At 56.4% G+C, this 527,628-nt stretch overlaps 39 protein-coding genes across 56 annotated transcripts; 23 read left to right on the top strand and 16 right to left on the bottom strand.

Annotated features, from left to right (window-relative positions):
* The first annotated feature begins 1,168 nt into the window (after nt 1-1,168).
* Nucleotides 1,169-7,329, top strand: CDH15 (cadherin 15). Its single transcript, XM_030955780.1, has 14 exons — nt 1,169-1,267; nt 2,883-3,026; nt 3,160-3,315; nt 3,392-3,536; nt 3,705-3,865; nt 4,123-4,251; nt 4,358-4,543; nt 4,611-4,864; nt 4,935-5,077; nt 5,148-5,384; nt 5,455-5,694; nt 6,156-6,292; nt 6,371-6,526; nt 6,598-7,329. The coding sequence occupies exons 1-14, from the start codon at nt 1,217-1,219 to the stop codon at nt 6,793-6,795; spliced, it is 2,337 nt and encodes a 778-aa protein (XP_030811640.1). The 5' UTR covers nt 1,169-1,216; the 3' UTR covers nt 6,796-7,329.
* On the bottom strand, nt 7,317-9,817 carry SLC22A31 (solute carrier family 22 member 31). The gene is made up of 7 exons (XM_030955793.1): nt 9,198-9,817; nt 8,857-9,025; nt 8,456-8,577; nt 8,246-8,354; nt 7,954-8,168; nt 7,749-7,860; nt 7,317-7,665 (listed from the first exon to the last, which is right to left on the bottom strand). The coding sequence occupies exons 1-7, from the start codon at nt 9,265-9,267 to the stop codon at nt 7,317-7,319; spliced, it is 1,146 nt and encodes a 381-aa protein (XP_030811653.1). The 5' UTR covers nt 9,268-9,817.
* A 2,780-nt stretch (nt 9,818-12,597) lies between these two features.
* Nucleotides 12,598-140,782, bottom strand: ANKRD11 (ankyrin repeat domain 11). Its single transcript, XM_030956197.1, has 13 exons — nt 140,641-140,782; nt 118,148-118,227; nt 44,871-45,015; nt 37,668-37,806; nt 27,609-27,779; nt 26,339-26,542; nt 24,190-24,332; nt 23,370-23,517; nt 15,910-22,643; nt 15,042-15,140; nt 14,807-14,950; nt 13,689-13,781; nt 12,598-13,348 (listed from the first exon to the last, which is right to left on the bottom strand). The coding sequence occupies exons 3-13, from the start codon at nt 44,955-44,957 to the stop codon at nt 13,163-13,165; spliced, it is 8,148 nt and encodes a 2,715-aa protein (XP_030812057.1). The 5' UTR covers nt 44,958-45,015; nt 118,148-118,227; nt 140,641-140,782; the 3' UTR covers nt 12,598-13,162.
* Nucleotides 140,783-146,993: 6,211 nt separating this feature from the next.
* On the top strand, nt 146,994-173,802 carry SPG7 (SPG7 matrix AAA peptidase subunit, paraplegin). The gene is made up of 17 exons (XM_030956189.1): nt 146,994-147,518; nt 148,135-148,237; nt 148,707-148,796; nt 152,274-152,524; nt 153,101-153,240; nt 155,043-155,145; nt 156,636-156,761; nt 157,050-157,212; nt 157,872-158,045; nt 161,966-162,090; nt 163,242-163,344; nt 164,328-164,438; nt 168,128-168,243; nt 169,546-169,702; nt 170,186-170,349; nt 171,067-171,144; nt 172,733-173,802. The coding sequence occupies exons 1-17, from the start codon at nt 147,402-147,404 to the stop codon at nt 172,940-172,942; spliced, it is 2,331 nt and encodes a 776-aa protein (XP_030812049.1). The 5' UTR covers nt 146,994-147,401; the 3' UTR covers nt 172,943-173,802.
* A 975-nt stretch (nt 173,803-174,777) lies between these two features.
* On the top strand, nt 174,778-179,925 carry RPL13 (ribosomal protein L13). The gene is made up of 6 exons (XM_030955738.1): nt 174,778-174,833; nt 175,019-175,131; nt 175,952-176,093; nt 177,516-177,689; nt 178,864-178,920; nt 179,727-179,925. Exons 2-6 carry the CDS (start codon nt 175,028-175,030, stop codon nt 179,883-179,885), a joined length of 636 nt encoding a protein of 211 aa, XP_030811598.1. The 5' UTR covers nt 174,778-174,833; nt 175,019-175,027; the 3' UTR covers nt 179,886-179,925.
* Nucleotides 179,926-182,480: 2,555 nt separating this feature from the next.
* On the top strand, nt 182,481-188,373 carry CPNE7 (copine 7). Its single transcript, XM_030955905.1, is given in 16 exon segments — nt 182,481-182,537; nt 182,539-182,688; nt 184,860-185,042; nt 185,114-185,188; nt 185,594-185,668; nt 185,744-185,827; nt 185,907-185,996; nt 186,138-186,236; nt 186,577-186,663; nt 186,810-186,869; nt 186,952-187,085; nt 187,208-187,262; nt 187,402-187,453; nt 187,521-187,654; nt 187,752-187,988; nt 188,236-188,373. Coding segments are annotated over 16 exon segments (1,710 nt in total).
* Nucleotides 188,374-190,783: 2,410 nt separating this feature from the next.
* Nucleotides 190,784-192,822, bottom strand: LOC115907882 (sulfotransferase 2B1-like). Its single transcript, XM_030956078.1, is given in 7 exon segments — nt 190,784-191,167; nt 191,251-191,431; nt 191,502-191,596; nt 191,666-191,792; nt 191,940-192,148; nt 192,590-192,803; nt 192,805-192,822. Coding segments are annotated over 7 exon segments (960 nt in total). The 3' UTR covers nt 190,784-191,051.
* A 138-nt stretch (nt 192,823-192,960) lies between these two features.
* On the top strand, nt 192,961-197,788 carry DPEP1 (dipeptidase 1). 4 transcript variants are annotated; one of them, XM_030956047.1, is made up of 11 exons: nt 192,961-193,469; nt 193,836-193,973; nt 194,989-195,121; nt 195,315-195,476; nt 195,634-195,784; nt 195,878-195,947; nt 196,237-196,413; nt 196,487-196,571; nt 196,646-196,721; nt 196,875-197,010; nt 197,273-197,788. In XM_030956047.1, the coding sequence occupies exons 1-11, from the start codon at nt 193,080-193,082 to the stop codon at nt 197,447-197,449; spliced, it is 1,695 nt and encodes a 564-aa protein (XP_030811907.1). In that variant the 5' UTR covers nt 192,961-193,079; the 3' UTR covers nt 197,450-197,788. The 4 variants fall into 4 exon arrangements, with proteins under 4 accessions (XP_030811907.1, XP_030811906.1, XP_030811908.1 ...); XM_030956046.1 differs by having other exon boundaries at nt 193,833-193,973; XM_030956048.1 differs by having other exon boundaries at nt 193,333-193,469; nt 195,344-195,476.
* Nucleotides 197,789-198,595: 807 nt separating this feature from the next.
* CHMP1A (charged multivesicular body protein 1A) lies at nt 198,596-203,838 on the bottom strand. The gene is made up of 7 exons (XM_030955929.1): nt 203,736-203,838; nt 203,538-203,557; nt 202,985-203,062; nt 202,298-202,444; nt 201,355-201,483; nt 201,090-201,277; nt 198,596-199,955 (listed from the first exon to the last, which is right to left on the bottom strand). Exons 1-7 carry the CDS (start codon nt 203,740-203,742, stop codon nt 199,934-199,936), a joined length of 591 nt encoding a protein of 196 aa, XP_030811789.1. The 5' UTR covers nt 203,743-203,838; the 3' UTR covers nt 198,596-199,933.
* Nucleotides 203,839-204,099: 261 nt separating this feature from the next.
* Nucleotides 204,100-207,170, top strand: CDK10 (cyclin dependent kinase 10). The gene is made up of 13 exons (XM_030956045.1): nt 204,100-204,239; nt 204,344-204,416; nt 204,770-204,841; nt 204,929-205,031; nt 205,148-205,229; nt 205,565-205,632; nt 205,782-205,834; nt 205,930-205,999; nt 206,077-206,136; nt 206,221-206,344; nt 206,425-206,564; nt 206,664-206,716; nt 206,793-207,170. Exons 1-13 carry the CDS (start codon nt 204,120-204,122, stop codon nt 206,888-206,890), a joined length of 1,116 nt encoding a protein of 371 aa, XP_030811905.1. The 5' UTR covers nt 204,100-204,119; the 3' UTR covers nt 206,891-207,170.
* A 478-nt stretch (nt 207,171-207,648) lies between these two features.
* Nucleotides 207,649-208,892, bottom strand: SPATA2L (spermatogenesis associated 2 like). Its single transcript, XM_030956346.1, has 2 exons — nt 208,545-208,892; nt 207,649-208,467 (listed from the first exon to the last, which is right to left on the bottom strand). Exons 1-2 carry the CDS (start codon nt 208,890-208,892, stop codon nt 207,649-207,651), a joined length of 1,167 nt encoding a protein of 388 aa, XP_030812206.1.
* VPS9D1 (VPS9 domain containing 1) lies at nt 208,768-213,291 on the bottom strand. The gene is made up of 16 exons (XM_030956345.1): nt 213,178-213,291; nt 212,638-212,710; nt 212,470-212,562; nt 212,211-212,373; nt 211,815-211,926; nt 211,613-211,675; nt 211,401-211,453; nt 211,235-211,322; nt 211,034-211,119; nt 210,484-210,944; nt 210,250-210,379; nt 209,980-210,173; nt 209,818-209,899; nt 209,634-209,738; nt 209,277-209,388; nt 208,768-208,893 (listed from the first exon to the last, which is right to left on the bottom strand). The coding sequence occupies exons 1-15, from the start codon at nt 213,289-213,291 to the stop codon at nt 209,313-209,315; spliced, it is 1,893 nt and encodes a 630-aa protein (XP_030812205.1). The 3' UTR covers nt 208,768-208,893; nt 209,277-209,312.
* A 138-nt stretch (nt 213,292-213,429) lies between these two features.
* Nucleotides 213,430-221,146, top strand: ZNF276 (zinc finger protein 276). Its single transcript, XM_030956344.1, has 11 exons — nt 213,430-213,571; nt 214,792-215,101; nt 215,223-215,275; nt 215,897-216,382; nt 217,213-217,291; nt 218,306-218,386; nt 218,675-218,785; nt 218,860-218,935; nt 219,298-219,415; nt 219,638-219,737; nt 220,374-221,146. The coding sequence occupies exons 1-11, from the start codon at nt 213,430-213,432 to the stop codon at nt 220,657-220,659; spliced, it is 1,842 nt and encodes a 613-aa protein (XP_030812204.1). The 3' UTR covers nt 220,660-221,146.
* Nucleotides 221,079-254,164, bottom strand: FANCA (FA complementation group A). 7 transcript variants are annotated; one of them, XM_030956168.1, is made up of 44 exons: nt 254,103-254,164; nt 253,525-253,634; nt 252,537-252,609; nt 252,243-252,385; nt 251,845-251,940; nt 250,138-250,211; nt 249,061-249,176; nt 248,435-248,517; nt 247,966-247,999; nt 245,698-245,764; nt 244,886-244,998; nt 244,191-244,267; nt 243,598-243,739; nt 242,960-243,093; nt 241,522-241,632; nt 241,038-241,133; nt 240,897-240,956; nt 240,082-240,170; nt 239,614-239,674; nt 239,472-239,521; nt 238,359-238,435; nt 236,390-236,494; nt 235,725-235,894; nt 235,225-235,295; nt 234,067-234,166; nt 232,316-232,515; nt 232,085-232,181; nt 231,630-231,806; nt 230,612-230,685; nt 229,978-230,106; nt 229,467-229,533; nt 229,083-229,255; nt 228,714-228,819; nt 227,829-227,888; nt 227,407-227,511; nt 226,671-226,783; nt 225,861-225,996; nt 224,747-224,809; nt 223,485-223,590; nt 223,034-223,109; nt 222,814-222,933; nt 222,523-222,664; nt 221,843-221,962; nt 221,079-221,324 (listed from the first exon to the last, which is right to left on the bottom strand). In XM_030956168.1, exons 1-44 carry the CDS (start codon nt 254,140-254,142, stop codon nt 221,205-221,207), a joined length of 4,476 nt encoding a protein of 1,491 aa, XP_030812028.1. In that variant the 5' UTR covers nt 254,143-254,164; the 3' UTR covers nt 221,079-221,204. The 7 variants fall into 7 exon arrangements, 5 of the variants coding, with proteins under 5 accessions (XP_030812028.1, XP_030812031.1, XP_030812030.1 ...); XM_030956171.1 differs by having other exon boundaries at nt 221,873-221,962; XM_030956170.1 differs by having other exon boundaries at nt 253,525-253,631; nt 254,103-254,151.
* A 4,838-nt stretch (nt 254,165-259,002) lies between these two features.
* SPIRE2 (spire type actin nucleation factor 2) lies at nt 259,003-265,895 on the top strand. Its single transcript, XM_030956017.1, is given in 18 exon segments — nt 259,003-259,110; nt 259,112-259,138; nt 259,140-259,218; nt 261,964-262,001; nt 262,180-262,377; nt 262,379-262,540; nt 262,802-262,882; nt 262,973-263,137; nt 263,218-263,304; nt 263,396-263,504; nt 263,587-263,756; nt 263,836-263,986; nt 264,093-264,226; nt 264,437-264,571; nt 264,644-264,711; nt 264,835-264,862; nt 265,076-265,191; nt 265,273-265,895. Coding segments are annotated over 18 exon segments (2,073 nt in total). The 3' UTR covers nt 265,490-265,895.
* A 463-nt stretch (nt 265,896-266,358) lies between these two features.
* TCF25 (transcription factor 25) lies at nt 266,359-282,243 on the top strand. Its single transcript, XM_030955889.1, is given in 19 exon segments — nt 266,359-266,458; nt 266,461-266,543; nt 267,397-267,579; nt 268,955-269,029; nt 270,498-270,619; nt 271,242-271,307; nt 272,417-272,499; nt 272,921-273,051; nt 275,793-275,892; nt 276,206-276,299; nt 277,104-277,196; nt 277,673-277,778; nt 278,061-278,220; nt 279,399-279,486; nt 280,050-280,208; nt 280,784-280,874; nt 281,064-281,143; nt 281,792-281,864; nt 282,003-282,243. Coding segments are annotated over 19 exon segments (2,049 nt in total). The 3' UTR covers nt 282,165-282,243.
* A 1,840-nt stretch (nt 282,244-284,083) lies between these two features.
* Nucleotides 284,084-289,168, top strand: TUBB3 (tubulin beta 3 class III). Its single transcript, XM_030956342.1, has 5 exons — nt 284,084-285,024; nt 285,834-286,008; nt 286,579-286,687; nt 287,455-287,565; nt 287,874-289,168. Exons 1-5 carry the CDS (start codon nt 284,084-284,086, stop codon nt 288,947-288,949), a joined length of 2,412 nt encoding a protein of 803 aa, XP_030812202.1. The 3' UTR covers nt 288,950-289,168.
* A 1,004-nt stretch (nt 289,169-290,172) lies between these two features.
* On the top strand, nt 290,173-294,916 carry DEF8 (differentially expressed in FDCP 8 homolog). The gene is given in 13 exon segments (XM_030955867.1): nt 290,173-290,212; nt 291,007-291,122; nt 291,233-291,315; nt 291,394-291,420; nt 291,422-291,544; nt 291,756-291,897; nt 291,968-292,132; nt 292,589-292,716; nt 293,060-293,173; nt 293,509-293,589; nt 293,834-293,974; nt 294,065-294,174; nt 294,254-294,916. Coding segments are annotated over 13 exon segments (1,350 nt in total). The 5' UTR covers nt 290,173-290,195; the 3' UTR covers nt 294,357-294,916.
* A 250-nt stretch (nt 294,917-295,166) lies between these two features.
* DBNDD1 (dysbindin domain containing 1) lies at nt 295,167-298,702 on the bottom strand. Of its 3 annotated transcripts, none has more exons than XM_030955869.1 (5): nt 298,561-298,662; nt 297,495-297,609; nt 296,355-296,501; nt 295,843-295,983; nt 295,173-295,755 (listed from the first exon to the last, which is right to left on the bottom strand). In XM_030955869.1, the coding sequence occupies exons 2-5, from the start codon at nt 297,541-297,543 to the stop codon at nt 295,586-295,588; spliced, it is 507 nt and encodes a 168-aa protein (XP_030811729.1). In that variant the 5' UTR covers nt 297,544-297,609; nt 298,561-298,662; the 3' UTR covers nt 295,173-295,585. The 3 variants fall into 3 exon arrangements, with proteins under 3 accessions (XP_030811730.1, XP_030811729.1, XP_030811728.1); XM_030955868.1 differs by having other exon boundaries at nt 295,184-295,755; nt 297,495-297,613; nt 298,561-298,702; XM_030955870.1 differs by lacking the exon at nt 297,495-297,609 and having other exon boundaries at nt 295,167-295,755; nt 298,561-298,698.
* Nucleotides 298,703-299,154: 452 nt separating this feature from the next.
* Nucleotides 299,155-306,383, top strand: GAS8 (growth arrest specific 8). Its single transcript, XM_030956024.1, has 11 exons — nt 299,155-299,226; nt 299,687-299,767; nt 301,224-301,421; nt 301,628-301,834; nt 302,128-302,182; nt 302,580-302,785; nt 302,961-303,128; nt 303,391-303,477; nt 304,464-304,673; nt 305,731-305,796; nt 306,027-306,383. The coding sequence occupies exons 1-11, from the start codon at nt 299,224-299,226 to the stop codon at nt 306,174-306,176; spliced, it is 1,431 nt and encodes a 476-aa protein (XP_030811884.1). The 5' UTR covers nt 299,155-299,223; the 3' UTR covers nt 306,177-306,383.
* An 82-nt stretch (nt 306,384-306,465) lies between these two features.
* LOC115908020 (5-hydroxyisourate hydrolase-like) lies at nt 306,466-307,254 on the bottom strand. Its single transcript, XM_030956301.1, has 3 exons — nt 307,039-307,254; nt 306,688-306,823; nt 306,466-306,555 (listed from the first exon to the last, which is right to left on the bottom strand). Exons 1-3 carry the CDS (start codon nt 307,227-307,229, stop codon nt 306,466-306,468), a joined length of 417 nt encoding a protein of 138 aa, XP_030812161.1. The 5' UTR covers nt 307,230-307,254.
* Nucleotides 307,255-310,291: 3,037 nt separating this feature from the next.
* On the top strand, nt 310,292-316,174 carry CDH3 (cadherin 3). Its single transcript, XM_030956224.1, has 15 exons — nt 310,292-310,485; nt 312,197-312,393; nt 312,467-312,577; nt 312,671-312,826; nt 312,903-313,047; nt 313,160-313,335; nt 313,419-313,547; nt 313,625-313,810; nt 313,897-314,141; nt 314,224-314,366; nt 314,697-314,921; nt 315,025-315,243; nt 315,331-315,461; nt 315,541-315,684; nt 315,766-316,174. The coding sequence occupies exons 1-15, from the start codon at nt 310,344-310,346 to the stop codon at nt 315,976-315,978; spliced, it is 2,562 nt and encodes an 853-aa protein (XP_030812084.1). The 5' UTR covers nt 310,292-310,343; the 3' UTR covers nt 315,979-316,174.
* A 951-nt stretch (nt 316,175-317,125) lies between these two features.
* CDH1 (cadherin 1) lies at nt 317,126-325,439 on the top strand. The gene is given in 17 exon segments (XM_030956187.1): nt 317,126-317,297; nt 317,411-317,525; nt 320,565-320,794; nt 320,895-321,026; nt 321,118-321,273; nt 321,354-321,498; nt 321,614-321,786; nt 322,155-322,283; nt 322,387-322,503; nt 322,506-322,577; nt 322,657-322,901; nt 323,007-323,149; nt 323,231-323,458; nt 323,960-324,181; nt 324,267-324,397; nt 324,492-324,635; nt 324,732-325,439. Coding segments are annotated over 17 exon segments (2,652 nt in total). The 5' UTR covers nt 317,126-317,240; the 3' UTR covers nt 324,945-325,439.
* Nucleotides 325,440-325,789: 350 nt separating this feature from the next.
* Nucleotides 325,790-346,144, top strand: TANGO6 (transport and golgi organization 6 homolog). Its single transcript, XM_030956341.1, is given in 19 exon segments — nt 325,790-325,859; nt 326,073-326,848; nt 327,050-327,195; nt 327,907-328,025; nt 328,720-328,844; nt 329,304-329,466; nt 329,978-330,060; nt 331,607-331,719; nt 332,983-333,159; nt 334,693-334,819; nt 335,349-335,528; nt 338,159-338,293; nt 339,564-340,013; nt 340,199-340,256; nt 341,640-341,792; nt 343,887-344,038; nt 344,969-345,082; nt 345,710-345,784; nt 345,786-346,144. Coding segments are annotated over 19 exon segments (3,318 nt in total). The 3' UTR covers nt 345,888-346,144.
* A 1,490-nt stretch (nt 346,145-347,634) lies between these two features.
* On the top strand, nt 347,635-351,674 carry HAS3 (hyaluronan synthase 3). Its single transcript, XM_030955946.1, has 4 exons — nt 347,635-347,661; nt 348,399-349,019; nt 349,541-349,642; nt 349,724-351,674. Exons 2-4 carry the CDS (start codon nt 348,399-348,401, stop codon nt 350,645-350,647), a joined length of 1,647 nt encoding a protein of 548 aa, XP_030811806.1. The 5' UTR covers nt 347,635-347,661; the 3' UTR covers nt 350,648-351,674.
* CHTF8 (chromosome transmission fidelity factor 8) lies at nt 350,938-353,261 on the bottom strand. The gene is made up of 4 exons (XM_030955947.1): nt 353,242-353,261; nt 352,653-352,683; nt 352,463-352,580; nt 350,938-352,394 (listed from the first exon to the last, which is right to left on the bottom strand). The coding sequence occupies exons 2-4, from the start codon at nt 352,673-352,675 to the stop codon at nt 352,179-352,181; spliced, it is 357 nt and encodes a 118-aa protein (XP_030811807.1). The 5' UTR covers nt 352,676-352,683; nt 353,242-353,261; the 3' UTR covers nt 350,938-352,178.
* A 73-nt stretch (nt 353,262-353,334) lies between these two features.
* Nucleotides 353,335-358,194, top strand: UTP4 (UTP4 small subunit processome component). Of its 2 annotated transcripts, XM_030955998.1 has the most exons (16): nt 353,335-353,558; nt 353,815-354,006; nt 354,086-354,170; nt 354,251-354,340; nt 354,632-354,840; nt 354,961-355,132; nt 355,213-355,304; nt 355,653-355,749; nt 355,936-356,000; nt 356,102-356,224; nt 356,329-356,488; nt 356,703-356,809; nt 357,032-357,127; nt 357,257-357,442; nt 357,521-357,631; nt 357,975-358,194. In XM_030955998.1, the coding sequence occupies exons 1-16, from the start codon at nt 353,400-353,402 to the stop codon at nt 358,089-358,091; spliced, it is 2,061 nt and encodes a 686-aa protein (XP_030811858.1). In that variant the 5' UTR covers nt 353,335-353,399; the 3' UTR covers nt 358,092-358,194. The 2 variants fall into 2 exon arrangements, with proteins under 2 accessions (XP_030811858.1, XP_030811857.1); XM_030955997.1 differs by having other exon boundaries at nt 357,257-357,631.
* A 610-nt stretch (nt 358,195-358,804) lies between these two features.
* SNTB2 (syntrophin beta 2) lies at nt 358,805-365,648 on the top strand. 2 transcript variants are annotated; one of them, XM_030956370.1, is made up of 8 exons: nt 358,894-359,001; nt 359,129-359,250; nt 362,476-362,686; nt 363,055-363,265; nt 363,768-363,910; nt 364,019-364,215; nt 364,304-364,485; nt 364,680-365,648. In XM_030956370.1, exons 3-8 carry the CDS (start codon nt 362,484-362,486, stop codon nt 364,770-364,772), a joined length of 1,029 nt encoding a protein of 342 aa, XP_030812230.1. In that variant the 5' UTR covers nt 358,894-359,001; nt 359,129-359,250; nt 362,476-362,483; the 3' UTR covers nt 364,773-365,648. The 2 variants fall into 2 exon arrangements, with proteins under 2 accessions (XP_030812228.1, XP_030812230.1); XM_030956368.1 differs by having other exon boundaries at nt 358,805-359,250.
* Nucleotides 365,649-366,647: 999 nt separating this feature from the next.
* Nucleotides 366,648-370,248, top strand: VPS4A (vacuolar protein sorting 4 homolog A). Its single transcript, XM_030956327.1, has 11 exons — nt 366,648-366,762; nt 367,080-367,191; nt 367,267-367,414; nt 367,526-367,587; nt 367,841-367,960; nt 368,051-368,207; nt 368,743-368,891; nt 368,985-369,066; nt 369,141-369,360; nt 369,450-369,590; nt 369,866-370,248. Exons 1-11 carry the CDS (start codon nt 366,742-366,744, stop codon nt 369,965-369,967), a joined length of 1,314 nt encoding a protein of 437 aa, XP_030812187.1. The 5' UTR covers nt 366,648-366,741; the 3' UTR covers nt 369,968-370,248.
* A 278-nt stretch (nt 370,249-370,526) lies between these two features.
* On the bottom strand, nt 370,527-371,753 carry PDF (peptide deformylase, mitochondrial). Its single transcript, XM_030956328.1, has 2 exons — nt 371,207-371,753; nt 370,527-370,967 (listed from the first exon to the last, which is right to left on the bottom strand). The coding sequence occupies exons 1-2, from the start codon at nt 371,751-371,753 to the stop codon at nt 370,810-370,812; spliced, it is 705 nt and encodes a 234-aa protein (XP_030812188.1). The 3' UTR covers nt 370,527-370,809.
* A 64-nt stretch (nt 371,754-371,817) lies between these two features.
* COG8 (component of oligomeric golgi complex 8) lies at nt 371,818-374,733 on the bottom strand. Its single transcript, XM_030956340.1, has 5 exons — nt 374,414-374,733; nt 374,022-374,229; nt 373,087-373,905; nt 372,235-372,403; nt 371,818-372,098 (listed from the first exon to the last, which is right to left on the bottom strand). Exons 1-5 carry the CDS (start codon nt 374,731-374,733, stop codon nt 371,872-371,874), a joined length of 1,743 nt encoding a protein of 580 aa, XP_030812200.1. The 3' UTR covers nt 371,818-371,871.
* Nucleotides 374,734-374,788: 55 nt separating this feature from the next.
* Nucleotides 374,789-376,401, top strand: NIP7 (nucleolar pre-rRNA processing protein NIP7). The gene is made up of 5 exons (XM_030956120.1): nt 374,789-374,905; nt 375,188-375,274; nt 375,352-375,490; nt 375,857-375,997; nt 376,075-376,401. Exons 1-5 carry the CDS (start codon nt 374,850-374,852, stop codon nt 376,192-376,194), a joined length of 543 nt encoding a protein of 180 aa, XP_030811980.1. The 5' UTR covers nt 374,789-374,849; the 3' UTR covers nt 376,195-376,401.
* A 502-nt stretch (nt 376,402-376,903) lies between these two features.
* Nucleotides 376,904-378,563, bottom strand: TMED6 (transmembrane p24 trafficking protein 6). Its single transcript, XM_030956313.1, has 4 exons — nt 378,366-378,563; nt 377,549-377,675; nt 377,254-377,405; nt 376,904-377,128 (listed from the first exon to the last, which is right to left on the bottom strand). Exons 1-4 carry the CDS (start codon nt 378,561-378,563, stop codon nt 376,904-376,906), a joined length of 702 nt encoding a protein of 233 aa, XP_030812173.1.
* A 616-nt stretch (nt 378,564-379,179) lies between these two features.
* On the bottom strand, nt 379,180-384,810 carry TERF2 (telomeric repeat binding factor 2). 3 transcript variants are annotated; one of them, XM_030956310.1, is made up of 10 exons: nt 384,558-384,810; nt 384,370-384,465; nt 383,738-383,868; nt 383,452-383,538; nt 382,784-382,930; nt 382,158-382,612; nt 381,332-381,718; nt 380,779-380,864; nt 380,474-380,523; nt 379,180-380,074 (listed from the first exon to the last, which is right to left on the bottom strand). In XM_030956310.1, exons 1-10 carry the CDS (start codon nt 384,766-384,768, stop codon nt 379,916-379,918), a joined length of 1,809 nt encoding a protein of 602 aa, XP_030812170.1. In that variant the 5' UTR covers nt 384,769-384,810; the 3' UTR covers nt 379,180-379,915. The 3 variants fall into 3 exon arrangements, with proteins under 3 accessions (XP_030812170.1, XP_030812172.1, XP_030812171.1); XM_030956312.1 differs by having other exon boundaries at nt 381,332-381,562; XM_030956311.1 differs by having other exon boundaries at nt 382,784-382,927.
* A 3,992-nt stretch (nt 384,811-388,802) lies between these two features.
* On the top strand, nt 388,803-398,567 carry LOC115907951 (cytochrome b5). Its single transcript, XM_030956188.1, has 5 exons — nt 388,803-389,024; nt 395,110-395,238; nt 395,686-395,712; nt 396,979-397,010; nt 397,901-398,567. The coding sequence occupies exons 1-5, from the start codon at nt 388,863-388,865 to the stop codon at nt 397,989-397,991; spliced, it is 441 nt and encodes a 146-aa protein (XP_030812048.1). The 5' UTR covers nt 388,803-388,862; the 3' UTR covers nt 397,992-398,567.
* Nucleotides 398,568-405,677: 7,110 nt separating this feature from the next.
* NFAT5 (nuclear factor of activated T cells 5) lies at nt 405,678-458,774 on the top strand. The gene is given in 15 exon segments (XM_030955714.1): nt 405,678-405,824; nt 422,916-423,041; nt 433,781-434,339; nt 438,794-438,986; nt 442,173-442,363; nt 443,167-443,339; nt 446,099-446,167; nt 446,170-446,232; nt 446,407-446,459; nt 447,105-447,237; nt 447,735-447,812; nt 448,648-448,760; nt 449,293-451,726; nt 452,401-452,650; nt 453,483-458,774. Coding segments are annotated over 14 exon segments (4,497 nt in total). The 5' UTR covers nt 405,678-405,751; the 3' UTR covers nt 452,640-452,650; nt 453,483-458,774.
* A 934-nt stretch (nt 458,775-459,708) lies between these two features.
* Nucleotides 459,709-463,984, bottom strand: NOB1 (NIN1 (RPN12) binding protein 1 homolog). Of its 2 annotated transcripts, none has more exons than XM_030955903.1 (9): nt 463,882-463,984; nt 463,667-463,799; nt 463,421-463,554; nt 463,256-463,327; nt 462,845-462,976; nt 462,535-462,747; nt 462,291-462,388; nt 462,065-462,209; nt 459,709-461,135 (listed from the first exon to the last, which is right to left on the bottom strand). In XM_030955903.1, the coding sequence occupies exons 1-9, from the start codon at nt 463,957-463,959 to the stop codon at nt 460,698-460,700; spliced, it is 1,443 nt and encodes a 480-aa protein (XP_030811763.1). In that variant the 5' UTR covers nt 463,960-463,984; the 3' UTR covers nt 459,709-460,697. The 2 variants fall into 2 exon arrangements, with proteins under 2 accessions (XP_030811763.1, XP_030811764.1); XM_030955904.1 differs by having other exon boundaries at nt 460,697-461,112.
* A 129-nt stretch (nt 463,985-464,113) lies between these two features.
* Nucleotides 464,114-494,981, top strand: WWP2 (WW domain containing E3 ubiquitin protein ligase 2). 2 transcript variants are annotated; one of them, XM_030955991.1, is made up of 24 exons: nt 464,114-464,170; nt 466,053-466,136; nt 466,648-466,795; nt 467,062-467,180; nt 472,303-472,449; nt 473,129-473,225; nt 477,552-477,787; nt 478,674-478,890; nt 483,001-483,090; nt 483,383-483,557; nt 486,656-486,710; nt 488,185-488,266; nt 488,528-488,656; nt 488,806-488,884; nt 488,997-489,068; nt 489,150-489,238; nt 490,266-490,425; nt 491,423-491,556; nt 491,653-491,793; nt 492,320-492,440; nt 492,718-492,822; nt 492,920-493,016; nt 493,786-493,858; nt 493,987-494,981. In XM_030955991.1, exons 2-24 carry the CDS (start codon nt 466,067-466,069, stop codon nt 494,084-494,086), a joined length of 2,736 nt encoding a protein of 911 aa, XP_030811851.1. In that variant the 5' UTR covers nt 464,114-464,170; nt 466,053-466,066; the 3' UTR covers nt 494,087-494,981. The 2 variants fall into 2 exon arrangements, with proteins under 2 accessions (XP_030811851.1, XP_030811852.1); XM_030955992.1 differs by lacking the exons at nt 464,114-464,170; nt 466,053-466,136; nt 478,674-478,890 and having other exon boundaries at nt 466,775-466,795.
* Nucleotides 494,982-495,678: 697 nt separating this feature from the next.
* Nucleotides 495,679-498,986, bottom strand: PSMD7 (proteasome 26S subunit, non-ATPase 7). Its single transcript, XM_030955801.1, has 7 exons — nt 498,795-498,986; nt 498,219-498,310; nt 497,870-497,962; nt 497,299-497,396; nt 496,939-497,019; nt 496,312-496,403; nt 495,679-496,163 (listed from the first exon to the last, which is right to left on the bottom strand). Exons 1-7 carry the CDS (start codon nt 498,866-498,868, stop codon nt 495,725-495,727), a joined length of 969 nt encoding a protein of 322 aa, XP_030811661.1. The 5' UTR covers nt 498,869-498,986; the 3' UTR covers nt 495,679-495,724.
* Between the last annotated feature and the right edge of the window lie 28,642 nt (nt 498,987-527,628).

Here is a 527,628-nt window from a genome sequence, read left to right as displayed (position 1 = left end):
ACCCGGGACAAAGCCGCGCAGGGGCCCCACAGCTGCCCAGCAGGGTCGAGGTGGTGCCGCCAGGGTCACCGACACATTTTCACTTCCTTGCCAAGCCCAGGACGCGGTTTCCCGGGAGGGCAAGAACTCCTCGACCCCTTCGCCCTGCCCGGGGGTCGTGGGTCTCCATCCCGGCTGCACCGGGACCCCGGGACCCCGCGCCCACGGGCGGGGGATGCTCCCGGTGCGGCACCGCGGGCTGCGAGGGCGGCCGGGACCGGGCCCGGTGGCCGGGACGATGCTGCCACCTGGTGCCACGGCACGGCGGCGGCACCGGGACAGACACCGGGGGTCGAGAGAAACACCGGCACCGGCCGCGGGGTCTGGGGAAACACCGGGACCGAGACCGGGGTGGACAAAAACACCGGGACCGGCCGTGGGGGCAGCGCCGGGCCAGGCAGCGGGGCCCGAGAGCCTTGTCGGGACTCCCGGTGAGGACCCGCCGGTCCCTCTCCCGACTCCGCTCTGGGACGGGCCCCGCCGCCAACACAGATGGCACCGGCACCGGGAACGGCCGGGAATGGACGGGCGGGCTCGGCCCGACGGGAGACGCGGCCGAGCGCGGCGGGAAGAACCGGTCCCGGTCCCTCTCACTGTCCTGATCCAGGTCCAGGTCCAGGTCCCTGTCCCACTGTCGGAGCCGGTCCCTGTCCCTGTCCCGGTCCCTGTCCCTGTCCCTGTCCCTGTCCCTGTCCCTGTCCCTGTCCCTGTCCCTGTCCCTGTCCCGGTCTCCCGCCCGGTGCCTGTCCCTGTCCCTGTCCCTGTCCCTGTCCCGGTCCCGGTGCCGGTCCCTGTCCCGGTGCCTGTGCCGGTGCCGGTCCTTGTCGCGGTGCCGGAGCAGCCGGGGGGCAGCGGGCCCGCTCTCCCCCTCCCGCCCGCCCCGTCGCGGCATCCCCGGAGCGCACCCGGCGCAGCTGCCGCGTTCCGCCCGCCCTGCCCGGGGCTCTGCACCCCCGGCCCGGCCAGCGGGGGACCCCCCGCGCCCCCGCACCCTCCAGGGCCCCCGCACCGCCCCCGTCGGGCCCCGCGGGCCGGGCAGGGCAGGGGCTGCGGGCCGGGGGCGGCGGGGCCAGCTGCCCGCGGGGGGTGCGGTGCCCGCAGCACTTGTGCTGTCACTCAGCCAGTCCCGCCGCTATTTTAGCTCGGGGCCGGCGGCCGGGCTGTGCCCCGCTCCGCCATGGGCCCCCCGCTCCTCCTCGCCTGCCTGCTGGCCCCGCTCTGCGCTCGGGTAAGGGCTGGGGGACACCGGGGCCGCGGGGGGACCGTGGGCACCGGGCGGGATGGGGACCCCCGGCCCGTGCCCCAGCAGCGCTGGCTGGGATGGGGAGCCTGACGCGGAGCCGGGGGTCGGCCGGACCCCAGACCTGGTGGAAACTCATCCCTGGGGGCAGCGGGGATGGGGCTGGGGGCGATGGGGGCTCGGAGCCCCTCTTGAGGCGTTTCCCACCCCACAGATGGCGGCGGCAGGGGGGGGCCTGCGGCTCCGGCACATTGCCCGCGCCGGGGACCGGGATGGGCTGAGATGGGATCGGGGGGAGGGTTAGCCGCTTAAAGACACCCTGCTCCTCTTTTTCCCACCCCAGCGGTGGTCCCAGAGCTCCCTGCACCCCCCTGTCCACTCAGGCCCCCCAGAGCCCCTCATCCTGGTCTCAGGCCTGAGCCACAGGCGCCGTTGGGATTCTGGCCTGGACGCTGTGCTCGGCTGCTTCAGGGCAGGGGAAGGAAAGGGGATCACCCCACAGGAATGGGGCCCCCAGCGTCCCTCCCTCACATCCTGATCCCCCCCAGCTCCAGCAGCCCCCAGGGGCGGGCGGGGGGCTTCTCCTGCTGGAGGAGGGAGCAGAGAAAGACCTGGAGGCCACAGCGCAGCCCCCGAGGCTCAGAAGCAGCCCCTTGTCCTGCCCACCCCGTGGGGCTGCGACAGAGCCCCCTCCCCACGGCCCCCTCCCGGGGACCCCCGGCACAGCCAGCCCCACTGCCCGTTCCCCTGTCCCCCATCAGGGCACACACGGCCCCCAGGGCTCCAGGGACCCCCCGGCAGCCAGCGGTGCAGGCACAGCTGGGCACAGATGTGGGCGCAAGGCTGGGGCTGCCCAGATGTGCTCCCTCCTTGGGGAGGGGACAGCGCCTGTCCCCGGGGCCAGGACGAGGGTGGCACAGAGCTGGGGGTGGGTGGCTGCACGCACAGCTCTCTGCCCCCAGCTCCCACAGTCCCCCCCACAATTACCCCGAATCCCTGGCCTCGGTTCTACACAGCCCCATAACCCATCCTTCCCCCACAGCTCTCTGACCCCACTGCAGCCCACCAGAACTCCTGTCCCCGTTGTTTCCATCCCGAATCTCCCCCTCACAGCCCCCAGCTCCATCTCAGGCCCCCAGCTCTGCCTCTGCCTCCGCCAGCACCCCAGCCCTGTCCCCCAGGGTCACACTGAGAGCCCAAACTGATCCCTGACCCCCCAGCCCTCGCTGCCACATCCGTGTGGTGACAGTGACATGGAGGGGGGGCCATGGTAGGTGCTGCCTGCCCGAGGCACCCCCCCTTCCCCAGGGGTCCTGTGGGGCACAGCCCATGCCCAGGGCACCACCAGGGTCATTTGTGGGGCACCCCTTCCTGGTGAGCCCAGCAGGACAGCCACCACCACCACACCGGGGTGGCAGGGGACACTGACACAGAGCTCCTGGGGAAGCTGCGTGGTCTCTGCGTTACCCCAGACCCAACCCAGCCCCACCAGGGGGACCCAGCACCGTGCACACCCAGCCCAGGTGCAGCTCCCTGCCCACTGCCCTGGCGTTCCACCCCAGCCCGGAGTTTTGGGGTCTCTGGCAGCACCGTGTCCCCCCAGGGTGCCAGCCCAGCCCAGGCAGGAGCTGCAGCCCCCCAGGCCTGGGGGCAGCACGAGGCCCCTCGGCGGGTGAAGAGGGCCTGGGTGATCCCCCCCATCAGCGTCTCAGAGAACCACAAGCGCATCCCCCACCTCCTGGTGCAGGTAGGTGAGAGCCCCCAGCCTCTCCCCCAGCTCGCAGAGTGGGGACATCCTGGGCAGGGGGATTGCACGGGGGCACCCCCAGAGGGGCAGAGACCCCAGCCTGGGACACCCAGCCCTGATTTTCCTGGGGCAGATCAAGTCAGACAAGCAGCAGCCCGGTGGGGTGATCTACAGCATCAAAGGGCCGGGGGTGGATGAGGAGCCCCTGGGCATCTTCTCCATCGACAAGTTCAGCGGGAAGGTTTTCCTCAACACCGTGCTGGACCGGGAGGAGCACGACCGCTACCGGGTAAGGACGGTCCTGGGTGCCCACAGCCCCTCCCTGGGTGCCCAGGCAGGCCCCGACCCCCACTCTGCACCCACAGCTCAGAGCCTTCGCTCTGGACCTGGGCGGGGTCACCCTGGAGGAGCCCACGGACCTGGAGATCATCGTGGTGGACCAGAACGACAACCGGCCCCTGTTCCGGCAGGACGTGTTCACCGGGAGGGTGGTGGAGGGGGCTGAGCCAGGTGGGACCGCCCGGGGGCTGGGATGGGATGGGATGGGATGGGATGGGATGGGATGGGATGGGATGGGATGGGATGGGATGGGATGGGATGGGATGGGATGGGATGGGATGGGATGGGGGGACAGAGCCAGCCCCAAGCCAGCACCCACCGGGCTCTCCTGGGCCCCAGGGACCTGCGTGATGACAGTGGATGCCACCGACGCCGACGACCCCGACACGGATAACGCGGCCCTGCGCTATTCCATCCTGGAGCAGGGCGCTGCGGGAATGTTCAGCATCAACGCCACCACGGGGGAGATCTGCACGGCACGGCCCGGCCTCGACCGGGAGGTACCGGGGTGGGGGCACCGGGACGGGACTGGGGGGGCACCGGCACTCGGGGCAGCCACGGGCACCCCACATGGGGAAACCACAGCTCCGTCCAGGAGCAAACCCAGGCGTGGGGACAGGGTGGGTGGGCAGAGCTGGGGGATCTCTGTGCTCCTTGGGGGATCTCTGTGCTCCTGGGGGGATCTCTGTGCTCCTTGGGGGATCTCTATGCTCCCTGGGATCTGGGGGGCTCAGCTCTGGCCCCTCGTTCCCCACAGACCATGGGGGTGTACAACCTGACGGTGCAGGCGGCCGACATGTCCGGGGACGGGCTGACCACCACGGCCATGGCCGTCATCTACCTGGAGGACATCAACGACAACCCACCCGAGTTCACCAAGGAGGAGGTACCAGCCGGGACGTGCCGGGTTCAGCGGGGTGGGAGCTGCCCCCCCCCGGGTGTCTGCAGCATCCCAAAGGGGCAGAGTCCAGCCCCGCTCCGCTCTGCCCCAGTTCTCCATGGAGGTGGAGGAGCAGGCGGCCGGCGTGGACGTGGGCAAGGTTTTTGTGCACGACAAGGACCTGGCGGGCTCGCCCAGCTGGTTGGCCAAATTCACCATCCTGGAGGGCGACCCCGAGGGCGCCTTCGCCATCCGGACGGACCCGCACACCAACGACGGCGTGCTCTCCGTGCTCAAGGTGGGCAGGGACAGCCGGGGGTCCCCGGGGCTCTCAGGGCTCGGCTGACCCCCGGTCCCTCCCGCAGCCGCTGGACCACGAGGTGCGGGACCGCTTCGAGCTGACGGTGTCGGTGCAGAACGAGCGGCCGCTGGAGCCCTCGGCCCCCGGCAGCCCCCGGGCGCTGGCCACGGTGCGGGTGCGGGTGCGGGACGTCAACGAGGCGCCCGCGTTCCGCGAGAACCCGCGGCGGATCAGCGTCCTGGAGGGGACACCCCCGGGCACGGCCATCACCACCTACACCGCCAGCGACCCCGACAGCCACCAGCTCCAGACCCTCTCGTGAGTCCCGCTCCCGTCCCGCGGCCGCGGCACCCGCGGGGCGATGTCTCACGCAGCCCCTCGCCCACAGCTACGCGCTGCTCTACGACCCCGCGGACTGGCTGCGGATGGACCCTCACTCCGGCACCGTCCGCACCAAGCGGGAGCTGCTGCACCCGTCCGCCTTCCTGCAGGGCGGCTGGTACATCGCCCTGGTGCTCGCCCGCGACGATGGTGAGCCCCACGGTGCCCCCCCGGCCCCGCGCCCCCGCTGCCCCCGCTGACCCCCGCGCTCTGTCCCCAGCCGAGCCCCCGCTCTCGGCCACCGGCACCCTCTCCATCGAGATCCTGGAGGTGAACGACCACGCTCCGCAGCTGCAGCCGCCGGCCGGGGTGCTGTGCGGGCGGCCGGGCCGCGGGGGAACCCTGCTGCTGGGGGCCACCGACGATGACCGGCCCCCCCATGGAGCCCCCTTCCACTTCCAGCTCAGCCCCCAGCACCCGCAGCTCGCCCGCAACTGGAGCCTCGCCCGCTTCAATGGTGAGGCTCAGCCTCAGGGGAGGGGGGACGCTGCACAGAGGGTCCCGCTGACCCCCTGCCCACCCCGCAGTGACCCACGCCGTGCTGGCCGTGCTGGCCGAGCTGCCCGAGGGGCCCTACTCGCTGCCGCTGCTGCTCCGGGACTCGGGGACGCCCCCGCGGGAGCAGCAGCAGCTGCTGAACGTCTCGGTGTGCCACTGCGGCCGCGACGGCACCTGCCTGGACGGGGCTCTGGCCGCGGCCAGCGCCGGGGCCGGCATCACCCTCGGGGCGCTCATGATCATCGTGGGCAGCACCATCCTCCTCCTCGGTGAGTGGGGCCCCCCCGTCCTTCCCCCATCCCTCAACCCCAGCTCCGTGCTGGTCCTGGCCACCCCTCCCGAGCCCCACCAGCCCATTCTGTCACCTGACCTCCCACCCAGCCCCACCCATGACCCTCAACACCTCCCCCTGCCCAGCAACCCCTTCTGACCGCAATCCCGACCCCTGCATTTCCCTCATTGCCCATCCCACCCCAATCCCACCCCAATCCTTGCCTCCACCCCTACCCCTCCTCCCATCCCGACTGCATCCCACCCCAGCCATCACCCCGTGCCCGGCGTGCCTCGCCATGCTCACACGCGTGTCCTGTGTCCCCGTGGTGTCCCCATGTCCCGTGTCCCCGTCGTGTCCCCATGTCCCGTGTCCCCGTCTTGTCCCCGTGTCCCCGTGGTGTCCCCATGTCCCGTGTCCCCGTGGTGTCCCCGTGGTGTCCCCGCGGTGTCCCCGCAGTGCTGGCGGCTCTGGGCGCTGCGCGGGTGCGCGCCCGCCGCCGGGCCCTGCGCAAGGGGCTCCTGCAGCGCTCTCGGGACGACATGCGCGACAACATCCTCAACTACGACGAGCAGGGCGGGGGCGAGGAGGACCAGGTGAGCAGGGCCCGTGGCAGGGGGGTCCCGGGGGCGCAGCTCAGCCCCTGCGCCTCTGAACCCCTCCCGGCCCCGCAGGACGCCTACGACATCAACCAGCTCCGGCACCCCGAGCTCTTCTCGCCCCGGGCCAAGCCCCCCCTGCGCAGGGACGCCCCGCTCAGCTCCGGGACCCCCATGGCCCCCCGCAAGCTGCCCAGCAGCCCCTCGGACATCGAGGAATTCATCAATGAGGTGGGTCCGGGCCCGGCAGCCCCCGCCAGTCCCGATAACCGGGGGCTGACGGTGACCCCCCGTCCCCGCAGGGGCTGGAGGCGGCTGACAGTGACCCCAGCGTGCCCCCCTATGACACCGCCCTCATCTACGACTACGAGGGCTCGGGCTCGGTGGCCAGCCCGCTGAGCTCCATCGTGTCCAGCCTGACGGACGAGGATCAGGACTACGACTACCTGAGCGAGTGGGGGCCCCGCTTCCGCCGCCTGGCCGACCTGTACGGGCACTAGCGAGGGGGCAGGAGGGGACACCCCAGTGCCCAGGAGGGGCTGGGGCAGGGACGGGGCAGCGGGCAGCTCACACACACACACAGGAGATGCCCAGAGCTGCGGCTTCACGAACGGACCCGCACAGGATGCCCGGCTGGAGCCGCTTTGCACACGCGTGTGCAACGAGAGGCCTCGGTGCAGGGGGTGCACACCCACACACCCCGCAGAGCCCGGCTCAGCAAACCTGGGGGGGCGACGCCCGGGTGAGCCCCACACAGCTGGGGAGGGGGCGACGAGACCCCTGGGCACCCCCACAATAAAGAGCGGGGGTTGGTGGCGGGGGTGCGTGACCCCCCCACACCCGTAGAAACAAGGCACTTTTATTGGGAGCCGGCAGCACCCCCGGGGGGCTCCACCCCGCCCCAGGGCCCCCAGCACGGCCGCTCCGGGGCGGGACGCGGCCCCAGGCGCGGCTCCCGCTGCTCCCCTGGGCGGGGGTCCCTGCTCAGCCCCCCGCAGCACGGAGAGCCCCGGGGACACCGCTACATCTCGCGGGGGGGGTCCGGGGAGCGCAGCGTCCTCTTGGTGGAGGCGGCCAGGCGGGAATAGTCGTGGGGGAGGGCGTGGGGGGCCAGCAGGGGCAGGTGGTCCTCGCGGGGGGGGCGGCGGAACAGGGGCGGGCGGCGCTGGCTCTCGCCGTCCTGCAGGGACTGGGGCAGCGCCCGGCCCTGGCTCTCGGGCAGCAGCATGATGCTGAGCACGGCCAGGATGGCGAAGGAGGCGAACACGACGTGGTGCAGGAAGAAGCCGCGGCTGTTGGGGATGGCGGTGATGGGCGCCGCGGCTTTGCCCACGAAATTGGCGCCCACGACCAGGCCCAGCCCGGCGCCCCTGCGGGAGGAACGCGCTCAGGGGGGCTCTGCCCGCTGCCCCCCGCTCCGGGGCTGCACAAGACGGGGGCAGCTCCCCCTTACCTGACCACGGTGGGGAGAACCTCGCTGGCAAAGAAGATGCTGAGCATGGTGACGGCGTGGGAGGCGGCCGTGCCCACCACGGACAGCGTGAGGACGATGAGCTCCAGCAGGTCTGCGGGGGAGCGGAGCGCATCAGGGGCAAACCCTGCGCCCACCTCTGCTCCCCTGGCTGGGGCGGGGTCCCGGGGGTCCCGCGGGGTCTTACACTGGGTGAGGGCCAGCAGCAGCAGGGAGGAGATGCCGGTGAGCACGGTGCAGAGCAGGAGGATGGCGCGGCGCCCGAAGCGCTCGGCCGTCAGGCACAGGAACAGGCAGGCGGCCGCCTCGGTGCCCAGCAGCGCCAGGTGGGACGAGAAGAAGTGGGGCAGGTGCGGGACCAGGTTGCGGGTGAAGCAGTGGCGGATGCCGGAGCCGATGAACCTGAGGGACAGCGGGGTCAGGGGCCGCGAGTGGCACCCCCGGCCCAGGGCCAGCCCGCCGGCACCCCCGGCGCTCACGCCGCGAAGCCGAGGATGACGCCGTTCTTCCAGATGACCCTGGTGCCGCAGATCTCGCACACTGAGTGGTACCGGGGCCGCGCGGGCCCCTCGGACAGCGCCTCCAGCTCTGCCGGGAGAGGGGAAACCGGGATAGAGCCGGCTCTGCTGCACCACCCCGCAGCCACGGCTTCGGCATGGGGCCGATGGCGCTCGCAGTGCCCCACGCACCCGCCAGCAGGCTCTCCTGCGGACAGTTGTCTTCGGCCAGCGCCTGCAGGGTCCTCCTGGCCCTCTCCAGCTGCCGCGTGGCCAGCAGCCAGCGCGGTGACTCCAGCAGCAGGGCCGGGCACCTGGGGCACGGGTGTCAGGTCACGGGGCTCCCCGCGGGCCTGGCCACCCTCCAGCCCCGACCTGCCCACCTGGCTTCAAAGCAACGCTGCCCAGAAACCCTCAGCTCCAAACCTGAGCAAACATTTACCCAGGGTGGGGGGTTCCACTCCTCTGGAGGGCCCCGGGGGGCCTTTGATCCCCTCCGCGGCCCCGGGCAGGGTGTGCTGGGCTGGGAACAGCTTGGCACCAGCCCCGGGCACAGCCCAGCCCCACGCAGCCCCCTGCCCGGGGCTCCTTACCACCAGCTGGCAGCCAGCAGGGCCAGGATCATGGTGACAGCGCCCTGCAGCACCCGCCAGTCCCGGCACAGCAGGGCCAGCCCCGGCAGCAGCAGCTCCCCGGCCATCCAGAAGAACCCGGCCACCATCGTCACCCCCAGGCGGTGGGGGGGGTCACACAGCTCCAGCCCTGGCAGGGGGCGAGGGACCACAGTGGGTGCCAAGGACACGGGGCACCCTGCACCCTGGAGCATCCCATGTTCCAGCCCATCCTGGGACATCCCACAGGAGCACCCCACACCCCAGGGCAGCCTGGAGCATCCCCAGCCCCCACACCCCTCGGGTGCCCCCCTCGCACTCACGTGCCACGTAGAGGGCGAGGAAGGCTCCTGCCAGCGCGGCCCCGAAGAGCAGCCGTGCCACCAGAACCATGAGGAAATCCACAGCCAGTGCCACGCCGAGGCCCACGGGCACGGCCAGCGCCAGGCACAGCAGGAAGGTGGGACGGCGCCCAAACCTGCGAGGGATGGGCTGTGAGGGGCTGGGCACGGTGCCCCCTGCCCGCGGGGCTGCCCAGGGACCCCCGTTACCTGTCACAGGCCAGGCCGGCGGTGACACTGCCCAGGGTCCAGCCCAGAAGGTGCGTGGTCTGCTCCAGGGGCACCTTCCAGCGCGAGGCACACACCAGGTCCCACTGCGGGGACACAGCGGGGAGGTGTCAGCGCGGGGGGCTTGGCAGACCCCTGGCACTGCCCACAGGGATGGGATGGACAGGGCTGCAGGGCTCCTGGAGAACCCCCACCCCACAAACAGAAATGCGGGCACAGATGTGAGAGGACAGTACTGGCGATTCCACCCTGCAGCCCCTCAGCACCTCCGCCAGGGCTCCCCCAGCCAGCCCAAACCCCTCCAGGGGTCACCGCTGCCCCTGCACACCCAGGGCTTTCCTGAGGGATCCTTTGCGGACCCCCCAGTTTGTTCCCCCGACTCCTCTCAGGTATCCCCCCCAGAGCGCTCCCAGCCCCTTCCTTTAACCCCTCCTTTACCACGGACCCCTCACCCCCCTCCAGCGGCGCAGGCTGCCCCGGGCCGGGGGATCCCCCGCCCTCCCCAGCCCTGGCACCCCCGGTCCCGGCAGCCCGGTGCCCACCTGCGTGACGAGGTTGGCGCGGAGGCCGGCGGCGGGCAGGCGTAGTGCCAGCCGCGGGTGCAGGGCCCGGTGCCGTTGGGCCGGGGGCTGCCGGGGGGGTAGCGGTACAGCTGGCAGGGGCTCCAGCCGCCGCGGAGGCGCGGCACGGCGGCGCGGGAGCAGCGCGGGGCCGCCCAGGCGGCGGAGCGGCGGCGGCAGCAGCGCGGGGTCGGGGCGGCAGCGGTGCGGGGGCTCCGCGCCCAGCGCCCAGCCCAGCGCCCAGCCCAGCGCCAGCGCCGCGCACGGCGCCCACCCCCCGCCGCCCGCCGGCCCCGCGGCCGCGACCCCCGAGCGCCATCGCCACCGGCACCGGCACCGGGAGAGCCTCGGCTCGGCGCGGCCAGGTGGGGCGGCACCGGCCGGACCCGCCCCGCGGCACCGCCCCGCCGGCTCCCTCCGGATCTGACCCCAGCCCCGGTTCGGACCCCCCCAGCCCCGGTTCGCTACCCCACGACACGAGGCTCACTCCCGGTCTGATCGCTTCTCAAGGCTGGCTTGTCTCCCCAGCCCGGCTCCAAAACCCCAGCCCGGTTTCCAAACCCCAGCCCCAGCCCAGTTCGCCCCCTCAGCCCCAGTTCACTCCCCCCAAGCCCCATTCCCCCCAGCTCAGCCCCCCTCTCCATGGTGCTCCTGACCCCTCTCAGGACCGGGGACCCCCCGGCCCAGCTGGTGCTGGGGGTCCTGGGGTGCAGCCGGGGGTTCCAGGACCCATCTGGGAACACCCACAAATGCACCCAGGTCCCCCCAGACCTCAGAGGGGGCCAGGGGAATCTCTGACACCCCTCGAGGAAGGGAACGTGCTGGCACCCAGCACCACGTGAGCCCGTGGGAAGAGCCAAGAGAGCAGCCAAACTGCAAACAGGCTTTACTTCCCTGTTCCTTCTAAAATTTACTCACAAATGTGATTTCTGGGGGCAGCAGCATCACTTGGTGTTCAGCTTCAGACCTGCAATGGTGGAAAAACTCCATCTGCAAAATCACATTGAAAACCACACTGAAAAATCACACTAAAAAATCCCATCTGCATTTTTTTTGCCTCCCTCTGATGGATCCACACCCCCACACATATCTGGGAGTTACACCGGGAGGAAAACTGACCCTGGAGACTGCCAAGGTCACCAGCACCGTGGTCAGATGAGCCCGTGGGACTTTCCAGCTTCACATGCTCATGAAAGGCCTCTCTGTGACTACAGAGATAAATGTATGGCTGTTTAACAAAATAAAGACCAGGGATGGAAATTAATCCAAGAACAAGTGTTACCTGTGGCTGCTTTCTTGAAGCCCCTGAGACAAGACAGCCCTCGGTCCCAGCATTGGCTCCACACTCATCCCACAGCCCAGGAAAAGGGTGGGGGAAAAATCCCTCTGGCTGCTGCTGGGACATGGCACTGCCATCCTGCTGAGGCTGTGTGAGCTCCAGTCCTGGGGGCAGCAGTGCCAGGGCAGGGGCTGAGGGCTGGGCAGGGGACGGTGGGACCCTCTGGCTCTTCTGAAGCTGCTGTGATGCGTTGGAGTGAAATCCTCCAGGATTCCCCTGCCCCCACCGTGGAAAATTCCTCAAGTGGCTGCAAAGCTGGCAGCAGTGAGGGGGAGCTGGGGGCTGAATCCTCCCTGGTCCCCAGCAGAGGAGGCTGGAGAAGCCAGAGCTGGCAGTGGGGGTCTGTGGGGGCACCTCTCACTGCTGCCTGGGGCTGGCAGCTGCAGCCACCAGGAAAGGCTGGGCAGCAGGAGCAGGGAAGGCACAGAGGTCCTGGAAAGGCACTGGGATCTGCCTCCAGCTGCACCCCTGAGCTGGTGACTGAGGACTGAGTTTGCCTGGATCCACCCATCCCTGTCCAGACTCTGCAACCCCAAAACAGCATCTCCTGCTCAGTGAACTCACCAACACAGGGGGGTTCCCTCTCTTCATGACCCACCCCTGGAGGGTTCCAATCCCACTGCACACAGAGAGACACAGAAAAGAATGAATGATGTTTAAAATCATAGAATAGTTTGGACTGGAAGAGACCTTAAAAAGCTCATCTTGCTCCATCCCCTGCCATGGGCAGCTGATCTGAGCAACCTTTTCCTTGACAGGGAAACTGATGCCCAGGGTGAACTATAAATACAAAGATAATTTTAATTAATTTATTTATTTCTTTACACATAACTGAAAGTGATGTTACAGTACATAAGTTATTTACAACTGTGCAGTAATGTGTTGCAAAATAAATTATCTAGAAGGCAGCAAAAGTACATTGTTAATGTATATAAAAACTGTACAGCATTTATGGGATACAATTTTTCTTTATATGAGTATTGGCTCTGTAGTGTTTTCAAGTTATGTTCTCAGAAAGAGAAACGAAATGCCCAAGATTAAAGGAAAAAATATATAAACCACGTGGATTTTACTCCATTAAAAACACAGTTGGCAAAGTCCTTTCTCTGCGTCGCCGTCTCCCCGGCCGTGCCGCCCCGGCGGCTCCTCTGCCCGTCCCCAGCGGCTGCTGCGGGGCCACCGGCACATCCCGGAGCTGTCCCCGCTCCGGAGCCGCCGCTGCCCAACTTGGACACTGTCCTTTTGTTTCTAATTGTTGTTTTTTTGTGATTTTTTTTTTGTAGCTTTTTTTTTGTTTTGGTTTTTTTTTTTTTTTTAGACATACCCATGATGGAACGAGAAACTCAAACACCCCCCCCTCCCCCCATGGTTTCCTACTGCAGCTTCTCCAAGAGGAGATCCGCGCCCGGTGGAAAACAGAGAGCTGGAAATCACGGTGTTCACAAGTACATGGTTCACGTGGTTGCTGGCCCCGCTCAGCAGCTTCTGCAACACACACACGGTGTCCTTGGCCTCGTCCCTCCGCACCTCGGCCAGTCCCGGGGCCGCTGAGCGCCCGCTGCCCGCGCTGCCCGGAGCCTCCTCGGAGCTGCGCCCGGCCCGCTGCCCCAGGGGCCGCGTCAGTCCGGAAGCGAGGGACACGTCGTGAAGAAAGTGCAATTATTTTTCTTATTGTTTTGTTTTCTGCCGATAGCTGCTTCCTCCTCCTCTGACCAGGGATTCATCAGCAAGCGGTTAAGGGTGAATGTGAGCTCGACCGCCCGACCTCGGAGCGCTCCCGTCCTTGCCAGTGTTCAGAGATGTCTCCTGGGCTGGAACTGTCATGCCGGCAAGAGCACAAAGTCATCGTTCACGTCGACCATTGGCACATAGAACGAGGGCACCTCGTTGACGCAGAGGGATTTGTGCCCCGCGGGGTCCAGCTCCTGCACCTTCAGCTGCCACTCCATCCTCTGCACCGCGTTCAGGGCAGCTGCTTCGTGTTGCTGTCGCATGAGCAGGCACGTCTGGATTGGGAAACAACAACGGGACGTGAGGGCTGAGTGGCAGGCACAGGCAGGACCATGCAGCCACAGTTAAATGCAGCAAGGGGTGCCACACACAGGACACCTGGATTTGGAATCTCTGCTGAGCCCAGCTCCAGGAGGAGCCAAGGCAAAAACGAAAGTTTGGGTTTGAAAGGTTTGTCAGCACTCCAGAGCATCCACTCCCATGCAACACTGCCCTGACAATCTCTGGACGCCCACTCTGTGCTGGAAACCACTAAGGCAGCTCCCTGGCTCCAGCCACAGGCAGAACCCTCCTGGAATGCCCCTGCCTGGAGCACGGGGCTCCCACAGCTCTCACCTTCATCCGGTCGTACTTGTCATCCACGTCCTGCAGCCAGGAAATGAACTGTCGCGCGTTGAAACGGTCTCTGACTGATTTGTTTTCGTCTCCCTAAGGACGGGACAGCAAAGGGAGGGACATGGGATTAGTTGTGTGCTTTAAGCAGTTACAGGTCTCACAGGCCATATTCATAAGCCCCTCCTGGGGCACACACTCCTCAGAACTGCAGTGCCTGCAGGGAGGGAGGACGGTCATCACTGCTGCCAGCTGCTCCTGCAGCCCTTTCCAGGGGTTTGGCCTCAGGTGGGGATGCACCCATGTGCACATACTCCCTGCTTCTCCTTGCTTTGCAGGGAGTCTGTCCATGTCAGCCCATCACAACACCTGCACCTCTCTGACTCCTTCAGCTGATGCCAGGATAGCAGCAGCACGGACACTTGGCTGGGAAATGCGGACGGATAAATCAGAGCTCCTGGATCAATACACAGCTCACTAATAAATCCCAGGATGCTGTCCCTGCCCAGGATCCCTCCTGCAATGCAGCAGTGTAATGTTTCTCTTCCCTTCCTTCCACAGGGAGAAACACCTCAGAATGTAGTAAAGGAAACCTTTCCAGCATGCAGATGATCCTGACCAAGAAGGATGGAGGGTCCCAAGACTCACTGATGAAGCTGAGCCATCTCTGCTCCTAACAGACATGACCTCCCTGTATCCCACATTCAGTTAGACAATTAGGCAAATGATGTTCCAAGTCACAGAGTAATTTGGATTGGAAGGGACCTTAAAGCCCATCTCATTCCACTCCCTGCCATGGGACACTTTCCACTATTCCAGGTTGCTCCAAGCCCCATCCAACCTGGTTTTGGACACTTCCAGGGATAGTGCAACCACAGGTTCTCTGGGCAGCCTGTGCCAGGGCCTCTCCACCCTCACAGAGAACAATTCCTTCCCAGTATCCCATCTAACTCTGGAGGAGGTGACATCCTGCACCTGTGTGCAGCAGTGGGTGACCTGAGCAAGGAGGGCACTAGTAACTCCTGCCTCCATGCTTCCCTCCATCCCTCCAGAAAAGCCTATCTCCCTCAGGGTCTTGCAGAGCCCCTGAGGCCCTTCCTCACCGCTGAGCAGGCACCGACCTGATTTTCCAGAGGCATGTTGTACACCTCGGAGTCCAGCAGCATGGTGCAGGCACTGAAGGGCACGGCCTGGTTGGCGATGGTCCTGGCTGCCCGGCAGTGCACCCGCAGGATCTCCTGCTCGCAGGACACGATGAGCTTCTCCTGAGGAAGAGAGGAGCAGTGAGTGTGGCAGCCTCAGCCTCGCCAGCAGGGGAGATTGGGGCCCTGCTCCCCAGCTGGAGTGTGCCCTTACCCGCTCTATGCTGTGCTGCAGGCGCAGCTTGCCCCGCACGGCCTCCTGCTGCTTGAAGAGCTCCTTGAGCGGCTCCGCGAGCGACGGCGGCGGCGCGATCTGCGGGCACAGGGCACGGGCAGGGGTGAGAGCAGGACCTCTGAGGGGCACAGCCCGGGGGCTGCACCCTGAAATGTGTGCTGGGAGAGAGGAACATCCCGTGGGGTGCTGGGGAGAAGCTCTGCCAAGGACAAGGTCCTGCCAGTGCTCAGACTCAGTGAGGGTGAGGACTTGGCAAGAACAACCAGAGCCTGACACGCCCTTGCGCTGCCAGGCAGGGTGTGCAGCAAGGAATGGAGCCTGGTCACACTGACCCTTCTCCTCCAGCCTGGAGCCCACATTTACCACCTGCAGCACCACATTTATTGGTGCATTTTTATTACCAAGGCTGCTCCTGCAGCACAGCAGCAAAATGCTGATCCCAGCGCCAAGTCAAAGAGCAAAGCTTGGGAAAATGATGGCAGGAGTTAAGAGCCATCTTTTTCTCATGTTCCAGGGTCATTATCCTGTTACTACACTGCTGCAAGAGCAGTTTTACCCTCCCAGCCTCAGATCTAGTGGATTCTTACAAACTTTGCTCTAAAGCCTGACCAAAACTCAGGTCTCTCAGCACAGTTCAAGATCTTCTCTGCAAAAATGCAGCAACTCAGGGGCTGCATTTACCACACAGCCAGGCACTTACCCAGGCTCAGGTTTGGTGTCATATTCCAAAGGCAGGTTGGGGCACATTGGCATTGCAAGGTGGTGACAGAGCATGGGGGACAGCTTGGATGTGTGTGTAACAGTGAGGGGGGACAGTTCCCGAGGCTAAAGAGAGAAGGTGACTCACCACTGGAATATGGAGCTTGCTTAGGGGTTTGCCATCCAACAGGTAGGAGCCTGTGTAGGTGACATACTCAGCGTAGCACTGAGGAGCTTGGGGAGTAATGTAGCACAGGATTTTCCGCTTCTCCTCAATCTTCTTCCTGATCTGGAGGTACTCGAAGTAGGGGTTGGACCTGTCGCTGTGGTAAGGTTCGATGTCGTCCAGTTTGATGGCATCGACGATAGCTGCCAGGGTCTGCTGGATCATCTCCCTCGTCTGCTGGGTGGACGTGTTGATCTGCTGCTGCAGCTGCTGGTTGGAGCGCTGGAAGCGGCGCTTCCGCGGGTGCTGAGCCTGGGAATCGTCCTCCTCCGTGATGCGGCCTTTGGCACGCGTGACGGGCGCGGAGACGGGAGGAAATTCCTTCTCGGATGCGGCGGCGTTCTGCTTGTTTTGGTTGGCGAGCATCTGAGCCCGGTTCCTGGTAATCCGCTGAGGAATCTCTTCTATTTTGGGTGGTTTGGGAGCTTCTGCTACTGGTTTTTGTACTGGTTCCACAATTTCTGCTTGAGCGTTGCCAGGAGGAGCGTCCGCCTGGGGCGGCGGGGCCTGGGTCCCTCCACGGGCCGTGGCACTGTCCTGTGGAGCGCTGGCCTCAGAGCTGGCCACGGGCACGGGACAGGGCTGGGAGCTGCCCTCTGCCACCCCACCAGCCGATGGCAGCTCCTCGTGCACAGCCTCCACCTCTTTGCTCTCGGCCTGCGCAGGCTCGGGCGGGGTCTGCTGGAACACCTGCGCTTCCGAGTCCTCCGCTGCCTTCTCCTCAGCTGCGTTCAGCACTTCCGAGGTGGATTCTTGTGTGGCCACTTCTGGTTTCTGCTCCTCTGCTGGTGGCTCTGTGTCCGTGGGCAGGGTGGCCGCAGCCTGGCTGGCCGGCGGCTCCTCCGGCTCACCGGACGCTATCACGGACGCGCCGGCTTTGATGATGCCAGCGCTCGGTTCTGGAGCTGCTGCTGCTGGGCTTTCCTCCACTGCTTCTGCCTCCGTCATCTCCGTCTCTGCAACGTCCTTAGGCTGGAGTGGCAGCTCTGGGAGCGAGAAGGGGCCAAGGTCCAATTCATCCTCGGTGTTGGTGAAGGGGTCTGGCCACGTCACCGCCTCCTCTGCATTCGCAGGTGCTGCATTGTTGTTTTCCAAATAGCTGTTTTCTGGTGCAGCAACGACTTCAGCCTGAGGTTCTGCTGGCACACACGGGGGCTCTGGAGGGATCTCTGGTGCTTCTTCTGGAAGAGGCTTGCAGTTGTTGAAGAAGGTGTCTAACCTAGTAGGGGACATGTATGGAGCTTGCTCTTCAGCATTTGCAATTTCTCCTGGAACTGCTTCCTCAGCATCCTCCTTGACTTCCTCCAGCCTCGGTTCAGACACTGACAGAGGGTACGAGATGGGAGAAACAGGGTACGAAGTCTCTGTGGGAATGAAGGCTACTGGTGCAGGATGAATTGGCTCTAGGGAACAGAGTGGAGGTTTAGGGGACTCGGAAAACCTCTGGGGAGATTTCATCAGAAGCTCCGAGCCCATGGACCAGGTGACAGAGTGCTCTGCAGGGTTGCCCATGAGGCTGGGAGGAATGGTGGTGTCCGGGTTTCGGGAAGGAGGGTTATCCCAGTCTATGTTGTTTTGTTCAGGCATTCCTGAACTAAAATGGTTTTCCTCGATGGGTGGTAGGTAGGTGGATTCTGGTGGCATGATGGAGGCAGTGGCTTGCTGCTCCTCTGTGGTATCCAAGGGCATGCCGATGTCGGGGGGAAGAGCACTTTCCACTGAAGGAGCCAGCAACTCATCCCTGTGCGAAGGGGAGGATTTTGCTTGTAAACCAGAAAAGACACTTTCGGGAGACTGGGCGACCCCGCTGACGGCTCCCGGAGCGCAGTGCAAAGCTTCCACTTTGGGCGAGGAAACTCCATAATCCGGGGAGTAATACCCAGGAGACAAACACTGGAACTTCTCAGCAGGAACAGAGGGAAGGGGGACTTTCTCCTCCATTAAATGCTGCACAGGAGAGTCATAATTTGACGTTGCTGGGACACTTTGCTGTCTGAAAAACTTATCTCCAACGCTGAACTCCTCTTCGGGCGCCCTCCTGATATCCACTGAGATGGAGCGGTAGAGGTTTGAGGAGGGAATGGTGCGAGTTGGGGTCTGACTGGGGTTCTCAGGGAGCCCGCTGGAAACGTTGGTGTATCTGTCGAAGAAGGAAGGAGAGCAGGCGTTCATGGACATGGTGGAGATGGGCAGCGAGTGCTGAGAGTCTGCACACTCGAACATCAGGTCTGTGTAGTCCTCGTTGCTGCACGATGGAGTCCTCGGAGTCTGCATCACCTCCTCGTAGCTCGGGCAGGACACGACGGATGCCGGGGTTGGGACACCCGTGGGCCGGTTCTGATCTGGCCGGGGAGATGCTGGCAGGATCTCCTTCAGCTGAGGACCCGTGATCCAGTCCTTGGAGTCTGTCCCCACAGCAGGCTGTGCCTTGTTTTCCGGTGACAGGATAGGAGTCAGGGGACCCAACTCTTTGAGTTTCTTGTCCTTGAGCTGCGTGTCCAGTGTTAGCGGCTTCTTGGTTGGCAGATCCAGGCTCCTCTTGCGCACATCCTCCGAGCTCTTAAGTTTGTCCTTCAACTTGGGGTCTCCGGACCTGTGCCGCATTTTCTCCATTTGCTTCATTCTCTCCTTGTGTCTTTTGTGGCGTTCCTCGATCTCCAGGTCTTTCTGACTCAGCATCCTCTCAAAGCTGGTCATCATCAAATCACCATCTCCCAGAAGTTTCTCCCTTGGCCTGGCATCCTTCTTGCCGCTGTCTTTGGAAAGGGTTATTTTTTCATTCCCATTGCTTATTTTTATGGACTCTGATTTGTCTTTATCTTGATTCTCCTTAAGCTTCTCCTTCAGTTTGGTTTCACCGAATTTGAGGTTGTCCTCCTTGGATTTATCTTTAAAGGTGGTAACTTGAGGCCCGTCCTTATCTTTGAGTGTTGACTTTGGCTCATCTTTGTGATGTTTAAAGAAACCATCTGTGTGTTTGTCCCTATGCTTTTCCTTTTCCTCCTTCCATTTTTCCTTGTGTTTATCCCGCTTCTTTTTCTCTTTAGCTGTGCTGATGGTGCTGGAACTGTAAGTCTTTTCTTTCTCCGCCTTCTTTGACAGCTCTCTTTCAGAATCATTTTTATCCTTCTTTTCAGAAAATAAGTAATCAATGCTCTTCTCCGGTTCCTCATCAGCGTCTGCCTTCATGTTGTAGGAAGAGCCAAAAGCCTCCCCATCCACAGAGAAATCCTTTTCATAATGAGTGGAATCCTTTCTGCTGCTGGAGTCCTTGAATTCTTCTGATTTTTCCTTTTTCTCTGTCTTCTCTTTCTTTGCTTTTTCTTTCTCGTGACTTTTCTTTGAGGAAGATGAGGAATGTCGGTGCCTCTCCTTCTCCTTGAGCTTGTCCTGAAGGCAGGGTAAAGGGAGAGAGTCCTTAAACTTTTCTTCAGCGGCATCGGTTAGAGAGAGGTTAGAAGACTCGAAGAGGCTGGTGAGTCCTGGCTCTTGCCCTCTGTCTGTGAAGCTGTCAGAGGAGATCTCACTGATTTTGTCATTGGAGTCATCCCTGTAGTCATTCAAAGCCTCCTCCTCCAGTTTCTCCAGCAGGCTCTTCTCCGACTCCCCTCCTTTTGAAGACTTCTTCTCTTTGGAATGCTCCTTGTCTGGCTTCTCCTTATGTTTGCTTTTCACCTTGTCCTCACTGGTGTGTTTCTTCTCAACCTTTTCTGGGAGCTTTTGCTTGTTTTTCTTCTCCTGAGTGGAATCTATGGACATCCTTTCCTTCCTGTCCTTATACTTCTCACTGGAGTCTTTATCTTTCTTCTCTTTGTGTTTCTCAAAGGAACTCTTCTCCTTCTTCTCCTTTCCCCCTTCCGATGTTCCTTTGTCCTTTTTCTTCTCCTTGGACTCCTTGTCCTTCTGCTTCTCCGAGTGCTGCCGGTCAGAGGAGTACTTGCGGTGCTTGTCGGGGTACAGCTCCTTCTCAGCCGTGGCACCATCGTCCTTGTCCTGCAGGCTGTCCAGGCGATGCCCCTCGCTGCCAGCTGAATCACCCACCTTGAACCCGCTCAGGCTGTAATCGTCCCTCTCATCCTCGCTCTCATCTGTGAAGATGTCAGCGATGCTGTACCAGCTCTTCTCCTTGCCCTTCTTCTCATCCTTCTTCTCGGAGAAATCGTCTCTGTCTGTGGAAAAGGTTTTCTCTTTCTTCTCCTTCACCTGGTCGAAGGAGCTCTTCCTCTCCTTGTCTTTGCTGTGAAGATCCTTGTATTTCTCCTTAGGTTCTTTCTTCTCTTTGAAACTCTTCTCTAGTTCTTTGTCCTTCAGGATTTTCTCTGGAGCAGCTTTTTCATTTTTCTCCTTGTCGCCTTCTTTGGATTTTTCCTTGTATTTTTCTGGCTTCACCTTTTCTTTTTTTTCTTTATCAGGAGCATCTTTCTTCTCCTTTTCCTTCCCAGAATGGTGCCTCTCCCAGCTCTCCAGGGTTTTGCCACTGAACTCAGGGTCAGACTTATCCTTGAAGAATGTTTCACAGCCATACTCCTTGAAGTCATCTCGATAGGGCTCCTCCTGCTTCGTCTTGGGATCTTTTCGCTCTTTAGAGCCGTCAGAGGAATCTTTTCTGTCTTTGTTGGTTTCACCTGTGTCTTTTTCTTTCCTCTCCTTGCCAGTCTCTACAGAATCTTTCCTTTTCTTATCCTTTTCAGGCAAATAACTGGGAGTAACTTTGTGCCTGTCTGTTTGGTCCTTTTTCTTCTCAGAGCTTTTCTCCACATAATCCCTCTCCTTTTTCTTTAAGAAGGTGTCCTTTTCATTCCGCTTCTCGTTGTATTCCTTCTTCTCTTTTATTTTGTTTTCCTTTTTCTTGTCTTTAATTTCCTCTTTCACAGGTTCGATGATTAGCTTTGCCACGGTGTCATTTTTAATCTCCCTGAAATCTGTTATTGGAGAATCCCAGCTGTCCTCACCCTTGAAATCGAAGGATGAATCAGAGGACAGGTCTGAAAACCACCTCTCCTGCTGATCGTCCGAAAGGCTGAACTTTGTGTCCTCGCTTTCGGCAAACTGAGCTTTGTTATTAAACTCATCAAACCCGGACTCGTCCCTGTAAAGTTTTTCTTTTTTGCTTTTTTCCTTCTCTTCCTTGAAGGATTTTTCTTTCTCTAGTTTAGAAACCTTCTCCTCCTTCAGCTCATTCTTCTTCTCAGATTTGGACTGCTTGTCCTTTGACTTCTTCTTTCTCTCCTCCTTGTGTATTCTTGGCTTCTCCTCCTTGGGCGATTTCTCCTTGACAGGTTTCTCTTTTTCTGATTTACTCAATCCTTCTCTGAAGGATTTGCTCAGGTCTTTACTACCATCTTTGATTTTTCTTAATGATTTCTCCTCTTTTGAGGATTTTCCAGTCTCATCTTTAAACAACCACTCCTTCTCCTCTGCTTTACCTTTGGGGAGCTTTTCCTCCTTTTTACCATGTTCCCTATCGTGCTTTAACACTTTCAACTTGTTTTCGACTGGATTTTCTGTCTCTACTATCAAGCCTTTCTCAGGCTTTTGTTTAGAGTCCTCAAACTCAAAAGAAAATGTTTTGATTATTTTAATGTCTTGGCTGATGGGACACTGTCCCTTCTCCTTGTTTTTATGTTTGTGTTTTGTTTTATGCTTTTTAACAACCTTCCCCTCCTTGTCCAGCTTTGGAATTGCTCCATCCACATTGCTATGGAATGAATTCTTTTTCTCAGAAACAGTGTTGTGGGGGGTGTTTTTCTTTTTGTGCTCTGGTTTCTTCCTGACTGGCTTTAGCGACTCTAAGCTCGAGTCCTCGGACGAGTAGTCTGACTCGCTCGTCAGCCTCGTCCTGGTGGAGTCCGATAGGGAACTGACGTCTGACCAAGCTGGAGAAGATATGGTTTTCCAATTGTCCGTCCTCCAGTGCTTGGAGTGCTGTTCTGTAAGACTGGGATTATGTTTCTGGGATGCTAAACTCCCATGTGAAGAGGTCGATGAGGCAGACAGAGAGTTAAACAAGGAGGATTCCTTTAGCACTAGCCTTGAGTCCTTTACACAGCTAGAGCTCTGTAGAGAGTCTCTATCATCCTCCTCACTCTCCACGTTTTCACTCTCTGATTCAGAGGAACAAAACTTGTCATTTTTTTTGCCAAACCGAACCTCTTTGCTTTTTGTCTCCTTCTTCCGCTTCTTTTTTACTTTGCTTTTCTCCTTGGGCGCCTTGGTGCTGGCGGGCTCCCGAATTTTGCTGCTGGGCAGTATGGAGTGGGTGGAGAGGCGCAGCTTCTCCCCCGTGCCCACGGCCACGCTGGTCTCCTCCTCATCCGAGCTGTCCGACAGGATGCGGTGGGCAGCTTTCTTTGGTGTAATTGTGTTATTTTTAGTATAAGTTTTCACTTCCATTTTGGGTATGGAAATGAAACTGTTTGCTTTAGTCTCTTTCCTGTAATCCTTTTTCAGCAAATGTTTGTCATCGACCGGTGGGACCCGGTCCTGCTCATCGTCCTCATCGAATTCATACTCATCCTTCACCGGGGTGATGGTTTTGGGGGGCTCCTGGGCCTTGGGCTTGTGCTTCAAACCCTTCTCAAACTCTGAGTCTGTGTTATTGCCATCAACGGAGCTGGAGGGAGCGAAGGAAGGGGCGTCCTCCTCTTCTGAGGTCTCTGCAGAGAGAGAACAGTGTGTGAAAGACTGCCAAGGGTTCTGGGGAGGGAACATCACTGGTCTCCTGCACACACCAACCCCTGCAAACATCCTGACACCCTTTGGCTTCACCCAGCCTTTGCAAGCTGGCACCCGACAGCTTGGGGGATTTTTTTGGAAGGAAGCTCCTCCAGGTCCAACCTGCATGGGTTGTTCTTCAAAATAACATCCTGGGTGTATCATGAGAACTTTGGAACAGGGTTATGACTGCACACAGTGTAGGTGAAGGCTCCCCAAAAGACTGAAAACTCTAATTTGCACTAATTAAAACCTGCAGAGTGTCCCACAGTGGTGGCACTGGAGGAAGAGGCTCTAGCAGGGACAGCCTGGAAGCAGAAACTGAAATTCCAGTGCTGGGAAAGCTGAACAACAGGAACACAGGGTGGGCACGCAAACCCCTTCCTCTCCACTGGAATTACCCACCTTTCAAAGGTAAGACACCCATTTACCTGCAACTGGCTTCCAATCCTACATCCCAACTGCACCAGGGAAGCAATCTCAATGCTGGCTTCCAGGGCAAACAGCCGCCCAAGCTAAAGCTGGTGGTTACGTTGTCTGAATTTGGGTTACAGCCACAGGTGGGCTCCTGACCATGGCAGCATCTGACTTCCCTGTCCTCCTAAGGTCTCTGTGTTAGCTGCAGGCCACAGCTGTCACTGCCATGGACACAGAAAGGCCAATCTCACCTGTGGAGCTCTCCTCACTGGAGGGGTACGTGGTCTTCCCCAGGAGCAGGTTCACCATTGTGGGAGAATTCGCTACTTTCAAAGGTGTCTCGCCCTTCCTGTTGCTTTGATGAGGATTCCCTCCATAATGCAACAACAATTTCACCACCTGAAAAGAGAAACTGAGGCTTGACGATGCTCACCATGTTTTGAATCCAGTTTTTTTTTTTGGCATGATTTTTTTACATAACTAAAAAATTGGTGTCTTCAGGACATGCCTTGTACTACCAACACAAGAGAGAAGCCCCAGCAACATTCCCAGGGACCTGGTGGAATCACCATCTCTGGAAGTGTTCAAAAAACATTTAGGGACAGGGTTTAGTGGTGCACTGGCATCACTAAAAGCAGGAGGTTAATGGCTGGGCTTGATGACTGGGGAGGTCTTTTCCAACCTTTATGATCCTGTGATTCTAAGAACCAAGCTGGGCAGGAAAGAAGGATGAAGAACAAGAACAAAATCATGCTCCTGTCCCAATTCCAGAAGAATGAACTATCCCCCTGTGCAGGGGGATAAACACTCAACAGCTCTGAAACAGGGAAATTCACACAATCTGGGAATAACTTAGATTGGAAGGGACATTCAAGCCCATCCCATGCCACCCCCTGCCATGGGCAGGGACACCTTCCACCAACCCAGGCTGCTCCAAGCCCCGTGCAGCCTGGCCTTGAACACAACCTCCTGCCCACTCCATGGGAAACGAGACAAAACTCAAATCTGTGTGTTTTCACAAGTTTCCAGGAGAGTGGTTTAAAGCAGGGCAGGGAATGCCAGCAGCCTGACCTTGAAGTGGCCGTTGTTGGCCGCGTCGTGCAGGGGGGTGTCATCGTCCAGCCCCTTGGTGTTGACCTCGGCGCCCGCCGCCAGCAGCTGCTTGGCCACGTCGTAGTAGCCCCGGTTGCAGGCCTCGTGCAGCGCCGTCCAGCCTGCAAGGACAGGGACACTCAGGACATGGCACCACCCTCACAGTGACACTGAGACACAGGGACAGCCTGCAGGGGCAGCCTGGTCAGAGCTGTGCTGCTCTGACGGCCAAGTGTCTGCCTGGATCCCCGTGGTGCAGCAGGAAGGAACCTGCAGCTCTGCCCTGCTACTCCTGCCAGGCAGTCACAGCATCAATGCCCCTTCTCCCTCTGGTCATACCACGTGCTACAGTCAGAGCATCTGCCAGACCTGACACAGCCCCTGGAAATGGGAAGTTTTATATGGGAAATAAGGAGAATAGCTGATGTCATGAAAAAGGCAGGTCATAAATCTGTTCCCCTTTATACCATCATAAAATGGTTTGGGTTGGGAGGGACCTCAAAGCTCATCCATTCCCACCCCCTGCCACGGGGTGTTCCACTATCCCAGGTTGCTCCAACTCCCCTCCAATCTGGCCTTCAATGCTTCCAGCAATGGGGCAGCCACAGCTTCTCTGAGCAACCAGTGCCAGGGCATCACCACCTTCACAGGGAACAATTTCTTCCTAACATCCCATCTAACCCTGCCCTACGTCAGCTGAAGGCCATTCCCTCTTGTTCTGCCACTCCATGGTCCTGTGAAATGTCCCTCTCCAGCCTTCTCTGAAGCTCCTTTAGGTTTGGCTCTAGGTTCCAAACCCCTCTGTAAGCGAAACGCTGGTGCCCAGACCAGGCCTGAGCTCAGAACTGCAGACAGGGCTCGAGACAGCCCCCACACAGATTTTCTGTGTGCTCTCCAAACACAGGAACACCGGCCTGGGCTGGGGGGGAAACCAAACAGCAGCCTCTCCACAGTAACGGCAGCTCCAGCTCTCAAACAAATCTCCGAAGAGCACAGAACAAACTATTTTATCGTGTTCCACAGCCTATTTTTAAGCAGAGCCTGTTTTGAAGTTTGGCAGCGCGGCTGCTCCGGTGTTTTGCTGATAGCGCCGTGGGAGCGCATTCCGTTACCTTCACTTTGGAGGGGGCACCTGTGCCCGGAATTAATCACAACTGATACTTCAGTCTGGCACTGGGATTAATCATACGGGTGGAGGAACAGCCATGTCTATTTATAGCCCCAAAATCATGCGAAGAGAACAGCAAAGAGCAAAGTCAAGCTCAGGGATGTGCTGGAGAAAGGCTGATCCAGCCCCACTGAATGGCACCTTCATCACCCCTTCACCAGAATCCCGGGGCTGCCTTTCCCTGCAGGACTCAGGGCTGTTCCCATCTCATCCCACCACCCTAAGCAGGAGCCTGGCAGCACTGCTGAGGAGGAGGAGGAGAAGGAGGTAATACTCCTTAGCTGAGGGTCAGGATGGTTAATAACTCCTCCAACTTGGGTGCCTGGTGGGAGCCTAACCTTGCCCTTCACATTCCCTCCCCATCAGCAGCACCCCCACATTCAGTCTTTAAAAACAACTCCCAAAAATTCACAGGCATCAGCCCCCCAACTCCAGAGAGCTGACTTCACAAACCCACTCTCAGCAGTATTTCTGTGCACGTAATTCCTTCTGTTTTAAGTAAAAATAGAGCTAAACCAGCCCACCTCCCTTTGCAAATCACCCTCCAGACTTCCAACACGGCACCCCCATCGAGGAGCAGAAGGAAACAGTCCAGAGTGGCCTGGTCAGTTTTGGTGTGTGGAGCCACAACAGCTCCAGGGATTCTCTGGATCCTGCCCAGCCCAGCTTCACCACCTCAAGCAGACTGCACAGCCTGGGAATTCTGCTCCCAAACTCCAACAAGAAATCTGATGCTTTGGGGGGATTTTTAATGTGTCTTTTTGTTGTCGTTTGTTTTGTTTTTTAAGGGGCAAAAAGACCTTTTCCTCTTCAAAGAGCAAAATCACAATTTTTGGCAAATCCCCTCTTTCCAAGGCACAGCCCCATGTCAGAAACAAACTACTTTTTCTGCTGGGAGTCGTTCTTGCAGGTGGAACACGCAACCAGGTGGGAAGAAAGCTGGGATTCCTGGGCTGTTACCTGCAAAGTCCTTCACATTGACATCTGCACCCTCGATGATGAGCTCCTTGATGCGCCGGGCGTCCCCGCGGATGGCAGCGCGGTGCAGCCGAGTCTCTCCTCGCTCGTTTCTCTTATTTACTTTATCTTTGGTTTTGGAGGCAGAGTTGGGAGTTCCCTTCTGACAAACTGTAGACTGAGAGGGATGCTTTGGTGTTGTGTCAACTGCAGGGAGGAGAGAAACAGCATCAGGGACTGCCATTCCGTGGAGTTCCTAAGCCCTTAGAGGGAGCTCGTGCATCACGTTTGGTTTCGGCTCTTCCTGAAATATTCACCACAAGGCAGCAAGAGGCAACCCAGGCTCTGGAGTGGATGTGAACAGAGCAGCCTGTGTGTCCCACAGAGATGGGAATCTCGGGCTGCCAGACCCACTGGAGAGCTGCAGTCCTGGCAAACACTGTGGGCAATCCCGTGATCTGGGAGCACACAATGCAGCTCCTTACCCTCAAACCTCAGTTCCCGAGGGAAGTGGCCTTTTACCAAGCACATGTGAGGCCTGACAGCCTTGGGAGGAGACTGCATTTCCTGGGAGAACACTGGAATGCTCTGCAGCTTTTTCCCTTTTTGTTTTCCCACATAACAGCAACACGAGCAGTGAGATTGGTCGTTTTTTGGCTAAAAGCTGCAGTGTTGTGTGTAGGATGTGGATGGGAGCACATGGATAGCACAGAGCCTCCAAAAATGGGGGGGGGAAACATGTTTGCAACAGATAAAAATTACTAGAAGACAAAATCCATGGTAAACACATTCCAGCTGCTCCACACCTCAAGTTACAGCTGTGGTGGTTACACATCTTATCCCCTTCTGAGAAAAGGAACATTAAAAACCTACAGAGGATGATATTTTGTCTTCATTCACAATCCTCCTCTACTGAGATAGCCTGAGAGGTCAGTGGGAAACACAGAGCTGAGGTGGAAGAGGCTCCCATGGAAGCAAAGCTCCAGCTGAGCAGCCAGGGCAGGCTGGGGGTGCCTGGATTGGGCCCAAGGGACCCTGGAAAAAGGAAGGGCAGCCAGAGCCACGAGCAGATCCCAGTGACACCACAGCTGGAGAGCCCTGTGGGAGGAGTGAGATCCCAGAGAGCAGCAAAGCAGCCCCCCTGCCCCGTGCCAGGGGTGGCAGCTCAGTCCTGAACCTCTGGAGAGCCCAGGAACCGGGAATTCCGGACATTTGGGAGCCTCTGGCTGCAGCTCCCAGCTGCCTGCCCACCCTTCAGACAACCCCAGCTCACCTGGGCTGTTTGCAGACTCTTCTGCTGTCATCTGCATGAGGAGAGCGACCTGCTGGCGCTCGGAGAGCGGGTAGCCGGCCCGGATCCCCGACAGGCCCATGCCGAAGAGCAGGCCCGGCTTCCTGGTGGCGGGCTCCTTTTTAATCCTCTTCCGCTCGGGACCCTGCTTCTCTGTGGGACAAGGACACAGGACACAAGCCATCAGTGCCACTGAGCCCAAAGCCACGCTCCTGTCTGAGCGTGGGACTGACAGATCCACAAAGCTTGTGCTGAGGGAGGGATCCCTGTGGCAATGGATCCCTGTGCTGAGGGAGGGATCCCTGTGCTGAGGGAGGGATCCCTGTGCTGGGTGATGGATCCCTGCGCTGAGGGAGGGATCCCTGTGGCGATGGATCCCTGTGCTGGGTGATGGATCCCTGTGCTGAGGGACGGATCTGTGTGGTGATGGATCCCTGTGCTGAGGGATGGATCCCTGTGGATGATCCCTGATGGATCCCTGCAGTGGGAGCACTGGCACGTGGAGCAGGCTCACAGTGCTGAGGGTGCAGCCAGGACATGCCCCACTCCTGCTCCTCCACCACCAAAGAGCAGCAGAGGAAAGAGGGAGCAGACCCTTTGAGGGGCCACAGCCAGTGCTGCACCACCCATCCTGCTTCAGGAGCCTCCATCCTATGCCAGGGTGCCTGGAGGAGCCTACTCAGACTGACACCAGCACAGCATGGACCCAGCTGGAGGCACTGAACAGCATCAGCAATGAGAGCTGAAAATATAGTCTGGCAGCTCAGAAATGTGGCCATCACACCCATCTCATCATCATCATAGCAAGGAGGCTGCAGCCAAACAGGCGTGGGCAGCACCAGGCTGGTCCTCTCCTCCCAAAGTGGCTGCTCCCACCTGGCCCAGAACACCCAACTGCCCTCAGGTCTTCTGCAACCCCCTAAAAAAATCCCAAACAAACATGAGGGGAGGGGAGGAAGAAACCCCAGAAGTGCCTGGCTTGTCATCCCAAATCCAGCCTGATACTTGATCTCCTAAATCATCCAGCTGCAAAGGCAGCTCCTGCTGAGAGACCAAGAGCAAGCACCCCCAAACCACAGTCACACAGCCATGGAATGGTTGGGTGGGAAGGAACCTTGAAGCCCATCCAGTCCCACCCCCATGGCAGGGACACCTTCCACTATCCCAGGGGGCTCCAAGCTCTGTCCAGCCTGGCCTTGGACACTGCCAGGGATGAGGCAGCCACAGCTGCTCTGGGCAGTGTGAAGGCGCCTCAGTACCTTCAGATTAATAAAACCCAGCAATGCTGCAGCCTCTCCCAGCTCTGCTCAGCCCCTGTGTCACACTAGATGCAGGTCACGGGCACGTGGCCAGCAGGATGGAGCCTGTGGTGCCTCCACACAAAGTCCAGCAGGTCAGCTGGAACCACCAAGGGACAGGGTCACACATGGTCACCAGGCTGTGCCCCACAGCACAGGGTTCTTCCTCCACCCCCCAGGGGCAGCTGAGGAAAGGTCTCTGGCAGAGGAGGGCAGCAGCAGGTGGGGATGTTCTGCTCCTGCTGCTCACAGCTCAGGCACAGCCAGCTCCAGAAACCTCTTCTGGGCACAGTGCACAGAGCTGCCAGCCTCTGCTGCTCAGGCCCACCTGGAGCAGGTGATTTCCATCCACCCCTGCTCCTGGGATCCTGTACATTTAAGAAATAATGACTGTTCCAGGGAACCTCTCAACCAGAGAGCTGGGCCGCCCCTCTTCAAAGCCCTCTGCTCATTGCCCAGAGAAGCTGTGTCTGTCCCTGGATCCCTGCAAGTGGCCAAGGCCAGGCTGGACAGAGTTTGGAGCCTGCAGAGGGTGTCCCTGCCTGTGGTAGGGGTGGGATGAGACCAGTCTTAAGGTCCTTCCCAACCCAAACCATTCCATAATTCTATGAAATGCAAGCCCTGGAAACATGTCTGCATTGAAGGCGAATCCCAGTCTACTCTGAAACCACATTTTGGTCATCCTGGCAGCTGTAACAGAGCTGGAAGATGAAATCAGATCCTAGGACAGTTTTTTAATGGCTTAAAATAAAATTAAACCCAGCGTGCTTACGGGAAGACAACTTTGCCAGGGTGGCTCCAGGAGCCGCGGTGCTGCGCTGCGTGTCCTGCCAGGGGACACAGGCACACCTGACCCATGTGTGCAGCACCTCTCCAAGCTGATTAAACCCTGCTCAGCCAGGCCTGGCTTCCCCCAGCCTTGGTCACATCCAGCCATGCCTCAAAGCCTGCAATAAAGAGCTTGAGGGGTCACATCTTGGCTGGTGCCACCAAGCAGAGTCCCTGGAGCACACCATGCCCAGGGCTGCTCTGCACGTACAGAGCCACAATTAGAATGGGAACATTTTCATTAATATCCCTTGGCTGCTGCAGGTTGTCAGCACGAGCCTGGGATTTGCAAAAATTGATTATCAAGTTCAACCGAAACCCCCCTAAACTCCTATTCATTCTGCAGTTGCAGAAATTTCCTCCTCCACAGAACATTTAACATTACAAAGCATGTGATCAACAAGATAAAAATAAATTGGAAAGCGGCTGCCGCGCTCTCGCTCGCTATGGGGAGGCAGCCGAGGACTCGGGCTCGTGCTTCCTGCTGGGAAGGGCTCAGGGCCAGCTGGATGGGACCTGGAGCAACCTGGTGTGACACCCTACCCTGAAGGTCCAGTGGAGGGTGTCCTGCCCATGGCAGGGCGTGGAGATGAGCTTTAAGCTCCCTTCCAACCCAAACCATGCCATGATTCTGTGATTCTATGGCTCCATGGCATGGGCAGCGTGGCAGCCCCCAGCTCCCTGCCTGGCACACTCCTCAGACAATGTGGAGGGACCACAAAAGCAAGATCCTTAATTGGGTCTGAAATGTAAGCAGAGGATGGAGACAGAGCTGCTCCCACCATCCACCTCCCATCCTGAGTCTCGGCAGGGTGAGAGCCCTGCCTGGCTGATCCCAGGCTCACCGAGCTGCACGTGTGTTATTTCAGCCCAGAGGATTTTACTCAGAATCAGATTTGCAGCAGATTTAAAGGTGCCCCTGCACAGAGATCTCAGCTTGCCGGCTCCTGCAGGCTGCTCCTGCGCCTCCGAATAACTGCGCCTCTGGAACATCTTGCAGCAACACAGAGCGACTGGAGAGAAACTCTCCCAGTGCTACCCACCTCGGCTGACAGAAAAAAGCTTATTTGCACTAAAACCCCTTCAGCAAGCACAAACCCCAGTGACATGGGGGGTGTGCAGGCAGGCAGCCCTCAGTGCTGGCAGCGGCGCTGGCTGGACCGTGCACACAGATCCCAGTGGGAGAAGACCATGGCAGCCCATGGATGCTCCGTGAGCCCAGGATGAGCCACACCTCCATGCAGCTATTTTTAAAGCAGCTTGTTTGCTGCTTGCTTCAGCCCTTCTGCAAACCTCCCGAGCATCAGCCCTGGTTTAATTCGGGGATCCTGCTCGGCTCTTCCCTCGCGCTGACGCCAGCAGGAACCGCGTGTGCAGCTTAAAGGGGAAAGCAGGAGCTGAGCTGGGAGCTGCTCCTGCCTTCCACCACACCGAGCCCGAGAGGCTGCCAAGGCTGAGCAGGAGCAGACTCCCAGGACAAAGGGTTTGAGCATCACCCAGAGGGTGGTTCTCGTGCCCACACGAGACTCTGGGCAGTGCTGCAATGGGGAGCACAAATCCAGGGCTGCTGGAAGTGCCTCGGCAGCTCCAGAGGGATCCCAGAGGAGACAGAGGGATTCAGAGCTGCTGGGCTGGCTCTGTGGGCAGACACGGGCAGAACCCAGCCCCAGCTGAAATGGAGAGGGGCAGGAGGAGAGCAGGGCGGTGATGGAAAACCTCTCAGAGGTTTCTCCACACACGGTGTGACTCTGGCAGGTTGTGGGGACGCCGGAGCCACACAGCCCCTCACTCCCTACGCAGGCAGCACACCCTGTAATGCAGAAAGCATCTGCTCCCGCTGCTCGGCATGACAACACACGCACGGGAGGTGGAACCCTGAGGAAAAATACCAGCTCCAAAGCAGCAGCAGCTCGTGCCGAGCGTCTCGGCCACGCCGAGTGCCGCCCCAGCGGCGAGAGGGGCTCTGCAGGCGCTGCTGAGCCCAGCCAGCACCACCAGAGATCAATAGGAATAAATTAGAGCGGCACAGACAGCAACAGAGACTGCACTGCACCCCCGGGAGAGCAGGCGGGCTGCGCTCCCCCCAGCCCTGCCGGCCTGCGTAACAGTGACTCATTCCTGCTGCACAACTTGGAGGGCAGCAAACGCTCTGCAGCATGTCGGCCCAGAGCAGGGCAGAGCAGGTCCCTGAGGATGCACTCCCAGGCTCACAGGGCACCTGCGATGTGGGCCCCTGGCTCAGGAGGGAAAAGGCTGACAGCAGCACGGTCCCACCACACACCAAGGCTCTGGGCTGCTCCAGAACTGAAGGACAAGCAGGCTGAGGGAAGGCTGGAGGTGGCAGAAGCAGCATGGAATGGGAAGCAGCACCATGGCACCGATGGACAAACAAGAGAGGGCAGCAGGACAGGCCAGAGCACGTGGTGGTGAAGAGCTCAGTGAGGAGGGTGAGCAGGAGACCCCTGGAACGCAGAGGAACACGGCTTGGGCTGGGGGGACACTGGCACCAGGAGATCATGGGCATGCTGCACACAATGGACCAGGGGCACAGCCAGGAGCTGATTTGGTTTATCAACCTAGTGCCACAAAGGAAAACAAGACGAAAAGCAAGGTCTGCCCTGAGAGAAGGCGCCCTGAGCTGCACCCATAGAGTGGGGAGCTCGTTCCCACCTGAAGGATGGAGGACCAGAGCCAGAGCTTCGTCCCACACTGCTGGAAAGGATGGTGGAGACCTTGGCTGTGAGTCAGGAGCAGAGAAAAGGTGCCAGCAGGAGGAACAAGCCCCTTTATAACCATGTCAGTGTGCAGCTGAGCCCACCATCCCCAGTGCTCAGCTGAGCTCCCTGGGGTTGAGGATCTGCAGGGCCCAACCCCACCGGCTGCAGTATTTTAAAATACGATTTGACTAGAGGGGTTTAATGCTGTGAGACAGCCTGTGGTCCAAATCCAGGTGCTCTCCCTACACTTGTGGGCCAGACCCCACAGCTGTGCCCTGATGTGTAAAAGCAGCTTCTTCACAGAGTGGCCACTGGCTCCCAACATGCTGTGAGAGGAACCCAGAGGCTTCATCACAAACAACAATCTCCATGTTAAAAGTGAGTTATTCAGAGCAAAATCAATTTTCAAGTCCAGACCGTTCATTTCCCACGAAACAGAAAGAGCTGGAGGAGGGAGGACGGGGGAGGAAGGCTCTGGCCAACCCTCCCCTCCCAGAGCTGGGGCCAGGACACTCTGCAGACAGTGCTGATAAAAGCTCTTGTATTATGGAAAAAGCCATCATTGATAGATTTTTGGTTCACAGAGACACAGCACACTGCAACCTCTCCCTCTGCATGTTAAGGAGGTGATGAGGGGGGAGGAGGGAGATTTATGGCAGCTCCCGTCATAAAACGACCTGGTTTTCTGCGCAGCCCTTCCCAGATGGCTGCTGCACACGGGGAGTTTCTCAGGGTGATCTGAAGGCTGCTGTGTGCCAGGCTCTGCACACTGTACCGGCATTATGGAGCCCAGCTAGGAAGGGAGAAGCTCTGACATTCACTCTCTCCCTGGTTGCTAGGTGAGAACAGTTTCTTACTATTTTAGTAAAAGGACTGAAATGACACAAGCAAAGAAAGCCCTGCTGCAGCACAGCCCCTGCGAGCCCCCAGCTGCACACACCGGAGCGCAGCCAGGCCAGGGAACGGCACAAACACCACTGTGGGGTGCAGATGCCCTTTTTAATAAGCCAGCAATTTGCTTCTCACGGGTTCCCTCGCCAGCCTCGCCGAGCTGGGACTAACGAGCCCGTTCCCATGCCGTGTCACTCCAAACACTCCAGCATTAGGCAGGCAGCAGCCGGCTCCGGGAGAGGATGGTTTGGGTCAGCTGATTCATCAAGCATTTTCTAACCTACTAATTAGTGTCACGTAACAACCTCGGGGGATTAGAGAGAAGGAGTTTGAAGCTCCAAGGCCAGCTCCTGCCAACCATATTCACGCTGGCCCTTGTCCACCACAGCACCTTCCTGGCCGGCCACAAGCCCCTGGAATCAGCCCTGGGCACCAGGAGAGCCCTCGGAGCCCAGGAAGGTTGATATGCACAGACCAGCTTGGAGAGCTGGTGGGGTTTCTCCCTCCCTTACTCCTCCAAGAGCACTCAGGGGAGGAGATGGACACATGGGGAGAGAACTGGACAAAGAAGGAGGGACTGGAACACACAGGGAGGGAGCTGGGCACCCAGGGAGGCAGTGGGACCCCAAGGAGAGCAGGGCCACCAGCATTACTGGGGACCACCAGCTTTGACCCAGCTTTGCTCAGCCCTTCCCAGCTCCCAGGGAGAGCTGTCAGAGGTCAAAATTATCTCAGCATGCTCTGAGATTTGTATTGAGCCCCAACTCTCCCTGCTGATGACTACAGGCCTGGAAACCACAGCTGCACCTCAAGCCAAGGGACTCAAGTGACAGTGTGACATCCAGCTAAGGAAACTATCCTCAGGAGCAGCGGGCACAGGGAATCCTGCTCTCCGTGCACCTCCCAGCTGCTCTGCAGCAGCGTTCCCTGTCCCACCGCGCAGCAGGGACCTGTTGGTGCAGATCCCGAGGCAGGTGGGGAGTGCCCGGCCCCACGCCGGCAGTCTGGTGCCGTTGAGTCAGCCGTGACTCAGCCGTGGCTCAGCGCCGCGGCACCGCTGCGCCAGCGCCCGTGCCCACCTCTGCTGCCAGGTGCCTGCCCAGCAGGAGCGTTCCCTTCTCCCTGCTGCTCCTCTCCGTGTGTTTGTTAATGCCACCATCAGCCGGTGCTGCAGGGTCTGAAGCCCCTCCTGGCGCGGGGAGCTGCAGGCAGCCTGGCACGCTGCTGGGGGGGAGCAGAGCTGGCTGTGCTCGCTCGGCGGCTGCCAGGCTGCACGTAGGCTCTGGGCAGCGCCTGTGCGTGTGGGGAGATGCCACACGAGGGAAGGAGAAGGAAGGAGGAGAAGTCTGAGGCACAGAGATGCTGCTCCCACAGCGCTGGAGCTGTAGCATGCACAGTCTAGTTTCTCACGGCTCGATGCCGTTTTTTTTTTCCTAAAGACAGTTTATTTAGTTAACTCTAAGGAACCCGAGAGCCAGAACTGTTGCTCTAGAAACCATTTTGAGGAAGATTATTTTAAAAGATTTAGCTCTGAACCAACTGTACCCAAACCATGAGCTCAGCACAGTGCTGGCCAGTAGTGCCTCTGGGAGCCCACAGAATCCTGGAATGGTCTGGGGGGGAAGGGACCTCAAAGCTCATCTTGTCCCACCCCCTGCCATGGGAGGGCACCTTTCACTATCCCAGGGTGCTCCAAGCCCTGTCCAACCTGGCCTTGGACACATCCAGGGATCCAGGGGCAGCCACAGCTGCTCTGGGCACCTGTGCCAGGGCCTGCCCACCCTCCCAGGGAGGAATTCCTTCCCAATATCCCATGTACCCCACAGCCATCCTGCAGCAGCAGCTGCTGCCCCACACCTGACCCGGGCAGGTTGTGCTGCCCTTCCACGGGAGACAAACCCACCTCTGATGTTTCTCACCCCAGCTATGGAGCACCTACGTCAAGGCTGAGCCAGAGCCATCCGGGAAAAAAGCAACACACACCGTGCTAAGGAAAATGAGTCACTGCAACACATCAGGATGAGGATCCATGCTATTGTTTAAACACTTGAAGAGGAGAAAAATACCCCACTAGAGGCAAGGAGAGAGCTCTGCTAGCTCCCAGCTCCCACGTCCTTACAGCTGAATTCCACATGGCTGTGGAACATCCTGGCACACCCCCTCACGCACACACAGCAGCCCGTGGACACAGCCTGGGAAGCAGGACCACGTTACATAAACCAGCCGGGGTCAGCCAGCAGCGATGGTGCAATCCCACTTCTCTGAGGGCTGGGAGCAGAGCTGAGCAGCACAACAAGCAGCAGCAGCCTCCCCCTCCTGCAGGAACACAGGGTGGGTGCACAGCAGCCTCTGTTCCAGACAAAAGCCTGTCCTGCGTGTCACACCTGTGTCCTCAGCCAGGTGTCACTGATGGCACCAGCACAGACCTGGGGCACCCCTCCACCCCAGAATGTGCAGCTTCTGAGCACCACAAACACGTCTGTACCTGCCTCTACCTCGAGCCAGGCCAAGGACCACACAGGCTTGAAACACCCCACAGTTGCAATAGGGTGGTGCAAGAGCAAAGCAAGGTGCCAGGAAGTCTCCTCCTATCTCCACTAAGTCTTTTCCCATCTCCAGCATCTGATTCCTGCTGGAGTGAACGATGACAGGGAAGAGAAACAGGCTCCTGCTAAGCACCAGTCTGACTGTGCACACTGATTCCTGCTGGGATCTCCAACCCAGTGGCTGAGTCACTTCCTCCCCAGTCCCCACCAAACAGGTTGCCTGCACCTCCCATACACCTTCCCAGAGGTTGTGAGAGCCCAGTTTGTCTTTAAATGGGTGCCATGAACCCCTCTGGGTCTCCTCTGGGAGCTGGGCTGCTGCTACTCCTCAGCTCACCCACTTCCCCAGGAAGGATGAGCTCTGCAGAGGAAGGGGAAGAGCTCTGCAGAGGAAGGAGAGGACGTGTCTGAGATAAGAGTCACACAGCTGCAAAAGCACAGGGGTACCAGGGGAGCCTCTGAGCAGGGGGTCTCATGGGCTGCTGCTCCCACCCAGCAGCCACAGCCTCTCCCAACAGCTCTCTCTGCTCTCCTCTGCGCTTGGTTTCCTTCTTGCTGCTGCCAGTGCAAACATTTCCAACACCTCTGCAGCCAGAGAGAGCCTGGAGCCCTGGGAAAAGCAGATCCCTGTCGTGACATTCCAGCTGTCACAAGGGTCAGACAGCCCTGCAGCGACTCTGGGCTTCAACTCTCAACCCAGTATTGAATGGGGCACAAACACCCTTGACAAAGAGCAGCTCCAGCTCTGCTTCATCAGCTCTGCCTGGCCTCAGTCACACCCCCAGGGAGACACCACAGCAACCCAAAACCTTGCAAATGGCCAACATATTTAAGAGAATTAATGAACGTTGGGAAACTCTCTCCCCAGACAGGGAGTTCAGGAACACAAACCCGTGGAGACAGTGGGCCACCCTCAGGACATGTCACCACCATGTGTCCTGCCCCTGGAACAGCCTCACTGCTGCAGTGGCACTCCTGGCCCTCCCAGATCTGCCCTCCTGACTCCTGAAGCAGAGGAGACACATCCCACATCAGGCCATCTGCCAGGGTCACCCCACAGCACCACCAAACACAGCCCTTGGGCCATTTTCAAGCACGTTCCCAACTTTTAGCCCCTTTTATCTCTTTACACAACCACTGAGCTTTATCACAACTATTTCCAAATGCACATTTCTTAGGGATGTACAGTAAGGACCCACACAAACCTCTGCCCAGAAACCCACAGCTCAGCCCATTACAACCAAACAATACCATTTTCTCCATGCCAAAGCTTTGTGACAGCTCTTCCCAACTGCTAACAAATCCAACAGCCCATCCAGGAGCCTCATGCAGCAGCCACTCTTCTGCTACGAGACTGACCTGCTTGACCAGATTCTACTTGCTGATTTTCTTTTGAAGACTACTCAGCTTTACTCCCTTGTTTTCCAAGTTCTCACAAGCAGGCCCTGCTCCATGGCTTGTCCCAGCCACAGTTCCTGAACTGGGGTAATCAGAAACAAGAACAGACAAGAGCTGAAGGAAGGGGGGGGTCTCCTCACACAGCCATGGCTTTGTCCACCTACAAACATCACTAAGAACAGATGTGCACACGTGGAGCAGAACAGTTCTCCAGCCCCTTGTCCATGTGCCTCTTCCTTCAACTAAAAAACACAGGGAATTTGGTACAACACTTCCCTATGGATTGGCTGCACTCTGGACCCTGTGTGCTCCCCAGCAGCCCCAGCAGCCAGGGTTTGAGGGTGGGATGTGGCATTTCTGTACCTGTATCCGAGTCTTTTTGATCTCCATTTGTTCCGACAGTGAAAGGCAGCTTGCGTTTGGTCGCTCGCTCTTTCACCTCTTTGCCGCCATCGCTCCGGTCCAACTTTGGAGTCTTGGTTAGAGAAACTTTATCTTTATCCTGCAACGAAAAGAGACTCAGGTCAACAAGAGCCTTCTCCACACTGTGCTCACCCGATTCCCCAAATCCTGCACAGGTCTCATAGAACATCCCTTCCCTTTCTGCTGTGGGTTTGCCAAGGCAGCCTCCACCAAGACACAAAGCTCTACCAGCACCAGAGAAGAGCCAGGCCAATCAAGGCTGCTGTGTGGCGCCAAATTCCAACCAATTCTTGTGAAAAATGAAGCCAACACTGTGTGTGAGGCTGAGGATGCACACAGCTGTGGGCACGGAGGGAAGGCAGACGGGGATGGGGGAATCTGAGGATTTCCAAATGCAACCACACCACAAGAAAGACTCATTCCTGCTTTGTATCAGTCCTGCTTGTTTGGGCTGGTTTGGATTTTAATGTGAAGTAGAAATGCTGTGAACTGCTCCAAAGCAGGGAGAGATTTTGAATGAACATCCCAACCAAAAGGTACAGAAACTGAGACAGGTGAGATTTTTCACCTGACCAGGGAGAGCTGGGTCCCAGCTCAAACTCCAGGAGCCCAGTGTGCCAGGAATGCACAGCCCCAGGTCATGCCCTGTGTTTTTTGTATGTGAGGAACAGGATTATTTTAACTGAGCAGTTCTGGACTGACCACTGTGCCCCTGCCTGAACAACGAGGGCAGCACAAGCAGCTTTGTCACAGATCTGATTTCAACAACCCAGCAAAACCCAGACTCTGCGCTTGAGAGGCAGACTAAGATTAAACACAAGAACCTCGGCACACGAAATCATGCCAGAGCTGGCCGGAAGCTCAGAGGAGCCAACCTAGGAGTATTCCCTTGTTTAGAGAGGCACAGTCCCTCTGCCTGGCCCTGGCAGCTCCTGGCAGGTGGCCCAGCGGCAGCAGTCACAGGACTGCGGTGTCACTGTCACCGTGTGCGTCGCTCCTTCCCCTTTCCGTGTCTGTCTGGAGCCCAGAGCTCACCCACAGAGGAGAGAGGAGCCCCTGAGCTGCCCCAGGGGATGTGTTTGCAGCCCCGGAGCGAGGATGAAGGAAATGGGCTGGGGAATCCCTTTTTTGGTAAAGCAAGAGAAACAAACCTGCCTGACGGGGCTGTGCAGTGGGAGGCAGCCAAGGCACGCTCGGAGCCCCAGCAAGGGCAGCCCTGCTGGAGAGCACCGGCCCTGCAGCGACGGCACAGAGCCCCCACAGCCAAAATAAACACTCCAGCATTTCCTCTCAACCCTCCAGATTGAAAAGCTTTTGCTTTTTATGCTTTCTGAGGTGAACAAAAATAGTTCAAACTAAAAAAATGATGTCACTTCTACCGCTCTGAGGTGGCAGTGAGGGCAGAGGGTTCCATCACCTGCCAGGAATGTCATGTTGTGAGCAGGTACCCTAGTCTGTCCTAGTTCTACAATTCTATGAAATATTTTATCAAAGGAATAAAATAAAATGTGTATATTGCCTGAAAAAAAAAGCCACCAAATAAATAATGCACTTTTTTCCAGAGTGGCCATTCACAGTCTGAACTTTTCCTTATATCTACCTGAATAAAAGGCATCTCTGAACACTTCAGACAGGAGTCTGTGAGGTTCCTCCAGGGTGAAGCAGTCAGGGCACCAAGGCTGTCAGAGTTCAAGAAGCATCTCAATGATGCTCTTAGACACACAGGTAGGTTTTCTGCTGGATTAATGCTGCCTGGGATCTCCGTGCACTCACTCAGGAGTGAGAAAAAGGGTAGGACAGGTAAAAATACAGCTCATTCTAAAAGTTTGAATCATGGAATTGTTTGGGTTGGAAGGGACCTCAAAGTTCATCGTGTTCCAAGCCCTGTCCTGGGCAGGGACACCTTCCACTAGCCCAGGGTGGTCCAAGCTCTGTCCAACCTGGTCTTGGACACTTCCAGGGATCCAGGAGCAGTCACAGCTGCTCTGGGCCCCTGTGCCAGGGCCTGCCCACCCTCTCAGGGAAGGATTTCTTCCCAATATCCCATCTAATCCTGCCCCCTGTCAGTTTAAAGCCACGTTGCCAAAATCTCCCTGTGGGAGGAGAGACAGAGCAGAGGACCCAGGAACAAACCCTCCTGAGAGCAGAGGTGAGCCCAGCGTGGCCCTGGCAGTGCCCATGTGAATCCTGGTGCTGGGCAAGCTCGGGCAGAGCTCCCTTTGCATCCAGCCCAAGGCTGGGAGCTGCTGCTGCAGCCAGCTCAGCACAATCCTGCACCAGGCAGCCACGGCAGCGCCGGCACCGCTTTGAAGATTCATTCCCACAGCAGCACCACGATAACCTTTCCTACTAATTGGAGCAAGGAAGATCCAGACTTTGCTTCCCCCTGGAAAGCAGAGACCTGCTGGGGATGCCTGCAGCACTGGGTGGAACATCAATGCAGCTGGAGAGTCCAATTCCTGAAGGTTTTCGTTTTCTTATTTTAAGCTTTACTTCCCTAATTATTTCCAATTCGGTAATGAAGAATGTTGTCCTTTACTCGAGTAAAACCTGGTTTCATTTTTAGGCCTTCTCATGTTTAAAGTAAGCTCAGACTCATAGGAATCCGGTTTCACAAATGGAACAAATCCAAACTAGAATCACAAAATCCTGGAATGGTTTGGCTTGGAAGAGACCTCAAAGCTTATCTCATCCCAACCCTTTTTGCCATGGGCAGGGACACCTTCCACTAGATCAGGCTCTCAGAGCCCCATCCAGCCTGGCCTCAACACTGCAGAGAAACCTGCATGAACAGCCCTGTGTGAGAGCTGGGGCTCTCCAAGGCTGGGACAGGAGTTTGGGGAGGGGAACAGTCGAGAGCTCAGCAGCAGCAGCCAGCTCCCCTTTGCAGGTGTTAATAAAAGCTGCTTTGGCAAAGGGCAGCCAGCAGCTGTGAGTGCAGAAAAAATCCCCTCCTGCCACATTACACTTGCAGGAGAGTTACTGTATGAGTAAGAACCCACCTTGAGCTCCTCTTGCAAAAGTGAAAAGATGCACCACAAGCTGCTCTCAGCTGCTGCGGTCGGAGCACAAACCCACCAGGAACTGGCCCCATCAGCCACCCAGAGTGAGATGCTGCAGGGTGGGGATGGAAGGGCTTCTCCCATCAGCACCACAGACCCTGACACCAATCTGCTCAGGGCACTTGTGACACACAAACTGGCCAGAGGCCAGTCCTCCGAGCAAGAACAATCCTGCGGGGGTTTTTGATGCAGACTTCTGCAACACAGAGCCATTTAGATGGGGCTCTGAGTAACCTCAAAGATGAGCTTTAAGGTCCTTTCCAACCCAAACCAGCCCATGATTTATGATTTACAAAGCCATGCAAAGAAATCTGTATTTCCAGCCCCGTCACCCTGCTCAGACAGAGCCTGACTCGCAGCCCAGTGCTTATGCAGAGACTTGCACTGCCAGCCATGGAAATCCCCAAAGCCCTTTGTTCTCCAAAATGAGCTCCAAGCATTTCAGGTTGTGATGTCAGTAAAAATTAGGCAGCAATGAACAAAACCAGCCCGGGCAGCCTGGGAGGAGGGGCCCAGGAGGGCTCCAAGGCCGGTGCCCCAGGCCATGCCCCACGTCAGACTCCTGCTGTGGGCAAACAACCCACACTGCAAAAAGCAAATGCTGCCACAGAGGGACTTTCCCTGCACCAGTGGGTCTGTCCTGGCTCTGCCAGCAGGGAGGGAGAGGGGGCAGAAGGTTCCCACCCTGTACCACAAAAAGGAATGGACTCAGTTTTACCCAGAAAGCAACTGGATGTGGTGAAAACCAAACAATTCCCTAAATCCGGACCCCTCGAAGCCTTCCCAAATCCAGAGCCCAGCACAAGCACACACAAAATGCCAGAAAGTTTGAATTTGTGTTGTTATCAATGTTGCAATAAAACATGTGGAGCATGGAGGTGACTGGAGCTGAAGCTCCATTCCTGTGAGCCTCAGGCACCAAAGTTTGTAAGAAATATGTCCCAGTGATGAGCACGGGCTGATTAACTTCACTGAAGTGTCATCTCTGCAGTCACCCAGACACCCCTGCGGGTTTCACACCCCAGAGGGTGACTCTGTGCTGGACACAGAGCCCAGCACTCACTCATCCAGTCTGGAAAGCCCTGACAGCACAACAGCTACATGAAGATTCATGAAGAACCAAAAAGTAAGGACCACGTTCCCTTTTCTGAAAAGGGGAGAAGGGGAAGGAGAAAAACCTCCATTTTTTTTTTAACCTCTGCCAGCTCCTACAAGCAAAAACCAGGGTAAGTGCTGTTCTGCTTGGTGCTCACTGCAGCAAAAATGCACTTTTGACTGCGCAAGAGGGAGCATTTCCCCATAAAGAGGCAAAGGCTGTGCTGAGCACACGGTGTAACCACGCAGCCAGGCCGGGCCCTTCAGGAAATGCTTCTGACAACTGATATAACCCTTGCTGTGGTGCTCTGCTCTGCCTCAGCCATGAGTAATCTCCTCCTGCTACGGGGATCTGTGGATCTAGACCAGAAAGGAGAATTATTCATATATGGCATGCAGATTTTTACAAAAGCCTCCAGGCTGAAGGGAGCAGGAGGAGCCCAGGGGCTGCCAGCACCCGCCCCGGGCAGGCTTGTGCAGCCTTATAAGGGCTCCAGTAACCCTGGGAGAAACAGCTCCTCATCCAACAGCTCCTCACCCAACAGCACGGAGCACCCAACCCCTCAGACATGCTGCTCTTTAATCCACCTCCCTCCCAGGGCTGCATCCCACTAGTTCCTAAGTTCCTCCCGTGGAGGGGCAGGGAGCAGAGAGCCAGGAGTGCCCTCCTATAAGGAGCTCTGCTGCTGCTCACAGCAGCTCACAGCCTCTCCCCCAAGCAGGAGCCCTTGGAGCAGGGCAGCTCCCCTGGGAGCCTGCTACGTGATGGAGCACAGAACTCAGGTGCAAAAGCTGGTAATCACAGAATAAGCTGGTGATCACAGAATCCTGAATGGTCTGGGTGGGAAGGGACCTCTAAACTCACCTGGATCCACCCCCTGCCACGGCATGGACACCTTCCACTATCCCAGGGTGCTCCAAGCCCCATCCAGCCTGGCCTTGGACAATTTCAGGGATCCAGAGGCAGTCACAGCTTCTCTGGGCACCCTGTGCCAAGGCCTCAGCACCCTCACAGGGAAGAATTCCTTGCCAATATCCCATCTAAACCTCCTCTTTTTCAGCTCAAGGCCAGCCCCCTTGTCCCCTGTGGTACTCAGCCCAGTGCAGCACCAGGATGCCCCTCCAACTGCCAGAGCTGCAGAGCCCAGGCATGTAAAGCCTGTTTAATGCTCAATCAACCACTGATCCTAAGGTCCCATTAAGAGGAGAACGCTTGGTTGGCATCACTTTGCCACGCTGTCCCCGTGCCCACGGCGGGTCCCTGTGCCTGACCCGGGCTCTGCCCTCCCTCTCCAGCCTGGCAGGGAAGCTGTGCCAAGTCCCAGCTCGGGCCTTTGAACGTGTTGACAAAGGCAAGATAAATGCAAGGCAGCGCTTGCTGACAGGCAGGTACAACAGCGTCTGCAGGGAGGAGGTCGAAGTGCTTTTCCCCTGAGTCACTGCTCCAGCTCAGCTTCAGAATTAACCAGAAACAGGGCAAAAGCCACTCGGGCTGAGCTCAGCTCAGCCCCTGGAAGACAAGAGCCTGTGAAAAAGCCAGAACTGAAGGAGCAGAAGCCCTGCCCTGTCCCCTCTCAGCGGCACTCGGAAGGGAGGCAGGAATTGTGTCCTAGTTATTTAGCCAGCAGGAGATAACTCCGCTTCCCGGCGTGCCCCGCGCCGCTCGACAAACCTGCTCTGTAAATAACACACAGCCTTTGAGCTGCCGGGAGTGCATGGAATAAAATGGGAGCTGATTCATATTCCAACTGATCCTCTCCCTCCCCAAGCACCTGCGCCAGCATTAAGCCTCTTACCCGGCGCAGAGCGAGCCTGTATTTACATATCCTGCACTGCTGGGCACTGCCTCCTCTGCCAGGGCAAAGGCTGGCATCTCCCCAGTGCTGCTGGGCAGCTGCTCCCCCTCCAACACCCCTGAGCCCAGATCTGCCCCTCCTAGCAGCCCCACAGCACTCCTGCACCCACCTGCACCTGCAGTGACACAGAGAGATGGGGCAGATGCCACCCCAAGGTGCTCCATAACCAAACCCCGCTGGATTTTCCTGCTGGTTATTTTGTATTTTTCTCATTTTGTCAGCAATATGAGCTCAGTCGCAGAAGGAGTTACTGCCATCACTGGGGTGGGACTGCAGGGGAAGTGACGGAGCTGGGGCTCACCATGCTCAGCTTCAGCTCCCGGGCCTGGCAGAAAGTCCCAGGGGAATGCTGAGAAACTGGAGCAAGGAGATGAAAGGGAAGTGGATGAGATTTGCTCCTTAGCAGAATTCAGTAGAGGTAGGTTTTCATGTTTATTTAAAGGTTACATTTGCAGAGTTTTCTGCACAGCTATTGACTGGAAATGACTGATACTGAGAAGGGGGGAAAAAGCTGAATGAGAGCAGACTGGGCTCATGCCTGGAGCAAAATGAGATGAAGAGGAGAAGTGTGAAGGTATTTATCCTTAAACTCAGATTTCATCTCAGTAGTTTCACCTAAGCCACGCCAAAAACCAGACAACACCTCAGATCAACTCTCAGAAGCAGCAATTTCAGCAGAGCAACTCGCAGGCTGAGCCTGGTCCAGCAGTGCTGCTGGGGAAGCCAGAGCAGCCGTGCTGACAAGGACCTGGATTTCCACCCAGAGGAGGAGAAGCTCCTCCCTCACCCAGCACACACTTGCACCATCACCACATCACTTAGATCTCCACAGCTGAGTGCAGAAAACCCTAAAAACACACAGAACTTGCAAAAGAGAATCTTCCAAAGCAGCCCCTGCTGCTCAGCTGACGCGGGCTCAGGTGAGCACAGCAATTCCTGGGAAGGATTGCAGCCACAGGGATGGGAAACAAACCCAACCCCATCAGCTGGCAGAGCACCAGCACACCAATGTAAATGCCCAGGTAAGAGCCCAGGGCAACCTCCTGCCATCTCAAACAATCCCATGGCTTCACAACTCCAGGCTCAAAGAGCAGCACCCCAAAGGAGGGCAGGAGGCCCAGACACCTTACCTTTTTCCCCGTTTGTTTCTCCACCATGTCGTTGCTGAGAGAGAAATCTTCTGACTGTGGTGTTTTAGAACACCCACCCTTGGGCATCGTTCTGCCTTCCTTACTTGATCTTCATTTATGCTGCCATCGCCTCATCATCAACCGTCTGCAGGAGAGAGGAAAAGGGAGGTCAGACATCTCAAAGGGTCTCTCCATTGTGGGGGGAAGAACAAGGATAAACCCCCTCCCAACCCCTGCACAGCAACACCAGGATGGCAGAGCACCCTCACATGTGGAAATAGCTGCAGCAGGCTCCTGCCACCTTCCCTGAGAGTAACAAGGTGCTGCAAGGAATCACACGTGGAATCACACAGAATCCCTGAGCCTGGAAAAGACCTCCCAGAGCACTGAGTCCAACCTGTGCCCAATCCCAGCCCTGTCACCAGCCCAGAGCACTCAGTGCCATGTCCAGGCCTTCCTTGGATGACACCCTCAGGCACGAGAACTCTGCCCTCTCCCCAGGCAGACCCTTCCAATGCCTGACAACCCCTTCCATGAAGAAATTCCTCCTGGTATCCAACCTGAACCTCCCCTGGCACAGCCTGAGGCTGGTTCCTCTCACCCTATCACTTGTTTCCTGGGAGAAGAGGCCAACTCCAAAGTGGATCAGACACAGCTTGTTTCATATGCAAGGAATAGCCTAGAAGGGATCAAATCCCACCAAAGAGCAACAGCCCTGCTGCTCTCCATGCACAGCATCACCCCAAGCCCACATAGAGCCTGCTGCAGTGTGTCCTGAGCATGGGGATACAGCCCAGGCTGGGACAGCCCTGCACCCCAGTTTGCCACACTGAATTCCCAGACACACTTGCAGAACCAAACCAATTACAAAACCTCCATTAAAAATACACTTTCTGAACGTGTTGCCATCGTGAGGCAGGAGCAGGGAGCACGGAGGGCTCGGTGTTCCAGGGCTGGTTTGTCACAGCTCCTCACCCTGCCCTGCACCTTGGCCTGGGAAAGCCAACCTGGAGAGGACAAAGCTCCTGCTCCTCCTGGGTTGCCTGGTTACAGGGCTGGGAAGACAACTGCCATGTGAAATGCAGCTGGAGCAGGGCTCAGAACACCAGCTGCAGCCAAAGCCCTCTCAGGTGAACAAGAATATCTCCTCTCCCCAGACCAGAGGCTGGAAAGCATCAGCGGAATGGGGTATCTGTGAGGAGTGACCCCAGCAACCCCAACAGCAACTGGGCTCCTGGCCTGAGCCTGGAGTGGCACAGACAGGAACTTTTCCCAACGTAATTGTCACCTGCCAGCTCTAAATTGCACCATTTACATCTTACAGCAGCAGCTCTGCAGAGCTACAACTGCAGGAAACTGTCCAGGGAGATGGGAATTCTCAGAGAGGAGAGAGAGAGGAGTCTTGTATTTAGAAGTTCTCTGGAAATCCCTTCAAAATTTCTGTTCCATTTACGCCTCAGAGGCCTTGGGACACTTTGGGTTCGTTTTTTTGGTTTTGTTTCTAAAGGTGGTTCAGAGGCCCCAGCCCAGCCCTGAAGCAGCACAAATTCCCAGACCAAAGCACCAGGCACAGACAGTGCTGGTGTTTCCAGCAGGAGACTTTGCTTCCCAAGGCAGCTGACTCTCCAGCCCAGCTCCTCTGCCTGGCTGTGGGAAGGCTGTTATCCCATATTTCATATGCTGTATTCAGGAACTAAACTTTGGGAACTGAGAAAACACCTCCTCGTGTCCCCCTGCTCGACACAGGGACAGCCCAGCGGAGCCCACAGGGTCCCCTCCATGCTGCACATCCACTGGGTCCCTGCAGCCATTCCCAGCCCCAGGAATCTCCCTCTGCCAGGCATCATTAGCCAGCTGGGAACATGTCAGAATTATTTCCCCTCGGTTTCTCTTACAGGGGCTCATTAAGGTGCAGATACAGGAGACAGGAGTGTGTGCCTGGGAGGAGGCAGGAGGAGAGGACAATATTCCATTCAATATTCACTGCAAATCTAAGAGGTGGAAATTCAGATGAAGTGCTGGGCAAGGGAAATTTATTTCTATTAAATAAATTGGATATTAAACCCAAGCAGCTTCACTTCTGCTGATGGTGGGACCAGCCACGCTCTGCTCCCAAACCCAGCCCCACGTCACTGCTCAAAGCACCCCAGGATCCTCACACTGCCAATGTCTTCCCAAAAAAACCGTGCCCACTCCCAAGTCTTTGTGGCTGCTTGTACCAGGGTAGGCACCTATTCACGTGGAGCTTCCAAAACCTGTTTAACTGAGAAAAGGCCAGACGGATGCCAGATTAATTCTGCGCCCCTTCTGTTCGCAGAGCTGACTCATTACACTTGGAAAGCCGGCTGCCTCTCCGGGTAAACACAGCCCTGGCCTGTTCCACAGCTTGCAGGGAGTATCACATTTGCACAACAATTACCGACAACGACGCTGCCTTCCTTTCATTTTTAAGCACGTTTAATAAGTTCGTTTCATTTTTAAGCACGTTTAATAAGAGTCAGAGGGGAGGCACAGATTCCTGGCTGGAAGAGCCTTCCCCAGCTCGAGACAGCATTTGCAGAGTGGCAAATCTAGGGCTGCAGAACGACAATTTGGCTTCAATCCCTCCTCGTTTAAGAGCTGGATGAGCCACCCCCTTTCCACGATGCCCCTCTCAAGCTCACCTCCCTACAGGAGACAAGCAGCACCCTTCCTATTTCACAAACAATTAACTCAGCTCCTCGGAGCAGCCGATTACATGTGGCTGCACAACACCAAGTGGGAGACCGAGTGAGCTCAACAGAATATAATCCCTCGTACTTCTCCAGGAAAACAAAGGAGCTGCTTACCCCTGGCCAGGGGCCAGCCCGGTGCACAGCAGGCCCCCAGCCTGGCCACGGCAGACCCTGCTGCTGGAGAGGCTGGATCCCACTCAGCCCCCTGGGAAAGCGGTGAATAGAGAGGGGGAGCCTGCCCTGGGATGGACTGGGCTGGGCATGGCAGCTCCTGCTGTTCCAGGATGGCTGGATGCAGCAGGGAAGGCTGTGGTGGTCCCAGCCCATGGAGTATTGCCAGCTGGGAGACAGCTGGAAGACACCCAGCCCAGTCACCCTGCTCTGGACTGGGGCCCTCCTGCTCCCCCCTGCCCTGGGGGGGAAACAGAGCCCCCACAGCACCCCGAGCAGCCTCCCAGAGGATGGAGCAACAGGACTCTCTGGAACACAATCAGGAGCAGGGCTTGAGCCATGAGGAATGAGTCTGGGAATGGCAGGGCTCTGCAGAGCCAGCCCCGGGCACACCCACCCACGATCGTCCCCTGTCCCCACACTGGGCCAAGGAAACAGCTGAAAATGGTTTTTCTTTTGCCCAGGGCATAACAAGTCCAAGCCACACACTGAGACCAAATACGTCTGTGAAGGACCTCAAAAGACCACAATCCCGAAAGGGATGGAAGGGAAGGGGGCGTCATCTCCCCTTGGAGGGAGGAGGAAGAGGAGGAGGATGAAAGCACTGCTGGCTCCAACCCCAGGACATGTGGGCAGCCGGGAGGCAGCGTGGGAGCTGCGGCACCCATCAGCCAGGACAGGCTCCCGGTGAAGGCAAGAGGCAAACTGGGACAGGGACAAAGAACAAGGACAAAGCCCACAGACAGACTCCAGCCCTGCCAGACAGCACCAACTCTGGGCTCGACAGGAGAGCAGCTCCTGAGTAACCAACCCTAGGGACATTTAAACTCCCCTTCCCTACCCCTCCTGCTTCATGGAACCAGTGAGCAACACCCCAACATCCTCATCTGTGCCATGGGCAGGGACACCTTCCACTGGACCAGGCTGCTCCGAGCCCCTTCCAACCTGGCCCTGGACACCTCCAGGGATGGGGCAGCTGCTCTGGGCAACCTCCCCACCCTCAGAGGGAAGAATAAAGAACATTTCCAGATGCATCTCCGAGGGGAATGACAGCCTTTCCTGGACTCAGCCCTCCTTCCCTGCCCTCCCGCAGAGCAGCCAAACTCCTGCCATTCAATCTGAAGCCACAACAAATGAGCTCATGCCCACGATCTGTGCACTGCAGCCTGCCTGTACCCCGCCAGCTTGGAGTAAAAAAGATTGTGGAGCCTTCTTTAAATGCCAGAATAGGAGGGAGCTGGCTGGAGGCTCCTGCCCATGCAAACCCCCCGATGCAATTAGAGCCCCAGACACTATTTGCACAGATCCAACACATTTGTTTGGTCTGAAAAGGTTGGAATAGGAACAAGCCTGTGAAAAACGAAAATTTTAATACCTCAGTCTCCTTTTAAGGATGCTGTCTTAAATCTTTGAAAATTGCCTTAGATTAATAACTCACACCCACAATTTGACACTTGTCCCCCAGCTCTGGAAAGCAAAGGCAAAAAACCAAGAGCTGATGTCTTTCAACACACAGAACCACTGAATCCCAGAATGGTTTGGGTTGGAAGCGACCTCAAAGCTCATCCCATTCCACCCCCTGCCATGGGCAGGGACACCTTCCACTAGAGCAGGTTGCTCCAATCCCTGCCCAACACTTGCAGGGGTGAGGCAGTCCCAGCTTCTCAAAAACAGCACTGTCCCAGCTTCAGCCCAGCCCTGCTGTGCGCTCAGGCTGCTCCACCAAGGCATCCCCTGCACCAGGTAATCCACCTGCCCCAGCACCATCCTGCACCTGTCTGGCCAACACGAGCCACAGTTAGTCCCTAGAAGTGCCTGTGAGCAGCAGCAGGAGTGCAGTTTGGGGAACAAGGAATAATTGTTCTTTGTGCTCCAGATCAGCTCTGGAAGAGCAAAGTCCATGGTTTTCCACGGTGAGTACACACGGCCGGGAGCAGCAGGAGCCCTGCAAACCTGCACAGCAAACACAGGTGGTTTCCCCAGCACCTGACAATGGGTAATCACAAAGATTAGTTAGTACTGAGATAGAGCAGTGTGAGGTGCTAATTCCTAGACCCAGAACTCAAACCACGGAGGATGGAGAGCGCAGTCGGTGGGGCAGCACTGTCACCTGGTGTCACAGCTGGGCCCACCCTGGTCTCACAGCTCCATCATGTCACTCCTTATCAGGAGTTCTTAGTGATGACACATCTTTCTTCACCTCTTTGCTGGGCTTCTCCTTTCCTGTTCTCAGTCACTGCCTGGTCCCAAGTAACTGTCCTTTCTTCCCCCTTTCCAAAAATATTTATTCTTTACCCCATATATCCTGACCTCCTGATATCCTGCAAGGACTGGCTTGGGCAAGGCTTGCTCTCTCTCAAACACACACCAGCCAAGTAAACTTGCTCAGCTGGAACCACGGAACGCCAGACTGGGACAGAAGGGACCTTAAATCCCATCTCATTCCACCCCTGCCATGGGCAGGAACACCTTCTGTACATCAGGGTGCTCCAAACCCTGGCCTTGGACACTTCCAGGGATGGGGCAGCCATAGCTGCTCTGGGCTACCTTTGCCAGGGCCTCACCACCCTCACTGTAACAAAATACAATGATCCTGCAGCCTAAGTTACTTAAATTAAACTGAATTAAATAATATTACTGACTTACAGCAGCTGTTAGTATTTCAATCTTTTCTGGGACAGATGCCCTTTCCCAGAGTTCCTCAGGACCTGCAGAAAAAACACAGTGGAGCAGCTGAGGCTGCACATGGATGTGCACCCAGGTCTCCAAGGATCACCATGAAGATGATGCTCATGACCTTGCTGGGCACCATGAATGCCCAGCTCCCCCATGGTTCTCCAGTATGGCTCCACCACACGAGCCCACCCTGGCTAAGGGGCTCAATTCGAGCCACAACCCCACACCTGTGACCTCCCAGCGTCTCCTCCTGTCCCAGCAAGAGAGCAGTGGTCTCCAATTCTGACAACTCAACATATTTCTACTGCACCAAGTGTTGCTATTTAACAGGATTATATTTGGAAATTTCTGCTCAACCACACTGTGATTCAGAATCTTCCAGCTGGGACCATTCTCAGGAGACACAAAATCCAAACTAGAAGAGCTCTGACAGAGCCCTGCACCCACTAGCAGCCACTCGCCTGTGTGGTTTCTCCGGGAGCAATTTTTCCCACAAACCCTTCCCTCAATTATCCGTCCACAGCTGCCTCTGGTATTGCTCCATTTCGGGATGCTGCCGATGATCTGGGTCCTGGCCAAGTTACAAAACTGTACTTTGAGTCAGTGCTCGGGGCTGTGGTCTGGGAGCAGGATTAGCTGTGATGTGGAAACCTCTGGAGCAGCCAGAGCGCTACAGGAAGGCAGCTGCACCACTGCTAGCCAGGGTGGGAAAGCTGATTATGACACTGTTGTCCTCTCTGGGATGGCTCTGGATCACCAGCCCAGATCAAAACCTGATGGAGAGAGAGGACTCTGCGCTTCTCCCATCTCCTCAGCTTCTGCTGGACACCCATCAGGCTTCAGCCAGGGAAGAGCTGTAACCACGTCTACAACACAGTCACTACCAGAGTTTCTGCACATCAACCTCCTTAAAACAGTGACCAACTCCCCACGGCCATTCCCAGTGCTGCTGCACATGGGAGGAAAAACACAGCCTGAACTACCCAGCATAAAGGGAACAAGGGAGAAATGCAATGCTGCTGAGCTGAGAAGTCTAAGGAGCTTCACCTGCAGCTCACCAGGATGTGAGTTGGATCTTGAAAGTCCAATCAGCTGGAAAAGACAGGGATCCCCCCAGGGCTACTTTATCCTGGCAGAATTTCAGCACCACAGATCTGCAGAACCAGCTCCATTCCCAGGACAGTCTGGGGAGCTGGGCTCTGCCCCCTGTGCCAGTCATGGAGTCATGGCTGCGGCTTCCAAATGCAGCTCAAGGGGTTTGGCAGCATCAGCCAAGCCCCAGAAACGAGCCAGACACGATTTTCAAGACAGAGAAACAAATGAGCACAGACAATTCCTGACCGTCAGGGCCCGAAGGGTGGCAGATGCAGCAGCAGTGGCTGTCGGTGCCCTGGCAGTGCCCTGTGTCACCCACACCACGGTGGCACTGGGCTGGCAGGGGCTCCTGGCTCGCTCTGCTCCCTCCTTGGCCAGGCTGAGCATCCCCTGTGCTCCCAACCTGTGCATGGTCCATCCTCCCACTGCTGCCACCAGGGCCCTTCCCAAGGGGAGGCTGCAGGACCAGCACTGCTCCTGTGGAAAGCTGCTGGTGGCTCCAGCGAGTCCCATCTGCTGCTCAGCTGCACAACAGGAGGGCTGGGGAAGGGAGCAGGACCCAGGGTGTGTTTGGGCTCATTTGTGGGTGTCTGAATGAGCACAGGCATCACCATCCTGCGCCTCATCACCAACAACCCTGTGCCTGGTTCACCCCTGGGCACTCAGAAATGGCTCTGAGATAACAGAGCTGAACAGAGACCTGGCCCTGGGAGCCTGGGCTGCCTGAATTCCATAACTACTCCATATTCCCAGTGTCCATCTCTGTACATACGTGTGCACATGGACACACACACATTTAATGGACACACATCCCCTAGTAAAACCCCACTGAGACTCACTCCTGTCCTGCCCAGTTTTTGGTACCAGTGTGTTCACATCTAGGACAAGAAACAGCCTTAACTACAAATAAACCACGTGACTTAAGCTCTTAAACCCGAGAGGAGAACACAAACAAGCACAGTCATTACATAAGAGAGAAACCAGAAATATTTTGCAAAAGGTGCCATGACCCAACAGGGCACTTCAAGTCAAGAGACCCTCAACTGAGAGCTCTGCAACACCAGCTACCCCCCCAGTGAAATCCCTGCTTGAGCCTTGGGGGATTTGGACAAAAGTTTTGGGATGAATGTGTTTATATCTGGTTTCAGTCCGTGATGTCGCAACAGGCAAGTAACATCTTCTCCCAGCTGTGAGCAGGAAAATCCATGGTAATGGCAGCAAAACATTCCTCATTCTCCCATTCTTGCACAATTCTTCCCAAGACCCTTTTTTCCATCTCAGCATCCTCGTGCTTCCTCCCAGTGTGGGAACCTCAGAAATATTTTTGGTGGATTCAGGAACAAGGTCCAGACAGAACAAATCTCACACAGGGGCCCTGAAGGCATCAGGCTTTGGGGAAAACCCAGCACAGAAATTCAGTGATTTCCTGTTATTTGGGGCCTGCAAACCCAGGAGTTTTGTTTTCCTATTTCTTCTTTCTCCCTGAGGCCAGGGGCTTCCAGATTCCAGACTCACATTTGATCCACGTACAAAACACTTCGCAGCAGCACTGGGATTTGTTTGCCACGTTACTGGCAGCTTTTAAATGACAGGGCAACAACTGAATAGACATGGACAGAAGGTCAGGTGGAAATGGGCTTGGAGCAACCTGGCCTAGTAGAAGATGTCCCTGACCATGGCAGAGGGTGGGATGAGAGGAGCTTTAAGGTCCCTTCCCACCCAAACTGTTGCATGATTCTATGAAAAGACTGATTCACAGCTCCCATTAAACTGGAATTCTGTAAGCACGGAAGGCACCTGGGGAGATGAGGAAAAGCCTGGGCCATGAGAAATTCCAGCCCAGTGCCAGGGCAGCACTCGGCAGGGAAGCCCTTCTCCCAAGCACAGCACGGAGCAGCTCAGCACAGCACCAGGGCTGGGCCAGCACCGGGCTCCAGCTGCATCCACAGCTCCAGGCAGCCAGGAGGGAAGGGCAGGGAGGCACAGTGGGGGCATGGAAGGGCTTCTGTGCTCATTTCTGGGCTCACTCAGAGCTGGCTCCCCTTGTCCTCAGCTGCAGAACCATCACCACACTTTCTGTACCACTCCAAAAGCCATGGTGGCTCCCTGAGCCCTGCCACACTGATACCAGCAGTGGATTTCCTGATTGTTGCAGCTCGAGCTGGAAGCTGAGCTCCAGCTGGAGCTGTGCTGCTGACGACAGCCCATCACTACTGACCGAGCTGTGTGACACAGCTTGCTGTGCTTCCATGGGGCTCTGCGTGCCACAGCCAGCACAGCAAACACAAATCCTGAGCTCCTCCAGGCAAGCACACACCCTCTGCTGCCAGGTGTATGGGGGGAAGCACCGAGCCCGTTACTTTCCCCACTTCTGCTCTTCGTGTTCCAGAAGCCAAACCTCCTGTCCACTTTTCCCATTCCTGGTCCAGCACACGGTGACTTGGCTGTGGTGGTGCCAGGAGGCTCAGGCCGGGCTCAGCCCCGTGCCAGGAGGCTCAGGCCGGGCTCAGCCCCGTGCCAGGAGGCTCAGGCCGGGCTCAGCCCCATGCCAGGAGGCTCAGGCCGGGCTCAGCCCCGTGCCAGGAGGCTCAGGCCGGGCTCAGCCCCGTGCCAGGACCCTGGCTGGCCACACGTCACAGCCCAGGGGAAGGGGCCATCCTGGGCCAGGGTCTGGCAGGGAGGTTTGGGCATAGCACAACCCTGCTGGCTGGTTTGCAAATAATCAAAGCAAGGTGAGTTCTCCACAAACCTGCAGCTTTCCATCTCCCAGATCACACAGCTTTTGAAGGAGCTCCATTGTATATAAAGACACAGGAGTGCATTTACCAAAAAGGGTATGTTCTTGTATGGGGGAAACTCCATTTTAACTACAGAGCTCTTGTTGAAGATGCCATGGGGAGCTGTAAGAACAGATCTGCTTTAACAGATTTTTCTCTAAGGACACGAGTCCCCAAAAACAAAAACCTGAGAGCCTCTCCTGATTTTGAGCCCAGTGAAGTGACACAAGGCCTCTGGTAAAACAATTCGTTATAGAGCTGTTGCTTCAACTGGCCAAAACCTGAGAATACCCAGAGAGGCTGTGGATCCTCCGTCCCTGGAAGTGTTCAAGGCCAAGTTGGACAGGGCTTGGATCAACCTGATCTAGTGGAAGGTGTCCCTGCCCATGGCACAGGGTGGGACAACATGAGCTTTAATGTCCTTTCCAAACCAAACCACTCCATGACTCTGTAATTCTAGGAATACCTGGAGCACCTGACCAGACACGTGCTGTGGTGGGATGTGTGGCCCTGCTGATGTCCCCAGCACAGCCCCATCACAGCTCACCCAGGAGCCCCAGCATCTCCCAAAAGGCAAAGCACAGACAACACATACATGTGGCAAACTGAGGGAAAAAAACCCAACAGATTCTCTGCCGCCTCCTTGTCTTCCCTAAAAAGCAAGGTCTGTCTCCCAGCTGCCTGCTGGATCCGCCTGCCTCCCCCAGGCTGAGGAGCCCGGGGTGAACACGAGGCACTTGGTAGCAGAATTTGGAGAGGGGAGGGATCAAAGCCAGGCTTTGCAACCCTGGCGGGGGGAAAATAAGCTGGGAGTGACAGGAACCTCTACCCCAAAAGCAGCCCAAAGCCAGGCTGCAGCCACACCAAAATAACACATCAGGGGATGCATGGAGCCAAGTCCTGGAGCAGGATCATGAGGATCCAGGTAGGAATGGAACAATGGGAGCAGTACTATTCACTGCTGGTCCCCCAGGTCTGCGCCAGGCCGAGGTGGCACACCTGGCACACAGCACACATAGTCCCAGCAGGATCACAGCAAGCAAAAGGGAACCACAGCCTTGAGAGCTGAGCACAGCCAGCTCTCCCTGTGATCTGAGGCCTGAACCTTCTCACAAAGCAGAGTGGAACCCTGGCACAACCAGGCTCAGGAGCACACAGCCACGCTGAGCTCCCCCTGCACCTGAGGGCAGATGCTGCTGGTGCCCACGGAGGGCTCAGCCCCAGAGGCCACAGGAGCAGGACAGAAGTGCCAGCCTTTGGCAGAGTTTTGTGCTCTTGGCTTGGTCCTTTACCTATGGGGTGAATAAGGGCACAGAAAACAACCCAACCACATCTTGTCCCAAACTGATTTTGCCCCCTAGCCAAGGTGAGGGAGATGGGAATGTCAGAGCTGTGGTTCCCAAGCACTGCACACTGAAGCTCATCCACCTCTCCAGAGAATCCCACAGACTGGGCAGCTCCACCAGACACCTCCTGACTGAAAGCTGCCCAGCAGAGCCTGGCCACCTCCAGGGAGCACTGCCCTGTTTCACGCACCCCACACCTGGGCTGGGGCATACAGCACTCAGGACTTAAAGACAAGCAACAACAAAGCACATGAATTCACCAATGGGCTCCACGTGATCCCACCACGAGCTCCACAACCTGCAGGAGCAACACAGGAATTTCCTCCTTGGGCTGCTGACCTACTAAACTGGTTGGAATCAGCGGCATCAAACACTCCATGTCGGAAAGGAGTTTAACAGGCTGGAAAGGGGTTTTACAGCCTGGAAGGGCTTTCAGTGCCCGCACGCTCCGTGCTGGCTCTGCAGGGAGCTTTTCCCGTGGCTGGGCAGAGCCCAGCTCCCTCGGGGCTGTGTTTGCCCAGGCCAGCAGCCGCCTGCCCCGGCTGTGCAAACAGCGGCCCCGGCCCCACGCAGTATCGTGGCAACGTGGCTGAAGCCGGCTTTGCAAACTCACCAAGTGTGCAAATTAATTTCATTATCCGCTCTTGCACATCATGAGGAGGGAAAACAAATAACCTGCCCGAAAGTACATTCTAGTAATTATTAACAGGGCGTCAGCAGAGCCCGGGGGAGCGGAGAGGACGGGCCGGGAGCAGAGCCTGGCACTGCCAGGCTGGAGCACTCTGCACGTCGGGACTCCGTAAATCTAAACCCCAGCCTCGTGTGCCTCTGCTCCCTGCTCAGCCCCAGGAGTCTCCACACGCCTGGCTGCACCTTCTCCCAGCAGTAAAACCATCCCAGTAACTCACCAGCAAAGCTCTTGGCTTCCATTTGCTTTTGCTTTCACGGAATCACTGAGATTAGAAAAGACCTCCAAGACCAGCAAGTCCAACCCGTGACCAATCTAGGGATTGCAGTCACCAGACCAGCACACTGAGGGTCATGTCCAGGCACCCCCTGAACACCTCCAGGGATGGGGACTCCACCAACCCCCTGGGCAGCCCCTGCCAATGACTGACAACCTTTTCCATGAAGAAATTCTTCCCAATGTCCAACCTGAGCCTCCCTCGCACAAAGTCCCTCTCCCCCACACACACACTGGAGCACCCTGAGCTGTCAGGGCTGTACACAAACCTCCTCTGGCAATGACTGGCAAAAACCCAGGTGTGCACTGAGTGTTCTGATTCCTATTTTATTTTACAATAAAAGCCTCCTTCAGCTTGGCAGCAATGCTGCCCTGTCCCAGAAATCCCCCTCCCTCCAAAAATGAGAGCAAACTCTGAGATTTAATACCCTGTAGCACATGATAATTTAATTCAGTGCTGCATGCCTGGATTACACGACCCCTTCCCTGTCCTGACAGGCACAAATCCCGCGCTATGGCAAAATGCGGTTAGGGAGCTGGAATTTCTGCACAATAATCTTCACTCTTAGAAATCCAAGCCACTCCCATGTCCCCCGTGATGATGTGGCTGTAGATGACAATGAACCAACCCCATGGGCCTGACCCCACCACAAAGCACTCCTGAATGCTGTATCTGCGCCAGGAATTGAGGAGATCCCTCCCTGCCTGCCCTGGCTGCCTCCTGAAAGGCATTTGGAAAGCATCTTCTGAGGCTCCCAGTTTGGGGGGATTTAGTTTGATCATGGAAAACTGAGAGGTTCTCAGTTTGGAGGAGAGCAGAGCACTCTGAACCTACCAAATCCAGGCTGGACAAGGTTGGGAGGAGGTGTCCCTGCCCATGGCAGGGGGTGGAACAGGATGAGCTGCAAGATCCCACCCAAACCATCCCATGATTCTGTGATTCTACAGCAGGGCTGTGGCAGAGCTCCAGCAAATCTTCAGGCATTATTAGTAAGCCATTAAGAGACACTGTCAAGACAGATAGGCTTTGAGATTGCTTTCCAAGGCAGTTGTCAGGGACTTTGGGATGCACCAGGTGCTGCAGCAGCAGCTCAATTTTCCCTGCAAGCAGCCTGTCATGTGAGCACTGCTTCAACAGGGACCTCACAGCAAGAACCCAAGATTTTTCCAAGGTGCAGCCACATCCTAAACCTGGCCTGGCGTTGCATCATGGCCATGGGACTTAGTCAGAGCCTGCTTTGGATGAGATTCCTGTACAAACCTGCTCCCACAGGAGCACCCAGCTCCCTGCAGGCACAGCCTGGGGATAGAACACCCTGACCCAGGGGTGCTGATTCACCAGACAGGCTCCTCCAGCCCCTGTCCCAGCGCCAGAGGGGCACCAGAGCCCGTGGGTCCATCTGTGCTCTCCTCCCTCCCTGTGCCTTGTTTTCGGCAGGGAAGATCCAGCTGCATGTCCACAACCCTTAAAACAAACTCCCCCGTGGTTCCTGGAGCTTTTTATCCCCCGTGCTCTTGAGAACATCAATATAAACAGATCTGCACAGAAATTCTTTCATCTTCTACCAGCCAAGGGCTCCTTGTGCTGCTCTGCAAGGCTGGAGGGCGTGGTGACCTTCAAGGGCTTCCCCAGCCTTCCTCCTCCTCCCCCCACTCCACCAACTGATCACAAACCAAGCCATGGCTCCTCATGGAACCTACATGCTCCATGCACACAGAATCCCAGAGTCACTGAGTTTGGAAAACACCTCCAAGATCCTCACATTACTACAACCTCCATGAGATCTTCGTGCTCCATTCCCACCCACTGCCCGTCTGGGAAGGTGCAGGTCCCCACTGGCCAAGTCCAAAGGTATTTTCACATTCCCTCTATTTCCAAGCAGTTTCTGTATGACTCACACTCTGTCACAATCTATTTTCCCTGAGTTAAGTCAAAGTGCAGGGATTTGAAGTCAAGTCATCCATTCATGATGTATTTTCTTCTCCTTCCTTCTCTCCTCAAGACCTCCCTCAGTACATTTTCTTAAAGTGCTCTGTATATCCCTATTCTGCTGGACCTGGCCACGTGGTTTTATAGGAACAGCATTAACCAACATGTTTAATCCAGACTGCTTTTTGGTTTTATGGGTTTTGTCCTTTTTTTAAATCAGCAGTACAGTTTTCCATAGTCTAAGTGGAATCAAAGATAACCCATAACACCATTTCCACTCTCTTCCATTTAAAGACACCCTCAACATTTCTCAGAGAGCACAAGCAAGACCAAGGGGCGATTTTCTGCCTTTCTGATGTTAAAAAGCACCTGTTTCTAGTTCTGGGCCATAACACACTGTCCATAACCATGTGTGAGCAGGGAACACTGCAGGTCCAGAGCTGGAAGAAGCTCTCCAATCCCTCATTACTCTGGATGGATGGAAATTGCTGGATAAGGACACTTCCACCCGCTGGTTTTCTCTCCCATCCTTATTTTTTTGCATCTTTACATCCTTTTGCATCTTTAACACGTGACCAGCCTTAAGAAGCTGAGTTCTGTCCTCATTTTAGTGCGAGCTCACCACGCTGCTGCTGCCATCAGCCCAAGGGTGTGAGTCACAACCCAGCCTGCACATGAAGCGATTTATTTAAAATTCCATGGAAAATGTTAACGCCTCGGTGCCGTACGGGGAAAGTCTATCCCACCCATCCCACCCATCGTGCTGCTCCAGCCCCAGCACCTGGGCTGGGTGTGCTGAGCCACCAGAGAGCCAGGCTGGAGCTGGAAACATCTCCAGCAGCTACCCCAGCACACGGGGGCTTCACTGTTCCCATTCAATCCCACCTTCCATGCAAAAGGGAACAACAGCAACGAGTCCAAGGAAAACTCCACACGTCATTATCCCCAGTGTGCTCTGAGCACAAGTTCCTCCCCAGGCAGCCATGGCAGGCTCAGGTTTAAAGCACACCTGAATGTAGCCATCCTGTAGGAATTATAGCTGCCAACAATCTATAAATACTTGTATTATTTACTCATTTTAGCAAATCCTTAAATGGCCTCTCAATACATAATGGGGCTCACAAGAAACATGTGAACAAACCTTCCTGGTGCAACAGGACAAAGGGTGATGGTTTTAAATTAAAAGAGGAGAAATTCAAATCAGATATAAGGAAGAAACTCTTCCCTGTGAGAGTGGGGAGGCACAGGGTGCCCAGAGAAGCTGTGGCACCCACCTGGGTCCCTGGCAGTGTCCAAGGCCAGGCTAGAGGAGGCTTGTAGCAACCTGGGACAGTGGAAGGTGTCCCTGCACATGGCAGGGGCTGGAACCCTTTAAGGTCCTTCCAACCCAAACCTTTCCATGATTCTGTGATGGTTCCATACTGATGCTCCCAAGAGTGGCAGCTCAGCGTGGTGGGACTTGAGGACCAGGTCCCCAGCTCCCACTTCCAGGCTAATCCACCACCTGTCAGAGGTCAAACAGCCCTTCCCACAACATGCACAAGTGACAAACTCCTTAAGGTCACACATCAGCCACGACTGCTTCAAATGCCACTGGCCAACAGACCCCACCAGGAGCCATCAGAGATGCTTCTCCTGAGCCCCCTGCTCCTGCCACGGGACCTGCTGCATTCCAGCCCATTCCCAAGGCCAGCAGAGCACCCTCCTGCAGCTCCTGGTGCAGGGGATCACACGGTTTGGCCCCTCCAGGTCTGCATCCCCGGCAGGCACCTCCTGGGCCCGATGGGGATGGGCACGACTCATGTCGGTCTCTCTAAGCCCTTTCACCTCAGAGCCTCGTGACTGGGATTGAGCCAAGAGATTAAAAACAGCTTGTGAAACACAAAGTGTGATTGTTTCCTTTGGGTCTGGGCAGCAGGGTACAGACAGACTGGGATATGGACAAACCAGGGGGTTTCCTGTGCAATGCAGGATGTCACAGGTGCCACACTGTGCCCGGACACACTGCAGCTGTGCAGGACAGGCATCCCTGCCACACTCAGCCTGTCCCACAATACTGGGATATACCAGAAATTCTGTCACTGGAGTTACAGCAAAACATGGCTTGTTCAGTCCTCTGTACAACAGCAAATTAAACCACAGAATCCTTGGAATGCTCTGGGTTAACGGGACATTAATCTCATCCCACCCCCTGCCATGGGCAGGGGCACCTTCCGCTATGCCAGGCTGCTCCAAGCCCTGTCCAATCCATCCTTGGACACTTCCAGGGATCCAGGGGCAGCCACAGCTTCTCTGCACAATTTGTGGCACCCTCACCATCCCCTCATCCCGTGGGAGCATCTTTTGCTGTCCCACTACACCAGTCCCTCCACCCCACAGATGAAGGATGTGAGGACCAAGCACTATTTGCAGCAGGTTTTACTTCCAAAAAGCCTGGTCCAAACCAGCTGTGGCCACTCTCCCACCACGACTCCTGCAGATGCTCTGCTCTCACTGAGATGGGAACTGGGGAATTTTTTTCCCTGCTTTCTAAAAAGTGCCTGAGGAACAGGTTTAGTTCAGCGCAGGAAGGTGCAGCAGGGAAGGACCAGCTCAGCACTTTGGACACCCAGCCAAGGCATCGATTAGGACCGGCTTTGCACACTAATTGCCATCAGAACTGCCCCTCCCCTCCCCTCGAGTGGAGCCCTGAATGGGGGCATTGTCTCAGGGCAGAGCAGCTCTCCAGCCCCAGCCCCTGCACATGGGACCCTGGTGCTTTGCAGGAACAACAAAATCCCAGCAGAAGTCCATTAGCATCCAAAGGGAGGAGCCTGAATGGATCACAAGGATTCTTTGGAAAGTAAGAGTGAAACGAATGCAGTAAAATGCCACTTTTAAGTGATGCTCATTGTCCAAATTAAACCATCAGCAGCAAAGACCTTGACTCTCCTAAGCTTTCAGTGCAGGACATGCTGCGAGCCGGGAAAGAAGCTGGTAGGAATTTTAAGCCCTGGACTTGTCCCAAGTATGGATTACTCCATTTCTTTGCGAGCACTTGATCACACTGAGCTATATTTGGATTCCCAGAGCCCAAGCTCAAATCTCCAGCAGGGTGTACATGGCTGCAGCCTCTGCCACACACAGGTCCCCATGTCACCCAGCCATGGGACAGGCTCTGTGGGAGCTGGTGAATGTCCCAGCCTGGAGGGGATGGCAGGAGAGAGCAGTGGGAAGCCCCTGCCCTGTCCCCCCCAGGCCCCTGCCCAAAGCCCCCCTCGAGGCTCCCATCCCACTGCTCAGGTTCAGGGTCTGCCTGCTCCTGGAGAGATCCCTGATGCCAAAGCACCTTCCCAGCCCTGCTCCTGTGCAGTCCCTGTGCTGCTGCTCACCCCCAGCTGTTGGCTGTGCGTGGCTATTTTTGCACAGCCTACAGAACAAAAATATAGGGAGCTATGTTAGGTGAAGGCTTGCACTGTTCACGGTGTGATGACAGCCAAACTAGGTCAAGCCTTAGCCAGATTCCTTTAAAAAAGGAAAGGAAAAAATAATCAGTGGGGGAGCAGCAAACTCCTAGGGAAAAAAATGCTTGTGAACATCTACAATACATACTGTGCACTAGATGACTGGGGCAAAAATACATCTATAGCTACATCTTTCTGTAATTTAAATGGTAGATTTTGAATTTTTGAATTTTTTTAAGGACATTAACATGCCTTGAACTGCAAAGGAGATATTCCACATGCATTTAAACCAAAATAGAGTTTTCACCTATGAAATGTAAGCTGGTAGCCCACTTTTGGTGTAGGCTGTGGGCAACTTGATTGTATTCCATGGCTTCTCCCCCATGAATAAAGGTATTCTCCTGCTGCTCTGGGAGCAGGGGGTGGGCAGGTAAGAGGATCCCAGTTCTGGTGAGAAAGCTAACTTGATATCATTGTCTACAAGGGGAGAGGAAGGTAAATGAGGTAAATTTCATTCCTATTCCAGAGGACAGATTCCCACTAGGGACTGGATCCTGCTGGGTCAGAGAGCTGAGGGTGTCCAGCCTGGAGAGGAGAAGAATCTGGGGAGAACCTAGAGCCCCTTCCAGTGCCTAAAGGGGCACTAAGAGAGCTGGAGAGGGACTTTAGACAACGGCCTGGAGGGACAGGACACAGGGAATGGCTTCTACTGCCAGAGGGCAGAGATGGATGGGATATGGGGAAGGAATTCTACCCTGTGAGGGTGGTGACAGTTGGACAGAGCTTAGAGCAACCTGGGATAGTGGATGGTGTCCCTGCCCATGGAACACACAATAGACATGTGGCCTGGGCCGGGATTGTCATCTCCTGGCAGAGAAAACCCTGAACTCACAACCCTGCAGAGGCTCATGGAAATGAGGAACTGGGTGATTTTAAAACACCTTCCTAGTGAAAAACGTTCCCAGGTTTAGTTAAACGTGCCAGATAAAGCCTCTGTTCCTGTAGAACCTGATGCACGATTATCAGTCAAGGCCAACGTATTTACCCTAAAATTGGGTAATATTGTTTTATGGTTCTTAATAGTTGAAGCCGACAAAGCTCTGAACAGACGCTGCCGAGCAGTTTCTCAGCCTTTCATCAGCGCTGCGTAGGCGTTGAATTCTGGAGCTAATCACCTTAGCAACGGCTCTAAACATATGTGCAGTGACATCAGCTGATTTCTGAAAGCTGTAAATAGAGGATAATAGCACGAAAAAATTCTGGATCCGAGCCAAGACCTAAAAAACATACTATTAAAACACCGCCTGTAATTCAATGTATGCAAACTTGTTTGCATCCCCGCTCCCCAAAACCTGGGTAATTACACACCTACCAGCACAACTGGTGATTGTCCCACTGCAGGCTGCTCTCAGTTTCAGGAATTTCCCAGAAAATGAGGATTTGATAGAAATCCTTCTTTAAATTTAATTTTACAGAGCCTGGAGAAGAAGCTGCAATATGAGGCTGAAGGGACCAGCCCCAGCCCCAGCCCTAGCCCTGCGTTTTAAAGTCAATGAGTAACAGCTTCAACTTGGAGAATTATTTGTAAATAAGAAGATCAACAATGTGCTCATGGGCTTCACCAATGAGTCACGCAGGAACAGGAACCATGGCAAACTGTGCTCCAAGGACGTGCTGAAACACCAAACTGTGCCCTTGGAAAAGAGGAGCTGCAGCAGGAGCAGCAGCGAGGAACCCGCTCCTGGCCGCCGTGCGCCAAGCAGGCGGCCTGAAAGGGGCACATTCTGAATTACCTCATGTTTGGTACCTCATTAAGACCCCAAACTGTCCGTTCAGGGAGTCCCTCAATCAGCCATCAGCGTAAGACACGAGGACAATATAGTTTTTGTTCCCCTCGTCTCGTTGTGACCCATATTCCCGAGGCCTGTTGTGCAGGACGTGACCCGGCCTCCTAAAGAAACCTTTGCAGAGCCTCCGTGGTGAGCTGGCAGCAGGGAGAGAGCGAGGGGAGACGGAGAAACGGCCTTAATAGGATTTTCAAATGTCAAAAAATATCTTTAGCAGGCCCATTTAGGCAGAGGCTCAGCGCTCGCTGAAGTTGAAAGCGGAATTTGCTGTGCAGAGAACACCGCTCGCATGCTAAGTGAAGCTGCGGGAGAGGCCCAAACCACCCGGCTGCTTCCCCTCTCCTCAGAAAACCAAGGCAAGGAGGGCACACACTGCCCTCTGCCCAGGGCAGGGAGGTGATGAGGGTCCCTGTGAGAACCCACCACACAGGGCACGAGGAACCTGCAGGGCAGAGCTGCTGGGCAGCTCCCGGATCCTGGCACTGGTCGCTGGCAAAGGGACTGGCACATCCAGCTCCTCTGATTCTGCTGGGGAGTGTTCAGAGAAGGGAATGGAGCTGGGAAGGGGCTGCAGCACCAGGAGAGGCTGATGGAACCAGAGGAGCTCAGCCTGGAGAAAAGGAGGCTCAGGAGGAACCTTCTGGCTCTCCACAACTCCCTCACAGGAGGGGACAGGCCTTGCTCCCAGGGAACAGGGACAGGACAAGAGGAAATGGCCTCAAGCTGTGCCAGGGAAGGTTCAGGTTGGACATCAGGAGGAATTTTGTCATGGAAAGGATAGTCAGGCATTGGCAGGGGCTGCCCAAGGAAGTGGTGAAGTCCCCATCCCTGGAGGAATGACTGGACATGGCTCTCAGTGTTCTGGTCTGGTGACAAGGTGGGGAGCAATCATACTTGATGATCTTGAGGGTCTTTTGCAACCTCAATGATTTTGTGATTCTGAGAAGTGCCTTGCATTAAAAATAAAAATAACAAGGCAGGGAAAGGGGAATTGCAAACTTGACAAGTGCACAAGGAGGAGGATCCTGCACAGAACCAGAAGCAAAAATCCCCCCTCCTTTTCCCAGGTAGGGTTGGGGCTTTTTCTCTGTCAATTAGAGCTGCAAGGAAATCCAGTGCATTGAGATCAGCAGTGTTAATCGTTATTGCATCTAAATTTAATTAGCATTATTTTTTAACTGCAGGTAATTTACAGTGCCTCACCTAAACGTGGAAATCAAGTAGTGCCTTCTGCTCACTAGAAAACCACCAGGAAAGATAATCCTGCTATTTGCTTTATGCCTTTTAATGTCTGTAATCCACAGCTCCCCATTCCGGGAGACTGCCATGGTTACTCCTGCTTCCTCCATCAAAGGCTCTTGTCTGCATCTTCTGCTGAGCTGCTAAGAATAGCACAGGCCCTTTCCTGAGCTCAGGAAGGTGAGCTGCAGGGAAGGATGGAGTTCCTGGCAGGCACAGGGGAAGAAGGGGATGGGGCCAGCAGGACTGGTCAGCATGGGAACCAGCTGATGGAAGTCCCACACATGGAGGTGCAGCAGCATCTCCTGCTCTCTGCTGTCCTGCTGAGGCTACCAGCATGTCCTCAGCTCCCTGGGATGAGAGGGAAGAAGCTCCTCCCTGTGAGGGTGGGAAGACCCTGGCACAGGGTAGCCAGAGCAGCTGTGGCTGCCCCTGGATCCCTGACAATGCCCCAGGCCAGGTTGGATGGGGCTTGGAGCAACCTGAGGTAGTGGAAGGTGTCCCTGCCATGGCAGGGGGTGAAACTGGATGATCTTTAAAGTCCTTTTCCATCAAACCAGTCTGGGATCCCATGATCATCTTTATCACTTATTCCCTAACTTTGGAAGGCCCTCTCCACAGCTTGTATCACAGTTTGTGCACATCTGAGCCTTCAGAGTCAGATCTTCACAGAGACCCTAAAATTCTAGATGGGTATTTCAGTTTGAGGAACACCATCCCCAAGGGACAGCCAGCACAAGTCATCTGCCACCAACACCTGGGAAAGAACCAATTGCAACAGTACAACAGTCCCATTGTTTACAACACCATGCACAGGCTGCACTGGTTTCCTGGAAAAGAATCACTTCTCCCATCAACCAGTTCTCCAAAGCTGGCCAAAATCTTGCAGTGTTTCCAATGTGTTTGCTAAGCTGTACACCTGGGAGAGATGGAGGAGATGCTGCTGATGCAGGGAGGATATGGCAGAGTTCCTGGGATGGGAAAAAAGCAAGCTCTGCACTGTGGTGCTGGGATTTGTGTCCTCCCAGCACCAAAGGCTAGCAGGGACTGGTGGAGGCACAGGCAGGTGGATAACCCAGAGCTCAACCATCAGCAAGGAACCATTTCAATATTTCACACATTATGCCCAATAAAAGCTTTCCTGTGTCCAGAGTATTTACAGACCGACGTCAGTAACGCCCAGAGCTGTGCAGGCCGTTCTCGCCGTGCAGCTGGAGGGAACAACAGCAGCTGAAGACCACGGGATCCTCTTGGGAGCCTGGGCAAGGCTGAGATGCTGCTGCAGCTCAGCACCCCTGGAAAACACCTACACCTTCCCCTCCTATGGCCTGTCCTGCCTCCTGTGAGGTGCCACCACAGGGCGGCTCATGGATGGCAGCTGTAGGCCAAGGGATGGGCTCAAGAAGAGCTGGTGCCACCACCCTCATGGGCTGTGGCCTCAGACCAGGAGGCCAGGACCTCCTGGAAAACACAAACCAGCCCTGCACCGTGACCCCAATTCAGTGACACACATCTGGGCACCTCTGGAAAGAGCTTCACTGCAGGGCAAACCTGATGCTCAAGGGTAGCAAAGAAACTCCAGAAAACTGTATAGAAAGCACATCCTCTTTTCCAGACCTACTCCTTTAAAAGCAGATGCTCCACCACCTATGGAAACTGGAGCACATGTGCCCAGAGATAAACAACATCACGGGACAGGTAAGCTGGTTACTCATGATTTATCACACCATCTCCCTCTCTAATTGCAGAGCTAAGCAGGCACTCATCTAATCCACCGTAAGCAGCTTACGCTTCCTTAGGCAGCTCTGGGCCATCGCTCACTTCCTAGTTTGGAAATCATCATTCCCTAAGTCCCTTTCTCTGGAAGGTGAGAAACCAAACCGTTTTCAGTCACCCAGCAGAGATTCTGAGACTCGCAACATGCACTCACAGGACAGGTAATTCCTGGAAGTCCAAAATACCTTTCCAGGGCAGTGGTGGAGTCACCATCTCTGGAGGGATTTAAGAACCGTGTGGATATGGCACTTCAGGGACATGGGTTAGGGGTGGCTTTGGCAGTGCTGAGGAAATAGGTGCTCTCGATGATCTAAAGGTCTTTCCCAACCTAAAGGATTCTGTGATTTTACCTCATATTCAGTGCTGAGCAAAGCATCTTTCACCTTTGTGTCCTGCTGCTCTGGTCACGCACTGCAGGACCTTGCTCTCTGTTTTCCCAGAATTTCACTCATTTTTTCCATACTAACAGCTGACTCCTCTCTGGTTTGATTCTCTATTTATTCTCCACTAATTTCCCAGGAACAGGGCACCACAACCTGCCCAATTCCTACTGGTTGTCTAGTCGAGTACTTAGAGGGTTTATTTATTTTAATTATATTCTCAAAATCCTTGGAGCCCCACAAAAACGAGCTTAAAAAGCTGCACAAAAAAGTGTCCCCAGTGGTCAGAGTCACTGTTCCCAAAGTCTGGAAAGGCCAGGTTGGATGGGCCTTAGAGCAGCCTGGTCTAGTGGAAGATGTCACTGCCCATGGACAAGCTTTAAGGTCTCTTCCAACCCAAACCATTCCCTGATTCTATGATTAGCCAAAGCACATTATAGCTTTTCTCCACATATCTGTGGGTAAGCAGGAGGTTACAGACAGACTCAAGGGAAAGATCTCAGGGTTTGTGTTACATCAGGCTGTTTTCACTGCTGGGAAGCTCCAGCCGCTGGAAGCAGAAGCTCAGCCGGCGCACGCCACTCGCACGCCTTCGCTCAGGGCCCCAGCCAAGGGGAATTTTCTGACTTACACCACCAGAGAACTTCACCCCCAAAACCACCCATGAACTTATGCCAGTGACCCCAAGGCAAGCTTCAAAGTCATGATCCAACACCACCAAGAGCTGCCTTTGATCCCCATAACCCATCGCTGATCAGGGGCGAGTCCTCGGCGCTGAACTCCTCCCACGAGGAATTCTCTTCAGCTTGATACAAAATTTATTTTACCATCTGTAAAATTCATTTGTGTAGTTGCACACCCTGGTAGGCTTGAATGGGTCGAAGGAGTGTTTCAAGTCCCAGTGCAATTTATTATTTAAAAGCAGAGAAATGACATTGCCGGTCGGAGAGCCCGGGTGATGTAATGGGGAGCGCAGTTCCGCTCACCGCCGGAGCCGCGCGGTACATTAGCGTGCTGGCCAGGGTGGCTCTCCTATCAATTATTTATAGTCTCCTGGCGTGCAGCCTGGAGAGGGTCACAGCACTGAAAGCCAACTTTATCTGCATTGTTCCCAGCTCCTGCCCAGCTGTCACTCTGCTCCCTAATTTAATACACCCAGCGCAGCGTAAAAGGATGCAGAGCTGCTGCCTGGAATAGGAATGGGGAGGTGGGGTCTACAGCAAGCTGGTGGGGCCTCAGTCATCTTTGTTAAGGTGCTGACTTGGCTGTTTTGAACCTGCCTTTGAGACTCCCCCGGTCACTGGACTGAGATGCAGAGGGATCCAGGGCAGGCGGGTTTGGGGGTGAGAGGTGGGACAGCGGCGGAGCCACGGGATCTCCGTCTCCATTTCCGAGCCACACGAAGGGCAGGCTGCACTGCATGGCTCCTACACATTCCAGCAAGAGCTACTCAATAACAGATGCAAATGGGGGGAGAGGGAGGAGAAAGGGCACTGGAGCTCTCCAGAGAAAGAAGTTCATATATAGATGTACATTGAGAAAGGAAAATCTCTCACATGTTGTTGTTACAGCTACAATTTAAAGTGCACAGGGTCCCTTCCAACCCAAACCATTCTGTGATCCACCTGTATTTCACCACTGAGGAAGGGGCAATGTCCCACTGTACTGGGCCACCATGCAGGAAAACAGCTCTCCAAGGCTTTGTCCCTACAACTTAAGAACACACCTCCTCCACTGTTCTCCCAAAATTAAACCTACCACAACAACTCTTTAGACTCTGGAAATACGTCACTCATTTGGCCTGATATCAACATCAATGCAATTAAATTTCAACTGTAGCTGCTTAAGCCAGGTTGGACAGGGCCTGGAGCACTCTGCACTCTGGGATAATGGAAAGTGTCACTGCCCATGGCAGGGTTGGAATAGATGAGCTTTAAGGTCTCTTCCAACACAAACCAGTCTGGGATTCTGTGACTCAGGGTCTCCATCAGTGCAGGAGATGCTTCTCCTGGATATTACTCTCACAGAAATCTGGTACAAGAAGATGAGCTGCTACTTTGGCAGCTCCTGTGCTTGGTCCTGCCCCATAGAGCAACAGGATCCAAGCAGCCCAAATATCTGTCTCATGCCATAAACTACAGGCAATTCCAGCTTAAATAATAAGGCATTTTCTCAAGTCTTGTGAAGCCAGGAAAATAATCTGAATGTTCCTGCAATTAGGATTGGCAAACCAGAAGTGCCCAGGTTTGGTTTAAGCCACACAAAATACATTCTGATGACAGTGCCTGGAAACCACACACATAGATTTCATTAAAAACACAACATCTGCACAACAAGGAAGTTGTGGAAAAAGAAAACTCAGGCCCAGAGGAAGCAGATTTGTTCTTCTGTGGCACAAACAGGGGCCCAGAGGAGGCTCCTGCTGAGGCCCAGCCCCACTCCCAGTGCTCCACGAGTGGAGCAAGGGGAATCTCTCCAAATTTGGCACAGACCTCCAGCAGCCAGAGGCGCCAAGTGAGGCAAAAGCAACATCCAAACCTTTTCATATTAGTGTGATTCAGGCAAAGACAAGACAGAAAAACAACTCGCCTTGAAACCAGCAGTGAGCCTTTTCTTCAACTTTTCTGTGCTATGAAAATCAGCAAGATTCTGCCCAAAAAGCCAAAAGGGAGAACTGGGACAGCCATGGGAGGAACAAGCTAGTTCCCACCCCAGAGCCAGTCACAACACTGGGCTGTGTCATTGAGCCAAGCCCAGAACGTGCAGACCACACGCGGCTGCCGCATCTTCGGGGCCTTCACATCCTCCCTGAATCCAGGATTATTTCCATGGCAACTATCTGGAGAACTTATTGAGTAAAAAAAAACCAAGAACAGTTTGAACACACAGACTCTACGTTCGTAACGTACCAACTGACTAAATTAGCAGTGCTAAGATTTTTAGTAATCAAAATAGATCATGTTCCAGCAACTCAGTCTTCTCTGTGCCACAGCTAAAGAGAAAAATCTGATAGTAATAACCAGGGGGGGAAGGAATTACAAGTTTTCCAAGACCACAGCCCTACATCAAGCCAAGTCTTACCCCATTCAAGACATTATTTCAGCACCTGGCAACGCTGTTAAATAAGGCTGAGTTATGCTGTTGAAATGTTCAAATGCTGTTAAATAAGGCTGAGTTTCCATCAGATGATAAACTTGGTTGCAAGGTTCCTAGAGAATCAAAAAGATGACTATCATGACAAAGTACTACAAAAATTCATTGGATAGCCTCAAATCTGTACCAAAAAAGAACCATTTATAACTCTTTCTCACATTTAGCTTGGACGGTTCACAAGTTTGGAGTATTTGCTCTGAGAAAGGACAAGTCACTTATTAAAGCTTACATTAAAAATCAGCAAGACCCATTAGTGCAATACTGAGGAGGAACTGTCTTTCTCCAGAGCAGCACCAGTCCCAAACTTGCAGGGATTTTGTGGCTCCCTTGGAGCCAGGGTAGGCTCAGCCCTGCAGTGACTCCAGTTCCCAGGCACGGGGCTGAGGGAATTACCAAGGTTTTGGCAGCACTCAGAACCAAAGGCTGCCTGAGAATTTCATAACAGCAATTCAGAGTGAGAAGTCAGAATCAACAGGAATGATTTTGAAAGTGCTTTAGAAAAATAAAATGTGGTTAAATGAACTGTTGGCTCGGTCACTCAGTCCAGCCAGGGAGATTACAGGCATTATTGATTTACCTTAGAACAACCTGGGAACTCATTTCCAATGGTTTTTAATGGAATCTGGATTTTCTGTCCTAAGCTGCCTTGTGAGGCTGAGCCTCCTGCAAGGAAATGCAACTGCAGAGCATTAAACTGGCAGCTGTCAGAGGTACAACAGCCCTGTTTGTCTACAGAGAGCGTGCAACAGGATGGGGGCTTCTCAGGCAACTCCAAAAATCACAGCATCATTTAGGCTGGAAAAGAAGAGACCCCCAAGATTGAGTTCAACCTGCGACCAACCCCACCCTGTCACCCAGCCCAGAGCACTGAGTGCCATGCTCACATCACTCCTGAACACTTCCCTGTCAGCCCCTTCAGTGCCTGACAGCCCTTCCCAGGAAGAAATGGATGGAAGCTGGGAGCAGGGGAATCCTCACCCCAAGAGCCAGGGGAGAGGATTTTGACCCAGACAACACACCATCAACCCTAAAGCTCTGCTTCAGCAGCAAAAGCTTCTCCACTTGGGGCAATGTTTTCCCTCACCAGAACACACCACAGCAGGCTTGGCCTCTTGAAACCTTGGGCTGGTTTTAGCAGGTGAACAGAATATTATTTCTTTATGTACCTAAAGCAAAAAAAAAATATATTTTTCTCAACTATTCCAGAAAAAGACTCATGTAATACAAAACCAAGTAGGGAATACTGCAGTCCGAAGGGCTTCCAGAAAGGTGCGAGCAGAGAAAACAGCAGCTCATAGCAGGAAGGAAATTGTAACATTAACCATGGCCTTTGAAGGCAGAGGCAGCTCCGCGTCATCGAGCACCGACAGTGAGCAAAACCAAAGAACAAAACACATCTGATCCCCGGCTACTTCCAAAATCCATCTGCAAACACATCCTGCCCCGAGACAAACGCAGAGCAAGGCGTGATGGAGAGATGGCAATTAACTGCCCCCCTTGCTGTTGTTGTTATCTGCAGTGCCTCGCTGCAAACAAGCTGCCCTTAGCCCCGAGCCAGCCCTTGGCCGCTCGCAAAAATCACTGAGCATTAGATCCTGCCCCTTTTCCTGCTTAATGTCTCACCCTGGAGCTTCAGGAGCTCCCAGCTCTGTCCTTCCCCCTCCTCCTCCAGCTCCTTCCCTTGCAGGCAGCATTCCCCCTCCCTCCCCTGCTGGCCCTGGTGCCAGATGTCAGCCTGACCCCGGAGCCGCTGTTTGGGGTCAGTTATGGGGGTTATGGTGTGAGGGGAGCAGCAGCTCCGCCCTTCCCAGGCTGAGCCGGGACAGCCCCACCGCGCCAGCGAGGGGGTCTGGGCACTGCTGGCAGACTGAGCTCCAGGGATTTTTCCCTGCTAACAAAGCGCCGGCAGGAAGTTTGGGAGCCTGTTCATGTGCACTGCAACAGCAGCCCCGGGCAGCGAGCGCTGGGTAAGGTGACCCCGGACTATGCTCAGCATCAGTCATGGGTAGAAGCGTCACTTACTGCACGAGGAGAACGGGTGACCTGAATGACTCCTGCGAGAATAATTGCACGCTGAAGGCAAGGGCTGAAGTTTCTGGAGGAGGGATGCTGGGAATGCCGTGGCACTCCAAGGAGGACCATTCACAAGACATTGGGCTAACAAAGAGAGCCATGGGGGAATTCAAGATGTATTTAAAATGAACCCAGGCCCCTATTCTTGACCATGCTCCTTGAAGGATGTGCCCCTGATGAAGGAGCGGCTCCAAGGCAACGGAATGCAGTTTGCTGGAAGGGAAGGGGAGAGCTCCCAGCCTGACATAAGCCAGGGCTCGGATTCCTCTATCGCAGAGGCTGCGCCGCAGATAAGGCTGCGTCAACTTTTCCACTGGAGCTCTCTCCCCTCTAAGGTTCACAGTCAGAGCAAAATGTTTTGGTCAGGTGGAAAGTGAACAGAGGCTCCCAAAGCTGGGAGCTGCCGTGTGTACAAAACATCACCGTGTCACCTGCCCAGGCTTGGTTTCCCTCCACTGGGAACGGGAAAACTCATCTTCCTCCCCATGAATTCTTTGCATTCCTGCGCAGTCGATAAGCCCAGCCTCTCCAAGGAGCTGCTTAGAGCCACACAAAGTGCCCTGAAACACCAAACAACCCCAGGGACTGAAACCCAGACAGGTTAAACGTTAACCTGGGAGCTGAGTGGAGGAGACACAACCATGGTGCCGTGATCCTGCTCCAGCCCCACGGCCCAGCTGCAGCTCCACAGCTCAGATCCAGCCCCACACCACCAAACCATGCCCAGACTCCCCACAAGCAGCAGGCACTGACAGCAAGGGAGGTTTTGGACAACTGAAGAATCCCAGGATGGTCGGGGTTGGAACGGACCTTAAAGCTCATCTTGTTCCACCTGCTGCCATGGGCAGGGACACCTTCCACTATCCCAGGGTGCTCCAAGCCCCGTCCAACCTGGCCTGGGACACCTCCGGGGATGGGGCATCCCTAAGGGCATTTCTCTGCTGCAGAGTCCATTTGCCTGTGGGAAGAACAGCAAGGAAAGGGGGTGAAATCTGGCACCTGGTTCCCATCAACACACCAAAGGCAGGGTGAGTGCAGGCTCTGCTCTTCCCAGACTCATCCTCCTGTACAGCAGAGCAGGAGCAGCACACCAGGCTCACTGCTGCCCACTCACTCTGTGGGGCATCTTGGGTTAGTGCGTGGCACACCAGGAAGATGCTCCATTCCCAAGGAAAGTGCCAGAGGAGCCTGGCTCCCCCATGGGCCCCCCAGGCCAGCCCTGTCCCCATGTGCAGGGGGAGTTTTGGGGCCTGGTGCTGTGCAGGGGATGGGGAGGTTTTCCAGGGAGGGATTCCTGTCCTGGCACAGCCCTCCCCCACAGGCCTCGCTGCAGCTATCCCTGAAGACAGAAAAATTTGTGCTTGTTTTTCTGCTGCTGCTGAGCAGCTACGAAATGTCTCCCACCACGGAGAGCCTGAATAAATTCTGGCTCCTGAAGCAGCATCTGATTCAGCTTCTCTCCAACCTCCATCACAATTTCAAACCTTTAATTTCCTAAGGTAAAAGCAATGTCTGTGTCTGATTGCCAGAGGTCAGAGCATTTGTGGTTCATCTCTTTTACCCAATATATACCCAATATTCCAATTTATTTCATTTATGCTAACATTCTGGGGAGACTCTTGGACTGGCCATTACTTATCACAAATTACTGGTCACAAACTTTTCCTCCCTGTCCCCATGGGAGCCCAGGAATTATCCCTGGATGGCCAGGAGAGCCAGCTGTACACACCGTGCTTCCAGCAGCATTTTGGGAATGCCTGGACTTCTCAGGTTCCAGGTCCAAATGAAAAATAACACTAAAAAAGGCAGAAAGGAGGGAAACAGCCTGGTTTTATCCTTCATCTCTTAAATCTGGAGTGCTGGACCAAAACATGGCCATTTTGATCCAGGGAAGCACCCTTGAAAGCTCCATGGATGGGTTTGAGGCCACGTGGAACCTGGAAAGCTCCCCCCAGTACTTCCAGTGAATTCAAGAATTTGCTGCTGTGTGTCAGAGAAGCAACTCTGCTCTTTCTGGAGGGAATGGACAGATTGCAGGAGAAAACTATATCCCAGTTGCTGCCAAATTCCACAGATTCAGTTATTAGTAGGCAATTAGGAATATTATTAACACTTCCTACTACATTAAGCTCCATTTGCAGGGCATCTCAGCGCCAGCCCGGACGTTTCCGACGGAGCCCCCGCTCCGAGGCGCACGTGGCATCACGTACCCAAAACTGTGTCTTCCTGCCCGCTGTCTCCCGGCCCCTTCCCCGCAGCCGGATTTCATGCGGCTGTCTCACGAAATAAAATTGCAAGTAAAAAAAAAAATACAGAGATTAAAAATGAGGGAGGGAAGGGGGGGAAGGTAAATAAAAGCGCGGCGGCACAAAGGGAAAACAATTTTGCTCTTGTTTTTTAACTCACAATCAACATCTGAGCTATTCAGGAAGCTGGTGCACTGCCCTCCAACCAACTTCAATTAGGGAATTCAAAAGCAGTCAGACAAAAGAATGCCTGGGAGTTACTGCACCGCACTGAGATATTTTTAGCAAGAGCTGGGAGGCTGTTTGTGGGACACTGCTTTGCTTCTCTCGCGCTTCAGCTTTTGTATTTACATTCACAGGACAGCGAGATTTACTGGGTCAGAGAGAAAGAGAGGAGAAGCGGCACAACTGACGCGAATCCTTTTGCCTCTGATACTCTTGGAAGGTTTTCCAGCAAAGGCTGATGGAGGCCAGAGTGAAGCAGAACAAGATTTGCCTCCATCTGCTTCAGAAATCGCCTTTCAGCTGCAATCCCCAGTCGCTCCTTTGGAAGGGTGATGCAAAGCCCCCGGAAAGGCGGGCTCGCCCCCACAGCAGGCCGGACACGGCCCCTTCACCCGCACAAAGCTGCGGCCGCTGACCTCGGCCACCCCCGGCTCACCACAAACCGGCCGCGGCGAGGCACCGGCGCCCCCATCCCGAACCCCCAGCCCCGCTCCGAGCCGCTCGGCCGAGCCCCACCGAGCCGCTGCTGCCTTTTCAGAAGCCATTTCCTAACACGGCCACGCCGCAGCCGCCGTCCCCTGCGGGGCTCGGGAAGTGCCTGCGGCGGGGCGGAGGTGAAGGCCCCGGGCCGGAGCCCCGGCGGGGCCGCTCTGGGGGCGGCGGCCCCCCATGCCTGCGCTATCGGCACCGCTCCTCCAGCGCATCCCCCTCTTCCGCTCCCTCCCACCACTGCGGCAGCGCAGATGGCAGCAGTGTGACCTCGCTGTTCCTGCCTCCTTGTTTTGATCCTGCAGTCTTGATTGTTCAGGCTAATCCCACACTCCCAGCCTTGGCTGCCTGCCAGGACTGTTATTAATGGCACAAAAGCTTCTCATTCCAGCTACTTCTACATCCGCTAATGCTGTTGTTCCCTTCTCTCGCTCCCCCTCTCTCCACATTACAAACTGGAGCTGGAATATATTTTACAAGGGGAAAAAAACCCTTCTCTGATCATCCTCACGCGCTGAGGGCTCCACCAGAACCGTACGGAAAAGGCTCCTCAGCTCCAGCAATAAACACGGATGGAAAAGCAGTGAGACCACCCTGCTCAGCCTGTGATAAACAGCACATGGACGTGGGGACTTTCCAGCAACCCGTGAGGGAAAGCCAGGATCCCAGGCAGAGGCAGGCACAGCTCTGCAAGGCCTTGGGAGAGGGCTCTGCTGCCCAGGGCAGGACTGCCACCACTGCCAGTGACCAGGACGGGTGGCACACCTGGCATGGCACCTCTGGCATGGCACCCCCGGCTGCTCTTCAGGTGGCCCTGGGGTCTCGGCTGCCTCTCCAGGGCCCCCCTGCCCTCCTGACCCTGCTCTACACAGCAAACGCCAAATTCCTACAACTGCAGCTCATTAAATCACACACTGAGAGGCAGCTTCATCTGAGCCCCTCACGAATCATTCTCACAGCAGGGCCCAAAATGCCCACGCAAGGCCCAAAGCTGTTTTTGGGTACATTCCCTGTGCCCAGGGCAGGCTGTGCCCTGCCAGCTCCCCACGCTGGCTGAACCCCCTCCCCTGTGGGGTGAAGCCCCTGGCAGGGAGCTTGGACCCAGCGACACAACACTGGGGTGCAGGTCCCACATCAGCTTGGACACAGCACTGGGGTGCAGGTCCCACATCAGCTCCACCTGCTCGGGCATGGGGCTGCTGTGAGAGGGGAAGGATGAGGATATCCACTGGGCCCTTATGATCCAGCCAGTCACCAGCACAGATCCCTTGGTACTGCTGCCATACACCCAAAAATGTCTGGTGATGTCAGCCCAGCAGGCACCAGCAGCACACTCACCACACCAAGGGCCAGCTCACAGATTAGTAAGGTTTGGAGATGTTTAAATTGCAAATGCAGCCAGAGCTCGTGTCCCTGGGACCCTCCCACGGGAGCAAGCCCACCTCCCCGTGCAGGTCGTGCCACACTGGGGGCATCACTCAGCTCGGTGTGTGAAGAACCTGCCCAGCTCACAGCCCGAGCTGTCGCCCCGGTGAGATGATTCACCACCCTGCCCTCGCTACTTGTGGAAAAGCAGCAGAGAGAAAAGCAGCTACGGGCACATTTCTCCTGATTAGGACGGTCAGTACATTTTTAATAAAGGGCTCTTTAAAGATAATCTTATTTCAGTATTTACACATGTTAAACAGGTTACAGAGATCAAGACATAATGAAGTCAAGAAGGAGAGGACAATAAAGCATGGTGGGATATTGCAGGGAAGGATATCTCCAGCCTGTTGGTTTGGAGCACAGGAGGGCTGAAACACAAAATGCCAGAAAGATTTGTGTTGGAAGAGACCTTAAAGCTCATCCAGTTCCACCCCATGGGCAGGGACACCTTTCACTAGAGCAGATTGCTCCAAACCCCATCCAACCTGGCCTTGGGCACTTCCAGGGAAGAGTAATGAGGGAGAGGGGCACAAACCCCCAGATCCCAGCAGAGGAAGGGGCTCAGACACTGGGAATAACTGGCTGTTGCTCATTCACAACAGATCAGCAGCACATTTCTGATGCAACCTCTACCTCCAGTTTCTCTTCCCTGAACACAGCCCCTGCCTGTTCTTCCCAGCTCAGCCAGCGAGCGCAGCCATGCCCTACCCCAGCCCCACACCAGCAGAGCCCTTGTGAGCAGCACACAGGCCTGGATTCCCCCTCAGACACATCCCCAGTCCCTCCCTAGAGCAGTCCCAGCCCATCTCCTGCTGCAGCAGCTCTGCCCCAGAGCTCTGCCCCTGCTGAGCTTACACCTGACAGCAGCAAAACCTGAAATATCCACTACTGGCTCCGGTGGCAGCAGTGGAGCTTCATGAAACTCTGCTCTGATGCTCTTCATGTGCCATGGATTAACCCTGAGGAATTCAAAAATCTTCCTGAAATGCACAATATTCCATTTGCTTTATCACAGTGCAATGGCTTGGGGATGGGGGATGCACAAGGTCACCAGGGAGGAAAAACCCAGTTGTTTGGGATTATTTCTCTGCTGTGCAAGAGAAAATGTTGGTTTCTGTTCAGAGCTCCCATCTTTCACTGCTGAGGGTACAGGAGACAAAAAAGAGCTTTATTTAAACTACTTGATAATCACGAGATCAAGCAGAACAAAAGGAAAAATGTATTTGGAGGGAAATGTTAGTTCTAGAGCTCAAACAGTGCTTCGAGTTCCCATTAAATAACTTTGAGCAGAGACAGGAAGCAGGGAAGGCAGCACCAAGTGCTGGATCACAGAGTGCCGGTCATGGGGAGTAAAGCAAAGGCACCTGGAGCTGCAGGTACTAAGCTCAGCTGCACAGGACCAGGACTGGATTTTAAGGAGGAAGTAGTGGATGAGGCAAGAGAGGAACAGCAAAAATAGGAGAATAGTTCAAATTAATAAACTTTTTCAAAGCCAGAAGGACTTGCTGCAGGATCTCAGCAAACAGGGGACAGAACTGCCCCAAATAAATTCTTGCATTTCTACAGATTCAAACCAACTACAGCAGGTATTTTCAAACCAAGAGATAACTAAGGAGAGCCTAGTTACATATTTACAGATGCAAGGGCTGCTACAGCCACACCTGAGCTCCTCTCCCACTAACAACCCTCCTAAGGAATCTGGTACTTTACTTTTGATTTTAATTTCTTTAGCTGCCACTTCCAGCAGGGAAAGACATCTCTATTTGTACCTCTCCCAGAACAAGGGGAGCAGGGTGGGTGTTGGGTGATGTCACCCCAAACCTGAGGGCAGCAGATGTTTTGGAGGCAAACCCCCAGACCCTGCCCCAGTGCTGGCAGTGGGCACAGCCAGGCTTCCAACCCACCAGATGCTCCCAACTTTCTCCTTGCTAAGCTCAATAGCCTGTGCTTCCCACTCCTACTGCATGAAACGAGGCTTCTGAGCTCCATTGAAGCCCCCAGCCTCTTCTTTTCTTCTCCCAGTGAATACTCCTTTAATCTCATTAGCAAAGCCACGCGGAGAGCCCGTCCCACCCACTCCCCACAGAATCCCTAACTCAGAGTGCTCTGATCCCAGGGCACTGGGAACAACAAATATTGCTGGGTTTAGGATAAACCCACTAAGACATAACACCAGCAGTGTCCCAGGACCCAGAGCATCCCTTCTGTCGTATCCCAGTGCCACCAAGTGCTGTTCCCAGCGGGGCCTGGTGCTGCCCATTCCCAGCCCTTGGCACTGGTAGCTCATCCACCCTCGCTCCAGCACACCCACACCTCAGGAATTTTCCTGCACCACACCTACACCTGCCTGCCAACACTGGCTCAAGCACCTCCAGCCCCATGTGAGCCTCCCCTGCACACCACTGGTACCACCAGCGCCAGCTGATGGCTGCTCCTGCCAAGCTCTCCTCTCCTGTAGGTCCTGTATGATTACAGGGCTTCAACAACAGAATCCTGAGGGTCTCAGGTGTGCTCTGACATCATTTGGAAACCACTGCCTTGATGCTTGTAACCTCACAAGGATTTAGGACATCTCTTGGTGACTCCCAAACCAGAAATCCCAATGAGACCTGTCCTACATTGGGCTATGACTCCTGTCCTGTGACCCCAAACAAGTTCACACAGGAAAACACCGAGTGTAAAATGTGAAGGGTCACATGATGGCAACACACCTACACAGAATGCTCCAGCCTGCACCTGGGGAAAGAATTTAATCACCAGTTTCTGCTTCCCCACAGGAGCCAAGGCACCACCTGTGTCCAAAGCACCGTGTCACCTCTTCCCTGGCTTGTCACATGTGGCACATGAGGCTCTGGAGATGTGGCACCTGCCCCGGAGGACAGCAGCAGTGCTGACCATCCTAGACCTGGTTTTAAAAATCCCCCCTTGTCCAGATTACCAACATTAATTCTTATGAGCTTATTTGGTGTTAAGAGCTGACAAAAGGGACAGGGTGAGGACAGGTGAGGTTCCTGCCTCCCCATGAGAGGGAACAGACACAGCAAGAGAAAAGCTGCCCTGCCCTTCCTGAGGCAACAGCAAGACCAGATGGGTCTTTAAGTGGCATTAAGAGGGAGACAGCTCTACTACATCCAGCCCTTTCCTCCAGGGCTAGAAACTCACTGTCCTTGCAGCCAGGTCTCCAGCACAGAGAAGCAGCCTTTGGCTTTTTCCCTCTTTGTTCTTCCCTGCCACTTCCTCCCTTCGTGTTTACCTTCCGGACCTGCAATCTCCATCCGGCTCACAACTCCTCCTTCCTTAGAAAGTCTTTGAGATGCACATTATACAAGACACACAAAAATAAATTGGTTTTAATCCTCCAGATTCCAGCACTCCCAAACAAGGATCTTAAGGAGCTTTACAAACAATGGATTAAGCCTTAAGACTCCCTTAAGATGAGGTAAGGAAATGCCTCTGGCCGAGGCAGAGAGAAGTGAATGAGGCTGAAGGCTGCACAGAGCCACTTCAGAGTGCAGAGCTCACCAGCTTCCATGCACACAAACACAGGAGTCCATCCCTGATCCATCACCAGCCTAGAGGCACCTTTGCCATTTCGCTCCAGATTCTGAAACAGCTCCAAAACCTTCATCTTTTCAATGCCAAATGCTCTTTCCTACCTTTGGGCATCAGTGCTACACAAAACACCCATCCCAAGGAAAATGACCCCATGGATGGCAGCCCCACCGGGTCCTGACATTCACCTGGAGCACTATGAAGATTTCCTGACAGCCAGTGCTTGTTAGCAGAGGTGCAGGATGCTCCCAGTGGGCATTCCAAGCAGCCACTGGATGTAACCCATAGAGACAGGCACCTCTTCTTGCTTTGCACAACGTGACCATGACTTGACAGGCACCAATCTCGGCTCTGCTGATTGGTGACAGGACCCAGGGAATGGCTGGAGCTGTGTCAGGGCAGTTTTAGGTTGGATCAGGGAAAGGTTCTTCCCCCAGAGGGTGCTGGGCACTGCCCAGGTTCCCAGGGAATGGGCACAGCCCCGAGGCTGCCAGAGCTCCAGGAGAGTTTGGACAGTGCTCTCAGGGATGCACAGGGTGGGAGTGTTGGGGTGTCTGTGCAGGGCCAGGAGCTGGACTCAGTGATCCCTGTGGGTCCCTTCCAGCTCAGGATGCTCCACAATTCTCTGACTTTGGGTCACAAGCTCTGCAGGCTTAACCTACATTAACACATCACTCATTCCTAGTGCACCCCAGTCTGCAAAGCCCTCAGACTTCTTCCCAACCAGATTTTGCATACATGTTGTAAACAAGCTTTACATCCTTTTGATCAGCACTACCCGGGGAGGGGGAGGAGACTTCCTGTCCCACTCTGCCACCGCTCGCTGCGCTCAGCTCTCGCCGCCCCGTGAGCGATGATGACATTTTCTATTTTGGTGGCTTTTTCTTCATATATTTGTAGCGAGCGGCTGCGCTCGGGCCCAGCAGCGCTGTGGATCTCAGTGTGGGTTTTAACTCAGCTTAAAGTGGCAGAGCCATTTGTTGCAGCATCGCCTTGCCGTGGCCAGCCGGACGCTCCCCGTTCCCCAGCCAGACGTTGGCACGCTCCCGGCTCCTCACTTTCCCTGCCAGTCATCCCAGGCAGACATTTTTGCGAAAGAACTTGTTTACAGACAAACCAGGCTGCCGTGTTTTCCTGCCGGTGCTTATCTGCTGGAGATAACTCGGGTTTCTGCTTGCCCATGGGCAACCGGCCAAGCGCTCGCCACCGACACCTCCTCCCTGCGCCTCGTGGCCACTTCACGTGGCCAAACCCTCGCCCTGCTCCGGGAAGCGCGGCCGAGCCCTGCCAGCACCGGCACGGGAACGGCCCACCCCGGCTCCGGTGACACCGCGCCGGTGGAAGGGGCAGAAGGTTGGGATCTCCCTCCCTCTGCATCCAGCAGGCACTGTGGGAATGGTTCGTGCTCTCCTGTGACTCCAGCTCACCGCTTCCACGTCCTCCCCGTGCCAGCTCAGAGGAGCTGATGAAATCCGCAGGCTGTGGGCAGCCTCGCTGCAGAGCAGGAATGTTCTGGAGTCAGTTACTAACACTGTGCTTTGCATATTGTGTTTCAAACACTACATGCTTCTACACGCTCCGTGTCAACAAGGGGAAAGGATTGTCAGCCCAGAATGAAGTCCTAATCGGGGCTGTTAGCAATCTAGCAGCTCCCAGGTGCGCTGCGAGGACCCCGCGGGGATATTCCTGCATTCAGCTCAGCCCTTCCCTCCTGAGAACCACCCCAGCTCCTCCCTAATCATCTTCTCCTGGCTGAGCCCCCTGTGCTCCTCAGCTCTGCCCAGCGTGGCTTCCACAGGATGCACAGCCAGGTATCCTTGGGATGTTCATCCATGAGCCTGGCATTAGGAGCTGGCAGATGTGGGATACTAAACAGGGAGGAAAGCCAAACCCTGCATAGGCTCTTCTGGATGAAACCACTTTCAAATTTATAGAATCCTGGAATGGTTTAGGTTGGAAGGGACCTTAAAGCTCATTCCATTCCACCTCTGCCATGGGCAGGGACACCTTCCACTGTCCCAGGGTGCTCCAAGTCCCCTCCAGCCTGGTCTTGGACACTTCCAGGGATCCAGGGGCAGCCACAGCTTCTCTGGGCACCCTGTGCCAGGGCCTCACCTCTCTCAAAGGGAAGAATTTCTTCCCAACATCTCACCTAACCCTGTCCTCCGTCAGCTTAAAGCCATTAAACTCAAGGGAAAGCAATTTTTTTCCCCACAAAGAACACACTCCATGAAGCTGGGGGTGTGCTGCTCTTACAGATGCTCTATGTGAACCAAAATTTGCTGAAATTATTACAGAAACATTCCACCACCTCCCAAAATAAGCAGCTTTGTGTATCTTTGCCTGGCTAAAGGATGAAAAAAGCCCTGCAGAGTGGAGCACAGTTTCCATTTCCTCGCACACTCCTACCAGGGCTGTGCTCACAACAAACGCTCCGACCTTTCCTCAAAGAAATCTCTGTTTGCTGCTCCTTATAAATTTGCAGAATTTTGGCTCATTTCCATTTCACCCACTTTTGAATACGACACTCCCCACCCCCACACAACTGTTCCTTTCTCAGGGATGACAGGCTATCCAAAAAAATCCCAGGAGCACTTGAGCTCCTTGTTCCCTCCCCGGCCGGCATCGCTCTGCCGGCAGACAAAGGAGCACTGGGAATTGCAGACCAACCTGTTGCAGGAAGCACTTCACCTCAGAGTTCAGTGTTCCAGTTTCTCCTGATCCCCGATAACGACATTTTTCTATCCCTCCCCTCACCCACAATTTTCTATGCAATCATTTGTGACACATTTGAATTATTTCATTATTTTCCTATCAAAGCCAGAACCTCAAATCCCTTCAGAAAGATGCAGTGGCTACCAGCAGGATCGCCCCACAACCTTGCTCTGTTTTTCCATCACTGCTGATATGGTGACAAAGAAGGAGATTTTTCAATTTGTTTTGTCCACGAGCCAAAAATTCCTTTTAATGGCCTGAATATGGTGCCTGTGCTGGTCTCTCCCTGCTCCAGCTCAACCCTCACTTACAACAGCCTCTGCCTACAACACAGAGTTGGCCTCCTTTTGCAGGAAAATAAGGCCAAACCAGCTTGAAAGCATGTTTGGAATCTGGAGATTAATTCCATGTAAACTAATGCATTCAAACCTCTTTGTAGGGCTGCAGCAAGAGCTGGCTGAGCCTGGCGAGAAGTAGGGCAGCGTGTAGGGACGGTGGGGAGGGAGGCAGCCCTGCCCCCAGTGTGCAACCCTTTAGGAAAGCTCACAACCCGTAGTAAAGCCATGTCCTGTTCTGCCGAACCGGCCGCACCACAGACCGTCACGCCCGGGCTCACCCGGGGTGACAAAGAGGTGCTGGAAGTGGCAGCAGGGCAGGTCAGGGGTCAGGAGGGCTCCCACGGGAGCCTCTAGCCGGGATCCAGAGCTTTTGTTCAGCAGAAAATGCCGGGAGCAACAAAGCCCAGCAGTGCACGGAGCTGCTCGGGGTGAGCCCCCATCCCCGCTCAGCCCTCCCCTCCCCGCTTCCCTCCACTGTGTCTCTCTCTTCTCTCTCTCTGGGAGATAAATAATTCAGGATGAAACCATTTTAAACTCCATTGGGATGCTGAGCAAAGCTAAGATGGGTGGTGCTGCAGAGGAAGCTGCCAGGGCCATGACCAGAATCCCAGAGCCTCACGCAGAGGCTCCAAGTGCAGCTACAGCCCATCCTGGGACCCTGTGCCAGGAAACACCCCGAAATCTCTGAGCACCCAGATCCCAGTGTACCCATCACACCCAGAGACACCCCATCCACAGCACTGTGAGGCCCAGGGACCTCCCAAGCCTAGTCCATCCATGGAGGCTCCCCAGAGCCACCCCATCAGCCATGTCTGAGCACTAAATGCCCTCCTTCCCGAATTTTCCCCCTGTGGCAGAGTATAAAGTAGCACAGACACTTCACAGACACTCCCAACCACCACAGGGCCTTCACAGAGACCCAGGCATGGAGGATGAAAGCAGGGCTGGCCCACTCCTGGGTGCCACGTTCCTGCTGGGTGACCCAGCACACCCAGGCTCCCCACACTGCTGCCACAGCTGGGTAGGATGAGATGGCTCCCATGAAAGGAATGAGGTGCTGAGGCCATGGAGGTGTCCCCACCACCCCCTACACCACCAGGAGCACTGGGCCACCCTGCCAAAGGAATGGGGCAGGAGGACAGCAGCCACCCCACTGCCCTCCTGCCATGGGATGGGTTCCCAGGGAGGTCCCCCAACCACCTGCTGGGCTTGAGACCACCATGAGATTGTTTCTACGAGGAGTAGAGAGTGTTGGAGACACTATTTACAAGAGCATGGAGAGACAATGTAAGGGGAAATGGCTTCCCACTGCCAGAGGGCAGGGTTAGTGGGATACTGGGAGGGTGGGCAGGCCCTGGCACAGGTGCCCAGAGCAGCTGTGGCTGCCCCTGGATCCCTGGAAGTGTCCAAGGCCAGGTTGGATGGAGCTCAAAGCAACCTGGGATAGTGGAAAGTGTCCCTGCCCATGGTAGGGGGTGGCACTGGATGGGCTTTAATGTCCCTTCCAAACCAAGCTGTGCCACAATTCCCTGATTCCATGGCTACACGAGCAGCAGCACACACAGTCCTTGCACACAAACACCAGCACAGTGCTTGACTCAGGGCCCCACAGCTCAGATGAATTCAGGTCAAAGAGGAGAACATCAATGAGAAGGTAGTTCAGAGAAGAGGGGTTTTGTGTTGTTTTGTTATTAAATGAGGAGACCAAATAATTAAATGGCCTGGAAAGGATTGTACATTGAAAGTCACTCCAGCACTAAAAATCCAGCTCTGACAGCTCTGGGTGAAGCCCTTTAGGAGTTACCATGGCAGTTGATGCAGTGATTCGCCCACTCGCTCCTCAATAATGCTGGATTATTTTTTTTAATGCGTTTCCACCACAAACAAGCAAATGTTGCTGAAGGAAAAAGTCCTTTCTCCCACCATAAACCTCCATCCTTTATCCCTGCCACAAGCGCTGCGCTCGGGAGGAGACAGCAGGTAACAGGGAGCCAAGCCAAACACGCCGCGCTGAACTTCGCTCCCTCCCTCTCCAGGGAGAGAGGAAATTTAAGAAGCAGATTCAGGATTTCAGCATCCATTTCACTCTCCCTCCCCCTCCTGAACTGCCGGGCCCCAACCAGCGATTCAGATGCTCTGTCAGCTGAATGCTGCACTCGCTTCCTCTCCCCGCCACCAGCTCAGCAACGCGCTCCACGCAGAGCAGGAAGCCGGGGATTTTTGGAATACATCTTCCCTCCTTTTAATTAAGTGCCCAGGTAGAGCGTTCACCCCACAGAGCCGCAGCCAGAGCAGCTGAGGGAGACAAGTCAGAGCAAGAAGGGACCCAAACAAAGGAAAGCAAACACGGGCTGCAAGGGAGGAGCAGGATACAGCAGCATTGACCTGCCCAGCCATTCTTTTTGCAATCAAACTGAGCTCCAGAAACTCCTCTGACCAAGGGGAAGGCTCCCAACATCCACAGCCACCTCCCTGGCACGGCCCTCACCCCGGAATCAGGCCAGGAATGAAAACCTCCCAAAGGCCAGCTCCAAGGTTGAGGAATGGCGTCCCCATCTGCTGGATAAACCCCGCTCCTTCCCTGGGGATCTCACGGCTCCAGGTGCACCCCAGGACCAGGGCCTGCCATAGGTCAGCCCCCACAGCTCCAGGAGGAGCGAGGCAGATGGGCAGAGGGAATAAGCAGCTTCCAGCACTAAGCTGGAGAAGGCAGGACTGAGCCCGAGTGTGCACATGCTGGGGGCATGGAATTCCCAGGACAGGGGTGCCCAAGTGCAGCCAGAGCGGGACCACACCAACAGCCAGGCTCCTCGCCTCAGCAACACGCACTGCCGGCTCCACAGAAATAATATTGCTCATTCCTCAGCCAGTAGAAATTATTTGTTACAATAAATACTTGCCCCGAAAGCCTGGAGGCTTTACTAACAAAGCTGGGTTTGCTCACAGGCTGCCAGGTTTGGGAACTGGTTTAATCAGCTGGGGAAGCTCAGGGAGCACGTTCCGGCTGTGCGAGCATTCCCAGCGCCAAGAGCCGTGGGGCTGGTTCCCACAGTCCCCCCCACTCCAACTCTCAGCAACCAAAAATTCTTTACTAATAAGGGTGGGGAGGCCCTGGCACAGCCTGCCCAGAGAGGCTGTGGACTCCCAATCCCTGGAAGTGTCCAAGGCCAGGTTGGAGGAGTCTTGGAGCAACCTGGGATAGGGGAAGGAGTCTCTGCCCAATGCAGGTCCCTTCCAACCCAAACCATTCTGGGATTCAGTGATTCTATAACCCAAAAGAACTCTAACTGAGACATGTTTTGTCACAGTATGAGCTGGGAAAAAACACTCATCCCTGTGGCCCTCCAAAGGGCCCATCCACTGAGAGACCTGTGTATCTGTGGAGGGACAGCCACCACGGCAGAGTGCCTCTCCAGCCCGCGCCCCGGCGAGCAGCAAGCCAGCAACTTTCAAGATGAATTAAGGGCACAGCATCCGTGGAGCTCCGCTGGTGGAGCAGCTTTGTTAAACCGAAATGAAAGCTAAACCCGGGCCCTGCTCAGCCCATTGTTCCCAGCCTCCTCTAATAGCTGTTGTCTCTCCTCCATCCCTCCCAGGCTCCGCACGCTCAGCTGTGACTCTTTGTGCCTGCCTTTCCCTGCCTTCTGCTTCTGTTTGTCCTTTTGATCTCCAGTTCTCAGCTTGTGTTTTCTGCTGCGTCCCCATCCCCCCACTCCTGATTTCCACTTTTATTAGGGTGCGAGGCAGCGCGGCTCCGAGGAGGAACAATGCGCCGGGGCTGAAAAGCCTTTGAAGATGAATTGGGTTGTTTACCCAGAGATTCCCCAATCTCCTCCTGAAATAAAATAGCATTTTACCTCCACCACAGTGCTCACTGGTTTCAGTTGGAAGCAATTACAAGCAGCTGATGGCGTGGTAAATGTGGTACAGGAGCACATGAATGTGATCCTTAAAAAATAAATAAAAATTAAAATCAGACAACTGCAACACCCAAAGCCCACGGTTTCTAGGAGAAATTATTCTGGAGTCCAGTTGTAAGGATTCTGCTACTGCATGGGCAGGTTAAAGCCTCAACCAGCTCCTAAAAGCCCCTATGAGCCAGTACAGCAGTCTGGGTTTGATACAACTGTGCCTTCCTCCAACACTGAGCAGGAACACCAACCAGCTGCTTTTTCATCTGAGTTCCTCTAAACTCCAAAGCACCACTTCTAATAACACATGCTCCTTTGAGTTTAAATACTCAAATTCTTCCCAGAATCACTGAGGCTGGGAAAAACCTCCGGGGTCATCGAGTCCAACCTGTGACCAGTCCCCACCTTGTCACCCACACCAGAGCACTGAGTGCCACATCCAGGCTTTCCTTGGACACCTCCAGGGATGGGGATTCCACCTCCTTTAAAGCTGGGCCGCTTGGAGCAAATGCCAAGGTCCCTCCAGGCAGCTCCTGTCACACCCTGGTGTGGGCAGAGCAGGGAGGACCCTGAGCCCCACTGACACCCCATAAGTCCCTCACTGGCTGCAGCAGCTCCCAAAGCCAATCCCAGGGTTGGGTAATACCATCTGTAAATGAAGAGGCAGGAGGGGAGATAAAAACCAAAATACCGTGAGCTATGGAGATAAGGTTCATTCGTTGGTTCGTTACCGCCCAGACTCACACCCGTGGTGAGGGGCCCTGGGGTGCCTAATGCCATGGGCAGGGCTGAGACTCTGCCTCTGCCCGCGGTAAAGAGCCAACAAGAAGCAAAACACCCCAAAAACGTTGTGGATTTCTGAGCTGGGTTAGTCACCAGCAGCCAACTCCATGCCCAGAGCAGCCAACAGTACCTGGGCAGGAAACACATTGAGGGGAAGGGGAGAGGCTGGGGCAGCCTGGAAGGTTTGCACCTCAAACCAGCCACAACCATCAGACCTGAGCAGAAATAAGTGGAATATTTCTGGGAGAAGGGCACACAAGCACCCCAGGAAGCCAAGTGAGGAGGAACAGCAGGAACTGTCCCCACTCCCAGCACAGACTGCCACAGGCCCAATCCTAAGCTAAAACAAATTAAACCTCAGCAAAACCTCATGACAAGGGTACAGTTATGTTTTTTCATTACAGACAGGTACATTTTCAAGCTGACTGACCACACAAAGCAAAAAACAGCTGAGACTGAATTACACTGCTCCAACAAGAAGCTGTGAACTCTGTTGTTGAGAATTCAGGGTTTGCAGGCTGTGGAGGAGGTTTTGGAGCTGCTAATCAATGACTGAAATGAAAGAGGATGTTTTCCAAGATGCACACAGGGAACAGAGCCTAATTGTTTATTTCCTTACCATCACAACATTCTAAAAAATGTAAGGCAATACTAAAGAGAACGTAATTTTATGCAAAGAGCATTTATTTTTATGGAAAAAGATCTCATTAAAAAATATTTTTAAAAAAATCTACCTGCAAACTCCACAGCTGGACAAAGTCTCCACTAAAGTACATGAGAAATGAGGTGCCTAGAAGTTTCCAGGCAGCCCAGCCCAGGCTTGGCTACTCTGGACTCATTTAGTTAAGGGGCAGAGAGAAATTCAAGCAAAATTCATACTATTCAAGTGCTAAAAAATAAATAAAAAAAAAATCTCACAGCCTACCATGAAATAGTTGTGGAGATTAAATATTTGCCAAATTTTCCCAAAAAGCAGTCCTAAAAATCCTGCCAAACACAGGGGTGGTTCTCACCCCAACTCACCCCCAGGAGTTCAGGGCTGAAGGCCCAGCGATGACCTGTTTGGACTTTGCTCATGCAACTGCAGTATTTGACCTAAATTCTTTCTAAAAAGGTGGAAAGTGGCTCTGTGGCTCCTCCAGCACACACTGGGCTGGTGACAGAGAGGTGTGGAACCCCTCTGTACCAAACAGGTCTCAGACCCCCAGCCTCCCCAGCAATGCCAGCTCTACCACACAGGACACAGAACACTCAGGTTTGTGCCTTGAAAAGGACAAAAAATGAAATTCAGAACCTGTGAGTGTCCAGGGCACATTCCTTACTCCTCCCTACTCCTCCTTCAGCCTGGCTGCGCCTCTGACTACTCCTGAGTTCCACACTCCCCATAAAATCTCATTTCTCCTCTGCTTTAAGCAGGTTTTTATGATTAGAATACAATCCTGGCCCTAGAACAGGCAGTTTGGAGGAAGAACAAGTGAGCATTCCCAAATTCAGGCAAACAAACACACACCATGCAAGTATGTTAAAAACAGGGTATTTGCCAGCAGAGCAGTAACTCCACAAGGTATGTCATCAATTGCTTTGAATTCCCCAAAAAGAAAACTAGGAGCTTCTCATGAGTTGTTTGAAAACAAAACTGTTGATAACTTGAAAATATTTGTCCAGTTACTACAACAAAAATACTTCTGGTTTAAGCAGCATCAAGGGAAGCTCCCAGTGAGGTTCAATGCCAAGATTGCAGGTCTGCTGATGGCCTGCTGCTCCAGAGGTAGGCGACAGCACAAGGAAGAGCTCGCAGCTCCTGAAGCTTCATTCAAGATGTTTCTCATGAGAAAGATTAGGAATTATGGGCTGCAAACGGAACATCTGCTGGGTAGCAGCAGCCATCCGGGCTCACCCGCGTTGCAGGAAGGGAAATCCTCTGTGGACTTTCCACAGTGAGCAGAGCGAGCCCCACTAACGAGGTACTGCTGGTCACAGACTGACATCAAAGCAGAAAACACCCACAGCAGGTTTTTTGGGCAAATTATTCCTCCTGGCACGTGTGTGATGGCAGCTGAAACCCTGATCAGCAGGCAAGGGGGTGAGTCAGGGCTTGGGGCAGGCTGGGAACAGAGCTCAGCCCATGTGGCCACACTGAGCTTGAGTACGGAACAGTTTTGCAACACCCGCTGGAGCTGAAATAATTTAATTTTTTAAACAATGATGTAAGACATTCACCATTCACTGTCAGTCATGCAGGTGAGCAGTTGCAAGCACACATTTTCAAGGCAATCTGCAAGGCTGCTTTGGTCTCTCTTCCTGTGTCTACAAAGAGAGCATTCCTGCCTGCACTTGCTATCTCCCTGTTTTCCAGAGCTTAAACGCTGAAAAAAGCAAGACTAAAAAAAGAAATCACGACACTGAACCAGCCGACTTCATAAAGCTGTTTCTAAACACCTACTCAGGCAAACCTGCGCAAGAGGGGAGCAAAACACGATCTGCACGCTCAGCCGGGCGTTCACCTTTCCCCCACGGCCCAAAAGGCTCCCAACAACCCCTCGGGCTGCAGGAGATGATTTTTGGTTTCCCTCACGGATTGATGAAGGTGGGGCAGCCCGTGACTCCAGGCCAGGGCCGGGTTTGCAGGGAGCCTCCGGCACAAAGGCCCTTCCCAAAGGCCGCCGAGGGCAGGGCAGCGGCCGGCGCAGCCGCCACAGCCATGTGTCCTCCAGCAGACCCTGTCTGGAGGGAGGGAGGGGGCTGGAGCCGCTCGATCCCCGCTCGGGGAAGCCAGATGCGAGGCCTGGCACTGACGCCAGCAGCAGAGCTATTTTTACCAACCAATGGAGGCGGCGCCGGAGCAGGAGCTGGAACTGGAGCTGCTGCTCCTCGCCCAGCTCGCCGCGCTCAGCCGGGCCGGAGAGATCCGGGCGGCTCTGGGGGCCCAGCTCGGAATTCAGGCACCATTCACACAGCACGAGCTTTTCTGCACACAGAACCTCCAAGAGTGAGTCCCCCATCAGAATCCACAGAAAAATCCATTAAATCACTTAGCACAGAAAAGCCTGAATCCTCCAGTCTGAATGATCAATCCTTCCTGGCATGGTGACACCCACCTGCACCCCAAGCCCTTCTCAAGGTCAGCTCCCTCCTCCTTGGACAAGTCAACAGCACACACCAAATCCCACGTGGAAAAAACAGCAAGATAAAAGTTTAACTCTTGTATATTCAAATTATTCCATGCTTATCACTGGTTTTGACCAGACTTTCAAAGGCTTCTCTCGTTTCTGGAAACTGAATGCCAGGAATACCTGCTGGAATTATCAGAGCAACACCAGCCTTCCTACTGCTCTCTCCATTTTCTCAGGCTTCCTTCCTGGCTTCCTTCCAGTATTCCCATCTCTTACAGAAGATCCTGTTTTCCTTCATCGTCTGGGTTGTCTCCTCCTCTTCCTTCTCATTGCCACCCACTCGTTTTTTCATCTTTCCCAATATTGTATTTGCTACATCCTCTCTCCCCGTGCCGCCCTGCAAACCACCCTGCAGAGCCGGGTATGAGATGTGCTGCACATCCTCGTGTCTGGGATAACACTCAGGTCAGGAGCTGTTTTCCCTCACCCACACCCTGACAGAGCACGTGGCTTCTCCATGTCTGAGAAACTCCCCAGCCCAGCCCCACAACCACCCCATGGATCCACCACTGCCTAGACTTGGGAAACTGAGTTTGCAGAGAGAAGCAACACAAGCTTTTCCTTTTTCTCCTTCCCTTTTTCTAGCCTGGATTGAGAAAACCACACACAACAGAGAGGTCCTGACAGCCTCCTCCACACTCTTCCCACTGCAGGAATTCCAAGATCTTCAAGTCCCACATTTGACCAAATCCCACTATGCCCACTAAACCATATCCAAATGTACCACATCAACTCCTGCTTTTAGAATTCTTCCAGGGATGAGAGTGTGTTCAAGGTACAAGAGCAAACACAAAGAGCAACAGCTAACAGTCTGGTAACTCCCTGAGCCTCACTGGTCCGGGCTTCCAAGGCCAGACTCACCAGTGGGAATGGAGCAGGATCACAGGGTTGGTTCACCACAGAACCATGGAATAGTTAGGGTTGGAAGGTACCTTAAAATTCCAACCCCTGCCACGGGCAGGGACACCTTCCACCACACCAGGTTGCTCCAAGATTCATCCAACCTGGCCTTGAACAATTCCATCTAGAAACTCTCTGTGGAAACTCCTGCCCTACACTCTAGCAGCCAGCCCACAACCCTCCCTTTGCTGCCCATTCCCCTGGCAGCTCTCCCTCCATTCTCCTGGGCATAGCAGCCAGCAGGGAATGTGGCGTGCCCTCACTCACCTCCTGCCACCAGCAGGGCTGGCCCACAGGATGGGAATGGAGCATCCCAGAGGACAGGAAGCGAGCATCCTGGCATGGAGCTCCCGTGCTGCATTCCAGGGGTTGCCGGCAGGGAACGGGGCCGGCTGCTGTGCTGATGCTGCACTTGCCACTAATGAAATATTGTAATGCAGCCCTTAAAGTGACACCGTGCTGAGTACAGTAGGATTCACTCCCAGGGCCAGCAGAGAGCTTGGAAATTCTCCTCTCACCCCTCTTTCCAAAGTGAACTCTGCTCCTGCCTCTACCTGGGACAAGTTAGAAATATCAAGATCTCCTAAGTCATGAAAAGTGTTAAGCTTTACTGAAGTCTCAACTATCGGGAAACAATTTATGAGAATCCTTGTACTTTCCAAAGATACAGATAATTCAGATTCAGAGCCGGGACTTTATCTTTTCTGTCACTTCCACTGAACTTTAATTACACATTTATTCAAAGTTCTGGGCATGTGTGTTTATTTATCAGAATAAGAAAATTAGTGTCATACTGCTGTGTATTCTTTGAGATACAGATACTCAATACAGAAAAACCACTGGATTCTCCTACAGTAAAGCCTAAAGACCAATATAAGACCAGCCACACACAAGGTTTTGTGATATTCCCAGGCAGAAGAGAAGAACCCTACAGAAAAGGTTCACCAGAAAAGAAACATGGGAAAGGAACCGAGTTATTCCTGCAAAAGTGACCAGGAAGTCCCTCGGCTCCACCAGGGATCTTGGTGCACCATCTGTACGGGATCAGCTCCAGGCCATCCAAACCTGCAGCTGATCCCAGGGCGGCAGCTCGCCAACAGAGCCTCCGGAGCCCTCGAAAAGCTCTTTTCTTCCCCTGTGTTCTCTTCACCCCCATTTGCCCCCTTTCGTATTCAACCCAGATAAGGGAAATGTGAGTGACAAGCGGGCGCTGCCGCCGCTGGAGCGGGATCGCGCTCCCGCCTGTGTGAAACGCCGCTCTGGAAGCAATTTGTCTTCCCATCTCATTTCACATGGGAAGCCCATCCGCCACTGCGGCCGTGCCCCCGCCCGGCCCCTCCCTCCGGGAGCCCAGCACACAAGGGGACATTGTCCCCCCTGAATGACAAACAGTTTTGTGACACCGAGGCTGGAAAGCGCATCAGACAGGTGCAGGGAAGCTTGGAAAATCGGTGCGTACGCGGCGCCGCGATTTGGGGACAAGTTAATTCCTGGGGAGAACACACACGGAATGCCAACAATAGGCTGGGAGGAAGCGAGTGGGCTGGGGGCCAGGGGGGTGCTCCAGGCTCTGCCCCTCTTCCCAGCTCTCCCACCACACGCACAGGCTCCAGCTCCATCAGGACAGATAGCTTCTCCCAGCAAACCTGGGTTTATGGAGCTGTACCGATGGCTCAGCCGAGGAACAAGAACACACAGGAACAGCTTCCAAACTCTAAGTTCGTCTCAAAGAAGCAACTTCACTGCCCAACCAGGATAAAGTACTGAAAGCATCTGTAGGGACGGTGGGGGGAAACCCCTTTACCCCGCCTTGCACTGCTGGTACGTTCACAACACAACACTGGCTGTTGTTGGTGGAGCCCAGTGACAGGACAAGGAGCAAGGCCATGAACTAAACCACAAGAAATTCCACCTCAATATAAGGATAACCTTCTTCTCATGGAGGGGGGTAGAGCTCTGGAAGCTGCCCAGGGATGTGGGGTCTCCTCGCTGGAGACATCCCAAACCCACCTGGACACCTTCCTGTGCCACCTGCTCTAGGTGCCCCTGCCTTGGGCTGGATGATCTGCAGAAGCTCCTTCCAACCCCAAATATTTGGTGATTCCAGTCATGGCATCTCCTGGAGCTCCAACTCCATTTGATCAATTTTCCCTCTATAAGGAATTTTTAAGCATAGAAGAGAAAGCCCAGGTAACTGTTAGGACGTGTTCCTGCAGGAACCATCCCAGGCCAGTTACAGACAAGAGACCTCACCAAGACACACCAAAAACCGGGAAGGCCAGGTGAGCTCCACTGCCACCACACCACCAACTTACTCAATTATCTTAAGGTTTTTGTTGTATTTTTAAATATGCACCAAGTGGTTCATTCAACAGAAAACAGAGCCAAGACCTTGAAAACCACAGCTGGTGTATATTAACTGCACCACCTCTAAAGACCACTTTTAAGTCCTCATCACACCCACAGTTTCATCCAAAAGCACCACCACATCCAATGATTTCACCCTCTTCAGTGACCTGCCACACTTGCACATCAGAGCAGGGAACTAATTCAGCTGGAAACAAATACAGCCAGACCAAAAAAAAAATGTTTTTAAATAAAAAATTCCGTCTCTAATCCAGTTCTACAGGCCCCAAAGCAGTTCAGCCAGCACAAGGGATGGGAAGCATTTAAGCCTGGACTGCAGCAGAAGGAGCTGACATGAAATATCCTTTTTAACAGGTTTACAGAAAACCAAGACTAGTAACAGAAATCACAACATGCAGAAAAGGTCTTAATCCCCTCCACCCCAATAAATATATTTCTGTATTCAACATTTAAGCAGGAAGCAGATCAAAAACCAGACTCAAATGAGGTGTTTCTCATGAAAGCCATATGGGAACGCCGCTGTTGGATCCCTGCAGCCACCCCCACTGGCCTCCTGCTGCCCAGGACCACAACTTGTTGGAGCAGCTGCACTGACTCAGGCAGCAGAGCCACACCGGGCTCTGCCAGGAGGAGGGAGATCCGTCCAGCTGGGAAGGACTGGGAAGGACCGGGATCCACCCAGGCTGTTAGTCAGCTCTCAGCACTGCACGCAACGCTCCGGTGGGTACAACTGACATTCAGACCACTGTAAAGACTGCTCTGCCTTGACAAAAAATAATTTAAAGATGCATCACTACTGCCAGATGTGAAAAATTCCTCCTGTCTGGTTTCCTGGGGGGAGCAGGAAGGGAGGCTGTGACCACCTTGCCCCACGTGTGTCTGGGTCGCTCCTGCTCAGCTTCGAGTGGTACGTCTGGGGAGGGAATGCACCTCTCTGTCCCTCCCAGACAAGGTGCCCCAAACCCACGCAGTGAAACAGCACCACATCCTCATGAGGAAGAGCCCCTGGCAGGACCCCGGGATCGGGAGCGGTTCGTGCCGTGCTGGTACGGCTGACGTGCGCCGGCACCGTGCTGAGCTGGCAGCCAGCCCCACTCATGTGCCTTTCCTGGAGCCTCTTCCAGCTCCTCCTCAGGGGAGCCTGCTGGGACAGAGCCTTCCAGCCAGGAGAGCTCTGACAGCCGCCTCCTCACCAGCGCTTCCCACAGAGCAGCCCCGAGTCTGGGGATCCAGTGACCACACCGTACCTGGAGGGCTCTGGTGGGACAGAGGTGCTTCAGAGACCACCAGGGCTCCCACTGCACCCGGAACTGAGGAATTAACCTAAATCCCATCCTGAGGACTTGACCCAAATCCCATCCACACAATGCTGTCTGAAGGATCCTGCCATGACAGACACACCTGCCCCACTGTGCCTCAGCTCCCTGAAGGTAGTGGTGCCCCACTACGCTCCCCAAGGAATTTTTCCACAACACAGGATGATATTCCCCAAGCAGCTTTTCTGAAATCCATATTTGTATTCCCTGAGCAGTTTTTGATGACACCTCTGCAACGTCTGGTGACCAGTTTGGATTTCTACACGATTTTCACAGCTATAATTATCTGTCATTTACAGATAACTCCACAGAAAGTTGTCTTTACATGTTGTTTCCTTTGGAGTTGTTGGTTCCTTGTCCCTCCCAGCACTCAGGGTCTGAGGAACCAAGTAGTTTGGGGAAGTTTCTTTAATAGAATCCTGGGATGGTTTGGGTCAGAAGGGACCTGAAAGCTCATCCAGTGTCACCCCTGCCATGACAGGGACACCTTCCACCATCCCAGGCTGCTTCAAGCCCTGTTCAACCTGGCCTTGGGGCACTTCCAGAGATCCAGGGACAGCCACAGCTGCTCTGGGCACCTCTGCCAGGGCCTCAGCACCCTCACAGGGAGGAATTCCTTCCCAACATTCAGCTCCTAATTTTGACCCTGTTACTAAGTGAAGATGATGCCCATCAAGCCGAGCTGCTGTGGATGAGTGACCCACACTCAGGGTTGGAAGATGCACTACAACAAAGCGAGGAAACAGAGCAGGTAAAAAAATAATAAAGGTAGAAGTTAAAACTCATTTTCACAAATTTCCCCCATCCCTCCTCTCGGCAGCTGGAATTTACCCCCCACAGCTGCCTGGGGGCTTCATGAAGGACAGACCTGAAACCCACCACCCAGTTTTTCACCATCCCCCTAGAAGACACAGAAGCAGCCACTCAGAATAAAAGCACTTTCTGTTAAACCACAAGCACAGAACACTCCCCCCATCCGTAAGAAAACACACAGCAAGTTTTTCCTAGCGTTACTCCCAAAGCCCAGACAGGTCAGGAAGAGCCAGCAGCAGAATTCACTCTTCTCAAAGAACAGTGGGTTGTGAGCTCTGCCCAGCTCTGCTGCAGAGGGTGTGTGCAGAGTATCTTTGGGCTAAAATGCTGCTTTCATGTGTAAAATGTAACCACATTTACACCTTAAATACCGTCCTTAGAAGCATCCAGACCAACCAGCTCCTTACACTCCCTCCCAGGGAGGTGGGACACCGGAACTGGTCGGGCTGGTTGCTATATAAAGTCTCAAGCACCTGGTTCTAGTTTTCATTAAAGATTAAGTCAGGTTCTGCTGAGGCTTAGGAAAAATACTGGAAGTCACCAGTCCTAATGATTCCTCAGGCTGTTAGTAGGAGCTGAGTATTTTTCCTAACGTGGGACTAATGGACACAGCAATTCCCAGTCTGGTGACTCCTATGGAACACAGTAACAGCAGCATTTTGCACAGGGAACACCTCCAGCTGCTTTCCCAAAGATGCTCCTGCGGGAAGGAGCTCTGCAAAGAGCCAATGACAAAGGCAGTTCCCCATCCTGCCTGCAATTTTTGGAAAATTCAACAAGGAGGCTGGATGCAGGGTGAGCCTGGGGAGTCACCCAAAGCCTTGGATCAAGCATCGATAAATGCCAGATTTGGGAGGAGCAGGGAAAGGATGGAGCTCATGGAAGGGTCTGGGCGGCAAGGGATGTTAAAGCTCACCCAGTCCCATCTGGGATGGACACCTTCCACCAGCCCAGGCTGCTCCAAGCCCTGACTGACGTGGCCCTGGAGTTCTGGGGGTTTGGAGCTCGGCTCAAAGCACTCCACACAGGGGGAAGAACTCCCAACATCCACCTTCCAGAGCTCCTTTCCAGCCCTCAACTACATCCTCTCCCACAGGACTCTGCTCTGAGATGGAACAACTTCCTTGTTTTTCAGCTCCCAGGAGGTTTCCCGGTGACACGCAGCTCCTGGTGAGACTGAAGATTATTTTCTGCCGAACCAGCTGACATTTGGAAAAGTTTAAATATCAAAATTTCCTCCTCTGTAAAAACTGAAAATAATACATACAGAACACATGACATATCACTGGCATTTCACAGCTTGACTCAATCTCCAGTTTGCAGGCACACTCTTCAAACCCTCTTTAATTTAAAAAGATGCATCTAGACTCAAAAATATGGGAAGTGCCCATTGCTTCCTCATTGGAGTTGTATTAATACCTTCTGTGCTGAGATCTAAAGTCTGTGCTTGGCAAATAATGCTGAGCTTAAATATGCCTTTAAAATAATTTTACATCAATTAAAATACATTAAGTATATCATTTCTAGAAATCACTAATGCTACTTTTCCTGCCTGTACAAAAATACAATAGTGTTTAATTTATAAACTCATCTCAGCATCAAGTATTGAAGTTCTCTGACCAGATTAGGAGTTAAAGACTCTAAAACAACATGACCTCTGCACAGTCCAGTTATTCACAGATTTTAAATCTCACAATCATTTATTTTTTAAATTCTGGTTTAGTATATATTGCATAGTAACTACTGAAAAAAAACCCCAAAAGTAAAATCAAAACATTTGCCTTTGAAAGGAACACCCCTAATTACAATCACTGGTTTATATAGTCCAAATTTTACTATATTTCATTTATTATTTGTTGCTGTATCACTTTCTTAATATGCATCTGCTAAAGAAGAAACATTCTGCTTCTAATGCTTCTAATTACCAATATATATATATTTTTAAAGATTATTTCTTAAGTTAAATACTTAATTTATTTGAAAATGCATGTTGCTAGAGGTGCCTCAAGTAAAAAATTGTTTAACATGTGTTTTACAGCCTTTCCAAACTCTTTTTATGGTCCTGGAGCCTGGCCACATTTGTGGAAAAATGCAATGTTTCAGCTTCAATTTGTCTGTAATTTCAGTGGGATGTTGCAAAAAGCTTTAGGAGAGAACACAGCCAGCGTTTCAGCCAGTTTTTCAATTAATATTTGGGGAAAAAAAAATCACTTTTTTAACAGTCACAGAACTCAACTTCCCTCATGCAAATCTCCTGCCTGAGGTCACTTCCCACTGACAAGGTTTCTTTCTGCACTCTTCCGTTATGCCAGTTGGAGTTCAGGTGATGGAGCTGCAGATCCAGGGCACAGGAGAACCCCAAAGGGATGGGGACAGGGACCAAGGACCAGCAGGTGGTGGCACCCAAGGTGCCCCAATTTTAGACCCTGACTCCTTCCTTGCCAGCACAAACCACTCCTGCTGTTAGTTTAACACAGCCCACGTTGGCTCCAGGCAGGTCCCACCACCATCCATGAGAAAAACCCACCATTTCCATCAAAACAGCTCTCCCCGGTCTGTGTGCCTGCCCTCCTGACTGCAGCTGCAGCTTCCTGCTCTCCCACCACCAAGGAGGACACCAATATTTGGAGTGAGGCTTTGGGAGGGCTGTTGTCAGAGACAGGGCTGGAAGGGCACACGGACAGCAGGAGGAAGGCCGGCAATGGAAGGGCCGCGTTTAACGGGAGAAGGGCGGGTGTGAGGAGCTCCAGGCCAGGCTGAGCGGAGCTGCTCAGACCCACGGCTGCAGCACTTCCCCGAGCCCTGCCCCGGTATTTTTAGGCCGGTTTCCTGAGGAAGTGAGGCCCAGGGCTGCAGCGAGCCCCCTGCTCCCGGCACGGCCCCGAGGAAGAGGAGGCCCAGCCGCCGGGCAGGCACTGGCCCTGAGGGAAGGGGAGCAGCCGGCCACTGCCCGGCCCGGGCTGAGCCTGCCGGCCAGAGCCAGGAGGGGTTTGGGGACGGGCAAGGAGAAGCACTGCAAGGGGCACTCCATTTTACACAACCAGCTCTGTGCCTGCGCTGGAACCGAGGCACCCAAAATTCCTGGGGGATGAAGTGACAGAAGGCTGGGCAGGGCTTGGATAACCTGGTCTAGTGAAAAGGGTCCTGCCCACAGGAGCAGGTGAAACTGGAGTATCTTTAAAGTCTCTTACCACGAAAACCATTTCATCATTCTACAAAGGCTCAAGCAGACACATTCCCTATACTGAGAGCATTGCTCCAGCTTCTCCCTCTCCCCCATTGATAAGCCTCTCTGTCCCCACACCCTGGGGACACCAGCACAGGCTCTGGGTGACAAGCCACCTGCCCTGAGGGCACATTTGCTCAGGTGCGGTGTCACCAGACCTGCAGCAGTGGGTGGCCCTGGGCTCTTCTGCCCCACCACCACCATCATCCCCGGGGCCACCGCAGCTGCAGATGGTCACAAGTGATTTACTGTCACTTTAAAGCTCACTGCAATCCCAAGTCAGCAGGCCAGGCCTAAAATGTGCTATGTCAGTGGTTTCTGTAGAATAACAGCACATCACTTCCTTGGGGAACTGTAAAAACTGACTCACTCTCTACACAGAACCCTAAAAGCAAGAAATCACCACACACAGCAAGATCTCAGATAACCTGTCACTATGGAAGAGTAAATGGGAGAAAGTCAGAAAAATTCAAGGGAAAAAACAGACCAAGAAATGGATCAGGAGAGTCTCTGAGCCAGAGACCCAAAGGGTCACCTTTGCCAGAGCTCAGATGTGGTACTTGAGACAAAACATTCTGTAATGTGGTTATGCTCTGAAGCATTGAAATGCTATTTAAAAACAATAAAACACTGACTAGGAAGAAAATGTAAGGTGAGACTGAAGGTTTTGGAAATGGAGAGCATTCTCTGCAGTCCCTGGCGGGTGAGCAGGCAGGGAGGGACAGGAACACCTACAGCCCAGCCAGCTCCTCTCCAACCACTGCTCAGCTACAATCAACTGAAGAGAACATCAGCAAAATCCTCCTGCCATATCTGAAAATATAAATCCTTCTGAGAAGGAGTTCCTACCTCCAGATCCACCCTGCAATATCTGCATGAATTAAATATACAGACGGGCACTCAGCTCCTGCCAGGAAGGAGCTGGGACACTCCAGGTGCACATCAGCCCCTTTTGGGGTAACCTCATCTACTGGCTCAGAGGAGAACCCTCACAGTCTTAGAAAATGCCCAAACTTTGGTTCTTCATCCTGAAAACTGGTTACAAACAAGTACTTGAATTATTAGATAAATGATCTCACATTCCCAGCATTGGCTGGTTGGTCCTGTCAAATAAATTCCATCTCAAACTGACTCTCAGTGACATTTTCCATCTTCCCCCTTGGCCTCTCTCTTCCACCATCCCCCTGAATGCCCAACCAACCCTTTCCCAGGTTTTCAAGCCCTACCACAGCTTGTTTGCCCAAACTGAGATACAAATAGGACTTCACTACACCTTGCAGTTCTGCAGCTCACAGAGAACTTCAATTAAAATAATGAGTTTTTAAACACCAAATCAGATGCAAAATCAAGTGGCCAAAGCCATGAAGAACAAACCAACCATCTAACATAGAAAACTCTGGAAAACAGTATGGAACAATACTGTACTAATTAAAAAACCTTCCAGAGCTTTCTGTGGGAAGGAGGAATCACCATTATCAGCCCAAGGAAGAAATGAGAAACTCGTCGTGCTCAGCTTGGGAGGGGAAGGGGGACAGTATCTGGATGTGACCTCAGCGTGCTCCTGGTTGGGAGCTGATAGAGAACTGCCCTTGGCAAAGGGAAATTCCGTTACCCAGCACAAGGGAAGGGCCAGGGAGCCCAGCTGGTATCTGTGCTCGAATAGAACCAGTCGTTACCCCAACACGAAATCACTCAGTGAAGGGACACCACTGTCCCTATCACCACACCAGCACCAAACCAACGGGCACAGCCCCAACGCCCCAAAACAGGGTTGGGCTCTCAGGAACCCCCAAAAACACTTGGAAAACGAATCCATAATATAAGGCAGGGCACACATCCTGTTTTTCTGGAGCTATACAGTTTCTCAAGTGTTATAAAAATGATTTGCCACTGAACGAGCCAAATGTATTGGAAAGATAGAAGCAGCGCCTGGGGTGGAAAGAAGGTGTTTTTAGCACGCTCGGGCCAATTAAGATCTCGAAGGTTTCCAAGCGCTCCCCTCGTCTTAACCCAACAGAAGGAAACTGAGTTTAGCAACTTATTTAGGGTTTCATTTGCTAATTTGCAAAAACAAGGAGAAATCTTCCCCTGCTCTCCAGCATCTTGTTGGGGAAGCTCCTGCCAACACGCGAGCGTCGCTGCCAACAGCTCAACCCGGCGTGACCCAAAGTTCTCCCGGCGGTGCCGGCGCGCGGCTGCGGGAACGCGGGAGGGAGCAGGGCTGCAGAGACAGCCCGGGGGGGTTATCAGAACCCTGACATCACAGCTGCTGCAAAACGAACCCTGTGAAAAAACACCACGCTCTGAGCCAAGTTTAAACCAATAAGCCAAGCTTAAACCAGTCAGGGCTCAGGTAACGGAAGAGTGACCCCGTGGTTCACGCTCGAAAGAAGAGAGCTGCTCATGTGCTGCAGGGCTACAGCCAATGAAGCCTTTGGGAAAGCAAAGTTTTCCTCTTTCCCCTCCACACAACTCAAAATGCTACTTTGAGATGACTGTTCTTGGTTTTACACTGATGAGAGTTAGGTCAGAGCCAGCCTTGGAAAGTTTTACTCAGCAGCAGCTTTAGAAACCATAAATTATCTTTAGACGAAGTTTACACACTCCCCCCACAGTGTGACTGCCAGCTCCAGTTCTCAAGGCTCCTCTTTAGACACCACAAAAACTCTCCAAAGACCAGCACAACCTTCACCCAGGCATGGCAGGGCTGAGAGATAATCCAAAATCACCCTTGCTAAGACAAGCACCAGACTAAGGCTGAATTCAAGACTAAGCTTTAGCACTTTCAACCCCAGGCAGGGCCAAAGCTACAAAACCCAGAGAAGAGCACAAACACCTTGAGTTACATCACCAGGAGATTCACTCCTATTGAGATGCAGAAAAAAAATCAAGTACAAATCAAGCAAAGCTGGCTATTTGTGGGCTAAGCCTTAAAATTAAGATGACTTCTTCAAAAAACTTCATTTTAAACTGTTTTTGAACAAACCTGAAGCCAAAAAAGGTAATCAAAAGTGTTTTACTAGCTAAGGGGTTTCTTCCCTCTCCTCAGGTCTATCACAGAGACTTGGCAGAAACTTCAGTTCCCAAGAATTTTAGATATAAACTTAGGAAGAAAACTAGCAAATCCATTCCCCTGGAATGACTGTGTTCATGCTGGGATGTTTGTGGAACACAGAGCCCTAATCCAGGCCTGCAGCTTCACACCCTCAGTGACAAAACAGAGCAGGATGCTGGTCAAAAAGGAAAGCAACATGGGACACACAACCATTCAAAAGGATAAAGCCTGAGGATAAAGGAAGAACCCCAATATTTTGATGGACTGGGACACTGCTTTGGACAATCCTCTCCAGTACTCATTGACAGCAATTCTTTGTGCCATGGGGGCAGATTTCCCAAACCCCAAACGTTCCAGGACAGGCAGTCCTGGCTCTGCTGGATGGGGTCTGACACCCAGGTGGCCACACTGCAGCACCGAGGATGAGCCTGCACGGGGAGCAGGGCTGGCCCTTCCCGAGGCCACTGCTGTGCTCCAGGCTGCAGCAGGAGCCACAGCTGCCTCTGCCCAGCAGCCATGGCAGCTGCCTCTGCCTGCAGGAGCACAGAACACGGGAGGGAACACGGGCATGGCTGGCTCCAGCGAGTTTCAGGCAGCCTCTGGAGCATGGCAGCATTTGGGGACAATTCCAGCAGCATGACAGATGTTGACTCAGGAGCTGTCACTCACGGGCTAAAGTGAGAACATCTGCCACTCTCCTCTCCAAGCGAGCTACTTATGGCAAGAAAATTCTGCACAGAAACCAAGATTTTCAAATAATCTCTCCAGGGCCATGGGGGAAAACACTGACACAGTCCAGGGCATGGAGGGTTTGGGGGTGACTGGAGAGGTGAGTGGCACCTGTGAGGGCTCCAGTTCACAGGTACTTCCACTGCCCTGATGTTCAACCCTGAGTCGACAGGACAGCCTGGAGTGTATTTATTTAAGCTGAACACAAACCCTCAAATGATGTCGGGATCAGAAATTAATGTAAGGTAAGGGAAAATCTTCCAGACAGGGATTAGCTGAGAAACCCCTGCTGGGAACTGGAGTGAGTGCCAAATTGTGACAGGAAAGATTAATACTTCCAGAGGCATTACCACTACAAAACATCTGAGGGAAGAATGTTTTCTAGAATGTTTCCATCTTCAGAGCGAGGGTTGTTACCTGCCACTGCCTCGAAAAACTCCTGCCCAGGTATTTTTAATGCACATTCCAGCACAGGGCAATGGATTTCTCCTATGCCATATATCACTGCTAGGCAAAAATTAAGATATCCTAGAGATAAAGTCCAGAATGTTCCAGAAGTTTCTCCAACTGGTCTCTGCACACTGATGACACCTTCATTGCTCAACTTCCGAACTCCAACAAATCCCCTTCAGGCAGGAGTTTCAGCAAACACCAAGTAGGGTCTGTAAACTTTATTATCTAAGGAAAATGGCTGAGAAAAAGCCCTCAGAACATTCTTTCTGCCCATTGTCAGAAAATTCAAGCCCTCGGCCACATCCCGTGTTCTCATTTTCTTGCGCACTCTTTCATATCTGGTTTTGGCACTGCCCCTACAAGGGCTTTGACTGTGGATCTGTCCACACATTCCAGCAATAAATGACACTAACTGGAGTCATTCTTTAAAATATCTGTCAAATATAATTCTTTCAGTGTTTCGATTCTCACTGACTTGCCCCCACAGAGCTCAGATGAAGTAATAAATTATATGTTCTGCCACTCAATTTTCCCTGATTGTTTGGTAGAACCTCTCCACTAATACCCAGTGATCACCAGCTACCTCGTGGCTTAAGTGGTTTCCAATCATGAAAGATTTATCCACTGTGACTTCCAGTCAATCATGGAGACACTGAAATGGCTCTCAGGCTCTCTCCTCGAGACCACAGCCCAGCAGACAGACTCCAGAGAGGAGGGAAGGCCAATCGAAGTGCTGACTCCAGACACCCAAAAATCACAGAGAACCTCCAGCAGCTGTGTATGAAAAACATCTCTGTGAAGAAGGCAAAAGCCCTGTCCCAGAAGAGCCCTGGGTCACAGCACGTGCAGGGAGCCCTCCCAAACACCCAGCAATTCAGGGAAGAGCTGTTTCCCGGGAGGACACAGAATTCACAGATCACTGAGGCTGGAAAAGACCTCCAGTCCCATCGAGTCCAATCTGTGACTGATCCCCACCTTGACACCAGCCCGGAGCACTGAGTGTCACATCCAGTCACTCCTTGCGCACTGCCAGGGATCCAGGGGCAGCCACAGCTGCTCTGGGCACCTGTGCCAGCGCCTGCCCACCTCACAGGGAAGGATTTCTTCCCAATACCCCACCTAAATCAATCCTCCTTCAGCATAAAACCATGCCCCCTTCTCCTGCCAGTGTCTGCTCTCTCTGTCCCTTGCTCAGATGTATCACCCAGCTTAGAATTCTCTAAAACTCAGCAGCCAGCACTCCAAGAGATGACTGGGATGGAATAGCAAACACCACCTGCAATAGGAGCACACAGGAGGTGACACAGCAGGTGACACCAGTGCCAGGTGACGAGCCAGGACAGTGCCCACACACAGAGCTCTGCTGCCCAGGGCTGCTCAACTGCAGGGTAACACAGCAGCTTCCCAGAGCCTGCCAGTGCAGAGCCACGGGGAATTAATTGCTCCAGAACGAGAACTAGAAGAGTAAGCACAATTTATTTTGCCACATTCTTAAAATGAAATAAGAAAACATTTAAACACTACAGCTTATTTAGATAATACACACTGGAAGACATCTTTTACCGCTGGCAGCTTGAAAGAAAAGAACATAATTACAATTCCAAGCATGAAATGAGCTCTCTTCCACACATGCCTGAACCAAGGCTGACTGTTTCACCAGCTGTAGTGAATCAAAGCCGGCAGGATTCAACAGAAAGGCCCGAGAAGCAGCAGCTCTCTGTGCCTCTAACCTGGAATTGAATGGCACCTGGATCCGGCAGGGCTGCTGAGGTTTTTAGCAGTTGCAGATGTGCAGCTGATGTGGTGCAGGAGCATTTGATCTCCCTGGAATGTGGGACCCTGAACAATGCATCTGTGTGCTGGCCCACCACACGGCCGGGTGTGGGCCCGGGGGACACATAAAAGCCAACATTATACTGCAAGGGAAGAGAAAAAAGCCCCAGCGTGAGCTTGACTGTTGTTTAACTAAGAGAAAAACAATAGCAGCTTTGGTGGAAGTGTGTGCCAGAATGACCAGTGGCCACTTCCAGAGACATTCTTTGTTCAAGTGTGTCCACACTCCCTCGTTCACTGGCACCCAAAAATCACAAAGGTACCGAAGGGGCTGCGAAACCCAAACCCTTGGCAAGATCTGCACCTCCTGCTCCTCACATAAACAGCTCAAACAGCTCCAAACTGCAGCTCTGGGCATTATGTCTGCACTGAACCAAGCCTGGAGCCTGCCTATTGGGAAGCAGCAGTGTGACACACATCACAAACCCCATCACTTCCCCCACAGGCTGCAAATCCTCACCCTGCACCAGGACAAAGAACCCCAGCTACGACCCCTCCTGCAAACCCAGGCTGAACTTCACTCACAGCCCTGGGAGAGCCCCCAGGCTCAGTGCTGTGTCCCCCAGAGGGGCTGAGCTCCTGGGACAACCAGAATGCCTGGCTTGGCCACCAGCAGCACAGGTACACAGTGCCACAGGCGTCCCTGCAGCCAGGGCAGGACAGCACACAGAGCTGAGCAGCACAAACACAAGCACCAAACACCACGGCATTTAACGCTGTTAGACTGAGAGAACTCCAACTCGAGCCTGCCCTGGAACACAGCTTTCCACAAGAACTGGATTCTTCAGAGAGGAGGAGCTGGGAGAGCTGCTGCCAGGGATTCTGCTGGGAACGAGGGGAAGCCCATCTGGGAGGTTTGTCAGGCTATCTATGAAGTTATCCTGACCTCCAGAATCACCCCTTGCAGGTACAAAACCATGAGCATGGCTCTCAGAGAAGTGCTCCTAACATGACCAAGAAAAGCACAAACTATCACTCTCAGCGGAAAGAAGTGGGCATTTCCCTGTCCCCTCTACACAGATAATTCCATATGACACTGGCAGCACCACAGGGATAGGCACAGCCTTCTGCTGGTTGCTTACAAGGTAAAAGAGAAGCAATTCAAATAAAGAAAGGGGTTTAGGTCACTTTTTTTATCACCTCAGCTGAATTAAAATGCAATATTGAAATTGCAGTAATTTCCATATGCAACTTTAGCTACTCCATTAAGCTTCATATAGAAAGTTTAAAAATAGGAATGGCTACAATAAACTAAAAATCAGCAAATCTGACATAAAACCACCAAAATTATGAACATCTATATAAAATCACACAAATATTAGTGCATGTTATATATACATGTGTCTGTGTGTGCAAAATTACTTATTCTGCCTGCAGTCATCCCTGCTACAGTGATCTTTCCTTCCCCGTTTTTCAACCCCAAAAGGATTACCATTTCTTTCCAGACAAGAACTTCTGCCAACATTCTGGAGGGCTGAAGTCCAAACCACACATAGTTCAACAACAGCAGAGTTGAACAAAAAGGAAAACTGGAGCTTTTTTTATTTTAATTATACCTTGTGAAAGTATGGCTGAGCAGGGGGAAAAAGCAGTCCAAGTCATTGATTAATTCCAGAGTAATGAAGAAAGTTCATGGCACACTGCAATATATATTTTACTAAATTCACTGGATTTATCACCAGCTTTTAATGGCTAAACTGGAGGTGGCTCTCCAGGAAAAATCCCACTGCTTGAATTCTCACACTGGAATGGCCGGGAGTCCCCAAATTAATAATTTTACAGGCAAGGGTTTCATAACTGGGCCAAAGCAGGGAATTGACGGTATACATTCTTCCTCACCCAGCAGAAAAAAAGCCAGGATCAAGCTCCTTTCCCAGGGATCCCCAAGGTTTTAACAGGAACAAAAATTCCAACTTTGCAAAATTGCAAAATCCAGCCTCTTTCAACACCTTTTAATTGAAGCCATGCCAGGAGCGTGTCTGGAATTCTGAACCCACTTTCTCCGGAGCTGGAGCTCTGAGCTGGCAGCATCAGGAACAGGAGCTTTTCAGAACAAAAACATCTAAATCTGCATCAAGGGGTAAAGCCATGAAGAATTCCAGGAGAAAAAAAGACTGAAAAAGAGCAACTGGGAACTAGGGCTACTCCAAGGTACCTGATGGATCCTTAATGCTGAACGTTCCAATGTTAAAGCCACGAACACTTATGGTTTTAACACAAACTGTCTCACTCCTCTGCCCAGGACACTCTGTCCTCCTTGTTTATATCCAAGAGCTGTTCCAAATAAATGTATTAAGGACTAGGAAAAAAAAATAGAGTCCAGGACTTTCTTCATTCCTCAGAGCTACTGTAAATTAAATATTAATACAGAAACTATTTCTGTGAGCAAAGGAAGCTCAGCACAGAGAGGTTTGTTTTTTTTTACCTCACAAAAATATTCACTTTAAAGTGACACCTGACCTTAAAGCCACCACATCCTCCAGGGCAGAAGCATCAGTGGCAGCACAGGATTCCTAAATAAGCTGTCCCCACTCAAAACCATACAATTTGTATGGTAACAGCACAGAAAATCACTATATTAGAGGGTAATTTTAATACTTTAATATAATTATTTAATTCAGCGTTACAAAGGGGTCAGTCTCAGCCTGGGGCAGTGTCCTGGAGGTATCCAAATTACAGACAGAAGCGCCAGAAGACACCAAGAGGTGATCAAACCCACAGTTCATCACTTCCCTGGCAGCTTTTAGTGTGCAAACCATCAAAGCTGAGCTTCTTTGTTCCCATCCTTTTGCTCCAGAGCCCAGAGGCCTTGGGAATGAGACACTGAGGAACAGCCCTGGCTGGGCCAAGAACACATCCCTGGAATTCCATGCTGTTGTTATGCCCAGCTCACTGCTGCAGCCATCCCTTCTCAAGGTCTCATTAATGCTCTGTCTCATCATGGCCTGGGCTCACTCAGACCCAGCTCTGTGCCCAGAGCCATTTCACAAGGATGGAAACAAGAGATGCAGCAGCTCTGAAGGCTCCTGCAGGCACAGAGATGTTCATCCACATTCCTCTCATGGAGTCACAAATGGTTTGGGCTGGGAGAACCTCAAATCCCATCCCATCCCACCCTGCCATGTCAGGGACACCTCCCACTGTCCCAGGGTGCTCCAAACCCCAATGGCCAGCCTGGCCACTGCCAGGTGTCCCAGCCTGGCTCCAGCCCTGGGGCAGCCCCAGAGCACCGCTGGATGAAACCCTCCCCTGGGGTCCCACACTCCCTGCAGAGCAGGAATCAGCCCCAAGGACGGTCTCCAGCTACAGCAAACCCAAACTGCACTTCAACTGGAATTGTGGATGACCTTCAAGTAGGGGACACTTAAAAATACATCTGCATGTGCACATAGAGCTGTGGGTGTTTTAAATGCTTTCCTACCTCAGCAAGCTTGAGGTCAAGGGAATGAGGGAAGTTTCTCTACTTTATATACTCGAGGGTTTGGCTAAATTCATATATTCAGGCTCCCCTTATAGCACTAAATAACCAAACACTGCAAGGAGAAAGAGAGGAGAATTTAGCAAAGGAAGGAGAATTCAGCTGTGTGACACCTTGCCAAAGGCAAAGCCCAGAGGAGCTGCTACCAGTTGGTTTAGACAGAGATTTCCTTCAGACTCTTGTAAAAGCAGCATTAAAAATGAGAGGAAGAAAGGATTCAGGACTGGGCAGCTGCTACATCCAGCTGCAGCCCTGACTGGTGACAGGAAAAGAATACATGATTATTTTTCTTCATTATTTGTTTCCATGTTTTTATTTTGTCCAATTATTTACTACCTGTTGCTATTTGATTTTGACTCCATATAACTTCCATGTAGCATTAAAACTCTGTAATTATGCTAATGAACATAATTTACCAGACAGTAACAAGTAGATTCTCTACCAGTCTCTAAGGTTACTCAAAATAATCAGAGAAACATGGAATATCCTGAGTGGGAAGGGACCCACAAGGATCATTCAGTCCAGGACACCCCTGGTCACCAGAGCAGAGATCAGAGCTGCCCTTCCACAGGAATTCACAGACAGAAGAAGAGTTGGTTTATTCCTCTATTATTACCCTAAACCTCTCCAAAGTTACAGTTCCAAAGCAAAGCTCTCCAATGAATTTCTTTCCACTAACTTAAAATAAATTTCCCTGAATGTTTATTTCCCACATTATCTTCAACCCAAACGTGCATTTCTCTTACAAAAGTTAATTCCAATTAAGAGAACGCTGAAAGGCTTCCTGCAAAAAACAACTACAGGATATTGGCAAGACTACAAGAATGAGGTAAAAACTACTGAAGACAACAAAATAATTTTCTTCTGACTGTGCAACATAAAAAGAAAGTATATTTCTCATATGACACCAGCAATAAGTTTAGGACCAGCAGAAAATAACCAGAGCTATTCAGCACTGACCTTTGAATCCTTGTACCGTTCAACAGCTTAAAAATTATAAAAATTATCAAAATCAGAGCACTCCTCCCATCATACCCACTCACATCCATCAAGCTGACCTTCAATTCCTTCAAGTATTTGTCACCTCCAAGCTGGAGGTGCCACATGCACGTGACCACATCCAGCTCTCCTGCTGCCCTCCCATCTTTCACCAAACGGGCAAACAAACTGGCTGCCAAGACCTCCAGGAAATTCAGAATTAAGGTTAAATGTTCAGCAAGGAAACCAAGGACAGTCACAGGGAATGTGCTCTGAAAACCACCTGGCTCTGCCCCATGGAGTCTGGGCCTCCCTGCAAGGCACACGACAATTTCTGAACTACAACTTTTCCTCAAATGCTCTGGGGCCTGAAAGCATTAACATTTTGTAAGGGTACCCAAGGAATTGATGGCTGTATTTTCACATTATTGCATGCTAGGATGAGTCCAGGCACACCAACTCCATCAAAATCCAACCTTTCAGATCAGACAAAAAACCAACTTCTGCCACTGGTAGAACCCTCAGCATTTGTTATGGAGCTTAGATAACCACCAAAACAAACACCTGGAAAACTCAGCTCTGGTGACACAGTGAGGAAGAGTGTAAAATCTCCAACAAACACCAGGCCTCAGGCAGGAGAGCCATGGAATTATGGGGTGCTTTGCATTGGGAGGGACCTTGAAGCTCATCTCCACCCCCTGCCATGGGCAAGGACACAAAGACCAGGTTCCTCTGGTGTCACCACCTGCAATGAAAACACCACCAGTCCCTGGGGCCTCCTGCCCCAAACACTAACAGGGTTATGTGACAGCAATTCATCTTGATTTTGCAGTTAAAGCCCAGCAGTGCAGTGTCACTGGGATAACACAGGCTATCTGCAGCGCTCTGTGCCTGTCCTACAATCACTGCTGGCTTTGGTGCTCCTGTGACTGCCCAGGAGAACCACAGCCACCACCAGGGCCAGCCCACTGGCACTGTGAACTCACTGGGGCAAAACTAAACGAAAAATAGGACTGCATGACCGATTTTACTTGCAAAAGCAAACACAGCATCCATTTACAGTGGCAATTTCCCAAAATAACCCGTACACATGGCTGCTGTCCCTGCTCCTCTGCGAGAGGCTCATCAAGAAAGGTGACAAGCACATTCCTGGCTGATAAGGGAGCCCCATGCACCCAGCTCCCCAGAAATAGCTGCTGTGCTCCAAAGTAACCTCCAATATCGATAACGACAGAGATTTAAATTTCAAATAAATTTAGATGAAAGATTAAAGCCAGCTCCAGCACCGTGGAGATGCTTGTCTTCCATAATGAAGGAGCCCATAAAAATAACAAGGGAGAAGATTTACACCCAAGCTCCTCAAAAAAAAAAAAAAAAAGGGAATGAATTACTGATTTTTGCAGCTACTTAGTGGTAGGAACAGATGGTTCCAGGCAATAGTATTGACAACCTCCCAAGCTCCCACCCCCAAAGGTGAGCTGCTAAGTCTGTTCCAAATTCAAGAGTTAAAAACGTCGCAGCTGAGGCTGCTCTGGGGGAAGCTCAGGCAGTCCCACAGCTCCAGAGCTGCCCTTTGCCCACTGCTGCTCTGCCTGGCCCTCTCCCAAGGGCTGTGCCTGCCCAAAGCACCCAAGGCAGCTCCTGCAGCCATCTGCCCGCCCCAGGACCAGGCAGGGCTGTGGGAAGGGAAGGCAGGCCAGGGATGAAACAGCTCTGAGGGAAAGCAGAGCTCTCAGTGTTTGTCCACCAACTCAAAGCCACTTCTGAGGCCAAAGCCAGGCGTGTCAGCTTCCCAAAACAGCCAGGCACAGGGAGCAGTTCTGGGAATTCCAGCCCCTGGGAGCCTCTGCCACGGTGGGCACAGCCCACGGCCCCTCACTCCCTTCATGTCCTCGAGTTCTTGCAAAACGCCCAAAACCTCCCCTCTCCCAGCTCCTGCACGTCTCCAGCAACTGGAAACAATCAGCCTGTCCAGTCACAGCCCAAGATCAAAACACTCCCTAAAGCAGGAACTTGCTGAACACAATTCAGCTTTGGATTCCTGGAGAAGTCCAGCAAGCTACCATAGAACAGGGATAACACCCAGCAGCAAAAAAAAACCTGCTGGAACACCTGAGTGAGTCCTCAAGCCAGGGAGGAATGAGGCTGAGGCAGCAAAGCTCAGCCCTTGTTTTCCCACTGCTCCAAAACCAAAGCTGTGCCAAGAATTTAGCCAAGGAAAAACATTGCTAAGGCCTGCTGCCCATCTCCACACTCAGCATGGAACTACAGGATGGTTTGGGATGGAAGGGACCTCAAAGCTCATCCCATCCAGCCCTGCCAGGAGCAGGACACCTTCCACAAGACCAGGTTGCTGCAGGCTCCATCCAGTCTCACTTTGAACACTTCCAGGATGGGGCAATCCAACATTTCAGATTTATTTTTAGAACTGTTTTCTGGTTTTGTCAGAAGTCCCCTTCCAAGGGCTATCAGTGAGGCAGATCCGTCACTTTTGCCTTTGCTTTCAATAACCATTTCCCACTTTTCCAGGCACGTATGACAGAACCAGGCCCAGGCTGCACTTCCCTGTTTGTGTCAGACACTTGGGTGGCTCAGCCAAATCACCTTCCATATGAGGTTTCCATAAATTCGCGCTGGGAACACCTCTGAGGCACAATTCCCACCTCACAGGGTGTCCAGCAGCTGACCTGCTCCTTGGACAATGACTGTCCCACCTGCAGCTCCACTAAAGGTGCCCAAGGCACTGATGCATCTCCCTCAGCCATTGCCATAGCAGGCATGAATTCCCTGCACTCAAAATCACTCCCCTCGCTTAAAAAGAACTAAAATAACTAAATCCTAAAGAACTCAGGATTTGAATGTGAAAACCTCAGGATCACCACTACCTGCACAAAAGGGGAGGGAACAAGAACACCCCAAGCTTCATTCCAGAGCTACAGCAGGAGAGCCTGGTCCTCCCTGTGGGCCTTTGGCCCGTGAGCTCCAGAGGTGGGAACATCTTGCACACCTCCTGCTGCCAAGAGCATCATCTGCTCTTAATCACAGCCCATGGATACCTCTGGAAAACAAGGCATTGCAGCCACACCATGTGTCACGCTGCCACTTCACTCCCAGCCAGTGTCACTTCCTCAGGGCGGCGGCCACAACTTTCAAGAGCACGCTTGGGTGCCCTGTGAACACCCATAAATAAATAAAACCCTGCTCACCGCCCCACAACCTGCCCCCCAGCACTTTTACTTTCCCAAGAGGTCACACCCAGGAGCACCGTTGCACAACAATGGAAGCAGGAACTGGTCAAGAAACCCACAGATCCCTTCCCAAAAACCCAGCCTGCCTGTGGCACCCGGGCTGGGGGGCTCAGGAGCCTTCTCTGTGAAATAACAGCCTGGCAGTTCCTGGAAATGATGATCCCGTGCACTGTCTGCTTAATAAACTCATTCCTAAATGCAAACGGGATTTTTAAGTGTACATTACACGTTAGTTGATCTTAATCTACAAAATTCATAACCCAGAAGTGTGCATTTTTCAGTGCACATTACATGAGCTGATATAAATCTACAAAATCTTAATTCAAAAGCATATTTCTTCTAAAAATGAGATTTTTCTGATCACAATATAGCCCCCCCCAGAGAATAAAATTATTCAAAACCAAGGAGATTCAGAGAAAAAGCCCAACCAACCATCTTGCTTCTTTTCAAGCAGTTATTGACATGGTTTTATCTAGTTCTAAACACTAGAGGAAGCAGTAAAAGGGCTGTATTTGGTTGTGGGTTGCTCTCACCAAGAACTCCCATCTGTGCCATGGTGAATAAATGGACCAAAATTACACCCAACGAACAAGTCAAGCAAGACATTTTTCAAAGCAGCCCCTGCTCGGCTCAGGTCTGTTCATTAAGGTGCTGCATTGTGCTCCAGCTTGGCTTATTAGCAGTGGAAAGGTCAGGGAAAGTGAATTAATGGAAGTGCTGCGCTCTCCAACATCTGACATGCAGGAGAGGAGCCTCCCTACCTACACTGCTCCTGAAAGGTACCTTCAAATTGAGGGCATGTAGGTGGCACCTGCCAAAAGTGCCATGTGAATAACGTTGGCAATTTAACAAATTCTGGGAAAATACAGAAAACTGTAAAAGCAGCAATTCAACCACTCAAAGCAAATGCTTGTGCTGAGATTACAGTTGAAAAAGCAGCTTTTTCATGGGGACAGGGGAAAGGATTTAAAGCTCTTTCCTGTAGGTCTCAGCAGGGTTTTGTGTCCAAAAATTCAAGGCTTGTTTGACCCACAAAGAACTCCAGGCTCACAGTTAAGCCGCCCCTGCTTAACCTCTGCTGGCAGTGAAGATAGGGGTTTAAAAGTTAAATTTAGACTGTGTGCCTTCAGAACACAGCCACACAAACATTCAGTGCTCATGAGGGCCATGCAGACCCATCTCACACACAGGGGGGACAGGGCAGGAGCTGGGGTGTTCCCCAGCAGCCCCACCTCCCCTTCCCAGCCCACACAGCAGAACAAACCCAAACTGGCTCTGCTGAAACACTCTGGGCTGGCCTGCACCTGGAGAGCCTCCCAGCTGCTTCATGGAGCCTCCAAAATCCCTGTTTTAACAAGAGAAAGGGCTCCAGCAGAAGTCAGCAAACCCACAAGCCACACAGCTCTGCTGCTTTAATGTTGCAATGAGCCATGGAATTGTTTGGGTTGGATGGGACCTCAAAGCTCATCTCATCCCACCTCCTGCCATGGCACGGACACCTTCCACTGTCCCAGGCTGCTCCCAGCCCTGTCCAGCCTGGCCTTGGGCACTGCCAGGGATCCAGGGGCAGCCACAGCTGCTCTGGGCACCTGTGCCAGGGCCTGCCCACCCTCAGAGCCAAGAATTCCTTCCCAAAATCCCATCTAACCCTGCCCTCTGGCAGTGGGAGCCATTCTCTGTGTCCTGTCCCTCCATCCCTGGCCCAAAGTCCCTCTCCAGCTCTCTTGGAGCCCCTCAAGGCATGGGAAGAAGCTCTGAAGGTCTCTCCAGGGTCTCCTCTCCCACAATCCCAGCTTTCGCAGACTATTAATCCCCCTTGTTCATGGCTTCTCCTCCTCAGGCCTGGCTTCATAACAAACCAGCTTCTCAACCCAAAAGCCAACATTTCCATACCCTAGGACCCCATGGAAAGGGTCCACAACAACCAACACTCTAAAGACTCAATGTACACTGCACTGCCATAGGGTTATCCTCCAGCCTCCCTGATCCGGAAGGGGTAAGAACTGAAACACACAGGAAAAAAGGCAGCAAGCTCAGAAGAACAGTTCCTGCAGAGAAATATCTCCCTGGTGGAACAGTGAGCTCCATTTCCCCAGAGCAGCAAGACCTGAGAGCTGTTTGTGAACACGTTTCAGAGCATTAATAGAAAAACAGCGAGCAGTTAAGTGAAGTCACGTTCCAGCTAAACAACGCTGCCATTATTGCAGCATCTGACTTTGTGAGGACAATTCAATGCTGGCAGTGTATTGTAATTGCTTTTCCACTCCAGGCCCCAGCTTTACAATCTGCCCTTCTCGGGAGGTCAGAGCAGGGCTGCAGCTCGGAAAGCAATTCTGCTCCTCATTCATCCCTTTAATCCCACACCTGCATATTCATCAGGAGCTCCCTGAAGCACCCCTGCCACAGCCACCAGCACAGCTTGGAGGGAGCCTTGACCCCTCTGCTTCCCCTGGGAAGGTGTGGGGAACACGGTGGCACCAGCCAGCTGTTGCACCAGTGCTGGGGTGCAAGGGGGTCACCCCAGGCCAGGCCAAGCCCAGAGTGGTGCAGCCACTACTGCTGCCAGCAGCAAAGCCAGCAGCAAGCACCACTGCCCAGACAAGCTGTGCCTGCCCCAGCCCTGCGAGTGTCCAGGGCTTGGAGCGACCTGGGCTAGGGGAAGGTGTCCCTGCCCATGGTGGGGGTGGAACCAGATGTGCTTTAAGGCCCTTCCAACCCAAACCATTCCCTGATTCTGCAGTGACCTGGCTTGCTTCAAGCAAACCCTTCCAAACAGGGCTGTGCAAACGCACCTGAATTTTGGGTAAGTTTTTGTTGTCCTGGTTTGAAAAGGACAGTTTGCATTCAAAAAGCCCAACGCCACTTACTCCAAAACTCAGAAGGAAAAACCTTTGACCCCAGCTATGAAATAAAACAGACAGCAAACAACAACCAGCCTGATTTATAATTGATGCCAGGGCTGAGCTGGGTTTTTCAGGGCCCTGCAGAGCTCCCAGGAAGGAGGGCAGAGCTCCTGCACACACCAGGAAAAGAGCTCACACCTGATACACTTTAATTATCTAACAACACTGCCAGAGTCACCGATGCCTGCTCTGCTTTGTCTTACTGTGAAAGGCTTCTCCTGCTATTAATATTCACCAGGGGAAGCTGAAATAACATCTTGTCTGCATCTGAATACTTCGAAATTATCATGGCCACACTAAACACAACCATTTTTAATTTTTTTTCCTCAAAATCCAGGACAGAAGACATCTCTCAGCCTGCAGAGGCAGGGCTGCACACACTGAGCAGCTCTCCAGCAGGAGCCTTCCTCATGCTGACAACCTCACCACAAATAATCCCTCTGAACCCAGAGGTCAGCCAAGGACCCAGGGCCCCAAGGCAGCAGCCACACTCTGTATGATCCACTGGGAGCCTTCCCCATAGGATTTCTGGCCATGCTGGGGGTGATCTGAGCCCCACACAGCCCCCCTTGACAGGCACTGCCCACCAAGTTCTGCTCATCTCCCACCACACCAAACCAAACCACCAGCACAGCACAAAAACCCAGCCGGAACAGCCCCCTGCTCATCTCCCACCACACCAAACCAGCACAGCACAAAAACCCAGCCAGAACAGCCCCCTGCTCATCTCCCACCACACCAAACCAGCACAGCACAAAAACCCAGCCAGAACAGCCCCCTGCTCATCTCCCACCACACCAAACCAGCACAGCAATAAAAACCCAGCCAGAACAACCCCCCCTGTCTCCAGCTCCAGCCACACCACTGGGATTTCCAGGACAGCACCAGCCTCTCCCACCCAGTCGCACAAAACAGAGGCAAAAAAATCTCATTTTTCCCCCTAAATTCCACTCTGAGACAGCCTGTTATTTCTGCATCTGTTAATGCTCCCAAAAAGTTGAATCCTAACATTGCATCCAACTGTAGTCTCAGCAGATTGGGAGGTTTCTCTGCCCAAAATGAAACGTAGGTGCCATCTGTTTCAATTAGGCTAATCACAAGGAGACATATCACTGGGAAACTTAGAGACTTTGGGTTTTTTTCAAGACATTTTGAAAGCAAAGAGAAAGAAAGAGGTATTATTTAATACTCAGCAGTCAGCAGCACCAACAAGCTGCACAGTCTGCTGGGCAAACCTGTGCTGGAACTGCCCACGCAGGAAAGTTCACTTTTATTTCACTGAGGTCAGAGAAAAACTTGCTATATTCAAAATTTTCTAAAATTAAAAAGACATCTCAGGACTACAGACAACTCCCAAAATATTCTCGGTTAGTACCTTTTATATATGCCATAGAACTTGCAATTTTTTGCTTTCAAATTTCATAAAATAAAGAAAAACATTTGAAAAAGACAAAACCAAACAGTCCAACAGAGACACAAGGGCTTGTGAGGGAATAAACCAGAAATTTTGGACAGAAGCAAAGTCAATATTTACCGATTCCATAGCTGAAAGCTGTTCTTCACAGGACATATATTAAAATCCAACAGAGGTGTGTCCCAAAAACGCAGTGTAATCTGAAAAACACAGGAATTTGTTCATTAGAAAATTAAAACAAGTGAATTTTATTCACAACACGCACACGGGATTTGAGTACATGAAGGTTACCAAGTACAAACCCTTGCCTAATCCACAAATAAACTTCCTGATAACAACTCTGCACAAACAGAGGAATAAAGGAAAGAGTGGAAGCTCAGCCAAGCATTCACCTCCTTCCATAACTTTCTGATAGTAGTTTTTTTAAAAAATCACCTGCTTCAAGGTTCCCGGAACCATCTGGGTGGGCTTAGAGGCATTTGATTTACAAATGAGGGTGTGTCACCCCCAAACCCTGAGCAGCTCACAAACCCAGAGACAGGCAGGGCCAGAAGGAGCTCGTGTGCCAAGAATTCACCTTCCCAAACAGCCCCCATGGAATTACCCATGGCACAAGCACTCTCCTTCCAAGCACAACTTTGCTCTCAATAGCAGTGGATCTATTACAAAGCTCTAACTTGATTTTTTTTTTTTTTTGACCAGCACTTGCTGTACTTTCAAGGATGTTTTTCCAGCTCCAAATTCCCAAAGTGGTGTTTCTGATGCAGGGCAGGAACCAGCAGGAGCTCTCAGCACCCAAGGCAAAGGGGAATTACACTCATTAACTGGCACACATGAAAGGCCTGGCAGGTTCCAAGCCCAAAACCTGCACTCCTCACCATTCCCAAGCTGGAGGAGCTCAGTGGGATGGGGAGGGACCCATAGGGATGGAAATGAGCACCCTGAGGCCTTGGGAGCACTGGGCCTCCCCCAGCCCCAGTGATGTTATTCTGGTCTGCTCAAACAGGTGAAAGGGTGAACAGCCAGCTCACATCCTGCTCATGCCAAACCCCCCAGATCCCCCATTCCATCCAATCTCTGAGCACTGCAGACCACACTGAGGGACACAGTGACCAACCCTGCTCCAGTTACACTGAGGAAATCTGAATTTCTTCCCTCTCAGAGCTTGTGACAGTTTTATGCTTTACCGCCTCTTGCCACCTCACAAACAACTTCCCTGATGTACTGGATTTGGACAGCTGCTTTCCAAGGGGATGGTTCCTCCCAAGAACCATCCAGGAGAGACTCTGAGGCCAGCTGGGACTGACACACAGTGGAGGAGATCAGGAACCCTGGGAGAGCCTTGTTTGTTTTGGGAAACTTTCACTCCCCAATGAAAAGCCAAAGGGAAGATGTCCAGATGAGCAACGCAGCTGCATCCAGGGCAGAGCTGCTTCCAGCTGGGCTGAGGGAACTCTTGGGAACCTCACTGGAAAGAACAGGCCAAAATAAACCCCAAAACCCAGAGGAAGATGTGAAAGCCCAAGGTCCTGACTCAAAGAAAGGAATCCTACAGCAGGTAAACTTCACCACATGAGCAAAATTGAAGTTTTCTGGCATTTTCCTTTGAGAAGAGTAAAGGAGATGCAGACACATGGTGACCTCGTGGACTCTTCCAAGGCCCAGGAGCCCTGGGGCACTGAGGGATCCCCTGATGGGAATGCAGCCCTGTGGAGCACATGGCAGTGCTTGCACAGCACCTTCTCCAGCAGGATTCCCCTGCTCCTCCATCCTCTTCTCCATAGGAACAGTCACATCATTAATTAGCATTTCAACAGCAATAAGAGATAAAGTGGGGGGAAAACAGCTGAACGTCCAACTGCATTGTCTGAACTGCAGCAGTGCTGCTCGCTGACAGCAGTGACTGTCAGGGAACCATGGAATGGTCTGAGTTGGAAGGACCCCACAGTTCATCCCATTCCATCCCCTCATGGGCAGGGACACCTCCCACTGGCCCAGGCTGCTCCAACCTGGCCTTGGCCACTTCTCTGGGCAACAACTGTGATCAAAATTACCAAAAAGTCTACAGAGATCAGTCCCAGGACACTGACAGACCATTTTCAAGGTCTATTTCCAGCTGCTTGCTGGCCCACATACAGCAGATTTATTCATTCCTTGGCTCACACATAAACATACATAAAGCATCGTAACGCTGAAACAGCGACCACACGTGAGCCAAGTAATTTTCACAAGGAACATGGCACCATTTTTAAATGAAATTGTTATCAAATCACTTAGGAATGCAGCAAATCCTCCAGTGGGAGATGCCCAGCACAGCCTCTCTGGCTGTACGTGGTCGGGTCACTCACACAACGTTCCTGCTGCACGGAATCCAACACTGCAATTTAAACCCATCTCCACTTCCAACAGCCACATTATAATTAATAAACACATCTAGCCATCCCATTTTCTTAGCTTTAGCTGATGAAAATGTATCACTTCACAAAGTATCATCACTGCCCTTGTGCCTCCTGGGATCCTGCAGGGCTGCCCATGTGGACAAGGCTCCAGCCCTGCTGCGCTCACTGTCCTGCACAGGAGCCCCTGCAGTGCACCACGGCACACACTGCTCTGCCTGTGCCTTGAAATGCTCATGCCAACACCAAATCACCAAGGGCTCAAGGTGGCCAGGTTCTGGTTTGCAACAGGTTCATTCTTGCAAGACTTGGGACACTTTATTTTCTGTTAACACAAAGCAGCTTGGAAACCCTGAGAAAGCAGACAGTTCCACCAAAATAAATACATAAATGTTTAAACTTCTACATTTTCCTACCAACTCATGATCTGAACACTGACCACAGGGTCCCTGAGCACCTCCCTGAATCAGTGATTCCTGCTGCACCCACACACAGATCAGGACTTCACATTCAGAGCACAGCATGCAACTCCTGCCAGCATTCCATCGAAAACATTGGGAATTACATAATTCAAACCCCCTTAATGAAAGGGTATCTAGTAACTCCACAGAAATTAGTATGTGAAGATGGAAAATGCTTTACAATCCCAAGCTGTGACCTGAAAAATACTGACATTAGCTGTAGACTCTTCACACCAGAGCAGCTGGGATGTGGCAGCAACACCAACTGGTCCCAGCAGCCAGGGGGGAATTGGCTTCCTTGAAGGAACAAACCAGTTCTCTGGTTTATTCAGAGTCCCCTACAAGGGTCCCCATGAAAAATGTGTTTGAGATTCCATGGTTTCATACACCTCAGTGTTTCTCAATTTGATCTATAATGCAGAAAGGTTCTGCTTAAATCTCCATTTTACAGGGAGCAGGAAAGAAGCCACTGCTGCTGTCTCATCCCAGGAAATCCAGAGGCCAATGTCCCCACAAATGCACTCCTCACCATTAGTGTTTCTTTGAGGGAAGGAGTTGGATTTGGACCCCAAGTCAGACCTGCATCAATTCAGATTTTAGAGACCCAGAACTAAGCAGCATAAGAGGATATCAGAGTTTTAGATTCTGGTTTAGACCAACTTTTGAATGGATAAAATCTCTGGGGAACAAGAGAACCTTTTTCCACAGCACTCATCTGCTTCCCTCAGAATAATTCCAGGAAGAGACAGAATTTCAATAAGGCATCTCTCGGAGGGCTCCAGAGAAAAGACACCCAGGGAAGCACCCCAGACCCACGGAGCTCCTGCTCTCAGATAAGCCCCATTACCTCCCATGCAGAATCAAGGGGGAACAAGTACAGCAAATTTGGAGGGAGGGGAAAATTGGAAGTGTTTTCCAATGCACTCCACAGGCACAGCCTGACAGAGCACAGCCAGAGCTTTCACCTGCTGAAATGGGGAAAAATGCTGAAATCCCACTGTAATTCTAGAACCTAAGAAAACTGAGACTGGGCACTGTCATCTTATTGCAGGGGTTCCATGCTGTTGTCTCCTTATCACAGAAGTTTCATACCTTGTGGTGTTTCTGTTGGGCAGCTCCTCAGAGCACTGACTCTTTCCCCTTCACAAAGCAGCCAACTGACCCCCATTCCCTTCTCAACACCAGCCCACTCTTTTATAGCATTTTCTTCTCATTGGTTACACCTGTGGCCTGTTAAAGTCAGGCCTGATCCTAATCTTTGATAATTGGCCCAGCTGCAGGTCCTTAGGGGTAAGACTGCTTTCTACACTATTTTCTTATATTCTATCCCCCTACAACTGGGCACTGGGGGAAGAACCCATAAGCAGCAGCACTACAAACCCCACAGATATCTCCCATAAATACCCATGGGTTCCTTCTGCTGGGAGAAAATGTGCCACCCATAGAGAAAGAGTGCAGAAATCCCTGTCCCTGGAGCTCTGCCTGTGCCACCCCAGGGAGAGCCAGAACAGCCATGCCCAGCACAGCAGGAAAGCTCTCCTGGCCCTCAAGGGATGGACACTGAACACAGATCATCAGATTTATGGCAATTTCCCTTTAGGAGCCTGGAAAAGCACCCTCAGACCACTTCATGCAGCTCAGGACTCTCTAGAAAGAGGAGGAAAAGAGGAGGTGTGTGCTCTCTAGATCTGAAGGGGGATAAAGAGTTGTTTCCAAGAAATCCACATAAATTTGAGATAAATACCCCTGCAGCCTATCAGGGGCTGCCAGCACAGCCACCCCCAGGCACACACAGAGCAAACCCTCACGTCCCCACCCTTCTCAGAGAGATTCCAGCACTGGGGTGAGCTCCAGGACCTGCCTTTCACTGCAATTTATGAACATTCCCACAACAATCACAACCCAGCTATGCTCAAACACCAGCAGCTACCCAAGTGGAAAGCCAAAGCAAACAGAGAATTTCACTAGTCCTAAAAAAAAAAACAAAAAACAAAAAAACCCACCTTTCAGCATGTTTGATTGTGACAAAATTGTAGCACCAAGTAAAATTTAATTAGATGCCTTTCAGAACAAAAGTAGGTGATATATTCTTGAAGTTCCTTTATTTTGCCCTGCAGATAAGATGTATGCTGAGATATACAGTTTTTAAAGCTTGTGTTGTCTGTGCTACTTGATAAAAAATACAAAACAAGCTGATACTGTACTCAAAAACACAGACACTTGTGTGGGCTGAAGAGCCCAAGGTTTAATTTGTGCCACTGCAATAAGCACAAAGGGCAGGAAAGATGTGATTCCTGGGAAAACAAATTGTGCTTTAAGAGTTTTAACTGAAAGTCTGACATGGACAAGGCTGTCCCTAGGAATGGGGGTTGACAGAAGCCTAAATTCAGGAATGACCAAGCTGTTTGGAGATCTGCAGTGAATTACGGGAGATCAGAATCTGTGGTGACATCACAGAATGGTTTCAGTTGGAAGGGACCTCAAATTTCATCTTGTTCCTGTCCCACCTTGGGCACCTTCCACTATCCCAGGTTGCTCCAAGCCCCTTCCAAGCTGGCCTTGGACACTTCCAGGAATGGGGATTGAGCTCCAAGATGTTGAACTTCACTCACCCAGTGAAGGCAAGAAGGGTGGATGTGTTCTACAATTAAAGCCATAATTTAAGGTGAGCTCACAGCTGCTGTCACAGCTCAGGCTCCTGCTCCTTTCCACTGCTCCTGAACACAGGAGAGGTGGCACAAACACATCCCTGCCCTCCCTGTGCCCTCCCCGAGCCCCGCTCAGCTTCCCCAGCACCTCCTCCTCAGGAGGCAGGAGGGTGAGTGATGCCACTGGGCCACAACGAGCTCCACTTCACTTAAAAATGAATCTGCATTTCTTACCCTGCGCCCCGTTTTAACACACGGAGAAAATACCATTTTTCAAGAGAAAAGAGTGACAGACACATTTGTCACCTCTGCAGTCCCAGACATTTGCATCCATGTAATTCCATGGCAAATTGGATACGGGTTACTATTAATATCTGAACTATTTCCTTTCCTTTCTGAATGCTGATTGGTGAAAAAGATGCAAGCATCCCATTTTAAAGCACACTAATTAGCCAAGGAGGAGTCAAGGAAGTCACTGCTCAGCCTTCAGGAACAGACAGGCTCCCTCAAAGAGGGAAAACACAGCAAATAGCCATGGAGTGCTTCTGGTTGGATTCTGAGCAGCCTGAAAATCACCTCCCCAGCCAAGAAAACACTCTGGTGACAGGAATGTTACAACCAGACACTTCAACAACTCAGCTACAGTTTTTTCAGGAATGTGCAGGTGGCAGCCCCACACCCAGCTACGTAGGATCAGACACCGTTACCTGGCTGGACAATCCTGGAGGTCCCCAGAAAGCAACATGAAAAATGTAATTGTAGAATGTGCTCAAGTCTACAATTCCTGAGTTACAAGTGCCTTACAACCACCTCAAATTACACAGCAAAGAAAGAGCTGAAAGGAAGCACCTCCCTGATTTCCACACAGCATCCCTCCCCTATTGTCTGGGGCCTGGCAAGTTAAGGTCAGAATAAAAAGATTCCTTAAAAATCCCACATACATTGAAAGCACCTACAGCTTCCACTGATCTTTTTTCCTTTCTATTCTAAGCCCTGAACAGGTTTAAGTAGCAGTTGTCAACATTAAAGAAGCTGCTCCCCTCCCACTTTCCATTCTCCTGAGACAGGAGCATCCTGGCAGCACCAGGCACAGGTGAGGAGCAGCTGTCTCACTCAGGGGACAGAAATCCAGGCTGGAAAAGGGTGTGAGGAGGGCACAGGCCACCCCAGCCATAGGGATCAGAGAGCACTGCTGAATAACGAAATAAGGAAATGCAGTAATAAGTAATAATGCTAAAATAAGGAAGTCAAATGTCTGTCTGTGCCCACTGAGGTAGCCCAGCTGCTCAGAGAGGATTGAGGGATGCTGGGTCTGTCCCTGCCCAGCTGCTGGTGCCCAGCTTCTCTCCTGGGCACTCCAGAGCTGCCCATGAAGCAGCTGAAGCTGCCAGTGCAGCAGGAACCTCCTGATGCTCCCCTGGGCAGCACTCCCTGCTCAGAGGGGCCAGGCTGGAGGGTGGGGGAGCCTCAGCCCCAGCACCACGGCCCTGCACCCCAGGAAGGGCACAGCCCTCCCCTCCAGCACAGCCCAGCCAAACAAACAGCACAGAGGGAGGCAAGGAAAACGCTCAGAGGACAAAAGGACAGAGTCAGGATTAAACCCAGGCCCTTGATCCCCGGCCAAATGGCCGACCCATAAACCCACGCAACTTCCAGGGCCAATTTAAAATCCTCAGTGTGGTACACTTTAGGTTATAAAATCATATTTAGACACACATTTTGAAGTGTTCTTTGCTCTGCTGGTGGCTAAAAACAATTCCTTTGTCATCAAATCTTGCTTCAGCAAGCTGACGTGACGTTTTTAACTCAGGAAATAAGATAATTATGGTTCAAGGTAAACAACTACAACTGTGCATCATAAACAGTTTCTAATTTTAAGCCTGAGTCCCTCTAATGCCATCCATATTTTAAAGACAGTTTCCTTACAAATGGTTTAGGCTGTCTGAGCAGCTTGTGACTGAGGCTGTGCTAATGAGCAGCAGCAAGGCAGCACAGCCAGGGAAAACAGAGCCTGGTGGAGCAGGTGAGCTCCTGTGTCAACATCAAGGGATGGTTTGGCTTGGAAGGGACCTCAAAGCCCATCCAGTGCCACCCATCATGGGCAGGGACACCTTCCACCGTCCCAGGCTGTTCCAAGCCCCATCCAGCCTGGCCTTGGATCCAGGGCAGCCACAGCTGCTCTGGGCACCTGTGCCAGGGCTTCACCACCCCTCAGCCAAAACCTTACTCCTGATATCCAAGCGAATGCTTTCCTTCTTTCAGTGTGAAGCCAGTCCTCCTTGTTCTGCCACTCCAGGCCCTGGTCCAAACTCCTCTCCAGCTTTCCTGGAGCCCCTTCATCACTGGAAGGGGTTCCAAGGTCTGCCCAGAACCTTCTCTTCTCCAGGCTGAACAAGCCCAGCCCGTCAAGGTAAGCCAAACATCAAAGGACGAAAATACACTCTGAATGTTAAATAGTGGAGAGGCAAAAGCTCCTCCTGGAGCAGGGAGAAAACAAAGCTGCTGGTGCTTACGCAAGCCCCGCTGCATCAGCCCGGATCCCAGACCTCAAACGCCCCATGGCACCAACAGCAGCAGCTCAAGTTGGAACTCGTGAAGAGAATCAGCACTGAGCTGTTCAACAGCAGGCAGAGAAGGCAGCTCCAGCCCCTCAGAGCTGTGTCTGAATCAGCCCTCGTGCTGCTGCTGCCCTAAAACATTCCCAAAGTTACCTGGGAACCAAGGCAGGCAGGAAGGGGCAGCATCCCTGCCCCAGGAAGGCTGGAGCACATGGGCTGAGCAGGGCTGGAGCTCCAGGAGGTGTGGAGGGCACGAGCTGTGCCTGCCTTGGGGATGAATCACTGCTCAGAGGCAGCAATAACTCCAGGAGTGCTCTGAGGTGTCAGCCTGGCAGGCTCCCGTTCCTCCTCATCCCAGGAAAACGGGCTCAACTACAGCCAAACGAGCCCAGCTGGGTGGGGGAAGGTGGCAGAGGAACCCAGCTCCCATAGAGCTGCTCTGGAAGAGGCAGGAGTGGTCAGAAGTGCCCCAAAATCCAGGGGTGGGAATGCTCCTGAACAGCACAGAGGGATCAGCCAGGGCAGCCTGGGAGAGCTCGCTCCTCCAAAACTTCTCCTCGCTAAACAATTCCAAAGCACCCCACCCCACTGCTGCTATTGTTGTCAGAGAGGGAATTCCAACCAGAACAATGATTTCCACGACATTTTTCCGTTGGAAGAAGAAAACTGGTAACGCTGCACAGCAAAAATAAAATTTCCACAGCAGCTCATCAGTACCACAAGCCTCCTTGCTAAAGGGAGCAGATTAACGTGCCTGCAGTCTGCTGTGCAGCAGGGATGTATTTTTAGCTCCAAGGATCCAAAGGCAGCGATGTGGTGGAAGCCTCCCAGGCTGGAGATAGCCACGGGAGGTTCATCTCTCTGCACCCTGGAGAGGGCAGCTCATTAAAAGGCTGCTCAGAGCAGAAGGAAACAATTCACCCATTCCCTGAAGAAATCCCTCTTCCCACGACTGCACACAAGGCAGCTCCTCCAACCTCCCCATCCCCCCAGCTCGCACCATTTTTGGGGAACAGCAATGCTTTAAAAGTGCTCTTTACTCCCAGATCTCTGGCACAATTAATGGAGATAAACTGAAAGCCGTGCTCGTGGCACAACGTGGGATGAGGGGCTCAAAGCCCAAGTGTCCAGGAGACTGAAAGGAGCAGAAGAACATTTTGGCTTTATGTTTTACCTGCAGCTGACCCTTTTCTGTGAGTACTGGTAAAGCAGCATCAGCTGCTGTTCAAACCCAAGTGAGTGAACCTGAATAATATCATGGAAGGGTTTGGGTTGGAAGGGATCCTAAGGCTCATCCAGTGCCACCCCTGCCATGGCAGGGACACCTCCCACTGTCCCAGGCTGCTCCCAGCCCTGTCCAGCCTGGCCTTGGGCACTGCCAGGGATCCAAAACAGCCACAGCTGCTCTGGGCACCTGTGCAAGAGCCTCAGCACCCTCACAAGGAAAGATTTCTCCCTGATATCCCATCCAACCCTTTCCTCTGGCAGTGGGAAGCCATTGCCTTGTCCTGGCACTCCAAATCCCAGTGAAGAATATCCTCAAAGTGAAGCTTCCAGGGCAGCCAAACACCTCACTGGCCACCAAAGCCTCTCTGCTCTCCTGGCTACCCTGAGCCAATGTTTACCCCAATTATCAGGTGCAGGAGTCCATTCCCAGACCACAAAAGGTGACTTAGTCACATCAGCTTCTACCTACAACAGTGCCATTCATCACCAACCCTTCAGGGACACACCTCTGGGGAAAACACCTGGCAGGTGTGCAGGGATCCCTGCCTCAGATCCAGGAGTCCAAAAAATGGAATAAAACACAAGCAAAACTATGAATTAGAGAGTAATCAATAATTGGAGAGTTTATTATTTCATAAATTGCCAGGTATTCTGGCTGTCCCATCCAAGAGCTCAGAGATGGCACTGCCTGGATGCAGATTGCCTCAGCTACCCACCTGCAGAGGTGCATTTGGGAACCCCAGATGTGCCACTGGGGAACACAAATGCTCAATGATGAGTATTCACAGGACAACAGGCAGAAAAGGAGAGGAAAAATAAAAATAAAGGAAAAATGCAGAAAGTCTACACAAAACCCAAAAGTCCTGAGCAGAGCCAAGCTATTTTTCAGACTTTTATTAAAATTAGATTGGCCTCAGACTGTGAATCCCATTCACCCCTGGTGAGCAGCAAAAGAGCACAAATATCAGCCAGTGAAAGACATAGAAATGCAGAGGGGACTAGAGGAGACCTCTACAACCAAGGCTCCTCCACACCCCCAGCACCCACTGGACTGAGCTCACACACCTCAAAAACCAGTTTGTAACACTCCCAGCACCCACCAAAGGCACAGATACTAAAATCTGGTGTGTAGGTCTAGGAAAACAAAGCTTTGCTTCAGCCCTGCCTCCCCCCCTGAGCCCTTCCTCCTCCCAACGCCTGAAATAGGATGTTACACTGCTTGTTTATACACCATTACAGAAAAACATGCTGGGTTTCTTCATCCTGCATTACAGAACAAAGTGTTACCCAATTCCCCTGTAAAGCACCAAGAAATAACTGTGAGCCCATCTGCAAGGGGAAGCATCCACGTGCTGGAGGAACCCAGCCTTACATAAGCCATGGGTGTCTGACCACAGCCAGCAGTCAGGGAAGGGCCAAGCCAGCTTCCCTTAAAACCCACCCCAAAATTCACTTGGAGGGTCTGATTCAGGACACAAATGAAATCCATGTCTCTAAGTTACAATTTGAGGTTTCTGCCATCGAAGTACCCAGAGCAAAGAATGCTGGGTGTTGATTTTCTCTCCTGCAGCTCATCCCCATTAACCAAAAATGAATCATTTGTTGATTGGTGAGTTCAGTTTGAACCCTTGCCACCATGTTATTTCAGGAGTTAGAGGCAGCTCCTTCCAAGGATCCAACAAAGGCAGAGATCAGCATCCTAGCACAGGAATCTGAGCACTGATAATCCTGGAGATCCCAGAGCAGTTTCCTTTGGAAAAGCCTCTGAGATCATCAAGGCCAGCAGTGCCAGCACCACCACTAAACCACGGGTCACATCTACGTGGTTTTTAACACCTCCAAAGCCAGGGGGTCCCCCCAGCCTCTTCTTCTCCAGGCTGGGCCCCCTGAGCTCCCTCAGCCCCTGCCCCACATCCCTTCCCTTCCCTGGAAATGCCGTGTGGGCTCAGCTCAGAACAGCAGCCGTGGGGCAGACAAGGCAGCCAACAACAAGAGGTGCAAAACAGACCCCAAATCCACAGGTAACAAATTTAATTACATCCATCTTTGTCCCCTTTCTCCCTGCTGGCAGCCAAAAGGAAAAACAAAAGCACAGACTCATTATTATGAAAAGCAAGTCAACTTCTTGCACGGGGATAGGGATAACAAATGTTGCACTGCTCTGTTTCAAGCATTTCAGATCTTAAACTGAACCCAGAAAAGAACATTACCAGTTAAGCTATTACAGCAAATGAAATGAAAATTGAAAATCAAGTCTAACCGACATTAAATTTAAATAAATATATCTCAATTCCAGGATCATAATACATAGTTCCTATGACAAAAAACTTCTGGAGAAGGGAAAAACACCCTTGGTAACTCTGAATATTAAGCTACAGTACCACAGGCATCTCACAGTTTATCTAAATAAAGTGTCTCCTGCAAAGAGCCCTGGTTCCTCCAGTGCAGGCTGCAGTGTGATTAACAGAGGTCCATTAGAGAGGCAATCCATAACCTGGCTCCTGTGAGGAGTCCCTGCCACATCCGTCTGCGTTTCCATGGCAACCAGGCAGGAAAATATAAAGCAAATTACAGTTAAATGAAAATTATTCTCCATGACAATATATGTTAATGCAGGAACATTTGCAAGGCCATTCCAGATAAAATGTTTACATTCACACATGTGTCTACAAAAATAAATAAAAGGCAGCTGGAGCAGCTAATGGATCACCCAAAGAGAAGGATCAGAGTCTTTTTTTGCTCCCCCTAAGTTTTGGTATGTTCATTAGAATAAAATTCTCCAAGCTGAAGAATACCCAAAGTATTTGCCCATTTCCAAGCAGAAACATTCTTTAAGGAACAGGTTTTCAGAAGATCTAAAACGCACATTTCTGAATATTGTGAACCTTTAATTTTCCTGGCTGCAAACAAAGAGCACATTTATGCCTCCCCATCCCAGCAGAAAATGGTTTCAACGAGAGGTTAAGTTTATATTTAGAGAGATCTGACTGAAACTGGAATAGTGACTTATTTTAATCAGCTGTAACTTACTGAGAACTGGAAGGTGCTTTAAACCTCAGAATTTGGGGTGCTGACTCCACAGCTGGGAGAATCTCATACCCCACCAGGGTTTAAGACAGCACAGGCCACTGAAATACTTTTAGAAAAGGCCACAATTAAGGCTGTAGAAGCTGATCATCCTCTCCCACCATCACCACTTAGCCTGAATAGTCCTTTTTTTGGGAATGTATCTCAGTTTGGGGAATCTATCTTCTGGAGCATGAGGGAAGTTAATTGGAATGAGGCTCGTCAAGATGCAGCCACTTGGTTATTTTTTTAACTCCCTTGGCTCAAACCCCAAAGAACAGCCCAGAGAAAGGAAGGAGGTTATAAACTGACTCACAGTCTGTGCCACTGGAACGCCACGTTTTCAGAAGGGGCTGAAATACTGCCCTGGAAAACAGCCCCCCCTCACTGCCCTGCCAAGTTCCTTTCCCATGGAAATGCTGCGCCTGTTCTGCACAGGTGCAGGTTTCTGAGGCAGCCCCAGAAAGAGCACAAGGCACTTTTTGAAGGCGTTTGGGAGAGCTGGGAGCACAGAGCAGGGCATTGAGCGCGCTGGCACAGCCGAGCCCGCTGACCTCTGCATCTGCTCCTGCCTCCGCCTACGGAACAATGCCGGCATCATCAGCATCGTAACTTTTTATGGCACTGGGAAAACTGCAATCTTCTCCACGAGTTCACTCCACCCTGCACATAAAACTGCTCATAGGTTCAGCCATAAAGCAAACGCCCTCCTTTGAAGTTGCCCCCGGAGCCCCGCGCACGTTGGAAAGCCGAGCTGGAGAGCACAGAGCATTAAGGCTTTACATAACCACCCCGGTGGAAAGCATCCCTCCCCAACAGCCAGAGCCTCTGCTGCCAAAAGCAAGCCAGGTCAGGGAGTATCTGGGTAACAGAACCCCTCACAGGTGAGCTCAGGTTACCCACACACACCAAAGTCACACAGCACCCAATATATTCCAGCCATGCTCCACTTTCCCCGAGGATCAGCTTCCCACAGCAGCGCTCCCATCATCGCTTCAGCTCAGCACTGCCCCACGGCCCCCTCCTCCTTCCCCTCCATGGGATGTGCAGGCAGAGCAGGGCTGGAAGGGAGCTCTGGAGATCACCCAGACCCACCCCCTGCCAAGGCACAGGCACCCGGGGCAGGTGACACAGGGACACGTCCAGGTGGGTTTGGAATGGCTCCAGAGGGGGAGAGCCCACATCCCTGGGCAGCTGTGCCAGGGCTCTGCCACCTTCCAAGGAAAGTTCTCCCTCATGCTGAAGTGGAATTCCTTGTGCTTTAGTTTAATATATCTCCATACAATGCACGGAATGCAACTATAAACAGTCTAAAAAACAAAACCTCACCCCTGCCAATGGAACCCCAGCAGCAGTTGCTAGGATCCTCTGCAAACCTCACTAATTGCTGGGATTGGGTTTCCAGGGAAGCTCCTTGCTGCAGCAGTGGAGGGGCTGAATGCTGTTTTCACAAAAGAACTTGTAAAACCCCAGGCTGCATGCCTGCAACAGCCAGGATTTATATTCCAGGCACAAATCAGATTATGCTGCACACACCACGCTCCCAGGGCTCCGAGCAGGTGGATCCCACCAGGATGAGCAGCCTTGCTGGATGGCCAGGCTCCAGGGCCAGGTTCCCTGCTCTCCCTGATGGGCTCCACCTCCCTTTGAGGAGACCTGACTGACTGTGTCTGATGCCTCCCTGTTAGAAAAGTCATTTTCTCTGTAACCATAAGCAAATGCCTGCTAAGGTGGAGTGAGATTCCAGGGAGAAGCAGGCAGCCTGCAGCTTTCCTGCAGGGAAAAGGGCAGGAGATTCAGGCCTGCTGGGCAGCACTGCCACTACAGTAACCCCATGGTAGAGAGCCCCATTGCACAAAATACAGGGTAAATCCACAAAAGAGAGATTCCAAGAGCAGATCCAAGCAAGGACAGTGAGGGAAATGCAGGAGAGGGAAGGAGCTGCTCCCTGTGAGCACACAGCAGCCCAAACATCCCTGCCAGCATTCCCCACACGCCGGGAGCCTTCACCTCAGCACACCCACAGCCTCACTGCCCTCCCAGGCACTTTCCTCCCACCATGCAGAAACAAGGTCCAGCTCTCCAGAGGGAGAGCAAGATGCAGGAACAACTCAGAGAGAAGGAGAAAGGCAGGAACAGACGGGAGGGGACCTCGAAAGGCAGACAGGCTAAAATTAGAGACAGGAATCTTGGATGAGGAGGACCAAGGCAAGAGCAGAACCTCCATCAGATGAGGCTCCTGGGAAAGGGGAAGGACGGACAGGAGGGAAAAGGAACATGCTGGTGGGTGAAGCAGGGGAGGTTTGCAGACGGAACACACTGCAGGAGGAAATTAAATTCAGCATTTTAAGATTACAGCCTCCAGCTCCCCAGCCAAGGAGCTCTACTCAGCACACCAGGAAAGAGCCACCAAGCTGACTGCTTGTCTGATCCCTTCCCCCCTGGACTAACTCAGAGGAACTTGTCTCTCACCACAGAACCAGTTTAACACCCCAGTGCCAGTGCTGATCACAGAGGAAGGGAGCTGAATTCACTGCAGAGCAGCTGAGTAACACAGGGCACCTCTGATCTCCTGGGAGAGCCAGGAACCTTCCAGGCTGCAGGGAAAATGAGGAACAGAGAGCCCAGAGCCAGAGGAGCCACCAGGCAGGACCCCAGCGCGTGCCAGGACAGGCCATGGTGAGGAGGGAAACCAGAGCAGCCAGCCTAATTCCAAACCCAGCACATTCCCCCATACGTGGGGATGAGAAACCACACCAACAAAAAAGGCCAGCGTTCAAGGAGAACAGGTTTTCATCTTCAAACCCGTGCACTCGACCCTTGGGCTGCTGAGAAGGTGAAGTTTCACACGCTAAATCCCCAAACTGGCTCGTTACAGCCCAGCTTGGATAAATGGATCTGCCTGTGCCGAGCTGCAAGATGAAACCACGGAGACAGCCCGGGGTGGGCAGCGGCCAAGCGCCGTAACCCGAGCGGCCGGTGGCATTCGGAGCACAGCAGGGGCAGGATGTTTGTGTCCCCCCACACACAGCCCTTCCCTGCGTTACCTACATCTCTTCCCAGCATGGCCACGGCTAATCTCATCCATCCCAAGATATATGGATATATTTATAGACAGGCTTACAGCTCCAGCACATCCCAGGCCTGACGCAACCGCGGAGCGCCGGTCGGTGTTGTTACCACAACGCTGACATTTCACAATCTGCCACAGCCACCCTCCTGCAGAACACGGAAAACACCAGCCCCGGAGTGTAAAGTCTATCCCAAAGTGCTTTCCATGGGATACAGTCACTGCCACAGTCAGCAGGAGATCAGCCCTGCCACCTCCTCCCTGCAGCAGCTATCAGGAGACCATTCCCAAAGGGGAACTTCTTGGAACTTTATCTTGGCTCCTCCTGGACCCAACCAGCCTGCAGAAACCCAGCCACTTACCAGTCATGGGGAGCTCCTGGTACAACTTGTTTACACAGCGCAGGTCACAGGACCGGCTGGAAGGTGTAAGCAGGATACAGTTTTTATGGCTCTGAACTCCTGCCCAGATAAGCCGATAAGGCCCCGCTGGGGGCGGGGAGCACTTTCATGTGTGCGTGATTTGAAAGGAAGAGGCACCACCAACTGCAGCTAAGCACTGGCTGCTTAATAATGAAGCTTCCATTCACCTCTAAAGCTATTTAATGCCTTTTTTTTTTTCTGGAGTTCCTAATTACGCATCCTTTCATTTCACATCCCGATATTGAGGGCAGCACCGTGTTTCCAAGCCTCTGGCTGCCGAGCCCTCAGGGACACGCTGCCTCCGGATCCTGGTGAATTTTTTAGAGGGTAACATCTCCCTTCTTGACTCTCTGATTCTTCCCCATGCCTGTGACACAGTTTTAGCGGCTTTATGCTGCTCTAAAGGTAAATTATTCGAGACTGTTTCTAACCTGCAAAGCTGTCAGTCTCTCAGAAATAATTACAGAGGCAGCTGCCTCCAGCCTGTGCTTCCCCGAGCCTGAACCACCCTTCCGTGACACCCTGCAAACACCCACACCCTCAGTGAGGACACAGTCACCCAAACCAGGACCACCTTAACATCCCTCTCACAGCAAATCCAACACAGAAAAGGGCAAGGGAGATGCCTTCTCCCTGGAAAAACATCCATCCCCTCACACACAGCTGAGACAAAGCTGCTTTTACACATACTACAAAGTTTTCTGGCCTTTCCATTCTCCAAGTCTGGAAATTTCAGTACACGGCACTTCAGCCACATACAAACCCAGCACCAGCACAGACACACTTGCACCTAACAGCAAAATAAATATTTCAGTGTTTCCACAAGATATCCAGTGTTGTAACCTTTGGTTTCCGACTCCAAACGCAACATACAATCAATACCCTGCTCCTGCCACTGCAGTAATTCACAGCGGAAGGTTTATTTTAAAAACACTCATCGGGTAAGTTTGGTTTTCTTGGAGACAGGGGAAGAAAGGCTGCCTCCAGATTTGGAGAGGATAAATAATTCAATGCCTGAATGCCAAGGGCAGTGTGCACACATCCATATGGCAGGGACAATGCAGACAGTAAGATATGCTGCACATCACCACCCTGACAGTGCCTTCAACCCTGACCTAGAAAAAAACCATCACTTTCTTCTGGCTCCAGCAGCCAGCTCCCTCCCTGGTGCTGGAAGTGCCTCCCCATCCCTGGCCTTCCCTGGTTGCACTTCCAGCCTCTGCTCCCTACAGCTGCACAGCAATGCACGCCTTACCCACGCGCTGAGCTCCAGAAAACGGGAACAAACCTGGAGATGGAGGTTCCAGCCGTCCCCTTTGGGAGCTCACGCTGTCCCAGCCAGCGCTGAGAGGGGCAGGAAAAGCCAGGATGGTTTCTCAGAGGGGAGGTCTGGCCAGACGCCGGCGGGGCCCCAAGGGAGGAGGAGCAGAGGGAGCGGGGAGGCTGCTCCTGCTGCTGAGACCAGCACCCACCCCAGCCCTGCAGGGGCTGCTGAGCCATGGGGCTCCCACGGAGCCACCCGCGAGGGACAGGGACCTCGTGGGTCATGACGGACAGACACACAACCATGGGGATCCCACGGACATACACACAACCAGCAGGACCATGTTGGATGGACACGGGACCAACCAGACCTCACTGGACAAACACAGAACTAAACCAATCATGTTGGATGGACACGGGACCAAAGAGACCATGCTGGATGGACACAGGAGCAAACAGACCCCACTGGACAGACACAGGACCAAAGAGACCATGTTGGATGGACACGGGACCAACCAGACCATGTTGGATGGACACAAAGGTCCCACTGAATGGACACAAGGCCACGCAGACGATGCAGGATGGACACGAGATCATTTAAATCATGTTGGATGGACACAGGGCCATGCAGATGCCATTGCATGAACACTGGACCACACAGAAGACCATTTCTTCCCCCACAGAAGAGGGAAAAGAGCTGCTCACCAGAGAAACCATCCCTCCTATCCTCCACAACCCCCATGGACATCAAGCCTGCAGCCACAGTCATTTCACACTCCCAAAATTAACCACTACACATGACCCTGTCTCACTGTCCCAGTTTGATGATCTGATCATTTCACTACATCCTGCAACCTGAAGAAAACATTAGAATGAAGAAAAAGAATTCTGGAGCCCAAAATACCTAATATAATTAACTGCACTTTCTAACATGGTTATTTCCTTTCCTGACTCCAATTATTCCTTCAGTTTATTAAAGAAACCTCAGATACAGAGCAACGTTAACACCCAAAGAGTCACATAAACAGAAAAAAAGTCTGAGGGCACCATTACAAACAGACTTAATGGAACTCCAAGATTGGAAATGGATCTTGAAAGCTGTCAGATCAAAGCAAGATCTTTCTCGTGTAAGGACTGCATTACCCTCGGAGCCACAGAGCTAATACCATCTATAAAAATATTTTGCTCAAATAAGTGAAGAACAGCAGCGTTTCATCTGTCAAAAGGTGCAAGGCTTTTATGGGATTAGCCATTCCACATGCAGCATAAAAATTAGAGCAGATTTTTAAAAGCCCCCAGCTCAGCTGACGGAGACTCCACAGCCCAACATGCACCCGCTCTCTTTACATGCTCTCCACACCGAGCAGATTTTTCACTGTTATTAGCATTTAAGCTTCTTTTTACTTTTTTCCCCCCTTACTCTCCTAAAAGATTACAAATTGGCATCACCCATAAGCAGCCTCAGCTGAAGCACCACCGCCCAGACTCAGAGAAATTAAGACTTTTAAATACCCAACAGTTGCCTGAGAAAATACACCAGAAAACACCAGTTCTCGCACAGGAAAGCTTAAAAAGTGGAGTAGAATGTGCTCAAAACCAGCCTCCAGACCACGGGCGCTGACAGCTTCCCACCCCCCTTCCCAGCAGGATTCCAAAGGCAGCGTTCTGCCCAGATTTTAAGGCTGCACAAACCTGCTTAGGACACTTGCGATTTGAAATAATTGCCTACACAAGCTTTCCCCTAACATTGATGGGAGTATTTTTTATGGCCGTGCATCGGTGGCACACAAATTACGTAACACTTGGCTGAGAACCCTCCGAAAAAGCAGCTCTGTGCCGCTAATCCCTCACGCAGGAAGGAGGAAAATATTTAAAAGCTGCATACAAATCATTCCTGTGAGTGTCGTGCAGACTGGTTTAAATTAGATGGGGTAAAAATATATGTGAGCTGATCACGAAACACTGGAATCTTTGCTATGGAGACACCAGTTCCTCTCCGCAGCCTTTTACAACCGAAATACAGGGAATTCTCCCTGGCAATGGAAGGAGCACACAAGCACCTTTACTAGAGCTCATCAAGGAAATACGAGGAGAATAACAACCCCCATGTAAATATTTTCCAGTATTATTTGCTTTGCTGTACTGAAAAGCAGCAGTACCTGCCACTACTTGCTCTGGGTCTACCACCATTAAATCTTAATACCCAGGAGGAATTTCAATCCGTAAGGCAACTGCTGAGCCTGAAATTCAGGTACAGGGCAGGAAGAGGGGCAGACCTCCTCAGAAAGCCGTCACTTCACAATTTCACAAAGTGTAATTAACCAGCTCCGGCCCTGTGCCTTTCCTTCCCTAGGAGAAGGATTTCTTCACCGAGTAATTAGCCTGTCCCAGTTAAGACTCAAGTCACCATACAACATATTTTCCCCAAAACAAAGCCACATGCACAATTTAAAAAAAATATTGCCATTTCCTCACAGCCACTTAAATCTCTTTCCAGCTTTTGGCTTAGTCACTGCCTGGATCTAAAACTCAGTGAAACCAACCCACCACTGTGGGAGCCGCTAAAACCCTGGGTTTATTCCCACACTGGAGACACTTCATCATTCCAGAGCACTGCCTCCTTTTAATGTATAGAAAAGCTGGAGGTAAGGGAAAAAAAACCTCTTAGTACTTCAAACACATGTCCAAAAGCCACAACATAAAGACAAAGAGGACAGATTAAACGCTGTAAAGACACACTCGTCGGGAACCTTCCTTTGAAGTGTCTGCAGGAAACACTGTCATCACGCAGCCATGTTACAATTACACAGTTAAAATAATCAGCACCAGTTGTAAGTAGCCCATCTGGTTCCCTGGAAAGGGAACACTGCTGGTACAGTATTGATTAACACGACGAGTCTCAGTGACCCCAGAGAAATGCATTTGTCTGCTCTGCTGAGCAGCGGAAGAACGCGGCACGACGCCGTGCTACGCTTGGCTTTGTTCACGAGCATTTGGGGGGACTTAGTCCATTAAAACACGAGTGGAAAATAAAATAATCTTATCAGGTTGCCTACCACACACGAAGGAAGAAATTAAGCCAAAGGGTTTTTGCTCTGGGGCTTTTTTCTAACATTTCCTCCTCCATCCAAACCCAGCCCTCAAAGTGGACAATCGGCAGGTTTAAGTCTGAGAAAATGCTGTTGCAACATCATAAAAACAAAAAACTGACCATGGGGGAAAAAAAAAATCAGCCCGCTCTGAACCATGGTTTTTTATGAAATGGAGAAACAGACAAGAGTGCATTTCTAAAAGCAGAAGCAGAACTGAGCAGCAGAACCAAGTGTGGAACACGAAACACAACATCTCCAGTTTCCAGCCAGCGCCGACATGGCCGGGGCTCCTCGGTCACTATTTACACCGGGAACGAGTCAAAAACAGCCTCGGGAACCGAGGGCTCGCCGTGCTTCCCGAGCTCAGCGTGTTGTTTGCAGCGAGCCTGGCAAAGCGAGCCCTCGCACTGACTCACACAGCCCGGGGTGACACAAGCCCCGGCTCGCCGGACGGGTTCACAGCAAAGCCCTTCCGCCGGCTGGATGTGCCGCGGCAGGTCCGAGAGCTCCCGGAGCACCGGCGAGCCCTCCCGGAGCCAGCGGGACCCGGAGCTGCTGCGGGCCGAGGCTGAGCCCCGCCGAGCCCGGCACAACCCGGGGCCGAGCAGACTCCGAGCCCCAGACGGGCTCACACAGAGCCCGGAGCTCGCCCACCCCTCCCGGGCAGCCCCTGCCCTGCCGAGCGCTTCCCACGGACACAAAACAGGGCACGGAGCTCTGGAAGCAAACGCCAGAGTTTCCCTGCCACAGCACGTTCCAAACCCCTCCACAGCCAGACTACTCCAACCTGGAATCTGCCAGAAAATGCAGGCAGAAAACGCCAACTTTTCTCGTTTTTAAGTTAATCAAGTTAAATATTGAGCTCCTGGTATGGCACACACAAAGAATGTGTCGATGCTGTTGGGAAACATGTGAGAGTTAATCTCCTTTTCCCTCTCTATGACTCCGTGGAGTGGTTTTCCCCCCACAGAAAAAGGAAATAATTGGAGTCATTACATAAAAATGTTCCATTTTATGAACAAAACAAAGAAAGGAGAAATACACTGAACTCCAAGTTCCTTAAAATTATATAAATCTCAGGAAAGCACACAGCCACTACAAGGCAGCACAGATGTTTTCACGTAAAAATCTTTGCCTACAGAGAGGGTAAAAACGACGCGTGTACCCCATTTCAGAAGCCATCTCAGGAGGGAATTTTGCTTCAAGAGCTGCCTGGAATTCGCTCTCTGCCTATAGAGCCGTGTCCCCAGTGGTGAGAGAGCACTTTGTGTACAAAACCAGGAGGGGGGAGGAACCCTTTCCTGCAACTGGATATCAAAACACATCCCCGAGCCCGGAGGAGAAGCCAAGCCGTAAACACACGGCCCCTGTGCCTCAATGAAGGGCCCGTTCTGAGCCGCACAGCCCGGACAGCTGCTCCCTCTGGGAAAGGGCAGAGGGCACCGAGGGCTCGGCTCATCCCCGCTCCCTCCGAGGTCATTTGCCTTTCTAAACACGAATCCATCCCGGGCCTGGGGAGGCTCGTCCTGGGCTGCAGCTGTTTGGGCTTTTTTTTTTTTTTCCCCTCCCTCTCTTCCTTTCTGCTAAGGGGCAAAGGTGTCGAGCAGCCCCTCCCCGGCACACAAAGGCTCCTCGGAGGACAGAAACACGGAGCGATTTAAAGATTAAACTGGGAAATAAATGAACGCGGCGGGGCTGGGGCCGGCTGGGCTCGGTGCGGCCCCGGCCCTGCGCACACACAGGCAGGGCTAACGCCTACCCGGGGATGATGAAATGGGAAACGGAAATTACCATTTCAGACAACTTTTGGTATTGTTCCTCCCAGCGCAGCGCTCACCCCAAAACGCATTTTCCCCCCTCCCCGCACCCCTGCGAAAAAAACATCCCCACCCCAAAAGTCGGGGTCCGGAGGGCGGGGGGGTGCCCGTGCTGCGGGCTCGGCTCGGAGCTCCGAGTTCCTCCCACGGCTCCCCACGAGGCTGCGCACCCCGAAACACCGACCGGCCCCGGGGCTCCTCCCGCGGCCCCTCCGGACCGCCACCCCCGCCATCCCCCCACCCCCGGCAGCCCCCAGCAGCCCCTCACCTCCTCCGCCGCCCCCCCAAAATCCCAACGTCCTCTTCCCACCCGCGCTGCGGCGCTTCCTCTCCTCGAGCCGACCCCGCGCCGCCCCCAGCCCGCACCGGGTCCCACCTCCCGCCGCTACCGGTGCCCCGCGTCCATCCCCCACCCCGTCCCGCTGCCCCCCCTTCGACCTCGGCCCCCCCGCTCCAGGTGCCGCTCCCGGTGCCCCCCGAGGCCGCTCAGCCCCTCTCTCCGGGACCCCCCGGCCGCTCTGCCCTCCGCCCCTTGTCTGCAGCGCCCCGGTGCCCCCCCCCCCGCCACCCGCCCGCCGCCCCCCGGCGCTTACCGGTGCTCGGCGCTCAGCGGGCCAAGGGCAGCCCCGCGGCGGAGCGAGGCCTGCGGCTCGGCCGGCCCCGCCGCATAGAGCGGGGGCTGGGGGGTTTGGGGGCGCCTCTGGGGCTCCGGGGGTCCCGGGGTCCGGCCCTAGCGCGGGGGGCGCGCGCCGTGGCGGCTCCGGGCCGCGCGCTCCATCCCCCGCGCGCCGCTGAGACGGCGCCGCTCATTGGCCCGATGAGACGGCGCCGCTGATTGGCGGACGCGGCGGTCAGGGGTGGGGAGGAGCCCCGGCCCCCCTTCCAGCCCGGCGGCGCGCGGGGGGTGACGGGAGCGTAGCGGCGCGCGACGTGTCCCGGCAGCGCCGCCTCCCATTGGCTGCGCGCGCCGGGCGGCGCTTCCGGGGCGGGGCCTGCGGGGGGGCGGGGCCTGCAGAGGCGGGAGGGGCCCGGGACCCCCCGCGAGCGGGACCAAAACCGGGAACGAGACCGGTACCGGAACCGGCCCGCAGGGACGTGCCGAGCTCCGGGACCGGGACCGGGACAGGCCCCACAGGGACCTGCGGGCTGAGCTAAGCCCTGGGACAGGGCCTGCCGCGCTGCCCCGGCATTGCGGGATCACCGGAACGGGCACTCTCCGGTTGGCAGTGGCACCGGGCGGTGGTCGGTGCTGCCGGTGTTGGCACTTGGAGCACTGGTGTACCCGGAAATCGGTGTTGGGACAAGGCGGCGGTTTGGGAGCCGCGTCCGGGGGTGCCGGGGCACCCCGGCTCCTGCGGCACACACAGAGATCGCTCGGGTCCGCTCCGGGCCCCGTTCCTCCGTCACATCCCCACGGAAGCTCCCGGTGCCGTGCGTGCCGTGTCCCGGCAGGACAGCGAGGGGTGACACAGCTGCCCTGGTGGGGGACAGCCGGGGGATCCCCTGGAGAGCACAGGGACAGGGACAGGCTGGCACAGCTGCTCGCTCCTGCCCACGCCAGGTTCTGGGGCTCTTTCCACACAACACCAAAATGCTTTGCGCAGCTTTTACGTGCAGGGTGGTGCCTTCTAAAAAAGCGTTTTAAACAGCTCCCAAACAGGTCATTCCTGCTGGATAATGTCAGTCGTTCCTTCATTCTCCTGGAGCGTTCCAGGAACGGCTGGGCTGGACGTGGCGCTGCTCTGCTCTGCTGACAAGGTGCTGGTTGATGACAGGCTGGGATCCATTGGTCACAGGTGGAGTTTGGGCAGGAATTCCTCCCTGGCAGGGTGGGCAGGCCCTGGCACAGGTGGATCCCTGGATCCCTGGCAGTGCCCAAGGCCGGGTTGGACAGGGCTGGGAGCAGCTGGGACAGTGGGAGGTGTCCCTGCCATGGCAGGGGTGAGAAGGGATAACTTTGGGGTTCATCCAGCCCAAACCACGGCCCTGTTCTGCTGTGAGTCCGCACTTGGTACCACACCCACTGCCCCGGCCCATCTGTGTCACCAAGGCAGCTGAATTCCAGGCAGGAATCCCATCCATGGAGCAGGTCCCAGCCCTGGTGTGGGTGGCAGAGCTGTCACCACGTGTTGTTTTGGTTGCCAGGATGGGGAAGCCTGCAGGCAGCAGCTCTGCCATGACCTCATCTGGAACATTGCTGGGTTTTAACCCCCCTGTGCCAGGAGCGGGGCTGGAACTGGGATCTCTCCTTTGGCACGTGCAGAGCCACTCAGGGTCACACACTTGGCAGCCTGAGGGACAGCTCTGGTGTGCTGGGGGTGCCACAGGCCCCCAGGAGCAGAAACCCCTGTGTGTGCTGGGCTCAGCAGGAAGCAGTGCCTCAGCAGCACGTGGCCAGCTCTGCTGCTAAATAACAGCAGGAGAGAGGTTTATTCTGAGCCTGTTAAGCTGGTCCTGTGTTCCACTTAGGCTTAGTCTTTTTATCTCTACCCATCTTCCTGCTCTGTAAGACCTACTAAACCAGTGAAAAGAAAGGGGTTGGGGTTTTTTGGCTTCCTTTCCATTAAGCTTCTTGTGGCAGCTCCCTGCAAACGCTGCAGGTGAGTGTTGGCCTCTGAGCACAGGGGAGGGGAAATACATGTTTTCATTTCCTAAATATAGTTGTCTGCAACTGCTTCCTTGACAACCTTGAATGTCATCCAGGTCAGAGATCCAGTGCTGGGGAGGAAGTTAAACCCTTTCTGTGTCACCCTGACCTTTTTCTATTTGAACACAACAGCCTGCTTCAGGGAGGAACTTTCAAGTACTTAGAGAAGGAAAGCTGACAGCAGGAATGGGAGGATTATTTCCTTGGGGGCTGTTCTGCTGGTGTTCTGGGTGAGACTTTTGCGATGGGGATGTTTAACCTGCCTGGCTTTGTTACCCTGGGCTGGCTTTTGCTCCTTAATTGCAATACTTAAGAAAAAAAAATATATTGCAGTCAATTGTTGAGCACCTTTGTCCTTTGATAAAGGTTGTAAGCTCTTAAATCCTAAAATAAAACAAATACCCTGGTGCTGAGGAGGAAAGAGAACATTGTGTGAGGGCAGGGAAATTAGGCCACTTGGGGAATGTGCTTTCAGGCCTATTTCTGTCTGTCCCAGCGAGCTAAAAGGACACTGACTTTGGGGACAGAGCTCCTGACCCTCCACTCCTTGCTCTGGCACTGCTCCCTGGCTCACTCTGGGGATGGCACCTGTGCCAGCCCCTCAGCTGCTCCAGCAACCTGTGGGTGACCAAACTCACCTCAGTCCTTCAGCAGCTGTGTTGTGAGGGAAGGAACCATCATGCCAGTCCTGAAGTGAAAAATTCCTGGGCTGTGCTTCTGTGGGTGCAGTTCCCTGCTGATTCAGCTCCTCACAGGATGGAGGGGTGGCAATCTATCTTTAATAGATGAAACAAGGTGTGATTTATGGCTGGTACAGGGTAAACCCTGAGTGACCAGTCAGTGCCAACATGGCAGAGGCCAAGAGCATAAAACTTGAGAAGAGCTTTGATGAGGAAAACCTTTCCTTTAAGCTTGGCTCATGTTTTAATTAATGTCATCTATTAACATTTTGAAGAGAAATGGGTTTGGCAAACCAAGAAACCATTTGGGAAGGCAGTGAGGAGTACAGCTGCTGTACTGCAGCAGGAACCTCCCTGGCTCTGTACAGACTGTTTTACTAAATGAAGCTACTTCCAACCATCCTTGTATTTGTGTGCTGTTGTTATTGTTGATAAGGACACTCCAACTTAAGCTGTTCCACCTATGATACCATAAAGAAATAAAAGTGTGGGCTTTCACCTGCTTTATAGTGTGGTGGCTGCTCAGAGCTCTACAAGATGTAATTAGGGCTAAGTTCATGGGACAGCTCTCTCATATTCAAATCTGCATTGTTTTGAAGGTCTAACTCCTTGGCACAGCTTGTTTGCCCCCAAATCTGTGTGTTTTGAAGGTTTAACTCCTTGGTGCAGCCCACTGAGCACCCAGCTGAGCCCCAGTGAAGCACCAGGACTGGGATCAGGACAGGCAGAGCCCACGGCCCAGGAGCTGATGTAGCTCCTGTGCCTCCACAGCAGCAGCATTTTTGGATCCCTCAAAGCTGGGAGCTGCTGCTGTGGTGGATAAAGTCTGTTTGCAAGGCTCCCTGCAGGATTTACTTACGCCTGTGTGAAGAGTGGTCCATGGAGCTTTGTCCCTGGTGCATCCACAGAGGATGGATTTGGGGGGAAGCGCCCTCCTGCTGCTGGGTAAACGCCTCTATTGATCTTCCAGGTGTGAACTCATGACAGCCCGGCTCTAATTACTGTTTTTATCATTCCTAATGACAGGCTTTAGGTTTCCAGGCTGCTTATGGATTTCAGGGGTGTGGAGTGACAGTTGCTCACTCGGAGCTTAGTGACCTCCTCTGGTCTGTGGGCTCTGGAGATGGCTTTAGCCACCTCCCGCACACAGATGGGTTCCCGGCCTCGCTGAGCCCCGCTCACTCCAGCAGCTCTCCGGGGAGTGCACCCCCGCAGAGTCATCTGCTCTGAGTCCCCGACAGCCACCTCCCTCCCCCTGCTCTGCCCCTCACCCTGCCCCTCTCGGAGTGCTGCTCCCTCTTGCCCGTGTTGGCCTATCCGGAGGTTCCTAAGCCCCGGCTGGCAGACGGAGCGGTGGCTGCTGTGGGGTGGCCGAGTCCCCGTGATCCTCTGCCTCCAGCCATCTGTCACCTGCCTGTCTTACACTGCCAGGGCTTTAGAGGTGACCCCAAGATGGATTTGTACCCCAGTGCCGTGTCCCAGGCTGGCCCTGGGGCTGGGGAGGCTCTGTGCCCCAGGGAGGAGCAGTGTCAGTGCCACACTGTCTCTGCCATGGAACTGGAACTCGCTGTGATCCCAAGCTGTTCCTGGAGGAGTGAATAGGTGTGATGGGTTTGGACTGGCTCATGGAAAAAGGCTGAGCAGCTCTTTCCTGGTGAGGAGTTTTACTGTGCTCGAGGGAAAACCGTGTGGTCTTTCAAGCACATCCTTTGTTGCTGAAAACCCTAAGGCTTTCCTGAGCTCTTGGCCTCGCTGTGCTGAAGGGGAGCATCTATCCCTTGACCTTGATTTGTCATCTGCCAAGAAGTAATCAAAAAAATCCCATCTGGTGCATGACAGAGATGCACAGTGCTGGGGGATGCCGGGAAGCTCCAGACCCTCAGAGCTGGGTGGTTTGTCCTGCCAGAGCAAAGCCCTGGCTCAGCTGCTGGAGGGAAGTTTCATCCTGTGAAAGGGCTGAATTTACCTTCCAGAAGCTTCAGTTCTGCTTGTAATCCTTGACTCATTGATGAGAAGTCTGTGGTGGTGCAGTGGCCACCTGATCCAGGTATCCATTTACCCCCCTGGCAAGGTGCTGTGTGGAAATGAGTCAGGGATAGGCTGGGGGGGGGGGGGCTGAGGAACTTCCTGAGCCCCAGAGGGCAGGAGTGTCTTACAGGGAGCCTGGAAACAGGAGAGGTGAATTCTCAGACAGAGCAGAGCTGTGTTTCCCATGGAAACTGACTTCTCTTGGCCTGAAAAGAACAAGATGTGGTTGCTAATGCTGCTTCCTGCTCCTAACCTGCTCAGGAGATAAAGCAGGGATTTCAGCCTCCAATCCAGCACCTTTCCCCGGTAGTAAATAGACGTGGCATTACTGGGTGATGTCATGGCTGGAGCACATCCCAGCAAGGCCAAGCCTGGATCAGGTTATATCTGGCCTCTCAGAATATTGGCTTAGTCCCAGAGGAGCATATTGCCAGTCCAAGGGCAGTGACTGAGGCCACCTTTCCCAAGGTCACCTCTGGCACGCACAGAGGAGACAGCCTGGGCTGCCCACGCAGGGCAGAACCTCCTGACTCTCCTTCCTGGCACCACTTTGTGCTGGCACCAGTGAGGCACAGACCCTCAGCCCTCCTTTGTGGAGTCGTGGAATGGTTTGGGTGGAAAGGGACCTTAAAGCCCATCCTGTTCCACCTCCTGCCATGGGCAGGGACACCTTCCACCATCCCAGGGTGCTCCGAGCCCCATCCAGCCTGGCCTTGGGCACTGCCAGGGATCCAGGGGCAGCCACAGCCTCTATGTCCAGCTTTCCTGGTGCTCTGTCATCTGGTTGCCTTTGAAGCAACAGTGTGAAAAAAGGGATAGAAATTGTGTCAACTCCAGCTCTGTGATGTGTCTGTAAATAACCAGTACTCCCAGTTCAGCACAGCTTGGTCACATCCAGGCCTGGATCTTCCAGCTGGGAGTCAGCACAGCCTCCCTGGGCGTTCCACATGGGATCTGCGGGTGGAGGTGCCCCCAGCTGCCACATTCCCTCTGAACAGCCCTCGTGTACTAATTGGCACCGATCTGTGTGTGTGTAAATCGAACTGTTTGATCCAATCAGTGACACAAAGAGATTTCCAGGCGTGAGGGGACATTAACATGCCAGGGATGGGGCAGCCATAGCTTCTCTGGGCAACCTGTGCCAGGGCCTCACCACCCTCAAAGTAAATATAAATTTCTATGTATTTGTTCACTCCCTTTCCCTCAGAGCACAGTTCAGTCCCTCACTCCCATCGCAGACACCCAGGCTGTTTTCTACCAGAGCTCACTCCTACCTCGGGCTGTCAGAAGGGGAACCTTCCTCAGCAACAGCTGCACAGGGAGGGAGCTGGTCTCTTTTCTCACTGCTGAAGCTAACACTGCAGAGGTTGTTCCTTCTTTTCCCAGGCATTACAATTACATGGGATTAGGAGGGATAAAATCCCAGAGCCGGCCTGGTTGTGTGCTCACACCAGCAGACTCCAGTATCAGGCCCCCCCAGCGGTGGCTGCAGCCTCTCTGCTAACCTTGCAGGGACCCTCTCGCCCCTCCCAGCCGTTTGTTCTCCTGCCTAAATAACTTGGGCCCAGGCCAAGGCCGGGCTGGGCCCTGGTCCCGCTGGAGAGCCCGGAGAAAGCCGGGGTTGGTGGGGAACCGTCTGTTCTATGAGATGTGAGCGGGTCGGCCCTAGTTTGGGGCTTGCCTGCAGCGCAGAGCCCGCCGGAGGAGCGGCGGGAGGGGCCGGGCCCTCAGGCCGTTCGCGGCCCCTCACACCGGCCCCCCCCCGTTACCGCGGGAACGGCGCGACCCCTCCCGGCAGCCCCCGCGCGCCGCCGCCGCCATCTTGAGGCCTGGCAGCGCGGCGCGCGCCCCCGCTTCCAAGATGGCCGCCCGGCCCTCAGCGGGCGCTTCCGGCGCTGCCGAGGCCGCGGTTCTGGTAACGGCGGAGCCGCCGCGGCCCGGTCCGGGCTCGTCCCGCCGCCGCGGCCTCTGAGGCCTCCGGGAAACGGGAGCGGCGGATATGGCGCTGCTGCTGCGGATGGGGCTTCTCCGCGGCCGCTGCGCCTTCTGGCGGCCGCCCGCCGCCGCCTGGGCCCGGCCCCGCGGCTGTGCCCTCGGCGGGGTTCGCGGCCTGCAGGTAACGGGGCGGTGGCGGGGCCTCACCGAACACTGGGGGAGGAGAAGAACGGGGGAGAGAGGGGCGTTCGGGCTGCTCGGGAGGGACCTGTGGTTGTGCCGTCCCGAAGGTCTGTCCTGTCAGCGCTGTTGGGCGCTGACTTGGGAAACACCGTGGAAATAATGGAATAATTTGTTTGGGAAGGGATTTTATTCTTAACCTCTGCCATGGGCAGGGACACCTTCCACTATCCCAGGTTGCTCCAAGCTCTGTCCAGCCTAGCCTTGGACACTTCCAGGGATTCAGGGGTTTTACATTCTAAGAACTGCTTTCCAACATGACTTTAGAACAAAAAAAAAACCCAGACACAGAGAGGAAAAATATGAACTATTAAGTGTTTTGAGCATGGGTTGTCTATTTCTACTTGTGCTTTTGTTGCTCTGGGTTATAAATATTTCCCAAGTCAGGTGGGAAGTGCCCAACCAGGAATCCCATCCAGGGCTCCCAGCTGCCGTCCTGACACTCACCCACAGCATCTCCCTGCTCAGGAGTCCGAGTCTTAGGGAGGCACACAAAGCTTCAGCAGCCACATTACTGTTCCAATTGTTGTCTTGTGTTTCTTTCTCTCCTTCCTCAGAGCCTCCTGGCACCGACACTTTCCCTACCACGTCAAGGTCTCGGCGGAGTCCTGACAAAGCAACTCATAATCCGGGATCCAGTCAGACTTTGGAATCTCCTGGGTGAGTCCCGAGGAGCAGGGAGGGAAAAGGTCTGATTTCATAAGAGAACTGACCTTTCCTCGCCTTCCCCCTGCACTCCTGAAGGTGCAGCAAAGGTGTTCTGTTCCTGAATGGGGGAGCTGGGGGTGTTTGCAGGGATCCAGGGTTCTGTTTGGTGCCAGGAATGAACAGTGGCACCTTCCCATGAGGAGCTCAGGGGATTAAAGAAGTACTGGGGTCGTTAGACTTTGTGTTTGTAGCCCTTTTTGGCTTTTATTGGAGTATTCTCCAGCATGATTTAATTTCATTACCTATATTTCCTTGAATAAGCATTTCCAATCCCAAGTATGAGGCTGTTCCTAACTGCCCTCCCCAGTGTTAGCAATGGCTGTGCCTTGGGAATTGTGTCCATGGTTCAGTACTATAGAAATTCCTCCAAATTATTTCCCTTGTGCCATCAAAACAATCTCTGACCTCTGCTTGCCTGCAGGCAGCACCTCCTGGTTTGCTACATCCAGCTCTCAGGGGAGTAGCCAGAAGAATGGAGGATTCAAGAAGAAATCTCCACAGGAGGAGGATGGTACGTGTGTGCCAAAAAATCTGGGATCTACTGAAACACAGGGAGGAAAATCCTCCTTCCTGCTTCCCTGTACCTGCACCTTCCCCCTGTGCAAACCTGGGGCTAAGAGCAAGCTGGAAGGAGTGTTTTGGTTTAGGTGATGGACTGGAAAATAACAGATGAGAGAAATCCTGGAGTGCTTTGGGTTGGAAGGACCTTAAAGCCCATCCAGTGCCACCCTGCCATGGCAGGGACACCTTCCACTGTCCCAGGCCTTGGGCACTTGCAGGGATCCAGGAGCAGCCACAGCTGCTCTGGGCACCTGTGCCAGGGCCTGCCCACCCTGCCAGGAAGGAATTTCCCCTAATATCTAATCAGGGGGTGAAAGATCATGGAAGTGACTCTTTGTGGGCCACTTTGCTTCCTGTGCAAATCTCCCCACTGCTGTTTGCCTTGGCATTGCCCCTTTATGAACAGGGACAGTAATATTACCTGGGGTTTTTTTGGGAGATTTTGTTGTACAGTATTTTGACTTAATAAATTTGTATTAACTAAACCCAGTAATTTAAGCTGGATTTAGTTTTATTTGCTTATATTTCACTTACCTTCAATATGAAGATATCCCTACTTCTAGTGAATCACAGAACTTGGATATAAATTCCTTAAAGAGCTCTTGGCAGTGTTGCTAATTTTTCTTGGTTTTTTCTTCTTTAAATAAGTCTTTTTAGATACTGTTTTTTTCCATGTCTTACTCTCCTAAGCCCCAGACATGTAAAGAATTTTTTGAAAATTAGTTTTAACCTGTCAGTCACAGAGTGGCTTAGGTTGGAAGGCCCCATAAAATCATCCAGCTCCCTGCCATGCCTCCAGAACTTTGTACTGCAAGTTGGGAGGCACTTAATGTCATTACAGACTGTAATATAATTTTATAATTTATCTTCTAAACCTTTACCTGGGTATCATCAAATGGATTTTGCTTTGTTGTGCTTAATATTGGAATCCTTTTGGATTTTCTGCTTTTGAAGTCAGAGGTCAGCTGCTGCTGACAGCCTGGCTGATGTCACTGCAGTGTCCTTATGGCCAGAGCAGTGGTTTTTCCTTCGTGATAACTGGGATGAAGGGTTCATTGGGGGGTGAGTGCAGGTCTCAGAGTCCTGGGAAGGATTGGAGTGTGGAATTGGTGTGTGAGGCCAGGGGATGACTGAGCAGGCCCCTGGAAGTGCTGTAGCTGTTCACATCAGTATCCAGCAGCACGCTGTGCTCCGTGGCCTCTCCTCCTGTGATTAATGGACAGCCTGGCTTTGGGAGGGGACTGCTGCCCCGTGTCTCCAGGGGAACACTTGTCTCTGCTGTAATTATTGCACAGAACTCTTCAAACTGTCACTGCAGCCCTTGCAAAGATTTTAATCAGAGAGTTCACATTTGGGGTTAATGGCAAATCATTGCTTGGTGGAGACTCAGAAGCTGGAAGTATTCCCACAGCTGCTGCTTGCAAGTGTCACATCAGTCCCTGGGACTGGTTTCCGAGTGCTGTGGGGTGGCTTGTGGTGCAGGGTGGATGTTGTGCTGTACAGACAGTCACGCCTCACCGCAGCTGAGAAATAGATGGGGTTTGTACTTGATTAAATGAGACTAGAGGAAAGCTTGCTGTTGCCTTGCAACTTTCTAGAAATGGGGTTCTCTCCTGAAATTATTCAGCTGCAGGATAAAGGTCCTAGAAAGATCTTATTCCTGGAAATGGGGAAGTTGTGTCAGGATGTCTCATGGGCAGCTTTCCCCTGGGTGATGTTTTTTGTGATCACACCCCTGACTGTGTGTGTTTAGAGCAGGTTATAGGCCTCCACTTGCTCTGAAATGGAATAGAGGAAAGCGTCCTAGCAGGAGCTGACTCTGACACCTCCAAGGAACGTGCACAACCATAGATGGACTTTTCCTGTCAGCATTCACTTTCCTTAAGTAGTTTCTTTTCTCTGTAAAATCTTTTTATGTAGAACCTGCTCAGCTTTCCAGGATGTTGTGCAGACTTAAGTCTTCTATCATGGACTTTAATTTTCCCTAATAAGACTGTAGTGGATGTCATCCTGCAGCCTTGGGATGAATTCCTGAGTGTAACAAAGCTGGATGCAGCAGATAACACTTGGTGAGGGGATGGCAGGAGAGAACAAAGCGGATGGGCTGGACACGGAGCCTGAGCTTGTCACGGCCCTCTGAAATGATGACTTCTCTGCCAAGCTGCATTGTTTCTATTTAGGAACAAGCCTTTCCTGTTCAGAGTGGAGCAGGGCTGGGAAGCAGTGAAAAATGAGGCTGTGACTCTGAAGGACAGAGGACTTTTTTTAGCAGCTGCCTGGGTCATATGTTTGTCCCTGGGTTTTGTTGCAGCGTGCGTAGGGCCTAATTGGTGACCGGTGATAAATGCTGGTGTCAGGACATTTGTTATGAATTTGCAAATAAATCAAATCTGGGCTGCAGCACTGGTGCATTAGAGCCCAGTGGCACAGAATGAATTTATTTCTAGGTGTGGAAGGGTATTTATGTGTGCCATGGTGCTGTTGCTGTTAAATTGTGTATCAAGAGCAAGTGCTAAATTATATATTGGGAACACTCACATGTGACTGGAAAGAGGAGGAGATATTTGTTGTCATTTGAACAACTCGAACACTGACCAGCAGCTGACATTGAACTGTGCTGTGACAGCCCTTTACAGCCCACAGAATTGTAAATTTGCCTGTACGGTGCCAAAAAAAAAAAGTGTTGTGAGACTGGAAAAAATATTTGATGGCAAATAGTTGAAGTAAAACATCCCTTTTCCATGTGTCATTGCTTCAGTGTGGCTGTAGTACTATAAAAGTGTGGGAAAGCACATCCAGCATAGGAATCCCTCTTGGATACAGATCTTAATGTGGGCAAGTTATCAAACCCTCTGAAACATGAGGTGAGTTGTATGGGAGAAAATCCAGGGAATTTGGTTAAGGCAGATGGATTTGCAGTGTATTTGTGTTCTGGGCTGTCTCCTATTCTCTGCAAATGCAGGTATTTACTGAGGTAGTGGAAGCATTGCTGGAGTTGTGGTGCAGGTGCCAGGAGATCAGAGCTCACCTAGAAACAATAATGTGCTGTGGGATTTGCCAGAGACACTGGGAGTACTCCCAATATTTTCCACTCTGGAGCCATGTTGTATATAAAGTGAGTTGTAGTCATTCTGCAGTTTGATTTTTAGCAGCAAGGATCCTGTGGCTTTATTTGACCTCTGTCCCAATGGGGCCAGGCAAGAGGGTGTCTCATTTTAGCCTAGAATGATATTTGGTGGGATTTTAGTGGGTTTGGTACACTAGGACCATGGGAGCCCAGTCCTTCAGGGGAAACCAAACATGCAGCACAAAATCCCCCTCAAATGTACCATTGTGTTAATCTTGGCCATTTAATTAGCCTTTCGGGTCAGAAAACTCCACAATTACACACTAATCCTTTTTCCTCTGGTATCTTTTTTTCCTAAAGAGGAGGAGAAACGCAGGAGGAGGGAAAACCAGATGCACCTGGAGCGTTTGCGGGCGCTGCTGATCCTCACCTTCGTGGTGCTGATGCTTCGCTTCATGATCGGCGAGAACAGGGAGGGGACCAACATCTCCTGGAACTACTTTGTGAATGAGATGCTGGCCAAGGGGGAGGTGCAGAGGATCGAGGTGGTGCCTGAGAGTGACATCGTGGAGATTTATCTGCACCCAGGTGGAACTCCACACGGACAAGTTGTGAGTGACTCCCTACAGCTGGGAATGAGCTTAGATACTGCTGAAGGTGACTGAATTAGTGGTCAGTGAAACTCCAGCTGGTAAACTTGCTTTAGCTCTTTTCTTTCTTGTATTTGAAGTTCAGGGGGCTTCAAGCAACTGGAAACGAAGACTTCCAGTTTGAATTGCAATAATAATTAATAGTGGCCTAGGGGGAAAAAAAATCTTGTGTATGTCTGAAAAGCTGGAGAAACTCAATTTTCTTCTACCAGCTCGGTCTGATATGGGAGAAGGTATCCAGGAGATTGTAAACTCTTAAGAGTGGATTTTGTTTCAAAAGTTTTCTGCTGTTTGAGTTTCAGTCATGAGTGTTCTGTCAAGCTCCATCAGCCTTTTTACCTAAGACCAGAGGGTTCCTAAATTCGCTCAGAGCCCTGGTGTCAGTCATGTGCTCCCGAATTCGTTGATGCAGGATCAAAGGGTGTAGCATGAGGCTAATTTTTTCCTGACCTGTCCATGCTGTGCCCCTCTGCTCCTTGTAGATATTGATATGTAATAAATAACATTTCCCTGCTGCTGTGGCTTGCCTGTCCCCAGAACGTGACCCTGCTCTACACCATGCGCGTGGCAAACATCGACAAATTCGAAGAGAAGCTCAGAGCTGTGGAGGATGAGCTGAATATTGATGAGAAAGACAGAATCCCCATTTCCTACAAACACCCTGGCTTTTATGGAAAGTATGATATAAATTTGTTCTTACTGTTGCTCTTGTATTGATGATAGCATCCTTTGCTTGGAAAAAAGTGACTTTCGGCTAAATGTTATCTAAATACAGAAGAGAAATGTGAGCTTGGATTTGGAGCATTGAATGAATGTTTCTGGAAGATAAGGTGCTTTAGATGTACATTAATGTTTGAAAAGTGAGGGTCTTAAGAATTCTGTAATTGCAACGTGCAACAGGCGAAAATGTTTCAGGTCAGGGTCACCGAGTTCTTGCTCAGCTGAGCACTTTTTGTTCTCATAATCAACTATCCAAGTGCAGAGTGTGATAGAAATCTTGGCAGCAAATGATGTTACAGCCTGGGCTGTGGAGAAGGCTGGGGATGCACTAAGCCTTCCTTCCTCCTTATAATGCTTTGATTTTCCCACTGGAGATGGCCAGTGTGTGTAATTCCTCCTCCCAGACACCTTGTAAAAACGTGAAGTTTCTGTCTGAATGGATACCTGGGCTGGATTTTGTCCTCTAATCAACATTTGGATACTTTTAATATGTAGTTGAATATATGAAGATAAGCTTTTTTAACTAATCATGCAGTATGAGACCTTCAGTTCAAATTCAGAACTTGCCAATTTTTTCAGACTTACGTGTAACAGGAAGAGAGGACTGAACAGACAATCAGCCCCCAACGCAAGCTGTTTCCCCTGCTCCTCAAAAGAGATTTTAAACCATTTTTTAAGAGCTGGGATGGGCTGTTAAGTCTCTCAGAAGACCTGATGAATGTCTGGAGGATTTGGTCTCAGTCTGGAGCTGAAGCCTGTGAGGTGCAGAGCCTTTGCAGGGCTCAGGTCGTTCCACGCTGTGGGCGCTCAGGGTGTTTCAGAATTAATCCTGTTTGCAGAGCAGACAAACTGAAGGTGACTTTCAGGTTTCAGTGTTGGATCTCTCACTGAGCAGAAACAAATGCAGCTGGGTATAGAGCTCCTGCTGGTCCCTTGCTTCAGTAAATCATCCCTCTGTGAGAGGTGCAACACACATTCGTGGTGTAAAGATAAGCGCAAAAGTGTGACGAGGCCGGATGGTTCCTCAGGCATGTGGAGCAGAACAGGGGCCCACCAATCTCAGCCTGTCATCTGGCATGGGATCATCTTTCCTGCTCTTGGGAGCATCCTTTGTTTAGAGCTCACAGGGTATTTGTCCTCAGCATGTTTGTCCTGTAACTGTGTTAGACCTGGGGTGTCATGGCAGCTCCCCATCTCCCCTCTAATGCAGTGAGTGTTCCAAAGGATTTAGAAAACTGACAATGTTGGTGCTGGAGCACTGTTTTTTTCTGGCATAAAGGACTCCTGAGAAATTTGACTAAGTAGGATCAAGCAGTCTCTTAATGGGAGACCCACACAGTGATTTCTGCCAGGATTAGGAGAGTTGGAATCCCTATTGTTACCAGACCCTGTCCTCTGCAGTGAGCTCCCTTTGGAGGCACTGCCAACCCCAGTGGATTCTGCTCCACGTGTGATCTGAGTGCCTGGAAGTCCTGCTTGTTTTAGAAGCAGAAATGCCTCTGAAGTGGATGGTGAGGTCGAATTTCTTCCACAGCTGTAGGCAATGTTTGCCAGTGTCCTCTGCTTAACTTCTTAGGTTATGTAATGGTTGGGGTTAGAGGTTTTATATATCTGTAAAAAACCTGTGAAAGTTCCATGTTCTTAATCACGCCTGTTCGTTTGCACTGTAGCCTAAATGTCCTTTAAAAGTAGTCATGTCGGGTCATATTGACCAGGTGAAGCTGAATGCTTCAGTTTGTGCTTGTCTTTGTCCTTTCAGTGATGTCCTTTCCCTGATAGTGACACTGGTGGCCGTGTCCATGCTGTGGAGCATCTTCCGCCTCTTCAGGGTGGCGAGCAGGGCTGGAGGCTTCAATGCCTTTGTGAGTAGCCTGGGCTTTGGGCATGTTTTGCAGCCTGTGGGGAGTCTTGGCTTCTACTGGGTTATCTCCTCCCCTTCTCCCAGCAAAGTCGGTGCAGGATGAGGATGAACCGGTGCCAAGGACTCTCCAGCCTTGCCACACCTTGCATCCTGTTCTGATCATCTCCCTGGCTGGTACCTTAACTGGCCTTAGCCGAGGTCTCTTCCCTTCCCGATGGCAGGAAGGGCTGAGCTCAGGGAATTTCAGTCCAGTTTGCTGTTTTCAAAGCTTGCTAATGAGCTGCAGCTGCAGATGGTGTTTTTCACTGGGCCCTGCCAACATGCCTCCCATACAGCCAGAAGTAGGAATTGCTGCTTTCTGCAAAATGAGTTCTCAATTTATAAAATATGTTCAGATTCTGGAGTTCATTATGTGTTGGCCTGTTCTGCTCCTGCCGCATGCCTTGCTTGCAACACCAGGCAAACGTCCTCCTCCTCCCCTCTCCCACCCCGGCCTGGATCAGCTGATGAAGCTGTAGGAATCAGCCCAGGGTGCTCTGTCCCTGACCGTAGGGATTGGGATGAAAACACAGTGAATTCAGTCCCTTGTTGGATTTCCCACTCAGTCTCCTCCGCAGTTCTCTTTTGGCTTTGAGATTCTCTTTGAACAAAAGGATGCAGCTGCTCAGAGAAAAGGAATATTTTAAAGAAGTGTTGAGTAATGAGGCCTTGAGGACTTGATTGTGTCCTTGCCTAAGTGGGGACAGCCAGGCCCTGAGTTTAACTCTTCCTTTGGATGTTTCTGAGGCCTCAGAAGCCATAAACTTTCTTCTGAAAGAAAAAAACCTCATGAGTAGCTGCTTGAGTAGAACATGCTGAGCAGTTATGAGTGGGATGTTTAACTGAATTCTTGTTTTGACTCTCGTTGTGGCTTCACATGCATCAGGAGATGGAAACGTGGTGGCTGTTCAGTTTTAAGAACCTGTAGTTTTGGCCTGGGGTGTTTCCAGCAGAAACCAGCAGCAACATCAAAGATTGTGCAAAGTGTCTGTGCTTTCACAAGTTCTGGCAATTATTTACCATTGACAGTTATTTGCTATCAACACATATTCCTTGGAACAATGACTGTCCCATGTGTATTAAGGATCAGAGCATTTAGAAATCAGGGAGGAGATCCCAAATCAGGTTTTGGACATCTGCATGTTTTTAATAATCATCCCTGCCTGGTCTACATGGAGTTTGAACTGGATTGTTTTGGGATTATGACTGCAAGTTTATTCTGTCTCTTCCCAACATGTGGATAAATAAAGTTTGAGTCAACCATCCATCTGGGAACTTTCTCCGGAGCAAAAATCCGTTAAACACCAGTGCTTTGGTGGGGTCTTTAGTGGTGTTTGGTAGGGACATCTGGGCTGTCTCCCTGGGCTGGGCTGCTTCCCAAAATGTAGCAAACAGCCTTTCCAGACTGTTGCCTTGTTCAGAGTTGTTTGGTCCTTGTTCTGCCTTCCCCAGAACCAGCTGAAGATGGCTCGTTTCACCATTGTGGATGGGAAATCTGGAAAAGGGATTGGCTTCAAGGATGTAGCAGGAATGCATGAGGCAAAAATGGAAGTCAAGGAATTTGTGGACTATTTAAAGGTATGTAAAAGTAGAACAAAACAAATATTTGCTGCCCTCCTCCTGGGATAGAGGGGTGACCTGGGTGTGGGGATGCTCTGCTCTTCATCCTTCATGGTTCTGGACAGCCTCTGTTGAAACAAGCTCTGTATCTCCAGTTCCACAATGGGAATGCAGATGGAGTTGCTCCTGTTGGCAGCTCAGAGTTGCCCAGGCTGAGAACATTCTGGGGAAGCTCTGGGAAGCCCCACTGTGGTGCAGGTGCGTGGTGTGATCTGTGGCTCTGACCGAGCTGTGCTGTCCTTGCAGAATCCTGATCGCTACCTCCAGCTCGGGGCCAAAGTGCCCAAGGGTGCCTTGTTGCTGGGCCCACCAGGCTGTGGGAAGACTTTGCTGGCCAAGGCCGTGGCTACAGAGGCCCAGGTGCCGTTTTTGGCCATGGCAGGCTCCGAGTTTGTGGAGGTGATTGGAGGTGAGGTGCTCTCTTTGTCTGTTGTGGAGTTGGAGGGAGCTGGCTGGGCTTCCTGCAAAGGACAGGGCTTGGCATGGAGAGGATGAGTTGGATACTTAGTCTGAAGATATAAAAGGCTTTCAGTGATGAAGTTCCTTAATTATGTAGTATCTGAAGTGCATTTCTGGTTGCTGCTTTCTGACAGAGTGCAGCTGTGGTCCTTCACCTGCAAGCATCCTCTCTGGCTTCCCTGTACCTATTATTAAAGCCCTTGACTGAGGCTTCCTTCCTTGTATGGAAATGCAGATGGGGAAAGTAGGGCCTCTCTGTGCCTTGGGATTTCCATCCTTCTCCTTTTCTTCCTTCCTCACAGATCTCTTGAGACCCGATGAGGGTCAGTATGCAGGAAAATGTTGACTATTTCTGCTCTGAGCCGTGGGAGGAGCAGGAGGCCATGTTGGGAGCTATGAGCAAAGCTCCTCTTGCAGCAGCTGTAGGAGTCTCTGCAGGTTTAGGAGCCCAGTTAAACCCAGCCCTAGGACACACTGAGCCTAAGGACTAAACACGAGTTCTGGGAGGCTTTGTGTGGTGTCAGGTGTGTCATTGAGGGCCAGCAGTGCTGCTCTCCAGCTTTGCTACCAGCTTTAGCTATCAGGCTCACAGTTTTTCCCTCCCTGCAGGCCTGGGAGCTGCTCGTGTGCGGAGCCTGTTCCGGGAGGCGCAGGCTCGCGCTCCCTGCATCGTCTACATCGACGAGATCGACGCCGTGGGCAAGAAGCGCTCCACCAACGTGTCTGGCTTTGCCAACGCTGAGGAGGAGCAGACCTTAAACCAGCTGCTGGTGGAGATGGATGGTCAGTGTTTCTCCCTGCCCTTCTCTTCTCAGAGGTCCAGCTGTTGGCCTGTTCATCTTTGTCCTGCTTGAACTTGCCTGGCCTCTGCAGTGTTGTCTTGCTGAGGTCTGAACCAGTCTGAGCCCATGTACCCCATCACTAGTCCCTAAATCCAGTAAACTTCAAGCCCCTGGAGTTTCAGTCCAGCTGGCCATTTCATGTTGTTGGATACTTGTATCCAGTCTGAGACAGGTAGTGGTTTAAAGCCTGTCAGAGTTTATAGTTCAGCTGTCCTAAAGGGACAGAAGTGAAGTAATATATCAATTCTCCTGTCCACTGCCTTACGTTTGTGTTGTCTGTCTTGACCACAGGATCTCTGAGATGAGGGAGATAAGCTTTGCAAAGTCCTGGTTTGAGACCACACTTGGGTTTGGTTTCTGGCTGTTGTGCACCTGGAATTGGCCCTTTGCTCAGACACCTTCACACAAAGAATGATCCTTTGGCAGTCCTTAGTGCTGTCTCTGTCCAAGCCTGCAGCACTGACCCAACTTGCAATATATTTCTGTTACTAAATCTTACTGTTGCAGGGTGAGGAATAACCAACTACCTGCCCATGAGGAAGAGTTTGTTTCAGTTTTCCCTTCACTGTAACTGTGACTCATAGCTTGACTGTCATGTTGTCTCATCACACTCTTCATATGAAAAACTAGAAGCCATCATGCACCAAAAACATCCCCAGCCCCATGTTCCAACTGCTGGCTCTGTACTGAGTGTTTCCAGTGAAGTAGATGATCCTGACAGGAAAGGCCAGTGCTAACACAGCCCAGCAGTCCTGGCTTGGGTGGGTCCTTTTCTCCCCTAACAGTTTTAGGGTGAGCTGGCCTCTGAAATAAATGGAAGCCTGCGTGTCTGTTCAGGAATATATAGTCAGTACATTCCACATCTCTATCCTAAAAATGAAAATGTCTGATTTCCATCAGTCTGTAAAAATTAGGTGTGGTTTCCAGAGTGTTTTCCTGGTGAGTCTCAGTGCAGAAATAAGGGTTCAGCTCAACTGGAAAGTGAGTTTAGAAGGTAAATATTATCCTCAGTGTGTACTTTATAAGTCCCTTGTTTGCAGTGTGCTGCCTGGTTTATTTTTAAATCTATATTATCTCATTCTTTATTCGTGTCTCGCACAGATCATGTACAGAGTCCTTCATTTTGCTCAGTGCTTTATCAAACACACACTAAAAAAAACGGTGCAAGGAGTTGAGAGTGTCAAACAGGAGACAGCTGGCAAGGATGTCAGCCTGGTGCTGGGAACATGGGATCAGCAGGGATCCTGGCACGTGTCACTGGAGTGTTACCTAACGGAGTGAGTGTGTCACCTAAAACAACACTGATGCTCCACGTGCAGCACAGCAAAACAGTTCCCAGGTTGATGGAGAATGACCTGTTTAGGAGGGGAGCAGTTCTGCCCCAGGAGTGGTGAGTGTTTGTAAGGAAGCCTTGAGATGAAGGTTGAGAGCTCTGGTTGAGCTTAAACTGAGGGCTGAAGGCAAGACAATACCATAGACCCGAGATGGGTGTTAACTGGAGAAAAAAATGCACAAAAGAAGATCAGTGAGTCATCACTGATCGTTGGATTTCTGTGATTGAATGAGATTTCTTGGAGGGAAAGGAGAGGGAGGAAAGGAGGATCAGAGCTCTGCAGGGAGCTGAGTGCACCATGAGCTGCACGGGGTGAGTGCAGGCTGGGGTTCAGTCACATTGGTGTGAACATTTTGGAGATATCAGAGGATGTTCCCTGAGCAGCCTCGGGTTCCTTCCCTCTGACAGTTTGCTGTGAGTTGGGGAAGCACCAGCCCTGGTGGGAGAAGAGGAGGGGCCGAGGGAGCCTCTCCACAAAAGCTGTTTGTGAGCGCAGGGAGTGACGCACAAAGCCCAGCTCTGCCGGAGCAGGTGCCCGCTTTGAATAGTGAATCTTCCCTCTCAAACCACAGACAAGCGGAAGAGGAATGTGACCCAAATCTCTCCTCTGTTCTGCATGCTTTGAGAGGAGCTTTGGCAGTCCTGGCCTGAGCTGGGGGTTTGTGAATGGAAATGCAGCATGGCTTTTGGTAGCAGCTCTTCTCCTGGAACCTCAGACAAGTCCTGAGCTGTGCCATGTGCAGCCCTGAGGCTTCCTTCAGGAAGGGGCCCCATTCCAGTGCCACTGCTCCCAGGAGATGTCCAAAGGCTTTTGGAGGCTGACGCAGTGTAACCCTGCAGGTGAGATGCCCACCAAGCAGTGTGCTGCTCAGTGGGGAGCAGGGCACTTGCCGAGTAGACCCTTTTTCCCCTTTCCTTTCTGGAGTAGTTCATTTTGTGACCCTTGCAGGAACTCTTTTTTTCAGGCTGCATTTTCAGAGCTGTCTCTCATTTGTTGATGTGATGAGGTGTTGTTTTTGTAGTCTGTTCCTTTGGCTGATCTTTGCCTGTGACATGCCAGGTGGTGTTGCATTAAGCAAGTGGGGCAGAAGCTGATGTGAGCAGGATGCTCTCAGTGCTTCTGGTTTTTTATTTGTTCTAATAGTCAGACCTATTTTAAGAGAGTCTTCCCAGCTGCAAGGCAGATAATGCACTGTGCCATCTAATCCTGCCATTCCTGGAGTGCCTGCCAGTCTCTGCTTGTTTATCCCACTCCAGAGTGCAGTGTGATACACGCCTGAAGGATGCTGGGCTTCATCCTCTCCGGCAGCTTATTTAGGCAGGAGCCTGCAGAGAGGGAGCACCAGGTCTGCTGCAGCACAGGCTGGCACAGCCAGTCCCCTGCCTCACCTGGAACCTTGATCTGTGCTGAGCTCTCGCGCGCTGACACATTTGGCAGCTCTTCTGCTGGAGCTGAGAGCTGAAACTGGCCCAGCTTACGTCTGCACGGAGCTGCCTCTCCACAGCGTGGGACTTGGCACAGGGAAGCACATGGGACTGTGGTGTCCTTTCCCTGGGAAGGCTGCTGTGTGCCAGGGCTGGGGAATGTGCTGGAAGCAGGTGACTCATGCCCAGGGGCCTGCAGGCACCTGGGGGATTGCAATAAATAACTGTGTGGGGCAGTGATTCAATGGGAGCTCTGGCTCCTCACCCAGGCAGCACAAAGTCTGCTCCTCTTTGCCCTCCTGCAGCTGCTAGTGCCCTGCCTTCCCTTCCCCAGGAAGTCCTGTCTGTCTTTGATGCCTCCATTGAGGCTGCTCCTACTGGCTTGGCCAAATTCCGTGCTGATAATCAGTGCAAAGCTCTTGGGTTGTGTTTTGTGTCTGGTGTGGGTTCTGCAGGGCTGATCTGTGCAGGGCCCTGCACAGTGCCTGTAAGAGGTGAGGAGGCAAAGAACAACTCGTGCTGTAACATGGTCCTTGTTGGGTGGCAAAGCTGTCCTCTCTCTGAGCAGCTCAGAGGAAAGCCTGTCCTTCCTCTGGTGGCCTGTGTGTGACTGAAGGCTGAAATAAATAAAAACTGAAAGGGCTTTCCATGGAAACTTGTGGAAAAGGCTGTTTCAGCTAGGAAATGTTGCTTGTACAGTCGGGAGCTAAAGGCTCAGGAACTGGCTTATCCTGGGGGTGAGAAGGCATCTGTGAACTCATCAAAACAGAGATTCTGTTCTGGGTTCTAGTTGGAGCAATTTCCAAGTGTGGCAATAGGAAGGAGAAAAAGAAGTCTTGGTTTAAGACTTATTAAGTAAATGAAAAGGGGATTTCAGAGTATCCATGATAACCAGAGACTGGCCTGGGTCACCTGGGAGGTTCCTTCCTGACTTTGCTCCAAGCTGCAGGGGACACTCAGCCTCAGCATCCCCAAAGGGTGCTGTGCACATCCTCTGGCTTTGTGTAAAGCTGTGTACTCCATCCCCTGCCTCCAGCCCACCGTGTGCCTGCAGTGCAGACTGAGGTGGAGCAAACCTCCCACCCTGGTCCTGTTTTTGGCAGGAATGGGGACCACGGATCACGTCATAGTGCTGGCATCCACCAACCGTGCTGATGTCCTGGACAACGCCCTGATGAGACCTGGGAGGCTGGACAGGCACATCTTCATTGATCTCCCCACGCTGCAGGTATGTTCCACCAGCTGCCTTTCCTTCCTGTGACTGAGGTGTCCCAGACCCTGCTGGTCTCACTGGGCTGAGCTTGGAGGAGATGGAGATGTGGAGCCTCTGTGTTCTGAATGAAGGATTTGTGGTGCTGATGCCTGTTCCTCTGAAGTGACAGCTCACTGGTGTGGAGGTCTCTGCTCTGGTAGACCTTGGCAGTGAATTCTTCTGTGAGGTTCCTTTTCCATGCAGATGCAGAGTTATGTTTGTGTCTTCTCTTCAAGAAATTGGGAAGCACCTAATTGGCAATTGGCTGGTGTGAGAGCTTAAATTGTCATGTGCCTTGAGCACTATTTGTTCTGTAGGTTTATTGCCCTCCCTATCCTTGTAAGGCTCCTCATTTTCCTTTAGGCAGCCTGTTAAGTGACTTTCTCCTTCTGAATGCTTTTTAAATCCATTTACAAGAGTCTTCCATGTCTGCTGTGTTGACATTTGTAGCAGAGTTCTGGGAATAGGCTCAGCTGCAGTGAGGATCTGTGTGCTGTGCCAGCACAGGCTCTTCCTCTCCCATCTGTGCTTCACTGTCCTCTGCAGAGTTTTCAGTGAAAATACCTTAAATGCCTGATAGAATCTGGCCCCGGAAGCATGAACTGTGCAGCTGCCCTGAAGGAGGAAGGGGAAAAACCCTGGCAACTGAGCCCATTGTTTGAGTCAGGATCTCCTGGACCAGCTGAATGAGTCACTGGTGGCTGCTCGCCAGCAGCATGTCACCCCCACCTCCATCTGGGAAATGGGTGCAGGCTGAGGAGCTGCTCGATGGGCTCTGCAGTTTGTGCTTTGTGCAGGAGCAGGTCGAGGCAGTCAGAGCTCCTTCCTGTGAGGGCTTATATGGTGGGGGAGAAGTTAAGAGAGATCAGAGTGAGAGTGAGGAGGGGAGAGTGGCCCTGAGAGAGAAAGCTGTGACTCAGGGAGAGCCTCGTGCATCTGTTGGGAATTTGAGAGCTGGGTGTTTATCGGGGCTGCTGGAGCACTGGAACTCTGCAAGGAGAGCCCTGCCCTCTGCTGGCACTGTCGCTGTCCCCTCTGCCGGCAGTGCCACCACCCTGCTCCCTGCCATGACAGCAGGGCCCCGTTGTGACCCCTGGCCGGGCTCAGGTGCTGGGTGTTCTTTACAGGAGAGAAAGGAGATCTTTGAGCACCACCTGAAGGGCCTCAAGCTGATCCAGGACGGCAGTTTCTACTCGCAGCACCTGGCAGAGCTGACCCCAGGATTCAGTGGTATGATGCGTCCTTGGGTGCTCCTGCTCCACAACGTGTCCTTGGGCTGCTCCTACTCCACTCCCTGGGTGCTAGGGGTCTAACAGGGAGTTTTGGTCAAAAAGGGCTTTTTTCTCCATTTCTGTGGAAAACAGAAAAAAAAATAGTAGGAACCTGACCAGCTTCCTGGTGAGCTCTGATGAGCAGTTATTCATGACTATTTTCAATGTTCTGAAATATATAGGACTAGCAGGGTGGGGAGGTATTGGAAACATGCTTTTACAATGCCCAGGTGCCTGACTCCTAAGGGAAGGAACCAGTCATGCTCCTCTCAAAGCTGTTGAGGATGAGGTGCTGCACTTCAGAGGAGAGATTGTTAAATTGATTTATGTTACCAGGAAAGTGATGGAAGGAACAAGTAGGAATTATTTTGCTGATCAGAGTAGAAATTGGACAGCTCTTCCTGGCTCCTGCATCGAGCCTGCTTCCAGGGTGGGTCCCTGGGAGCTTGAAACAGTGCTGAGCAAGGGGCTCCAGAGTTCCTGTTTATGTGGAGTTCCTGGAATATCCTTTTGGGTTTCCCCTCTCCCAGGCCCCAGCATGCTGCCTCTCCGTGTCTGTTCTCAGCAGCCCCCCGCCACCATCACCCACCCACACAAACTGGGAACAGATGTTCCCTCTCTGCTCTCCGAGGTCGAGCAGAGCAGCAGCCTGTGCCAGCCCACTGCCCACAGCAGCCCTGTCCCTGGGAGCCAGCCTTGGCCTCAGCCTGCTCCTGGATTGCTGAGCTCTGTGTGGTATCAGCGTTCCCTGCCAAAGCAGTTGTATTATTCAAATCCAACATCAACACCATGGGCTGGGGCTGCTCTCTGTTTCCAAGGAACAAAGAGCACAGGGTGTTTGGCTTCCTTAGGTCCTTCTCCACATTTGTTTGTGCCCATTCCTCCTCTGAGTTCTGTGTCCCATTCAGACCCAGTGTAACTCTTGTGAACTCGTGTCTGCAGGAGCTGACATAGCAAACATCTGCAATGAAGCTGCTCTTCACGCTGCCAGGGAGGGGCACAAATCCATTGACACCTTCAACTTCGAGTACGCCGTGGAGAGAGTCATTGCAGGTGAGAGCTGCAGCCATTCCATGGAATTATGGGCTGGTTTGGGTTGGGAGGGACCTTACAGCACATCCAGTGCCACCCCTGCCATGGCAGGGACACTTTCCATTATCCCAGGGTGCTCCCAGCCCCATCCAGCCTGGCCTTGGGCACTGCCAGGGATCCAGGGGCTGCTCTGGGCACCTGTGCCAGTGCTGCAGCATTTCCTGATGTTGCCTCAGGGTCTGTTCTGCTCAGGTGAGGGGGTTATATCCCAGAAAGACCCAGATGGGTCCAGACTGTGCTCTGGCCTGAAGGTCTCCAATGACAGTCAAAGAAAGTTCTCTGAAGAAGACCCCAAATGGCTCCATCCTCCTGAATCTGCAGGAGTCTAAACCCATAGCTTAGGGGAAATGGCCACTGACAAAATAATGAGGAGGAAAATTCGAATCCCTGTTGCTTTTTCAGTTTAGAAGGTTGGGGGGGTTGTGGGTTGTTGTTTGTTGTTTTGTTTTTTTTTTTAACAAGAAGGGTGACAATATCTCTGAATTTTTGTTGCTACTCTGGACACCTGCTACATAAATATCAATAGCAAATAGTCTCTGCATCCTCACCAGCAAGAAATTAGAGATTTTTCTTTCTGACCTCCAAGCCCAGGCTTTGATGAATTGGCAGAATAAACTGCAAGACAGTGGAGCACTGTTCTCCCTCTGAGAACATCCTGTGGCCTTTCCCTGCTGCTTGTGCCACTGCCAGGAGAGGAACCTCTGGAGATTTCCCTGTGTATTGTAGGGAGGGGAAAAGAGTTCCCAGGACTCTAGATTTCACCTGAGGGATTTGGATCTGGTGGGTTTTGGGCTGAACTGCCCTGGAGCCAAGCTGTGGCTCTCATAATCAGACACTGAACTGCTTCCAGGCTCCATTCCCAGCAGGAGCCTGGGCACACAGACTGGCACTCTGCCTTTAGAGTGGAACGTGTGGAACAGGATGTTTGTACTGGGTCAGTTACTTCCTGATCCTGGAATTAGGTCCTGAGTGTTTGCTTTATCAGAAAATGCTCAGAGAAGTCCTCATTTTAAATAAGATGATTGAGAAAATTCCTCACAGCTTCACCTGTCGCAGAAAAACAAAACCCTTGGAGTGCTTTGGTTAAAAACACAAATCCCAAACTGTACTCAGGAGCTCCCAAGAGTGGACAGGGGGACAACTGTAGTTGTAACACAGAAATTCTCATCAGCTGCAGCAAAGATCACAGAATCCTGGACTGGTTTGGGTGGGAAGGGACTTTAAAGTCTATATTCCACCCCCTGCCATGGGCAGGGCCACCCTCCACTATCCCAGGGTGCCACAAGCTCCATCCAGCTTAGCCTTGGACGCTTCCAGAGATGGAGCAGCCACAGCTGCTCTGGGCAGCCCCTTCCAGGGCCTCTCCACCCTCACAGGGAAGATTTTTTTTCCCCTGATATTCCAGCTAAACCTCCTCTTTTTCAGTTTGAAACCATTCCCCCTTGTCCTGGCACCACATGCTCTTGTAAAGGTGTGTTCTGCTTTCCCATCTGCAGGAGCACAAGCACCAGACTTATAGAGACTCACTTGCCTTTCCTTTCTGAGCCTTGCTTTAGTTCCCCAGACTGGGAAGATAAAGCAAAAAGCAGGGAAGGCTGGGGAGGCTGGCAGCAGAAGGGATCTCCGGGATCCATGTGGTGGGGCATGGCAGGACATGAGCTTTGGCAGTTAAAGCTGCCTGGCCTCACTCAGGCTCTGGTGTGTGTAGGAAACCACGGAGAGTCTTTTTGTTGCTTAATCAGATTCTCTCATATTAGCAGGACTGGCAATTTTTTGTAGACAGATTCTAAAAGACCCCAAACAACCCCCAGGCCCCTGTATTAAATGTACCCTTTCCATGTCATAGGAATGCTTCTGGGTTTCACAATCCAGAGGGCATTTCAGTTCCTATAAAAGCTTTTCTTGAAAGAAAGAAGATATTACTTTACTTTCCATTAGGAGCTTCTGGTTTTAATAAGAGTGGGGTGGAATCAAAAGGGAGCTCTGCAAGTCCAGAGGCCCTGTCAGCCTTAAAGCTTTGTGTTGCTGTAAGGGAGGAGCAAGAACTTTTCTCTGTGGTAGTTCCCATTGTGTTTTTAGTTTGGGAACAGAAAGCAGTCAGTCAGGTCTCCTGGGAGTGAGGGTAGAAACCTGCTGAGACACACAGGGGCTTTTAGGGCTTGGCTTTAGAAGATGGAGCCTGTTTTCTTGGTGGGGTTTGTGTAAGGCCAGCAGAGATGCACCAGAGTTGTGTCCTGGGTGGCTTGTGTCATGAGTGTGATAACTACAGGCTTTCGGGGGACTTTCGTGCCTGGAGATTATGTAGGAAAAGAAATAATCTTGGTAGGCACACTGTGTGCTGTTGTGAAGAGCACAGTCCCTCCCTCAGTGGGCTGGCAGGGATTTTTTTAAGGGTCTCTGTGTATGTATGTGTGTGTGTGTGTGTATATATATATATATACATATATTTATAGAGAATACATACATCTTTCTGTGGAAATAGCCATACAGGGTCATGATCACACTCTGCTGGGGGCAGGGTAAGGCTCTGACTGATGAAAATCAAGGCAGTTGCAATTAATCTGCTGTTCCATTTTGCCTGGTGGGGCACAGCAGTTTCCAGGATCCCTGAGCAGTAATTTTACAAGATCTGCCATGCTAATTTTGTGGTTTCCTTGTTTAATAAAACCCTTGACTTGGTTTAAAAGTTCACATTAATAGAATGTTGTTTTCCAAGACATGAAGCAAGCTTGGTGCAATATTGGTTCTGACTGGCTGCTCTCCCCTCTGCTGCCCTGGGCTCTGTGTGGGGACTCTGGCCTGCAAATCCTGGGACATTTTTGCATGCAACATTCTGATCTGTAATTAGTGCCTGACACACTGTGTGTTCTGTACTTATTCTTCCTATGTGCTAGAAGTTTTACTGCCATTCCTTTTTTTTTTTAATCTTTTTTGAACTTGCTCTGCCAAGTTTGGAAAATCACCTTCCTGGAGGAAGGGTTAAGTGTGAGTTACGGCTTCATTTGCTGGTTCTCAGGAGCCTGGGAATAAGCTCATACAGAGCATGCCATGTGTAATCAGAGACATTTCCAGGCTCTGGAGAAGGATTTCTGTATCTACTCCTGGACTTCAGCTGATTTGAACACTCTTAATGCACAATTTTCTCAACTGGGACCTCATATATATGATTCAACATCTTTCTTCTCTCTTGTTCTGCCTGAGGGACTGAAAACAGCAAAATGAGTGTGAAACTCTAGCTACTCTCATTTTGGGTTTTGCTGTTTGCGATTTTTTTGTGTTGTTTTCAGATTTTTTCCACACCAAAAAAAAAGTAAGCTGTCTTTTTACAGATCCAACCGTGGGAACAAGGTTCTTGAGCTGTGATCAAATCAAATGTCAAAGTATTTGTGTAATGATTAAGTCTGTTGTAAGGAGAAGTGGGAAAAGTTTCTGTCAGGGTTTTCAAGTAATCCCAGGCACGGATTGCTTTGCACCTCGGGGCCGGGGAGCACCTTTTCCAAACATTTTGGCTAAAGGGGTTTTGCTGCCTCCCCCTCTCCAGAGTCAGCACAAACGGTTCAGCCACGGGCTGTGCCCTGGGCTGGACCAGGTTATGCCCCACTGGTTGCACCTGTTGATAACTTACCAAAGCCTGGTGTGTGTTCCCACAGGCACTGCCAAAAGAAGTAAGATCTTGTCACCAGAAGAGAGGAAGGTGGTGGCATTCCATGAATCCGGGCATGCCCTGGTTGGGTGGCTGCTGGAGCACACCGAGGCTGTCATGAAGGTACCTCCACCTCCAGGGAGGGCAGTCCCAGGGGCTTCCCTGTCCAGGATTGCTCTGTGGTATTTGTGTGCAGCTCTGCTCAGCTCTGTGAGCTTGGGGCTGTGCTACTGCAGAAAAGTAAATGGCAAACACAGAATCACAGAATCATGTTCCTTGGAAAGGACCTCTCAGGGCATTGAGTGCAACTACTCAGCACTGCCCAGCCCACTACTAAACTAGGAGAGGTTCAGGCTGGATATTAGGAATAAATTCTTCACTGAAAGGTTGGTTAAGCATTGGAACACGTTCTCCAGGGAGGTGGTGGAGTCACTGTCCCTGGAAGTGTTCAAAAACAAGTGGATGTGGCACTTCACAGTGTGGTTCAGTGGGCTGGTGGGATTTGGTTGAAGGTTGGGCTTGATGGTCATGGAGGACATTTCCAGCCTTAATGATTCTGTGATTATATAAACCATGTCCCTTATTTATGCTGTAGAGTAATCCATTATTAGGCTCCATTGATGACAGTGCTGGTGGAAAGCTGATTAACAGCTATAGGAGAAGCCTTGCAATTAAAAATTACCAGCAACTGAGTCTCCTGGTGCTGCTGCTCAGTCACGCACTTCCAGGCTGCTCCGTGTGTACACACATCCAAATGTGATCCCTTTCCCAGCACGTTGCAGGCAGTGAAGCCCCTGCAGGAGTTGCTCTGATACTGATGGAGAGATGTATTTTCCAGACTGGGAGGTTGTCTGCCCGAAGCCCTTCTCTGCAGGGAAAGGCCTCTTTGGCACCCTGGGATGTCATCTGTGCACATCTCCAAAAGCAGGGACACTGCGGGGAGGTGGGGAGTGAAATGACAAGGGTGACAGCTCCTTGGCCGGTTACCAGTAGCACATTCACTCTGAATGACCCATTGTGTAAGCAGAACTGGTGTTAATTACTCTCATTTAGTGGGTGAGGAAAATGGCTGTTATTTTTCTGAAGGCTCCTGTCTTTCTGCAGGTAGTCTCAGGGATTCTGGAGCAGAATCAGTGAACTCTGTGTGGCCTATACACTCCAAAGTAACTCCTAAATTTCAGGATTTGTGTGACTTGCTGTTAAGGATGATTTCCTGAGCAGGAAGTGTGTTTGTGTGTGAAGGCAGGGCCCTCGGTGCAGGAATGAGGACACGCTGCTGTCCTTGCCCATGTCTCTGGAGGCCAGCTTGTCCATGGCTGTGGACAAACTTCACTGGGAATGCAGAGGCCTCTTGCTGCCCTCCCTGTGATGCTGTAGGGAGAGCTCTGCAGTTCTCTGAGCTGAGGGAGCTGCTCTGTGTTGCAGGTGTCCATAGCCCCTCGGACAAACGCGGCTCTGGGATTCGCGCAGATCCTGCCCCGGGAGCAGTACCTGTTCACCAAGGAGCAGCTGCTGGAGAGGATGTGCATGGCCCTGGGGGGCAGAGTGGCCGAGGCCATCACCTTCAACAAGGTCACCACAGGTGAGGAGCCAGAGCCTGGCATGGTGGAGGTCCAAGGGGATCTGAGCAAGGGACGGAGGTTTCCTGTGCTGGCAAGAAGAAATGTCACATGGTGTGGTTTGACACTTGCAAGATGGAGGTCTCAGGCTGGTTGTCACTGTCTTGTCTCAGATTTGTCCCAAAGCCTAAGGCCACAGTTGCACTTACTGGTGAGGCTCTTGAGAAGACCTAGAACTTTCTTTGCTGTTTCCAACTAGTTAAGTCCAAATAGGATCACAGAATAGTTTGGGTTGGAAGGGACTCAGGTGAGCTGGCCACAGAAGGGTCACTATGTCACTTTTGGGACCTGCAGGAAGGTCCCTCATTGGGGGTTGAGTGTCCTTGCCCATGGGCTGCAGTGGGTCCTCTGCTCTCTCCACTGGTAGGACATGTGTTTGTGCAGGATGTGCTCTTCCTGCACTGAGCTGAGAGCTGGCCGGCAGTGTGTGTGTCTTTCCTGCCCAGGAGCACAGGATGACCTGAAGAAGGTGACCAAGATTGCCTATGCCATGGTGAAGCAGTATGGGATGGTGCCCAGCATCGGGCAGATCTCCTTCCCCGACCCCGAGAGTGCCCCTGGCATCGGCCGGCGCCCCTTCAGCCAGGGCCTGCTGCAGATGATGGACCACGTAAGGCCACCCTGGGCTAAGGGTTTCTTCTTGTTCTTTGCTTTCTGCACTTCACTGAAAAATGCCAAGTGGTTTGCACCTGAACAATTTGCATTTTGTTGTCGGCCAGTGAGTGAGCAGTGACCTGTTCCATGACTGTGTCAGGGCTGTGCAGTGAGGCAGCAGGAACAGGCAGAATCCCACCTGGCTGCGTTTGGCCCAGCAGCCTGTGCTGTGCAGGGCTGAGATGGCAAGAAACCTGTGTCTTAAAGTCACAGCTGCACACAGTCGATATGTGCGCTTCCTAGACCAGATCTAACCAATGGTTAGATGGTCAAACTGACTGCAAATCACCCTGTTTTGACAGGAAATTTGGCTTCATTGCTGGAAAAACATACTGCTTTGGTTCAAAAGTCAAAAAGCTGGAAAAAAAAAAGCTCTATTTCAGAAACACCATGGCTGTGCTTGCTTGGAATTTGTGCTGAGCTGCACCTTTAGCTCCTGGACAGCCTTAATCTGCATTTCCCATCGAGCTGTGCTAGGGCAAGACTTCATTGCCCCTTATCACCAGCACTCCTTGGGCCTTTTTCCAACCAGTTTATCCATAGTTTCTGTGGATGGGAACCACATTCTGCCTGGCTCAGTTTGCAGATTCCATCCCTCAGCGCTCTCCTTGTTTAGCCACACTTTGTGTTTGTTGCCACCTACACCCCAACTCCCTCTTCTTGTTTCTTCAAGGAAGCCAAAACCCTGGTGGCTCAGGCTTACAGGCGCACAGAAAAGCTCTTGCTGGAGAACCGGGACAAGCTGCAAACCGTGAGCTGAATTGTGTGGGGGTTTGTTGGGTGGTTTGGGTGTTTTTAACTGGTGGTTTTGCTGCTTTCTGTGCTCTGTAGCTCAGCTGTTGCAGTGTTGTCTCTCTCCTAGAAAGTCTTGTGGTGGGAGTGTTGGGAACGAGTGACTGTTTACTGTGTATCCCCCAGATTGAGAGCAGGCACGGGAGGAATGTGTGTGCCTTTCCCAGCAGTGAGTAGTCTGCCTCCTCACACCAGCTGGTGTTTGCAGGGTAGATAGAGGAGGAGGAGTGCTCTGTGGAAATGATCAAAGCTGGAATTTGTGTCCTTCACCTGCACTTCTCTGCTTGCCTCTTGGCAGTGCAATTTTCTGGAGAGCTGACAGTGACTGGTTTTGGGAAGCCAAGCCAGTAATCAGGTGGACAGTGTCTGGCCTTGGTGCAGGAATTTGGTGCCTTGTCTGATGGGGGCTGGTTCCTGCTTTCTGGTAACTTTAGGCAGTTTTCACCTCCTTGATGTCTGATACACCAAAGAATCCTTGTTGCAGAGACAGAGCTTTGCCTTCTCCCCTTTGTGTCCTGACAGTCCCAAACCAGCCACACACCCTGGCACATCCCCACCTGTGCCAGGAGCTCTGTGCCCGGTGCTGACCCAAGCTTGGGCCACAGCACCCTCTGCATCTTCCGGACTTCCCTTCAGAATTCCAGTCTGAGACTTCCAAAATGACCAGGGGTCAACTGAATGTTGCCTGTTTTGCAAATCAAGCAATTCTTTTCCTTAAATCCTCTTTTTAAACAAACAACAACAACAACCCCTTCAGCTACACAGTGTCAGGCCTCCAGTGCGTGGTAAGGAGAGAGCTGGGACACGCTGCTGTCCCCAGGACAGTGCCCTGGCAGCTCTGGAGCAGGGATCCTCAGGGGTGTCTCTGCAGGCTCCTCTGTCCTGCTGCTGCCATGTAACAGCAGCCAGATGTTTGCTAGAGGCTCAGCACAGAAAAACTTTAAAGTGCAGCCAAAGTATCTCCAGAGTCAGTGTTTCAGTTGCCAGGCCAGCGTGTCACATCTCGTCAGCAGGATCGAGCAGTTCCACTCTGGACAGCCACCTGCTGCTCCAGAGGGGTGGTGCTGCTGCCAGAGGGGCCAGAGAATTCCACTCTTCTGGAGAGGAACTTGTGCTGACCTCCAGCCCCTGCCTGCAGGAACAGGCAGCTCTTTGTTAGCTCTGTGTGTGCAGGGAAGGCTCTGGGTCTGCCAGAGGTCTCCATGCTGCTGCTTTGGCCCTTGGGCAGGGCCACAGGTGCAGTGACAGTGGCAGGAGGGACACTTCTCTCATTGTTCCTGGAGCTCTCATTGCAAATCATTCCCAAGGGCTTGCTTTGTTGCCTGCAGTCACATTGTGTGTTCCTGGCCAAACGTGCCCTTGGGAACGGTGCTGGAGCCTGGAGAACTGGGGGTCACCCCATCTGTGGTGGCACAGCCAGCTCTGCTCCTGGGGGGCTGCAGGTGCTGGGGCCTGAGTTGAGCTGACAGCTCAGACCAGCTCAGAGAAGCAGGTCTCTGCTCTCTCTGGGGGCTCCATCCCTCATTTTGCCTCCTTCCCTTTTGCAGCTGTCCAATGCCCTCCTGGAGAAGGAGGTGATCAATTACGATGACATCGAGGCGCTGATCGGGCCCCCACCCCACGGGCCCAAGAAGATGATTGCTCCTCAGAGCTGGCTGCAGGCTGAGAGGGACAAGCAGGACACCAGGGAGGAGGAAACCCCTCCCCAGCCACCGAGCCACGAGGAGGAGGAGGAACCACGCCTGAGACCAGTGTGAACCCCCTCCATGTGGAACGGGAGGGCTCCAGAGGCTTCTTTTGGACACAAGAGCTTTTGCCTTCTCAGCTCCAGAATCAAAGGTGCTGAGCAGGGAATTGCTGTGCTACTGCTGCTACCCCGAGTTTAAGGGATGGCTATGTGAGCTCTTTGAGCTTTATCCTGCAGGAAGGAGAGCTCCTCAGGATTTCAGAGTTGATTCCTAGCGGGGTGGTGGTGATTAGGAGTTGGGTAAGTGATCTGCTGTGGAAGTTTCTTGTGCACAGGGGCAGGGAACGTATTCCAATGGCTGGAAAGTCCCATGTAAGCCACTTCTGGCTGTGCTCTGTGCCATGGCAGGAGGGCAGGGCTGTGCCCTCAGCATGGGGACACCCCTGTGGGGCTGAGCTGGGCTGCTGCAGCTCTTGTGTAACCTTTGAACACAACACACAAACAGCCCTGGCTGGAATAAACTGCCCACAACGTGCTGCTGTGTGTGTACAATGTGTCAGGCTCCGGGGGTGTTTTGGCACACATGAAGCTCATTAGAGCTGTGGAGTGGTACAGGACAAGAGCCTCCTTCTCCCTGGTCAATAATTTATGTCCAGCTTTTACAGCAAGTTTTTCCCAAGCAGAAGTTGAGGCAAAAAGAGCTGAGCAGTGGGACATAGAAACAACTGTGCAGAGAGTGACTCTGAGCACACATGGGAAGATGTTCTGAACTGCAGAGGTGCTCTTGGAAATCCAGCAAAAGCAGGTGTGTTTGTTGGGAATCCTCAGGAAAAGCTCTTTCATCCTCGTGGCTGTTGCAAAACAGGCCCTGCTGACAGGGTTGTCTGGTGTTCATCAGGGAAAGCATTAAAGTGGTTGTTGCTGCCTGGAGTGCCCTGGCTGGCTGCATTTTTAGGAAGGATTGTTGTCTGGAGTTACTCCATCAGGACTGTCTGTGACCTGAGAGACCCCAGCCCCAGCCTGGGCTCCGACAGCTCCCAGCCCTGGGGCCTTTGTCACAGTCCCAGGCTCCTGTCCGGTCAGGCTGGAGCTGGGAGCCTCCTGCTTCCCTGAGAACGTGAAGATGTTCTGCTCTGTGTCTTCTCCCCTGTCCCAGCCCAATCCCTGAGGTCTCTCAGTGCCTAGGGAGTGATTTCCCTTGAGTTCAGGGACACGAGTAGTTTTCTACATTTTGCACGCTGCTGCCTGGATGTTTTAATTCCAAACTTGTTAGTTTCTTCCCAGTCTCACTCTTGGAATTTCCTTTTGCACCAGCAGATGAAATTTCAAGTTTTCTTTGATTTTCTTCTTTTAACTCACAGAACCTTTGTGGGGAGGGGGGTGAGCTCTGTGGAGCTGAGGGTGACGGTGGGAGCAGCGCACTGCGGGGACAGCACAGGGTCCTTGGTGGCTTCTGGGCTGCTGCCAGCACTGCTGTGCCACTGCTCCCGGGCAAAGGCTGGGGGGCCTGGGATGTGCCCAGGGGATGGAGATCCCTCTCCTGCCTCTGCGAGAGAAAGATGCTACCCCAAAAGGGCAGCAGGGAGCCGGGATCCTGCTCTGGGCTTGGATGGGGATCCCTCAGGATTTGGGACCAGTGGAACCCCTGCCCAGTGTCCGTCCCATGGCCGTGCCCAGGAGGTGCTGGGCACGGGAGAGGGCATCGAGCCGCTGCTGTGGCTGCGGCCTGGCTGTGGCCCTGTTCCCCGTGTCCGTGCTCCCCGGGTTCCCGTTTCCCTCGCGGTGCGCGGGCCCTTTAAGCCGCCGCCATCTTTGCTGCGGGCACGGAGCAGCGGCCACCGCCCCTCGCTGGCCCCGCCCCTCTCCGGGCCGCTCCCGCGCTCCCCATTGGGCGCCGCCGCGGCACTTCCGGCGCCGCCGCGCCCGCGCTTCCTTTCCGGTGGCCATTGTCGTGGCGGGAGGTGAGTGAGGCCCGGGGGCTCCATCCGCCGCCATCCGCCCGCCGGGGCCGCGCCCGCCGCCGCCACAGCCCCGCACGGGGCCGCGGGGGAGGCCCCGGGGGCGCCGATGGGACCGCGCCGGGCCGGGGACGGCGGGTTTGGGGGCGCCTGGGGTGTCCCCGCGTTAACCGTGCCGGTGTCCGCAGGCCGCAGCCATGGCGCCCAGCCGCAATGGAATGATCCTGAAGCCCCACTTCCACAAGGACTGGCAGCGCCGAGTCGCCACCTGGTTCAACCAGCCCGCCCGCAAGCTCCGCAGGTGAGTCCGGGGGCTGCGGGAGGGGCTGTCCCGGCTTCTGCGGGGCCGGGACGCCGTGGATCTGTTCCGCCATCCCCCGCTCGTGCTCGGGGCGAGCCGCTGCCAGCCGCAGCCAAGTGATGAGACATCTCCGGAATCGCTGCATCCACTGTGATGAACGCTCTTCCCTGGGTCTCTGATGGCAGCGGCGGTCCCAGGGCAGCAGCAGCCGGCCCGGCCCGGCTGCTCGTTCCGGAGCCATCGCAGGGCAGGAGGTGCCTCCCTGCAAGGCGGGAGTGGCACATGTCGTAGAGATGTCGTGTACCCCGTGACTGTCACAGGTACCCCGTGGCTGTCACAGGTGGGCAGGAGGCTGGTGACACCTGGTGTTGATGTCACACCTGGAACTCCGGTGTTATATTTGGCCCCTCATTGCACTATAGGCATTGAGAAGCATGTCCAGAGAAGGGGATGGAGCTGGGAAGGGTCTGGATCACCAGGAGCAGCTGGGGGGTCTCAGCCTGGAGAAAAGGAGCCTCAGGAGGAACTTTCTGGGTCTCCACAACTGCCTGACAGGAGGGAGTCAGGCTCTGGTCCCAGGGAACAGGGACAGGAGGAGAGGGAACAGCCTGGGTTTGTGCAGGGGAGGCTCAGGTTGGGCATCACAAGGAATTTCTTCCTGGAAAGGGCGGTCAGGCCTTGGCAGGGGCTGCCCAGGGAGGGACTGGATGCAGCACTCAGTGCTCCAGGCTGGGTTGGTAAGGTGGGGGTCGGCACAGGTTGGACTCCATCCCCTGAGGCGTTTCCCAAGCTGAAGGATGCTGTGACCCTGCCCTTGCAGGAGGAAGGCTCGCCAGGCCAAGGCTCGCCGCATCGCCCCCCGGCCCGTGGCCGGGCCCATCCGGCCCATCGTCAGGTGCCCCACCATCAGATACCACAAAAAGGTCCGTGCTGGCAGAGGCTTCAGCCTGGAGGAGCTTAAAGTAAGTACAGAGCATCCATTCAAAACAGCAAATAAAGTCTGAGCTGAGCTGCTTCTGTCATGCACAAAGTGACTTCCTCAGGTGTTGGGACCTGCCAGGGAAGGCTGTGCATTTCCTGGCTCTAGGGGCAGGGAAGGACGGTCTTACCTGTGATGGTGGAGTGGGGCTGTGAAGAGTACTTTGAAAGGTAAATGTCTGTTTATCTGCTGAGAGTGTCATTTAAAATTCTGTTAAAATAAAGCTGAAATAGGGGAAATTTAGTTTGGATATATGAAAGAAATTCTTCCCTGTGAGGGTGGGGAGGCCCTGGCACACGGTGCGCAGGAAAGCTGTGACTGCCTCATCCCTGGAAGTATCCAAGGCCTGGTTGGACAGGGCTTGGGGTAGGGGAAGGTGTCCCTGTTCATGGCAAGGGATGGAACTTAAAGATCTTTATGGTCCTTTCCAATGCAGACTGTTCAGAGATTCTATGAAATTTGAATTCTGGAGGAGCCTTGAGTCTCCTAAACTCTTTTGGGAGAGGGAGAAGACTAAGATCATCTTCATTAAGTTGTTTGTTTATGAAACACTGTTCTACTAATTCTACATATTTTAGCCAATGTTTCCAGTTAAGGACCAAGTAAACTCAGTTTAATTTAGTTCTAAGATAGGCAGAGGATGTTGTACCAGGAGGAAGAACCATTCAGCACAGCATCTCGGAGTAGCTGGAGTAATAATAGTTGGATTAAAGCCCAGATAGTTGGATTAAAATGGGAAGTGTTTCCTGTCCCTGTGACCTGCCCAGGTGTGCTGAGCAGGTAAGGGTGATCTGCAGGGCCGCCCACTGTGTGTCTGTGATCAGATTCCACATCAGGGCTCACTGGCAGCACCAGCTGCCTCTGTGCCTGGCTCAGTGTCTTAATTAAAGCATTTATAACTGAAATTGGTGCACTGAGGCAGGCAAATTGTTCTTCTGAGTGCCAAATACTTCATTGCTTTTTTTTTTTTTAATTTCTGGGTAATGGTGGAACACAAAGCAGGATACAGCTGTTTGTCTTCAAACAGAAAATTAGTTTTTTGTTTAAAGTAGTCTAAAAAAGTAGACATTATTTAGTGGTTGTTTCAGATGGTTAGAAAAAAATCCTGATTTAATGGAGCTCCCAGTATTCAGTGAACCAGAGTTGTCCATGAGCTGACTCATAAACATCTGTGTGAATCCAAGTTTAAACGTGTCCTGCAGGGGTTGCACTTTGCTCCTCTAGGGAAATCCACCTGCAGAAATCGGCCCGAGCAACGTTTTTAGCACAATGATACAGCAGGACACCCTTTGTTGGTCCCTGAGATAATGCCCAGCTTTCCTCCAGAGCCTGCACCCCGTGCTGGGGTCCCTGCCTGGCTGGTGGGAGCTGTGGGATGCTGACACTGCTCTCTCCTCTCTCTCAGCTCGCTGGCATCAACAAGAAGTTTGCCCGGACTATCGGGATCTCCGTGGATCCCCGGAGGCGGAACAAGTCCACCGAGTCCCTGCAGGCCAACGTGCAGAGGCTGAAGGAGTACCACTCCAAGCTCATCCTCTTCCCCAGGAAGCCAGCCATGCCCAAGAAGGGAGACAGCTCTGTGAGTACCTGACTGCTGGAAGTGTGTCCTGTTCTGGGAGGTTTGGTGTCAGGCAGAGCTCCTGAGCCTTCTCCACTGTGTGAGCCACATGGTTCTGAGCCCAGCACAAGGCCAGGGCTGAGTCTAATGGGGTCACTCTGGGTTGCAGTGACACTTCAGCCAGGCATTTGGCTGAGCAGCTGCTGGCTTGTTTAGGTGCTGATTCCTGGAGTTTTGCTCCTTGCTCAGCCAGTTGAGTTTTAGTTTAGAGAGCTGAATTGTCACAGTGGCTGGAAATTCCCCTTGGAGTCAGTCCTGCAGTGGAAGGCTGAGGGACAGGCTGTGAGTGGCTCCAGAGCTCTGTGCCAGGCAGGCTCCAGAAGGCAATTGTTATTGACATTCAAAAATGGTTTTCATTAGAACCTCTCCAAGATCAGAGCAGAGCTGTGTTCCCTGGCTCTGCTGCCAGTAGATCCAGGGAACACAAGGGCGAGTTCAGACTGTCCTTCCATCTTGTGGAGAATCTGGCAGCTCCAGGCTGCTAAACTCCATCTTCAGAGCAGGGAGGAAGAGCCTGGAGCTGAAACACTGATACAGATGTGTTTACTGGAAGTCAGCTGTATTCAGTAAACATTCAGTCATTTTTGTCTGATGACATGGTCTTACAAGGAGCTGGAATCAACTTGAGAAGGAGTTGCTGAGGAACGTGTTGGGTGTATATGAGCTGTGTGGGCTCAGCCTGGAGAAAAGCGGGTCAGGGAACGGCCTCAGTTTGTGCCAGGGAAGGTGGTTCAGGTTGGACATCAGGAATTTCTTCCTGGAAAGGGGAGCCAGGCACTGGCAGGGGCTGCCCAGGGAGGTTTGGAATCCCCATCCCTGGAGGTGTCCAAGGAAGGAACAGATGTAGCACTCAGTGCTCTGGGCTGGTGACAATGTGGGGATCAGGCACAGGTTGGACTGGCTGATCATGGAGGTATTTTCCAGCCTAGATGATCCTGTGATCCTGTGTAAATTGAGAGCAGCACAGTTGGTGTCAGAGCAGTGCCAAGCTGGCTTTGTTCCCATTCAGTGTTACAGCTCCTGGCAGGATCATTAGCACCATGTTTAAGCTGGGTACCTGCTGTGCTTTAGCTGAGGGTTTAGCCAGAGAAGTTTAAATTCTGTTCTTCTAACATTCCCATCTTCTGTTGTGCAGCCAGAGGAACTCAAGATGGCCACTCAGCTCACAGGACCAGTCATGCCCATCAAGAATGTAAGTGTCCTTTAATCATGTTCTGTGAGTGACGTGATTGAGGCTGGAGTCACGGAGAGGGTTCTGTCCTTGCTGCCTCACAGCTGAGGGAGGCTGTGTCCAGGCATTGCCCATCCTGGATCAAAAGAAAGCCAGGAATAAGTCTTTGAGAGAACTGTGAAGCTGTGGGTGCTTTGGGTTCAGCTGGGGTGGGAATGCTCAGGCAGGTTCTGTGGTCACCATTTGTCCCTAAACCTGTCTGCTTCCCAGAGCTACTGTCAGTAATGTCACAAACCTCTTGTTCCCTACAACTCCCTGACAGGAGGGTGGAGCTGGGAGGGACGTTAGGCTCTCCTCCCAGGTGACAGGTGACAGGAATAGAGGAAACAGCCTCACGCTGTGCCAGGGGAGGTTTAGGTTGGATATTGGGAAAATTGCTTCACTGACCAGGCTGTCCATGCCTGGCACAGCTGCCCAGGGCAGTTGGTAGAGTCCCCATCCTTGGAAGTGCTCAAAAAACACGTGGATGTGGCACTTGAGGACAAGGTTGGTGGTAACCATGGTGGTGCTGGGCTAACAGCTCGCTATTATGGTCTTTACCAGCCTTAACAATGCTGTGTTACTGTGAAAGCTGACTCAGGTTTCCCGTGGTGCTTGTTTTCATTCCTGCTCCAGCGAGGAGCCCGCGGGAAGGCAGATCCCGGCGGAGGGCAGGGCCTGTAGATGGCACGAGCGCTCTGTTCCCGCTGTTCTCACAGAGACCATGGTGGGAAGCCTCAGCTCTCGGCTCCGAGGGGCAGCCTGACTGTCTGGCGCTCTCTCTGCAGGTTTTCAAGCGGGAGAAGGCGCGTGTCATCTCGGAGGACGAGAAGAACTTCAAGGCCTTTGCCAGCCTTCGCATGGCCCGGGCCAACGCCCGCCTCTTCGGCATCCGCGCCAAGCGCGCCAAGGAAGCGGCGGAGCAGGACGTGGAGAAGAAGAAATGAACTGTTCTCCCCAGAACTGTCAATAAAGAGCCGTAGAGAGCCCGGTGTGCTGTGGTTTTGGGGCACATGTAGCGAGCGGAGCTGCCCCGTGTGCCCGTGGCGGTGCCGGGATGTGTTCCAGCGTGGGAAGCCTCCTTGGCTGTCATTGGAGGCTCCACATTTCCCAGCAGCGAGTTAAACACCTGCCTTGTGCCCACTCCTCTGCCTTGTCAGGGCTGCAACCTGGGCTGCCTTCTGCTCTGATTCTGAGGGGCTTTGGGGGTTCCCTCTCCGTGCCAGGCTTTGTCTGCTGCCCCTTCCTTGCCTTCCATGCCTATTCCTGGTTTGATGATTCCCACACTTCTTTGTGAGGCAAAGCTGTACAAGTTGGGTGTCATGGTGGAGGTCACTCAGGCTTTCCCCACTTTTGGAGGGTACAGGGGGAGCAAGGTGTAGCCCAGTCCCTCAGCTGGGCTTGAATGGGGCCAAGTCCCAGGGCTGGACTGTGCTGCTCTGCCGTTCTTCACTTCCTGGCCCTTGGCTCAGCCCCTGCTCCAGTTCTAAGCCACTTTTAGCCATTTCTTCATGGATTAAAGGCCATCCCGTGGTAGATGTGGCATTTGGGGACATTGTGGTGGCCTTGGCAGTACTGGGGAGAGGGTGAATTGATCTGGGAGTTTTTCCATCCCAAATGGTTCTGTGATACTTTAAGTGGCACCACAGGAGCTCAGAAGAAACGGGGGGGGGGGTTCTGGCTGATCCTCGTGGCTCTTGAGGGAATCCCAGGCTCTGCCTGTCCCTGGGCAGGGCCTGATGGGTCACTGGGATGTGTCTGTGGGATCAGAGCTGCTCCAGGAGCACTCACCCAGTCAATCGTTGGGAATGGGATGGGATGGGACACTCAGTGCTGGCAGAGCTGCATGGTTCCTGGGCGGTTCAAAGAGGTGAGATGTGCCTGGTGAGGTGTAGCCTGTGTCCCATCGCCACAGTGTCCCTCCAGCCCCTCTGCCCAGCCCATGTCCCGCTCTGGGTTGGTGCCTCCTGCCCTACCGAGCCGTGCTGGGGCTGTGGGGGGAGTGGGAAGGAGGGTGGCCTATTTCTGCCAGGCAGGCTGGGGATTAGCTCCCGAAGCCCGGGCCCTGTGGTGCCCTCGTGCTTGTTAGCCCTATCTGCATTTTAATCCCTCCAAATTTGAGCTAATTACATCATCTCCCATAAAGCTGGGTTGACAGTGCCGCAGTGCTGGGGGGACAGGGGTGGGTGGGGGGTCCCGGGCTGGGGACTCAGCCCATGGGGCTCCATGTGCGTGGAATGTGGGTCTGGATGCTCCAGCATGTGGGGAGGGCACCCCCTGGGTTTGGGGGGACTCCACCCTGGTGCTTGGGCTGTTGGCTCAGGGTGTGGGGGGCCAGGAGCAAGGTGGCCCTGGGTGCCCCATGGGGAGCAGCTGGGGCGGGTGGGGGGCGGTGGCTGTGCCATGGGGGTCTCACTGGGAGCAGGAGCTCCTGCCCTGGCACAGCCAGCGGTACCGGGGACCCTGCGGACCCCGCTCAGCCCCGCTGCGGGGTGGGCTCCGCTCCGGAGCCGGCAGCGAGGCAGTTAACGGAGCTTGTCATCCATCTCCCTCTTAGGGCTCCGCTCCCGAGCTGCAGCTTGAGTCAGTTGTGTGGAGGTGGCAGCGGCAGCAGCTCCGGCGGGCACACCGGCACGGCGGGCACGCCCCGAGCCAGCCCCTGCCGTGCCCAGCCCGGGCCACCGGCACCCAGGTGAGGGGGCGACGGGCAGGGCGGGACCCGCTGTCCCCTCCACTGAGCGGCGGATGATGCCAAGGGGTGCCCGCGATCCCGGGGAGGGGGACCGTCCCCACCGGAGCTGGGGCACCGGAGCCATGTGCCGGGGAGGGCCTGGGCACTGCGTGACTTCCCCAGGAAACTTCGGCCGGGCTGGGCACACGAGGGCACAGCTGGGCAAGGGCTGCTCTGCCCCTGCCCCAGCCTGGAGCCCCCAGCACCTGCAGGTGGGGGGACAAGCCCCGGGCTGGGGCCGGGACTGGCAGAGCCCCTCGCTGCCCCGTCAGGCAGCATCACCCGGCTGAGTGCTGCCAGCCTCGGGGGCAGGATGGACGCTGTCCCCAGCACGGGGGAATCGTCACCTGTCGCCACAGACACGGAGTTGGCGTCCCCACTCCCCTCCGGAGAGCCCTGCCCCGGCCGGGGGTGCTGCCCGAGGGGGTTTCTGCTCCACAGCCGCACACGGGGCACTCCAGGCTGGGAGCCCCACCCCACTTAGTGCCCCCTCCCCTCGGGACTCATCCTGCCGCTGGGGTGGGGCTGGGACACAGCTGGGCACGGCCCTGCAGGACCGAGTGAACCCCCAGAGCTGTGCCCACGGTGCTGACTGGGATCTGGGGGCACCCGGGCCGTGCCAGCTCCCGCTCACCCCGCTGTGCTTTGATGCCTTGCAGGGCCCCGCGGAGCCATCGGGACTGGAACGGCCCCCCCGGCTCGGAGGCGTCCCGGGACCCCTGTCCTGGCACCGGGGCCGTGCCCGGCAGCGCGAGGCGCCGTGCCCCGGGCATGACGGGCACCTGCCAGGCTCGCTGACAGCCCGCCCGCCATGCCCTTCGCCCACGGGGCCGCCTGTGCCCCGCCGCGCCCCCGCCGGCACGGGCGGCGTGCCCGAGCCGTGCCCGCAGGCCCCGCTGGCCGTGCTCTCCAAGGTGGAGCTGCGGGTCAGCTGTAAACACCTCCTGGACAGAGACACCCTCAACAAGTCGGACCCCTGTGTCCTGCTGCTGATGCAGTCCCAGGGCCAGTGGATGGAGGTAAGAGAGAGGGGAGCACTGCTGGCACCCACCGAGCCGGGCAGGGCAGCACCCGGGCACAGGGTGCAGGATGTAGGGGGCTGCAGGGTGGGGTGCAGGAGATGGTGGGGGGCGAGGTGCAGGGTGCAGAACGGGGGTCAGGGTGCAGGACTTGGTGGGGAGCAGAGTACAGGGTTCAGAGCAGGGTACAGGGTTCAGAGCAGGGTACAGGAGAGAAAGGGGTGCAGGGTTCAGAGCAGAGTACAGGGTTCAGAACAGGGTACAGGAGATAAGGGAGAGAAGGAGGTACAGGGTGCAGAAAGGGGTTCTAGGTGCAGAACAGGGTACAGGGTGCAGAGCAGGGGTGCAGGAGATGATGCAGAGTAGGGTGCATGGTGCAAGACAGGTTGCAGGGTTCAGAACGAGGTGCAGGGTTCAGACCAGGGTGCAGGAGACAATGAAGAATGGGCTGCTGGGTGTAGAATAGGGTGAGGGTTCAGAAAGGGGTACAGGGTTCAGAATGGGGTGCAGGGTTCAGAGCAGGGTACAGGGCTCAGAGCAGAGTACAGGGCGCAGAGCAGGGGTGCAGGAGATGATGCAGGGTAGGGTGCACGGTGTAGAACAGGTTGCAGGGTGCAGAACGGGGTCCAGGGGGTGAGGCAGGGTGGGCAGGGCACTGTGGGGCACCCGGCAGCCTGTGGGGATGGATGGGTACCATCCAGCCCACTGGGGCTGCAGTGGGGCGGGGAGCGGGGCAGGCGTGGTGCCCACCGCTCCCGAGTGGCTCCAGTGCCCCGGGACAGGGACAAGGGACACCTCAGCCCCCGTGGGGTGGCTCGGGGCTGGAGGGCTGGTGCTGACACTGGCACTGGGGCTGGCACTGGGGCTGGCACGGCTCCTTCCATCCCTCCCCGTGCTGAGCTCCGGGCTGGCACGGCGGCCCCGCTCTAATCGCGGCCGCTCAGCCGGCGGATTTAGCGCTAAATCCCTCGGCGTGTCATCGACTCGGCTGCAGCCAGCGCGGAGCCGGGGAGGGAGGGGGGGACCAGGGCGCCGTGCCAGCTGCGGTGTGCTGTGCCATGCCAGACACTTGCACCCGGCTGTGCCACTGTGCTCTGTGTGCTGTGCCATGCCAGAGACTTGTACCCAGCTGTGCCACACTCTGTGTGCTGTGCCATGCCAGACACTTGTACCCGGCTGTGCCACTGTGCTCTGTGTGCTGTGCCATGCCAGACACTTGTACCCGGCTGTGCCCGCTCTGTGTGCTGTGCCATGCTGTGCCACACTCCAGGCTGTGCTGTGCCAGACACCAGCCGGCTCCACGAGGCAAGAGGGTCCCTCCTAAGCCGCCTTTTGGAGTGACTCCTGTCCCAGCCAGCCTGTGTGCCCCAGCCCAGGTGCCTGAACCTGGCGCTGCTGCTGCCTCTAAGGCCCGGTGTCCAGAGGGTCCGAGGACCCCACAGGCACATCCCCAGAACAAGGGGCTGGCAGTGCCCACGCAGGAGGGACACGGGTGGCCATGGCAGGGTGGCAGCAGTGTGGGCTCGACAGATGATGCTGGACTGAGCAGGCAGTGGGCAGGGGCCAGGGGCTGGCAGGGTGCCCTGGCCAGGATGTGTCCCCTTGAGTCACCCCTGGCACGGATGAGTGCGGGGGAGGCTCCGGAACCGCTCAGCACCCGCTGCCAGCACGGCCAGGAGATGCTGGGCACCCACTGCCCAGTGGGGCCACCAGGGCTGGGGGCTGGTGACCCCCAGGATGTGCACAGCTGCTTGTCCTGGCACCAGCCCCTTGCTCCTGCTCCAGTGGAGCTGTGGCAAAGCACAGCCAGAGGCAGAGTGAGAGGTCATCCCTTGAATGACCCCAGGGAGCCCAGCAGGAGCAGCGTCCCACACTCAGGGCTGGAGGATGTGGGGGGCACAAGGGGCTCCTCCAAATGCCATTCACTCGGGCACAGCTGGTCCTTCCCTGCATTCCCTGTTCCTGCACCCCTATCCCTTCATCCTTCGCTGTCCCATCCCTCATCCCTGTACCCCTCAGCCTGGCATGTGCCATCCCATCAGCTCCCCTCACAGCAGCCCCCATCCCACATCCCACATCCCACATCCCACATCCAGCCTCCCCACGGCCCTGCGTTCCCACATCCCCGTGTGAGCCCTGGCACCCCAAGGCCCTGTGCCAACCCCTGGCAGGTGGATCGCAGCGAGGTGATCAAGAGCAACCTGAACCCCGTGTTTGCCAAGATCTTCACGGTCGATTACTACTTCGAGGAGGTGCAGAAGCTGCGCTTCGAGGTGTACGACAGCCACGGCCAGGCCGGCGTGGGCACGCACGACGACGACTTCCTGGGGGGCATGGAGTGCACCGTGGGCCAGGTGAGCCTGGGGACACCCCCCTGCTCGGGGACCCCCGGCCCTGTCCCCTCCCCAACGCTGGGCTCTCGCAGATCGTGGCGCAGAAACGGGTGACGAAGCCGCTGTTCCTCAAGTACGGGAAGTTCGCGGGCAAGTCCACGATCACGGTGAGCACCGGGCCTGTGCGGGGGGTGACACTGGGGGGTGACACTGAGCAGGGGCACTGGGGTGGCACCGAACCGACGGTGGCACCGGGATGGGCTGCACAGGTGATATGGGGCTGGAATCCTGGGATGGCACCAGTCAGGACACATGGATGGCACTGGACAGGGGTGCTGGGACAGCATCAGCCTGGGACACCTGGGTGGCACTGGACTGGATCAGTAGGGTGGCACGGACTCTTGGGGGTGCACAGGGCTCAGGGTTCCCGATGGCATCTACAGCCCATCCTGAAGGTCCCTGCTGTGCCAGGGAGGCACGTGGGGCCCTGTCCCCTCCCAGGGCACTGCAGGGAGGTGGTGGGCAGGGGGCAAAGCTGTGCCAGGCTCTGAGCACACACGGCTGCCTCTCAGATCATCTCGGAGGAGATCTCGGGGAACAACGGCTACGTGGAGCTCGCCTTCCGTGCCAAGAAACTGGACGACAAGGTGAGCCAGGTGCTGGGGGGAATCAGGGCAGGGCGGGCAGGGTGGGCACTGCTCTCTCTCATCCTCCTCCCCCAGGACCTGTTCAGCAAGTCAGATCCCTTCCTGGAGATTTACCGCATCGACGACGACCGCAGCGAGCAGCTGGTGTACCGCACCGAGGTGGGGCTGTGGTGGCACCGGGCCCCCACAGCCACCCCGGGGCTCCCCGGCCCTGCTGAGCCCCCACCCCGTCCTGCAGGTGGTGAAGAACAACCTCAGCCCCATCTGGGAGCCCTTCAAAGTCTCCCTCAACTCGCTCTGCAGCTGTGAGGAGAAGAGGAAGCTGAGGGTGAGGAAGAATGATGGGGATTTGTATTCCTGCCCTGGGGGCAGCTGAACCCCAGCTTCCCTGGGGCTGTGCTGGGGACCCCTCAGTGCTGGAGAGGGGGCTGAGCCCCCCTGGCACCCCCCTGAGCCGTGCCCATCTCAGTGTGTGGTGTGGGACTACGACTCGCGGGGCAAGCACGACTTCATCGGGGAGTTCTTCACCACCTTCGAGGAGATGCAGAAGGCCATGGGGGAGAACAAGGTGGGACATGGGGACATGGGGATGGCCCGGGGTCACCCTGTGTGCTGCCAGCAGAGCCTGTCCTAGCAGCCACCTTCCAGCTCCTCCTCTGGGTTCGGCATCGTTCTCTTCTCTCTGCCCTCCTGTTTGGGGACGGGATGCTGGGTTTGGGGTCTTCTGGGAGATCAGTCATGGATGGGGTGGCTGGCATTGGGGGAAGGCAGCTGCAGCCTGGGGCTCTGGGGGTGCAGGGTTGTTGTTCTGGGGCCGTGGGGTCCCTGTGGGGCAGAGTGGCACCGGGGGGTGCCCGGGCTGGGCCGTGCCCGGGGGGGCCGCAGGCAGCGCGGTGCCGGTGCCACAGGTGCAGTGGGACTGCATGAACCCCAAGTACAAGATCAAGAAGCGCAACTACAAGAATTCGGGGGTCGTGGTGCTGCTGGACCTGAAGGTGAGTGCCTGGAAGCTGTGCTGGGCTGTGCCGAGCCATGCCGGGCTGTGCCAGGCCATGCCAGGCCATGCCAGGCTGTGCCGAGCCATGCCAGGCCATGCCAGGCTCCGTGGGGCACGGCCGCCTGACGCGGGTCCCTCTGGAAGATCCACAGGGTTTACTCCTTCCTGGATTACATCATGGGCGGCTGCCAGATCCATTTCACGGTGAGCATGTCCCCTGCCCGGCCAGCAGGGACACCCCCGTGGCCCTGCTCACCCTGGGTGACCCCACTGTCCCCCCCTCCAGGTGGCCATCGACTTCACGGCCTCCAACGGGGACCCCCGCAACAGCTGCTCCCTGCACTACATCAACCCCTACCAGCCCAACGAGTACCTCAAGGCTCTGGTGGCTGTGGGGGAGATCTGCCAGGACTACGACAGGTTGGTGGCTCTGGCAGGTCCCCCGGGGCCACACACTCTGGTGACATCCACCTCGGGGTGAGATCTGCTGGTGACAGGCACTCAGGGCTGGCACCAGAGCTCCTCACGCCCTTCCCTTGCAGCGATAAGAAATTCTCAGCTCTGGGCTTTGGTGCCAGGATCCCCCCCAAGTACGAGGTGAGGGGGTCTGTGGGACCCCAGGGATGTGCTCGTCCCGCTGGGCACCCTCGGCTGTGGCACTGCTGGGGCTTGGCAGGCACCGGGGGCTGTGTGGGGGGTGCACCAGCTGCCCCCTCCTCTTCCTCCCTCCCTCCAGGTCTCCCACGACTTCGCCATCAACTTCAACCCCGACAACGATGAGTGTGAGGGTGAGTCCAGCTCCAGAGGGGCCGGGCCCATGGCTGGCGTGGCCCTCACCCCTCGCACACCCCACAGGCATCCAGGGTGTCGTGGAGTCCTACCAGAGCTGCCTGCCCAAAATCCAGCTCTACGGCCCCACCAACGTGGCTCCCATCATCTCCAAGGTGGCTCGAGTGGCAGCTGATGAGGAGAGGACCAAGGAGGCCTCGGTGGGTCCCCCTGGCCCGCCGGGGCCGGGCTCACACCCTGTGACACGTGTGGCTGCACACGGGGTCGGGCAGCCCCCGAGCATCCCTGTCCCCCCAGCAATACTTCATCCTGCTGATCCTGACCGACGGCGTGGTGACGGACATGGCGGACACGCGGGAGGCCATCGTCCGCGCCTCCTACCTGCCCATGTCCATCATCATCGTCGGCGTGGGCAACGCCGACTTCACGGACATGCAGATCCTGGACGGGGACGACGGCGTGCTGCGCTCCCCCAAGGGCGAGCCCGTGCTGCGCGACATCGTCCAGTTCGTGCCCTTCCGCGAGTTCAAGAACGTGAGTGGGGCAGCGGCGAGCTCCTGCCTTCCCCCTGCCCCTCCCTCCCTACCGGCTCTTCCCTCCCCTCCCGACCTCTCCCGCCCCTTTCCGTCCTCTCCCGTCCCCTCTTCCCCTCTTTCCCTCTCCCATCCATCCCTTCCCTTCTCGTCCCCCTCTGTCCCTCCGGTCCCCTCCCGTCCCCTCGGACCCTGGCGGCGCAGGGAGCCGTGCCCGCGGCTCAGCCCGGTGTCCCGGTGTCCCGCAGGCGTCACCCACAGCCCTGGCCAAGTGCGTGCTGGCGGAGGTGCCCAAGCAGGTGGTGGAGTACTACAGCTACAAGGCCTTCCCGCCGCGCTGCCCCCGGCCCCCCACGCCCGAGCCCAGCCTCGGCTCCCCGCAGTGAGGGACCCCCGAGCCCCCACCTCGCTTTTCCCCAGTGAGGGACCCCCAGCCCCGACTCCAGCCTCAGTTTCCCCTGTGAGACGCCCCCAGTGCCCCCAGCTTTGGTTGCCCCAGTGAAGGCCCCCAGCCCCAGCCTAACGTGCCCCAGTGAGACCCCCCCCTGTCCTGGTGTGGCCTGGGGACACACGGGGTCCCCGCCAGGCTCTGCCCTGCCACCAACCCCCGGCTGGGACATGGGGAAGGTCCCGGCCCCCCAGTGCAGGACACCCCCAGCACTGCCCGTCCAGCCCTGTGGCCCGGAGCCAGCCCTGCTGTCCCCTCGGTCCCCTCAGTCCCCGCTTCTCTGTCACTGTGATCTTTGGAGGCTGCATGATCCCCCAATAAAGCACCACCCTGTGCCCACCCTCCTGCTCTCTGGGTGCTGATCCCACCCTCGGGGGTCACTCGGGTGGGTGAGAGGCTGCCAGCTCCGGGTGCTGCCGTGTCCCCTCGCGGTGACACCGTGCTGCCCCACCCGGTGACACCGTGCTGCCGTGTGCCCTCGCGGTGATACCGTGCTGCCCCGCCCGGTGACGCCGCACTGCTCCACCCGGTGACGCCGCGCTGCCCCGCCCGGTGACCAGAGCCGAGGGCAGCCCCAGCGCCCCCGTTCCCGTGTCCGTGGCCGGCAGCGAGCCGGGAGCGCCGGAGCAGCCGCGGCTTGGATGTGCCAGGGCGGGAGCTCGTCCTGCTGTGCTGCGGCCCCGAATCCTGGGCACGGAGCGGGGAGAGGCGGCCACGGAGTGGACCCTGCTGCCTGGCACGCGGCCACTGCCATGTGCTGTGTGTCCTGTGCCATGTGCTGTGTGTCCTGTGTCATGTACTGTGTGCCCTGTGCTGCATGCTGTGCGCCCTGTGCCATGTGCTGTATGACCTGTGCCATACCCCGTGTGTCCCCAGCTGTGTTCCCTGTGCCATGTATGTGCTCTGCATGTGTATCCTGGGCCACGTGCCATGCACCATGATCACCTGTGACATGTGCTGCGTCTTGTCCCATGTGCCATGTGCTATTTGTCATGCGCTCTGTGCCATTTGTCATGTGATGTACTCTGTGTGCCCTGTGCCACGTGGCAGGTGCCCTGTTCCTTGTGCCACGTTCCTCGTGCCAGGTGCCAGGTTCCTTGTGCCAGGTGCCATGTGCCACGTTCCTTGTTCCATGTCCCATGTGCCATGCATCATGCTGCGCCACGTGCCGGGCACTGTGCCACACTCCTGCCATGTGCTGTGTGCTGATGCTGCCAGCATGGTGCCAGCAGATGCTCCTGGCAAGGTGACATCCCCAGGGGCAGGGTGTGCCCAAGGCCACCACAGGGACTGAAACTGGGGCCTGGCACAGCCTCATGGGGTAGGGGCCACCTGAGGTGCCACTGAGCTGGGCTGCAGGGTGCTGGCACGTCCCTGGGTGCAGGTGCCAGGCTGGCCCCAGGTGGGTGTCACTCCCGGGACAGCTCTGCCGGCCCTTGGGCACCGCTGGCAGCACAAGGCAGGGCGGGGCCGCGGTACCTGCACCCCCATCCAGCCCCTATTTATAGCTCCTGATTCATCCCTTTAGGGCGGGATCCCGGTGTTGCCGTGGCAACCCAAACCTGCCGGAGGATGCAGGAGGGGCCGGTCCTGGGCGGGCAGGAGCTGCCCTGGCACCCCGGCCCATGGGGACAGAGGGTGGGTGCAGAGGGACCCACGGGGCTGGCAGTGTCCAGGGACACCTCGCTGGGCTGTCCCCGCCGGCAGGAGGGGCTGGCACAGGCGGCAGGGTTGACAAGGCTGGCAGAGGGGACAGGAGTGGCAGGACACTGGTGCCACTGTCCCACAGAGCCCAAGAGGGTCTCACCAGCTGCCCCCTCTCAGCCGACCCTAGCCAGGGGTCCGGGTGGTGCCAGGGCCAAGCCCCCGCCCTCCCTGGAAAGGAGCCCGTTAATCACCGACTGAGCCTCTGCTGCCCGGGGGCTCCACGGAGCAATTCCTTGGCAGGAGAGGGGCTGGGGGCTCGGGCTGCTCCTGCCCGGGACAGCCCAGGGTGCTGGGGGTGGAACGAGCCCCTCGGTGCGAACAGCCCAGCAGGGAGATGGGCAGGGGGAGCACGCAGCCGGGGCAGGGGCACTGGAACGGGATCTGCTGGGAGGGAGACTCGGGGGTGGAGGGCCTGGGTCCTGCTGAAGGAGCCAGCTCCGTGCCACGAGCTGGGCTGGCAAGCCCTGTCCCCACGCTGTGACCCCGCCCGGGCCGTGCTGCCCTCCCCGGTCATTGCCCCCGGCCGTTAATGAGGATCCCGGGGATGCGTCCCCACCCCGATATGCTCCTGATAACGGCAGCTGCTCCTGATAACAGCAGCTCTTCCCGCCTCACTCCTGTGGGAACGGCTGCCTTCCAGGGAACAGCAATAAATATTTATTTCCGCAGGGCGGGATGGGCGGAAAGAGGGGTCACGGCCACAGCCCCGGGCCGGGGGAGCGAGGCCAGGGGGGCGCCGCAGTGCAGGGCAGGAAAAGCTCCCTGAACCCAGGGAGGAGGAGAGACAGTGCCTGGGACCCCAGCCCCGCGCAGGGGTGACACAGGGGGTGTTTGGAGGGGCCCTGCAGGGTCTCCACGTGGTGGTTGCCAGCAGGTGAGGGCTCAGCGTCCCCCCAGAGCCCGGCTCCTTCAGGCCATGGGCCACTGCGCGGGCAGCTCCGTGTCCCCCATCTCCTCCTGGTAGCGCCGGTTGAAGAGGGCGTTCTGCTCGGGGGAGAAGTGGCTGCGCCAGTCCCCCACCACCCCTGAGGGACACAGGGCACAGGCAGTCAGGGTTCCTGTCCCCGCGGTGTCCCCGCGGTGCCCCCACGCCCCCGGCCCCGCTCACCCTTGCGCATGAAGCGGCCCTGGCTGTGGTCCATGATCTCGGCGGGGATCAGGGAGTAGTTGGCCATGGCGTTGTCCCGCATGGCCGAGAAGCTGCAGTGCTGCTCCAGGGCTGCCAGCGTGCCCGGTGCCAGCGGGCACCCCAGGAAGCTGCTGAGGCGCTGCGCCGTGCCCCGCAGGTCCTGCGGCGGGAGCGCGGTCAGCACCGGGCACCGGGGACAGGGACGGGGACGGGGACACGGCGGGGCTCACCTGGTGCAGCTCCTCGTAGGTGACATAGAGGATGTCCAGGAGGTGCCGCTGGCCCAGCCAGCCCTTGACGTGCTCAAACCAGGAGCCGTAGTGCACTGGGGGGAGGCAGGGGGTGATGGGGGGCCCTGAGGCCGAGTCCCCCCCCAGACTCCGCCCGTCCCTACCTGTGCCCTCGAGGAACTGCGTCAGGAAGGCATCGAAGGAGCTGGGGTCGGGCAGGAACTTGGCCAGGTGGTGGAAGTGGTAGAAGGAGACAGCGACGTCTTTGGGGTTCCTGGCCACGTAGATCACCTGGAGGGCCACAGCGTCACCCCCGCAGCCGGGGGGATTCCCCTGCACCCCGCTCAGAAATCCCCCAGCCTTTCCCCGGTTGTGGGAAGCCCCGTGGGTGTGGGATGTCCCTGCAGGGACCCCCAGAGCCCTGGGGACCCCTCTGACCTTGGCCTTGCTGCGCTGCAGGGCGGGGGCCAGCACGGGGGCGGGCAGGTGCGTGGTGAGGAGCCGCGGGCTCCCGGTGTCCCGCAGAGCCTCCCGGCAGTAGATCTGCTCCAGCCACGGCGCCCTCTCCCAGTTGGGAATGGTCTTGGCCGGGCGGGCGTCGCCGAGGCTGAAGAGCAGCGTCAGGATCTCCTGCATCCAGGTGGTGCCTGCAGAGGTGGCTGTCAGGGCGGGGCCGCGGCACCACGGCATGGTACGGCACGGCACGGCATGGCATGGCATGGCATGGCACGGAATGGCACTACACTGGCACGGGTAGCACGTATGGGCACAGCAAGGCACGGCTCGGCCTGTCCCGTCCCATCCCATCCCGACCCCTCCTGTACCAGCGGCTGGGCTGGCAGGGCCGTGTGCCCCCTCCCTGAGCCCCCAGGGACACCAGTCTGGGGCTGGGGGCAGTTCGGCAGCAGGACAGGGGCTCGGGCAGGACCTCCTGGCCGGGGGTCCCCGCGCTGTGACAAAGGGTGGCCGCGGGGACCAGGTCCGGGTGTGTCCCAGCCCCCGGCAGCTCCGGGAGAGCTCCCGCCCCAGCCCGGGGTCCCATCCCCGTCCCGTCCCCTCGTTGTCCGGGTGTCCCCCCATCCCCTCACCCGATTTGGGGTAGGTGGCGATCAGCACGTCGCTGGGGCGGAAGGTGAAGGCGGCGGCGAAGCCGAGGGACTCCTGGGTGTGGAGGTGGCCGGGCAGGGCGATGCCCGCAAAGGTCTCGGTCACCTCCATGCGCTCCATGGCCCGGCCGGGCGGGACGCGCCGGGAGCCGCTTAAATAGCGCTGAAAGAGGAAGCGGCCCCGGCGGGCGGGGGGCCGGAACCCCCCGGCACATTCCTGCCGGGGAGCCGGGAATCCGCGCTGGGGCCATCGCCGGGAGAGCGCCGCTGGCAGGGGCTGCAGACACCCGGGACGGGACGGGATGGGTGGGTTGGGATGGGATGGGAGTGCTCCCGTCCCTGACCCACCGCGGGGGCCGCGTCAGCTCGGGCAGGGCCCGGGAAGGCCGAGGGATGCCAGCCCCACACCGGGCCCACCCCGACTCGCCGTGGCTGGCACCGCAGGAGGGGGTTCCCGCCCGGAACACCCAGGATGAGGTGTCCAGCTGCACCGGCCATCTCCACGTGGCTCCATGCCATTCCCAGAAGCGCCACCAAGGCCTTGCTGGGACGGACGGCACAGCTGGAGCCAGCAGAGATGCGCAGCTCCCGCAGCACGGCGGTGCCTCAGTTTCCCCTCGGGACGCTGCAGCGGGACCGCAGTGTGGGGCATCCAAGCGAGCACGAAGGAGCAGCAGCAGCAGCCCCACAGCTCGGCCCTGCCACCCCGCTGCTTGCCCCCGGGCATGCGGCCGCTCCGGCGCCACGGCGGGGGTGGCTCTGGGGGGCTGGAGCCCATCCCAGCCCCGTCACCGCACGCAAGCCGGAAAAGTTCATCCACAGCCATCGCAGGCAGGGACTGCCCGAGTGTCCCGGGGCCGGGGTGAGCGGGGCCGGGGGTGCCGGGGGTGCCCGGGGTGCCAGTGCCGAACTGGGGGTGCTGGGGAGGCTGAGGCGCGGATGGGACTGGCCCTTTCCCAACCGAAAGAAATCTGGGCTTCATTAGAGGGATTGGGAGCGTCCCCGCGGCTCGGAGAAGAGGCCGAGGCACGGCCCGGCCACCGGGGCTGGGCTGGGGGAGGCCGGGAGAGAGCCCTGGCACTGCCAGGCGGGCACAGGGCAGCCAGGGAGGGGAAACGCTGCGCTCCTGGTTATTCATTGACGGCGGGAGGGGACGGAGGAGCGCGGAGCAGCCATCCCAGTGCGTGTGCTCTCACGGTGGTGGCGGGTCCCCCCTTGTCCCCAGCAGCAGCAGCCAGCGGGAGAAGATGCCCGGCGGGAGCGTGTGGGTGCTGGTGCTGGCGCTGGCGCTGGCACTGCCCAGCACTGGACAGCAGCACCTGGAGGAGGCCGAGCGCATCATGAGCACCACGCCGGTCATCGACGGGTGAGCAAAGGTCACCTGGCCCCGCAGCGTGCTCGGCTGCTCCCTCTGTGTGGGAAAACCCCAGCTGGGAAACCCTGCTGCGACAGCCCGCTGGGGGATTCCGGGCCGGGCACCCCGGGGCTGTGCGGGAACAGGGGACAGCTCTCCCGGGGGATTCCCGTGCCGGGCACCCCGGGGCTGGGTGGGGACAGGGGACAGCTCTCCCGGGGGATCCCCGTGCCGGGCACCCCGGGGCTGGGTGGGAACAGGGGACAGCTTCCCGGGGGATCCCCGTGCCGGGCACCCCGGGGCTGTCATCGGGGCAGCTCGGGGATCCCCGTGCCGGGCACCCCGGCGGGGGGACGGGAGGCCCCATCCGTGGCACATCGTGCACGGGGGGGGTGGGCGGGTACGGGAAGCCGGGGTTGGGCTGCCCTGGGGGAAGTTGCTGCTCAGTGGTGACTGATGCCCCTGGTCCCTTCTCGGGAGCCTCAGGAGGCTCCGGTCGCCTGCAGCACTCCCTTGTGGAACACGGAGCAGGGCAGGGGGAGCCGGGGATGTGGCGCTGTGCCAGGAGCAGGAAGTGGCACCAGCCCGGACGCTGCCACTTCCCCAGTGACACTGCTGGGTGTGGGATGGGCGTGCCAGGATGTCCCTGCAGTGACATCCCTGTCGAGGGGTTGTTGGGCTGGCTCCCCCGGGTGTGAGGGTGATGATGGGTTGGGAAGGTGCAGGGGAGGGTCCTCCGGGGTGGCACTGTCCCCTGGGAGTGGCCTGTCTCCAGTTCTGGGCTGGAGCTGCTTGGGTGGCTTTTGGCTGAGGGGACAGCTGGGGGGACAGACAGACTGGGGGGGATGGATGGATGGATGGATGGATGGATGGATGGATGGATGGATGGATGGATGGATGGATGGATGGATGGAATGACGGCCAGATGAGGAGACTGTGTGTGTGGCCAGTCAGCAGGGTGGGCAGCCTGAGGGTGAGTGGGCAGAGGGCCAGGCCACTCCTCAGTGCCCACCCTGTCCCTGCCCAGGCACAACGACCTGCCCTGGCAGCTCCTCCGGAAGTTCAACAACCAGCTGAGGCTGCCAGCCGCCAACCTGACCCTGCTGAACGACACCCACACCAACATCCCCAAACTGCACCAAGGGCACGTGGGCGGGCAGGTGGGAGCACTGGGGTGGGCACTGGGGAGGGCAGGAGCACCAGGGAGGGCACCGGGGTGAGCATTGGGGGTCTTAGTGCAGCACCAGGACTGGCAGAGAAACGGGGGTGGGCAGCAGGGTGGGCAGTGCCCACGCTGATGGGGTGCCCATGCTAACGGGGTGCCCATGCTGACGGGGTGCCTGTGCTGATGAGGTGCCCACACTGACGGGGTGCCCGGGCAGTTCTGGTCGGTGTTCGTGCCCTGTGAGACGCAGAACAAGGACGCGGTGAGGCGCACGCTGGAGCAGATGGACGTGGTGCAGCGCATGTGTGACCTGTACCCCGAGACTTTCTCCTGTGTCACCGACAGCAGCGGTGAGCGGGCACGGGGACAGGGCACCACGGGGACAGGGCACTGCAGGGATGGGCACCGTGGGGACGGGGCACCACGGGGACAGGGCACTGCAGGGATGGGCACCGCGGGGGTGCAGAGGGGCCTGCCCGCCCCGCTGATGTCCCCGCCCTCCCGCAGGCATCCGGGAGGCGTTCCGGGCCGGGAAGGTGGCCAGCCTGATCGGGGTGGAGGGCGGCCACTCCATCGACAGCAGCCTGGGCGTCCTGCGCACCCTGTACCGCCTGGGTGCCCGCTACATGACCCTCACCCACAGCTGCAACACCCCCTGGTAGGGCCCCCGGGGGGCACAGAGGGTGGCAGCGCTGGCATGGGGGGATGTGGTCAGAGGTGTGGCCACTCTGATGCTCTCTCTGCTCTGCAGGGCTGACAACTGGCTGGTGGACACCAGCGAAGAAGAACCTGTGCACCACGGCCTCTCACCCTTTGGGAAGGTGAGGAATGACATCAGTGGTGTCCAGGAGCAGTGGCATTGGAGGAATGTGGTACTGGCACCCACTGGCCCCATGCTGGGTGCAGTGTTCCTTCCATCCATGATCCATCCATCCATCCATCCATCCATCCATCCATCCATCCATCCATCCATCCATCCATCCATCCATCATCCATCCATCCCTCCCTCTGTCCCCCCAGCCAAAAGCCACCCAAGCAGCTCCAGACATGCCCAGAGGGGACCCCTCCCATGCCCCCTCAGCCCCCCAGCCCTGTCCTCTGTCCCTGCAGATGGTGGTGGAGGAGATGAACCGCCTGGGCATGATCGTGGACCTGGCCCATGTCTCAGTGGACACGATGAAGGTGGTGCTGAACATCTCCAAGGCCCCCGTCATCTTCAGCCACTCCTCTGCCTACAGCATCTGCCAGCACCGCCGCAATGTGCCCGACGACGTGCTGCAGCTGGTGGTGAGCGTGGGGCACAGCCAGGGACACTGGGGGGCTCTGGGGGCCTCTGGGGCTCAGGGCTGTTCCTCCCCAGGCCTCCACGGGCAGCTTGGTGATGGTCAACTTCTACAATGCCTACGTGACCTGCAGTGACAAGGCCAAGCTGTCCGACGTGGCAGGTGAGGGGGTGCCCAGGTGGCTGGGGGTGGCAGTGTCCCCCCCCCACCCTGCTCACCCCCGTGTCCCCCCACAGACCACATGGACCACGTGAAGAAGGTGGCTGGTGCCCAGGCTGTCGGCTTCGGGGGGGACTACGACGGGGTCACGGGGTAAAGGGGGTGATGGTGTGGGATGGGATGGGGTGGGACAGCGTGTCCCCACCATGGGGACATCCTGAGGGGCGGGGGTGTCCCCTCCTGCACGCTGTGTGGGCAGCTGGGGGTGCTGGGGGTGGCCCAGCTGTGAGCTGTGGGGTGGCACAGGGTCCCCACCGGCCTGGAGGACATCTCCAAGTATCCCATGCTGGTGGCCGAGCTGCTGGCGAGGAACTGGACGGAGCAGGAGGTGAGGGGAGCCCTGGCTGAGAACCTGCTCCGGGTCTTCAGCAGAGTGGAGGAGGTGAGCAGGGCATGGGGAGCACGGGGCACAGGGAGGGACAGGGCAAGGGACACGAGTGGCACTGGGAGCATCGGGAATGGGGATGTGTGGGACACGGGGACACTTGGGGCAGCAGCCACAGGTGGAACACCGGGCACGTGGCACTGAGGAATTTGCGGGGACACAGGGAGGCACGGGGACACATGGGACGTGCATGGGATGGTGCGGGGTGGCAGGGGCTCCGTGCCCCTCTCAGCGGGAGCCCACGCTGTCCCCACGGCAGGTGAAGAGGAGCCTGCAGGGCACGGCTCCCCACGAGACCCCCATCGCCTTCGAGGAGCTGGAGGGGTCGTGCAGAACCAGCTACGGGTACCCCAGCGGCGCGGGCACATCCCGGGCCCCGCCGGCAGCCCTGGCACCGCCGCTGGCCCTGGCCCTGCTCCTGGCCGTGCTCTCCTAGCGCCCGGCTGCCACCGCGGCCCTGGCACCGTGCCCGGGGCCGCCGGGCGGGGCACGACCCTCGCTCCTTTCTGCCGGACCTGCCGGCAAAATAAAACCGCGGCTCGAGCAGCGCCCGCAGCAGCGAGCGAGTGTCCGTCCGTGCGCGGCTCTGCGGCACCGCCGCCGGCTCCCGGCTGGGGAGGCTGGGACACCCGGCGTGTCACCGGGCACCTCGAATGTCACCGGGCACCCCGGTGTGACACCGGGCATCCCGCGTGTCACCGGGCATCCCGCGTGTCACCGGCGGGGCAGAGCCGCGGGGTCCCGGCGCGCCCGCCCCGCACACCGGGAGGCTGTAACGGCACCGGGAGTGACACATCCCGGCAGCACCTGGCCAGGGCGGCTGCGGAGCTGCCTCCGCAGGATGCTTCCATTAATCATTAGCTAATTAATTGGCTACTTAATTATCTCCTTAGCAATTTCCTCTGGCATTCAGGAACAGCCTGTCTGGGGAGCGGAGGCGGGAGAACAGGCAGGAGGAGAAGGGGAGCCATCTTCCTGTGGCGTTCGGGACTTGGCTGAGGCACAGCGCCCGCCTGCCAGCCGGGCACGGGGCAGCAGCGGGGACGGGGAAGGGACGGGAGCAGGGAAGGGATGGGATCAGGGAAGGGACGGGATCAGGGGAGGGACGGGAGCAGGAACAGGGAAGGGGAGGCTGCACTCGCAGCCCCGTCCCTGCCGGCGAGGCTGCTGCGGGCAGGTGCTGACGGCAGCACGGCTGTGGTGCCACCTCGGTGCGGTGACAAGGCCGGGGTCTCCCCTCGGGGGCCCAGCTTGGCCCCAGGAGGCCCAGCCCCAGTGGGGAAGGGAGCTGGGCTCCAGCTGCTCCGAGCTCCTGCTCACCCTGATCCCCGTTTGGCCACACGAAAGGGACAGGTCCCTGCAGTGGGGGAAGGGGGTTGTCCTCGCCTTCCAGAATCCCCAGAGTGGGCACCCCGAGCCACTTCCCAGCCCCGGGATGGGCAGGGGCTCTGGGAACAAGAGCAGTCCCTCCCTCCTCCCCCTCAGCTCCAGGGCAGCCCCTGGCAGCAGGTCCTGTCGAAGGACAGGGGATCAGACAAAGGGCACCGCAGACCCCGTGTGCATCCACAGCCCCAACACACACTGGGGTGTTCAGAGATTGTTTATTTAAACCCACAGAAGGGCATGGACACGGTTTGGGCAAAAAGAAGGCAAATAAGACAAGCTTAAAAAAACCCCACCAGTGAAACCACAGAGAGACAGCCTGGGGAAGGGACAGGGGGCAGGTCTGGGGCCCCCAGTGCTGCAGGGACACCGTGCAGGGAGCCAGGCACAAACCTCCAGGGTCCCCCAGCTTCCCACCCCGCCCCTCAGGAGGTGGGACAAGATCCAGCGCTCTGCTGCAGCCCAAAGCTGCCTCCTCCTCCTCCTCCTCGGTGGAGAGGAAGGCTCTGTGTCACCAGCCACACGCTCCAAGGCCACTGAACTCAGGAAAAACAACCAGCGCAGCAGGAAGTGTTTGTGCCGGGCAGGTGGCCCCACGACATCCCCCAGGGGTGGCAGTTCCTCCTGGGAGACCCAAAGGAAACAGAGCTTCCTTCCTGGAGAGCTTCCAGCAGTCCAGCAGTGCCGTGGGAGGGGCACAAACAGCCCCAGAACACGGGAAGGTGACAAGGGACAGGGACGAGCAGCCCCCAGCCCGGTGCCAGCAGCGAAGGGACAGAGGGCATCCAGGGATGAGGCACAGGGATGGAGGCAGAGCTGCTCCCGGGATGGTTCTGCACTCCCTGTCACACCCACCCCGCAGGGGGACATTTGGGGACGTGTCTGCAGCCACGGCAGCTGCTGCAACCCGCTCCCAGTGCTGGCCATGGCTCCTCACTGCTCCCCACAGCGCCGGGATCACCGTTTGCCTGGGGAATGTGCGGATTGCCACGCACAGGGCTGGGCAGGGAGGGTGTTCCAAAGGGCACTTCGTGGTACAGGGCTGGGGGTGTGACTGGGGGGACATGGAGCAGCACAGGGCACGGGACGGTGACAGCGAGGGAGGGGACACCCGCTGGTGACAGCGAGGGAGGGGACACGGCGCTGGCACCGCCCCTTCCTGCAAGGCACCGACCTGCCCAGCCCCCCAGGTGGGATTTGGGGACCCCTGCAGGTTCTCCTGCTCCTCCCAAGCAGCCCCTGAGGAACTCAGCCCACAGCTCAGCTCTGGGCAGGGACAGGGAACACCAGAGGGCTTGGGGAGCAGCATCCCAGGACCAGGGAAATCAATCCCCTTAGTGTTCCCCTCAGACAGGGCGTGGGGCTCTGCCAGCAGCAGCACCCCCAAAGGAAGCCCCCCAGAATCCAGCACAGCATTCCCACCGCGATGGCCCCGGGCTCAGGGAAGGGCTGTCACCCCCCAGGAACAGTCCCGAGGCAGGGGGGCTGCAGGAGGGGGTCCTGCTCCAGCAGTGCCATCTGCAGCCCCAGCGAGGGCTCAGTTCCTCAGGGCAGCCAGCCTGCAGGGAGAGCAGCACAGGGCAGCGGGTCAGGGCAGCAGCAGCAGCACCAGGCAGCGAGGCCAGGGAGCCCCTGTGAGCCCCCAGGAGGGGTCAGGGAGCCCCTGTGAGCCCCCAGGGAGGGTCAGGGAGCCCCTGTGAGCCCCCAGGAGGGGCCAGGCAGCCCCTGTGAGTGCCCAGGGAGGGCCAGGGAGCCCCTGTGAGTGCCCAGGGAGGGCCAGGCAGCCCCTGTGAGCGCCCAGGGAGGGGCCAGGGAGTCCCTGTGAGTGCCCAGGGAGGGTCAGGGAGCCCCTGTGAGCCCCCAGGGAGGGCCAGAGAGCCCCTGTGAGTGCCCAGGGAGGGGCCAGGGAGCCCCTGTGAGCCCCCAGGGAGGGTCAGGGAGCCCCTGTGAGTGCCCAGGAAGGGGCAGGGAGCCCCTGTGAGTGCCCAGGAAGGGGCAGGGAGTCCCTGTGAGTGCCCAGGGAGGGTCAGGGAGCCCCTGTGAGTGCCCAGGGAGGGTCAGGGAGTCCCTGTGAGTGCCCAGGGAGGGTCAGGGAGTCCCTGTGAGCCCCCAGGAGGGGCCAGGGAGCCCCTGTGAGGGCCCAGGGAGGGTCAGGGAGCCCCTGTGAGCCCCCAGGAGGGGCCAGGGAGCCCCTGTGAGCCCCCAGGGAGGGTCAGGGAGCCCCTGTGAGCCCCCAGGGAGGGCCAGAGAGCCCCTGTGAGCGCCCAGGAGGGGCCAGGGAGCCCCTGTGAGCCCCCAGGAGGGGCCAGGGAGCCCCTGTGACAGGAGGGCCAGGGAGCCCCGTGAGCCCCCAGCAAGCCCCTGTGAGTGCCCAGGGAGGGTCAGGGAGCCCCTGTGAGTGCCCAGGGAGGGTCAGGGAGCCCCTGTGAGCGCCCAGGGAGGGGCAGGGAGCCCCTGTGAGCCCCCAGGGAGGGCCAGGGAGCCCCTGTGAGCCCCCAGGGAGGGTCAGGGAGCCCCTGTGAGTGCCCAGGGAGGGCCATGGAGCCCCTGTGAGCCCCCAGGGAGGGGCAGGGAGCCCCTGTGAGTGCCCAGGGAGGGCCATGGAGCCCCTGTGAGTGCCCAGGGAGGGGCAGCTGCTCCCCTCAGGGCCAGGCAGGGACCCTGGGAAGGACAGGAGCAGGGAGAGCACCAACCTCCGGGACAGCTGGTCCTCCTGGGAGCGCACAGAGCTCTCCCCCAGGGCCGAGGCCCCCTCGGGCAGCTGGCTCAGCTGGTCCATGATCTCCAGCCCGTTCTCCTCGGCGATCTGCACGATCAGGCTGTCCACCTGCTCCTGCGGTGTGCTCAGCGTGGTGGCCGAGCTCATGGAGTCCTCCATGACCTGGGACAGACACAGCCCTGTCCCCCTGCCCGGACACAGAGCCAGCAGGGGTGTCACCCTGCCCGCCCAGCACTCACCGATGTGTGAACATCCAGATTCTGCACTTGCTGCTCGAATTTATCCATCACTGCCGACACCTTCTGCAGGTCCATGGAGCTCAGGGCCTTGTCCAGGGCCTTGGTCACCTGAGCCATGTTTTTTGTCACCTGCATGAGGAGATTCCCTCAGGGATGCTCTGAGGGTTGCAGACAAACCCAAGCACTGTCCTGAGGCCATCCCAGGTAGGATGAACCTGTCTGAGGGGTCTGACACCACCAGGAGCCCTGCTGGGGTCAGCTGGGGACACAGGGGCACTGGGGGTTGTCACCCTGATTTTTTAAGATTTTCTAAGCCTCTTGATGTTTACACTCTTGTAGGAAACCTTCTCACACGCCTTCTGTAAATAACTCATTGTTTTGCATTCTTTTATGGAGGAGGAGAAATCTGAGGGACTGTCGGTTTGTCCAGTGTCATTGGAGAGGTGGCACTTTCTCCCTCCAATCCACTGTCACTTTTGGAAATCCATAAATGTTAGAGCCAGAAAAGAAACTTCCCTTTTTCCACCTTGAGAGCGGCAGCGTGTGCACCCGTGCTGTTTTGTGTCCTGCAGTGCCGGGGGGTGGCCGGAGGCAGAGACAGGGGAAGCTCCACGTGGGGATGGGCAGCTATGGTATTTTTTGAAAAATCCCTTTGCCAGGATTTTTCTCCTGAGAAGGTGTCTGTGGGTGAAACACCACACACCCAGCCAGCCAAAGTGTCTCTGAGGTGAAACCACCACACACCCAGCCAGCCAAAAGTGTCTCTGAGGTGAAACCAGCACAGCTGCCACCTCTGCTCAAGCAGCAAGGCCGGATGAGCCCAGGCACATCCCATGGGGCTACACTGGTATTTAATTCCAATAGAGTCAGATCCTGTCTCTGCCCAGTTCCTGAGGCCCCTGTGAACGCCCCTGCAGGGCTGCAGCTGCCCAGGAGCTCTTACCCCCTTCATGGTGACGGCCGTCTGCACCTTGGAGGCCACGGCGTCCACGCGCGACGCCATGCGCAGCCAGTTGAGCCCCTCGTTCCTCTTGCGGATGGCGTTCTCGGCATAGACACGGGCACACTCCACGTTCTTCTGCTGCAGGGCCTGCCAGGACAGAGAGCCCCCTCAGAGAGCCCCCCGGGCTGCCATGGACAGAGAGCCCCCTGGGCTCAGCACAGCCCGGCTGGGTGGGTTCCCTGCGGGACACAGCCCTGGGTGGGCTCCCTGCGGGACACAGCCCTGGGTGGGCTCCCTGCGGGACACAGCCCTGGGTGGGCTCTCTGCGGGACACAGCCCTGGGTGGGCTCCCTGCGGGACACAGCCCTGGGTGGGCTCCCTCCGGGACACAGCCCTGGGTGGGCTCTCTGCGGGACACAGCCCTGGGTGGGCTCCCTGCGGGACACAGCCCTGGGTGGGCTCCCTGCGGGACACAGCCCTGCTGTGACCCCAGAGCCGGCCAAACCCCCCCGGTGGGGCTGCGGGGGCCACATCGCCCTCCCCAGCGGGGTCTGCCTGCCCTGATCCCACAGCGGGCAGGAGGGGATGGCAGTGGCAGGACGAGCCCCACCCAGGGGCAGGAGGGCACTGCAGCTGCCCCACCCAGGGGCAGGAGGGGATGGCAGCACCAGGATGGGCCCCACGCACCTTTTTGACTTTGGCCTGCTCGGCCTTGGAGTCCTTCTCGGCTTTCTTGGAGAGCTTCTCCAGCTGCTTGGCTGTGAACTGCGGGGCACAGCGGGGCCGGGAGGGACTCAGAGCCCATCCAGCCCCACCCTGCCATGGCAGGGACACCTCCCACTGTCCCAGGCTGCCCCAAGCCCCGTCCAGCCTGGCCTTGGGCACTGCCAGGGATGCAGGGGCAGCCCCAGCTGCTCTGGGCACCTGTGCCAGGGCCTGCCCACCCTGCCAGCCAGGAATTCCTGCCCCATGTCCCACCCATCCCACCCACTGGCACTGGGAGGCTGCTCCCCTTTGTGCCACCGTGCCAGTGCCCACCTGTCCCACCCCCGCCACCTCTCAGTGGCCGCGGCTGCCCGGCCCCCTGCCCGCAGCACCTCCGGTCCCCCCCTCGGGCCGGGTCACGGTCCCGCCGCAGGACCAGCCCCGACCAGGCCGAGCCAGCGGGCGGAACCGGGCCCGGGACTCCCCCAGGACCGGCGATACGGGAAGGAGGCGGAAGGGCCTCCGCTGCTCTCACCTTCAGCTGGAAGAGCGTGTCTGGAAAGGAAGGAGAGCACAGACTCAGCGACGGGACCGGTACCGGCAGCGGGTGACCGGCGACCCCGCCCACTCTTCCCGGCCGCCAGTCCCGGCTCCAACCCTCACCCCCAGCCCCACCCCTCCCGACCCACCCCGGCCCCACCGGGAGGCGCCGGTACCGCCCAACCCCCGGTACCGTCCATCCTGCCCGCCGCCGCTTCCGGGTTCCGCCGCCGCTTCCGGGTGACGCCGCCGCCGCTTCCGGGGTGCGCGCGCTGAGTCTCGCGAGAGCGACGGCGCGGCCGAGAGGGAGGTGAGAGTCACGTGGGCAGCGGGAAAGCATTGGGGACGCAGGACGTGAGGGGGCGGAGCCAAAAATCCGATACGGGGCGGGGCTGAGGGCGGGGCAGCGAGGAGGAGGGGCCAAACGGGGCGGGGCTATCCCTGGCCCGGGTCGTTATTGGTCCCTCGCTAACAACGGTTTCCAGAGGCTTATAGCTTGTGGGCGGGGCTTGGGGTGGGCGGAGCCTGAGGCAGGATAATAGCGCGCGTGCGCCGGGCACACCTCGCCATCGCGGACATGGCAGCGGCTGAGGCGGGACCAGAACCGGCACCGGGACCGGCCGAGCCTGAGCTGGAGCCCCTGCGGCTGCGGCGACTGCGCGGAGACGGCTTCTTCGAGGTCCCGGCGGCCGATCGGGTGAGTGCGGCGATCGGGTGGGTCCCTGCGGTGTGAGAGGGCTGGGGTCCCGCGGGGAGTCCGGTGAGGAGCCCTCGGGGCTGAGCGCGGCTCTTTGCTTTCAGCTGGGACGGTGCCGCAGCGTGAAGGAGTTTGAGAAGCTGAACCGGATCGGAGAGGGCACGTACGGCATCGTGTGTGAGTGCGGGCCGTGCGGGGCCGGGAAGGGGCCTCGGGGTTAATTCCACTCCCTGCCCGGGGTAGGGATGGCACTTCCACTGGCTGCCTTCCACGAGATCCCGCTGCTCCGTCCAGCCTGGCCTTGGGCACATCCAGGGCCTGCCCACCTCCCAGGGAAGGTTCCTTACGGATGTCCCGTCCATCCCTGCCCTTGGGAAGCCATTCCCCGTGTGGAATCCCGGCACGGGTTGGGCCGGGAGGTGCCTGTAGCCCCCCCAGTTCCCCCCTGTGGCTGAGTGGGGGGCCTGAGGTGAGGTGGGGGCAAAGCCAGGTGTGTGTCCTGGTGCCAAGGTGGCCTGTGCTGTCCCCAGACCGTGCCCGGGACACGCTGACCAACGAGACCGTGGCACTGAAGAAGGTGCGGATGGACAACGAGAAGGATGGTAATGGAGGAGCGGGGGGACAGGGCTGGCTCTGTCCTGGCTCTGCCTCCAGGCCGTTCTGCAGCACAGTGTTCCTCTCTCCCCCAGGAATGCCCATCAGCAGCCTGCGGGAGATCACCCTGCTCCTGCAGCTCCAGCACCCCAACATTGTGGAGCTGAAGGACGTGGTTGTGGGAAACCACCTGGAGAGGTGAGAGTCCCCTGTCTGTCCTCCCTGTGCCTCCCAAACCTTCCCTGGAGCCCTGAGCTGCCTCAGCAGCCAAAGCTGTGCTGGGGGAGGCTCTGACCTTGCCTTGTGTCCAACAGCATTTTCCTGGTGATGGGATACTGCGAGCAGGACCTGGCCAGTCTCCTGGAGAACATGCAAACGCCCTTCTCTGAGGCTCAGGTACAGGCTGGGGCAGGATTTGGGTCCAGCAGCCCTGAGAGGGTGCTGCCATCCCATGTGGGCACTGTGGAGGGCTCCCTAGATCTTGAGCTGGGGGATTCCAGGGGTTCTGATGGAGCTGGGCTTTGCTGACTCTCAGGGAACTTTCCAGGCTGGGTTTGGGGCTGGAGCAAAGTGTCAGGGAAACAGAGCTGGGAGAAAATGCCCACCCAGAACCCCCTGGGAGGACACAGGGATGGAGGGACTGCAGGACACCCCAGTGGGCTTGGGCTGTGTGGCTTTGTCCAGTCAGCGCTGCTCCCACAGCGGTGCCAGCTCCTGTCCTCTGTCCCCAGGTGAAGTGCATCATCCTGCAGGTGCTCAAGGGCCTGCAGTACCTCCACGAGAACTACATCATCCACAGGTGGGAGTGGCACGATGGGGCTGGGGGGACAAAGGGGGGTCTGGGGACACCTGCCACGTGCTGGGAGCACCGGCAGGGCAGGGAGGCCATGGAACGATGGGATTGGATGTTCTGTGTGCTCTCTCAGCTCCAGCTGCTGTTTCCCACAGGGACCTGAAGGTCTCCAACCTGCTGATGACCGACAAGGGCTGTGTGAAGATAGGTGAGTCCTGGCACGTGCACTGGGCCCTGGCTGCTCCGTGCTGTGACTGCAGCTCAGAGCTGGGCTCCCTTTCTGACTGTCGCTCTCTGTTGCAGCCGATTTTGGCCTGGCACGCACCTACGGGATGCCCCCTAAGCCCATGACCCCCAAAGTGGTGACCCTGTGGTGAGTGGCAGTGCCAGGGTGGGTCCCCCAGTGGGATGGGCTGGTGCCAGCTCTGACACAGAGTGTCCCCTGTGCAGGTACCGTGCACCAGAGCTGCTACTGGGCATGACCACGCAGACCACCAGCATCGACATGTGGTAAGGGGGGCTGAGGCTGCCTGGAGGGGGCTGGGGGGCTGCACGCTGCAGGGGGGTCACTGGACAGGCTCCTGTGCTCTGCAGGGCTGCTGGCTGCATCCTGGCTGAGCTGCTGGCACACAAACCACTGCTGCCAGGCACCTCTGAGATCCACCAGATCGACCTGATCGTGCAGCTCCTGGGGACACCCAACGAGAACATCTGGCCGGTGAGAGCTCCTGCCCCTTTTCCCCTGGTCCCTTGTCCCTGGTGCTCCCCTGGCCCCTCCTCACACTCTGTTTCCCCCAGGGGTTCTCCAAGCTGCCCCTGGCCACGCAGTACACCCTGCGCAAGCAGCCCTACAACAACCTCAAGCACAGGTTTCCCTGGCTCTCGGAGGCTGGGCTGCGACTGCTCAACTTCCTCTTCATGTATGACCCCAAGAAAAGGTAAGAGCCAGGCAGGATGTGGGGTGGGTAGGGCAGGGACCTGCCCCACGCTGTCCCCCAGGCTGGGGTGGTCCCTGACACTTGTTCTTGTCCCCACAGGGCCACGGCCAAGGACTGCCTGGAGAGTTCCTACTTCAAGGAGAAGCCCTTGCGTGAGTACTCTCTGTGCTGGGGCAGGGCAGGGCTGGGAGGCTCTGGGCCCTGCTGACCCCTGTCTGTGCCCCACAGCCTGTGAGCCGGAGCTGATGCCCACCTTCCCACACCACCGGAACAAGCGGGCGGCCAGCACGGCCGTGGAGAGCCAGGCCAAGCGCAGCAAGCCCTGAGCTGTGCCCTGCAACAGGCCTGACGTGTCCTGGCTGAGGAGGATTCCCTCAGCCCAACAGTCCCAGCGCCATGGGGACGGCTCCTCCATCCATCTGCCCGTGCAGGACAGGGCAGGCTCCAGTCTGTGGCTGGGTGAGCAGGGCCCCAGAGCCAGGAGAGAGGAGAGACGGGGCCCAGGGCTGCCCAGGCTTGGCAGGGTCAGTCCTGTCCCAGGCGGGTCCTGGTTTGTGCTGTCTGTGAGGGGGAAACCCAACTGTGCCATCAATAAAAGCATTTGGCAGTGGCAACATTGTGTAGAGTAACTTGATTCTTTGGTGCCAGCAGGAGTGGGAGAAGCTGGGGCTCTGCTCTCCTTCCTCTGTGTCACCCTGGGGACAGGGATACCTGCATGCCAGCCCAGGTTCTGCCCCCTTTAAGAGGATCCTGGTCCCCACTCTCAGGCAGACAGGAGCTGCTCCTGCAGGGTGCTGTGCTGTCAGGTATCACTGCACCCCTGCCCTGCACCAGGCACCTCACTCCCCCTCACCAGGACAGAACACCCCATGCTGAGGCAGCCACTTTACTGATGCACAGAATAATTTACAGCAGAAGTGCCCGGGCTGGAGCAGGGCCTGGCACCGCTGTCTCAGGGGCTGACAAGTCCGGGTCCTTGTGCCAAGCAGCAGCTGTGCCCACCCCTCCTTGGGCAGCAGGGCCATGTCAGGAGCTGGGGGCAGAGCCCGGGGCCAGCAGCGTGTCCAGCTCGGTGCCCTGTGTGTCAGGAATGGGGCACAGAGCCCTGGGCCAGCAGCATGTCCAGCTCGGTGCGCTGCAGCCACAGGCGCTGCTGCCGCTCCCCGCGCAGCTCCTGCCCGCGGTGCTGGCTGCGGCAGGCACGGCCCAGGGCGCAGCCGCCCCCGTGCAGCTGCCGGCACGTGCTGCAGCAGTATGAGGGCAGCATGCCCTGCTGCAGGCACGAGTGCAGCTGGTAGCAGGGCAGCTCTGGAGTGGCCTGGGGGGTATCCTGGGGCTCCCCCGGTACCTGGGGACTTCTGCCGGTCCCCACCAGCTCCGGCTCTGGGAACAGGTGAGAGGAGGTGTCTGGATCAGCGCTGCCCACAGGCTCTGACCCAAGTGTGCTGTCACAGTGGCCCCAGCCCCTCGTGATCAGGTTCTGAGGGTCCCTCCACAGCGCTGGGGGGGCTGTGTCCTTGCTGCCCGTGTCCTCAGGGCTGTCTGGCCTCTCCTGGTAGAGATCCACGCCATCACCGCAGTCAGCAGCCACCCTGTGCCGCATCCCCAGGTCCTGCAGCGTCTCCAGGCACCCCTTGGCACCCCCAGCCCGGTGCCGCGCCTCCAGCAGCTCCTCGGCGCGGGGCCCCCGCAGCTGCAGCGCCAGCTCTGCCAGGATCTCACACTCCAGGCGGCAGGCCAGGAAGCCGACAGCGGCAGCGATCAGCGCGGGCCCCGGGGGCAGCCGGCCCACGGCCAGGCGGTGCCGCTCCCGCCGCTCGTAGCCCAGCCGGCCCAAACTCCGCACCAGGTCGGCTTCGGGGAGCGCCGGGCGCAGCAGGTGCACGTAGGCGCCGGAGAAGGTCTGCAAGGAGAGCGGGGAGCGTGGCTGAGGGTGTCTGGGTACCCCCACACCATCCCCTCGCCACCCCGGGGCCTCACCGGGATGGTGCCGAACTCCCGGCGCCACGGGAAGAGGTAGAGGTTGACGGCCGCCAGCTCCAGCAGCCGGAAGGCGCTGGCCAGGCCTCGCAGCGCCAGCCCGGGGTCGGGCTGGTCCCGCAGCCCCCGGGCCAGCAGTGCCAGGGCGTCCTCCTGCAGGGCCTCCAGCAGCGCCGGCTCCTGCTGCAGCCGCTGCCGCAGCCGCTCCGCCACGGCGGGGCCGGGGCAGGTCCCGGCGGGGCCGAACTCCCGCTGCAGAGAGCGCCGGTACTCCCGGTGGAACTCCTGCCGCAATTCCTGCCCGTAGTCCTGCCGGTGCTCCTGCCGCAGCGCCGAGCCTGCACACATCCTGCGGGTACGGCAGCGTGAGACCCCTCCCCGGTACCCCGGGACCCCTCCCGAACCTGTGAAGATCTCCCGCCAAAGCCTCAGCTCCGGAACTCCGCTCCCCCGAGGCCTCCCAGGCACCTCCCTGGTCCCAGTCCCCCCGGTGTCACTCCCCGGCCCTGGTTCCCCCCACCGAGGCCTCCCGGTGTTCCCACCCAGCCCCGGTTCCGTCCCGGTTCCCCCGCACCTGCCGCTCCCGGCCGCTCGCGCTCCTGTCCCGCTCCCCTTCCGCGCGCCCCGGGCCGGAACGCACGCGCCGCACGTAGCTCCGCCCACGGGGCGGGGCCGCGCCCGCGCCACAGCGCCCCCTGCTGGGCGGGAGGACCCGCGGAACGGCGGCAGCACCTGCCCGGGATCTGGGGGTCCCGCGCCGCCCCCTCCTCACTGCAGCGACTCCACGTAGGACAGGGCGCTCTGCAGGGACGTCAAGCAGTACCCCTCCTCCCCGATCAGGTACCTGTGCCCACAGCCATCGCACTGTCACCACCGGGACACCACCACGGGCACCGCACCATCATGGCTGGGACACTGCCATGACCAGGACACCACCACGGGCACCGCACCATCGTGGCTGGGACACTGCCATGACCAGGACACCATCACACCCACCGCCCCTCAGCCCTGCTGCTATTCTGACCCACCTCCCACCCAGCCAGCCCCGTCCCAGGAGGTGCCTGCATGGCCCAGCACCCTGGCACATACCCCTCATGGATGAACTCCTCCAGGGCCGCACACTCGGAGAGCAGCTGGGGCAGCCCCGTCTGCAGCACCACGTAGGACAGGATGGGCAGCAGGTCATCTGCCCCGCTGTGACAACAGGGGCCATCAGCCATGCCGGCCACAGGCCCCACACCCGCCCCTCACTCCCCGTGGTTCCTGCACTCACATGGCGGCCGTGGCGAGGCTCCGGCCGTCTCGGGAGCCGCAGTACTCCTCGGCACACTCGCAGATGCCGCGCAGGGCCCGCACTGCGGCACAGGGCGGGCGTCAGGGCCGCCGCCACCGCCACCCGGGCCCCCGCCCGCCCAGCGCCCCAGCGCCCGCTCACCGATGCACTCCAGCTTCCTGCGGGGACAGCTCTCCAGCGCGATCAGCCGCAGGTCCTGCACGGCCGAGGCGTGACGCGGGGCGGCGGGGCCGGGCGGGAAGAGGCGCGAGGCCAGCCCCATGTCGGCGGGGCCGGCGTGCCGGTGCCGCTCCATGCTGCGCGCCAGGGCCGCCTCGCGGGGCTGCTGCACGGTCCTGCGGGCACGGAGGTGACGGGGGGTGCCAGGAAGGGGTCAGTGGGTCTCGGACCCCCCAAAGAGGGTCATGGTACCTGTAGAGGGCCAGGAGCGGGGCCCACAGCGGGGGGAAGAAAGCCTCCTCCAGGCAGGCCAGGCACTGGTCCTTGCCGGCGGCGGTGCCGAGCCCCTCGAAGGCCAGCAGAGTCAGAGCCAGCAGCCTGTCTGGGAAGGGCGAGGCACGCAGCACGCTGGGACCCCTGTCCTGCCCACACTGGGACCGCCATCCTGCCCACCCTGTGTCCCCCGCTCCCTCGGCTGTCCCTCACCGATGGCGTTGTGGATGTCCCTCACGACGCCCTTCAGCAGCTCCGGCAGCGCCGTGTCCTGCCCGGAGCTGGCCGGGGGCTCTGCGGGGGCCCAGCCCTCGGGGGACGCCAGGAACCGCTCCAGGTCCTCGAAGGAGCTTTCCCGGGGGGGCTCGGGGGGCTCGGCCGGCCCCGGGGCGCCGCTGTCGGCGAGGGGGGTGCTGGACTGGCTGTGCCGCAGCGCGGCCGGGCCGTGCTCGGGCACCGAGAACATGCAGTGCAGGCTGCGCGACGCACGGAGCCGGCGGCCCCCGGGCTCGGCGGGCAGCGAGGAGCCCCCCGCGTCCAGCGACAGGAAGGACAGAGCCGAGGGGGAGGCGGGGGAGGCGTCGGCGGGGCCGCGGCTGACGGCGGGGTAGAGCCGGGCGTACACCGCGCACTGCAGCCGCCGCAGCAGCTGCGAGATGGGGTGCTCGGGGCAGCTGCGGGCACAGGGACGGGGTGGGCAGGGGGCACGGGCAGCAGCTGCAGCCCCCTCGCTCTGCCAGGGCCGTGCCCACCCCAGCAGTACCTCAGGAGGCAGGAGAAGAGCCCTGACACCACGGAGAGATCTGCCGGGCTCCGCTTCAGCTGTGCCTTCCACTGCCTTGGCCAGTCCTGGGGAGTGTCCAGGGCTGGTCAGGGGGATGGTGCAGCACCCTGCCCTATGGCACAGCACCGTGCCCCACGGCACAGCCTCCAGCCCTGCCAGCAGCCCCTGGCACACACTCACATGGTCCTGCTCATACTCAAGGATGGCAGCGTAGAGTGCTCGCTGCTCCTGCTCCTCAGGGGTGAGTGCCACGCTGCTGGAGAACCTCCTGGAGACACCCCGGGCCAGTGAGGGCACTGCTGGGTGTCCCCAGAGCTCAGGCTCCCACAGTGACATCCCCACTCACCGGTTGGCCGCCTCCTGCAGCCGCAGCCGCCGCTCTTCCATCTTGCGCTGCAGCTGGGCCAGGCACAGTTAAGGGCCCAGAGCCACCACCGTGCTCACCCACTGCCCTTCGCCCTCCTCCATCCCCCAGCTGGGACCCCAAAGGCCTGCCTGGGGTGGGTGACAGCCAGGACAGAGCAGAGGCTCTTGGAGCAATCCCACTGGGAAGGATACAGTCTCCTCCCGGGCCTTGGCGATCACCAGGTTCTCCATCATCTGCCGCTGCAGGGACAGCGTCTGCAGAGCAGGAGGGGAGTTGGGAACATCCACCCATGCCCCACGGACACCAGTGGGGAGCGGGGGTCCCCCAGGGACCCTCTCCCTGCCTGGCAGCCCGTTCTGTCCGGCTCCCAGCTCCTCCCCAGCCCCCACTTGCCAGGGATGTTTTCTGCACGGCCTGGCTTGGGTTCAGCCGCGCCACCCGCGCCTCGTAGGCCGCCTTCAGCTTCTGGTTCTGCAGGGAGGCCTCCTCCAGCGGGGTCAGCTCCCTGTAGGAACGGCCTCAGCACTCGCCACAGGGCACAGAACATGTGCCAGGACCACATCCTGCTTGTGACCCGCAGGCGGGCACGGTGCCACCGCCAGTCCTTGTGTGGCAGCTCTTGCCAGAGCCTGTGTCCCAAACCCCTTGTGTTTGAACCCCCCATGTCCTACCCGCTGTGTTTGAGCCTCCCACATCCCAGCCCTGTATCCCAGCCCACATCAGCCCCCATGGTCCACTACTCTGTGTCCCAGCCCCGTGTCCCAGCTCCCAGCTCCGAGTCCCCCGTACTTCCGAGAGCTCTGTGCCTCGGCGATCTGCAGCTTCTGGAAGATCTCCGGGGGCAGGAACGGCGAGAGCTTCCCCCCCTCGTCCGAGCAGACGCGGCGGTGCCTGGGGAGGGGCGCCGGGCCCCCGCCCCGCTCCTGTGCAGCCGCTTTCACCTGGGCTTTCCCTGGGGAGGGGGCGGACAGGCCGGCTGTGCCCCACCACCAGCCTGGCCCTGCGGGGCACCCGGCTCCCCAAAACGGGACGCGCTGCCCTCACTCACCCAGCGCCGCCGCGATGGATTTCACCCTCTCCAGGCACTGCTCCGCCAGCTTCAGCAGTTTCGGGGTGTCAGGGGTGACCCCCTCGCTGTTCTCTGTGGGGAGGGCGTGTTGAGGGCACTGCCACCACCCGCCCTGGTTCGCCGGGGGGACGCGGGGTCCTGCCCTACCTGTCCCTGCCGCCTCCTCCTGCAGGGCCTGGGCGATCAGCGTGATGCTCTTCAGGTACTCCACGTAGGCCTCCTGCCAAGGCGGGGGCTGAGCAGGGACCCCGCGGAGGGAGCTCGGGAACCCCCCGGCCTCGGGGGATCGCAGCTCCGGCTCCCAGCGGGAGATGGGGCAGCCCGGGCATGCGGGGGCAGCCCGAGGATGCGGCCCCGGCAGTGGGGCGTGAGTCCGGGGCCGCGGGGGGAGCCCCGGGATGGGGATGAGCCCCGGGGTGCCGGATGAGACCGGGGGTGCTGCCCCGCGGCCGGGGGTGAGGCCGGGGACGAAGCCGAGGGATGCGGGGGAAGCCCAGGGATGCAGGAGAAGCCGGGGATGCGGGGGGAGCCCAGAGATGCAGGAGGAGCCCCGGGATGCAGGAGGAGGCCGGGAATGCAGCCCCGCGAATGGGCGTTGAGCCCGGGGATGCGGGGGGAGCCCCGGGGGTGCAGTCCCGCGGCTGCGGCCGAACGCGGGGGTCCCTCCCCGGCCGTGCCCGCGCTCACCCTGGTCCGCCCGGCGCTGTCCATGCCCAGGGCGCCGCTCGCCGCCCTCATGGCTCCCTGCAGGCCGCGGCCCCCGGCCCGGCGCGGGCCCCTCGCCGCCCCCGGCGCGGCCATGGCCGCGGGGCCGCCCGGAACGGCGCGCTGGGGCCGCGGGCCCGCCCGGAGCGCGGCGGGACGGACCGGGCGCGGCGGGTCCCCCCGGCCGGCGGGGGGCGCTGCGGGCGGGCGGAGCCGCCGGGCCCGGCGGGGACGATGAAGCGCGATCGGCGCGGGCGGTTCCTGGCGGCCCCGGGCGGCCCCCGGCCCCCCGCGCCCCGCCGGACCCCCGGCACGGCCGCCCGCGGCTCCGAGCCCGCCGAGCCCCCCGCGGCCGCCGCCTGCGCACCGGAGGCAGGTGAGGCCCGAGCGCGGGGACCGGGGCGGGGGGAGCGGGGACACGGCCGGAGCCGCTTCCCCGGGGCCGGAGCCGCCGCGGGGGCACCGGCGGGACCGGCCGCCACCGGCACGGGCTGCGAGCACCGGGTACGGGCGAGGCTCGGTGTGGCGGGGCTCCCTCCGCACGGCCGGGTCAGAGCCCCCGTCCCGGGGCTCGGTGCCGAGCGGGCGGCAGGTCAGAATTTGCCCGTTTGTGTGGAGTTTCTGCCTCCTGAAACACGGAGCATCCCGGTGCCGGTAACGGCAAGGTAAGGAGGAATTCGGCGCACGGGGAGGGAGAGCGGGGGCTCCTCCCGCTATCTCGGGGTGCTCGGCCGCTGCCTGCTCCGGTTTGGCGGTGACCGGGACCCTCCCTCCATCACGGTTTGAGCGGGGTCGGGACCCTCCCGCCATCCCGGTTCGGCGTTTGGGGTGGCCGATACCCGGGTGTGCTGCAGCTGGGGCAGGAGATAAGCGGCATCTCCAACGGCTCCGGTGGGTGCTGGGACCCCGGCGCTGCCCCGGGAGCGCGGCTGGCACGCGGGGCACTCTCTAACGGGGGGTTCAGCCCCCCAGGACTCTCCCCCGGGAGGGGCTGCCCGGTCCCACCGCTGTCCCCAGCCCCGCGGGGTGTGCTGAGATCCCATCGCTCCCGGCAGCCCTGGCAGCCCGCTCCACCCCAGGGTTCGGAGCGGGGCTGGGCTGGATCGGGGCCGGGAGGCGGCCGTGCTCGGGCTTCCCTTCACACCTGGGGTGCAGAGGAGGGATGGAGATCATCCCACAGAGCGGGGATGGCGCAGGTGACACTGCTGGGTGACACTGCTGGGTGACACTGCCCCGCTCCAGGGCGCTGCTGGGGAGCTGAGGAGTGGGACGGCCAGCGCTGGGGCAGCCAAGGGACACGGTGCCAAAATACCTGGGAGATAAACACCCGGGAAGAGCTGCTGAAATCAAGGGATGGCATTGGCAGAGTCCCGGGAACCCCACAGCACAGAGCAGGCTCTGCCACTGGCACAGTGGGGCCAGAAGGGCTGATTTTGGGTCACCTGCTAGCCTGCTGACAGAAGGGTATTTTCCTGCCCGGATTTTCCGTGCTTTGCTGAAGGCAGGGCTAAGGCGGCAGCCGGGATGAAGGGGAGGGGATCACCTTTGGCTGCCTCGGTGCCACCCCTCAGCAGCCGCGTTTGCTCCTCCGGGCAGGAATCGGGCGAGCCCTGAGCACCGGCTACTGCCGCCTGTGCCACGGCAAGTTCTCCTCGCGGAGCCTGCGCCATGCCTTCGGCAAGGTGCCCGTGCTGGGGGAGAGCTCGGAGAAGCAGCGCCGCGTGGACCAGGTGTTCTTCGCCGACTTCCAGCGGCTGGTGGGCGTGGCGGTGCGGCAGGACCCCGCGCTGCCCCAGTTCGTGTGCAAGAAATGCCATGCCCAGTTCTACAAGTGCCGCAGCGTCCTCCGCACCTTCATCCAGAGGGTGAACGCCTCGCCCACGGGCCACGCCAAGTCCAAAGGAAAGTACGTGGCCTTCCTCACCTCCTGGGAACAGTGCTGCCCCGTACTTCCCCCTGTTCCCCCGTGCTGCCCCGTGGTCCCTCCGTGACCCCCAAACCCCACTGTGCTCCTCTGGTTTTTGCAGGAGCAGCGGGGTCCAGGCACAGCCGGGTATGGAAGGAGGTGCCTCCTGCCTGGGTGAGTGCCCGCCCTCTTTTTCTTTCTGCCTTAGCACCAGCCAAGGGCTGGGATGATGGGTGGTGGGAAATGACCATGTCTGGGAGGGTTCTGGTGTCCTTTGACACAGCTGGTTAAGGTTCTCCTTCCTCCCTTTGGCTGCCCAGGGGTATCTTCACCTTCCTGAGCTGGGCCAAACAGGCAGAGGCTCACCTGGGTGTGGGAAGAGCAGGCAGAGCAGATTTGGGTGGCACTGCCAGGCCTGTCCCAGCTGCTGTCAGACACTGGTGACAATTGGAAATACTCTCTCAGCTGTGAATGATGGAGGGAAGTGGTGCAGCCACTGACCCTGGAGGTGTTTAAGGAAAGACTGGATGTGGCACTCAGTGCTCTGGTGTGGCTGACAGGGTGGTGTTTGATCGTGGATTGGACTCGGTGATCTCAGGGGTTGTTTCCATCATCAGTGGTTCTGTGAGGAAACAGGAGCAGGCTCTGGCACTGCCCCAGTGAATGAAATGAAATTTCGGGAAGGGAAACGGGATGGTTCCCACCTGCCTTGTGGGGCAGCCCTGGGAGGGGGGAGCAGAGCCACATCCCCATGTGCCCAGGCCTGACTGCGCTGCCTGTCCTCTCCCCGGGCAGTGGAGCTGATCACGTCGAGCCCGCAGTGCCTGCACAGCCTGGTGCGCTGGGCGCACGCGCACGCCGGCGGCTGCGCCTCGGTGCCCGCGCTGCGCAGCGTGCTCTCCTCCGAGTACTGCGGGGTGCTCCGCGCCTCGTGGGGCTGCGCCGACGGCCACGACTACGTCATGGACACGGGCTCAGACTGCGGCTCCGCGCTGCTCGACAACGCCGCGGCCCTGAAGTGTGACTGGAGCAAGGGCTCGGCGCAGCAGCGCCTGACTGACAACGGGGCCGAGGCTGTTCCTGCCCCCAAAGCCCAGCACGCTGCAGTAAGGACAGCGCCTGGCCAGCAGCCCGCCAGCACAGGGAGCGCGGCGGTGCCGCTGAGCGTGGAGAAGGAGCCCGGCCAGGACAGGGATCCGTCTCCCTCGCGGCTGGACGGCGCCGCCTCCGTCCGGGAGCAGGCCCTGCCGCAGCCCGTGTCCCCTCTGAGCACTGCCACAGGTAAGGGATTTGCTTCCTGAGCTCTGTCCTGGCCTCAGGGGAAGGAAAGGGAGCTGGACAGGTGGCCCAGGGAGCGACAAGGGGCTGGGCCCTCTCCTTGGAGACTGCTGTTCCTCAAGAAGGGTGCAGATCCTTCTGGGAAGTGCTCAGAGACTGGCCTCTGATTGAGGGGGAGGATGCTGAGCAGTGCAGAAGGGGCAGGGGAACACAGGGTCATACTCCTGGCCCTGTGTGCTGTTCCCATTCTGATAGAGGGGAGACCCTGCTGCCAGGCTCTTCCTGAGGATATGGAATGGTCACTGGTTCCTCAGCACCGTGTTTGCCAGATGTTTCTTTGGCTCAACCCTGAAGCTGGGTTTCCCTGCCGTGCAGCAGCTGATGCTGAATCCCAGGAGGCCCTTCTGCCCCTAAAGGAAAACTGCTGAGTGGGTTTGGCCTGGGTGCACTGCCCCAAACACCACTAACAGAAGTGAGGAATGAACACCCATTTTGAGTTCCAGAAGTGGGGCTGTGTTTAGCTCCAGCACCCACAGGAGATGTCAGCTGCTGGACACAAGAATGGCAGCTGGGGGACAATTCTTTCAGTTACAGGTGTCTCAGGAGGAACCAAAAGCTGCTCCTGGGAGCTGCAGGGTCAGGGGGCACACAGGGAGAGCCGTTTCTGGGCAGAGGGGACAGTTTGGTTCATACAATCACTGATTGCCATGGAGCACGTGTTCCCCCCGGTGTGACCACGCGAGTGCAGCCGGAGCAGTCGGCTCCTCCTCGGCCGCTGGGGCTCTGCTGCTTTTCCTTGTAACCCACCGTGTTCTCCTTCCTTCCCTCCCTAGGACAGTTGAGTGGGAAGCAGGTTCTGTCTGCAACGTCGGATGAGCGGGTAAAAGACGAGTTCAGTGACCTTTCTGAGGGGTGAGAGAAGAGTGGGTTTAACATAGCCTAAATGTCTTCTTTGCCAGTGGGAACCCCCAGCCCAGGGAGCTCTTTCTCCACCAGTGCCAGGGGCTTGGAGCCGTGGCTCTGCTGCAGCCATCACAGAGCTTGTGGCACTGGGGCTCTGAGCTCCCTCCTGTGCTCTGGGGGGTTTGCACACACGTGTGCTCCGTGTTTGTGGGCTGCTCCCAGCAGTCCTGGCCCTGCTTGTTCCCCTCTCTGCTGGGGAAGGAGCCGGGAGCTGCTGTGGGAGTGCAGTGGGAGCGGGAGTGCAGGCACGGGGTGGCACGTGGAGAAACCACCTTGTTTGCTCCTGGGGAGAGCCTTTAACTGGGAAATGGGAGAGGGAGGGACCTGGCAGCTCTGCAGTCCGTTGTGAGTGAGGATTTGGCTCAGTCCAGCACAGGGGTTTGGAATGGGGCTGTAAGACAGGAATCCAGGCACTGCGAGTGTAAAGGGCCAAGTGCAGAGTGACTCCAGTGTCAGCTGAGCCTGTCAGCTGTCACATTAAAAGGGCCGCAAGGATTTATTGCCTATTTCCTGTCTTCAGGAATTAATTGCTTCTTGTATGGCTTAAGGCCTAAAAGGAGGAAAAAGGAAAGTCCAAGTGTGGCTGTTACATTTGAGGGAATACAGAATGACCCGCAGCTTCATTAACCTGCGCCAGACAATTATGTGACATTCTTGCTCCACAAAATTCCTTTTCTCAGTAGAGGAAGCAGCAGCCACATCCCTCACCCATGAATAGATCTTTTCAGTAACAGCCGTTTTTTTGTTCTCCTGACAGTGGTTTGATTATTCTTGCAGAGATTTAGCCCTCAAAGGACCTGGTTTGGGTCCTTGCTGCGTTCACCGGCGCTGTGTTTGCCTGGGGAGAGGATGGGGAGGAGAACACGTGCCCTGGGGGGGGTTGGATGTGCTGGGAATGGGGAACTGCTGGTGCTGAGGGTCAGCCCGAGGTCACCTTGGTAAAGGGCAGCTTCTCCCTCTCAGGGACTTCTTGAGCGACGACGAAAGCGAGAAGAGAAACGTGCAGTCCTCAGACGACTCCTTCGAGCCTTACCCCGAGAAGAAGTAAGGGGCTCTCAGGGTGGGTGGGGGGCTGGTGCCCACCCCCTTGGGGCTGACATGCCTTTCCTTGGGGCTCTGTTCCCTACCCAGAGATGCCCCCAAGCTCCCCACTGGGTTAAACTGGCTGGGCCCTCATCCCCAGCCTGGCACAGCCACAGCCTGGCTCATGCACCTGGGGCTGTGTGTGCTCCTGCTCTGCCAGGTCACAGGCAGGTCTGACAGCTGGGGACACTTTGGTGGGTCTAAAACCAAGACCAAGTCTTAAACCACTGTCCTGGTTCTTTCTTGGAGGGTTTCTGGCAAGAAAAGCGACAGTAAAGAAGCAAAGAAGGCGGAAGAGCCCAAAATAAGGAAGAAGCCGGGTCCTAAGCCGGGCTGGAAAAAAAAAATCAAATGTGAAAGGTAAGGAGGGTCCCTCAGGGCTGGGCTGAGCTGCAGCCCCACAGCCACAACACCTCACACACCTCTGCTTGCAGGGAGGAGCTGCCCACCATCTACAAGTGTCCTTACCAGGGCTGCACCGCTGTCTACAGAGGGGCTGATGGCATGAAGGTGAGCTCGGGCTCTGCTCCTGTCCCACACTGGTGCCTCCCAGTACTCTGCAGCCACTTCCGTTGAGCAGAGGATCTCTGATGGGTTTAATTCCCCACCCTGCTCTGCAGGAGGCAGTGAGCCACTAAAAGCAGCCTGCTGGGAGTCCTGGCCTTTTCCAGGCTCTGGCTGTCCCTGTTTCTCCTGTCCTGGAAGCCTGCCACCAGCTCGCAGCAGCCCTTGGAGCAGGCTGCACGGTGTCCAGCTGCAGCCCCTGCTGCCAGGGCTGGATTGGGATGCAGATCCGTTTTGCACATGGTGGTCTCGGTGGTGTTTGGGGATCCAAGTTGTTCCCTGTCAGAAGCTCTGTCCTTGCTTTGCAGAAACACATCAAGGAGCACCACGAGGAGGTGCGGGAGAGGCCCTGCCCTCACCCTGGCTGCAACAAGGTGTTCATGATCGACCGGTACCTGCAGCGGCACGTCAAGCTCATCCACACAGGTGGGTCCCAGCAGCTGGCAGGGCACACACACCTCGTGGTGCCCTGTTAGGGGGTGCTGAGGCTCTGGGGGAAGGGGGCACGGGGCTCCCTGTGTGCCTGTGAACGTGGAACAAGCTGTTGTGCAGGGGAGGCGTTCAGACTCGCACAGGGAGCGTGGCAGCTGTGTGTGCAGGGCACGTCCTGGAGCTCAGCAGAGCCATGACTCCCTGTTTCTGTGGCAGAGGTACGGAACTATATCTGTGATGAGTGTGGGCAGACCTTCAAGCAACGCAAACACCTCTCGGTGCATCAGATGCGGCACTCGGGAGCGAAGCCCCTGCAGTAAGTGATTCCAGTGGGGATAGAGGGGGCAGTCACTGACCCTGGCACGGGATTTCTGGGATGCAAACCCTGCCTGGAGCTGGCAGCATCCTGCCTGGATCACTTTAAACAGAATGAATGAGGACAGGGTCATGGAGCACCTCTGCTATGAGGAAAGGCTCAGAGAGCTGGTTGTGTGCAGGCTGGAAAAGATTCCAGGGAGACCTTAGAGCCCCTTGCAGGGCCTAAAGAGGCTCCAGGAGAGCTGGAGAGGGATTTGGGACAAGGTCCTGGAGTAACAGGACAAGGGGGAATGGCTTCCCACTGCCAAAAGGGTGGGGTTAAATGGGATATTGGAAAGATGCTCTTTCCTGTGAGGATGGTGAGGCCCTGGCACAGGCTGTGGACTCCCCATCCCTGGAAGTGTTCAAGGCCAGGTTGGATGAAGCTTGGAGCAGCCTGGGATAGTGGAAGGTGTGAGGGATGTGGATAGTGGCAGGGGGTGGGATGGGATGTGCTTTAAGGTCCCTTCCCACCCAAACCACCCTAGGATTCAGGGATTCAATGAAGTGTCCATTCCCAGCGCCTGCTCCAGCTGCAGCACTCCTGGCTGAGGGAGGCAGCAGCAGCTGGTGCTGAGCCCCTGTGCCCTGGCAGGTGTGAGATCTGCGGGTTCCAGTGCCGCCAGCGCGCCTCCCTCAAGTACCACATGACCAAGCACAAAGCCGAGGCCGAGCTGGAGTTCGCCTGCGACCAGTGCGGGAAGCGCTTCGAGAAGGCTCACAACCTCAACGTGCACATGTCCATGGTGCACCCTCTGACCCAGGCTCAGGACAAGGGCAAGGCGCTGGAGCCAGAGCCCCTCCTGCTCCTCGCTCCTGCAGGGACTGCGCAGGGCCAGGCGGTGAAGCCAGAAGTGACTGCGGAGCCCGAGCCCACCTGAGGGGCCCGGCCCAGCCCCACAGGAGCCGTTCCGGCACCGGAGATTTTTAATCTACGTTTTAGTCTCCCAAAGAACTCGGTGGAATTAGCTTCAGCTTGCTCAGAAAGGCTTGTTCTCATGCAGTGATTGCCATGCTCACGTCTGATTCAGCAGTGTTGTACTAAGAGTGTCTAATCCCAGGGGAGGGACCTTGGCAGCACCTCCGTGTCCCCAGCCCCACGCACACGTTGTACAAACCAAGTTGGCCACAACTGTTCCCTGCCTGCACAGAGGTGCCCCTGGGGGCTCCGGGGGGACAGAGGACAGTGGGACAACTTTAAGGAGACATTTTGTTTTGGAAAAGAAGAAGAAAAAAAAAACAACAAACCAACAACATAATTATGAGTCCCAAAGCAAGTCTAAACTGAAAATTTGTAACCTACTTTTTATTGTAACAAGAGCTTCATGGTTATGCTTGTAATAAATTATTTACAAAGTAATTTGAAAAGAAATGGCCCAGGTGAGAAAGGTGGCTCCCTGTGTTAGGTGTAGGTGAGGTGCTGGGCTCAGTCCATTCCTCGGAACAGTTCCAGCTCTTCCTCCAGCTCCACATCCACAGCAGGCCGGGAGAAGTGCAGAAGGGTGGCTGCCAGCTCTGGGTCGAGTTCCTCACAGGTGCTGAGGAGCTGGGGAAGGGCAGGGAGCCAGATTAGATCTGCTCGAGCTTCCTCAAGGCCAGTTCCAGCAGCACCGGGGCCTTTTGCTGCCTTCTCAGCCAAGCACAGGCAGAGGAGGGGGAAAATTCCACTCATGGCCGCGGCTGTGCCTGACAATTCCCTCGGACCGAGCGGGAACGGCCACACGAGGGCAGGGCTGGATGTGCTGGGAACGGTGGAGGATGAGGAGGATGAGGCCATGGCCCTGCTCCAGGTGAGTTAGCGCGGGCACCCAGGGCTGGTCAGGGGAGCCCGGGCTCCCCAGGTGGGTCAGGGAACATTGGGTATCCCCAGGTGGGTCAGGGAACATTGGGTATCCCCAGGTGGGTCAGGGGAGCACAGGGCATCCCCAGGTGGGTCAGGGAACATTGGGCATCCCCAGGTGGGTCAGGGGAGCACGGGCTTGGCACAGGTAGGGGATCAGTGCCCGGGGAGCTGCAGCAGCACTCCCAGCTCCCACGGGCAGGAAAGGGGAGCACTGCTCCTACCGGCTGGATAAGGGGGAGCACTGCTCCTACCGGCTGGATGTTGCCAAGGCTCTGGGCAGGGCAGTGGGGGATGGCTCCCAGCAGGAACTGCCGGGCTGCAGAGATCAGCTCCAGGGGATCCTGCACGACACAGGAGAGACAACGGGGGCAGAACGTCACCCTCAGCCCAGCCCCTGCTCCAGAAGAGAAGCAGAAGCCACAGCCCCACACCCGAGGCTGTCACAGCTCAGAGGGCAGGGGGTGTTTGGGGTTTGGGAGCAGCCCTGGCAGTTCTCTCTGTCCCAGGGGATGAGGAACCTGCAGGAGCCCCCTCTGCTCTGCACGGGAAGGTGGGAACAAGAGAGATGCTGCAAGTGCTGCTGCAGGGGGAGAGCTGAAGAACAGGATCAGTTACAAGAGGTTTTGAGCTGGAGATGGGTGGATTTAGACTGGATATTAGGAAGAAATTTTTCTCAGTGAGGCTGGGGAGGCCCTGGCACAGGTGCCCAGAGCAGCTGTGGCTGTCCCATCCCTGGAAGTGTCCAAGGCCAGGCTGGACAGGGCTTGGACCACCCTGGGACAGTGGAAGGTGTCCCTGCCCAGGGCAGGGGGTGGAACAGGAGGAGGTTTAAGGTAATTTCCAACCCAAACCATTCTGGGAGTCTATGACAGGAGAAAAAAGGAGTCCAGGCTTTGCTTACGTGCTCTGTGGGGTGTGGATCAGACTGTGGCAGGACTTGCCCTTCCACAAAGAGCTGCAGCAGCTGGATGTACATCTGGAGAGCCACGCTGAGGAAGGTGGGCTCCTGCTGGAGCAGCTCCTGCTGGAAGCTGGGGGTGAGGCTGGAGGGGTCACACGTGGGCTCTGTTAGCTCTGGGTCCATGGCACACACACAGGCACCAGGCAAACACAGCTGCTGCTCTGCCCTGTCTGGTTTGAGTCCCGTGGCATGCAGCCCCCCCCCCCCAGGAGGCAAAGCCAGCTCCCAAACCTTGTGTTTGGAGCACAGGGCTGAAGGGACACTTGTGGCACAGCTCTTTGGCAGAAGGTACAGAGCTCCTCAAACAGCACCAAGCCTGACGAGGTTCTCGGTGGCTCAGGGAAGAGGTAACTGTGCTCACCCAGAGGCCAGCAGTGCTGTTACCTCTGTGCCAGCTGCTGTGGGTGCCAGCCATGCCCCCATGCCCCCTCCCAGCCCAGCAGGGCAGTACCTGTAGAAGGCCAGGGGAAGGAGCCGGGTGTGCTGCTGCGAGGCTGCTCTGTGCAGGACATGGAACCTCCCAGGGGCTGCAGGGACAGCAGGGACACTGAGGGGATAGCAGGGACACTGGGACCTTCAGAGAGCCCCACCTCACCCCTCCTGCCCCTGCAGCAGCACAGGGGCTGCACAGTTTCCTTCCAGGCCGCAATAAATGCAGGTGCTTGGGGGTGGTGACCAGCAAGAGAAGGAAGTTGTCCCTTCAGGCTTTCTCTACCTGACAAGGCTGAGTTCAGGCATTCCTGACCATCAGCTGGGACTGCCATACTCTGGGGTAGGAGCAGGGTGGTCTCAGCTTTCAGGGTTTTGTGCTGCTTCCAAAGGCCCAGCAGCCCCTTCTCCCAGGGACACTCCAACCCAAGGATGGGTCACCCGTCCCTGCAGCCCCTGGGGACAGGACTCACCTCCCTCTGCTGGCTGGAACAGCAGTGGCCAGGCCGTGCCCCTCCCTTGCAGGCACTGCAGGATCTGCAGGGACCGTTCCAGAGATGCCTGGAAATCCACTCCTTCCTGGGTGTCAGACAGGAGAGGCTCCTTGCTCCTGGGCTCCAAGCAGGGAGGAGCCCCCACAAGGGACTGCACATGAAGTGCTCTGCTACAGGACCCCAGGAATTCATCCCGAGTCCTTCCCTCACCTGGCAGCCTGGGCTCCCCCAGGGGAATTGGGCACCAGAGCAAGGCTGTGCCTTCCTCACCCAGCCAGGCCACCAAGGGCTCCACTGAGAGAGGGCAAAGCTGCACCATGGAATGGTTTGGGTGGAAGGGACCTTAAAGATCATCCAATCCCACCCCTCTGCCATGGGCAGGGACACCTTCCACTAGACCAGGCTGCTCCAAGCCCCATCCAACCTGGATTAACCAAGAGACCCCTGCACATCCTGCACCCACCCCACTGGAGCAGCTTCTGTCCCCCCTGCCCTTTCCAGTGACAACATGTCCTGGGATTATTGTGGGGTTTCTTTCTTCATTACTCATTTCACGTGGATTAACCCCCAGCTCAGGACGTTTCTCTCCTCCCTGGCTCTTCCCCCAGGCTCTCCCAAGGGCAGACTGAGGCCAAGTGGTTCCTCGTGCCTTGAATCTGCTCCCTGATCCCATCTGCGAGGTGACTCTCCAAATGGCTGCACTTCCCAGCTGAGGTGACAGCTCAGGGACACAACCAAGCCCTCACAGGCAGCAGGATGCTCAGGGCAGGCAGCTCTGGAAGCAGCCTGTCATCTTTGCTCCTTCACAAATAGCATTAAACCATTTGGAAACTGTTCCTCCTTCCTGGGCAGCCCTTCTCCCATGAAGTACCACATTCCAGCCTGAGGAAAAACATCATCTGGCAGATGTGAGATGCTGCACAGAGGCTGAGTGAGACACGAGGTTCCTGCACTACCTGGGAGGTGTAAAGTCTGATCAGCAAACTGGAAATAATAAATCATCCAGGAGGAGAAATAAAAGCAGTGGAAGGGGAGATAACGTCAGGGAGAGAGGAAAAGCCAGGTTTAACCTGATGGGAACAGAAGGGCTTTCAGCAGGCTTGTCTGGGGTGTTGCTGATCCCTTGCTCCTGGCAGAACGAGCTCCCAGCCTTCCCAATGCTGCCACAAAGCATTTTTGGGCAGCAAACCAAGCTGATCAGACACATGCAGTGCCAGAGAGTTCCCTGGGGCTGAACTCACCTTTGGTGCTATTGTGGCTGAGATGAGATCCAGGAGTGAGAAGAACAGCAGAGCAACGAGGAGCTGCAAGGAAAAGAGGCTGCCTGTGAGTTGTGCCTGTGATGGTGACTTGGAACTTGGCCTTTCCAGTCAGGGAACTGAAACATTTCACCAGGTGCCTTCCCAGCCCGGACCTGATGAAGCACAGAGTGTTTCACCTGTGGGACCCCCGGCACCCCCAGCCCTCCCATGGCTCTCACTGCCCCTGGCAGGAATTCAATTCACCCTCCAGGGATTCGGAGGGGGAAGCTGCAGTTATTATTCCCTGTGTGCTCTCAGTGACACCAGGTCCTGACTGGCAGCTTCTGGCTCCAGCCCAGCACAATCAGTGGGGGAGTCAATCCCACAGGAAGAGGAGCTGCTGCCTGCAGCAAGGAAACCTCCAGAGTAAACCTGAGGTTCTGCTTCAGCACTGCCACCCGTGTCCCTCTGGCACAGGGACCCTCCCAGGCTGAGCTCTGACCCCGGCTCTTCCCTGGAAAATCAGCAGGGCAGCAGCCCAGCTTCCTCCTCAGCAGAGCCCTCCAGAGAACTCCCCCTGCACTGAGGTGACAGCCTGAGCCACTTCCTGCACCAGACCTGGGAAAACCCTCAGGAAATCTGTCTGGGAATCCCAGCACAACCTCCCAGAGCCTTAAAATGCCTGCACTGCTGTCTCACAAACTTCCTGCATCTCCTTAAATTCCCAGCCAAGCTGCCCGAGCTAAAATCCACAAGGACTGCTCCTGCTGGAGGGAGAGGGAATCCTGGCACGCCATGGACTGAGCTCTCCCTCTCTGCAGGGCTCTCTCCAGCTCCAGTTTTTAAAGCAGCTGTTGAGCAGCCTTCACAGCCCTCCCAGGAGCCAGAGTCTGAGGTAAAAGTTTAAGCTTGGAACAACTTTGCCTTGAGGATAAGAATTTAGCAACTGGCAATTTACAGCCACCTTTTATCAACTATCCAGCAGCAAGATTTCCCAGCAGGGGTTACCAGGGGTGCAGCACTATCTCAGGACAACCCCTCCCAGTTAGAGACCTCCTGTTTGTGGTTGTCAGGGGTAGGGAAGAGCAGAGGGATGAAGTGCACCCAGCCTTGCCTGCTCTGCACCAGTACCCAGCCTCTCCAGGGCCTCCGTCCCTCGTGGTGAGTGCTGCAGGATGGCCCCGTGCAGGAAGGCAGCTGAGAGCCAGGGCGGGTCAGAGACAGGGAAAGCTGCTCCTGAGCAGAGGAACCTGGAAACAGAACAAACATGTCATGGCATTGCAGGTGAAAAAGGGGGAAAAGTCCTGCTGTGAATGAGGAGGAAATCGGGGACTTGGGCAAAGGCGTAAACTGTGACCGGGACAAGAAAATAAATCATTCTCTTCATTCTGGAGAACGATGGTTCTCTGTGTGAAAAAGTTCTCTTTGGCTGTGAAAAAGCCAAAGTCTAGAAGCAGACAGAAGCATTCTCAAATCTCTTTTATCAGCAGTGACTCTACACTACAGAAGCATGTGATCATCACCTGCCATAACCTGCAAGGAGATTCTTACATAAATTCCCAGCTCTGGAGAAAAGCTGCAGGGCACTGACAGTGTAGGGAGAGGTCAAGGAGGAAGCAGCCAGGGAGCAGCTTCAGGAGCCCAGATTCCCAAATCCAGGGAGCAAAGGGTGTGGCAGCTCCTGGAATGACTCAAGACCGTGCTGAGGCTTTGCCTAACCAGGGCTCTGCCTTCAGCCCCCTCTGCAGAGATTCCCTTGTGCTTATGGGGAGCACTGTGACCCACATCACACACAGGGCCAGACCAAGCCATTCTCACCCATTTTGAGTGAGAGGAGTCTGTCTGGAGCTGTCCTGGAAGGCTCAGCCCATGTGAGCGCTCCATCCCCCAGGAGAGCAGCCCCTGCTCCATCCCTCACACACACCTGGTGCCTGAGCTGTGCCAGCCCCTCAGCCTGGCCAGTTCTCCTGCAAGGGGAGCCCCAGAGAGCCTCTTCCACTGGGAGCAAAGTGCTGGCTCCAGCCTCGGCCACCAGAGCTGGGGACAAAGATGGGAACAGCAGCATTAGGAGTGGGGTGCTCAGTGCTCACAGTCAGGTACAGCCAGGGACTCAGGGAAAGGGGATCTTCCCCTCTCCTCAGTGAAAAAGCCCAAGTTGTACGTGCACACATCAGAAATGGGAGAAATTTCACATCCTGGAGATGCAGAGGGTCAGTTGTGACCATGGTCACACCACGGTGCCCTGGGACTCCTCTGCAGGAGCAGCCAGAATGAAAGAGCTGCTCCACAAGGTGATGGCCATGATCAACACATGCACCAAAACACGAATCCCTGTGGAAAACTGCACACGGGGAGTTACACACAGGGCAGAGAACAAAACCTGGGGTTTGGGGGCATTTTGTTTGCTTGGATGTAACAACCAGGCCACACAGGGCATCAGAGACCAGGACAAAGCTCCCACCCTGACACAGCCCCTGTGGCTGCACCCAGGAGCCCAGGGCTCAGTGGGACCCAGGGCTCTAAAACACCCTGGAAACACAATTTCCCAAGGCTTTAGGAGTTCCTGTTGAATGTTACACACGTGGGTAGTGTTTAACACCAGCTCTCGGAGCTGGAGCTGGATTTGGCCCAGATCAGAGCACCACAATGAGATCAGTCACCGCTGCAGAGAGGAGCACCACGGGACACTTGGTTTGACACGTGGCCAGAGCCTCGTTGACCCCTTCTGCTGCATCCTCACAGTCCAGGCTGGCACTCAGCAGGCCCTGCAAGAGGACAAGGGACAGGCTGGCTCCACACATCCCTGTGTGCTGCTCCAGCCCCTCGCTGAGCTGTGGAAACTCATCAGAGACAACTCTAGGGGTCAGCACGGCTCAGCAAAAGCAACATCTACCAACAGCTCCTCCCTGCCCAGCTTTGCTGCATTGTATTGAAATTCTGCTCCAGCACCGCCTCCTCCTGCTGCTCCCCCTCACTCTCCTGGTTCCTGCTCCTCTCAGAATTAATCAGGAGTTCTCAAAAGGAGGGTGCAAAGGAGGAGAGCTGTGACAGGCCCAGCAGGCAGAGGACAGGAGCACATTACCCTGAAGAAGTGAGCGGTGATGTCGAAGGAGAGCGCGTAGCCCCGGGAGCTGACGTTCTTCTGCAGGAACACAAGGACGGGGAAACAAAATCAACGAAACCACCACTCCTTCCCCTTGGAACAGGATTTCCTAAGAGCATTTCAGGGCTCAGCCAGCACAGAGGCACCCCCTGGGACTGCTGACCATCAGCTGAGCTGGTGGGAGGTGGTTTGTGTGCAGGGCACTCGCAGGGAGCTGGGCTGACAGCCCCTGCCCCAGGGTGGCAGCAGCAGATGGATCCGCAGTCCTGGGGGAACAGAGCCTTCTGGCTGTGCCTAACTGACAGCACAGGAGGGCCTGAAGGGCCAGCCAGGATGCATAAATAGAAACCAGCTCTCCGTGGAGCACAGAGCAGGGTCCTGAGGGACCCGCAAGTCGAATGACCTCCTCCCAGAAAGCTGCAGGGATGTCCCTGATGCTTCTCAGGAGGATGAGGAGGATCTCACTCTACAGCAAAACAGTTCAAGGCCCTGGCATGAGGGAGGGATTGGAGAAGGGCTCATGCCCAGCCCCTCCCAGGCCTCCACAGAAGCACTGTGAGATTGTCTGTAACCCACTTCCCCAAACAAAGGGACCCCCAAGGATTTGCTCTTGACAGTGTCAAATGCCACCACAACTCCAAATGAAGTCACAGAATCATGGAATGATTTGGGTTGGAAGGGACCACGGGCAGGAACACCTCCCATAGACCAGGCTGCTCCACCCTGGTCTAGAACACTTCCAGGGATGGGGCAGCCACACTTTCTCTGGGTTTTTTGGATGTGACCTCCTTCCCTAAATTCAAATTTAATCTTTATCTAGAGCATTTAGCAAGGAGCAATCACCATTTGGCTCACAGCACCTACCAGCTCAGAGTTCACAAAAGCAAAGAAGCTGTCACAGTCCAGCACTGCTCTGTTCCCTTTCCAGCACGTGGTGACCAGGGTGGATGCAGGGAGCCCCAGCAGAATCCTTGGGCAGGGAAGGATGAGAGCTGAGGTTACTGCCAGGGGGAGGATCAGCCTCCCAGGAGCATGTGTGACACCCAGGGCAGCCCAAGATGGCACATGGAATAAGCACACAGCCAATCCCAGTGGGTGCCAGGGAATAAGTGTCCCTTGCAAGGCTGTCCCATGACATGCAGTGTCCCTGTCACCTGCTGTGGGATCACAGGGCAGGACCCTGCACAGCCCAGCCTGCCCTGGAGGCATCCCCAGTGCCAGGCCTGCTCTTACCTCCTGTGCTGCAGCAGCTCCTGCTGCCTCCAGAGCTGCTGTCCCAGGGCAGGTCCCTGCTCTGGCTCTCTGCCTGCCAGCCTCCCCTGGAGCAGCTCAAACACCAAGTGTCTCTGGGCGGCTGAGCAGCCAGGGAGCAGCTTTGGCCTGCACCTCAGCTCCAGCACCAGCTCCTGAACAGGGGGTGGGAAACCAGTGAGGGCCACACACCAGGCTGCTCCCAAACCCCCTTTGCTCCTCTGAAGCAACCAGAGAGCAACAAGAGAAACCTCTCAGTCCCCACACCTCAGCTCACAGGTCAGAGCCTCACCAACAGTGAGCATGGGGGGATACTGTGCTCAGGTTCCAGGACTAAAGAGCCAGCCCAGAGTGTGGAATCATCACCTGCAGCCTGCAGAGGATCTCGGGGCTCAGCGACGTCTTCGAGCGGGCAGGGGCACCCAGCTCCAGCCTGAAATGGGGACAGCTGGGGACACACGAGGCACTGCCCCTGCTAGCCCAGGGGAAAGCACAGCTCAGCGCAGTCAGATGCTTCAGATGAACACAGAGCTCAAACACTGTGCCATAAATAAGCTGTAGCTGAGACACTGGCTCTCCTCTAAGCTCCCTGCTGGCTCTCCAGCTCCAGCCACTCCCCCGGGGCATTGGTGCCTGTCTGGCCACACAAAGCTCAGTACAAAGTGAGCTTTAAACACACAGCCAGACAGGGCCTCTCTGTGGCTGCAGCCCCAGAGCTCTGCCACCCTCAGCAGAGCCTGGGAGCCACCCAGGGCCACCTCCCACTGCCCCTTGCAGCAGAGCAGCAGGGAATGGCTTCCCCAGCCCCAGGAAGGGACAAATTCCCAGGGCACAGCCTCAGGGCCACACCAGGGAGGGCAGGCATGGCCCTGAGTACCTGTGTGAGGAATCCAGGATGGCATTGAGGATGACTCCACAGGCCTCCTCCAGGTCTCCATCACAGCCCCCCGCAGCAGAAGGTGCAGGGAGGTACCTCTGATAGATGGCCCAGTAATGGAAATCCTGTCTGCAGAGGGAAAAGGAGGAAATCTGTGGGAATGCTGCCCTGCCCTTGATGTAGAGGGAAGCTCACACATCAAGAGAGGGGAGTGATGTGAGCTCAGATAAAAGCTCCAGGTGAGTACAGACATCAGGAATCCTCCAGCAGACCCCACCCAGCTCTTCCAGGGTCAGGGAGGGTTTGTGACAAGTGCCTTGGAAGGGCTGCACATGCAGGGTGAGCCCCACAGAACCACGGCATGGTTTGGGCTGGAAATGACCTTAGAGCCCATCCAGTCCCACCCTGCCATGGCAGGGACACCTGCCACCAGGCCAGGCTGCTCCAGGCTGGCCTTGCTCAAGTGAAAACACACGCCCCTCATTCCAGCAGTGCCTGAACTCAGGACAAACCACAGCAGGCATTTGTATCCTGCAGCAACTGTTCATTTACTTCCTGATCCCCAGAGCTTTTCCCTAATTTTGACGGGACACTCTTGGACCATCCCATTCCCAGCAGAGCCCCTTGGCCTCACCTCTCTGCAGCAGAGAGAATGTCCTTCTCAGGGCACACCTCCAGCTCCAGCAGCAGCCACTCCCTGAAAGACAGCTGGGAAAAGCCAGCATTCAGGAGCAGGGGAGCACAGCAAGGGAAATAACTTGTGCAGAGCAGCCACCTGCTGCCCAGCACAAAACCCACTTCACTTCATCTCCAGACACAATCCCAAGTGGATTGAGAGACATGGAACAAGAGACATCAACCCAAGGAAGTTCCTGTGCTGTTTCTCCTATAAAAAATTCAAGTTAAAACCCTGCTGGCCTTCAAAACCCCATGGGAAGCCCACAAAGCCTGTCTCACACCCCCACCTCTGACATTTCCAATCACACTCAGCACCTCCAGGCCCAGGCACCAGGGTGAACTTGTGTTTTATTAGAAATGGAGGCAAAACGAGCCAAGCCCCTGAGTCAGACAGGGTGAGCACCAAAGGGAGGTTGGAAGCCAGGGTGTGCCAGCCCTGGACACTGAGCCAGGCACCAGGAGCCGTCCTAGGAACACCACCAACCCCTCTGCACAAACTGGTTCTAGGGGAAGCAGGTTAGAAAAAGAGACTCTGTCAAACCAGAGACCTTGCAAGGGTGGTACAAAGGGAAAAGCTGGGATGGTTTGAGCCAGGCTGGCTCAGGGGAACATTGCCATCACGCAAAGCACCAGAAAAGCAAGGATTTCCAGTTGTTTGCCTCTCCACCACGTGCCAGAGAGCACAGCAGGGAGCCAGGGCGGTGGACAGGCCTTTGCTCCGCACGTCCTGAGCTCCTGGAGCTTGCCCAGCCTTTCCAAGCACTAGGGCACAAACGTTTTACCTCTGGTCTTCTCTTTGCACCTCATCATCCCCACCAAACAACAGCCAGCCCACATGACTCAGCTGTCAGACAACTCTTCAGGCATTCAGCTCTTACAAGAAGCTTTTGATCACCAATAAGGAAACTGCAAAGGGCAGATCTAAAAAAGTGGAGAATTAGAGGGGGAATGTGGGTGACGGAAAAGATTCATACCTGGAATGCCTTTTCCTTCAAGAGCTCCTGGAAGCCTGCTTGCCTCCACAAGCACAGGCTGGCTCTCCTGTAGTTCAGAGAGGGGCAGGACAGGCAACTCCAGCTCAGGGCACCTCTGGCCTCCTCACACAGGACTCCCCGAGCCTCCAAGCTCAGCCGTGGCACCAGGAACTGCAGCTGGAATAAAACCAGAAACAGGAGGGGCTGCAGCTAGAACAAAACCAGCAAATCCTGCAGCTAGAACAAAACCAGCAAATCCTGCACTGGCTGCCCCAGAGCCACCTCTGCAGCTGCCCAGGGAGCAGAGGCACCCAGGGCTGAGAGGGGAGGGCACACAGATTTATTTCTACACTGTTTTCTTGGTGAAAGTGACACTTGCGCAGGGACCTGCAGCAGGAAGTTGGGCTGAGACTGAACTTTCTCATAAGTTGCAGCAAAACTTTTTTCCCTTTTACCTTTTTAATCAGGCCAGGAGGAACCAAGGCACAAAAATCTTCACGAGAGCAGGATGAAAACTTGCACATCAGGTAAGCTGCTGCTGCAGTGCAAAACCTGAGAGGGAAAAGGAAAGAACTCCATGGTCTGGTGGGTTCAACCACCTCCACAAGCTCTGGAAATCCTCCAGGGAGCCTTCCCAGCCTCCCAAAAACCTGGGGGAGCAGGGAGGGGGGGATGCCCCATCTCACCTCAAGCAGAAGACAAATGATTCTTCTGTCCTGCACACCAGCAAGGAGCTCCAGTACTCTGAGACAGAAAGGGCCTTGCCAGGAACAGCCTGAGCGGCCCCAAAATCGGCTTCCACTGCAGGAATTAAAGCTCTGCATTCACTTAAGTGGATCACAAAAGCTGCCAGTCCCAAAATGTGAGCAGCACCGAGGGAAGGACCCTGCCCGGTAAAAAACGTGAAGAGCAGGAAAGATATTTTTGGTAACTTCGTAACATTCCATTGGTAAAATTCTTACCTTTTGTCCCATTGTAACATTTTAAATTTTTGTATCTGACACTGTAATACTTCACTCATATTATTGTAACATTTTGTACCAAAACACCTTTCTGAAAAACTTTTTTTGTACCAAAACACCTTTCTGAAAAACCTTTTTTTTGTACCAAAACACCTTTCTGAAATACCTTTTTTTTGTACCAAAACACCTTTCTGAAAAACCTTTTTTTTGTACCAAAACACCTTTCTGAAAATACTCAGACTTAGTGAAGGAGCAGAACATTGTTTCTGATCCCCAGCAGGGCAGCAAAAACCGAGCAGATGAGAGACAACCCACCGCAGAACTGGAGGTTTCTGTGATGCAGGAACATGAAATAATTCACTGTAAATTCAGGTTTGGGGATTCTCAAGGCTTTTTAGCCTCTCTGAGAGCTAATTTCATCTATCAGCCTGTTATTTTCACCATTGCAGTATCACAGGGTAGAGGGAGCAAACGAAGCAATTCTTTAATAACAAACCCATGCACGGCTGCAGCCCAGCCAGGGGTGCCTTACTTTTATTTTTAAACTTTTACAACTGAATTATTCAACGTGGAAGCTCAGGAATGAAGCATTCCACCATTTTTCTTTTGTCTCTCTCCTAAACTCGCCTATTTTAGCTTCTGTTCAAATGTCTCAGAGTGCATTAACCTTCCACAAGCAGCATTTCTGTAGGGAAAAATTCTCCTCGTGTTCCTGAGGGCAGCTTCACACTCCCTGACCCAAAGAGGGTATTTTTGGAGGTATTTGTTTCGGAGGCGTATTTTTGGAGGTTTTTTGGGTGGGGTTTTTTTTTAGTTTTGTTTTGTTTTGGTTTGGTTTGGTTTTGTGTGGGGTTTTTTTTTTTTTTTTTGTTGTTGTTGTTGTTTTGGTTTTTGGTTTTTGTTTTTGAAGGGGTATTTTTTGGAGGGGTATTTTTTTTGAAGGGTATTTTTTTTGGAGGTGTATTTTTTTTGGAGGGGTATTTTTTTGGAGGGGTATTTTTTTGGGGGGGTATTTTTTTTGGAAGGGTAATTTGGAGCTATTTTTTGGGAGTTTTTTTTGGAGGTGTATTTTTTTTGGAGGAATATTTTTTGGATTTTGGGGGGTATTTTTTTGGGGGGTTTTTTGGGGGGTTTTTTGAGGGTTTTTTTGAGGGATATTTTTGGAGGGGTATTTTTTTGAGGGATATTTTTTTGAGGGGTATTTTTTTGAGGAGTATTTTTTTTGAGGGGTATGTTTTTTGAGGGGTATTTTTTTTTTTTTGAGGGTATTTTTGGGGGGGTATTTTTTGGAGGTTTGTTTGGGTTTTTTTTTTTTTTTTTTGGAGGGGTTTTTTTTAAGGGGTATTTTTTTTGAGGGGTATTTTTTTCAGAAGGCAGTGAAGTCCCCCCACAGTGCAGCCCGGACATGTCCATCCCCCCAGGTCAGGAAATGGAGTAGGATGGAATTCTGCAGGGCTGCTGGCTGGAAAGCTGACCTGGTGATAAAGGAGCTGGCAGAGCCTGGCCAGGAGTGCAGGCAGGAGATTCCTGTGTCCACACATCATCTTCACCAGCAGGGAGAGGCACGGGCCCTGCCTGCAGCACGGGAAACCACAAGCTCATTAAATCCATGCCCAGCACAGGAACGGGTAATTAAACAGGTAACCCTGGAGCTGCTCCAGGCCTGTCTGTAAACTCAGCACCATGATCATCCCAGCCAGGGGCACTTTGGGGGACCTGAGCACCCCAGCAGCGCCCTGCCTCACACAAGGATGGCACTGTGGGCATCTCAAGCCCTTGTTGGCATCTCCCACGGCCAAAGTGGCCTCTGAGGGGACAATAAGGGCAGGAGGGGCTGCCTGGGGCAGGGAAACAGAGGCACAGCAATAAACGGGATCACAAGACAAAGCAAGAAGGAATTGCTGTGACAAGGCTCTGCTGTAAAACAGGGGCAGGGAGGGGTTTTCCCACCCAGATAAGAAAACCCATCCTCAGAGCAGGCCAGGTGGGAGCTGTGCTTAGACACCACTTCCTGGGACTGTGTTTGTCACAGGGAGTTTGCAGCCAGGTTTTTAACAGTGATTCATCTGCTCTGGGGCAGAGCAGTGCAAGACAGGGAAGGATGCCCTGGCTGCCCAGGCACAGGGAGGGCAGCTGGGAGCCCAGCCAGCTCCTCAGCACGCCCTTGTTGCCCAACAAAGTGATTTTGCACTGACATGCTGCCCATGATGCTTACAGGCTCTGCTCCAGGAGGAGGAGCTGAGCTCCAGCTCCAGGGCAGGCACTGCTGCCTCTGCTCCTCAGCCAGCCCAGAGCCCACCCAGGGCCCACCAGCCCCTGCCAGGGGAGGAATTCCAGCGCCAAAGGCATTGGCTCCACTGCCATCCCGCACCCAGAGCACCCAGCTCTGTTTGTGGGGTGTCCAAGCCCTGGCACAGAGCTCAGAGAGACAAAGGGCACTCTGCTGAAGGGATCTGTAACAGAGAAACTTGGTTTATTCACTGATGTGCCTCAGAGTGCCTTGGTTCTGCGAGTGCAGACACTTCACCTGCACTGCCAGCCTGGCACCAGGGCTGGGAACAGCCAGGGTCCCTCCTCAGCCCTGCTGGAATTCTGTTATCACCCACTTTGGGCTCTCCTACTCTTGGTCTTACCTGTCAGGAGGGTTGAAAGAGGAAGCAGCTAGTAGGGTTTGGCAGAATGATGTCAGCAGGAGATCAACAACCTGAAATAAAAAGCACCAGGAATAAACCTGGAATAAAACCCACACTGCTGATTCCTGCTTGTCAGGCTGCATGCCTGAGCCCAGATTTCTGCTCTGTGTATATCACATTTCCTGACGTTAAAACAAGGAAACAAATTGGTCAATGAGATTCACTACAAGCTGTACGGATCCACTGCCACTAAGGATGGAAAATGAAGCCCGTAACAGCCCAGGCATGAGCCCAGCACACAACAAACACCCAGGCAAGGCTGCTGAGGAAATCCTTTCAGAAAACATCCCCAGATCCCAAAATCCAGCAACTTCCAGGTGGTTAAAACCCAGGAACAGTCAGTGCAGGGAGAAGTGCATTTCCTGCAGACAAGGCAGCCTCGCCCACCTCCCATGCAGATGCATTTCCCTGCCCAGCCCCACCAGCCAGCCGGTACTCACCCTCTGGGGGCAGAGTGGCAGCCCCGGGGCAGGGACAGCCCGGGCACACCCTGCCAGCCCCGGGGCAGGCACGGCCACCCGCACCCGGGAATTGCGCTCGTTGTCCTCGCTGCTGTCACCCAGGACGCGGCAGAGTCTGTCTGACACCACGGCCAGCTGAGCTGCCACCTCTGTGGGGACAGGGGGACAGGAGAGCAGGTGTGAAACGTTCACAACCCCCCACAGCAGCAAGTACAAGCAAAATATAAACTTTAATCAGCCAGAGTCAAAAGGATGCTAGGAAAAGCTTTAATAAGCAAAAGATGCTGGCTGGGACACATTGGATCAGCATCCTCAGGATTAGTTTTTACCAATACAATTACCAGCACACCTCAGGAGCAATTTTCACACCAGAGGGGAAAATGCTTTCCAAAGGGGGCCCAGTCACCAGGTGAGCCCCAGGAGTGGGGCAGCAGAGATTGGTGTGGTAATCACAAAGATAAGCACCAGATGAGGCAGGAATACATCAGATATTAACATGTACATATTCATAGCTGGAAGGATTATCAGCTCTGAAGGATTACCAGGTGCCAGTGGCAGCAACTCCTGCTGTGCCTTTGGCCAGCACCAGCCACACTTTATTCGGGCACTTTTGGGACAGACAATGAGAAGCAGCTCCCTCATACCTTCCCACTGAGCCTGCTCCACAACCAGAGTCCTCAGCTCAGCCAGTTCAGCCTCCAGCTGCTCCAAAGGCTCCTTGGGAAGGCTGGGCTCTGCTTTGGAGTCATCTGGACAGGGAGGAGAGAAAATGCATTCCACAATCTCTGCCTGCACTTTCTGCAGGAGCAGAATTTACTTTTCCTGAAGCTCTAACAAAACCCCAAACTGTCAGTCTGCCACACACAGAGCTTTGTTTTTACACTCAGAATGTGCTATTTAATTAATAATTTATGGGTTTATGCCTAGTTGCAAAAAGGAATTTGGTTTTTAAAGACGAGAGGCAAAAAAGTTTTGTTTTCAGAGTTTTCTTCCCACTTCCTTTAGCTCTGCCCCTCACAGAAACATTTGCTGTCCTCAAGACTGGGGTCAGGCTCAGAATGCAGACAGACATTAAGCATGGATACAGCATCAGCTTCTCCAGATGTCCCATGCTACTCTGGCTTCTTGTTTAAGAGAAGGAATAAAAGGAAATTCCTTTTCCCACTGGAAAGAGATGCCAGCAGTGACTGCCACAGCCCCAAACCCCCCAGAGTTTGTTGGGCAGGAGCAGCTCCTTGTACAGGGGCCAGCAATGAATCCCCCAGCAGCAAGAGCAGCAAATGACAAAGGCTGACATTGCCACTGGCTGTGAAATGAGGTGTTGGGAGCCACAGAGTCAGCAGCGTGTGCAGGGTGAGCACTGACAGCGGGGTCTGGGGCTGCCCAGAGCTCAGCCCTGCCCTGAACCCCGGCCGTGCGCCGAGCCCGGGATGGGGCAGGGCACAGGGACACGAGGGGACACGGGACACGAGGGGACACGGGACAGGAGGGGACAGGGCTCAGGCTGCTCAGGAGGGCGGCACACGGCCCGGGCAGCGCCACCGGAGCTCAGCGGCAGCGTGGGGACCCCACGGGGCTGCCGGGATCCTGAGGGTCCATCCCAGCAACAAGGGATCCATCCAGATCCATCCCAGCAACAAGGGATCCATCCCACCCCGGAGTTCCGTTCCATCCCATCCCATCCCATCCCATCCCATTATCCCATCCCATCCCATCCCATCCCATCCCATCCCATTATCCCATCCCATCCCATTATCCCATCCCAGCCCATCCCATTATCCCACCCCATCCCACCCCGCTGCACACCCGCGGTGCCCGGGGCTGGCTCTGCCATGCCTCTGCAGCCACAGCATCCCCAGGGAGCCCCAGAGGCCCCAGCAGGGCTCAGCCACACATTGATCTCAAAATCAGAGCATGAATCTGTAAATTCTCCCCACCACGCCCTGGGAACCAGCCCTGCACCCAGCCTGACCTTTGCATTGTGTGCAAACCCTTGGAAGGTGTGTTTGAAGCACCCACTTGCTGACAGGAACAGCCGAGCTCATTAAATATCCTCATTTAATATCCTCATTAAATATCCTCATTAAATATCCTCATTAAGCATCCACAACCCTGCCCAGTAAAGCTGCAGCCATGGGGCCCGGGCTCAGCTCCCACCCAAACATCTGCAAAGCAGGAGCTGCAATCCCTTCCCAGCCCCTCCTGCCCCCCCAGATCCCCCTAATCCCCTCTCAGAGGAGGACGCCAGGGCAGCACAGGACAGCACGAGAGTCATTGCACAGGGGATCAGCACAGCAATCCCCAGCCCAGGCTGCAGTGCTGATTCATGGAAAGGTCTCGGGGGTGGAATTCAGCCAGCTCAGGCTCAGGCAGCATCTGCAGCCTCAGCACAGCACAGGGCTCCCAGGCACTGCAAAAATCCCACCCAGCAGGGCTGGCAGGAAAAGTCATTGCAGGAGCAAGAATTGAACACCTCAATACAACGTTAACACCTATTTATATGGATTAAATACCTATTCAGCCATAAATCTTTGAAAATGTTCAATTCTGGAGGGCAGCAGTGGAAAAATTACCATTTCACATTGATCCATAAGTAAATGTTGCAATTTTTACCTTGTAACACCTTCTCTTTCATGGCATGACAGGCTTGCAGGTATGTGGAGTACAAGTTGGAAGGTATTTTGTCAGCTCTGTGAAAAAGAAGAGATTTATTATCCTGCATAACCACAAACTGCCTTTATTAAATAAGCACAAACAACAGCCCTCCTGTGAAATGTAATTAGAGGGACTCTGAAGCATAAAGAGCATCTGAAGCATTTTTAATCATCTGACATGAGGGGCAGAGATTTCTACCCAGGGCTTTCACAGCAAGCATTGCACACGTGTAGCACACACAAACCCAATACTGTACACGTCATTAATTAATCTTTTCATGCCTGTTTCATATCTAGTTGATGTCTAAGATCCCATAAGAGTGTGAGCTGTGAGATGCAGCACTCACAGATGTAAAACATGAATATGATGAGACCAAGGTGCGACCTCCCATGTGCAGGGCAGGCACTCAGTGCTAAGAGCACGTCCCAGAGGCTCCCAGAACTCAGCTGCTTCCCTGACCACTTTAATTTCACCAAATGATCCAGCCTTTAATTTTAGAGCCAGACTGGAATGACAAGGCAGGGCCGAGCACCTCATTTGCAGGCAGCGCTGCAAACATTCTTCCTTCATGAGGGGTTACAGAGGAACTACTGGATGTAAACTAAAGCTGCTCCTGCAGTGCAGAAATGCACTTTGAAACACGCAGGCGGGGCAAGCTGGAGTCCTGAGAGGAGCTGTGTCCTCCTGGGGCATCACCCTGGTGCCCCTGGAGCATTAGCAGACATTTAAGTCTCATCTTTCACTGCCCCTTATCCCCTCCCAAAGAGCCTTTCACAGAGGGAGAATTCCTGGGGAAATTTTACATTCAGCTGTGTCCTTCAAGATTTGCATAAAAATGTACCTGGCCTGGAGCCAGAGGGACTCCTAAATAATGATTTCACAGTGGCCAGAGGTCTGATTACACACCTCAAGACTACACAGATAAACTCCTCCCTGCACAGCCTGCAAGCCACCGAGCCCTGCCAAGAGGCTGGTTGTAACCAAGGTGTCAGAGCCTCCGATAATCTGATATCAAATGTCCCAAAAAGAAAGCCCAGCAGCACAGAAAACAGCACTGGGATGTGTGAATACCTCTTTAGGGAGTCTATAAAAGCCATTCGTCCATCTGGGGTTTTTGGGAGCTGCAAGAGAGGAAAAGGCAGGGCAGGGGCAAATTATCTGTGTACAAACACACAGCCAAAGGGAGGGACAGAGAAAAAAGCCAAATACTGACCACACGGGGCCTGAGCAGAGCTGGAAGGAACCAGGAAGTGTAATATGGTCGTCTGAAAATGCTGAGAAAATAAACAGAGCAAAGTATTAACCGTGCCAAAGGTCCAAAGTGCCATCTCCACGCCTCAGGAGCTAATTTGGCTCCTGCAAACACAACATGTTCATGTGCATAACCACAGACAAACCAGGTTCAGATTAGCCAATGGTTTTTAATTTCTTTAATTTTGCTTTATGTTGTAATAATTTTGGATTTCTTTTGCACAGGGGAATGTGCCTTTTCACTCTCCCCACAAATATCCTCTATTGAGATGACTCTTCAGGAAGTGGGAAGAACTTCCCCAAACCTCCCTTGCTCACATCCTCAATTTTTCTTGTTTCCTTGCTTTGATTCAGACTTGGCTTCTACAATTATTGTTGTTGTTATTGTTATTCCAGCTAAGCCCAGGAGGAGGTGAGAAGCGCACAGTACCTGGCTTCTATCACAGAGGTTGGGACCTTCCTGGTGCTCTCAAATATCTGAAGGGCCTTTTCCACATCCCGGAGAGCCTGGGCCTGGGGCTGCCTCACAGGGGAGAAAGAGGTGAGAAACCAAGGGTGATGGTGAACTTACCTGCTCTGCTCTGCATGTGCTGTATTGTGACTCTGTTTCAGCTGTACATGTGGAATTGGGACACATCATCCCCACTTCCAGCCTGTGCCTGCAGGCAGAGGCACTGACACCCCGGGTTTCTCTGCTTTGAGATGTAACACACCTCAAGCTGCAACAAGTTTCTCAACTGACAACCAGACCAGACTTGGAAAAATTAAATTAAATCCTCACTTATGCCGGTGAGTTCATCACAGGACTGGGTTTCTTGTATTACATTCAGCTACCCTGCCTCCAGCCTGTGTTTAATATAATCATGTATGTGAGGCCTCTTCCTCTGATCCAAATGTAGGAAGGAATAACAAAGCCAAACACTTCCTTATAAATTATTGTTGCTACCCAAAATTCATCATGAATCACAGAGCGTAGAATCCACCCCCAAATCTCCTTTGAATACCCACACTTTGGTCCCACACCACAGAGACTGAGTGCTGCGCTGAAAATAATCAAGGTATCTACGAAATGTGACTCCATGAAAACTGGGGAGATCCTGTACTTATGGCCACCAAAACCTCTGGCTTAAAGCCAGAGGCTTGGCAGCACACTCAGCTTTGGAGTGGCAGGGGGGTTGATAACCCCAGTGCTTTTCCAGAGGGAAAGGGATGAGTGATGAGAAAACTGGGACAGAGCAGCAGTACCTGCACGGCCTCCTCGGGGGCAGAGAGGTCCTCATAGAGCCCCATGTCCTCTATGGCCACCTGGGGAGGGCACAGGGGCGGGGGGTCAGAGCCTGCAGGGGGGACAGAGCCACAGGGAGCCCCTCGCAAAGCTCTGCTGACCTGGAGGTCGGCCAGGCGGGTCTTGGCCAGGCTGATGTACTCCAGCAGCAGCGAGCGGTGCTTGCTGGCCACGCACGGCGGGAACATGATGTGCACCTGAAAGGTGAGAGCCACAGCTGGGCCATTGCCAGGCAAAATTCCAGCTCATTCTGCCTGATGGACACCTCAAATCCCCCCCACAAAGAAGGTGTGATTGCTTGGTTAAGGATAGATCATTTTCAGGGTAACTGACATAATTCTTCCCAGCAACAAACAAACAAAATCAGTGAAGGGCTCAAACTTAATTCCATTAAAGGAATTCTCCCCATCAATAAAATAATCTTGTCCTTCCTTATTGCAGGGAGAAAGGGGCTTGAATAATGAACCAGAAGTAATGTAATTGCTATAGCAACATTTCTAATGAGCTGAACCTACTGAAAGGCACAAGGACAGTGACTCTGGGGCAGTTCTGCTCCTAAACCCACCTCTGTCAGCACCTGCTCACCTTCAGGTATGGGGCAGCTTCAAAGGGCACCAGCTCTGACAGGAACTCCAAGAGGAAGACCAGAGATTTCTTACTGCTCCCATGGTGGCCACCAGCATTCCCAAAGGAAGCCTGGATCAGGGGAACATGGCAAGGCAGCCTCTCAGTCGGGAGAGAACCCTCATCCAAGCAGTGCCATAACCCAGCACACCAATCCCAAAGATCCCATTTCTGTCAGGAGAACCTTTCTGGAGAAAAGTCTCCAGAGAAAGTTCATAGGATCATGGAATGGTTTGGGTGGGAGAGACCTTAAAGACCACCTAGATCCCATCCCCTGCCACACCTTCCACCAGCCCAAGGCGCTCCAAGCCCTGTCCAGCCTGGCCTTGGGCACTGCCAGGGATCCAGGGGCAGCCACAGCCGCTCTGGGCACCTGTGCCAGGGCCTCACACCCTCACAGCCAGGAATTCCTGCCCAATACCCCATCTAACCCTGATCTGTGGCAGTGGGAGCCATTCCCTGTGTCCTGTCCCTCCATCCTTGTCCCCAGTCCCTCTCCAGCTCTCCTGGAGCCCCTTTATGGGCTCTGAGCTCTCCCTGGAGCCCTCTCCTGTCCAGGGGAGCACCCCCAGGTGTCCCAGCCTGGCTCCAGAGGGGCTCCCTTGGATCATGGTGATTTACAGAAGCCTCTGTGGAAGTTTGCTGCCATGAGAACACTCAAACAAGGCACCTTTGAGATGCACCAAAAGATTGATATTCATGAGGGAACCACAAATCTGCAGGTTTCTACACAGGTTTATCTGGGCATTCTAAGGAAAACAACCAGTCTGGGACTACAGAGAACACAACCAGTTTACCTCCTGACACTTCCTGGGCACTCTATCAGCCAAAGCTGAGCTTAGATTTGCAAACTCACACAAAGGAATTTCCAGGTTGAATTTGCGTGGAGATTTGCATCCCTAAAATACCCACCTGGTTAAGTTAAAAGCAACAAGCAATTATCTGTAAGGTCAAACACAGCAATTACAGCTGCATGCAAACCTCCAGGAAACAGGAATGCTTCCTCTGCCATAACCCCCAACTTATGCAATAACAACAGTGCTGCTTATCAAGACACTGACATCCATCCAAGGGGATGATAATAACAGGAATTACACGTCTGCATTCCTAGCAAATAACTACAACAGGCAAGGTGGACTCAAAAGATGAAAGGAGGGAAAACTGGAGAAAACCAAATAAATTTATTCTTTGCAGACACAAAGGCTGTAATAAATATTCAGTCATTCCGAATATCAATACAATGCCTTGTACTTTTGTTTTTTTATTTTTCTTCCCCTCTCTCATTCCTGGCTATCCTGTCTGGGACAAGGCTCTTTCCACACAGCAGAACATTCCTTATGCACAGGTTGAATGACACAATTACAACAAAGCTCCCCAGCCAGGCCCCACTGAGTCTCACCTTGAACCACTCAGAGTAAGGCATGAAGACAGCAGGGCCCTCCAGAGCAGCCTGGCGAGCGATCAGGAAGGCAGTGATCATATTTTCCATGTCATAATTCCCAAAGGCCTTGAGCAGGAGATGGCTCAGGAGATCTAGGAACATAAAACAATAACCTCACACTCTGCTCCTCACAACAGTGCTGTGTATTCTGCAGAAAATGAAGACAAATATCTGAGATAAAACACGAGGCAGGACATGTACTGCAGCCTGGAGAACCTCTGGGGTCTGATTTTATTTTTTTATGCCCTTTCAACTGTCAAACACACTTGGATTCCCTGCAGGGAGTCCAGCACTGGGATAATTAGCAAGGAATTCTCACCAACAAGCTCTGCTAGCAAAGGTGAGCTAGAACTAAGGTTCAGTAATCACTATGCCAATTAACGAGGAAGGTAATTATCAAACCACCACCCTGGGCTGTACACAGAGTTAGAGAAGTGGCAGGCCCGAGGCCTGGCACTGCCATCACCACGGCCATGGGGAGCCTGGTGGAAAAGCAGATGTCCTGTCCTGCTGCCCTTTGCCATGCAGGAGCCCTGGGCTGACCCCCTGCTCCCCCCCAGCCGCAGGGCACAGGCCAGGCTGGCAGTGCCACCTACCCTTGAAGAGCTGCCCAGCCTCAGCCTGGCACACCACCAGCGTGGACACACAGGACAGCACGTGCTGCCAGTTCACCTCGTGGGTCTCCAGCACCTGCTGCAGCTGGCACACGGATTCCTTCACACTGAATGCCACCAGCAGCTGGAGAGGGAGCGCAATTCCTGTTAGCTGGCACAGACAGCCACAAGAAACAGGGGAATACACACAAGATTGACAGGCTTTATCAAACTGTCCTGCAGCTTTTGGATCAGCTTCCCAGGTCCAAATATCAGCCTGGACTGGAACCAGCACCAGCTACAATAAACAGTAAAATTCCCATTCTTTCAGAACTCATGTCTCACTCTGTAGCAGTGAAAATTCACATCTCCACATTCACTGTACCAGTGAACATTCACATCTCCAATCAGCATCTTTGTTCTCATGAATTGCTTTGCACTAGCAAAAACCACTGTTGTTCTTTTCCTTCTGGCAATTGGTTTGGATGCTGCAACTGGACAATGCTGCACTAATTTCCAATAATCTGATTTCAGGTTTTCCAGTGGAAACAAGCCCAACATAACACAGTTCTGTGGGTGACAGCAGGCAGAGGTACCTTGCGATACAGAGCCGTGAGCAGGGGAGAAGTCCTGGTAAAGCTCCACTCCTTCTGCATCTGGATGGCATCAGACACTGCACCCACAGAAAGAAAACCTCAGCAGCAGGTTTTACAACACAGCCAAAACACACAGGTTTCCCTTTGAAAACTGCCCAGTGGAATTCTGTCTCCCATCGGTCTTTGGAACACGGCTGTGGCACAGGGACCGGGCCATTCCTTCATGGCACTGCCACCCCAGAGCTGGTTTTGTGATCCCGCCTGCGTGGGCTGATGTGGCACATGCACAGAGAATCAGCAAGGAACCAGCTCTTCCCTCATTAACCTCTTTCATCTGGGAGGCAGCAATGGCACAGCTCTCCCACACAACAGACAGCAGCTCCAGATCACAGCTCCTGGGGGCTGCACAGTCGAGTTCATAGCTCAAACATATTTCTCCCAAAAACATCAAGCTTCACAATTACTGATCCAGGATTAGAACCTTCCTGCCCAAAATCTTCTCCCGAACTATGACCCTCAGGTGATGGTTTTTTTGCCTGATTTGGCACCCTGCTCATACAGACCCCAGGAAGGAGCTCAGAAGGCTGGAGGCTGCTCTGGCTCTGGGTCCTCCAGGCTGGGCCCCACTCAGTGTGGGACAGAGCTCTGGAGACACCTGGAGACACCTGGAGACCCCTGTCCCTGGCCATTCCCACCTTTCAGCACGGGGTTGTAGGTGAGAACCTCAGTCAGGGTGTGTCTGAAGAACTGCCTCAAGGATTCTGGGTGAGCCACACTTCCATAGAGGGACACGTTGAACACATTCAGCCTGCAAAGGACAAGGAGATACCAGAAAGTGTCAGCCAGGTGATCAGCCAGGCACTGATTCAATATGATCAGCCAGGCACTGATAATATAATTATGATCAGCCAGGTAGTGATAATATATGATCCACCAGCTGCTGATGAAATAGGAACAGCCAGCTGCAGCTTAGGGGGAATGCCTGATTTTTATTCTACATCCATCTTCTTAAAATTGCCACAAATATATTCTTTTTGGTATGTATTAAAAAAACCCAAAGCAATGAATGGTTACTCAGCACTGTGTAGCCATCAGATTAAATGTGAGTCTGAGGGGTATCCCTGCATGGGGCTGAAGGTGACATGTACAAAGCAGTTAAATAAAACAAGTTTGGAAGCAGGAATTGGAGGTGATTTCACCTTCCAGGTGTTTCTGCTCAGAAGCAGTGAGGAAACCTGATGGGGAATTTCTGGCATGACAAGAGGGAGGTCCAGGGTTGGCTCCAGCACTGCCAGAACCCACTTTCCTTCCTGGCCCTTATCTTTTTTACAAGCACTTTTGTCTGCACATATTTTATTAGAGGAGAATATCAAGCACAAATAGCACTAGGAGAGGTGGGGGTGTGTGTAAATAAGTGAAAAACACCCCACAGCATTGCTCCTATTTCAGTAAGAAGTGCAACAGTGGATAAAAACCTCCCCCTGACACTGTTTGGAACGTTTCTTACCAGAACCTCACAGCTTGCACCATGGAAACATCTTCCTGCTTCTCCTTACCAACAGCATCAAGCATCCCTGGACCCCAAAACACACAAAAACCCAATGAGAAAAGAACTGTGACAAAAACAACTGTGTAAATCCCACCTGGGAATTAACAGGAATCAGCAATTTGTGCCCCGCTACAAAGGTGACCCCGCCAGGAAAATGTGCAGAAGCCACTCAGCAGTGCTAAATTCTCACCAGATTTTGTCCAAAGTGACACAGGGACTCAGAAACTATTACCACTGCCCTTGAACCAATTTTAAACCATTCCCGAGAACATGCTAATAACGAAGCCATCTAAAAACGCATGTAAATCAGGATTTCGCTTCCAAACGCAGCCCCAGCGAGTGTGAGCACCGCGCAGCCTGTCTGGGGTTTGCACAGGCTGAATTAAGCACCCTGCAAACCCCGGTCCAGACAAAGGGCAGGCTGGGGGAGGGCCACGCGTTTGTAATGTGCCATTTGCATGGCAGGAATTCCTGTAAAAGCTCCATCTGCCCCAAAAGGACGGGTAGAGATCAAACAGGTTGGCAGCTTGCGCGTTGTCTTGGCGATGATCAGCCCACACCTCTCCGAGCCCACAGACTGGGAAAGCCTTTGCTTTGCAGCCTGCTGCAGCAGCACTTCTGCTTTGTGCCACCCCGCCTTGAAAACCCTCCTCTTTCAACTGTTAAAGGAGCTTGGTTTGTGTATTCAAATCATTTCGTGAAGGAAAAAAAAAACCCTGAAAAGAAAATGTACTGAGCGGGAGCAGCGAACCAGACGTCCCTCACATGCCACCAGAGCTTTAGGATGTAACACTCTCCTCTCCTGCTGAGGAATACTTTAAGGTTAAGTAGGGGAGAATAAAGCAAAGGAGATAAACTCAGCTTATCTTCAGGCACAGCAGTTCAGCCCTGCCAGATCATTACAGCGAACGCATTGCTCCCATGCTACTAACAGCCTGTCCTTCTCCTGCTGGGAAGGTCTTCAGAAATAGGGAACTCTTTTACATTAAAAATCCTAATGTTCTCCGCAGATTAATGAAGTGGGACCCCTCAGAGGTGACCCAAAAGTATGGACTAATAAAATATCTTACATAAACCTGCTGGAATGCATTTTGCAGGGACGCAGGCTGCGCAAACGGGAAGGGCAAATGAAGAGCAGGATGCAGACTCCTGTCTGCCTGCCAACAGCCTGCTCCTCCTCCTCCAAAATCACTACTCCTCTGCTCAGAAGGGTTGGTTTTCAACTCTTAAAGGGCCACCTGAGATGGGATTGGTGCATATTAAATAATAAAGCACTTCCCTTGCAGCTTTCCCTTTTTGGAAGAACTCACAAGGTCTGTGAGCATCTCAGTGTACAGACAGTGCTCTCTGTGAGTTTGGGGGCAAGGGATGGGGCTGGCAGTGCCCATGGGGATGGAGGGAGGTGCCCTGGTCACCTTACAGCAGAGACAGCAGAAGCCTCTGCAGCAGCACGAGCAGGAAAGGTGGCAGCAGGGAAAGCAGGAATCGCTGTCACTAAGGAGACAGGAGTGACAGCAGCTGCACTGGCAGGTGACACCAGCCAGGGTGTGTAAGGAACAGGACAGCAGCTGCTACAGCATCAGCTGTGACACAGGACAAAAATAACCCCTGCGAGTGAGTTTAGCCTTTCTGCACCAGGATTTGCTGGTGAATCAGGAGCTGCTGCGCTGAGCCCTCAGCAGAGGCACCAGGGCAGCTCAGGCCAGGGCAGGCACGTTGCAGTTCATGAACACTGGTGTTCAAAGGCTCCACACCTACACCCGATGTCTTGGCTCAGCACAAAAATAGAGGTTTCAGAAAACATTGGTCTGCAAATCCAAATGGTGAGTCAGCAAAAGTCAACTCAAAGTCTAATTTACTAGGCAGAAAGAAAAAATAAATCTAAGCAGCAAAGCTGATCCTGGCCTAACCTCTGTGCTCCACCTGCTTCCAAGCAAACCTGTTAAAAATCAGGAAATGGGGTCAGGTATCTATATCATGTTAGAGTTGGGAGCAGAAAAAAAAGTAGCATAAAAGGCAAGAAATTATCTGCAGCGTCTGGAGACACTTCAGGAGAACGACAGGGAAAGCAGAGGCAAATAAAATCAGCGACATAAATATTATGCACAACAGCACAGACAAAGCAGCCAGGCAAAGGATTCCTCCTTAGGGATTCAGCAGTGAGCAAGGAATGGAAGTCCTGAGCCAGCAGTGGCTGCACAAAGCTGGGATCACAGCAATACTCACATGCCAGCATCCTCTGCAAGACAGCATGGCAGATCTGTTCAAAATTGACAAATTAATGGATTTAGTGTTTCAAAGGGCTGCAGTTCAATGCAGAAAAAGTAAATTGACTCAAAGAGTTTTGTCCCTCTTAAAGCTTCACTTTGACCTTAGGCTGTGCAATAGAACAGATAAAATAGACAGAAGGGCAGCACTTTCCAACCTTACAGCATTCCATGTCTCATATTCAAATGGAACACCCAAGCAACCCAGGTGAAAGGGAGTTAAAAACCCCTTGATGTGCCACCTTGGAGCAATTCTCCGTACAAAAAATCTCAATTCTGGTTCCACCATTTCCCCCTCTCCTGCACCTGTGCCAGCACCCTCTCCTTGCAGCTCCAAGCCCTGAATTGTTTGCACTCAGCAAGAGCCAGAGATCAATGGAACTGCTTTATTAAAGCACCATTTGCAGGCAGGTTCATTTTGTCCTTACGTAGGCAACCTTCTGGAATTCCACCTTCCTTCCCAGCTCTGAAGGCTGCTCAAAGCCATTCTGAAGAAACACGATGGCAAAGTCTGCAAAAACCAAGAAAAAAAATTGGTGTTCCAGCATCCCCTCTGCACACAGGTCACCTCCTCCTTCCCCTCCCACCTGTCCCAACAGCCTCTGAAAAACAGCAGTCAGTTACTGTCCTGGAGTAAAATCATTCCCAGGAAAAAGAATCCAGAACTCAGGGGGGCTGTACTTGACCAGCTGCAATGGTTCACACTCAGACACTGGAGGGATTTTTTTTTTCCTAACTAAACTAAGAAAATAAATAATAGAAATGGACAGGGGGGAAATGGAACTCTGAAATATTTCTGGCCCAAAATCTCTCTGGGACTTTGCAGAGTGTCACAGTGCCAGTGTGTCATCCCTGAACCACACCCCTCACAGCTACACTTTCTTGAGTTACCTTAACTCCAAGGGATGGAAAATTTCAAACCAATTTAAAGGGAGAAAATTTGCTCAACATATAAAAAATATATTCCCCAGAGAAATGAGGTAAGGAAACACAAAGTGAGGCCTGCATTGTTCCACCTCTGAGGTCCTGCCCTGCTCCCAGCCCAGGGCCTTGCCTGAGAGAATCCTCTGTGCCAGCTCCGTGTCCCCACAGGAGATGTCCCCAGCCTGCTCACAGAGGCCACAGAGGCTGCTGCAGAGCCACTCCACTGCTGCTGGGCCTGCTGGGCTCCTGCAACACAAAAGCACCTCCAGTTCAACCCCTCCTGCCTTCTGTAAGGCTTGGCTGTCTCCACCTGTGCACTCTGCCCTAAATCTGCCACTTCCTTTATTTAATTTGGACCAGCACATTTGCTTTACCAACAGTTGCTTTTTATATTATTTGCTTTATAAAAAGGTCCCACAACACACACATGCAAAGGAAAAATGTGGGTGAAATTGTGCATCCAAGTATTTCCTCATCCCTGACATGAAAGTTTCCATTGGGAAACCTCTGCTAGAAGAATTTCAGTTCCAATTTCTAAGACACTCGGATAAAAATGCTTCAAAAAAGAAATTAAAATCTTAATCTTAATCAATGCCTTTGGTTCCCTTAAATTGCTTTGATTGTGAACAGACAAGTGAACCAATATCAGAACCTAGAAAATCACTGGGACACAATAAGGAGACATCCTGAACTTCACAAATGGGTGAGCTCTTAGCTCTGTATCATGGAATAATGGAATGGTTTGGCTTCAAAGGGACCTTAATGCTCATCTTGTTTCACCCCCTGCTTGGGCAGGGACACCTTTCACTAGAGCAGGTTGCTCCAAGCCCTGCCCAAACTTGGTCTTGGACATTTGTTGGGGGGCAAAAAACAAAAAACCAAAATTCAAAGACTAACAATTCTCTGGAGATTAACTCTGCCAGACCAAAAAAGTGTAAGATTTTGTGAAGATGGAGGCACCCACCTTCTGCAGAGCAAGACTTTCTCAAGTACAGTTGGTGATCCCCAAGGAGCCACTGCACAGAACTGGGCTCATTACCCCAGAGTAACCCCCCAAGCCCAGAGCAGCTCCTAAGCCCTGCTAATCTGATCCCTGGGCAGCACCTGACCACATCCTCACTCCAGAATACTCATGACTAATCCCTGATTATGTCCCAAGAGGCTTTGGGGGATCAGCTGCACCTGCAGCCCCCAGGGCCCTGCTCACCTGTCCAGCAGCTCTGCCAGGCCCACGATGTCACTGCTGTGCAGGTGCCACACGGCCTCCAGCACCAGGGGCTCCTAAGGACACAGCACCAGCAGCTCACAGCCTGCACTGGGCACTTCACCTTTGGTTATTGCACATGGTACACGAGAAATAATACTGGATTCTGTTTATTCCAACCATCCAGCATTAAAATTGACAACACAGCAAATAGCTGGTGATGAGAGATTGTATTTTCTAGAAATTTTGGGAGGTTTAGGGTTGTAGATGCATCATCATTTAAAATTTTCATGGACAAGTAATGAATACATTAATCTTTCCCCTCTGGAATAATGCTGATTCTGCAGATTTAAAGGAGCAGGGATACCCCAGGAAACAGGCAACATCACTCAGGTTCAGGTTTTGTTAATGCAGATCCAGATCCAGATTAGAGAATTGTCTTTTAGTCTATTAACTGTTAATTAGTCCCTGTGGAACAAGGATGCCACTCTCAAGTCCATATCCCAACAGAGCTGGGATTGCAGGAGACCACAGGGAGAGTCTCTGCAACCATCCAGGCAGAAAGGCTGATGGACACAAAGGGAAAACGAACAAAAATCTGCACCAGGCACCAGGCATTGCTCCTGTGTGGATGCACTTGCTGCCCTGTGACATCCCTTCCAGCTCCTGCCCACCACAGCACGCCCAGGGGAGCCCTGAGCCAGCAGAGCAGCCCTGCAGGGTGCACCTGGCAGGGGAAAGGAGCAGCAGCAGCAGCTTCTGATCATTCCAGGCACAACCAACACCTCCCCACCTTGAGAAGAAGAGGCATTTGGGAGCCTTGGGCACAGGGAAAAGCCAAAGCCCCAGGAGCTTTCTGCCATGACCAGCAGCTGCCTCACACCCTGACCCCAAAGTCGCCCGCATTCTTTGTCTTCACAACCTAATTCTTACTGTAACACCCTCAGCTACAGTTATCTCTCCCTTATCCCATGTCTGCCCCAGGACCAGGAGATCCCAATCAGCCTGTGAAACACACAGGTTCTATTTTCAGCTCAGCAGAGGATATCTGAGACCAGAGCACAGCCCTTTATCTGGGCAGATCAGCCTTTCCTCCCTCCCCATGGGAGCAGTGAGGAATCAGAGCCCTCCCACTCATAAAAAGCCCTGGACTCCACTCACAGCACCTCTTGTCTCCACAAAATACACCCAAATGAAATCAAGACATCCCACTTGTCAGGCAGCACAAGCTGTTATCTGCTATCTGGTTTCTTTCTCTGTGAGCTCACTTTGTCTTATCACCATTCCCAGGCAAACAAAGCAGAGAGCCAGGATGCCAAAGACACTTGGAATATTGCTGGCAAAGGACATGAAGGGCTCTGGGACTGTGTCACCCCACAGTCAGCTGGGAGTTTCTGCACTGGACCCCAAAAGCAGCACCTGATCACCACGGTGCTGTCAATGACCCTTCTGTGGCAGTTTCCAAGAATTCAAATCATTCCAAACCTCAACAGAGTAGAAAAAGCAAATCCCACTGCAGAGACAAGGAAGTTCCCACTGAACTTGCTCTAAAATTAACAGAATAACCAAAAAAACCCCACCATGTGTAATTCAGCTCATGCTTTTGGAAGGTCAGGAAAACCAGTCATTCTCAGGAGTTCAGAGATGCCACATCCCATGGATGAATCCTCATGGTGTGCAACACCACAGTGCTTCTCCATGAGCTCTCACCTTCATTTTCCACATTTCCTGGCAGAAGAGGGAGCGACAGAACATGTTGTTTGCCAGCAAATCCTTCACAGTCTGAAGCAAGCAGGTCAGCCTCTTCTGGCATCACCCCAGAAATGAAGCAGAAATAATTCCCTTTGTGAACAACACACTCTCAGAAAAACAATTTGTTGCTTTGCCCTCTTTGCTGCTTTTTAGAGGGTCAAATGATGGAGGGAATTCAGGGGAAAGGCCTAAACTTCTCTTCTTATTTATCTTGTACTCCTGCAAGCAAATCGAGCACCTCAGTGAATAACTGTCCGCTCATGTTTGGGCCTTAATCAGAGCAGATAAACTGGGCTTAAAGTGAAACCTAGCAGTGCTGTTTTGCTGCTAAATGAAAGATAAAGCTCTCCCCTTACTCTCTGGTCAGAGTTCAGCAGCGGGGCTCTGGAGGGGCTGCCAGGATCCTGGCAGATCTGCTCCACGTTGGCCGCGGCATTTTTGGCTGCCAAGGTCGCTGTGGGCACACCCAGCTTTGAGGCCTGTTCCTGCAGAACAGAGACTAAACAGCAAGGCACAAGACTGTCATCACCAGGCAAGCAAGAAACAAGACCAGAACAATGAAAAGAAAGTAGAACTGGGGTTGTACATAAAGGCAAAAATTCAGCATTGAGGAAGGGTTCTCCCCCACATCTGGCCTGGTGGATGCTCACCTATAAATGACTCTGGTGACACTCCCTGGTGCTCTGCCCCATCCTGCACACCTGGTCTGGCTGAATCTCCCACCTGGAAACCAAATAAAACACTTAGATCTCTGTCACACACCTTTACAAACCTAGCCCTGCAGTGCTGGAGCAACTGAAGTGAAATTAACACGGAGCTCCCACGTGGAAAAGCACAGATTTCACCTTACAAGAGATGTGTGTTTAGTTATCGTCAGTTTATTCATAAAAAAAGGAGATACAGGTCAAAGTTCCTCATTCCCCAGGGACCAAACAGCTCAGCAGCAGCACCAGGAGCAGAATTTCTATAATCCTTGTCTTTCTGTGAAGCCATGTGGCCATAAATATTTGATGAAACATGTCCAAATGTTGGATCATTTTCTAGTTAAATCCCCTTTTTCTTTTTATAAAGGGAAATATTCTCTAGAGAAAGGCAGATCCTGAACTGTGGGAGGTATTTGCATTATCTGTTGGAACTGTAAAATCAGCGTGTGAGGAGAGGGAGAACGCAGCTAAATCACAACAGTGGATCAAGATAAGGCTGTCATGAGGACAGCCATGTCAGCCAGACGTGCTTGGTAATTCAGGGAAAAGCCAAGTCTCTTCTGAATTGTCTTCCTTAGATTCACAAGAAGCCAGGTCTGACTCAAAGGAAAATGTGCTGGATTTCCCTTTGCCCAAACCATGCTTAACCATTTCTGGCCTGTAAAACATTGATGGAGGAGGGCTAACAATCCCATTTCTGTGACACAGAGCTTGCAGCCCCATCTTACTGCTACACTGCATGTTTTTCTCTCCAGGTACCATGGAGCACTGTGTTCCTGGGACAAGGACTCCACAGCCCACCTGCAGCTGGGCTCTCCCACTGTCCCAGCTGGGCCACGACCCCCTGAGCTGTCCCGTCCTACCTCCAGGAGCAGCTCAGCCAGGTTCTGGTGCTGATCACCCCCAGGTTCTGGTGCTGATCCACCATTCCTACCTCCAGGAGCAGCTCAGCCAGGTTCTGGTGCTGGTCCAGCAGCTGCAGAGCCGCTCCCTGGAGCTCTGCTCCACTCCCAAAGGGGCTTCTCCTCTTCCTGGCTCTCCCTGCTGAGGAGTTCAGGTTTATTGAGCAGCGTGTGCCCAGGGCACCCCAAAACCACCTCCCGCTCCTGCTGCTAGGGATGGGGGCACAGAGGTGTGAGGGAAACACACGGGAGCCATGAGGGCAGGAGAGGGGTGTGCGAGAGCAGATGTTGTGTCCCGGGGCACGGGAGCCATGAGGAAAGCACAGAGGGGTGTGCGAGGGCAGATGTTGTGTCCCGGGGCACGGGAGCCATGAGGAAAGCACAGAGGGGTGTGCGAGGGCAGATGTTGTGTCCCGGGGCACAGCGGCTTTGAGGAAGGCAGAGCGGGATGCATGGAGCGGGACACGTGGGCAGAGGGAGGGTGTGCGCAGGTAGAGAAGGGGTGTACGAAGGCAGAGGGGGGACATTCACCCCGCCCGCCCCCTCCGCTGTCCCCGCGGGGAGCGCCCGGCTCGGAGCTCGCCCCGGGCCCGCCCCGGCCCGCACGTACCGAGCAGGTCCCGCCAGCTCCTCCCGCCCGCGCCCGCCATCGCGGCCGCCGCTTCCCGCCACGGCAGCCCGCGCCGCCATTGGCTGCCGCCGGCCGAGCCCGCCGAGCCCATTGGCTGGAAGGGAGAAGAGGCCGTGCCGCGCCCACTCCGTTACTTCTTCCCATTGGCTGGAAGGAGCAGAGGCCGTGCCGCGCCCACGCCGCCGCCGCTGTCCATTGGCTGGAGGCGCGGCGTGGTCCCGCCCCCTGCCGCCCTCACGGTGGTGGCTGAGGTGGGCGCGGCCATGTTGGGAAGGGCGGCGGCAGCGGCGAGAGCGGGGCACGGAGGGCGGGGGAAACACGGGCTGGGGGCACCGTGAGGGGACCCGCTCCTCACCGGCTGTGCAGGGTATGGGACACGGTGAGGGGACCCCTTCCGCTCCGCACCGGCTGTGCAGGGTGTGGGACACGGTGAGGGGACCCCTTCCGCTCCGCACCGGCTGTGCAGGGTGTGGGACACGGTGGGGAGCTCCGATCCCGCCTGTTCTGAGCCGTGAGGATGCTGCTGACCCTGATCCCACCCAGGGAAGGGGACAGGAGCGGCTGGAATTCCCAGAGGGATGAATCACCAGCGTTGCTGAGAGAATAAATAATGGAATTGCGGAATGGTTTGGATGGAAGGGAATGGTTTGTGCTGCAAAGGACCTTAAAGCCCATCCAGTGCCACCCCTGCCATGGCAGGGACACCTCCCACTGTCCCAGGCTGCTCCAGCCCCAATGTCCAGCCTGGCCTTGGGCACTGCCAGGGATGCAGGGGCAGCCACAGCTGCTTTGGGCACCCTGTGCCAGGGCCTGCCCACCCTCCCAGCCAGGAATTCCTGCCCGATACCCCATCCATCCCTGCCCTCTGGCAGTGGGAAGCCATTCCCCTTGTCCTGGCACTCCATCCCTTGTCCAAAACTCCTCTCCCTCTTTTTCCTCAGATCTCTTTAGGTCCTGAATGGCCTCAAAGTTTCACAGGGAGCAGAGCAGAATTTCCAGAGGGGTTTTCCTCCCTGATCTGATCCTTCCTGACAATGAGCCGCTGCTGTTGGCCACCGCAGCTTGGAGCAGCAGTGGTGATTCCCGATGGAAAGATGAAGTCCCCGGGGTGTGTCCAGCACCAGGAAGCAGCGCCTGCTGGGCTGGCCAGGGATGGTTTATTGCAGTGCTGGGTGTGAGTCAGCAGCACATGATGCCAGGAGCAGGCAGAACTTCCCAGCAATGGCAGCAGATCCAGCAGGGATCCAGCATGGACAGTGCCATGGGATCCCACCGAGTCTGGGAACCCTGGCCAGGCCACATTCCCGAGCCACCCTAACCCCCAATGCCATCGGCAAGCTTGTGGCAGCCCCAGGTTTTGGGATCCCCCATCACGACTGGCCCCAGCAGGCATCTAACTGGGAGCTTGGCATTCCAGAGTGCCCCCAGAGTTTATTCCCAGCGTCCCCAAGGTCCTTGCAATGACTTCAAGGTTTTCAGGGAGTTTCCAAGGGTGACCTTAAGATCCTCATGGTGTCCCCAAGGTCCCCAGGGTGCCCCCGAGGTCCCAAAGGTGTTTAAAATGCCTCTAGAGTAGCCACAGATGTCCCCAAGGTCTCTCTCAGAGTGTCCCCCCTCAAACTCTGGCCATATCTGAGGCCAGCATCCAGCAGGAGCAAACTGCCCAGTAAAATCCTCCCTCCTTCCATGTTCCCAGTTTATTGCAGCAGGGAGGGAAAGCAGGAGAGGCACATCCACCTCACAGGTGCTCTGCACGCTCATCCCAGCTTCCTGTGGCTTTGTGAGGATTTTTTTTTTTTTGCATATGAGAGCTGAGACCCACGGGAATGGATTATCCACGAGGAAAGAGGGGCACAGCCCTGCTGCAGGTGGCAGGGGAAGGGCTCTGTCTGCTCTCCATCCCAGCTCCCCACATTACCCTGCTTCCACACTGCAGCGCCAGAAATTCCAACCCTCCCATAGCTCTCTGACACCATTTCCCAAACACTTCATCTTTCTTCTCCCCCTGTTTCTTTTGGCTTTAATTCTATTTCCCTCATCCACACACATGCTTGGCTTCCGTTTGCGTTTTCCATGCCGGTAGCTTTTAATTACACACAGATTCAGTATTAATTACAGATTTAGCCAAAGCAAAGGGCTCCGTGCTTTCTCATGCAAATGCCTTCCCATGAATCCTGCAGGGCGGCTTTTCCTTCAAACGCCGCACGTCCTCCCGCTCCCATCCCCGACGGTGCCGCCCCGGCTGTGTCCGGAGGCGCAGGAAGCTGGCACGGCTCGGCACGGCTCGGCACGGCTTTGTTCCCGGCTCCAAAGCGGCTGATTCCGGGTAAACCGGGCGTCCAAACCTCTCACTGTGTCCAGTTCTGGCCCCTCCGTTTGGGAAGGATGTTGAGATGCTTGAGCACATCCAGACGGGGTAACAAGGCTGGAGAGGGGCTGGGAACACAAACCCTGGGAGGGACGTTTGAAGGAGCTGGGGCTGTTTAGCCTGGAGAAGAGGAGGCTCAGAGGTGACCTTATTGCTGTCTTAGAGGTGACCTTATTGCTCTCTACACCTTCCTGAAGGGAGGCTGCACACAGGTGGGGTCGGTCTCTCCCACCGGGCAGCACTGACAGAACCAGAGGGCACAGTCTCCAGCTGTGTCAGGGAAGGTACGGGTTGGATATTCGGAAGAAATTTTTCACTGAAAGAATCATAAAGCACTGGGATGCTCTTCCCAGGGAGGTGGTAGAATCACCATCTCTGGATGTGTTTGAAAAAAGACTGGACATGGCACTTGGTGCTGTAGTCTGGGTGAGGTGTTAGGGTTGGACTCAATGATGTTAGAGGTCTCTTCCAACCTCATTATTCTGTGATCCTGGGATTCTGTGATCCTGGGATTCTGGGATTCGATCCAGAGCCTGATGTCAGTGCCACGGCCAGGGGCTGCAGCTGGGCAGGATCCCACATGGATCCAGCTGGAGATGCCACTTGCACTGTGCTCCAACTCCTGCAGCACAGTCCCACCTGCCCACGGTGCATTCCAGCGTTCCCAGGGATGCATGGGCACCTTGGATCACCTAAACCCCTTCTCCCCTCTCTCAAACCCCAGGGCAGCATGCAGGGCTGTGTTTCCCAATATCCCAGCTCCATCATCCCAGTTTCTGCCCCAGAGATGGAGCTGGCACTGTTCATGTTCCCTGGGAAGGGCTTTTCTCCTCCATCCCAGGCTCTCTGGCAGACATCTCCAGCCCTGGAGCAGCTCTTTGGCCGTGTGGGACAGGAGAGCAGCCGTGTGACAGCTCTGTCCCTGTCCCAGCCCTGCCAGCACAGCTCTGGGATTGATCCCAGTTTATGCTTATCGGTTAATGGAGCTGAGCCCGGGCTTTATTCTCCTTCCATCATGGAAATGGGAAGCTCATCATGAGGAGAGTGTTCATTTGCTCCCTCTGACCTTTCCCATGCACTGGTTGTCCTTTCTGCTCTGTCAGGACCATGCTGCCCTCTCCGTGTGCCCAAAGGTGATCCTGCTCTCACGTCAGACATTCCCAGAGGCTGTGGGATGCCAACCCCACACCATATTCCCACGGAATATTGTCTGCCTAGAGACTCCAGCTCATCCTGGCACCCTCACCCGGCTCCTGCTCCTCCTGGCCATGCCCAAACCACACTCTGGCATCTGGAGCTCCGGTCCTTCCCTCCAGGAAGTTCTCCTGTCCCAGCCTGGCCCCTTCCCTGTGCCAGCTCCTCATCCCAGCCGTGCCCCAGGGCTCCCCCAGCACCCCACAAGGCAGGCACCTCGTGCCAGGGGTTCCCGTGGGCACTGGCATCCTGTGCCATCCTGTGCTCCTGCCCTGATTCCTGCTCGAGTGTCCTCAGGTGACCCTGGTGCCAAGGCCACCGTGTCCTTGCGTGTGCTGCCCCACACGTGGCATGTGGGCTCTGTGGGGCAGGAGCCAGGCTGGGGCTGAGCCCCGCACCAGGGCCACCCTGCTCCTCTTGGGGTCTCGCGTCCCTCGGGGTGTCACCCGGCACTGCTCTGTGCCCACGCTGGCACTGCCCCTGTCACACACCCGCAATCCACGCCTGTGCCCTGTGCCCACCTGTGTGCCCTGAACCCTGCCCTCTGCACCCAGCTAACCCGGTGTACCCTGCCCTGCTCCCAGCCTGCAGCCTGGGCGGGCCGAGCTGTGCTGGGCCGTGCCACACTGTACTGAGCTGTGCTGCACCGTGCCATGCCATGCCAAGCCATGCCATCGGTACCGAGCTGTCCTGTACTATTCTGAGCTATGCTGTGCCGAGCTGTGCCATGGCACTGAGCTCTGATGTGCCCTGCCGAGCCATGCCGAGCCGAGCTGTGCCATTCTGAGCCATACCACACTGTACCACACCACACTCTGCTGCCCCATCCCATTCTGTGCCAAGCTGTGCCAAACCATACCGAGCCATGTCACACCGTACAGAGCCGTGCTGTAACGTTCCGCGCCACACCGCGCCATACCGTGTCATGCCAGACCGTACCGAGCTCACCGCGCCGTGCCGTGCCATGCCAGGCCGTACCGAGCTCACCGCGCCTTGCCGTGCCGTGCCGTGCCCCACCGTACCGTACCGTTACTGGTACTGGTACGGTCCCAAGCCGCCCGGTGCCCCCGGCGCCGATTCAGCCCCTCCCGGCGGGCGCCTGCGGCGGGGCCGGTGCCGCTGCCGGTGCCGGTGCGGGGGGCGTGGCCTTTCTCACCGCCCCGCCCCTCCCTCCGTGGCCCCGCCCCCGCCGCGCGCCCCGCGGTGCGGATGGGGCTCCGCGGTGGGCGTGGCTCTTTGGGGCGTGTCCCCGTTTGGCCCCGCCCCGTCTCCCCGCCCGGCGCGCCCCGCCCGCGCTCGGCGGTGCGGGATGGGGCGATGGCGCGGGCGGGCGCGGGGCCGCCGCGGGAGCTGTCCCTGGAGGAGGTGCTGAAGTGCTACGAGCAGCCGCTGAACGAGGAGCAGGCCTGGGCGCTCTGCTTCCAGGGGCTGCCGCGCCGCCGCCGCCGCCCCCCGTGGCCCCCGCGCCGCTCCGCACCGCCGACATCCGCCTCCGCGCCGACGGCTCCCTCCGCCTGCCCGCCCCGCCGCACGGTGAGGGCCGCCGCCGCCGGGGGGGGCGGGAGCGGGCGGCGCCCGCGCGGGGGGGGGGGACGGGACGGCACCGCCGAGCGAGGCTTACCGGGGTTTACCGGGGCTTACGGGCACCGGGACTTGCTGGGGGTTACCGGGGGCACCGGGGCTTACGGGCAGTGGGAGCAGGGCACCGGGGTTTGGCGGCACTGGGAATTATCGGCACGGCGGGAGCGGAGCGCCGGGTTTACCAAGGTTTAGCGGGGCTTACCGGCACCGACACCCGGGACACCGGGACGTACTGGCACTGGGGCTTATCGGAGCATACCGACGCTGGGAGCGGGGCACCGGGGCTTACCGGCACCGAAAGCGAGGCAGCGGGAGCGAGGCGCCAGGGTTTACCGGCACTGGGATCCGGCACCGGGGCTTTCCTGCTCCGGAGCCTAGCAGCACCAGGAACGGGGACTTACCGGCACCCGGGCACCAGGGCTAACTAGCACCGGGATCCGGGATATCGGGACTTACCGGCACCGGGGCTTGCTGGTGCAAGGAGCGAGGCGCTGGGGTTTACCCGCACCCATGCTTGCTGGCACCGGGAGCAGCCTACGGTGCTTACTAGCACCGGGATTTCTCGGCACCGGGACCCGGGGCACCGGGACTTACCAGCACAAAGAGCGGGGACCTGGGACCTACCGGCACCGGGACTTACTGGCACCGGCAGGGGGTGCTGCACCGGCCTCGGGGACGCGGAGGGACCAGGGGTCTCGGCAGCGGGGCGGCACCCGCAGTGGCCCCGGCGGGGAAGAACCGGTACCGGAGCGGCAGATGGGCAGAAGTGGCACCGGAGAGGGGGGTCAGGCACCGGCAGCAGGGAGCAGGGCAGGGGGTCACCGGAGAGACTGTGAGGGCAGGGAAAAGGGCCGGTCCCGGCACCGGGGAGCAGGAAGGTGGCACCGGCAGGGATGGGGTGAGCCCCCGGTCCCGGCAAGGGGGCTGACAGCAGCACCGCCGGTATCGGTGCAAGTGATGCCCCGGGGGAAGGGGTGGGCCGGTGACCGGGGGTTCTGGGACTGGTGTAGCCCTGCCCTGGCACCGGCACCGACAAGGTCACCGGCACTGGTGACCCGCTGGAGCCAGGTGTGGGTGTTTGCATGGTCCTGGCACCCAGCGTGGGGCTGAGGACACACAGCAAGGACAGATGGACGGACACATGGACACCCACACAGCACATCCACAGCCCCCGTCACCCACATCTGCACCGCAGGGACCTTGTCCCCACTCCGGGCCCCGGGAGTGGCACAGGGACAGCCCCATCCCCGACCTTTGCCCTCCCTCAGGTGCCTGCGCTGCCAGGTGTGGCTGTGGCGGTTCCCAGTGCCACCGGCTGCCCGCCAGCAGTGACACCGGGTGGCCGCACACCACGGGGAGCACCTGGAGCACGGCCAGCGCCTCCACCCCACAGCGAGGCCGGCGGGGATGGCTCCTGGCGCCGTGGGGTGGCTGCGTGGCCTCGCCCACACTGGGCAGGGACACTGCGGGGTCACCGTGTGCCCTCGGTGCCGGGGGCCGAGCAGACACCGGGGTGCATCAGGTGCCTCCGTGCCCAGGACAGGGACACGCACAGGCATGGCACGTGCCCCTGGCAGCTGGCACGGCGTGGCCACACCGGCTGCACTGGTCCTGCATGGGAATGGCCCCACGCCCTGCCCTGAGCCACCGCAGGCACGGAGACAGTGTCACCTGCCAGTGTCACCTGCCAGTGCCACCTCCTGCTCCCAGGTTGCTTCTGTGCCAGCCTGAGCCACCTCCCCAGGGATGAACCAGTGAAGCCTTCACAGAAAAGCCTGAGGCTGGGAGGGCTCCGGGTGCCTCTGGGTGCCACTGCAGGCGGTGGCACAAGCCTGGCACGTGGCTTTGCAGCTCTGCCAGGGCACAGGGCTGGGTCGGGGCTGGGTGAGCCAGCAACACCCTCTGGAGCTGCTCCAGTCCCCCATCCTATGGGAATTCCCCCTCAACTGTGCCCCAGTGACAGGCAGGAGCTGCTGGGACTCACTGGGTGGCATCCCAGGGGCTGGTACTGCCGTGGGAGCTGGGCACAGTCCAGGACATGGTGTTTGGATGGGTTTGTTTGTGGTACCATGGCAGGGCCACACTTGTGCTGCCTTTCCTGCTCATTCCTGGCTTGCACACGGCTGGCACATCCTGGTGGCTGCCGCATTGATCAGCTCAATGCAGAGCTAATGATGAGGGAAGCAGAGCCGGGAGCCCTGGGGACGCTGCAGAGGCCACTTGTGTTCCTTTCCCTGCAGCTGCCAGGAGGGCTCAAGCTGCCCACATCGTGTCCTGGGCTCCCTGTGTGTGCCATGCTCCTGCCAGTCCCCACACTGCCATGCCTGTGGTGCCCACACTCCTGCTGTCCACACTGCCAGTGCCCACATCCCACAGGGGTGCAGGGGGCATCTCCTCATGCACACAGAGCTCTCAGCTCCCTCCAGCCCCGGCCGTGAGGGGTACATGGGTGCTTGTGCCCCCTCAATGTGCCCTTTGGGAGGCTGTGCCAGCCTGTCTATAGCAGGGCTCAACGTGCAGTGCCCACTGTCCCTTGGAGCCATGCCCTGGGACCAGGAGGGCACAGATGAGCCAGGGAAGGAGGGAGGAGCAGGGGAGGTGTGAGCAGCTCAGGGTGGCGCGGGTGGGTACCACATCCCAGGGTGGGGTGGGGCGCTCAGCACGGGGCCGTGTGGTGACTCTGCCCTCCTCCCGCAGACCTGCCCGCGCTGCTGACGCCCTCTGCCGAAGCCCAGGTACGTGGGGGCCGGTGACCCGCCCCGTGTGCCATCCCGGCCCGCTGCGGGCTGGGCACGACCGTCCGACCCCCTCGCCCGGGGCTCGCAGGTCCTGGGACGGGACCCAGCACCGAGGAGGGGCCGGGGGCAGCTGTGCCAGCGCGCCTGCTGTCCCCTGCCGGTGCTGTCCCCGCAGATGGTGCAGTCGCTGGGCTTTGCCGTGTACCGGGCGCTGGACTGGGGACTGGACGAGAACGAGGAGCGGGAGCTGAGCCCGCGCCTGGAGCAGCTCATCGACCTGATGACCAACAGCGACTCCGAGGACAGCGGCTGCGCCACGGCCGACGAGGGCTATGGGGGGCAGGAGGAGGAGGAGGAGGGCGGCGAGGGGCCGCGCCCGCTCCGTGCGCACCTTCGGGCAGGCCATGCGCTGCTGTGCCGCCCGCCTGGCCGACCCCGCGGGCGCCCCGGCTCATTACCAGGCTGTGTGCCGAGCCCTCTTCGCTGAGACCGTGGAGCTCATGGCCTTCCTCGCCAAGATCCGCGACGCCAAGGAGGTGAGCCTGGGTGCCCGCTGGCACCACGGCCCGGCCGAGGAAACCGCCTGCAGTGACGAGGGGCTGGGGAGGCTGCAGTGCCCCCTCTGCCCATCCCAGCCAGGGCTGCCGGTGCCGGTGTTTGGCCTGCAGCCTCTCCCAGCCTGCTGTGCTGGCTGGGAATCAATCGGGGGGCACCTCAGTGCTGGAGCCCCATGGCACAGTCCTGGCTGGACCTTCAGCGCCGCCAGGACAAGGTGACAGCATCTCGTGTCTCAACAGCTGCTGCAGAAGCTGAAGGAGGATGAGGAAGAGGAGGAGCGGCCGGCGGCGGAGCTGGGCAACCTGCGCAACACAGACTGGGTAGGGCAGCGTGGCCGGGCACGGGGCTGTGCTGGGCACGGGGCTGTGCTGGGCACAAGGGGTGCTGACCCCGTGTCCGTGTGTCCCCAGGCCCGGCTGTGGGTGCAGCTGATGCGGGAGCTGCGGCACGGTGTGAAGCTGAAGAAGGTGCAGGAGAAGCAGTTCAACCCTCTGCCCACCGAGTACCAGCTCACGCCCTTCGAGATGCTCATGCAGGACATCCGTGCCCGCAACTACAAACTCCGCAAGGTCATGGTGAGCGTGGCACCCGTGCCAGCCCCCCACCCTCCATCCTGCCCCTCTCCAGCCCAGCACTGACCCCCTGCCCTCCCCAGGTGGACGGAGACATCCCCCCCCGGGTGAAGAAAGATGCCCACGAGCTCATACTGGACTTCATCCGCTCCCGGCCCCCCCTGAAGCAGGTGAGTGCCAGCACCGGGCCACCTCCCTGGCATGACAGTGTTGGTGGGTCCATGAGTGCCACCCCTGAGGTCCCATCTGTGCACCCCACAGGCATCAGAGCGGCGGCTGCGGCCGCTGCCCCAGAAGCAGAGGACGCTCCATGAGAAGATCCTGGAGGAGATCAGGCAGGAGCGGAAGCTGCGGCCCGTGGAGCAGAAAGGTACCGATGTCCCAATGTCCTTGGGGGCTGTGCTGTGCCACCTGTGTGCCATCCCCACGGCGCTGAGCCCGTCTCTCCGCAGGGTACAGCTCCCTCCCCTGCATCCCCCACGCCTGCGCCGGCCGCCTGAGCTCCAGCTCCTGCCTCGAGCTGTCCCTGTGCCCGGCCAGCGCCATCCCCGCGCGCCCGCGGCCACGCGTCCTGCTCAAGGCGCCCACCCTGGCCGAGATGGAGGAGATGAACCTCTCCGAGGCAAGGGAGAACTGCAGAGGTGGGGACACACGGGGGGTGCCGGGGTGCCCTCGGTGACACAGTGCCCATGGCCTTGCAGGACGAGGACTCTCCGGGCACGGAGGCGCCGCTGAAGCGGGATCGCTCCTTCTCGGAGCAGGACCTGGCACAGCTGCAGAGCCAGCTGGGGGGGGACCAGGCTGTGCCCCGGGACCCAGAGCCGCTGCAGCCCGAGCCCCGGCCCCGCTCAGGTACTGCCGGGGGTCCCCATGTCCCTGTCTCCAGGGGTCTTGCCTGTCAGCGGTGGTGGCACCAGGCAACACGTCCTTGCCACGGCCTCCCTGTCCCTCCCTGCAGGCTCTGTCCCTGCCAGCTGCCACCCGCTGCCAGATGGCCCAGCCCTGCCCCGGGCTGCCCTCGGCGCCGTGGAGGAGAGGCCAGAGGATGGATCTAGTGCTGCCCCTGCCAGCAGCTCCAAGCACCTCTGGCTGGTGGGTCCTGGGGACACCAGGCAGGCATGACCATGGGCACACGGCAGCCTGGCACGAGGACACATGGTGGCTGGGGGGTCCTTGTGCCAGGGATACTCTGTCTGTGCCAGGGATGCTCTGCCAGTGCCAGGGATGCTCTGCCCAGGCACAGGAGTGCTCTGGACCGTGCCCTGTGCCACAGCGCAGTGTGACATGCCCCCTGTCCCACAGGAGTTCAGCCACCCTGTGGAGAGCCTGGCCCTGACTGTGGAGGAGATGATCAACGTGCGCAGGGTGCTGGTCAAGGCTGAGATGGAGAAGTTCCTGCAGAGCAAGGAGCTGTACAGCAGCCTGCGGAGAGGGAAGGTGGGAATGGGGATGGGGGGCTGGAGGGACTGGGGGCCCACCCACCCCCAGCTCACCCTGCCCTGCCCACAGGTCTGCTGCTGCTGCAGGGCCAAGTTTCCTCTCTTCTCCTGGCCCACGTCGTGTTTCTTCTGCAAGCGGTGAGCACTGAGCTGTGCCATGCTGTGCCAAACTGTGCCATGCTGTGCTGTGTCACGGGCTGGGAGGGCAGCAGCAGGGTCCCCACAATGGGCCCTCTCACCCACCTCTCTCTGTGTCCCCAGGTCTGTCTGTAGCTCCTGCAGTCTAAAGGTAAGGGACAGGCTCTGGGCAGTGCCACTGTGTCCCTGTCTCTGCCCCTCACCCTGCCCCTGTCCTGCCCCATCCCATTCCACTCCTGTCCCACCTTGTCACTGTACCTATCTCTGAGCCATCCCTGTGTGCCCTATCCCTATCCTATCCCTGTCCTATCCCATCCCTGTCGCTATCCCTGTCCCGTCCCGCCCTGACTCCCACATTCCGCAGATGAAGATGCCTTCCAAGAAGCTGGCTCACATCCCCGTCTACGCGCTGGGCTTCGAGAGCCTGCCGGGCTCGCTGCTGCCCAAGGCGCCGCCGCTGCGCCGGAGGGAGCCCTTCCAGTGAGTGCCCGAGCCTTCCTCCCCGCTCCCCTCCTCCTCCTGCTCCTGCGGCGGGGGCTGACGGGGTGCCCTGTGCCGCAGCTCGCTCTCGGGGCCGTGCTGGCGCCGGGTGGAGGAGGAATTCCCCCACATCTACGCCCAGGGCTCGGTCCTGCGCGACGTGTGCTCGGACTGCGCCGGCTTCGTGACGGACGTGGTGAGCTCCAGCCGCCGCAGCGTGGCCGTGCTCAACGCCAGCGCCGCGAACCGGCGCCACGCCAAGGCGCGCTCCCTCTACAGCGACGCGTGGCTCCCGTGAAGGAAGGGCCGGGAGCCCCGGTGACGGTCGCCGCGGGGGTGCCGGTCACCCCGGCCGGCACAGCTCCCCGATGTACATATATACATAGGATGGATACACACAGCTTCTATATTTATATACGTTATGGACCAAGGGGCCGAAGGACCCGTTCCCGCTGTCCCTGCCATCCCCTCGTGTCCCTGCCGCCAGCCCCGAGGGGACGGATCCTGCCGTGGGACACCCGCAGCCCCCGGGAGGACGGATCCCCCTGCGGGGCGGCTCCTGGGGGACGGATCCTGCCGTGGGACAGCCGCAGCCCCCGCGTTCCCCGCTTCTGTGCCAAGCCCTGGCTGTGCCGGGGTGCCCGGTGCCCTGGGCCGGCATGGCTGTTCTGTACGTCCCCTCCATAATAAACCCGCTGGGCTGCCCTGGGGCCGCGTGGCTGCTCCTAAGTGCGCGGGGGAGCGGGGTAAGGGTGCTGCGGGCCGTGAGGGGATCGGGGACGGGGGCACTCCGTTTCAGCGTGCGCATCTCCCACCGCCATCCCTCTTCCCTCCGGGCTGTGCCCACCCGTGACCCCACACAGCACCGTGGAAACACCGCGCTCCCCACTCCCGAGCGCTCCCAGCCGCGGGCCCAGCCCAGCCTGTGCCCCGGCACCCACCCGTGCCCCGGTTCCCGGTTCCCGTGTCCCCGTGCCCGGTTCTCCGTTCCCTGTTTCGCCGCTCCGGGACGCATTTCACGCGCGGAGCGCCACGGAGATGGCGGCGCGCAGGGGGCGTGGCCTACTTACCATCAGCCAATGGCTGCGCGCGGCGGGAGTGGGCGGGGCCGGCGCGGGGCGGGCGCGCAGGCGCAGTGCGGGCGCAGGCGCGCAGCGGGCGGGGGCGATGTCGCGCCGGGCCCTGAGGCGGCTGGGGGGGGAGCAGCGGGGCCAGGAGGGGCCGGGGCTGGGCGAGCTCGGCCTCGGCACCGACCCCGGCCCGGAGCGCGCCGGGAAGGGGGGCCCCCGCCAGCCCCCGGCAACCGGCCCCGCGGGCCGCCCCGCGCCGCCGTCAGCAATCGCTTTGAGCTGGTGAGGGGGGGCAAAGCCGGGGGGGCCCGGGGTGCAGCGGCTGGGGACAGCTGGGGGGGCAGGGACTGGGGGACAGGGACTGGGTGGGGACAGTGACTGAGGTGGCATCTGGGGGACGGTGACTGGGGGTGACAGCTGGGTGCGCAGTCGGGGACATTGCTGGGGACACTTACTTGGGGACAGCTGAGGTGACAGTCACTGGGGGTGGCTGGAGTGACACTAACCTGGGGGCAGAGGCTGACCGGCTTTGGGGGTCACTGGAGGGAACAGGGGGGCAGTGACTGAGGGGGGCTCACAGTGGGGGTGGCAGGGGTGGCAGTGTGTATGGCAGTGGTTGGGGTCAGTGGTTGGGGTGGCAGTGGTGGGTCTGGGTGGTGAGTGGGAAGGGTGGGGGGCAGCAACTGGGGCTGAACTGGGAGAAAGGCCTGCGGGGTCTGGGTTTGTATGCTGTCAGAGCTGGAGTGGTGAAAATGTTTCTAGGAGCATCCCTGCCACCTTCGCAGCACTGCAGGACCCCAGTGCTGGGCCCTGCTGGGTCCTTGGGGTGACAGGGCCAGTCCTGCTCCCCAGACACCTCCTCCAGCCCCAGCCATTCCCTGTCCCTCCCCGAGGCCTGGCTGTGTGAGCATGGGCAAGGCTGGGTTTGGGAGCTCTCCCAAGGGCAGAGCAGAGTCCGTGATGTGAGGGGACAGACACACCATGGGGGTCCTGTGCTCCCCTCCACGTGCGTGGGACTGTCCGGGCAGCCCCTGGGTGACACGAGGGGTGTCCAAACCTCCCTCTGTGTGCAGGAGGAGTGTTGGAGCAGATCCCTGGGGAATGCTGTCCCTGCAGCCTGTCCCTGTGTTTGCAGATCCCAGCTGAGGAGTCGGAGGATGAGGCGGCGGCCGGAGAGGAGCGGCTGAGCGAGCAGGACCCGGCAGGAGGGAGCCCCGAGGGCAGCAGGGACAGGAGCCAGCAGGGGGCTGTGACCCCTTCAGAGACACACGGTGATGGACAGAGAGAGGGGCAGGAGGCTGAGCAGCCAGACAGAACGGTAACTGCTGCCAGGGACGTGCACCTCAGCCTGGGAACTCACCCCTGGGGAGGTGGGCACGGTGGTGCTGGGGGCTGGGTTTGTGTAAGGATCCAGAGGGGTTCTCCAGCTGCAGAGAGAGACGAGGCACCCCAGGGAGGTTGTGCTGTGTTCACATTGTGCTGTGTCCACGTGAGCACTGAGGTCAGGCCAGGGAGGAGTGGTCTCAAGGAGGCATTTGTTTTGGAACAGGAGATATGAGGACTTCAATAGTGTCAGCTGAATGCTGAACCTCTTCTTGCCCGTAGTGATTTGTTGTCATTGGATGTCAAGATTCCTCCTGTGGTCTGTATCAGCCCAGAAGTGCCTCCTTGCAGGATTCTGTAAGGAAAGGGGCATTTAATTGACAATTTCCCATGGCAAGGCCTGCCCAGATCTCACCAGAGAAGAGGGTTGGGGGAGCAAAGGGGGTTGGCCCCTGGTCTCACTTGTTTGCTGTGCATTTGGGGTTTGTGTCCCTGGTTTGGGTGGCAGGGGAGCAAAGTCCTCTCTCTGTGTGCATTCCAGCCGTGCCAGTGGCCTCTGCCAGCCCAGGGGCTGTGGGTGCTCTGGGCAGTGTGTCCCTGTGTGAGCAGTGGCTCCAGGGGTCCTGGCCTGGGGAGTTGGCTGTGCCAGCACTGCAGGACACGCCTGTGGCTGCTCCCAGAGCTCCAGGCAGGACATGGGAGTCCTGGGCAGGCAGCTGCTGCTCCTGGGTGGAGCCAGGACAAGGCTGGGAGCAGCCTGGTCTAGTGGAAGGTGTCCCTGCTTCCTCAGGGAATAGGAACTGGGTAAACTTTGAGGTCACTTCCACCCCAAACCATTCCATGATGCTGTGATCCCTTGCTGAGTTACCTGCTAGACCCTGGAAATGTGCTTGCCAGCTGTGCCAGGCAGGTTAGGGAATGCCCCCAGCATCCTGAGCTGGAGCAGCTGAATCTGTGGGGAGAGGAACTCTGGCACTGGGACCTTTGTCAGGTGTTGGTTTCTGTGGAAATGGGACTGAAATTGGGAACTGTCCTGCACCCTGGAAAAGCAGAAATGCAGCTTATCCTGGGCACTGAGAGAGGCTGAAGCATTTCCTCCACACCTGGCACAGCTAAACTTGTTTCTCTTCTGATTTTGTAGCCTCAGACATTGATGTGAAAGTCAGCTGAGGTTTAACCCTTTGTGAATCATTGGTGCTTTCCTCCATTTTCTCCATGTGTCTTGATTTCCACCCACTAACAAACACCAATGGGTGAATTTTGGTTTAATTTAAGGACCCTCAGTGTGCTGATCCCTGTGGGAAATGCTCTTCTTCCCATGGAGCTGGCACCCTTGGGAATGCTGACAGCTCTTGCCTTTGTCTTTGCAGCTGGCAACGAGTAACAAGCCACGGAAGAAAAAAAAGAAAAGGAAAACCAAGAAAAATTCAGCAGGAGAGACTGTGGTATGTCTGTGTGTGTGTTCTGAGTCAGGGACCAGGCTGGTTCCTCCAGTGGGGCTGGCAAAGTGGGAATTCTGAGGGGACTGTAGGAGAGAGTCAAGGCAAAAAAAGCAGTTTCAAAATTTAAAGTTAAAGAAGCCTCTTTAGGATTGTGGAATCCTGGAATGGTTTAGATTGGAAAGGACCTTAAAGCTCATCTCATTCCATCCCCCTCCATGGGTAGGGAAACCAGTACTGGGGACCCCAGAGCTGGAAGTAGCAGATGGACTAAAATAATTATCTCCCTAATTCAGTAGGAGTGAGGTTCAGGTGGGAGCTGCTTTTCTGGTGAGGTTTGAGTCTGAACTGTCCACAGAATCCTCAAGGTTGGAAAAGAACTCCCAGATGGTGGAGTCCAACCTCCCTGTTCCCTCCAGGGAGAGTCTTTGGTCACCATCCTGAGCCACTGGATTCTGGAGTGAAGGGCTAAGCCATGACAGCAGGGATGCTGATTCCTCCTCCCTGGGAATGCCACTCAGAAGTGAGTTTCTGAGGTGGAGAACCCTCTTGGAGAGCCTGTTTCCTTTCCCAGTCCAGGAATACTGAGCAGCAGGGGGACGTGTGCCAGCTGGAGGCTGGGGGGACACCCAGGCCCAGGCAGTGAGGGATAATACAGCCTCTGTTCCAGCACTTCCATGCAGAGCACATTATCCCTTTCCTGTGTACACTCCACGCACAGGGGCTAAATTTAGCTTGAAAAGGCAGCCTGGCAGTGCTGCTTGGGTGTCCTGAATGGAATTCTGTGTTCCACCCAGGGACATCATGAGGAGGATGGGCAACAGGCACGTAAGAAATGTGTCACTTGTTGTTTGTTGGGGGAAAATGGAGGGAAATCAGGGTTCAAGTGTTATATAACTGTTGGATGTGAGCAGCTGGATGGATTCCTGGGGTGGTTGGAAAATGGGGAATGGGAGACTTGGATTAAAGTCATGTGAGTGTTTGAGACCTTGTCATGAGGCTCACAGCAATACCTTGGTGTTTCCATGGACAGTAGGGGGTGCAGGCTGGTTATTTAAATAATTTAAATGTCTTTGGACAAGGGCCTGGAGTGTCAGGACAAGGGAAAATGTCTTCCCACTATCAGAGGGCAGGGTTATATGGGATATTGGGAGGAAATTCTTCCCTGTGAGGAGAGTGGTGATGCCCTGGCACAGGTGCTCAGAGCAGCTGGGGCTGCCCCTGGATCCCTGACAGTGCCCAAGGCCAGGCTGGACAGGGCTTGGAGCAGCCTGGGACAGTGGAAGGTGTCCCTGCCCATGTGACATGGATCATGATGAGCTTTAAGGTCCCTTCCAACATAAACCATTCTGGGTTCTCTGAGGAGCCAGCAGCCCCTCACCCAGGGAGGCAGCTGGGTGTGATCTGTGCTGGGTGACCTGCCGGCTGCTGTGGCTCAGCCTGTGACAAAGGCCTTGGCTTTGCCTTTCTGAAGGAAGACAACGACCTGGAGGACATCGAGAGCCTTCTGGAGAGGATCGAGGACCCCCGGCTGGCCCCGCAGAGCCAGGGCGGGGTCAGCACCGACAGCCGGCCCCTGCTCTACGTGGAGCACAGGTACTGCTGCCTCCCACCCGGCTCTGGTTGGTCTGAGGGACATCTGCTCCCTGAGGAACGGAGCTGGGACCTTCCCAGTGTGACCAGGCCAAGAGCTCCACACCGTGATTGAAAGAGTTGGGATGGTTGTGCACATCCCTGCTCCTGTCTGCTCCTGTGGGAGCTGAGTTTGGTTCTGATGGGGATTCTCTGCTGCCAGGCCTGCTTGCAGTGGTGGCAGGACCAGGTTAGTCTCCAGAGGGACCTTCCAGCCTCAGAACTTCTGCAGAGGTGCCAGTAGCCCTGGTGTGTGAAGCTTGCCATGGGATTCACTTGTGCTCCCGAGCCCTGGCTGTTCCCAGGAACATCCCAGCCAAGGCTCCAGCTGCCCTGGAGAGGGCAGCAGCAGAATTCCCCAGCTCTGGAGCAGGGCAGGAAGGAAGCCTGTCCATGGAACAGGGCTTTCCCTTCCAGTGCTGGCAGTTTCAGTCTCCTTTCTCCACACTGTGTCTGATCAGTGAGGAGTGTGGGACAGTTTGGGGGTTTTCCAGAGACACTTTGAGGTGCTGAGTGTTGATGGAGAGACTTGAGTGTCGCACTGTTTAACCGATGGAGCTTTTCTTTCTTCCTTCCACCTTCTCAGAAACTTGAATCCAGAGAATGAGTTGAAGAGATACTTTGGAGCTCGTGCTGTGCTCGGGGACCAGAGGTTAGTCCAGAATTTGGTACTAAATCCTTTCCAAATCCGAGGAGGTGTGTCTATCCTGCCCTTGGCAGGGTTCATGGAGTCCCCAGTGCCACACCTGGGCAGGTAATCCCAGGCTCAGCATGTGTTAGTAGTTGGTTATTGGGGCAGAGGAATATTTTCTGCGGTATGTACAAGGTGGGGAAAGACTTCTCCAGGCTTTTACTGGCATTTGTTTTTTCTTTTGCTCCTCTCCCCTCTCATTTATTTCCAAACCACCTTTCAAAGTCCTTTCACTCAAGTTCACAGAGTGCAGGCACATAGATTTTGTGTGTTTGTCCCTTGTTGCAATTCCAGAGCCTCTGGGCAGAAAGTGAACCCTGAATGCTTTCAGCATCTCATGCCCCTTGTATCCAGGGGCCCAGGGAGCCTGTTGCCCCATGGGTGTGATGTCTCTGCATTTATCCACTGCACTGTGCTCACTGTCATCCACAAAATCCCCACTTCCATGAGCTGCTTGGCAAACCAAGAATGGTCTGAGCTGAAGGAGGGACAGAGTCTGTGGAGGAGCATTTGGTGCTGGAGGAGGAAACTACAGTTCCTTGGGATTGTCCTGTGCAGGGCCAGGAGATGGGTTTAATAATCTGTGTGGATCTTTCCACCTCAGCATAGTCTGTGATCCCTTTCTGAGGAGGTGTGGCTCCCTCGGAGTAGCCTTGATCCTGAATTGCTCCTGAGCCAATAAATTGTGCATTTTCGAGTACAGCTTAAACTAATCCAGTGGACATTTGAAGGCCCTGCTGGGAAGAGAGATGAGTCAGAGGGATGTGGGGCTCTCCTCATTGGACCTGGGAAGCTGCACAGAGGCAGCTGAGGGTTTGGCAAGGATAAAAACAGGGAGAGAAGCTCTGGAAGTGGAGCTGCTGGAGGCACTGGCTGGCCTAGATGGTGCACATAAGGCAAAGCCTGAGCACAGGTGTGTTGTGTCTTGGGGGCAAACACAGAGCTCTGGGCACAGCTCTGTGTAGCTCTCTGTGGGGAAGAAATAGGACCTCATTTTCCCCTTTAACATGGTTTCATCCTCCTCCTGCTGTCAGTGCAGAGGAGCTGTGAGCTGTGTGTTCCCTCCCCAGGCCGAGGCAGAGGCAGCGGCAGTACGTCCGCAGCATGTGGCTCACAGCTCCCAAGAACACCTGGCCACGCTACAGCAAGACAGGTGAGGCCTTTGGGGCTGCCTGCTGCCCTCTTTGGGGCTGCCCATGTGACATGGGTGCTGCTCAGGGCATGGAATCTAAGAGGGACCTGCTCCTCAGCTGGTGGAAATACACCTGCTTCAACAGAGAGCTCTGTGGAGTTGGACCTTATGATTTGGGTTTGTTTTCCCCTCTTTTGGGGGTAGCAGGGCATGGGTGCTTCCATCTTAGCAGCAGAATTGCTGAGTAATCAGAAGTATCCCTGAGGAGAATGAGCAGCCTGGGCTTTTTGGGTGGGTTTGAGACTTGGGCTCATGGGGTGGGGGGGGAAAGAGTGAAATTCTCTGGGAGTTTCCAAAACCACATGTGTCTGTAGACCCAGTGATGCTGTGAGAGAGCAGAGGAGGTTCTCTGGGGTACCCAGGTCTCCCCTGCACCCTGCAGGTATCACCATGCAGCTGCTGGACACGCGGAGGGGGGTGCAGCACTTCACCTTCGAGCACCACCGTGAGTACCAGCAGGTGCAGTTCAAGTTCCTGGACGCTGTGGAGTCCATGGACCCCAACAACATCGTGGTACGTTGGCTTGGTCCTGCTGTTCCCTCCTGTGCTCCTGCAGCCCCTTTCCCTGGGGAGCTGGGCTGGTGCATTCCAGTGGAATCGTTTGGGTTGGAAAGGCTCTAAGCCAACTGTTCCCCCAGCACTGCCGAGGCCACCCCAGCCCCTGTCCCCAGGTGTCACATCTACACAGCTTTTAAACCAATCCAAGGATGGGGAATTCACCCCTGCTCTGGGGCCAGGGCTGGACAACACTTCTGGGGAAGGAATTGTTCCAGATATTCAACCTGAATCTCCTCTGCCACAGCTTGAAGCTGTTTCTTCTTGTCCCTGTTCCCCTGTTCAGCAAAACCTGACCCCCCTGGCTGTCCCCTCCTGTCAGGGAGCTGTGCAGAGCCACAAGGTTCCCACTGAGCCTCCTTTTCTCCAGGCTGAGTGCCCCCAGCTCCCTCTGCTGTTTCTGGTGCTCCAGTCCCTTTTCCAGCTCCATTGCCCTTCCCTGGACATGTTCCAGCCCCCTGATGTTTGTGTTGGGGTGAGGGGCCCAGAACTGACCCCAGAGCTGGAAGTGCCCCAGCAGTACCAGCACAGGGGATGGGCACTGTCCTGGTGCTGTGGCCACACCTGGCTGACACAGGCCAGGTGCCCACCTGGGATCCTGTCCATCCACTGTCTCCTGCACCCCCAGGTCCTTTTCCAGCCACTTTTCCCCCAGCCTGTTTCATCCATGGGGTTGGTGTGACCCACAAGCAGGACCCAGCATGTCGCCATGTTGTCCTTCGTCCCTCTGGCCTCATCCCCTTGATCCATCCTGTCCAGATCCCTCTGCAGAGCCTTGGATTATTTATTTCCAGGCTTGTTTGGGCTGTTAGGACTTGTTTGGCCAGTAGAGCCCTGTGTCCCTCTGTGTGGGGTGAGGCAGCACTGGGTGTGAGCTGGGCTGTCACCTGGTTAACCAGTGACCTCCTTGGTGCAGAGGAGGGCTGGTGGCTGGTGGCTGAGCCTTGGTGGCTGTGCCAAGCACGTGCCAGGTCACCTTCTGAGAGAGGAGCCCACAGGAACTGTCCCTTTGGCTGCAAGGGGGGGAACAAAGCCCCCTTGTCTCAGGTCTTAGCTGGGAAAGGAGGAATATTGTATAAACCCATCGTGAACTGGCAATCCAAACTAACAGCTGTTCTATTTATAAACTCCTGCAAGGATGAAAAATCTGTCTTTTCTTGGTATTTCAGCAAAACAGGCTTTTGTGTGGGGAGTCCTTCATGCGTGTCCGAGCTCATTAAGCTGTATGGTAACATTTATAGTTTGGAGTGATAAGCAACAGCAAAATTGCTCTGCACCCAACTAAACCATAACTGAGAGATGTTTCTCTGAAAGGTCTGGCCACATGAGCTGGGATATGTGCCCTGGAGATGTTCTTCAAAGAGCCCATTGTCTGCTAAATAAAGTTTACTTCCTTCTGCTTTCCCACCCTCGGCTCAGGGCCGTGGGGCTCTCTCCAGGTCAGCAGTTCTGCCTGGATTGAGGGATTTGGATTAAGTGAGCCAAAGTAATTCCTGTGCAGCAGTGAGTGTCCCAAGGACAGCTCAAGCTCAGTCCCCCACACAGAACAGGCTTTCCATGGTGTTTTAATCTGGAAGCTCTGACCCTCTCAGGGGATTGGGCTGAATTTGAGGACATTTGTACAGCCTGAAGTCTTCCTCTTTTCTGCAAAGGGTAAGATCTAACAGAGGTTTGGCAATTCCAGACAGTTTTTTCCATGGTCACCACTGTCCTGGCATAGCTGGAGCTCAGCTCTGCCTTGTTGCTGTGGTTGCAGCACATAAAGCATCACTTTTGGGGAGCCTCTTGTTCAGTGAGTGTTTTTTCTGCACTTGCTGGTAGGTTCAAAGGTCACCCTTGGTGACCTTTTCTTGGCTTTTTCCCATCACAGAGCTCCATGTCCCCCCAAAAAGTGAACTGGAAAGGAGCTTAAGAGTTTTACCCCTTATGGAAGAGGTTAAGCATCAGGCAAGTGGCTCCAGGCTGGGCTGGGCCAGCCTGGAACATCCAGTCTTTGTGTTGTTGGTGGTCCCACAGGTCCCCACCCTGCAGATGGAAACTTTTGGAGCTTTGGAAGCTTTATGTTTTCAGTTTTAGGAGAAAAAAAAACTCCCCAAACTAAACTGTGAGAAGATTTGTAGCTTCAGTATTTTTTACTGAACTGAGGTTTTAGGTACTTGAGAAAAGCCTATTTGTAATATAATTAGTGAAGTGAGAAACTTCTCTTCTGAAGCCTGGAAGTAAATATTTATTTATTATTGTTATCCATTACTACTGCTGATTCCTGGATTTGTAATAGATGTGTCCAAATGTCCTCTCAATTTCCAGAGAATGTAAAACTTGATCGAATGCTCAGAACTGTTGAGGGATAGATAAAAACCCCAAACCTGTGACAGTGCCTGCATCTCATTCTGTCCTTTCCAAGGAAATGGAGGAGCTGGGAGACATCTGGAGGAGGACAGTGAAGATGAGCAAAGGCCTGGCATGGGCTCTGCTGGAAAAGCTGGGAGGGAGCTGCCCAAGGGAGGCTCCCATCCTGAACGTGGTGGGGACAGAGCTCCCTGTGCCCTTCCAGCTCAGGGATGGATCTGGCAGGGTGGGATTAAGGGAGCTCTTGGCATTGTGTGTCACACAGCTGGCTGCTGGCAGGTACCTGGGTCAGTGACCGAATTCCTGAGCCCCTGGCAGTGACCCAGAGTGTTTGCCATGCTCTTGTGCAGCTGCTGCTCCAGATGAACCCCTACCACGTGGACTCCCTGCTGCAGCTCAGCGACGTGTGCCGCATGCAGGAGGACCAGGAGATGGCCCGGGATCTCATAGGTAAGCGTGAGGTGAGGAGCAGATGTGCTGCTGTGAAATCCTTCCCTGGCAGGGGCACTGGAGGGCAGGAGCTTGGCTTTTCCTGGACCAACCTCAATCCCAGAATGGTTCCTTTTCCCACCCAGAGTGTGATCTAATGTGGAAGTGCTCACTGCCCTGGTACCTGTTGCCACCGCATTGTGTGAAGGGACTGTGCCTGGCTGGGCTGGGAACGAGCTGGTTTCCTCTCTTTGGGGCTAAAGGGAGTGCTGGGCAGTGCTGTGCTGGGCTGGTGTCCCTGTCCTGTGCCTGACACTGCCCTTGCTGTCCCCAGAGCGGGCACTGTACAGCCTGGAGTGCGCCTTCCACCCCGTGTTCAGCCTCACCAGCGGGAGCTGCAGGCTGGACTACCGGCGCCCAGAGAACAGGTGAGCAGGGCTGGGCACCAGGGGGGCTCAGCTGGAGCCCCTTTGGCCACAGCCAGCCAGATTCACACTGCTGCTCACCCAGGGAGACCCCTGACTGTCCCTTCCTGCTGGGGGCTCCTGGGATGGTGCTGGAGCACAGGCAGCTCGTGCATGGAAGCTTCTGCACAAAGCATCCCTTTTCCCAAGGGATACCTTCCTGCAGTAGGAACTGTCCCTCCCTGTCATATCCTCCTCATGCCATTAGTACCCCTCAGCCCAAAATGGTCACAAAAATCCTTGCTGTGTGTTTCCAGCCATCACTCCCAGCACTCACACTCCTCCCAGCCTGGATCTTTATGTAACTCCAGCTCTGCAGCTGCTGGGAAAGGTGACTTTATTCTGGGAATTTTCCAGTCAGCTGACCCAAGCCATCTCTCCCAAACTGCTGTACCTGGAGGGTGCTCACATTTCAGTCCCTCTGGCTGACATACTTTGTGCCATCAGTGACCTGTATCACCAGTTCAGGTGTTGGGCCTCCCCACTCTGTGTCACTGTCCCCCCATCCCTGGGACAAGGCGAGATGTGGACTTGGGGGATTTACTTGTCCTGGTCCCAGTCTCCAGAGCGGGTTGTGAGTTTTCTGTCCCTGTTCTTGCACAAAAAGATAACAAAAACAAGAGATGGGGGGTCTGTGGCACCCCGTGCCACACCACAATGTGATGCTTGGGGGTGTGGAGCTCTTGATGACTGTGTCCCTTATTTTGAGTGGCACAAAATACTTCTTTCCACATCTGGCCTCTCAGTCCTGCTGCTGTTCTCATGCAGGGCTTTCTTCCTGGCTCTCTTCAAGCACCTGATGTTCCTGGAGAAGAGGGGCTGTCCCCGCACTGCCCTGGAGTTCTGCAAGCTCATCCTGAGGTAGGTGCCTCCACCGAGGGTGGAGTGTCTGGGTTTGGGGGGGACAGTCACCCCAGACAGGTTCTGCTGCTCCTGGGCTTGGTATGGGCTCATCATCCCCCTTAAAGCTGCGTGGATCTGTGCTGGGGATGTGCTGGTGCCCGTGGAGAGGTGATGGGTGAGGAGGGGCCCTGGGTGGCCTGTGACTGCCAAACTGTGGCTGAGCTTGGAGGCTCAGCAGAGCAAAGTGTGGTGGTGGCTTCAGCCCACTCAGTTTGTGGCCACTGATCCTCCTCCTGGGTGGTGGCAGGGGACTGTCCCCTCTGTAGGGACACAGAGCACCACTCTGTCATCCTGCTGGCTGTGCAGGATGTGTTCCTGTTCTCTCCATTTGCTGAGTCACTGGATGTCACTGGGAGAGGCTGTTTGACTCGGAAATCGGGGCAGCTCTCTCAGCTGTTGTGACACTGAGCTTATTCTCTCCCCCTGCTCCCAAGCCTTGATCCTGAGGATGACCCTCTCTGTGTGCTGCTGATGATCGACTTCCTGTCCCTGCGGGCCAGGGAATACTCCTTCCTGACCCGCCTCTTCCAGGAGTGGGAGGTGAGTGGCCAGCAGGTGAGGGCATGGCTGCCTGGGCTGCTCCCCACCAGGTGAGCCCTTTGGAGGGGGTCTCACAGCCCAGCTGCCAGCCCAGCGCCATTGGAATGATCCATAAAGGCTGTGCTGCTGGTTCCTGTAATCCTTGAGTCCTGCAAATAGTTGTGAGAGCTCAGAATTGCTCACTCAGCTGTGGGGGCACGGAGCCAGCGGCTGGGAGCTCACTTAACCCCAGCAGGCTGCACAGCATCACTTCTCGGTACCTCTGTGTCCCTGATCCTGCAGAGTCACCGGAATCTGTCCCAGCTGCCCAATTTTGCCTTCTCGGTGCCACTGGCCTATTTCCTCCTGAGCCAGCAGGAAGAGCGCCCGGAGCTGGAGCGGAGCCAGGCCCGGGAGCGAGCAGCCCAGCTCATCCAGCTCGCGCTCATCATGTTCCCAAGCGGTGAGTCTGTCCCCTCTGGTGAGGCCATCCTCAGCGAGGGCTTTGTCACTGTCCTCCTGGGACAGCCGGGGCTGCATTCCCGGCAGGCAGGGCTGCATTCCCAGCAGGAATTTGCCAAGGGCCTGTGGGGAGGGAGCCCTGAGTCAGAGCGGAAGCAGTCGGGCAGAACAGCAGTGCCTGTGCCCAGTGTGCTGGGGAGAGTGCAGCTCTGGGCTCCTCACCCCAGCACAGACACCGAGGGGCTGGAGCCTGTCTGGGGAAGGGAACAGAGCTGCAGAAGGGGCTGGAGCATCAGGAGCAGCTGAGACAGCTGGGGGGCTCAGCCTGGAGAAAAGGAGGCTCAGGGGTTCCTTCTGGCCCTGCACAACTCCCTGACAGGAGGGGGCAGCCAGGGAGTCAGGCTCTGCTCCCAGGGAACAGGGACAGGACAAGAGGAAACAGCCTCAAAGTTTGGTATTTGGGGCAATTCCTTCCCCAGAAGTGTTGTCCAGCCCTGGCACAGCTGCCCAGGGCACTGGTGGAGTCCCCAGTCCTGGAGGGACTGTGGACATGGCGCCCGAGGACATGGGTTAGGGGTGGCCTTGGCAGTGCTGTGGGAGTGGTTGGGATCAATGATCTTAGAGGCTCTTCCAGCCTTTCAGTTCTGTGGTTCCATGATTCTGCCCACCCTCCCCAGAGCAGCCAATGCTCCTCCAGCAGCAGTGGTCAGGGGTGAGCAGGCTGGGGGAGGGTGAGAGCTGGAATGTTGGAGCAGGGAGATGTCTCACCTCCTCGGGGCTGCCCAGAGCAAGGACAAGCCAGTCTCCTTGGCTCTCCCTCCGAGGCACAGCTCTGTTTTGGATGTGCTCTCCCCATGGGTGCCCATCACTCTCCCTTTCATCCTGTGGGTGCTGCTGTCCATGAAAGGAGCACACAGCCCTCAGGCCCAGGGGAGGGTGTGTGCAGCAGGAAGAACCAGCTCTCCAACAGAGATTCAGTTTGTGGGGGCTGGAAACATCTTTTAGGCTGCTCGTTGGGGTGACTGAAATAATGCCCTTGTGAGCACAGGGACCAGCAGTGTCCTCACCCCCTCCTTGTGTCCTTGTTAGTGCCTCAGGGGGTTCTGGCCCTGAGGAGTGGAGGGTGACCCCACCCCACACTGCCCCTTATCAGACAAGTTCTCTGCCTTTGTCTTGCAGTTCTGATGCCGCTGTTGGATCACTGCAGTGTGCAGCCCGATGCCAGGGTCGCCTCCCACCCCTTCTTTGGGCTGAATGCCCAGATCAGGTAAGGCCTGGAGATGCTCTCAGCAAAGGGAAGCGATCGATTTTGCCAGCGGCGGGGATCTTGCATGCTCAGACAGCTAATGCAGAGCTTGTTTGGGTTCCCTGAGCAGGCTCATTTGGTAATGCCTCATTTGATAGTCCTTTTGATAATGGATTTCCATAATGGCCTCTGGATGGGGCTGACAGACCCACCTCAGCTCAAGGTGGACGGGTCAGGAGTTCAGCCCAGAGCCTGTTGGTGTGTGCAGGCAGGGAGGGTGACACATGTGTCCTCCCAGGGCAGGCTGTCTCCAACCAGTCTGCCTTCCCTGGACACGTGGTCTTCCTCAGCGTGCGAAGGCTCTCCCTCAGGCCAGGGCAGTGTTTCCTCATTTCATGGCTCTGCTTAGCCTAAAAATAGATGGAGGCAGAAGTTCTGGTGGAGGTGGATGGCAGTATCCAGGCAGGAGCCTGCGAGTCCTCTCGTGTTCGCACGCCGAAGGCCAGCACAGAGCTGAGCCCTGGCCATGCCGTGAGGAGCAGGAGGAGGAGGAGGGTGCCGTGAGTAACAGCCCTCTCCCACAGCCAGTCGCCCGCCCTGAACCAGCTGACATCCCTGTACGTGGGCAGGACACACGCCCTGTGGAAGGACCCGGCTGTCATGGCCTGGCTGGAGCCCCACGCCCACGAGGTGCTGCGCATGGTGGACGCCCGGGACGCGCTGGTGCAGGAGGCCGAGCACAAGTGAGCACAGAGGGTGCAGGGCAGGGTTCCTGTGCCAGGGACAGAGTGGGACAGAGGGTCTGTCCTGGGCAGCAGCAGTTCCAGTGTCTGGGACAGGGCTCAGAGCCCCACAGCTGCTGGTCTGATGCCAAGGTCACAGCATGGAGCCAGGAAGGCAGTGGCTCTTCTGTGCTTTTCACAAATGGGAATGTAGAGCTGAACCTGCTGCATATCCTGCACTGCCTTCCCCAGGCTTGGCTGTCACCTGTACCCTGGAAACATCCTGGAGAGGGTGGAGGGATGGCCTGGAAGGGCAGGGATAGCCACATAGGGCAGGTGAGAGCTTAGGAACAGTGCTGAGAAACAGGAGAGGGCTGTCAGGTGTCCTAAACCAAGGTCAATCTGCTCATTCCTGAGCTCTCTGCTCTTTCTCCAGAGCTCAGCAGCTCCCACCCCCTTTGGCTTGCTCTAAGCCAGCTCCATCCAATATGGCCTTGTGCCCCAGAGCCAGGGAAGCTGCTGACACTGTGCCTGGAGCAGCAGAAATGGGAATGTGCCTGCTCAGGGCTCACTGCTCTGTCCCCTCCCCGTCTCAGGAGGAAGATCCGGTACCAGAGCGCTCCCAGGAACATCTACCGGCACATCATCCTCTCGGAGATGAAGGAGGCCACGGCAGCCCTGCCTCTGGTGAGGGGCCTGATGGGCCACAGGGGCTGTGGTGGCACTTGTGTCCCTGCTGAGCCCGTCCTTACCCCTGTCACTCATGGCTTCTGTGGGCACCCATGTTTGCTGCTGCTGGATGCACAGCCTTCATTCCTTCCTTTCTTCTTCATTCCTTCCTTTCTCCTTCATCCCTCCTTTCTCCTCTCCCTGCAGGAGGTGACCTCCCAGCCAGTGATGGGGTTTGACCCCCTCCCTCCTCTGGATTCCATTGTTTCCTACACCCGCCCAGAAAGGTACCACCTCCTGCTCTGGCACAGCCAGCCGTGTTCCCTGCATGCCCTCCGCCCCAGGCCAGGCTGGGCACTCGGGGCTGGCATTTCCTCCATGGCAGAGGAAGAGCTGTGGTGCTCCAGGCAGGCAGAGCTACAGGCTGGACTGGTCCTGCTGCTTCCCATGGTGGTCACCACTGGACATTCCCAGCCATAGGGCAAAAGACAGGGAAAACCCAGGCCGTGGCTGACTGGGAGGGTTTGGGGTAAATGGAAATTTAAATACAGCCAGTCCTGGTGTTGGGGTGATGCCATGTGTGTGTTCCACACCAATCCACTCGGGGCAGAGCTGGTAGGATCATGGAATCCTGGAATGGTTTGGGTTCAAAAGACCTTAAAGCTCATCTCATTCTACCCCCTGCTATGGACAGGGACACTTTCCAGTAGACCAGGCTGCTCCAAGCCCCTTCCAACCTGGCCTTGGTTGTGCTCTTAGTGACTGGTTTGCTCAGAGTTGCCTGAATTCAGAGTCCCATTGGAACTCCCCAGTTCCCTCCCTCAGGGCTGGTTCCAGCAGCACCATGGTTCTGGTTCTCCCAGCAGCTCCCACATCCCAGTGGGGAGTCACAAACTGAGCTGTACCTTCACCATGGTGCCACTTGTGTTTTCCAGGACGAGCCATCCCTCCAACGAAAGCACTTTATCCCTCTTCTTCCGCTCGCTGTTGCCAAATTTTAACTTGCAGGTGAGTGCAGGCTGGGATTTGGGTGCACCGTTCCCCTGTGGTGTTCCTGCTCCAGGAGCCACTGCTGGCAGCAGCCTGCTGCTGGTTTGGCCCTGGTGCTGTCCCTGTCCCTGGCTGCACCGTGCTGCTCTCTCGCAGGGGGACATGCGGCACGACGGGGACGACGAGGCCGGGGCGGCGCAGGACCTCAACCAGGGGGTGAACCGGCTGATGGCGGCCATGCGGGACATGCTGGCCAACATCCAGTTCCAGGAGCCCCCCCGCGAGGACAATCCCGAGGGCGATGGTGACTGGGATTGAGCCGGGGCGTGCCTCCCTCCCCAGAGCCTCTCTGTCACCCCCCATTTGTGTCGCACTCCAATAAAGTCACACAAACGGACTGGCTGTGGGAATGGGCTCTCCTGAGGAGGGGGCTGCATCCGTGGCGTGGTCTCCATCCAGGGAGGGGGGCTGAAGCCACAGCCACGGGCCTTGTCCAGGGCCTCTCTCTCAACGGGGGACAAGGGCTGTCTGAGCATGTCCGAGCTAATCAACAGCAGCTGTCCCTTGTCCCCATGGCAGCTTAGTCCCCTTCTGGCCTCCTCTACACACAATTTCCATCCTATTCCCCTCCCTGTTCTCCTGGCTCTTGTCCTTAATTCCCAGAGGGCTTTTACTGCCCTCTTCTTCAGCTCCTTTGTGCTTCCCGTAGCCTGGAGCTTCCTTCCCTCCACAAAATACGCTGCACCCCCACTACACTGAACCTTCCAAAGGTCTGAGAGTCCCCCGTGCCACTAGAATTGTGCAAGGAGCAGCTTTTTCAGCCTTTTGTTTATGTTTGGAGAAGAAATCTTGCCCCCTTCTTTGTTTGTCTCTCCTTTATTCCCTCACCTTCACCTAGAGCAAGGAGCAAGGCAAGCCACAGTAAAACCTTAGCTCATCCTTGTTCCCGTAAAGCTTTTTTCCCTTTTTTGCTGAGTAATGGTGAATACATGGAATAAATCCCTGTTCCTGCTGTATTGCCTCCCTGGGGGATGTAGCTGGGCTGGGTGTGCAGACCCTGAGTCTCGAGCCAGCCCGCCCCGGCTCCATTCCCCACTGGTACATCCAAATCCCATGGCATCCCATCCCCGTAATTTGGCACTGGGGCAGCCTGGGCCCCCCTGCCCGGTGTGTGCAGCTGTGCCCTTTCCATCCCTGCCACAGGGAAGGGCTTCCCAGCGGAAGTGGGCACCCGTGGGAGCGGCCTGCCCGCGGAGCTGTGAATGGCTCTTTGGCAGCCCGCGGCTCCAGGCATCAACACGGACCCAAGGCACATGATGGTCAGCTGGGCCCTGTCCCCGCAGCCTCCCCGTGGTGCCGCGCTCGCTGTGTCCCATTTAACCGTGCCCTGGACGATCCCTGTCGCGTCCCGTGCCCGCCCCGCTGTACAACATCTCCCCTGGGGCCATGGGAATGGGACCCTCCCAGTCCCAGTGCGTGGGACAGCCTGGATCGGGCCTTGCAGAGGGTCCTACAGGGGTCCCCGAGGGGCATGGATAGCACAGGGGGTGTGGGTGACCCCCACAGCAGGTGGGACTCCCAAGACACGAGTGCCATGCGGCACAGTGACCCCCACAGGACACACAGGCCTCGGGGCATGGGGGACCCCTCAAGATATGCAGACCCCCAGGGTTCAGGGGTCCCCCCAGCAGACAGAGGACCTCAGGACACATGGGGACCCTAAGGTGCACAATCCCCCAGGGCACAGAGGAGCCCTATGGCAGCACCCCCAAGGTGCGCGACCGCAGGGGCGCATGGATCACCACAGGGCATTTGTGACCCCTGGGCACACGGTGATCCCGAGCAATGGGGGTCCCCAGGGCCATCCTGGGGGTGTCTCAGCCCTGGCCTCGGCAGCGGCCCCCCTCACTGCCAGGGTGCCTCCCTCACGCAGGTGCCCACCCTCCTCGGAGGAGGAGCTGCGGAGCCGCTTTAAAGTGGGGCAGAGAAAGGGCCCTTTCTTCCCCAGCACCCTGGGCCGGCGGGCGTGGGACGCCGGGCAGCGCTGGCACAGAGAGCCGCACCCGAGGGTCCCGGCGGGCACGCGGCACCCCGGGCACGGCCCAGGCCTCCCGTCCCCAATTCCTCGGCATCCCCTCGGCCTCGCCGCCGGGCGCCGCGGGAGAACTGGCGGGGCACAACGGGGGCTCGGGGGCTGTGCGGGTGCCACGGGGGGCCCCGGGGCTGAGGAGGGGCTCATGTCGACGCTGGCCCCCCTGCGTCTGCTGCGCGAGCCCTCGAATGCCAGCGAGGGCAACCACAGCAACGCTACGGTCGGGGCCGGTGGCGGCTGGTGCCAGGGGCTGGACATTCCCAACGAGCTGTTCCTGGCGCTGGGGCTGGTGAGCCTGGTGGAAAACCTGCTGGTGGTGGCCGCCATCCTGAAGAACAGGAACCTGCACTCGCCCACCTACTACTTCATCTGCTGCCTGGCGGTGTCGGACATGCTGGTGAGCATCAGCAACCTGGCGGAGATGCTCTTCATGCTGCTGCTGGAGCACGGGGTGCTGGTGATGCGCCCCAGCATCGTGCGCCACATGGACAGCGTCATCGACACGCTCATCTGCAGCTCCGTGGTCTCGTCCCTCTCCTTCCTGGGGGTCATCGCCGTGGACCGCTACATCACCATCTTCTACGCCCTGCGCTACCACAGCATCATGACCCTGCAGCGCGCCGTGGTCACCATGGCCAGCGTCTGGCTGGCCAGCACCATCTCCAGCACCGTCCTGATCGTCTACTACCGCAGCAACACCATCCTCCTCTGCCTCATCGGCTTCTTCCTCTTCATGCTGGTCCTCATGCTGGTGCTCTACATCCACATGTTCGCCCTGGCCCGCCACCACCTCCACAGCATCTCCAGCCAGCAGAAGCCGCCCACTGCCCACCGTGGTGGCAGCCTGAAGGGTGCCGTCACCCTCACCATCCTCCTGGGCGTCTTCTTTATCTGCTGGGGGCCCTTCTTCTTCCACCTCATCCTCATCGTCACCTGTCCCACCAACCCCTTCTGCACCTGCTTCTTCAGCTACTTCAACCTCTTCCTCATCCTCATCATCTGTAACTCGGTGATTGACCCCCTCATCTACGCCTTCCGGAGCCAGGAGCTCCGGCGGACGCTGCGGGAGGTGGTGACGTGCTCCTGGTAGGCAGCGGGACACGGTACCGGCACGGCCACCCCCGCCCTGAAATGGACAGACGGATGGACTGACGGATGGACGGGACGAGCCGCGGGGCGCCCGGTCCGGGCGAGGGACTCACGGTTCCCAATAAAGGCTCTTTGCAGTGACGCTGTGGCTGGCATCGGGCGGCCCCGGGGAGCCCCGAGGGGAGAGGTCCCTCCCGGTCCCGCCGGTCGGTCAAGGGTCACTTGCTCCCGGCGAGAACCGGGAAGGACCGGCTGGGCGGCGGGAGGCTGGACCCTATGCGGGGGGTGGTCCCGGCCGCCCCCGGACAAAGGGCCCATCACCGTCGCCTTTGTTCTCGGGCCGCGCCCGCCGCCGCCCACCTCGTCACCGGCACCGGCGCTGTCCCCGCTCCCGCGGGGGCGACCGGCGACCGGGACCCCCAGGGTGGCCCTTCCGTACCCTGTCCCCACCCCTCCCCGTTCCGGGACGCGGTTGGGAGGGGTGTCCCCTGTGTGTCCCCCCGCCCCACCGCCGCGCCCCGGGATGCTCCCGACGCTGCCAGGCGGTCCCAGGGTCCCCGCACGGGTGCCGGGGTGTCCCCGCTCCCCGCGGGTGCCGGGGGCGCCCCCCGGGCCGTGCCCCCCGCCCGTGCCGGGGTCCCGGTTCCGCCGCGGCGGGGCGTGGCGGCGGGCGGGGCCGGGCGGGGGCGTGGCGGGCGGTGCCGGTGCCGCAGGGCTGTTGCGGCGCTGCGGCGGCGGCCGCTGATTGGCTGCGGCCGGCGGTGACGTCAGCGGCCGGCCCGGTGCGGCGGCGGGAGCCTATAAAGGATGCGGCGGCGGCCGCGCCGCCCCCGCGCTCCCGGTGCCGCTCCGCTCCGGTGCCGCTCCGCTCCCGGCCCCAGCCCGCTCCCGTCCCGTCCCGCTCCGCTCCGGCCCGGCCGCACCATGAGGGAGATCGTCCACATCCAGGCGGGGCAATGCGGCAACCAGATCGGCGCCAAGGTAACGGCGGCGCCGCCCCGCCCCGCCCGCCGCGGCGGAGCCGGGTGGCGGACAAAGGCAGCCCCGCTCCCCTCCCCCCGCCGCCGCACCGGGAGGACAAAGCGCCGCGCCCCCCGCCCCCCTCCTTTGTCCGTCAGCACCGCGGACAGCGCCCGCGCCGCGCCCCGCCCGCCGCTCGGGGTCCCGGTGCCCCCCGCCCTGCCCAGCCCCGCTCGGCGGTTGGGGTGCCCCCCGCCCTGCTCAGCATTTTGAGTGTTTGGGGGATCCCCTGTCCCCGCTCCGCCGAGCCCTGTCTCGGGGTTTGAGGGGCCCCGATACCCCCCGCCCTGCTCGGGATTTTGGGTGTTTGGGGATCCCGGTGCCCGCCGCCCCGCCGGGACCTGCCCAGCGGTTTGGGGAGTCCCGGTGCCCCCCGCCTGTCCCTGCCCGGGGATTTCAGTGTTTGGGGTATCCCGGTGCCTCCTGCCCCACCCAGCCCTGCCGAGGGATGGGAGGATCCCCCGTGCCTCGCCCGGGGGCCTGGGGGTGCTCCAGTGCCTCCCGCCCTGCTGAGCTCCCCGTCCTCCCCAGTTCTGGGAGGTGATCAGCGACGAGCACGGCATCGACCCCAGCGGCAACTACGTGGGGGACTCGGACCTGCAGCTTGAACGCATCAGTGTCTACTACAATGAGGCCTCTTGTAAGCGACCCCCCCAGGGAACCTCCCCCAGCAGGGCAGCCCGGCACCCCCATCCTGGGCTGGGAGGGGCCCCAGTGTGACCCCCCAGTGCAGGAGGAGCTGGGTCTGCTGGGGTGGGGAGGGGGGCAGACAGACAGACCCACCCGTGGAGGTGTGGGGTGGGCAGGCAGGTGCACCCACCCCATGGGACCATTTCATTTGGGGCAGGGGAAATGGTGTACACCCAGTTCCACGGGACCCTGCGATTTGGGGGGGGGGCACACACAACACCTGCACCCAGCCCTGTTGGACCCTGGGAGGGCAGACATGTGCACCCACCCCTCAGACCCCATCCTCTGGGGGGGCAGGGGCACCTGTGCCTCCAAATTCATGGGAGCCTGTAGTTTGGGTGGGGACATGACACATGTACCCGCCCCGTGGGACACTGGGGTTTGGGGGGACACCACACATGCACCCAATCCCGTGGGACACTGGGGTTTGTGGATAGAGGGACACCTGTGCTCCCCCTGTAGGATCCTGTGGTGTGGGAGGGACAAAACACCAGCATCCCCCCAGCCCACGGGGAATGGGGGCAGACGTGCACCCACCCCAAGTGACCCCCAGTGTTTGGGGGTAATGAGACACGCACCCACACCAGGAGCCCCTGGATTTGGGGGGGGACACGACCTGTGCAGCCAGCCCCGTAGGACCCTGCAGGGTGCTGGGAACACCTCTGGGGCGGGATGGGGGCGGCAGCAGGTTCCCTCCCATCATGGGGTCTCTCTCAGCTCACAAGTACGTGCCTCGTGCCATCCTGGTGGACCTGGAGCCGGGGACGATGGACAGCGTGCGCTCGGGTGCCTTCGGCCACCTCTTCCGCCCCGACAACTTCATCTTCGGTAGGTCCCCGGGGAGGGAGGGGTGCACTGTTCCCCGATGTTCCCCCGAGCCCCGGTGTCCTCGGACCCGCCCGGCCAGTTGCCGTCCCCGGGGCCCTGGGCGGGCTCACCCCTCCCGCGCCGCGGGGCCCGGCACCGCCGGCTCCCCGCCAAACCTCTGCGGTTCCTGCTTCCCACCCCGCCCCGGCGTCAGATCTCCCCCGTGCTGCCGGCGGCAGCGGCTGGGCCCGGCCCTGATCCCCTCCCGGTCCCCTCGGGCCGTGGGCGTGGGGGGCCAGCGGCCATCGGAGCCTCTTTTCTCTTCCCAGGGCAGAGCGGTGCCGGCAACAACTGGGCCAAGGGGCACTACACAGAGGGGGCCGAGCTGGTGGACTCGGTGCTGGACGTGGTGCGCAAGGAGTGTGAGAACTGCGACTGCCTGCAGGGCTTCCAGCTGACCCACTCGCTGGGCGGCGGCACCGGCTCAGGCATGGGCACGCTGCTCATCTCCAAGGTGCGCGAGGAGTACCCCGACCGCATCATGAACACCTTCAGCGTGGTGCCGTCGCCCAAGGTGTCGGACACGGTGGTGGAGCCCTACAACGCCACGCTGTCCATCCACCAGCTGGTGGAGAACACGGACGAGACGTACTGCATTGACAACGAGGCGCTCTACGACATCTGCTTCCGCACCCTCAAGCTGGCCACCCCCACCTACGGCGACCTCAACCACCTGGTGTCGGCCACCATGAGCGGCGTCACCACCTCCCTGCGCTTCCCCGGGCAGCTCAACGCCGACCTGCGCAAGCTGGCCGTCAACATGGTGCCCTTCCCGCGGCTGCACTTCTTCATGCCCGGCTTCGCGCCGCTGACGGCTCGGGGCAGCCAGCAGTACCGCGCCCTCACCGTGCCCGAGCTCACCCAGCAGATGTTCGACGCCAAGAACATGATGGCCGCCTGCGACCCCCGCCATGGCCGCTACCTCACCGTGGCCACCGTCTTCCGTGGCCGCATGTCCATGAAGGAGGTGGATGAACAGATGCTGGCCATCCAGAGCAAGAACAGCTCCTACTTTGTGGAGTGGATCCCCAACAACGTCAAGGTGGCCGTGTGCGACATCCCGCCGCGGGGGCTGAAGATGTCCTCCACCTTCATCGGCAACAGCACGGCCATCCAGGAGCTCTTCAAGCGCATCTCGGAGCAGTTCACGGCCATGTTCCGCCGCAAGGCCTTCCTGCACTGGTACACGGGCGAGGGCATGGACGAGATGGAGTTCACCGAGGCCGAGAGCAACATGAATGACCTGGTGTCCGAGTACCAGCAGTACCAGGACGCCACGGCCGAGGAGGAGGGTGAGATGTACGAGGACGACGAGGAGGAGTCGGAGGCGCAGGGCGCCAAGTGATGCCCGCCGCCCCCCGGCACTGCCCGCAGCCCCCGGCTTCGCGCTGCTGCAGCCCCAGGTGCTGCTCCCCCGCCATGCCCTCAGTGTCTCCTGACCCCGTCCCCCCCTGAGCCGGCTCGGCCCCTCGGCCCCCTTCCCACCTCCCCCCTTTTCGTTTTTTACTGGTTTGTGTCTTATTATTTTTTTTGAATACTTAATAAATTTATTGCTGTCCAGGTAGTACCTGTCTGTGCCTGCTGGGTAGGGGGGACAGGGGACACCCACACGGTTCAGCCCCCCCCAGCCATTGCCAGCCAGGGGAGGTGTTTGGGAAGCCCCCGTGCAGTGCCCCCCACCCTTCTGCCCCTCAGATCCAGCTGCCCCAGGCGGGCTGTGCCTTTGTCCCCACTGTCACCCTGCTCCATGCTGGGGGGTGTGGCCCTGTGCCAGGACACAGTTGGCCCTTTGTTCCCCAATCTGAGGTGGTAGCACAGACCCCGGGGAACCCCAGCGTGTTTCCTCAGGGCTGGGTGTGTGCCTGGTTGTGGAGGACTCAGGACACTCCTGGCTCTGAGCCCCCGGCTTTGGAGGCCATTGACCATTAGGGCTGTGGGCTATAGGAACAGGGGCTGTGGGAATGGGGACAGTGGGGCTGGGGGCTGTGGGGACGGGGACACTGGGGGTGGAGGCTGTAGGGGTGGGGTCTGTAGGGGTGGAGACAGTGGGGATGAAGGCTGTGGGTTGTGGGGATGGGGGCTGTAGGGACAAGGTATGGTAGGGCTGGGGGCTCTGGAGCCAGGGGTTGTCGGGGTGGGGACAATGTGGGTGGCAGCAGTGGCGCCAGGGCTGTCGGGGTGGGGACAGTGCAGATGGCAGCAGTGGGTCTGTCGCGGTGGGGACAGTGGGTCTGTCACGGTGGGGACAGTAGGAATGTCGCGGTGGGGACAGTGGGAATGTCGCGGTGGGGACTGGGGCTGTCGCGGTGGGGATGGCAGCAGTGCGGCTGTCGCGGAGCGGCCCCGCCCGGGCGCGGCGGGCGCAGTGCGGTCTGCCGGCCGGCAGGAGGCGACAGCACGCAGGGCTCGGGGGCGGGGCCTATTGGGGCGGGCCTCGCAGGGGGCGGGGCCTGTCGGGCGCGGCGGCGCGCGCGGTGAGCGGGGCGGGGGCGCTGCCCCCTGGCGGGCGCGGGAGGGGCCGCGGGGACGGGAGGGGACAGCGGGGGACAGCGGGGGACAGCGGGGGACAGCGGGGCCCTCGGGGGGCCGGGATGCGTGCACGGTGCCGGTACGTGGTGACCGCGGGCCGAAGCGGGCGGAGGCGGCGGGGCAGGGCGGGGGCACGGGCGTGGGAGGCGGAGAGACGCGTCTGTCCGCGGGGACGGGCACGGGGACGGGAGCGGAGACGGGGTATGGTGCCAGCACCGAGGTGTCGGGGACGGGGATGGTGCTGGGGTGGTGGTGCTTGTGACAGAATGCCAGTGCCGGTGTGTCGGTGCCGGTGTGTCGGTGTCGGTGCCGGGGTGCCGGTGTGTCGGTGCCGATGTGTCGGTGTTTGTGGCAGTGCTGGGGTTTCTGAGGCTGTACCAGGGTGTCGGTGGCAGCGAGGAGGTGTCAGTGCCCGTGACAGGGTTTCAGCGTTGCTGTTGGGGTGCCGGTGCCAGTGCTGGTACCCCGGTGGCTGTACCGGGTGTTGCTGCTGCTGGGGAAGTGCCGGTGCTGAGGTGGCAGTGCCAGCCGGGCTGTCAGTGCTGGCAACGAGTGTCGGTGACAGTGTCGCTGGTGCTGGGACATCAGTGCCATGACAGGGGGTTGGTGACAGTGTCGGTGCTGCTGAGGCGCTATTGGTGCCGGGCATGGGGTGACTGTGCTGGTGCCAGGGTGTGGGTGCTGGTGATACCGTGCAAGTGCCTGTCACGGCGTGGTGATGATGGTATTTGGGGCGCTGGTGATGGTATTTGGGGCGCTGGTGATGGTATTTGAAGTGCTGGTGCTGGTTCCCGTGCCGGGCTGTGGATGCCAGGGTGCCCGTGCCGGTGCCGCTGCCCGTGCTGCGCTGAGGCAGTGTCCCCCGGCCAGCAGGACGGTGGCCATGGCGTCGGACGAGCGGCTGGCCCGCTTCCGCCAGGCGCACCTGAACCCCTTCAACAAGAGCCCCGAGCAGCCGGAGCGCGCCGAGGGGGAGCCCCCTGCCCCAGGTGGGTGCTGATTCCCCGCCCGCCCCTCCCTGTCCCGCTCTGGGGATGGCAGCCGGGCCCAGCCTCTGCTCTGGGGTGGGTTCAGCCCCCCACGAGCGCCCCCTTTGCAGCCCAGCAGGCGGACCCCCCCCCGGGGGACCCCGAGGGCGCCCTGGACCTGGGGCTGGCCGAGGACCACTTCTCCCGGCCCGTGGTGAGTGGGGCGGGCGCTGTGGGGGTGGGGGCACACGGGGGGCTCAGCTGACCCTCCTCCCCCTCGGGGTGCCCGCAGGGGCTGATCCTGGCGTCGGACGTGCGCGCAGCTGCGCCGCGCCATCGAGGAGTGCAAGCGGGTGATCCTGGCGCTGCCCGAGCACTCGGAGCGCCAGAAGGACGCCGTGGTGCGCCTCATCCACCTCCGCCTCAAGCTGCAGGAGCTCAAGGTGGGGCTGGGGCTGCGCACACAGGGTCGCTGTGCCTGGGGCTCTGCTCACACCCATCCCTGGAGGGCTGGACCCGCCTTGGAGCAACCTGGGGTGGTGGAAGGTGTCCCCGCCATGGCAGGGAAGGAACGGTGGAAGGGATGACCTTTAAGGTTCAGCCCAAGCCATTCCGTGATTCTTTAGTTCTCTGACCCCCCCCTTCCCCCTGCAGGACCCTGGTGAGGATGAGCCCAACATCCGGGTGGTCCTGGAGCACCGCTTCTACAAGGAGAAGAGCAAGAGCGTCAAGCAGATGTGTGACAAGTGCAGCACCATCATCTGGGGGCTCATCCAGACCTGGTACACCTGCACAGGTGCGTCTGGGACACCCCTGCCCCTCCCTGCTTGCCCCCCGCCCGCACTGACGCCCAGCCGTGCCCCCAGGCTGCTACTACCGCTGCCACAGCAAGTGCCTGCCGCTGGTGAGCCGGCCGTGCGTGCGGGCCCAGGTCAGCCACCAGGCGGAGTACCAGCTCAGCATCTGCCCCGAGAGCGGGCTGGACAGCCAGGACTACCGCTGTGCCGAGTGCCGGGCCCCCATCTCCCTCCGTGAGCCCCTGTGCCCTGCGGCTGGGGGAGCTGGGGGGACTGGGGAGCTGGGGAAGCTCAGCAGGCTGGGGGATCTGGGGAGCTGGGGGGAGATGGTGCCTGGGGGCTCTGTGGGACTGGGATGAGCTGAGAGCTCTGTGGGGTTGGGGGTGTAGGGCTGGGGGGTTCATGAAGCTCTGTGGGACGGAGGGGTTGTGAGGATGAGGGGGGCTCTGTGAGGCCGGGGAGCTGCTGGCGCTGCCTGGGCTGAGGGGCCGTGGGCTGGGAGGTGTGTGGGGCTGGAAGGAGCTGACGGTGTGGGCTCTGGGGGTGATGGGGATGTGGGCCAGGTGACACTGGGGCCCTGCCGTGTCCCCAGGGGTTGCTGGGTGTGCTGGGGGCGCGCACAGGGTGCGGGGCAAGCAGGGAGCGGGGTGGTGGCGGTGCCAGCCCCGTGCCAGCCCTGTGCCACCACAGGGGGGGTGCCCAGCGAGGCCCGGCAGTGCGACTACACCGGCCTCTACTACTGCTCCAGCTGCCACTGGAACGACCTGGCCGTGGTGCCCGCCCGGGCCATCCACAACTGGGACTTCGAGCCCCGCAAGGTGGGGTGGGGGCAGCCTGGGTGTCACAGGAGACCCTTGGGACAGAACCCATGAGTGGAGGCCACCTGGGGGCCGTGTCCTTGTTCGTGGGGGTCCCTGGGAGGCGCATCCGTGGGTAGAGGTGGCTTGGGAGCTGTGTTCTTTGTCACGGGGGTCCCTGGGGGACACATCCCTCGGTAGAGGCCACTTGAGGGATCCCATCCCTGACCTTGCATGTCCCTGGGGACCATGGCCTTGTGTAGATGTCACCTGGGGGACCACAGCCCTGGTCATGGGGGCAGGGGCTCTGTGGGTGGTGGCACAGGGCTGGCAGGTGCTGAGGTGGCCCTGGCTGTGCTGGCAGGTGTCACGGTGCAGCATGAGGTACCTGGCACTGATGGTGTCACGGCCGGTGCTGAAGCTGCGCGAGATCAACCCACTGCTCTTCAACTACGTGGAGGAGCTGGTGGAGATCCGGGTGAGTGCTGGGCCTGGGGAGGGCACCCCAAGGGCAGAGGACACCACAGGGGCCTGTGCAGGGAGCAGGATGTGGGGGGACCCCAGTGGCACCCACTGGGTCCCACAAAGAGGCAGCAAGGTGAGGTGGGGGGTTTGGGGCAGCGCCCAGACTGTAACAGGGATGAACTTGCCCAAATCTGGTCTTTTTCTTGTCGTGCTCCTGTCTCCATCCCATTAACAACCCTGTCCCCATCCTCATCCTCATCCTGCCCTACCACTGCCCTTTTCCCTATGGTCCTATTCCTGTCCCCACCTCTGTCCCCATTCCCCCCTGTCCCATTGTGTCCCCTGCAGAAGCTGCGCCAGGACATCCTGCTGATGAAGCCCTACTTCATCACCTGCAAGGAGGCCATGGAGGCACGGCTGCTGCTGCAGGTCAGGCGGGGGCCTGGGCCAGGCGTGGCAGTGACAGTCACACCTTGGTGACGATCACACAGTGGTGACGGTCACACCGTGGCCGTGGCCACACCACAGTGACGGTCACACCTTGGTGATGGTCACACCTTGGTGATGGTCACACCACAGTGACGGTCACTCCTTGGTGATGGTCACACCTTGGTGATGGTCACACAGCAGTGGCGGTCACACAGCAGTGGCAGTCACACACATTCCCCCGCAGCTGCAGGACCGGCAGCACTTTGTGGAGAACGACGAGATGTACTCGCTGCAGGACCTCATCGACATCGAGGCCGGGCGCCTCGGCTGCTCCCTCACCGAGATCCACACGCTCTTTGCCAAGCACATCAAGCTGGACTGCGAGGTGAGCCCGTGCTGGGGGGCAGAGCCATGGGGACACCCCCGTGGGGCCAGGGGAGGGCTGGCAGGGTCACCACTGTTCCTGCTCCCCCAGCGGTGCCAGGCCAAGGGCTTCGTGTGTGAGCTGTGCCGGGAGGGTGACGTGCTCTTCCCCTTCGACAGCCACACCTCGGTCTGCGCCGACTGCTCCGCCGTCTTCCACAGGTACTGTGGCACCCTGGGGCGGGATGTGGGGCCGTGGGGGTGGCAGGGGGTGACCCAGCACTGTCCCCTCCCTCTCCAGGGACTGCTACTACGACAACTCCACCACGTGCCCCCGCTGCGCCCGGCTGAGCCTGCGGAAGCAATCCTTGTTCCAGGACTCCGGCACGGAGGGGGAGCCCTGAGGGGGTCTGGCCCCTTTGTGGGGTCTCAGGCCCAAGGCTGCCCCCACCCCACCCACCACAGGGCCCTGGGATGGACACAATCAGCCCAGCGGTGGTTTGGGGACTGGGGTGGGCCTGGCTCTGCCATCCTGTGCTCATGGACACGACAGCACTGCTGGAGCCCAGCCCTTCCCGGGAGCGCAGAGAGCCTCACCGGAGGGGCAGGATCGGGTTAACCGGGATCCGGTAAAGGCTCCGCAGCGGCTCCTGCCGCCCCTGCCTGGGCTGGTGCTGCTGTGCTGCCCTGCAGTGACAGGTGCTGGCAGGAGGGCTCAGCCCTGGCATCGGGGTGGGACCGAGTCCCTCCCACACACAACACCGGACTCTGGTCCCTCCCCAGCCCACGGCACCACCGTTACCGGGCCGAGCCCCGGGGGGATGCTGCAGGATCTTCCCGGGGCTGGAGCGGGTGCGGTGTGGAGCCGCTGCCTCCCCTTCTCGCCGCTGTTTCTGTAGCATTAAGGAGCCTCTTTGCGCAACCCAGCACTCGTGTCCCTGCTTCGGGCGGCGAGGGGGGCACGGGCAGGATGTGCGAACGCCCGGGGGTGGCAGCCCGGGAGCTCCCGCCGAGGCTGGGGCTGCCGGGGGCGAGCACCGGAGCCGATCCGGTCCCGGGCCGGTCCGCGGGCCAGCGCCGCCCGCGGGGTAGAATTGCGCTGCGCGGGATGAGCCGCGGTCACCGCCGGTCTCCCGCCCATCGACAGTGGCTGCGGCCACGCTGCCCCGGTACCCGGTAAGGCCGGGCACCCCCTTCCCGCTGCTCCCTCGCTGTTCCGTGCCCCCGACTCCTCCCGCTCCCCACGCGGCGGCGCAGACGGGCAGAGGCCGGCGGTGGGTCGGTCGGTCGGTTTTACCGGATCACAGCACTGCTACATCAGAACCGGGCGGGCACCGGCACCGGCCGCGCTCCGTCGGGCCGCGCTGAGCCGTGCGACCCGTCCCGTGCTGCCCCATCCGCCGCTCCCGGTAACCAAGGCCGTGCCGCTCCCGGGGGCCGGCGGGACCGGCCCGGTTCCCCCCGGGGCCGCGGGCCACCGGCTGAGGGCAGCCCGGTACGTCCCCGCCGCGGGGCCGGGGCCGCCTCTGCCCTCCGGGCGGGCTAACGGGAGTCCAGCGCCCGGGGACGGGCTCCATCGGTACCGACGGGACCAGCACCGGCGTATCCCGGTGTGCCCCGGCGGGTTTTGTCCCTACGGCTCCCGCGGGCGCTCGGCGGGCAGGAAGGCGTCCGGGGGTCCCGGCGGTCCCGGCGGCAGCTCGGGGTCACTCAGGTGCTTCTTGTCCCGGCCCTGCTCCCGCGCGCGCGTCCAGGAGGGCGAGCGCAGGTACCCGGCCCGCGGCGGCGGCGGCGGCTGCAGCCCTGCGGGACGCACGGGCGGGTGCGCGGTCAGCGGCGCCCCGGGACGGGCGGACACACCGGGAGCGGCGGCCCCGGAGCCCCGCTCACCGCCGGGCGTCTCTCCGGCCGCGTTCTCCTCGTCGGAGTCGGCGAAGACCTCGGCCAGCTCCTGGTCCGACATATCGGTCAGCTCGGTCAGGTCCAGCAGGTCGAAGTGCACCTCCAGCGAGGACACGCTGCTCAGGGGCTCTGCGGGCACCGGGCACAGCTGGGCACCCACCGCTGTGCCCACCGGGGAGCCGGGGGTCGCTGCTTGGGGACCAGGGAGCTGGGGGTATGAGGGGCTGGGGGCTAGCAGGGGATCCTAGGGATGCCAGGGGACCCCAGGGACAGAAAGGAGACCCCAGGGGATGAGAGAAGACGGGGGACAGGCGGGACACCCCGAGGGCTGGCAGAGGACTCTCGGGGACAGGCAGGAAACGCCGGAGCGGACCCGAGGTGCTGGGGCCAGGCAGGTGACGCTATGGGCGGGCAGACATCGCAGGGACAAAGCAGGGGACCTCAGGCACGGGCAGGGATGGCAGGGACGGGCAGGGGCCGCAGCTCAGGGCCTCACTCACGTCGGCGCTCGGTGACCTGCAGCAGGCCGGCGCTGGGGATGGGGATGCCCCCCTGCTCCTCCGCGGGCACTCGGGGGGTCTCCTGGGCCGGCCCGTGGGTGGGGGTCCCTGCGGGGCGCTCCGGGACCAGCGGCTCCTTGCCAAGCTCTGCCACATCAGCACCTTCTGCCTCAGCGAGGGCAGCTCCTCTCGGGGCCCCCGGCGCCCGCGGGGTGCCCAGCTCAGGGCCCGGGGACAGCCGGACCCCCGGAGGAGCGGGGCACGGGCAGAGCGGCCCGAGCCCCTCGTGTCGGGGCTGGCAGCCCCCGCCCCGCGCCCCCCTCCCCGCGCAGCCCCTTTGTGTCGGCGAGACAAAGCGCGGCTGTGCCGGGGCCGGACAAGGGCGGATTGTGCTGGGACTGTCCCCGAGGAGCCGCAGGGACGGGGCGGCCGCGGCACAGCCCGGGCCACACGGCGGTGGTACAGCCCGCGGCTGCGGCACAGCGCGGGGGCACAGCCGTGTCTCGGGGCTCAGCGGGCACCGGGGCTGGCAGGAGGCCCTGTGTGCCCAGGGGGGACACTGCGCCCTGTCCCCGAGGCCGGTGCACCGCGTGCCACCACCGAACCATGCCACCACTGAGTTACCGGGTGGCACGGCTCCGGGGTGGGCATCGCCTCCCTCCCACCGGGATGGTGGCAGCGGAGCAGGGCCAGAGACCTCCAGCCCACGGGGGAAGGGGAGCTCCTGCTGCTGGCGCGCGGAGCTGCTGGACATGGGCAGGACACCATGGGACAGCATGGGACACCGTGGGACACCGTGGGACACCGTGGGACACCGTGGGACAGCATGGGACAGCATGGGACAGCGTGGGACAGCATGGGACAGCAGCCCTCTGCCCCGACAGTGGCTCTGCCACATCCTGACCCCGCAGGGGACATCGGGCACCCCGCACTGACCGTGCGTCCCCTCGGGCCGGGAAATGGCTCTTCATCCCGGGGAATGGCTCCTCATCCCGCTCCAGAGCAGGGCAAAGCGGATCCCCCCGCGCTCCCGCCCGCTCCCGCCACCTGCCCAGCCCCGGTGGGTGACACCGTGCCGTGTCACCGTGCCGTGTCACCGCGAGGAGCGCGGCCCCCTGCCCGCCCCGCGCCCCCACCCACCGGGGCGCTGCTCCCGGCTGCAGAACTCCCCTCTGGCCTCCGCCTGCATGGTCCCGCCGTGCCACCGGCCGTGCCACCAGCAGTGTCACCGCCCGCTCCGGCCCGGGCTCACCGGCTGCCTGGCGGGAGCGGGGCCGGATCAGGGATCTCTCCCGCACGCCGTGCGCTGCTGACTCACGGCAACCGCAGAGCCGGGCAGCCGCCGGTACCGGCACCCCCCGGCCCCGGGCACCCCGCGGCACCCGCAGCCCGCCCGGGGGCACGGTCCCCGCACGGGCCCGGTGTCCCGCCGCTCCCGCGGTGCCACGGCCGGGGCTGGCTGTACGGCACGGTCCCGTGCGGGCCACACGCGGGAGGGACGGGCGGGCAGGGCAGCCGCGGCACCGCCTCTGTCGCCAGGTGCAGCCCCCCCAGAATTCCGGGCCCCCTCGGCTGCACCGGCACCGGCACCTCCCTGTCCCCAAGCCCTCCGCACACGGGCACTGCCACAGCGGTGCAGGATGGCTGCAGGTACCCCCTGGGCACCCCAGAGTTCCTGCAAGTCCTGTGAGCCCCCCCACCGCCCCTCTGCACCCCCGGGCACCCCAGTGTCCCCCCACATTCCCGGGGCACCCCGCTGCAAGCCCAGGTCCCCGGTGCGCTCCCTGCTCCGTGTGACCGCCCGGCCACCCCGCTGCCTCCCCTTGTCACGGCCCCGCGCCCCATCTCCTGCGAGCACCCCCTGCCCCCCGAGTCCCCGGGGCACCCCAGGGCTCCCTCAGCCCCCTGGACACCCCCGTGTCCCGCCACGTTCTCCGGGTACCCCGCTGCTCTGTGCCTCCGTCCCCGGCTCTCCCGGCACAGACCCCCCCGATGCCGCTCCCCGCCCCCCAATCCCCCTCCCCTGCAGCCGGGCCCCCCCAGCTCGGCCCCGCGCCCCCTTTGCCCCCAGTGCGCCCCCCCTGCAGCTCCTCCCGCCGCACCCCCGCCCTACATCTCCTTGTGCGCCCCGCGGGGCCCGGCCCGGTTCCGCGGTGATGGGCGTGCCGGTCCCACCGAGCCTCCCCGCTCTGCCCCCCGCCCTCACCTCCGGTACCGGCCGCTGCCGGAGCCGCCATGGGCCGGGCTCGGGGCTGATGCCGGTGCCGGTGCCGGTCCGGTGCTGGGCGGGCCCGGTGCCAGCCCGCAGCCCGCACGGTCCTGCCCGCCGCGGCGGGGGCGGGGACACCGGGGGCGGGGACACCGGGATGGGCGGGAGCACCGGGGGACAAGAGAGGGCGCGGAGGGGACCGGGAAGAGCGGGGGGGGCTCGGGGACCGGGGTACAGTGGGGAGCAGAGCCGGGGCTGTGCCGCAGCTGTGGGGACAGCCCCGGTACAGCGGTGGGCGCGGCGGTGGGGGAGCCTGGGCCGGGCACAGCGGGACCCTCCGGTTTGTCCCCCCCGTCCTGCCCGAACTCTCCCGCCCCCCCGGTTCCCCCCGAACCGCTCGGTTCCCCCGGTCCCCAGGTTCTCCCACACGGCCTCCTCGCCGCCCGGTGCCCACGATGTCCCCGGTTCTCCCCGGTGTCCCCTCCCGGTCTCCCCTGCTCCCCCCCCCGGCCCCGCCGCTCCCGCTGGCCCCTCCTCCGTTGCCAGGGCGGAGCGTGGCGTTGCTAGGGGGCGTGTCTCACGCAGTGCCGCTCTCGCGAGATCTCGCCGTCCTCTCGCGGGTCCTGCCGTCCGTTGCTCGGAGACGCTGGTGCCGCCGCCATGGTGAGGGCGGGACCGGGCCGGGACCGGGAGCAGAACCGGGGCCGGGGGCAGAACCGGGGCCGGGGGCAGAACCGCGGCGGCTGCTGAAGGGTGCCTGGCAGCCGGGGTGTGCGGGCAGGGGAGGGCGGTGGAGCCCCGCGCCCCGATGTCTGCGAGCCCCGTCCTGTCCCGGCCCGCTCCCGGGGAGGGTTCGGAGCCGCCGGCGCCGTGCCCGGCACTGCGGGGACGCTGCTCGGGCGTTATGTCGGGTACAGGTGTTTGGTGCCTCGGGGTTCCCCGCGGAGCTGGGCCGGCAGTGGCAGCCCATGGCTCTGTTCCCGGCTCGGTGCCGCCGCTGTCCCGGTCCCTGCCGTGAGAGCGGGGATGCTCCGGGGGGGCAGCGGAGCGTCCTGCCGGGGCCCCGAGCAGCGCGGTGTCCTCCTCAGCCGTTCACCTGCTGCGCTTGGCTCTCTGTCCCCAGGGACCCAAAAAGAAGGGGAAAGGGGGCAAGGGCCCGGCGGTGGTGGATGGCCTGGACCCGGACGACATGAGCAAGGAGCAGGTGAGCGGCACCGCCGGGGGGACGGGCACGGACGGGAGGGGACAGCTCGGGGACCCTGCCCGGCGCCCGGGGACAGCAGGTGCACGGCGTGACAGGGCCCAGCAGCCGGGCTTGTGTCACTGGCGCCTGCCTGGGGCTGGGGAGGGCGGCTCCTGCTGCTCTGGGGAGGAGCAGCCGCCTCAGCCCTCCCTCTGCTCGCCAGCCCTGGGTTCTGGGCACTGCTGAGAGTCCTGGGGCGCCTCGGGACAGAAAGAGGGGCTGGAGCGTGGTCAGGGATCTGGGGAAGGGTCTGGAGCACAAGGAGGGGCTGAGGGAGCTGGGGAGGGGCTCAGCCTGGAGCAAAGGAGGCTCAGGGGGCACCCTGTGGCTGTGCACAGCTCCTGCCAGGAGGGGACAGCTGGAGAGGTCGGGCTGTGCTCACAGAGGGAACAGGAGGAGAGGGAACAGCCTGAGGCTGGGCCAGGGCAGGTTGAAGTTGGATATTGGGAACATTTCTTCCTGGAAATGGCTGTCCAGCCCCGGCCCAGGCTGCCCAGGGCAGAGGTGTAGTCCCCATCCCTGGAGGATTTAGGAGTCAGGTGGATGTGGCACTTGGGGACATGGGTTAGGGGTGGCATTGGCAGTGCTGGAGGAACAGTTAAACTTGATTTTAGAGGCTTTTCCAACCCCAACAATTCCATGAACCAGAAGTACCTAAGCACCTGAGTGGTGTGACAGGAAGAATTATAAAAGAAAGGCCTCATAAAACCAGGCCTGCTCTGTCAAACTGATTGTTAGCCTGCCCCTTCTTCTAAGTGCAGCTGGTACTTTGCAAGTTGCCATGCAAAAACTAACTTGGAATGAATAGTGTGCTAACATAACAACCTATTCTTGGGTGAAAAATAACGGGACCTGCATAAACGTTAGCTCTGCTCCATGAGAACCCACACAAGAAAATGCAAACAACCTGCACCTCAGCACGTACACACAAATCACCTTCTGACCAATAAACAAAGTGGTAACAAACTGCCAGCCAGCAGATGCTGCACACGAGGTGTGTGAAAACTGTGTAAATTGAGTTATGTGAGTAAAGACTGGGCTTTTCCTGCGTGAAGGAAATGGAGCCTCGCTTGTTTTATTGTGGTACCTGGGAATGCTGTCACTGGTGTCACTGTCACTGGTGTCACTGTTCCTGGTGTCACTGTCACTGGTGTCACTGTCACTGGTGTCACTGTCACTGGTGTCACTGTTCCTGGTGTCACTGTCACTGGTGTCACTGGACACTGCCAGCCAGAGCCCCATCCCGGGCAGTGAGGTTTTGTGGCTCCTTTTCCAGAAGCTGCTGGGTAAGTCAGGACCTCCAGAGCCCCACACCGGTGGCAGCCAGCACATCCAGCGGGTTTGGGACATGGGCTCTCCAAAGGCACCTGTGCAGGGCCTGCCTGCCCCTCACCTTTCTGCTCTCTTGGCTTTGCAGCTGCTGCAGCACATGATGCGCCTGCGGCAGGAGCTGGACCGCGAGCGGCAGGAGCGGAACTCCTTCCAGCTGGAGTGTAACCGGATCCAGGGCTACTGGGAGATCACCCGCCGCGAGCTGGAGGAGAGGAAGGCGGAGCTGCGCACCCGGGACCGCGAGATGGAGGAGGCGCAGGAGCGGCACCAGCTGGAGATCAAGGTGGGGCTGCAGGGCTCCAGGTGAGCCTGGGGCAGGGGATGCCATCCTTGGGCAGGGGATGCCATCCTTGGGCAGGGGATGCTCCTCCTCCTCCTCGGACCAGAGGAGAGGGAGCTGGGCAGGATGCGATCCAGGGGTGTCTCACCAGCATCCCAGGTCCAGGTGTCTCCTGCTGTGCCCCTCACCTGTCTCTGGCCTGTCCTTAGGTGTACAAGCAGAAGGTGAAGCACCTGCTGCACGAGCAGCAGGAGAACCTGACGGAGCTGAAGGCAGAGGGAGTCCTGTCCCTGAGGAGGGCCCAGAAGGATCACTGGGAGCAGGAGGAGGAGATGTGGAAGGAGAAGCGCTCCTTGAGCATAAGGCTGAAGGAGCAGGAGCTGGCCAATGAGGCAGCCATCTCAAACCTCTGCCTGGTACGTCCTGTGAGGTGCCACATCCCCAGCATGGGAGCAGGAGTGGGATCTTGTCTCCCTGACTCCGTGGGGTGGGGTGGGATGGGGTTTCTGGTGCAGGAATGCGGAGAAGGGATTCCTGGGTGACCCCTCTCCCACAGTGGGGAGCTGTGAGAGCAGCTGCCGGACCTACAAGCCACTGTTTGCATCAACGTGGGATCAGAATCCTTTCCCAAAGAGCAGGAGGGAGTCCTTGGGGATGGGCTGGCTTGGGATTTGGTTGTTTCTTCCAACACGGAGTTTGTTCCTCACAGAAACATGAGGAGGAGATGGCCCGGCTGCGCAGTGACTTCGAGCTGCAGACCAAAGGTGAGGGCATGAGGCAGATCTCACAGGAGCACAACACAGAGAGCTGCTTCTGGTTCCCAAGAGCACCTTGAGTACAGGGGGGCAGGTTCTCCCCTGTTCTGGCCATTTTTCCCTCCCAGTTCTGGTCAGCTTCCCATCCCAGTTGTGGCTGATCTCCCCCACCCCAGGTTCTGGCCAGTTTTCCCCATAAGTTCCAGCTGGTTTTCCTCCCCAGACTGGTGTAGTTTGCCCTCCAGTTCTGGCTGTTTTTCCCTCCCAATTCTAGCTGGTCCCAACCCACACAGTTTTGGCGAGTATTCCCTCAGTTATGGCTGGTTTTTCTCCCTTCCCCATTCTGGTCACTTTTCCTCCCCAGTTTCAGCCAGTTTTTCCCCAGCTCTGACAATTTTCCCCCCAGAGATGGAGGCCAAGTACACGAGGAAGATGCAGGCACTGCGGGACGAGCTGGACCTGCAGAGGAAGACAGAGATCCATGAGTTGGAGGAGAGGAAGAACACCCAGATCAGCGAGCTGATAGGGAACCACGAGGGGGCTTTTGGTGCCATCAAGAACTACTACAACGACATCACCGCCAAAAACCTGACCCTCATCAACCTCCTGAAGGTATTGCCCGTCCCTGTGCCACCCCTGCACCCAGGGACTGCTCCTGGCACTTCCCAGGTGCTGCTGTGGGTGCTGCTGGTGGCCTGTACGTGAGTGGGGAGGGTGTCCTGAGGGTATGGGGCACTCTGAGGGGCTGGGCAGTCCCAGGAGCCAGCACTTGTGTTCCCAAGAACAGGAGCAGGTGGAAGAACTGAAGAAGAAGGAGGCTGTGCTGGAAAAGGAGAAGGCAGATGTGGTGCGTGAGAACAAGGGGCTGGCAGAGCCGCTGCACGAGGCCCAGGAGCTGGTGGCTGAGCTGCAGAAGAAGTTGGTTAACTATTACAGGGACAAGGAGGCCCTGATGGTGAGTGCCCAGCCCTGTGCTTTCATGGGCTCGTTCCTGGAGGGAAAACACTGAGCTCTGCCACTTGGTGTGCAAAGCAAGTCCTGTTCCGCTTGCTGTGTATTTGTGGGATCTCAGATGGGGATCCAAAGAGAGACTGGGAGGGTTGGTGTGGGTGCTGCCTGGTCTTCTCTCTGCTACTCACTCTCCTCCCTTCCCAGAACACATCTCCAACACTTCCCAGACAATCCTGTGCTCTTTAACCCTCCCTTCCCATTCACAGAACTCCAAAGCCCATCTGAAAATCGCCCAGAAGGAGCTGAAGGACCTTAAGTGGGAACACGAGGTGCTGGAGCAGCGGTTCAGTCAGGTGAGACCTGCAGGCAGGGCTGGGCATCCCATCCCCTCTCCAAACCTTCTGCAAACCCTCTGCAGAGGACAGGGCGTGGGGCTCAGCAGAGGCTGTGCTTAGCCCAGGGCTTTGCAAAGCTAATCCCGGGTCGGGTGATAACCGCTGCTCCCAGCAAAGCTGCTCCCAGCTCCAGCCTCTCCCACGGTCAGCAGACAGGCCTGGCCTTGTCCTTTGCTGAGCAGTCATGCACGCTGCAGCAGGGCCCCAGGCTGCCTGGGCTGCGTGGGGCAGAGCTGGATTGGGGGCATTGCCACGGGCCCCTCCTTCTGCCAGGGTTCCAGGGTCGCTCCCTCCTGTTCTGGGGTGCTCAGGAACAGCCCTGCAGAGCGAGTGCTCCCCCCCACTAACCCAGATAAATCTTGTGAGGCAGGAGAGAGCTCATTTGCAATTCGTAGAAATCCCCAGGAATATGAACATTGATCCGAGGCCTCATTAACAATCCATCATTAAGACAGCGCCAGATTCAGAGCGTTCAGAAATAGGCTTTGGAGGAGAGACTGTGTCCTAATTAGGACACTTATTAACTAGCTGTGAGCCAGGGCCTGCTGCCAGCTGTGGGGATGAGAGGAGAGACCCCCGTGTGCCGGGGGCCCTCGCTGGGGTCTGAATCAGTGCTGCAGGGAGCCCGCTGGGGCATTCCATGCCTGGAGGGGGGAGGAGGAGGAGGGAGAAGCGCAGGTGCTGCACCATGGAGGGGGGGAGAGAGGGAGGGAAGAGGGGAGGGGGGAGGCTGTGCTGCAGCACCTGCCTTCCCTGTGGGCTGCAGGTGCCGTGGGGAGCGGCTGGGCTGAGCTGCTGGACCAGTTTTCTGCCGTGTTTGTGCTCCACACCATTGTGCAGACCCCAGTCAGCCTCGTGTCCCCCGGGGTCCTGAGGGAGCTGTGACACTGTGCTGCCCCCGGGGTCCTGAGGGTGCTGTGACACTGTGCTGCCCCCTGGAGCAGGTTCAGGAGGAGCGGGATGACCTCTACCAGAACTTCACCAGGGCCATTAACGAGGTGCAGCAAAAAACGGGCTACAAGAACCTGCTCCTGGAGCGGAAGCTGCACGGACTCCTCACCCTCCTGGAGCAGAAGGAGGTGGAGCTCAGCGAGGTCCTTGCAGCCTCCAACCTGGATCCCAGCGCTCTCTCCCTGGTCTCGCACAAGCTGGAGGTACTGGGGCTCAGTGAGGGCTGGACTTGGGGGCAGAGCCCACTGTGGGGTGCCTGCTGCCCCTGGAAAGCACCAGTGCCCATCCTGCATGGCTGTAGGTGGCACGTCACTTGTCACTCATTGCCAGCACTCCCAGGGCCACGTGTGGTGCTGCAGGGCACTGGGCTCTGCCTCGAGAGCGGAGCGTGTGGGTGGTGGAGTTTGGCGCTGATCTGTCCCTCAGCTGGGGCCTGTTTGGAGGAGCATGGCCGCAGGCTCCATGGCACTGCTGGCACCCTGTGCTGCCACACAGCCAGCTGACTGCCAGCGGGCCCAGTGGCACCCAGGGGCTCTGTGCAGGGGGGGCTGCACCTGGTGAGCTTCGCCTGGCCATGGGGACAGTGCAGACAGGATCCTGGAGCTCTGCGGTGTCTGCCGCGCTAAAAATACCTCTGCAGGGAGCCTGGAGACCCACATTCCTGCAGGCTGCCGCAGCTGGAGCCGGGAACAGCGCTTGCGCGGGTTGGGCAGACACAGGGAACGAGGGCTCCACCACCTGGTGCCCTCCTGCTTGTCCCCAGCCAGGTCCCCGCTGCAGGGGGAGTCAGGGAGGCTCTGAGATGCTCTGGGATGCATACCAGGCCTATGGGACAGGCAGCGGATGTGTCACCTCCCAGCATGTGGAAGGAAAACACATTCCTGGGATGGCATCACTGGCGTCGGGCTCTCCTGCAGCTGCTGGGGTCCCTGAATTCCTCCTCTCAGCTGCCTGGGGCAGCCTGGCTCCCTGTAATTCCGGCGGTGCCGCGGCAGCAGGGAGGTGCTGCTGGGGCAGAGCAGCTGCTGCCAGTGCTCCCCGCGAAGCGGGGCAGACAGGGATGGCTGTGGTGCTCATCCAGAGCTGCTGTCCCTGTCCGGGGCTGGCTGCCCCTGGCAGTGCCACTCAGAGGGGGCAGGGTGGTGGCCAGCTGCCAGGCCGGGCTGCCTCGTGTGCTCTGCCACGCCACGGCTGCCCTCAGCACAGCCAGCGTGTCCCCAGGGCTGGGCAGAGCAGCCTTATCCCAGCCTCCCCTCGCAGGACGTGCTCAATTCCAAGAATGCCACCATCCAGGACCTGCAGATCCAGCTGGCCAGAGTCTGCAAGGTAAGGGCGGGGAGGAGTCCTGGAGAGGTTTAAGGGGCACTTGGGGATGAGGGTTAGTGCTGGCCTGGGCACTGCTGGGGGAGCAGTTGGACTCGGTGATCTTAGAGGCATTTCCAACCCAAACGATTCTGTGATTCCATGGCTTTGGCTTGGGGGTTGGAAATGAGACTGGGGGTGCAGGGAGCTCTCCTCTGCTCACAGAGGGGCTGACAGAGACCCTTTCCTCGCAGGCACACAACGACATGCTGCAGACCTTCGAGGCAAAGCTGACAGCCTTTGGCATCCCTCTGGACAACCTGGGTTTCCAGCCACTGTCCTTCCCCATCCCGGGGCAGGAACTGGGGAAGGGCCCTGCTGGACTCGTTTCAGTGCCCACCTGATGCTGGCAGCACTGAGGGTCCCACTGGCACACTGGTAGTGGGGCTGTGCCCTTTTCCTGCTGCGTGTCTTTAAACAGACCCCAGTGAGCATCCTCAGGAACCTCTCCTCCCAAGGGGGACCACAGCTGGAGGGCTGCAGGCATCCCACCCACCCCACCACGCTGCCCCTGGGGCTGCTTCTGTTCCCACAAAAGTGGAAGGTGATTTTTTGAGACAAACGGTGCTGTTTGGAGTTTTTAATGGCCTTGGTGGCATCCTTCGTGCGTCCCCAGGGGAAGGCTGTGCCCCTCTAGCTGCCCCGGTAGGTTGTGTAGGAGTAGGGGCTGATCAGCAGCGGGACGTGGAGCTTCTGTGCCGGGTCAGTGATGATGAAAACGACCTGAGGGAGAGTGAGGAGACAGCAGTGGGAATCCCCCTCCCATAGTGAGGCCCAGGGGAGTGCAGCCCCTTGAGCCTGGCCCAGCCCTCAGACATGCAGTGTCACCTGTCCCAGTCTCCCCACACTCCGTACCTCCACGAAGGGGTAGAAGCTGGTGTGCCCCAGTCCCTGCCAGTACTCAGCTGTCTCAAAGTGCAGCTTGTAGGTGCCAGCCCTGGCCTGTCCTGGTGCCAGGAGGGGCTGGCAGCGCCCGTCCTCATCCGTGTGCCTGAAACCAGACCAAGGCAGTCCTGCTGTACCCCAAAACACAGCTCTGCCCCACCCCAGAACCTGCCCTGGCCATACCCCCAAGCACCAGCCCTGCCACCAGCACACAAACCCCAGGTGAAGGCTGGGCAGCCAGTTGTGCCAGGAGCCCTTGGCCAAGCTGTCCCAGCCCTGGCAGCAGTGTCCCTGCCCCACAGGTGCCACCAGCTCTCGTACCTGTGTGCCAGCTCCATCCACTGCAGCCCTGGCTCCTGCAGCTGGGCCAGGCGGACGCCAAGGCCGGCAGCCGGCAGCCCCGTGGCCGTGTTCAGCACGTGGGTGGTCAGGGTGCCCTTTCCCACCTCAGACATGCCGTCAGCCTGTGGCACAGGGGAGAGCAGGGCTGGGACCGGTCCTGGCAGCACCATCTGCCTTCTTGTGCTGCAGCCAAGCCCCTGCACATCACTCTTCCCCGGAGCTGGGATATGGAAACCCACGTCCTTCCCACGGCACGATGCTCAGCCCCAGGCACCGTGTGGGTGCCAGCTGGTTCCCACCAGGACGCAGGGCTCTGGGCTCACGGCAGCGCCGTGCTCCCTGCTCACCTGCCTGTCCTGGTGGGCCTCAGCACAGCACAGCAGCCAGCCTGGACCCAAGGAGGAAGCAGCCCTGTCCCAGCAGCCCCATCCCTGCCCATGGTGTCACGTGCGGGCGGACATTGACCCTGCCCAGCTCTCTGGAGCTGCCTGACGTCAAGGTCAGCACTGCTGAGGGCAGCCAGGCCCCTTCTTCCCCTGGAGCTCCCAGGCTGGGGTGGGAGCACAGTTTGGGGCTGTGTCCCAGCAGCCGGCAGGACCAGGCAGCCTCCCTGGAGCCGGACCAGCTCCCACTGCCAGCCCAGCACCGGCTGATGTGGGGGTGCTGCAGAGGCACCCTGGCGAGCTTACCTGGCTCTCCTGCATCCCACTCACCGGCCAGGGACCTGTGGCCGGTGCCCCCACACAAAACGCCATCCTGGCCTCCCTTCCTGGCGCCACAGCCTCTCCCCGTGGAGCTGGCCTGGCTGGATGCCGCTATCCTGGCACGGGGCTCCCGCAGAACCGGGTGCTCCTCCCTGGCTGGGCTGAGCCGGCACGGGCACTTCCCAGGAGCCCCGCTGGCACCCACGCTCCGGCAGTGCCGGGGCCCTCGGGCGAGTGGCCCAGAGCCTGGCGGGAGGCTGGAGCACCAGGCCGGGAGGAGCCACAGCCCGGCTGCCCTCCCAGTCTCGCCTCTCACCATGGAAAGCACCTGGAGCGCATCGCTGCTGCCTCAGCCGGGCACGTGGGGCTGTTGGGAGCCAGCACCGGCCTCAGCACAGCCTGGCCCTGCCCTCTGCACTGCCAGGGCACCGGGGGGGGCTCAGCCTCTCACCTGCACCCTGATGCGGGCGGTGGCCGTGGCTCGCAGCCCGTGTCCCCCCAGGTCAGCAGCCTGGATCTCCAGGGTGTATTCAATGACCACCTGTGGCAAGAGGCCGTGTCACCCACAAGTGGGGAGTGAGCTCGGTAGGGGCTGAGTCTGGGGCTCACCTCTGCCACCAGCCCCGGCACAGCCACAGAGACCAGCCCAGAGCTGCTGCCGATGGTGAACATCCCAGCCTGGGGCTTGTGCGGCACCTGGCTCAGGATGGAACAGCTCGCAACGCCATTGCTGGAGTTCATAGCGTTGTCTGCGTCGGTGGCCAGCACGCTCAGCACCGGTGTGCCTGGAGCAGGTGGTTATTGCTGACCTGCCACACATCCCTCCAGTGCTGCCTGCCAGCGGGCGCCAGTGCTCCCACCTGGCTCAGCTCCCTCCTGCACAGAGCCGTGGAAAACGGCCTGGGTTGTCGTTCTGGTCAGTGACGGTGATGATGATCTCCATGGGGTCTTCCACGGGCTGCCCGTTGGCCGACACGGCGTGGGAGTAGAGCTGCAAGGGCACAGTCAGTGCGTGTGCAGTGCCCAGGACTGTCCCTGTCCCTGTCCTGCCACAGATGTCCCCTCACTCACCACGTATTTGTCCTTCTCCTCCCAGTCCAGGGGTTTTGTCACCTCCAGCCACCCCGTCTCCCGCTCGATGATGAACACACCCACGGGGATGGTGTCCGCTCCCTGCCCCGTGATGCTGTAGAAAACCTTGGTCTCCTTGTCCTTGTTGGATTTGATCTGGCAGCGAGGCAGGAAGGGGAGGGTGAGCCATGTCCCAGTCCCCCAGGGATCCCTCTGGGCCCTGCCCGGTCCCCACGGGCACACCCACCTGCACCAGCTTCTTGGGGAAGGGCCCCCGCTCGTTCTCGGGGCAGTTGATGGGGGGGATGACCCAGTCCCTCTTGTGCCGCCGGAGGCCGTGTCCGTGCTCCGGGAAGATCAGCACGTGCTGCGGGATGGACAGCGGGGCTGCGGGGCTCAGGGACACGGCTCTGCCCCGAACCTCCCGGGACATGGCCATGCAGCACCCCCGGCCCCACTGCGAGGGTCCCACCAGCAGGAGGAGGAGGAGGAGGGTGAAGCTGCCGGGTGCCATGGCTGCAGCTGCACTGGCTGCTCCCCCCAGGTGCCTGCTGGGAGCCCTCCCTGTGGCATCAGCGACCTTGGCCAGGAGAGCTGAACCGGCTCTGCAGAGCTGCCCGCCCCGGGGGGGTCCGGGGGCGCCCTATGGGGGGACCCAGCACACGAGATGCTGCTCCAGGCTGGGGGGACGATGGAGTCCAGGAGCCCCCGGGGCTGCCCCTCGGTGGCCACGGAACCCCCACGGCAGCGGGGCTGGGGGCACACACGGGCCCCCCCGGGAGTTCCAGCGCACCCATGGGCGGCAAACGGAGAGGAGGCACCCGGGGGTGGCCGGCGGGGAGCGGGCGGTGCCCGAGCATTGCCGGGCCGTGCCGGGGAGTGCCAGGGGTTCCAAGGCGAGCCGGTGGGTACGGATCGGGGAGGTGCCCGAAGGGTGCCGGGGTGACCAGGGAGGTATCGCGGATTGCCGAGAGTTGCCAGGGCGTTCCAAGAGGCTGCCAGGCGGTGCCCCAGGGTTCCCAGGAGGTACTGCGGATTGTCAGGAGGATTTCAGAGGGGGGCCGGGTGTGCCCGGAGGGTATGGAAGGTTCCAGTACCGGCCGGTACCGAGGGGTACCGGGCTGTGCCTGGATCTTGACGGATGGGTGCCCGGGAGGTAACATGGGGTGCTGGGATTGCCGTGGGGCTCCAGGGGAATACAGGGGGTGCCCGGTGGTATCGGGCTGTTGTATCGGGAGCTGCCGGAGGTTTCCAGAGGAGCGCCGCGGTGTAACGGGGATTGCCGGGGGTGTTGTAGGGGGTGAACTCTCGGTAGGACGGTCCCGGCGGTAATGGAGGGGTCCAGGGCATTGCCGGGGGATGCCTGGGGCGTGCAGGGGCCGCTCTCCGGGGCGGGGCGGTACCTGCGCGGCCACCGCCTCACCTGGGGCGTTGCGGGGCGGGACGGGGCGGGACGCGGCGGGCGGCGACCGGAGCGGCGGCGGCGGCGGCAGCAGCAACGGACGGGCCATGCGGGGGCCGCGCTCCGGGCTCTGCCCGCTCTCCATCTTCATTCTCCTCGTCCTCTCCCCGCTCCTGCCGGCGGCCGCCCTCTCCCCGGCCCCGCCGTGCGCCCTCCCGGGGCTGCGCCGCGGGCCGCTCCCCGCCCCAGGTAACTCGCACCGTCGGGGCGCGGGGCACCGGGACCCCCGGAACACCGCGGGGATAGGCTGGGGCCGCCATCGGGACCGGGATGGGGGCTCCGAGCACTGGGGGGGCGGCAGGGCCTCCCTCAGTGCCGGGATCAGGATCGCTTTGCCTCCGGTGCTGGGGCCGCTGCTTTTCGGGAGGACCTCGCGCTGCTCTGGGGCTGGCGGGGGTCCCCGGGCTGTGGGGCTCGGCCGTGGGGCTGGCGGGGGTCCTGTGCTCTAGGGCTGTGCTTCCCCGGGCTGTGGGGCTCGGCCGTGGGGCTGGCTGTGCCCCGCGGGGCTGGCGGTGCCCGTCTGCTCTCCCTGGGCTGGTGGCGGCTGATGCCAGCGCCTTTGGCCCAGCCGTGGGCACCCGCGGCGGGCAGGGCTGGGTCCCCGCAGGGTGGGCGGCCGGCGCCGGGCTGGCAATGGGGCTGGGTGCCCCAGGGCCCCCCTTCTCCGGCCGTGGGGTGCGGGCTCCGCCCGGCCCGAGGCTGGGCAGGGTCTTGCTGCTGCCAGCTCCTGGCCCGCTGCCGGCGCTCGGCCCGGGCCCGGTGCCCTCCTCGCTCGGCGGCTCCCGGGGGATTGGGGCTGCCCGGGAACGCGGCCGGAGCCAGCGCTCGTCTAATGGCCGCGGGAGCGCTAAAAGCTCTCCTTGGCGGTAAGTGCCGGGGAGGGGCCTCGACCTCTGTCTGCGGTGGACACCACATCCCGTTTCACATCCCTTCTCCATCGGCTAAGCCTGCCAGGACTGCAGGTGGGCGCTGCCAGGCCCCTGCTGTGGGCACGGGCGGGGTCTGCCCGCGCCGCTGCGACCCCCTCGGTGGGCAGCTCACGGCCCCGGCAGTGACCGTGCGGCTCCGCCTCGGCACCCAGCGGGCTCGGTGCCCCGTGGGCCCTCCACGGAGGGACCCCCGAGGACAGGGCGGGGTACCCCCTGTGCCGCCCGGCCCTCCGGAGGGAGCAGCAACCCGGGCCACGGCTGGGGAGCGGGGCTGGGGGCTTCCCCGGGCTCCTCACGTCCCGCTTGCCGGGTAACTGATGCCCCTCCGGCCCCATTAAAGTCCCTTATCGCGGCCATCGCCACTGGGAGGGGCCCTGGCGCTGCCCTCGGGGCACGGTTGCTGCTCCCCGCATGGCCCCACACCGTCGCCCTCGGGCTCGGTCCCTCCGGTGTGGAGCAGCCGTGGGGCACGGCTCCCCCTGCCCCATTCCACGCCTTCCGCGGCCCCCCCGGCCCCGCCCGGGGCCGCTCGGCCGCCCGGAGCTGGCTCAGCTCCGCTAATCCCCTAAGCCTTGCCCCGGGGGGTGCGGAGCCGGGGCTGTGTCCAGCACGAGGGATGCAGCGTGGGAGGCGGGGGAGGGAGATTCAGTGCCCGATGATCTGGACACGGGGGGTTGGGAGCCCCGAGGGGGTGACACACCGGGAGGGGGCTGGGGCAGGGCTCTGCCCGCCCAGGAATTTCCCATCATCTGTGAAACAAAGCCGAAACTTCCACCGAAACTTCCACTGCGCTCCCGTACGGCGCTCGCTGTTCCCTGCCCCGCTCCCGGCGCCCTCTCCCTCTCTTCCACCGCCCCCTGCCTCGCTCCGCCTCGGCTCTCCGGGGGATTGCAGGCTCCTGGCGCTGTGGTTGCGGCTCGGGGCTGTCGGGGAGAGGTCCCCCCCATCCCCCTGACCCCTCACCCTCGCAGGGAGCTCCGGAGGCTGCGCGGGGCCGTACAGCACGGAGGAACCCGATGTCGGGGTGCGGGAGGACGGGGGCCCCGTGCGGCTGCCGGGGGCGGGCAGGGCGCTCGCCGTGCCCCCCCGAGATGCCGGTTCTCCCCGGTATGCCGCTGGCCAGCCAGAGCCTGCCCCAGCTCCCGCAGAGAGCAGGCGCTCCCCGCAGGTAACGCTGCACCGCGTATCCCCCACCCCTGCTCCCCCCGCCGGCTGTGCCCTCATTCACCCCCGTCCCGCAGGAGCTGCCCAGGGCTCGAGCTGCTCTCAGGAGGCAGAAGAGGGACTGGGTGATCCCCCCCATCAAGGTTCCTGAGAATGAGAGGGGCCCCTTCCCCAAAAAGCTGGTTCAGGTACGACGCTGGTCAGTCTGGGCAGGGGCTTTGGGCATGGAGCTGGGTGCTGGGGGATGCTGACCCCATCCCTTGCTCTGTGTCTCCTCCCAGATCAAATCCAACCGGGACAGAGACACCAAGATCTTCTACAGCATCACAGGGCAGGGAGCAGATGCCCCCCCCGAGGGCATCTTCACCATTGAGAAGGAGTCGGGCTGGATGAAGGTGACGCAGCCGCTGGACCGCGAGCACATCGACAAGTACCACGTAGGTCCCTGCCTGGGGACACCAGGGGGATGTTGGGGGGCTCTGCCAGGTCCCCCACTCACACCCCACCCTGCAGCTCTTCTCCCACGCCGTGTCTGAGAATGGGAAGCCAGTGGAGGAGCCAATGGAGATCATCGTGACGGTGACAGACCAGAATGACAACAAGCCCCAGTTCACACAGGAGGTGTTCAGGGGCTCTGTGCCAGAGGGAGCTCTGCCAGGTAGGACCCCGTGCCTTGGGGAAGCTCTGCATCCCACCAGCCATGTTCTTGGGGCACAGCCCCAGCACTGTGCCCTCCAGCATCCCCCTCACCTGCACATCCACACCCCCAGGCACCTCCATCATGCAGGTGACAGCCACGGATGCAGACGATGCAGTGGAGACCTACAACGGTGTCATCGCCTACTCCATCCTCAGCCAGGAGCCACGGGAGCCCCATCCCCAAATGTTCACTGTCAACCGGGCCACAGGCACCCTCAGCGTCATTGCCAGCGGCCTCGACCGGGAGGTGGGCTCTGCAGCACCGGGGGCAGGGGTCCCAGCCCAGGCAGGGGCTGATACGGTGTCTGTCTGTCTGTCTGTCCACCACAGCGCGTGCGGGAGTACACACTGACCGTGCAGGCAGCTGACCTGGATGGGGAGGGACTGACCACCACAGCGCTGGCCGTCATCGAGATCGCTGATGTCAATGACAACGCCCCCGAGTTTGACCCCAAAACGGTAACGCGGGCCCCCCTGCTGGCTGTGACCCCCGGTGCCCGCCGGGCCGCGGTGCTGACGGTGCCCCTGACCCGCAGTACGAGGCGGCCGTGCCGGAGAACGTGGCCGGGCGGGAGGTGGCACGGCTGGCTGTCACCGACCTGGATGAGCCCGGCACGCCGGCCTGGAGAGCCGTCTACTCCATCCTGCGCGGCAACGACGGGGGAGCCTTTGCCATCAGCACCAACCCTGCCACCAACGAGGGCATCCTGCGCACCGCCCAGGTCTGTGTCACCCCTGTCACCCCACTGCTGCCCAGGCGGAATCCTGCCCGTCCCACTCTCACTGCCCGTGTGTCCCCCTCTCCCAGGGTCTGGACTATGAGGCCAAGCAGCAGTTCGTGCTCCACGTGGCAGTGGCCAACGAGGTCCCCTTCGTCGTGAAGCTGCCCATGGCCACTGCTACGGTGACAGTCACTGTGGAGGATGTCAATGAGGCCCCGGTGTTTGTGCCGCCCGTGCAGCTGGCCACGGTGTCAGAGGATGTGCCCCCGGGGCAGACCCTCACAGCCTGCACGGCCCAGGACCCTGACAAGGCGCAGGGGCAGAGGATCAAGTGAGCAGGGACAGGGTTGGAGTGGAGCTTTGGGGGGTCTCTGCGGCCCCTCTCCGCAGCACCAGCTCCCCTGTGCCCCCAGGTACGTGGTGGGGCACGACCCTGCGGGCTGGCTGGCCGTGCACCCCGAGAATGGCCTGGTGACCGCGCGGGACCACCTGGACCGCGAGTCCCCCTTTGTCAAGAACAGCACCTACATGGCTGTGCTGCTGGCCGTGGATGATGGTGAGGGACATGAAAGGGCCCTTGTTCCCCCTCCCGCGTGAGGAGCACATGCTGCCATCACCAGGAAACACATCCCAGCTCCAGCATGGAGCAGCGCAGGGCTGCATGGCCCCACCCCTGCCCGGGGCACCCCAGCCCCCTGAGGATCCTGGGTTTGGGACTGCCCCCTCCAGCATCACTCCTTGCTGTTCCCACCCTTGCCCAGACAGCCTCTGTCCCTGGGAAAGTCTTGGTTTTGAGGTTCCCCCCCGTCCCCATGCCTGCTCAGTTACCCATGTCCCCATGAGGGTCCTGGGTTTGGGGTCCCCCCTCCAGAATTGTTCCCCCCAGGCTCGCCGCCGGCCACGGGCACGGGCACGCTACTCCTCACCCTGCTGGATGTGAACGACAACGGCCCCGAGGCTGAGCCACGGGACATCACCGTCTGCCAGCGCAGCCCCCAGCCCCAGCTCCTCACCGTCACCGACCGGGACCTGCCCCCCAACACCGGCCCCTTCCGCGCCGAGCTCACCCACGGCTCGGGGGACAGCTGGGCTGTGGAGGTGGGGGACACAGGTATTGCAGGGGGCTGAACATCATGTGGAGGCTCCTCAGCAGAGGCAGCTGTGCCATGGCTGCATTCCTGGTGCATCATCCCTGAGTCCCCAATCTCATGTAGGTGACACAGTGACGCTGCAGCTGGTGGCACCGCTGGAGCCCGACACCTACAGCGTGTACCTGCGGCTGCTGGACCAGCCGGGCAGAGCCCAAGTGACCATTGTCACCGCACGGGTCTGTGCCTGCGAGGGGCAGGCTCAGGGCTGTCCCCAGAAGTCCCAGCCTGCCACCGCCCTGCCCTTCGTCCTCGCCACCCTGGGCGCGCTGCTGGCCCTGCTGCGTGAGTGGGGATCCTGGGGCTGTGGGGACAGCCCAGCTCTGGGCACAGTGGGGCACACGTCCCTGCTGATGGCACTCTTCCCCCCAGTCATCCTGCTGCTGCTGCTGCTCTTCGTGAGGAGGAGGAAGGTGACGAAGGAGCCGCTGCTGCTGCCCGAAGATGACACAAGGGACAACATCTTCTACTACGGGGAGGAGGGTGGTGGCGAGGAGGACCAGGTGGGTGTAGGGGTCAGGGGCCTGGTGACAGCGTGGGCTCTCTGACTCTGCCCCTCTCCATGGGTGTGTGTGTCCCCAGAACTATGACCTGCGGCAGCTGCACCGGGGGCTGGACGCCCGGCCCGAGGTGATCCGCAATGACGTGGCCCCCACCCTCCTGCCGGCCCCCCAGTACCGGCCCCGCCCCGCCAACCCCGACGACATCGGCACCTTCATCGAGGAGGTGAGTGCTGACCTCGAGGAGGTGAGAGCCCGGGGGATGACAGCGCAGGGGACGCGGGTGCTGACCCCTGTGCCCCCCCAGAACCTGAAGGCGGCCGACACGGACCCCACGGCCCCCCCCTACGACTCGCTGCTGGTGTTCGACTACGAGGGCAGCGGCTCGGAGGCCACCTCGCTCAGCTCCCTCAACTCCTCCGCCTCCGACGGCGACCAGGACTACGACTACCTCAACGACTGGGGCGGCCGCTTCCGCAAGCTGGCCGAGCTCTACGGCGGCGGCGAGGAGGACGATTAGGGACCCCCAGCCCGCTGCTGTCCCCGCCTTATTGCTGCTTTTGTGCCTTGGGGGTTCCTCCTGCCGTGCCCCCCACCCCAGCGCAGCCCCCTCACCTCCTCACCTGCGTTTTTGTGGTTATTATCTATTTTTTAAGGTATGGAATGACGGCGTGTGATGCTGCAGACAAGGGGATGGGAGCTGGGTCAGTTTTAATAAAGGATTTGGTTTTTTTAGATGTCCCAGGCTCTGTGTCACTTTGTGCCCTGGAGATTAGTGCTGCCCCCAGCCCTGCAGTGACCCCTCCCCAGCCCTGTCCCCCCTTGCCCACTGCAGTGTGGAACCTGTGGCACAGCTGCAGCGCCACCCATGCAGGGGCAGTGCCCATGCCCCTCAAAGGGTGCTGATGGGCACGGGCAGGGCACTGGCCGCCAATCTGTCCATGGGAGTGACACTGGTGGCATTGGGCATTCCTGGTGCTAAATGTCTCCTGGCCTGGGCAGCCAGAGCCCTGCTGCCACCCCAACCCCCTGAGATGACCATGGGTGCTGGCACGGGTGGGCAGAGCTGCCTCTGGCCCTGGCAGGACCCCGAGTTCTGGGCGTCTCCCACTGGCTCCAGGATCAGCTCCTGACACATGGGATGGGGACAGCTGATGGTACTGGGGGTCCCCTTCGCCAGGGTCACCCCCAGCTGTGCTGTGCTTTGGGACAGAGGGGTACAGGGGACTGCAGCATCCTGAGGGGCCCTTCCTGCCCGAGGGGTCCCTGGGTACGATGTTTGTCCCCTGCTGCAGAGCTGGGATCTGGGGCCGTGGCGTGGGGGCACCCTGGGGTACGCCTGGCTCCTGTCACCCCCCAACACCCCGTGCTCGCACTGCGCTGGACGGGAGAGGCACAGAGAGCTCGAGGGCCGGGGCTGGGAGTGTCAGAGGCACGGGGAGCCGCGACGGGCAGAGCACCAGGGGTGTTGGGGTACCGGGGGCTGGCGGGGTACTGGGGGTACCACGGTACCGGGGGCCGTGGGAGAAGTACCGCACCGGTACCGAGGGGGGTTCCGGGATACCGGGCGGCGGAGGCACCGGGAATACCGGCGTTCCGGCTGCGGGCGGGGCGGGACCGCCTCCCCTCCCGTCGGGGCGGGACGGGGCGGTTCTCCGCGGGGTCGGCACCTGCGAGGAGGGATCGGGAGGGGACCGGACGCACCTGCGACTCCGTGGCGGCAGCGCCCGATCCCTCCGGCACCAACCGGCACCGGCACCGGCTGCGGCTGCGGCTCCGGCCATGGGGCGGCGGGCGGGCTGCTCGGTCCCGCTCTGCCTCCTCTTGCTCCTGCTCCAGGTGAGCCACGGAATGGGCGGCAGGACCCCGCCTGGGACCCCGCCGAGGCCCTGCCCGGGGCCGCGGGACCTCGCTCGGGTCCCCGCCCGGTGCTAACGTCTCTCTCCGGGCAGAGCGGGCAGCGGCTGTGCCAGCGGGCAGCGTCGTGCCAGCCCGGCTTCGCCGCCGAGACCTTCGCCCTGACGGTGCCGCGGGACAGCGTGGCGGCGGGACGGGCCCTGGGACGGGGTAAGGACACCGGGACAACCGGCCGTGGAGGACAGGGGGGCTGTGAGGACGGGGACGGGACTATGGGTACAGGAGGGTGTGTGGGATGGGGGTGGGCGAAAAAAGCCGTGGCTCCGTGCCCGAGCGGTGCTGGCATGGCCACGGGCGTGGGGACAGCGCTGTGGCGGTGGGGATGGCACTGTGGCAGTGGGGACAGGCTTGCTGCGGCGGCCGTGGCATGGGGGACAGAGCCCGGTGTGTCCCCACGCAGCACTGGGGCAGCGCCGGCGCTGGCACGGCGGGCCGGGCGCGGGGGCAGCGGCAGCCGCTCCCCGGGGCGCGCCGGCGCGGGCGGCGCTGACTCAGGCACCGCAGACCTGTCGGGGCCGGCAGGCCGGGGTGTGGGCGCGCAGGCGCCTCCCTGCCCCGTGCCTCACCGGGCACCCTGGGTTCAGCAGGGTGAGCCCCCTTTGGACCCGCTGTGTGCGCCCCCAGGGCGGCTCTTGGCATGGGGACGGGCACCAGGATGGGCTCCTGGGCTTTTGGGGATGTTGGTGTCCCACTGTGTTGGCACTAAAGCCCTGTTCTGGTGCGGCAAGGGGGCACTGGGGACCCCTGTGCTGGGGACCTGCTGCCACTCTGGGCTCCCAAAAGGGCCTCCGTGGGCTCTGGGGCTGTGTGCAGTGGCTGTCACCATCTGCACCAGTTCGTGGCTGAGAGTGGTGCTGGCAGCGCAGTGTGTGTGCCAGGGTGGCTGGGGGGGCACAGGGCCGAGGGGTACCGAGCACCAAGTGCTGCACCAAGGCTCCCAAACATCCTCAGCTCTAACGGCTTCGCCTGGGAGAGCCAGGAATTGGACCCTGCCCCTACCCCAGGAATCGTGTTTGTTTGCCTTGTGGTTGATCATTAACGTGCACTAACCGATGTCCATCAGGGCTGGGCCTGATACCACGGTGATGGCAGCCCTGCTGACTTCCCCGCAGCACTGAGACCTGCTGGAAGTCCTCTGTGCCAGCCCCAGCACTTTCAGTTTGGGTTCCGGGCACAGTAGGGCGTGGGAGGAAGGAAGGGACATCTGCCCTTGAGGCCTGTGTGGCACCCACTGAGTCACAGCTGTGCCATGGCAATGCCAGCCGTGGGGTGGCCGAGCCTGGTGGATGCCAGGCCATGCTGGGCCGCAGAGCACCCCACAGCTTGTGGCAGGGCTGACAAGCCGGCCTGTAATTAGCTTGATGAGTTGAGCGCGATGTTTTCCCTGCAACAGGCCCAGGCAGGCCCCGCGCGGCGCCGGGGCGGCGAACAACAGCAGCAGCACCTGCGTGGGGCTGCGGTGTCACCAGGGCTCTGCTCTGTGGGTCAGGGGGCTTGGGGGGCTCAGGGGGTGCTGGGGACATGGTGGGGGCTGGGACAGTGCCCGTCGGTCCTGGGTGGAGAAACCTCGAGAGTCTGAAGTCACAGCGAAACTGGGGTGACGTCAGCGGGATGTGTCACCCACAGCACCTTCACCCGGGGGGAGCCCCCTGCCCTGGCACAGCTGCACACATGGGGTGGGGGCACTGCAGGGATGGGGACACCCGGCTCCGCCTGTGCCCAGCCCCACTGAGACCTCACAGGACAGGAGGTGGCTTTGGGGGGCTGCCCTGATCCCCTGTGTGGGGTCTCAGCCCCACACCCTGCTTGGCAGCCTGGTTGTACCAGTCTGGTTGTCCCAGTGTCCTGCAGGGGGTGGTGGGGGACTGAAGTGGGGGGATCCCCCTGTAGGACTCCCTGAGCTCTCCTTTTCTCCCACCTCCATCATTCCCAGGAGAGGGCCCCCCTCCACCCCCCCAGCTCCCAGCCCCGGGGAGAGGAGGGCTGGAGCCAGCCCTCCTTCAGCCAAGCTGGAAAAACAGGTTGTGCGCAGCCAGGTGGGAAGGGGGGGAGTTGGAGGGGGGAGAGCGGGAAGGGGGGAGCGGGTTGTGAGCACTCTCCTCGAACCCAGTGCGGGCTGAGCGCTGAGCGCTCACTGCACCCAGTGTGGGGCTGGGGGCTCCGTGCCGCCCCTCGCTGCACCCCGGGGCCAGGGCCGAGCACGGCGGCTGCGCCCGCGGCTGCCTCTCCTTCCCGCCTGCCCCGGCACGTTCCTGCCCAGCCGGCCCCACCGGCTCCGCCTGCCCCGGCCGGGGGTCCCGCCGTGGGGCTGAGCGGGGCTGGCACCGCGCCGGCGGCTGCTCCTGGGCCGGGTCGGGGGCACCGTGGTGGGCAGGGGGGCAGCGATTGCTCCCCCCTTCATCCCACAGGCACCCCGCATTCCTGGGCTGCTCGTGGGCTGACGTAAGCCACGGGCCCCGTTCCGATCCGTTCGGCGCTGCCGGCCGCCCACCCCGGCACGGGTCACGCCGGGGCGGCGGAGGCAGCGCTGGCTGCGGAGCCCGGGTGCCGCTGGCTCCAACAACTCTCTCCCAAACAAAGGGCGTTTGTTCGGGAGCACGGCACGGCTCATGTGATGCCCGCTGACCGCTGCCTCGTGGCGGCCCAGCTCTGCTGCGCCCAGCCAGTGACACCGGACCCCCGCCTGCCCCTGGGCTGGGGGTCCCGGAGGTGCCTGGGCAGGTTGAGGGGCCTGGCTGCCAGGGCACTGGGTGCCAGTGCAGGTGGAGGACTGCTGCCCTTGTTTTTATTGGAAAAGCTGCTGGGGCAGCATGGGCACAGTGGTGGTGACATGCCATGCCAGGGGACGTGCTGTGCCACAGGGATACATCTATATGGGGATGTGCTGTGCCTGGTGCCATGCCATACATGGTGCTGGGGACCAGAACATGCTGTGCCAGGTGGCACTTGTCGCATTGTCGCTGTCCGGCAGTGGCACAGTAGGTCCTGCCATGTCCCATCCTGGACCAAAGCCAGGGCAGGGATGCACCGTGTGTTGTGCCTAGGATGGAATCCTGGCAGGGCATGTGTCACTGTGTGTGGAGCATCCCCACCACTGCTGTGACCCCACACCCCTGGCTGCTGGGGTGGGGCTGTGCTGTGTGTGCCCATATCCCCTGAACCTTCTGCCACTCGGTCCCCTGTCCCCAGTGAGCTTTGTGGACTGTGGTGAGTCGCACCGTGCCGCCTTCCTCCCGGATGACACGCGCTTCAAGGTGAGCAGGGATGGCACTGTCACTGCCACGCGGCCCCTGCAGCTCCAGCAGCGGGACATCACCTTTGCTGTGCACACCTGGGACACCGTGGGCAAGAGGCATTCAGCCAAGGTGACGCTGCGCCAGCGGCGGCACCAGCACCGACACCACGAGCGGATGCAGCAGGTGAAGCACAGACCCTCTCCCTGGGGTCACAGCAGCCCCTGTCCCTGGTGCAGAGGGCTCAGCCAGGTGCTGGCCCTGAGCAGAGCCACTGTCCCAACAGGGCACAGTGCCAGACGTGCTGATCTTCCCGGAGCACGGACACGGCCTCCGGCGGCACAAGAGGGACTGGGTCATCCCCCCCATCAACTGCCCCGAGAACGAGCGGGGGCCCTTCCCCAAGAAGCTGGTGCAGGTGGGTGTGCCCGTGGGGACCGAGCAGGGCCCAGAGGGATCCCTGGGGGACTGGGACACGGCTCACCCTCCCCTTCCTGCCTCGCTGCCAGATCAAATCCAACAAGGACAAGGAGACCAAGGTTTTCTACAGCATCACGGGGCAGGGAGCGGACACCATCCCCGTGGGTGTGTTCATCATCGAGCGGGAGACGGGGTGGCTGGAGGTGACAAAACCCCTGGACCGGGAGGAGAAGGACAAATACGTGGTGAGTGAGGGGGCATCTGTGGCAGGACAGGGACAGGGACAGTCCTGGGCACTGCACACGCACTGACTGTGCCCTTGCAGCTCTACTCCCACGCCGTGTCGGCCAACGGGCAGCCCGTGGAAGACCCCATGGAGATCATCATCACCGTCACTGACCAGAACGACAACCGGCCTGTCTTCACCCAGCAAGTCTTTGTTGGTTACATTGAGGAGAACGCAAAGCCGGGTACGTGGGGGACTGTGAGCTGGGACCACACAGAGCCCTGAGCGTGAGCAGTGCCAGGGTGGCCCATGGATTCTGTCCCATCAGTAACATCTCCCTGCCTTGTCCCCGTGTCCAGGCACATCTGTGATGACCGTGAACGCTACGGATGCAGATGATGCGATCAATGTGAACAATGGCATCATCGGCTACTCCATCCTCAGCGAGGAGCCCAAGGGTGCACAGGACATGTTCACCATCAATGCCGAGAACGGCATCATCAGTGTCATTGGCACGGGACTGGACCGGGAGGTGGGCATCTTGCCACAGCCCAAGGGAACCTGGGCTACCCCACAGTGGGATGTGCCATGGGGAGAAAGGGATACTGCAGCCCTGGGTCCATCTGGTTTTGGGACGTGGCATCCCTGGGTCACCGTCCCTGGCTGTAGGAGTGTCTGCAGGAGCTATGCTGGGGACCCTCCAGGAGCCCCCAGCCTTGCTGAGCCCTGGAGTGTGTACACTGGCAGCCCCTTGGGTGGGCAGCTGGGACATCAGCTGCCTGTGTGCCAGCAGGAAAGAGCGAGGCTGGAGAAGGCTGGAGGAGAAGGCAGGTGATGCCTGGAGGAGGGGAACACCCCAGTCCCCACCCCAGCCCTAACTGGGATGATTTTGCTCTGCAGACCACTCCCAACTACACGCTGATCATCCAGGCTGCAGACCAGGAAGGCTTTGGCCTGACCAACACTGCCACTGCCATCATCAAAGTCACTGATGCCAACGACAACCCTCCCGTCTTCGACCCTGCCACGGTACCACCCAGCCCCAGCCGCTGCCCTCCCCGGGCATCGTGGCACCAGCTCCACCTGGGGTGCCTGGGGCCACACAGGTGACTGTCCCTGTCCCATCTTGCAGTATGAGACGTCAGTGGCCGAGAACGAGGTGGGGGTGGTGGTGGCCCGGCTGCATGTGACAGACCAGGACCTGCCAGGCTCCCCGGCCTGGCAAGCCGTCTACCACATCCGCAGCTTTAAGGGGACCCGCAGGGCGACTTCGAGATCACCACTGACCCCAAAACCAACGATGGGCTCCTGAAAACTGCCAAGGTGGGTTCTGCTGCCTCATGGCTGCCTCAGCACCAGCTGACTCCCTGCTGGCACTACCCGGCTTCTCTCCCTCCCCCAGGGCCTGGATTATGAGGCCCAGGACCGGTACAGGCTCGTGGTGTCAGTGGAGAACCAGGCCCCCTTCACCGTGCCCCTGAATCCTGCCACAGCCAATGTCCTGGTGGTGGTCAGGGACGTGAATGAAGCCCCGATCTTCGTGCCCCCAGTCAAGCGGGTGGAGGTGATGGAGGATGTGCCAGTGGGATACCAGGTCACCTCCTACACAGCCCAGGACCCCGACAAGGACCAGAGACAGAAAATCACGTGAGTGGAGCATGATGGTGGAGGGGGCTTTGCTGGGATGTCTGAGGGGCTGCGCTGCACCGTGTGCCCCTTCCTCTCCCCCTGCTGACCCCTGGCTGCCCCCAGGTATCGCATGGGCAGTGACCCTGCAGGGTGGTTGGCCATTGACCCTGAGAACGGCATCGTCACGGCAGCCCAGCCCCTGGACCGGGAGTCGGCACATGCCATCAACAGCACCTACAAGGCCATCATCCTGGCCGTGGACAACGGTGAGGGTGCCCAGCTGCTGCCCCCGTGCCCATCTCCGTGTCCCCCCTCCCTGGGTGCCTCGCTGACTCTTAGTCCCACAGGGTCACCAAACTATGCCACCGGCACGGGGACACTGCTCCTCGTGCTTCAGGATGTGAATGACAACGGGCCCGTGCCAGAGCCCCGGAGCTTCGACATCTGCAACCGGCAGCCCGAGGAGCAGATGCTGAAGATCATCGACAAGGACCTGCCCCCCAACACCCACCCCTTCAAGGCAGAGCTGATGCACGGCTCTGGCAGCAACTGGACTGCCAGCGTGGTGCAACCAGGTGGGTGCCACCTGCTCTGGTGCTGGGCCTGCAATGAGCGCTAGGCTGGGGACCTGCCACGGGGCAAAGTCCTGCGCCAGTGCCAAGGGTGTTCCCAGAGCAGAACTGGGAAAGGGGCTGGAGCACCAGGAGTGGCTGAGGGAGATGGGGAGGCTCAGGAGGAACCTTCTCACTCTCCACAACTTAGTGGCAGGACGGTGCAGCCAGGTGAGGGTCAGGATCTGCTCCTAAGATACAGGACAAGGGGAAACAACCTCGAGATGTGCTAGGAGAGATTTAGGTTGGATATAGGGGAAAATTCATTCATGTAAAAGGTGCTCAGGCATTGGAAGAGGCTGCCCAGGGCAGTGGTGGAGTCCCAATCCCTAGAGGATTTGAGAGCTGTGTAAATGTGGCACTTGTGGAAATGAGTCAGTGGTGGCCTTGGCAGTGCTGGGGGATGGCTGGACTCAATTATTTTGGGGACCTTTTCCAACCCAAATGCTTCTGTGGTTCACCAAGATGAGGTGAAGCTGAGCATGAAGAAGGAGCTGGAGCCAGGCGAGTACAGCATCTTCCTGAAGCTGCTGGATGCACAGGGCAAGGATCAGATCACAGCGGTGCGAGCCCAGGTGTGCAGCTGCGAGGGGCCAGCCAAGAACTGCGAGCGCAGAGCCTACATCTCCGGTGGCATGGGCGTGCCCGCCATCCTGGGCATCCTGGGGGGCATCCTGGCACTGCTCAGTGAGTACCTGGGACAGGGATGGGAGGGACAGAGTGCGGGTCACCCCCTCCCTGCTGCCCTGACACCCCCTCCCTGTGCCTGCAGTCCTCCTGCTGCTGCTGCTGCTCTTCGTGAGGAGGAGGAAGGTGGAGAAGGAACCACTGCTCCCACCCGAGGATGACATGAGGGACAATGTGTACCACTATGACGAGGAGGGCGGCGGCGAGGAGGACCAGGTGCGATGGCTGCGCTTGCTGGACCCTGCCCACCAAGGGGTGGTGGCCGTGCCCATGGCTGTCCCTGGAGCCCTGACTCCTCCTGTCCCCGCAGGACTACGACCTGAGCCAGCTGCACCGGGGGCTGGACGCCCGGCCCGAGGTGATCCGCAATGACGTGGCGCCCCCGCTGATGGCGGCCCCCCAGTACCGGCCCCGCCCCGCCAACCCCGACGAGATCGGCAACTTCATCGACGAGGTGAGTGCTGGAGAGCGCGGGGGTGACACGTCCCTGCCACACGTCCCTGCCACAGCAGCGCAGGGGACGCGGGTGCTGACCCCTGTGCCCCCCCAGAACCTGAAGGCGGCCGACACGGACCCCACGGCCCCCCCCTACGACTCGCTGCTGGTGTTCGACTACGAGGGCAGCGGCTCGGAGGCCACCTCGCTCAGCTCCCTCAACTCCTCCGCCTCCGACGGCGACCAGGACTACGACTACCTCAACGACTGGGGCGGCCGCTTCCGCAAGCTGGCCGAGCTCTACGGCGGCGGCGAGGAGGACGATTAGGGACCCCCAGCCCGCTGCTGCCACCTCATTTCACCCCTCTGGACTCACGTCGGTCTCTGTCTGGCGTGGCCAAACCCCTCCTGAACCCTGTGCCCGTGTCTCCCTCACAGAAAGTGAGCGAGCATCCCCAGCTCAGGCTCAGTGGGGATGGGGGGTTTTGGGGTACTCCGGGTGTCTCCTGGCCCCCTTGGCTCCAGAGCATGGAACAGTTTAGCCCATTCCCTGTCCTGGAACTGAGGTGCTCCCAGCTGTGGGGGGCAGGATTGGGTCCTTCTTCCCTTTTCCATGAGGGGAAAAAGGGTTTCACTGGCGCTCTCCAAAATACCTCATGCTGCCAGCCCCACACAGGCTCAGATCATGAACCTAGTGATGCAGAAGTGCAATGAGGCACTCAATCAACACAGACCAAAGAATGCACCATCACAGGCAATTGTATTTAATACTACATTGTACAGTCAGATTTCTATTTTTCTGTACCCCAGATTATGGATTGATTTCCTCCTCTGTCGTGCCAGGTGTAATTAGTGTGCAGTCATTGAAAGGTGCTTTCCAAAATCAAAGGGCTTTCCCAAAATCCTGACCTCTGTATTTAGCTGTCGTCACAGTTTGTATTTTTTACCATGGGAAAAGGGCTGATGCGAGCTGGGAAACCAGCAGTGGCCAAGTGATGATTGCATGGTTTTTATATAAAATTGAAATAATAAATTGTTTTAAGAAAACCAAACCACTTTTCTGTGCGTGAGGCTCTGCCGGTGCTCGAAGGCTTTACCTGCTGCACAGGTGTGGCCATGGCCCCTCCATAGGGAAAGCAGAATCATGGAAGGGTTGGAGTTTGAAGAGACCTTATGGATCATGGAACTCCACTCGTCACGGGCAGGGACACCTTCGGCTATCCCGGACTGCTCCAACCTGCCTGTGGGCACTGCCAGGGATGCACGGGCAGCCACAGCTGCTCTGGGCACCTGTGCCAGGGCCTCATCACTCTCAAGTGAGAAGGATTCCTCCCCAGTAGCGCACCGACCCTCTCCCGGGACAGGGGCAGCCATTTCCCCGCTCCCGTCCCTCACCCCCGTCCCGGTCCCGCCCCGCTCTCCGGGCGCGCCCTCCTCCCGTCCCGACCTCCCCAAGATGGCGGCAGCCGCGCGGCCCCGCCCCTCTCGCCCTCCCCGCCATGGCGGCCGGCGGCGGCCCCGCCCCTTCCCTGCCCTCCGCAGCATGGCGGCGCTCACCGACAGCGCTCCGGACATGGCGGGCGGCGCGCAGCCGGCCCGGAGCCGGCCCGTGTGATGGAAGCGCTGGAGCTGCTGCTGGGGCCGCCCGCTGATGGCGACAGCGCTGCCGAGCCCGGCAAGGAGCCCGCGCTGTGCCCGGAGACGCTGCGCAGGAACGCGGCGGCGCTGGAGGAGCGGCTGTGCCGGGCAGCGGGCTGGGCCGCGCTGCGCCAGCTCCGGGCGGCCGTGCTGTGCCGGGCGCCCGCGCTGGCGGCCGGGGCGGCGGGCGCGGAGCCGGGCTGGGCGGCGGCCTGCGGGCTGCTGGCGCTGCTGCTGTGCCTCAAGGAGCGCCTGGCCGCGCTCGCCGCCGCCCCCGCCGCCCCCGCCGGCCCCGGGGCGCCCCCGCCGCCCGGCGCCGACACGCTGAGCGTGGGGCAGGAGCGGGCGGTGCGGCGGGCGCTGCGGGCCGCCGTGGGGCTGGGGCTGCTGCCGCACCTGCCGCCGGGGCTCGGGCCGGGGCCGGGGCTGGGGCCGCCGCCCGGCAGCCGCGGGGCCCGGCTGTTCGCCGCCGCGGCCGCGCTGGTGGAGCTGGCCCGGCTGCCGGCGCTGGGCGCCCCGCTGCTCGCCCGGCACCTGCGGCTGCTCCTGTGCGGGCTCTGCGCGCTGGGACACGGCCCCGCCGCCCTCTGCCAGGTCCGTGCCACACTCGCAGCCCGTGCCCCGCTCCCCGGTGCGTGTCCCGCCGAGCCCCAGCCCGCTCCTCCGGCGATCCCTCCCGTGTGCTGCCCCTGCGAGAGAAAGAACGGGAGGCACGGAGCCCGCCGAGGGGCGGCGGGGCCCCGGCACACCGCCCGGACCGAGCTGTTGTCAAAGCCCGGCTGTGTTTTGTTCCAGGGCGTTTCGGACGCGGAGCGAGCGCAGTGCCGGGAGGCCCTGAGGGACATCCTGGACCGTGTTTACCAGCCGCGGGCCGTGCAGGAGCTGCTCGTCCTGCAGGGACAGCCCAAGCAGGTACCCGGGGCCATCCCCGACACCGGGCTGTCACGGTCCCTACCCCCGTGGTTCCCACACGCCGAGGATGCCGCTTTTGTGGAAATGTTCTTACACCTTAAAAACCAGTCCCTGAGCGCTGGCGAGGCTCTGGGTGTGTGGCGTTCCAGCCCTGCTGTGCAGGAGCGGGGCGTGGGTGTGTCAGGGACTGTCATCGCCGCACGTGCCACCTTGGCTTGGCACCCACATCTGCCGTGCCCGGCCAAGCACAGCTCCTGCTCCTCCAAGCCTCACCCTTTGCACTCGGGGGATGGCACAGGGCACCTGCTGCTCTCTGGGGCTGTTCCAAAGCATCCTGGGGAGGAGGAGATGGGGAATCTCTTAAGTGTTGTTTTGGGCAAGTGCCCGTGGGAAAATGCCTTTAATAGAATCATGGAATCCCAGAATGGCTTGGCCTGGAAGGGAACTCAAAGTTCATCTCATTCCACTCCGTCATGGGCAGGGACCCTTTCTACCATCCCAGGCTGCTCCAAGCCCCGTCCAGCCTGGCCTTGGACACTTGCAGGGATGGAATAGCATGCTAAGCCCCTGAGGGCTGACCTCTCATTAATTCCTGATGTGCTTTATGCCGCTGGATGAAGCAGCAATTCAAAGCCTGTGTGCTGTGCTCTCTGTCAGAGCATGGGCTGTTGCCCAGGGGTGGGCTGGGCACAGGTGTGTGCAGACAGGCTCCTCACCTGCTCCTTTGGTGCCTTGCAGAGGGGCCCGGGGGCAGCTCCGGGCTGGCTGCGGCGGCTCTGCGGGCACCTGCTCTCCGAGAGGCTGCTGAGGCCCGGCGGGGTGCAGGCCGTGGTTCGGGGTGTCTTGGAGGGCACAGACGGTGAGTGGGGGGCTCTGGGCCCCAGCATCACAGATTCAGGGGTGTCTTGAGACAGTTCACCCCGGAAGAGCAGAGCCACGAGAGCTGGGTGTAGGGGCTGCCTTGTGCCAGGCTGAGGTGACACAGTGACACACCCACTGTGCCTCTGACTGTGCTGAGCTCCCAAACTGCTCTAATTTGGGCTACACATATGTTAGAGGGCCACACTGGAAGGCTCCAAGCCTGTTTGTGCCTCGGTGGGGTCGCACAGTGTGTGTGTCCAGAGTGGGATCAGTCCTGGGGAATGCCCTGTCCCAGTGCCAGTGTGGTGGGAGCCGTGCTGGGCACTGGGCTGTGGGAGCTGTAGGGACAGTGAGAGCCATCCCATGCCCTGCTCTCCATGTCCTGCCAGGGAAGGAAGCTGTTGCTCTCCACAAGCTGAATCCCACAGTTCTTAGTGCCAAAATCTCGTCTGGCCAACTCCAACCATCCAAGCACAACCTCTCCCCACCTTTTGGCTCACCCACCTGGCTGTAGGAATTGCTTTCCATTATCAGGGCTCTTGCACAGCAATTTTCCCCTTTTATCCTTAAGTTCAGGTGTCTCCTGAAAGAGCAATAAAAGCTCAAAATCCAATTTTTGGCTAGGAACACCTGGCTTCAGCCAGAGCTGGCTGTGGGTTGGAGCTAACCCGGGATTTGTGCTGCTGTTGTAGGTGGTGCTGGTGCTGAAGCAGCAGCTCTGGACTGGAGGAAATGTGATGCAGTTGGGAAGATCCTGGCTGCCTGTCCCCAGCAGTGCCTGTCCCTCGAGGACTACTACAGACAGGTGTGCCCCCAGGTAAGTCCCTCGTCCCCTCTGCCAGGGAATGCAGAGCCAGCTCTCAGCTTGGAGGGTGCTGGGGCTCTTCCTTTTGCTTCAGCGTGGCCTGGCTCAAGCCTGCACAACGTGGAGATGTTTTCCTGGCAGTAGGATGTTTCCACTCTTGAATTTCCCATGTTTTATTGAAATGCTGGATGATGTCTGATCGCACGAGGGGCTTGGCACTGTGCTACACAGAGCTCTGTGTGTAGCTCTGTGTGTAGCTCTTGCTTCCAGCCTTTGGCTCTGGGAGTGGTGCAGGCTCCTGGTTTGACCCAGAGAGGTGTCCTGTGTGTGGGGGAAGGACACTGGCTCTTCCACACACGGAATGTCACGCCAGCTGCCAGCAAAGCAGCACATGGGTGGCTCCTTGGCTGCTGCGAGGCGCCAGGCTGCCCCTCTGAGGGGCTGCTGATCCTTGTTTCTCTTTCCTTGCAGATTCTGGACTTGCTGCACGTGCAGGACAAAGTGGCAGCGCGGCAGTTGCAGCGTGTGGCCACCACCACGGTGCTGAGCATGGCCAGGGAGCAGCCCCAGCTGGCAGAGAGGCACCTGCTGCAGCCCCTGCTGGCCCCGCTGCGCCGCTGCTCCGCGGCCACAGGTACCCACCTGCGCTGGGGAGGGCTCTGGTTCTGCTCCTCTCTGGTTTTTGTCACTCCATCTGACTTTTCTCAGGCCAGGCTGGGAGTGTGGCAGCCCAGCTCTCTGTGCTGACCCTGTCAGTTTGTCTGGCTACACCATATTTACCCCTATTTGAGTGCAGTTGCTGCAGTGTGGGAGCTGAGCAGTTTGGCTCTGCCCCGTGCTCCTTGGGAGCCTCTCCCAGTCTGACATCCTTGTTCTGGGCTTGCAGACGGAAGCTGCTGGTTCCCCACACTGGCCAGCAGCTCTCTGGGGAATCATCCATCACAGAGTTGTGGTCTGTGTTGATTTCCATATCTCCTTGGGGGTTTATCACACTGCAGCACAATTAGGATGGCTAATGAGGGCTGCTCTGTTCCCATGGGGAGGGAAGGGAGCTCTGGAAGTGCTTTGGGGTGCAGGGAATGCAGTTCTGCTGCTGGGGCTCAGTGCTGGTTTGGGGGGCTCATGTGTGTGCCCTCTGCTTTCAGAGCTGGCACTGGAGGATTTGACAGCAGGGGCCGTGCTGGTGCCAGAGGCAGAGCTGGGCAGCTGTGTGGAAGATGTGCTCAAGGTACCATGTCTGCTTTGGGTGAGAAAAAGCTGGTTTGAGAGCCAGTGAGCAGTTCAATGTGTGCTGGGCCACACAAACCCGTGTCTCCTGCAGTCATGCTCAGTTGTCTGGTGTTCATCTGCAGGAGTACCCCAGCCTGCACGTGGGCTGTGCCAGGGCCTCAGCACCGTCACAGGGAAGGACTCCTACCAGTATCCCATTCAGCCCATCCTCTTGCAGTTGGAAGTTACTGCTCCTTGTCCTGTCACTCTATCCCCTGTCCAAAGTCCCTCTCCAGCCCCCTTGGAGCCCCCTTAGGCCCTGTAAGGAGCTCTGAGCTTTCCTTGGAGCACAGATCTTGGTTCTGGCATTTGAGGGATTGGTGAGGCCCATCCTTGTGCTTCCTGTGAAGGATGAGGGCTTTTTGTGGAGGTGTCTCCTGTGACAGCTCCCCACATAACTCATTTCCTGCCATTCCCCCCAGTAACCCCAGTGCCACACTGCAGGCTCCAGCAGCTTCCTGCTGCACGTTCCAGCCCACAAGGACATCTCCACTCCAGGAATTCAAGTTTCAGAAGCTGGTGACTTGCTTCCTGGCATGCCCCGAGGCAGGCTAAGCTCTTAAATGCTGGAATTGTTGTGTATTTTCCCAGTAATGATCTGTTGTAACTGGCTGGCAGGCAGAGACCGGTCTGGAGGGCTGCTCCCTCCCAGAGCAGTGCTGGGGGGGTTGGGGTGGGTCCCTCCTTAATGGCAGAGCACTGGGGGCCTGACAGCAGCCAGATTAGTGAGGGGACCCCAGATTTGGGGGGGGGTTCTTGCCTAACAAGTGTCATTTGATGCTTAGTGAGAAACCATCCTTGGGGCTTCATCGGGAGGCTTTGTGTACACAAGGGTCTGGGGAGGAGGAATGGCTCCGTGGGGATTAGCGCATGAAAACAGCTCTGTGTGCAGCACTGCAGCAGGGCAGGGCCCTCTGGGGACCATTTCTCAGCCTCTTGGGAGGGTGCTGGGTGAGGTTCAGGGGAGGAGCAGGGCTCTGCAGTCACCCCTGAGCCCCTATAGCCCCCCCAGGAGCCTCTACAGCATCCCCAGAGCCCCTGTAATGCCCCCTGAGCACCAACGACATTCCCAGAGCCTCTGCAGTCCCCCCAGTGCCTCAGCTCAGCACCCACCAGCCCAACTGCCCTGCCAGTGACTGATCTCTGTGTCTGAGATTTACAGTCATTCAGTGAAGATCTGCTCATGCCAGGGGGCCTGCTGCATCCCCGGGTAAGGCAGGACCTTACCCCTAAGCAGCAGACTTCACAGAAACTGCCTGCAACCTTCCTGTAGCTTGGAGCCCCGCTGTGGTTAAGCAAATTCCTGGAGAAAGGTGGTGCTGAAGGCAGGTTTTAATAGGGAATGTGGCATAATCAGGGAAGACAGCCTCCAGACTGAGGGAAGAGGCTGGGAGCCCTGCACCATGCTCCCTGGCAGCTGCCCTGTGCTCAGATGTGTTCCTGAGCTCCCCTCTGCCCCTGCAGGTGGTTGATTCCCCTCCCTGTGCCCCTCTCTCCCTCTGTAGGTGTATGTGGTTGGGAATGACAGCTCGAGCCTGCTGCTGGGATCCCTGCAGCCAGTCCTGGGAGTGGTGTTTTCCCTCCATTCCTTCGCCAGGCAGAATGTGTCATACTTACGGTAAGGGAGGCTTTGTGCTCTGCCTCTGCTGGGGTTTCATCTGCTGGGCTCACCCTCCTCCAGCAGCCACGCTCGGGGCACAGGCAGGAGCAGAGATGCTCCTTCTCACCCCAGAGCACTCTGTTCCAAGCAGGCAGCAGCCACAGGCAGGGCACACAGCCTCACTGGCAGCCTGTTCTCGTGTTAGCTTTTGTCTTCCCTGGAGCCAGGGTGTTCTGTGTAGAGCTGAGCGTGCCCTCAGGAGCACAGGGTGGCTCTGCCTACAGCAGGGATTGTGCTTGTCCATGGATGGGGTAGTGATGCTGGGAACTGGATGGAGGGATCTACAAATAGCATAAAATCGGGGAAATCAGTTTAAGCACTGCCTCTTGGAAGTACAGGATCATTCTCCAATCTGGGATCACTCTGCTCTGGTACAATCCTGGCAGCTGATCCCCACACCATGCCCAGCTCCCCATGACTGGTGTACAGTGGGAAGCACCACATGTGCCAGCCGTGGCAGGGACAGGGGTGACCAGGTGCTGGCTGTCCTCTCTCCTTGGACCCCCAGGCTGTCCCTGGAGTTAGGACCAGCCTGGTGAAAGCATTCCTGGTGGGCTTGCACAGTGCTCTGGTGATCCTGGCGTGTGGAGGCTTTCCCTAAAAGGTGTGTGTAGACACGGCCTGTGCTGTTTCATATTCAAGGCCTCGTTAATCACTTCAAAGAGCAGCGAGTGCCGTGACAAGCTGTGGGACACGCCAAGCTCACGCTGCTGCTGGGCCAGCACTCACTGCTTCCTCTGCTCAGGAATTTGGCAGGGATGACTGAACCCACAGCTGCCTGGAAGTGCTCGGGTTTCCAGACCCCTGGCACGGCCCGGTGCGGCTGCTCCACCTCATTAACCTGCTTCTTTCCTTGGCAGGGCTCCCCGTGCCACCTCAGTGCTCCCATCTCCTTCCTCTCTCCCTTGGCACTGCCACCAGCCCTTGTCACCTCGGCGTGAGGCACAGGCAGGGTGTGCCAAGGGTGTTCACAGTGCTTCCTTGCCAGCCTGAAGTGTGGAGGAACCCAAATCCTTCCATCTGGGAGCGCCAGAAGGGCAGGATGTGCTGCTGATTCCCTTAGAAACAGGCACAAATGCCTTCAGCTGCCAGAGCCAGGAGCTGGAGCATCCCAGGGAGAGCTGCTCCAGAGCACTCCAGTCGTGTCCCTCATCCCAAAACTGTGCAGGGAAGGTGCGGTGGGCAGAGCAGTGTCACCAGTGGCTCCTTTCTCCTTGGCAGCTCCCCGTGCCAGGACATCCTGCTGTGGTTCCTGGAGAAGGCGGAGCGGGAGCAGTCCCTGGCTGTGCTGGAGGGCCTGGCTGGGCTGAGCAGCCACGTGCCCACCCTGCACCCACAGTGCCAGCTCCAGGTGGGCAGCGAGGGCGGTGCTGCCGTCGTCCTGCAGGAAACCATCAGGTGAGTGCTGTGGGACAGTCCCTGAGTCACTGGGCACCCTGGGCTTCCCTGGCAGAGAGCCTGGGCAAAGGAGGGGCTGCCAGAGCCATGCCACGGGGTCTCATCCCTTCAGGTTCAGACAGGTGACACTTCCACAGAGCCCCAACCATCAGGTGAGTGCTGTGGGACAGTCCCTGAGTCACTGGGCACCCAGGGCTTTCCAGGGAAGCCTGGCAGGGAGCCTAGGCAAAGCAGGGGCTGCCAGAGCCATCCCACAGAGTCTCATCCCTGCAGGCTCAGGCAGGTGACACTTCCACAGAGCCAGCACAGCCCCCAGGTTCCCTGGACATGGTGCAGAGCTCTGACTTCCAGCCACACAAAGCATCACGCTCCCCTGAGCGTTGGTGTGCGCTCCCTCCCTGCCTGCTGTGCAGTGTCTGGGAAGGGGATGTGCATTTCCAATCTCAACACCCCCAAATTCACCTTCCAGCCCCCAGCCCGAGCCTGTGTGGTGGCACAGTGGGCAGAGTCCCTCGGGCACAGGTGGCACAGTCACAGCACAGACTGTGGCAGTGCCAGCGTCACGGAGCTCCTGGGGCGTGGGCAGATGGCCTCTGAGTGCAGGCAGAGCTGCCCTGCTGGGAGTTAACTGCAGCCTTTAGTCTCCAGCCATGCAGGCTGGGATGTCCAGCAGCAGGAGGCTGGGCTTGGACAGAGGGGCTGTGAGCTGGCAGGAGGGCCAGGGCAGCACTGGGGGCAGGCAGAGGCACAGCTGTGCCCAGGGCTGTGCTGGGAGATGGGGGCACCTGCAGAAAAATCCCCACAAATATGTTTGGTTTGGCTTCTTTTCAAGCTTTTCCTGATCTGAGTTAGAGCTACAGACTGGTTTGGGTTTTAAGACCTGAAAGCTCATCTAGTTCTGCCCCATGGGCAGGGACACCTTCCACTATCTCAGGTTGCTCCAAGTCCCATCCAGCCTGGCCTGGGGCACTTGCAAGGATGGGGCAGGCACAGCTGCTCTGGGCAGCCTGTGCCAGGGCCTCCCCACCCTCACAGGGAAGGATTCTTTCCCATTATCCCATCTAAGCCACCACTGGTCAGTGGGAAGCCATTCTCCCTTGTCCTGTCACTCCATGCCCTTGCTCAAAGTCCCTCACCAGCCTTTTTATAAACTGTAGGTACTGGAGGGCCAGAATTAGAAGCAACTCTGCCTTGTTGAACTGGGACTACTTTAAACTTGTTCCATACTGGCTCTGCCCATGCCCCTGTTGCCACAGCTCTGCCTAACTTACCCAGCACTAATCATGGTGTTTATGGGCTGGATGAAATGTATGTTTTGGGCTCATGGTTTGTGTTAATGAGTGCAGGTTAGTTAATAAGCAGAGCCCAAATGACCTGGGCAGTGTTTGGCTGAGCTGCCTGCGGGCTGTGCTGGGAAGTGCTGGGAAGGAAGGCTTCCAGGGAAATGCAGCCTGGGATTTCACCATGCCCTGCAGTCTGGGTGTCAGGGGGTTCTGGGTGTGGTTGTGCTGCTGATACAGTGACCTGTTCCAGCGATGAAGATGAGGCCCTGTACCAGAAGATCTCCTTGGAGCAGTGCCATGTGGAGAGCTTGGTGGAGCTCCTGTCCCACTGCCAGAAGAGTGGTCTGGCAGGAGACTTCTTCATCCACTGCCTGAAGGTGAGGGCAGCCAGCCCCTGGTTGGGGCATACCTGTGGGAAGGGGTTCCCTGGACAAGCAGAAGGCAAAAGGGGGATCATCCCCTGTGTGTGCTGGGCTGTGGTGTGTGCTGGAGCAGCCCTGTGTGCTGGGTGGGAAGCCAAGGAGTGGGAGCAGCCCTATCCCTGAAGGGGTTAACCCTCGTCCTCCCTCTGGGCTGTTTTAACTACAGGAGCATGTCTGAAGTGTGTTGGAGGCTGGGAATAATCCCTGTTGCTTCCTTGGCTCCAGAAGAGGGGCCCCATACCTGCTTCCTTTGATCTCACTTGGAGCCCCCCACGGTTCCCTCCAGGCCTGGGTTGGACTGGGATTCTGTGCCCCAGCCTGTAGTCACAGGAGGGGATAGGGATGGGACACCCAGGAGCTGTGGACAGCTCTGAGAACCCTTCATCCAGCAGCTGGAAGGAGGTGGTGGTGTGAGGAGTCACCTGGCATTGCTGGCCCCACGTTTAACCCGTGCCTGCCCTCCCCTCCCTTCCCTTCCCGGCAGGAGCTGACTCAGGTGGCTGCAGAGGATGAGGCAGCTCCAAACCCAGCTGTGGAGCCTGGAGGGACTTTGCTGGAGCTGGAGCAGGACCAGGCCAGGCAGGGCAGGAAGCTGCTGGTCCTGCAGCTGGTGGCCGCGCTGTGCCAGGGCGTCTCGGACACCGTGTTCACTGACATTGAGCAGGTTGGTGGTGCACAGCCTGGGGGATCTGCTGAACACTGCCAGGAGCCAGGGCTGAAGGAGCTGGGATTGCTCAGCCTGGGGAAGAGGAGGGTCCAGAGTGACCTTTAGGGAAACTTCCAGTGCTTAAAGGAGCTCCCAGAGAGCTGGACAGGGACTTTGTGCGAGGGGGTGACAGGACAAAGGGGAATGGCTTCCCGCTGACAGAGGGCAGGGTTAGAAGGGGTACAGTGAAGAATTTCCTCCCTGTGAGGATGGTGAGGCCCTGGCACAGGTTGCTCAGAGAAGCTGTGGCTGTGCCATCCCTGGAGGTACCCAAGGCCAGGTTGGATGGGAGCAGCCTGGTTGGCATAACTGTGCTCCTGCATTCATGAATGGGCAGTGCCAAATTTATTAAATATTGTCATTTCAAAGGCCACTGGTGCCCCTTGGTCCCAGAAAGGATATTTAAAATCTTTCCCCCGAGGCTGCCCTCGATGGGGTTGGTGGGGAAGGCAGCTGGCACCGAGGGCAGCCTGGCACTCCCTTCTGGATCCCCTGCAGATCCCCTGCAGATGCTGTGGCTTTCAGCTTCCTCCTGCTGTGTTTTATGGCTGTTTTCCCCAGTGCCCCGGCGATGCCAGCTCCCCGTGCTGCCGTGGGCAGGGCTCAGGCAGGTTTCCTCACGTTTCCTGCGGGACAAAGGAGCCTTTGTGTGCTCGGCAGCAGAGGGGACACAGCCAGCCCAGCTTTGTCCCCACCTGCCTCCATCACACCCACCCGCCGGGCCCAGAGGCGCTGGGAAATGAGGAAGGGCTTTGCCAGGGTCCAGCCGGGAGTCTGGGATGAAAACCCACCACCAAAGAAATGCAGACAAAAAATCCATTATCCTCCTGCCTGGGGTTGTGTTTCAGCGAGGCCCCGGGCTGGGACAGGGACAGGCTTTGAGCAGGTTCTGCACTCTGGGGTTCCCTGGGCTGTTTGGGGGGCCCTAATGGGGTGGGAGCAAGTGGGGTGCATCCTTCCAAAGCTGGAGCCCAGGAGCAGCAGCTGCTGTGCCCCCCCCAGCTGCACATTTATTTTATTTACGTATTCTCCTCCATAACCAAGGTCAACTTGATTTCCTCACTGCCCCAAGGATTCTCTCCTCCTGCCTGAGACACAACTGTGCCCCAGTGTTTTATTTTTCTTTTTTTTCCCTCCCACTTTAAAATGTTTTTTCTAGATTATTTTTTTAAGTTTTAATTTTTCTCAGTTGCCATCTACTGTGATTTATTCACCATTTTCCTTTTTTTTTTAATATTAAATATAACTTCAACCCCTCCAGCTCACGTGTCACTGTGTTGTGAGAGCAAATACTCCAATTTATTTTTTTTTTACTTACTTGCTGTTTGATGGAATTTCTTCTCTGGAATAATTATCCCAGCAGGTACCTGAGCCTTTTATGCAGCCTTTTCCAAAGCCTTTTCCCACAGCCTCCCTCCTTGCTTGAGGGATGTGCTTAAGGCATGTGGCAGCTGAGGAGGAAATCCTGCCTGCACCCCGTGCCCTGGGGGTGGAAGTTTGGAATTTGGTGCAAGAGGACCTTGTTGCCCTCATACTTTGTTTTCTGAAAGAGGAACACAATAGTTCCTCCTCTGTTGCAACACACCTGTTAGGTAGGAGTGACCCTGGTCCAAACCCTTCCCAGGCTTGTCTGGGAGAAGATAAGGCATGGAGAACATCAACTCCCTCATTTCAGGATCTGTTAGGAAGGCAGGAAGCCTGTGGGATCAAAGGTGTTGGTGCCAAGTGTGGAGAAGGCCAATGCCAACCAGGCAGGATCATTACATGTGGAATAAAAATATTGTGGGAAAAATCCCAAAGTAAGTGAGAACACGGGAAATGGCTCAGCTGCAGTGTCAGCTGTGCAGGATAAGGGGGAGGCTGGTGTGGAGGATTGCAGACAGGGGCTGGAGCTCCTTGGCTCTGGGATTTCCAAACCTTTACCTAGGGCAATTCCATACAGACCCACCTTGAGCTTCTCTTTGGGACTATCCCAGCTTCCATCCCATGGTGGAGCCAGGCAGGAGGCAGGGATGGAGCTGGGATCCCTCTGTTCCTCCAGCCCCAGGGGGGCTTCTGCTGCTGAGAGACCCCACCAGATTGACCATCACCTTGTCCCACTTGTGGACATGACTTGGCCGAGCCCACACTGGGCCTGGGGCGGCAGCAACAGGAGGAAAATGGGAAGGGTTTCACAGAATTACAGAATCACAGAATATTCTGAATTAGAAGGGACCCGCAGGGATCATTGAGTCCAACTCCTGGCCCTGCACAGACACCCCAATAATGCAACCCTGTGCATCCCTGAGAGCAGTGTCTGAACACTCCTTCAATTTGTGTGGGATTGTGCTGGGGAGCTGTGTGGGACAGGGACACTCATTTGTGTGGGATTGTGCTGTTTGTGTGGGATTGTGCTGGGAGCTGTGTGGGACAGGGACACGCATGTGTGTGGGATTGTGCTGGGAGCTGTGTGGGACAGGGACACTCATGTGTGTGGGATTGTGCTGGGAGCTGTGTGGGACGGGCACCCTCGGCTGGGCTCAGAGGCAGCGGGAGCTGCAGGGGGCTGCCCTGGGCTGTCCGTGCTGCTGATGGCCGTTCCCTTGCAGGTGCAGCAGTTCCTGGCAGCCGTGCTGCAGCGGGCCTGTGCCCACCCTGCGCGGGGCCCGGGCGCGGCGGCCGAGGCGCAGACCCTCGCCATGGCCATGGCGCTCGTGGCCGCCGTGCTTGGCGGGGCCGTCCAGGTGAGGGCCGAGGCTCGGGGGGTGTGGGGTGTGGGGTGTGGGCTGGCACTGCCATGGACAGCCAAGGGTGCAGTGGCACAGCTGGGCTGGCTCGGGGTCACAGCCTGTAAATACATCTAGAGACATAGATATATAATTTTTTTCTCCGGGGTAGTGCCAGGGTGCTGACCAAGGATTCAATCAGAGCAGGGCACCCCCAAGAACCCAATTAACTAATTTGTAATCTCTCCTGAAAAGGCACTGTCAGAACAGTGCAGTCACTTACAGCATCTTTAAATACCAGCACTGCACCCTCTGCATCCCCACATGGTCACAGACTCAGGCTGCAGAGCATTGTGAACTTCCCATGTGGGCTGTACCCTTGAAAATCCCCTTATACTTTTATATTTACATTTTATACATATTTATATTGTTATTTATATCTCTCAGTTTCCTTGTAATACCTATATATATATATGAGCTCTGTGTCAGTCAGTGGAGCTGCCATGGGGAGCAATGGCACATCCATTAACGTGCTGCCATCACTGAGTTCCTGGGGTTGTTTCATCCCTGGATTTGCCCTAAGGAAGATCCAGCTGTTAACAGAAAAAGATCATTTATTGTCTCTTATTGCTAAATTTCTAATACTGGGAAAAGAGCTGTAGTTGAAGAGAAGTTAAAGCCAGAGTCTTGTGGCTGCAGTGGGCCCCTCCCAGCCGAGTTCCTGCTCCCACTTTTGCGTTAATGGGAGTGACATAATTTGGAAAATGGAATGTGAAAGGTTTTGGAAGGAGCTGGAGAGCTGTTTGGGTTTCAGCAGGCAAGGGGTTTTATGCAATCATCCAAAATCCCTGCTGAAGCACCCTTTTCCAGGCCTCACATCCCAGATTTTAGTGTTAAATCCAGGTTAGGGCAAGAGCTTCTCCAGCTCAGGACAGGTCATGGCTGCTGTGCCAGGAGCATCCTTCCAGGCAGGACTGATGGCAAGTCTGGCACTGAATTTGTGTGGAATTGTGCTGGGGAGCTGGTGGGAGGGATGTCCCTGGCTTGGTCCCCATAGCCAGACCCTGCTGTTCTTCAGGTTCACGTGCTTCTCACCTTCTCCCATGGCTGCTCCCAGGGCTGGGATTGGCGCTGGGCTGAGAGGAGCTCGTGGTGCCCAGAGCCCAGCTCCTGACCTAGGGATGGGGCTCTGGGGCTCCTCACCCCCATGCGCACCCTCCTGGGAGCATGCCAGGGAGTGAGCCCTTGTTCCATTGCTGACAGCCAGCGCTGCTCCTCTCCCTGCCAGCTGAAATCCAGCGATTTCGCGGTGCTGAAGCGCCTGGTGCCGCTGCTGGAGGAGCTGTCCCGCAGCTACCCCGAGCCCCTCACGCAGGAGCTGGCCTCGGACCTGCGCATCGCCATCCTCACCCACGGCGCCTGCTCGCCCGGCACGCTGGGCACCGCTGCCCACGGCCTGCTGGGCACGCAGCCTGGCACGGCAGCACGGAGCCCGGCTGGCAGAGCCCCCAGCCCCCCGGCTCACAGGGACAGCAGCACGGGGCAGAGCAGGGGCCGGGAGCCCGGGGCCTCTCCAGCCCCCCGAGCCCACAGCCTGGCCCCGGGGGGGCTGCAGGAGCTGCTGCTGTCAGCCTGCGACCCCCAGCCCCCCGGGCGGGCAGCTGCCCTGCGCCGCCTCGCCAGCCTGGTCACCCAGAGGGATCCAGAGGCAATTCGGCTGCAGGAGAAGCTGCTGCAGGTACCGGGCTCCTGCTGAGGTCCCTGTCCCTTGCCTCGGTCCCTGTTCCCTGCTGTGTCCCCCACCAGCAGAACTGGTGCTGAACAGGCCATCAGGCTGGAGATGGTCACGATTATTGGAGCTCTCTGGCCTTGCTGGCCCAGCCCAGGGTCACTGCTGATGGCACTTTGCTTCCTTCCTTCCAGGTGTTCCTGGAGAATCTTCAGCACGAGGACGCCTTTGTCTACCTCTCAGCCATCCAAGGTGAGCAGTGCCTGTCAGGGCGAGTGCCAGCCCTTTGTCAGGGAAGGTTTTGTGCTGGGCCCTGGGAGTGAAGAGCAGCAGAGCCATGGCCAGGCTGAGGGCTCGGCATCTCCTGCCCTCCCAGATTGTGGCTTTGTGCTGTTCCATCAAGCCTGGGGCCACATGTGGGCTCTATGCCAAGTTCCTGAAGCTGGAGACTTCATCTCCCAGTCATTCTTACTCCCTGGAGCTGGTCACCATCCCTGTGCCAGATGTGTGCCACAGGCTGGGGCTGCAGTTCCCGTACAGCGTGGGCACAGCCCCAGCACCCACAGAGGGGTCTGTTCAGCTGAGGCTGGCAGAGGATCAGGACGTGGGGGACCCTGAGGGCTCTGCCAAGGTGGCAGCTGCTGAGTACTCAGAGCCCTTCCTAGGAAACCCTCAGGTCAGTGCTTGCCCCAGCATGCTCGGCACAGCCCCACAGCACTGGCTGCCCGTGGGATTGCAGGCAGGTGTTTGTGCAGCGGTGACTGTGTGTCCTGTGTGACACTGCATGGTCACAGTGCCCTGGGTTCCGCGGAAGGGATGTGTGCCATTCCCCTGGCTGATCCCCAGCCCTGCTGGCACCGCTGCCGCGGGGCTGGTAACCTTTGGCAGCATGGGAAAGGAGTTCATGCCGTGCTTCCCAGTGCCTGTACGGTCTTGAGAGGGCCGGGCCTGTCCTTGCCCGGGGCTGGAGCACAAAGGCTGTAACGTGCAGTGATTAATGCCCCTGCAGCTGCCGGTGCGTGATTAACCCTGGTGCGGTTCCTGCAGCACTGACTCACCCGCACCTGTGCCCTGCCGAGCCGTGCCGTGCCAAGCACAGGCCTGGGGGCTGCACCAGATGGGTCCCCATGTCCCACTTGCTCCCTGGCACAGCAGCAGGGCTGGGGATCAGCCAGGGGTTGTGGCACCGCTGGGTTTCATGGAGCCAGGCTCCAGTGGTGTAGTCCTGATGTGCTGGACATCACACCTGGAATCCTGGGGTCAGTTTTGGGCCCCTCATGACGAGACAATCATTGAGGGGCTGGAGTGTTCAGGGTGGGGCATTGGAGCTGGAGAAGGCTCTGACCCCTGCATCTGGGATCTGGTCTCTCATCAGCCCTGGGGAGATGCAGTGGGCAAGCAGCATGCGCTGGCTCCTGCTCCCAGTCTGGGCCAGGTAAATCCAGCAGGGACAGAGGCACGCTGGCACCATGTGCTGATGGCCAGGAGCTGGGAGCAGTGACCAGACCCTGTGCCCAAGCATTGGCTGCAGGGCCCAGCAAGTCCTCACTGGTCAAAGGGCATGCCCAGCAGCAGGGAGTGGACACCTGCTGCCAACTGCTAAATTACTGATTTTCCAGCTTTTCTCCCCTCCAGGTGTTGCCCTGCTCTCCAGTGAGTATCCAGAGCGGATTCTGCCCGTCCTGCTGGCACAGTACGAGCGCCCAGCACAGGGCAAAGAGGACACCATGGCTGCTGTCACCAGGATGAAGCTGGGCGAGGTGCTGATGCGTGTCACCCGGGCACTGGGTGAGTCCCTGGATGTGGACATGGCACTGCCCGCTGCCAGCAGCCACAGCACTGCTCAGCCTCACCATTACCAGGGGGAAAGCCCACAGGGGACTTTTCTTGTCAGAAGGTGAGCAGGGTCTGAAAGCCCAAGAGAAGCTGGCAGGGGCTTGGCAGCAGCAGGAGCAGGATGAGGGTCCTGCCAGCAGCAGGAGCAGGATGAGGGTCCTGCCAGCAGCCCACCATCCCCTCAGTCAGCAGCACTGGGCTTGGAGACTGCCGGGAAGCGCCTGGACACGCCGGGCTCAGAGGTAGAAGCTGGATGATGCTTTTCTGGCATCTGCTGTTGGGACACGTCCTAAAATGCCTTGCCTGACTCTGTGGAGGAGGCCTGGCCAGCAGGAGCACAGAGCTGGAGCTGTACATGGCCAGGGAGGTGGCAGCAGTGTCCATGGTGCTGGGGCAGCCAGGCAGAGCTCCCTGGTCACCGGGTGGGCACTCTGTGCCTTGGTTGGGCGTGCCCCTAAAGGGCCAGGACCCCCTGAGTCCTGGGACTGTGACTCCTGTGGCCTGTGCCACATTCTCTGGCACCAGTGGCACCCCTGGGCTCTGCCAGCTGTGGCATCAGTGCCAGGCTGTGCCACCATCCATCCTCATTGCTGAGATGGGTTCAGGGCGTCCCACTGTGTCCTGTGGGGCTCCAGCGATCAGCTCAGAGCCCCTCAGTCCCAGACCTCCCCTGGCAGTGTCCGAGTGTCTGGCTGGGTGCAGGCTGTCCCTGGCAGCTGCCCCGGGGGTGGTGGCACATCCTGCCCCAGGGGTGGTGGCACGTCCTGCCCTGGGGATGGTGGCACGTCCTGCCCCAGGGGTGATGGCACGTCCTGCCCCGGGGGTGATGGCACGTCCCACCCGGGGGTGGTGGCACGTCCTGCCCTGGGGATGGTGGCACGTCCTGCCCCGGGGGTGATGGCACGTCCTACCCCGGGGGTGGTGGCACATCCTGCCCTGGCTCTCCCCGCGGTGCCCCGGGAGCTGCTCCGGCGCGTCCCGGCTCGCCAGCGTATTTATAGAACAAATTGCACCAGGTTGTTCCTGTTGCAAAGCTTCAGCATCTGAGCAAGGATTTATCCAGCACTTCCAGGATCCCTCCACAGCTCTCTGTGTCTCTGAGCTCTCCTGCTCTGCCAAGAGACCATCGTGCCCTGCTCCTGCCCTATGCCCAGCCTGTCCCATGGAGTGGCTTTCCCTATCTAGGAGGGGAAAGAATGTTGCATGCCCCTTCTGTAGCCATCTGGCTTAGAGGCTGGTGCACTGCTGGCTGTGGAGAGGATCCCACTCAGATCACCCTGCACTGCTCATACTGCTGTAATTCCAAGTCCTGGGATGCAGGCACAGAGCATGAGACATTCCCAGCAAGTCCTTGGCATCACAGGGCTGCCCTGTGCTCCCCCACCCTGTGCCAGTGCCCAGCCTGAGCCCCCACGTGCAGGGTGATGGGGGGCTTCCCCTGCCCCAAGGATCATTCCTGTCTCCACACCCTGGGGCATCCCAAGGCATCCACCCCAGTGCCTCCACCTGCTGCAGAACACCATTGTCCGAGGAGTTTCCGGAGCTTGAGAGAGCTGGAAAAACATAGAATGTACAGGCCAGCTGGCCTTCTGGAGCTTTCTTTCCAGCCCTCAAGGCCCTGTCTGGTAGGAGGTGTGTCCATACCGTGGGGCACACAGCTGCTGTGGGATGACCACACTCCTGGGATGGTTGTGGATGCTGAGCACGGGTGTGAGCTCTCATTAGCAGCTCACACATCCACAGCACCTCTGTGCGCTAATTGGGGCAGGGGATTGGGTCTGGATGATGTCAGAATTTGATTCACGCTTGGTGTGTCTGCAGGACCGTGAGTGACCCCGTGGGAGGACTGGAATGTGCCAAAGAGCCCCAGGTTCTGTGCCACGGGGTGTGTGCTGGGGGGCACAAGCCACGCTCCAGATGTTGAATCCAGCTGTTCAGTGGTGCTGCAAGGCAGATGCCCCACCCATGTGTTCCCAGAGGAGCCAGGGTTTGGCAGGCAGGGTGGGCCTTTCCCTGCTGGTGGCACAGGCTCTGCTCTCCTGGCAGGGGACATGGTGTTCGGGCACCGGGAGCCGCTGATCCGCGCCTTCCTGCGGGGTGCCCGCGATCCCGACGGAGCCCTGCGGGCCAGCAGCCTCTCCAACCTGGGCGAGCTCTGCCAGCACCTGGGCTTCCAGCTGGGATCCATCGTCCAGGAGGTACCGGCCCCATCCTGACCCTCACCCTGCCTGGGGAGCATCGGGCCCCTCCTTAACGAGCGCGTTTGTTAGCGCATGGTTGGGCTGCTGAGGACGTGGAAATGGGACATTTCCATATGGAAACGGGACATTTCCATTAAGGACATGAGTGATAATTGCTGATACTGTGGAGTATAAAAGTCATGGGGCCTGAAGCAAACACTAGGGAGGTTCCAGCCTTCTAGCCCTGATTTTTGGTGCCTGCTCCACCCATGGCAGCCATTGCCAGAGGAGACCCGGGGGCACAAGTGGTGCCTGCCAGAGACACCTCCCGCTTAATGACACCTTGTTACTCTCCCGTTATCTTAATTATCATTATCGGTGTCATCAGTATCAGGAGCTGGCCCTGACCCGCCCCGGCTGCAGGCTGTGGGTGAGATTTGGCTTCGGGAGCTGCTGGGAGGTCCCAGTGGGGTGAGCCCGACTCCCGGGGGCCCAGCAGCCCTGGAGGCGATGGGTCTGTGCCCCGCGGGAGCCAGAGCTTCACACCCCCGCCCCCTCCGGTGCTCCTGGAGTGAGACACCGTGGCTTTGGCACCGGGGCTGCTCTGTTCCCGCTCGGCACCGGTGGATCCCGGCAGTTGATGTGATGCCAGTGAGCCACACGCTGCTATTTTGGGAAGGTGCGAGCTCTGCTAATTCTCCCGGCTGTCACTGCCGGGATTTAATTAGATTCCTTTGGCTCTGCCTGATTTTTATACAGACTCTTACACAGCTTCCTGAGGCATCCATGTGCCGCCTGGCCCGGGGGAGCTGCTGGGAGCCCGCACCCAGCAGGGCACGGGGGTCCCATCCTCGTTCTTGGGCCATTGCCAGCACGTCGGTGGCTGCTCCAATGGGATCCCCTGCACCTCTCAGCCCCTGGGGATGCCCCCCTGCCCTGTCCCCACAGGTCACCTGCTGTGTGACGGCCATAGCCCGCACAGACCCCGAGGCTGAAGTGCGAAGAGCTGCTGTGCACGTGGTGGTGCTGCTGCTGCGGGGGCTGAGTGAGAAGGTCACTGAGGTGGGTGAGCCCCTGCTGGTCCCTGGGGCAGGGACAGCCCCCAAGGGGCTCCTGGGCACACCTTGGGGAGGGCCCGTGCTCTGTAGGGGCTGCAGGGCTCATTCCCAAGCGGCTTCCAGGGAAAGTCCCAAGGGACTGAGATTCCCAGTTTGGGCATCCCCCACTAAAGGGTTCCCTCAACAGATCCTGGGGAAGGGGGGCTTTGTGGGGGTGTCCCTCTGAGCTGCTGGGCTGTGCCATGGACAGTGCCATGCCATGCTGGGGCAGTGCCAGCGCTTGGGAGCTGTGGGAGTTGGTTCATCACTGATTTGCCTTGGAAATGCCCGGTTTTTCCACCACTGCAGCCTCCCTCCACAGTTCCCAGTAACAAGCGTGTTGGGACTCAGCTCCCGTGGGGGAAACAGCCAGTTCCCCAGGGGAATCCCCGCAGCCGGGATCCCGACATGCCCCCGTGCCCCTGGGCTGCAGGATCACCGCAGTGTGCTGCTGCCATGGGGGGAAACTGAGTCACGGGGGGCCGGGGCTGCGGCGGCCGCGGTCGGTGCCCCGGGGGAAGGGGCAGTCCCGGCCTGCCGGGGCTCGCCGAGGGGCGGTGCTGAGGCGGGCCCTGCCCCGTGCGGTGCCCAGGTGCTGCGGGACGTGCTGCGGGACCTGTACCGCCTGCTGAAGCACGTGGCCACGGCCGAGCGCGACGCCGCCACGAGTGCTGCACGCGCAGCTGGCGCTGGAGGAGCTGGACGCTGCCATGAGGAGGGTCCTGTTCCCCCCACAGACCCTGGAGAAGAAGATCGTGGTGCTGCCGTAGCGGGGCTGAGCCCGTGGAAGTGAGCTGCTCCTCCCTGGGGTCAGGGCCGTGGCTCCCAGGGCAGGGCAGCCGTGCCCTCCGGGATGCCGCTGGCGGTGCCGGGCGGGAGGGGAACCTCGCTGGGATGAGGTGTGGGATTAAACGGAGACCTGCTAATCCCTGTGTCCGTGGTGTCTGTGGGGCCGTGCGAAGCTCATGGGTGCCATCGTGGTCATGGCCCAGACCCTGTGACACCCCCAGGGTAAGCCCTGAGATGGGCAAGCAGCTGGCAGGGCCAGTGCTTCGGCTCCCTTTGGCTAGGCAGCACCAAATGTGTGGCTGTCCCCAAGGGGAGACAGGAGGGAGGGGGGCTCTGCTGGCTGCAGCCCCAGAGTGGAGTTCTGTGGCCCTCCTTGGCACTGTACTCACACCACAAGAATGCTGAAGAGTCCAGGGGCTCCCTGACCACAGGGTCTGTGTTCAGGCCCCTCTGGTGTGGCACCAAGAGCCCCTCCATGCTGAGGAGGGGCTAAGAGACCCTGCAGGCTGGGACCAGCACTCACCACTGTGTGCTCAGGGATACCCCAACGTGAGAGTCACCTCCTCCCTCCCGGCAGGGCAGTCCCCATGAGTGCTGCAGCACCAAGGGCCCCGTTCCTGCCCCAGGAGCTGCTGCACAGCCACAGAATGGGAGGAGCAGAGTCCTCAGGGACCCAGCTTGGTGGCCCCTTGCTCCCCTGGCAGCCCAGCCCCACCATGCACAGCCCCAGGAGCCCATTTCCCACCTGCCCTGTGTCCTGCCAAGGGTGGGGTGTCCAGCACCCCCTTCCCTGCAAGGCTGGGAGTCCTGGCCACGTCCCCAGCCGGGCTGCTCCTGCTGCAGGGATCCCCTTTCCCAACTCCTGGTGCTCAGAGTCTCTGAGCCAGCCCCAGCATTACCTCAGACCCAGCTCCCAGCACAGCAGGACACGGCTGGGCTGAGAAACCCAAAAGTGCTGAATTTGAGCCCCGAGTCGAGGCTGTGCTTCCTACAGACTCAGAATGGTCCCTCCAGGAGCCGTTTGTCCCCTGCCATCAGGCCGGCACAGGGACAAGGTGCTGCTGTCCCCGGGATGCCCCTGGTCCTGCCCTGGCACGCATCGGCCACGGGGACAGTGGGACACGGTGGCGCAGGAAGGTGACACGTGGGTGTCATGAGAGGGGTCCCAAGAGCGGGGCGGGGCGAGATGCAGTGGCCGTCCCTGTCCCTCACCGGTCACTGCTTTGGGGGTGACAGGGTGACACCCTCCCAGTGCCTCCTCCACCCCGAGCGCCTGCCGGGGGTCCCCGGGGCTGGCTCCGTGCCCTGCCCGCGCCTGATGCCGGTGCCGGGCGATGGTGATGCCGGTTCCGGTGCAGCACCGGAGCCGCCGCCGGAGCCGCCGGTATAGCAGCTGTGCCGCGATGCCTGTGCTGGTGCCAGTGCCGGTGCAGCGCTGGTGCTGCTGATGCCGGTGCCGCCGGCGCCGCCGGTGCTGCCGGTGCCGGTCATCACTCCCGCAGTGCGGGGCTGGGGCCGGTGCCAGGTCCTGCCGGCGCGGGGCGGGTTCCCGGGGGCTGCGGGCGGAGCTGGAGCCGGTGCCGGTGCTGGTGCCGGGGGCGGTGCCGCCGGTGCCGGTGCCGGTGCCGGGCGGGGCCCCGCGGGCTGCGGGCGGTGCCGGCCCCGCCGCGGTATAAAGGGGCCGCACGGGCCGGGCCGGGCGCACAGCGGCGGCGGCGGGTGGGGAGCGGCGGCACCACCACCGGCACCTCCACGGTGAGTCCCGGTCCCTCCTCCTCCCTCCCGGCCCGCTGGTGCCGGCTCGGGGTCCCCCGCGGCGCTGTGAGCCCGGCAGCACCGGAGGCTGCGGGGCCGGGGGTAACGGGCAGTCGGGAGCGCCGGGGGCTGCGGGACCGGGGGAAGCCGGCGGGGGCTGCCCGGGAGGTGCTGCCGGGATCCCTGGGCTTGGCTCCGCGCCCTGCCCGCACCCCGCACGTGCTCGTGCACCCCGACCTGCCCGCGCCCCCTGCCCGCGTCCCGGGGCGCCTCCGCAGTCCCGTCCCATCCCGCAGCGGGCGGGGGTCTGGCTGCTGCCTCCCCGCAGCCGGGGGTCCCTGCACACGCTCGGGTGGCGGAGGGCTCTGGGCGGCCGTGATTTCCCCGGGGGCACCCGGTGCCTGCCATCCCCGTGCCCTTCCCTGTCCTCCAGCCCAGCCATCGCCTGCGAGCAGCCGTGCTCCTGCGGGGTGAACGGGGGGTGCTGGCGCTGTGCTCGGTGGGGTACCTGGGACCCCTGCACCTCACCCAGCTTCCCCACAGCGGGATGTGGGGGAGCCCCGCATCTCCTTTGGCCCTGTGGAGGCACTGGGAAGGTGTCACCCCCAAACCAGTGGCCGGTGAGGGACAGGGTGGCCGTGGGGCAGCAGAGGAACAGGGCCACCCCGCTTTTGCGTTCCGGGTGACCTGATGGGGAGGATGTCCCCGTGGCCTGATGGCGCCCCGTGTCCCCCCAGATGCCAGGGAGCCTCTCCACGGCCCTGCGTGTCGTGGGGACCAGCCTCTTCGCCGTGGCGGTGCTGGGGGGAATCCTGGCCGCCTACGTCACAGGGTACCAGTTCATCCACACGGAGAAGCACTACCTCTCCTTCGGCCTCTACGGGGCCATCCTGGGGCTGCACCTCTTCATCCAGAGCCTCTTCGCCTTCCTGGAGCACCGGCGCATGCGGGGCGAGGGGCAGCCGGTGCGGCCGGGGCGCTCCGTGGCCCTCTGCATCGCCGCCTTCCAGGAGGACCCCGACTACCTGACCAAGTGCCTACGCTCCGTCAAGCGCATCGCCTTCCCCGACCTCAAAGTGGTGATGGTGGTGGACGGGAACGGCCCCGACGACACCTACATGCTGGACATCTTCCACAACGTGATGGGCTCCGAGCACTCCGGCAGCTACATCTGGAGGAGCAACTTCCACGCCTGGGGCGAGGGGGAGACGGAGGCCGGGCTGCGGGAAGGGCTGGCCCGAGTTCAGGCACTGGTCCGCAGCAACACCTACTCCTGCATCCTCCAGAAGTGGGGCGGGAAGAGGGAGGTGATGTACACGGCCTTCCGGGCACTCGGAGACTCCGTGGACTATATCCAGGTGTGTGCAGGGGCTGGGGGATGTGGGCAGTGAGCATCCTGGTCACAGGGGCTGTGGGTGCAACGGGAGCAGCCCTGGGAATCCCCAGTAGCACCTTGGTGCCTGGCATTGGATCTGGCCCCATGCACTGGCCTAGAGCCACCAGGGCTGGGGGCTGCAGGCCCTGGGGTGGCTGAGGTGTTGACTGCTACCCACACTGCTGCCCACGGGTGTCCCATCAGCTCCTCAGCACATGGCCTGCTGTGGTGTCATCCCGTGGGACAGTGTGGCACGGGGTGCAAGGTCCCCACATGTGGTGGCTGGGACAGGTCCTCCCTCAGTGCCAGCAGCCAGAGATGGGTGTCCTGGGCAGCGGTGTCCCGGTACCACCGGCTGCTCTGCTCCCCTCCATCGCCTGCCGGTCTCCAGGGCTCTGCCTGGTCTCGCCGTCCGTGGCTCAGGCTTGCCTGGCTGTGGGCTGGGCTGTCTGCCGGGCGCGCGTGGGCGGCGGGAGTGGGGCTCGACGTTCCCTGTGCCCCCAGGTGTGTGACTCAGACACGGTGCTGGACCCCGCCTGCACCGCCGAGATGCTCCGCATCCTGGAGGCCGACCCCCACGTCGGCGGCGTCGGCGGCGATGTCCAGGTACCCTGGCGTGAGGGAGGGCAGGGCTGGGGCCCCAGAGGGCTGCAGCACTGCCAGGGCTCACATCCATTCCCTCCCCAGATCCTGAACAAGTACGACTCGTGGCTCTCCTTCCTGAGCAGCGTGCGGTACTGGATGGCCTTCAACGTGGAGCGCGCGTGCCAGTCGTACTTCGGGTGCGTGCAGTGCATCAGCGGCCCCCTGGGCATGTACCGCAACGCGCTGCTGCAGCAGTTCCTCGAGGACTGGTACCACCAGACCTTCCTGGGCAGCAAGTGCAGCTTCGGGGACGACCGGCACCTCACCAACCGCGTGCTCAGCCTGGGCTACCGGACCAAGTACACAGCTCGCTCCAAGTGCCTGACGGAGACGCCCACGCGGTACCTGCGCTGGCTCAACCAGCAGACCCGCTGGAGCAAGTCCTACTTCCGCGAGTGGCTCTACAACGCGCTCTGGTTCCACAAGCACCACCTCTGGATGACCTACGAGTCGGTGGTCACAGGCTTCTTCCCCTTCTTCCTCATCGCCACCGTCATCCAGCTCTTCTACCGCGGCCGCGTCTGGAACATCCTCCTGTTCCTGCTGACGGTGCAGCTGGTGGGCGTCATCAAGGCCACCTACGCCTGCTTCCTGCGCGGCAGCGCCGAGATGATCTTCATGTCCCTCTACGCCCTCCTCTACATGTCCAGCCTGCTGCCCGCCAAAATCTTCGCCATTGCCACCATCAACAAGTCGGGCTGGGGCACCTCAGGGCGCCGCACCATCGTGGTGAACTTCGTGGGACTGCTGCCGGTGTCCGTGTGGGTGGCGGTGCTGCTGGGCGGGCTGGCATACACCGCCTACAGCCAGGACCTCTTCAGCGAGACTGAGGTGGCCTTCCTCGTCTCAGGTGCCATCCTCTACGCCTGCTACTGGGTGGCCCTGCTCACCCTGTACCTGGCCATCATTGCCCGCCGCTGCGGCAAGAGGCAGGAGCAGTGTGGGCTGGTCTTCACTGAGGTCTGACCGTGGGGTGGTCCCGTGCCAGGGTCATCCCTGGTGCCACGGCCATCCGACGTGTCAGGGTAACCACCGCCGTCCCCTCTTCCCCATCTTGGAACCACCAGGTGCTGGGGTGATCCCACATGCTGGAGTGAACACCCCCAGGCCCCTTTTTCCCAACCCTGGAGCTGCTGGGTGGCGCTGAGCGCTCCCAACCCTTGGCATTTCTCATCAGATCTTGAAATCTTGCTTTTATTCTTTATTAAGGTGCAAACTTTTCCTATACTTTCCTTTTTCCATCCCAAGCTGGCCACGGAGAAGCCGAGCCAGGGCTGCCCATCACCCAGCCAGGTGCTGCCAGCTACATCCAGCTGTGCCCTATGGAGCATCCAGGTGTGGAGCGCTGCTGGCCGCGCTCCCCACACCCCACTCCAGAACCTTCCACCCCTCGGTGCTTTTACAGGGATTTCAGTCCCACCTCCGTGGTGCTAGAGCACTTCCCTCCCCCAGGACACGCAGCACGGTGCCAGCACTGCTGGCTGCGCTGCCTCTGCCCCACGGCTGCGTGCGGGCGCGTACCCACGGGCAGCCCCCCAGGCCTCTCGGGGCTCTGGCTGCTCCAGGAGGGCAGCAGGTTCCTTCAGCTTTGCCAAAGAGCCAAGGGGGGATCCTGGCATGGAGAGACTGGGAAAACTGGGGGGCTGTGCGCCGGCCGGGGCGTTGCTGGAGACCCTCTGGGGCCGTGTCATGCTCTGGCCACCCATGGCCCCGTCACTCCCACCCCGCTACCTTCCCAGCTGTGGGGAGATGGGGATTTAGGCAAGGTGCTTCCCAACTTTCCCCTCCCCAGGGAATTCACCTGTGGGTCCTTTTTTCAGGACTTGGGTAAAAACCCCTTTGTACGACGGAGCTTTTAGCTGTTTTTTGTTTAATTTAATACGAGGTTTTTTAGAAGACTTTTGTAGCTCTTTGGTATTGTTGCAGATGGTTTGTAAATCTATTTATTTTTGAACCTGCCAGGGGAATTTTTTTCCATATTTCGGGTGGAAAAGGCTGGTTTTTATATCCTGACGGAGTTGTGGAAATAAAGACTTGAAGTGAGGACATGGTGTGTTTTGGGGAGGGTCCCTGAGCCCCCTGCCCGGCTTGAGGGAGGTTGGTGCTGAGTCCCTGCGTGGCACTGGTGTCCCTACAGCTGCAGGGAGGGGGTGGAAGGAGACATCTCCACTGTGGCACCTCCATGGATGCCTGGGACCTGCTGCACACTGTGGGCAGCCCCGGGGTGGGACACCCCTGCCCAGCTCACAGGAACTCCCTGCCTACCAGGAGCCATGGCCCCTTGGGGGATCCACAGCGTCTGTGGCCAAGAGCTTGGCTGCTCTCTGAAGAGTCATTTTGGGGGGACAAGTGACCCAGGAAGGGCTCTGGGTGCCCAGACACAGGACCCAGCAGTGCCAGTGTCCCCTGTGCAGGGCAGGGATGAGGTCCTGGATCTCCCCAAGTCCCTGCTGCTTTTTCCAGCAGCAATCACAGTTTGTAGCCCACATCCTTCCCCTCAGACCTTCTTGGGCACGTGGGTGATGATGGGCTTGGGGCGGGTTTTGAAGAGCAGTTTGGTTTTGATGAGGGCAGTAACGGTGTAGTGGCTGTGGGGCCCCATGGGGCTGGGCTGGGAGGCTCCTCCTTGCTTCACCAGCACAGCAAACGGCTTCTCCAGCTGCACCACCTTCCCGTAGAGGATGTGGTGCCCCACGATGAGCACAGGGACGCCCTGGGGAGAGCGGAGGGTGAGGCTGGGCTGGGCTGTCCCCGGCAGGTCCCGGCAGTGTGCGGCCTCACCTCACAGGTGTAGTGCAGGTCTCCCAGCAGGCTCCCGGGCAGCTGCCCGCTCTGCCGGGGCTCCACCTCGCCCTGCAGCTCCAGCAGCACCCACTGTGCCAGGGCCCCGGTGCCACCGCTGGGGAGAGACGGGGAGGGTCACCCGGGCCCCAGCAGGCACAGGGCCAGGGGAGGGGACCTTGGGGCTCACCTGGAGATGACGATCTGCACCATGCTGGGCCCTGCAGAGACACGGTCAGGACAGGGGCAGCGGGGAGGGGAGCAGGAGCCCCTGGCCCTTCCCCTCTGGGAGCTCAGGATGAACTTCCACCCCCGGGCCGCACAGACCTCCCATGCACAGGCCCCGTTCTGGACCCACAGATCCTGAGATCCACCCCCCCAGGCCCTATAGAATGGCCCCAGCCCCCAGCCCCCAAGGTCCCCACAGATCCCCAGATCCAGCCCCAGCACCCGCAGCCGCCATGCCCAGAGCCCAGACCCGCCCCGGCCCTTCCCCTCCCCGAGACCCCCGGGCCCAGAAACCGCCCCGCAGGCCCAGACCCCCCTGCGGGCCCTGCAGCCTGCCCCGGACCCCTGGGCCCGGATCCCTCCCGCAGGCCCCGGGCCCCCCGTGCCGCCGCCCGGTGCCGCGGGGCGCTGGTGCCCTCCAGCGGCGCCGCTGCGGCGGGGACGGCCCGGGGCAGGCCGGCCGGGCTCTCGGGGCCGGGTCCCTCCCGCCTGCACCGCGCGCTCTCCCCGCGCCGCGCCCCGGTCCCGCCGCCCCGGCCCCGCTCCCGCACCCGCCGCCGGCTCCGCACGAATCTCCCGCCGCGCCGCCGCCGCTTCCGCTTCCGGTTCCGCGCGGCCCCGGGGCAGCTCCGGTTCCGGCGCGCCGCGCGCACGTGGGGCGGAGCGGGAGCGGAGCGGAGCCGAGCGGCGGCGGGGCCGGCGGAGCGCCATGGGCGAGTTCGAGGTGCACCGGGTGCGCTTCTTCGGGCTGGTGCCGGCGGGCGTGCGCTGCCTCGCCTGCCACCCCCGCGGCACCCGCCTGGCCCTGGCCCGCACCGACGGCGCCGTCGAGGTGTACAACTTCTCCGCCAACTACTTCCAGGAGAAGGTGAGGGCGCCGTACCGGCATGTACCGGCATGTACCGGGATGCACCGAGCCGTACCGGGCTTTATCGAGCTTGTACCGGGCACGCACCGAGCCCGTACGGGGCTTGCTTGGTCCTTCCCATCGGCACTGAGCCTGTACTGGGCCTGTACCGAGCCTCACCGGGGCTGTACCGGGCGCTGTCTGGCCCTGCCGATGCGTACCGGGTGGTACCGGGTGGTCCCGGTGCCGCGGTGTGACCCGGTCGGTCCCTGCGCAGGTGATCCCCGGGCACGAGGCGCGCTCGGTGGAGTCGCTGTGCTGGGCGGCCGGGGACCGGCTCTTCGGGGCCGGGCTCGGCGGGGACATCACCGAGTACGACCTGTCCGGGCTGAGCGCGGCCCGCGGCCTGGATGGCGGCGGGGGACCCATCTGGAGCATGGTGGCCAACAGCACCGGCACCCAGCTGGCGGTGAGTCCCGCCGGGAGCGGGGCTGGCGGCACGGGGAGGGGGGTCCCGCTGTGCCCCGCGCTGATCCCGGCCCCCGCAGATCGGCTGCGAGGACGGCTCTGTCAAGATCTTCCAAGTGGTTCCCGGCGGGATTCAGTTCGAGCGGAACCTGGACAGGCGGAAAGGTGAGTGCTGGATGCAGCTCCGTCCCTCCGGGCGGCCCGGTGACCACGGGCTCTCACACGGAGCTCCCCTCCCTCCCCAGGCCGTGTCCTGTGCCTGTCCTGGCACCCCTCGGACACTCACATCGTGGCTGGCTCCATCGACTTCTTCCGTGTGATCAACGTCACTTCAGGTACCTCCTGTCCCACAGCAGCCCCATCCCATCCCATCCCACCCCATCCCATCCCATCCCATCCCATCCCATCCCATCCCACCCCATCCCACCCCATCCCATCCCATCCCATCCCATCCCATCCCATCCCATCCCATCCCATCCCACCCCATCCCATCCCATCCCATCCCACCCCATCCCACCCCATCCCATCCCATCCCATCCCATCCCATCCCTCGGGACCACCGGCACCCACTGGCCCTGCCGGGCACTGGGGGGTCTCCGTCCCCCCCCAACCTTCCCCCGCTGCAGGCCAGACGGTGCAGAGGATCATGGTGAACCACCGTGTGGAGAAGGCCAAGCGCGAGTGCGTGGTGTGGGCCATCGCCCTCCTGTCCAGCGGCACCGTGGTCAGCGCCGACTCCTTTGGGAGGGTGCAGTTCTGGGACTGGGAGCAGGGCACGCTGGCAGAGTCCCACACCGTCAGCACCTCAGCTGTGCTCTCACTGGCCGTGTCACAGGTGGGTGACACCCCCTGGTCCTCCCTGGCTGACAGGGAGCGGGAGCTGCTGCCCTCTGCCTCCTGGCAGTGCCCTGCTGTTGTTCCCAGTCTGCTCTCACAGCCCCGTTTCCCTCCACAGAAGGAGGACAGCATGATCGTGGGCACCTCGACCGGGGCCACCTACCACCTGCAGCTGCTGCCCGTGAGGCTGGGCGGGCTGGAGAAGCGCTGGGTGCGGACCAAGCCCTTCCAGTTCCACAGCCACGACGTGCGGGCCGTGGCACACAGCCCCACCGCCCTCATCTCCGGGGGTAGGACCGCCGGGGGCACCGGGGCTGGGCAGGGTCTGCCCTCCCGGTACCGGCCGGGCTGATGTGTGCTTCGCTTCCAGGCCTGGACGCCCAGCTGGTGATCCGCCCGCTGATGGAGAAGGTGCAGAAGAAGAGCTACGATGCAGCGCTCCGAAAATTCACCTTCCCCCACGTGAGTGGTGCAGGGACTGGGGTCATGGGGCTGGCAGGGCTGATCTCCCTGCCCCTCCAGGTGCCCTCATTGCCCTGCCAGGGTTCCTTCCCTCTCCCTGGCTCCCCCTTCTGCCCCGTTGTGTCTCCTTTCCTGGTACATCTGGACGCTCTGCCAAGGAGCAGTGCAAGTTGTCAAGCTGGTCTTGCTGGTCCTGCTGGGTCTCCATCTCCAGGCTCCTGTCCCACGGACCTGATTTCCCTGCTCTCCCCCGCTCAGTGTCACCAGCACCCCAGGGCATTCCAGCTGTGCCCCAGCCCGTTGTGCCAGGCTCTGTGTCCCTGACATCCTGCCTGTTTTTCCACGCAGCGTCGCCTCGTCTCCTGCGCCAGGAAAGCCCGGCTGCTCCTCTTCCAGTTCTCCCAGTACCTGGAGCTCTGGAGGCTTGGCTCCACTGAGGAGACCGGTGAGTCACAGGTGCAGCTCTCCGGTGTCAGCTCCCTGGCAGAGCCCAGGCTGCCAGCAGGATTTTGGGATTGAGCTGTCCTGGGCCTCAGGGAAGGGTCTGGGCACTCCCCCAGGATCCCAGCTGCTCAGAGAGCCCTGTGTGGTTTCCCACTCTCACTGGTGGTCTGTGTGGTTCCTTTCCCAGGAAAGGATGGTGAGGTCCTTCCCCTGTGCCGGATGCCCGAGCACCTGGTGCAGCTCAAGAGCAAGGTAGGGCTGAGCGGGCTGGGCTGCCTCTGGGGCAGCTGAGGGCTGTGTGCCGGGCTCTGGGGGTTCCTCGGGCCCCCCTGAGCCCCTCTGGGCGTTCCCAGGGCCCGGAGCACATCTACTGCAGCTGCGTCTCGCCCTGCGGCACCTGGCTGGGCTACTCCACAGCCTCCCGCTTCCAGCTGTACCGCGTGCGCTGCGACGGGGACGGCGTCAGCCTCAGGAAGGTCAGGGCCTGGGGGGCTGCGGGGGCAGGCCTGGCCACTGTCACTCGTGGGGACTGCGGGTGGCGCTGGGCTGGCTGCCAGGGCTGCGTTCTCCCCATTCCCAGGTCCCCAAAGTGCCCAAGCTGCTGCCCCCAGCCTACCAGCTCCAGTTCTCCGCCGACTCCGAGAGCCTCTTCGTGGCCTCTGCCCGAGGATCTGTGCACGTCTTGCAGCTGCTGGAGCCGGGGGGCTGCAAACACCTGCACACCCTGCGGCCGCCCTCAGGTGTGGGCCGGGGGGAGCCGGGCTGGGGGTTCCGGGCTCTGCATCCCCCTCCCCTGTGGGTGCAGAGGGGGTGTCCCCCTCTCCTGCCCTCAGGGGTGTGTGAGTCTCTCCTGGGGGTGTTTGTGCCCTCATGGGCAGTCAGGGGGGATGTGGGGCTGGGTGTCTCTGGGGCTTGGGGCTCCCAGCACCCCTCTGAGCCCGAGGCTCTCTGCAGGCTGCTCCGAGGCCGTTTACCTGCTGGCACCGAGCGCGGACGGGCACTGGCTGGCAGCCGTCACTGGCGACTGGGCCATCCACATCTACAACCTGAAATGCTTCAAGGTGGGCCTGGGAGTGACCCCCCAGCCTCAGGGGACATGGGGGACTCAGCAGGGACAGCCTCCCTGGGAGCCATCACTGCATCCCTGGAGCAGGGCTGGGGTCGGTGTGGTGTGGGAAAGGGGTCAGAGGCAGTCCTGGAGGTTCTGGTCAGGGGTGGGTGTGTGGGAGAGGTGTCAGCAGTGGCCCTGGTGGGTCCTGTCAGTGCACTGTCCCCTCCTGCAGCATCACTGCGTGGTGCCCAACTACGACTGCGCCGTATCAGCCCTCGCCATCCACCCCAGCACCAACAACCTCGTCATTGCCTACTCAGACCAGCAGGTAGGAGCTCTCCTAGCCGAGCTCTCGTGGCCCTGCTCCCTTCCCCGTGTGGCTCAGCTCAGGGCCCTGGGCTGGAGCTGCTGGCAGGAGCAGCCAGCCCTGAGCGTGTCGCTGCTGTGCCGCCCGCAGCTGTTTGAGTTCAGCATCCCCGAGAAGCAGTACACGAGCTGGAGCCGCGCCGTGCAGAGCCGGGGGCTGCACCGCGCCTGGCTGGAGCGCGACTCGCCCATCACCCACATCACCTTCAACCCCAAGAACCCCTCGCACATCCTGCTCCACGACACCTACCTGCTCTGCGTGCTCGACAAGTCCCTGGTGAGCGGGCGGGAGGGCCGGGGGTGCCGGGGGCTCCTGCAGAGCCTGACCCGCGCTGTGCCCGCTGCCCTCCCGCAGCCCCTGCCCGACGACAGTGCCCTCCTGATGAACCAGAGCACCCTCAAACAGCTCCCAGAGACCGCCAGGAAGAGGCAGCTCCACGCCTTCAAGATCTGCAAGAAGTTCCAGGTGGGTGATGGCGTTGGGGAGTGGGGTCAGGGAGGGACTTGGAACAAGGGTATGGGCAGGACACAGGGAATGGGTTCCCACTGCCAGAGGGCAGGGTTAGATGGGATAGTGGGATGGAATTGTTCCCTGGCAGCGTGCTGAGGCCCTGGCACTGGTGCCCAGAGCAGCTGTGGCTGCCCCTGGATCCCTGGCATTGCCCAAGACCAGGTTGGACAGGGCTAGGAGCACCCTGGGATAGTGTAAGGTGTCCCTGCCATAGCAGGGGGTGGAACGAGATCCCTTTAAGGCCTCCTCCACCCCAAACCATTCCCTGATTCCACGATTCCCATCTCCTGCCTTGCAGCCACTGCTCTTCATGGATCTGCTGGACAAGAACTGCCTGGTTGTGGTGGAACGACCCATCATGGACTTCAAAACCCAGCTGCCTCTGCCTGTCCAACAGAAGAAATTTGGCACCTGAGAACAGAAGAAGCCACTCCAACCTTGGGAACTGTCTCTGTGCTGCATTCCTGGGGCACTGTAAGAATTTTCTTAAGGTGCTGTAGGAATAAAACCTCACTGTTGTGTACATGCCCAGGCTCAGGGCTCATTCCTGTTGTCACACCACCATCATGTCACCATGATTTTCATATCCTTCCAGTTTTCCTCCCCCGGGGCACAGGGACAAGATGACACCCCAAATTCCATCCCCCTTCCCTCACAGTGTCTGATCCCAGTGTTGGTTTCTCTCTCCCCAGCGGTTGCGTGGGTCTGTGGGTGCTGCCTGGGGCCGGGCAGCCTCATTCCCTAAGGACGGGGGTCTGGGGGGGTTGCGTGGGGCAGGGGAGCATCATTCCCCGAGGATGGAGGGAGAGAAATCGGGGATTCCCGGAGAGCACGGGAGATTTAAAGCGTAGCTCGTGAAATAAATCGCAGCGCGCCAAATAAATCTCAGCGCCAGACATGGCGTGCGGGGGCGTGGCTTTCCAGGCCCCGCCCTTCAGCGCGACCAATCACAGTAGCGGAGGCTTAGCCGCCACCTCTCTGATTGGTGGCCGCGGCGGTGGGGGCGGGGCGGCCCCACCCCGTCCTCCCGCGCCCCCGAGCCTACCGCAGCGCGCCATGCGGGCGGGGGCGGGGCCGCAAACCGCGCCCTCCGCCAGGCCACGCCCCTTCCCCGGTGACCGGCGGCGGCGGCGGCGGCGGCGGCATGGCCGTGTGGACCCGGGCTTGTAAAACGGGGCTGCTGGAGCTGCTCCTGCGGGAGCGGTGGGTCCGCGTGTCGGCGGAACTGACCGGGGAAACGCTGAGCTTAACGGCGGAACCGGGGACCGGCGATCCGTCGGTGGTGAACGGCGTGGTGAACGGCAACGCGGAGGCGGCGGCACCCGGTGGCGTGAGGAGGGTGCGGGTGGTGAAAGCGGAGGCGGGAGGGCTCGGGATCAGCATTAAGGGAGGTCGGGAGAATCGGATGCCGGTGCTGATCTCACGGATCTTCCCGGGATTGGCGGCGGAAAGGAGCGGAGCGCTCCGGTTAGGCGACGCCATCCTCGCGGTTAACGGCGTCGATCTCCGCGATGCCACCCACGATCAAGCTGTGCAGGCGCTGAAGAGAGCCGGGAGGGAGGTCATCCTTGAAGGTAACGCCTCAACCCCTTCCTCTCCCCCCGAATCCCCGGTACGGGTCCCCGGTGCTCTCCTGTCCCTCGCCCCGGTGCTCCCCCGCCGTTACCGGCTCCCACCACACCGCCCTGCCGCTGTCACGGGCCTCCCGGACCCCCTTTGGGTCCCTTTTCCGGGTGTGGGACGCCACTCCCCCGCCCCAGTCCTGGCACATTTCTGTGTCCCCGCAGATCCCCAAAGCCACGGGGGGGCCCCCGGCACGGGGACAGGGACTGGGCTGTCCCCCCCGCTCGGGCCGTTCCCTCTGTGGCAGGATGGGGACCCCTCACAGCTGGGGACAAGGACAGGGTGTCTCCACTGATTGTGTTCCTCCAGGACGGACTTGGGTCCCTCAGAGACAGATCTGGGGTCCCAGGGACAGACTTGTCCCCTGGCTGTGGCGTCCCCCCGAACAGGTTGTCCCCTGTCCTTGGTGACAGTCCCCAGGCTGTGACCCGGGCCGTTGGTCAGGCTCTGTCCCTGTCCCTGCGGCTCAGCCCCCGCGGGCTCGGTGTCCCCCGGGCCCTGTGCCCAGGTCGGGGCTGGCCCGGCAGAGCCACCGGCTCCTGCCCGACCTGTTCCCGCAGCCCGACAAGCTCGGGCAGGACCTGCCCAGCCCAGTGGTGCAGCACGGGGCTCGTGCCACGGGGCACCGCGAGGCCACCAGCCCCCGTGCCGTGGGTCAGGGTGGGCTGTGCCACAGTGCTGTGGTGCCACACACACTGTCCCGGTGTCCTGGCACGTCCGTCTGTCCCCCGCTGCATGAGGCTGCTCCATGGGCACGGTGCCCGTTGGGCACAGGGTACAGGGAGGAGTGCTGCTGCCTTGCCACACGCTCCTGGCACACTGCGGTGGCATGAGGGGACACGGCTGGGCTCCCCACTGCAGGCACAGCTCGCTCGAGGTGCTTGGGCATGGCTGGGGCGCCACAGCAGGGTCAGGCTTGGTGCTGTGGTCGGGGGCTGCTGTCGGACACAGTGAGGGTCCCCACGGGACCCCACACCCGGCTCAGCACGTCCTTCCTCCTGCTGCCCAGCTGTTTGATCGTGTCCCACAGGAGCTCCAGCCCCGTGCTGGGTTTGTCCCTCGCTTCCGCCGCGGGCACGGGTGCCGTGGCAGGCGCCTCTTCCTTTCCCTTCCTTTCCCTTCCTTTTCTTTCCCTTCCTTTCCCTTCCTTTCTCTCTTTTCCTTTCCCTTCCTCTCTCTCTTTTCCATTCCCCTCCTTTCCCCTCTCACTGTGCTGGGCACGGCTGCTCCGATGGCTGTGGTGGGACCATCCCGTGCTCAGCTGCTCTCAGCAGCCCCCGCAGAGGAGCTGGTGGGGGGCACTGCCCGTGCCATCCAGCCCCGTCCCTCCTCACAGCCCTGGAGCTGTGACCACCCTGGCAGGTGCCAGAGCTTCTCCCGGGCTCCGTGCCAGTGGTGGAGGGGAAACCTGGGCCGGTGTCACCCATCCTGGGGGCTGGCTTGGCCTCGGGGCCCTCGCCAAGCACCTCCCAGGGCACGCACAGGCCCCGGTGGCTGCCCTGGGGGAAGGGAGCCCTTCCGCCCCGCGGGGAGCTGTGGGCGCGGTGCAGACCCTGGGCACTGCCACGGGCACGGCCGGGCACAAGCCCAGGGAAGGGTGTTCCCCGCTGGGTGCAGGGGCTCGGTGAGCCCCGGTGAGCCCCGGTGAGGCCGCTGTGCCGCCGGCAGTGCCGTGGTGCAGCCGGAGCTGCCGCCTTCCTGCGGCGGGACAGGCCAGGGGCGCAGGCGACAGCTGGGCTTCCTCTGTGGTGAGCGTGGGTGGGGCGGCAGCGCCTGTGCCGGGGTGATGGTGCTGGCCCTGCCAGGGCAGCCGTGCAGCTCTGCGCTGGTCACCGGCTCAGCAGAAGCAGAAGGGCTGGTTGCAGGTGCCCCCAGCCCTGGCACAAGGTGCTCCGTGTCCTGCCTGCACCGTGGATGCATCCCACTGAAAACAGAGCCAGTTCTGCTGCCCCATTATGGGCAGACACAGTCCCGGGTCACCACGGGGCACCCCCACTCCTCTGGCAGTGCCCTGGCACAGCGCTCAGGCTCCAGTGCTGCTGCCTGCCCAGCCTGGCCTCTCACCCTCCTGACTGCATCGGGGTCAGTGCCGGCACCGCCTGGCCGCTGTGAGCTGGAGCCCCGTGTGCTGAGCTCCCTCCCCGTGCTGGAGGCAGCTGCCCACATCTGGCAAACATCTGCCGAGCGGCCCCGCAGCGGGAGCTGCCGGCCGTGCTGCTGCCCGCGGCGCTCCCCGCCCGGCCCGGAGCGGGATTAGGGGTGTGGGACGCGGTAATCCCGGGATCAGCGCGCCGGCAGCAGCTAATATTAACTCCTGTGCTGCCCACAGCAAGGGCAAGCACCTCGTGGCTCAGCAGAGCCGGTGGGAAGGCGGGGGGCCGGTGTCTCCTGCCCATTTCCATCCCTGCCGTCCCTCCCTTGCTCCCCGTTCCCTCTCGCAGCCCCGCAGTGAAGGATTGGCAGCAGCACAGCGTGGGCCCCACCATCGGTGTCACTCCCCCTCCAGAGGGCCTGGCTGTGGCATTGTGCCGGCTCCAGGATCCTTTCACCCCTGGTTTGCCAGTGCTGAGCAGCCTATTTGCTGTTTGGTTTGGTTTTCCCTCTCACTGCCCCATGTCTGTCCCCAGCGCGTCCCTCCCTCGGCCTTGGCTGCCGGGGCCGGGCGGGGGTCCAGGGCTGCTGTCAGCAGGGCGGTGCTGGGCTGGGACACTCCGGGGGGAGCAGGGGCTGGAGCTGGTGCCTCCTTCCTTCCTTCCCGGCCTGGAGAGGCGCGTGGAGCCGGGATGTCTTGGCTGCACACCCTCCTCCCTGCCTGCTGTCGGGGTGTGAGCAGCAGTGCCGGCCCAGCATCGCCGGCAGGGCTGGAAACTTGGCGGGCACAGCCCTGGCTGGGCAGGATGGGACCAGGATGGGCTGCAGCCTGACCTCCCGCCCAGCACCATTGTCCTGTGGCGCCTTCCCCTTCCTACACCCGTGCCGGCAGCGTGGATGGATGAGCTGCCAGCCCTGTCCTTCACTCGGGACATCCCTGGCCCGGACAGGGTGGGACCCCTCCAGGACACTCCGAGCCTTGGTGTGGGAGGGTCACGCCGCCCTATCAGATCGACCCTGGGGCACAGGGCTGTGGTGTGGGGTACAGGACCCTCCCCAGGCCTGACTGTGCCCCCTCCCCACAGTGAAGTTCATGCGGGAGGTGACCCCCTACATCAAGAAGCCGTCGCTGGTGTCAGACCTGCCCTGGGAGGGGGCGGCCCCGCAGTCCCCCAGCCTGAGTGGCAGCGAGGACTCGGGGTCCCCCCAGCACCAGGGCCCCCGTGACCGCAAGGTGATCCCCCTCAAGATGTGCTTCGCTGCCCGGAACCTCAGCATGCCCGACCTGGAGAACAGGTGAGGGCAGGGGCTGCCGGTGGGGGGGACCCTGCTCCCCAAAGACCCCCAGGACAGGACTGGGTCTGCCCACCAGTGCCAGTGTGAGGCACCCCGCAGCCCATGGACACCCTGGGCACAGCTGGGGGCTGCCCCTCCCTGAGGCCATGACCCCTGCTTCACCCACTGAGCTGTGGAAGGACACTGCAGAGGGTTTGGCTGGGGCCAGGGCTATGCCATGTTCCCTCCCAGCCCCCTGGCAGCCCCTCTGCCTTAAAATGAGGGCTGAAAGCCCTGGCAGGTAGAAATGCACAGCAGAAGCCCCAAAGCAGTGCAGCCAGTTTGCAGTGCTGGTGTCCCACCCTGGGCCGTGTCCCCGTCCCCTGCAGGCTGATCGAGCTGCACTCCCCGGACAGCCGGAACACGCTGGTGCTGCGCTGCCGGGACACGGCCACGGCCCACGCCTGGTTCAGCGCCCTGCACGCCAACATCACCGCGCTGCTGCCCCAGGTCCTGGCCGAGCTCAACGCCACGCTGGGCTCCGGCAGCCCCACGGCCGGCGGCCGGGAGGTGAAGCACATTGCATGGCTGGCCGAGCAGGTACCACTGATGGGATGTGCCAGGGGGCTCCCAGGGACAGCAGTGCCAGGGATGTGCCAAGGATGCCACCGGGGCTGTGGATGCAGCCAGAGAGCCCGGCCTGGGCTCTGGCTCTGCTTCTCTCCCATCCAGCTGTGCCCCGGTGGTGGCAGCATTTCCTGTGCCCTCAGCCCCTTCTCCCACTGGGATTTTCCAGATGGAACCCCTCATCACACCCTCCCTATTCCATGAATTCACTGCCTGAGAGCTGCAGCCAGCCTGGCAGTGTGGTGGGCAGGACCCCTGGGGGCTGCTCCCACCTTGGTTTCCAGGATGGCAAACCAAGGGGAGGCGGGACTGGGGATGTGGGTAGGGACTCTGGCTCTCACTGCTCTCTGTGCCCATCTCTGTGGGTGCTGTGGCTGCTGCCTGGCAATGAGGAACCACTGCCTTGGGCTCCATGTGCCCGTGGGCTCAGGGCTGGGTGCCGGGGCTGTGGCTCACCCCTCACGGTGCCCGGCAGGCACGCCTGGACGGCGGGCGGCAGCAGTGGCGGCCGGTGCTCATGGCAGTGACGGAGAAGGACCTGCTGCTCTACGATGGCATGCCCTGGACCAGGGACGCCTGGGCCTCGCCCTGCCACAGCTACCCGCTGGTGGCCACCAGGTGAGCTGGGCTGGGGGCCGTGGCTGTGCCTCAGGGCAGGGATGATGGGGTGACGCTGTGCCAGCACTGCCAGCGTGCCCCTGACCCCGGCCATGCCTTCCCCTCCAGGCTGGTGCACTCCGGCTCCGGGCGCCGCTCGCCCGCGCTGGGCTCGGAGCTGACGTTCGCCACGCGGACGGGCTCTCGCCAGGGCGTGGAGATGCACGTGTTCCGCGTGGAGACCCACCGGGACCTGTCGGCCTGGACCCGTGTCCTGGTGCAGGGCTGCCACGCCGCCGCCGAGCTCATCAAGGAGGTGACCGTGGGTGAGTGCCGCGGTGCTGGGCCCCCATGGCTGCCCCCATGGCTGCCCCCGGGCCCCCTCCGGGCTGACAGCAGCGGCTGTGCCCGCAGGCTGCACGCTGGGCGGGCAGGAGGTGCAGCTCTCCATCCACTACGAGGGCGGGTTCACCATCTCCCGGGACGAGCCGGGCTCCAGCGTGCTCTTCCGCTACCCCTACGAGCGGCTGAAGATGTCTGCGGATGACGGCATCAGGACCCTCTACCTGGATTTCGGGGGCCCTGAGGGCGAGCTGGTGAGGAGGGGGCAGCCGGGCTGACCCCTGGTTTGGGGATCTTCCTCCAGGGGAGCCCCTGCTTCCTCCTGCTTTCCCCATCCCTGCAGCATCCCAGCTGCCCACACTCACTGGGTTTGGCTGATTGGAGCCCCCAGCCCTGCAGTCCCCGGTGGGATGTGGGGGGGCTGACACCCCTCTCTGTCTCCCCCCAGGCTCTGGACCTGCACTCCTGCCCCAAGCCCATCGTCTTCGTGCTGCACACCTTCCTGTCGGCCAAAGTCACCCGCATGGGGCTGCTGGCATAGGTGCCCCAGCCCCCTCGCCCTGTCACCACCAGCTGGGGGTCACAGAGGGCCCCCCAACCTCTCCTGCCCCATCGGTGCCTTGCTGGGACTGGGATCGCTGCCCTGAGAGCCGCCGGGAGCGCGGCAGGACGGCTGCGGGGCTGAGCCCCTCCTGCCCCACGCCAGCGCTGCCACCCCCGGTGCCGGGGGTCGGGTTACTCACACCAGCTTTAATCCCCCCGGGGCTGAAGCCATCGCTGATCTCACCTCCTGTGCCTTGGAGCCCCCCCGCCCGGGGGAACCCTGGTGGCCCCAGCTCACCTCCGGGGGAGCCAGAGTCCCCCTGCCTTGGGACTTCCCCCAAAGAGGTCACATTGTCCCCACACGGGGCAGGGCTGGGGCTGTGGGACCCCCCATTGCTGCATGGCAGGGTCCCCACGCCCTGCTCAGGGTGGGGGGACACGTTTGTCTTACAGGGGGCACTCAGGGGTGCAGAGGGGTCCTGGTCCCGATGCCCGGGGCTTGGCCTCCCCCCGTGCCCCCCGGCAGTGCCCCCCGGGTCTCCCAAAGGCTGAACAAACGCCGTGTCTGTGCCCGAGGCTGCAGGGACCCTGCGGGGCTGTCCCTCCCCGGGCAGGACATGTAGATTGATGCACTTTTCGCTTTTTGTACTTTCCCTCCCCTTGGGGGCAGCTCCCGCACCCTGGGCTGGGGGGCCCAGGTGGGACCTGCAGGGCTCCCCCATCCTGCCGGGACCCCCGCACCCCCGGGCAAACTCCTGCACGGTTCTCTGCTTCGGGGGGCTCTGGGGTCCTCTGGGGTGCTGCCTCGGGTGCTGCCCCCCTCCTTCTATTTTTGTATTCTTTGTAAATCGCTATTTATACCAGATTGCCTTTTCCAGGGGCTCCGGGTCTCATTTTGAGTCTGGTGCGGGGATGGGGGGAGGAATGAGGGTCTCTGGAAGGAGTGGGGAGTCTGGGGATGATGGAGGGGATGGGGGGTCTCTGGAAGGAGTGGGGGGATCTCTGGGGTGGGGTCTCTGGGGATTTCTGAGGGCGCTGGGGCAACTTTTACAGCAGGGGCAGCGGGGCCAGCTCAGCTGTGGCTCAGGTGGGTACAGCGCGGGCACAGGTGCCTGCAGGTGTTTGGGGGTGTGAGGGTGTGTGTGCACAGGGAAATACCGAACACATATGCACAGTGTGTGTGCAAATAATGTACACACAGGGGCACGCACACACAGACACACGAACACACACACGCACACACGTGAACATGTAAACACACACACAGACACGTGAACACTCATGAACAGAAACCCACATAAACACGAACATGCACACACAGACACACATGAACATGTAAACACACACATGGACACATGAAGGCATGGACAAACGCACAGACAAACACACGTGGACACTCATGAAAACACACACAAACCCACATAAACACTCATGAACACGCACACAAACACAGACACACGAAGACATGCACAAACACAGAGACAAACACGTGAACACTCATGAACACACACACAAACACACATAAACACTCATGAACACGCACACAGACACACGAGAACATGTGAACACGCACAGACACACGAAGACATGCACAAACACAGAGACAAACACGTGAACACTCATGAACACACACAGACACACATAAACACTCATGAACGAGCACACACACCCCCCCACACCTGTTCACGTGTTTTTGGGGAGTTCCCGCGTACTCCGAGTCCCAGGGGCGGGGCCTTAATGGGCAGGGCCATGCGAAACCACGCCCACATGATACATAAATAGATTGTGGGCGAGGCCTCAGCGAACCACGCCCCTCGGTGGGCGGGGCTCGCCGCGCGCACCGGGCGCTCCTCAGTGCAAGTTGCGGCGCCGCCAGCAGGGGGAGCGCGGCCGGGCGCAGCCGCATTCGCTGCCGCCGCCGCCGCCGCCGTCCCGGGGCCGCCGGAGCGGCCGCACCGGGCGATGCGATGACAACGTCCACCCTGCAGGTACCGACCGCGGGCACCGGGACGGGGCTGGGGTTCCGGCCGCGCCGACACCGCGTCCCCCTCCCGCGGGCCTCCGCTCGGCCCAGCGGACAGGCCTCACCGGGGCCCGGCGCCGTGCCGGCCGGGGAAAGGCCTCACCCGGCCCCGGTGTTGGGCCCCGCTGAGGTCGCCCAGCCGTGCTGAGCCCCGGTGCCGGCGCGGTGGGAGAGGGAGGCGGGCGCGGCGGAAGAGCCGCGGTGCGGGCGGGCCCGGCCCGGCCCCTGGCGGCGGGGAGGGCCCCGGCGGGCCCCGGTGCTCACGGCGCAACCCCCGCGCAGAAAGCCATCGACCTGGTCACCAAAGCCACCGAGGAGGACAGGGCCAAGAACTACGAGGAGGCGCTGCGGCTGTACCAGCACGCCGTGGAGTACTTCCTGCACGCCATCAAATGTGAGACACACCGGCCGGGGGCGCGGGGGCTCCGGCGCTCGGGGGGCTCCGGGTGACGCCTGCGGGTCCCTGCAGATGAGGCTCACAGCGACAAGGCCAAGGAGAGCATCCGAGCCAAGTGCGTGCAGTACCTGGACCGGGCCGAGAAGCTGAAGGAGTACCTGCGGGGCAAGGACCGGCACGGCAAGAGGCCTGTCCGAGAAGCACAGAATGACAACAAGGGGTGCGTGGGGGACGGGGGGCGAGGGATCCCCTGTCAGGCCACGGAGCTGGCAGGACCCCCCTTGCCACACCAGTGCCAGTGCCGCTCCTGAACCCTATCCCCTGTCCCCAGGAGTGACAGTGACAGCGAGGGCGAGAACCCTGAGAAGAAGAAGTTGCAGGAGCAGCTGATGGGTGAGAGAGGCTGTGATGGGTTTGACCCTCTGGGGTTAGGAGGGATTGACTGACAGCCCTCCCAGGGGTGGCTATGGGGAAGGGAACAGCCTGTGGGACTGAGGCCCAGGGGTGTGTTCCTGTGGGCTGCTCACCCCAAACAGCTGCTGTGCTGAGGGGAGGCGGGACTGGCGGTGTGGGTAGGGACTCTGGCTCTCAGTGCTCTCTGTGCCCATCTCTGTGGGGCCATGTGAGCAGAGTCACACCCTCACAGGTGCCATCATGATGGAGAAGCCCAACGTGCGGTGGAGTGATGTGGCCGGGCTGGAGGGAGCCAAGGAAGCCCTGAAGGAGGCCGTGATCCTGCCCATCAAGTTCCCACACTTGTTCACAGGTGAGGCCGTGGTGGTGGGAAGGGGCTGTGCAGGAGGTGACCCCTCTTTGGGGGATCCCAGCACGGGGCTGACGCCGGTCTCTGCTGCAGGAAAGCGCACGCCCTGGCGCGGGATCCTGCTCTTTGGGCCGCCTGGCACCGGCAAGTCCTACCTGGCCAAGGCTGTGGCCACCGAGGCCAACAACTCCACCTTCTTCTCTGTGTCATCCTCTGACCTGACCTCGAAATGGCTGGGGGAGAGTGAGAAGTAAGTTGGCAGCAGGGACATGGCCACAGCCTGGCTCCTGGTGCTCTGACCAGCCTCATCTTTTTCAGACCTCTCAGTCCAACAGTGACTTTAAGCTGGGGTCTTCTCACACTTAACTGGATTCTGTCTCCTTGTCTTAATTAACTGCTCTCATGCTCCTTCTTGGGGCAGCTCTGGGGCCCTCCAGAGTTGCAGCTCTTACCTGAAGGTTTCCCATCTGTCCATGCTCAGAATTCATTTACAGCTCACTTACAGTGAGCTTTGAGGAGAGCCCACCCCTGCCTGTAAGCTGTAAGAAAGTCATAATTAAACTTAACTCTACATTATTATTTCTGATACCCTATAATTAGATTTACTTTAATCCCCAGCAGGGTCCCAGGGGAGAGCACTGTCCCTTGAAGGGCTGCACAGTCCTGGTGATGGCACTTTCCTTGCTGCCAGCGTGGGGTTCTCACAATGGGAGGAACGTGGGGCTGCCCTGGTGCTGCTGAGGAGGGTCTCTGAGCGGGGACCCCATCCCCTGCTCTGTTCCCAGGCTGGTGAAGAACCTGTTTGAGCTGGCGAGGCAGCACAAGCCCTCCATCATCTTCATCGATGAGGTGGACTCGCTGTGTGGCTCCCGCAACGAGAACGAGAGCGAGGCGGCGAGGCGCATCAAGACCGAGTTCCTGGTGCAGATGCAGGGTGGGTGCCTGTGCCAGGGATGGGTGGGAGCCGGACAGGGCTCCTGGGGACTCAGAGAATCCCTGGAGATTGTTCTGAGCCATCTGCCTGCAGGTGTGGGGAACAGCAGCGACGGGATCCTGGTGCTGGGTGCCACCAACATCCCCTGGGTGCTGGACTCGGCCATCAGGAGAAGGTGAGCCCCACACACAGCCCCTGTGGCAGCCCCCCAGCAGGGCTGGAACTGGGGCTCACCCCTCGTGCCCCCAGGTTCGAGAAGAGGATCTACATCCCCTTGCCCGAGGAGGCGGCGCGGGCGCAGATGTTCCGGCTGCACCTGGGGAACACCCCGCACTCCCTGACGGACGCCAACATCCAGGAGCTGGCCCGCAAGACCGACGGCTACTCGGGGGCCGACATCAGCATCATCGTCAGGGACGCCCTGATGCAGCCCGTGCGCAAGGTGCAGTCAGCCACACACTTCAAGAAGGTGAGTGGGGGTGGTCCTGGGGAGGGGAGGGCACCGTGGCTGCTGTCCCCCACCCCAGCTCTGTGCCACGTGCCGCTGGCTTCGTGCAGGTCCGTGGCCCCTCCCGCACCACCCCCGGTGCTATCGTGGATGATCTCCTGACACCGTGCTCGCCTGGGGACCCCGGGGCCTCAGAGATGACCTGGATGGAGGTGCCCAGTGACAAGCTGATGGAGCCTGTTGTCTGCATGGTAAGTGTCCCCTCCGTGGCTCTGGCCTGGCCAGTTCTCTGCTCGTCCTCCAGCCCGAGGGCCAGGCAGGGCTGTGGCTCCTGGGGTGGACACAAACCCCCAGTTTATCCCCCTGGAGGAGGGCTGGGTGACAGGAAAGGGCCTTGGGTCTGCCAGGCAGCTCCCACCTGTGGTCACTGCTGCTGCCATGGGGCAGAGGTGCCTCACTGCCTTGGGGGTCCCTGTCCCGTGCCCCTGCCTGGTCTGAGCCACGTGCCCACCCACCTGTGTTGCAGTCAGACATGCTGCGCTCGCTGGCCACCACCCGCCCCACCGTCAATGCCGAGGATCTCCTCAAAGTGAAGAAATTCACGGAGGACTTTGGACAGGAAGGTTGAGGGGGGCATGGGGGCTGTGGGGTTGGGGCAGCTGCAGGCCCCGCTGTGCCCCCCTCCCCGGTGCCAAACCGCCTGGTGTTCGCTCACTCCTGCCCCACTGCACTGCGGGGACACGGCCCGGGGCTCACACTACGGGGGGTGGGTCTGAGCATGGCCTGGGCAGCCGGGGCCCTCCCTGGCTGCGCTCCACTCTTCTTCCTGCTCTTTTTTTATTTTTTAACTTAATGCTGCTTTGGGTTCTGTCTTGTTTATATGAAAATAAAAACAATCTGAGTGCTTCAGCCGGTGCCCAGCCACTCCGCAAAGTTCTGCCCACATCAGGGGGCTCAGCCCAGCCCCACCTCCTGTTCCCTAAAATGCAATGACCCAGAGCCCAGGCCTGTCCCAAGGGGGTGGGGGTCCCTTACACTCCAGCCATCCCAGACAGGGATTTGTGCCTACAGGAGGCTACTTGGATGGAGCAGCCACCAGCTGCTGGCACCCACCTGCCCACACCCCATGTCCTGCTGTGCAGTCCCTGGGCTCCCCTCAGCCTCGCTGCCCCCCAGCCCCATCCTGGTGCCCCCTGTGCTGTGCCCACGCTGTGACCATGAGCCCCAAACAAGTCCCAGAGCGAAGGACCCCCCCCCTTTGCCCCTCTCCTGCACAGCCTTGGCAGTAGGTTGTTCCTAGACCCACAAGGAATTCCCGGTGCCCGGGGCAGTGTGGGCAGGACCCCGGCTGCCTCCCTGTGCCCACCCATGGGCAGGAAGGGCCGGAGCCAGGCTGAGGCCACAGGTCTGTATTGGCTGCAATAAAGCTGAGTGGGAGCCCCCAGAGCCGCGCTGGTTCTTTGCCCAGGCTCAGTCCAGCAGCTCCATCCAGCCCACGTTGGTGAAGGTGCGGGGGTCCATGCGGTCGATGTAGAGGATCCCATCCAGGTGGTCCATCTCGTGCTGGATGATCCGGGCGGCCCAGCCCGACGCCTCCCAGCTCACCGGCACCCCCAGCTCGTCCACGCCTGCGCCCAGGGTAGCCGTGGGTTGGGGGTGATTAGGGGAAAAAAGGGGGACCCGTGTGAGAGTGGGAGATGTGAGAGAACAGGGTGACTGTGTGAGAGTGGGGGACCTGCGTGTGGTGAGATTTGTGAGCGTGGTGGGATCCGTGAGAGAACAGGGAACCCATCAGAGAATTAAGGGACCCGTGTGAGGGAGGGGCAGGTGCGGGGTCCCACCCGGGACAGGGCGGGTCGGTCCGTACCGGTGACATGGACGGCCCAGTGCCTCGGGACGTAGGCGGAGAAGCCGTGGATGCTGGCGCAGCCCTCGGGGCCGGTGACGAGGCGGGTGTCGAGGACGCGGACGGCAGGGTTGACGAGGACGCGGAGCGGGAAGGGCTCGATGCGGTGCGCTTGGCGCAGCGCCGGCGGGTACCGGGCGCAGCGGGCGGGCGGCAGCTCCGCGGCGAAGACCCTCAGCGGCACCCCGAGCTGCGGAGCGCTCAGCCCCAGGCACGGCCGGCCCCGCAGCCCGGCCGCCAGCGCCGCCGCCAGCCGCCGCAGCTCGGGGCCGCCCAGCTGCTCCGGGGACACGGCGGCGGCGGCGCCGCGCAGCACCGGGGCTCCCACCTGCACCGGGGCGGCGAACGGCGGCACGGGCGGGCCCAGCACCCGGCGCCGCAGCGCCCGCCAGTAGGAGCGCTCCCGCCGGTCCCAGCCCGCCGCGTGTCCGCAGGCGCGGGCCGGGAGCAGCGGGAGCCCCGGCAGGGCCCGTCCCGGCAGGGCCCGTCCCGCCGCCGCCGCCGCCATGGCGCACCGCGTGCGCGCGCACCCGCGCCGCCGCAGCGCGCCCCCTGGCGGCCCCGGGCCGCTCCCGCGGGTCCCGCCGCAGCCCCGCGTCCCCGTGGGCACCCGGCAGGCAACCCCGCTACCCCGTGGGCACCGGGGCACCCGGCAGCGCAGCCTCCTCGGAGGGGCTCTCCGCGGGCTCGGTGGGCACGGCCGCGTGTTCCCCCTCTGGATCTGGGGTGGTCTCCAGGGACGGCTCCTCCTCGGCCGGTGCCGGCGGAAGGAGGAAAGCCAGCGGCTCCCTGAGAGCGGCCACGTCGATGCGGCCCAGGCGGCCGAAACGCTGCAGCTGCGTGGGGGGGACACCTTGGGGATGGGGAGAGAAGGGTCAGGGGCTCTGCGGGCAACGAGACCCCACGGAGGGGGCAAGAGCAGGACAGGGCTCAGGGGGAAGCCACAGGTGAGCTCCCCCTGCAAGGAAAACCAAAGCCTGAGATCTCACCCAGTGCCTGTGCAATCTGTGCTGGAGGGAAAAGCACCTGGAGGCAGCGGTTCAGGTAGGGCAGCAGATCCTCCAGGAAGGCTGTGCAAAACTGGGTAAAGAGCTCCTGCTCCCTCCCACTGAAAGCCGCCTCCTCAGCACGGTGGAAGGCCAGGATGGTTTTGGTCACCTGGGGAGAGAGAGAGGCAGATGGGCCACCTGATGACAGCCATGTGCCCAGGTGGGTAAGGAGGCCAATGGCACTTGGCTTGTACCAGCAGCAGCGTGGCCACAGGCCCAGGGCAGAGCCCATCTTCCTGTGCTGGGCATTGGTGATGCCACACCTGGAATCCTGGGGTCAGTTCTGGGTCACTCCAAGATACACATTGTGGGGCTGGAGTGTGTCCAGGGAAGGGAATGGAGCTGGAGAAGGAGCTGAAGCACAAGGAGTAGCTGGGGGGGCTCAGCCTGGAGAAAAGGGGGCTTGAGAGCGACCTTCTCACCCTCCACTACTCCCTGACAGGAAGGGCAGCTGGGGTGGGGTTGGGTGCTGCTCCCAAAGAACATGGGACAGGACAAGAAGAAATAGCCTCAAGTTGTGCCACAGGAAGTTTAAGCTGGATATCAGGAAAACTTCTTCAGGGAAAGAGTTGTCCAGCCCTGGCACAGGGCAGTGGTGGAATCCCCATCCCTGGGGAGATTTAGCAGCTGTGTGGATGTGGCACTTGAGGACATGGGTTAGGGGTTAGGGATGGCCTTGGCAGTGCAGGGGGAGTGGTTGGACTGGATGATCTCAGAGCTTTCCCAACCCACTCAGAACAAACCCAGCCCATGATCTCCCAGGACAAGTCCCAGCTCCATCCCCAGACTCACCTCACCGAGGGCACTGTCCAGGCAGGCAGTGACGTCCTGTGCCAGGGCGATGGGGCAGCAGAGCCGCAGGTCATTGAAGGCCACCAGGAGCCCGTTGAGGAAGCAGGCAAGGGGAGGGAAGTCCAGCAGCACCATGGGGGGCTGCAGCGTCCCAGGCTGGGCTGTGGGCACCGGCACTCCTGCCCCGCCGCCCAGCACGGCCGGAGCCGAGATCAGCGTGTAGGAATTCATCTCCTCCCGGAATTTCTCCACCGCCTCCTCCACTGCCTTCCTGAAAGCGTCGGCGGCCACGCGCTGGAAGAGGGGGGCCAGCTGCCCGCGGAAATCCACGCCCACCCTGCTGAAGGACAGCCCGAAGTACATGCACTGCCCCAGCAGCGAGTCCAGCCGGCCGCCCACGCCGCGCTCCAGGTCGCGCCGCAGCGTGCGCAGGAACTCGGAGACCTTCTGCAGCACCCAGCTGTGGAAGATGGCCCCCTCGCCCGGCGCCGCCGCCTCGGCCGGCACCAGCGGCTCCTCGTCCGAGAAGATGGCGCGGTACTGGGTGACGATGTCGAACAGGTGCACGCGGCAGGCCTCGATGGTCTTGGTGATGTGCACGTAGGGGTCGTGGTCGGGGATGGAGGCCTGCATGGAGCGCAGCCAGGCGTCCCGTGCCTGCAGGAACTTGACGCGCAGCTCGGCCTCGGTGAGCACGTCCATGCGGCGCAGGAAGCCGATGACGCGCAGGCAGGCGGGCAGCGGGATGTTGGTGCGCAGCTGCTGGATCAGCTGGTTCAGCATCAGCTGCGCCGACTGGCGCACCTCCTCCACGATGCCCTGGGGAACACAGAGCCTTCAGTCAGGTACAGGCACGGGGCAGCGCGGGGGTCACCTGCATCACAGGGTGGGACAACACGGCGTTCAGTCACGGGGCACAGGCAGCGCAGGCTCACCTGGATAACGGGGATATTGCTGTGCTTCCTCTCCAGCCTGCGCACGTAGGCCGTGAGCTCCAGCGCCTCCTCGTAGTAGCCGTTCCGGACGCAGGTGTCCATGAGCTGCGGGATCTCCAGGATCTCCAGGATCTCCGTGTGCCGGTTCAGGGTCAGGCTGTTCATGCGCCGGCTGCAGGCGATGGCCTCGGCATCGCGCATGAAGTTCCTGCGGGCCGGGATGGCATCAGCAGGGAGCCCCCCCTAAAGCGGATGGATCCGTGCACCCTCTCACCCGCACCGGCCGCTCCCAGCCGGCCCGACCCTCAGTGCGCTCCGCACCTCACGCTCCCCAGCCCAGCCCATCCCCGGCCCTTGCCCGCCGCTCCCCGTGCCCGGCGCCCGTCCCGCACCGGCAGGCGTCCTGCAGCGCGGGCAGCCGCTCCAGCAGGCTGCCGAGGCGGCTCTCGATACCGCCGAAGCCGCGGCCGGCGCGGCCGGTGCACTCGGCGGAGCGGATGAAGGCTCGGTAGTGCTCGAAGGCGAGGCGGCGCGTCTCAGCCCCGACCCGCGCCCGCTCCGCCGCCAACCGCGCCGGCTCCCGGCCCAGCTCCGCCAGCCCCAGTGCCGCCAGCTCCGACACATAAGCGGCGAGCTCGGGGCCGCCGGGCGCCGCCGGGCCGCGCAGCCAGGCCAGCAGCCGCGCCTCCTCCGCCGCCGCCGCCGCCGCCATCGCCGCCGCGTCACCTCCGGGCCCGCCGGTTCCGGGTCCGTCACTTCCGCTACCGCCGGTTCCGGTCCGGTCACTTCCGGCCCCGACGGCCCCGCGTGCGCGGCGCGGCGCGGGAGATGCGGCCGCTCACGGAGGCGGAGACGCGGGCGGTGTTCGAGAAGCTCGGGAAATAGTGAGGGGCCGGCACCGGGGGGATTGGGCAGGGGGACAGGACGGGGACCGGGAGGGATGGGCACCGGGAATCGGGCGAGACCGGGCATGGAGAAGGGATGGGCACCGGGAGGGCTGGGCCGGCTGGATCCCGGGGAACGGCGAGACCAAGGGAGACCGAGGGGGTGGTGGCACCGGGGATCGGGCGGCAGCCGGCACGGCGGGGGATCGGGAGGGCCGGGCCCCGGCGGTACCGCGGCAGGAGGGGCCGGGCCGGTCCAGGCTCACGGGTCTGTGCCTGCAGCATCGGGGAGAACATCCAGCTGCTGGTGGACCGGCCCGATGGCACCTACTGCTTCCGCCTGCACCGGGACCGCGTGTACTACCTGAGGTGAGCGCCGGGAGGGCGGGGAGCGGGGCGGTCCCGGGGGCGGCCCGGCCGAGCCCAGCACTGCCCCGCTCCCGCAGTGAGAAGCTGCTGAAGCTGGCGGCCAGCGTGCCCCGGGAGAGCCTGGTGGCCCCGGGCACCTGCTTCGGGAAGTTCACCAAGTCCCAGAAGTTCCGGCTCAGCGTCACGGCCCTGGACTTCCTCGCACCCTACGCCAAGGTGGGTCCTGGCCCCGAGCGGCCCCTCACAGCCCTCACAGGCCCATGGCCCCTCACAGCCCTGAGCGGCCCTCACAGCCCCATGGCCCCTCACAGCCCCATGGCCCCTCACAGCCCCGAGCGGCCCTCACAGCCCCATGGCCCCTCACAGCCCCGAGCGGCCCTCACAGCCCCATGGCCCCTCACAGCCCTGAGCGGCCCTCACAGCCCCGAGCGGCCCCTCACAGCCCCATGGCCCCTCACAGCCCCGAGTGGCCCTCACAGCCCCATGGCCCCTCACAGCCCCGAGCGGCCCTCACAGCCCCATGGCCCCGAGAGGCCCTCACAACCTCGAGCGGCCCCTCACAGCTCTGCCCCTCTCCCGTAGTACAAGGTGTGGGTGAAGCCGGGCTCCGAGCAGTCCTTCCTCTATGGGAACCACGTGCTGAAGTCGGGGCTGGGCCGCATCACGGAGAGCACGGCGCAGTACCAGGGGGTGGTGGTGTACTCCATGGCTGACGTCCCACTGGTGAGCGCCTGGGCCCCGGTGGGGCTGAGGGGGGATATGGGATGGGAGACCGTCCCTCACGTCCCCTTCATCCCCAGGGCTTTGGGGTGGCTGCCAAGTCCACGCAGGAGTGCCGCAAGGTTGACCCCTTGGCCATCGTGGTGTTCCACCAAGCTGATGTCGGGGAGTACGTGCGGAACGAGGACACGCTGACATGAGGGACCCTTGGGGACCCCCAGGGACCCCTTGTGCTCTGTCTGTGAGTGTTCTGGGCTGGCACGGACTTTGTCCTGCACCGTGGGTGTGGGAAGCCCGCCCAGAGTGGGAGGGAGGTGTGGGGAGCTGCCAGCACAGAGCTCCAGAGCCCTCAAGGGGCTGCTGCCAGCGTGGGAGGACGGGCCCTGGCCCCAGCCCTGTCACATAAAGCCTGATCCTTTTTTCAGTGCCTGTTGTCTGGTGTGGAGGTCCAGGGGGAATCAGTCCTTGCTCCTCCTCTGGGGAATGTGACACACTGGGGTGTGTTTGGGGGGACTGATGAGGTTGGGGGGAGCCTCAGAGTGAGGATGAGCTTCAGGGGAGGGAGGGAGGGACCAGCAGCTTCTAGTCTCACAGAGGCTGGATGGCTTTAGCAGGCAGCAGTCACTCCCCCGACTCTGCCAGGGGTTCCTTTATTGTGAGTTTGGTAGAAAAGGCCCATTAAGACACTAACAATGGGTAGGGATGTGACAAACTCACACAGCTCACAGAACTCAGGTGACAGTGTGGCCTTTGACTTTTCTTGGGGTGATGCCAGGGCTAGAGCTGAGGCAGGAGCAGGGGGAACTCTCCAGCCTCCTCCTGGAAGCAGAATCCAGCCTTTGCTCCTGCTCTGTGGTGGGACAGTGGCAGCCAGGCAAGCTGGCTCTGCAGGGCAGTCCCTGCCCTGTTCTAGCACCTCTGGCTGCCCGAGCTTTGTGCGTGGAAGAGGCGCTTGAGGAAGCAGAGCTGCAGCACCCCAGAGAGGACAATGACACAGCTCTGGGCCATGGACCACCAGTTGATGTAGTTGTAGTTGGACTCCAGGAGGATGGAGTCAGCCATTTTCCTCATCCGGGCCAAGTTGTAGAAGCGCCACATGTGGAAGGTGTGCACATGCAGCTTCTGGATGCTCGCCTGCAGGAGAGGCAAAGCTGTGCTCAGAGCTGCACTCAGCTGCAGCTCAGCCTGAGCAAAGGCTCTGCTCAGTGTCCTGGACAGGACGTGCCCATCCTGCTCTGCTGGGACACCCTGACCCTCACCCCAATTGCCTCCAGGGTGTCGTTCAGCTCCTTCCTCTCTGCTGGCTGCTTGTGCTCCATGTTGAAGTCATCATAGTACACACCAAAGTTGAGATACACCTGCATTAAGCCAAAGTGGTTTCGGTGGTTGTCCAGGCAGAGCTGGTAGAAACCTGCAGAGGGAAGGGGGTTGTTGGTTCCTGGTGGAAGGGCCCCAGGCAGACACATCCTGAGTGCTCAGCCCCGCAGGAGCAATGGGTGCTCTGGGAAGCCCTGGCTGGGCAGGCTCAGAGCTGCTGCAGGGGCTGGGGCTCACCTGTGTCCTTGGTGAGGAAGTTGATCTGTCCTCGTACATCCTGGGACACTCCGAGCTGGAAGCCATTGGGGTCACTCGCTGTCACCAGGATGCTCCTGCTGTTGCCAATCCCCGTCGCCCGCTGGACCTGGAGGCAGGGAACACCCCAGGGGGATTTGTGGGTCCTGTTGTGTGGGGACGGAGCTGGGCCAAGCCCTGAGGACCTGTTCCTGTCACAGAGCTGGGGGAAAGCTGCCACTGCCAGGCACAGCCATGCCCTGGCTCTCCTTCAGCCAGCCCAGTGTAAACAGGAGATGAAAGGGCTGGAGTTCCCTGTGGGAAGGGGACAGAGCTCAGGGACATGCTGTGCCACAGCCTCTGGCCAGGCAGTGAAGGGCAGAGCTTCCAACAACGCCGGAGCTCCCAGCACCACTTCATGGGCTTAAACCTGGTAGTTTTAAGAATGCACGGGATTGATGAGGGATAGGGATTAGGGTGGTTGGTTATATTAGGAAGATATTCTTTCTTGTGAGAGAGGGGAGACTCTGGCACAGGGTGTCCAGAGCAGCTGTGGCTGTCCCATCCCTGCAGTTGTCAACCCTCAGAGGTTGGACAGGGCTTGGAGCAAGCTGGGAGAGTGGAAGGTGTCCCTGCCATGGCAGAGGATGGAAGGAAGTGAGCTTTAAGATCCCTCCAACCCAAACAATTCCACAATCCTGCCTTAAGAAAGGCACAGTCCCTGAGATGCCATGTGCCACAGGACCAGCACAGGGTGGATCCAGCCCAGCCTTCCCCTGGCTGTGTCAGCGATGTCCCAGGGCCCGTCCCCAGCACTCACCTCGTAGCTGAAGAAGAAGTTTCCTCCCTGGTGTGAGAACTGCCAGAAGCACTCGGCGGTGCCGGCGGGGATGACCATGGCGAAGTCGTAGCGGTCGGCGCCACGGAACAGCGGCTCCTGGCTGGAGCCACCACTCAGGGGCTCTGGCCTGGGGCAGCCAGCGGGGCCCAGCAGAGCCAGGAGCAGCAGCAGCAGCATCCTCCTGCTCCCCGGGGCTGCAGCACTGGCTCCCCACGCAGGGCAGGGCAGTGTGAGGCACAGGGTAATCATTAACCACAGCACGGCAGCCGCGGCCCAAGGCGATCTGACACCTGCACTGCCAGGGCACGAGCCCACCCTGGAGAAGGCAAGAACAGGACACAGCCCCTGCCAACGGGGCACCACCAACTGGCACTGCCCCTCACTGGCCCACATCTCTGACTGGTGCTCCTGCTGCCCACAGCTCTCCAGGGAAGGGATTTATGGAAGGGGAGGAAAATGCATGGCCACAGCCAGGGGACAAGGGACATGCAGTGCAGCACCTGCAGCTGAAGGACAGAGGGGGAAGCAGCTGTTCCTAGACGAGACTTCTCCCAGCCCTGGCTTTGCTGAACAGCAGCCAAGAGAAACTTAGAAACTAAATTTAGCAAGTGCCCCTGTATCACACCCCTGACCTGACCCAGAAACTCCTGATTCCCATGTACACCAGCATGTCACAGCTCCAGGCAGTGCTGGTCCTGACCCAGCACTCCTAGAGGGGAAGGGAGAACCCCACATTCCGTGCCCTTCTGCTGCATTTCCACCCACGAGGCAGAAATTCGCACTTTCACAACTCTTGCTATTAAACAGGAAAGGATCTTTATTTTACAAATGACTGTTCCAGCTTTGGCACTTGAAGGCAGGAAGATGTGGCATCCTTGGAGTTCACACACAGCAAGGGTATTACCAGGAAAAGTCCAAAGAAAATATGACCAAAGTCAGACAAAACTAAAAATTTTAGCATGGAAACAACAAACAGTTCCAAGTACTGAAACACAAAGTAATTTTAGCTTTTTAAAGCCTCAGAGCTGGAAGGGAGGAATTTCTCCTCACACATTGTCCCCCGTTAATGGGAGAAAAATAAAAAAAACCCAAGTAGATCCTCTTGCCTGGATCTCTTCCCCACAGAAGTGCTGGGACTCAGTGCTGCCTGTTCCACAAGGGAGTGATGGCAAACAGATGAAAGAAGTGATTCAGTGAACAGACAACAAACACAGAAATAGTCACCTATAAGATCATCCTCTGCTCACACCTGGGCAGAGCAAACAGCTGGGATTCATTCCAGAGGCTGCAGTGGCCAGGTGGACAAGAAGTCTCAATCTAGATTCATGCGGAGAGGCTGCACAGCCCCTGCCATGTGCAGCACGCTGATCTTTGCAGATCCAGCTGGAGCACAAAGCTCCTGGGTTCCTCTCTGTCATGGTTCTGGTGTCAGAGGGACTTCCCACACTGGCACAGACTGCACTCTGGTCCAGCTTCCAAAACACAAACTGAGGTCCAAAAACGAAAAGAAAGTCCCATGGCTCCCAACTTCAGAGCATTCCCAGTTTCTTCATGGTCCGCCAGCGGTCCTTGATCATCACTGAGGTGCGGTTCCTGAAGGGGAACTTGAGGCAGATGGTTTTCCACCTCCCTTCCCCGTACTTCTTCACCCCTTCCTTGATCCACTCGCTCTCCTCCATGGTCCATTTCTGCAAAGAGCAAGGAAGCAGCTGCGTGGCAGAGAGCCTGCTGCCCTCATCACCCGTGCCAGGAGCAGCAGGGAAGGCTGACAGGTCCTGGCAGCTCACACAACACCCCAGCACCGCAGATGTGCAGCTGCTGCCTTCCTACAGGCCAGGAGGAGAGGTCCTGGTGGCACCAACGTGGGACCTGCTCCTGGGTAACAGCTGCCAGATGTGTGTCCCTCACCTGAACAACCTCTCAGCATGAGGGAACTTGGCAAACCTTGCTTTAACCAAAGGGACCTGAGGCACATTCCCAGTGCCCTGCAGGCAGGACAGGCCCAGCTCCAGCCTCTTTTATCATGGAGACTGGAGGGACACTGCCCCCCTGCAGGGCCTGCTGGAAGCACCCAAGGCTCCACATACCTGTTTCTTGGAGCCGGAGTTGTTGGAGGTTTTGTTTTTCTCAAGTGATGCTGGAAAACAAGGGAGAGAGTTACATTTCCCATAATTTGGGAGGTACAGACCTCCCTGAGAGGCTGCCTTGGGCTTAACCGCTGAGCTGTGCGGTCAGAGCACCCTGTGACAGCAATACACCCCAATTCCTTGATCCCAGCCTTCCCACAGGATTTCTGGTTTCAAAATTCAGCCCCCCAGGCAGCAGCAGGACCCCTGTGAGTGATCCCTGCCAGGATTAGCAAAGGTAATCCCTGCCAGGGGGATTCTCATACCTGCATTTGCAAAGAGCTCATCCTCATCACTCCAGCTGTCCTTCTCCTCTGTGCCACAGGAGCTGTTCCACCTTCCTTGGAAGGACCTGAAATCAGGTGAGGGTTTACTTTGGCTACTGGCTCAGGAGAAGGGGTTTTGGGGAGCAGGTGCAGGGCCACCAAGCAAGCAGAGCCAGCCCCTGGACACTGTATTTCTTAAGAGGTGGGAATCAAGAGAAGGATGCTCCTACAGACTCTGGTGAGTGATGCTGAAGCTGGGAGAAGTGTGGAAAAACATGTGTTCCTTGTACTGGAATCAGCTGCCAGGACCAGCTGCAGCACCTCACTAGCAGCAGGACCTGAACATTTTCTCCTCTTCATTAACCCATAATTAATTTTAAAACCAAACACATGGGCAAGGTAGGGTTTGCTATGCCCAGTTCCACACGGGCTGGAGGGCAAGGTCAACACTTATCTGGAGACACAGGGCAAGGGTTTGGTGCTCAGGCTACCAACACCAGCAAGGCAAGTCTGGGGGCAGAGCAGACAATAGCACACGAGAGGGGCTTCATACTTCTCACTCTGGGCAGACAAGGGCTCGTCAGGCAGTTTGGGAGCAGGTTTGGAGGCAGAAGACACCACGTGCTCCTGGGAAGAGTCGGGGCACTCGCTCGACTTGCTGGACGAGCCGTCCAACTCCACGATCAGATTGCTTATGCTGAACAAGTTTTTGATGTTATGGGGTATTTCAGGAGGCTCTGAGGTCTCAGAAGCTTGATTCTCCACTTCTCTGCATCTCTTGGTTCTGTGGGATACAGAAGGAGACAGTTGCTTGGGGGAAGGCAAGTCTGTTTGGTCCAGTTTGGTGAAAAGGGCGTCCGAATCCCCGGAGTCCGACAGGATCTTGAAGGCTTCTCTCAGAACAGAAATCCCACACGAGGTTACAGCTCCAGGGGGCTGCCTATAAAATAAACACAACCAGGAGGGTTGTAGGGAAACTGCCAAGGGAGCTCTGCTGCCCTGAAATGCAGCCTTGCCCTCCACTGGCATCCCCAACTCCTGGCCCTGCAGTGCAAATCCATGGAAGAGTGCATTCCCAAGCCTGCAGCACTCCCTCCCAACAGGACAGTGCCCCAGGTGTGGGGAACACACCTTCCTGCTTCACTGCCTCCTGCCCTTCCCAGTGCTGCTCCACGAGAGCAGCCACTGCCCCTCCCTGTCACTGCAGCACTTCCTGTCAGCAACTGACCCAAACCACCTCAACACCTTCCCAGGATCCACCTCTGGGCTGGCCTGGGCAGGCATTTGGGGAATTAGGAGCTGCCTGGACACAGGGGATTACCCCTTGGAAGAGAACCTGAGGCCAACTCCACAATCTAGAGCCAGACTGCTGTGCCCACCTTGGTGATTCCCTGGTGGACACCCTGGGGGGTTCTGGGCCTGCTGCTGCCGGTTCTTTAGCTACTTCCATGGGCTCTGGAGTGCCCTTCAGGATGTCATATGCTGCTGGTAAGTGTTCAGGCGTGGCTGCTGGGTCAGTGGCTACTTCCATAGGTTCCACAGCTGCTGCAGAGCCACCAGCTTCTTCCATCATCTCTGGAGCTGCAGTGGGACCAGCTGCCCTTTTTGCAGGGCTGGCAGCTCCCTCCAGGTCTTCTGCTGCTCCTGCAAGCTCTGGAGCTCTGGCTGGGCCCTCTGCCCTTCCCGAGGCCTCTGGAGAGCTGGTTGGGCCCTCTGCCCTTGCTGGGGCCTCTGGAGCTGCTGCCTGGTCCTTCAGCCCATCTGCAGACTCAGAGGTCCCCAGTGAGGATTTTGCTTTGCCAGCATGCTCTGAGTCCAAAGTCTTTTTCAATAACTGAAAACAGAAAAAGCACAGCACATTAGACACAATTCCTCGTGCTCCCATTCCATTTTATCCCCTCCCAAAGGCGTTCCTTGGATGGAACAGCTCGTCTGACCATCTGAACCCCTCAGGAAGGGGCTGGATTTAGAGTGCTGCAGGTTTAGAGTGCTGCAGGGCACGCACCGTCAGCAGTGCCGGCTCCGAGTCGTCCATGTAGCCCCTCAGGAACTCAAAGATGCTCTGCTGGAACTCCTCGTAGGAGAAGTTCTTGACCTTTGGATGAGAGGCATTCTTCTCCCGGATCACAGCCAGCCACTCGTTCCTCTTCTTCTGGAGAAGGATTCATAGGATCAGGTGAGAACACTCTGGGCAGGGACAGGGCAATCAGTGCCAGCCACAGCGAGGGTGTGGGCAAGGACTGGGCCTTTCCTGCTGGGCATTCTGCAGGCACAGCCAGTTAACACTGAGATGAGGCTGGGAAAAGGCCAGGGGAACAGGACAGGAGCAGCACAACCACCTTATTTCAGGAATTCTCCTTGCCTGCAGTGCCCAAGCACCCTATTGCCTGCAGGAACAGGAACCTCCTGCTGCTCCCAGAACCTGCTGGGAACTGAGCTGGAAGCTCATCAAGGGATAGATGGTGATGCCTGGAAGGCCCATGAAGGTGTGTGAGGAAAGCTGAGTGACAGAGGGGTGACAACCAAGGTGCCAACCCAAACACACAGGGCTGAGGGACCAGCACTCTAGCAGGATTGTTTCCATTTTGGCCTCCTCAGCCCAAACCTCCCAGGACACATCAGACCCCTGCTGGACACACCAGCAGCTCCCACTTCATCCCAGCAGGGACTCACTTGGTTCCTGGGCTCCTTCCCCATGTGCTTCTTGACGATATCAGAAGCTTTTTCAAACTCCTTGTTTCTGATACAAACAACAACAGCCTGCAGAGGAAAACAAGGACAGGACAGACTGAGGCAGGGCACAGGAGCAGCTCAGTGCCAGCTCCACTGAGAACTCCCCATCACTGCAGGTATGAGCTTGCACACAATGAGGGAACCCCCCACGTGAGGCAGCTCCCGCCAGCACCCACACGAGGTAAAAGCTGCACCACATATTTACTGAGAAACAAAAGGATCTTACAGCTTCCTTCACCATTTTCTGCACCGCCTCCATTGTCCTGTCTGCCACAGAGAACTCCTCACGGATGAAGTCCAGGACCAGCATGGCCGACTCCAGGGGGGTCAGCTCTGACTCCTTGTCGAAGGTGCAATCTGTAACAATTGCCATCCATACATCTGGGGGGGTCACAGCCCTTCCCTGCAGAGAGCTGGCGATTCACCTGCACGGGGGCAGCCACCCACCCCACAGGTGTGCCACAAACAGCCAGCCCAGCTGAGGCACTGCCAAGGGCCTGAACTGCAATTCCTGCCCGCAGCAGCCACGGGAAACGCTGGAGGCAGCACCTGAGGCAGTCCCAGGTGCCCAGCCCTGAGCCAGGGCAGCACTTTGGAAGCCCTGAGGCAAAGCGGAGTCACCAGGCCGGTGGGTTTGCCAGCCCCGGTCGCTGCTCTCGGCCCCCCAGACCGACAGGCAGACAGGAAGATTCCCTCCCTCACCCGGGGGACCCGTACGGCCCCAGCCCAGGGCCCGGCTCTGTGCAGGGACACAGCTCCGGGAGCGGCGGGGACACGGACACGGGACGGGGGGAGCAGGAGCGGGCTGCACGCAGCACCGGGGCTGCGCAGAGCCCGCAGGAGGGGCCGGGCGCCTACCGAGGTTCTCGCCCTCCTCCACCCGCGACAGCAGCTGCATGATGCGGAGCATCTGGGCCATGTCCGGCTCCCGGTCCAGCGGCCGCACGAGCAGCGCTGTTGGACAAACGGCTGGTCAGGGCTGCGGCCCGCTCCGGGCCCCGCCACCCCCGGCCCGGCCCCGCTGCCCCCGGCCCGGTCCCGCGCACCCTGCATGATGTCGCGGAACTGGCGGAAATCCCGGTTGCGCCCGGAGCGGTAGGCCTCTATGGCCCGGTGGAAGTAGAACTGCAGGACCCAGCGGTTCACGGTCTTCTCAGGGAGCGCCGCCATCCCGGCCCGGTCAGGCTCGGGGCCGCCGTCGGTGTCCCGGTCCCGCTCCGGGTCCCGCTCCCGCCGCGCCAGCCGCCGCGTCGCCATCCCGCCAGGCCCCAGCGCGCCGGAAGTGACGACACCAACGCGGCACCGGGACCCTCGGCGCGCGGCCTTATCTAGTGGGCTCCTCGCCTACACCTCCCGGCGGGCATCGCGCCAGCTCCGCCACGCCTACAGCTCCCGGCGTGCATCGCGCCAACTCCGCCACGCCTACAGCTCCCGGCGTGCATCGCGCCAACTCCGCCACGCCTACAGCTCCCGGCGTGCATCGCGCCAAACCCGCCGCTAAGCGTTGTCGCCCTCTGGCGGCCGGGAGGAAACTGGCGGGCCCCGCCGGGAAGGGCGGCGGGAGCGGCGCGGGCGGGGGCGCAGCCAGGGCCAGAGCCGGGGGCGCAGGCGGGGACACAGCGGGGGCACAGCCGGTCCCTGCGGGCTCGGGGTCGGCCCGCTGCCCGTCCCACGGCACCCACAGCAGCGAAACAGCACCCACAGCCCGCCTGTAAGTGCTGAGATCCCTGAGCGAGTGTGTCACCTGAGCAGGCCTGGGTGTGTTAAACTCGTGTCACCCGCAGCTGGCAGTGCCGCCCTCCCAGTGCACGCACGGGTTTTTTTCTTTTCCTTGTCTTCTGAACAACCCCCGCTCTCCTGTGCTCTGTGCTCCAGCCACCTGCTGATCCCCCTCACCTGGAACAGCAAACCAGGCCCCTGGGCAGGATTTTAGGGCATGGGTTGTCCCACAGTCACTCAGACCTGGGAAATGAATTCCAAGTCCTGCCTTCCCAGCGAGCTCCCTAATTCCCAAGCAGAACTGGTGCCTGGAGGGGAAGGCACTGGGAGCTGATCCTCGGGATCATGGAGTGCTTCTCTGCCACTCTGGGGTGTCTCCTCGGCCCAGGGGACATTCCTGACTCTGTCCTGGAGGCTCTCTCACCTGAGATGGAAAAGCACGTGAAAATTCCTCTGGCATGAGGTGATCTGGGATCCTCCCTTCCCCCTGCCCCAGGCCAGGACAGGAGGAAACACACATGGGAAAAATCCGTGTGTCAGACGGAAAGCAGAAAAACTGGGAGGGATTTTTATTGGGAAACAAGGGAAGATAAAAGTAATGATCTGTGTGAGGCAGAGGGGTCACCTGGGGCGGGGGGACTGCCCTGGGGAGCAGGGTGGGAGCAGGACGCGCTTGGAATGCCGAGGAGGATGTGGCACCCACAGCTGCGTCCGGGGCTGAGGAGCTGACCCAGGGCCCCGCTCTGCGCCAAGCCCTGTTCCACCTGCAATAGTCATGGACAAAGGGGTTTTGCTCTTTCTCTGTGGCAAGAAGCAGGAGGAGGTGCCAGGGTGGGACCCGGGATTCAGCTCTGTCCCCTCCATCCAGGAAGGGCCCAATCAGCCCCAGGAACAGCCGAGTCCAGCCCTGCCACAGCCCTTCAGAGGCTGACTTTGCTCTCCTAGCCAGAAATCCCGTGGGTTCCAGGGAGCTCTGTGATCCACACGGCTCCATCAGATGTGCCACCACTTCAGCAGATCCCGCTGGCCCTGCACAAGTTTAGGATTTTGAGTAATTTCACTCATTTTTGCACAAAGGTCAGGAAAGAGAGTCCTGGAGTCCTCTCCCAAGGGAAGCAGAGCAAGATTCCTCTCTGAGACACCAGGACACAGCCACTCGAGAGCCACCTGGTTTCACTTGGGAAAACTCCCCATGCCTCCTCTTTCTGCCTGCTCTCCATGTCCCTCTGGGCTGCCATGTCCTCCTCCAGTGCTCTCTGGGGAAGGTGTCACCCCTTTGGATGTTCAGGAGGTCCCCTCCCATCCCACCTGGCAGATTTGAGATCCACAAGGTCTCTGCAGTTCCTGGCAGGGTTTGGATGGGGTGGTGACGTGACAGATGTCACAAGAGCAGAGCTGGAGAAGGTGACAATTCCTGGTGTGTTTCTGGAGTGGGGAGGGCACAGCATTGGCACCCCAATCCAGGCTTCCCTCCCGCACCACTTCAGGGTCTGCCTTAGCCAGCTGGGTGGTAACAGCACCCAGGACTGGAAAACAAGCCTGGAATGGTGAATTCCAGAGAGAATGCAAAAATCAACCCACTGCTTTGCTCCCTGAATCGTCTCCAATAAACAAAGAGGAAGCAGGGATGATGGAAGCAGGACCAGGAGTGGCTGTGGCCTCACTTTGCAGTTTCACTGAGTCCTCCTGTGGTGTCACCATCCGTTTTTCAGGAAAAGCTTTGGGGTTCCACGTGCCAAACAAAGCACTGGGCAGGAAGGCACAAATTGCAGCCGTGCTTGTGCACTGGAGCCTCCCCTCACTGATTTATGGCTTTTGATGAAGTGATTACAGATGAAAGAAAATATTCCAGGGAACAGGATCTGCATGTGGCCGTGGTCTCGTGCCTGTCACATCCTTCTGGAGGAGTTAGAGCAGGAAACAGAACAGGAAAAGCACCAGGGTCCCTGGTCAGCAGGCTCTGTGCTGGAGCACCAGGCAGGACAGCAGCTCCCACAGCAGCTGGGGCTGCCCAAGGCCAGGCTGGACATGGGGCTGGGAGCACCTGGGACAGGGGAAGGTGTCCCTGCCATGGCTGGGTGGCACTGGGGGAGCTCTAAGGTCCCTTCCAGGACCATTCTGGCCTTAGAAAAGCAGGGGAGAGGCACAGAACACCAGAGAGCAGTGGAACAGGGGACAAGGGAAATGTGGAGGAGGGTCATGAGATTTCTTTGAAACCCACAGAGAAACCCTCCAGGCATGAGGGATGGAGAGGAGGAAGCACAAAGGCAGTTACTAAGAAATCCATGAAGCACATTACAGAAACTCTGAACCAATCTGAGCAAAGGTAACTCATCCCATTGGAGCTGGGTTGGATCTAGAAGGAAAGGGAAGGATCTAGAAGGAAAGACATTGGTTTGGAAAGGTGCCAAGAGCGGGGCTGCCTGGCACATCAAGGAGCTGGAAACCCAAAATCCTGGATCACACACAGCACCAGGGAAACAGCCCTGATGACTGGGAAAAGGTAGACAGAAAGGACCAAAAGGAGCAGCAGCTCAATTATTAATAATTAATATTTAATATTGACTAGGTGACTGTGGAGAGGTTTCAGAACAGGCTGAGCCTTTTACACCCCAATATCTGGGGAGGTGAATGTATGGCCTTGTCCAAACAGAGAACTTCACCTGAGCTCCCTTTGGAGGGATTTGTGACCGGCTGGGCTCTCCCTGCACACAGCTTCAACCTTTAGCCAGTGCTGCTCACAGCTCAGCACTGACAGCATGGCCTTTCTGCCTCCTCAGCACTTGTTAAACAAACATGCACCGCCCAGCCTCGTACCTGTGCTGCAAGTGCAAGGAAATACATTCCACAAATGCCACTTCACAAAGGGAAACCACGGGGTTCAAGAGTGACTCGGGTCCCGGAGCTTCTGAGCGGCCTCTGACCCTGACCCTGCTCCACGCAGCTGGAGGGAGGAGAGGATTCCCCAGCGCTTCTCGTCAGGCCTGGATGTGAACTTGGCTTTGGAACCTGGGAGTCAGGGCCTGGGGATGTGCTGCACCGCCACCGGCTCGTTCCAAGGCTGCGGGATCACACTTGTTTTACAAACACGCAGGACGAACTGCAAGGGACACTGGAAAAGCTGAGGGCGGGTTGCTGATGGGCACGGAGGTAACAGGGCGGCTCGGAGCCAGGAATGGGGGAGCGGGGGCTGAGGGGGGAGCAGGACAGACGGGCCCGGGGCTGAGGGGGGATCGGGGCTGAGGGTGGAGCCGGGACAGACGGGCCCGGGGCTGAGGGGGGATCGGGGCTGAGGGTGGAGCCGGGACAGACGGGCCCGGGACAGACGGGCCCGGGGCTGAGAGGTGAGCCGGGACAGACGGGCCCGGGACAGACGGGCCCGGGGCTGGGATCCCGATCCCGGTGTCGCCTGAGAGGCGACACTCGCGCGCCGTTTCCCGCCTTTCGCCCCGGCCGCTCCCCATTGGCCCACGCCCGCCGCCGCGCCCTCCCATTGGCTGCGCCGGCGGCGCCCCCCTCTGGCTTGCTTCCTATTGGTCCCCGAGCACAACGGAGCCCGCGCGGGGCGTTGCCATCGCTAAGGCGGCCGGCGCGGGTCAGGCCACGCGTTCCGCGGAGCCGCGCCGGGCAGCATGGAGGGCGGGCGGCGTGGAGAGGCCGCGGCGGCGGCGGCGGCCGGGGACGGGCCCGCGCCCGTGTTCACCCTGGAGGAGGTGGCGAAGCGGAACTCCAGCCGTGAGGCCTGGCTGGTGATCCACGGGCGCGTCTACGATGTCACCCGGTTCCTGGAGGAGGTGAGGCCTGCGGTGGGGCAGCCCGGCCCGGCCCTGAGGGGAGCGGGGAGAGCCGGGGGGTCTGTGGGGTCCAGAGGGGCGGGAGGACCCTGCAGGGCCGGGGGCTGCCCTGGGGACAGAGATGCCGGGGCCGGGGGTGAGAGGAGGGGGCGAACAGGCCCGGCCGGGGTTCGGGGCGGTCCCGGCGTCCCGGGGGCAGCTCCCCGGGCCGGGCCGGGCCGTGCGGGCTCTCTGGGCCTCATGGCCGCGCCTCTGCCTCCGAGGCGCGGACGGGATGGCGGGTCGCTGTGGCAGCCGGGGGCAGGGGCTGTGCTGGGCTCCTCTGAGGCAATTCCAGGGCTCCCGGGGAATCTGTTCAGGCAGGGGCCGGGGAGGTTTCCGTCAATCACGGGGCCTCACTCCGCACCTCGAAGGGTGAGCGGGATCGGGGCACTTTGGATGTGAGGGCTGCAGGGGCACCCCAGAACTCGGAGGTGACCGTGACACCGCAGCCACCACTCTGCTGCCTGCCCGAGGGGACCGCGCGCCGGGGCTTTGCAAACAATGCAGCTTCTGCCCAATCTCCGCTTCCCTTGGCTGTGGGGACAAAAAAATCCTTCAAGACTCACTGCTTTTGTCTTCTGATGTTGAGAAGGTTGAGAGTGGTGTCCTAACGGGTGAGAGCTGGGAATGGAGTGGGAATAAACAGTAACAAAATAGTAATGCCCGAGGGAAGGGCATGAAGTTGTGCTAGGGGAAATTTAGGGTGGATATCAGGAAAGGTTCTCCCCCAGAGGATGCTGGCACTGCCCAGGCTCCCCAGAGAATGGGCACAGCCCCGAGGCTGCCAGAGCTCCGGGAGCCTTTGGACAGCACTGCCAGGGATGCCCAGGGTGGGGTGGTTGGGGTGTCTGTGTAGGGCTGGGGTTGAACTTGATGATACCTGTGGGTCCTTTCCAGCTCAGGATATTCTGTGGTTCTATGAAAATTTCTAAGGGGTTTATCCCAGTTTAAAATAACAGCAGAGACTGTGGCATTTGCAGGGCTGTGTACAAAGGTTGGCCTGAACCAGCTCCAAAGAAGACACTTCATTGAAATGCACTTGTCCAGCTTGTTGGTTCTGCTGGACTGAATTCAGCTCTGGTTTCCCTCCAGGCCCACGTGGTTGAAGCCTGTGTGCTGTGGAGTGACAGAGGTGCTGTGGAGAGGGTACTGGTGCATCAGGCAGGAGGGGTGATCACCTGGCAGCTGGAGGCTGTGCCTTGCTCTGCAGCTCTCAGTATTTATTTATAAAGTTGGACACAATCTGGTTTTTTCTTTGGGCCCAGAAAATGACCAAATCACAGAATTGTCCAGGCTGGAAAATCCCTCCCAGACCATGGAGTCCGAGCTGTGCCCAATCCCCACCTTGTCCCCAGCACTGAGTGCCACCTCCAGGTGTTCCTTGGACACCTCCAGGGATGGGGACTCCAACCCTCCCTGGGCAGCCCCTGCCAATGAACAGCCCTTTCCATGAAGGGATTCCTGCTGCTGTCCAGCCTGTCAGGGAGCTGTGCACAGGCAGAGGGTCCCCCTGAGCCTCCTTTTCTCCAGGCAGGGCAGTTTGGTGGGATGAGATGTGCAAGGTGGAGGCAGGACAGTTTGGTGGGAGGGAGTTTTGGGTGCACAAAGGCTACGTAGATGCAGGGGAAGACCGGGCAAAAACTTGGAAAAGCCATTCACAACTGGTTTCTGAATAAGAAAATGCTGGGTTGGAGTTTAGGAAGAGCCAGAATGAGCTGTAGCAGCTGCAGGAGCTGTGACTCTTGTGTTACACTTGTCTGTGCTGTGATTCAGAGTGGGGACACTGCAGGGAGGTTGAGTCTTCACCTCGATGTTCTCTCTAAAATGGGGTCTGGGACCTGCTCCCTGGGACACCTTTGGAATTATAAGTGAGCCCAGAAAAACCCTTCAGTCCCTCCAGCAAGCCAGGTTAGCAGTGCCCTGAGTGTCACCTTGAGGTGGCGTTTCACCCTGAGATGATATTTCACTCTGTCCTTTCCAGGCCCTTTTTCCCATCTGCGTTTTTCTGACATAAAAGGACCCACTTGGACGAGGGAGAGGGAGAAGAATAAGGGCACTGTTGAGCTGTGCCAGCGTGGCTGACACAACGCTGGGCTGTGCACACCCCTTGTGGCAAGAGTGACACAGGGGAGCTGGAGATCAAGGCTTAATTTATTGGCAGAAATCCTCTTTGTAGTGTTACCCTCTGGAGTGCTGGGGAGCGCTGTACAGCCACTGGAACCAGGAGTGCTTGTCAGGAGTGCCAGTGTGCTCTGGAGCTGCAGAGTGCTGGAACCAGCAGTGCCAGTGTGCTCTGGAGCTGCAGAGTGCTGGAACCAGCAGTGCCATGTGCTCTGGAGCTGCAGAGTGCTGGAACCAGCAGTGCCTGTGTGCTCTGGAGCTGCAGAGTGCTGGAACCAGCAGTGCCTGTGTGCTCTGGAGCTGCAGAGTGCTGGAACCAGCAGTGCCTGTGTGCTCTGGAGCTGCAGAGTGCTGGAACCAGCAGTGCCTGTGTGCTCTGGAGCTGCAGAGTGCTGGAACCAGCAGTGCGCGCGCCTGAGCTGCAGAGTGCTGGAACCAGCAGTGCCTGTGTGCTCTGGAGCTGCAGAGTGCTGGAACCAGCAGTGCCAGCGTGCTCTGGAGCTGCAGTTCCCTGGGCAGCTGGAGCTGCAGAGCTCAGGGCCTGTCGTGTGTCCCCCTGCCCTGTGTGGTCACTGGAGCAGGAGCTGCTGGGTGCCCTTCCTGGCCTTTGCTCACAGATCTGGCTGGCATTGCTCAGGGTGCTGGCACGTTCCGTGGGTGGGGTTGTGCAATCCTGAAGAAGGCACCGCTGAAAGGCTGAATTTGGCTTCACAATTCCTGCAAATTACACACTGCACGTCAGCCAACCCAAAATCCATGTGCTGCTGGAAGTGTAGGCCAGTTAAAGTTTCCAGTTCACATTATGTGTAATAGGAGTAACAGGACATCTGTCACATAAGAAAATTTACTGAATTGTAAGAACATGAACTAAATCCAGGAGAAGTGCAAAGACAGCAGCTGAAGTGCTGCAGGTGTTCCTGGGAGATGCAGAGAGAGAGCCTGTGAGTGCCTGAAATCAAATGGGATTATTTTAAAATCTAAGAGAGCCTTATGGTGATCTGTTTTGTCCCAGATCTGGGTAAGTGGACCACACCAGGATATCTGTTACTGCTCCTGGTTGCAGTGGTCTAGATAAGCACGTGCAGGCTGTGGCTGGAGCAGCAGGCTGTGTGCTTGGGGTGGAGGGAGGCAGCTGTACCTCCTGCAGGAGCTCTGGGCTCTGTCAGACTCACACTTCACCACAAGGGTATCAAAATCTGAGCTTTTAACTTGTGCACAATCTGTAAGAGACTTATTTACAGTTCTGCTGGAGGAATACAGTTTCTGTCCATTTTCACATATGACATGGGGAGTGTGGAGATCCATGTTTCTCCAGGAAGCTCTTGTGTCTGATATCTGAGCACACAAGCCCCAGCAGCCCCCACAGCTCCGTGTCTCAGCACATGCTGCTGTTCCCGATCCCCCTGATAAGTGGAGCAGGAATCCATTTCCAGTTCCCAGCTGGAAGGAGCCTGGGCTGTGACAGCACTGACCCAAATGGCTCAGTTGGTTTCAGGTATAGTGAAGGAGGAACACCAGACACCTGAGTTTCCTCATGCTGACTTGCCCCAGGTTGGCAGAGGTGTTTTTGGAAAACCTTTTCCCTGCCTTACACCCAGCACTGTGCAGGATGTGTGGATCATTCCTCCAAGTGACTGCTCATCCCTGGTTCTGGCTTGGATGGTGCTGGACATGATTATTGCACAGGAACACTCTTCCCTCTCCTGGTTTATTTCTTTAACTCTGAGCACTAGGGATGAAAGTTTCACCCCTCCTCAACGTGGTGTTCTTATCTCTTACCTGACACAGTGATCTAATTAGTCCTGGAGCTTAGTGTTGCTGCTGAGCTCCTTTGTGTCTCCAGCAGGTCTGTACCAGCAGTTCCCAGCCAGACATTTGCAGACAGGTTCTGGGGGTTTGTGGGGAGGGGGCTCCAGGCTCTCTCCCTGTGGAGGTTCGGGATGTGCTCTTGGAGGCCTTTGCTGCGTGCCCTCAGTTCCAAGTCACTGTTACTCTGTGTGCTGAGGGTCCAGTGACACAGAGAACCCAGTTTTATTGTCACCTCTCTCCTCCTGGTTTGCTTTTGGCTGTTTCTTGTCAGAAAGGGACGTTTTCCAGCCACTGTTTCCCCTGAAGTAGTCTTCCTCCCCCCCATAGTTTGCACCACTGTTTCCCTGTTTTCCTGCAGCAGCTGAGCTGTAGCTTTGGGCAGTTTTGTGGCAGAGTCCGTGACTTCCTGTACAAATAGTCTGGGTTTATGTTTGCTGGGCTAGGACAAGGTGGGAATTGTTTGGCTGCAGCGGTGCTGTCTGGAGGACAGAGCCCTTCAGAAATAGGACATGCCAAAATATTTTGAAGGTCTTTTTCTTTTGGGCTTGGAGATTGTAGAAAAAGACAGATGTGCACAAATAAATAATTGTGGATTTAGCACATGCATAGAAAGGCTTCAGAGGCAGAGATGTAAAGAAGAGTGAACTTTACTGTTCTCCTTCCTCTTGTCTCTTGCCTACGGAGAGACTGGATGTCACTGAAAGATCCACTGCACGTTCCCTGTTGCTGCAGGGTTTTGTCTGTTCTGCTAGGGTGAATCATTAGGAAAAGTAGGTTGTCTGCTTAAAATTCAGGTATTTTCCTGTCTGAAATATGAGATTTCTGGTGAGGCAACCGTGAGGAGTTATTCTAAAACTCTCAGATAAATGGGCAGCTTTTCAGTGGATCTTAGCTGGAAACTGACAGTTGTTCTGAGCAGTGTGAACAGATAACATCCAGTAGTCCCTGATCTGACTCCTCTGGGATCAGTGAGCCTGGGGGTTGGTGTGAGAGAAGGGGCAGCCAGAAAAACTGCAGCTGGACACAGGGAATGAGCCATGAATGAAGCCTCACCTGGTGGCCCAGCTCAGCCACCTGATAACTGCCTGTGACAAACTGTGTCCCTCCACTTTGCCCTTTGTGGCTCTGAGAAAGCTCTGTGTTGGTTTGGTGACATACCTGGACAATAAAGGGCTTTATTCCAAATAAAGAGCTGTGATAGGAGGATTGCAGGATTGCCTGCAGCAGCCCACTGCAGCAACCAGGGGGGCTGGTTTGTGTCCACCCTGTGTTTGGTACGAGGTGGGATGGCCTGGAGGGAATATTCTGGCAGCAAAAGCAGATGAACTGAAGGAAGAGGGGGGGTGGCAACTGCTCTGCGTCTGTGGGAAGGAGAAGGATGTGGCAGAGAGAAGCAGGTGTGTTGGTCCTTTGATCTGAAATGTAGTGTCTCTTCTCCAGTTCAGGGCTGGTTGCCTGAAGCCCTGGAACACTGGGTTAGTCCTTGTGAGTGCCCTGGGATGTGTGACCACTTTATTGGTGTAGCTGGATTAGCTGGTGGTTCACACTCAGGCTGTAAAGGGATTGGCCTTTGCTAGGTCTGTGGGTGGTGCTTTCCATTGCCAGGCTGTGCCTGGAATTGTGACATTGGCAGTGGACAGAGACAGCAGAGCCGCACCCGGGGTTTGTGCCTCTTCATCCCATCTGAGAGTCAGCTGTGACTGCTGCCACCCACAGCAGCGGCACTGCCACTGTGGAGCTCCTGGGGGTTTGGCTGCTGTAGCTCTGGATCTCTGAAATCAGTGATGATATTAAACAGTATCACTTTTGTGGTACTTCATGATTTCCTCCCCCCATGTCACTGGTGGTTGCGCACAGGATCAAGTTCAGTATTGCACACCCGTGTGCAGGGTCAGCCAAACATCATTTTTGTAGTACCTCAAGAAGTAGAATATCCTTTCCTCCAGTGGTGTCTGTGAATTCCTGAGGAGAGGGTTGGACAATTGAACCTCTGGCAGATTTTATTGATGACGCTGCTTGAGGCATCCAGCAGTGGGGCTGGGAGGAAGGCTGATGACATCCTCACTGCCTTTCTGCATCCAGCCCTTGGCTCACCTGGACTCTTCTCTTCCAGCACCCAGGTGGAGAAGAGGTGTTGCTTGAGCAAGCTGGCAGAGATGCCACTGAGAGCTTTGAAGACGTGGGGCATTCCACAGATGCCAGGGAAATGCTGAAGCAGTACTACATTGGAGAGGTGCACCCGGTGAGTGCCTCCACCGGTGAGTGTAACCCCCAGACAAAGATTCCAGGCTGTGTCTTGGGAAATAAGTTAGTAGTTGAGGGGCTCAGGCAGTCCCTGTGTTGTCCAGGGTTTCTGTTGGGGAAACTGAACTAAATTAGTCTTCTCCTTCCACCATTCAGAACAGATTTCTCACTTCATTTAAATCGGGGCACTTAAGCTGAGTTCATGGGTTCCCTCTGTAGCTGGTGGAAGCATAATCCACTTTTGCCTTTTAAATCTGAGCTCAGGAGGGTGAGAGTTCCCAGGGGCACAGACACCTTTCTGCCTGCCTTTGGGTGCCAAAGGAAGGACTTGTTTGAAAACTGAGCCCAGGCAATTACCTTTGTACAGAACAATTCCCTCATAAAGGCTGCAGCCTCCCTTTGAAGTCAGCACTTACCTCTTTCTTCTTCTTTTTCCGCCTGACAGAATGATCGTGAGAAGGGAGGTTCTAAGGTAAGCTCTAGCATTTCAGTTGTCTGCTTTTATTTACTGTCACGTCTTTTGGAGGCTTTTTTCCCCCTTCTTTTTTCCTGTGGAGCTTGTGGCTTTATGTTTACGCAAACTACACACGAATAAATTTCCCAAGCAAATTCTACCTTTGTTTTTGTTCTGAACCTCAGCGGGCACCTCAGTGTGAAATTGGAAGTGAGTTTTTGTGCCCTTTCTCTGCTGGCAGCAGTGATGTTTTTTCCACACCTTGAGCCACAGACCATTTTTTGCATTTCTGGCTGTGTCCTGACCACGGAACTGGTTTCCTTGTTGTTCCCTCCGAGCCAGGAGACAGCAACAGGGGCTGGCTGGCAAACAGGAATTCTCTGTTAACTGCCTCAGGGATCAGTGGTGTTGCTTAACACTCAGGTACTCCTGGAGTAGAACAGGGCAGAGTGTTGCAAAAATGCCTTTGGAAGGGATGGGGAGAGGGAAAAGGCAATAAATAGAATCCCAGCTGGGAGGTAAACATGTGCCTCGCAGCTGGCTGGGCTGGGAGGCCTGCACAGGGCACAACTCTGCCTTCAACAAGGCTTTCAGGAGATGTTCCTCTGAGCAGGAACACTTGCAGAGCAGCAGGAATCCAGAAGGGAACTGTCTGCAGAGAAATCAAGGATAACACAGGCTGGGTAAAGCCTATGCTTAGATATGGAGCTGTGTGATTATGTACATATTCACTTTAAAATCTATTGTTTCATTCAATTCCAATTCATAAACACGTGCTGAAAATGTGCACAGAAATCAATGATGATCAGAGTAGCTCTCTTGGATCTGAGTTAAATACTTTATTCAAGTATTTTTCTCTTCTGATCAATAAGTCCAGCACGTTATGCACAGCTGAGGGCTCTCTCCAGAGTTTATCATCTGTATTAAAGGAGGTTCCAGTTTAATTTAAAGATGGCAGCAAGAGAGAGAATCAGTAATGTACAAATAAATAAGGGGGAAGCACAAAACCACCCCAAAACTGTGATGCAATAAGCAAGGCCTTATTTTGAGAGGGGTGCAAGTTCCCACATGAAGCTGGTGACTGGGTGGGGCTGATTGGATTGATGGCAAGAACATGAAGATGACAGCAAACATCCCCAAAAGCAGCCACGCTGGTGACAGGGGGTGTTTGGGAGGGGAGGGTTATTTTCCCTCTGTATTTGTAATCACACGTTCAGGCTTGTCTTATTAGCACACATTTAATGTTTCTTTGTTCCCCTGCTAACTGACTCTTTCCTCTTCCAGAATCCAAGTAGGACATCCTCAGGCCAAACCAGGTATAGTATCTCCTGAAAATAAGAGTGAGAAATGGAGGGGTTGGGACCCTGTTTGTAGAGCTGCATGTTAACTCTGAAGGGCAGGCAAATCCCTGGGGATGTGCTGCAGTGTCCTGGCAAGCAGATCCTCCAAAGCAAGTGCCAGAGCGTGCACCTCCCTTGCTGGATGTGAGCCCGGCCCTGCTCTGCACTGGGCAGAACCAGCATGCCAGTGTGTGGAATTCTCTGCCCCCTGTGCTGGTGTTGCACGGCACTGGCTGCATCCCCATAACCACAGGGGGTGTTTGGGTGGCCGCTGTGGGCCCAGGGGTGGCACAACACAGTGGTGGGTGGGTTTTTGGAGGATTTTACCATGACCAGCCCAGTCTAGTTGAAAATCCTTAAAACCAGCTCAGGGCCCTGGTCTCCTGCAGCTGGTGCAGGAGGTTTTGTTCAGGAGGCTGCTGAGGGTGAGCCTCTGGAGTCTGAGCAAGGCAGATTTACTGGGGCACAGCTGTAGCCGTTGCCATCCTTGAGTCAACAGTGTTGTTTGTACATCACAAATTACAGCCTGACTTATTTAAGGAAAATAAAACCAAACCAACAACAAACCCCCCCCACTGGTCTCTGGATGTGCCAAGCTGGAAACTGCAGCCATCCAGCTGCTATTTTATAAGGCACGAGGCCACTCCTGGGGCTCCCGTGGGGGCTGGCAGAGCCTGTGCCTGGGGACAGTGGGGCTGCCCCAGCTGTGGCCATGGTTAGGGGCCAGCCTGTGGGCACAGCTCCCAGGCATTCCCTGCATGTGTAACAAGGGATGAATATGGGGAATGGATTATTAACTAGGTGCTTTCTTCTGGTTTCTGTGGTGTGCATGTTTTAGTTTGTTGTTTCTTTTTCTCTCCCCATAGTTTCTGGTCGACATGGCTGATCCCCATCTTTGGAGCACTGGTCTTAGGTTTAATGTATCGTTACTACATGGCAGATGGGAAAAGCTCCTGAGCTGGCCTTGCTGGGGCCTCAGACAGCCTGAAAAGAGGGAGAGAGAGTGTGTGTGTGCCACACGTGGAGTTCTGCTGCCCTTAGCCTTCCTGCCTTGCTTTTAGCTCTGAGTCTGTCAAGTGATGTTGATATCTATGGGACCAAGCTAATTCCAAACTCTATCCTAACTCTGGGACCCACAGATCTGTTGTACTTTCCTCTTGCAGTGGCAGGGAAAGAGGAACTTCTGTTACTCCCTGCCCTTGGTGTGGTGTCCCTCATGCTCTCTCTCGCTCTCTCTGGCTCTCTGACATGACCCCAGACAACCTTTTCTCTCAATGCTTTTGCGTTAAGCCAGACACCACAAAAGAGCTGCCCCGGGCCTGTGGCTCTGCCTCAGCCCTTCATACAGTCGGGAATCATCTGCCAGTTGTCTCCAGCCCTTGCCAGGAAGGATGTCCAGAGTTTGGTTCTGCAAGAACGTTCCCAGAGCGTGCAGGCAGCACTAACTGGAGCGGCAGGGAGTTGTTGGTTTGGCCACCTCTTTCTGTTCCTGTCTGTTTTTAACGGTTAAACAAATACATGGATTTTAAAAGTGATTCCGTTCATTTTGTAATATTTGTACTTGTCCCTTTGCAATGTATATCCTGTGAGCAACTTATACTGAATCCTGGTTGGTTTGGGTGTTTTGTGCTGTGCAGAGCCAGTGGGAACTGGCATGTGGCTTCTGGAAATGCAGATTTTTCTTTCTCCCTGAGGTCATGATCTGACACATGGATGGGAAACTAAACTCATTCTTACGTACTGTGAATGTGCACCAGATGGGGAAAACAATTAAATCTGGTCTCTTCTCCCAAAATGAACAGGGAAAAGAAATGCATTTGGGATTTGTGGATAATGCTGGTTTTGTCTGGGAATAGAGGAGAGTAATTCCCTCTTGCTCTGTTTTTGTGTGTTGTGCAGTCGGCCTTGAAGTGCAGACAGTGCACAGTTTGCTTCCTGTGCTGAGGCAGGAACCTGTCCAGCTCTTCCAGCACACTGATCTGGGGCTTTGGGGTCTGCTAAATAAAGGGAAGTGGTGTCCTGGTGCCCGCTGCCCTTCAGCAGGGCTGTGCCACCGACACTGGTTCCCAATCCAGACCTCCAGCACAGCTGATCATCCCCTGGGATTGCAGCAAAAAGGGCAGTGATAACCTAGGGTCCTGCTGTGAAAACCTGCCATGGGTTATGGGGATTCTTCTCTCTTCCACAAAACTACCATGTCCTCCAAAGGTTGTGTAGAAGAAATTCTTGGTTGCAGACTTACACTGTGCTTTTTAAAACTGAAGGCCAGGGACCTTGGAGTAAGAGCGCTGCCGGGGCTTCACATTTAACACAAAATTGTGAACCATGAACTCAGTTTGGGGAAGTTTAGAGTAGATTCTGTGTTAGGGAAAGGTTTTGAAGCTGGAAGGCACACGTTGGCAACAGTATCACCCTGCTGAGTTGAGGTTGTTCAGGGCAGTGCAAGATTCCACAAAGGTCAGCTGGTTTGGATCCAGGAGCACCAGGCTTGCCTGAGGAACGGGGCAGGTGTGATGCTGGAAACACACCTGTTTCCTCCATAGGCAGCACTTCTACCTGGATTTAGACTTTTTTTTTTTAATACCCTTTTCCTGGCAGTGGTCTACATTCAGTTGCATTTTGGTTGCTCTAAAGAACATCTTGCCATTATTGACCCTTGCTATGAGCTCTTGCTGCTCCACTCTTGGGGAAGTTGCCTGTCCATTCCCATATGTTATGGAACCTTTTTTTCCTCTTAATGGATTAATTGTCCAGGGGAGACTCTCAGTCTTGTTCCACGGCTTCTTGGAGCTGGTAAGATCCTTGTCCAGTGCCTTGTGGGACCCCAAGTAGCCTCTATCTGCACATGTGCCAGCTCCTCACAGACCTCAGGGTGCTTGAGATGCATTTGCAGAAGCCACATCGAAGTGTCCTCACTTCTCCATTAATGACAAGGGGCAGCATGTCTGGGAGGTGGCTGGAGAGAGCCCAGTGCTTCCAGGTGTCCTCTGGTGTGGTGGTGATGCTGCCTCTTCTCATTCCCTTCCTGCCTCAAGGCTGGGTCCCACAGGTGTGAAAGGGCTCGGGCAGCGAGGGAGGCATTAACAGAGCTTGTTTACTCACTCTGTGTGAGGATTCCAGAGGCAGTTCAGCTCTGTCCCCACGCTGAACCCGCACAGCCCCTGTTTGCCGCCAGGTCTCCGCACAATGCTGGGACAAAGCCGTCTCAGCTTTCACCCCACAGAAACCTCTGTGGGTGGAATTCAATCTGGGCTGTGCTGCACTTCCTTCAGGTGCTGCGGAGGAGAGGTTCAGTGAGGAGCTGGAAATACGAGCACGGAGGCAGCTCCTGTGGTTAATGTGAGCTTGGTAGGGCTGCCTGGGAGTGCAGTGCCGGCCCTTTCTGCCTCTCCACCACCCCGAGTTCCTTGATGACGCAGAATGTAACTGTTAATTGGGCTGACGGTTTGTGGAGGAGGGGTGGGAGGTCTGAGGGTGTTCCTGGGGGGAGCTGGTGCATGTTCCATGATGCAGGCACCCACCAAATGCCATTTCTTGTACCTGGAGGTTGTCTGCCTGGCAGGAGGTGCCAGGCTGTGTGTTTGCTGTGTTCAATAAACTCATTATTATAAACTAACAGGTACAGGACCTTGTCTTCCCACAGGTGTGGGATGTTTAGTGACTCCATCCCTGTTACCCTGGAGTGTGTAACTCCCATGTTGCAGGGCTCAAATATCCAGTGTCAGTGAGCTGTGGCAGACTAGGGATTTGCCTTCCTGTTGGGAGAGGAAGAATCTTCTCCTTGGCAGAAGCTGGTGCTGAGCCTGTGCCAAGGATGATTAGCAGCATGTGTGGCTGAGTGACCCGATGGTCCCTGTGGGTGTTGGGGAAGCAGCAGTTTGGGGCTGAGCACTGCACAGGCAGCTCCCGAGTCCATGCAATATTCCGTGCTGTAATTACAATGGGAGTTTCAAAAACTGCAGCAGGGCAGCTCCCTACACCACCCTGATAATCCCAGTCACCCCTTTGGAAGGGCCATGAGCAAGTGGCAGAGCAGCCATGGGCATGGATTTTCTCTGGAAGAACCCACATGGTGTGTGATGGTGGCACCACTGCCCTGTGGTCCCAGGGCTCCCACACCACACCTCCATGAGAAGAGTGTGTAGGAGGGCTGTTTTCAATGGAAAGATGACATGGAGACCATAGATTTTGTGTCCTATTTGCATGTCTGCTTATAAAAGGATGTAACATCCCACTCCCATGGCTGTCAGCAGAATCAGGCTCTTAAAATTTGCCTAATTATGGATCTCACAGTACCATAAGCAGCCTCAGGGCAGGAGTACATGGTTGGAGCCTCACAGGAGGGAGCTGGAGGTCAGCAAGGTGCTGACTGGGGAAAAGGGCATGGAAAATCAATGGGAACATCTGCTTTGGTCCTGGATTTCAGTTGAGATAATGTAGGGAAAAAGGGCATGAACTGAGTGGGAAGTGCAAGTTTTGGGGAAGAACGTTGGGCTTTGTGTTCTTGGCAAGCACTGTCTCACTGTAAACTTTATTTATCTTTGATCTAGAGGAATTGGATCCAAAAATCAGAGAAATAAACAAGATTTCAGAACTATTTTTAAATCTGCTTCCAAGTGCTGCAGGGTCAGTACTGCACATGGTCCTGCTCCTCCAAGCACTGAGGATTTGCAGGGTGTCTGAGACAGAGATGGTAAAATTCAGGGGCCAATGGGCCCCAGTAGAGTCCTGACACAGCCAACTTGTGTTTGCACATGACAGCTCCCACTCTGGCACAGGGAGGCTGTGGTGGCTTTATTCCAGGATTAAATGGAAAGACCCCGTTAATGGGATTTACGTGTCCCCTCTGTTTTTAAAACCCTCACGAACCAGGAACGCTTTCAGGACACCAGCAAATCCCGTGCACCTAAAGCTGGACCTTGCCCAGCGTCGGCCCTGCAGCCAAGTGTCCTGTTCCCTGTCACCAGCATGGGGACAGAGAGGGACAGTGTCTCCTGCCAGCAGTAACCACCCTGCACAGCCCCGGTGCCTCCATCACGAGGGCGAAGTCAACGCCAATGTCACACGCTGGTGTCACACGCTGGTGTCACCCGCACCGTGTTGTCTCTCCTCCAGGGACACCACTAACAGAAATTACTATAAAACAGGTTTCCTGCCAGCCTCAGCAGCTCTAATGAGTCAGGAAGTCGTAAGTAATCTGGGAATAGGGGAACTGTTGACAGAGCCTAATTATTTTCTGACAGTCTTTCTAACACCGCTAGAAAATAAAACACCTACGTCGGCTCCGGAATCGCAGACGGGGTTAGTGATATTCTGCAGGCACCTGCTAATTTGTCCCCACGATCCCGGCTTAGGCTCCTTCCCCCTCACACCTGCTGCTCTCCGGCTGCTTCTGCAGGAAGAGGAACTTCATAATAAAGAGAGAAAATACCTCAATGACACAGAACCACTGCAGCCTGCTCCCACGGCTTTTCCATGTTCTGGGGCCCATAAAACAAGAGGAGTTTTATGGCTCTGACTGGATCCCAGGAAATCTTGTACATGTGCTTTGTTGACCTGCCTCTGTGTGGTTATTCCCCCCAGTCCTGCTGCTCTGTGCTGCACCATGGACTGACTAATCATTTATTTAGTCCTTTTAAGTTCTTATTGTCCAGGACTGTTTGGTTGTCCCAAAAAACCAAATTATTAATTCTTTCTCCAAATTTGGCCTTTGCCCATTGCCTCTCTGTCTTGGAATGCTGGGAGCAGCAGGGCCTCTCTCCTTTCCAGCTGTTACCAGGGCAGTACTTTGGAGGTTCCCCCAGGCTGGGTGAGCACAGGTGGGATTGCACAGCCAGGCTGCTCCTGCCTCGCTCCATGGAGCACCAGCATTCCTTTTTTCTCAGCTTTGACCCCCATTCTGTGTTATTTGTGGTGTCCCAGCTCTGCCCTTCCCAGGACTCTGCAAAGCCCTTCACAGCCAAACGCTCCAGCAGCTGTCGTGGAGCTGCTGCTGCTGGGCCAGCAGCGCCTGGGCTTTCAGCTCTGTCCTTTCACTGCCCAGCCATGGATGCCTGAGCCTCCCAAAGGCACCTTCTGTATCCTGAACTGCTCCATCCCTGAGCACTCTGTCTCAGAGTGCTCTCTCTGCCCCTTCCCTTTCAGGACTAAAATCTGTTTTCCTTCCCCACCACAGCCCGTCTGGTGGTGGCACCTTTTCCAAGAGCCTCTGTCTTCCTCAACACTCAGACAGGAGGTGAGTATAGCACAGTCTTACATTGTTTTCCCTGGAAGCTTCCCAAACAATTCATTTTGTAGTGCCAGCATAGCAGTAGCTCTCCCTCCTGTCATGGACAGAGATTCCTCCCTCCCTTGCAAGGCAGGGCAATCCCTGCCTGGCACAGGTGAATCCCCCTTTCCTTCTGAAGTCATCAGGCTTGAGATTGCCACAGGGGAACATTTTCCTTCAGCTCTCCTGAGTATGCCTGCTCCAAGAGAGCTGGAGAGGGACCTTGGAGTGCCAGGACAATGGGGAATGGCTTCCCACTGCCAGAGGGCAGGGTTAGATGGGCTATTGGAAGGGAATTCTTCCCTGTGAGGGTGGTGAGGCCATGGCACAGTGTGCCCAGGGAAGCTGTGACTGCCCCATTCCTGGACATTTTGCTGAGGGGATCAGTGATCACAGCAAACCTTTTTGGAAGACTTTTAACTAGGGAGGACACTCGTGCCTGACTTGAACAATGCTGTGCTGAGCACCCTGAAACAGCAGCAGAACTACGGTGTGCCATGACAGAGTGTTCCTGGGGACCAGGACGGCTTCATCCTGGCTGTCACTGCCCAGGGAAGGGTCTTGGAGACTTCCATGGCACACTCTGGGTGGGGCTGGTCACCAGCTGTGACGGCTGATGGACAGGATGAAATCCACAGAAGTACTGGAGTCCTGTGCCCTCCTGCCACGCCATGAATGAAGTCAGGTGGAGGAGATGAAAAGCCAGGACAGCTCCAGGAATTAAAGCAGCTTGTCTGGGATGAAAGAGAAACCGACTTCAAATGCCACCAACCACGCACCGTGCAGTTGTCACTGCCCTGCCAGGGCTGTGAGACAGGGACACCACGTGTGTCCCACCCTGTCACCACGGGCACTGCCTGGTGCCCTGCGGGCAGGGGACACGGCAGAACAGGGTAACATGGCACAACAGAGTGCCAGTGCTCCAAGGACCAGCTCAGTGGTGTCACAAGCGTGGGACTGTGGTTGAGTGCTTGGTGAGGACACCAGTGTGGCCATCCCACAGTGACCGACTGACCGGCAGGGCACGGGGCTCAAGGGTTCTCCACTGGCTCTCGGGCTGCACCGAGGGCATGGAAGCTACTGAGTGTTTTTAGAGGGAGATTTCGCTGGGATCCGGGAGCTGACTGGCAAGGAGCTGGCAGCAGCAGGGACAGGAGCCAACCTTTTGGTGTCCCAGGGAAACTGGACCCTGTGCGGCGCCGGAGGCACGCGGCAGCTGTTCACAGCTCCTTCCGCCTCCATTTTTCACAGCTTAAGCACTCGCCTGGCACCTCCATCCACTCACACACAACCCTTCTTATTTTCCCATCCTTTCCCCACTTCCAAAGCAGATTTTGGACACTTTGAAAAAGTAATTGTACATCTGTGCGGGACACCTTTCCACACCTCCTCCCCCTTCTGACACCTTTCAGGGAAAGGGACTCCCAAACTGTCCCTCAAGAACGCACTGCTCACGTTCTCCCAACTCCCCACGTGTAGGGCACTTGTGTCTTCACGCAGCTGCCATCCGTGTCAATGATAATGCACTGTTGACACCACTTTTGCATTTTCATATTATTTGGAAATAGCTGGGTTTTTGGACAATAACCGCCAGTGGCTTTGGCAGCTCTGCTTTGTGGGTTTCCATGGCAGAGCCCTGCGGCTGGATGGAGCTCTGGTGGCACCACAGCCGGCCCTGACCCTCGGGGTGCCATCACGACCCCCAACACCGGGCGAGAAGGGTCGGGCACAGCCCCCTGAGGCACAGTCCCAGATGTGGGACGTGGGGGCAGCCGCTGCTGCCGCCCTCTCACTCGGGGCTCCATCCCGGGGGCTCCCGCGAGGCTCCATGACGGCTGCCCTCACGCCGGGGCGCTCCCCAGAGCTCCCCTGAGGGACCAGCCCGGCCCCTCACCCCGGGGAGCTCCCCTCAGAGCCCACCCTGGGGCTGCCCTTGAAGGGCCCTCCCGGGTCCGCGAACCCGGGGGCTCCCCTGAGGGGCTGCCCTGAGGGGCTGCCCTGACCCCGGCTTCCCTCAGGGCAGGGCTCTCCCGCGAGGCTCCTTCGCGCCCCCCCCCATCCCTTCCAGACTCTTCCCCCGCGCCCCCCCCCGCGTGCGCACGCGCGGCCGTTCCGCCCCCGCCGGTCCCCGTCCTCCCTCACGCACGCGCAGAGCGGCCGCGGCGCCGCCGTTCCCCGCCGGCCCCTCCCGTGCCCCGCGCAGGCGCAGCGGGCTCGGGCGGCGTCGGGCGCGCTCCGCTGCACACCGGCCCTGCGAGCGCCGCCCGTTCCCGCAGCCCCGGCCCGACCGCTCGCCCCGCCCCGCCGACCGCGGCCCCGCCGTGCGCACCGCGCGCTCTCCCGGCCCGTGTCTCCGCTCCGCTCCGCGCGCGCGGAGGCAGCCGCGCCCCCCGGCCCGGGCCCCCCTCCTCCCGCCGCCCCCTCGCCCCCGCCGGGCCGCGGAGCTGCGATGCCCTCGGACTTCATCTCTCTGCTCAGCGCCGACCTCGACCTCGAGTCCCCCAAGTCGCTCTACTCCAAGGGTGAGTGACCGCGGCGGGCTGCGGGGGGGGGGGGCAGCGCCAGTACCGCCGGGCCCGCGCTCCGGGCCGCCCCGGGCCCCGCGGGGCATCGCCCGCCCGCCGCCCCCGCCCGGGATGCGCGGCCGGAGGGGCCCCGGGGCCGCGCGGGGCCGCCCCGGCTCCCCGGCCGCATTCCTGGCCCGGCCGCGGCCGCCGCAAGAATGTGTCCCGACAGGTTCCGGCGGCGGGGCCGGCGGCGGGGGGCTGCGGCCCGCCCGGGGTCCCTGCCGGGGACCCTGCCGGCCCCTCCCGGCCCCGGCTCTGCCCGGCCGCGGGCACGGACACGCTCCGGCCTGGAGCGGGAACTAACGGGGAGCGCGGGCGGGTGGGGACCCCCAGAACTGCTCAGTAAAGTCTCCCGGGAATGCGGCTCGGTGGAACGGGAGGGCTCGGGATGCTCTGGTTTGGGGTGAGAACGGGAGCGGAGCCGGCGAGCGGAGCGCCCTGGGGCCCGGAGCTCGGAGCATCTCCGGGAGTTATCCCCGTGCTCCGGGGTAAAGCAGCATTGTCTGTGGGGAGCTGCACCCCGAGGGGATGGAGTGGGTTTAAAAGTAAATTAGATTAATTTCTGTTTTCATAATACCGAATTTGAGCTCTGACAAGTGCACGTGAACATGGGTAAGTCTATCAGGACAAGTGTTACGTACTACAGAGTTTTTAAGTCATTTTCTCGTGTTTAAAAGACTTGAAAGCCGCTGTTAGTTTATGATACTAGAAGTACCAGTTGGTAGTTTACTAGTAGTTTGTTGCACACACCTGCCTACAGTACAGCTGGTGAGGGGAGCAATTTTGGGGCCGTATGATGAAATAAATGGAAAAGTCTCTTACTACCCTGAAGTGAAGGTTTAAACCAGTTTAATGGTGTTACAACTCTAGCATGGTTAACAGTAAAGATTTAATTTTTTTAGGACTATAGTATGGTCATTAAGTTTGAGTTGTGTGTTGGTAAGAGATGAAGGTATAAGAAATAAAAAGACTTTAATGAATTAAAGTACATATTGGAAGCTCTCAGACTGCTCAGAGTCGTTGTTTCTCTCTTTAAAGTTATCACTGGTAGCTTGTAAGTTTTTTTAGGATGTTACTAGAGGGGCTCAAGGCTCTCTGGTTGCCCAGCACAATGTGTTCCAGTTGGTTTCAGTCCTTGTGCCGGCAGTAGGAAGAGTATTTTGGAACAGGGTAATTCAATTATAAATACAGGTGATAAACCCCATTGAAGTTATGATTTATCCTACTGGAAATCTGAGAAGTGTGCAGTGTTAGTTTGTAACACATTGAAAATAAAAAGCTTTTGTGTAAATCACAAAATTGCTTCAAGGACTTGTTAATTGAGCAGAACTTCTGAACTGCCTTATCTTACTGTGAATTCTCCTTTATTTTTTTGTATTTAATGGAATGGTTGAGTGTTTCAGGTTGGAAAAGAGTCTCAAACTGATTTATCAAGAGTGTATTTTTCTTCCAGTGCAGAGATGTGGGCTCAGAGCTGGAAGAGGTCGAGGGAAGGATGTTGTGGTCACAATGAGCTGCTTGATCCCAGCAAGATGCCACGGCAGAGGTGTAGAACACAGAGAGGGGTTATAAAGAGGTTAAAGCAAGTTTTGCTTTTCATGTTTTGTCACAACAAAAGATCAAGGAGATGATAAGTTGAAATGCAGTTTAATCTTTAGGACCAATGAATATACTTCTTGAGCACGAATAGCAAAGTGATTGTGAGCACGATTTTAGCTGAAATTTAGGAAAAAGTGTTACTGCTTCTCTGACTGATCAGAACACACTCCAGTGTACTTTTTTTTTTTTCCTAGATAGATACAGATAAGGTATCCCGTGGACAAGTGCTCTGGCTCAGGGTACAAGTACAACTGATGAGATAAAGGGAAAGGTCTGAACACAGTGAGAGAACCACAAATATGCATTTATGATGAGGGTGTGTTAGAGCGAGTAGTTTCTTCTAACTGCTCTGCTTTTAGCAGCACAGCCGCCCTGCGGGTGGAATCCAGCCCCAGGTTGAGCTGGGGCCAGTCCCTCTCCTCTCAATCCGGGTGGAATCCAGCCCCAGGTTGAGCTGGGGCCAGTCCCTCTCCTCTCAATCCGGGTGGAATCCAGCCCCAGGTTGAGCTGGGGCCAGTCCCTCTCCTCTCCGTGGCATTCCTGCGCTCCCGGTGCTTGTGGCTGGCGATCAGCCTTGGGAGCCTCCCTGGTGGGCGCTGGGGAGCTCTGAGCCTCTGAGGGAAGCTCACCTTGGGGTGGTCTGCGGAGTTGCTGGGTGTCTGACAGAGAAAATTTGGTTTGGTGGAGGTAAAGTGGCCGAGTCTGCGTGCACCGATTAACAAAAAAGTGAAGTTACATTTGGAAACCCAATGACTGAAGTTTTTAGTTGTGTGATTTTTTTTTTCTCCCCTTCTCTGGACAAACTGACTTATGTCATCAGCTGTCCCCACACCATGTGTTAAAAGTTTTGGCTTGCACCACCATCCCAGTTAAGAATTCTGTTTTCACATTCTTGTAAAAAAAAAAGGTCAAACAGAACTCTAAAAGCCGCCACACCTCAGGTGAGTGTGAGTGGGTAATATAAACTCACCCCGCAGTGAGAGTCCATAATGTAAACGCTGCTCTGATAGCTCATTCCAGTAATTTCTTTTCATTTATGCTTATCTTGGGACGCAGAGTATTTCTTTGAGTATCTCAGTACTTTCTGTTGCAGTTTCTGCCCCTGTAGGTGTGTTTCCAGAGCAGCTCCAGCCCCAGTGAATTCCCACGTGCGCAGTTCAGGCAGCTGTGCGCTCCTCTTTTCCTTGTGGCTCTGACGTGGCCGCAGTGAGCTGGACTGGGGAGCTGATCATGTTAAAATTAACTCAGCCTCTCGCTTTTTCTTTCCCAAAGGAAAAGGGGAGGAGAAATGTTGGTTTTTAATGGGGTGAGTGTCCTGTGTTTGCTGTGGGTCTTTATGAATGGCTTGTGCTGACTCAAGGAAGGGACATGTGGAAACTGGCCTTGGGGAAAGGTGGGACTAGTTCTTTCAGCAGCTTATATTGGTTTAAAATGATAGTGAAACTGTACTGAACTTGCAGGTCTCTGCAATAGGATCTCTAAATGTTTCATATATTGGTTGTAGCTGTTAAAAGTGAAAGAAATGGGAACTGTGGATTCCAGGGCCTGTTCCTGGAGCTCATCCACAGACCCTGAGGAGCTGACTTGTGTGAAGGACTAAAACAACTCTTTTAATGTATAGTCAGTATTAAATAACGTATAATCAGTTAAGAAATGCTTTGTAACCATTGCAGAAGGATGATATCTCCTGCTAAGAAGTTAAAGATATAAACAAAAATATGCATCACTTCATGCTGAAAATATTTAGGCTGTAGTATGTTTCTTTCCCATCTTTACATAACACACTGTCCTTTTTGGAATAAATCAACCCAAATGTGCATACAGATTAGTAATGTAGTAGAAAAATCACTGGAGCATAAAACCTAAAACCTCGAGGCTGGCTGTCCTGTGGTTGAATATCATCTGCAGCATTCAAATAGAGCAAAGTTGGCTCTTCATTGGCAGCAGGCAGAGGTGAAAACCTGTAATTAAAGCAGTTCGTCAGATGTCAGGGACTAAATCTGATTAAACATGGGATTAATTTAGCTAATACATTCACTTTGAGTTGCCCAATAATGTGTGTGTACTAATAAAATGGCATTTTTGCACTGTAGCACAAGTGCAATTAGAAGTTTTTATTCATGTCCCGCATTTTGCTTTCCACAATGGAGTGACTGTACAACTGAGAGACTTCCTGGAATTTGGTAGCAACAAGAAGAATGTTAGTATTCTGATAAATAGCTCTTTTGCCCTAAAAACGTCATATAACCAAAACTCAAACGTTCTTCATGCGTAAATGTGAACTGACTGTAATCCACTTGTGTTTGCTGGGAATTGGGATACAACACATGGGGTTTGGTGATTTTTCTTTTTCCCTACCAGAACTCTTTTCTTCTGTGATCCCAGGGATAACTCTAGTAAGACAGTGACTACATTATCAAAGAGGGTGGAAAAGATGCTTTATAAAAATAACGTAGAACTTTAGAACTAGTACTAGCACGTTTTAGGAATAGAAATCAGACTTGGCTTCTTTTTGTAAGCAATTTTTATCTTCTTTTTATAGCTGGTAGAAGGTGCCACGGTGGTTGTGCCATGCTGAGTGTTCTGTGAGGGATGGATCCCTCCATCCACCCCTTGCAGCTCTGCCAGCTGCCCCCAGGACATTCTGACTTAACCAAAATGGATTCAACCAAAGTTCTTTAACTTGTGCGTCAGCCTTTCCTTAAATGTCCTTTCCTCCTTGGAATCTTCCTCCTTTATTGGCTTTCAAAACAAAACTCTGGAATGTGTTGCTGCAAGATGATTGTGTGGTGCTGGGGGTAGGGGGAGGACTTTGAATTCACAGCTTTCCAGGGTGTAATTTGAATATTCCTGTGGCAGAGCTGTCTGAACAGCCCCTTTTCCTCACCGTCTGTTCTCACCCATGGACTGTGCTCTGAATCGTGCCAGCACAATTGTTGTTTGTGGTTGGGAGATGAATGGGATTGGGAAACTGATCTAGAATGGGGATATTGTACTTCTGATCAGATTTTCTCACATTGTTCTGCTTCCTGGTCTAGTTGCTGTGCAGCTGCACAAGGAGCGGTGTCCTGGCAGGAAAGGGGGGCTCTGGAGCACTGGGACCGAGTGGTGGAGGTGGGAGCAGATGAGCTAAAACTGCTGAGCTGGCTCTGCCGTGGGCAGAAATGCTCCTTGCCTTGTGCCTTTGTAGCGTTTGCTGTGCCTTCTGTAGCTCTTGTGCCGAGACTGGACAGGCAGGGCAGCCCTGTCCCTGGAGAAATGTGTGCTGCTTTGGCCCTAAGGCTGGTTGGGGTCTTTGGTTGTCAGTTTTACTTGTTTTGGATACTTTGTCCTTCTCTGAAAGTTGTCGTTTTTCTATTAGAGAATCTCCATACACTGCCCAATTCTTTTGTCCCTTGAAGTGTCCAAGGCCAGGTCGGATGAGGCTTGGAGCAGCCTGGTCTATTGGAAGGTGTCCCTGCCCATGGCAGGGGTGGAATGAGATGAACTTTAGATCCATTCCAAACCAAACCATTCCATAGTTCTGTGGTTCTGTATTGCAGAGTAGTGTTGTCAAGAAGTAGAATCTTCTCATCATACATTTCTGAGGTTGTAGGTTAAAATTTTTCATTTTTTTATGAAGCATCTGACCTTTATTTATAAATTTTCAACAGCATGTTACCTTTTGGTATCTGTAACTAAAAATGGTTGGCATCCTGGAGCCTTGATCTGACTTTTGCAGTGGTACACAGGTTATTCAGTTTTATATGAAATGTATTTCACAGAATCATTTAACTTGGGAAAGACCTCTAAGGTTGAGTTCAACTTTTGGGTGATCTCCGCCTTGTTCACCAGACGAGCGCTCATTGCCATGTCCACTCATTCCTTGAACACCTCCAGGGATGGTGAAAGTGAAAGAGAACTAATACTTCGTTTTATACAAAAAGACAATGGCCTGAGCTAATTTTGAAGTGTAGAAGTGCTGGTGAGCACCAGCAGGAGTTGGTGAGTGGCCAAAGTGCAGGTGAAGTGAGGTGTGTGGTCATGACTCTGCAGTTATCATGTGTGTTATCTCGGTGGGTATGTAGAGAGTAAACTGATGAGGCTGAACAGTCAGGCCACTTTGTCATTAGCAATTGTTTTAGGAACTGACTGAAACAAACTTTCAGATCCAGTTTTGAGGAAACTCTCAGATCCAACTTTGAACTGTGTAGTAATAGCAAATGCTAATGGACACGCAGTAAAATCTCGAGTAGCTGCTGTTTGCCAAGCAAGCAGTGCTTTAGCAGTGTTTAAAATGTAAATGTCCAACTTCAGGTACATTATTTTACTATATTGTATAGCTGTGAGGCATCTGTGAGGTGAATATCACTTAACCAGACTGAGGAATGTTGTCACTGTTTACATAAATACACTCTGTAGTTGTTCTCCATTCCCTTCCATCACTTGGCCTTCAGCATTTGGAAAGGTTTCATGGTTGCTTTGTAAATAGATAGAAAGAATTTGGGGTCGCCTTACAGAGTTTATGAAACTGATGTGATATGCTGAAGAAACACAAGGTTCTGACCCTAAAGCAGGCTGAGTTGTGGAGAAGGTCGGGAGGTTTGGCAGACAGGGGAGATGGACAGTGGCTCCTGTCAGTGCCTGGGAGGGTGAAGATATGGAGGAGAGAGGTTTAAGAATGGTCCTAAAAAGTTTCCAAATGCTGGTGTTTCCATTCCCGTTCAGAAAAACTGACACTACGTCCAGTTGTTTCAGTCCCTCGTGTGTGGAGGCCTGATGGTTTTTGTGCATATGGATCCGCTCAGCAGGAGTCACTGAGTTTGGATAGGAGCACCTTGGGGTGATTGGGGAATAATCAGCTGCAGAGTCCAGAGCTTCTGGTAACTGGCAGTTTTCTGCCTTTGCAGTGAGGATTCTGTAGTGTGGAGATGTGTAAATCCTTACTGTTTGGGGCAGAATAGGAGTATCTAGAGTTTAACTTAGGTCTTTTTTGACTCTTGATTTGTTTTTGGACTCAGCAAGAAATCCCACAGTCTGGTTGTATTTGTGGTGGAGAAAGACTTGTATGTCATTTAAAGTTTGCTCTGTTTTCAGTTTAGGAATGAGGAGGTCTGCTAATATTTGAGTATGCTTTGTTTCTTAGGGAGTAAAAAAGGCAGCTTTGCTTGGAATGTGTATCCCTATTAAAGCAGATTTACTGAGGAATTTCTAATTACAGTTTCTAATAGTCTTGGTTTTATCTCACAAGTAAATGATGCAGAACCCAGGAATCTGATTTAGGTTAAAGTTCTGAAAGGAGTCAGATGTTCTGGTGGTGGGAGAGGATGTGAGTGAGTCTTGTGGAAGCAGTGCCAGCTTTCAGTCTCAGCCCTTGGGGCTGGCTGGGACCTCTGGAGATCATGGAATCAGGGCTGAGACCGTGCCCAGCAGGGTCTGACTGTCCTCACAGAGGCTCCACAACCACCCTGGGCAACCTGAGCCAGTGCTTGGCTGTCCTCATGGATAAGATAATTCAGATGGAATTTAATGTGTTTTACTTGGTGCCCATTGCCCCTTGTCCTGTCATGGGGTACCGGTGAGAGGAGCCTCTCTTGCCTCCTGTCAGGAATTTGCACACATGGATAAGATCCCCCTGAGCCTTCTCCATCTTTATTTCCCTGAGGAATCCCTTGCAGGTGCAGTAGTTGTTGCAGGTTTCCTGAGCATGCTCCTCGTGTCCCTTCAGAGTGTGAGAGGTGTCAGACTCAGCAGAGCTCTGTACTGAACATCACCTGTGCTTTGAAGAGCAGTGTTTATCACCAAACAGTTGAGTTGGCAGTAGAAAGCAAAGGGATGGTAGGAAGCACAGACATTTCTCAGTGGTGGTGGTGATGGAAGGACATACCTGTTAATGGGAGCAAAGGCAGGAGGCGCTTTGTGGGCTCGAGATGCTGAGTATCGTGTTGAGAGTTTCTAGGACAGGTCAGGTCTCAGGAGCACAGCCTGTACATCCAGGTTTGTAATGAAATACTGAACCCAAGGGGTGCCCACAGTGTGTTAGAAGTCTGTCAGAATGCCTTTTGTTCTTCACCTTAAATTTTGTGGTACAGCCTCAAAGAATCTTGTGTCTTTCATTGCCGCTGCTGCTTTTCTTGCTCGCAGCAACTGTAAGAGATGACAAAAATAACCCCATCAGAAAAAATGGTGCAAACCTGTACTTAGGCTGAGAAATGTTGTAAGACAACAGTAAACTGTGGGTCAGGTGAATTCTGTGTGTCCCTGAATTCAGGTGGTGCGTTGTACCTAAGGAAGTGCCTGATTACCTCCAGTTCTGGTGAACTTTGATTTTTGAAACAACACAGGTGCTTTAAAGGGGTTGATAAATAGCTATTACTGATGTTCTTTGATCGCTTGGTATTTGGGTTTCTTTAAACATTTCAAGGCCAGGTTGGACGGGGCTTGGAGCAGCCTGGTCTAGTGAAAGGTGTCCCTGCCCATGGCAGGGATGGAGTGAGGTGAGCTTTAAGGTCCTTCCAAGTTCAGCCAGTCTGGGATTCTGTGATTCTGTGCTCATGTGCCTACTGCTCTGTCAGCCTGCCTGCTGCTCTGCCTTGTCCACGGAGGTATTTTCATGTTCTTTGGTTTCTGTCTGGAGTTTACAACCACATAGGATAGATGTCTCAGTAAGTCATTACTGGTCTGTTCCTTGAAGTGACAATTCCTAAATAATGTTGTTCTCTCATTCTGAGATGTGTAAAATTGGATGCAAACAAGATCCAGGATTTATACTGCCTGTCTACATTTATAAAAGTCCTCTTTGAGCTGTGAATGGGGATGACTGAAACACAGCCAGGAAAGCTTTATTTGATATTTGGATGAATGCCATAAATAGAATTCAGCTAACACATGCCTTTGTCAGTTGTTGAAATTCAACTTTAAAAGGATTAATTTCTCAACTCTACCCTGCTGTGCAGAATCCTGAATATTGAGATAAGCAAATTTTCTGAAGGTTGGTGGGATATAGTGCAGGAGCTGGTTACGAATTGCTTGCAAAATTACCTATTTAATACTGCCATTTTTGGTAGTAATACTTGTCCTTTAGAAAAATACAGGAAACCACTTGTAGCTTAAATTTTTATTTTTAAGTACAGGAAGTAATGATATTGTGGAAATGTCCAAGGCTGGGTTGGATGGGACTTGAAACAACCTGGACTAGTGGAAGATATCCATGTCCATGGCTGGAGGTTGGAATGAGATGGGCTTTAAGGTCACTTCGCACCCAAACCAGCCTGGGATTCTGTGATATTGGAGTTGTGATCAAATGTTAATGACTTTATCATTAATAATCTATTACTGATCATCTTTCTCTGAAACAGCAGCTTTTCAGAACACTGCTCTCTCTCTGTCACTAACACACTGGAATGTGCATTTCAGGGAGTAGCAGCATTTGCAGGCAAGATTTGAATTTTAGTGCCCAGGGCTACGTCATCCCCACGGAGCACTCAGATCCCCTGGGCATTGTGCAGAGTGGGGCTGCACCAACATCAGCTCTTTAATCCTGAAGTTTTCTAGCACAGGCAGCACCACGGCATCTGCCTTTCCCTCCACGCGCCTGAAGCCTGTTGATTTAGGGTTTGCTGCTTTTGTCTGAAGCCAGGGGGAACTGGAAGGAAGATTTTCTGTTTGGCTGTGTAAAACATCCTTGTATACACTGCAGTTTCTTTGAAAACCTGCCACTGTTGCTGTAGCAGCAATCTAGCCCTGCCAGGGCTGACAATAACAGGAGTGCTGGCGGGAGGACCTGCTTCCAGTCTTGCCCTGCTCCACCATCACAGATACGCTGAGGGTGGCTGACACAGAGAGGGAACAGTGCTCTGCAGTTCATTTCCTCTGTCAGGACAGCATGGCAGGTCTGGTGACAGACTGCATCTGACAGCTGTGTGGAAATCCATGGGCAGCGTTGGGCAATTAGGAAGAACGTGCTAATTAGTCTTTATGTATTTTAGGCTGGATGATACATTTTTGAGTCCTTTGTTTAATTGTATTGAGACATACTCACAAATATGAAATAAGATCAATGTTTTAGTAAGTGTAACCTGGTGGATTTGGCACTGGGGTAAGGCAGATAGGACAGGGAGTCTTGTGAGCTGTGATCTTACTACAACTCAGCTTCAACTCTTGCAATAATAGGAGTGATTAGTATAAAATATTTTAGGGTGTCTGTTCTCTTCCTGCTCAGCCTCACTGCCTATGGGCTGCTTCTTGCTCTCTGGCTTTTGCCATGCAGTTATGTCACAGAATGTCACAAGTATCACAGAATCCTAGGATGGTTTGGGTGGGAAGGAAGCTTAAAGCTCATCCTGTTCCACCCCCTGCCATGGCAGGGACCCCTTCTGCTGTCCCAGGTTGCTCCCAGCCCTGTCCAACCTGGCCATGGACACTTGCAGGATCCAGGGACAGCCACAGCTGCTCTGGGCACCTGTGCCAGGGCCTCATCACCCTCACAGGGAAAGATTTCTTCTCAATATCCCATCCAAATCTGTATCTCTGTGGTTCACTGGGGCTTGGTAGTGCTGTGTTAACACTTGGTCTTGGTGTTCTTAGAGATCTTTCCCAACCTTAGTGATTCTGTGATTGTTTGAACAGTTGCTGTATTTTATCTATTCTGTGTATGCTCAAGCATGGTCCTTCCTTTTTGCTCTCTATGAAACCTAAACCTGTTTTCAGGACTGTTTGTCTTGTTTTCCCTGCTGCCAAGCTTGTGATGTTCAATCAGCAAAGTTGCAAAGATGTTGGGAAATGCAGGAGTGTGATAGTCTGTAATATGTCCTAAATCCTCTTTTGACAGATACAGTACAAAAGCTGATTTACTCTTTGTTGTGTGTTTTTTCCGTCTTCCAAATCTTTTTTCTTGTAACTTTATAGTATAAAAATCTGTGCTGTCCCTTAACTGCAGGCCATGGCAGCTCTGCTTGTCATGGGTGATTCTCACTTCTGCAAGTGAGAGTTTGGATCACCTAGGGAGTACTCAGAAAAACCAGCCAAACAAAGAAAAAGGAAAAAGCCCAAACCTCAACAATAACAAACCGTCTGCAGTGAAGTAGGAAGTGCTTTAGTGATCACTGATCTGTCTGGGCTGTGCCTGTCTCAGTCTGTTTCTCTTCTGGTTTATGCACTGAGCTTTGTCTCTCTCCTCGTTTCCTTTCTCAGACTCTCAGAGCTTCCTCTGTTGAGCTTCTTACTGGATCCTTGTTATCCTTCCTTGGCTTCCATCCACGCTGTCCCCGTGCCGTGTGCCGGGTCCCTGCGCCAGCCGTGTTATCAGCATTGCCATCTCAATGCCTAAACCATTCCATGGGCTGGGACAGATCCCTGTCATCCCTGTCAGGGGTTATGGTGTGCTGTCTCAAAGCAGCTGGAGGAACAGCTGGAGTTTTGTCTGCTCACTCAAATCTAAATACAACACTGAAGTGTTGCATTTCCACTGCAGGACTTACTCCAGTGGGCCCTGAGGTTGCTTTTCCCGGTTTAGCCTTGAGGAAGGGAGAGAGGCCTACTCTGAGATGTGAAATCTCTCTAGTGGGGTGGTCCAAGTCTTCTGAAATGTATCCTGAATTTTATTGTGGTGTTGGGCAGAAATTCTTCCCTTTGAGGCTGAGGATCCCTGGCAGTGTCCAAGGCCAGGTTGGTCAGGGCTTGGAGCAATCTGGGATAGCAGAAGGTGCCCCTGCCCATGGCTGGAGGTTTAATGACATGTGCATTAAGGTCTCTTCCCACCCAAGCCATTCCAAGATTCTCTGATTCTCTGAATTCTGTGTTGTAGTCACCAAACTTAGTGCTGTTCCTGGGGTCTGCAGGAAAACCTGTTTATCTTGGGGTGAAGAGCCAGGGGGTTCCTCAGCTGGCTCTTACAGGCTCTTCCTGATGGGTAAAGTAATCTGCTTCAAAGAGTTCCCACACTCTTTTGTGTACAGAAAAATCCCTGAGGGCCATGTGATACAAATGTCATTTAACAAAGTGAAGCTTTGATTAGGTTTTGGCTATTTAGAGCTCCCTCATTTCCTCATCATTCTCTGAAAACTCTGTGAACTAAGATATTGTGGTGGAATCAGTGGCCTTCAGTAAGCTCTACCACTAAGCTGTGGTTATGGACGCTGAAATTCTGAGTAGAACTGAACTTCAGGATAAACAGATAAACCAACCACAAGGTCTTCTGGCTGAGGCCTGGATTTTTTAGGCATAGAGTAGATTCTGGTTTTAGCATCCCTTGCCCACAAAAGTTTCTGAAGTATGTTAAGTCACACATATTGTTTCATTAAAATGCAGCGGCCTTTGGAGTGAGGAGTGACAATCTGACATTTGGAGCCTTGGTAATACAGGTTTAGCCCAAAACTCTCTCTTAGATTAGCATAATAGGATTTTTATATGTGTGCAGGGTGGTGGAGCGGAATGGTGGGGGGTGAGGTGGAATATGGATACTGTTACTTTTCCTGCATTGTTAATATGCTGAGCAGGAGTGCTCACTTCACTTCATTGACCTGCCCCGTGTAGCAAGGGCTACTTGCTACTTCATGATTTCTAATTGTTTTTTAATCTCAGTTCCATATAAACAACTCTCTTGGTCTGTTTGCTTGCTTGTTTTTTTGATCAGCTTAGTGAACATCATTAGAAGAGATTTCTGCTCCGATGCCACCAGCTGATTAGAGGAGGACACCAAGGTTTTGTCTAATCTCTGGTGTGACTGTCATGTGCTGCAGCAAGGAAATGGCTTTGGAAGGAGCAGCCAAATCTGTGCGGGTATTAAACCATGTTGAGGAGAGGAGTATCAGTGGGGATCAGATGGGCAGCCATTCAGTGCAGGGAGCTTATTAAAGACAAGGATTAACTTGGCTGCTGTTCATGAGGTCATGGAAGTGGTAAGGGATTTCCAGGATGTACCTTTCCTTAAGGGCAAAAAATGTCAGCAGCAAGTGGAAAATGCCCCATCTGTGCTGCCAGTGCCCATAATTCGGGTGGTTCTCATCTTCTCCCATGTATCGATCTTGCTCTCCACATGATTTCTGTGGAGCAGGAAACCTGTCATTACCTGTTAGTCCAGGGGTGGGGATCGAAGGGACGCTGCTGCAGGATCTCAATTCAGTTTGTGTCACAGAAGTTTGAGGACAGAGAGGTTCTCTAACACCCTGAGCCAGTACTAGCACAGCGCAAGATAACAGGGCACTAAATTTCTAGAAATCACAGTTTTTATTCTGTGCAGCTGAAATGTCTGTGTAGGTGCAGCCAGAAAGCCATGGAGGATTCATGGCCCAAAAGAAGGGAATACCTGCTCTTTGGGAAAAGCAGGGCTTTGTGTGGGACATGTCCAAGCTCCTCAGGGAATCTTGGAGTTGTCTCAGCATTCCCACACAGGCAGCAGTTGTGTTGTGTTCTCTTTGCTCCTGTAAGCTTAACTGCTCTGTTCCTAAGAATAAAGGTGGAATCACAGCATGCTGGTGAGCGAGGAGGAGTGTGATGTTGCAGGTCACAAGGTGTGCTGTGTTTCTGAAAGGTCCCTTGGTGCTGTGAGGATGAGGATGGGCTAGGAATTCCAGAGGGATTTGCTGCTGGTGGGGATGGCCGAGCACTCAGACTTTGCTGTTGCCCAGGTCTGTAACTCAGCCTGGTTAGGTTGTGTGCACAAATCCAGAATCATTCCTAGAAAAGTACAACTGTGTGTGTGCACCGAGCGGCAATGAGTAAAACAGGCACTGAAGGACCTTGTAGAATTTGGTTTGCCATCACAAACCACCAGCCTTTTGCACCCCTGCTGCAGCATCACATCAGTTTCACATGCTGTTTTTTGTACCTTCTCAGCATTATTTTTCCAGAATCTTTCCTCTCCTCTCCCCTTCGAAGACAGAGATCCTGTCACCAGCTGCTGGGGCTGATCCAGGTCTGTGTTGACCCAGGGATGTATTTTGTGTGGACGGGTGGTCATGTGTCCGGCCCTGCCACAGACCCCTTTTGTGTTTTAACTTGAAATGACCCAACTCCAGAGAATCCTGGAATGCTTTGGGTTGGAAGGGAGCTTAAAGCTCATCCAGTGCCGCCCCTGCCATGGCAGGGACACCTTCTGCTGTCCCAGGCTGCTCCCAGCCCTGCCCAGCCTGGCCTTGGACACCTCCAGGGATCCAGGGGCAGCCACAGCTGCTCTGGGCACCCTGTGCCAGGGCCTCACCACCCTCACAGTGAAAAATTCCTTCCTAAATTTTTTGATTATTTTTGACCGATCTTTAAATTCAGGATGTTGTGTACAGGTTCAAATAGTACACAACGAAAATCTTCTCTCTCCCGACTCCAAGTGCTGTGTTGTTGGATCCTGATCCCATGTTTGGTGTGGTTCTGGTCCATATAACCATGTGAAATAGAATTTTCTGGACTCTCAGTACAACTGGCAGGAAGATCAAAGTTCCAAGCAGCTGATCTCAGATGAGAGATTATAAAGGCAGGATAATCGGATAAAGGGCAGTTGAAGAAATTTGACACTTAAAATACTTTCTGTAAATCTGTCTGTCCCTGTGTGTCCTTGGTCTTGGGAGGAGAATTTGTGAAGCTGGGCTTGTCTAGGCGAGATATTTTGAGGCAAGATAAGAGATTTGGAAGTTTACTGTAGATAATGTCTAATAACTGATTAACAGGTGAGGATTTGTGTTGGGAAATGAGTGTGTGGGACTTCTGGCTGTTCACTAGTGTTTGGTTATCTGGTTTGTGTGTTATCTTGTTTATATTTCATAATTACACTAATCCTGAAACACATGTTCCTTGCTTCCTATAGGGAGAGAGAAAATGTGTTTAAATGTTGGATATAAATGAAGCTACTTCCAGGAAAAAAAACCCTAGAAACTTGGGTTCCATCAATGTATTCATCAAAGGAATTGAAATCAGCAATAAATTAAAGGACACTTAGTGCTGTCAGACAGCTTAAACTTCCTCACTGATTCAGTGCTGGCTGCTGGAAGCAGGAATTCTGTCTACACATTTTTTTCTCGCTAATTATGTAGAAACACGTAATGATGCCGAAATGCTATTTTTGCCTCCCAATGTAATACTGCATTTCTGCAGCAGCCTTTCCCTTTAGTGGGTGTTTTCTGCATGAATCAACGTAAAATTCTAGCAGGAAATGTAATGTTCTCAGTATTGGTGAGTGCACACAGGTGTAAAACGTGGTGATGGAGAGGGGCTGAGCAGTAGCTCCAGCTCTTAGGACAGTGTGAGGCATGGGGGAGCTGTATCCTCTGGGGAAGAGTGAGTTTCCTTGCAACAACTCTCATGTTTCTGGAATTTGTCAGTTTTTGCTTTAATGCTATTTATAGTTCAGCATATATAAACATTGGCCTGTGTTTAGGTGAAAACACAAAGTTTCATTTGAAGTCTGATGTGTGTGGAGTAGGTTTGTGGCAGCAAGGGTTCTTAAAGGTACCCAGGCACTTGGGATTCCTCTGGAAAGTGTTGAACTGCAGTTCAGTAATGGTGTGGTTTAGGCTGTGAAGCTGCATCTGATGCAAGAAAATCCAGGAGAGTTGTGTTTCTTCTGAAAGCTTGGATTTGACCATCACCTTGTGCCATGAGTTCATAGATTCACAGGATGGTTTGGAAGGGATTGGAAGGTAACACTTGTTCTCACTTTTGCTCCTGTTGTACGTACTACAAGGAGCAGCTGCATTTGCTTTTCCTCAGAGATGAGTGCAGCAGTTTGTACAAGCCCTTGTAGATGAGCACCAGCCTTTACTCCAGCTGGCACCGGCACTTCTACCTGTAGCAGGACAGGAGAACCACAGGCAGACGTTCAGGGCTGCTGCTGCTCAAAATGTTCAGTGAGGGGCTCCAAAAGAAGGAGTTGCAACAGTGTGTGTCTGCAGGTAACTACAGAGACTTTATATTTCATATGTAAGTTGAGTGTATACACACACTTCCATTCCTTTCTCCTCAAGAAATCCTCTGAGAGGAGTGAATTATCATCATCATCTGTCATGACTCATAATATATTCAGAGTTGACTACAAAAGCTCCTTTCCAAACCCCAAGTTCTTGGGTAATTGAGAGCTTGTCTCTTTGGGCTGATTCTTGGGGATTTTTTTTGTTTAGGAAATTTATTTTTGACTCCAATATGGTGAAGGTTCTGTGAAGCCTTTTGCTTTAGAGTTATGCTTACATCCAAGACTCCCACAGGATAATTTTTTCTCAGGGAGCACATGATTTTTGCAGTAATCCACAAGCAGCACAATTCTAATCTTTGTGAGTAATTCCAACAATATGATAAAGAGGGAGGGAAGGAAAAGGCAGCATTAGAATTGAAGCACATTCCCAAAGATCACAAGACCATTAAGAGCAAATCTTTAATTTCATGCTTCATTGATAAAGACCAAGATACTTGAAATGTGGTCTAACTGTGACACCCAGCCTCTCTCCTGAAACCCCTGGTGAGCCCACCTCAGGCTGCAGGTGTTCAGCAGGCTGGAGTTAACTTGAGAGCTGGAAATAGGTGAGGATGGAGCAAACTCTTAGGAGGGAGCCTTAGGAGGTCTCCTGGGTGGCACACAAGGAGGAAGAGAGACCAAACCCACAGGATTAATAATGGAGCTGTTGGAACAAGCCCTGAGGAGGTCACTGATCCCAGGGCTGGAGCCCCTTGGCTCTGGAGCCAGGCTGGGAGAGCTGGGGCTGCTCACCTGGAGAGGAGAAGGCTCCAGGGGGATCTTAGAGCCCCTTCTGGCACCTAAAGGGGCTCCAGGAGAGCTGGAGAGGGACTGGGGCAAGGCATGGAGTAACAGAACAGAGGGAATGGCTCCCACTGCCACAGATCAGGGCTGGATGGGATATTGGGAATCAGGAATTCTTGCCTGTGAGGCTGGGGAGGCCCTGGCACAGGTGCCCAGAGCAGCTGTGGCTGTCCCTGGGTCCCTGGCAGTGCCCAAGGCCAGGTTGGTTGGGGCTGGGAGCAACCTGGGACAGCAGAAGGGGTCCCTGCCATGGCAGGAGGTGGAACAGGATGGGCTTTAAGGTCCCATCCCCCCCTAAATCCAGTCTGTGATTCTAAGACTCCATAGGATGTTGTTAGGGTGATGGTGCCAAATTATGCCTTTTTTTCCTTAGGAAGTCAGTCGCACAGTTGGAATTCTGAAAACAGGTTTGTCTCAGATTCTCACGTGATGTGCTGCCCTCAGCCCTTCGTTCTGGATGAGAACAGTTTCTCTGGAAGTTTATGAATTATTTCTTTGTTTGAACAAGTTTGTGTCCTTTGTTTCAGTCTTCAGAATGCGCATCTTAATGTTTGTTTGTTTTCTGAAATAACTTTTGTCCATGATGTTATTTCCAAGCACTTACTGTGACTTTTCCCGAAGGTTCTGAAAGGGTTGGGTTATAGTTCATATCTTTTAGGTACAAACATTATTTCTTTCCTTGTGTAGGGCACGGGTGACATTTTGATCAAGTTCTTTTTGTTCCACAGAATCTGTCTATGACCTTCTCCCAAAGGAGCTGCAGTTACCACCTTCCAGAGAAACATCCATAGCATCCATGAGCCAAACAAGCGGTGGTGAGGCCGGTTCGCCGCCTCCAGCTGTAGTTGCTGCTGGTAAGGACTCTCCTTTATTCTGGTGTTTTCTTAAGGTTTGTGATGTTCTGGCCAACATGAACAGTGCTGGCAAAGTTCTGAGTGTGAAAAAGAGCTTGTGGAGAAGTAACAGAGTTCATTCTAGGAGAATGTAGGTGGTGTAGTTCAGCTGGGCGATCAAAAGCGACAGGTATTTATGTTGAGGTTGCTGTGTTTCATATATGCATCTCCATAAGCAATAAATCAGCTGTTCCTCTATTTTGTTATGCCACACAGGCAATTAACTCCTAGAATGCACTCTGTCTTCCAAGGGAATAAATCCCTGTTTGGAACTAAGGCGGAATGCTGTCTGACTAAACCAGTGGATTCTAGTTAGGATAAAAATGGAATGGGAGATGACATTTTGGGCCATGAAGCTTTTACCGAAATGTGAGGAGGAAGAAAAGGTCATGTTTTCCATTGGGCCCTGAGGAAGTGTAGTATTTAAACTCCTTTCACACACATCTCTAGTGTGATGTGGTAAAAGGTCCTCAAATGCATGAGGTTATAATGTGTATCAGCTGGAACTCTAAATGACCAGTGTAGTTATTTTTCCAATTGACAACATATAAAAAAGAGGCATGACCTTTTATCTGCATCCTTTTCTTATTCCCAGCCATGTTCTAGACTTTAAAGACTTATCACTGATCTTCATTAAACATAAAAAAGTGAGAATCTAAGGGCAAAGCTTTGATTTGGGAGATTAACCTCAGTGCTGGCTTTCATCTGGGATTCTTGTCAGTAACTTGTATATATTAGTACACATCTGTGCAATGGGGGAAAAAGATAATTTTGCCCAATATAGATGTGTCTCCCTTCAGTGGATAAGAGTTTTTTTCATAATTTGATCCCTGTATTTTTTACAAGGTCATGTTCCACTTTCCTAATTGGCATTAAATTTTTGCTTGAGAAAAAAATGGCTATAGGTGAGGATTCAGATAGCTGCATTATTCCTGTTTCTCTCTCTCCAAGTTCATATGCATTAAATGTTTGTGTGAGAATGTTTCCCAGATTTGCATGGTCCTGGAATCCTGATGAGAACCTGAAGTGGTTGTAGGTTTGTCAGAGAAACTTTACAGCACTGCTCACCATTCATGTTTTGCCAGACCTCTCCTGAGAACCTGTGGATTTAACTGTGCACAGCGGAACTTGGTCATTGAAAGAATTTGATTCTTTTATTATATCAAAAGGATTTGATGTCTTTATATCACTTACTAAAAAAATAATTTGGGCATCTGTTTCTAAAGTCAAGGTGCTTAATAATGGGTTTGGTTCATAGACAGCAGCAACCAAATCTTGTAGAAACTTCTATCCTCAAAACAACTGAACAAAAACAGCCCACAAACCCTGTTACACTCTAAATCCACAGACAGGCCTGAACTGCTAATTAATTCTATACCTAACAGAAAAGACTTAAACTTGAATGGAACTAAAAGTCTGTTGCCTCCAGGTATTTGGCATCTGCCAACAGCCAGTCCAGATCCTTTAAAAAACCCGAGATGCATTCATTGGGTGTGTTCGGGTTAAACTGCAGCACAAGTTTCTGGAATTAAAAACTTTAAAAAATTAATATTGAGGCTTCTTATTAAAACTGAAAGAAGACCTATTCACCTATCAACACTATTCAATGTCAGAGACCACAGGGGGTCACAAAGACTGAGCCAAGTTGAGAGCTGGGATTGTTCAGTGTGGAGAAGAGAAGGGTCCAGGGTGACCTTAGAGCTCCTCCAGTGCCCAAAGGGGCTCCAGGAGACCCGGACAGGGACTTGGGACAAGGGCCTGGGGTGACAGTTGTTAAAAATTCTGTTTAAACTGCCCCACCCAACAAGACATAACCCCAAAAGAGGAGCAAAGACCCATTTTGTTTCCATTACTGGTGTGAACGTGGCACGTTCTGTGTTCTTTCTGTGTCTGTGCCCCCTTGGTAGAGAAAAGGGTGGTTTACTGTTTTCTTTAATTGTTGTGGGATTTTGCAACATCTTTGAGAAGCTGCCACCACACTTTCAGTCCGTTACCCTGCCTTGAGTATTAATGAGAGGTCTGGCTGGGGTTTCTTTACAGGAAAATTATCCTGGGCTTTGTGCAAACCAGGTGCTTATACAGGGAAACCAGCATAACATTTGTTACTTACATTTCAAAAGATTAAAATTGACTATCATTTGCATACATCAAATGTTTAATAGCAGACTGCAGGCAGATTTTTGGGGAGCTGCTGCTGTACAGGAGCAGGGTAAGGAGGAAGGACTGGCAGCCTTTTGTTCTGTATCTGAAATTTTCCCCTTGTTTTGTATCAGTTTTTTTTTGGTCTGGTCTTACTTGCCTTAAAACCTCCTTTTTTAGGAATGAGAGGGAAATGATAGTTCAGTCTGCATAGGGCTGTATGTAATCTCATTTACTCTTGTTTTTAAAAGGAAGGGCTAATTTGAACAGTTAGCCACATCATGTAGAATTCCCCTACAGATCTGATTACTCTGGATAATGAGAGGATTCCGTGACAAGGATTGATCCAAAGTGTTCAGAGCTTTTTCCTACTCCTCTAGTGGTTCACACAGCTTGTTCTCTGCTTCCTGAAACGCAAAGTAAGGCAATATCTGGCTGAAATTCAGCTTACTCGAGGTTTTTTGTCACCTTGCTGTGGGGTTTTGTCCCATGTAAATCATATTGTAGGCTGGAAATACTGCTGCAGTTAACTCCTGGTTTTTTTGGAGGAGCAGGATAGGCTGGTTTTAGCAGTGATGACCTCACAGTGACAGACTTCTAGTTCTTCTTCCATTTGGAAATTTATTTTATGATTTACAGAACAGTTGTAAGAGTATGAAAATGGAATGTTGCTGATTGGATTTTCATTAATTTGTTAATAAATATGTATCTCCTATTCATTAATCCAGACATAAAGAGGCATTACCCACTCTGAATATCAGACAAGTGTGATTTCATAGAACTCTGGGATTTTCAGCTGTTATCTCAAGCTTCTAATTCTGTAGTTCTGGGAAACAGAAGAGAAGGAACAGATCTGTTTTCACCCCTGGAAACCATTCTCTGTGCTTGCTACTTGAATTCCAGTGTCTTTGTTCAGGGGACAGGAAAAGGAGGATTTTGCCTGGTGCAGCACCATAAACACATTAAATATGAATAATCTCCAGACTCTGGAAATGCATGAGGGTGTCATGCTGAGAAATGTCATTGTGTGCTCTGCCTGGAGATTCTACATGAAATAAATGAGCCTGAAGCTTTCCCAGTGCTCCTGCCGGTGTTTGTGAGCTCCACTTGCTCCACTTGAGTGTCTCCTCAGTTGATTCTAAAAGCCTGAACAATTTTTTGGTGTTGATCAAGGCACCTTGAACCTTAAAATGCTTAAAATTCACTCTGCCAATTGAAGTCCTTTCTCAAAGGAGTCTTTCCAGCTTGTAGGTAGCACATGGTTCTTGTCTTTGGGGGATGATCACAGGAGTATTTTCAACCATATTCTTTAAATGAGTGTTGCTTTTTCATCTTTTATCTCCGGTGCCAGGAATGCTCGACCCTTCTGAACCCCAGTGAACTGTTACAGAAACTCACTTCCCTTCTCACCATCCCTTGTTCTTCCTGCAGCAGAACTTGGAATGAGATGCTTCATCTTGTTGATGATCTCTCAAGCTGCTTTCCATTTCCCACAGAGGCAAATATATATATATTTTTCCATATTTTTTGCATTGCTGTCTGGTTTCCAGTTCTTAGTCTCCAGTGGAATTCTCCAGAGTGGTGTTCTTGCTGCAGCAGAAGGGGAGCAGGTTTTGTGCTACTGAAATGTATTTACTGATCTCTTCTTTTGCATTCTCTGTACTGGGATACAGTAAATCTGTGATGTAGTGAACTCTGCTGGCTCCCAAGCACCTGTGATTATATTCTATGAAATAGTAGGTAAATGATGAAACTTTATCTCTTTGTGATCAATCTTATGCTTCTTTTTATACTTATTTTTAATAAAAGGGACAATCTACTTGCCCAAACAGATGTAATTGGCTTTTTTTGATTGGAGTTGTAACTGAAGTGTTGCCATAAGCATCTTTGGTTATTTTAATTATGAAAATACAGTCTTTGATTTGGAATTGCTGCTTTAGAGGCATGGATAAAGATACCTGCATTTCCTGTAGGGTAGAGATTGGGTGCTAAGGGGTCATGTTTTCTGCTGCCAAAATAAGGCTTTTTCATCCTCTCCAGCGGAAGATTCTGATGAAGCCTTAAAATGGAGATGGGTTTGTTTTGGTTTGGTTTTCCCTGAGTGGATTCTCAGGCTTCTTCATTTTTATTTTTACTGAAAATATTTTGTTCAGTTATCATCCTTCCTGGTGTCATTAGTCAGTTTTTCCTGTTGATACAGAAATAATTACCAGACATTTCAAAGGGGATCTCAGTGCTGTCCCCAGTTCTCTTATCCTGGGCTTATGATTGTAAACAAATGAGCAGAAAAAGAGATTCTTCTTTGTAGTTGGTCCCCGATGCCTGTAAAAACTTCCATTTCTTTGTAGGCTTTTCCCTTCCTCTTCCCACCGCCCTCGCAGCTGGAAGTGCCTTCCTGTCATTTCCAGGAGGATCTTCCAGGGATTTCTGTCTGCAGCCTGCCTGCTGCAGTCACCAGGCAGATACTTCTTTATTACTCAGTGGGCTTCAAGCAGACCCCAAGGCTCGTTCAGAACTCACCCTCCTGCTGCTGTGCCTGGGGTTAAGTGTTTCTCCTGGAAGTTCATGGCCCAAAGGGGCCGTGCTGGAGCCCAGTCTGGACAGGCCAGGTCGTGATGAGGGTCAGCTTAGTTTGATTCCTTCATCATTCCAGAGGGTCTTGTGGTGAGACAACATTGCTGGGAAATGCCAGAGATAAAGATTTTTCTTACTGTTTCCATTTTATGGAAACATTTTATGTGTGCTCTCTCTAAATAGAGTTGGAGTATTCCAGTTGTGTGGAGTCATGTGTGTGTTGAGGGCCTTCCTGCTTCATGAGCTTCCTTAGAATTCCACATTTGTATTGGTGTTCATGTCTGGTTCATATCTTTCCTAAATAGTATGCTTTCAGTCTTCATGAATTTCACATCTAGTTCACATCTTTTTTCTAAATTTATTTTCAGTCTTCATGGATTTCATACAGTCAGTCCACCCAATTTTCTAGAACTGCTCGATCAAACAGAAACCGTTTCATCATTCCATGAGGTTTTTTTCTTATAGCAGTTTCTTGCATTAAATGGCTGCTGTTATTAGATCAGAAAGACTTGAGAACTACATTGTGGCAGGAGAATTCCCTGTTGCATAAGGAATAATGGAAAACCAAGGCTGTGAGGGGCAAGAACAATCCTATTGTGCCACTGCTTGGGCACCTCCTTCTGTAGCAGCCTCCTGAAGGCCAAGAGCAGTTCTTGGCTTCTTAGGAAAAACCCACCCCTGTACCTAAAAGATCAAATAGTCTGTTTCTTGAATGGAGGTGTTCTTGGCCAAACCCACTGATCCAACATCTCCTGCAGGGAGCTGGGGAGGTGCTGAGGGGGAGCAGGCAGGGCTTGGAGAGAGCAGCTGTGGGTCCCAGAGTTCTGCTTGCTTGGAATCAGCCTTTACACTGAGTGGGAAGGATCTGAGATCCATGGAATTGGTGTGTGTGAGCCACTAACAAAAGTCCTCCTTAGATACCTAAACTTGAGTGTTAATTGAATAATGGGAGTCATAACAAAACCATTGATTGATGTATTTACCCAAAGTATAACAATACACTGCTTGGGTCAGCATGGGAATGTAAAGGGGAATTTACACTGTTGGGCTTAATGTAAATTAAATTAACCTACCTATCTTGAATCTGAGTGTGTTTAATAACTGGTGAATTGGATTGCTTTATGATATTTGCTGGGATGCTAGTTTTTTTCTCTATTAATACACTTAACTTGCATTCTAGCTTCGCCATTCAGAGACAGGCATCGAGTGGTGGGTTGTGTGACAGTGTCTGTCAATAGTGAAGACAAATAGTGCCAGAGACACTTAACCCATCCAATCTCACCCAGGGTATAGGTCGGTCTTGTTTTCAGACTTCTTCATAAGTCTCTTTTCTTTCTTTCTTTTTTTTTTTTAATTTTTTTTAATTTTTTTTTTGTTTATTTCTGAATAGTGGATTGATACTGATTTGAAACTAAACTTTTTGGAAAAGTTTTTGACATGACATCAGTAATACAAGAAGAAGAAAAGTAGAACCCCAAGTTTGGCATGTGAGGTGTTGAAAGCAGGTTTGCAGCCACTTTGTAAGTTCTGGGTTTTACCTTTGAAACCTTTGACAACACAAAGGTTGGTGGTGGAAATTCTGCAGTTTCCTTCTGGGTCTGCCCTGAAATTGTTCTTCTGTGTCCAGGGGTTCATACAAACCAATTAACATAAGAAAGTCTTACCAAGGACATGACATGTTAGATAAATCAACACATTTAATCAAAGTTATACTTCACATATTAAGCTTATGCACCACTTAATCCTCACCCTGTGGGTGAGGTTTCGTTTTTGACACTTGTTTTCTGCACAGAACATAGAGGATACCCTGGAATGCAGGGGAAGTTCAGAAAAAAGAAATTAGTTCTTTAATGGCTTTTTGCTTGTCCTGGCTGTCCATGCACAGGTGGCTGGAAAACTTGTGAAACCAGAAATATCTTCAGTTTATTTGTCTTTATAATATTAAGATTTCCAGTCTGGGAAATGACTTGCTTTTGCAATTAAAAAGCAAAGTCATCAGGACACTGTTTCTGTTTGAGGACTTGGTAATCCTTGGTGTATTTAGGGGTATTTGAAAAGAGTGAGCAAGGATTTCAGGATTGGCTCCACAGAGGTGTTACCTAAAAAGATTCCCTTAATGCCAAGTAGTGATTTTTTTTTTCTCTCTCCTGCCTTTCCAAATCTTTTTTTTAGAGGCTGAATGCCTTGTTTTGATTTCACAGGAGAATAGGATATAGAAAATATGTCATTGCCTTGGTTGCTAATGCAGGAGGTAATAAATTTTCTTTGGTTTTTTGGTACTGAAAAGAAAAAGCCTGCCCTGGTTTGCTCACAGGGACACTCTTTGCTATGTGCTCCCTTTTAGTCCTTGTGCTGGACTGACTGATACAATTCTGCCTCTTTTACCGGCGAAAAACTTGTAGCACAGGCAACAAAATCTGAATTACTTCTTCCAACTCCCTTTGATGTTACAGTGATGGCAGTGAAGAGCTTCAGGAGGTTTAGTTTCAACAGTGATCACAGTTGCTGTAATGTGGAATATGCTATTCTCTTGTTTTTTATTTAAAAAAGGAGAAAAAATCTCCACCTTGTGATGCTGATGCACATTTCATTTCTATTCCTGGGGCTGCACACTTGCCATGATGAGCTCTTGGCTTCTGTTCAGTGTCATTGCTCTGAAAGCAAGTTTGATTTTGAGACTGTGTTAAATGAAATATATTCAGTCTTCTATTTCAAAATGTACCTGCTCACTTAAAAATACATATATGTATTTGTCGTTGCACGCACTGTTAAATTGCAAACCATGAGCCACCTGTGCCTGTGCCCATTAAGCTGTGTCTAAAGAAAGTAAAATAAAAGGAGTGCTCAAAGCTGGGAAAGCTGTGTGTATGCTCTCACCTTGTAAAGCAACACAAGTTAAGTTAATATTACTGAATTACTTATTTTCCAAAATGCAGCATGTTCATCCAAGAAATCTCTTTTGGTGTCAGATACAAATGTCACTGGCTTTGGAATAAAATGATGGACCCAAATGGGAGCCATGTAAAGCACTGTTTATTCATTGCAGTAATGTGGTGAATTCTTATTTGATTGACCCAGTTTATTTATTAGTTCAAAGGAAGATGAGTTGGCTCAAGGCCTGCATACTCTGAGAAAACACAGATTTCACTGTTTCTTAGTATTTTCATAACTTAAAATGTTACTGAAGCAATTACTAATTTTTTCTAATTTATGCCTCCAAAAGTTTTTAAATCTGTGTATTTGGCTGTTCCAATACAGCCAGTTTATTCAGTTTGCTGTAATATTTATCATACTTTATGTATGGATAGAAATGGCATTAATCTATTATGTAAGGCTAAAGAGAGGTTTTCTTGCCATTACTGTTGAATTTGGGTTTATTCCAAAATCTAATCTTACCATTACCCAGGGCATCTCTGGTAAATGGAGGAGAGCATAACCAATTTATAATGGACAACGTTTATTTACTTTTTAAAAGTATGAAAGCCCACATGCATGTATTTATACATACAAGTGCTTTTTAACTTGTAGAAAAAGAAAGGAGGAGAAATTGTTTTGGAGAGCAATTGCAATACTGATAATATTTCACAATGCTGCACCCTAAAACAGCACTACCATCACCAGCTCTTTTAGCTTCGTGCTGAAAAGCATTTGGTTCAGTGATATATTTATTTTTTTCCCTAGGAAAGTGAGGGAAAAGTGCAGGTTTTGCATTCCTGGCCAGGAGATGCTCTGAAGCCCCAGCTGAGCCCAGTGCTTGGTGTCCGTGGCCCACGCAGAGCTGAGCCTGGAGTGTCCAAGGTTTCCTTACACTCCCAGGACTGGTGTGACTGTGTAAATGTGATATTAATCTGTTGGAGGAGGAGCCCTGCAGTCGAAGCCCTGCTGCCTGTTCCATGTGTGTAAAGATTCCATGGCTGAGTCCCTGTCCCTGCCTCGGGCTCTGCCCTGAATTCATTTCTGCCTTTCCAGCCCCAGCCCTGCAGCTCCTGTGCTCCAGGGGTCCCTGGGCACACACACTTCTGCTTCTCTGGAGGTATCAGTGATGGATGGAAACCAATCCTCTTCACCAAAACAAACATCCCAAATAGCAACGGGCTGTCTCAACTCAAAGTGGCTGCAAATCAGCTCCTAAATATTGTCACTGAAATGAATATCTAGATTTGATAGTTCTTGCCAATCCTATAAATGTTTTTGAAAGAAGCATTGAATTAATGCATGATATAGAAAGGAGAAATTTGCCTTTAAATTGGAATGCAAAGTGACTGAATTCTCCAGTTTCAGCCACTGTATTTGCCAAAGAACAAGCTGGAAAATGGAACTGGTATCATTCAGCTGCTCCTGGTTCACTGGGAGGCTCAGGGAAGGCAGAGTAGTTTATTGATAAACTAATGACTTCTAAATTTGACAGTCTGAAGTGGTGTAAGTTTGCTTTTACGTTTATTTAGCACAGGAAAGCTGCAGGAAACAGTAATGGTTTAAAAACTCTTTATTATCAGTCATTGATACTCCCAGTAATTCCCAGTGTAGGCAAGTTGGCTGAGTTTTACTGTTAATTAAATGTATGTATCATGACTGAATATGCTTAATTCTGTTACTTTTAAATATCTAAAACTCTATAGACTAGTCCAGCAGTCTCTAAATCTTTTAATTAGACTTCAGAGACTATTGTAATATTTTGGATTTAAAAAAAAATCCCAAGAAGCAAAAAGGAAAACATCATGTTCCTCTTGGTATTAGAGATTACCTGTATGACAGCAGTAAGTAGCTGAACAAACATATTGTCCTATTATGTATATATTTAATGCACAATTTGTTTCCAAAGTTAGGTTATTGCAGTGCTTCTGGTTTATCAGGTGTGGATGGCAGTGCAGAAATACAGAAAACAGGGTGTCCCCACAGAAAGCTAAAATCTGACTGTAAAATCCAGTTATTCCTCACTGAGCTACAGCTGATTGAAATAAATACAAATGTTTGAATGGCCTGCTTCCTCTGGGATATTTAACTTATGTATGCCATTGATTTGTCCATTAAAATTCTTCAATGGTGTTCTCAGAAATCTTCAGGGGTTTGGTGTAATAATTTTCATGTTTCTAAAGCAAATTGAGCTCTGGGACCTCTGCAGAAGTTGTAGTCACAGTGCTGGAAATCTCCTGTTTAATGTGAGTTTTTCAGAGGTCTGTCCCAAGCCATCTCTGTGGAAGGGACCAATTAAGTCTGAGAGAAATTGGTCCCAGTGACTGAAGAAGTCAAATTGCAGAAATTCCCAGTCCTTGGACCAGCAGGTCTCCAACACAGATATTTCATCCCTGTTTTGAACCTTCAAAATCAACAGCTCGCTCATAGTGACTGATACCAGTTCCATTTTGCCTACCAACTCAGTTGATTTTATATTTTATTTCTCATTTATGATGGAATAATCAGCAGCTCTTTTTCTCATTTATTTTCTCATATTTTTATTCCAGGATTTGCCTCTGAAGCAGGGAGTGTCTGCATTAAAAATGACCTGTAGTTCTCTGCTTCATAGGTTAGAAACTTATTTTAATATTTTGTGGCTAAGCACAGTCCCATCTTTTTCAAAAACAAAAAATCAAAAATTTCCAACAATAAATTGTTTAATTGGCATTGAATGTGGATTATAAGCACTTTGCTTTGGGGCTATTTTAGACGAAATGGCTTCTACACCAATAATTAGTCCAGCTGAGGCAATGAAAGCTCTGTTTACTCGCAGCCATTTGTATGAATTAACGTTAAGTCATAAAAAAAAAATTTGATTACAGTGGATCGTGCTAAGACTCGTTTGGACATTTCCAAAGCATTGGCCAGACTGTGTTGCTTTAAGCACTTCCATTCCAAAACCGAACCAAATTCCAAACATTTCTTGGGGGAAAGCAATCGGTTCCTAAATCACCTTGATCTCACTGGGACTGCTATAGCCAGCGCACGCCCCGCCACGGGTCCTGTATTTACTTGTGAATTGTACACCGCAGATGCTTCTTCAGCTCCCTCCTCTTCCTCCATGGGCGGTGCTTGCAGCTCCTTTACCACCTCTTCCAGCCCTACCATTTACTCTACCTCAGTCACCGACAGCAAGGCTATGCAAGTGGAGAGCTGCTCCGCGGCCGTGGGGGTAAGTAGCCGAGGGGTAAGTGAGCAGCAGCTTCCCGGTACCGCAGCCCCGCAGCAGGCGGCCACGCCGAAGCGCCACACTGTCCTCTACATCTCGCCACCTCCCGAGGACTTGCTGGACAACAGCCGGATGTCCTGCCAGGATGAGGGCTGTGGATTGGAGTCAGAGCAGAGCTGCAGTATGTGGATGGAGGATTCACCCTCCAACTTCAGTAACATGAGTACCAGTTCCTACAATGATAACACTGAGGTGCCACGTAAATCGCGCAAGCGCAACCCAAAGCAGAGGCCAGGGATCAAACGCCGAGATTGCGAAGAGTCCAACATGGATATCTTTGATGCCGACAGTGCCAAAGCGCCTCACTATGTCCTTTCTCAGCTCAGCACGGACAGCAAAAGCAACTCAAAAGCAGGAAATGGGTTGGTATCTGCTTTTTTTTTTTTTAATTTTTTTTAAAAGGAAAACCATTCTATCTCCATATATAAACCCAAACTAATAAAAGTGCCCCTGTGCCCCGGCAGATGTTCTGCTTAGGTTCTCACATAAACCCCTCCGTTCTCTGCTGTCCCTGTCATGTCCTAGCCCAGGATAAGTTCTTCCTGCCCTCAGAAATTGTGGCTGCCCCTGGATCCCTGGACGTGTCCAAGGCCAGGTTGGACAGTAGGGCTTGGAGCAACCTGGGATAGTGGAAGTTGTCCCTGCCCATGGCAGAACGTGGAACTGGATCTCTTGAAGGTCCCTTTCAACACAAACCCCTCCATGATTCTGTGATAAGTTCTCATTAGACTTGTTAATCTTTATTTAGAAGATAAAGCTAAACTCTCCTGCAGCAATTAAATGCAGCACTGATGAGCTCATCTGTTCTTTAAGTGAAATTCCCTAAAGGCCACACAATTCCATTTATAAAATGGCAATGAAAATGTATTTAAAGAGAAAGGCAGAGTGGAGTTGGTGCACCCTGAATGTGTTTTTGCAGGATTTTATGTGAGGATTTCAGTCCGTACTCTTCACCTGCTGCTCTATTTGTCAAATAGAGATAGGGATGAGAGTAGAAGCTAACGGTTAATGTCTCATTAGGATTTCTCATCATTTAAATTATCACTTGCTTTACGTTTTTATGAAATGTTAAGACAATGTGGTGAACCAGTTTTTGGTTTTTCCATGTGAATTCACTTCTGTATTTGATTTTTTCAGAAATAAATCTCTAATGCTGTTTCTCTCTGTGCTTCTGGGTCGTGTGCGTGTGTCTGCGTGGGCACGCCTGGGTGGTGGCCCCTCATCTCCCACTTCACACTGTTCACTAAATGCATTCCAGTAGCTGCTTAAAGAGGACAATTCCATCAGTTTGCAAGAGTGTGTTGATGCATTTCTTTTTTTATTTTATTTTTTAACTTGTTGCTTCTTTAGTACCTTTAAAGTGGTCAAATGGATAGATTTGGCTCTTTTGTTTTGGGCTTTTTTGGGGGCAGGAGTGCATTTTGGTTTCACTTTTATGTCTGTGCTTGCAGTACGTTCTGACGTTCATCACAGCAACGGTGAATATTAAAATTTGACTGATGGCAAAGATGATGAACTTCTCATATCCCAAAGGGAAAGAGCCTGGAGTCTGTATTCCCAGGGTCAGTGCAGTTCCATACTTAAAATTTCACTGTGAAAAGCAGTTCTGAGAACATGTCCTGAGTGTGCTGCTGCTTCCTGGCCATGGTGGCCTCTGGCCTCGGGGTTTTCACCAGCCAAAATCAATGGTCATAAAGTAAAATATTAGTACGTGGTAGGCCCTGGGCAGCTTGGAATGAGGAAGGTGCCTCCCCCAGCTCCGAGGGAGCAGGCTTGTCCTTACAGAAGGAAAAGCTTGATGGAAAGACAAGAACTGTGCCACTGTAAGTGTGATCTCAGGGAGGTTTTGTAAACTCTGAAAGAACATGTGAGATCTCAGTCTGAAAACAGAGCAAGATTTCCCCAAAACCACTGGGCTGACCAGGGAAATCTGTGGGTTCTGTCAGTGCAGAGGGGAAGAAGGTGGAATGTTTTTCCTGATGTGTCTCAGGCCAGACTGAGCTGCAGGAAAACTCCCAAGTAACAGAACCGTCCTTGGAAATAAACCTCTGGGTTAAGAAGTGGCCAGGGTCTTAGAAAACTGAATTTTGCTGTTGGAATATGGAGACTTGGCTTTACAAATCTGGGTCACCGTAGTGACTGGAGTTTTTAAAGCTTCCCAGCCTGGTGGAGCTCAGCCAAGGGAGTTCATTTACTTTTGGCTTAAAGAAAAGAGCAAGGAAAACTGCTGTGCTCCGTGGTGAATGGAAATGGCATTTGCCCCTAAAGAGACAGTTGTTGTTAAAAGCCAGGAAGAGAAAGGATATATTCCTGCGGAAACTTGGAATTTGTGAAAGCCTTTTCAGAAGGGGATGAATTGGTGGTGATTCAGGGCAGAGACTCAGGTTTCCGTGGTCTCACTTTCACTTTCAGGTCTGCCCTGAGAACAGGACCAGGCCAAACTCCTCAGGACATCTGTTTGAGTAGATTGTGATAGGATTTGCCACTTACATTTATTCCTTTTAAGAAATAGAAGTGCTAGATTAGAGGATATTTTGTCTGGTAACAATCAGATTAATAAATGTGTGCATATGAAATGTACAAGTGTGAATACTTGCTGTATGAATAAACTGAATTAAAATGAATTCGTTAGTTGAAAGGATGTATTAAGTGATTCATCCTGTATTTTGAGGAGAAAGACTACTGAGAAGTTCTGGTGGAGGGGTTAAATTGCCTCCAGCTTTGGCTAGTTGATTGAAAATAGTGATTAAGTTTCTAGAGAAAAGACCAAAATAATAGTAAGGAGCATCTCTCTGCATAAATATGATAATGGTAAAATATTAATATGCTGACAGTTAAGGTAGTTGGGATTTAAGGGTATAGTTCTGGAGAGGTCAGTGTTAATGTCACTGCTGAAACGTGGCACTGGGAGTGGTAAAGGTGAATTTCATTTTGATGGCCAGCTCTCCAACATTTCCCTTCAAAATTCACCTATACCCCAGTCTCCCCCAGTGACTACACTGAGCAGAGTGATCAGGACTGCTTGGCAGGAGGATAGTTTTGTTGTAAGATTGTATTAATGTTATTTTGCAGGGTTTTATGCTAGTTTTTATCTAGTTCCTGCCTCTGCTGGGTATTGGTTGAGGATGAGTATTGAAGGCAGTCAGGCTGTGGCTGGGCTGTCCACAGTGAAGTGCTTGACCTTCATGGACAGAAAATGGGAGTGGAAGTCATCCAAAGCACCAACTCTCTCTGTTTTAACTCTTTTTTTTATGTGTAATGAAAGATTTTGGAAGGCTTAATGAGAATAAGAATGTGACAAATAGGATGTGTTGCATTAGGCAAAGAGTGATGGTTTTAAACTAAAAGAGGGTTGATTTAGTGTAGGTCAAAGGAGGAAGTTTTTTCAAGGAGGGTGGGCAGGCCCTGGCACAGGTGCCCAGAGCAGCTGGGGCTGCCCCTGGATCCCTGGCAGTGCCCAAGGCCAGGTTGGACACTGGGGCTGGAGCAGCCTGGGACAGTGGGAGGTGTCCCTGCCATGGCAGGGGTGGCACTGGATGATCTCTAAAGGTCTCTCCCAACCCAGACTGCACTATGATTCCATGGCTTTAGGGCTGTGAGAAGTGAGGGCCAAAGTGCCCGAGCTCTCCTGGGCAGGAAAAGGAGCAGGGCTGGAGTCAGGGGCTCCTGCTGTGTCCAGGGGCTGCTCTATGCACAGCCAGAGCTCTAGGAAAGGGCTGCATTGTGTTTGTCACCTGTAGGTGAGAAGGTCAGTGAGAGCCTCGTGTGGTGGCAAAGCTCTCAGGGAACAATTTTGAAAAAGAAGTTTTCACCCTTTTTGCGAAGGAAAAAAATCCTGGATAAATTACTTCAATAACTTGCACGTTGAAATGGGATTTGCTTTTTAAGCAATCCACACTTGTTATTTAAAACTGCTTTCTTCCCAGGCATTAGCTGTTAGAAACCATGTTTTGCTAGGAAGAAAGAATATGACATTTGCATGAATCATGGAGCCCTTTTCCTGGCTGCATCATGTACTGTGGAACATTCACATTTCCTAGTGGGAAAGGAGTTTCATGGTCTTCAGGTTCCTTACCAAATCCTGGTCTGAGTAGGATCGAGGGTTATTTCCCATTGTGCTCTAAAGGGAACACAAAATGGCTCATATGCTGCTAGACTTGGGAGGGCTCCTTCATCCTGGTTTTAATTATGGAACTGAGAACAAGCCACTACATCTTATGGAACCCACCTGGAAAAAAGGCCTTGTGCATACACTGATTTAACATTGGTGCAGTTATGCCGGAGGTTTAACAATAACTAATTGGGTTTTAGCATGAATTGGTCACTCTGTTTAGACAGCAGTCAGAGCTGGAGTTTGCTTGGATATACAAGTTGAGGTGGAGACAGGCATGAGGCTGTTTTCCTGTTTAAAGAAGTGTCATTTAACCTTAAATCCATCCAGTGTGTGTGTACGTGTGTGTTTGTCACAGCAGCAAAGCAGCTTGTTCAGGCTGTGTCATAGACTCTGAAAAAGCAGGTTATGAGCCGCCTTCTGTTCGTTAACATTGTTTAATGCTAATTGCTTTTCCCTTCCTTTACGTTTGCTCTCTGAAAAGCAGTTCCCATGTGCTCTGGATGGAGGAGACAGGGAAGCACCATTCCTCTTCCTCCTGCAGGTCTCCTCTGGCAGAAAGAGAATTCCAAAGTTTGCTCCCAACTACAAATCTTCCATCAGTTAATACACACTCTTTGCCCTTTTAGCTTTTCTGTGATTTGGAGTGGTTTTACTGGGGAGCTGCTTCTCACATCTTCTTGATGGTGTGTTTTGACTTCTCAGAGCATCAGAGAACCAGAAGGGAGCTGGAGGGAAGAAGACCCCAATGTTGTGTGGTCAGTACCCGACCAAGAGTGAGGGGAAGGAGCTGAAGATCATGGTGCAGCCCGAGACCCAGCACAGGGCTCGGTACCTGACCGAGGGCAGCCGGGGCTCCGTCAAGGACCGGACGCAGCAGGGCTTTCCCACCGTGAAGGTAGGCTGGGGCAGGGGCACTGCCTGCCCGGGGCAGTCTCTGCAGTGCTCAGGGAGCAGGCTTGGCAGCCTCTGGGCTGCAGGGCTGCCCAGGGGCTCTTCTTGAAGGTCACGAGTCTTACTGGCATCACAGAGTTACAGGAGGAGGGAAGCTGCATGTCGAGGCAGGGATGTAAAATCTGGGATGCACATCCTGTTAGGCTGCAGTTCCATGGACTGTGTGGATGCAGAGACATTCCATACCTACAGAAGTGAGATAGTGAAATGCTCTGGCTGTTTGATGGCTGGTGACAATGGGCCATCATTGTCCGGTGGTAGTAAAGACGTAAAACCAGTTTTCATTTAAAAAAAATAAATTCTAAAGGAGTTGTTTGGGTTTTGTTGGGTTTTTTTCATTTTTTTTTTGATTGCTTGGTGTTTTTTGCTCTTGTTGTTAATTCATCAGTATCTGCGTTGCTGTGTACAGTGTCTTTGAAGTGAGTCGTAGAGATCTCACTGAGGTGTGTTTTACAGTCCGCACTGCTCCGTGTGTTTAGCGTGGTGCAGGTGGAGGTAGATGTGGAATAGAACTGGAGAATGGGGGCAAGGATTGAGGCAGCATTTATGTGCACACTTGACAGTTGCAGCCTGTTTACTCTATGGCTTTGATGCTTAAAATTCAGGTGCTGAAGGCCTCTTGCTCTGAGGAGAAGCACAAGGCGGTTACCAGGAGATCTTGGACATTTCTGCTCAGGAAGGACTGAGGCTGTCCTCCAGGGACTGCACATGAATGCGCAGAGTGGGAATTTCCAAGTCTTGTTTCTTTCCTGTGTAGCCTGGGGAAAGCAGTTGGAGAACATGAGGGCTTGGGAAGGTTTCCTGATGGAAATGGTAGAGAGGCTTACCAGGAGCAAGGCTGGGCTTGACTTAGGCAAACAGAAGAACTGATGTTAAATATCCTCCCACAAGTGATTATGAGAGTCACCAGGCCAGCACCACAATGGCACCATGGCAAATGGCATATTGGGCATACTGGGAGGAGTGTGGCCAGCAGGTTGAGCGAGTAGATGATAGGTTTGTTATCATATAGATAAGGAGGGCAAAAGACATTTTAATATTTTTTCTTAGTTATGTCACTTTGAGAAAGCAGGAAAGCAGTCCTCAACCCAAACTGACTTACCAGGTCCACAAGGAGATGTTTGTTTGTGACACAGCCCTTAAAATTTGTGCTGACTGCTGCTGACAGAATACAGAAGTAGGCTTATCTTCAAAGTCGTGTTCAGCAGTGTTAGGAACACCAGCAGCCCTTCACTCAGTCCTCCTGAGTAATGCAGAACTCCAGTAAAGTTTCATAAGAAAAGAATCCATTCATATCGGCCTGTTGCTATGGGGATTTAGTGCTCATTTATGTGGATTTTCTTAATGGCCCTTTGTTCATCTGAATTTCCTTTTAACTCCTTTCCCAGTTACCCTCTAGCACCCATCAGTGAAAATTCTCTTTGGAAGAGTCTCATGTTACTGAATTCCTGGAAGTTCCAGTTTGCTTTGCCAGTAGGCAGAGGAGTTCATACCCTGCAGATAAAACGCTGCCAGGGCTGGACAGACAAATGAGTCAGTGAATCTTCAGGAAATCTGAGCTAGTGGGAAAAAAATATGTTACGGACAAGGGAGTTTTTTGTTTAGTTTGTGGGGTTTAAAGATGGGGAGGAGCAGTGTAAAGATGTTGGTGCTCAGCAGAGATCTGGCTTGGGAGCGGCTGCGGCGCATGGCCCTGACCCAGGCCGAGGAGGAGAAGCAGGTTCAGTGGCCATTTAAATAAAACTCTGATCCTGATGACTTAGAACTTGAGTCTACACTCAATATGCAACATTTCAATTGTATAACCAAGCCTTAATCGAGGGACTGGCTGTTGGGCCCTTTGTTGTGAGCTGTGCCCTTGGTTCCCATGTGGATACCTGTGCTGGGCCACCTGCAGAGATCTTGGGGCTTTGCTCGTCTCTGACAGTCACATTTACTATTTGCTCCTCTTGGACATGAGCACACAATGATCTTACCAGTATTTGCTGGTTTATTTATTTTTTCCTTCATTCAAACTTGCTACAAACTTCGTAACTACATTTTTTAAGTGTGTCAGGGAATAATCCCCCAAGAGATTCTCCAGAGAATTCTGCTCTCATTTACATCTCCTCACTACTGAACCTGGAGCTTCTTTCTGCAGGTGCTGCCTGGGCTTACAGGCCTGGGACGAAAGACAACACTGTCACCCAGAAATCCTTGAGCAACAAATGTGTCTCAGTGGAAACACTAAAATACTCATTTTATCTCCTAGAGTGCTCTGGCAAGGAACTTCCATCTCTGGCCTGCGAATTTGGCAACAATCTAATGTTTTTTTCACTTCGAGTATTTTTCTTAACTATTTCCTAAAAAGAAAAATTTCCTTTGTAATGCAATGTCCACTTTTACTTCAGGACTTCTTTTACCTCAGAGTATTTTTAGTCTGTGGCACCAGTGGGATCCCACTAATAAAAAAAAACCATTAAGAGGACACAAACCATTTCATGCCAGGGTGTTGATGTTACAGAAGTGAATGTATTTTTTGCTGACATGTTCTGGGATAATTATGGCTTGCACACTGGGTTGCAGGAGGATGTTAAAATGGCTGACCTGCTCTTATTTATGAAGCATTTCAGTGAATCCTGACATCGTTACCTTTTAAATAGGAGATGTCAGGTTACCATTTTTAATTTTTATTTTGATGTCTGAAGGAAAGCTGGGTTTATGCAGTTGGATAGTTGGACCATTCAATGACCCATTTCTCCCTCTGCTTCCCTTTCATCCCATTCTGACTCCTTCAGGGGTTTTGCAACTATTGGACAATTCTAATCTGGTTTCATGAGGATTTCAGAATGTGTCTGGCATGAAGGTGGGGTCCTGGAATGCACATATTGAGCAGCAAAACCTCTTCGCCTCTGGAATCAGCCCCAGGAAGTGTTCTCTTTCTTGGCTGGCTGGTGGATGTAGATGCTGGGAGGGAAGGGGGAATAGTCACAGCTGGGCTGAGAACGGGAGGTTGTAAGAGACATGAGAGTCGCAGCTGGGATAATTCTGTCTGAAGGTAGACAGCATTGAGGCTGCTTTAGAAGCCAGCTATTAATAATAACAATTAAAGCAGTGGTTCCTGTGCTAATTGCCCACCTGGGTGTTGCAGCTGGAAGGCCACAACGAGCCCGTGGTGCTGCAGGTGTTCGTGGGCAATGACTCGGGGCGCGTGAAGCCGCACGGGTTCTACCAGGCCTGCCGGGTCACGGGCAGGAACACCACGCCCTGCAAGGAGGTGGACATCGAGGGCACCACCGTCATCGAGGTGGGGCTGGACCCGAGCAACAACATGACACTGGCGTGAGTAGCTCTTGCAGGAATATTTTCCTTTACTAGCTTGGGTTTGGGAACCGATTTCCTCTGTTGGATGGGTTATAGTTCAAGTCTGAACATCTTGGCGCTCTCCTCCCTCTGCTCCTCAGCTCTTGCTTGTAATTCAGTGTACTCACAGCAGATAGCAGGTGCTCCCTGTGCTTTTGGGACACAGAGCCCAAAATCCTGGGTAAATTGCAATATTCTTCTTTTTAACACATCAGGCTGTGTTTGCTTCTGCTGTTCTTGTTTTTTTGGCTGTTTTTTGCTTTAAATCATTTTGCATGGAGCCTGTCTGAAAGCCACCACTGCATCACTCACCTGGCCCTGTACATCTCCCCTAGGACCACACTTAAGGGAGGACTTATCTGTCACTTCCAAGTCCCACTGAACATAAATAATATGACTACAGTAAGTTTTCTTCTACTCCTGCTTTCTTTAAGTGAATGCAGAATATTTTGAAGCAATAATCCTGCAAACACAGATCTCGCCCTGGGGATGGAAGAATGAAGAGCTGTGATTCTAAATTGAATGCTTACCAGAATTATATTGCACTTTCTGTTTTATTCATGCTTTCATATGCCTTTCTGCCATGATTCATCATCCAAATTAGGCAGGGTTGAATGAAAACTTGAAAAAGGTCATAGATTTCATGTAAATAAAAAGAAATCTAATAACGTTTCCGTAATTACCTCAAGGCTTTTGACTTTGGCTTATGAAACTACTTGGGAGACTGTTAAAGCTGCTGAACGTACTAAACTACGAAATTCTGCTCTGTTTTGTGTTGTTAGGGTGGATTGTGTGGGAATCCTGAAGCTGAGGAATGCTGATGTGGAAGCCAGGATAGGGATTGCGGGCTCCAAGAAGAAAAGCACCCGCGCTCGGCTCGTCTTTCGCGTCAACATCACACGCAAGGACGGCTCCACCCTGACCCTGCAGACGCCTTCCTCCCCAATTCTGTGCAGTGAGTGTCAGACCACAGGGCTGAGAGTAGGGGCTCTGGCTTTTCGTGTGATCTCAGCATGGAAAGGGTGTCAGGCGCTGGCAGGGGCTGCCCAGGGAGGTCTGGAGTTCCCAGCCCTGGAGGTGCCCAGGGAAGGCCTGGATGTGGCACTCAGTGCTCTGGGCTGGGATCAGGCACAGCTTGGACTGGATGGTCTCCAACCTAAATGATGCTGTGATTCTCTGAAAATGGCTTGGGGACTGGAAAACCAACCTTCTGTTAATCTGTGATAATTTCAGATTTGCTGTAACTGAAATCAAGTGGATTGATTTTTATTTGTAGTGGGGTAACAGTTAAAATTATTGTTTAGTATTGAAAAATAGTTATACAATTCCTGATCTTCAGTTCAATGAATTTTTGCCTCTTAAAATTTCACTGTTTTTGTTGTGATTGCTTTGAGAAATGACAGTTAGTACTTTGAGTCTCTTCTGTATTGTCACATTCATGCCTCAGCCTTCAGTGCTAGACAGGACTTGCAGTAAGTCAGCAAGCCTGGCTCTCCCAGCTGTGGTCCTTGCGTGGGCCAGAGGCTGAATCTGTTCTGGTTCAGTGCAAGAACAAAACTTTTTATAGCTCTTTATTAAACTGCTCTGTTTAGCACGAGCACAGATGGCTGCCTTGGCTGGGGAGGCTCCACTGACCAACAGGGAAAAGGGGATTGTGGAATCATGGAATGGTTTGGGCTGGAAGGGACTGTAAAGCTCATCTTGTTCCACCCCTTATCTTAATGAATGAGATGGAGAGCTTTGTCTGTGCATGGAAGGAGTAGAGAAGCTCCTGGGCACTTGTATTGTGCTCTTTCCATGGTATAAAAAGGATTTTTGGCGTTATTTTTTAGAAGCACAGCCATCTTCACAGCTCCATTCCAGTCAGTAGGCCATGGTGGTATTTCACAGTAATGGAGTATCTGATACTAATTTTCAGATTTAAGATAAAACCATTTTTTATAAAATCTCAAAAGCATTCCTGTATCTCTTTGTTTGTAACTTTCTGGTAAAAGATAAAATTATATTACCCATAGAAGAAAAGGGAGTGAAAGTCACCTGATGTTTTCTTTAACAGTCCAAAACTTGCTGTTGTGAGTGGAAGCTGAGAGTCTGAGATGAAGCATTTAGAGACTGATTTTTAAATAGGCTGTTGAGCTAAAAAAAGCTGTATTTGATGCAAAGAGTAAATCGGTTTGGTTTTTGGCAGGCTGAGGTTTGGTCACTTGCTAAGAAAATACTCTCAATTGTGTAAGTTGCTAAGAGATTGCCCAGGAATTCTACAGTGTCTCCACTGCTGGAAGTCTTAGATCACAGAAACAAAATACTCTGGTCAGACTTGTGTCTTTGGGGAATATGTGAACAAAGTGATCATGGTGTGAAGGTTGGGAGGGGAATTCCTGAGGCTCCCTCCAGGCTCTGTGCTTCTGTCTTCATTTACGCCAGAGCTACAGGGACTTGCAGTAGACCTTGGCCAAGCAAATAGTGCTGGCACATGGCTACTGGCTGATCAAAATGGCATGAAATGTGTTGTTTATTGAATATAAATCATCTCCTCAGGCACATTACACTGGGTTAGTTTGCTACCTAAACCTTACTACAGGTATGTAATGTACCTTCACAACAAGGTTTGCATTTACACTCACCAGAGCCTGTTCATACTGTGTTTTATAATGTTCCTGAAACCTTAGAGAAGGCATTAAGGAGCTGCAGGCTCTTTATTTGAGGGCTGTGTTTTAAATAGGCTTTGTTAACTTGTTAGCAAACCTAAATCCAGTTACTCTTTTCATGTGCCTTGAGCATATTCAGTCGTTGCGTAACGGTTGCCTGGGAACCTGCAGCCAGAGTTGTAGAAAAATCCTTTCTGAAAGGTCATTAAATAATTTGGAGTGGTACAGGATGTATGTTCTGCTGTGTAGTAAGCCCAGAGAATATTGTTATTAAACACTCAAAGTGGGCCAGGCAAGTGCAGAAACACGAGTCTGGGTGTGTGCCCTGGGGAGGTGTGTGAGGAGGAAAGGTGGCTGGGGAGCCTTTGTTAGAAACCAGAGTTATTTTATATTGAACGTGTCAAAACGCATTCTTTTAAAATGTATCTCTGTTTAAATTGTCTGCTCACTTACTCATTTAGCACATTTGTATGTAGCTTATTTGTATTTAGCACATGTAGTGTGTTAAAACTACTTGGTTTAAGGTTTAAGAGTAGGAGAGGTTTGCAGCAGTGGCAGTTTATGATAAGAATGATGTTAATCATCATCTGGACCTCTGGCACAGGGGCATCCAGGCATGTGTGTCTGTAAAACCACATCCTCTTGGCTTGTTTATTTGATTCAGAGATGTGAGTCTTGCAAGGATTTGGATGGGACCTTGAAGCTCATCCCATTCCACCCCTGCCAGGGGACACCAGGTTCCTCCAAGCCCTGGGTTAATTCTTGCACCAGACAGAAAACTGTGACAAGTAAAAAAAACTGTGCAAAGCCCCCCAGGTAATAGGGGAATTACTCCTTCTGCTCTTTTGCAGAGCAGAACAAGTGATTATTGTGATTTCTGTGAGCTCATTACATTTGGTGAGGAAATAATAGAAATGGTTATGTTCTAAAGAGTTTGTCATGAAATATGTGATAAAGAAAGAAGCTCAGGAGTTTTAGTTTTTCCTTCATAACCCTGTAAGTAAAAGTGGTTTGGTTTGGATGTTGATGTTTTCTTGATTCCAGACTCTGTTTTTTTCCCTTGCAGCTCAGCCAGCAGGAGTCCCAGAGATCCTAAAGAAAAGTCTCCACAGCTGTTCAGTGAAGGGTGAAGAGGAAGTTTTCTGATTGGCAAGAACTTCCTAAAGGGAACAAAAGTGATTTTCCAAGAGAATGTTTCCGGTTAGTGTGAAAGCAGGGCTGGCTTGGGGTGCTGAGCAGAGCCTGGGGTCGGGGGCTCACTGCTGGGTAAAGCTCAGTCAGGGAGAGCAAACTGAGGAGCAGAGTAAAGGCACTGAAACAAATTGCTCTGTAGGATGTGCACTAACCTAGGCTTTTTAATTTTCATTTATTTAGATGAGAATTCTTGGAAGGCAGAAGCTGAAATTGACATGGAATTATTTCATCAGGTATTATTTTACTGTATTGCTTTTATTATTACTACCATTGTCACTACTACTACTGTTATTATTATTACTATTATTATCATTGTATTTTTAATTTAAAAAATACACTGACTCTGTTTCCAAAGGAAAATAATCAAGCCTTTCCCTCTTTCTGTGCATTTCTAGAAATAATGCTGATTTTTTTCACGTAAGGTCTGCTGTGAGTCTGGTGGAATATAATTTGGGGTTTACGCCAGTAAAATTGTTCAGTGTCTAACTGAGAGCTTGGATCCCACAGTGGGTTTGCTGAGCAGGTCTTTGCCCTTACATACAATGGAGTTAAAAGGCCTAATTCAGTTTTCCATGGAAGGAGATTGTGTGTACAGCATAGTCTTTATAACTGGCTGAATTTTTGTTCCACTTTGAAATGTTTTATGGAATATTTATTTTTTTTGACACAAATAAGTGTCTTTATGGACTGTTTGGCTGCAAATGGTGTCAGGAAAGGGCCATCCTGGTCCCACCTCCAAGGGCAGTATCCCACGTGTGCATTGCCCCCAGTGCCGTGGGCTTTTATTTACGGTGGTTTATCAGCCTATTTCTGTCTTTTGTTGTAAGTAAGGAGAATTAAGATCAGTAGTAAGAAAATGTGATCCTTTTGCCTTGCAGAATCACCTTATTGTGAAGGTGCCACCATATCATGACCAGCAGATCACCTCAGCTGTCTCAGTGGGAATTTACGTGGTGACCAACGCTGGCAGATCTCACGACGTGCAGCCCTTCACCTACACTCCAGAGCCAGGTGTGTGGGGTGCCCTGGGGGAGCAGGGCCCTTTTCACCTGCTCAGCAACGTGCATCTTCCCAAATCCCTCTTGCTGGCTAGTGTTGCTCTGTCAATAATAAAATCTAAACACTTTGCTTTTCTCATTTATGTGCCAAATACCTCAAATTCCAGCTGACTTGTGACAGCTCTTCTTATATAGCAGCATCCATTTCTAGTTTAAGGATCAAAATGAAGCTGAGCAGGATAAAAAATCAACATATCCCATACAATGCACCAAATAACCAAGAAATCCCAGCAGGCTTTATCCTGAGGAAAGCTGCAATTTGCCCACTTCATGTATTTTAGTTTATTTCTTTATCTGTATCACAATAGACAGTGCAACCCTCTTTTGTGTGGGTTTCAAAGAACCTGAATTTCTTTCAGCTATAAGGAATTGTTTTGGTGTGCTTTGTGTTTTTTTGGCTTGTTTGCTGATTTAATGTAAGGAAGTTCTCAATGTGTTTTGTCTCGGCAGCTGGGACTCTGAATGTTAATGTGAAGAAGGAAATCTCCAGCCCAGCCCAACATTGTTCTTTTGAAGAGGCTATAAAAGGTACTAAATTGATTCTTATCAGTGTTCTTAATAATTTAACTATGAATTCCTACCCAGATTTGGTGAAATGAATCAGACATCCTGTGATAAGTCTGTGCTTATAAAATCTGGCCCTATTCTTACAGGGAGGTTTGTTTTCTGACCCTGAAACTTTTACTTTATAACAATATTCCTATCAGTATATTTCAGTACAAGCTAAAAAAAGGGCAAAAAATAAGACTTAATTTTAAAAAAATTCATGCATCAGGCTCTGCAGTCTAATCTTTATTTATTCTGTTTGCAAGTGAAGAATAAAAAAAAGCCTAGGATTGCAGGTAATACAAAGAATTAGAAACTGTGTAGTGTTAATTTAAGCAAATATATAAACTAATATACAGGGTAAGCCTGATATCCATCTAATTCAGTGTGGAGCTTAACTGAGGGAAGATCCCTCCTGCTCCAGGAGAACAGGTGCTGCTCCCTGGAACACAACGTGCTGTTGCCGTTCCTTCGTGTCCTCAGTTAATTTATGCAGTAAATCTGAATTTTCCCTCTCATGGGGGTTTCTGTGTCAGCTCCTCTTTGATGCTTCATTCCTGTACCTGTTCTGCTCCAGGCTGAGTGAACCAGAGGTCAGAGAATTTTGTTTGCTGTAGGTACTTGGTCTGTTCTGTCCTTCCTCACTCTGTACACATGTGCAGAAATTTTACTGCCACCTTACTGAAAGGTTTAAATTTGCTTAGGGTGTGGAGATCTGTTGCTTTACGTTGAAGAGTAATTCTGAAATTTACTTAAAGGGAGTTACGGAATGATTTTACCATTGCCCCTCTTGTTGTGGTTGTGTTTGTGGCTGCAGCAGTGAAGGCCACGGGCTGTAACCTGGAGAAGGTGAACATTCTTCCTAGTGCCTTGATAACTCCACTCATGCCAAGCAGTATGATCAAGAACGAAGATGTGGCTCCAATGGAAGTAAGTGCACAAAAATGCTTTCCCCCTGTGTTCCAGGTGAGTTTGGGGGTGCTGATCACAGCAGCTTTCAGACTCTGAGTTACATCTGCTCCTTGGTCCGTGCTTTAGCAGTGGAGGAGAGGAATATACAGGGAAAATGCCACGTCCAGGATCAGTCTGGGCAAAACACAGTTACAGAGCATGAGTAAAACACACAATTTCCTTTAATAGCTCACCTGGTTCCTGCCCTCAGACAGATTGATGGGTTAGTGACCCTATGATGGGGATTTTTATCCTGTGACGCAGAGCTGGTAAATTACTCTAAGAATATTCTTTTAATCAGTTGTTAGCAGTGCTTTCATTAAATTGTGCCGTGATTCCATCCTTGAAGTAGCATTTCCACTGCTGATCATTTGTTTGCTGGTTTGGGTGTGTCTGGGTTTCACATCTCCCATCTCCCTCTGATCTTCCCTGGACATGGGGGATTTTTGGGAAATTGTGTTTCCATAACCCCAGTAAGTTTATAAATTACCAAATGCATTGCTCTTTTCAGGCTTCAAATGTGGTTGGACCAAGTCAGCAAACATTGGAAAACAGCATGTCCGGCATATCAACTTCTGCTTCCCATTTACCTTCTGAAAGTGAAAACCAGCAGCAGATCCAGCCCAAGGTGTACAACGCAGAGACCCTGAGCACCATCCAAACGCAGGACATTTCCCAGCCCGGCAGCTTCTCGGCAGTGTCCACCCCGGGCCCGCTGCAGAGCAGCGATGCCCTGCTGCAGCAGGCTGCACAGTTCCAGAGCAGGGACTCGCAGCCCAGGGAGGTGCTGCAGTCGGATGGCACGGTGGTGGCTCTGTCCCAGCTGGCCGATGCCTCGCAGCAGCAGCAGCCGACGCGCTCGGAGCCGGCCCAGGCCCTGCAGCAGCAGATCTCCTCGAGCATCTTCTCGTCGGCCAGCGGCGTGAGCCAGCTCCAGAACACCATCCAGCAGCTCCAGGCTGGCAACTTCCCCACCAACACCGCCACGGGCAGCAGCAGGAACGTGGACTTGGTGCAGCAGGTTCTGGAAGCTCAGCAGCAGTTATCTTCCGTTCTGTTTTCGGGCTCAGACAGCAGCGAGGATGTCCAGGAGCAGCTGAACGCAGATATCTTTCAGCAGGTCAGCCAGATACAGAGCAGCGTGAACCCCGGGATGTTTTCCTCCTCAGACGCAGCTGTCCATTCCAGAGCGGAGAACCTTTTGCCTGGCCGAGCTGAGAGCGTTCACTCCCAGCCCGAGGGTGCCCTGTCCAGCCAGCAGCAGCAGCAGCAGCAGCAGCAGCAGGCCATGGAGACGTCGGCGGCCATGGTGATGGGCATGCAGCAGAACATGTGCCAGGCGGCCACGCAGATGCAGTCGGATCTGTTCTCCTCCAGCACGGCGGGGAACGGAGCCCTGCAGCAGTCCCCGGTGTACCAGCAGGCCTCCCATATGATGGGTGGCCTGTCCAGCAGCGAGGACATGCAGATGCAGTGCGAGCTGTTCTCCTCGTCCCCGGGGGTGTCCGGCGGCGAGGCGGCCGCCCCCGCGCAGCAGCCGGTGTCCAACAGCGGCGCTGCCATGTTCCAGCCCAGCAGCTCTGCAGAGGGGGAGGAGGCCTCGGGCCAGAGCAAACAGATGCAGAGCTCTGTGTTTCAGACCATGGTTCAGATGCAGCACAGTGGGGAAAGTCAGTCCCAGGTTAATCTCTTCTCATCTACCAAGACCATGATGAGTGTCCAGGCCGGTGGGACTCAGCAGCAGGGCGGGGCTCTGTTCCAGCAAGGTGGAGAAATGATGTCAATTCAGTCGGGAAGCTTCATCCAACAGTCTCCACACTCACAAGCTCAGCTTTTCCACTCTCAGAACCCTATTGGTGACACTCAGAATATATCCCAGGAAACGCAAGGATCCCTTTTTCATAGCTCCAATTCCATTGTCCACAACCAGACCAACACTAATTCCTCTGACCAACTGCAGCCCCCGATGTTCCACTCACAGAATGCCATGGGTGTCTTGCAGAGCTCCTCGGTGCCTCAAGACCAGCAGTCTGCCAACATGTTCCTTTCCCAGAGTTCCATGAGCAACCCTGCCACTCAGGAAGAGCAGATGTCATTCTTTACAAGCCCAAATCCCATTTCTCCTCTTCAGACAGCAACAAACACTGAACAGCAGCCTTCTTTCCAGCAGCAGACACAGATCTCTCATATCCAGAGCTCCATGCTTCCCCAGGAGCAGCCCCAGGCTCAGCCAGCTCAGCAGGGTTTGTTTCAGTCCCAAGTGTCGTTGGGCTCCATCCAGTCCAGCTCCATCCCTCAGAACCAGCAAGGAGCCATCTTCCAGCCCCAGCATTCGATTGTTGCTATCCAGAGCAGCCCTCCATCTCAGGAGCAGCAGCAGCAGCAGCAGCAGAACATGATGTTCAGCAATCAAAATGCAATGAGTACCATGGCCCCCCAAAAGCAGAACATGATTTTCAATCCAAACCAAAACCCGGTCACCAATCAGGAGCAACAAGGCCAGTCCATTTTTCATCCACAGTCCAACATGGCCCCGATGAATCAGGAGCAGCAGCCCATGCAGTTCCAGAGTCAGACCACAGTGTCTTCTCTCCAGAATCCTGGCTCCAGCCAGGCTGAAGCACAGCAGCCAACCATCTTCCATAACTCGCCCCAGATTCAGCTGGTCCAAGGGTCCCCAAGTTCTCAAGAGCAACAAGTCACCCTGTTCATCTCCTCAGCTTCCATGTCTGCCCTGCAGAACAGCATGAGCCAGCCGGAGCTGCAGCAGTCCCCCATGTACTCCTCCCAGAACAGCATGGCAGGAATGCCAGGAACTGCCTCTCCTCCCCAGCAGCAGGCTCCTCTGTTCCACAACACAGCAGGAGGGACCATCAACCAGCTGCAGAATTCGCCTGCCTCGTCCCAGCAGACCTCGGGAATATTCCTGTTTGGCATCCAGAGCAGTAAGTGACAGTGCCCCGTGCTGAGCTTGCCATGGGGAGAGCTGCCATAGAAACAGGGAAAGCTTTGGGTGGGAAGGGACCTCAAAGGCCATTCCATCCCACCCCTGCCATGGCAGGGACACCTCCCACTGTCCAGGCTGCTCCAGCCCCAGTGCCCAGCCTGGCCTTGGGCACTGCCAGGGATCCAGGGGCAGCCTCAGCTGCTCTGGGCACCTGTGCCAGGGCCTGCCCACCTCACAGGAAAGAGTCTGTCACTAATATCTAATCTAGGAATGATTGTGCTCTCCTAAGAGAGCATTTCTCTTGCTGTTTTTGGTTTCCACAATATATGTGTTGCCTCTCTTCACATTGCTGAAGGAAAGCAAGGGTTTTAGAAGCTGTAGAGCCCAGAGAAGTGTCTGTTAAAGTGTACTTAGCTGTACAAACCTGCACTTTTCCTTATCTCCTGTCTGGACCCATGCTCCATGGCCGGTTCTGTGGGATGCAGAGCCTTTCTCTGTGTGCAGAGGTCTGTGGGTGCCTGTGAGCCCCAGCAGTGAGAGGTGCAGGTGTCACTTACACCAGGTTGTAGCAGCTCTCCCAGGCTGGGTGCACAGCTGGTGGTGGTGGGCTGTGGCTTTGCTGTGGGAGCTCTTGGCCTGTGCCAGGACACTGACATGTCCCTGTGTCCCCAGACTGTGGGCAGCTGCTGCCCCCCGGGCCGGCGGCGCTGCCGGAGGAGCTGATGGCCATGGGGCAGCCGGGGCAGGCGCAGGGCGAGGCGCAGCCCCCCGTGCCCACCCTCCTGTCCCAGCCTCTGCCCGAGACCCCCCCGCTGCCCCCGGCCATGGCCACCAACCAGAACATGGAGAAGATTGACGATCTGCTCGTGTCCTTGCAGAACCAGGGCAACAACATGGCCGGCTCCTTTTAATGAGGCAAGTGGTGAGTTGGGGTCTCTGGGTTCTTTGCTGCCACGCGGGAACTTTGTTTGGTGCATTTACACCTTGCAGTGTGTGACCGTGCTTTAAGAGGTCAGCTAAAACACCAGTGAGGCTGAATTGAGACTATAATGCCAGAATTTAGTTATTAAAACCAGTCAGAGGTCAGAAGTTGTATGAAACAGTTGAGACTGTGTCTTGTTCATTTTTCCTACGTTTTGTCATCTGCTGTGAGAGTCGGGTTCCTTGTTAGGGAGGAGAGTGGATCACTGGCAGCTTGGCAGATCAAAACCTTATGAAACATGACTGTGGTTAAAAAACTTGAGACGTACTGAGTAAATGACACCTCAAGTTTGAACTGTTTTTGAACTGTTCTGAACTCTTCCCCTGGGTTACAATAACGTAATGTGAAAACAAGTTTTGGTGGAATGTGGCAGCTCCTGAGTGCGCCACATGCTGAGGCCGTGTTAGAAACAGCATCAGCTGTTGCTAGGAGACATTCTGCTTTTAGAAGGTGCCTTTTTCAGAGGGGGAAGAGCCTTTGACTACAAATGAGCACCAAGAACCAGGAGGACTGGAGTCCAGTGTTGGTTGTGGTAACTTGGGGTGGTCTTGTCCCAAATCCCCCCTGAGTTTTCACTAAAATGATGCACATCATTCCCTAATCTTAAGGGGCTTGTATATGGAGTTTGGAGTCTCTCCAGAGCTTCTCTTGCTCCTCACCCCCAGTTCAGTGCCTGCTCATGAGGAACACCCTGAGGATGAAGCCACTGCACAGAAGGAGGAGGGGACTGTGGTTAGTTATGCCTGACTTCTCTGCTTGTTTTCTCACACAGAAATTCCGTGGAGAAAAAAAAGCGACGATTTCCCAGATCCTCTCAGACCTTCCAACTCTGGATTAGGCTGCGTGGAACCAATTGCTTCTGTGGAAGAGTGGCCTCTTAAAGAGCACACACGTGGCCAGTGGCAGACCTGAGGCCATGACCATGGAGTTTGGGCTCCACAGTGCCAATAATGCTGAGGAGTTATGCTTTGTGTTACTGGGGCGTGGGGTTGGGCTGTTACCAGGTTCATGAACCTCATTACAGTGGGGGCTCTTGGAATTTAAAGCATATCTGGTCAGTTATTATTGTTGTTGGAAGGTAATCCATGTTACCACGTTTACTTTTTCCCTCCTATTCCTTCTTCCCATCCCTTTTTTCCCTCGGGAAGCTCGTGCAGCAGAAACAGCAGCTGCCTGTGCCCCGAGCCGCGACTCAGCTGTCAGTCAGTGAAGGGATCTCTCGATTGACACGGAGTGGGAGAGCCAGACCCACCCTTTATGAATTGAAAGTATTGATAACTGTAATAACCAAGCAGAGAATTGCTGCTGTAAATAACCAGTTCCCATCTGAGAATGGGATTAACGGTTTTCCACATCCGTGGAAGCTGGAGTTACATGGAGCTGTACATAGAGCAAGGGTTTGGTGGCTCTATAAAATGAAGAAATGAAGGGGAACTTCCAGCTGATCTTAAAATCTTCTCTAAAACACCTTCAGCTTGAAAAGAACATTCTGTGTGGCTGAGGAAGGGACTCCTCTGTGTCTCTCATTCTGACTGATGGGTTGGAGCTCTGTGAAGCCTCATGAGCTGTTCCCAAACCAGCCTTCTCCCTTTTATTCTTTCCATGGTTTTCCTTCTCTCCCTCAGTTTTGTATTTTGTTTTTTTTAAAAAAAGACATAAATATCCTACTGGCTTTAAAGCTAAAGAAACAGCTTTTAGGAATCCTTGGCAGTAAATTGCTTAGTCAGTAGAAGCTTTGACAAATAATCAAGGAGTAAGGAGAGAGGAAGCAATTTCTCCACCACCTTCTAATTGCAGGAATCCCCCTTAACCCGCCACTTCCAGCTGTGACTGATGGAAATCTTCAGCTTGGCTTTACTCCAAGTAGGGGGCAAATTGCATCATTTTTAAGCCTTCTTAAAAGGTCACTTCATCCTGAGCTGTTGCATCTTTGTAGTACATGGAGCTCATCGCAGTTCTGAAGTGATTTTTCCTTTTTCTACCACCGAGCCCCAAGTCTGGTTTCTAGATTGTCGTGTTTAATTAAGGAATAAATCATCAACCGATGTTACCGAATGTAAAAACAACCCACTCCAGACCACGCAGGTGTATTGTGAGGCTTGTGGATTTTTTGGGTGCTTCAACTCTCCAGACAGTGTGTGATCTCTCACTACAGCCTCGCTGAGATCCGTGTTCCTCCCGCTGCCGCCGGAGCCGAGCCGCTCCCGCGGCGCCCGTTCCGCCTCGGTAGAGTGTAGCTGGTATCACGTCATTCTTCATTTTTGTTATTTGAAATAACAAAGGAACAGTCTGTAAATGTTTTTTTTTTAAGTTCCTCCAGTCTGTTTACTGTGTGTTTTCCCCTTAACTCGTGTGCGTAGTTGAGCCGTGTAGAGTTTTCGTTGGTTTTCCTGGATTTCCCCGTTTGTTGGTCTGTCACACGTTCACTTTCTCTTTCTGTCTCTCTCTTTCTCTCTCTCATTGAGAGGCATTGAATTACGTTTTCAGTAGTAAGGCTTCTTGCCGATATGAAGGGAACTTTTCAGAAAGAGACCTGCTCTGGGTCATTTAATTTTGAATACAGTTTTCAATCGTTCAAGTTTTGGATGGTTTATATCTAATGTGTGTTTCATTTTTTTGGAAAGCTATATTTTGTATTTAGGAAATGGTATAACTATTTTGCTATTTGTACTGAGTGAGTACATTGGCATAAATATAAAAATTTATATATATACATATATATAAAATATTCTTTTTGCCACACATTTTTGTGGTAAATTTGTGAGTTTGTCTGATGTTCTACCACAACGTGGCGTCTGATAACAGTGGGGTGGGGTGGGGTTTGTTATGTCTTTATTGAGTATTTAAGTACTTTTTGCAACATAAATAACGTGTTCATCTCTCGCCATTCCATCAGGCAGCGTTGGTCCAGCTGGCCATGAGAAGCTTCGCTCTGTGTTTGGTGTGTCCCTCACTCACAGCCTAGCCAGGAAACCCAGAGGCATTTAGGATTATATAAAATATGAAATATTGGGGTTTCCCTCAGAATGAGCCATTCAGCTTTTCTCCACTCTCATTGCCTATTTAATATTTTATTATTAGCGCCTCTGTGTTTTAACTCCTAATTTATGATTATGCTCAAACGTTGGAAATTTTAATCAGGACAGAAAGAATTCCCCGCTGCATCATGTCCAGAGCTGCTTTAACCCCGACCCAGACTTCTTCTTTCTGTATTTTATTTTTTTTTCCCCTGCTAAGACAAAACATTACCAACATCTTGTACTGGTTCACAAGACGAAAGCAGCAGCCCCCAGCAGTGCCCAGGCGCTGTGTGGGGCTGCTCAGGCTGAGAACAATGGACCCAACAACGTCCAGAGGGCCGTGGAAGTCCATAGGCACTCACTGGGAAAGGAACTGGTGGTGTTTGCAGGATCTGTGTCCCAGGATGAGCTGTTGGGTGTCACCTGGGGCTGTCGGACACGGAAGGAGTGACAGGAACGATGGATTCGCCCGCGTGCTGCTTCAGTTTGCTCCTTGTTCCCAAGGGCTCTATCCATTTGTTGGTCAGTGCCAAGTCACCAGGGACCAATTCTCCATGGAACAGGATGAGTGCCCAGAAGAGAACTTCATCCCAAGCCTGCCACAGCTCCAGGGAAGGGTATGTTTGAATTGTGGGCGTGTTTGAGGTCACTCATGAAGAGAAGAGAGAAAAAAACATACACAAAAAACCAACCAAGGGCTGTGCTATCCCAGTTTTCCCTTCTGGAAACACCTTCCTTTCCTCGTGTTAAATTTACCTGTTCATTTTAGGTCAATGTTTAAATGTACAACACTTTGAACATGTGATTTGGTTACAAGAAGTATTTGTGTGACTGAAGAGGTCGCTCAGCGGTTGGCGCGTGCTCGGCAGCGGCTCTGAGGGTGGAGGGGTTGGACCAGCCCCAGAGGAGCTCAAGGACAGGCTGCAGGGTGTCATGGCAGGGAGCACAGCCTGAGCCACGTCTGTGTCTGCCCAGGGCCCTGACATTCACCTCTGGCATTCTGAGCAGTTGAGGTTGGGCAGCAGAGCTTCTCTATGACCCCTGTGTTCCATCGTGTCCTGTCGTGTCTGGGCCCTTTGGGTGACAGAGAGGATCCTGAGGTACCAGTCTGTCAGTCCAGCATCCCTGGGGGTCCCAGAGCACCCATTTGTGGGCACAGGTGAGAGTTGAGGGAGATGGAGCTGCCAACCCCCCCACACCCCCTCAGCTTTTACCCCGAGCCCACCCAGACACCACGGAGCCAACACTTGGTGCACAGTTTGAGCTGAACATCTCCTCTGGCACGGAGTCACTGGTGCTTTGTGCTTAATTAACAGTTGTTTTGGTACTGATTGCCTCCTCACTGCCTGGTCTTGCAGCAAGCTAAACGCTTTGCTCTTATTTTATCACAAATCTAGTTCAAGAAATAATTCCAGGCTGGCTGTTCTGAAGTGGGTTGTCCACTGTCTGATCAGTGATGATGATTTCTTCTAATCACTGAGAGGGTGGCTGCTTCCATGTAGTTTTGAGATAAAACAAGGCATGAGCAGTTAAACATAACCTTGGCAGGTTTTTACTGGGCAGCTGTGTCAGTGGACATTCCCCTCACTTGCATAAGCTGAACTTTATTTTTAAAAGTTTCCATTGATGTTTTGATTTAGAATCTCATTTCTAAAAGGAAAATATGTCTGAATGGATTTTTATTCCTGTTTTGTTGTGCTTAGCAAACTGTTGGGTTCCTTTTCCAGGCCTTTGTGGGAGAGCAGAGGCAGCACAGACATGGATCTCAGTGAGGGGAGCAGGAGGGAGGAGAGGGAATTGCTTGGCATGCTCTGAGCTGCAGGTGGAAGGCAAGAACAGGAAATTCTGGTCACTGGTCACTGCTCATTAGTGCAAAATGGAATTTTATGGTTTTGGGGGGTTTTGTGTTCAGGGGGCTCGAGGCAGCTCCATTCTATAGAAGCTAAAAGCAAACAGCAGTGGGATGCTGTGTTTGTTCGTGGGCTTTGCTTTAATTTGGGCTGGTTTAGTCTTTTGTGGCAGCCTGTGAGCACTCTGTGTTCCTGCTCAGACCAGCTGTGGTGCCACAGCACCGAGGGTCAGCGTTGGGAATGGGGTAAATGTGTTAGAAACAAGGAGAAATGCAGCAGGGGCTGAACTCCTGCCAAAGGGAACTTGGGAAATTGGGAGGTCACACAGGAGGAGAGGCTTTTCCTCTCCCAGTCTGTACAGGGATGTAAATATGCACTGCCTGTATATTCTAGGATTATATATATGTATATAGAGGAGTCAGATTATTATATATAAATAATAGTAGACACAGCATTAGAATACTGTTATATTTACATTTTATAAACATGAAATAATACTCCTTTTCCTCAGTAGGAGGTTTTTGTAGTAACTCATGAGTAGCTGTCTCACACCTCTCAGTCCTGGACGTGTGGTCCTGTTGGTGACGTGGATCCAGAACTTGCTGTGCTCGGGAACCTCTCTGGGATCTGGGGCTTGCAAGCAGCTGCGGCCACTTTTGTGGTTTTATATCTTTAGTTCATACTTGCAGATGTGGTTTAGGACAGAACTGACACCCAGGCTGAGGATGGGCTTCCTGCAGCCCGGAGCATCCCCTCCAGAGCCGTCTCCATCCCCAGGGTGGCAGAGCTGCTGCAGACAGGGGTTGGTGGTGGCTGTGCTGCCACCAGCCCACGTGTGGGATGTTATGGTGCAGCAGAAGGTCCCTGCTTCTGCTGGGTCAGGAGGGGAAGCTCCTCTGCCATTTCTCTTTATTCCCATGAGGGCAGGAGTCTGTAAACTGATTTTTTAACTGATTCATTAGTGCAACAGTCAAAATCTAGAGAACTCCTTGAAAGCCAGTGAAACTCCCCTTGAATTCTGTCCTTGGGGAACCTGCCACGACTCGTGCTGATTTCTTTCTTGCAGGTTGTGTGAGGAATTAAACCCTAAGAATAATAGAATCATAGAATATCCTGAGCTGGAAAGAACCCACAGGGATCATCCAGTCCAACCCCAGCCCTGCAGACACCTGAATAATAAACCCACCCTGTCCATCCCTGGCAGCGCTGTCCAGATTTTCCTGGAGCTCTGGCAGCCTCGGGGCTGTGCCCATTCCCTGGGAGCCTGGGCAGTGCCCAGCACCCTCTGGGGGAAGAACCTTTCCCTGATCCAACCTAAACCTGCCCTGACACAGCTCCAGCCTTTAAATCAGGTCATACATTCAATAATGTGTATTGTGTCCAACATGACTTTCAATTCCAAATCCATGTTCCACTGGAATTTGTCCTGAGTGGATCAGTGTTATCCTGGTACAGGCCTTCTTAAATCACCCCCACCACACTGAGAGCCAGTATCCTCCTTTGTTCTCTTGCAGTTTGCAGAGCTGAACTCTGGTTTTTCCAGAGATGTGTCATGTTTGCTGTTACACTTCATTAAATTGCCCGGTGACATTCACTGTGTAGGGACAGGGCAGGGAACCCCGGGGTTCCCTGCTCACTGAGCCCCCTGTTCAGGTTCCAAGGTCCCACCCCCAGCAGCCCTCTGTGACACATTCCAGCTCCAGCCTGGCATGAGGGAGGGCTCCCGTGTTCACTGGCAGGGAAATGGCCTTGGCTTTGTTTTGGCCCTGGAGCTGCCCCGTGGGATAACACGTCCAGGGGGAGGTTCCTGTTTGGAAGTGGCTCTCTGGGTCTTGCAGAGCTGGGATTCCATTCCAGTACCCTTAGCAGCCTGCAGCATTCCTGGAGCTTTTTTATTCTGGATAAAAGGAGGCAATTTGAATTATTTCCATCTGAGCTGATGCTGAGTAAAGCTCCAACCCCTTCAGAGCAGAGCTCCAGCCTCTGTCTCTGTCCCTGCCCCTTAGGTGGGCTCTCCCCTGCCTGCCAGATGTTCTGGGTGCACCCTCGACCGCTGAGCTGCCTCTTGTGTGTCCTGCAATGTGAAAGTAGCACCAGATACTCCTTCGTGCAGTCTGTGTATATGGCTTTCGTAGGTGGGTTTCCAAGCACTGATTCCCGGTGTTTTCAGTTTGTCTATGAGGGGATATTTTATTTGCATCTATGTTTTTAGCTCTCCTGTGATAACTTGTTGAATATTAAAAAAAAAAATATTTTGCTTCTATTGGGACATTTGTATACTCGCAACTATATTTCTGTAAACAGCTGCAGTCGAGAATAAACGATGAAAGTTTTCATTTTACACTGTAAAGTCTTGTGATGGTTTTACCAAGGGCATGTCCAGTAGCTGTGCCAGGGTGCTGCAGCTGCTGCAGGAAAATGTCTCTGGGAGGAATCACACTGACTCAGTGGTGTGGGACCCCAGTAACCCCGGGGGAGAGGCAGAGGCTGCCCCAGGAGGTGAGGCCAGGAGTCCAAAGCCAGGATGCTGGAAGTTACCACGTCCTCAGCAGGATGTGTGGGTGCTTTCCCAATGCCCTTTATCTGCAGCTTTGACACACTCAAAGTGCCCTGGGGCTGGGGAGGCCCAGGAGTGTTCCCCTTTGCTGCTCCCACTCTGCAGCCTGTGACCTCCCAGGACCAGGGGCCACAGCTGCTATCAGGTATTTCCTTACTTTGAACAATTTCAGCAGGGCTAAGGAGAAACTGCAGCAAAAGCTGGGCCCAACAGCCAACTGTGAAAAGTTTGAGCAGATCTGTCCACAAAGTTTTACCCTGGAGTCTCCCCCTTCATCCCTGGGCATTGCCCAGTGCCAGGGTGGGACAAAACCCCCTGCCCTGGGCTTCTGTCCTTCTGGAGCTCATTATCCCATGGGGCAAAAGATCTAAGAAATCCTCCCTTCCTCTGCCCCAGCCTCCTCGTTCCTCGAGGCTCAGAGAAGGACTCCACAGAACTGGGACTGAGTCACGGGGCTTTGGGGTTGGGTGTTTATTGGGTGACACAGCCCCTGCCCAGGGGTGCCCAGGGAAGCCACCCCGCCCTCCCCCGTGCCAGGGTCTCCCCAAACCCCGTCACCATCACCAGTCACGGTGGCTCTCTGGGCACCGCGCAGCGGGGACAGGATGGCCTGGCCCATGCCCAGGTGCTGGGAGAGGCCTCGCCCTGGCAGAGCCCCCAGCACACCTGGGCAGGTGGGTCCTGCGGGCGGGGCCTGTCCCACCCTCACCTCCTCTTGACGAACTTCTTGGTGACGGCGTTGGGGTTGAGGCGGCGGCGGCCGGCGCCCAGGGCGGCGTCGCGCAGCTGCAGGTGCGCGGCCCGGCTGTGCACGTCGTTCTCCGCGAACGGGGACGCCCCGGCCAGGTAGTCGGGGTCGAACACGTTGGTTTTCTGCCGGGCCTTGCGGGACAGGCGCTGCTGCGGGAAGCGCTGGTCCTCCACCAGGTGCGGGTTGTTGGCGTGCTTGCCGCCCTGCGGCGCCGGCAGCGGGTACTGCGGGGAGAAGGGAACGGGCGCTGCGGGGAGAAGGGATCGGGCACTGCGGGAGAAGGGATCGGGCACTGCGGGGAGAAGGGATCGGGCGCTGCGGGAGAAGGGATCGGGCACTGCGGGGAGATGGGAACGGGCGCTGCGGGGAGAAGGGAACGGGCGCTGCGGGGAGAAGGGATCGGGCGCTGCGGGGAGAAGGGATCGGGCGCTGCGGGGAGAAGGGAACGGGCCGGGGAGATGGGAACGGGCGCATGGGAGAAGGGAACGGGCGCGGGGAGATGGGAACGGGCGCCGCGGGGAGAAGGGAACGGGCGCTGCGGGGAGAAGGGATCGGGCGCTGCGGGGAGAAGGGATCGGGCGCTGCGGGGAGAAGGGAACGGGCGCTGCGGGAGAAGGGAACGGGCGCTGCGGGGAGAAGGGAACGGGCGCTGCGGGAGAAGGGAACGGGCGCTGCGGGGAGAAGGGAACGGGCGCTGCGGGAGAAGGGAACGGGCGCTGCGGGGAGAAGGGAACGGGCGCTGCGGGGAGAAGGGAACGGGCGCTGCGGGAGAAGGGAACGGGCACTGCAGGGAGAAGGGATCAGCCCCGGCTCCCAGGGGCCACAAGTGAGCACAGCCCCCTGGAGAGCTGAGCAAGTGCAACAGCATCTGGAGGATGTTCTTAGTTTGCTCTGATTGCCTGATTGCCTCTAACCAGCCAGCCACAGGCCGGGCTCCCATCCCTGGGATCCCAGTGGAAGCATTTCTTCACAGAAACGGTTGTTAAAGGTGGGAAGGGGCTGCCCAGGGAGGTGGTGGGGTCCCCATCCCGGGAGGTGTGCAAGGAATTGACTGGACATGGCAGACATGGCAGTCAGTGATGGCTGACAAGGTGAGGATCGCTCACAGGTTGGATTTGATGACCTTGATGGTCTTTTCCCACCTCAGTGAGTCTGGGATTCTGTCCAGGTACTCACCCTGAGCCCCCGGGGGTTCAGCACCTTGGGGTTGCGGGAGAAATGCATGTGGAGACTCCCGTCCTCGCTGACACTCACTGCCACCTTCTTGAGGGTCTTGTTACCACAGTTGGGGCAGAACACCTTGGTCATGTCCGAGGTGGTCCTGTGAGGGTGGGATGGGGGTTCAGAGCTCCTGGGGCTGTGGGACACGGGCTCAGCCCGGGCTCAGCCCCAGCCCCAGCACCTGAAGCAGCCGTGGCAGCGCAGGATGTAGCTGCGGGCCCGGCGGATCAGCATCCCGTTCACAGCCAGCACGTGGAGACCCATCTGCAGCAGCACGTTCTGCAAGAGCAGGGACACAGCTGGGACCTGCCAGCCGGGGCACTCAGAGCCCTGCAGGCTTTGGGAGGCCTCTGGGACTGAGACCCTGCTGCTCTGACCCACAGAGCTGTCCCAGAGCCTGAGCCCGGCTGCAGCCCAGCACCCACCTGCATGGCAAAGTCTGTGGTGACACAGCCGACCTGGACACCCACGGGAGCAGTGTCAAAGTGCCCCATGTCCTGCTGGGCCTCCTTCAGGTTGCTGGGAGTTATCCAGCCTTCATCATCGCTCTCCTCATCCTCCTCCTCCTCCTCGCCGGCACTGGCCCCGTCTGCAGAGCTCCGGTGCTGCTCGGGGGGCTCGGGGCTGCTGGTGATGGCCTGGGCCATGTGGGGCAGGAGAGGGTCAGGGTGGCACCAAACGGCCAGCCAGAAACGGCAGAGCGAGGGCAGGGAGAAGCCTCCAGAGGATTCTCACCAGCAGCTCCCGCAGCTCCTCCTCGATGCTGGGCAGGGGCGGCCGCCAGTACAGGAAGGATCCGAACTCGTCGCTCTCCGCCGGGGCCGGGCTGGGGCTGGGCTGGTGTGGGCCCTTCCCCGCGGGCTTGTGCTGGGGGCACGGCACGGGCAGCCCTCAGCTGGGACTCAGCCCCTCAGTGGGGCATGGCACGGGCACCCCTCAGCCAGGGCACGGGCACCCCTCAGCCCCTCAGTGGGGCATGGCACGGGCAGCCCTCAGCCAGGGCACGGGCACCCCTCAGTCCCTCAGCGGGGCACGGCACGGGCAGCCCTCAGCCCACAGCCAGGGCACGGCACGGGCAGCCCTCAGTCCCTCAGCCGGGGCTCCGCGGGCCGCAGCCCCCTCCCCTCCCCTCCCGCCGTGCCTTACCTTGGCGGGCAGGTGGAAGCCGGCGAGGTGCAGGGGGGCCTCGGGGTGCCGCGGGGTGGAGCTGAGCCGCACCTGGGGGGCAGCACGGGCCGTCGGCGGGGCCGCTGGAACCGGGCCCCGTGGCCGGGCCGCTGGAACCGGGACCCGCGGCCGCGCCCACCCTACCTTGTCCTGCGGCTCCCAGCGGACGCAGCCGGGGCCGTCGATCTCGGCCTGGAGCTGGCACGTGAGGGCGAGCACCTGCAGGTCGGCGGCCGAGAGGCTCGGGTAGTCCCCGGTCTTCTTGGAGAACTCGGTCACTGCGGGGGAGCAGCGGCGCGGTCGGGCCGGGCCGGGCCGCGGGGCCGGGCGGGCCGTGGGGCCGGTCCGGCGGGGGAAAGGAGCCGGTGGCGGGGCCGGCCCGGCACTCACCGAGGCGCAGCAGCTCGGGGCGCGGGCGGCGGACCCGCAGCTCGCAGGGCAGCGCGGCGAGGCGGCGGCGCGCGGGCCGGTCGCGGATCTCGGCCAGCACCTCGGGCACGGTGTACAGCGCGTCTGCGATGTCCTGCGGGCAGCGCCGTCACACCGGCCCGTAAGCCCTTGACCCTCCCCATCCCTCCGGTGTCTCCCCGGTGTTCCCCCGGTACCTGCAGCGGGGCCGCGCTCAGGAACGCGCCCGTGTCGGCCACGACGTGCGGAACACGCGCCATGTCTGCGTGCCCCATGGCCCACCCCGGCCACCGTCGAAGCGCCGCGGGAAGCACACCGGGAGTTGTGGTCCGGGCGCGGGGCACGCCGGGAGTTGTAGTTCAGTCGGGGCACGCCGGGAGCGGCGCCGTGCCCCGGGAGCGCTTCCGGCCGGCGCGATCACGTGACGGACCGGGGTCACATGACGGCGGGAGCTGGAGCCGGGGAGCGGGAGCGGAGCGGCCGCCGGTAACGGGACGGGCTGGGCTGGGCTGGGCTGGGCTGGGCTGGGCTGGGCTGGGCGCGGCTCGGCTCGGCTCGGCTCGGCTCGGCTCGGCTCGGCTCGGCTCGGCTCGATCGGCGTCGCTTCCTTGGCCCAGCCCGGCCGCTTCCGTCCGCCCGCCGGACGCGGCCTGGTGGGGCGCTCCGGCCGCCGGCGCTGCTCAGCCGGTGCCGGTAGCGGCCCGGGACGGCGGGGCCGCGGGGGGGCCCTTGGCCGCCGCCTCCTGTGCGCGGTGCCCGCAGTGCCCGGGCCGGGTCTGTGCGGGGCTGCGGGGCCGGACCGGGCAGCCCCGGGGGCGGGCTCGGTGCTTGCTGCCGGGGCGGCGGCCCCGCCGGTGTTCCGGGAGGCCAGGCCGGGCTGTCGGAAACGGGAAGCCGGGGAGGAAGGGAGACCTCGGCCTGGCCAAGGGGGTCCCGCCGTTGTCTCGGCCCCGCTGGGCTGAGGGCCGTGGGGTGTGCGGGCGGTAAAGCTGTGCCCGGAGAGCGGCACCGGCACCCAGGGCTTCTGGGGCCAGAGGCGTTTGTTGGCGTGAGACAGAGAAATGGTGTGGAGGCAGGAAAAGAGAGAAGGGGGAAGAGAGTCGGGATGTGAAGGAGGAAGGATGAAGACAGACAGCCCAGCCAGGGCTGGGCACGGGCTGGCACAGAGCGGCACGGCCCCGGTGGAGTCCGTGTGGTGTGCGGTGGGGACGTGAGGACCGGGGGTACCCGATGGCCTCGGGGGAGGCCGGGGTGACCCGTGGGCCGGGATAGTTGGGGTGGCAGCGAGCGTGTGACAATGAGTGTGTCACAGGGAGCGTGTGACAATGAGTGTGTCACAGGGAGCGTGTGACAATGAGTGTGTCACAGGGAGCGTGTGACAATGAGTGTGTCACAGGGAGCGTGTGGCAGTGAGTGACCCCTCTCGGGGAGGGCAGCCAGCTGACATGTCTCTGGGAGCCCTGGCTGCTGCTGGGTGGAGCCAGGACGGTGCTCGGGCAGTGCCCAGCTGGCAGAGCTGGGGGCTCTGGGGGCACAGGCAGGCCCTGGGTGCCAGGCAGGTTTGCTGGGCTGGCACAGAGAGCAGAGATCCTGGGAGAGGGGATTTCACAGGGAATCTGCCGTGGGATGGAGCTTGGTACGGTGCAAGGAGGATGTGGGGAGAGGGCAGGGGAGAGGCTCCTGCACAGGGAGAGGGGCTGGAGCTGCTGCCCTGTTTTTGTGCTTCCCCTGGCCGGGGAGGGGGGGTTGGCAGTGGCCTGGCCAGGCAGTTCTGGGCTGGGCTGTGAGCTTGGCCCCCGTGCTCTGCAGCTCCTGGGAACAGCAGGAGGAGGCTGGAGCAGGCCCACGGTGTCTCGTGCTCCTGTGGGATGTGTGACCTCATCCCTCTGCTCTGTGGGCATTGCTTTGGGCACCGGCCCTGGCCACGTGTCCTGCCACCCTCCCTGGTGTCACAGTGTGTCCTTCTCATCCGGGGGTGACACGATGCTCTGGGAGGCCTTTCCCAGCCTCAGTGATCCTGTGGGATCTGGTACCATAATGAAACCAGGGCTGCTCTTGAGGTTTGTGGTCCCCAGGGCAAAGCTTTGGTGGCTGCTCTGTCCCCCAGCAGCCCTGGCCTGCGGGTCAGGGCCTCAAGTGCCCAGAGGGTGTCTGGAGGTGGCAGTGCCCAGCTCAGCACGTGGTGCTGCCCTGCAGGGGTTGCTCTCCCAGGGACGCAGCGCTGCCTTTGGTGCAGGGGGTTCACAGGAGAGGGAGCCCAGCCCTTTCCCCCTGTCCCTGCTGGGCACTCGCAGCAGCACCGGGCTGTGTCTGGGCTGCCCGGGTGCCCTGGCAGCGGGGCTGAGGTGTCTCCTCTCTCTGCTTGCAGCTGGGGGTGATGCCATGGCCGCTGCCAGCTCCAGCAGGGCCAGGGCCGGGCCGCCCTGCGAGAAGTCCCCGCTGTCCGTGAAAGGTGGGTGCTGCTGCCGTGCTGTGATTGTCCTGCCGGGGATGTGCGTGCTGTGCCCGCACCCCGGGCTGGCACACACGGCCCTCGGGGGGAGCAGGGGTTGGGGCTGGCCCTGTGTGCCCCGGGCTGGGCCCGTGCCGTGGGGACGTGGCTGCGGGGCCGCGCTGGTGCTCCCGCGGCCGCGAGATGGCTCCCGGCGCCCGGAGCCGCGTCCCCTTGGAGCCGCCTCCCGCTCTGCCCCTCCGCGGGCACTGCCGGCCTGGGGCTGCCCCCTCCCGGCCTGCCCCGTGCCCTGGGCTAGGGAGGTGTCCCTGGGGACAGTGACAGTCCTGGTCAGGGCTTGGTACAGCCATCGCTGCCACCAGGAGCGTTGCTCCCCGCTGCCCCTCTTCCAGCACTCTGCTGTGAGTTGGTGGCACCCCGAGCTGGCACGGGTGGGCTGGGGGACGAGGACAGGGGACGGGCAGGGGACAGGGTGTCTCGCAGGCCTGAGCCTGTGCCTGTCCCTGCCCAGTTGTGTCTGTGAAGCCCAAGGCCCAGAGCCGCCCAGCACGCATGAACTGCTACGTGGAGGTGGCCGGTGACGGGCTGCCCAGCGAGACCAAGAAGACGGGGAAGCAGATGGGGGTCTCAGAGCTGCTGTGGAACGAGATCCTCACCCTGTGAGTCTGCTGTGGGGCCGGCCAGGGCCTGGCTCCGTGTGCCCTGCTGTGCCACAGGCTGGGGACACTCAGGTGTCAGAGCTTTGCCCCTTGCATGAGGACGCTGCCAGAGACAGCCAGGCTGGGAGGGTGGTGGGAGGGGGGGGTCTCCCATTGCCCCATGTCCTTGCCCACCTTCCTTTGCTCCTTGCCTGTGGCACTGCCTGCTCGCCCAGCATGGAGCAGGCAGGAGGCCGTGCTGACAGCCCCTTTCCCGGTCCCTGCAGGAATGTCACGGCTCAGAGCCACTTGGAGCTGAAGGTGTGGATCTGCCACACGCTGAGGAACGAGCTGCTGGGCGCCGCCTCCGTCAGCCTCGGCAGCCTGCTCAAGGGCGGCGGCAAACGTGAGTATGGGACAGGGCAGGGGACAGGGCACAGGGCGTAGGGCAGGGGACAGGGCCCGGGGCAGGGCCTGGGGCAGCAGTGGCCGCGGTGGCCGTGGCGGTCACTGCCCCCGGCAGGGAACAAGGTGCTGTTGTGCCCCGGGCCGGGCGTGCCGCAGCCGTACCTGCGTCAGCGCGGGCACCACGGCGGGCTGGGAACACAAACCCCTCTGCTTTCCGCCGCCGTTTGCGGTTGCCAGAGCGTGGCTCATGACAGCAGCCCCCACATAAAGGCGGCCATTCAGGGCCAGGGCGGCGCGGGGTGGAAAAGGCTGGCTCTGTCTCCTCCAAGCAAAGCTGGTGAGACACAGACCTGGTATTGAGCGGGAGAGGGGCCTCCTGCGCCCCGAGGGACTCGGGGCTGCTTCAGACCCTCCCCAGTGCTGGGGGCTGGGCTGAGCTGCTTCCCCTGGTGCTGCCAGCTCTGCAACCACACCAGTGTCCCTGCCATGCCGCTGTGGCACCGGGTGCTGTGGCAGTGAGGGACACGTGGGAGCTGTGCTGCTGCTGCTGTCTTCTCACGAGGCCTGTGGGGACCTGGATGTGTGCCTCAGGCTGTTGGGGTGTAGCAGCCAGGCAGCCCCACAGCTGTTGTGCCCCCGGGCAGCCTCCCCTGCAGCCATTATTTCCCAAGGTGTGCAGGGGCCGTGCTGGGCTCCCAGAGCTGCTGTGGTTCCTGCCCTACCTGCGCCGCCACGGGGGCACAATTGGCTCTTTCATTCCCAGCCATCCCGGGAGGCTGTGTGGAAAATGAATGGAAAAGGCAACTGGCTGTTCTAGCTTGTCTGTTAACATCCCCCAGAAAAAACGTGTCAGATTTTTCCTTGACACTGTGGGCTGGGAGGGAGGAAGGACTCTTAAAGCTGCAGAGCCTGCCCTGCCCTGCCCGGGAAGGTGCTGCCCCTCTGCTCCTGTCTGCCCTCATTGTCTGGGCAGGCATCTGCTCCCTCCTCTTCTCTGCAGGCTCCTGCTCAGCCTTCGGGCTTTGCTGCAGGTCTGAGAGGGCCAGAGGCTGCTGGGGGGTCCTATGGGAGCCTGGGAGATCCTTTCCTCAGGGGCTGCTCTCTTCCTGGGAATAGGGGAGTGTGTTCCCTCTGCCTGCCAGCCTGAGGAAGGGGCTGGGTCAGGCAGAAGGCATCTGGGATTTCAAGCCATCCTGAGTCAGACCCTTGATGTGAAGAGCAGTGAAATGTGTGTGCCCCTGCCACTGGAGGGGCCTGGCCCTCCTCTATCATCCTGAGAGGGGCTCAGCCAAGAGTGAGCTCCTGCCAGGCAGCAGCCCCTCTTGGTTGGGTTTGTTATGGTTTTGGTGAGGCTTTATGAAAGGTGCTGATTTGTGAGTGTAGCTGTGGCCCTGGGTTGGGTTCCTGTGGCTCTCCTCGGTGGGCAGGACAGTGTCCTCACTGCTGGTGACACCTGTGGCAGTGCGTGCCAGGCTGCAGGGGGAAAGGTCCCAGCTCTGCGGCCTGGAGCATGGGAAAAGAGCTCAGCCATGAGGCCTGAGCTGCCGTGAGAGGCTCTGGAGTGGCAGCCTGGCTGTGGCAGGACAGCCGGGCTCTGGCCGCGCTTCCCGCGGGCCCCTCGGCTGGCCCGCAGCCGCTCCCGCCTTGCCGGGGATTGGCCGGGGAGGTGGGGAGGTGGGGAGGTGGGCCAGGGCCGGCTCAGGCACCAGCGCGGGCTGGAGCCTTCCAGGAGCCGAGCCGCTCCCAGGGCTCCCATAAAACAGCTCGTTTGCCGTGGCACGCCCCCGGCCCCTGAACAGAGGCTCCTCTTTGTTCCCGGGCTCCGGGGGCTGCTGGCCCCGCCAGCCCCGATGCCGGGCTGTGTGGGAGCCCGGTCTGGGCCTGCTGGTTGTGCTGGTCCTGCTGTGTGCTGAGTGGCGCCACGTGCCAGGGCTTTAGGGATCCCTGCTGTGGTGCCCCAGGCAGAGGGGCTGCAACTGTGGCCTCCTGGGATCCTCCAGGACACCAGTAGCAATTCCCAGCCTCTGGCAAACTGCAGCTCCACCCCACAGTGGCTGTGATGCCAAGTAGCTGTGCTGTGCTGCATGTCCCAGCAGCTCCGTGAGCTGGCTCTGCCATGGCCAGGATGTAATCCCACAAAACTGGTCAGCCAGCCAGTAGGTCACTAGGGGGGTTGGAGAGTGCCCATCCCATGTCACCTTTTAGAGGAAAGATACAGGAACCTGACGCCCTCCTGGTTGTCCCTGGCAGATAAATGGAGTGGGACACAGTTGGCGCTAAGCTGCTGGTGGTTGAGGTTGGATCAGCAGCAAAGACAGAGCTTCACTGGGGAGACTTTCATGGGACACTAAAGATTATAATTTCTCCTAAACTCTGTGTTCCTTCTTGGTTTGGGAATGTCTGTGGAAGGTGTAACTTGCCCCTTGCTTATTCCTGGAGGAACTGTAGCCACGGCATGGAGTCATTCCTTGTGGGAATGCACAAAGGCTGAGCCAGTCTTCACCTGCTTGGCACCAGGGAGCTTTGATTCATCCCAGACAAAACCTGGACAATCACATGGAGCTGTTGGAAAGGGGACTGGCCTTTGCATCCAGTGGGACTGGGCAAAGAGCTTGGCAGTAGGTTTGGGAAGCTGGGACACTGGGAAGCTCATTTTGGCTGTTTGTCTGAAAATCTTCTGGGATGCAGCTGTGGAGATGGAGCCACCTCACACAGGAGCTGCCCATCCTGTGTGGCAGCTCCCTGGGGTCAGACACGTGTGGTTCCTGGGGGTCCCAGGGCTGGGGCTCAGCCTGGGGCCGTTATCACGCCGGCTGCTCCGGCCTTGTTTTGTGGAACCGTAAATCCGCTTAATGGGCTGGGTGGGAATTCCAGCTCACCTCTGCTAAATGGGAGCTCTGATGCTGCGTGCAGGGCACTGGAAGTAGCTGAACTGAGACCTTATTCAGGACCAAATCACCCCCCGACCCCCTCCCAAAATAATAATAATCCCTCTGACATTCTGGCAGCCGTCGGGACAGAGGCAGCCTTTGTGCCGGGCCCTCCGGGGGACGCGCCGTCGGAGCAGCAGCAATGTCCCTTTGTGCGTCCCGCACGCTGCACGGGGACAGGGAGGGGAAGGTTCTGCCAGTGTTTATTTTCTTTAAAAAAGCTGGAGGGGGTGGAGGAGGGGAGAAGGAAGCCGGCTGGGAGGTTCATGTTCACATCCTCCACTTGGAGACACCTTGTCTTTGCGCCTCAGCCGGGCGCCCGCACAATGAGCGCTTGTGCGGCCCCGGAGCGCGGCGTGCGCGGAGGGGGATGGAGGGACCCTGGAGAAAATGTGGATTCCTACAGCTTGGAGGAGCCGGGGGGAAACAGGGTCTGGATTTGTTCTGGTTTTTGGCCGTGCTCAGTAGCATCTTCTGTCTCGGGCTCTTAAAACCGTCTGTGAGGTCGGTTTCCCATGGAAGCAAGCGGAGTGCAGCTCCGTGAGGCAGAGGGGAAGACCAGGCTCAGCAGGATCCCTTGTTGGATGATGGTGATCAGTAACAGAGCTGTGCCCCTGTGAGGGTGTGCCCCTGTTGTGCAGGAGGCACCTGCCTTCTTGGCGCTAAAAACTGGAGACTTCCCTCAGATCCACAAGTGCTGCCTGTCCCACAGCCCCGTGTTCGCTGCATTCTGGGGGCCTTGGAGAAGGAAGTGTCAAGTCCCAGTGTGGGACAGCTCACAGCTAGAGGTGGGACAAGGGCTCTGTGGGGATGTGCTCCCATCCTGCTCCTGCTGCCTGAGCCGCACCCCATCCCCACGTCACACCGGGACAAAGCAGGTTGCTAAAAAATGGTGCCATTGTGTCATGAGCAATCCGTGTATAATAAAAATATTATTTGAGCAAATGAGTCAGGAAGCGTCTGGGCTAGTGTCCCAGGCTGGTGCAGCCAAATTTTTCTGGCCTTCTGTGACAAGTGTTTCAGTCTGGCTGGCACTGGCAGGCGTTGCTGTGATGGGGTGGGTGCTGAGGGCTGTGCTGTCCCCCCATTGCCCCCAGGGACCAGCAGAGCCAAGCCGATGAAGCCAGACTGGCTCACACAGGAGGGAGTGGAGCTGGCAGCTGTCTCCAGGAGCCTCCCAGCCCCTGGCACCCTCTCCAGAACCTTCTGTGAATGCTGTCCAGTGCTGCAGCAGAGTGTTCCTGTTTGGGGACAGCCCTCTGTGCTGGTTTTGTTCAGTGGAGTCGATGCACAGGGATGTGGATGGAGGGATGCTCACCATCCTACAGGACCCCTCTTGTGTCATCTTAAAGGAGTCCCTCAGTTTGGGAGGGACTTTGAGACGCTCCAGCGCGTCCAGAGGAGGCAATGAGGCTGGAGAGGGGCTGGGAACACAAACCCTCTGAGGAACCACTGAGGGAGCTGGGGGCATTCAGCCTGGAGAAAAGGAGACTCAGAGGTGACCTCATCACTCTCTATAGCTCCTGAAAGGTGGCTGTGCTCAGGTAGGGTTGGTCTCTTTCTCCAGGCAGCACTGACAGAACCAGAGGACAGTCTTAAGCTATGCCAAGGGAAATTTAGGTTGAATATTAGGAAAGAGTTTTTTATGGAAAGAGTGATAAAGTTCTGGAATTGTCTGCCCAGGGAGGTGGTGGAGTCACCATCCCTGGATGTGTTTAAAAAAAGATTGGATGTGGATCTTGGTACCATGGTTTAGTTGAGGTGTTAGGGCATGGGCTGGACCTCATGATCTTGAAGATCTCTTCCAACCCGGTGGTTCTGTGAAATCCCTTGGCTTTCCTGCTGGGATCTGCCCTACAGCCCCAGCTCCTGGCTCTGTGAGGGATGGGGATCTGGGTGTCACAGCCAGGGCCCCTGGGGCAGCTGCAGCCCCAGTAAAGGGGTGAAGGGATCCTGAGGGCTGGTGCAGAAGGATCCTCCTCAGGGGTGGGTGGTGGGACTGGCCGGGGCCCTCTGGCAGTGCTGGTAGGTGTGTGTAGGTGTGGGGCCAGCACCGGTGGCCCTGCGTTGTCCTTTGGGGATGGGGAGGCGCGGGAGGCTGGCCCGGGGCTGGGGCAGAGGAGCCACCCCTGCCAGGCCGGGACCCCGGTGGTGACGGGGGTCTCTCTCTCCATGTCCCGTGTGGCGCAGTGGAGAACAGGCAGCTGACCCTGGACCTGCAGACGGAGAACAAAGGCAGCGTTGTGTCGGGCGGAGAGCTGACGGTGTTCCTGGACGGGCCCGCTGTTGCTCTGGGCAGCGTTCCCGTTGTTCCCGACGGCAGTGCCGGCTCCGAGGGTGAGTGTGAGGGTGAGTGTGAGTGCCCGGCCCGCACGGGGAGCGGGGCGAGCTCTGGTGTCCCGGGCCAGCACCCACCTCCGCCCCCGTGAGGCCCCTGCCCAGCCCGGGCCAGCCCCGCGGGCTCCCGTCGGTGCAGGAGTGCAGCGGGAGCGGCCACAGGCTCCCTGCAGCCTCCCCTGCAGCCTGGGAGGAGCAGCCCTTCTGCAGCCCTCCTCCAGCCTTCCACACACATCAGCCCCTTCCCTGCTGGCTGTGAGGGCTGGGGAAATGGTGTCAGTGTCTGCTGATCCACTCACGAGAGCTCCCCGTGCCAGGGCATCTGTGGGGTCATGGGCTGGTGGCTGATCTCTCAGGGTTGCCAGGAGAGCAAAGCTTGTACAGAACAGGGCTTGGTGCATTGCTTTCCCTTGGCTCCTCTTTGTCAGTGGAAGACAAAACCTGGGAAATCTGGGAGCTGTGGATGCAGTGCTGTCCTGGCACTGCCAGCTCTGCAGAGTCCTGTGTCCTGCCGGGGGTGCTGGGCTGTGTGGTGTGAGGCAGGGGTCCTTGCGTGCTGGGGGTCTGTCCTGCAGGGGATGGGGCTGTTGTGCTCTTGGGGCTCCTTTCTGGAAGGCGGGAGGGAGGGAGGGTAGGTGGTTCAGTCCTTTTCTTCACCCCTTGTTCTTCCCCCGTGCAGGGTCCCAGGGGCCTGGACGGGACCCCAGCAGCACAGCTGTGGGCACGGAGGGCCGGCACCAACCTCCCAGCACCAACTGCTTTGGCAACAGACCAAGGTGAGGGTCCCGTGCCGTGTGTCCATTGCTGGGGGTTGCTGTGTCTGGATTATCCTTGTGCTGTGCACCCCACTCCAGATCTCCCAGTGAGCCCCTGTCACACAGCACACGGGAGGTCTGTGCTGGGGACAGCAGAGCTGGGAGTGCAGAGGAGTGACTGTACAGCTGGGCTGTGGCTGGCCTGAGCCTCTCCTGAAGTGGTGGTGTCTCAAGCAGTAGCAAGTCTGTGATGGCTCAGAGACTCTGTTTCTACCAGTTGCTCCACTGGCAGCTGAAAAAAGGATCTGTCTGAGTGGGGCAGGCTGTGATGAGGAAAACCAGCAAAGTGGGGTCCCTTAAATAGGGATCACAGGAACCCCAGCACTTGAGCACAGCCCTGGCCAGGCTGGGAAGCACCATGTCCCTCCAGGCAATGGCCAGAAGGAGATGCTTACAAAAGTCCAGGGAGAGCAGGAGAAGCAGAGCTGCAGGGAAATAACAGCTGCTTCCAAAGGAAGTGAGATGCCTGGGCAGCAGGCCATCCTCAGCTGGCTCCATGCCCTGCCCTGCCCTGCCTCCTTGCCGGGCTGGAGTGGCTCAGCGCTGCTCCTTTTGGAGCTGTGGTTACTGAGAGACGTGTCACACTGTCAACATGGAGTTGAATTTAACACCTATTTATATTTCCAGAGCATGGCAGTGGCCCAGCAGCCTGTGCAGATGTTCAGGAGGAGTGTGGCTGTGGAGAGGGCGCCTGCAGCCTGTCCCTGGGAGGTTCTGCGTGGCCCAGGCTCAGGAGCACTCTCAGCTACAAGCTTCACACCTCGAGCTCTTCTTTATCTGCTGGGCACACACCAGAGTTGATGTTTTTGGCTCAAAAAGTGACCTTGTCTTTCCATGCTGTGTGTTCATCTCCCACCCGAGGAGGGAGAGGGATGGAAATTGGGAGCAGTTTGTGAGCACAGATCGTGCCCTTTTGTGGTGGCTGCTCCTGTTGATTTCTGCTGTCCAGGTGTTAGAGCCTCCCCAGGGGTGGGAAGTGCTCCGTGACCCGGCTGAGCTGGGCTTGGCAGGCACTTAGCAGCTCTCAGGAGGTGCTGGAAAACCTGCAGAGAAAATCCTGGTTTGGGAGGCTGAGCCCGGGCACTGCTTGTTGCCCATTCCCCACTGCCTGTCCATCGGCTGTGAGGAGTTTGTGCTTCAGCTGTCACCTTAAGTGTGGTGAAGTCTGGCCAGGAGTTGTGCAGGGCACACTGGGACACCTGCCAGGTGTGCCTGCCATCAGCCATATCCCCTGGCTGCCCTGCTGTGCGAAGCTCTGAGCTAGCTCTCAGTCCATGCTGTACTCACCTGAATTTGGGGCTGCTCAGTTTGATGTGGTGCTGCTCTGTGGGGCAGAGCACTGCTCTCTGTACCCACAGAGGAGGCAGCTGCACGCTTCAGGGTGGAATGTGGGTCCCTTGCACTTGGGAATGTTGTTTGATGGTTGCTGTGTTTATACACAGAGCCGTGTTTATTTTCTTGGGCTTGGTGATGGATGCTGGCAAAGTCGCTCAGTGACAGGATGGGAAGAAAAGGGGCATTCTTTGCTCCTCAGCTATTTCCACACTGTCCCTGCGAGGGAAATTGCTTGGTCAGGGCTTCTCTTTCTTCTCCTGAACAAATGTCATCTCGGGATTTGCTGCTAATCTTGGTGATGGGGTGTGAAATTCCACAGCCGTCTGTGCAGGGAGAGAGGGAGCTCTGGCTGAGAGCTGGGGCCATGGGTGCCACAACCCCTGTTTGTGGAGGCCCTGGCACAGGGTGCCCAGAGCAGCTGTGGCTGCCCCATCCCTGGCAGTGTCCAAGGCCAGGTTGGACAGAGTTTGGAGCACCTTGGGATAGTGTTCCTGCCCATGGCAGGAGCTGGAATGAGAATGAGCTTTCAGATCTCTTGGCACCCAAACTATTCCATGCTTCTCCCATTTGGGTGCTGGGGGATGTGGCTGCCTCGCCCCTTTGGCAGGGACAGAGGGAATTTCTCAGCTCTGTGTTTTGGGGGCTGTGCTCTCGCTGCCTGCATGGCACTGAGGCTCTCCTGGTTGTGTCCCAGAGCTTGTGCCCTGCTCCCCAGAGCCAGTGCAGGCTCCAGACTGTGCTCTGCTCTCCTCCTCCTCGGCCACCCCTTGGGCTCTGAGTGAGACTGAGACATGCTGCCACCTCTGCTGCATCTCCTGAGGGACCCTCTGGCCATCCCAGCTGCAGGAACTGGCCATTCCTGAGTGTCTTGGCTGGGGTCTGTGTTGGCCACCGTGGCAAGTGGACTCCGCCTTGGCAGAAGGGGAAGCGGAAGGGTTGATGTCACCTGGCTGATGCCATTTTAGTCGTTGGCATCATCTGCCCCAGCCCAGCCCAGGAGGGGCAGTGGGGCAGCCAGCCAAGGTCCCCAGGTTGATGAGGGACAGCAGGGTCTTGTCCGGGTGGGAGAGGGGCTGCCATCCACACACCCCTCTCCATCCCACCCTGTCTGTTCCCATCTGTGCTCTGCCTGGTTTTTTCCTTGCTCCTATTTTAGGCACACGCTCCCATCCCGCCGTGCTCTGTGGCCTCTCTGGGTTTGTTTCCAGTGTCTATTAAAAGACAATGCCCAGATGGGAGCACTCGTAGGAGGGCTGGGCTGGGTAATTCAGGCTGGTAACCCTGTGCTGCCGGCTGGCAGCCTGGAAACATCCTGTTTTGGTTTCTAAAAACTCCCTGGGCAGTTCTGAGCTCATCTGTGCTGAGGAGGGCAGGGACCAGACCCATCCCATGCTAGAAAGGTTGCTCCCAGTGGGACAGGCTGGTGGCACCTGCCTGCTCCCCTCTGGCCAGGGCTCTGGGGGCTGTGCTGCCCTCAGCCTTGCCATGGGGGGAACTGTGGGGAGAGGTCCCAGCCAGCTTTTGGGAGGGAGGTGGGTGGTACCAGTGTGCCCTGCTGAGCCCTGGCAGTGAGGGACCCCCTTCACCTCCCAATGGGGGAAGAGGAGCCTCTTCTCTCCCCACAGATGCCCCATGTTGCTGGGTGCTGGTGGCCAAAGCAAACCCCAGCATGGAGCTGTGCCTGGGGCCAGCTGGGGTTTCAGGGAATTCTCTGTCTGAGGAGCCCCTCTAGGAGCCCCTGGCTGGGGCTGCCCTCCTGGGGGTCTGTGACTCACTCAAGTGGTCACAGCAGCTCCTGCTCTGCCCGTGGCCCTCATCTAATCTATTTTCAACAATTCTCCTGCTTTCCCATGTCTCCTCCCAATCCCAGCCCTGCCATGAGCCGCTCCCCAAGGAGAGCAGCTTTGGAGCGAGTGGGAGGGTTCCAGTTGCTGGAGCTGCTGAGAGTGGCATGACTGATCTGTGCCCTGTTGCTGCCAAGCTGCTGTCCCCTCCCAGCACCAGCCCTGAGACTTGGGGACAGTTTGTGGGTTTTGCCCTTTTAAGGTAGATTTTGGCTGGGAGAAACTGATGTCCTTTTCCCTGCAGCCTCTACCCTCCGTGGTTGCTGCCTGGGCTGTCAGCCTGGGTGGAGGTGCCTGGGCTCTGCCTCTGCTGCTCAGGCCCCCCGATTTGGGACGACAGCTTCTCCCCTCCTGCCTTGTCCCCCTCCTCACTCACAGGAATGAATTCTTAAGGTGAAACCCAGCTTTTTCAGGAATGCCTTTGTGCTGCCTTGGGGGCCCTGGATGGTCCAAGGCAGTGAGTTTGCTGGGGGGAGCTGCAGGTGCTCTGCCAGTGAAGGCTGGGCTGCCCTGGCCGTGGAGAACAGTGGCAGGTGAGCTCCAGGGTGGCAGTGACCCTCAGGAGATGGAGCAGCTGCACCTGAGCTGGTCGCAACTCGTGCTCTGACTTCAGCTCTCGCCTTTCCTGACTGCTTGTTCCCTCCTTTTGTGGAGGCCACAGCTGTCCTGGGAGCACTGTCCTCACCTGCCTCTGTGCGAGGCTTGGAGCCAGGCACGAGGCACTGGAGAGGGTCCCCACCATGGTGCAGGACCCAGGGCTGGTGTGGGATCTCCTGGGATGGAGCAAGCTGGGATCCACTGTGGCGAGCAGGTGTCTGCTTGTGAGCATCCAGGCCATTCCTTGGCATGTGGAGTGCCCACCTGTGAACAAAGCAAGGTGGTGTCACCCAGGTGACTCCTCCATGGGTGTCTGCCACCAGCAGGTGTGTGCCAGGACTGTGGGCAGGTCTGAGCAGGCAGCATGAGCAGAGGCACAGAACCGTATCCTGGCCCTTCCCAGGGGACACCGGTGGCTGTGCTGGGTGGAAGCAGCAGAAGCCCGGGTGAAAAGGCAGCAGTGATGTTTCCCATGTGATGTCTCTCACCTCCTGTGCTCCCTCCCTTGCAGGACGCACCGACATGCGGCCGGAGCAGCCCGGGGAAACGCGGGGAGCGGAGAGCAAAGTCCCAGTGCCAGGAGCCGGCACCGGCAGCAGACCAAGAGCTCCCAGCACACCAGCACAGCCACCAGCATGGCCAATGGCGTGGCCAACGGCGTGGCCACCAGCACAGCCAACGGTGTGGCCAATGGCACGGCCACCAGCACGGCCAACGGCACAGCCACCAGCATGGCCAATGGCACAGGTGACCAGCGCTCGTGGGAGGTGGGGGCAGAGCTCAGGGATATTCACTCTAGAGAAAATGCGTGCTGGGATTTGTAATGCATCTTGTAGTGCCCAGGAATTTTGTCCCTGTGCATTGGTGGGTCTCATTCTGTCTCTTCTGCAGAGCATCTGTAGCTCTTCAGTCTCCCTTCCATGAGGGTTTATACTGCTTTTCCCTACAATGCTTCTAAATGTTTGGGCTTCCCTTATAGTTTTTTATGTTTCTCAGCTCTAGCTCCTGGAAATATGTCTGCATCCCTCACTGCTTTGTTCCTTGTTCGTGGGTTTTTATAAAGCTTTTGCTTTACCACTCCAGCCAGGATATCTTGTACCACAGGTTCTCCTCAGCTGGGCTGCCAGGTCTCAGGGTTTTGGTATCCAATAAATATTCCTCTAAAAAATTCCCTTTCATTTTTTTGCTCTGCATTTTCCTCCTCAACAGTTTTCTTTGTAGTTTTCCTTTGCTCTGGCTCTCCCCTTTTCCAAAGGTTCAGTGGAATCCAGCAATGCTGAGCTCTTTGCAGTGCTGCTGACTTGTGGAGCCCGGGTTTCACTCTGCCTCAGGGGAGATGCTGTACCCACTGTTTTGGAGCTCCTGCTCGTTCCCCGAGTTCCCATCTGAGATACAGCATGTTTCCAGTGGCAGAAGAGACCCTGGGCACAAATGCAAAGCACCATCTCAGGATGGAGGCGATGGCAGTGGTTCCCGGAGGGGTCTGGGTGAAGCAGGTGCTGCCTTTGCTGCAGGCTGGGAGCACTGAGAGTGCCGTGCTTGGCTTGTCACCCACCACGTGCTCTGCTTGACGGGAGGATCAGCCAGCCCTGGTGCCCTCCCCGTGCTGAGCTGCTGCCCTCTGCCTCCGCAGTGAACGGGGACGCCGTGGCTGCCGTGGACATGGACGAGGACAGGCCGGCAGCAGGGGCCAGCGTTCCCACCCCGGTGGCGTCCGGCCCGGCCGAGGGCTCCTCTGCTCCTGCCCCTCCTGCCCTCAGTGGCTCCAGGGAGGCGGAGGAGGCGGCCTCGGGCCCCAGTGCCCCCCCAGCCCGAGCAGCCGTGCTCGCCCTGGATGCTCTGCCCCCCGGGTAAGCTCTGCCTGTGGGGAGAGGGGGACAGGAACCAGCTGGGGCACTGCAGTGTGCTGGGAGCAGCGGCTGTTTGAGGGAGGGAAAGAGCTGCCCTAGGAGCTGCTGGAGATGCTGGTGATCAGCGGAACAGGGAGGGCCTGGGGCAGGTGCCAGGGATCCTGTGCCCCTTGCCTGGCACAGCCGGTGCTCCCTGTCCTGCCTGCTGCCCAGGATGCTCTGGGCTGGGGTCTGGCCTGTGCCCACTGGGTGTTTGGGGCACTGAACAGTTTGGGGTGGCATCTCTGCCCGTGGAGCAGCAGAGCCCTCTGCTCTCAAGGGATCAGTCAGAGGAAAACACCCAGGAGACTGAGTGAGGATTTTCAGGGAGCTGCCTCTGAGCAGGAGGGCGTGGACATGCTCTGGGGACACCACAGAGGCATTGGCCACTGCTGGGGACAGGGGACAGGACCCTCGAGTCATGGCGCTTGTTCTCCCTGGTGCAGATGCTGCTCATCCTCCTCCTCCTCCAGGGGACGTTGGGAAGGGGCTGGAGGGGAGTGGGAGCTGCTGGCTCAGGGTGGGGGGCAGCAGTCGGGGTCTGGGCTCAGCCCCCCGTGTGCTGCAGCTGCACCGTTCTCCCCTTGTGTCAGAGCCCCTGCGTTCTGGGCGGGGGTGAAGTGGGCTGTGTTTGGGATGAAGGGAGCTGTTTATTTTGCTTTGGCTGAGGCGATGCCTGGAAGGTCAGGGCCCCGCTCGCGTGTCAGTCACAGGTAGTTAGGGTTAACGGCTCACTGTGCCTTTGTGCAGGAGTGTGAGGGTTTCTGTTCTCCTGGCCTGGGCGCTTCCTGTTTCCAGGCAGCTGGAAAAGTCCAGTGCTCTCAAAAAGGCCTTTATTCCAGCCAGAGCTTATGCCCCTTTCTGCTCCTACCAGGTAGACTGAAGGTCTCCTTTTCCCCACCTGGGGTTGGAAACAGGCTGTTGTTTCTTCGCCGGGGCCGGGGAGCCTGCAGATAGCTCTGGGTTCCGGAGGCTGCGGGCGCTGCTTTCTGAGACACACCAGGCTGGGTTTACCTGGCCCAGCCCCATGGAAAGGTGGCTCTGTCCTCCTTACCCATCTCCCTGAGGAGCTCACACCAGAGAATGGCTGTGTCAGAGCAGGGAGGAGGATAAAGCTGTTGTGCTTTGGGAGCTGGATGGAGAGGAACATTGAAGGGGTAGTGAGGCATTCTCTGGACTGAGCACTTGGAATCTGGGTGTCTGGAGACACCTTTGATTAGCACCTTCTGTGCTGGCTGTGGCATCTGCAGGGGCAAAGAGGGCAGCATGAGCTGTGCTTGTGCTGTGCTGGCCTGGGCAGGGGAGACCAGAGATCAGGGGCTGCCCAGGTGAAGGACAGCAGGGAGTTGAATGCATTGAGGTCTCCACGGTGTGAGCCCTTCCAGGGAGCTGCCAGAGCAGGTCCTGGGCTAACGGGGATTTGCTGAACTGGATTGCACAACACTGTCCCTGGGGTGGTGTAAATGAGCTGCTGGAGTTCTCTAGAGCCCTGATCCAGGGAGGCTGGTTTTTGGCGGGCTCCCCTCACCACGGAATTATTCTGACTGGCGGTTTGGGGCCCAGCTTGGGAGATGGGGCTGCAGGAGAGCCCCTTGCTGGGCTGGCTGTGAGAGCACTGCAGGGCCCATGGGGGTGGCTCCTGCTTTAGGAGCAAAGTCCCCTGCAGAACTGCCAGGCACGTCCCTCCCGAGCCCTGCCCTGTTCTCTGAGTGTCTCCTTCCTTCCCTGGGAGCGTGGGGAGCTCTCACTTCAGCCTTTGGAGGGTGGCCCCAGCCTCCCTGCTCGTTCTGGGCTCTGACAGACGCTTGCGTTCATGTGGGGATCCTGAGCGATTTGCTGTGCTCAGATCTCTGTGTCTCAACATCTGCACCAGGTGTGGTGGCTCAAAGGCATCCCTCACACAACTGGGAGTCTGTCCTGGGGGCTGGGGAGGGCTGGAAGGAGTTCTGAGTGATTCCAGCCCGGCAGTGCCCCAAGGCTCCTTCACATCCTCAGGGCAGTGTTCCCCTGTGGAGCCGGGCGCGTGTGCGGTGCCCGAGGCCTCGGGGTCCCAGCCTGGGCTCCAGCCCTCCTGCCAGGCTTCCAGGCTGGACTGGCACTCAGGGGAGGGGAGGGGGCTGCTGGCTGTGGATCCTGCCGGGGATGATCCCGTGTGGGACAGGCGGGGGGTGTGCGGCACAAAGAGGCGCTTCATGCTGCCTGGCAGAGCCCAGGGCTGTGGTTTCTTACGTAAGGAGGGCGTTTTGTTTGGACTGCAGGGCTGCCTCAGCTCTGCCACTTCCCACTGCCTGTTCCTCCTTGCATCCATGGCCATGGAGAGCCTGTGGGCAGCTGGAGGAGAGCTGGCAGGGACTGACTGGTATGCTGGGTGCTTGGTGCTGCTTATGGGGAGAGCTCCCACCATCCAGGACTCCCAAAACCATGGATCTCCCATGCTGGGGGCCGTGTGAAGCTGGGCAAGGCGGTCTGAGCAAGGATGGGTTGTCCCCAGTGTCCCCATACCTGTGTGGCAGCAGTAACCACAGTTCATCACCACTGGCTCCCAGGGTGAGCAGATTCACTCCTCACATCACCCAGGAGCTGCTGGTGGGCAGTTTGTCAGCTCATCAGTTTTTACAGGGCTGAGGTGGAGACAGGGGACATCAGGCAGTAGCTGCCACCCCCAGCAGCTCTCCCCAGTCCCACGTGGCTCTTTGCAGTCATGAGTGCATCCAGAGGGATCCAGAAACCTGGAGGAATTCTCATCATGGGCATTCTGGTCTCTACAGCTGCAGGAATGGTACCTTCCAAGTCCTCAGAGCTGTATGGATCAGAGCATCTGTTGTTCCTGAGACTGGAGGGGCTGTCCAGGGCAATTCCACTGCCCCAAAAGTGCCTGAACACCTTCTGCCATCTGTCTCATGGGCTAGACCTGCTCATGTCTTAGGGCACCCCAGCTGTGCTGGTTTTCCCTTTAGAGATTTCACTCTTGTTTTACCTGTCCTGGTGCTTTTATGCTCATGAAGCACCAAGTTCCTGGTTTGTGACCAAGAAACTGGGTAGTGTCAGACTTGGCAGCCCCTCACCCTTATGGTGCAGGGGCACAGCAGGTCCTGCCTTGGACTCTCCCTCAGGGACACCCACTGGTGTCTCTGCCCTGTTCCAGGGAGGAGAAAGGTCCAGTGCTGCTGACTGGAAGCAACATGTGCAGGTGTTGCGTTGGCTCCACAGAGGCTGCAATGCAGCTGAGCTGTGTCACTGCAGCTGTGTGGCCGTGGTGATGGCATTGCTGGGATGAGCCCAGGCTGTGGGGCACCAGCACTCGGAGCAGCTCCATCCCCAGGGCTGCCTGCTGCCTGCCAGCCTGGGCTGGCTCCCCTGCTGCCACACAGAAGCTGGTGTATTAATTTCCTCGAGCTTTTTGTGGTGATTAATCGAGACAGATGATTGAATGGGGAGAGAGGCCTGTGGGAGCACAAGTGTGGCAGGAGAACACTTTATCTGTCAGCAGCTGCTGGCTCGCCTCCTCTGCTGCAGGATAAAAGCTGACAAGAAAGCTCAGGCTCCACAGAGCATTCACCTTTGCCAGGGTGAATTCATGAATGAATTCACAACGAATGACTGCAGTGTGGCCCTGTGAAGCCAGGCTTGCTGTCACCTGGGCTGTCCTCAGGGCCGCCCCAGCCCGTGGCCACACGTGTGTTTAAGCTGTGGCTGTCAGCAGCAAGCCCCGGGCTGCAGGGAGGGGTCCCAGCCCCAACTCAAACACTCCCCTTTGAAGATGTATTAAGAGAAACCGAACAAAAACATCAGTAACACAGGGCATAAAACTGACCCTCTGTGAAATCCTATGCTGACCTTTCTGGGGGAAATTAGGAATTTATGCTCCAGTTATGCCTGTTGAGGAAGCAGAGTGCTGCAGCCCCTCTCCCTGAGTCTCCATCCAGGAGTAGGTGCCACACAGAGCTGTCAGATAAAGGCTGGAGTGCCAGGGGTGTGAGGGGCTGGGCTCCCTGACCCAGCAGGGGCAGCTCTCTGCATGTTCTCGGTGCCAGCAATGCCACCTGCCTCATGAGTTTGTTTCCCTTGCAGGTGGGAACAGCGGGAGCTGCCGAATGGAAGAGTCTACTATGTAGACCACAACAACAAGACCACGACGTGGGAGAGACCCCTTCCTCCAGGGTAAGGGGCTCGGGGCTCCAGGCCTTGGCTCAGTCTTGGAGAGGTGTTCATGGCATCCTGGTGGGAGCTCCGCTGCTGTCCCAGCATCCTGTCAGGCTTCGTGTGCCCTTGCAGGAGCTACTGGAGGAGTTACTCATCCTGTGTATTTCCTTTTGGTGGGTCCTGGTCCAGAAGAGCCCCTTTAGGTGTGAGAGCAGTGGTTGTGGAGCTGGGCACGGAGCCCTCGTGTCGGAGGGTGTCAGGACCCGCGCGGCGTGAGCCCCGCAGTGACAACTTCCTTGGGTGCTTCCAGGTGGGAGAAGCGCGTGGACCCTCGGGGCAGGTACTACTACGTGGACCACAACACGCGCACCACCACGTGGCAGCGCCCCACGGCCGAATACGTCAGGAACTACGAGCAGTGGCAGTCGCAGCGCAACCAGCTGCAAGGGGCCATGCAGCACTTCAGCCAGAGGTTCCTGTACCAGGTGAGTGCCAGGGTCTCACTGCCTCTTCAGCCGGTCTCACCGGGGCTGCCTGGGAGCCACGGGGCGGGGAAGGCGCTTGCTGGGCTCTGTGGGGTCTGTGGGAGCTCAGAGCGGTGCCTGGATGGGAGCTCACAGGCTCTGAGCTGCCTGCAGAGGCCCTGGGGGAGTGACTTGCTGCTTTTTATCTGAAGGGTGCTGGGAGGTGTCCTCAGCAGCCTGTCCCCAAGGTTTCTCCAGTGCCAATGCGGCCAGGCACACATTTTCCAGTGGCTCCCATCAGACAAACCTTGCTGCTGACCTGTGGGGCTGCAGAACCTGCTGTTGGAGCTGAGGGAGCTGTGGGAGCCTGGTATGTAGCAGGACAGGAGGCTCTGGGGCCTGAGCTCGTCCCTCCCCGGGTCTCTGTTGGGCTGAGGACAGCGTGGCTGGGTCCTGGAGCTGCAGGCCTGGGGTACAAGTGGAGAGGGCTGCAGGAGCCAGGGACCAGAGAGTGCAGGGAACGAGCTGGACTTGCTAGCATCCTCCTGCTTTATCTGCTGCTTCCCCCCTTCGTGGTTTGGGCTGAGTGTTTGCATTTCCTTGCTCAGGGAATGGTCTCAGCCATTCTTTTCCTGGGCAGGAACCACCCCTGTCCTGGCCATACCTTTGCCATGGATGTGGTGTGGTGCTGGTGTCTGTGGGCTGCAGGCCGAGCAGTGCCTGGGACAGGGCCAGGCAGAGCAGTTCTGCCTCCTGGAGCAGCAATCCGGCCCCACGCAGGGGTGAACCTGCACTGGTGCCAGAGGCAGCTGAAGGGCTGTGGAGGGAAGGTGGGCACTGTACAGGAACCAACTTCTCACTGACTTTCACCTCCTCAGAGAAAGCCAGGAGTCCCAGCTGGCACTGGAGTGGGCTCCGTGCAGGAGCTCAGCTGCTCTCGGGGAGGGGTGTTAGTGCAAAGTGCTGTCTGTGTGGGACACAACCAGACACTCCCGGGGCTGTGGGAGCAGCTCAGCCCCCTCCTCCCCTGCCTGTCCCTCTCCAACCCTTCCAAGCCTCCCAGGCAGAGCTGGACCCCAGTGCTGTGCTGGCCCTGCCTGCACCAGGGGCTCCCCTGGGAGGGCTCCCACCGTGCCCAGCGGGCTCAGGGCTGTCCCTCCTCCCTGCCAGCCCAGCCCTGGAGCTGCTCCAGGCCCTGCGACTCGCCCTGGCCACGCTCCGCCGAGGGAGGGACTCGGGCTCCAAATTTAGCCTGATGAAACGATTGTACTTTTTGTTTCGAGCTCTGCTGCCAGCAGTGATGGCTCCTGCTCTGCCTCCTGCCCCACAGGGGCTTTCTGCTGGACTTGCTCCTGCCTCCAGCATCCCTCTGCCCTTGCTGGAGGGCACAGTCTGGGGGTGATGAGCAGTGGGGCAGAGCCTGGGAAAGGCACAGTTTGGGGGGCTCGGGTGCAGCCTGGGACTGCTCTCCCGGCAGATGCCCCAGTGCCACATCCTTTGCACAAAGGGTCGCTGGCACAGGGGCAGGTTGTTCCCAGGGGCTGTGGGGAGCGGCAGGAGCTCTGCCCTGGTAGCTTTCATTAGCTGTTTTGAGGTGCCAGTGAGGTGGTACCCCTGGACACCACTCGGGTGCCTGTGTGGGCAGCCTGTCCTGGCAGGGAGGGAGTGGACACTGCCCCAGGTCTGAGCTGTGCTGGCCACGCCAGCCCTGGCACAGGGGGTGGGTACAAGAGACAGAGCTCGGAGAGGGGCACAGCCTGTGCCAGGCCATCCTCGGGGTGCTGGCTGCCACGAGCTGTACCCACCCAGGCTGTGGTGCCTTCCTGGGAGTGGGGGGCCCTGGCACCCCGAGGGCTGCAGGCAGGAGGGCCATGTCTGGCTGCGGGTGCATTCCCTGTGCCCAGGTGACTCTGATCCATCCCGGTGCGGGAAGCTGGGACACAGCCCCCCTCCAGCAGATGGGTTTTTACCTTTTGGGTAACGATGCGTTTCTCATTTAACCATTAAAACCACCTCCACCCCCCTCCTGCCCCGGGCCCCGGGGACCCTCCATCCGCAGGGAGCCCTGCGGGGCCGGGGCGGGATGTGCAGCCCCGGGGCAGCCCCGGTGCCCGCAGAAAGGCGCTTTGTGCGGCCCCGGGGCAGCACCGGTGCCCGCAGAAAGGCGCTTTGTGCAGCCCCGGGGCAGTAGCGGAGCCGGTGCCCGCAGAAAGGCGCTTTGTGCAGCCCCGGGGCAGCCCCGGTGCCCGCAGAAAGGCGCTTTGTGCAGCCCTGGGGCAGTAGCGGGGCCGGTGCCCGCAGAAAGGCGCTTTGTGCGGCCCCGGGGCAGCACCGGTGCCCGCAGAAAGGCGCTTTGTGCGGCCCCGGGGCAGTACCGGTGCCCGCAGAAAGGCGCTTTGTGCGGCCCCGGGGCAGTACCGGTGCCCGCAGAAAGGCGCTTTGTGCAGCCCCGGGGCAGTAGCGGGGCCGGTGCCCGCAGAAAGGCGCTTTGTGCAGCCCCGGGGCAGTAGCGGGGCCGGTGCCCGCAAAAAGGCGCTTTGTGCAGCCCCGGGGCAGTAGCGGGGCCGGTGCCCGCAGAAAGGCGCTTTGTGCGGCCGGGCGGGGGCTCGGAGCGGCGCATCCCGCACCGGCCCGGCCCGCGGAGGAGGGGGCCGCCGGCCCGCCAGGAAGCGCGGGGCGTGGACAGCGCTTGTGGGAATGATTTCATTGGAAAGGCCTGCGATATTTTTTCCCCTCTTGTGTGTGGTTCTTGGAGGAGGCTGGAGGTGTATGTGCAGGGGACGCCGAGCAGCCGCGCACGTCCGGAGCCCTCCGGGCCGTCCCGCTGCCCTCGGCCGGCACAGCCCCTGCCCCTGCCCCGCTGCCCCTTGGCTGCCCAGCCTCTGCTTAGGCTGAGCTTCTGGGCTTTTTTTTTTTTCCCAATTTATTTTTTTATTTGCTTTTGCTTTTTTTTGTTTCTTTTTTTAACCCCCCTTGAGCGTGCAAGTTTTTTTTTCGTTCCCTGGGAGCTGTGGGCCGAGGAAAGGCGAGTGGAAGCAGGGCTGGCCGGCTCACCTCTGTGCTCTGCTCCTCCAGCCATCCCGGCTCTGGGGTTTATTCCGTGTTTTTGCTCTCTCTAGTCCTCCGGAGCCCCGTCCGACAATGATCCTCTGGGGCCCCTTCCTCCCGGCTGGGGTAAGTACTGCCCTGCCTCACCTGGCCCTGCATGGCCCCCAGGGACACTCCTGTCACCCGCAGCAGGACCCTGCCCGTCCCGCGGGGTGCCAGCAGCTCCCTCTCTCCGTGCCTGGCATTACTGGGAAGGGTGAAAGGTGGCCATGGAGCCAGCACTCCTGTGCTGGGCTGCACGTGGGACTGACTCTGCCTGTGACTAGCACGATCTCTTGTGTGAAATTCAGCTTTTCTTCCCCTGCCTTCCCCTTTTCCTGGAGGAGTTCCCAGCCTCTCTCAGCTGCTGAATGCAGAAGTGCTTGTGATTGTTCTTTGGGGTGGGGAAGATCCCCAACTTGGGGGTGGAAGTCCTTGCTTGTCCCTGGGCCTCTCCTCTGATGAACAGGGATCTGTCCTCTGCTGTGCTGCCTCCTGGGCTGCTCTGCCTGGCTCTGGAGCAGGGCTGGGAGCTGGCAGGAGCAGAGCTGGTCGTCCCCAAATGGCCCAAGCATTGTGTGCTGGGGCATTTTGAAAAGTCCCTGTACCACCCCCAGGACAGAGAGAACCCCTCGATGGTGAGAGCATCCCTGGAGAGGGCAGGCTGGGATGCTTGTGGGTGCAGCTGGGCTGTGCTGAGCCAGGGAGGGCAGGAGAAGGGTTAAAACTGTGGGAGCTTGGAGCAGGATAGAGGGGCCAAGGCTGCTCAGGCAGTCTGCAGGGGCAGTGTCTTGATGGGGTCGGTGGTGGAGCCCTTGCTGGGTGTCCCCTCTCCATCAGCAAGGAGAAGGGACCCGTCCCCAGTGCCAGCTGGGCAGGCACAGCATGGTGGGGTGGGGGTTCCCAGGATGGATGGGGATCCCTGGGATGGATGCAGTCCTGGCCACCATTTAGGGGCTGCTGCCCACAGTCCAGGAGTGAGATGGAGGGGATGACACCGGCCAGAAGGGTGACAGGGAGGTGACAGGGTGTCCCTGCCTGCGTGGTGCAGGGCTGAGCGTGGGTGAGTGACGCAGCACATGCAGGAGGAGGAGGTGTGGGGCACACAGAGAGTGCCAGGGAGGCAGGGGGTGTGTGCAGGGGTGGCTGGGTGTGTGCTGGAGCTGTTTTGTGTCTGTGTGCTCACAAGGAGGGTGTGTGTGTTCACACACGTGTGCAGTGGAGCAAGGCCATGCAGGCAGTTTGGGAAAGCCCCTGTGGATCCACTGCTGCATGTCCCAGGAGGGGCTGTGTGTGTGCCAGGAGGGTGTGTGGCTGAGCACAGCCCCTGTCCTGGCCTGGCAGTGCAGTGGCAGCGCTGGCCTCTGCCCTGGCACCTCCTGCATGCTGGCACTGCTGGGCTGAGGCAGCTGGGGCACGTGGAAGGAATGTGGGGTTTACCCTGCCTTTTCCAAACGAGCCAGGGAGGTGGAATGGGGGAGCTGACAAATTTCCTGTGAGCTGGGAAGAGGAGGGCTGTTCCCAGGACTCCAGCTAACGCTTTCTCTCCCTTTTCTCGTAGAGAAGAGACAGGACAATGGGCGAGTGTATTACGTGAACCACAACACCCGGACCACGCAGTGGGAAGACCCTCGCACGCAGGGGTAGGTGGCTGTGGGGGGAGCAGGGTTTGGGAAGGTGCAGTTCTCCAGGGACTGGCCTGCACTGAGGCCATGTGTCCCACAGATGGACGGGGAGGCTCTGACAGTGCCGTGGCCGCAGTGCTGCCCAGGCAGGACTGCTCTCCGGGGTGTGGACAGTTGCTCCCCAGCTCCATGCCATGAATCCTTCCTTGTGCCTGGCACAGAGCTGTAGTTGAGGGGGGCCCCCAAAGGCCTGTCTGGTGAGCCCTCCCTTGCCAGCAGGATGATCCAGGAGCCGCCGCTGCCGCCGGGCTGGGAGATGAAGTACACGAACGAGAGCGTGCGGTACTTCGTGGACCACAACACCCGCACCACCACCTTCAAGGACCCGCGCCCGGGCTTCGAGTCGGGGTAAGCCCCGGGCAGCGCCTCGGGGGGCTCCTGTGGGCTCTGACCGAGGAGAGCTGTGCCCCAGTGACCCTCATCCCCCCCGGCTCCTGACGGGGGCCGCTCAGGGCAGGGCAGGCAGGGGTGTGACCGAGGCGCTGCCGCTTTGGCAGGAGCAAGCACGGCGGCTCCCCGGGCGCCTACGACCGGAGCTTTCGCTGGAAGTACCACCAGTTCCGCTTCCTCTGCCACGTGAGTAGAGCTGCTGTGTGAGCTGTGTGGGTGCCCTGAGCCCTGTGGGCAGGTGTGGGTGAGGAGAACCGTGCCAGCCTCACACAGCCCTGTGCCTTTGCCCTGCCTGCAGTCAAACGCGCTGCCCAGCCACGTGAAGATCAGCGTGTCTCGGCAGACGCTCTTCGAGGACTCCTTCCAGCAGGTAGGGAGGTGCTGGGCCAGTGGAGCCGGGCAGGAGTGGAGCTGGCCCCGGCCATGGTGACACTGCCCTGCTCGTCCCCAGATCATGAACATGAAGCCGTACGACCTGCGGCGCCGGCTGTACATCATCATGCGCGGGGAGGAGGGCCTGGACTACGGTGGCATCGCCAGGTGAGCGTGGCCTGCCGGGCCACAGGGCCATGCCCTGCCTGTGCCCTGTGTCCTTGGGCAGCACACGCATAAGGCAGCTGCACTCGGGGCTCCCAGCCCTGGAGCAGAGGAGTCCAGAGGCATTCCAATGGGCAGCTGGCTTCTAGGAGTGGTGGAACACCCTGAAAGCATTTCACCAGCCCGTCCCTGGCAGTGAGAGCACAGGGGACCCAGCTGGGGCTCCCCCGCTGCCCCCACTTGTGGGTGTGATGATCTGAGTGGCCTCGTCTCCCTGCAGCAAACAGGCCCTGGTGTTCCCAGACAGTCAGTGTGTGCCAGGGCAGGCAGGGTGTGATGTGGTTGCTGCAGCCCTGCTGCTGCCCTGGGATGATGTCACCACAGGGCATGGGCTGTGGCTTGGCTGGAGGGGGTCCTGTGTCCCTGTGAGCCCGCTCTGGCTCACCTGGGACATCTCCTTGGAGCTGGGTTGGCGTGTCCCTGCCCGCTGCCACCTCACGCTCGCCTGCTGCCCCTCATGGGGCTGCTACCCCGGCTCCTGCTCCTGCTCCACCTCTCTCCGTGTCCTGCCAGTGGTTTTACCCTATGGTAGGTTACGTCATGCTGTTCTACCACAGGGTAGAACCACGGACAGGATGCCGGGGCTGCCTCCACGTCTGAGGATTCCTGTCTGCCTGCACAGCTGGGGGAGCAAAGCCAGGATGGTGCTGGCCCGAGCTTGGCGTGGGGCTCCCGGGGCAGCGTGTGCAGAGGGACTGGGGGCACTCAGGGTGTGTGTGTGTGTGGGACAGCCCAGCTGGGGCTGTGTGTGGCACCTTCTGAGGTTCCTGATGCTCTGAGTGGGGCCTGCAGCAAGCTGGCATCTCCAGAAACACTTCACAAACCCTACACAACACCCCAGGGAAGGGAACAGCCTCACCCTGTCACACCAGTGCCCAGCACCTGCCTGAGGTGGGCACCTGCTGGTACAGGGACATGCACTGTCCCCTCCCTGAGCTGCTTGTCACTGTGTTCCCTTGTCTCCTTCCAGGGAGTGGTTCTTCCTCCTGTCCCACGAGGTGCTCAACCCCATGTACTGCCTCTTCGAGTATGCAGGCAAGAACAACTACTGCCTGCAGATCAACCCTGCCTCCTCCATCAACCCCGACCACCTCACCTACTTCCGCTTCATCGGCCGCTTCATCGCCATGGTGAGAGCTGGGGGGTGGCACCAGGGGTTTGTCGCAGGGGGGCACCAGGGGTGTGTCAGGGGGTGGCACCAGGGGTGTGTGTCCCCATGCAGAGCTGGGGACAGGGTGGTCAGCAGGGCAAGGGGCAGCTCCGTGTGCCGTGGCTGTGCTGGGCTTGGCACTGCTGCCCTCCCTGAGCCCCTTCCTGCCCACGTGTGGGGCAGTGGGAGATGGGCCTTTAAGGGGGTGCAGTGGGGTGATGCATTTTAAATCCACGGAATGGCTGTGGGGCCAGAGAAGACCTGGTTTCCCAGGAGTTGTGGCGGGGATGGATGGCTCCAGGTCTTTGGCTGTCACCCCAGGTGCTGTTGGGTCTGCAGCTCCAGGGACTATTTTTAGTCCCAGCAGTGTGAGATTTTCCAGCTGCCCAAGCTCCAGAGCAGCTCCTCCCGTTTGTGCAGGATTGCTCAAGGCCAGTGTGCCCCGGGCTGGCAGGGGGGCTGCTGGGCTCCCCCAGGCCGGGCAGGGTCCCTGGCCCGCAGCCCCACAGGGTGTGTGCGTGGGGGCAGCCCCGGCCCCGCTGTCCTGCCCTGCCCTGCCCCGCCTCGCAGGATACCAATAAAACCCCAGACTATTACTCACCGCTGGGCCGTTCTAGACAAGCGTCTGCATTATTTTTGGCTGCCTTTGCCTCGGGGCTCCTGGAAGCCAGGGATTCAGGGAAGCCACAGCACAGCTCTGTTTAAACAAGTGCTCTTAATAGAGCTGTGAGGGGAGAGGGAGAGGCAGTGGAATTTGCCATGGGGAGGGAGAGGGGCTGCAGCCACCCGGCCTGGGAAGTGCTGCTGGGGCAGCCCACCCTTCCCCTCCATGTGTGCCAGCCAGGAGCAAGTGCCATAGCTCAGGAACCCCTGAATGAGTCCCTTCTGCCCTGTGGCTGCCCCGGGCTGGAGCATCGTCGTGCCCCATGGCTGCATCCCTGGGTTCCCCGTGACCTGGTGTCCCCTCCCTGCCCCAGGCTCTGTACCACGGGAAGTTCATCGATACCGGCTTCACGCTGCCCTTCTACAAACGGATGCTGAACAAGCGCCCGACGCTGAAGGACCTGGAGTCCATTGACCCCGAGTTCTACAACTCCATTGTCTGGACCAAGTGAGTGCCCTGCCCTCCCTCCTGCAGAGCTCTCCCCACAGCCCCTCGCTGCTGCTGGGTGCCTCCAGCAGGAATCTCATCCTGGTGTCCCCCCAGGGAGAACAGCCTGGAGGAGTGCGGCCTGGAGCTGTACTTCATCCAGGACATGGAGATCCTGGGCAAGGTGACCACCCACGAGCTGAAGGAGGGCGGTGAGAGCATCCGTGTGACGGAGGAGAACAAGGAGGAGTACATCATGTGAGTGGCTGTCCCAAGGGTCCTGTCAGGCACCCGCCCCCAGTGGCTGCAGGGGTGGGACCGTGGGGCTTGGGACGTGGCCGCTTCCCTGGGCTACGTGGCTGTGACAAGCGCGGGCTGGCGCGGCTGGCCGAGCTCTGCTGCGGTTTGGATTGCTGAGGGCTGGGCAGTTGCCAGTACTTTCAGGAAAAAGGAGAGGGGAGAGAGGCTGAGGCTGCTTTCCCATCCCATGGCTGTTCCCCCTGCCTGCCTGGGGGCTGCCAGGGCCAGCTCAGCTCCAGCCAGGGGATGTGGTTTGCACCCCTGGAGCTCCTAAGGCCGCTCTCGGGGCTGAATGCTGCTCACAGGTTGGGGGGCAGAGACAGAAACCCAGCAGTGGGAATTGAGGGGAGCCCTGGTGCTTTGAGGGAGCCCCTCTCCCATTCCCCACACTCCCGGGGCCCTCCCTGCTGGTGGGAGGGATCCTGGGCTTTCCCCAGGCCAGGCCAGCAGTGCTGGCTCTGTGCCGACCCCTCTGCCTCCCCAGGCTGCTGACGGACTGGAGGTTCACGCGGGGCGTGGAGGAGCAGACCAAGGCGTTCCTGGACGGCTTCAACGAGGTGGTGCCGCTGGAGTGGCTGCGCTACTTCGACGAGAAGGAGCTGGAGGTGAGCTGGCACCTGGGGTGGGGTGTGGATGGGTAGTGGCACGTGGTGACCCTGCTCCTGCTCTGTGCCCATCGGCTGATGGCAGCCCCTGGTTTTGGGCCTGGGGTGGCTCGTTGGATCCATTGGCAAAAGAACATCCCGTTGGATGGGAGGAATTTGCACCAGACACCTCAGTGCTGGCCCCTGGGCCAGGTGAAGGCTGGCACCAGAGAGGTTGGTGCTCAGAGCAGGGGTGCAGGGCCCTGTCTGTCCCCTGCTGAGTGTCCCCTGTCCCCAGCTGATGCTGTGCGGGATGCAGGAGATCGACATGAACGACTGGCAGAAAAATACCATCTACAGGCACTACACCAAGAACAGCAAACAGATCCAGTGGTTCTGGCAGGTCAGTCTGAGCCCAGCTGAGGGTGTGGGGCGCCCTGGCAGGAGCCATCCTGCAGGATGGGACCAGGATCCCACTCAGCTGCTGCGTTCCACTGCAGGTGGTTAAGGAGATGGACAATGAGAAGAGGATCCGGCTGCTGCAGTTCGTGACGGGGACCTGCCGCCTGCCCGTCGGGGGCTTTGCTGAGCTCATCGGTGTGTCCTGGGGGTGGCACCTTCCTGTCCCTGTCCCCACACAGAGCTCACAGCAGCACAGAGCAGGACAGCAGCTGTGAGGTCTGAGCACAGTGCTCTGGTGGTGTGCCATTTCCACACACGTTCTTTGGCCGCGACCAAAGGGTCCCACCAGGGTTAACTTTGTTGGGCTGGTTTGTGATCTCAGTCTGAATGAGATTGGATTTCTGATTCAATTTTCATTCTTGTGCGACAAAGCCTCTTTTTCAGAAAACCACAGTGTGGTTCCACTCTTCCTTTAATTTACTGCTTTTTGGGGCCTATACCAGCCTTTCCCTGACTTTACTGGCATTTGTGTTAAGCCAACCAGCTTGCTTAACCCACTCAGTTGTTCTTGCTGGCATATTAGCTTTTTCCACCCCCTGGAATCTCTCCAGCATTCCCACTGTGTTAAAAAGCCACCTCAGTGACTCAGACTTGCTGTGCCAGGTCCTTTAAAACTCTTGGATGGACTCGCACAATCCTGAGGGTTTACAGATCAATGAGTTGTAGCACTTGGTATGGAACCGTCGTGCTCAGAGGTGGTGCTCTTGCCCCTCTGTGCTGCTGGTTTTTCCTCCTTTGTTTTTTGAACATCCTCTGTGCAAACAGGCAGGGATTGCTGCCATGGATTTATGTCCTGTGTGACCCTGGGATTGTAGGGCCATGATGGTGGATCTCAGTGTGTGGGAGGGGTTTCTTTTTCAGCTCCTGCTCGTGTAAAGAGCTTTGCTGTGCTCCTCATTAACAGGCAGCAACGGGCCCCAGAAATTCTGCATCGATAAAGTTGGCAAAGAGACGTGGCTGCCACGGAGTCACACGTGGTAAGGGACTGCCCCTGGGCCTGGCAGGAGTGTGGGGACACGGGGGACTCTGTGGGGCTGCACGGGGCTCCATCCCATGGGGTGGGATTGCTGCTCCTGGCCTGGCCCAGCCTCGGCTCTCTCCCCAGCTTCAACCGCCTGGATCTCCCTCCCTACAAGAGCTACGAACAGCTGAAGGAGAAGCTGCTTTACGCCATCGAGGAGACGGAAGGGTTTGGACAGGAGTGATGGAGCTGTGGGGCGTTCCCGGAGCGCTGCCGGCCGGTGCCCAGGGCCCAGCCCTCCCCGGGATGTGCACGGCCCCTGTGGACACTGTGGCTTCTGCTCCTGGGCGAGCTCTGCACTGACACGGCCCCGGGGGAACGGGGCTGTGTTTCCCTCCCTAAGGAAATCCGAGGTGTGATGGAGAGGACACAAGGGCTTGGCTTGCGAGGGCTGGCGCAGAGGGGCTGGGGGGCAGCACAGGGGGCACCGGGGCTCCCCAGCCCCCTCCACAGACACAGTTATGTATTTGGGAGATGCTCTTCTTCCCCCTCGTGTTTTCTGCCTTTCATGGCATTTTGGTAGTGGCAGGTGAGGGGGAAAATGGCTCTCAGATTGACTTCTGGGCCCCAGCCTGCAGCCAGCATTCAGCAGCAGTGACAGGGACCCCCAGGATGATGCTTCTGAGGGGCTCTTGTGCACCACCTGAGCGCCAGGACAGCCCCTTGCCAGGCCAGATCCGCAGCCACTGGAGCCAGAGCCTGGCTGAGCGTGTCCCTGGCGTGTCCCCATGTGCAGCCCGTGGCCCCTGGGCAGTTGTATTTAAATGATGTGGTTTCTGCTCGGAGCTGGTGCTCCACAGCAGCCCCGGGGGCTCCGGGCACTGCCGGGGCCCTGCCGGCCTTTGCTCAGATCCTGGGTTCTGCCCACACTCCTGTGTTCCCTCTGCAGCGAGGAGGGCGGGATCACCTGGCTGTCACTTCTGTCCCTCCCCGTGGGTGCGGGCGACAGACCCGGCCTGTCTGTGTCCGTGTGTCCGGGGGCTGTGGAGACAGGACCCTGCAACGGCTCCGGGCTGGGAACAGCCAGTCCTGCACGGCCCCGCGCGGCTTCGTGTGCAATAAATGACAAAGCAGCTGCCGAGGTGTGCCTGTGTGTCCTGGGTCCCTGTGTGCCCTGGGTCCGTGTGTGTCCCTGGGTCTGCACCTATCCTGGGTCCCCCTGTGTCTCCTGGGTCCCTCTGTGTCTCCTGGGTCACCTATGTCCCAGGTCTGCGCCTGTCCTGGGTCACTGTGTGTCTCCCAGGGTGGGGTCTGTGCAGGGCTGGGGCTCCAGGGCCATCATGGCATCCGGAGCTCAGCACTGGGATCACAAATCCCATGGATTTTGTCCCTGCCTGCTCTGTGTCAGCAATGATGGCCCCAGTGCCTCCCCAGGCTCAGCCTCTTGCAGCCCCTAGAGCTGCTTGGTTCCGGCCAGGGGTGACAGGGCCACCAGCGCTGTCCCCAGGGAGGCAGAGGTGTGACAGCAGTGACAACATCCCAGCTGTGCCACACCCCGAGGGGCTGGGGCACAGACCCAGTTAAACACAGGGATGGCTGTGATGCACAAAATTGGCTGATGGCAAAGGATTAGCCCTGAACATGGGAATATGCTCAGTGAGAGCAGAGTGTGCGTGAGCTGAGGCCTCAACACCCCCAAAGACACACTGGGGGAAGGAGAAGTGCTGTATAACAGCATAATCAAATCAAAAGCCTCCACATGGCTCCCCCCCAACCCTGCCTGGGTGAGGAGGAGCAGAGTGCTGAGCACATCATACAAGACCCCAGCACCAGGGATTTAGTTTACAAGATTTTTAATTTACAAATAAAAAAGCTACACCTTTTACTTCTTCTCCTTTTTCTCCTCTTTCTTGCCATCACTCTTCTCCTTGTCCTTCTCCTTCTCATCTTTCCTCTCCTTTTTACTTTCTTCTTTTTCCTGTCCTTCCTTCTTCTCCGCATCCCTGTTGGCAATCTTGTTGTTGATGAGGTTGTGCAGGGCCACAACGGAGCGGATGAGCGAGGCCAGGTACACCACCACCATCTGGTCGTTGGTCTTCAGGTAAAAGGCCTTGACAAACTCCTGCAGGTTCACGTCTGGGAGCAGGTTGAAGACGTCCTGGAGGTGGTAGATGATCTGGTGGTTGATGGGGAGTTTGCCCAGGGCTACTTTCTCTAGGTAGCTCCTGATGTCCAGAAGTTTGGAGTTCAGTCCCTTCAAGCCATGGACCTGGTTTGTGATCCGCTGGGACAGCGTGCCCACTGTGGTGTCCTTGATGTCCCTGAAACCCAGAGAGAATGGGGATTAGCTGTGTGAGCAGGGCTGATGGCAGCCAGGCTCCAGGATTTGTGCCACGTGTTTGATGTGCTCCTCGGGCAGTGGCAACGCCGCTGGGAGCGTGGCAGGGCCCGGGACAGCTGTCCCCTCACCTCAGCAGGTGCTCCACTCCCACTTCCTCAGCCTCCTCTGCACCAATCTCACTCGTCACGTGCTCAAAGGTCTTGGAGGTCGGGGTGCCGTCCTAAAGGGACACACAAATGGGGATTCTAGCCAGGGGCTGAGGGATTGCACCAAGGAAACCCGAAAAGCAGCCCTACACAGGCCACAAGGATCTGAGAGGAACAGCTCTAGCTGGGATGTCCTTGATTTAATCAGTGTCACTGACTGCCCCAGCAATCTCTCCTGCTCTGGCAAACTTCCCATTTCTGCATTTTGCTAGTCTGTGCCTGGGGGTGAGCAATGGAAAATCTAAATATCACAGTTATTTCTCTCTTGCCTGATCCAACCTCGTTGTACTTTGGGAGTGCAGCTCCTGCTCTGCAATGAAGGCCCCAGAAAGGCAAAAAGATGCAATATTTTATATGCATCCAGAATTAATTTAAGTGCAGCAATTACAGTGACTCACTGCTGGGTGTTGTTTGTCTGTGTGAGCTGCTCAGGGCAGGCCCACAGTGACTGGGCACAGCTGGGAGCACCTGCAGCCAGTGCCACCCACGAGGGGCAGCCTCCAGGAGCTCCCAGCCATGACTGTGACACTTCACAGAGTGAACACTCACATCATGGACCTCCTCCACGGAGATGTAGGCTTCTGTGGGCAGCCCCAGGTCCTTTGGCTTCACATCAATGATCACCAGCACCTTGGAGAGAAAGAAAACGTACAGACAACTGGATTCCAGTCAAGGAGTAGGGAAAAAATACCCAAGCCAGCTCTTCCCTCCTCAGCACCAGCACAAGGCTGCTCAGAGGCGTAACCTCAGGCACTGAGACAATGATGCAAGAAACTCCTGATCCCAGTTCCTCAATGACTTTACAGCTGTGTCACCAGCAAAAAAAGTGGGGGAGAAGGTTTCCCAGACGCCCCTTTTGGGGACAGAGAGACAAGAACAACCCCACAGGCCAAAGGTGGCCCCACTTACAGAGTTGGGGCAGTATCTCTTCATCAGCTCGTTGATGGCAATGTCGTTCTTGTGCAGCTTCGGGCCCGTGTGGTACCACCCCACGATTCTTTCTCTGGCTGAGCAAAAGCAGAAAGGATTTGGAATCAGAACTGGGGGAGGCCCCAGCAGGGAGACCTGGGCAGAGACTGGGTGGGCTGATGGAGGGTGAGAGTCTGATCTGTGTGGAGGAGAGGGAGGTGGATTACAAGGCCATGGCTTGAGCAGTGACCGCACTCACTCATCACCGTCACAGCTTTTCTCCTGGCCCCTTCATGGGTAATTAACAGCTTCTGTTAATTGTGTGGCTCTCAGGGTCTGACAGCCTGCACATCTGACACCTCGAGATGCAAGTCCCATCCCTGAAGTGTTCAGAACCATGTGGATGTGGGACACGGTTAGTGGAGAACACGGTGCTGGCTGATGGTTGGACTTGATGACCTTATAGGTATTTCCCAGCCTTAAGGATTCGGTGATTAATAGGAATTCCCTTTCCCACAGCCCTGAAAGTTTTTGGGAGCGTATCCCTGACTATCAGAAGATCTCAACTCACCATTGACCTTCTTAAACATTCCATACATGTTCTCCAGATAGTCATGGTCCAGGAACCACACGGTATCATCCTTGTCATCCTCATCAAAGGGTACTGGGAGTAAAACAAAACACCAGTGTTTAAGAATCCAACTTCCTGAATTAAAATGTTTATTGAAATGCTCTGGATCTGGGTATTTTTGGCTGCTAAAGGTGAGTGAAGTTTACTTAGGGGTGTTGACAGCAGTTTGCGTTTGTTGTTGGACATGAGGTGATCTGTACATGGATGGATCAAGGGCTTCTTCAAAACCCCCAACACAATCCATCCACTAAATCATTCAGTGGCTTTGGTGAATGGCACCCGAACTCACCTGCAAAACTGTTGGACACATCCAGGATCTTCTTCTGCCAGGAGCCCAGCAGCACTCCAACCACTCGCTTCTGATTTCCCACTTTTCCTATTCTAAAAGGAAAAACGACTGTCAGTCCTTGCCAGAATCGGGGAGGAGGGACCCCCATCCCGTGTCGGAGGTGACACAGCGGGGGTGCAACGGGGGGGTTATGGTTGTGCTATCACTGCTTGTGTTTACAGCCACAAAAGAACGTTCCGCTGCCCTCGGAACCAAAGCCTGTCCCCAGGGACGGGCCGATCTCACTCACGGGGGCAGCGACCAACCCAGCATCACCCCCCGCGGGCTCGGCCGCCTCCTGGGATCCCGGGCTTTATTTTTGGCTCTGAAACCGCTCGGCATCGGCGGCAGGGAGCGGAATTAGGCCCCCGTCACCCGGGGTGCCGGAGGGACCGGGTCCCCTCCCGGCCCCGGGACGCTCCCGCTCCGCCGGGTCCCCTCCCGGCCCGGGCTCCTCCAGGGCCCCGCTCCCGGCCCGGCCCCGCTCCCGGCCCCGCCGTGACTCAGCGCCGCGGCGCCACTCCCGCCCGGCCGCACCTGTTGAAGTGATCGACGACGCTGAGCAGCACCAGCGGGTGCACGACCACCCTGTCCACGGCCAGCTCCGGCATGGCGCCCGCCCGGCCCGGCCCGGCCCCGCTCGCTCCGACCGCCCGCGCCCGCAGCAGGCCCGACCGCCGCCGCGCCTCAGCCCGCCCCGAGCCCGGCGTGCAGCGCGCGGGGCGGAGCCGCGCCGGCGGGGCGGGGCCGCGGCCATCTTGGGAAGCTGCCTCGCCGTGCTCGGGGGGGATTGGCCACGGCGGGACGCGGCAGTCGCCATCCTGAGGAGGTAACGCCGCCATAGTGGCACGGTGCCGCCGCCATCTTGGGAGGGTGCCGCCGCCATCTTGGGCTGCGGCCTTGCTCCGCCCTGAGGCGGGGAGAGGGCGGGGCGGGGGCGGCCCTCAGCGGCGGCCGCGCCCCTTCCCCTCCGTTTTCCCCCCTTTTCCCTTTCTTTCCCCGCTTTTCTTTTCCCCCCTTTTCTCTTTATTCCCCCCCTTTTCCGCCTTTCCCCACGTTCTTTCCTTTTTCCCCTCCCCTTTCCCCCTTTCTTTCATTTTATCCTCCCCTTTTCCCCTCTTTTTCACCCCCTTCTCTTTTTCACTCCTCTCTGCTCTTTCTTCCCTCCCTTTTTTAACTCCTCTTTTTCTTCCCGCTTTTAGAAACCCCTCTTCCCCCTCCCCATTTTTGCACCTCAGGGGCAGAAGCTGACACAGAACTTGGTCTTTCACTCTTTATTTCTAGAAAACAAAAGAAAAAGAAAAAAGAAAAAGTATTACCTGAGGCTGTTACTTCAGAGTCTACACGGAGGAGTTGCTAACATGAAATATATCAAAGTTGCTGAGGGTGATCTCACACTTTTTAAAGCCATATTATATCCTCTTGTTTTTTTCACAGTTCCCACATGGTTTTTGTATATTTCTGTGTATAGTGGTAATATTTTGGTATTTCAAAATACCAAATGGTATTTTGAAGGTTTTTTGTTGGTATTCAGCATCATAAAACTTCAGAGATTTTGGCAAAAACAGCAATAATTTACAAACCCTGCAGAGTCTGAGACCTCTCGTGGAGTTTTCAGTTGTTACATCCTTTAGCGTTCCTGCTAAAAAAAAAAAAAAAAAAAAAAAAAGAAAGGAGTCTCTAGTGGAGTTTTCCGAGTTTTTTCCCGGCAGAGGGAGATATCTGACCGTGGAATTCGAACACAGCCGTGGTTCTTGTCACTTGTTTTATCAATATACATATAAAACTCAATGTTCAAATTAACTAGTTCAATAAGTAATTTAGCTCATTGATTTTCGGGCATATCCTAAGTGCCATTACAAGCTACGGATATTTTAAATGCCATTACCTAATAGAAGGAATGTTTTAAGCACCTTTTATTGATTTTATTACTGCTTTATTTTGCTGTCTTGGTTTAAAAATCATTTTAACCACTCTGTCATCGAGAAAAAATATATCGTTGGTGAAATACAGTCAATTTCCTAAAAACCTTTGACATCGTTAAATAAGGAATTAGAGTTGTTCAATCATGTCGGGCAGTGACGGGGACAGCGAGGAGATGGACGGGGGCAGAGGGCCAGGGGCTGTCCTGGAGCCCCCCGAGGGGCCGGGGGGGCAGGAGCGGCACGGAGCGCCGTGCAGCCACCATTAAGGGGCACTGCAATGACCCGTCGTGCCTTTTTATTGAATTACTCTGGAACTTGGCACGTTTGGGGTTGGATTCTCTGGGTTCTCTGGGAGTTTGGGGTGTTGATGTTGTGCATGCAGGGGCACACGGAGCCGGCTCCCAGGGATTGCAGCTCTTTCCTTTCCTTTCCTTTCCTTTCCTTTCCTTTCCTTTCCTTTCCTTTCCTTTCCTTTCCTTTCCTTTCCTTTCCTTTCCTTTCCTTTCCTTTCCTTTCCTTTCCTTTCCTTTCCTTTCCTTTCCTTTCCTTTCCTTTCCTTTCCTTTCCTTTCCTTCCCTTCCCTTCCCTTCCCTTCCCTTCCCTTCCCTTCCCCTTCCCTTCCCTTCCCTTCCCTTCCCTTCCCTTCCCTTCCCTTCCCTTCCTTCCTTCCCTTCCCTTCCCTTCCTTCCCTTCCCTTCCCTTCCCTTCCCTTCCCTTCCCTTCCTTCCCTTCCCTTCCCTTCCCTTCCCTTCCCTTCCCTTCCCTTCCCTTCTTCCTTCCCTTCCCTTCCCTTCCTCCTTTTCTTCCTTTTTTTTCTTTTTTTCCTTCCCTTTCCCTTCCCAGCTCCCTGGGGCTGAGGTTATCACAATTCCTGAGCCGCTCAGCTGGCACACTCAGGCTGGGGATCCCGGCAGTGCGGTGCTCAATCAGAGAGTTGAGAAGTCAGTGGTGAGTGTTGGTGCTCAGTAAAAGGCAGCCAAGGAGGTGTTTGCGTGGCAAACACCCTCACTGAGAGGGGATCCGGCCCCGGGGCTGCCCCTGAGCACCAGCACTGCCACCTGACCTGCAGCGGGGATGGAGGGAGCAGGGCACCTGCTCCTTAACATGGAACAAGGGATTCCTGCAGTTCTTCTCAGCCCAGCCTTTGCTGGGCTTTTTTCTGTTGAAAAAACCCCAATCCAACCCATACACAACCCCCAAAAGTTACACACAGCTGTTCTCAGAGGCTGAACAATGGTTTCCGGTTTGGGAAATAAGGGCAAACCATCTTAAAGCAGTTTAAAAATCAAAGTACCGACTGTAAATGTTAAAGAGCTCTAGCTGTCTCGGGGAGCGGCAGGGGCAGTGGGCACAGGAACGTCCGTGGAAGGGGAGGGGGCTGTGCTGGGGCCGTGTCCAGAGCAGGGGGTGCCGGGGGGAACGTGATGAACCTGGAATTCCCTCCCAACTCACGTGTGCCCTCATTCTCCTCCTTTTGCCTGGTTTGGGGCTGTGCCCCAGCCCCAGGTGCCAGGTTACTCTTTCTGGCGGCACAGGCCCACACCTTTGCAGATGTTCTTTCTAGGGGAGAGTGGTAGAAAAAGATCCCTGGAAAGGTCCATGCAGCTGGGAAAGATTGACACCTGATACTTTGGGTCCTAATCCTAAAGGACTCTTACTAATGTGCTCCTTTGATACTGGTTGGGTTTGTTTTTAGGGAAAAACCTTCCTTTATTTTTCCTACACTTACAGACCATGCCCACTAGCGTGTATTTTCCTTGAGGTACCTCCTCAAATGTGTTTTACCCGTCAGGAGAAGCTGGACTTCCTCCAGACCTGTTGATAGTCTGTCACATAATACCGTTGTGCTCCCAGTTTGAACAGGAAATACATTTATTTCCCTATAAATACATTTAGCTTTGTCCTAATAACTGTAGTTTCCTGTTAAGATTTCCTCAGCCAGGGTGTGCCATAAACTGGTTTAGAGGGAATGATGCTGCCTGGAACTGAGCAAGGATAACACAAGTCATGGAAGCGGAACAGAAAGCCACCACCACATGAATTGTGATTTATTTTGGTTAAAGTGTAATTCAGTGATGTGCTGATGCTGTCTATCAGTGCATGATGGCCTGAGCCAAGCTGCATTTTGCTTCTCAACACCTCCAAATCGGCATTTCCCTCCTAAAATATCTGTTCTAGAATGTCCTCTCTAAAGCAAACGATTAAATATCTAATTATAAATTACTCTATTCACTTTCTGATGTGAACTTTAAATATTTGTGTTGTAGTAATTTATTTCTCTGTATCCCTATAGGGTGCTTGACCAAAGCTGTGTGTGTATAAATATATAAAATTATATATTTATATGTAGAAGTCGTTACTGACCACATCTGTGAATATTGTTGCAGTTGCTGCCAAGGGATTTAAACCCTTTTGTTCCCACCTGGGGGGTGGCAGGTGACTCAGATAATCCTGCCCTCTCTCAAAGAGTGGAATTTTGGCCGATAACTGCGGACATCAAATCCTCACTTTCTTTAGTTAAAACCCAGGAGAATTGTCAGCATGCCATATCACACCATGGACGATATTTAATGTTTTATATTCTATGCCCCTGATTTTGTTGCCCTGTCCAGACATCACAGGATATAGAAACATCAGAAATACGGGGTTTTAATAACTAAGTCCTGACTCTAATTTTTATTTAATATGGACCGTTTTCCTGGTCCTTTTGCTACAAAATTATTTAAAAAAAAATAATAGTGGAAACAAACAGTTAAAAAAAGCAAGCACAACAGGTTCTAGTCATACTTATTTTTCCACACCTTGAGGACTAGCAAATTCTTTAATATGAGATTTTATTTGTACAAAGCAAAACTTCAAACCCACTCCAAAGCTTTCTTATTAAGTGCTGTCAGTGCGGTGATTTACAGGGGCAATAAAGATCTGGAGGGGGCACATTCATCACGGGGTTCAGCGCACCAGGAGCCATTTTCTCCAGCACTAAAGCCAAGTGATAAAATGAATTCTTTTGTTCTATAACCAAGACACATTCCCTGGTAGTTTTTTTTTTTTTAAATGTGTGTTGGACTCCTTGGTTTGTAGCTTGGCTGTATTCCTGTTAAGCATTTATAAATAATGAAAAATTGCTCACATGCAGATGTGATGATGCATCTGGCAAAGCCACTGCTGGAAACACAGGAACTTACTTTCTACTTTGTCCTATTCGCTAACTTTTCCCCATTGTTAATTCTTGTATGAAATTTTAACAGCCTTTTTTTAACTAGAGGGTTTGGGGAGTTTTGTTTGGTGTGTTCTTTCTTTTATTATTTTTTTGTGTGATTCTATACCTCTCTGCAAAGCTCAGAGAATTCTGGTTAGGAAGTAATAAAAGTATTCAAAATGAGGAGCCATGCTCATGGGGTACAGTGAGATTTGGAAAGCTTCACTTGCTTCCTGTGCCTCTAAACTTGTGCTTTGGTGACTGCTGGGATGCTGCTCCTTAACAGCAGTGGAGAGGAAAGTTGGGCTTCTGGTCCAGAGGGAAATGCTGCTGCTTGTGTTGTGGGCACTGCCCAGCCCGATGGGGAGAGGAGCGGATGGGGAGAATCTGCCTGCCACCGACGGGCTCAGAATGTGCCTGTGCAGTGCCTGTAAAAAAGGGAATTCTGGTTTTTCCACACGAAAATGGAAAATGCCGCCACCTGCGGGCTCTGCCCGGAGGGTCTGGGGAGTTGCAGCAGTCTGGGGGGCTTTGCTGGCACCTTTGGGACAGAAAGCAGGAGAACCAAGTTGCAAAAAATGCTATAGAGTACAATTCTGAACATCTTTAATTGTGAGTGTAAACCTGTGTGAAGCTGCCATTGCTGTGCTGTGGGTTGGGCTGGAGCCAGAGCCTGAGGAAGAGGAGGCTGGGAAAGCTCCGTTGAGCCAGGTTGGGATTGGAGCTGGGAAAGCTCCGGTGTTGAAAGCTCCAGGTTGGGATTGGAGCTGGCACCACACTGGGCAGGGATGCCAGTTTGCTCCAAGCCCTTCCAGCCTGGCCTCAGGCACGTCCAGGGATCTGGACAAACCAATTTGTTAATCCTGGGTAAATGCTCTCCAACAGTCAGGTGTGTGTGGGACCAGCAGTTTTCCATGTGCCATGCTCTACATCCAGGGCTTTGGAAGCAGGACTGGTGCTGCTGCCCCTGGTCTGTGTGGCTGCACGGTGTCTGTCCATCCGTGTCCATCCATCCGTGTCCATCCGTGTCCATCCGTGGCTGCCTCGCAGAAGTCACTCATCCATCCACAGGGAAGTGCTGCTGCAACAGCACCAAGCCCCACCACAGCTGCTCTGTGGCTGGTGGGAAACTGGAGCTTCACTTGACTGAAAAGAGGGATTTTGGAGATCTCTTTCCTGTAATTTTATGTTGGCACTTGAAATTTAGCAAGGAAAGCTGTGGTCTTGAAGGCTTTTTGTAGAGCCGTGTATGTTACTGCTGATGCTTTTATTGCAAAACCTTTAGTCTCTGATATTTAAGGTCAGAAATTGTGTGTGTGTGTGCTATTTTTTTTTTAACCCAGGGGCCTCTTATACTGTAGTGTCATGAAAGATCCTAAAGCTTTGAGGAAAAAAAAATGGAAATACTTCATTTTATGAAGCAGTTTTGGGGTCAGTTTTTCTGAAATGAATGCTTTTATGTTGGATAGTTTAAAGCCCATCTGTTAACTGAAACCAACCCTAAGTGAAGTTGCAGTTGTGTTTCCTATTAGTCTTGTATCTTTCCTATTAGTCATGTATGAAAGAATACAGAGCCATCCAGCAGAATTCCAAACAAAAATGGAAAAAGCAGATGGTGAAACTATTGCCTTGTTGCCTTTCTTTTACAGGGGCGAGTAATTATTAATAGATCACAAAAATACTGTAAGAGTAGTTCTGTAAAGTGTTACCAGAGTCCCTGATCAAGGTGTCCTTCTGATCATTGCCTATTGCAGGTGAAAATTGGCACATTTCACTCAGAGACACTGAAGAGGGTTTGAAAATAGATCATGGATGTTATGTCTGGAAGCTTACAGTGAAAGATAAAATACACAATTTTAAATAGTTAAGCACTGCAAGTCTCTCAGGGCTCATTTATTATGTTGTCATGGTGAGCAAGGAATAAAAAAATAAAATAAAAAGGCTGTTCCTTGGGTAGTTGGTACTTAGAGGCACTTTTCTTTTACAAGAGTTCCATGCTGGCTTAAGGAAAGATCTCGGAGAAAAAGAACAAACTTTATTTTTCAAATAAATTCAGCTAGGAACTCACAGCCTCCCCTGACACAGGGCTGAATTATTGTTAGTGTACGCTGCTGGGAGAGTAACACTTACTGCTGTTTAACAACAATGGCTTTCCGTGGCGTTTCAGAAAGGCAGTACGAAAAAGCAAGGCAGAGTTGAGTCCTGAAGCAGAAGGAAACACATCCAGCCCGGAGCCAGGCTCCTTTATCAGGGCTGCTGGACGGGAGAAGGAACACGCTCTGTACAGGCAGCTCCATAGCATTTGGTTGAAAAATTCTTCATGGCTTGTGTGTGTGTGAAGCAGGAGGTCCTCTCTTCCCTGAATAAAATCTCCTTAGGTGTATTTCTGCCAGACTTGCTCCCTTCCCATCCTTAGACTGCAGCCAAATATTGGGAAGGTTGTGTCTGCAGAGCTCCATTTGTCATGGACAGGAGACAGGAACTTTTTAGTGCTGTGCTGGAAGGTTATGGCTGTGCTTGGTGGGTGATGGGTTTAAAAGCTGTGAATTGTCCTGGCAAGGTTCCCTGAGTGTGGAATTCCACTGGGCAGGCTCTTGGATGCTCCCACGTTCCCATATTTTCAGGTTCTGGACTCCTGGGTGCTGAAGCTGTCCCACCTGAGCTTTCATAGTGCTGGAAGCAGCGATGCAGTGGTACAGGGTATTCTGGATCTATAAGGAGGTGCCCCTGAGGAGGTTTGTGTGAACAGTTTGGGGGTGTTTCCTTGGGGTATAATCACTGGTGAACTCCCAAATGACTTTTTAATTGGTAAACTGTTTGGGCCGACTGTGTTCTGGCTGTTGAGTTTGGTCTTTCTTTAACGGAAATAATCCTTTACTCATTTTACATCAGGGAGACAATTGCCCAAGTGATGTTTTCATATGAAAGTGTCATAAGCTGTATTTCTTGATGTAAAACAGAGTCAGTTTTAGTAAATATTATTCCCTTGGCTCATGGAAGAGTGGTGTTCTAGCTCACCCACCCTTGGATTCCAGTGATGGTCCCTGTACTTCCCTTTGCTCCTGTTGCATTCTAGAAAAGGCTAATTAGTTCTCTACTGAGCTAGATAAAAAAGGATTTTTTAAAACATAATTTTAAAGGGTGTCATATTGGGGTATGAAGGTAACATCACAAGGAGGTACTATAATTTTATCAAATTTGCCTTAGTAAGTTGTTTTATTAAGTTAAAGTGATTACAGCCAGCAAAGTTAATTTCAATATGCTACTACTCCACAGCAAGTTGGAAATTTAAATAAATGATGCTAATAATTTAAAAGTAGAGAAGGTAGAGGAGCTTAGGAAGGTGACCTGTGTGTTACACGGAGATTGCACACAGGCTTGGCAGATGTGAAGGGTTTCTCAGCAGGCTCCGGGCTGAGCTGCACTGACCTTTGTGGGAGGACGTTAATGCAGCTCCGAGAAAAGAAAAGTGCCTTCTCCAAAAGTTTGCTTTCATGTCAGAGAAAGAATCCTTTCCTCTCTCAGCTGTGGGGGTTAATGTGTTTAACACCTGTGTGGAGGTGGCTGTTTACTGGGACTTTTTTCAAAGGAGGAATGCATTCTCCGGCATTCCCCTACTAGCAGAGTGATTGCTCTCAATTAAATTGCATTGCTGGGACTCGGTGTTGGCACCCAGGGGAGAGGGTGGCTGGATGGGTGTTACATCCCCAGGGCTGCCCTGGGCCTTGGAGAGCTGCTGCCTGCCCTCCTTTTCGTGTCAGCAGCTTTGCATGAGCTCCAGAGCGCCAAGCTGGAAAACAGGGAAGAAATAACACCTTAGTAGAATACCTGAGACAGATATTTTCTGCTCATTTCGACAGAAGAGAATGAATTTGTCACTCCTGTGATCCTGTTGAGTGAGTTTTACTTTCATTAGGAGGTTCCCAAGATCACCATTTCCCTCCAGGACATGGAAAACCAGATTGCAAGTCAACAAACCGGTGGGAAGGCTGGTCTGCCAGGGTCGGTAATTGGGAATGATGTAACGACTCGGGATTTTCCAAACGCTTTTCAAGATGTTTTCAGTGGCTGTTTGCAGACTGAAATCCCCGCATGGCATCAGGCTGAGTGGAGAACCTGGCCCAGAATTCTGTTTGTTCTGGTCACTCCATGGTCATCCCCTGGCTTTGTGTGAAGGATGTGCCCAAGGAGCATCCTGAGAACATCATTAACAGAGAGCTGCAGCCTCGGGGTTCTGCATCCTCCACACAAACAAAGCCCAGCAGCTGGATTTAAGGACATTTGAGTGCCAGTAAAAGGCTTTGATATCCCTGGCTGTGAGCTGTGTCCTGTTTAGGAAGCCTGTGGGTAAAATATGGCAAAATTGGGAGTTCTAGTGAGAATGTTTAGTCACAGAGAACTCACAGGTAACTTTTTTCCAAGGAAGAAACCAAATGAGTGCATTCTAGATTTGTATAACAAATTATTGGTATTGAATTATCAAATTATATGCACAATTAAATTTTTATTAAATAAGGAATAACGTATGCAATATTATGCTAATCTGGTGCAGTATAACAAGTTTGTAAGTTTAACACACCGTGCGCTGTGCCTCTGCCTCCCAGGGGACTCGTTTGAGACGTAAGGCATTCAGCAATTGAAAAGGAAATTATAAAATTAGTCACTTGAGTAATTTAAACATGCAAATAAGTGTCCCAACTGTGGTGATACCAGATTTAGCTGAATTTACTCGGGCTGCTTCGACTTTATCACCCTAATTATTCCAGCTTTGTGTCAGGCTTAAGAAAGCAGGAAGCCAGAATTCTCTGTTACACAAGTTTCTTGTGATGCTATTACTGCACTGTGTGTGCCCTAATGCACTCACTGGGAAGAACTTGTTCCAAGGGGTTTTTTCCCTGCTAATTAGCAGAACAAAGGCAATCAGGACTGTTCTATCACCAGAGATTTAACACACGGATTTTATGAGCCAAGCTGAGTGAGGTGTGTATGTTCTGATAGCAAACATACAGCACAGCCGAGGGAATTCCATGTGCTGGAGCCCCTCAGCAATTCAGTAAAAATTACCTGTTTAGGTGATGACTCTTTTTTTCTCAGAGCCATCTCCTTGCATGTCTCTGACGTTAAAACATAGCTGGCTTCATGAAAGTATTAATTATTTTAGAAATCTTATCTACAAGGAGCTGGTTGCGAGAGGAACGCTGATGGAAATAAGCACATGATCCAGTTGCACGTTCAGGGCTGTTTTCAGGCTCCTGTTAATATTAAAAAATGTTAATGTAAAACATTAAGATAAGAAATCAGAGGACAGTCTCTGCCTCCATGAAGCCCAGGAGCTCCTGCTGAGCTTTGCTCAACAAGCAAGTACAGAAGCTCTGTGATTAAATTGATTTAGCCCTTATTATTGGCAATAGAGTGACCATTGCTTGGATGCAAGAGTAACTTTTTTTAAGGTATCTTGGCGATAAATGATGAGAGTCTAACAGACTTTTTGTCTTAGTTTTTGGCATAACTCTTTAATTTTTTTTCCCTCAGGAAGTGTACACAACAGCCCCATTTTTCACACAAATAAATGGAAATAATCTTTGCAGCCATGGATGCTTCTTAATATTAGTTGAAAGTAGAGATGCACATAGGGCTTCTAGTCTATAAAGAAGGTGAGAAAACAAATAAGAGCAAGTGTTAATTCATGTACACAGAATTTCTGTCTGCACAGCAGGTGAAAATGCTACATTAATGCTGGAAATATCTGTCCTGCTGTGTAGTTTTCCTTCCTTTTTATTACTCTAGCGTTTGGTCTCGTATGAATGCACCGTACTTATTTGCATGTTATCACGACAGATTCCTCTTTGCTTCTAGTTATCCATATAAAGAGATAGATGCTCCACATGACCTCAAGAAGTTATTCAGACACAACACCGTCTTAAAATATTGTGGGTTTCATAGTGCAGTGTACATATACATGAATTTTATTTTTAGTCAAGGTTATTAATTGCTCGCAAAAATGCCAACTAAGAAGAATGTTGTTAAAATGTAACGTCAAATGCTTCTAATTATGGCAATGGCAGGAGCAGGGGTCAGTTGGAATGTCCATGAGATGAAATAGAAAATAATCCTGACTGCGTGACTCCAGGCTTTTTACACCCCTGTTTGAGGATGCTGTCTCAGGCTGGTGCTCTCCAACCTTCTGGCACGCTGTTGGTCTGGATCTGCAGTTGTCATAAGATATTTGTTGCAGAAATAATTCCTCTTTTTTTTTTTTCCTATTACAATAACAAAGAAAAAAATTGCAAAATGTGAATTAATTTGATAATTTGGTCTTGCTGGCCACACAAATTCCAGGTAAAGCTTGTACTTTTGTGAGGAACCAAGTGTGATAGATGACATGCTCTGTTTTGGTCTGGATGTTTGTCTACCTCTGTTATTAATGTTGTACCATACTCTGAAAGGATCAAAGACACTTCATAAGGGGAATAGGTTTTAAAAAAAGGGAAATGAGTGTGGTGAGTGGAAGAAGGGTAAGAATACATACAAAAGTGACAAGCAGCCCATCAGTCATTTTAAGTTACTCTTCCAGACTGCTTTGTGTGGCATTCACATTTTTTCAGTAGTTTTTTTCTGATTGTGGTTTATGTATTTTGCTTGACACAGCAGGTACTTGGGGTTTGTACTTTTGTTTACGTGACTCACAAAATGGGCTTTTCTTTAAAACAGGTATTTTTGCACTGTTTTATGGAGCATCGTGGTGGATTGGTGTGCCTGTGCCTCGGACTGGCAGGTCAGTGCAGCCTGGGGACAATCAGCACAGGAGCAGGGGAGGATTCTGAAGGGTTCTCTGAGATCTTGGCTGCTCCTCGTGTTCCTTTTCCTCGATATCCTACAAAATAATCTGCTGCCAGCGAATTTCCTGCCTGTGTACAACTTCCCTGGTGCCCTAGGAGTTGGTAAGTTAAAACAGGGCTGGGCTGCTCCAAGGTAAGGCGGGAGGGTGCTGCAGCAACCTTCAGCGCTCTCCCCTGTCCCATGGCCAGAACCACTGGAGCTGTCACCCTCCACAGGTGTGGATACTGCTGGAGTGGTCAGCACAGGGATCCCATCCTGCTGGAGTGGCCAGCACAGGTGTGGATCGTGCTGGAGTGGCCAGCACAGGGATCCCATCCTGCTGGAGTGGCCAGCACAGGTATGGATCCTGCTGGAGTGGCCAGCACAGGGATCCCATCCTGCTGGAGTGGCCAGGACGGGCATGACCTCCCAGGGCTGCCCCTCCCCGCTCTGAAGGGCCAGTCATTCGCAGGAGATAATTAAAAAGAACAGTTTCTAAGGCAGGGTGGTCAGGGAAATCTCTTGCAGGAGGCAGTGCAGGACACAGCAGCTCTGGAGTTGGCCACAGGTGTGAGCTGCAGTGTGGGGCAGCCTGCACAGGCTGGGCTGAGCTCTCCTGGAGGCTCCTGGGCTGCCAGGGGCAGAGCTGGGTCAGAGCCCTGGGAAATGCACTGACAGCAGCATGGCACAGCTGTGGGTACTCTCTTCATACTGCTCATTGTGTTTTCAGCATTTGAGACGAGCTCATCCTTCAGGTCTTCAGTACACAATGAAACGCTTAATCATTTAAAGTTCATATTAGGTCTAAAACTGAAAGTATTCTGGATCCTCCAGAGAAATTTCAGTGTCTCCAGAAAATATGAATACCAGCACTTTGAGCTGGCTCTTGGCTCAGGTGACTCTGGGGCATCCCCGCTGCTCTAAGCCAATGAGGAGACTTTGGATTTCTCTCCAAGTTCTTTTTGGAGCTTTCACTGGGTCACAAAAATGTCACTCAAAAAAACTTGTCATTTAATGAAGCTGTTGCTCTGCAAAGAACAAATTTAGATGAGGTAGCTGTCAAAATATGTGCTTGGTCCTCTTCTGACCTAAAAAGTCTGGGTTTGGTCTCTGATGTCATTAGGCCAAGCCTTCTCACTTCATTGACTTTAGGAAGGCAGCTGTGACTGAGATCCTGTGTTGGATGTGTTGGGGACTGTGTAATTAGTGTCTGAAATCAGTGCTTAATAGCTTGTCTTCAGAAATTTATTTTCCCTTCTGGAAAAAAATGTTGATATTTTAAGCATTTTAACTGTTCCTGATTATTTTTTTGCTTCCTTTTATGATATAAAAATTCAGTTTGGTTCATTTTGAGCCTGACTGGAAGGCGAAGTTTGTTTATTTTGGCAGCTTAGTTGTAGATCGGCCAAGAGGAAAATGAAAAACTGTAGCCTGTGGGCATTCTGTGTGTGCTTATCTCCGTGCTCCTGGAGCAGGGATAACTGTCTCCTTCATAGGAAAGGAAAACAGGTTCAGGAGAAGCCTCATGTATTTATTTAATTTTTTTTTCTCTCTGCACCAATTCTGCACAAGGTCTGTTGGCAGTGTTGGGGGTGGCACAGACACACCTGCAGCTCAGGGTATGCTCAGAAGTACTTTTGCCCAACAAAAGTTTAATCAATTTATTAAATATTTGGTTTTTTCTACTCCTGAAGTTTAGAAAATAACTTGAGATTGTATATCTTTGAGTGTTAGTCTAGGAGTGAATCAGAAAACAATAATTTCTGTAGGCTCCTTTTTTGGTGCTCCAGTTCAGCCAAGGGCACACATTCCAGCAGCCCGGGCACTGGGCTGGACCCTCGGGACTGTGCTCTCACCACAGCCAAGGGCAGGCGCTGTCAGGTTGTGCTGCTGGGATCCCAAACACCTCCCAGAGTCCGCTGGTGCCGCCAGGAGCAGCTGGAACAGGGGGGCGCAGGGGGAGCCCCGATGCTGTGAGAGCTGCACAGCCCCGGCGCCAGCAGAGCCCGCCTGGGGCAGCAGGTGAGTCAGGGACAGCCAGCTCCTGCTCCAGCAGCACCTGCAGCGCTGGCTACCAGGTACTGAACAGCTTCAGTTCACAAATCCTGCGTGCTCACTCACTGCGCTTGCTTTTGCATTCTCAGCTCTTTCACGTGAAGCATTTTAAAGATTCGCAGTTATGAACTTCCTGCCAAGTTTTATCAATTTGTGGTGTGTGCTGCTTGCCACTTGGATGTGTGGGAATTTCTTCTTATGAGAGATGATAAACATGTAAAATCCTGATTTTTAGGAGTTGGTACAAGTTCAAATACTATTGCTTTAAAGGAAAAGGATACTAGTAAGACACAGAGAAGAAACTTGATGGAAAAAGTGAGGGACCTGTGTGCTTTTTAGTAGTTTTTTAAAAGCTTCTTGCTCAAAGGCATCTACCCTGTCCTCAGAGGACTTGGGTATTGGTTTGATGTCAGTTCTTTCACAAATAAACTCTTATTTCTGTTATTCTAATCATACGTATATGCTGCTAATAAAATTCTTCCTTAGGGTATCTGGGAGGAAAACCTTACTCCTTTGTTTTAGGCCAGCCGGCAACTGCGGCACTGGTGGATTAGCAGATGAGAAGCTTATTCCAGAGAAACAGCTTCTTCTGGAAAATTGCTTTGACAGAAACCCCTCATTCCTGCGACCAGAATCCACAGACTTTCAAAGTAATTAGGGGGACTTCAGTAACAAAGAAACACAGACAGCAAACCCAGCAAGAGATCTGGCTGTTGCTCCGCAGCCTCCCTGTCTGCGTGTCCCTCCTGCTGCGGGGGGCAGCAGGGAAATGAAGGGGAAGAGGAGTTACTGATGGTGCTGAGAAGCCTTTACTGCTGGGGCACCAAGCTCATCCCTCTCCTTTTGGGCAGAGCTCTGTTTTTGGGGGCAGGAGCACGAGCAGCCTCGCCGTGGAGGTGTGGTGTGGCAGCCTGGCTGGAGTGGTCTAACACGTGTCTGCTCCAAGGATCAGGGCAAGGGGGTGCTCCAGAAGCTGGGCATTGAGGTTTGGAATGGCACTGGCAGTGGCTGTGCCAGCCTGTGGCATCTCCCATGGGCAGTGGGCAGCACCCGGTGTGTCCCAGCCTGGGGCTGCACTGGCCGCTCAGCTCCCCAGCTCCTGCTAAGGGAAGAAACCATCCGTGTTTCCTTGATGTGTCTTTAAAGCATTAAACAGTCTCTGGAGGTGGAAGGGGAAGGATAAAGCCCCTCTGTAGAAGTGAAGCCCTTAACGGGCAATGCCCAGCACTGGGTGTCACCCCCTTTTGTCCTAGTGACAAACCCACGCTCTGGGGTTAAGGGTGGCTGCTGGAACTGTGGGCTCAGTCAGCACCTTCCTGCTGGCTCTGGGTTGCTGAGGGTGTGCTGGGACTCTGGGCCAGCCAGGCTGAGGGAAAAACAGCTCTCCTGGTCTTTTTGGGACTGACTGTAAGTGTATTCCCTTACACTGCCCGGGCGGGGCTCTCTCCCTCGTGCCTCCCATCCAGTGCAACAGAAATCACAGCTCATGATTAAGCAAATGCACAGTCTGTGGTGTTTGATCCACGTGTGCCATGGCGGCAGCCAGGTGAGTGGGAGTTTCCATGTGTGTGCTTTCTTGCAACAGTTTGGGAAAAAATCAATTTGCAGAGTCAGGACAACTCTGGGTGCAGGATTCCTGTGCAAAGGCAAGGCGGCCTGATGCCACCAGGGCACCTTCATCCCAGGGCCAGCCCTGCTGGATGCCAGGCCTGTGGGGCAGGTGTGCCGAGGGGTGGCACACTGCAGGTGCCCCCCCAGCCTAGCCCAGCAGGAATGTGCCCAGCAGCTTTCCCTCAAAGGAAACATGAGGAAAACATCTTGTTTTAGAGAGATATTTAATATGTTTTTCATATTTGGAAGGCAGTTAATGTCTGGGAATGTCCTTTGGCTCCCTGGCCAGCATGATTAATGTTACTTTTGATCTTTTTTAAAAAAAAATCAGAGTAAAAGTGATTTATTTGTAAGGAAAGCAACAGCAATTATTTACTCTGTATTCATGGTTAAAGTTGCTTTCTTTTAAACATTATTTTTGGGAGGGTAAAAGTTCTTAAAATTAAACATGGTTCAAATTATTTTTAGATTAAAATACTTTATGGAAGGAGAGCTGCGTTTTAGTGTTTGAGCATTAAACCAGGTAGTTAAGTCTTTGGGGAAAACACAGATGTAGGAAGGCCGAGCAAAAATGTGCTTTCAACTACCTGGAGCTAATTACACAGAGCGGCTAACGAGGATCCTAATGAGGATGCTTCTGGGTTAGGTGGCTGTGCCCAGGTGGGCTGGTTTGCTGCCTTCCTGCCAGCCCTGGGCTGGGGCTTGGGATTGGGCATGGAGATTGGGCACAGGGATTGGGCACAGGGAGTGGGCACAGGGATTGGGCACAGGGATTGGCACAGGGCGTGGCACAGGGATTGGGCACAGGGAGTGGCACAGGGATTGGGCACAGGGATTGGGCACAGGGACTGGCACAGGGGTGGGCACAGGGAGTGGCACAGGGAGTGGCACAGGGATTGGGCACGAGGGCTGGCACAGGGATTGGGCACAGGGGCTGGCACAGGGATTGGGCACAGGGACTGGCACAGGGGCTGGCACAGGGAGTGGGCAAAGGGTGTCCCCAGAGCAGGGTGGGAGGCACCCAGGCATTGCACGTGCTGCTCCTGTGGAGTGTTGGTGGAAGCTGCCCTCAGCAGAGCACCAGCAGGACTTGGCAGAGGGCTGTAGGTAATGTGCAGATAATTCAGGGTCCATCAGAATTACTGCTGGAGCCTTTTTGCCTGTGAAGCTGAAAACTTTGTTGGCCTGGTCCTTGGTGCCACAGTCTGACTAGGAACCATGGAACAGCTCAAGGTCACGGGATGGAGTTTGTGGAATTTTAATACATATTAATTTTATCATGGTCCTTTTTGGTACCGGCAGCACCTGTGATGTCCTGAGGCTAGGGATGGTCCCTCTCTGCCCTGGGGAATGATGGGCTGCAAACCTGGCTCCACCCTTAATACCAAAACCAGGAGGCTGCTGGGGCTCGCACCTCTCTCCATGCATCCCTCTGGGATGCTGCTGTTCTGGGAAGAGAGAAGCCTTTTTTGGTTGGGATGTGCAGGTCAGAACTGCAGGTGTGGGACTTCGGAGGCACAGCTGGTGGCATGGCTCCCTTACAGACAGAGAACAGCAGCTTTGCAGCCAGTGGGGTCCTGGCCCAAGACTGTCCAGGTAGCAGAGGTTTTGAACTGATTTTATGCCCAGAGGTGTCCCTTGGGCAGTCAGAGGCACTGAGGGTCCAGCTGGGCAACGAGCAGGGCCCTGTGGAGGGGGACACATTGACTCTGGATCTTTGCTGCTGCTTCTGATTGCTTTCTGCCTCTGGCTACACCCTGTCTAATTAGTAGTAACATATGAAAAATCAAGACGGAGCTATTAAGTCCACAATGCATGAACAAGCTAAAAGGATAACCCCAAGTTACTTCTCTTCTTCCAGAAAAGAGCCCTGAGTTCTTCATTTTGTATTGAGGGTGTTCTGGTGCGACAGCAGGTCATGTACCATAGACATGATTGTCAAAGAAAACACGGTTTATCCTGATTTGATTAAATTCTGGGATGAGTAACAGAGATTTCCTTTTACTTACATCTTCCATTGTGGTCATACAGATGCCATTTGGGTGGAAATACTGCACCAGTCTGATTCTCATGTCAAATCACCTGTGTTATTTTCAGCCTTAAAAGCCCAAAGTGAAGTGTGTCACCCCAGCTGGGGCAGAGCCTCCTGAGAAGGGTTCTGCAGTGTGTATTAATAATACCTGTGTGTATTAAATCCTGTGGAGCAAATCACAATGGGCTTATTCCCAGTTGGATCTCTCCAGGCTTTTTCACCTCCATTGTTACTTGGTAGTATAGAAAGTGGTTTGTGCTTCACATCCCTGTTCATCCCTCACAGCACTTGGGGTGGTGTTGTTCTGGATGCAGCAGCTCAGGCTTGACTGAAGGAGTTTTATCATTTCCTCTGCCTGGCTGATGCAGTTAGGGGGGGTTGGTCTCATTAGCAGTGGTGACAAAGGGATGTGGCCAGAGCAGGCCCATTCAGCGGGCCATGACTCACAGCTGCACATGCAGCGGCCGTGACTCACTCTGTGTCACTCTGATACCACCCTCCATCCACAGGGCTGAACGTCTGATGATTTGGTTTGTCTCCTTGGCACTGCCTCGGCACGAGGGTATCCAGGATGGGCCTGTTGACAGCAGCTCCGTGAGATACTGAAAGTTTCCTTGTGGGTGATGCACAGTGCTCTCCAGAGTGAGCCTCCAGACTGCAGCAGAGATGTGCTGTGGTTGAGCCATCCTCACTTTGAGCCGTCCCCATCACACACCTGGGCCCACAGAGTGGCTGGCTTTTGTTCTCCATGTGCAGATCACTCCCAGAGTGCTTTGATTAACCAAGTGACTCCTGCAGGGTAACATTTTCTGTGTCAGGATGCTGAGAGTCCAAACCTCCCATGTCACCTACTCTGATACAGTTTTTGTTTTTTTCATTGTTAGTGTACAAAACATAACTCCACTCATAACGAGTTTATGCACTTTAAATTATCCTATTCCTAAGGGGAATCTAGATTGCCATGAGATGTTGGAACAGTTCTCTGAAAAATAGTCAATAAATTTCTGCTCTTCCTCAAGTGTCTCAGCATTTGACAGCTGGTTCCTCTGATGGGTTTTTTGTGTTTTATTCTGTTTTTTTTTTAATTATACGTATTCCCACTTTTGGGCAGGGAGTCCACTGGTCTCTCCCAAACTGCTTCAGCACCACAGATGTGAATCGTCTGCTTCAACTCCACAGTGAGCTGAGAAATGTCTCCTCATGAGTGCTCAGAGTTGTGAACACTGTAAATGAGAGCAGCAACAGCAGAGATATAGGAAACAGATGCTGTGGCTTCCGGTTGGAAATTCAGTGACTGCTCTGGCAAAATACTTTAGACTTATTAGATGGAAAAAAGGTGCTACAAACCCCCACAAACCTGTCAGACTTGAACGCTGCAGCCTTAAATTGTGGTGGTTACCATGCTGGCTCACGAGCCGTAGGAACCTGAAGTACGTTGTGAGAATCTGTTGTCTTGAATTTGGTCAGAACATGCTCTTAATGAGTGGCAAAAACACTTGAAGGAAATGGCATTTATACCACAGAATCCCAGAATGGTTTGGGTTGGGAAAGGACCTTAAAGCTCATCCATTCCCACCAGCAGGGACACCTTCCATTATCCCAGGCTGCTCCAAGCCCTGTCCAACCTGGCTTTGGACACTTCCAGGGATCCAGGGGCAGCCACAGCTGCTCTGGGCCCCTGTGCCAGGGCCTCACACCCTCCCAGCCAGGAATTCCTCCCCAGTATCCCATCCAACCCTGCCCTCTGGCAGAGTGAAGTCATTCTCCCCTGTGCTGTCATTCCTTGTAAACAGTCTCTATCAGGTACTGGAAGGGCAGAAAGAGAAAAAGCTTTCCTTACCAGGTGATGGAATTGTACCCACCTGGGTTTGCTGAGACCCAGGTAGTTTTTGGGAAGCTGAGCTGTGGTCAGTACTGGTGAGTGTAGTGATGTGGTTTAGTGATTCTGTGACTGGTTCTTGCCAGTGTGCGTGGGTGTGAAAACAGCCCCTGTCACACACGCTACCTTCACCGAGTGTATAAACAGGGGTTTCATCTGCTTCCATTTACTGGTACATTTTGTTGTCTTTGCCATGGGCATTTAAAACTGAGATGTTCTGAAGAGCCCTGCATGAAATTTTAAAGAGACTGGACCTTTCATCTGCACACCAGCAGGACACCAGACAGATGAACAAGAAAGAAAGAGAAATTGTTTTTGAAGCAATAGCAAAAAAATAACAGTAGAAGCAATTATTTTATCAAAGGTTTATTTTCTTTCTTGTTTTTTAAAGACCTTTCCTCGGTTGAAGTTAGCTACCTTCTTATGTATGTTTGATTTGTGGTTTTCACAAGGTCCAAATGGAAAATGTCAGCTGGAAGATGTGTATTGTTAATGAGCAATCACAATGGCCCTGGTGATTTCAGTGAATTTTGGTGCTCAGAGGATTGCAAAGCTCTTGTCTTCTATCGCCCAAACAGGAACACATTTCTCTCTCACATTTCACTCTGTTCCTTGACTATGGACAGACCTTTTCAAAGAGGAAGGATGGATTTAGTCTTTGTTTGTCTTTGTTTGTCATGTTCTTGCTTGTAGTGACATAAATGGTGTTCCTTACAGCAAGGAGCTGGGCTGTGATCCCTCAGTTGCCTCTGCCAGGCCATTAGGCAGTAATCTCCACTTAGGCTGCTTTGGCTTGTGGTGGTGGCCCGACTGTGAGAAGTTCAGTGTCACATTAGTGGTTCCAGGTCCTTTCAAATCACTGCTGGTTTTGATCAGTTTTCCCTTTGCCGACCGATCTCCTGCCTGCTGCTCCTCACCCTGCTGGGAGATGTTCCCTGGGCTGATGGAAGCTCCAGCTGGACCCCATCGTTTGGCTGAGGTGGCACTGACTTGCTCCAGATGTGCAGGTGGGATGGTTTCGGTTCGAATATTGATGGTGCTCTGGTGGGAAGGAAAATAAAGCTCCTCTCCTTGTGTGTTTGTTGTATGACACTGGGAGCAAACACCATGGGCTGCCCCGAGAACTGACTTGGAGCACACAGAGAGTTTGAGGAGAGAGCAAAGCCACCAGCTGTGACAGCCCTGAGTGGTGGGGAGAAAAGTGATCCAAGGGGCTGGGACCAACAGCAGGGCTGGGCTTTACTGCCATGCTGATAGAACAATGTTCTGGGGGAGCTTCACTGTCCTGAACACGCAGGACCGAGGACACTGTGCTGGAGGCAAACTCGGGGAAATCTAAAATAGGAATAAACACATCTCGTGTTCCTCGCTTGCAGATCTATAGATCTTGTGTTAATTAAATAGGGCAAGCGGACAGGAAAGGGGTTTGTACTGCCAGTAAATATTGGAACTGGAATCTTGTTTGAATTAGGGGGATGTCTGCTGGGTGAGAGACACCTACAGCCATATATAAGACCAAAGCTTCCAGCAGTCCATACTGACTTCCCTGAAAAGCATATTTATATCTTCCAGACCAGTAATTAATCACTCAGTAGGACTTTTTGGGATGTGAATTCACAGAGGATCTTTTTGTACTGCCAGGAACCACAAAGCATGGGCACAATTAAAACTCTGATTTAATTTATTACACAGAGGCATGGAATGGGAATGTTCTAAGTGATGTTGACAGACCAACATTTCAGAACCACCTATTTTTTTAAAATAGAAAACAAATGCTGCTCCTTACAAAAATTAAATTACATTAATAGAAGTTTTCTAATACACTGCTAAGAAAGAAAATCAAGTTTTGGCATTAATTAAGATGTGAAGAAGTGGTATAATTTTTAAAGAGAATGCATTTCAAAGTTGTCTGTTTATATAAAACAAACGATACTGCCTTTTCTTGAAATGCACTTTAAAAGTACACAGCTCTTTTGAAAAATTAAAAATAATTGCTGAAAAGTTTTTGTATGCTGATAATTTCCCTTTAGTTAATCTTGGAAGTCCCTGCAGCTCCTCTGGTGCCTTCATCTGCTGTTGTCCATTTCTTGGCCTGACACTTGGAAAAAAGCACTGAAACAGATGCACTGAAAATCCACAAAGGGAATTAAATAAGTGAAAAATTAATCTTATGGTGACAGATTAAAAAAAATCAACTCAACTCTTCTGTTATCAGAAAGGCACTAAAGAGGTGGTTGAACTTGGTCAATAAGAGCCTACACAGGCAAAAAGAATTAGCAAATAGAGAGCTCTTAAGAGTAGAAGAAAAAAATACAGAGATTTAGTGAATTGAATTAAAGGTAGACAAAAATTTGACTAGAAATAATGTACATGTTAATCAGGGAAGGTGATTAATCACTGGAACAACTTAATGGCTGTTATGGTGGATATTTTAGCATCAAGAGCAGATGATTTTCTAAACCTGTAGTTCAAGTGCAACTATTGAGCTTTAAACTGGAAGTAGTACAGAAAATTCCAGTGGCCTGTATTATGCAAAGTATTGGATCAAATAATCACATTACCTTGAGTCCAGTGAATTAACAAGGCACTTTTGTTTCTGAATAAACACAACCTCTAATAATCTCCTTTTTCTTGAACAGCTCAGTCCTACCAGCTAGAGTTTTTCATGATGTTTTAGTCCATCCTTGTGAATTGTCTGAATAGGGATTTCTTCAGTGGTGAAACAAAGAAAATAAATGTGAGGAGCTGTCAGGAAAATATAATAAAAAAGTTCTTGATGTTTCTGCCTTTTTGCATATGCCCATCTGTTCTTCTCTTGAATCTCCCGTGCTTTATGTGTTGGTGGCACCCTCTGTCACACGTGGTGTGATACGGGGCTGGAGTGACACTCCCAGCTCTAATTCTGCTGCCTTCTGTGCATGCCACAACATTGGCTTGTGTGTCTCGTTATTTGGTGTTTACCACATCTGTGTGAGAACGTTGTGTTAGGGTAGCCATGGGATAAACCACGAGGAGCTGGGAGAAGTGACAATGGAGAGAAAGGGTTTAATGGTAATAAAGTGCAGGTAGACTTGTGCTGGTGCAAATCCTCCTCTGGCTGAGCTGTGCTGCCATGCCAAGTGAACCCAGCGAGTTACAAAGATGAGACCCCAGAGAGGGGCTGAGCCCTCACCCTCAGTCAGAGGGGCCCTTTTGGAAGTGGCACTGAGAGTTATCCTGGGAGAGCTTTCCAAGCTGGTGTTACATCTCAAGTGCAGAGAAATCAGTGGATGGATGGAAAGGTAGTCACAGAAATTAAATGTGGGTCACCACCTGCCTAAGCAGAGGTTTTCATCCCTCTGGTGCTGAGATGGGACCAGGCTCATGGAAGCCAACGGGAGAAGCTCGTGGTGCTTTCAGCTGCCTGAAGATGATTTGAGCTGCTCTGGGAATGCTGGAGCTCAGGGAGCAGAGAATAACCCAGGACCATCGCAGCACTGCCCTTTGGGTGCCAACAGGAACAAATCCGGCACAGAGGAATGAATGGAGGAAGTAATGGCACTTGACTGTACAGATCAATCAAATGTGATAAAAAAGAGTAAATTTTTTAAAACCATAAAAATAATTGAGTTTGCAGAACAAATTTGTCTGCAGTTTAAGGCTATTTTAAAATAACACGTACAGAGATCTTTCCACTGGGGTTTGAAGGACTCTTTCATTTCTGAACTGACCAGATACAGTTCAAAATATCTAGGAGAAACCACAAACAGATTTTCAAACCTGTTCCAGGACAAGTGAAATTTGGGTATGATTTACAGGATTCCTGGGGGGATACTTCACAGTGCACGTCTCTGTTTCTTCTGGGACTTTGGAGGCATTTGTTACCCGTGTTTCCGTGTTTTAAGGAGCAGGTATTATCCCATGTACTGGTACCAAATGCTTTGGTCCTGGGCTGGGAAGAGTTTTATTGCGCTGTTGATGCTGGGGTCAGGAGGCCAGGGGACACCTGTTTGTTTGGCTCTCGGAAGAACTCCGTCCCTTGATGGATTTTAGATTTATTCACACACTGGAGATTGCAGATGACAGTTTCTCAGACTTTCTTTTGAGATTCATGGTTTGCAAAGGTTTTTTTCTTAATGAGCTGTTAATTCATAACAGTATTCACCAGTGATGTAAAATGGCCTTCTGGTGCTTTCCAAGCTGGTTTGCATTGTGCTGGAGTTTGCAATTTCTAAAAGAAAAGGATTTATTTCCTCCTGAGATTTATTTGTTAGATCACAAAATTTCATGAAGAAAATTTAAAAAACTTGTTTGTGCTTAAGATTTGCCCAAATATGTGCAACATCTGCCCTTGGTGTGCATCATTGTGTTTTTGTAAATTAATTCTCTTACATCTAAGCTCCCAGCTCTGATCCTTCAGAGCCCCAGTAGCGTCACCATGTCATCCAGGTCTAGCACAGCTCCTTCTGCTCCCTCACAGACTTGCTCTAAAAACTCCTGGACACTCTGATGCATTAGCTTATGGATGCACAAAGCTTGCATTTAAAACATCATTTGGCATGAAATCCATCTTCTCTGTCCCTGGAAGTGTCCAAGGCCAATTTGGACAGGACTTGGAGTAACCTGGTCTAGTGGAAGATGTCCCCCCGTAATTGCTGTCATAGTAAGGTACAATGAAGAGCTAGCCTGCCTAATATTTCAGTTTTTCCTGTTCAAGCATTTTACTCCATTTTACTTCTGAGCAATGCCAAACCCCTAAATAACTTCATAATTACTTTCTGCAGTGGTGTGGAAATGAAACTGAAGTGAGAAGTTAGCACTCAGAGAAAGCACCGGTTTGGTAACTGGGTGAGGAGTGAACGCACGGGCACCGGAGGCCCCGGGATCCCATTGCCCCTGCTCACACAGGGACAGAGACAGCGGCAGAGGATGCCAGGGGCAGGAATGTCGGCATGCTGCGACCCCCAGGCGGGCAGCAGGTGCCCGGGCCAGAGCTGGGGCAGAAATGAGAGGGGAGCGGCAGCGGCCGAGCCCAGGGTCCCGCTGCCCGCGGCTCCGGAGCGCACCGCGTCCCCCGGGGAGCGCAGAGCACACATCAAAGGTGAACAGAAAGAGGAAAGAAGCCAGAGATAAAAAGGACCATAAGGCTGGAACAGTCCGTGGAGATATTCCATGTTTATAGCGGGGTCTGGGGGAATAATGGGTGTTTATAAATGAGTTCAAGGGGATAATGTGTATTGAAATATGAGTCCGGAGGGAGAGTACGTATTCAAAAACTATCTACTGTATATAGCATAATAATCCCAGTATTTCATAAGCTCGTAGGAAAGTATTAAATAAAAATAAATTACAAATGTCTGTGGCTTGATTGCAAATCATTTCAGAGCAAAGGGAAAGAAAGTCCTTTGCAAAATGTGGAAACCATCTTGTGTTATACAGCACCAGAAAAAACCCCCTAATTGTAAAAACTAAATGTCAGTTACAGTTATTACAGTGGCCATGTTGTTTCCAATAACAATTTGGCATTTTATTTAGTCTGTAACAATCTACAATTTAAATTTAAAATAAAGATTTTTCTTTTATTTCCCTCTGAAGTTGTGTGCCAAGCACAGCAGAGCAGAATGTAACATCTGTTGATGATTAAAACAAGCTTTCCTATGGGCCCTGAATACAAAGTAAACATGGATTTTATCCATAGTCAACAGCATTTACAAATGTAAGGGGAGGAAGCTACTGAGTTTTTGAAGAATGAGCTGTGAGAGAGGAAATATAAGACCGGGGACGGCAGATGGCGATAATTAGTTCCATATAGTGAAAGGCTTCTATTAAAAAATAAAGAGGACAGAGTCCTGGATTATGCTGCTGGTTTATTAAAGGCCCTTTCTTTGCCATCAGCCCCTGTGCACGCCGCTCTGGGCTGGGATGGGTGGGCACAGCTGGCGTCCGTGGGCGCTGGCGGCTGGCAGGGAGTGAGGCCACTCACAATACGGGATCTCCAAACTTTCCACGTGCACTGCTACAAACGCTCTGCTGGCAGGAGGCAGAACTCAGGAGGAATTTATTATGTGGACCTATAGGCTAGTAATCTTGCATTTTATTCTGGTTTAATTTAGATTTAGGGGCAGGGTATCCAAAGTTGAAGGCTACTGAACTCGGTGATGCCCCTTGTCTGCTGCTTCTGCCCTGTTCAGTCACTCAGTGCATGGTCCCACCTCGGGCTCACCTCTCCTCACTCAGAGCTGCTGTGTTTTACCTCTTACCAAAGGATTGTGCCTCTACTCCAGATGTTCCTTGTATGGTTTGTGTGTTCTTACTTCACTGCCTTTCACCATATTGGTCCATCCCTGGCAGTGCCCAAGGCCAGGCTGGAAGGGGCTTGGAGCAGCCTGGGACAGTGGAAGGTGTCCCTGCCCATGGCAGGGGGTGAGACAGGATGGGTTTTAAGGTCCCTTCCAACCTAAACCATTCTGGGATTCTGTAGCTAAAGAACTAATTATTACTGCTGGAACCATTTCATTTCATTTCATTTCATAGGGCTTTGCTCAGCCTGTTTGCCTGGTTTTGTCTTGCTTTAATTTTTTTTCCCCTAGTTATACACAGAGTATATTAAGTGAAGTGTCAAAGTGAAATTCCAATTTGCTGAGATTTACCTGCTTCCCAGGGAGAGGACAGCCCTCCTCCAGCTCCTGGGGCCTGAGCCAGCCCCAAGCTTGCACAAGAGTTTTTTTGACTCTTCTTTGCAATCTGGGCTGGTTTCAGTTTGCTATAAAAGTCTCCTTTTTTTTTTTTTTTTTTTTCCTTTGAAAGTATTTTGTGGCGTTCCAGTTCATACGTTATTTTGGAATTAATTTCAGTTTTTAATTGCAATTTCTTCTTTCCTCCCTTCCACCCTCCTTCAATTTTCTTTCCAACTGGAAGCTGTTGTAGCCGAGCTCTCGTAGGCAGCCGTGCAAGTGCCTTTGTAGCCCTGCACAAACACACTGAGTGTTAATCTGGCACTCGCCTGCTTTTTTCCCTTTCCCTTCCGTCATTTTATAATTACCTCAGGTGGTAACAGCTCTTAAGAGCCTCGTCTGTCACCCTGGAACCAAATGCTTTTCATTGAAAATTAAGGAGAGGCTTCAAAAGTTTTGAGTTCTTTCAGCAATGAAACACACCAGTCCTGCAGCAGAAAGAGCATTTTGCTGCTGGATCCCATTACAGCCGGGTGCTGCTGTGCTCGGGAGGGAGCAGGAACACTGGGGGCTGTGCTCGCTCTCACAGCCACAGCTGCCAGCCCTGCTGGCCTGGGGAGGGGCCCACGGGACCTGCAGGGCTCTGTCAAGGTGGGCACCGATCCCCACCTGGCTGCCAGGTGTGGGGAAAGCACAGCCCCTGGGCCTGCTCTTCTCCCAGGTGTCAGTGGAACCATCTCCTCAGGGATCCATCTGGAGTGTCCTTAGTGAGCCACCTGGAGTGTCCTTAGTGACCCACCTGGAGTGTCCTTAGTGATCCATCTGGAGTGTCCTTAGTGATCTATCTGGAGTGTCCTTAGTGACCCACCTGGAGTGTCCTTAGTGATCCATCTGGAGTGTCCTTAGTGATCCATCTGGAGTGTCCTTAGTGACCCACCTGGAGTGTCCTTAGTGATCCATCTGGAGTGTCCTTAGTGATCTATCTGGAGTGTCCTTAGTGATCTATCTGGAGTCTCCTTAGTGACCCACCTGGAGTGTCCTTAGTGACCCACCTGGAGTCTCCTTAGTGACCCACCTGGAGTGTCCTTAGTGAGCCACCTGGAGTGTCCTTAGTGAGCCACCTGGAGTGTCCTTAGTGATCCATCTGGAGTGTCCTTAGTGATCTATCTGGAGTCTCCTTAGTGATCTGCCTGGAGTCTCCTTAGTGATCTATCTGGAGTCTCCTTAGTGATCTATCTGGAGTGTCCTTAGTGATCTGCCTGGAGCCTCCTTAGTGACCCACCTGGAGTCTCCTTAGTGACCCACCTGGACATGTGAACTGTCACAGTGGGAAGGTGCTGAGCAAGGAGGGGGTCGGGACTGGATGGAAATGGAGGCAGATCGTCCCCATGATACCAAATGCATGCTTTCAATTTGATGAAATCCCTCCCTGTGGCACCGGTTGCCCAGAGAAGCTGTGGATCCCTGGAAGCATCCAAGGCCAGGTTGGACAGGGCTTGGAGCAACCTGGGACAGTGGAAGGTGTCCCTGCCCATGGCAGGGGATGGCATGGAATGGACTTTAAGGTCCCTTCCCAACCAAAACCCTTCTGTGATGCTATGATTCTGATTTAAATTGCAAAAAGAAAAACTGCATGGAAATCAAAATCACTTTAAAATTGCTGAAAGAATGAACAGGAAGAGTTTTAGGCAAAATAAAACCAGCTCAAACCATAATAAGTGTCCAGATCTGCTGAGACATATGTTTTGGGCAGTTTTCCTAAACTCACAGCTTTAGCAGAGTCTTCAGGTAACAGATTTTATATTTAAATGTCCAACTTCAAAGTGAAATGACAGCAGAAGCAGCCTTGCTTTTATTTTTAATTAAAAATTCAAAAGCATTACCTGAGTGGACCCCAAAAGTTAAAAAGCAGAAGGCAAATAAAATGTTATGTCTCTTAATGCCTTTGAAGTTGAATCCTACAATTGCTGGATCTCGTTTTGTGGGGGTTTGTGCCTGTTTGGGAGTGGGTGTCTTGTGTCAGGCTGATGGTGAAGGGGATGAATGAAGGGATGGAGATTGCAGAGGAGTTTTTATTTTTTATTATTAAATAATTTACAGATAGACTGGCAATAGTGGATGCAGCAAAAGTGCTGTGGTTTAAATGACTGTATAACCTTGCAGCATCAGAAAATTCTCTTAAATTTAAGAAAACCCAGCCACAACCCAGCCCTTGCTGAGTTTTGCCTCCTCTCTTGTCCAGCAAGGGCATGGCTCACCATGGTACCCCACACCTGGTGTTTGCAGGGCTTCTCTGGCTGCCCCAAAGCTTTCCCTGTTTTCCAGGCAGCCGTGAATGGCTTTGGAGGCTCAGATGAGTATTGCAGCTTTCCAGCAGGTGATTATCCTTCCTCTGGTGCCCATAGCTGAGGCTGCTGCAGAGCTGAGTGCTCACTGTCCCGTCACAGAGTGCTGCCTGAGGGCAGAGACTCGCCCTGCCTTGCCTTTCAAATAAGCAGCTTAATCATTCTCTGCTTGCAATTAACATTTCAAGCTGGTCAGTTCTTGTAAATCTGTGCAAGGAGCATTTAATTTCAATAAAGTTTTGGCTCAAGTTGGGTTTACCTGAGCAAGTGGAAGCTCAGCTCTCTGGCTCCATCAGCTCCAGTGTCCTGTGAGTGAGCATCACCGCTCTGCTCCTCTGGAAGCTCAGGCAGGAGCGAGCCAAGGACCGGCCTCGGCCTCCTTCAGTAAAAGCCATTATTTCAGCTCCTGCACGAATTGGAGTCGGGCCATACATAATGTGGGATGGGAACACCTTGTAACACTTACAGATGAGCCCCTGCTTTCAGTGGATCCAGGCCAAACTTCTGTTTGGCTTCTTGTTTTCCCCGCGGGTCGGCTGCGGTGTCGCGCAGCGTCTGTGGTCCGAGGGGCGGCACAGGCGGCGGTGGTGGTGTGAGGAGTGTCTCTGGGGAGCTTCCCTGCTGCTGTCAGGTGAGAAAGCTCCACTTTTCTCAGGTTTTGCCATGCATTTCTGCCAGTGGTGCACCCCAGTACTCCGAGGTCTGCTCGAGACTGGAACAGATTGCGCAGGGAGGCAGTGGAGTGTCCCTCCCTGGAGATATCCCAGAACCACCTGGATGCAATCCTGTGCCCCTGGGATGACCCTGCTAGAGCAGCGAGGTGGGACCAGATGACCTGGTGTGGTCCCTGCCC

Source organism: Camarhynchus parvulus, chromosome 11 (assembly GCF_901933205.1).
Source record: "Camarhynchus parvulus chromosome 11, STF_HiC, whole genome shotgun sequence".
Lineage (NCBI taxonomy): Eukaryota > Metazoa > Chordata > Aves > Passeriformes > Thraupidae > Camarhynchus > Camarhynchus parvulus.
This window is presented reverse-complemented; position numbering and strand designations above follow the sequence as displayed.

Coding starts and splice junctions, on each gene's coding strand:
- CDH15 (XM_030955780.1), top strand. CDS start 1,217: ATGGGCCCCCCGCTCCTCCTCGCCTGCCTGCTGGCCCCGCTCTGCGCT. Junction 5,078..5,147: donor GGTGCTCGCCCGCGACGATG/GTGAGCCCCACG, acceptor CTCTGTCCCCAG/CCGAGCCCCCGCTCTCGGCC. Junction 5,385..5,454: donor GAGCCTCGCCCGCTTCAATG/GTGAGGCTCAGC, acceptor CCCACCCCGCAG/TGACCCACGCCGTGCTGGCC.
- SLC22A31 (XM_030955793.1), bottom strand. CDS start 9,267: ATGGTTCTGGTGGCACGGCTGCTCTTCGGGGCCGCGCTGGCAGGAGCC. Junction 8,355..8,455: donor GCAGGAGAGCCTGCTGGCGG/GTGCGTGGGGCA, acceptor CTCTCCCGGCAG/AGCTGGAGGCGCTGTCCGAG. Junction 8,169..8,245: donor GTCATCCTCGGCTTCGCGGC/GTGAGCGCCGGG, acceptor GCTGTCCCTCAG/GTTCATCGGCTCCGGCATCC.
- ANKRD11 (XM_030956197.1), bottom strand. CDS start 44,957: ATGCCCAAGGGTGGGTGTTCTAAAACACCACAGTCAGAAGATTTCTCT. Junction 24,333..26,338: donor CAATGTGAAGGACTTTGCAG/GTAACAGCCCAG, acceptor CTGTCCTTGCAG/GCTGGACGGCGCTGCACGAG. Junction 23,518..24,189: donor CCAACAACGGCCACTTCAAG/GTCAGGCTGCTG, acceptor TTCTCTTTTCAG/GTGGTGAAATTGTTGTTGCA.
- SPG7 (XM_030956189.1), top strand. CDS start 147,402: ATGGCGCTGCTGCTGCGGATGGGGCTTCTCCGCGGCCGCTGCGCCTTC. Junction 158,046..161,965: donor GCTGCTGGTGGAGATGGATG/GTCAGTGTTTCT, acceptor TGTTTTTGGCAG/GAATGGGGACCACGGATCAC. Junction 170,350..171,066: donor TGCTGCAGATGATGGACCAC/GTAAGGCCACCC, acceptor TGTTTCTTCAAG/GAAGCCAAAACCCTGGTGGC.
- RPL13 (XM_030955738.1), top strand. CDS start 175,028: ATGGCGCCCAGCCGCAATGGAATGATCCTGAAGCCCCACTTCCACAAG. Junction 177,690..178,863: donor CCAAGAAGGGAGACAGCTCT/GTGAGTACCTGA, acceptor TCTGTTGTGCAG/CCAGAGGAACTCAAGATGGC. Junction 178,921..179,726: donor CAGTCATGCCCATCAAGAAT/GTAAGTGTCCTT, acceptor CTCTCTCTGCAG/GTTTTCAAGCGGGAGAAGGC.
- DPEP1 (XM_030956046.1), top strand. CDS start 193,080: ATGAGGTGTCCAGCTGCACCGGCCATCTCCACGTGGCTCCATGCCATT. Junction 193,974..194,988: donor ACCACGCCGGTCATCGACGG/GTGAGCAAAGGT, acceptor GTCCCTGCCCAG/GCACAACGACCTGCCCTGGC. Junction 197,011..197,272: donor TCTTCAGCAGAGTGGAGGAG/GTGAGCAGGGCA, acceptor TCCCCACGGCAG/GTGAAGAGGAGCCTGCAGGG.
- CHMP1A (XM_030955929.1), bottom strand. Junction 203,063..203,537: donor ACACGCTCTTCCAGCTGAAG/GTGAGAGCAGCG, acceptor TGTGCCCCGCAG/TTCACAGCCAAGCAGCTGGA. Junction 199,956..201,089: donor GAGGACCAGCTGTCCCGGAG/GTTGGTGCTCTC, acceptor CTCTCCCTGCAG/GCTGGCTGCCCTGAGGAACT.
- CDK10 (XM_030956045.1), top strand. CDS start 204,120: ATGGCAGCGGCTGAGGCGGGACCAGAACCGGCACCGGGACCGGCCGAG. Junction 204,417..204,769: donor GGGCACGTACGGCATCGTGT/GTGAGTGCGGGC, acceptor TGCTGTCCCCAG/ACCGTGCCCGGGACACGCTG. Junction 206,137..206,220: donor ACCACCAGCATCGACATGTG/GTAAGGGGGGCT, acceptor TGTGCTCTGCAG/GGCTGCTGGCTGCATCCTGG.
- SPATA2L (XM_030956346.1), bottom strand. CDS start 208,892: ATGTGTGCAGGCTCGGCGCTGCGGCAGGAGCACCGGCAGGACTACGGG. Junction 208,468..208,544: donor GGGAGTTCGGCACCATCCCG/GTGAGGCCCCGG, acceptor CTCTCCTTGCAG/ACCTTCTCCGGCGCCTACGT.
- VPS9D1 (XM_030956345.1), bottom strand. CDS start 213,291: ATGGCCGCGCCGGGGGCGGCGAGGGGCCCGCGCCGGGCCGGGGGCCGC. Junction 211,323..211,400: donor CTGCAGGAGGCGGCCAACCG/GTGAGTGGGGAT, acceptor GGGTGTCTCCAG/GAGGTTCTCCAGCAGCGTGG. Junction 211,120..211,234: donor TTGAGTATGAGCAGGACCAT/GTGAGTGTGTGC, acceptor GACACTCCCCAG/GACTGGCCAAGGCAGTGGAA.
- ZNF276 (XM_030956344.1), top strand. CDS start 213,430: ATGAAGCGCGATCGGCGCGGGCGGTTCCTGGCGGCCCCGGGCGGCCCC. Junction 219,416..219,637: donor CGTCAAGCTCATCCACACAG/GTGGGTCCCAGC, acceptor TTTCTGTGGCAG/AGGTACGGAACTATATCTGT. Junction 219,738..220,373: donor TCGGGAGCGAAGCCCCTGCA/GTAAGTGATTCC, acceptor GTGCCCTGGCAG/GTGTGAGATCTGCGGGTTCC.
- FANCA (XM_030956168.1), bottom strand. CDS start 254,142: ATGGCGGGCGCGGGCGGGAGGAGCTGGCGGGACCTGCTCG. Junction 252,386..252,536: donor GTCACCAGAGTCATTTATAG/GTGAGCATCCAC, acceptor CTTGCTGTTTAG/TCTCTGTTCTGCAGGAACAG. Junction 229,534..229,977: donor ATCCTGGATTCCTCACACAG/GTACTCAGGGCC, acceptor TCCCCATTTCAG/GCTGGAGCTGGGTGCCCCTG.
- TUBB3 (XM_030956342.1), top strand. CDS start 284,084: ATGTCGACGCTGGCCCCCCTGCGTCTGCTGCGCGAGCCCTCGAATGCC. Junction 285,025..285,833: donor GAGGTGGTGACGTGCTCCTG/GTAGGCAGCGGG, acceptor GAGCCTATAAAG/GATGCGGCGGCGGCCGCGCC. Junction 287,566..287,873: donor CCCCGACAACTTCATCTTCG/GTAGGTCCCCGG, acceptor TTCTCTTCCCAG/GGCAGAGCGGTGCCGGCAAC.
- DBNDD1 (XM_030955868.1), bottom strand. CDS start 297,543: ATGCAGGCGGAGGCCAGAGGGGAGTTCTGCAGCCGGGAGCAGCGCCCC. Junction 296,502..297,494: donor CAGCCGGGAGCAGCGCCCCG/GTGGGTGGGGGC, acceptor CTGATGTGGCAG/AGCTTGGCAAGGAGCCGCTG. Junction 295,984..296,354: donor GCAGGTCACCGAGCGCCGAC/GTGAGTGAGGCC, acceptor CGGTGCCCGCAG/AGCCCCTGAGCAGCGTGTCC.
- GAS8 (XM_030956024.1), top strand. Junction 301,422..301,627: donor GGCACCAGCTGGAGATCAAG/GTGGGGCTGCAG, acceptor GCCTGTCCTTAG/GTGTACAAGCAGAAGGTGAA. Junction 301,835..302,127: donor CCATCTCAAACCTCTGCCTG/GTACGTCCTGTG, acceptor TGTTCCTCACAG/AAACATGAGGAGGAGATGGC.
- LOC115908020 (XM_030956301.1), bottom strand. CDS start 307,229: ATGGTGCTGCCAGGACCGGTCCCAGCCCTGCTCTCCCCTGTGCCACAG. Junction 306,824..307,038: donor TGGATGGAGCTGGCACACAG/GTACGAGAGCTG, acceptor GTCTGGTTTCAG/GCACACGGATGAGGACGGGC. Junction 306,556..306,687: donor GCTTCTACCCCTTCGTGGAG/GTACGGAGTGTG, acceptor ACTCTCCCTCAG/GTCGTTTTCATCATCACTGA.
- CDH3 (XM_030956224.1), top strand. CDS start 310,344: ATGCGGGGGCCGCGCTCCGGGCTCTGCCCGCTCTCCATCTTCATTCTC. Junction 313,548..313,624: donor CCGAGTTTGACCCCAAAACG/GTAACGCGGGCC, acceptor CCTGACCCGCAG/TACGAGGCGGCCGTGCCGGA. Junction 314,922..315,024: donor TGTGGAGGTGGGGGACACAG/GTATTGCAGGGG, acceptor AATCTCATGTAG/GTGACACAGTGACGCTGCAG.
- HAS3 (XM_030955946.1), top strand. CDS start 348,399: ATGCCAGGGAGCCTCTCCACGGCCCTGCGTGTCGTGGGGACCAGCCTC. Junction 349,020..349,540: donor ACTCCGTGGACTATATCCAG/GTGTGTGCAGGG, acceptor CTGTGCCCCCAG/GTGTGTGACTCAGACACGGT. Junction 349,643..349,723: donor GCGTCGGCGGCGATGTCCAG/GTACCCTGGCGT, acceptor TTCCCTCCCCAG/ATCCTGAACAAGTACGACTC.
- CHTF8 (XM_030955947.1), bottom strand. CDS start 352,675: ATGGTGCAGATCGTCATCTCCAG. Junction 352,581..352,652: donor GTGCAGATCGTCATCTCCAG/GTGAGCCCCAAG, acceptor GTCTCTCCCCAG/CGGTGGCACCGGGGCCCTGG. Junction 352,395..352,462: donor ACCTGCACTACACCTGTGAG/GTGAGGCCGCAC, acceptor CGCTCTCCCCAG/GGCGTCCCTGTGCTCATCGT.
- UTP4 (XM_030955997.1), top strand. CDS start 353,400: ATGGGCGAGTTCGAGGTGCACCGGGTGCGCTTCTTCGGGCTGGTGCCG. Junction 355,305..355,652: donor GAAAATTCACCTTCCCCCAC/GTGAGTGGTGCA, acceptor TTTTCCACGCAG/CGTCGCCTCGTCTCCTGCGC. Junction 357,128..357,256: donor TTGCCTACTCAGACCAGCAG/GTAGGAGCTCTC, acceptor TGCCGCCCGCAG/CTGTTTGAGTTCAGCATCCC.
- SNTB2 (XM_030956368.1), top strand. CDS start 358,821: ATGGCCGTGTGGACCCGGGCTTGTAAAACGGGGCTGCTGGAGCTGCTC. Junction 363,266..363,767: donor TTGCATGGCTGGCCGAGCAG/GTACCACTGATG, acceptor GGTGCCCGGCAG/GCACGCCTGGACGGCGGGCG. Junction 363,911..364,018: donor TACCCGCTGGTGGCCACCAG/GTGAGCTGGGCT, acceptor CTTCCCCTCCAG/GCTGGTGCACTCCGGCTCCG.
- VPS4A (XM_030956327.1), top strand. CDS start 366,742: ATGACAACGTCCACCCTGCAG. Junction 367,588..367,840: donor GTTGCAGGAGCAGCTGATGG/GTGAGAGAGGCT, acceptor ACACCCTCACAG/GTGCCATCATGATGGAGAAG. Junction 368,892..368,984: donor GTTCCTGGTGCAGATGCAGG/GTGGGTGCCTGT, acceptor ATCTGCCTGCAG/GTGTGGGGAACAGCAGCGAC.
- PDF (XM_030956328.1), bottom strand. CDS start 371,753: ATGGCGGCGGCGGCGGCGGGACGGGCCCTGCCGGGACGGGCCCTGCCG. Junction 370,968..371,206: donor CTGGGCCGTCCATGTCACCG/GTACGGACCGAC, acceptor CCCTGGGCGCAG/GCGTGGACGAGCTGGGGGTG.
- COG8 (XM_030956340.1), bottom strand. CDS start 374,733: ATGGCGGCGGCGGCGGCGGCGGAGGAGGCGCGGCTGCTGGCCTGGCTG. Junction 374,230..374,413: donor GCGCTGCAGGACGCCTGCCG/GTGCGGGACGGG, acceptor CCCGGCCCGCAG/GAACTTCATGCGCGATGCCG. Junction 373,906..374,021: donor GCAATATCCCCGTTATCCAG/GTGAGCCTGCGC, acceptor TGTGTTCCCCAG/GGCATCGTGGAGGAGGTGCG.
- NIP7 (XM_030956120.1), top strand. CDS start 374,850: ATGCGGCCGCTCACGGAGGCGGAGACGCGGGCGGTGTTCGAGAAGCTC. Junction 375,275..375,351: donor GACCGCGTGTACTACCTGAG/GTGAGCGCCGGG, acceptor CCGCTCCCGCAG/TGAGAAGCTGCTGAAGCTGG. Junction 375,491..375,856: donor TCCTCGCACCCTACGCCAAG/GTGGGTCCTGGC, acceptor CCTCTCCCGTAG/TACAAGGTGTGGGTGAAGCC.
- TMED6 (XM_030956313.1), bottom strand. CDS start 378,563: ATGCTGCTGCTGCTGCTCCTGGCTCTGCTGGGCCCCGCTGGCTGCCCC. Junction 377,676..378,365: donor ACTTCTTCTTCAGCTACGAG/GTGAGTGCTGGG, acceptor CCCTGCCTCCAG/GTCCAGCGGGCGACGGGGAT. Junction 377,129..377,253: donor ACACCCTGGAGGCAATTGGG/GTGAGGGTCAGG, acceptor CCTCTCCTGCAG/GCGAGCATCCAGAAGCTGCA.
- TERF2 (XM_030956310.1), bottom strand. CDS start 384,768: ATGGCGACGCGGCGGCTGGCGCGGCGGGAGCGGGACCCGGAGCGGGAC. Junction 382,931..383,451: donor GGAAGGAGCCCAGGAACCAA/GTGAGTCCCTGC, acceptor ATCCTTCTCCAG/AAGAAGAGGAACGAGTGGCT. Junction 380,524..380,778: donor TGAGCTCTTTGCAAATGCAG/GTATGAGAATCC, acceptor CTTGTTTTCCAG/CATCACTTGAGAAAAACAAA.
- LOC115907951 (XM_030956188.1), top strand. CDS start 388,863: ATGGAGGGCGGGCGGCGTGGAGAGGCCGCGGCGGCGGCGGCGGCCGGG. Junction 389,025..395,109: donor TCACCCGGTTCCTGGAGGAG/GTGAGGCCTGCG, acceptor CTTCTCTTCCAG/CACCCAGGTGGAGAAGAGGT. Junction 397,011..397,900: donor ACATCCTCAGGCCAAACCAG/GTATAGTATCTC, acceptor CTCTCCCCATAG/TTTCTGGTCGACATGGCTGA.
- NOB1 (XM_030955903.1), bottom strand. CDS start 463,959: ATGGGGCACGCAGACATGGCGCGTGTTCCGCACGTCGTGGCCGACACG. Junction 463,800..463,881: donor TGAGCGCGGCCCCGCTGCAG/GTACCGGGGGAA, acceptor CGCTGCCCGCAG/GACATCGCAGACGCGCTGTA. Junction 462,748..462,844: donor AGGAGCTGCGGGAGCTGCTG/GTGAGAATCCTC, acceptor CACATGGCCCAG/GCCATCACCAGCAGCCCCGA.
- WWP2 (XM_030955991.1), top strand. CDS start 466,067: ATGGCCGCTGCCAGCTCCAGCAGGGCCAGGGCCGGGCCGCCCTGCGAG. Junction 486,711..488,184: donor GCCCCTTCCTCCCGGCTGGG/GTAAGTACTGCC, acceptor CTTTTCTCGTAG/AGAAGAGACAGGACAATGGG. Junction 491,557..491,652: donor AACTCCATTGTCTGGACCAA/GTGAGTGCCCTG, acceptor GTGTCCCCCCAG/GGAGAACAGCCTGGAGGAGT.
- PSMD7 (XM_030955801.1), bottom strand. CDS start 498,868: ATGCCGGAGCTGGCCGTGGACAGGGTGGTCGTGCACCCGCTGGTGCTG. Junction 497,963..498,218: donor TGTGTCCAACAGTTTTGCAG/GTGAGTTCGGGT, acceptor TTTTACTCCCAG/TACCCTTTGATGAGGATGAC. Junction 497,020..497,298: donor AGAGATACTGCCCCAACTCT/GTAAGTGGGGCC, acceptor TTTCTCTCCAAG/GTGCTGGTGATCATTGATGT.